We start from the raw sequence: 576716 nt of genomic DNA, 5'->3' as shown, positions 1-576716 counted from the left end.
TCACAGAGCCATGTCTGTGCTCTGGTTGATGGAGATGCCACTCAGTATCCATCAGTTTGTTTTGACCCATATTAGAGATGGTGTTTACATGGTATTTGAAGATCTAATACAAAGAAAGCAGATCCTTTTAAAATCATATTTTTAAGACAGAAGTTAGTCACCCAATATTCAGAATGACAATTTTCATGTCTATATTTCATACTAGATTATGAGAATTTTGAGACCAAAAACTATGTCCTGTGTCCTTGATACACATTAGGCACTCAATAAATATTTGATTAAGCCAAGATATGAGGAGGGGAAGAAGGAGGGAAGGGGACAGGAGAGTTTTACATAGGATTCCTGCACAGAATCCCACAGCTTCACTTGTAAAAATGAGAGAAATTTCAATTTTCCATAAGGTTGCTATTCACTTAATTATATAGATGTTTTCCTGACATAAACGTGTTTATAAATGGATATTTTGTTTTATATATATAGATGCATATAATTTATTGTCAAATTGGTGTCCATACAACACCCAGTGCTCATCCCAACAGGTACCCTCCTCAACGCCCATCACCCACTTTCTCCTCCCCCCCACACCCCCATCAACCCTCAGTTTGCTCTCAGTATTTAAGAGTTTCTTATGGTTTGCCTCCTTCCCTCTCTGTAACTTTTTCCCCCCTTCCCCTCCTCCCTGGTCTTCTGTTAAGTTTCTCAGGATCCACGTATGAGTGAAAACGTATGGTATCTGTCTTTCACTGCCTGACTGATTTCACTTAGCATAATACTCTCCAGTTCCATCGATGTTGCTACAAATGGCCAGATTTCATTTTTTCTCATTGTCAAGTAGTATTTCCATTGTATATATAAACCACATCTTTTTTATCCATTCGTCAGTTGATGGACATTTAGGCTCTTTCCATAGGCTTTCAACAATTTAGGCTATTGTTGAAAGTGCTGCTAAAAACATTGGGGTTCAAGTGCCCCTATGCATCAGCACTCCTGTATCCATCCCTTGGGTAAATTCCTAGCACTGCTATTGCTGGGTTATAGGATAGATCTATTTTTAATTTTTTGAGGAACCTCCACACTGTTTTTCCAGAGCAGCTGCACCAGTTTGCACTCCCACCAACAGTGCAAGAGGGTTCCCGTTTCTCCACATCCACGCCAGCATCTATAATCTCCTGATTTGTTCATTTTAGTCACTCTGACCGGTGTGAGGTGGTATCTCAGTGTGGTTTTGATTTGTATTCCCCTGATGAGGAGTGACATTGAGCACCGTTTCATGTGCCTGTTGGCCATCTGGATGTTTTCTTTACAAAAGTGTCTGCTCGTGTCTTCTGCCTATTTCTTCACTGGATTATTTGTGTTTTGGGTGTGGAGTTTGGTGAGTTCTTTATAGATTTTGGATACTAGCCCTTTGTCTGATATGTCATTTGCAAATATCTTTTCCCATTATGTCAGTTGCCTTTTAGTTTTGTTGATTGCTTCCATTGCAGTGCAGAAGCTTATCTTCATGAGGTCCCAATAGTTCATTTTTGCTTTTAATTCCCTTGCCTTTGGAGAGGTGTTGAGTAAGAAATTGCTGTGGCTGATCTCAGAGAGGTTGTTGCCTGCTTTCTCCTCTAGGGTTTTTGATGGTTTCCTGTCTCACATTCAGGTCCTTCATCCTTTTTGGGTTTATTTTTGTGAATGGTGTAAGAAAGTGCTCTAGTTTCATTCTTATGCATGTTGCTATCCAGTTCTCCCAGCACCATTTGCTAAAGAGACTGTCTTTTTTCCATTGGATATTCTTTCCTGTTTTGTCAAAGATTAGTTGGCCATACATTTGTGGGTCCAATTCTGGAGTCTCTATTCTATTCCACTGGTCTATGTGTCTGTTTTTGTTCCAAAACCATACTGTCTTGATGATTACAGCTTTGTAGTAGAGGCTAAAGTTTGGGATCGTGATGCCTCCCGCTTTGGTCTTCTTCTTCAATATTACCTTGGCTATTTGGGGTCTCTTGTGATTCCATACAAATTTTAGGATTGTTTGTTCTAGCTTTGAGAAGAATGCTGGTGCAATTTTGATTGGGATTGCATTGAATGTGTAGATTGCTTTGGGTAGTATTGACATTTTAACAATATTTATTCTTCCAATCCATGAGCATGGAATGTTTTTCCATTTCTTTGTGTCTTCTTCCATTTCCCTCATAAGTTTTCTATAGTTTTCAGCATACAGATCATTTACATCTTTGATTAAGTTTATTCCTAGGTATTTTATGGTCCTTGGTGCAATTGTAAATGGGATCAGTTTCTTGATTTCTCTTTCTGTTGCTTCATTGTTGGTGTATGGAAATGCAACTGATTTCTGTACATTAATTTTGTATCCTGCGACTTTGCTGAATTCATGTATCAGTTCTAGCAGCCTTTTGGTGGAAGTCTTTCAGGTTCCATGTAGATCATGTCATCTGTGAAAAGTGAAAGTTTGACTTCTTCTTTGCCAATTTTGATGCCTTTGATTTTCTTTTGTTGTCTGCTGATGCTAGGACTTCCAACACTCTATTAAACAACAGTGGTGAGAGTGGACATGCCTGCTGTGTTCCTGGTCTCAGGGGGAAAGCTCTCAGTTTTTCCCAATTGAGAATGAGATTAGCTTGGACTTTTCATATATGACTATTATGATATTTAGGTATGTTCATTCAATCCCGACTTACTTGAGGACTTTTATTAAGAAATGATGCTGTTTTTTGTCAAATGCCTTTTCTGCATCTATTGACAGGATCATATGATTCTTATATTTTCTTTTATTAACATGTTGTATCACATTGATTGATTCGTGAATATTGAAACAGCCCTGCAGCCCAGGAATGAATCCTACTTGAACATGGTGAATAATTCTTTTTATATGCTGTTGAATTTAATTTGCTAGTATCTTACTGAGAATTTTTACGTCCTCGTTCATCAGGGATATTGGCTTGTAATTCCCATTTTTGTGCACTCTGTTCTGTTTGGGAATCAAAGTAATTCTGACTTCATAGAATGAGTCTGGAAGCTTTCCTTCCATTTCTATCTTCTGGAACATGTTGAGAAAGATAGGTATTAACTCTGCTTTAAATGTCTGGTAGAATTTCCCTGGGAAGGGAACTGTCCCAGGACTCTTATTTGTTGAGGATTTTTGATAACTGATTCAATTTCTTTACCAGTTATGGGTCTGTTCAAATTTTCTATTTCTTCCCATTTGAGTTTTGATATTGTGTGGGTGTCTAGGAATTTGTCCATTTCTTTCAGGTTGTCCAGTGTGTTGGCATATGATGATTTCTGAAGGATTGGTTATGAAAAATCCATTTTTATTCGTGAGTTTATCTATTTGAGTCATCTCTCTTTTATTTTTGAGATGTCAGGCTAAGGGTTTTTCAATTTTGTGTATTTAAAAAAAAACCTATCTCTTAGTTTCACTGATCTATTCTACTGATTTTTTGTATTCTATATTATTTATTTCTGCTCAGATCTTTATTATTTCTCTTCTCCTTCTGCCCTTGGGGTTTCTTTGCTGTTCTGTTTCTATTTCCTTTAGGTGTGCTGTTAGATTTTGTATTTGGAATTTTTCTTGTTTCTTGAGATAGCCCTGGATTGCAATGTATTTTCCTCTCAGGACTGCCTTTGCTGCATCCCAAAACGTTTGGACTGTTGTGTTTTTTCATTTTCATTTGTTTCCATATATATTTTAATTTCTTCTTTAATTGCCTGGTTGACCCATTCATTCCTTAGTAGGATATTCTTTAACTTCCATGCATTTGGAGGTTTTATTTTTATTTTTTTAACTTTTATTTTTTATTTTTTTGAGACAGAGACAGAACATGAATGGGGGCGAGTCAGAGAGAGAGGGAGACACAGAATCACAGACTCCAGGCTCTGAGCTGTCGGCATGGAGCCCAATGCAGGACTCAAACTCACAGACCATGAAATCATGACCTGAGCCAAAGTCGGACCCTCAATCGACTGAGCCACCCAAGTGCCCCATTTGGAGGTTTTCCAATTTTTTTCCTGTGGTTTATTTCAAGTTTCATAGCATTGTGATGTTAAAGTGTGCATGGTATGATCTCAATTCTTTTATATTTATTTAGGGCCGTTTTGTGACCCAGTATGTGATCTATCTTGGAGAATGTTCCATGTTCACTTGAAAAGAATATGTATTCTGCTGCTTTAGGATGAAAAGTTCTGACTATATGTGTCAAGTCCATCTGGTCCAGTGTATCATTCAGGGCCACTGTTTCTATATTGATTTTCTGTCTGGATGATCTGTCCATTGTTGTAAATGGAGTACTAAAGTCCCCTGCAATTACCACATCCTTACCAATAAGATTGCTTATGTTTGTGATTGTTTTATATATTTGGGTGTTTTCAAATTCGGTGCATATACATTTATAATTGTTACTTCTTCCTGATGGATGGACCCTGTAATTATTATTTAATGCCCTTCTTCATTTCTCGGTATAGCTTTTAAAGTCTAGTTTGTCTGATATAAGTATGGCTGCTCCAGCTTTCTTTTGACTTCCAGTTGCATGATAGTTCTCCATCCCCTCAATTTCAATCTGAAGGTGTTTTTTGGTGTAAAATGAGTTTATTGTAGACAGCAAATAGGTGGGTCTTGTTTTTTACCCATTCTGATACCCTATGTCTTTTGGTTGGAGCATTTAGTCCATTTAAATTCAGTGTTATTATTGGAAGATATGGGTTTAGAATCATTGGGTTATTTGTAGGTTTCATGTTTGTAGTGATGTCTTTGGTCCTTTGTGGTCTTTGCAACATTCCACTCACAGAGTTCCTCTTAGGATCTCTTTTAAGGCTGGTTTAGTGGGGATGAATTTCTTCAGTTTTTGTTTGTCTGGGAAAACCTTTATCCCTCCTTCTATTCTGAATGACAGGCTTGCTGGATAAAGGATTCTTGGCTACATATTTTTCCTATTTTTCACATTTAAAATTTCCTGCCACTCCCTTCTGGCCTGCCAAGTTTCAGTAGATAGGTCTGCTACTGCCATCATGTGTCTACCCTTGTGGGTTAAGGCCCATTTATTTCTAGTTGCTTTCAGAATTCTCTGTTTATCTTTGTATTTTGCTAGTTTTACTATGATATGTCATGCAGAAGATCAATTCCTGTTATGTCTGAAGGGAGTTCTTTGTGCCTCCTGGATTTCAATGTCTGTTTCCTTCCCCACATTGGGGAAGTTCTCAGCTATGATTTGCACATGTACACCTTCTGCCCCTTTCTCTGCCTCTTCTTCTGGTACTCCTATGATGTGGATATTATTATGTTTCACTGAATCATGTAGTTCTCTAATTCTCCTCTTGTGGTCTAGAATTTTTTTACCTCTCTTTTTCTCAGCTTCATCTTTTTCCATAATTTTGTCGTCTCTTTCACTTCTTCCTTCTGCCTCTTCAGCCCTTTCTGTCACCACATCTAATTTATTTTGTACCTCATTCACAGTATTTTTTAATTCATCATGACTATTTTTTAGTTCCTTGATCTCTGCAGCAATAGATTCTCTGCTGCCTTCTATGTTTTTTTCAAGCCCAGTAATTAATCTTATAAATATCATTCTAAATTCTTGTTCAGTTATTTTTTTTAAATCTCCTTATTACAGTCTTCATTTAATGCCTTGCTTTTAATTTGTAGGTCTAATCAAGTTTGTGATTAAATTACTGCTTATATAATTGTATGTATGTTTGTATGTATGTCTTTTTTTAATAGAATACCAATTTATTATCACCAAAATGTAATTGTGAATCATTCTTATTAGTCATATTTCATTATTATTTGTATAATGTTTTATAATCTTTTTTTTCTTTTCTTTTTTTAAATATGAAGTTTATTGTCAAATTGGTTTGCATACAACACCCAGTGCTCATCCCAACAGGTGCCCTCCTCAATGCCCATCACCCACTTTCCCCTCCCTCCCACCCCCACCCCATCAACCCTCAGTTTTTCTGAGTTTTTAAGAGTCTCTTATGGTTTGCTTCCTTCCCCCTCTGTAACTTTTTTCCCCTCCCCCCCCACCCATGGTCTTCTGTTAAGTTTCTCAGGATCCACATAAGAGTGAAAACATATGGTATCTGTGTTTCTCTGTATGACTTATTTCACTTAGCATAACACTTCAGTTATGTTTTTTATATCTGTTTTGGTCATTTCTTCCTGGAATTTCTTTTGAAGAGAATTTTTCTGTTCCATAATTTTGGCTAGTTTTCTGCCCTTATGTATTTAAAAAACTTGTTATGTGCCCTGCACCTGTGAGCACTACTATATTAAAGAGGGGGTCATACACTATTCAGGACCTGGCCCTTCAAGAGATGTTTTTTTGAGAGTGTTACTTGCTCTCTGTTGTTGTGTCTTTGGTTGATTTATCTCCCCACTGGTTGTGATGTGTTGCACCTCCACCTGGTTTGCTCTGATTTTTTCCTCTCTAGTAGCCCTGGAATAGAAAACAAACATACAAACAAACTAAAAAAAAAAAAACAGAGAAAAAACAAAAACAAAAACACTTACTACAGCAAAACAATGGGGTGGTGGCATTGTTGGTGAAAGAGGCCGTATCCCATACAGACAGAGATATGACAGGGGTAGGTAAAAAGAAAAGAAAAGAAAACTGACCAGGTAGAGAGTCTCTAAGGCTTAATCCAAAGAGAGAGAGAGGGGAAAATCAAGAAGGAGATATAGAACAGGTATAAAGAGAATAGATTATGTCTGCTTAAACAAACCAACAAGCAGAATAACGACTAGAGGAGGGAAGAAATAAGAAGGAGAAAACATTAAATATATATATATATATATATATATATATATACATACTGGTGGCTGTGCTGGTCTGGATGAGAGGCTGTCTGGTTTGTCAGTGTCAATCCCGCTCTAGTATATATGCAGTTACCAGGCATGGAGGGGGGTGGTTTGGTGTAGGCAGGTCCTGCCTCCACTGTGGTCTGGATGTCCATTCTCTGAAGCCCCACCTTGTTGGTGATGATGAGAAAAATGGCAACACCCCAGTTTCTCCTTCATGGACCAGGTGTCCCAAACCACTGTGTTCAGGCTGTCCTTGCAGTGCGGTGGGCACAAATAAGGCTGTTTGTCCTGCTTTGCCAAGTCCTGCACCTCCCTGGCACTCAGCTGGTATTAAACCCTGATGCCTTAATGGGTCCCGGTCCATGTGCCCTGGTACTGGGGGAATGCTGCTCTGTGCTGCTGATATATTGCCTCTGGCTGGCAGGTGCAGGCAGTCTTTGTCCTTTAAATGGTTATATACCTTATTCCCATAGCACTCCAGGGGGTAGATTGCTTTCTCCGACTGTGGACTGTGCCTCTGAACTAGTTACAGAGCCCTGAGAGGGCTCCCCTCCTCCCTAGGTGCACAAACAGGGCACCCAGCCCCAGTCTGGAGGAAGCCTGGCAGTTAGATTGGGTCTTTCTCTGCCCTGTTCCGTGGTTTCTCTTGTCCAGATACGTTCCTACACTTCTTCAGACTCTCTTTCTCTTCCCTTTGTTTTTCCCCTCTGTGCCTATGCAGCCCATTTTATCTCTCTCAGTTCACAGTCACACGCCTGTGGCCCACCAGGTTATCCCCGTGGGTCCCTAGAGATGTCTGTGTCACTCTGGTGCCTGGACTCTTGGAATTCAAAGTCCTTCAGTCTCAGTACTACTGTGTTTGAGGGATGAGGGAACTTCAGGTCCCCTTATTTCTCTCCCATGTTGGAATCTCCCCATGAGAGAGAAAGAACTATGTGCTATTTAGATGTTAGGCCCTATCTTAGGCCTTTTGCATATAGTACTTCATGGATTGGAGATGGAGTCCCTCAAACTGTGGTCTGGTGCCTTTTTAGCAACACGTTAAGTCCAGGAATGGAGGATCCCCCAGAAACACAGCTCACAGTCTCCACCCACAATCCCTGCATCCCTCCTGTTTTCACTGTCTCTCCACTGTGGGCAGGGTTCCCTCTAGAAAACATGCCCTGTGAAGTTCTGGAATTGTACTGTTGATGTGTTTTATACAGACTGTACTCAAGAAAATAAAAGGTCTTGGAGGGTTCTAAAATTAGGCATTGATAAAAATATCCATTTATAAGGGGCCTACATGGTGGAGAAGTAGGGGGATCCATACTTCCCATGTCTCTCAAAGAAGTACAGAAGCCACAGGACTTTGAAACCAAAGCCTGGGAGGAAAAGAGACTGAATCTACTAGGAAGAAAATGGGAAAGCAGGAAAAAAGATAGGTGGGTAACTGCAAAATGGGGGAGATAAAAAAAAAAGGCCACATGGGCATGGAGGAGAGGAACCCTCTTCTGTGGAGAGACAAATGGAAGAGAAAGAGTGGCTAGGGAAGTGTAGGACCATATCTGGACAGAAAGACCTTGGATTGAGACTGAGAGGGATCCAATCTCTAACTGCTGGGCTTTCTTTGGACTGGAGCTGACTCCTTGTTTGTGCACCTGGGGAGGAGGTGATTCAGGGGCCTGGGTGCAGTGGTAGGTCAGGGGCTCAGTCTGCAGTTGGGAAAAGGGGTTCCCTCCCTGGCGGGCTGCACGATAGTACAAAACCTTCCTGTGTCCACCACCCCTGGGCTCAGTGGCTAAGTTGAGGGTGCAGTCTTCAGGAGGAAAAGGTTGCCGTCTCCCTGGAGTGCTGTGGGAAAAGACAAAGTCTGCCTGCATCCACCACCCTGGGGGCTTCTGGCGAGGGCGGCAGCTTTCAGTCCGCAGTAGAAGGTAGTCCTCCCTGAAGTGCAGTGGCACAAAGCCAGCCAGGACCACATATCGGCCACATTGAGAGGTGTTTCCCCAGTGCCAGAGCCCATGGAGCAGGACTTCGAATCCTAGCCAAGTGCAGGCTCAGGGGTCAGGGGAGTTGGTGGAGTGAGAAGGACTGCCCCGTCTGTGCCCATAGCACAGTAAGGACGACTCAAACTGAGTCTACCAGGTCCGGCTCTGTGGTGAAGAGACTGGGGAATCACCATTCCCCCCCAACCCCCCACCACTAAGGCGGGGCCTCAAGGATCAGTCCCGGGGCCCATAGTGGAGGTGGGTCCAGATTACGCCAAACCATGCCCCTTAGCACTGGGTAACTGCATATCCACCTGAGTGGCACAGACCCTGTGGACAGCTCCTCCTGACAAGTGATGCAGCATTGCCTGGATTAACTCTAGGTCAATTCTGGATATAGAGATATATTCTCTCCCCCCCACCATTTCTCCTCCTTATCTCTTCCCTCCCCTCAGCTGGTTTCTGTGGTTATTGGTCTGTCTAAACAGACATATTTAATCCATTGTCTTGACACATGTTCTACATCTCCTTCTTTACACTCCTTTCTCTCTGTTTGGAATAATCAAGTCATATAGTTTCTCCATCTGGGTAATTTTTTCTTTGTTTTGTTTTCCCAGCCTCCTTCTTTATTTTCCTCTCTCTCTCTGGATTCTTTCGGTCTCTCTGCCTAATCAATGTTTATTTTTTCTCCCTGCCACCCCACTGCTTCCCCCTCCTGTCATTTCTCTCTTTGTATGTGCTCTTCCATCAGCACCGCCTCCACCCTCTTCTTTACTTGCAGTCAGTGTTTTTGGTTTTTTTATTTTTAGTCCTTAGTTTTTTATTTTTGTTTATTTGTTTGTGTTATTTGTGTGTTTGCATGTTTTTGTCCCCTGTTTATCTATCTGTTTTCCTTTATAGGGCTAGTCCAAGGAACAAAGCAAAGCACACCTGGTGCAGGGTTTAAAATATCACTACAAGTAGGGTAATAAAATAACCAAAGTCACAACAGAGAGCAAGTAACAATCTCTGAAAAAACACCTCCTGTAGGGCCAGGCCCTGGACAGTGTATGACTCTCCTTTAATACAGCAGTGCTCGCAGGTGCAGAGCACACACCAAGCTTTTAAAATGCATAAGGGACAGAAAACTACCCAACATGACGAAATGGAAGAATTCTCCCTTAAAAGAAATTCCAGGAAGTAGCGACAGCTGATGAATTAATCAAAACCGATTTAAGCAATATAACTGAACAAAACATTAGAATAATAGTCATAAAATTAATTGCTGGGTTTGAAAAAAGCATAAAGAACAGCAGAAATTCTATTGCTACAGAGATCAAGGGACTAAAAAATAGTCATGATGAATTAAAAAATGCTATAAATGAGGTGCAAGATAAAATGGAGGAGGCCACAGCACACATTGAAGAGGCAGAGGGGAGAATAGGTGAATTAGAAGATAAAATTATGGAAAAAGAGAAAGCTGAGAAAAAGAGAGATAAAAAAAATCCAGGAGTATGAGGGGAGAATTAAAGAACTAAGTGATACAAACAAATGGAACAATATCCGTATCATAGAAATTCCAAAAGAAGAAGAGAGAGAAAGGGTCTGAAGGTGTACTTGAACAAATAATAGCTGAGAACTTACCCAATCTGGGGAAGGAAACAGGCATCGAAATCCAAGAGGCACAGAGAACTCCCTTCAGATGAAACAAATCGATCTTCTGCATGACATATAGTGAAACTGGCAAAATACAAGGATAAAGAGAGAATTCTGAAAGCAGCTAGGGATAGACGGGCCTTAACACACAAAGGTAGACATGAAAAGGTAGTAGCAGACCTATCTACTGAAACTTGGCAGGCCAGAAAGGAATGGCAAGAAATCTTCAATGTGATGAATAGAGAAAATATGCAGCCAAGCATCCTTTATCCAGCAAGTCTGTCATTCAGAATAGAAGGAGAGATAAAGGTTTTCCCAAACAAAACTGAAGGAATTCATCACCACTAAACCCGCCCTACAAGAGATCCTAAGGGGGATTCTGCAAGGACCACAAAGGACCAGAGATATCACTACAAGCATGAAACCTACAGACATCACAATGACTCTAAACCCGTATCTTTCAATAATAACACTGAATGTAAATGGGCTAAATGCTCCAACCAAAAGACATAGGGTATCATAATGGATAAAAAAAACAAGACCCATGTATTTACTGTCTCCAAGAGACTCATTTTAGACCTGAGGACACCTTCAGATTGAAAGTGAGGGAATGGAGAACTATCTATCATGGTACTGGAAGTGAAAAGAAAGCTGGAGTAGCCATACTTATATGAGGCAAACTGGACATTAAATTAAATGCTGTAACAAGAGATGAAGAAGGGCATTATATAATAATTACAGGGTCTATCCATCAGGAAGAGGTAACAATTATAAATGTCTATGCACTGAATTTGGGAGCCCCCAAATATAAACAACAATTAATCACAAATATAAACAACCTTATTGGTAAGTAGGTGGTAATTACAGGGGACTTTAATACCCCACTTACAACAATGGACAGATCATCTAGACAGAAAATCAATATAGAAACAATGGACCTGAATGATACATTGGATCAGATGGACTTGACAGATATATTTAGAACTCTGTATCTCAAAGCAATGGAATATATACTTTCTTCTCAAGTGCACATGGAAGATTATCCAAGATAGATCACATACTGGGTCACAAAACAGCCCTTAATAAGTATAAAAGAATTGAGATCATATCATGCACATTTTAACATCACAATGCTATGAAACTTTAAATCAACCACAGAAGAAAGTCTGGAAAACCTCCAAATGCATGGAAGTTAAAGAACACCTTACTAAAGAATGAATGGGTCAATCAGGCAATTAGAGAATACATTTATAAAGTATATAAAAACAAATGAAAATGAAAATACAACAATCCAAACGCTTTGGGATGCAGCGAAGGCAGTCCTGAGAGGAAAATACATTGCAATCTAGGCCTATCTCAAGAAACAAGAAAAATCCCAAATACAAAATCTAACAGCACACCTAAAGGAAATAGAAGCAGAACAGCAAAGGCACCTCCAACCCAGCAGAAGAAGAGAGATAATAAAGATCATAGCAGAAATAAACAATATAGAATCTAAAAAACTGGAAGAGCAGATCAATGAAACCAAGAGTTAGTTTTTTGAAAACATAAAGAAAATTGATAAACCTCTAGCCAAGCTTCTCAAAAAGAAAAGGGAGAGGACCCAAATAGATAAAATCACAAATTAAAATGGAATTATTTCAACCAATCCCTCAGAAATACAAGCAATTATCAGGGAATACTACAAAAATTATATGCCAACAAACTGGACAATCTAGAAGAAATGTAAAAATCCCTAAACACCTACACATTTCCAAAGCTGAAATGGGAAGAAATAGAAAATTTGAACAGATGCATAACTAGTAAAGAAACAGAATCAGTTATCAAAAATCTCCCAACAAAGTCCAGAACCAGATGGCTTCCCTGGAGAATTCTACCAGGCATTTAAAGCAGAGATAATACCCATCCTTCTCAAGCTATTCCAAAAAATAGAAAGGGAAGGAAAACTTCCAGACTCATTCTATGAAGCCAGTATTACCTTGATTCCAAAAACAGAGATTCATCAAAAAAGAGAACTACGGGCCAATATCCCTGATGAATATGGATGCAAAATTTCTCAACAAGATACTAGCAAATCGAATTCAACAGCATATAAAAAGAATTATTCAGCATGATCAAGTGGGATTCATTCCTGGGCTGTAGGGCTTGTTCAATATTCACAAATCAATCAATGTAATACATCACATTAATAAAAGAAAAGAACCATATGATCCTGTCAATAGATGCAGAAAAGGCATTTGACAAAATACAGTCCTTTCTTAACAAAGACCCTTAAGAAAGTCGGGATAGAATGAACATACTTAAACATCATAAAAGCCATTTATGAAAAGCCCACAGCTAATATCATCCTCAATGGGGAAAAACTGAGAGCTTTCCCCCTGAGATCAGGAACATGACAGGGATGTCCACTCTCACCACTATTGTTTAACATAGTGTTGGAAGTTCTAGCATCAGCAATCAGACAAAAGGAAATCAAAAGGAAATGATGACATGATATTTGCAGATGACATGATATTATACATGGAAAATCTGATAGACTCCACCAAAAGTCTGCTAGAACTGATACATGAATTCAGCAAAGTCGCAGGATACAAAATTAATGTACAGAAATCAGTTGCATTTCCATACACCAACAATGAAGCAACAGAAAGAGAAATCAAGAAACTGATCCCATTTACAATTGCACCAAGGACCATAAAATACCTAGGAATAAACTTAATCAAAGATGTAAATGATCTGTATGCTGAAAACTATAGAAAACTTATGAGGGAAATGGAAGAAGACACAAAGAAATGGAAAAACATTCCATGCTCATGGATTGGAAGAATAAATATTGTTAAAATGTCAATACTACCCAAAGCAATCTACACATTCAATGCAATCCCAATCAAAATTGCACCAGCATTCTTCTCAAAGCTAGAACAAACAATCCTAAAATTTGTATGGAATCACAAGAGACCCCAAATAGCCAAGGTAATATTGAAGAAGAAGACCAAAGCGGGAGGCATCACGATCCCAAACTTTAGCCTCTACTACAAAGCTGTAATCATCAAGACAGTATGGTTTTGGAACAAAAACAGACACATAGACCAGTGGAATAGAATAGAGACTCCAGAATTGGACCCACAAATGTATGGCCAACTAATCTTTGACAAAACAGGAAAGAATATCCAATGGAAAAAAGACAGTCTCTTTAGCAAATGGTGCTGGGAGAACTGGATAGCAACATGCATAAGAATGAAACTAGAGCACTTTCTTACACCATTCACAAAAATAAACCCAAAAAGGATGAAGGACCTGAATGTGAGACAGGAAACCATCAAAAACCCTAGAGGAGAAAGCAGGCAACAACCTCTCTGAGATCAGCCACAGCAATTTCTTACTCAACACCTCTCCAAAGGCAAGGGAATTAAAAGCAAAAATGAACTATTGGGACCTCATGAAGATAAGCTTCTGCACTGCAATGGAAGCAATCAACAAAACTAAAAGGCAACTGACATAATGGGAAAAGATATTTGCAAATGACATATCAGACAAAGGGCTAGTATCCAAAATCTATAAAGAACTCACCAAACTCCACACCCAAAACACAAATAATCCAGTGAAGAAATAGGCAGAAGACACGAGCAGACACTTTTGTAAAGAAAACATCCAGATGGCCAACAGGCACATGAAACGGTGCTCAATGTCACTCCTCATCAGGGGAATACAAATCAAAACCACACTGAGATACCACCTCACACCGGTCAGAGTGACTAAAATGAACAAATCAGGAGATTATAGATGCTGGCGTGGATGTGGAGAAACGGGAACCCTCTTGCACTGTTGGTGGGAGTGCAAACTGGTGCAGCTGCTCTGGAAAAACAGTGTGGAGGTTCCTCAAAAAATTAAAAATAGATCTATCCTATAACCCAGCAATAGCAGTGCTAGGAATTTACCCAAGGGATGGATACAGGAGTGCTGATGCATAGGGGCACTTGAACCCCAATGTTTTTAGCAGCACTTTCAACAATAGCCTAAATTGTTGAAAGCCTATGGAAAGAGCCTAAATGTCCATCAACTGACGAATGGATAAAAAAGATGTGGTTTATATATACAATGGAAATACTACTTGACAATGAGAAAAAATGAAATCTGGCCATTTGTAGCAACATCGATGGAACTGGAGAGTATTATGCTAAGTGAAATCAGTCAGGCAGTGAAAGACAGATACCATACGTTTTCACTCATACGTGGATCCTGAGAAACTTAACAGAAGACCAGGGAGGAGGGGAAGGGGGGAAAAAGTTACAGAGAGGGAAGGAGGCAAACCATAAGAAACTCTTAAATACTGAGAGCAAACTGAGGGTTGATGGGGGTGTGGGGGGGAGGAGAAAGTGGGTGATGGGCGTTGAGGAGGGCACTTGTTGGGATGAGCACTGGGTGTTGTACATATGCGATGAACCACGGGAATCTACCCCAAAAACCAAAAGCACACTTCCCACAGTGTAAGTCAGCCAATTTGACAATAAATTATAAATAAATAAATAAATAAATAAGCACATAGTTATTAGGGGTAGCACTGTGAGCTGTTATTCAACAAGCTTTAGTTGAACACAGGCAATCAATCTGCATCAGTTGTTATTTCAAGTGGTACTTTGGATGATTTCAAGATATCTCTATATGAAAAGAAATGCCCTCCCACACTCAGCATGAATCAGGCAGATCTCATCTGTCTATCACATATAGACAAGTTGATGGCTGCCTTAGAACCACCCCAGTTGCTCTGTGTCTCTTCCCCACGGAGCAGGCCTCAGAATAGGCTGGCTGAGCTCACTGCTGATGTCCCTGGTCCTAATGGTAAAACCAAGATTTGTTTGTTTGTTTGTTTGTTTGTTTGAAGTTGCATTGACAGGGCACCTGGATGGCTCAATCAGTTAAGTGGCCAACTCTTGATTTTAGTCCAGGTCATAATCTCAGGGTGGTGAGATCGAGCCCCCACATAGGGTTCCACGATTCTCTCTCTCCTTCTTCCTCTGCCCCTGCCCTGTTCATGCTCTCACCCTCTCTCTGTCAAAATAATAAATAAATAAATAAATAAATAAATAAATAAATAAATAAAGTTGTATTAACAATTGGGTCAGTTTAATTTTTTTTCAATATATGAAATTTATTGTCAGATTGGTTTCCATACAACACCCAGTGCTCATCCCAAAAGGTGCCCTCCTCAATACCCATCACCCACCCTCCCCTCCCTCCCACCCCCCCATCAGCCCTCAGTTTGTTCTCAGTTTTTAAGAGTCTCTTATCCTTTGGCTCTCTCCCACTCTAACCTCTTTTTCTTTTCCTTCCCCTCCCCCATGGGTTTCTGTTAAGTTTCTCAGGATCCACATAAGAGTGAAACCATATGGTATCTGTCTTCCTCTGTATGGCTTATTTCACTTAGCATCACACTCTCCAGTTCCATCCACGTTGCTACAAAAGGCCATATTTCATTTTTTCTCATTGCCACGTAGTACTCCATTGTGTATATAAACCACAATTTCTTTATCCATTCATCAGTTGATGGACATTTAGGCTTTTTCCATAATTTGGCTATTTATGAGACTGCTGCTATAAACATTGGGGTACAAGTGTCCCTATGCATCAGTACTCCTGTATCCTTTGGGTAAATTCCTAGCAGTGCTATTGCTGGGTCATAGGGTAGGTCTATTTTTAATTTTCTGAGGAACCTCCACACTGTTTTCCAGAGTGGCTGCACCAATTTGCATTCCCACCAACAGTGCAAGAGGGTTCCAACTGGGTCAGTTTTAAAATTTAGTGTTAAAAGTATTAACAATTTCATTCAAAAATGTACTTATATTCTAGTCACACAACCATATCAATATAGCAGTTTATGCCTTACCCATCACAACAGCGGCATAAAGCTGTGTATTTATAGCCCACCTTACTTGCTGGCCAGAGAGCTATGCCTTTCCTGTGCCCAGTTCCATGGACAAGTCTGAGCCCAATAATTCAACAACTGTGTGCCAAGACTTTGGTCTCAGCCAAAGCTCATGCTGTGTACTGAAGATAGAAAAGTGTGTGCAGATGGGACCTGGCTGCAGAGAGCTTCCATTCTGTTAAGGGGTGAACAAACAATTTAAGTGAGGGGCCACAGACTGTGGTGAGCAATGGATTGGAAACAAGAAATAGTGTGTGGGTGGTCTGGAGTCCACCTGGAATAATGGCTGAAGAACAAAAGGAGAGTCCCAAGTAGACAGCCAAGAGAAGAGCACTCCAGGGAAGTAAACGGTCCCTGCAGAGGTCCTGAGGAGGGTTAAACATGGTGAGTTCAGACACAGGACAGTGGAGACATGGCAAGAGGGGCCTGAAGAATGCTGCAGGGCAGCAAGAATGGGGATAGTTGCTCATCTTGGTAACCTAGAAGATTGGGTTTTAATGATCAGGAAGGAACAGGAGGCAAAGCTTTGGGCTAGATGAGGAGGTTGGGGATGAAGGGATCATTGCCTCAGGAAAAAAAAAGAGGGAGAAGGAGAAAGAAGAAGGAAAAGAAGGAAGAAGGAAGAAAATAAGGAAGAGGGGGAGAGGGAGAAAAGAATCTTGAAAAAAATGTATCTACAAGCATAAAGAGACAAGAAATTTTGTTACTTTTGTCTAAACATTTCCTTACAAATTTCTAGCCATTTCCCTGCCTTTGTGCATATCTGAGGTTCAAATTTATACTATTTATGCAATCTGAGGACTTGTAAGCCAGAAAATTAATATAAAAGTGTTCCCTAGAAGGTTACATCCCTGGAAACCACCACAACAACACAGAAAACTTTCTCTGGAAGAATGCATCATCAATCCAGATCTCCCAGATGTTCTGTAGATGCCCCCAAGAGCAAATACACACCTGCTTCTCCCCGTTATTCAACCATACATACACAAATCTCATACGCTGCTGTGAGAAGATGTTGGTACTCTAACCAGGGGCTCTACTCAGTTGACCTTAAGAAAGGGAGATTATCCTGGATGAGAACTTAATCAAATTATCCCTTATTAAGCACTGGGGCTCTTCCCAGCAATAGGGAATTGAAAGGAGAGAGATTCAACGCATGATGAATTCTCCATTGCTGGTTTTGAAAGAGAAGGGGGTCATGGGGCAAGGAGTGTGGGCAACCTGTAAATGCCTAGAGTAGCCACCAGCTGACAGCCAGAAAGGAAACAGAGACTCATCCCTACAATCAAAAAGAAATGTGTTCTGCCAACAAGCTGAATGAGCTTGGAAGCATCTTCTTTCCCAGAGCCAGCTAATGAAAATAGCCCAGCCAACACTTTGATTTCAACCTGGTGAAACTGAGCATAGAACCCAGATATGCTCTTCAAGACTTCTAACCTGCAGAACTATTCACTAAATAATATATACAACTTTATAATAATAACTATGCACTAACAAATGGGCACTGTTCTGAGTTAGTGGTAATTTCTTATGCTTCAATGGAAAACTAATTAATACAGATTTTTGTCACCTGGAAATGAGATGCTGCTATACCTAAACATGTGGCAGTGCCTTGGAACTGGATGGCAGGCAGAAGCTGGAGGAATGTTGAGGAGCACAACAGAAAAAGCCTCAGTTGCAGTGTATTTGGTACAAATACATTGGCGGACGATACTATGGGGTAGGACGCAGAAGGAAACCACAAACAGTATTGGAAACTGAAAGATGGGAAACAATTTATTGGTGACAACTCAGCAAAACTGTGTGCTGCAATTAGGTGGAAAGCAAAACTCATAAGTGATACACTTGGCTATGCAGCCAAGGAGATTTCCAAGTGAAGTGTGTTTAAGAGGCAGCCTAGTTGATTGTTGCTGGTTATAGTAAAATGTGAGGGAGAGATAAGTTGAGAAAAGAAGTATAAGCAAAAAGAAATCAGAACTGGATGATTTGGGATCTGCCTCCCCAGATTGCAAACAGTGATGAAATTAAGAGATGGCTTTCAAAAGTATGGCATAAAGAAAAAGCCAAGGGTGTGACTGTACAACTTTTTTTGGAAAACCTCAGAGTAGTCAGAAGATCAGAGTATTCGGCCACATAAATTAATGACTCTTTCAACAGATTAAAGGTATGCATCACAGGTCTTCTCAAATAAGCCAGAGAGTCTTGGTCCCCTTTGCTGTTATGTCAACCACCACACTGGAGCCCCAGACATAGAGGGGGTAGCATCTCAGATCTGTGAGTGTGGCTTTTGTCCAATATGCTGAATCACAGCACTGCAAGATTCTTGGGGAAAGTTGCTTTGAGGCAGAACCACTGCCAGCTTGGACTAAAGTTAGGGAGAGACCACAAAATGAAAACAGGCAGCTGCACCCCCAGATTCTAGGAAGCAGTTGATGAAATTCTTCAGCTGTGAACACCTGCTACCTTTCACAGAAGGAAGAATGACTCAGACCCCAGGGAGCAGAATCATGAGAAACAGGATCATTCCCAGGCCTTGAAACCTAATCCAGGGTCTTTGGCTGGAATTGAGCCAACTAGATGTTAGAACCACATGGAGCAGTGACTCCTTTCACCTTTCATTTCCCCCATTTTAGGCAGGAATGTCTATCTATAGCCATCATCCTGTCTGTGCCACCACTGTGTGTTGGGAATGCCAGGCAGATAACTTCTCTGTTAACCTTCACAGGCCCACAGACGGGGAGGAAGTGAACCCAAGTAAATACACTCAGGAGCCTCATCCACACCTGGGCCTAAATTAGATGAGATTTTGGACTTGGGCTGACATCCTAATGGTATTATATTTTTCAGAATGTTTGGAGGTGACCTAAATTGCTGGGGTCCAGGTGGTGGACTGTAGTAGGCAGAATTTAAAACTGGCTTCAAGGTTCCCACTCCCTGGTGTACATGCCTTTTATGATTCCTCCCCCTTGTGTGTGGGCAGGACTTGTATTATGGAATATCACCCCCATGATTGTGTTACTTTATAGAGCAATTGAGATTTTGCCAGTGTAATTAAGGTGACTGGTCAATTGGCCATGAGTTAATACAAGGGAGATTTTTCCATGTGGCCCTGACCCATTCATACAAGCCCTATATATCTGGCTCTAGAAGATAGAGACACAGGAAATTGGAGATTCAAAGCAGGAGATTCAAAGGAGAAACCCCCATGCTGCAGAGGGGGTCACAGGGCAGGAAATGCTGGTAGGGTCTGAGAGGAGTCCCAGTCAAAAACAGCACTCTTAGTCCTACAATCACAGGGACTGAATTCTGCAAACAGCCTGGATGAGTTTGAAAAAGTGCCCTGACTTCAAATGAGAATACAGCATCAACTGACCCCATGTGACACCCTCAGCAGAGAACTCAGTCAGGCTGTACTGGACTTCTGACCTATGGAAAATGTCATATAATAAATTCATGTTTTTTTAGCTCCTCTGGGGTTGTGGTAAACTAGTACAATCCAAGAAAGAAAAGAAAAGAAAAAAAAGGAAAGGAAAGGAAAGGAAAAGAAAGAAAGGAAGGGGAAGAGAAAGAAAGAAAGAAAGAAAGAAAGAAAGAGCGAGCTCCAAACCAAGATTACAAAACACACAGGGAAAAACAATACTGCTTGTATGAGCATAAGTATCCACAAGAAAAATTGAGGGTTTAAGCACCAGGAAAATCAGATAAAAACCAGTGAACCTAGAAGAAAGGAGTAAGGTACAAGAAAAAAAATAGTGAAAAAACAAACTGGTAAGCATGTGTGTATGAATAAAACTAGTTTATCAGAATTTCATTTTCCACAAGGACAGGACTTGCCCATTTACTGAACCAGTCAAAAATGGACAAATACATGAAACAATGGTATATAGGACCCTGACATGAAGAACAGTGATCATGAGGAGGTAGGAAACAAATGAGATGAGCCCTATGATTGTCCCAGCTTACTGCCCACAAAGAGTTCCAGGCCATGGTGCAGAGAGAGCAACTGAGGCAGAGCCAAGCAGACTCAGTGCATTGAAGGGACAAAACTGAGAGTCCTAGGAGGTGACCAGAGTTCACAGGACAGAGTACCAGAGAGGAGAAAAACCAACAGAGAGAGCTCTGGAGATATGCAGAGGGTCCCCCATAGGAATTGAGTTGAGTATTGATCAGTGCATGCATGTGAGGACACTACCTGAGGTTAGACAAGATCCACCTGAGGGGATTGGAAGGAACAAAAACCAGTGCTCACCCAGGGCTAGGCATCATGCCTATTCCCTCCAGGGATCCTATCTCATGATTCACAGAGCACTGGATGCAGCACACAAAAGATCTTACCTCAGTAAGAGGACATAAGGAATGCTAGAGTGAGTGCCACTCATGTCCCAACTAGCAAATATTAAAAACAAGACCCAAAAAGGTCAAGATGTTTTAAGTAACTTAATTGTGTCCCAAAACAAAGCTCAAGAATATTTATAAGTGAAAAAATATCTAGCAAGCAAAAAAGTAAAATCCGCAACATAAAGCATCCAATCAAAACCAGCAGACATGTAAATAAGCAGGTAAAAAACAATCTAATACAAGGAATTAATCAATTGAAACAGACTCAGGACAGAAACATATGTCAAAATTACCAGACATGACATTAAATCAATTATTAAAACTGTTCTACCTGTTATAAAAGTTAAGACTATATATGAACATATTTTTAAAAGAATGAAATAAAACCTCCTGAGATGAAAACCACAATGTATGAGATGAAAAATACCTTGGGGAAGCAAATGCTTAGAGATATACCAAAAACAATTCTACAAAATCTCTCTCTCTCTCTCTCTCTCTCTCTCTCTCTCTCTCTCTCCCATACACACACACACACACACACACACACACACAAACATACACATACACATGAGGATCAAGAAAAAAGAAAGAAAAGAAAATGTGTGGGAAATTTCCCTTATCACCAAGCAACTCTCTGACACAAGCTGGGTGTCCTACAATCCAACTCAATTCTGATGTTATCTACCTGGAGACACCAGATTCCAAAGTTATGGACTAAGGCCTTCAAGACATCCTCCCTGACATCAGATATCAATTACAAGTCAAGACTATCACCTATGCTTCTTATCAACTGACTATACATTGGACATTCCCACAACCCCCTCCTTGGGTTCAGTTAATTTGCTGGGACAATTCAGAGAAGCATTGTACTGACCAGATTACCAATTTATTATGAAAGGATATACCTCGGGAACAGCCCATTGGAAGAGATGCATAGGGCATGAGGAAAGGGTGCAGAGATCCATGACCTTCAGAGGGCACTACTTTCCCCAAACCACCTGTGTTCACTAACCCAAAAGCTCTAGTGACTCCATTCTTTAGGGGTTTTATGGAGGCTTCATTACATAGACATGATTAATTAAATCATTAGCCATTGGTGATTGAACTTAATCTTTAGACCCTGAGGTCGAGGGGCTGGGACTAAAAAGTTCCAACTTTCTACTCACAGTTGGCTCCCCTGGCAACCAGCCCCCATCCTTAGGTGCTTTTCAAGCCAGATCATTAACATAACAAAAGATAATTTATTGTTCTCACTACATAGGAAATTCTAAAGGTTTTGGAAGTTCTGTGCCAGAAATGGATGAAGACCAAATGTATATTTCCTATTATAAATCACAATATCACAGGGACAATTTTAAGCAGCCTGACATACATGTAACTGGAGTCCCAAACTGAAGGGATACTGCAAAAAGGATTGGGAAAAAGCTTAGATATTTGAATAAATAATGGCAGAATTTTTTTCAAATTTGGCAAAAACTACAATGACAGAAACTAAAAATCCACAAATCCAAGAAGTTCAATGAAGCTCAAGCACCAGAAACAGGAAGAAAACTACATCAAGGCACATCATAATCAAATTTCTGGGGTGGAGGAGTTAAGATGTCAGAGCAGTAGGGGAACCATAGGCTTGCCTCATCCCTTGAACACAGTAGATAAATATCAAATCATTCCATATTCCCAAGAAATCAATCTGAATGCTGACAGAACAAACTGCAGAACTAGAGGGAGAAAAGAAGCCACATTGTGGAAAGTAGAAGGTGTGGAGACATGATTCTGGGGAGAAAAGAATCATGGCTACTGTGAAGGGGAGGGAGCCTTGATCTCAGAGAGGAGGGAGTGACAGAGAGACAGAGACAGAGACAGAGAGAAAGTGGTGCACAGGGGATTGTACAAGACACTTTCCCAAAACCATTAACCAGGAAAACTAGAGCAGCTGATTATTGCAAGTTTTTACAAGCAGTGGAGCCCAAAACCTAAAGTTTTAGAAGTCCATGCCAGCACTGGGTGGAGGCTGACAGGCATAACAATTCTGCGGGGAAGGAGGGCAGGTGTCTGGGAGAGGATAGGGTGGTTTGAGGATCCCCTGGGTGGCACTAGGAGAGACTAGGTGGCACACCTCTCAGGGGACAAAAGAACTGGCAGGCACCAAGTCACCCTGTTCTATAGCATAGGAACAGAGACATCTGCTGAGTGCAGCAAACCATGCTACCGGCTTTCTCCTGCACTTTACTATTAACTCCAAGCCAATGCATGGTCGTGCAACTGCTTTTCTGGGACTAACTGGCACCAGCCACCCCTTATTTTGAGGATCAGCACAGAATTCTAAAATTTGGAGTTTTGAAAGCTAGCTGCACATGTGAGATAAAAGAGGAGTACTGTGCCACCTGGCAGGCAGACAGCTCAGTGACACACAGGGTGAAGGCAAGGATATGATCGAAGCTGAGAACACGAAAGAGGAGATTGTTCACTCTTCTGTGAGGGCTTCCTGAACAGTGGTGGGCATGAACTCCCTGCATCAGGGACAAGAGAACAGAGTAATGCCATCTCCCCCCCAACAAACACACACCCAACAGCACTGACAACCTACAGTGAACAACACAGCACCCCTCCGTGGAGGTTGGAGCTAACTACACCAAGCCCTGCCTGCACTCTGCATGTGCATCTTTGCTAGGGCAAGTCCGCCTGGGAACCAGCACAGCAAGCCCCTCCCCCAGAACACCAGCACAAACCCTTCACACACACCAGGTCTACTGATCACACAGTGCTGCAAAACGTCACCTCTAGGGGAAATAGAATCCAGTCTTTTACCAAGCAAACCAAAAGACACCTAGTTAAAACTTGCCACATTGTGGACAAGGTCCAAACTGTCCCCACTGCAAGCAAGGAGAAAGTGCAGAGGACTGACCTGAGGGAAAGAACAGCCAAAACACAACATCAGAGTGCACACTCTAAAACATGTCCTGAAGCACCAGGTCTTGGATAGTATAGTACCTCTTCTTAATATAGCCATTGCTCAAAGGAGCAAGAAATATAAGAAGCTTTCCTAACACACACAAAGAGTGAATGTAAGTATAAGAGAATACTATGAAAAATTATATGCCAACAAACTGGGCAATCTGGAAGAAATGGACAAATTCCTAGAAATTCACACACTACCAAAACAGAAACAGGAAGAAATAGAAAATTTGAATTGACCCATAACCAGCAAAGAAATTGAATCAGTAATAAAAATCTTCCAACAAACAAAAGTCCAGGATCAGATGCCTTCCCAGGGAAATTCTACCAGACATTTAAAGAAGAGTTAATACCTATTCTTCTCAAACTGTTCCAAAAAATAGAAATGGAAGGGAAACTCCCAAACTCATTCTATGAGGCCAGCATTACCTTGATTCCAAAACCCAAATCCCCACTAAAAAGGAGAATTACAGGCCAATATCCTCGATAAACATGGATGGAAAATCCTCAACAAGATACTAGCAGATAAAATCCAACAGTACATTAAAATAATTATTCACGACGATCAAGTGGGGTTTATTCCTAGGATGCAGGAGTGATTCAATATTTGCATATCAACGTGTTATAGCACATTAATTAAAGAAAGGATAACAAACATATGATCCTCTCAATAGATGCAGAAAAACCATTTGACAAATATAGCATCCATTTTGGATTTAAAAAACCTTCAACCAATTAGTCGGGATAGATGGAACATACCTTCCATATGACATGTAGAAGAATGAAACCTGACCACTTTCTTACACTATACAAAAAATAAATTCAAAATGGATGAAAGACCTAAATATAAGACAGGAAACCATCAAAATCCTAAAGGAGAACACAGGCAGTAATCTCTTTGACTTTGATGGCAGCAACTTCTTACAAGACATGTCTCCAGAGGCAAGGGAAACAAAAGCAAAAATGAACTATTGAGACTTCAGCAAGATAAAAAGCTTCTGTACAGTGCAGTAAATAATCAAGAAAACTAAAAGGCAATCGGTGGAATGGGAGAATATATTTGCAAATGCCATATCAGATAAAGGGTTAGTAATCAAAGCCAGATGAGATACCAAGTCACACCTGTCAGAATGGCTAAAAGTAACAACACAGCAAGCAACAGATGTTGGAGAGGCTGTGAAGAAAGGAGAACCCTCTTAGACTATTGGTGGGAATGCAAACTGATGCAGTCACTCTGGAAAACAGTATAAAGATTCCTCAAAAAGTTAAATATAGAACTACTCTACAGCCCAGCAATTGCATTACTAGGTATTTACTCAAAGGATACAAAAACATTGATTCAAAGGGGCACATGCACCCGATGTATATAGTAGCATTGTCAACAATAGCTAAATTATGGAAAGAGCCCAAATGTCGACTGACTGATGAATGGATAAAGAATGGACTATTAGTGATCAAAATGAATGAAATCTTGCCATTTACAACATGGATGGAGCTATAGAGTATAATGCTAAGCAAAAAAGTCAGTCAGAGAAAAAGAAATACCATATGATTTCACTCTTATGCAGAACTTAAGAAACAAACCAGATGAACATAGGGGAAGAGGGGGTAAAAGAGAGAGAGGGGGAAGCAAACCATAAGAGACTATGGAGAACAAACTGAGGGTTTATGGAGGTCTAAATGGGTGATAGGTATTAAACAGGGCACTTGTGATGAGCACCAGATGTTATATGTAAGTGATGAATCACTAAATTTTATACCTGAAACCTATTTTACCATATGCGCTAACTAGAATTTATTTTTTTGAGAGAGACAGTGCAATATCACATGGGGAGGGTGGCAGAGGCAGAGGGAGAGAGAGAATCTTAAGCAGGCTCCACACCCAGCACAGAGCCCAATGTTGGCTTGATCTCATGATGACTGTGAGATCAAAACCTGGACCAAAATCAGTAGTGGGACGCTTAACCAACTAAGCCACCCAGGTTCCCTGACTAGAATTTAAGTAAAAAATTGAAATAATAACTAACAATAATAAATTGCTGACTACTATGTGGAGAAGCTGGACCTCTCATATATTGCTAGTGGGAACGTAAAATGGCATAGCCAGTCTAGAAACTAATTCAGCAGTTTTTTTAAGCCAAATATTCGCTTTCTATATGGCCCAGAAATTGCACTTTTCAGGTCATTTATCCAAGAGAAATTAAAATGTATTTTTACAAAATAACCTATACACAAATTTTTTAGCAGCTTTATTGTAGTTGCCAAAAATGGAAACAACCCAAATGTCCTTGAATAGGTTAAGCAAACTGAGATATATGTATCATGGAATACTATAGAGCAATGAAAAGAAACAGTGTATCAATACATACAACATCATGAATGGATCTCAAGGGAATATGCTGAGCAGGGAAAAAAGACACTAACTAAAGGTCACATACTACATGAATTGTTTATATAACATCCTTGCAATAACAAAATTATAGAGATGAAGAACAGATGAATGACTGCCAAAGGTTGGGAGAAGGGTGAAAAAAAAGTAAGTGTGACTATAAAATGGTAATATCAGGAATCAAAAGAAAGCTGGAGTCACCATATATGTTACTATCATACAAAGTGGACTGCAGGATATGAATAATCCCAGGAATGAAGAAAGTCTTACATAATGATAAAGGAGTCAATTCATCAAGAGAAAGACCATAACAATCCTAAGTGTTTATGCACCTAATAAGAGAATTTTAAAATACAAGATGCCAAGACTGATAAAACCGCAGAAGTAGCAGACAGTTCCATCACCTAGTCAGAGTTTTACATTGCACTCTAACTGATGGAACATGTGGACAGAAAAACAGTGAAGACACAGATTTGAACTACACTATCACCCAACCTGACCTAAATGATATTATTTATAGAACATTCCATCCAACAAGAGCCAAATACATATTCTTTTCAAGTTCACACAGAACATTTGCTAAGATAAGGCATATTCTGCATAATAAAAAACACACACACACACACACACATATATATATATATATAAAAGGATTCGAGTTATTTCTGCTTTCTGTCCATAATAAATCAATACACAAAAATCAAATCTATTTATATCTACCAGCAAGAAATAATTTTAAATTAATATTTTTTTAATATTCTCATGGCACTAAAAATCATGAAATACTTACGGAAAAACCTGAGAAAATGTGTATAAGACCTGCACTCTGTAAACCACAAAACTTTGATGAGAGAAATTAAAGATCTAAATAAATTGAGAGATATATTTTGTTCATGGGTCAGAAAACTCAATACTGTTAAGATATCAATTCCCCCTGAATTGTTGTATAGATTCAACTCACTTCCAATCAAAATCTCAGTAGGTTTCTTTGTAGAAACTGACAAAGTGCTTCTAAAATCTATGTAGCATCCACAGGACCCAGAATAGGTATAAAATAATATAGGGGAATAAAAACAAAGCTGGAGAACTGACACTAGCTAATTTTAAGATTATAAATTATAAGGCTATGATAATCAAAATACTATTGTATTGGCATAAAGATAGACAACTAGATAAATGAAACAAAATAAAAAATCCAGAAACAGATGGACATATATACATGAACAACATGATTTTTTTTTGTAATATGCTACCTTTTATTTTTTAAATATTTTTATTTGAATACCAGTGTAATTAATATACAATGTTATATTAGTTTTAGGTACACATTATAGTGATTTAACAGTTCCAAATATTACTCATTGCTCATTAAGATAAATGTACTTTATATATTTTGGATACTAACACTTTATTAGTATGTCATTTGCAAATATCTTCTCCCATTCTGTAGGTTGCCTTTTAGTTTTGTTGACTATTACCTTCACTTTGCAGAAGCTTTTTTATTTTGATGAAGTTCCAGTTGTTCATTTTTGCTTTTGTTTCCTTTGCCTCAAGAGACATATGAAGTAAAAAGTTGCTATGGCCAATGTCAAAGAGGTCACTGCCTGTGTTCTCCTCTAGGATTTTTATGGTTTCAGTTCTCACATTTAGGTCTTTCACCATTTTGAATTTATTTTTGCGTATGGTGTAAGAAAGTGGTCCAGTTTCATTCTTTTGCATGTTGCTGTCCAGTTTTCCCAAAAGCATTTCTTGAAGAGACTTTCCTTTTTTCCCATTGGGTATTCTTTCCCACTTTCTCAAAAATTAATTAACCATATAGTTGTGGGCTTGTTTCAGGGTTTTCTAAAATATAAAAAGAATTTATAACTCAATACCCCCAAAACAATTAAAAAATGGACAGAAGACATGAATGGACATTTCTCCAAAGAAGACATCCAGATGGCAAACAGACACATGAAAAGATGCTCAACATCATTCATCATCAGGGAAATGCAAGTCAAAAGTACAATGAGATATCACCTCACATCTGTCAGGATGGCTAAAGTCAACAACACAAGAGAAAATGGGCATTGGCAAGGATGTGGAGAAAAGGGAACACTCATGCACTATTGGAGGGAATGCAAACTTGTGCAGCCATTCTGAAAAACAGTATGGAGGTTCCTCAAAAAATTAAACAATAGAACTACCCTGCAATCCAGTAATTGCACTACTATTTGGCATTTACCTAAAGAATACAAAAACACTGATTCAAAGGGATATATGGTGCTTATAACAGTATTATTTACATGACCATATGATGGAAGTAGCTCAAGTGTCCATACATAAATGAACAGATAAATATTTGGTTTATATATACAATGAAATATTATTCATCCATTAAAAAGAATGAAATCTTGTCATTTGTAACAGTATGGATGGAGGTAGAGAATATAATGCTAAACAAAATAAGTCAGTCAGAGAAAGACAAATACCATATGATTTCACTCATATTTGGAATTTAAGAAACAAAACAAACAAAGGGGAAAAAATAAGAGAGAGAGAGAGAGTGACAAACCAAGAAACAGACTCTTAACCAAAGAGAACAAACTGATGATTACCAGAGAGGAGGTGAGTAGGAGTATGGGTTAATTAGGTGATAGGGATTAAGGAGTACAGAGTAATGTACCAAAGTGTTGAATCACTATATTGTATACCTGAAACACTGTAACACTGTATGTTAACTAACTGGAATTAAAATGAAAACTTTAAAAAATAAAAATAGGAATAAATCTAATGAAGCATAAGCTTATGATGGAGAAAATTACAGCATCTATTTGAAGGATAATAGGAAAAGAACTGAGAAAATAGAGATATATTCCAGGTTCAACTGGAAGCCTCAATATCATAAAGATGCCTATTATGCTCCTGAATTCAGTACAATTACAATAAAAATCCTATTAAAGAGATTCTAAAATTCATATGGAAGAATCAGGTGCCAAAAATAACCAAAGTTATTCTTTTTTAGAAATTTTTAAAAAATTTTTAAGGTTTATTTATTTTTGAGAGATAGAGAGATCATGAACCAGGGAGGGGTAGAGAGAAAGAGAGAGACACAGAATCTGAAGCAGGCTGCAGGCTCTGAGCTGTCAGCACAGAGCCCAATTCAGGGTTCAAACCCATGGACAATGAGATCGTGTCCTGAGCTGAAGTCGGAGGGTTAACCAACTGAGCCACCCAGGTGTCCTGCCAAAAAAAAAAAATTTTTTTTTGGTTGGGGGAAAACCCTTCTAGATAGCATGACACGTTGTAAAACTATAGTAATTGAGATAATTTGTATTGGTCATAAGATAAGCAAATACAAATAAAGACAGGAGGGATAGATTAGAAAGAACTATTGAAACTTGAAAAATGACAGAGACAACATTTCAAGTAAATGAAGGGGAATGATGTTTTCAATAAATGATGCAGTAGTTATTAGCTGTAAGGCAAAACAATAAAAGAATCTGCTTTATTCACACCCAACAACAAATTAAATGTGGAGCAAATGTGAATGGCAACCCCCCAAAATTGTATTCAAAAATACACAGAATACCTTTACCTCCTTAGAGTAAGTAATGATATCTAAGACAAAGACTAAAAATACACAATTTCCAGAAGATTGTTAACTTTGACCATCTTAATATTAAAATCTCTGCACAAGATGAGGGGTGCCTGGGTGGCTCTGTCAGTTAAGTGTCTGACTTCAGCTCAGATCATGATCTCGCAGTCTGTGGGTTGAGCCCTGAATCTGGTTCTGTGCTGACAGCTCAGAGCCTGGAGCCTGCTTCAGATTCTGTGTCTGCCACTTCCCCGCGCGTGCGCACGCATTCTCTCTCAAAAATAAACATTAAAAATTTTTTGCAAGAAAAAAATATATAACAATAAAATCTCTGCACAAGATGAAAGATCATAAACAAAATGATAATATCAGCCACAGATTTGCATATAGATAAAGTGTATAGATGAAGGGCTCATCTCCATAACATAAGAAGAATTCTCCCAAATCAATGAGACAAAGCACAGTAAAAATGAAGCACATGAATAGTCACATTCACAGGGAAAACCTAAATGGCCAATAAATATTTTAAAAGATGACCAAACTCACAAACTATCAGCAATACAAATTAAAATGACCTGTAATATTTTAAAAAAAGTATTAATAAAGTGGGCTTTTTGGATGCAATAACTATGGGGAAAAGTTATTCTGTATATTGTATATTTTTACAGCTTGTATGTATATGTGTCTGTATCTGTTTTTTTTTAAATTTTTTTTTCAACGTTTTTAATTTATTTTTGGGACAGAGAGAGACAGAGCATGAACGGGGGAGAGGCAGAGAGAGAGGGAGACACAGAATCGGAAACAGGCTCCAAGCTCTGAGCCATCAGCCCAGAGCCTGACGCGGGGCTCGAACTCACGGACCGCGAGATCGTGACCTGGCTAAAGTCAGACGCTTAACCGACTGCGCCACCCAGGCGCCCCAGTCTGTATCTGTTTTTATGAAAAATGTGATAGAGATACATTTTCAACAGCAGGCACAAATCATAGTGTACAGTTGCATGACTTTTCACAAAGTGAAGCATCCATGAAGCTACCATCCACACCAAGATACTATCATTGTCCCAGAAGTCCTCCTGGTGTTCTTTGCTAGTTGCTACCCCAGGGGGAAACAACTATACCACAGATTTATTTTGTTCCTCCTAACTGTATATAAATAAATAAATACATAAATAAATACATAAATAAATAAGTAAATAAATAAATAAATTATAATATATATATAGCCTGCTTCTTTTGTGCCTGCTTCTTTCATTCAACAATATTTCGTAAGATCCACGTTGCACCTGAGATTTATTCTCATTTCTGAATAGTATTTTAAAATATGAATAAATTACAATTTATTTATCCATTCCACTATTGATGGATAATGAGTGTGTTTAATTTTTTGCTATTGCAAATAGAGCTTCTACGAACATTTTGAAACACATTGCTATGAAATTCTGTTTTATAAATTACCTAGATGTGGACCTCCTAGCTGTGTCTTCAATTTGAAGAAGAGTCGCCTCCTCCAGTCTTCACTGGGTAGCTTCAGGAGAGAAATACCTTCGGTCACCCTTACCATGGATTCCAAGTTTTTTAGGACCTCTATTGGCTACACCTGTTCTAAACTTCTTGCTCCCTCTTGTGGCAGAATTCTTAGGCTTGTATGCCATCTCCAAAAGCTTTCCTAGCACATTGCTGAATGTTCTAGTTTGTAGTTTCTCCCAGACTCACAGATCTGGGCTGGCTAGTGCCTGCTCACTAGCCATCTGCAAAGGCTGGCTCCTACACTGTTGGGAGCACACACAGGTGCTTGCACCGGTTGAGAGGGAGGTGTGTGGGGGTGAGTTACTCAAGCACTGGGGTGCCAGGGGGATCCTTGGGAGAATCTGCAGGCAAAGCTCCCCAGGGGCTCCTACATGGACCTTCTGATGGAGTCCATGATGCGGTTAATAGAATCCGTGCCCCTTTAATACAATCCGCACTGAGCCCCCTGGCTGCTCTTCTCCCAAATGCTCATGGGCCTTGTCATGGAGTTCATGAGTCAATCCTCAGGATGGGGTAAAAGAGAAATGCACCTCTTTGGCAGTGTCCCTCACAGCTGGAAAAGCCAGGCACGCACTCACATGCTCTGGCTTCCCCCACAGGAGAAATCACAAGCCTAAAAGGGCTCCCCTGGCACTGAGCGGGGGGAGGAATAACACAGTAAAAGTGAAATGCAACTCTTAGCCTCTTCAACTCATTACCCTGTCAATGTTGCACTGGTCCAAGTATCCAGAACAACACTGAGTAGAAGTGATCACAAGAAGCACTCCTTTCTGGTTGCCAATCTCAGGAAGAAAGCTTTCAATATTTCATTATTAAATATGATTTTGCTTTGGTTATTTTTGAGATATGTTTCACCATATTTGGGCACCTGGGTGACTGACTCAGTCAGTTAAGTGCAGGACTCTTGATTTCCTCTCAGGTCATGATCTCCTGGTTGGTGGGATCGAGCCTCCAAGTAGGGCTCTGCACTGACAATGGAGCCTGCTTGGGATTCTCTCTCCCCCTCTCTCTGTCCCTCCCCCCATGATCTCTCTCAAAAATAAACATTTTTAAAAAGATACATTTACCATATTAAGAAACTTCCATTAATTCCTGATTTTTTTTATGAAACAATTCCACTTTTATGTGGAATCTAAAAAAAAACCAACCTCATGAAAACAAGGAACAGATTGGGGGTTCTCAGAGGCAGGGGAGGGGTGGACAGTGGAGAAATGGTTGAAAGTGATCAAAAGGTACAGACTTCCACTTTAAAAAAATATATAGGGGCGCCTGGGTGGCTCAGTCGGTTTGGCGTCGACTTCCGCTCAGGTCACGATCTCGCGGTATGTGAGTTCGAGCCCCGTGTCGGGCTCTGTGCTGACTGCTCAGAGCCTGGAGCCTGTTTCGGATTCTGTGTCTCCCTCTCTCTCTGACCCTCCCCCGTTCATGCTCTGTCTCTCTCTGTCTCAAAAATAAATAAACGTTCAAATATATATATATATATATATATATATATATATATATAAAGCTTTTCTCATGAATGAATATTGAAATTTCATCATGTGATTCTTCTTCATCCATTTAGATAACCTTATGATTATTCTTCTTTTTTCTGATAATATACTGAATTACGTTAATTCCTGAAGTTATGCCAGTCTTGCAATCCTTAAATAAACCTAAGTTAGTATGATATATTTTCCTTCTTTGAAAATATTTGGTTTAGGACTTTTTGTAGTCATGTTTATGAATAAAATTGCCTTCTAATTTTCCTTTCTTTAAATAATCTTTATCAGCTTTGGGATGATGTTTATTCTGAACTCATGGTACTAGTTCAAAATATTCCTTTTTCTATTCTCTGTAATATCTGCTATTTATTCTTGAAATGTTCTGAAGAATTCACCAGAAAAGCTATCTGAACATGTGTATTTATTTATGAGAAGAGTTTAAAGTAAAAATTCAATTTTTAACAGATAGGAAAATACGTAATTTCTATTTTTTCATGTCATTTGTAGTAAGCTGTTTTTTTCTTTTAGAAATTTATTTCGTCTAATTTGCCATATTTTTTGGCATGAAGTTGTTCATAATATTTCTTATGATATTTTCAATAGCTTTAGATTCTGTAGTTATATTCCATTTTTCATTCCTGATATTGGCCAAACAAGTCACATAGCCATGCCCAGCTTTGGCAAAGCTGAAGAGCACAATTGTCCCATGTGTTCAGAGGTAGAAAGAGACAGCATCTGTGAAAATAAATAATGTTTCACACATTCTACTTCCAGGAATATGAAGGTAGGTTATTAGGGGAACCCAGAATGTAGACCACTGAGCTATGAATGCACACAGAGCACTCACTGACTCCCAGGAGAGTAAGCAGCTTCCCCAACTGGGCCTGGCCCCTGTCCTTCCTTCCTTTCTGAAACAAGACCCATGGACTGGTGTCCCAGTGGTACCATGGACTCTTCCCTGGCCCTGGACAGGACTAGACTGCTGGACCTACTCACACAATGGCTCCTAGAATACATTAAATTTTACTTTATTTTGTTTCAAAAGTAGCAATCTTTCCTGATAAAGTTTCTCAGTGAGCAATTCAGTATTAAACTTATTATAAGAAAATTACCCTTGGTAATGATCTGAACTTTTAAAAATCCATTTTCCATTTCTGAAATGAGAGAGTTCAATTTCTCCCTACATATTATTTGTTTCATGGCACAGATTGGAAATAGTATCAATTTTCTGCCAGCATATTAAAACATGTTTTTATTAACTGGTAATTGCAGCGGGACTTGGAAATCAGCAACAAAATGCTTCTGGAGAATCGAATATATATACTTCTGATTTCTTTAATAAAAATCATAACTCTATGGTTACTGTACTTTCTTGTGTGTATCCACCCTGCAGCCAGGCATGATGGGAATTTTCTCAACCTCTTCCTAGCACATGAATATCAAGAAGCTCAAGTTCATAGGTAATTCTGAAGACCATAGATTAGCCTTACTGCAAGTACACTAACTTTGGCAGAATTTCACAAATAAACAGATGGCATAGGATAACATTGGTTTATTGGAACATAATCAGAACATTTCAACCTGGAAGCACTGTGGACAAGTGGAAAGTGCCTAGATGTTGGAGTCAGACATACGAGATCCACACACGAGTTTTCTGTTGTGTGACCTAGGAAAATCCCTATCTCACTGACCATTAGTTTCCTTATCTATACAGATAGGAGACTGAAGCCTACCTTGCAAAGTTGCTATGAAGATCAGCTGTGAAAAATGTAACTCGGGTGCCCAGCATCACAGTTTCTGGACCACAGTATACACCATAATGGAAGTGGTAATGACTATTGTCATTGCCTTTACACAACCTTCTCAAGGATGGGCCTATCTTTGAGGAGGGCCCAGCCTTAGTAGCTACCTACTTTTAGGTAACAGAGGGAGGAAGATTGAACAACATTACCCAGGAATTTTCCATACTCCAACTTCAGGTCTGAGCCCAGTCAAGAAGTGATGCTGACCATTAAATGGAATACAGAGAATTAGGCAGAGCTAGGTATGTCAAGTGGAGGAGAAGGTATTAACAGGATGGAATGGAGTCTTACATGTCAGGCATCCTTGGTGAAAGTAAAGATCATTTATAGTGAACTTTGTAAAGATGTATGAGCAAAGACTGAACAGACTTTGGGAGTATTAATGAGCGTTTGGATGGAGAGTGGGATGTGGTTAGTGGAAAACCTACAGGTGACACAGATAAGACCTGGCCAATGAGAGGATGCTGGCTGACCATAACAGAGCAGAGTCTCTGTCTGCTGAAGGCATTGCCCCAATCTCCTAAGAAGGTGGAATTGAAGACTTCTTTTGGGCTCACTAAAGAGATGCTGGTTATTCACTCTCGTGGAGTTTTTCACAAATGCTCCTGGGGTCTTCATGCAGCCTCCAGATTATGAATCACTCCAGATATGGACTTAAATAAATGTCTGGGCTGGGAAGATGCCACATGACTGCTGTTAATGCAAGTATCACAGTGGACAGAGGCAGGGGATTCATCCAAAAAAAGCACAGGTCCTGCAGCCAAACACCTTGGTTGGAACCCAGCACTACTCAACACCAACTGTGGGATATCAGGCAGCATCAATTAATGATAAATCTAGAGGGAAATTTCTATGAGAAACAGGATATTAGCATGGCCTCAAAAGTGGTCTCCATAGATTACTAATTAGATTAGTTACAAGGAAAAAAGTGTTACCACAGGACATAAAAATGGGACAACACCTTGACCAAGTGCTTAAAATTAACATCACCATTGAAAAACAGATGGATTCCATATGTCTCTAGATGTGATGCCATAAGAAGGACATAGCATCACTTTTCTAGCATTCTGACCTAAAATGCATAATCTAAATGGAGCCATGAGAAACACTAGGCAAACCTAAAATAAGGAACATTCTATTTTTCTATTTAAAAAATCAGTGTTCAAAAATAAACCAATAAGAGATATATATAATTTATTATGAGGAATTGATTCATGTAATCATGGGGACTGAATCTCACAATCTGCTCTCTGAAAATTGTTCCAGATTAAAAGGGACTAAAAAGACACTGTATTTTAATGAAATACGTGATCCTAGGACTAGATCTGTATTGGAGCCAGGAAAATTCTATAAAGAACATTATTGGATCAATTGACAAGACTGGAATATGGTCAATAAAATAAGAAAAAAAGTTAAACTTAATGAAGTTGATAATTATATATATATATAAATTATATATATATACATATATATATACATATATATATATGAATGGCTTTTCTTAGGAAGTACATGCCTAAGTATTTAAAGATAACTAAATGGCTTAGAAAAAATATATTTTGTATAGAAAGATAAATAGAGAAAGCAAGTGGGAGAAATGTTATCAATAGGTAAGTCTGGGGGTGCCTGGGTTATTCAGTCGGTTAAGCATTTGACTTTGGCTCAGGTCATGATCTCACAGTTCGTGGGTTCAAGCCCCGCATAGGGCTCTATGCTGACAGCTCAGAGCCTGGAGCCTGCTTCAGATTCTGTGTCTCCCTCTCTCTCTGCCCTTTCCCTGATCACGCTCTGTGTCTCTCTGTCTTTCAAAAATAAATAAATGTTAAAAATTTTTAATAAAAAATAGATGAATCTGGATAAAGGATATATAAATGTTTTATATTCCATTCTGATTTTTACAATTTTTCTTTAGGTTTGAAAGTATTTCCAAATAAAAAGCTTTTTAAGTGATTCTGGTGGTAATGAGGACACTTATGAAAGATATCCATGTGAAGAACTGACATAATACTGTTTCATGAAATGTGAGTGGAGATTAAGATGGTGACATAGGTCATTCCTGATTTCAACTCCCCTCACAAGAAGGCCAGCTAGCAACTATCCATAGATAAGATACCATTCTGAAATTCGTAGAACCATTGAAGCTGCAGTACCCCATACCACAGAGACAGAAAAAAAAAACTGCATTCGAAAGATAATAGGAGTGATTTCATGTTGACCACATCACCCATACCACACTGAGCACCACACTGAGAGGGATCCCCAAGCCTATAGCTTCTCCAGTGGGGAAAGAGTTCAGGGTGGACATCAAGCTCCTTCAGCATTGTGGGATGCTTCCTGGGACATTCATTCAGTTTTTGTCTCATAAAAATCTCTGGGAGAATCTGTGATGCTTGACTCCTGGGGATCAGACAGAGACAGACAGAGAAGGGGGGCAAGGCATACAGCAACCAACACTTAGTTGACCTGCTTGTAGAAGTGCATGAGCAAAGATCCCAGCCAATAGCTCTTCCTTATCTGCAGAGCCAAGCTGGTGTCGATTTGGCCAAAGAGCTTGGTTGCAGCTCTGCCTGACTATCCCAAGCCAAAAGGCCATGCCAGCTGTGGAACCTGTTCTACAGCCCCACCCAGGAAAGAAAGAAAATTCACAGCCTATATGGTAGGGATTGGATGGCTGGTTTGTGCAAGCACACCCTGAATTTCCCTGTAATCACTATCTTGAGAATATAGAGATCTTGTCCTCCCTCTATATTCCCATCAAGCAGGATATGTAAAGAAACATGTCATTCAGCATTCAAGGTCAGGGGCTCCAGGGGTGGCCAACCCAGAGCATCTTCTTGACAACAAAGAAAGTCCAGATGGCAGGCTTTGCTTTCCTTGGAGCACTGGTCATATAAGGAAGGTAAGAGCCACAGAGAGTTCCTAGGCTAGTTTCTGTATTATAAAATTTTGCTGCATGTAGATTCCAGCAGTGGATACTTTGCCCAGTTGGCCACTCCTGGACTCCCTGTACATAAGCCCCCCAATAAATCTTTGTTTCATTCACTGCCTTCAGGGAATTTCTTCAGTCTTGCTGGCTTATCACCAAACCTTGGCTCAGAGTCTGCTAGATTGCAGCTGTACACAGCCCCCACTCAACCCAAGAAGTATAGCCTCTAGCCTCATCAAACCAGGAAGACTGGTAAGAGAAACTAGGCAGCTGTGGAGCCAAGCCACCAGGTTCTGGCCTTCATAACCAAAAGGACTAAACAGTGACCCTGGGGAGCCTCCAAGTCCAGTTTACAGTACTGCCTAGCAACAGAGCACAGCTTACAGCTCTGCCCCTCCATCCCTCCAGCAGTGGAGCCCAACTCCAGCCCTGCCCAATTACTGGACACAGCCTGTAACCCCACCAAACTAGGAAATCTGGACAGTGTCCCTACCTGACTATGGAGTCCTACCCAACCAAAGAGTCTATCCAGTGAAGAAGCAGCAAATGAAACTTCCCAACTTTGATGAAATGTATGAATCTACACATCCAAGAAGCTCAAAAACCCAAGGAGAATAAACTCAAAGAAGTCAACAATGAGACACATTATAATCAAACTGTCAAAACCAAAAGACAAAGAGAACCTTAGAGGAGGCAGGAAAGAAGTGACTGATCATGTGCCAGCATCCTTTACAATGTAAGCACGGATTTACCATCAGGAACCAATGGGGTCAGAAGGCAGTAGAATGACATATTTAAACTGCCAGGGGGAGAAAAACACTGCCAGTCAAAAATTCTATATTCTATAGTAAAACTAGCCTTTTAAAATGAAGGAGAAATGAAGACATTTCCAGATAAACAAAAGTTGAGAGAATTTGTTGCTAGTAGACCTGCACTATAAACAATGCAAAGGCAGCCCTTCGGGCAGAAATGAAAGGATACAAGACAGCACCCTGAAGAAACACATAGAAATAAAGACCACCAATTAAGTGTAACTATGTAGGCAAACATAAAAATTTTATTTGTAACTTCACTTTTTATTTCTTCCATAATAAAAAATTTATTTAAAAATATGAATCGATGTTAATGGGTATACAATGTACACAAGTGTAATTTGTGACTAAAACAAGTTAAAGGTGGGAGGAGGAACTGGAGTTACCTAGAAAAACAGTTTTTGTATGTTAGCAAAGTTGGGTTGGTATCTATTCAAACGAAATTGTTATAAATGTATGATGTTAGTTGTAATCTCCGTGTTAACCACTATGAAAATATGTATAAAAATATGTGCAAAAGAAATTAAGAAGGGAATCAAAATAATTACATACAAAAAAACCTATTAAACATGAGAAAAAGCAGTAAGGGAGGAAATGAGGGCCCAAAAAGATGTGAGACACACTGCAAATGTCAAACAGCAAAGACCTAAATCAAAATGGCTGAAGACTTTCATTACTAGTAATTACTTTAAATATAAATGTATTAAGCACTCCAATTAGAAGGCAGAGGTTGCTATAATGGATTTTAAAAACATGATCAACTATATGCTGTCTATGAAACACTTTAGATGCAGAGAAAATTAAGCTGTAAGTGAAGTAATAGGAAAAGATATTCTTTGACAATAGTAACCAGAAGAGAGCTGGGATGGCTATACTAGTGTCAGTAAAAATAGACTTTAAGCCAAGAAAAAAAAAACTATTAACAAAACAGGACATTATATATTGATAACAAGTCCATTCAATTCATCAAGATCTAACAATTACTAACGCTATGTACCAAACAACAGAGCCCCAAAATGTATGAAACAAGACTGACAGAATTGAAGGGAGATAGAAACTGTTCTACAATCACAGTTCTTCTGTATCCCAGTCTCAGAAATGTATAGAACATATAGACAGAAGATCAATAAGATAATAGAGGACATGACTACTACCATACACCAACTACACCTAAGTGACATATATAGGACACTATACCCAATAATGGGAGAATACAAATTCTCCTCAAGTGCACATGGAAGATTCTTTAGGGCTTGGCTATAAAACAAGTCTCAATAAATTTAAAAATATTAAAATCATACAAATCTACTTCAGCCACAATGGAATGAATTTAGATAACAACAACAGTGAAAAAACTGGAATATCCACAAATATGCAGAAATTAAACACACAGTTTTAAACAAATGTGTCAAAGAAGAAACCACAAAAAAATCTTAGAAGACACTTAAAGATTAATGAAAATAAGAAGACAACATGCCAAAATCTATTAGATGCAGCAAAAGCAGTGCTCAGAGAGAAACTGATAGCTGTAGGTACCTACATTAAAAAAGAAGAAAGATCTCAAATCAATAACCTTTACTCCTTAATGAACTAGGGAGAAAAAAAAAAGAACTAACTAAACCCAAAGCTATAAGAAGAAAAGAAATGGTGAATATTAGAGCAGAGATTTGTGAAATAGATAATAGAAAAGCAACAAAGTAGATCAACAAAATCAAAATTAAGAAGAGAATCAAAATAATTAAATACAAAAAAAAACCCTATTAAACATGAGAGAAAGCATTGTTCCTAGAAAATATTAACAAGATTGAAAGACATTTAGCTAACTGAACTAAGAAAAAAGAAAATAGATGCTAATAACTAAAACCAGATATGAAAATGGGAAATTACTACCAACACTATGGAAATGAAGAGGATTATAAGAGAATACTATTAACAAATGTACATCAACAAGTTAGATAACTTAAATGAAACAGACAAATTTATGGAAATACACAAATTGCCAAAACTCCCCCAAGAAGAAATAGAAAAATCTGAAAAGATCTAGAGACTGGATTGGTAATCAAAAATTTCCAAAGAAAAGTCTACGATTAGACAGCTTCCCTGACAATTTCTACCAAACAGAGAATTAAAACAAATTATTTTCAAACTCTTCCAAATATTAGAAGAGGGAACACTCTCCAAAACATTCTATGAGGCCATCATTACCTGATACCAAAGCCAGACAAATACATTACAAAAAATCTACAAACCAATCTCCCTAAGTGAACACAGATGCAAAATCCTCAACAAAATACTAGCAATTCAAATTCAACAGTCCTTTTAATTCGCCTTAAAAGGATTATATTCTATGACAAAGTAAGATTTATCCCAGGAATGGAAGCATGGTCAACATATGAAAACCAATTAATGTAATACGTAATAATAGAACAAGTGAAAAAAACTACATTTTTTAATTGATGCAGAAGAACTTGACAAAATCCAACACCTTCTCATAAACAAACAAAAAAAACCATTTGGAAAAATAGTATTAGAAAGGAACTTCTTCAACATTTATCAAAACCCACAACAAATATACTCAATAGTGAAAGGCTGATAAGCATTCCCCCTAAGATCAGGAACAAGACAAGGATGTCTACTTCAGCCAATGCTATCCAACACTGTACTGGAAGTTCTAACCAAAGCAATTTGGGGGGGAAAAAACAGAAAGAAAGAAAAAAAACATCTAAATTGGAAAGGAAGAAGTTAAACCATCTCTATTTGCAGGTGATATAAACCTGGCATACTGAAAACCCCAAAAATCTAAATTAATACTAGAATTAATACATGAATTCAGTAAAATCACAGGATTCAAGACCAACACAAAAAATTGATTGTTTTTCTGTACATCAACAACAATCCAAAAATAAAATTTAGAAAACAATTCCATTTATATTTGAATCCAAAAGAATAAAATACCTACAATTGAATTTAACCAAGGATGTGAAAGACTTGTATACTAAAAACTACAAAATGTTGCTGAGAAAACTTAAAGAAGACCTAAATGAATGGAAAGCTATCCCATGATCATGGATTGGAAGATTTACTATTGCTAAGATGGCAATACTGAAGTAATCTACAGATGTAAGCAACTCCTATCAAAATTACAATGGCGATTTTTGCAGAAAATGAGAAGCCAATCCTCAAATTTATATGAAATTCCAAAGGCCCCAGATAGCCAAAACAACTTTGAAAAAGAATAACAATCTAGAGGATTCACATTTTCTGTTTTCAAAACTTACTTCAAAGTTACAGTAATCAAAATAGTGTGATATAGACAGACAAGTATAGACAGACCAATGAAAGAAAACTGAGAGCCCAGAAATGGTCAAATGGATGGCCAATTAATTTTCAAGGAGGGTGCCAAGATCATTCAGTGGAGGAAGTATAGTCTCTTCAAAAAAAAAAAAACATATCCAGGGGTGCCTGACTGGGTCAGTCAGTAGAGCATGTGACTCTTGATTTCAGGTTGTGAGTTCAAACCCTCTGTCGGTCATAGGGCTTACTTAAAAATAAATCAAGGGGCACCTGGGTGGCTCACTCGGTTAAGCATCCGACTTTGGCTCAGGTCATGATCTCATGGTTCATGAGTTCAAGCCCCATGTCAGGCTTTGTGCTCAGAGCCAGAAGCCTGCTTCAGATTCTGTGTCTCCCTCTCTCTCTGTCCCTCCCCAGCTCATGCTCTGTCTCTCTCAAAAATAAAATAAATACGAAAAAAAAATTTAAATAATAAAATAAATCAATAAATAAATGATGCCAAGACATCTGTATATCTACATGCAAAAAAAAAAATTAACTTCAACCCTTATCTCATACCACATATAAATATTAACTCAAAAGTGGCCAATGACCTAAATAAAAGAGTTAAAAATATAAAAATCTTAGAAGAAAACATACAGACAAATTTTCAGGACGTTGGATTTGAAAACTGCTTAAATTCAACATCAAAATTATGAACATCAACAACAAAAAGTAGATAAATGAAACTTGATCAAAACTTTAAAATATTATACATCAGAAGACAATACCAAAGGAGTGATATGAGCACATCATGGCACAAGTCATTCCTCCTTTCTCTCCCCCCTTTTAAACAATGAATTAGGGGCGCCTGGGTGGCTCAGTCGGTTAAGCTTCCGACTTCAGCTCAGGCCACGATCTCATGGTCTGTGAGTTCGAGCCCCGCGTCGGGCTCTGGGCTGATGGCTCAGAGCCTGGAGCCTACTTCCGATTCTGTGTCTCCCTCTCTCTCTCTGCCCCTCCCCCGTTCATGCTCTGTCTCTGTCTGTCTCAAAAATAAATAAACGTTAAAAAAATTTTTAATAAAAAAAATAAAAAATAAAAAATAAATAAACAATCAATTAGACATCCATACAGAAATAGAAGTGCTTCAGCACCCTATGCCAAAGGACTCAGAAGGACTCTCACCAATCTATGTTTTCATTAATGAACAAGATCTTGGTAAGGACCGTGGATCCAAGGGAGTTGGAGAACCTACCTCATCAGCAGGAAAAAAACTAGGAGTCCTGACACAGACAGATATCCCCGGGGCCAAGAGAAAGAATTTGCAGAAGTCCAACCTGCTTGTGGGGAAATATAAGCATTCCTGTAGAATTGAATAAAAAATAATTTAAACACAGTAGAAAGCGAGGAACTCCACCAGAGCCATCCCTCCCCAGACTGAAGCTGCCTCGTCCCTTAAGTGCCTGAGGCAACCTCTCCCATGGAGGAGGTGGAAAGCAGTAAGTGACTGCCAATAGAAAAGGTAGTGGCTGGAGAAACCTGTTTCTCTCCAGCAGCATCCTGATTTCTGGGTAGGTACCTCTATGACTTGGAAGAGGAAGAGAAAGAGGAAAAATCAAATAATATCAAAGGGCATTGAAAGAATGTATTTCCTGCTGTCTGCTTCAGGACTTCAAAAGGAAGTCTGTGCACATGTCTCTGGAAGTACCCCATTTGAGGATCTCCTAGCCAGGCTGACAGGCACCCCCCAAGCCAAATCCACCCAGAGCTAAATCCACACTTCCCCAACTCTTAGGCTGAATTCTTGGCACTCCCAAGTACATCCATGAGAGAGCTCTGCTAGACAAGGAGCACACTCAGGAAGTAGGTGACAGCACTGGATAAAGAAGAAACTACAAACCTGAGCTGTAGGGCCAGCTTCTGGAATACAGAATAATGGTTTCTAAGAGCCAGCCTAGTGAACTGGGAAAACGAAACATAAAAGTTTAGTTAAGAATGTGTCTGCTACTTCAAATGTGAAAGAAGTGCATAACCACAAACAATCATGAAAAATAGAGGACATATGGTATCACAAGAATGATAATTCTCTAGCAACTAAACTCAAAAGCATAGAATATTATGACCTAACTGTCAAAGAATTCAAAATAGCTGTTATGGAAAAATTCCATAATTCCAGTTAATTCAAATAACTGAGGAATAAAATTAATGAACAGAAAAAGTTCTTTGCCAAAGAGATTAAAATTAAAAAAGAAAAAGAACCAGACAGAAATTCTAGAGCTGCAGAATTCAATGAATGAGATGAAGAATGCAATGGAGAACTCTGTAGCAGGGCAGGCCAGATGAACAGATGAATAAATGATTTGGAGGACAGAAATACAGAAATAATACAGTTAGAAGAGGCAAGGGAACTAAGAACTTAAAAGGGTGAGGAAAGTCTATAAGAGATTTTGTGTTTCATCAAAAATACAAATATGCAAATAATTTACATTCCAGAGAAGAGAAAAAGGGAACAGAGAGTTTATTTAAAGAAATAATAGATGAGAATTTCCCAAACCTGGGGAAGGACCTGAGCTTACAAGTCCACAAGGCTAATAAAACACCCTATTCTCTCAATGCAAAAAGACCTTCTCCAAGAAACATATAATGAAACTGTCAGTGAAAAACCAATAATAAACAATCTTAAAGATAGCCGGGGCGGGGGGGGGGGGGGGGGAAGTAACCTACAAAGGAACCCCATTAGGTTACCAGCAGATTTCTCAGCAGAAACTCTACAGTCCAGGAGATAGTAGAATGATGTATTCAAAGTGTTGAAAGATTTAAAATGCCAGCCAAAACAAAAACTACTGATTTGAAGGGATACATGCACCCCAGTGTTTATAGCAGCCTTATCAACAATAGCCAAATAATGGAAAGAGCCCAAATGTGCATCAATTGATGAATGGATAAACAAGATGTGATACACACACACACACACACACACACACACACAATGGAATATTACTCAGCAATCAAAAAGTATGAATCTTGCCATTTGCAACAACATGGATGGACTAGAGAGTATAATGCTAAGTGAAGTAAATCAGCCAGAGAAAGATAAATACCATATGATTTCACTCATATGTGGAATTTAAGAAACAAAACAGACAAGCATAGTGGGGAGGGGGGTGGAGATGCAAAACAGGAAACAGACTCTTAACTATAGAGAATACACTGAGAGTACCAGAGAGAAGATGGGCAAGGGTATGGGTTAACTAGGTAATGAATATTAAGGAGGGCACTTGTGATGAGCCCTGAATGTTGTAAGTAAGTGATGAATCACTAAATTCTACACCTGAAACTAATATTACACTGTATGCTAACTAACAGAAATTTAAAGAAAAATCTGAAAAAAAAAATGTCAGCCAAAAACACTTTATCTGGTAAAATTATCCTTCAGATATGAAAGAGAAATAAAGCCTTTCCCAAAAAAAAGCTAAGGGAGTTCAAAACCATTAGACCAACCTTGCAAGAAATGCTAAAAGGAGCTCTTTAAGCTGAAATAAAAAGACACTAATCAACACAAAAACATATGAAAGTATACAACACATGGTAAAGGTGAAAAATAGAACCATAAAACTGTAACTCTATATTAGGATGGTGTCTTAATCACTTAAACCTAATATAAAAATTAAAGGAAAGGAGTAGTAAGAATAATAAGAGCTACTATAAATTAGTAACATAAAAGAGATAAATTGTAACATCAAAAGGGATGAGTAAAAAGGTGGAGTCTTCATAGGTATTCAAAGGTAACTTGCTAGCAGTCTACAATGGGCTGCCTTGTCTAAAAATATGTTTTATGTGACACGTCTTGGGGATCCTGGAAGATGACAGCATAGGAGGACTCTGGGCTCACCGCGCATCCTGCTGATCACTTAGATTCCACCTACACCGGCCTAAATAACCCAGAAAACCACCAGAAGACTAGCAGAACGGAGTCTCTGAAGCAAAGCACAGACGAGAGGCCCACGGAAGAGGGTAGGAAGAAGGGCAGCGAGGCGGTGCGCACTACATGGACTGGCAGGAGGGAACCAGGGGCGGAGGGGCGGCCCACCAGCCAAGCAGAGCCCCTGAGTCTGGCTTGCAAAAGTGGAGAGGACAGATGGAGTGTGTTCTAACAGCAAGCAGGACTTGACATCCGGAAGGTTATAAGCTAACAGCTCTGCTTGGAGAACGGGAGGGCTGGAGGACAACTAGAGGGAGTGTTGTTGAGCCCAGGACGACAGAGCTCAGCTTGGCGGGGAACAAAGGCCTCACCAGCACCATCTCCCTCGCCCATCCCCCAGCCAAAATCCCAAAGGGAACCAGTTTCTGCCAGGGAACTTGCTTGCACCATGCAAACACCCAACGCTGTGCTTCTGCGAATCCATCTCTCCAGCAGCGGTGGGTCTGACTCCCTCCCGGTGCTGCAGGGCCCCTCCCAAAGCGGATATGAAGGAAAAGCGAGCTGAGCCTCCCCTCCCGCCCCTGTGCACCTTGCCGATCCACCCCAGCTAATATGCCAGATCCCCGGCACCACAACTCTGGCAGTGTGCAAGTAAACCAGACAGGCCACGCCACCTCACAGTGAATCCTGCCCCTAGAAGAAGGGAAGAGAAGGCACACACCAGTCTGACTGTGGCCTCAGTGGTGGGCTGGGGGCAGACATCAGGTCTGACTGCAGCCCCACCCACCAACACAAGTTCTTCAAACAGCACAAGGGAAGCGCCTGCAGTTCCGCACCACTCCAGGGACTATCCAAAATGAGGAAACGGAAGAATTCCCCTAAAAAAAAAAAGTCCAGGAAATAATAACAGCTAATGAACTGATCAAAAATGATTTAAACAATATAACAGAAAGTGAATTTAGAATAATAGTCATAAAATTAATAGCTGGGCTTGAAAACAGTATACAGGACAGCAGAGAATCTATTGCTACAGAGATCAAGGGACAAAGGAACAGCCAGGAGGAGATAAAAAATGCTATCATTGAGCTGCAAAATAAAATGGAGACAACCATGGCTCGGATTGAAGAAGCAGAGGAAAGATTAGGTGAACTAGAAGATAAAATTATGGAAAAAGAAGAAGCTGAAAAAAGAGAGATAAAAAAATCCAGGAGTATGAGGGGAAAATTAGAGAACTAAGTGATGCACTAAAGAGAAATAATCTAGGCATAAATGGTATTCCAGAGGAGGAAGAGAGAGGGAAAGGTGCTGAAGGTGTACTTGAAGAAATAATAGCCGAGAACTTCCCTGATGTGGGGAAGGAAAAATGCATTGAAATCCAAGAGGCACAGTGAACTCCCTTCAGACGTAACTTGAATTGATCTTCTGCATGACATATCATAGTGAAACTGGCAAAATACAAGGATAAAGAGAAAATTCTGAAAGCAGCTAGAGATAGACATGCTCTAACATATAAAGGGAGACCTATAAGACTTGTGACTGATCTCTCTACTGAAACTTGACAGGCCAGAAAGGAATGGCAGGAGATCTTGAATGTGATGAACAGAAAAAATATGCAGCTGAGAATCCTTTATCCAGCAAGTCTGTCATTTAGAATAGAAGGAGAGATAAAGGTCTTCCCAAATAAACAAAAACTGAAGGAATTCGTCACCACTAAACCAGCCCTACAAGAGATCCTAAGGGAGATCCTGTGAGACAAAGTACCAGAGACATCACTACAAGCATTAAACCTACGGACATCACAATGACTCTAAACCCATATCTTTCTATAATAACACTGAATGTAAATGGACTAAATGCGCCAACCAAAAGACATAGGGTATCAGAATGGATAAAAAAACAAGACCCATCTATTTGCTGTCTACAAGAGACTGATTTTAGACCTGAGGACACCTTCAGATTGAAAGTGAGGGGATGGAGAACTATCTATCATGCTACTGGAAGTCAACAGAAAGTTGGAGTAGCCATACTTATATCAGTCAAACTAGACTTAAAATTAAAGGCTGTAACAAGAGATGAAGAAGGGCATTATATAATAATCACAGGGTCTATCCATCAGGAAGAGCTAACAATTATAAATGTCTATGCGCCGAATACCAGAGCCCCCAAATATATAAAACAATTACTCATAAACATAAGCAACCTTATTGATAAGAATGTGGTAATTGCAGGGGACTTTAACACCCCACTTACAGAAATGGATAGATCATCTAGACACATGGTCAATAAACAAAAAAGGGCCCTGAATGATACATTGGATCAGATGGACTTGACAGATATATTTAGAACTCTGCATCCCAAAGCAACAGAATATACTTTCTTCTCGAGTGCACATGGAACATTCTACAAGATAGATAACATACTGGGTCACAAAACAGCCCTTCCTAAGTATACAAGAATTGAAATCATACCATGCATACTTTCAGACCACAATGCGATGAAGCTTGAAATCAACCACAGGAAAAAGTCTGGAAAACCTCCAAAAGCATGGAGGTTAAAGAACACCCTACTAAAGAATGAATGGGTCAATCAGGCAATTAGAGAAGAAATTAAAAAATATATGGAAACAAACGAAAATGAAAATACAACAATCCAAACGGTTTGGGATGCAGCAAAGGCAGTTCTGAGAGCAAAATACATTGCAATGCAGGCCTATCTCAAGAAACAAGAAAAATCCCCAATACAAAATCTAACACACCTAAAGGAAATAGAAGCAGAACAGCAGAGACACCCTAAACCCAGCAGAAGAAGAGAAATAATAAAGATCAGAGCAGAAATAAACAATATAGAATCTAAAAATCTGTAGAGCAGATCAACGAAACCAAGAGTTGGTTTTTTGAAAAAATAAACAAAATTGACAAACCTCTAGCCAGGCTTCTCAAAAAGAAAAGGGAGATGACCCAAAAAGATAAAACCATGAATGAAAATGGAATTATTACAACCAATCCCTCAGAGAGACAAGCAATTATCAGGGAATACTATGAAAAATTATATGCCAACATACTGGACAACCTGGAAGAAATGGACAAATTCCTAATCACCCACATGCTTCCAGAACTCAATCAGGAGGAAATAGAAAGCATGAACAGACCCATAACCAGCGAAGAAATGGAATCATTCATCAAAAATCTCCCAACAAATAAGAGTCCAGGAGCAGATGGCTTCCCAGGGGAGTTCTACCAGGCGTTTAAAGCAGAGATAATACCTATCCTTCTCAAGCTATTCCAAAAAATAGAAAGGGAAGGAAACTTCCAGACTCATTCTATGAAGCCAGCATTACTTTGGTTCCTAAACCAGACAGAGACCCAGCAAAAAAAGAGAACTACAGGCCAATATCCCTGATGAATATGGATGCAAAATTTCTCAATAAGATACTAGCAAATCGAATTCAACAGCATATAAAAAGAATTATACACCATGATCAAGTGGGATTCATTCCTGGGATGCAGGGCTGGTTCAATATTAGCAAATCAATCAATGTGATACATCACATTAATAAAAGAAAAGATAAGAACCATACGATCCTGTCAATCGATGCAGATAAAGCATTTGACAAAATTCAGCAACGTTTCTTAATAAAAACCCTCTAGAAAGTCGGGATAGAAGGAACATACTTAAATGTCCTAAAAGCCATTTATGAAAAGCCCACAGCTAATATCATCCTCAGTGGGGAAAAAGTGAGAGCTTTCTCCGAGATCAGGAACACGACAGGGATATCCACTCTCACCGCTGTTGTTTAACATAGTGTTGGAAGTTCTAGCATCAGCAATCAGACAACAAAAGGAAATCAAAGGCATCAAAATTGGCAAAGATGAAGTCAAGCTTTCACTTTTTGCAGATGACATGATATTATACATGGAAAAGCCGAAAGACTCCACCAGAAGTCTGCTAGAACTGACACATGAATTTAGCAAAGTTGCAGGATACAAAATCAATGTACAGAAATCAGTTGCATTCTTATACACTAATAATGAAGGAACAGAAAGACAAATAAAGAAACTGATCCCATTCACAATTGCACCAAGAAGCATAAAATACCTAGGGATAAATCTAACCAAAGATGTAAAAGATCTGTATGCTGAAAACTATAGAAAGCTTCTGAAGGAAATTGAAGAAGATATAAAGAAATGGAAAGACATTCCGTGCTCATGGATTGGAAGAATAAATATTGTTAAAATGTCAATACTACCCAAAGCTATCTACACAATGCAATCCCAATCAAAATTGCACCAGCATTCTTCTCAAAACTAGAACAAGCAATCCCAAAATTCATATGGAACCACAAAAGGCCCCAAACAGCCAAAGGAATTTTGAAGAAGAAGACCAAAGCAGGAGGCATCACAATCCCAGACTTTAGCCTCTACTACTAAGCTGTCATCATCAAGAAAGCATGGTATTGGCACAAAAACAGACACATAGACCCATGGAATAGAATAGAAACCCCAGAACTAGACCCACAAATGTATGGCCAACTAATCTTTGACAAAGCAGGAAAGAACATCCAATGGAAAAAAGACAGTCTCTTTAACAAAGGGTGCTGGGAGAACTGGACAGCAACATGCAGAAGATTGAAACTAGACCACTTTCTCACACCATTCGCAAAAATAAACTCAAAATGGATAAAGGACCTGAATGTGAGACAGGAAACCATCAAAACCCTAGAGGAGAAAGCAGGAAAAGACCTCTCTGACCTCAGCCATAGCAATTTCTTACTTGATACATCTCCAAAAGCAAGGGAATTAAAAGCAAAAATGAATTATTGGGACCTCATGAAGATAAAAAGCTTCTGAACTGCAAAGGAAACAATCAACAAAGCTAAAGGCAACCAACGGAATGGGAAAAGATATTCGCAAATGACATATCGGACAAAGGGCTAGTATCCAAAATCTGTAAAGAGCTCACCAAACTCCACACCCGAAAAACAAATAATCCAGTGAAGAAATGGGCAGAAAACATGAATAGACACTTCTCTAAAGAAGACATCCGGATGGCCAACAGGCACGTGAAAAGATGCTCAATGTCACTCCTTATCAGGGAAATACAAATCAAAACCACACTCAGATATCACCTCACGCCAGTCAGAGTGGCCAAAATGAACAAATCAGGAGACTCTAGATGCTGGAGAGGATGTGGAGAAACGGGAACGCTCTTGCACTGTTGGTGGGAATGCAAATTGGTGCAGCCACTCTGGAAAACAGTGTGGAGGTTCCTCAAAAAATTAAAAATAGACCTACCCTATGACCCAGCAATAGCACTGCTAGGAATTTACCCAAGGGATACAGCAGTACTGATGCATAGGGACACTTGTACCCCAATGTTTATAGCAGCACTCTCAACAATAGCCAAATTATGGAAAGAGCCTAAATGTCCATCAACTGATTAATGGATAAAGAAATTGTGGTTTATATACACAATCGAATACTACGTGGCAATGAGAAAGAATGAAATATGGCCCTTTGTAGCAACGTGGATGGAACTGGAGAGTGTGATACTAAGTGAAATAAGCCATACAGAGAAAGACAGATACCATATGTTTTCACTCTTATGTGGATCCTGAGAAACTTAACAGAAACCCATAGGTGGGGGAAGGACAAAAAAAAGGTTAGAGTGGAGAGAGCCAAAGGATAAGAGACTCTTAAAAACTGAGAACAAACTAAGTGTTGATGGGGGGTGGGAGGGAGTGGAGGGTGGGTGATGGGTATTGAGGAAGGCACCTTTTGGGATGAGCACTGGGTGTTGTATGGAAACCAATTTGACAATAAACTTCATATATTAAAATAAAATTAAATAAATAAATAAATAAATAAATAAATAAAATATATTTTATGTAATTCACAAGGTTACCACAAGCAAAACCCTAGAATAAATGCACAAGACACAAAGAAAGGAGAAACAGAGCATAATACCATGGAAATTAACCAATTTATGAAATAGAGAAAAAGGGAAGAAGAAATAATGCAAATACAAATCAACCAGAAAGCAATTAATAAGATGGTATTAGTAAGTACTTACATATCAGTAACTACTCTACATGTAAATGGACTAAATTCACCAAAAGGCACAGATGGGCTGAATAGATTTAAAACACACACACACACACACACACACACACACACACACAAGACCCAACTATATGCTGCTTGTTAGAGATCCATTTCAGAGTTAAAGATATATATAGACTCACATAGACTCAGAGTGAAGGGTTACAAATTTACAATCCATGCAAATGGAAACTGAAAGGCAGCAGAAACAGCCATAGTTATATTAGAAAAAATTGACATTAAGCCAAAAATGGTAATAAGAGATAAGGAAGGTCATTATATAATGATAAAGGTATCAATCCACCAAGAATACATAACAATCACAAATATGTATACACTCAGCATTGGAGCACCAAAATAATTCAAGCAAATACTAACAGATAAGAAGGGAGATAAACAATATATTAACAATACAGAATTTCAATACTTCACTTTCAATTATGGGTGGATTATCCATACAGAAAACCAACAAAGAAACAATGGACTTGAAGCATACATTAGCCAAATTGACCTAACAGACATCTATAGGACATTCCATCCAACAGCAGCAGAACATTCTCCAGGATAGATCATATGATAGGACACAAAACAAGTCTTAGCAAATTTAAGAAGATCAAATCATACTGAATATCTTTTCTGACCACAACAGTATGAAACTAGGAATTAACAACATGAAGCAAGCAGGGAAATATATATGTGGAAACTAAACAACACACTCCTGAACAACCAATACATCAAAAAAGAAATCAACAGGGAAAACAATGAATATCTTGAAACAAATGAAAATAGATATACGACTTACCAAAACCTATGAAGCACAGCAAAAGCAGTCCTGAGAGGGAAGTTTATAGTGAAAAAATGGATGTATTAAGAAAGTAGAAAGATTGAAAATTTTAAAAGACTAATAAGGAGCTAAAAATAATAATAAAAAAAAAACAAATTAAGTCCAAAGTAGTAGAAGGAAAAATAAAAAATAAAGGTGAGGGAAAAATAAAGAAAATAGAGACAAGAAAAACAATAGAAAAAATTAACAATACTAAAAGATGTGGGGTTTTTTTGAAAAGATAAACCAAATTGACAAATCTTTAGCTAGACTAAGAAAAAAAGACTCAATAGTATCAGAAATGAAAGAGGAGTAATAACTGACACTACAGATCATAAGAGACTACATACATCAACAAATTAGACAACTTGGAAGAAATGGATAATCTGGATCATTCAACCTACCAAGACTGAACCAGAAGGAAACAGAAAGTCTGAACAGATGAGTAATTAGTACAAAGATTGAGTCAATAATCAAAAACTTCTCAACGTAGAAAAACCCAGGACTAGATTGCTCCATGGGCTAATTCTGCCAAACACTTAAAGAGGAACTAAAGTAAATCCTGTAGAGGCCATTTTTAGGCAGCAAGTTTGAGCAATGGAAACTTGAGCCAGGCAAAAGTGCCCAAGTGACCACTGAGCTGAATGCAAACAGGCTCATTAAACTACCTACCTCAAAATAGCCATAGGCACTAACTAACTAATGGGCTACTTACAACCAGGCACAGATCCTAAGGTTACCAAAAAGGGAAAATTCCATGCATCCCCTTACTCCCTCACTATGCTCATAACTATTGCTCCTCGCCACCACCTCCTTTGCTGTCCTGCCCATTGCTCCTTTGTGGTATACTCAATAAATTTCTATCTCTTTGTTCTGCCTTTGGTAAATTCTTTCACTGCCTGTGCCATCAGCTCCAATCTAATCAGGATGCCCTACAAATCCTTTTCATATTCTTCCAAAAAAGTTCAGAAGGGAATGTTTCCAAACTCCTTCTACAAGGCTGGCACTACCTTGATGCCAAAAACAGTTAAGGACACTAAAAGAAAACTATAGATCATTAACTGAACAAAATGCAAAATTCTTCAACAAAATATTAACAAATCAAATTCAAAAAATCATTAAGCTCATTTTACTCATTTTTTTTAATTTTTTCAGATTGACAAGACCTTGATTCACATCCAGAGAACACAGGAAGCAGAGAGCAAGGAGGAGCCAGATGGAGTATTTGACAGGTCACTTTAACTCAGCCATCCCCTTCACTGCCGCCTCTCTCAATTCTGTGTATAATTACACTATGACCAAGTGGGATTTATTTATGGAATGCAAAGATGATTCAGCAATGCATTATTAATCAATGTGATACACCACATTAATAGAATGAAAGATTAAAAGCACATAATCATCTCAATAGATGCACAAAAAGCATTTAACAAAATGCATCATCCTTTCATGATAAAAACCCTCAACAGTTTGAAGATAGAAAGAACATACTTCAATATAATAAAGACCACATACAACAAACCCACAGCTAACGTTATAATCAATGTTATAATCATCGTTATAATCAATGTAATTGTCATCGTTATAATCAATGAGTTTTTCTCAAGAAAAAACTGAGAGCTTTTCCTCTAAGATCAAGACAAGAGTGTCCATTCTCACCATTTTTATTCAACATCATATGGAAAGTCCTGGATACAGCAATCAGGAAAAACAAAGAAATAAAAATCATCCAAAACGGGAAGGGAAAAGTAAAGTTGTCACTATTTGCAGATGATATGATCCTATATATTGAAAAGCCCAAAGACAAAGAAATGTTGAATCTAACAGATGAATTCAGTAAAGCTGCAGGATATAAAATCAATACACAGAATCAGTTGCTTTTCTATACACTAACAATAAAACATCTAAAAGAGAAATAAAGAAAACTATCCCATTCACAATAACATCAAAAACAATAAGATACCTAGGAATAAATTTGACCAAAGAAGTGAAAAATCTGTACAATAAAAACTACAAGATTTTGCTAAAAGAAATCAATGAAAGGGACACCTTGCTGGCTCAGTCAGTTAACTCTTGGTTTCGGCTCAGGTCATGATCTCACAGTTCATGAATTTGAGGCCAGTCTTGGGCTCTGCGGTGACAGCACAGAGCCTGCTTTACATTCTCATTCTCATTCTCTCTCTCTCTCTCTCCTTCTCTCTCAAAATAAATAAACTAAAAAAAAGAAATCAACAAAATTCAAATGGAGGGATATCCCATGTTCATGGATTAGAAGAAAATAAAATGTCCATACCCAAAGCCATTAGATTAAACACAATCCCTACCAAAATGCCAATGGAGATTTTCACAGAAACTTAAAAAATTCTAAAATTTGTATGGAAACACAAAAGGCCTCAAATTGTCAAAGATATCATGAGAAAGAAGAAGAAAAAAAGCCAGAGACATCACACTTCCAGATTCCAAACTATACTATAAAGCTATAGTAATTAAATTAGTATTGTACTGGCATGAAAATAGACACATAGACCAATGGAACAGAGTAGAGAGTCTGAATTAAATTCCTAGATATACAGTCAACAAGTGTTTGTTATGGGAACTAGGAACATCCATTGCTGAAAGTATAGTCTCTTTGATAAATGGTGCTGGAAAACTGGATAACCGCATGAAGAAAAATGCAACTGGACCCTATCTTACACCAATCACAAAAATCAATTCACAATGGATCTTAGACTTAAAGACAAGACCTAAAACCATAAAACTCCTAGAAAGAAACATAGAAAAGAGTCTCCCTGACACTGGGTTTGGCAATGATTTTTTTGGTATGACACCAAGACAACAAAAGAAAAAAAATCAACACATGGGACTATGTTAAATGTAAAAGCTTTCGAACAACAACAACAACAAAAATCAACAATGAAAAGACAAATTAAAAATAGAATATTTTTGCAAACTATGTATCAGATAAGAGATTAATATTCAAAATTTATAAAGAACTCATGTGACTCAGTTAAAAATCTAATTTAAAAATGGACAGAGGGGGGCGCCTGGGTGGCACAGTCGGTTAAGCATCCGACTTCAGCCAGGTCACGATCTTGCAGTCTGTGAGTTCGAGCCCCACGTCGGGCTCTGGGCTGATGGCTCAGAGCCTGGAGCCTGTTTCCGATTCTGTGTCTCCCTCTCTCTCTGACCCTCCCCCGTTCATGCTCTGTCTCTCTCTGTCCCAAAAATAAATAAACGTTGAAAAAAGAAAAAAAAATTAAAAAAAAATGGACAGAGGAACTACACAGACATTTTCTCAAAGAAGACATCTAAATGACCATCAGATACATGAAAAGGAGCTCAACATCACTATCAGTGAAATACAAATCAAAACCAAGATGAGATGTCACCTTATACCTATAAAATAGCTATCATAGAGAAGATATAACAAATGTTGGTAAGGATGTGGAGAATAGGAAACACTATGCACAGTTGGTGGGATTATCAACTGGTTCAGCAACTGGAGAGCAGTATGGGAGTTCCACAAAGAATTTTAAAATAGGATCTGGTTCAAGATGGAGATGTAGGAGGATCCTGAACTCACCTTCTCTCTTAGACATACCAAGGCTGCAGCTACATATGGAACAGTTTCCTCTGAAAAATACCCCAAAACTACCTGAGCAACTCCTACACATTGGGTGAATAAGACAAAAACCCATGTCAAAGTGGGCAGAAGAAGTTGAGCCACAATCTCTCCATAAACTCCACCTCTAGTGCAGTAACCCACCACTGGGAGGGAACTCACAACACCAAGCTTCTCCTTGAGGAGTGAAGCATTTGAACCCCATATCTGGCACCCCAACTCCTAAGACCTGCACCTGGGAGACAAGCCCTTAAACATCTTGCTTTGAAGCTAACAAAGCTTATATCCACAAGATCCACAAGGCTATCGTGAATTTAGAAACAGTTCTTAAAGGACTTGCATGAACTCACCCACCCCAGAGCACACCACAGATGCAGATGACTAAAAATACCCAGACTTCCTGTAAAAAAATGCTTATTAGCTTACCTGAAAGCATCAGCCTGAGAGGCCAGCATCTAATTTAACACATATCTAAGGCTGTACTGATATACTCCAAAGACAGAGACCAGTAGGTACAATCTTTGACCTCTCCCTGTCTCACTCCACCTCATCAATGTCTCCCAGAAAAAGGCTTGTACACTTGCCTGCTTCTCTGGTACTTGTGACTGCCACCCAGGAAACAAGAACTTCTGGCCAGAGGGCTTTATCCTCATTGGACCCACAGGACTGTAAGAAGTGGAGAAAAAAATCTTAACTGGCTACTATCTCCAGGACACAACAGAAAGACAACAGACTTGAGGTGCCCAGTCTTTTGGTGAAAGATGACTATTAGCTTGTCTTCATAGTTCTGGCATAATGGGCAAACATCTAATGAAACACACATGAATCACATCTAAGGGACAACTGCAATCCTCTACAGAGAACACAGAGGGTGACACTATGTTCACATTCACCTTCTGTTATACTCCAGAGCATTGTATCTTCCACAGGGAAGTTTGTCCTGATTCCCAGCTTTTATGTCTGTTTTAAATCAGTTTTGGGGGCTCCCACTTGGGGGATACCTCTTTCTTGCCTGACTGTGGTGGCCAGTGGAGCTTGTGTTCATGGATCCCATGGGGCAGATATATAGTTCTTGGTCAGCTCTCAACCCCAGCACAGTGCAAAACCAACAGACTAACACACACCCTCAGTCTTTCTGTGAAAGAGGCCTATTTGCTTATCTTGGAGCTTTGCAGGCATCTGGCTTCACACATCTAGAGGCTTACTGGGATGTTTACTGGGGACAGAGACCACTTAGCACCATCTTTGGTCACTCATATCTGTTAAAGAGGCCAACTAGCTTATCTTCAGAGCTATGGCCTGAAGGGAAGCTTCTAATTAACCACACAGCTAGAAGCTGACTACAATCCTCTCCAGAGACTGAGAAGGCCAATAGTTCCATCTTTGTACCCTCGCTCTGCCCTGCCTCAGGTTATTAGTATTCCTGAGAAGGAACCTGTGCCTATTAACCTATTACTTTAAATATAAATGGACTAAATTTTCCAACCAAAGTGATAGTGGCTGAATAGATTAAAAACAAGAAACAAGGAGGCAACATGGAAGATGGCGGTGTAGGAGGACACTGGGCTCACCTTAAGCTGCTGATTGCTTATATTCCACCCACATCTGCCTAAATAACTCAGAAAACTGCCAGAAGTCTAGCAGAATGAACTCTCCAAAGCCAAGCATAGACAAGAGGCCCACAGAAGAGTAGGAAGGGCAGAGAGTGCATGCTACACGGACTGGTGGGAAAGAGCCAGGGCGGTGGAGGGGCAACCCCCCAGGCAAGGCAGAGCCAAAGCATGAGACTCTTAAAAACTGAGAACAAACTGAGGGTTGATGGGGGGTGGGAGGGAGGGGTGTGTACGTGATGCGTATTGAAGAGGGCATCTTTTGGGATGAGCACTGGGTGTTGTATGGAAACCAATTTGACAATAAATTTCATATATTAAAAAAAAAGAAAGCCCAGGAAGTAGCGACAGCTAATGAATTAATCAAAACCTTTTAAGCAATATAACGGAACAAGAACTTAGAATAATAGTCATAAAATGAATTGCTGGGCTTGAATAAAGCATAGAGGACAGCAGAGAATCTATTGCTACAGAGATCAAGGGACTAAGAAATAGTCTGAGGAATTAAAAAATGTTATAAATGAGCTGCAAAATAAAATGGAGGCAGCCATAGCACGGATTGAAGAGGCAGAGGAGAGAATAGGTGAACTAGAAGATAAAATTATGGAAAAGAGGAAGCTGAGAAAAAGAGAGATAAAAAAATCCAGGAGTATGAGGGGAGAATTAGAGAACTAAGTGATGCAATCAAACGGAGTAATATCATAGGAATTCCAGAAGAAGAGAGAGAGAAAGGGGCTGAAGCTGTGCTTGAACAAATCATAGCTGAGAACTTCCCTGATCTGGGGAAAGAAACAGGCATTGAAATCCAAAAGGCACAGAGAACTCCCTTCAGACATAACTTGAATCGATCTTCTGCATGACATATCCTAGTGAAACTAGCAAAATACAAAGATAAAGAGAAAATTCTGAAGACAGGTAGGGATAAACAGCCTATAACTTACAAAGGTAGACACATAAGAGTAGTAGCAGACCTATCTACTGAAACTTGGCAGACCAGAAAGGAATGGCAGGAAATCTTCAATGTTTTGAACAGAAAAAATATGCAGCTGAGAATCCTTTATCCAGCAAGTCTGTCATTCAGAATAGAAGGAGAGATAAAGGTTTTCCCAAACAAACAAAAACTGAAGGAATTCATCACCACTAAACCAGCCCTACAAGAGATTCTAAGGGGGATTCTGTGAGTGAAATGTTGCAAGGACCATAAAGGACCAGAGACATCACTACAAGCATGAAACCTACAGATATCACAATGACTCTAAACCCGTATCTTTCAATAATAACACTGAAGGTAAATGGACTAAATGCTCCAACCAAAAGACAGGGTATAAGAATGAATTAAAAACAAGACCCATCTGTTTGCTGTCTATAAGAGACCTATTTTAGACCTGAGGACACCTTCAGATTGAAAATGAGGGGATGGAGAACCTTCTATCATGCTACTGGAAGTCAAAAGCAAGCTGGAGTAGCCATACTTACATCAGACAAATGAGGCTTTAAATTAAAAGCCATAACAAGAAATGAAGAAGGGCGTTATATAATTACAGGGTCTATCCATCAGGAAGAGCTAACAATTATAAATGTATATGCACCGAATTCAAAATCACCCGGTGCCTGGGTGGCTCAGTCGGTTGAGCGTCTGACTTCAGCTCAGGTCACGATCTCACGGTCTGTGAGTTCGAGCCCTGCATCGGGCTCTGGGCTGATGGCTCAGAGCCTGGAGCCTGCTTCCGATTCTGTGTCTCCTTCTCTCTCTGCCCCTCCCCCATTCATGCTCTGTCTCTCTCTGTCTCAAAAATAAATAAAAATGTTAAAAAAAATTTTTTTAAAAACAAAATCACCCAAATATATACAACAATTAATCACAAACATAAGCAACCTTATTGATAAGAATGTGGTAATTGCAGGGGACTTTAATACCCCACTTCAGCAATGGATAGATCATCTAGACACAGGATCAATAAGAAATCAAGTGTCCTGAATGATGCATGGGATCAGATGGACTTGACAGATATATTTAGAATTCTGCACAAAGCAACAGAATATACTATCTTCTCGAGTGCACATGGAACATTCTCCAAGATAAATCATATATTGGGTCACAAAACAGGATACTAACCCTTTATCTGATATGTCATTTGCAAATATCTTCTCCCATTCTGTCGGTTAGCTTTTAGTTTAGCTGATTGTTTCCTGCAGGATACAAAAAGAATGTACAGAAATCAGTTGCATTCTTATACACTAATAATGAAGGAACAGAAAGACAAATAAACTGACCTCATTCACAATTGCACCAAGAATCACAAAATAACTAGGAATAAACCTAACCAAAGATGTAAAAGATCTGTATGCTGAACACTATAGAAAGCTTATGAAGGAAATTGAAGAAGATACAAAGAAATTGAAAAACATTCCATGCTCATGGATTGGAAGAATAAATATTGTTAAAATGTCAATACTACCCAAAGCCATCTACACATTCAATGCAATCCCAATCAAAATTGCACCAGCATTCTTCTCAAAACTAGAACGAACAATCCTAAAATTTGTATGGAACCACAAAAGATCCCGAATAGCCAAAGTAATATTGAAGAAGAAGACCAAAGTGGGAGACATCACAATCCCAGACTTTAGCCTTTACTACAAAGCTGTAATCATCAGACAGTATGGTTTTGGAACAAAAACAGACACATAGACCAATGGAATGGAAAAGAGACTCCAGAATTGGACCCACAAATGTATGGCCAACTAATCTTTGACAAAGCAAGAAAGAATATCCAATGGAAAAGTCTCTTTAACAAATGATGCTGGGAGAACTGGACAGCAACATGCAGAAGAATGAAACTAGACCACTTTCTTACACCATTCACAAAAACAAACTCAAAATGGATAAAGCACCTGAATGCGAGACAGGAAACCATCAAAACCCTAGAGGAGAAAGCATGAAAAAACCTCTCTGACCTCAGCCGCAGCAATTTCTTACTTGACCCATCTCCAAAGGCAAGGGAATTAAAAGCAAAAATGAACTATTGGGACCTCATGAAGGTAAAAACTTTCTGCACTGCAAAGGAAACAATCAACAAAACTAAAAGGTAACTGATGGAATGGGAAAAGATATTCGCAAATGATATATCAGACAAAGGACTAGTATCCAAAATCTGTAAAGAACTCACCAAACTCCACACCTGAAAAACAAATAATCCAGTGAAGAAATGAGCAGAAGTCATGAATAGACACTTCCCTAAAGAAGACATCCAGATGGCCAACAGGCACATGAAAAGATGCTCAATGTCACTCCTCATCAGAGAAATACAAATCAAAACCACACTGAGATAACACCTAACACCAGTCAGAGTGGCTAGAATGAACGAATCAGGAGACTATAGATACTGGAAAGGATGTGGAGAAATGGGAACCCTCTTGCACTGTTTGTGGGAATGCAAACTGGTGCAGCCACTCTGGAAAACAGTGTGAAGATTCCTCAAAAAATTAGAAATAGATCTACCCTATGATCCAGCAAGAGCACTGCTAGGAATCTACCCAAGGGATACAGGAGTGCTGATGCATAGGGGCACTTGTACCCTAATGTTTTTAGCAGCACTTTCAACAATAGCCAAATTATGGAAAGAGGCTAAATGTCCATCAACTGATGAACGGATAAAGAAATTGTGGTTTATATATACAATGGAATACTAAGTGGCAATGAGAAAGAATGAAATATGGCCTTTTGTAGCAACGTGGATGGAACTGGAGAGTGTGATGCTAAGTGAAATAAGCCATACAGAGAAAGACAGATACCATATGTTTTCACTCTTATGTGGATCCTGAGAAACTTAACAGAATACCATGGGGAGGGTACAGGGGAAAAAAACGTTAGAGAGGGAGAGAGCCAAAGGATAAGAGACTCTTAAAAACTGAGAATAAACTGAGGGTTGATGGGGGGTGGGAGGGAGGGAAAAGTGGGTGATGGGCATTGAAAAGGGCACCTGTTGGTATGAGCACTGGGTGTTGTATGGAAACCAATTTGACAATAAATTTCATATTAAAAAAAAACAAAGCCCATCTATATACTGCCTACAAGAGATTCACTTCATAAGTAAGGACACACACAGACTGGAAGTAAAAGAATGGAAATTGATATTCCATATGATAAGAAACCAGAGAAAAGCTAGAGTAGCTATAATTTTATGTCAAAATAGAGTTGTTTTTTTAATAACTTTATTTCTTTCTTAATTTACACCCAAGTTCACTAGCATATAGTGCAACAAAAATTTCAGGAGTAGACCCCAGTGATTCATCCCCTATGTATAACACCCAGTGATCATCTCAGCAAGTGTCTTCCTTAAAGCCCCTGATCCATTTAGCCCACCCCCCCTCCAACAACCCCTCCAGCAACCCTCTGTTTGTTCACTATATTTAAGAGTCTCATGTTTTGTCCCCCTCTCTGTTTTTATATTATTGTTGTTTCCGTTCCCTTATGTTCACCTGTTTTGTATTTTAAATTCCTCGTATGAGTGAAATCACATATTTGTCTTTGTATGACTAATTTATCTTAGTATAATACCCTCTAGTTCCATCCACATATTTGCAAATGGCAAGATTTCATTCTTTTTTGATTGCCAAGTAATACTCCATTGTATAATATACCACTTCTTCTTTATCCATTCATCCATTGATGGACATTTGGGCTCTTTCCATACTTTGACTATTGTTGATAGTGCTGCTATAAACATTGGGATACATGTGCCCCTTCAAGACAGCACACTGTATCCCTCTTTCTGATATGTCATTTGCAAATATCTTCTCCCATTTCTGTCAGTTGCCTTTTCATTTTGCTGATTGTTTCCTTTACTGTGCAGAAGTTTTTATTTTGTTGAGGTCCCGATAGTTCATTTTTGCTTTTGTTTCCCTTGCCTCTGGAGACGTGTTGAGTAAGAAGTTGCTGCGGCCAAGGTCAAAGAGGTTTTTGCCTGCTTTCTCCTCGAGGATTTTGATGGCTTCCTGTGTTATGTTTAGGTCTTTCAACCATTTTGAGTTTATTTTTGTGTATGGTGTAAGAAAGTGGTCCAGATTCATTTTTCTGCATGTCGCTGTCGAGTTTTCCTAGCACCATTTGCTGAAAAGACTGTCTTTATTCCATTGGATATTCTTTCCTGCTTTGTCAAAGATTAGTTGGCCATATGGTGTGGGTCTGTTTCTGGGTTTTCTATTCTGTTTCGTTGATCTGAGTGTCTGTTTTTGTTCCCGTGCCATGCTGTCTTGATGATTACAGCTTTGTAATACATCTTCAAGTTTGGGATTGTGATGCCTCCAGCTGTGGTTTTCTTTTTCAAGAGAAAACTCCCTATTTGGAGTTTTTTCTGGTTCCATAAAATTTTAGGATTGTTTGTTCTACCTCTGTGAAGAATACTGGTGTTGTTTTGATAGGGATGGTATTGAATCTGTAGATTGCTTTGGGTAGTATTGACATTTTAACAATATTTGTTCTTCCTATCCAGAAGCATGGAATATTTTCCCATTTTTTGGTGCCTTCTTCAATTTCTCTCATAAGCTTTCTATAGTTTTCAGTGTATAGATTTTTCACGTCTTTGATTAGGTTTATTCCTAGATATTCTATGGTTTTTGATACAATTGTAAATGGGATCAATTCCTTGATTTCTCTTTCTGTTGCTTCATTATTGGTGTATAGAAATGCAACTGATTTCTGTGCATTTATTTTATATCCTGAAACTTTGCTGAATTCATGGATCAGTCTAGCAGTTTTCTGGTGGAATCCTTTGGGTTTTCCACATAGAGTATCATGTCATCTGCAAATAGTGAAAGTGTGACCTCCTCCTGGCTGATTTGGATGCTTTTTATTCCTTTGTGTTGTCTGAATGCTGAGGATAAGTCTTCCAATACTATGTTGAATATGGTGAGAGTGGATATCCCTGTCATGTTCCTGACCTTGGAGGAAAGTTCTCAGTTTTTCCCCATTGAGGATAATGTTAGCGGTGTGTCTTTAATATATGCCTTTTATGATCTTGAGGTGTGATCCCTCTATCCCTACTTTCTTGAGGGTTTTTATCAAGAAAGGATGCTGTACATTGTCAAATGCTCTCTCTGCATCTATTGAGAGGATCATGTGGTTCTTGTCCTTTCTTTTATTGATGTGATGTATCACATAGATTGTTTTGCAGATATTGAACCAGCCCTGCATCCCAGGTATAAATCCCACTTGGTTGTGGTGAATAATTCTTTTAATATATTGCTGGATCTGGTTGGCTAATATCTTGTTGAGGATTTTTACATCCATGTTCATCAGGGAAATTGGTCTATACTTCTCCTTTTTAGTGGGGTCTTTGTCTGGTTTTGGAATCAAGGTAATGCTGGCTTCATAGAATGAGTTTGGAAGTTTTCTTCCATTTCTATTTTTTAGAACAACTTCAAACGAATAGATGTTAACTCTTCTTTAAATGTTTGGTAGAAGTCCCCTAGAAAGCCATCTGGCCCTGGACTCTTGTTTTATGGGAGATTTTTGATTACTAATTCAATTTCTTTACTGGTTATGGGTCTGTTCAAATTTTATATTTCTTCTTGTTTCAGTTCTGGTAGTTTATATGTCTCTAGAAATTTTTCCATTTCTTCCAGATTGCTCATTTTATTGGTGTATAATCCCTCATAATATTCTCATATTATTGTTTTTATTTCTGCAGTGTTGGTTGTGATCTCTCCTCTTTCATTCTTGATTTTATGTATTTGGGTCCTCTCCTTTTTCTTTTTGATCAAATGGCTAGGGGTTTATCAACTTTCTTAATTCTTTCAAAGAACCAGCTCCTGGATTCATTAATCTGTTTTTTGTTTGTTTGTTTGTTTGTTTTGTTTCAATAGCATTGATTTCTGCTCTAATCTTTATTATTTCTTTATTATTTCCTTCTTTAATTTCCTTTATTATTTCCTGCTCTAATCTAATCTTCTGCTTGTTTTGTATTTTATTTGCTGTTCTTTTTCCAGCTCTTTACAGTGTAAGGTTGGGTTGTGCATCTGAAACCATTCTTCCTTCTTTAAGAAGGCCTGGATTACTATACAATTCCCTCTTATGACTGCCTTTGTTGCATCATAGAGGTTTTTGTCTGTTGTGTTATCATTTTTCATTGGCTTCCTTTTACTTTTTAATTTCCTTTTTAACTTCTTGGCTAGCCCATTTTTAGTCTCCAAGTAATTGTTATTTTTCCAAATTTTTTCTCGTGGTTGATTTCGAGTTTCATAGCATTGTGGTCTGAAAATCGCAATCTTTTTGTAATTGTTGAAGGCTGATTTGTGACCCAGTATGTGATCTTTTTGGAGAATGATCCATGTACACTTGAGAAACATGTGTATTCTGCTGCTTTAGGATGAAATGTATTATATATTATATATATATAATATATAATGATATAATATATCATTCAAAGCCATTGTTTCCTTGTTGATTTTCTGTTTAGATGATCTGTCCATGCTATAAGTGGGGTGTTGAAGTCCCCTACTATTATGGTATTATTATCAATGAGTTTCTTTATGTTTGTGATTAACTGATTTACATATTTGGGTTCTCTACGTTTGGAGAATAAATGTTATGTTATTGTTAGATCTCGGTGGATAGGCCCCTTAATTATGATATAATGTCCTTCCTCATCTCTTGTTACAGTCTTTATTTTAAAATCTAGATTGTCTGATATAAGTATGGCTACTCTGGCTTTCTTTTGGCATGATATATGGTTCTCCATCCCCTTATTTTCAATCTGAATGTGTCTTTAGGTCTAAAATGGGTCTCTTGGGGCACCTGGGTGGCTCAGTCGGTTAAGCAGCCAACTTCGGCTCAGGTCATGATCTCACGGTCCGTGAGTTCAAGCCCCGTGTCGGGCTCTGTGCTGACAGCTCAGAGCCTGGAGTCTGTTTCAGATTCTGTGTCTCCCTCTCTCTGACCCTCCCATGTTCATGCTCTGTCTCTCCCTGTCTCAAAAATAAATAAAACGTTAAAAAAAATTTTTAATAAATAAATAAATAAATAAAAATAAAATGGGTCTCTTGTAACAGCATATAGGTGGATCTAGTTTTCTTATCCATTCTGTTACCCTATGTGTTTTGATTGGAGCATTTAGTCCATTAACATTTAGAGTGAGTGCCTGTAGAGTTGGAATTTCTGGTGGTGTTCTTTGGTCCTTTGTAGTCTTTGTTGCTTTTGGTCTTTTTGTGGGTTTTTTTTTCATCTTTTCTCCCCTTAGCGAGTCTTCCTTAAAATTTCTTGCAGGGCTGGTTTAGTAGTAATGAACTTCAATTTTTGTTTGGGAAACGTTTTATCTCTCCTTCTATTTTGAATGACAACTTTGCTGGATAAAGAATTCTTGGTTGCATATTTTTCCAATTCAGCACATTGAATATATCCTACAATTCCTTTCTGGCCTGCCAAGTTTCTGTGGATAGGTCTGCTGTGAACCTGATCTGTCTTCCCTTGTAGGTTAGCGACCTTTTTCCCCCTTGCCGCCTTCATGATTCTTTCCTTGCCTGAGTATTTTGTGAATTTGACTATGATATGCCTTGTTGATGGTCGTTTTTTGTTGACTCTAAAGGGAGTCTCTGGGATTCCTGGATTTTGATGTCTGTTTCTTTCCCCAGGTTAGGAAAGTTTTCCACTATGATTTGCCCACATAAAGCTTGTACCCCTTTTTTCCTTCATCTTCTTATGTTATTCCTTTTTAATGAGTCACTGAGTTCTCTAATTTTATATTGTGCTCTTTTGCCTTAGTCTCCCTCTTTTTTTTTTGATTCATTATTCTCCCAAAAGTTTGTCCTCTAAATTGCTAATTTACTGCTCTGCTTCATCCATCCTTGCCACCATGACACCCATTCGAGATTGCAGCTCAGTTATAGCATTTTTTATTTCATCCTGACTAGCTTTACTTCTTTTATCTCCATAGAAAGGGATTCTAATCTATTTTCAACCCCAGCTAGTATTCTTATAATTGTGATTCTAAATTCTGGTTCAGACATCTTGCTTTTATCTGTGTTCTTTAAGTCCCTCGCTGTCATTTCTTCCTGTTCTTTCTTTTGGAATGAATTCCTTCCTTTTGTCATTTTGAAGGAAGAAAAGGAATTAATAAAGTAAAAAAAAATAATTAATTAATTAATTAATTTAAAACAACACAAAAAATCAAACAAGGATGCTATTCTGGGTGTATTTTGATCTCATTGTTGAAAGAAGTGTGATAGATTAGAGAAAAAATGGGAAAAAAAGAAAAAAAAGGAAAACTATGAAAATTTGAAAAAAGAATACAATAAAATAGAATAAAATGAAGTGATAGAATAAAATAGAACTTTAAAAATTTACAAAAAGGTAAAAAAATATACTAGAAAATTTAAAGAAAAATCTTTTTAATAAAAATGGAAAATAAAAATAATTTTTTTCTCTTTCTGTAATCAAGAGTAAGAAAAGAAAAGAAAAAAAATCGAATAGTTGGACGAGCAAACAAAATAAAATATGGGTTAAATTACATCCAGTTTCTCCTTGAAGTCAAATTATGAAGCACTTTATAGCCTGTAAACTAAGCAGGCAGAGTGACTTGTGGTGTTCCTCAAGACCGCTATAGGCCCAATTGGCAGGGCTTGGTGTAATGGCTTTGTTCTCCACTAGATGGCACTGCTTAGCTTACTAGGGTTGATTGTTGTGGTGCTTGTAGGCATGTATGCATATGTGCAGGAGGGGTGAAAATGGGGTCACCCCATTACCCAGTCTCTAGTATCAGAACTCTGTGCTCTCCATGACCGGTATCAAGCACCCCTCCTTCGTCTCCAGCTTCTGTCTACTACCCACTTCTACACTGTCCATGACCAAGCCATTAGACTGCCAGGAGTCACCTCCTTCTTGAGTTTTAGCCCAGAAGTTTTAGCTCCCTCTTGAGTTTTAGCTGTGTTTACAAACCCCTCACTTCTGAGTGATTGCAGTTTTGACCTCCTCAGACCCTCTGGGGGAGAGTCTTGCCAAGCAATGGCCAGGTGTCAGCCCACAACAAAAAAAGTTCATGTGAGCATGTAGCAGCAGCATTTCAGGGATTATGGGAAATCACAATGCACATCTGACACAAGGCTTCATCCTTAATGTCCTTGTTCCAACTCCAGAGAATATGGTTGTTCTCCAGGATCCACTGGAACCTTTGCCCGTGGGAAGGCCACACAGCCTCTATCCAATGTCCTCCCTGCAGGGGAACCACCTCTCCCTGTGTGGCCAGAGAACCCCTCAGACCTCTCTCTCTGCTCCTGGGGACTCACCCTTCCCACCAGAGCCCCACCAGGTACCAAGCTGCAGAGTTTCAGACTCCACACTTCCCCTGTTTATAGAGTCTTAATGGAATTAAAACCCTCTCCTTTCTCCTTTCTTTTTTGTTCAGTCTCTGCAGCTCTTTCCACTCTTCCTCTTTCTCTCCAGCTGCTTTCAGGTGGAATCCTTTTCCTGTTCTCCCTCCCAACCCCGTCTCCATCCTCTCTTGAAGCAAAAACAGCTCCCTTCTCTCTGTGGCTTCTCTTGCCCCCAGTTCATGTGTACACACTGCATACCTGCTGAGTTCTGTGGTTAATGTATATAGATTGTTGTGTTAATCCTGAAATCAGTTTTCTAAGTGGGCAAGATGGTTTAGTGTTGATCTTACTGCATTTCATGGGCGAGAGATGCAAGAAAACTTCCATGCTGTTCCACCATCTTGGCTCTTCAGACAAAATAGAGTTTAAAACAAAGTTTAAGACAAAGAAGATTATTATTTAATGATAAAGTGTTCAACAAGAAAATAACATTTGTAATTATTTATGCACCCAACAAATAAACACCTAAATAGGTAAAGCAAATATTAAAATTTCTAAAGAGAGACATAGAACACAATACAAAATAGGAGGGGACTTTAATATGCTATTTTCCACTAATGGATAGATCATCCAGATAGAAAAGCATTGGATTTAAAGGACTCTAATAATAAACCAGAAGGATGTAACAGACATACAAATAACATTCCATCCAAAAGCAACAGAATACACGTTTTTCTCAAACACACATGAAACATTCTCCTGGATAGATCATATGTTAGGCCACAAACTTGGAACTAATAAATAAATTCACCAAAGTTGCAGGAAAGAAAATTAATAATACAAATATATGTTGTATTTCTATACACTAATAATGAACTATCCAAAAAAAAAGAAATTAACAATCCCCTTTATGATTGCATCAAAAGAATAAAATACCTAGAAATAAATTTAACCAAGGAAATTAAAGATGTGTTCAGTGGAAACTATAAGACTTTTATGAAAGAAATTGAAGCCAACAGAGAAAAAAAAGTCAAGGTGTTCCATGCTCATGGGTTGAAAGAATTAATATTGTTAAAATGTCTGCACTTCCCAAAGCAATCTACAGATTCAGTGTAATCTCTTTCAAAATTCCAATGGCATTTTTAAGAGAAATAGAACAAACAATCCCAAAATTTGTATGGAACCACAAAAGATCCCAAAGAGCCAAAGCAATCTTCAGAAAGAAGAACATAGCTGGAGGCATCACACTTCCTAATTTCAAACTAATATTACAAAACTATAGTAATTGAAATAGTAATGGCATAAAAACAGACACATAAATCAATGGAACAGAATAGAGAACCCAGAAATAAAACCATGCTTCTAAGTCAACTAATTTATGACAGAGTAGTCAAGAATATACAATGGGGAAAGGACAGTCTCTTCAATAAATGGTGCTGGGAAACTTGACAGATACATGTGAAAGAATGAAACTGGACCACTTCCTATGCCACACATAAAAATCATTATAGATTAATAGACTAAATCTAAAAATAAAAACTTGAATGTAAGACCTGAAATCATTAAACTCCTAGAAGAAAACATAGGTGGTAAGTTCCTTGACATCAGTTTTGTTGATGATTTTTTGGATTTGACACCAAATGGAAAAGCAAAAACAAATGAATGGGACCTTACAAAAAAAAAAAAACAAACAAACTTCTGTACAACAAAGGAATCCATCAATAAATGAAAACTCAACTCCTTATTAGAAAAAATATTGGGGTGCTTGGGTGGTTCAGTTGGTTTAGCATCTGACTCTAGATTTCAGTTCGGGTCATGATCTTGTAGTTTGTGGGTTCAAGCCCCACATTGGGCTCTAAGCTAGCAGTGTGGAGCCTTCTTGGAATCCTCTCTCTCTCTCTCTCTCTGTCTCTCTGTCTCTCTCTCTCCCTCCCTCCCTCCCTTTCTCTGGCCTTCCCCAGCTCTCTCTCAAAGTTAATAAATAAAATTTAAAGGAAATATTTTTTAAAAGAAAACGTATTTGTAAATCATACATCTGATAAGGGGTTAACATCCAAAATTTATAAAGAACTGATACAACTCAATAGTAAAAATCAAAACAAAAAAGCAAAAAACAATCCAATTTAAAAATGGGAAGGGGGCCTGAATAGACACCTTATGAAGAAGACATACAGGTGGCCAACAAACACATGAAAATGTGCTCAACATCACTAGCCATCAGGGAAATGAAATTCAAAACCACAATGAGATATTGCCTCACACCTGTTAGAATGGCTATTTACAAAAAGACAAGAAATAACAAGTGTTGGCGAGAACGTGGAGAAAAAAGAACACTTGTGCATCATTGACAGGAATGCAAACTGGTGCAGCCACTATGGGAAATAGTATGGACGTTCCTCAAAACATTAAAAATAGAATTACCATACAATCCAGCAAGCAAGTCTGCTTCTGAGTATTTATCCAAAGGAAACAAAAATACTAAGTTTAAAAGATATATGCACTCTCATGTTTATTGTAGCATTATTTACAACAGTCAAGACAGAAACAACCTAAGGGTCCATCAATGATGAGTGGATGAAGAAATAATGGAATATTATTCAGCCATAAAAAGAAAGAAGTCTTGCCATTTGTGACAGCATGGATGGATCTTGAGAGCGTTATGCTAAGTCAAATAAGTCAGACAGAGAGAAATACCATATGATCTCACATACATGTAGAATCTAAACAGAAGAAAAAGAAGAGGGGAAATAGGAGGGGGTGAGAGAGGAGGGAGAGGAGGAAGAGAAACTGAACTGACAGATACAGGGAACAGATTGGTAGTTGCCAGAGGCAGGGGTTGGGAGTGGGTGAGGGGGTCAAAAGTTACAAACTTCCAGTTATAAAATAAATAAGTCACAGGGATGCAATATGCAGCATGGGACTATTGTTCATAATACCGTATTCTATATTTGAAAGTTGCTAAGAGAGTAAATCTTAAAAGTTCTCATCACAAGAAAGAAAAATTTAACTATGTGTGATGATGCACATTTACCAAACATATTGTGGTGATCATTTTGCAATATATACAAATAGAAAATCAATACATTGTACACCTGAAACAAATATAATGTTATATGTCAATTATCTCAATTAAAAACACAATAAAATAGAATTATCATGCAATCTAGCAATTCCATATCCAAAGGAGATGAATGCAAGTTACCAAATAGACATACACATTCTCATGTTTATTGCAGCATTACTCACAATAGCCAAAACATGAAAATAACCTAAGTGTCCATCAATGGAGAAATGGACAAAGAAGATGATAGATAGATAGATAGATAGATAGATAGACAGACAGTAGATAGGGATACACACACACACACACACACACACACACACATAATGGAATACTATTCAGCCATGGGGGAAAAAAGGAAATTCTTCCATTTGCAAAAAAATGTGGATGAAACTTCAAGACATTGTGCTAAGTGAAATAAGTCAGAGAAAGACAAATACTGTATTGTATCTCTTACATGTAGAATCTAAAAAAAGAAAAGAAAAGAAAGATAAAAAAAAAAAGAAACAAAATCATAAAAGCAAAGAGTAAAATGGTGGTTACCAGGAGTTTGGGGGTGGAAGAATGGCACTAGTAGGTAAATAATCTAGTAGATAGTAGCAGTATCTACTAGTAGTATCTAGTAGATAAATAAGTCTAGCAGTACTAGATAGTAACTAGTAGATAAATAAGTCTTGGAGACCTAATACACAGTATACTGATTACAAACAAAAGAAACAAAACAAACAAAAAAACCTATATTGTAGACATTAGAGTTGCTAGCTAAGAGACTAGATTTTAATTGTTTTTTAACACTAGAAAAAATTATCATTAGGTAACATGATAGAGGTATTAGCTAATGCTACTATGAAAATTGTATTGCACTATAAATGTATCAAATCAATATGTTGTACACCTTATACCTACAGTGTTGTATGTCCAATAAAACTCAATAAAAAAATTTTTTTAAAGAAATTATCAGAGTGGGGCACCCGGGTGGCTCAGTTGGTTAAGTGTCTAACTTCGGCTCAGGTCATGATCTCACAGCTTGTGAGTTCGAGCCCCAGGTCGGGCTCTGTGCTGTCAGCTCAGAGCCTGGAGCCTGTTTCAGATTCTGTGTCTCTTTCTCTCTCTGCCCCTCCCCCACTTGTGCTCTGTCTCTCTCTGTCTCTCAAAAATAAATAAATGTAAAAAAAAATTTTTTTTAAGAAATTATCAGAGTGCCTGGCTCAGTCAGAAAAGCATGTGACTTTCTTTTTTTTTTTTTAATTTATTTTTGAGGAGGGAGAGGGGCAGAGAGACATGAGGACAGAGGATCCTAAGTGGGCTCTGCACTGACAGCAGAGAGCCCAATGCAGGGAACCGTGAGATCATGACCTGAACCAGTCAGACACTCAACTGACTGAGACACCCAGGTGCCCCAAAAGCATGTGACTCTTGATCTCAGGGTTGTAAGCTTGAGCCCACACTGAGTATAAAGATTACTTAAAATTCATTCATCCATTCATTCATTCATTTAAAAAGACACTATCAAGGGGCACCTGGGTGGCTCAGTCGGTTAAGCATCTGACTTTGGCTCAGGTCATGATCTCACAGTTAGTGAGTTTGAGCCCCATGTTGGGCTCTGTGCTGACAGCTCAGAGCCTGGAGCCTGCTTCGGATTCTGTGTCTCCCTCTCTCTCTGCCCCTCCCCCATTCACATTGTCTCTCTCTCTCTCTCTTTCTCTCTCTCAAAAATAAACATTAAAAAAAATAAAAAGAGAGTATCAAGAGAATGAAAAAAAACAGCCTACAGAATGTGAGAAAATACTGGCAAATTATATATCTGATAAGGGTCTAGTATCCAAAATACGTAGAGAATTCTTACAATACAAGAACAAAAAATCCAATTAAAAATAGTCAGAGGACTGGGATTGCAAGCTGATGCAGCTACTCTGGAAAACAATATGGAGGTCCCTCAAAAAATTGAAAATAGAACTACCCTACGATCCAGCAATTGCACTACTAGGCATTTATCCACGGGATACAGGTGTGCTATTTCGAAGGGACACATGCACCCCCATATATATAGCAGCACTACCAACAATAGCCAAAGCATGGAAAGAGCCCAAATGTCCATCGATGGATGAGTGGATAAAGAAGATATGGTAAATATATACAATGGAGTATTACTCGGTAATCAAAAAGAATGAAATCTTGCCATTTGCAACTACGTGGATGGACTGGAGGGTATTACGGAGGGTATTATGCTAAGTGAAATTAGTCAGTCAGAGAAAAACAAAAATCATATGACTTCACTCATGTGAGGACTTTAAGAGACAAAACAGATGAACATAAGGGAAGGGAAACAAAACTAATATAAAAACAGGGAGGGGGGGCAAAACAGAAGAGACTCATAAATATGGAGAACAAACCAAGGGTTACTGGAGGGGTTGTTGGAGGGGGGATGGGATAAATGGGTAAGGGGCACTAAGGAATCTACTCCTGAAATCATTGTTGCACTATATGCTAACTAATTTGGATGTAAATTTAAAAAACTAAAAAATAAAACAAGCTAAAAAAAAAAAAAGTCAAAGTAGTTGAACAGACATTCCTCCAAACAGGATATAGAAATAGCCAACAAGCACATGAAAAGATGTTTAAGTTCATTGGTCACTAGGGAAATGCAAATCAAAACCAAAATGAAGTGCCACTTCACACTCACTAGAACAGTTATAATAAAAAAATGGACAATAACAAGTATTATCAAGGATGTGGAGGAATTAGAACCCCTGTACATTTATCACAGGAAAGTAAAATGAATCAGCCATTGTGGAAAACAGTATAGTAGTTGATCAGAAAGCTAAAGAAAATTACCACAGGACCTAGCAATTCCACTCCTCCATGTAACCCAAAAGAATTAAAACCAAATAATCAAAGATGTATACACATGTTCACAGCAGCATTATGAAAGGTGGAAACAGTCAATATCCATCAACGGATGAATGGATAAACAAATTGTGCTATATACGTACAATGGAATATACTCAACCATAAAAAGGCATGAGTACTAACACATGTTACAACATGAATGAACCTCAAAACATTATGCTAGGTGAAGTAGCCAAACACAAAAGTCACGTATTATATGATTTCATTCATATAATATCCAGGATACGTAAATAACAGGGACAGAACACACATTGGTGATTGCCAGCAATGGGGGCAGGGAGGAATGGAGAGCAACTTCTTAATAGGTACAGTGTTTCCTTTTGGGATGAGTAAAATATTTCAGGACTATTAGAGATGGTGGTTGCACACAATCTCATGGATGTACTGAATTAATCACTTTAAAATTGTTGATTTCATGTTATCTGAATTTCACCTCAATTTTTAATATTTTTTAAAAAGACAAGAGGACCCAAAGTCAGATTAAAACTTCCAGTGTCTTTCCTGCAGGGTCAGATCTTGTGTCCCAGTACCCTTAACTTCCCACTTATCATCACTGAAAAAGTAGGCATGAGATTATTTGCCTTAGACATCTTACAGGAGTCTTACAAAGTCCAAAGAAATGATATAGTTAATAAAGGTGAAACTACCTGGATACTGTTAAGATCTACAAACAAGTTCTCAATGATTCCTGTGGTGCTATGCCAGGCACTGTGTGTTTTGTGCATCTGTCATGTCCTCATCCTGCACTGTGAAGGCACAGTTACACAGGAGGAAACTGAGAGCTAGAAGAACCTGCCTTGTGGCACAAGAATGGAGCTCAGGTGTCTAATCCCAGAGACACACCAAACTCTTTCTACCACAACACACTGACTCTGCTCCAGCAGACTCACTAATTCCCAGCCTTCAAAGTTGCATGGTTTAGCAGCAATCTTGCACAATTGGCAATGGTTATCTGAACTTTTCTAAATAACTACTTTCTGTTAGCCTCATCCACCACTCACTTTATGTCCTTAACTCAGATGTCATTTATGGTCAAGACTATTCTTTTCAACAACAGCTCAGGAGCTTAGAAGGAACAAGAAATATATCCAGTAGTTGCCTCATTATGAATAATTGTAGTTTGCACTGAAGAAAAGCCTCCACATGAGCTGGAAATGTTGCAGGACTAGATCAGTGCCCTCTACTGCTACGCCTACCTCCTACCCACCAACCACCCAACCAAAGAGGGCTGGGGCGCACGTAATGCATGAGCACAGGAAAGAGGAAGTTCAAAAGTCAGGGATCCTCAGGTGGCCACTGTGTCTCTCTATGAACTACAGAAATAATAGTAACAATGGATATTTGTTGCAAACCTACATGTTGCAAGCATGGTCTTTATGTTAAATTAGTTATCCTCATAACCATTGCAAATGGGGGCTATTTTCCTGCGTATTTCAGATATATCAGAGGCTCCAGTGACATAATCCATTCTTCTAATAAGTAGGTATTGGGGCATGTCCTGTCAGGGAGCTGGGCAGACAGAACAATAGTCACAGCTTCTTGACACAAGCAGCTAATAGTCCTATGGGTTGGGGAGGGGGGATGTATATCACCAAGATAGGCATCAGAAAGGGGTCAGGAAGCCTGCACAGCAATAGCCATGCACGGAACAAGTAGGGGTGGGTCGGAGGAGCTGGCATTAGGGTCTCAGGTGAAAGAAGATGTGTAAGGGGAGGCAAAGGCAAGAAACAGCCTGTCAGGGTCTCTACAAAATGATAGGGAAACCCAAGCCCACCTCCTGCTCCAGGAGATGAGGTTCTAGAGTACCAGCCACCCACTGGATGGCCATCCTTCCCTGAATTCAGAAATGGGTGAGTATGTGTAAGCTGAGAGGCAGGGGGGTTGTCTTGTGTGCAGACACCTCCTGAGGAGAACAAGCCAGTACCCTGCCCAGGTACTTATGGGACCTTCCCTCCTCCCCAACCTATGATACCTCTCTGTGCCTGGAGTTCCAGACCCTCCTTAGTGACCTTGTAAGAGTTTCCCAGCACCCAGCAAGTCTCTCTGACTCTTTGAACCTAAACGTTCCTATATAAACAATGGATACCCCTCCTTCCAGGGCTATGGGGTTAAATGCAACAGGGCTCATTGGCAAGCATGTGGGTGACTCCCCCTATTATGTTCAGCACAGTCTCAATGCCTGACAGCTCTTACCTGTCTATTCCTTCTGATACCCCTAGGAAGTAGAAAATGTTGTTAGACAGTTTAACAGGTAAAACAACTGTGTAACTGTTGTTAGACAATTTAACCGGGGGACAGCTAAGGCACAACAAGGTCATGAAGCCTGTCTGAGGTCAGAAAGGTAGTAGCTAATACCAGCTGTAGCACATGGCTTCAGAGTGCCCATTCTGGCCCTGAGGAAGGGCCCACATCCACCTTCTTCGTGACTCCCCCCCCAGACAGCAGATCCTCCACACCATGTTGGAGGCCATGAAAACAGTCACCCTGATGGAACTAGACAGAGAACATTGGAGGCCAACATGGCACTGAAGTTTCCAAGCAGAAGGTGGCTACAGGCATGACATCTAGGTGAACAGCAGAAAACCTGAGGCTAACAAAGGAGGTGCTGCCAGTCTACTGAAAAAAAAAACCTGAAGATAAAGGAAAGGCACAGCTTGAGTGGCATGCCTCTGAGCTCCACCTGGTCCTAATGAATTGCATTAGCAATGAGCCAGGCCTTCACCAGCCCAGAGAGCCATTAGGTGGAGTTGCTGGTGTCCAGAATTCATACTAGATTCCATTTCTTTGTGATTCATATCCTTTCAATTAGTCTCTCTGATGTTATTGAACACTCTTTATATATACAATTCATGTTGTCAAAAATCAATGTGTCTGAAGGAATTGAAGTCTTTTGATAAAGTCAGTGTTTCTCAGAATGAGTTTAGTCTTCTCAAAAGATAAATGGTGTTCTTCCTTAAAGTTCATTTTATGCCTACTAATAGGACATCAATCACACATAGGGTGACTATGAAATACATCATCCAAGCAAGACACTTTTGAGAGTGACCAGGGGCTCTGTTAATGACACCAGGACAGCTGACATAAGCCAGATCTGACCAGAGTAAACTGGGGCACCTAGTCAACCTGGTCAGACAGGAAATGGAAAATGCATTGCATCACTGATGGTTTCCCAGACAGAAAGACATTGGCCTTTTGTGGGGCAGCATGTGTTTTCTACACCTGTGATTTTTAAATGTTCAGATACCTGTCACATTAGTATTGGTTTGTGCCACTACACTGATCTACAGTAAACAGAGAAGGTATCACAAACATAGGCTCATCTAGGACACTGCCCTTTCATTTTGAATTTAGTTACTATTTAGGCAGAATTATAAGTATATTTGTGGGATTTATTTACTGTGTAGAGCAGATTTATAAATATGTTTCTAGAAATAATGACAAATCATTCTCAACTACATGATTTAGGTGGCATGGAACTTTCACTTTAATGATATTTAACTCACATACCAAAATAGATGAATCCAAATTGCTCCATTTCTTTGAATCATTCTTTTATCTAGCTCCCTAAAGAGAGAAAATTTAATTTGCAAAGATTCAAGATAGAACTCCAAAGTGTGCTCCAAGGGATATCAGAACAGAATGAGATCGCTAGAAAGGAAACATCATTCGTATCTATATCATAAGGTTTACAGGTAAAGTCTTCATGAGAAAGCTCTTATAAACTGGAGCGAGTGTCCAAAAATCTGATTTTCATCAGAAAATCTGAGTCAGCATCTAGTGTTGTATGAGAAATTAAACCTGCAGTTTTTTCAGAGTCCAGCTCAGCTCCCGCAGGATGCAGACTGCTGCAGATCCCCACCACACAGTGCAGAGAACACCTTGCTGGAATCTGTAGGCATCACATTATTTGCCACGGAGGTGACAATCTCATTTCATACAAGGTGGGAATTTGGACTCTGCCCTGAGAACGGGGCCTCTTTGACTCAGCAGATAGAGAAAAGATAGATGTTCTGTCTAGACAGGAGCATGATCTGGAGGAAAATCTGGCTCAAAGCAGTCAGGACACCCTACTCTTGTGACAGTCAAGTGCTTTCACACATTTGATTATTCAAATCTCACAGCAACACTGTGGTAGAGGCTAGTGAGTTGTTCCTCAAACCCTCCCTCTTCCCTCCACACAAAATAAGGACCACATTTCTCAGCCCCCTTTTTCAGCTCATGCTGTGTGACATGGAATGTGAGTAGAGGTGATGTGTGCTATGTAACCTCATACATGTCTTCTATCTCTTCCATTGTCTGAAGCCAGATGTCAATGTCAAGGGCATCCCAGAAGCCAGGCTTTGGGAATGGCAGGGGCTCCATCCAGATGTCAAGCCTGGGTCTGTGGATCACAGCACAAAGCACCCTCACCCCTAACCTCCATGGACTGACTGGACTGTATGTGAACAAGGAATAAGATGTTAGATATTTAGCCAAGCCACCAAGAAGCTGAGGTACATCTATTATAGCAGCTGGCTGTATCTTAACTGATAAAAAGAGTGACATTAGGTGGCTTCAGGCTGGCAGAGGGGGGAGAGCTATTGCGAATTGCATACCTTGAGCATCTACTACACCCCAGGCATCCTGCTAGCGCTTTCCTTACCTTATCACATGTAATGTTTACAACCATTCTGATGACTTTCTTATTACGTTGTATGATGCACTATTTACAACCACTCTACCAAGGGGTTCTCTCCATCTCCATTTCACAACCAAGGGAAAGGTAGCTCAGAGGAGTTAAGTACTTTGCTTAAGATCTGGCAGCTGGCCCTTATCAGTGGTAGGAATTTAACCTGGGTCCAATTCCAAAGCTGAGCTCTTTCATTAAAGCAGAGCTCCCGCTTGTCCTGGTTCCATGCTCAAAGCTACTCCCACAACATCATTCAGTCTAAAGTGTTTCTTGAGCATGACATAAAATGATGACATCAGCAGTTTACTGAGGTACTCCCTGCCTTGTGCCTCCCTGTCCTGAGCCAGAACACCCTCCTCCAGGGTCTCCCCTAGGAGGGACAGGAGCTGTGTGACACCCACTCACATCCCCAAACCCACCACGCACAGGGCTCAGCCACACCCCACCATGCAACTGCAGTCCCTGGAGCTGAGTGCTGTGCTCATTCTGCACCCCCTGCAGCCACCAGCCCCGGGCACTCACACCTCCTGAAGGGTTGGTGTGTAGATACTCCAGCTCCTTTCCCTTGGAAAGTGTGCGTTTGCACCAGCCTAGAGTTTCTGACCTCCCATCTGTGGTAGCTGACTGCACTGCTCTCTGCCCTGCTCTCACTTCTTTCCTGCATCTCCCAAGCAAACTCCTTGCCCTGAATTCTTATCTCAGAGTTTGCTTTTGGGGGAATCAAACCTGCTGCTAGGCCTGGGCCTGAACCAGATCCAAACTTGCCCCATCTCCTCTCATTTAGATTCATCTGTTTAGATCCCACTGCTCTAAGCTGTTCACCTTAGTTCAAAAAATATTTCCTGCACCCATGAGGGCAGCCAGACCTGGAGACACAGAAGTGACTCAAATGTGTCTGTGCCAGCAAACAGCCCCAGGGCTAAGTGGGAAAGACAGCCAGAGGGACAGGAGATTCTGACCTAAGGCCGTTGGTAAAGGGATGGCTGTTTGCTCTCATACTCACTGAGTGCCGGCTCTGTTGCAGGCACTGAGCACCCAGCAGGGAATAAAGAGACAATCCCTGTCCTTGAGAGCTTCAATTCCAATGGAGACAGACAGCCACAAATGGGTCAGGTGGAGTCGCTGCTGCCAGCACACAGGACGGGGAGGAGTCAAGGTCAGCTGCAGGCCTTGGAGCTGAGCCAGTCAAAAGATGAAGCTATCAAAGCCACGGGAGTGAAGGTCTCGGAGTTGAAGAAGCCTATCAAACATTCAAGTAAAGAACTGGGGATTCAGAGGAGAAGGCCAGGCAAGAGAAAAACTGCCGATGAATTTAAACTTTTTTGAAGTTATAGCAATATTTAAAACACTCATATTTCCATTCAATTCAACTGCTCAGAATCTCCCACGGGCCAGTCTGGGAGATGGAATTTTTGCTACAAGTCTTCCTATTCAGGCAGCTAAGGGGGAGGGGCGGGGGGTTCACTGTGACACACAGGTCCAAGTGCTGCTCTTGCTGCAGAAGAGGTGTGATTTGGGTGCTGCATTTTTCTTCCTTGCTCCTTGCTGTGTCCCCACCACCACAGTACTAGTAACACCTCTCTGGGTGCCTGGAAGGATCCAATGTCAAGCCCTGATGGAAACACACACTCAAGAAATGTTAGTTTTCCCCCTCTTCCCTCTCTCTGTACCTCAGGAGACTCCATAATACTATTTCTAACTAATGTGAGCCTGCAAGACCAATTGTGGTTTGAAGGTGAGATATCGCCCCTGTGTCTCCCCCTACTCATCTACTGAACCCAGGGACTGCCTAACACACACCTTCTCAGGCACCTGGCACATGGTCTGTGCACTCTCCCATGGCCACCCACCCTATGAGGGCTGGCTGTGACCGTAGGAGCACCAGTCAGAACATGCATCCACAGGCATCACCCTTGTGATCCCAGCCCCATGCTGGGTTTAATGAGGAGGAACACAAGACAGGTCCAGCCCCTGAGGACATCACAGTTGAATAAGGCATGCACACAGAGTTCAGAATGCTAGAATGAATGAGTGAAGGAGACCAGTCCCTGGGAAGCTCCCTCTTCCTTCACCTCCTCTCTTCTCCCCTGTGCCATGAAGAGACAATGAAGATGAATTCAGGAAGGCCCTTCCCAAAGACTTACTGGGTTCCAGGAACACTCTCTCCCCATGCAAACCACTCCTAGCCTCCAGATATGTCACCTAGAACTGCATTCAGCATCAAGCAAAAGAAAACCCAAATCATAGTATTTTAAACATATGAGGCTACTTTACCGCAGTAAATTTCAAAGGAGACAATCCTAGGCAGATGCATGTGCATCGTTTTGCTGCCCCATCCTCTGGCCATGGATGACTACTTCTCTAACTTCATCTTTGTCTCCATAGCAAGAGAGAAGCAGGGAAAACCATCCCTAGGTCACAAAAGCAAAACTTTACTGGAAACCATTATCTTCTAACTCATCAGCCAGACTGCATCACCTGGCAAGTTATAAATACCCAGAGGCCAGGGAAGGAGGAGTTTTTATCTGGACACATTGACCCCCAAACAAAATCAAGATTCTGGTATTCAGGAAGAAGGGAGTGGATACTAGGAGAGGAAACAGCCATTTCCACCATCCTAGACAAGGATAAAGAATTATTCTTGAAGAGTAACCCAGACCTGGTGCCAACCCCCTATGTCACAGTTGTCATTTACAAGGGCTGATGCTGCCAAGGAGGCAGGCAGAATCTGTGGGGTCCTGGGCCTGGGAGACATGCATACAGACTCTTTGAATGCATGAAACACATCACAATTCTTTTTTTTAACACATCACATTTCTATTCCATCTCTAAGTTTCCAGTCTGTGGGAGCCATGTTCCCATCACAGAGCGTAAGAACAAAGTTCATGGTCACCTCTATATATCTAATATACCTCAATAATGACCAGGGTGACAAACAGTTATGGGGTCCCTCCTTTCCTGTGAGTCTTCCCAGAGTCTGCAAAGGCCATGAACAATTCAGCTGATGCCATAAGTCCTAAAGCTTTCCAGATCACATTCATGTTCAGAGATTATTACCTGGTTCTCCAAGTGTTAGCCCTCCATCCAGCTAACAGAGAGTCCCTGTGAGAAGAGTAGTTACTGTGTGTAGGGCACCCCCCCAAACACAGAGAGAAGGGGCACTGCCCCCATGTGGAGGAAGGGGCATGCAGGGATACCCCTTTCCCCCATGTAGGGGGAATGGGTGTGCCACCTTCTCACCTCACACCAGGCAAAGAGGTTCTTGAGAGAACTACTCAGACATCATGCTGAGGCCTCCTGGGGTGTGCAGGATGTGAGGAGAAGTCTAAAGGCAAAGGCTAAGGTTAGGAGGCCTAAGATATAGAGCAGAAAGCTGGGCGCAGCTTGGGAACAAGCCACACTTTTGGCAAGACTGTCTGCCTGGTTTAGTATGTTTGCCACATGTCTCCTTAGTCTCACAGAGAGAAGCAAGTCTGAGACCATCTCAAAGGGAAATGTACCTAAGAGGACAACAGCTAGAGGGAAGACAGAAAATCCCCTAGGACAGATGAACCAAGGACCTCATCCAGGGATGGTAGGAAGATCTCACAGAATCTCCAAGGTTGCTGAGACAATGTAAGCAACTGTCCATGACCGATGTCTAAGGCTAGGTGACAAGCACAGCAGCCAGGTGGAACATTCCCTGCCTCTTCTGTCTGCATTCCCCATAGCAACCCTGCAGGGACCAAACACCAAAACTAAGGAGCAAGATAACATAGAGCTAGCAAACAGGGGAGAAGGCCCCAGTGGCCCTTTCCCCTAGTCCAGGCTCCCAAACCCCTGCTGTAGTCCCAGAGGATGGGGAAACAAGGGAGGAAGGAAGACTTAAATTGGGATGGGAGTTCAATGTGCTCGCCTTTATATCAGATTAGACTCAGAGGAACTGGAATCGTGTTGGAGCCTGCCCAAAATACCCAGGGGGCACTTAAGGGGGCAGTAGAAAATGACCAATGTGATGTCTTCTTTGATCATACAAGGTGGTGGGGTAATGAAATGGTTAAACTACATTTACTTATACATATATTTCTAGAATCAAGTTAAAATATCAGGTTTAAAAAAGTCCCCAACTCTAGAAATATAACCACATAGAATTATATGAAAGCCAGCCACCCCATTTGTCTTCCCAAGTTTATTCTTCAATTTTATTTTTTTTAATTGTTTTGAAATTTATTCATTTTTGAGAGAGAGACAGAGCACGAGCAGGGCAGAGGCAGAGAGAGAGGGAGACACAGAATAGAAGCGGGTGTTTCCCTTCCACAGCCTTCAAAACCTGCTTTCTCATTTGGAGAAGCAAGTCCACTAAAAGGAAGATTTTTCCAAAATCTTCCTACTGAGAATATTCCCCATGAAGCGTGATGGCCATTTTTCACCCTTTACAACAGGACAGAGGAATTCCCAAGGAAGAGGCACCTCTCAAGCCATTGGCACATTCTTGAGTGTGTGTGGCCCCCACATGTGTGAGGTTGACTACACCCCATCTCCATGGGTCTCCCTTCAAAAAACAAGGGGATGTTTCCCCATAACCTTCCTTTTGAAAATGAAAAAGTGAAAAAATGACTTAGTTAAACCTGACTTTCTAAATAAAACTTTCCTTTTAGCAGGCCTGCAGAAACGTGTCATGTATGGGGGCACCTAGTAAATGCCAGACACTCCTTGTGCATTATTGCTAGCCCTCACAACAGCCTCGGGAGCTAGGCCCTGCTTCCCCTATTTTACAGATGAGGAAACTGAATTTGAGATAGACGACCTTGTCCAAGGTGACCCAGACAAATGACAAGAGGTCTGTACTCCTTCCACTTCCCCACACTGTCGCCCTGCATATCAGATGGCCACTTGTATTATTTTCTGGAAGCAGTTGGGGGGGAGCAAAAGAAAAGAAAAAAATTGCATCTACCTCATGCTAATAAATGTTCAGTGTATTGCTTTATCTCCTCATGTTAAAGGGTATCCAATTCCCAATAATAGTTCCTATTTCAGCAGCATTAGAGTTCTTACCCCTGATGAAGCTAGTAAAGCCTTCATAGACTTGAAAGATGCAGAATCACAATCCCAAAACTGTAACTGGAAGAAAAGTTGAATTTTTTGGAGCCAGGTTAATTTTCAGTTAATTAAAATATAAGTGAAGAAGAGGGGTGCCTGGATGGCTCAGTCGATCGGGCGACCAACTTCAGCTCAGGTCATGATCTCACAGCTCATGGGTTCAAGCCCTACGTCGGGCTCTGTGCTGACAGCTCAAAGCCTAGAGCCTGCTTCCGATTCTGTGTCTCCCTCTCTCTGCCCCTCCTCACCTCACATACTGTCTCTCTCAGTCTCTCTCAAAAATAAACATTAAAAAAATTAGAATATAAGTGAAGAAGAGAACATGCCTAAGGCAGCCGGCAGAGCATGTACATATACACAGGAACACACACACACTTCTCAGACAATCCAATTATCATTCTAAGATGCTCAGTGTTACAGACACAAAGATAGAGCTGTGTGTCATCATCATCATATCTGAAACCCCGTTTCACCTAAATACTAAGTATTGCCCTTGTTTCCCTGCTGTCGCTTTCACCAGGTACGTTCAATTCCAGCTGGAAAAGGAAAAAGTTACACGCACACACACGCACACACACGCACATACTCTCTCTCTCTCTCTCTCTCTCTCTCTCTCTCTCTCTCTCTCCAAGAACATCATTATGATTATCTCACCCTGGGAAAAGAAGAATGAGAATCACAAGAAGGCTGAAATGTAAAGATTAGGTATATTGTTTTGTGGGAAGGGAGTAGCTAAAATCCCATACTAATGAGCAGAAGCTTCCTTTTTGTGTTTGTGTTATTAAATTTTATTTCACTGAGTAAGCAAAAGCCAGTAAAATTAGAAATCCTCATATTGTTGCCACACTGGGGACACTGTAGCAACACCTTGTGTCAACCCACGGGAGCAGTGGACAGATGTACTAGGCACAGGTGCTCCCTCGGCTCACCACCCCCCCCCCCAGTCTCCAGAGGCTATCCTGCCCAGGTACCTATGGTTGGAGACTGGGGGATGAGCGTTCATTGCCTGCTTTGTCCCCCATACCTCATAACAAGTTGGTCTCTACTATAAGTACCCAGATCTCAATCCAACCAGTCCCTGAGGGAGAGTTTACAGAGGACCAGGTTAAGACCTACACGTACAGATAACACTTCTCACATTGACACAAACCTAATGCAACAATAAAAGAGTTCTCCTCCTTCCCCCAAGACCATAGCTCAAGGGATAAGACTCTTAACAATAAAGAACAAACTAAGGGTTGATGGAGAGGAGGTGGGTGGAAGATGGGCTAGATGGGTGATGGACATTAGGAGGGCAATTGTTGTAATGAGCACTGTCTGTTGTATGTAAGTGATAAATCAACTCCTGAACTCTACTCCTGAAACCAATATTGCACTGTATGTTAACTAACTAGAATATAAATAAATAAATAAATAAATAAATAAATAAGGGAGCCTTTGTTGGCAGATGCCCCTAAGGCATCAAGAAGGAAAGCCATCCACTGTCCTCTGCCTAAAAGACTATTCCCACACTCCTATAAGGAGAGGGTGGTCTTTGCAGAGCCCATCCCAGAATCCCATCCTTTCTGATGTGCTGTGCTTAGGCCTCTGATATTTGGATTTCTATTTCCAAATTGTTTAAGTGCAAGACCTCTCTTATTTTTCCTTTCTTATTTTCTTCGGAAGTCAGAGAAGCCACAATGAGTGACTGGTGAGTTTAAGGACTTCATTCTCCCAAGCCTGCTACAAAGTTTATGTGTACCCACCCCCAGCACTTCAAGACCTTGCTACAGTTTGTAGTTTACTGCCACGTGTTTTCCACTGCCATTTGTAAGAGTTGCCCCAAAAGAATTATTTAAAGGATGTATTTACCCGCTAACCAACCTAAGCACAAAATTCACCCATTCTAGAAATAGTGCCAAACCCAATCTTGATGGCTGGCATCTTCCAGCTGGCCGGTCCCTTCTCAGCAAATTGGGATCTGCCTTTTTGAGGAGGGTGACCCTGGTAACTGCTATTCTGCACAGTTCACCTTGACCTAGAGCTGGCATCCTGCTGCCAAGCAAAAAACAGGTAGCTTGCTTGCTGCCCCCAAGCTGTTGCATCTTTCAATCTGCAGCAATTTTCTCAGGAACAGGGTCACTTCTAAAGGCTAAAGAACACCCAACTTTACAACTGAGTTCATAATTTATTTTAAACTTTTTATTGTGAACATAACCTAAATAGCAAAGGACATAAAACATATATTTATAATGCATCAAATAATAGTAAAATGAATACCCAACCACAGCCACCTGTAGACAGAGGGCACTGTAACCATCCAGAAGCCAGGGGTCTCCTCCTGACCCCTGCCTCATGCCACCAGTGCCCACTATCTTGACTTTTATGACAGCCAGTCCTTGTTTGTGTTTCATTTTTCTATCTACCTATGCATCCGTCAACAATATACCACATTTCATAATATCTAAAACACTATCAATTATGAAATACATCATTATTTATGTACAAATAAGAAAGAAAACTCCCACAATTAAACACTTTCTTGATTAGAATGTTCATTTTATACTTATTAAAAGAACACTTAACGACTTATCCACACATAGCTTTATTATATACATTGCCCTTGTACATACATGAAAAGGGAAAGGTAAGTATACTGGCTAAGGCTGTCCTAAAACTTCTTTATATTCAGACTCCACACCCTCCATATTACTTTTGGAATTGTATTGTATCTGTTTTTTCCATGCTATAATATCTTCTCTGCAAAATGTGTACTAGAAATGCGGAATTTTTTTATAATAGTGCCCCTCCACTGTTTCCGGGCTTTCTTGCAAACCACTGGCACTCATTCAACAAGTTCAGGAGGCAGACTTTTCATTATGCCATTCACAGTAATTATCATACTAGTCACCACCATTTGACCTTGTAGCCAATAGGTGGCATCAACATGAAACTTCTGTAACTTTATCAAAGTTCATACACAATGCTGCTGGTACCACTGCTGAATATGTGGCTGAGCTCAATCGCAGAGTGGGCCCTTTTGGCCATTTAAGTTGCTTAAGATTTTTTTTTTTACCTTGGCATTCCTTTGCAAGACATTAGCTTGAGTTTATTTTAATTTATATCATGATTTATGGGTCAGAATTCAAGCAGGTCTCAGCAGGGTGACCCGCCTGGTGACTCAGCAATGCTCAGCTAATGAATGGGTTCATCTGGAGGTGCAATACAGCTTCCCTCACATGGAAGATACCCTGGAGGGGGTGGCGGGAAGCCTGGGCTCAGCTGGGACTGCTGACCACAGTGCCTATATGTGGCCTTTTTGGCAAGTGAGCCTCAGGCTAGTTGCTTTTCTTACATGGTGGCCCAAGGCTCCCAGAAAGAATGATCCAGAAACAAGCAGGACAACGGACCTTAAGTGAACTTTTAATCCTGATTATTTCTAAAAGGTCTTTTTTTTCAAGTTTTCTAAATAACTTTCTATAGTTTCCTGCTCCCTGCAAACATTTCCAAGCTTGCCCTTAATTTATTAAATATAGTACGCAGAATTGTTTTATATTTCATGTCTGATGACTTCAATACCTGGATCTTTAAGTTCATTGTTTATTTCTGGGGACAGCAAAGTGGCACTTCTATCCATTCTTGTGAATGCATTTTCTTGTGTGCCCTACTATCTTAGACTATGTATAGTCATTGTACTTAGAAACTTATTTAAGTACTAATCTTTGAAGTCTTGGATCAACATATCTGCCTCCAAAGAAAATCAAAACTGCTCTCTAAAATGCCATTTTATGTCCCCACAACTTGTACCTAACCCATAATATTAAACTTCCTTCTGCTCTGCCTTCCCTGAAGTCTGCTTCTCTTGTGAGGCCAACAGGTGCATGGGAGCCTCCTCCTTCACCTCACGTGCCTTGAGGTCAGCAAGTAGAGTTGGCCATTTCTTCACTTGTCAGTGCAGAGCTCAGATTTTCAAACATTTTTATATACTTCATAACAAAATAACAAAACAAAAAAATATCCCATCTGGATTCATGGTATCCAGTTAAACAATGTCCTAAGTCTGAATGTTTTATCTCCCAAGCTGTACTGTATACAATTTTCACACCTGGTTCACAATATTCCTTTGCATCCAACTTATCAACATCCAGAGTGACATAATTTATTTATAAATTCACCTTAAATCCAACGTGATCAAATTGAGTCCTACAAAACTGCACCTTCTTCCTATATTTTCATTAATGGTGAATGTCACAATTATTCACCCAGCCCCCCTCTCCAAAAGCCTAGGCATTTTCTTCGATTCCCCCTTCCTTCTCCTTTACTCTCCAGTTAGCAAGTGCTTCCTTAATATTTCTTCCATCTATCCCTGTTCATATTCTCACTGCTATACCCAAGTTCATCCTGCTCCACCCTTCAGGCTTGGGTGCTGGCAACAGATTCAGACGTGACTTGAGTGGTCCCATGCCTTCAAAACACGGTAAATGTTAGCTCCCTGGCCCTTCCATACAGTGCTTCCCCATCTCCTACTTAGGCTCCAGAGAGCAGATCCAAGATCTGAATTATGGGAAAACCACTGAAGAAGTTTCAATGACTCTAGCAAATCAGCAATTAGTTCCCCCTGTAATACTGTAATTCCCATTAATGTTAGAAAACCTCTGTTCTTTTCATTTGTTCCATTTTGTTTCATGTGTTCCAAACACATATTTACTGTCACTATAGACATATATTCATATTAAGATAAGTAGCCAGCTGCTGCAACAGTGGCTACTGTAAAAGCTCATATAACAGCCATGTTTTCTGCTGCAGAACCTTTTAACAGTATCCCTGCTCACCTTATCTTCTTCCTTATAGTGGTACCTTTTCTTTTTCTAAGTCATCAACTTTATAATAGATAAAAATTATAAAATCAATGTATCTAGCAAACATTCTTATCAGTCCTATTTATTCAAGTAGCACATAATCTTTGAAGAGGGTTTTGTTGCTTTAAGAAACAAAAAGTTTCCAAGTCACTGCCATAGGCAACCAGCAAGTATTATTTGCAGAATCATCTCCTCTTGCTTGTGAATAAAGACACATGAATGATACACCACATGTTTGAGTGGGTATTTTAGCCATTTAAAATACTTTTTTAAAAAAGTAATTCAGATAAAGCTTTTGCCACACACTTGAGGCACCTCTGCAGATACCTGACATCCATAAGACCAGCTTGACAACTGCTTGCTATAGGGAAAAGTGAAGTTTCTTAGCCAGAGTCACATAAGGCTCTCCCTGACACTGGGAACTGTCTACCCCAAATCTTTCCCCTTTCTGGAGGTAGCAAATGACCCTGAAAGAGGAAGGTCCTTGACTCTCTCCAGGCAAGGTGATGTCATGCAGCACAGTCCCTCCAATCAGATGTGGGCAGAAGTACTGGCCTGGGAAAGATGCCTGGATCTCTCCAGTCCTCCTGCCCTGCCCCTGCAGATGGAAAGAGGACACAGCAGGCACCTGGCACAGCTGTGGGGAGACCCTGTAGGGCAGTTCCTGCAGCCCTGAGTATAAAGCCACTTAAGTTTCCTCTATTCTTTGAGGCTGTCTGGAAGCTTTCCTTATGATATGCACAACATTTTTCAAAAACATAATGGTATTATACCAAAACAGTGTGGCAATAGGCAGGGGGATGGAGAGCTATAACCAAATATGTGTGGAAATTTCTGGATTAAACAAAGTCAAGGCAGTTTCTTTCCGGCAGGATGCCTTGAATTCTTTCCTATGTTAATATTAAGCCTAAGAAATCACCCACAGGGGTCTGGAGCATGAGTATTTCCCGGTCTCTTTAACCATGAAACATTTTGAGAGAGATTCCTCCTGGGAGGAACCATTCCACAGAACTCACTGGGGAAGTGTTGCCCCAGGTTCTCTGCTGCCCTGGCCCTCCGCAGTCAGCACCTGCCTCACTGGCCACATGGTTAGCAGCTACTCAAAACTCCACACTGTATCACCTGTCTGGGAAACTTACCTCAGCTGGAACTGTAGCTGCAGTCATCTTGGGACCAGGCACAGGTCTTTGTTTAAGAGCCTGTCCCCTGATTAGGACCCCCTGTATCAGCCATGGCCTGTGGCTCTTCTCACATGGCCTCACCGTCCAGCCCACCGTGGACATTAGTGCCTTCAATGAATGTTGGAAGCTGTTGAATGGATATTGGTGATGATTGGAGTCATGTAAGAAACCTTAAATTATGGTCAATATGTTTTGTTTAGGAAGAAATGAAATATGCAATGCTCCTGGAAATAAGTCTATCAAGAGATCAGGAGCAGTGCAACTTCACAAAATTCTGCACTCAAAGAAGAGGCAGTATGTGGACACTTCATTTCCTAGTAATGGCAAGAAAAAGCAGTCTTACTGTAGGAAGAAATCAACTTCTTTGGACACATGCCTTGGACTCTCAGAAATGTATTTTTTATTTTTAATGTAAGTTTGGGAAATACATCACACACACACACACACACACACACACACACACACACCACAGAGTTTTGACTGGGACAAAGGGCAAGGGACACAAGTAATTTCTAATTTCTTATTTAATAACTCTAAATTACCTTGTGTCTCCCTCATTAAGAAGGTGATTTAATTTTCTCTAGATGGTGCAGCACTGTCTGAAAATTAGTTCAAACAACAATTCCACTAAACATGGGTTTAGTTTTCAGCCTCTCATTAGTCATATTCCAAAAAGAATTTAAATTCCCTACCAGAAACTTTTCCAAATTCTTTTCAGTGTGCTTTTTGGATACTTATTTAAAATTACTTGATAGAGCAATCCAAAAGAAGATAATTCACTCTTGTTTGACTATGGAGATAAGTTGCAAGTGTCCCACTATTAAATTTCTTGAAAAGTTTTAACTACTTCAAATAGACACTTAAGAGAAATTGAATTGGGCCCTGGTTGGTAATCAATTTGAAAACAGCACGAATAACTGAGAAAGTAAAATTGCATTTGCCCGTATGCCTGTCTTCCAGAGATTTATCAAAACTTCATGTTTTATGGCCTTTTAAAGAAACTTTGAAATGGGAATTAGAGTGCCTGACACAGAAATCAATTGGTCTCCATCATTTTTAATGCATACTTAGCAGTGAGTCAGCACCCATCTCCAGAGGAGGACTTAAGCAACGCCCAGTGAGAAGCTTCTGCAAAAGCCCCCACTGATAGATGGAGCCTAAAGGTGCAGCACACCCCAGTTTTTTGGGCCAACTGTAATTCCTTGATTCTCCACAGTGTGAGAAAGAACAGATATATCCACAAATGTCATACCAAGTGGAACTAGGCAGCAACTCAAATGTGATTGCATCTCAATTACCACCCCTGAGGCGACAGGACAGGGTTGACATGACGTGTTTCACCACTTTGAGGCCTCTTATGACCACTTTTGTTTCCTGTCACAACAGAGCTCAGAATAGCAAGAGAGTCAGACAAAAAAAATTGCTATTACTGTGCAACTCGTCATAAGTCATTGTGAGGGTTTGTCTCTATGCCAGGGCATGAGACACCCAAGACATGGTTGAAATAACAACATGGTCAAGTCATATTGATGCTTCTGGAAGAGACTCAAGGGTGCCACCATAACCAATGTCCCATTTCAGCTATGGGCTCTGCCTTCAGCCCCTACTGAAGGAAGCAACACTGGTCTGCTTCTTCCCCAGGGGTAGTTGTTACGTGCACCTGAGCGGGCATCTTCCCATAAGTAAGTTATCAGCTACCCCTGAGATGATCTGCTCATGAGGACCTGACACATAAGTAATGAGTTAATTTGTTAAAGCAACCAGAATTCTTCCTTCTGGGATCTGGGATGGAAGTTCAGTTAGAGGAAGAGACCAAGAAACAGGTACTAAAAGAACTGGAGAGAGGAACCCATGCTAAATGGTCCAATTCCAGTCCACAAACATTCCCACCATACTATCCCCTTGTTACTAGGTGGCTTCCATGAGACTCTGTTCCTTGCCCCCATATAAGCTCAACCTTCACCAGAAGGACTACCAGAGCTATGTTTCCAGAACCGGAAGACCCATGCTTGGCCTGGACTCCCAGCAGGATGTCGGTCTTCCTTGCCTCAAATGTCACTCCCATGTCACAGAAACCAAAGATGCCAGGTTCAACTGAAAACACAAAGGATAAATAGCTTTCCATCCCTACTCTTTCCAAAGCCTAATAGGCAGGCCCAGAATTCAGTGAGCAGAAAGAATTAGGGACAGCAAACTCACCATGGCAATCAGATAATAAAAACTGAGTCCTTGAAAGTCATGCCAGAGGCACATGCAAAAGGAGAGAAAGCCAAGCCCTAGCTCTGATGCTCCTGAAGCAAGAGGCTGGCATTAAGCATCTCCAGACCAGCTAGAGGCCATGTGGGACATGAAGGACCCTAGGAGCTTACACAAGGAGAATTCTAAACATGCCACAAGTATTCCTTTTGTTCTGTGTTCTGATTTGCCAGGGATGGTTCAGGTTTATGCCTGTCATCCATCCCAGGGTAATTTTATTATCAGAATTGTTCTAGTTAAGGTAATTAATTATACTATGATCCCCCTCCTTGAGGAGGATTAGCATGTTCTTCACAGGGAGTGTCTTAGTTACCTATTGAGCCTAAGAAATTATCCCACAATTTAGCAGCTTAAAACAAGCAGGTATGATCTCATGGTCTTGGCAGCTCAGGATTTCAAGCAAGGCTTAGCTGAGTATCTTGGGCTTAAGGTCTCTCATGAGGTCACTGTCAGGTTGTTGGCCTCATTTATGGTCTCATTTGAATACTCAACTGTGGCGGTAGGGATGCAGGTGGACCACTTTCAAGGTCACTCACACAGTTGTTGGCTTCACTTCTTCATGGGCTTTTGTACAGAGGGTCTCATTTCTTTATCAGGGCTCATGGGCCTCTTCATAGGATTGCTCATAAGGAAGCTGGCTTCACCCCAGTGCAAGTTATCCAAGATTGGATGAGATGGAGACAGAGAGAAACAGAGATGAGAGCCCAAACAGTACATAGTCTTCTTCTTATGACCTAATCTTGGAAGTGACATCTCATAATTCCACCATATTCTATTCATTAGAAGAAAATCACTAGGTCCAGCCCATACTCAAGGGGAAGAGTTTGCACTAGGCCCATTTACCAGGACAGGGGGTCATTGAAGACCATGTTAGAAGCTGCCACCTACAGTGAGTATATGGATTCCAGGTTCAGAACTTAACACCTGTAAGTTCCTTGAGTCTTGTGTTGTGCCCCTTGATAGTTCTCATCTCTGTTTTATCTCATTGCTATGCTTCCTAGAGTTTCACATTTAAGGAGTCCTTCCAGAGACAGCTATTGACATAAGACATAGATGGTAGATGCTACCTGGCCATTGGAGAGACAGAGGTGGCATAGCCCAACACCCCAGAGGTTGCATGACCCAACCTTAGCTTTTCTCTGCCTCTGTCTGTCAAATGTGGTAGTTAGTAGTATCTGTTTCTCAGAACAACTCTGAGAATTCATAGAGAGATCATATTGAAGATGCTATAGTTCTCAGCTCATAGGAAGCACATAGTAAATGTTAATTATCATCATCATCGTCATAACCATTACAGATGACTGGGCCCTTGGGTTAGAAGAGCAGGGTAGCAGTCCACCTAATGCAATGGTTTCAGGAAACCAGTTTCCACCTGAATGCCTGCATGCCCACAGTGCTTCACATTTCCTCTCCAAGCCCAAAGACTCCTTCTTGGGGCCTTTGTCTCCACAGAAATGGCCCGGGGAGCTAGTCCTCTGTCCAGGATCCAATCCCTTTACCAAATTTCCTGAAATGATCCTCCAGCCATCCTCAATCCAATCTTTTCCTCCCCTTCTCTCCTCTCCTGCCCTTTCTAAACAGCCAGTTCTCAGACCTGTAGTGTGTTCTCAGTTCTCTCACCCCATCCCACATCACTATGTCTATCCCCACTTGGACTCCTGATGAGGCACTCTGAGCTGACACCCTTTCCAGGGTAATGTTAAAGAATCACAAATAAGTGCCCATCCCTGGGAAGGCCAAGCATGACTGGCCTTTCTTTGCCAACATTTACACACCCCAAATCATTTACTTGCATTTTATCAGTAAAAGAGTTATTGCCACATGAGCTCAACTGACAGATAAGGAGACTGAGTCAATTCATAAAGCTCCAAATCCAGAAATACCTACCCTCAGATCCTGGCTTTCTTTTGCCACCTTGAAAGCTGAAGCCCTGCTCTCCCCTGTCTTTGCCCCCATAGAAGATGCACCTCACATCTGTGAGAAGATTAACCATGCCCTTGTCACCAAAGCACCAACACATGCACACCTACAGGCCCCAAACTTGCACACAGCACAGGCAGCTCCTGAGTACCTTAGCAGTGCCTTAGAGGTAGATTTTGTGAAAACCCCTGGAGGTGACATGGAAATGTTGGCACTAGAGAACACAGCAAAAGGAACGTGCAGTTGGCCCAGTTCTGAGAGTGTGACCATCTGTCTGTGGACAGGGTCTGATTGGGCTCTGTGAGAGACAGGAGCTCCTTGTCACTTGTGGTCCCTGCAAGCCTCCTATTCCATGGGATGCTTCCTTTTGCTTTTTGCTTTTAGTTTATTGCTTGCTTCTTTTAAGAACAACCTGTTTGGATACATAAAATATTTTCCCTCATCTCCCCAGCCTTCTCCAACAGTGCTTTGAGGTTGGTTGAACAGTAAATTCCATCAATGGCCCAAATTAGGACCCCTGTGCTGGCCACCAGGCTGGGTCTTTCATTTGCAAGAAACAGGGCTTCCAGGCTTCTATTCCTCAGTGGGCTGTCTGGCTGCTGTGTGACCCTACTCATGGACAGGGTCTGCTCCCCACCATCAGATTCATAGACAGGGGTAACCCCTCTACCATTAGACTTATGGACAGGGGCATCCCCTCACCATCAGACTCATAGATAGGGGCAGATCGCCACCATCATATTTGTAGACAGGTGTGGCTCCCACCATCAGTTCATGGATAGGGGCAGCCCTCGACCATTAGGCTCATGGACAGGGATAACTGCCTACCATCAGACTCATGGACAAGGGCATATCTGCACCATCAGATTTGTGGACAGGGGAGCCTGCCACCATTAGACTCATGGATAGGGGTGCCCCCCCCATCAGACTCACAGACAAGGGCGGACTGCAACAATGGTCAGTCAACAAACGGGGAAGACAGGAAGGCAATATCCATCACTTCCAAGAGTACTGAGCAGGCAAACATTTTCCATCCTACTGGCTGCGAAGGGCTGTGTAGATTGTCCCCTGTGGGGAATAAGTTTAGACAGTCCCTGAACTTGCACCAATGGGTTAACAAAGCTTAGGATGAAAGCATCCAGAATAGGTAAACAGGGCAAAAGTGTCCCCAGCATAGAACAAAAGCATAGAGCTGCTTCCACAGGACAAGTGTCCAGAATAGGTAAACAGGGCAGAAGCACCCCCAGCATGAAACAAAAGCATAAAGCTGCTTGCACAGGATAAAAGCGTCCAGAATAGGTAAACAGGTAAACAGGCAATAGATCACGCAGCAGGGTGAAACTGCCTGGAGCTAATTAGCAAAAGAAAGGTGCCTTGTTGACCCTGAGGTAGTATGCTATATCTGTCTTATCCCCTAGGCAAGTTAAGATAAACAGACACAGTGCCCAGTGCCTGCAGTAAACAGCCATCTGCTCGGTGCTGGGATTTTGCTTTGTATTGACCCAAATCCTTAACACTGCATATCTTCAAAACCCCTTTTCTCTCACACACATGAGTTGATGATCACTGTTTCATTGTCTCTTGCTGCACATCCATCACATTTGTGAGCCTTCTGATCCTAATAACTATGGAGCAAGGACCCTTACTCAGGGCTCTTGTCTCCTCCTGGACATTAGCCTCTCTCATATTTAATTCTGCATCTGCTCTCTTACTGGACAAGAGAAAACTCCAGACTCAAACTTTGTGACAGTCCCCTCTGTTGGGAGGACACTGGGGCTCTTGGGGAAATGACATGTCCAAGGCTGTACAGGTGATAAATATCAGGTCTCATCCAGCATGGTCTGAGCTCAGTGCTCATGCTAAATTTACCAGGCTCTGCACTACCATATTTTACTCAGTTGGGTCCAGAACAGCATTTCCTAAAGACATCCAGAGGTCCTTGTTCTGGGTATGGAAGAAAGTGTTAACTGAGTCCAGTGATTTGGGGACGCACAATGCCACCCTCCTGAAAGCTCAAAATGTACACCCACATTTTAGCCCCTGGAAGCCCTCCAGGATTGGAATCTTCTCAGATAGCAGTGTTAATAATACGTGCTCCAGAGCTGAATCCCAGCTGTGCCTATCCCAGCTGTGGAGTCGGATTCGTCATTTCTCTTCATGCTTTAGTTTCATACTCTCTAAGGTGGGGTAATAATTGTACCTGCTCCATGGAGAGAGTGAGCAGATTAAGTGAATGAAATACATACAGGCCTCCCCACAGTTTTAATGTTGTGGAAGTGGAGGCTGGTGCAAGGGAATTTATTACACTAATTTCAATGTATTGAATATATGCTTGAAAATTTTCACAATGTTAAAGTATAGCTTTCAAACTGGTGAAACCATGTTCGTCATACAAATATAAAATAAACGCTTGCCAAATATTTCATTTAACTCATTAATCAAAGAAATAATCAGATGTTGAAAATGTTTCAAATAAAATTGACCTACAAGGAGGCCTTTCAAGATGGCAATAGAGGAAGATCCTGAACTCACCTCCCATGGACATAAAAAATCTACAACTACATATGGAAAAACAACCCTCTAAAAAAATCTAAAAACCATCTTAAGCTCCTCCAAAACAAAGGATCAAAGAACAACATCAAAATGGGTAAAAGAGGCATAGATGCAATCTCACCAAAAACCCCATCCATAGCACAGTGACCCAAAGTCAGGCAGTATCTCACAAATATAAATAGAATTTCTCCCTGAGGAGCAAGGGGCTTGTGCCCCACATCAGGCACCCAACCGTGGGGACATGCACAGGAGAGAAAGACCCCAAAATATCTGTTTTTGAAAACTAGTGGAATGTGTGTCTAAGAAAGTCATAGTGTTGTAGAGAATGGAGACTCCACTCTTAAAGGGCTCATGCACAGACTCACTTATCCTGGGATCCAGCACAAAAGTAGCAGTTTACAAAGCACCTAGACCTTAACTGAAGGAGATTTGCTATTCTTAAAGTGTTTGATGGAAGGATAGAAGCCTGTTGGAATGCTCTCTGGGGAAGGAGATGTAGGTGTTTTCTATCTACCCTCCTAGCAGACACAGGAACAAAGCAGACATCATTTTTGTACTCTTCTAACCTGCTAGTGCCAGTGGGCATTTCCCTGCCCCTGAGCCCATAACTCCACAACTTAAGGTGGCCAGTGGGGCATACCATGCCTGCATGCCACTGTACCATGGTCCCCACAAAGCCAACTGTGGGAAGCCCACACAGAGGATGCTCTTTGAACTTCCTGGGTCTAGTATCCAAGGATTATTTTGAGGTCCTATGGTTCTGAAATAATCAGAGAAATAGTTCTTGGCAATCTACCACCCCCAAGGCACTGCAAAGACAGAAAACTAAAAACCACCCTCAGTCATCCTATGAAAAAGGCCTTTTACTTAGTCTGAGCTTCAGCCGGAGGGGCAGGCTTGAGGCTCACCACACATGTAAAAGCTACAGAAGGGCTCTCAAAGAAAGTAGGCTGGGAGATACCATATTTGAGTTCTTATTTGGTCTTCTATATAGCTCACTGGTACCTTCCAGAAAAGAGCCCATACACTTGCCTGGAGCCCCAAATTTTGCAGCTATCACCACATTGAGGGGGTATCAGAAGTGAAGATACAGTCTCTGAGGTAAACTCCCGAGTGCCTGCTCTGGAGGCCAGTGGGGTCTACAGCTGTGGTCTATATATATTTGCTTACCTTAAAAGCTGCTGCCTGAGGGTCTAGCTTGAATCAGCCTTAACATAGGTGCTGACTGACCCCTCCCTTGGAAGACTCACAGGTGTTAGCACATCCTCAACAACTGGGACTTACAAAAAAAAAAAAAAAAAAAAAAAAAGACCCAAGCTGCTTAAACAATCACAAAAATTCAGAGACAACCGAGAGCTAATGTAAGGTTAAATGATAAGATTCATCTCCTACAGGAGGCCACTCCTTCAAGAATGGGAGAAATAGCTATTTCATCTAATACCCAACCACAGGGTGTCAAGAAAAATGAACAGACAGAGAAATATGTTCCAAATGAAGGAAGATAAAACCCCAGAAATATATGCCATTTACAATAGAGATAAAGCATGTAAGGTACCTAGGAATAAATCATAAAAAAAGATATTCAAGATGTATCTGAAGAAAATCATAAAGTTATTAAAAGAAAATAAAGAACAGTAAACTAAATGGAGAGATATATGATGTTCATGGATTGGAAGAATCAATATTATAAAAGAGGTTAGTTTCTTCCAAACTGAACTATAGATTCAACAAAATCCGATCAAGACCCCAATAAGGTTTTGAAGAAACTTGGCAAGTTGCTTTTAAATTTTTTATAGAAGAGAAAGGTCAAAGAATTCATGAAGAATTTAGAAAGGACAGTTGCCCTACCAGTTATCAGTTGTCAGTTCAGGGACAATCAAAATGACCAGTGGAACAGGACAGAGAATTTAGAAAAAGCAAACCATACATGCACATTAAATAGTAGAAGTAGGACTTCAGTTCACAGAGATGGCATGGAATATCCACTACACAATACATGGAATAAATCATCCTGAGGCCACTGTTTGCCTCCGTGGGGAAAAAAAGACATCTACTTCACTCCAAATGGTTTAATTATTTAAATTCAAAATCAAAATGTTAACAATTTTGTAAAAAAAAAATCATAGAAGACTGTTTCTGTGCCTTTGGAGAAGGAAAGTCTTTCTTAAGCCAGACCAACAAAGCACAAAGTACAAAGGGAAAGACTGACAAATTTTACTGCATTAATACTAAGACCTTCTATCATCAAAAGAATACCATATGATTTCACTTTTAAGTAGAATCTAGAAAACAAAACAAGTGAACAAACAAAACAGAAACAGACCCATAAATACTGATAACAAACTGGCGGTTTCCAGAGGGGCTGGGACTGGGGGAATGGGCAGAAAGGGTTAAGTGGAGTGGGAAGTATAGGCTTCCAGTTATGGAATGAGTAAGTCATAGGGATAAAAGGTGCAGTATAGGATTATCCTGATACCAAAACCAGATAAAGACACCACTAAAAAAGAGAACTATAGGCCAATATCCCGTAGGTGCAAAAGTTCAGAATAAAATACTAGCAAACTGAATTCAACAATACATTAAAAAATAAATCATCCACCATGATCAAATGGAATTTATTCCTGGGTTGCAAGGGTGGTTTGATATTCACAAATCAATCAATGTGATGCACCATGTTAGGTAAGATAAGATTGGAGAAAGGATATGAATCATATGATCCCCTCAATAGATTCAGAAAAAAATATTTGACAAAATACAGCATCCATTCATGAAAAAACCCCTCAACAAAGTAGGTTTAGAGGGAACATACCTCAACATAATAATGGCCTTATGTGAAAAACCCACAGCTAATATAATCCTCAATGGGGAAAAACTGGGAGCTTTTCCTCTACAGTCAGGAATAAGAGAGGGATGTCCACTCTCATCACTTCTATTCAACATAGTACTGGAAGTCCTAGCCACAGCAATCAAACAACAAAGAGAAGTAAAAGGAATCCAAATCAGCAATGAAGAAGTAAAATTTTCGCTATTTGCAGATGACATTCTATGTATAGAAAATCCAAAGACTCTTCAAAAAAAAAAAAAAAAAACGGCTAGAACTGATAAATAAATTCAGTAAAGTCTCAGGATATAAAGTCAATATACAAAAATCTTTTGCATTTCAATACACTAATAATGAAGTTGAAATTAAGAAAGAAAAAATGAGAAAAAAATCCCATTTACAACTATACCAAAAATAATTAAATACCTAGGAATAAACTTTAGCAAGGAGGTGAAAGACCTCCTTGTGCCCTGAAAACTATAAAATACAGATGAATGTCATCGAAGATGACACAAACAAATGGAAAAATATTCCATGCTCATGGATTGGGAGAACAAGTATTGTTAAATTGTCCATATTACCAAATGCAGTCTACACTGATTCCAATCCCTATCAAATACCAACAGCATTTTTCACAGACCTAAACAAATAATACTAAAAACTGTATGGAACCACAAAAGACCCTGAATAGCCAAAGCAATTTGAAAAGAAGAACAAAACTAGAAATATCACAATCCCAGATTTCAAGATATACTACAAAGCTATAGTGATCAAAACAATATGGTACTGGCAAAAAAACAGACACATAGATCAATGGAACAGGGTAGAAAACCCAGGGAAAAAAAACAATTATATGATCAATTAATCTATGACAAAGTAGGAAAGAATACCCAATGAGAAAAAATAGTCCCTTCAACAAGTAGTGTTGGGAAAACTGGACAGCAACATGCAAAAGAATGAAACTGGACCACTTTCTTACACCATACACAAAAATAAAATGAATATGGATTAAAGACCTAAATGTGAGGCCTGAAACAATAAACTTCCTTAAAGAAAACATTGTCTGAAATCATTGTTGCACTATATGCTAACTAACTTGGATGTAAATTTAAAAAATGAACTAAATAATTTAAAAAAAGAAAACATTGTCAATAATCTCTTGGATATCAACCTTAGCAATATTTTTCTAGATACGTCTCCTGAGGCAAGAGAAACAAAAGTAAAAATAAACTATTGGGACTACACCAAAATAAAAATCTTTGCACAGGGAAGGAAACCATCAACAAAACAAAAAGACAATTTACTGAATGGGAGAAGATATCTGCAAATGACATATCCAATAAGAAGTTAATATCCAAGGGGCACCTGGGTGGCTAGGTTGGTTAAGCATCCGACTTCAGCTTAGGTCATGATCTCATGGATTGTGAGTTCAAGTCCCACGTCAGGCTCTGTGCTGACAGCTCAGAGCCTAGAGACTGCTTCAGATCTGTGTCTCCCTCCCTCTCTTTGCCCTTCCCCTGCTCATACCCTATTTCTCTCTCAAAAATAAACATATAAAAAAATTTTTTAAGAAGTTAATATCCAAAATATATAAGGAACTTATACAACTTACCAATAAAGAAACAAATAATCCAAATTAAAAACAGGCAGAAGAGGGGCACCTGGGTAGCTCAGTCCATCTGACTCTCAGTTTTGGCTCAGGTCATGATCTCATGATTTTGTGAGTTGGAGCCCTGCATTGGGCTCTGTGTTGACAGTGAAGAGCCTGCTTGGGATTCTCTCTCTCCCTCTTCTCTGCCCCTCCCCTGATCATTCTGTCTCTATCTCTCTCAAAATAAACAAACAAACAAACAAACAAAGAAAAACAGGCAGAAGACATAAACTGGCAATTTCTCCAAAGAAGACCTCCAGATGGCTAACAAACACATAAAATGATGCTCAGCATCACTCATCATCAGGGAAATGCAAATCAAAACTACAATGAGATATCACATCACACCTGTTAGAATGGCTAAAATCAAAAATACAAGAAACAGCAAGTGTTGGCAAAGATGTGGAGAAAGGGGAATCTTCTTGCACTGTTGGTGGAAATGCAAACTGGTACAGCCACTCTGAAAAACAGTCTGGAGGTGCCTCAAAAAATTAAAAATAGAACTACCCTATGATCCAGTAATTCCACTACTGGGTATTTACCCAAAGAATACAAAAACTAAATTCAGACATATATATGCACCCCTATGTTCATTGCAGCTTTATTTATAATAGCCAAATTATGGAAGTAGCCTAAGTGTCCATCAATAGATGAATGGTAAAGAATATGTGGTACATATATACAATGGAATATTATCTGGGCATAAAAAAGAATGAAATCTTGCCATTTGCAACAACATAGATGAATCTAGAGAGTATTATGCTAAGTGAAATAAGTCAAAGACAAATACCATGTGATTTTATTCATACGTGGAATTTAAGAAACAAACCAAATGAACAAAGAAAAATAGAGACAACCCCCCAAAAAAAGACTCAACTATAGAGACAAAACTGATGAGCAGAGGTGGGAGGAGGGATGTGTGTGATAGATGATGGGGATTAAGAGTACACTTATTATGATGAGCACTGAGTAATGTATATAATTGTTGAATCACTATGTTGTGCACCTGAAACTAATGCAGTACTGTATCTTAACTATACTGGAATTAAAATTAAAATTAAAAGTGCAGCACAGGGAATATAGTCAGTGGTATTTTAATAGCATTGTATGGTGACACATGGTAGCTACACTTGTGTCATACACAGTATGACATATAGACTTATTGAATGACTATGTTGTACAACTGAAACTAATGTAACATTGTGTGTCAACCATACCCCCAAAATTAATTAATTAATTAGTTAGTTAATTAATTCAAAAAGGAAGATGAAAAGACAAGATACAAACTTGGAAAAGATCTGCAACACATACAACTGACAAGTGATTAGTATTCAGAATATACTTAGAATAAATTCCTATAAATCAAAAGAAAAACAACTCAATAGAAAAAGACATAATAAGATAATAAGCATTTCATAACAAAAGATACACAAAAGTCAAAGAATTTGAACCTCATTAATTATCAGGTACATAGAAGTTAAGATCACAGTTAAGATACTCCCACGAGATTGCCAAAAGTTAAGAAGTCTGATAATACTATGTATGTGTTAGGATGTGGAGAGAGGGACAATCTTCCAGACCACGAGAGCAAGTGCATTAATTCAGCCACTGTGATAAACAATTTGGCACCATCTGATAATTCTGAGACCTCCTTTATAGTACTCAACACTTTTTAAAAAGCAAAATTAAATGACACGTTGTTTAGGGAAAATACATTTTTTTGTGAGAGAGACAGCAAGTAGGGGAGAGGAGCAGAAGGAGAGAGAGAGAGAAAATCTTGCCTGATACAAGGCTCAATCCCACAATCCTAGGATCATGACCTGAGCCAAAATCAGAAGTCAGATGCTCAATCAACTGAGCCACCCAGGCACCCCTAATATAACCATTTTAACCAAAGAAATAATAAGCACAGATTTCAGGATGATGTTCCCTATGGGGAGGCTGACAGTTAAGAAGAAAGACATGTGGCTTTAGGGATACTTTAGGATTTGAGCTATAAGAGTGTTATTTTGACATTATGCTCCATAAATTGCATGTGTTTGTATGTTTCATTTTGTATATTAAATATCACATGGTGGGGCGCCTGGGTGGCGCAGTCAGTTAAGCGTCCGACTTCAGCCAGGTCACGATCTCGCGGTGTGTGAGTTCGAGCCCCGCGTCAGGCTCTGGGCTGATGGCTCAGAGCCTGGAGCCTGTTTCCGATTCTGTGTCTCCCTCTCTCTCTGCCCCTCCCCCGTTCATGCTCTGTCTCTCTCTGTCCCCAAAATAAATAAACGTTGGAAAAAATAAATAAATAAATAAATAAATATCACATGGTAAATACTATTTTTATTAAAAAAGAAAGAAAAGCACAGTCACATCTGTGCCAGGATGGGTGCAGAAGGGTATTAGGTCTCTTAGGGCAGAAGGGACTGAGACACTCCCAGTTTCCCAGAGCCCCAGAGTGGTGTCCAGAGTCCTACATGTTCCCAATAGAGCAAGAGAAGACTGTAAAGAGGCTCAGAGAAAGAGAAAGAGCCCATAGAGGCCTGCAGTCAGAACAAGACGCAGACACAAATGACCTGTGTGGACAGGTGATCACACACCAGGCAGGAAGGAGCACATCCCAGTGGAAATCAGTGTGGACACTAGTGTATCTCCACCCGATCTAAAGGCATCCACATTTAATTAAATGAATGATAGATGATGACAATGATGATAGATGATACATAGATAAATATATACATGATAGATATAGATAGATTAAACAGATGATAGGGGTGCCCGGGTGGCTCAGTCGGTTGCACGTCTGACTTCGGCTCAGGTCATGGTCTTGCAGTTCGTGGGTGTGGGCCCCACGTTGGGCTCTGTACTAACAAACAGCTCAGAGCCTGGGGCCTGCTTCGGATTCTGTGTGTGTGTCTCTCTCCCCCTCCTTTGCTCATGCTCTGCCTCTCTCTGTCTCTCAAAAATAAATAAATGTTAAAAAAAATTTTAATAGATGATAGATATAGATAGATAGATGATAGATAGATAGATAGATAGATAGATATGATAGATCGATAGACAAGATAGATAATGGGAGAGAGAGAAAGAGAAAGGAAACAAATCCTCCTCTGCGCCGGGCCTGGCATCTTGCCCCAGACCACTCCCTCCTTGCTGTCCCCTCCCATGGCTGGATGGCTGCCCCCAGGATGCATGGAGGAGGAACCAGGACTCCACCATTGCATTAACTCATCTGTGACAAACACTATGGCTTCCAGAGCTCCCATTTCTATTTTACACAGTTCAACAAAGCTGGTGAGCAGCAGCCCCCTATCTGGGGTGGCGCAGCAGTGTGGAATCAGGCAGGTCCAGGCCCACCAGGTGATTGAGGTTCAAGTCTCCCTCAGCTACTGCTTGGCTTTGTCAGCTTGGAGACTTCATCTCTCTTTCTCTGGACCTCAGTCTCTTCATCTGTTAAACCAATAGTGCCTTTGAAAAAGATGAAAGAGGCAAAATGTTTGCCCATAGGAGGTGCTCACTGAGAAGCTCAACAGCTGCCACTCCTGCAAGTGGGTCAACATACATAAGGGCCACAATGTAGAAAAACCAAAGTTCTCTTTCTGTAATGGCCGAGCCTTCTATTTCCCCTTGCTGCCATACTGCCTTACGAGAAAGCCCACCCCTTAGGGAGACAGCCAGCACTGTACAATAAGATATGGTCCCCTCCTCTTCCTCCACCTGTCCTTGTGGGGCTGAGGAGGGGGTTCCAGAAGGAAGGGCCCTAAGGAAGAAGCTGGTCAGAGGAAAGAGTCCAAATTGAAGTCACACATCCAGATGGATCCAGAGACAAAAGTCTCTGTGTCTGAGCCAAGTGTGGGCCAAGGGGATGGCCAAGAGGATGAGGGGCCAGGCCTGGGCAGCTCCCAAATCACAAGGAGGTCCCTGCTTGTGCTGGGATAAAGGAAGGGCCTCAAGAGAGCACAGGAAGCTGTGTCACTGGGGCTCAGGGAGACATCCTAGCTCCCCTCAACCAGCCACACAAGTAACAAAATTCCCAGTCTTCTTCTTGGACACATGGCAGGATTGCGTCTCCCAGCCCCCTTGAATTTCAGCACTGCCACCTGATCTGCTTCAGCTAACAGAATGTAAGTGGACATGATGAAGTGACACTCCTGGAAGATTTCATCTGTGGGGCTGTGTGACCTGGCTGCACTCAGCAGGCTACCTGGACTCCTGGGACCAGGAGGGACAATGGAGAGGGATGGGGAAGATAAGCAGGGGAGCCTGCTCCAGCTCCCCCCAAGTCCTGCATGCTACTAGCCAGCATGCAGAGAATCTGCTTCACCCTTCCTGACCCTGCAAGGTCTGCCAGGCTCCTTACAATTCCCAGACACACATAAAGTGAGTAACAAATACCTCAGGTATATTTTCTGTACATTCCTATCTGGGGATAGTGACACCCTTATACGAGGCTGTCAGGAGCAGTCTGCTGTGACATACAACACAGTTGTACAGGAATATTTCACATCCATTCTTAATGCAGAACAATGTCCAAAAAGGCACCAACTCCTGTGATGACCAATATGGCTAAAAAGTAAGCCTTTTGAGACCAAGTCTCAAACCCTATCTGTATAAAATTGAATTTATGACTAATGAGGAGAATCTCAAAAAGGAAGGAAAAGCTTTCTCTGAGAAGAAATAATAAGATGTCTCTCAAGCCATGAGATGCAGACTGGAAAATACCTGGTCTCGTCCCCATAAACAAGGCCCTGACACCTCAAAGTGCCCCTCCTTTGGTGTCCACCCTTCTAGGGGACCCTGATCCCCCATACCCCCCCCTTTGGTTCCCCCATATCCCTACCCATCTGGGGGTCCCTTAACACCCCCTGAGTTCCCACCCATCTAGGAGTCAAAGGGTGGTCTCCAGGGTGGGTCTGCCCCCTGAGAGAGGGTTTCTCAGAGTACAGGATACCAAAGTCAACCAGTCGACTCTGCTCACCCCACCTGATGGCCCTTCTGGCATCTTCCAAAGTGTAGAACACATTTTCTTTCCTTGCTGAAAGGACTCCTCAGGTGAGGGCAATGACAGAATTTTTCAATGAAAACGAGGCTCTTGACTGGAGCACAGCTGCATGTGCCAGTCAATCATCAATAAAGGGACCACGGGACGTCTGCATGGAGACATGAATGCCCACTTCACAGTGAGACATTGGAAGCCAGACCCAAGAGATGGTGAACATAGTGTCAAGCACTGCTGTCCATAACAACATTTCATATGCAAGAGACAGGAGCCCGAACACAGAACACAGCTGGTCCTTCCCCTTAAGTGGCTCCATCACCCCACTGAACCCACTTGACCAGGATCACTAATCCCTCAGGACACTGCCCCACACTTCTACTGCAGGATTCATATCTGGTCCCTCCCTGCCCCTGGCTCCCCAGTGTGATGAGCACACCTTGCTCTCCTCCTGCCCCTCCTCTTCCTGTTTCACTTGCTAGTTCCTCCTAGTCTCTGACTTCTAGAAAGCGAACCTGGGGTTCCTCCCTCTGGCCACTCTGGGTCTCATCCAGTGCCCTGGCAAGTAAACTGCCCCTCCCCGAGAACCCCAGAGGTGTAAGTCCAGTCTGTGGCTCTGCCCTGAACGAAGCCCAGGCCTGCTGCTGTTGGCTCCCCACTCTGCTGGAGCCACACAGCCACTCCCATCTGCAGGTCAGCCTGCCCTGCCCTGTGTCAGCCATCATGGCTCCAGACAGCCAGGTGCCAGGTGCTAGCCACAAACCGTGGAGTGAGCTATGACCTTCCCTCTCCCCAGGCCCACACATAGTCCAGCAGGCCATCCAGGTGTCTGCCTCCAAATAGACATGGACTCCAAGCACTTCTCACCACCCACCCTGCCAGCCTTTGGCCTGCGCCACTGCATCTCTCTGTGCATCCCTGCTAAGCCACCCCACCCTTGTTCCTCGGGTTCTTCTTGGCTAGGCAGTCAGAGTGAGCTTGTTAAATGAAAGTCAGTTCCTATCCATCCTCTTCTCTGTGCTGCCTCTGGACTTCTATCTCACTAAGAGTGAGGGCCAAAGTCCCTGCAGTGGCCCAGGCCTGATTAATTCTGGTCTTGCCCTCTCATACCCCTCTCAGGGTCTTTGCACTTGCTGCTCCCTCTGCCTGAAACTCTCCTCCCAGACCTTCACAAGGCTTCCTCCCTCACTTCCTTCAGCCTCTGCTCAACTTCTCAGGCCATCTATTTGTGGTTACAAACCTCCGACTTGACACACACATCCCCACCTTTACTTTTCTTCTTGGTACTGTGCGTCATGTCACCTACTCTACAGGGTTTTGTTTGTTTGTTTGTTTGTTTTACTTATCTTATTTGTTTCTCCACAAAAATGTAGGCTCCTAGAAGGTGGAGGTTTGTGTTTCCATCACTGCTGAATCTCTAGCCCTTAGAATGCAGAGTAGCACATAAGAGACTCTCATTGTGGATTTGGGGGATGTGGAAAAACAGTCAGGTCCAGAGACTTTAGAAGGATGATGTAACATCAGTGTAAGCCCCACCACAGTGTCCAGGGAAGACGGGCTCAAGATGGCCATTCCCTTCCTCCCCAGGAGAAGACACAGGGTTGTGGGTGAGTCAAATGAGATAATGGGGAGTGCGGAGAGGAAGCGGAAGGGGCAGGCACTTCATGAAGCACTTTACATATTATATACTTCATCTTTACAACAATGCTAAATTGAGAAAACCAAGGTTTTAAAGAAAGGGAAAGCCAGCTCAGATAGCCCTCAAACCTTGCCAACAGCAGAGTCTATAAAAATGTACTCATTACACTGCCTGATGATATTTGGAAAGCTAGTCATCTGTGCAGGAATACTGAGTCTTTTCAGGTGACTAGCATGCAGACAGTGACCCTGGTTCAAAACCTGAAAGCGGGGGCGCCTGGGTGGCTCAGTTGGTTAAGCGTCCGACTTCAGCTCAGGTCACGATCTCACGGTCCGCGAGTTCGAGCCGCGCGTCGGGCTCTGGGCTGATGGCTCAGAGCCTGGAGCTTGCTTCCGATTCTGTGTCTCCCTCTCTCTCTGCCCCTCCCCCGTTCATGCTGTGTCTCTCTCTGTCTCAAAAATAAATAAACGTTAAAAAAATAAAAAAAAAACCTGAAAGCGTGCACTGGAGATAAATGATGTGGGGGCACAGGTACAGGGTAAGGTCCAGCCCACCTGGCCAACTCCCAGCTCCCCTGCAGGACAGGGTGTGCCTGCATGCCTCCCAGGGCTGTCCCGGGACTCAGTGGGAAGGTGCCTGGGAAAGGAAATGAAGCCAGCCTCACACCATCTCCTCGTCCCTCACCCACAAGTCAGCCCTCTGACTGCAGGTACAACCTCACCTTACAAGCTGGAGTGTATCCCTGCGAGTTCGCCTCCAAAGTGCCCCTGAGAAAAAGCCTCTATTCAGTCCATGATATTCCAGCCCTGGCCCACAAATGCATGTCCTTTGCACACAAAACACAGTTATTCCATCCCAGGAGCCCCCAAAACTCTGAACTCATTCCAGCACCAATTCTGAACTCTGAAGTCCAAAGTCTCATCTAAATATCACCTATTGTAGGGGCATTCAGGTGGCTCAGTCAGTTGAGCATCCAACTTTGGCTCAGGTCATGATCTCATGGTTCATGAGTTCAAGCCCCACATTGAGCTCTGGGCTGACAGCTCAGAGCTTGGAGCCTGCTTCGGATTCTGTGTCTCCCTCTCTCTCTGCCCCTCCCCTGTTTGTTCATTTTCTCTCTCTCTCTCAACATAAATAAACATTAAAAAAATTTTAATATCACCTATTGTACGTAATGCTGCAAACCCTATGTTTATTGGGTTAATAAACTGGGAATATTACTCAGCCATAAAAAGAATAAAAGTATAGAGAGTGTAATACTAAGCAAAATAAGTCAGTTAAAGAAATATACATACCATATGATTTCACTTATATGTGGAATCTAAAAAACAAAGCAATCAAAGAACAAAAAACAGACAAATATAGAGAAAAAACTAGTAGCATCCAGAAGGGAGGATGGGAGGGTGGCATAGATAAGGTATCTTACGAGGTACAAACTCCTAGTTACAAAACAAATCAGTCACAGAAATGAAAAGTCCAGCTTAGGGAATATAGTCAATAAGATGGTAATAATGTCGTTTGGTGACAGATCGTGGCTACACTTACTGTGATGAGCACTGAACAATGTATAGAACTGTTATACACCTGAAACTAACGTAACACTGTGTGTCAATTATACTTAAATAAAAAACACAAGAAAGGAAGGAAGGGAAAGAGAAAGATAGACAGAAAAATAGAAAGGTCACCTAAATCAGGTGTGGGTGAAACTCTGGGCACAGACCATCCTGAGGCAAAATTCCTCTCCAGCTGTGTGAACTGTGAAATCAGACACATTAAACACTTCCCAAATGCAATGGTAGGATAGGCAGAGGTCCCATTCCAAAAGGGAGAAAAAGGAGAGAAGGCAAAGGGTGACAGGTCCCAATCAAGTCCAGAACCTAGTAAGGCCGATTCCATCTGATCTTAAGGCATGCGAATAGTCCTCTTTGGTTCAACACCCTGCCCTCCAGGCTCACTGAAGTGACAGCCTCCATGGCTGAGGCCACTTCTCCCCAAGGCTCCATAGGGCAGTCCCAAGGCTTCAGTCATAGACCACCTGATCTGCTGGAACCAAAACAGTGGCCTTGATAGTCTCCAAATTACCTTCGCCCTTCTTCCCTTTCCTTGAAGAATGGCTCACACTGGCAGCCAAATGGCTCTCCAGTCAGGTCCTGTAGGATCTAGAAGTCTGATGGCCTTCCTTCATTCTGTCTCTATTTCTCTGTCCCTTCTTGTCCAAGTGGGCAGTGTCTCCGATGGCACAATGTCATCTCTACCCCTCTTTTCCACTGCAATGGCTGATTAAGCATATGAGTGGCACCCGTCCCATGACCTGTTTATCAGATGGCCGTTCAGTCACACTCTTAGTGCTCTCTGCAGAACAAACTTACTTGTTGTTTGCAATATAGATAGACTGAGAATTTTCCAAATCTTCAAGTTCTGGCTCCTTTTTGCTTTACAATTACATCTTAATTCCTTTTACATTTTACATTCCTTAAGCAGTCCGCAGAAACAAGGCCACATACTTTGCTTAGAAATCTCAGCTACAGCAGCAGCTGGGTGGCTCAGTCCGTTGAGCGTCCGACTTCAGCTCAGGTCAATATCTCGCACTCTGTGAGTTTGAGCCCCACATTGGGCTCTGTGCTGACAGCTCAGACCCTGTTTCGGACTCTGTGTCTCCCCCTCTCTCTGTCTCTCTCTTTCTCAAAAGTAAATAAACATTAAAAAAATTTTTTAAGAAATCCCCTCAGCTATGTATCCTATTTTATCAGTCACTAGTTCTACCTTCCACTAATGCTAGAACACAGTGTGGCCAAGTTGTCTGCCACTTAATAACAAGGATCACTGTTCCTCCAGTTTCCAAGAACATGTTTCTCATTCCATTCTGAGCCTCATCAGGATCATCCTTAACATCCATATTTCTAGAATGCACCTCAACACTCTTCCAGCCTCTGCCCATCACCCCATAATTCCAAAGCTGCTTCCATGTGTTCATGTATTTGTTACAGCAACATCCCACTTCCCAGTACCAAAATCTGTATTTGTCAGCTCGGGCTGCCATAACAAAGTGCCATAGACTGAGCAGCTTAAACAACAGAAAGTTTGTTTTCTCAAAGTTCCGGGGGCCGTAAGTCTGAGGTCAGGGTGCCAACATAACAGGTTCTGGTGAGAGCCCTTTTCCTGGCTGGCAGATGGTCTCCTCATTGCGTTCTCATATGGCAGAGAGAGATAGCAAGCTCTCTGGCAACTCTCCTTATAAGAGTAGTAATCTCATCACTGGGGCTTGGTCCTCATCACTTCATCCAACCCTAATGCTTGTCAAAAGTCCTACTTCCAAATATGATCACACTGAGGGTTAGGGCTTCAGCATATGAACTTGGGGTGGGGTGCACAATTCAGCCTATGGCATCTCCCATAGTGGCTTAGGAGTGGCCTGTGGCACCGAAGTTTCATTGGCCCCAAGCTCTGGAATGAGTAATCCTTGATCCTTGGCATGGAGAAATGCTCAGGGCACCAGACCCTGTGTCCACCTCCACGCCATCCCCTTGCCACTGTCAGCAGTGATGTCGGGATGTAGGTACTCCAGGAACACACCTGTGGGAGCTCACTGCAGGGAACAGAGCCTTCATGTAGACTAAATACCCAGACGTGAGGTTTAGAGGAGAACAGCATCCCCCAGCCTTAAACCACTTGCTTCGCCTGCAAACCACACCAAGAGCACATTCAACCTGACACTCACCTGATGTTCCCAGGAAACACAGCCCCTCCCACCCTGTACCCCCAACACTCTGTGTGGGATCAGGCAGACAGTACAGGGGACAGTGCCACACACACACAGAGGCTCCCACCCTCTCTCTCAGCAGGCACTGGTCATCAATGGGACAACATGAGCCCTGCCTTCAGCACCTGTCTGCTCTACTTCCCAAATGTCAGATGAGATTCTGGTCCCAGTTCCAAAAGCATTTTCTTTTCTCTCTGCTTTTCCTTTGTCTTCTTTGCCTCCTGATGAGGGTGACTTCGTTTATGCTACAGAAAGAAATAGGAACAGGGCCTTCCCAAGGGGTGGACTCCTCAGGGGAATTTGGAGTGTCTTCCACTCTTGTTGCTCCAACCCCAGGATGTGACTTCTGTGGAGAGAAAATAGGAGGAAGGAAGGATGGATGGTCCTGAGGGAAAGAAGGAGGACCTGGGAAGGTGAGGAACCAAGAAGGGAGGCAAGGACAGAGAGATGAGGAAAGGCCAGGCCAGGAGGACTTCAGCTTCCAGGGAAAGGCAGGATGGACCACACAGTGGTCTGGGCCTCTTGCCCTCTCAAGACTCATGGCAGAGGTGGAGGAAGCCTCATGGTCTGGCTGGAGGAGGCTCTACAGACCCAAAGAGGTAGATGGAGAGTCTGAGGTCCCTGGAGCACAGTCTAGTGGGCAGAGTGAGAGGGGGCCTACTCCTGACCTGGGCCCTCTCAGGAGACATGGTGGACTGCCTCTGGACTTGCAGCAGAAATCCCGCACCCACCAGGAACAGGGACTGTGTGTGGCAAAGCACCATCTTTAGTCCCTTTGTCACAATAGCCACTCCCAAAAATGTGCTGAATTAATGCATGAAAGAATAAATGAAGTAAAACAATTCAAGAAAACATGCTGTAGAAGGTGAAGCACTGTACAGATGCAATGGTTTTTTCCTCCACTGCCCATAATTCTGCCTGCCTTTTGGGGCTCTGGAATACAACTCTTGGCCCCAGTTTCCTATACTTCTCCACAAAGTTGTCTCAGGGCATGGTCAAATCCTCTTCTGCATACACACCCCCAAACTTGCTTCCCCTCACTTTTCTCTGTGACGTTGATTGTCAGTTGAAATTCCAGGAACTCAGATACCCAGACCTCCACCACTGAACCCCACCAGAGGTCTCTGTGGGTGCTGCATTTACCAAGAAGGATCCACCTGGACAACATCAGACAGGTGATCAATTTCTGTTTCTCAAGCTCTTACACTGGATTTGCTAAGAACTTTAGAGAACACTTCTGCAAGGTGGTGGTGATGTGCTAGGCAGGTTCCCTAGTACCAGCCAATGCACTCTCAAACCCCCATGGTAAATTGCCCCTTCTGGTAGGCAGAGTAATGGCTCCCAAAAGATGCCCATGCCCTAATCTCCAGAACCAGTGACCATGTTACCTTATGCAGTAAAAAGCACTTTACAGATGTGATTACATGTAGGATCTGGGGATGGGGGATATCATCCTTGATTATCCAGATGTGCTCAGGCAATCACAGAGTTTTTATAAGATGGAGGCAGAATAGCAGAACCAGAGAAGGGGACACATGGAGGAGGCAGAGCTTGAAGAGATTGGCCATAAATCAAGGAACGCAGCCAGTCTGTAGAAGTTGAAAAAGGCAAGGAAGCAAGGTTTCCCCTAGAGATTCTGGAGGGAATGCATCCTGTTAACACCTTGATATTAGCTCATTTCAGATGTCTATACTCCAGAACGAGAAGATAGTAAGTTTGTGGTGTTTTATGCTGCTAAATTTATGGTAATTTGTTACAGTGACCATAGGAAACAAATACACCCCACATGCTTTTGCACATTCCTTCAACCAAAATTGTGTTGTCTCAATTATTTGTAATGAGGTCTTTACTAGACAATTGTCAAAGGTTTACAGCAGACCATTTTATAAATTACAGAGAAATAAACTAAGTCAGCTATAAGTATCTCTCTCAAAGCTAACCATTAGTCATACTCCAGTGTGTTTCTTTCTGTCTGAATACAATTTTACTTGCTGCAATGACACCACATGTTTCTGTATTGGCCTTTTCTCAATTACCGTCAATTCATAAGCATGTCCCTGCTATTCCAAACTCCCACAGTGTTCATGACTAGTCACAGAGCTCTCACCAAACCCCTCCTCAGCTCTCCTGTACAACCACCCCCAGACAAACTCCAGCTCTACGGTTCTGAGCAACACCAGGAGGTTTCTGCTGTGGCTTTGAGTTTCTTACTGTTTCTTAAAACAGATTCCCAAAATCAGAATAAGCAAATCAAAAAATATATATATAAATGTTAACCAAGTGAAAAAGTGCTTTCTTGAAAGTTGGTCCTGACATCCACTTTATCCATTTGTGTCTCCTTTCACACTTGCTAGCATTGTAAAAAGGCTATTATTAAATCCTAGCTAATATAATTGTCCCCTCAAAATGGTATCATTTTATTTTATCTGCCTTGAGTAGCTGGGATATGCAAGCCTCAGACAATAGAGGTTTTCCTTCAGCTCTGCTTTATTGTCACAGCCCATTCTGCAGGCCAGCCATGAACAGAGAAAAGTGAAACAGAGACCAGTCTTCAGGGAGCCTGTGACCCTCTGAGAAGACAAGATTTAGGTACACATGGAGAAGAACACCAGGAACCATGTTCCATACTGTGGCACACTAAGTCTATTTGCCCAGTATGTCCTCCCTGACACGTGCAGGGGGCAAACTCCTCTGTAAAGACCTCTGACCCCTGACAGAGGCAGCCCCTCCTCTGGCTTCCTGAGCACCTTGCAGGACCAACATCTTCTCTGACTTCCAGATCCCTGACCCCTGGCTGGGCTGACCTCTCCTCTGAGCCTCCATTGAATCTTGCTCCAGGTAGGGACCCTGATATACTGATGCTCAGTGCATCTATGTGCCATCCCAACAGCTATGACTATTGTAATATTCCCTCTCCTTAGCATGGTACATGGAATATAGCAAGATCTCAGTAAATTATTATTAACAAATGAAGTTGAGTAAGTGTCCAAGTATGGAACAGACCATCAAAGCACCCGCTTTTCTTTTTCAAAATTGGTTTGGCCATTCAATGTCTTTGTAACTATAAACTTTGTCACTCTTTTCCACACTTGGACAATAATAACTTACTGAGATCCCGCTATATTCCATGTACCATGCTCAGGACAGGGAATATTAAAATACTAACAGCCCTTGGGAAGGCAGGGTCTCTTCCTGGAGAAAATCCATGGAGGCTCAGAGGAGGAGTCAGCCCTAGAGAACAGAGGGGAAAGGAAGAAAAAATAAGATAAAAACAGAGAGGGAGGCAAACCATAAGAGACTCTTAAATACAGATAACAAACTGAGGGTTGCTGGAGGGGAGTTGGGTGGGGGGGGTCAGCTAAATGGGTGATGGGTACTGGGAGGGCACTTGTTGGAATGAGCACTGTAATATGTAAGTGAGAAATCACTAAATTCTACTCCTGAAATGATTACTATACTATGTGTTAACTGACTTGGATATAACTAAATAAATAAGCATGATTCTGAATCAAAAAAGCAAAGCAAGGAGGCATCACAATTCTGGACTTCAAGGTATAGTACAAAGCTGTAGTCATCAAGACATTGTGGTACTGGCACAAAAACAGACACATAGATCAATAGAGCAGAACAGAAAAACCAGAAATGAACCCACAACCATATGGTCAATTAATCTTTGACAAAGCAGGAAAAAATATCCAGTGGGAAAAGAACAGTCTCTTCGACAAATGGTGTTGGGACAACTGAACAGCAACATGCAAAAGAATGAAACTGGACCACTTTCTTATACCATACACAAAAATAAATTCAAAGTCGATTAGAGATATAAATGTGAAACAGAAACCCATAAAATTCCTAGAAGAGGGCACAGACAGTAATTTCTCTGACATTGGTCATAGCAACATTTTTCTAGATATGTCTCTTGAGGCAAGGGGGATAAAAGCAAAAATAAGCTATTGGGACTTCATCAAAATAAAAAGCTTTTGCACAGTGAATGAAACCATCAAAAAAACCAAAAGACAACCAACAGAATGGGAGAAGATATTTGCAAATGACATATCCAATAAATGGTTAGTATCCAAAATATATAAAGAACTTATCAAACTCAACACCCAAAAAACAAATAATCCAATTTAAAAATGGGCAGAAGACATGAACAGACATTTCTCCAAAGAAGACATCCAGATGGCTAACAAACACATAAAATGATGCTCAGCATCACTCATCATCAGGGAAATGCAAATCAAAACTACAATGATATATCACTTCATACTTGTTAGAATGGCTAAAATCAACAACACAAGAAACAACAGGTGTTGATGAAGATGTAGAGAAAGGAGAACTCTCTTGCACTGTTAGTAGGAATGCAAACTGGTGCAGCCACTCTGGAAAACAGTATAGAGATTTCTCAAAAAAATAAAATAAAAATAGAACTACCCTGAGAGAAGCGGCAAGATGGCTGCTTAGGAGGACGCTGGGCTCACCGCGCATCCTGCTGATCACTTAGATTCCACCTACACCTGCCTAAATAACCCAGAAAACCGCCAGAGGATTAGCAGAACGGAGTCCCCGGAGCCAAACGCAGACAAGAGGCCCACGGAAGAGGGTAGGAAGGGCTGCGAGGCGGTGCGCGCTCCACGGACTGGCGGGAGGGAGCCGGGGCGGAGGGGTGGCTCGCCGGCCAAGCAGAGCCCCCGAGACTGGCTTGCAAAAGCGGAGGGGCCTGACGGACTGTGTTCCCACAACAAGCGCGACTTAGCGTCTGGGAGGTCATAAGTTAACAGCTCTGCTCGGAAAGCAGGAAGGCTGGAGGACAAAAGGAGGGAGATCTGCTGAGCCCCCTGACGACAGAGCTCAGCTTGGTGGGGAACAAAGGCACTCGCCAGCGCCATCTCCCCCGCCCATCCCCCAGCCAAAATCCCAAAGAGAACCAGTTCCTGCCAGGGAACTTGCTCGCTCTGTGCAAACACCCAACTCTGTGCTTCTGCGGAGCCAAACCTCCGGCAGCGGATCTGACTCCCTCCCGCTGCCACAGGGCCCCTCCTGAAGAGGATCACCTAAGGAGAAGCGATCTAAGCCTGCCCCTCCTGCCCCTGTGCACCTTGCCTACCCACCCCAGCTAATACGCCAGATCCCCAGCATCACAAGCCTGGCAGTGTGCAAGTAGCCCAGACGGGCCACCCCACCCCACAGTGAATCCCGCCCCTAGGAGAGGGGAAGAGAAGGCACACACCAGTCTGACTGTGGCCCCAGCGGTGGGCTGGGGGCAGACATCAGGTCTGACTGCGCACCGCCCACCAACTCCAGTTATACACCACAACACAGGGGAAGTGCCCTGCAGGTCCTCACCACGCCAGGGACTATCCAAAATGACCAAGCGGAAGAATTCCCCTCAGAAGAATCTCCAGGAAATAACAACAGCTAATGAGCTGATCAAAAAGGATTTAAATAATATAACAGAAAGTGAATTTAGAATAATAGTCATAAAATTAATCGCTGGGCTTGAAAACAGTATACAGGACAGCAGAGAATCTCTTGCTACAGAGATCAAGGGACTAAGGAACAGTCACGAGGAGCTGAAAAACGCTTTAAACGAAATGCATAACAAAATGGAAACCACCACAGCTCGGCTTGAAGAGGCAGAGGAGAGAATAGGTGAACTAGAGGATAAAGTTATGCAAAAAGAGGAAGCTGAGAAAAAGAGAGATAAAAAAATCCAGGAGTATGAGGGGAAAATTAGAGAACTAAGTGATACACTAAAAAGAAATAATATACGCATAATTGGTATCCCAGAGGAGGAAGAGAGAGGGAAAGGTGCTGAAGGGGTACTTGAAGAAATAATAGCTGAGAACTTCCCTGAACTCGGGAAGGAAAAAGGCATTGAAATCCAAGAGGCACAGAGAACTCCAATCAGACGTAACTTGAATCGATCTTCTGCACGACGTATCATAGTGAAACTGGCAAAATACAAGGATAAAGAGAAAATTCTGAAAGCAGCAAGGGGTAAACGTGCCCTCACATATAAAGGGAGACCTATAAGACTCGTGACTGATCTCTCTTTTGAAACTTGGCAGGCCAGAAAGAATTGGCACGAGATTTTCAGGGTGCTAGACAGAAAAAATATGCAGCCGAGAAGCCTTTACCCAGCAAGTCTGTCATTTAGAATAGAAGGAGAGATAAAGGTCTTCCCAAACAAACAAAAACTGAAGGAATTTTTCACCGCTAAACCAGCCCTACAAGAGATCCTAAGGGGGACCCTGTGAGACAAAGTCCCAGAGACATCACTACAAGCATAAAACATACAGACATCACAATGACTCTCAACCCGTATCTTTCTATAATAACACTGAATGTAAATGGATTAAATGCACCAACCAAAAGACATAGGGTATCAGAATGGATAAAAAAACAAGACCCATCTATTTGCTGTCTACAAGAGACTCATTTTAGACCTGAGGACACCTTTAGATTGAGAGTGAGGGGATGGAGAACTATTTATCATGCGACTGGAAGCCAAAAGAAAGCTGGAGTAGCCATACTTATATCAGACAAACTAGACTTTAAATTAAAGGCTGTAACAAGAGATGAAGAAGGACATTATATAATAGTTACAGGGTCTATCCATCAGGAAGAGCTAACAATTATAAATGTCTATGCGCCGAATACCGGAGCCCCCAAATATATAAAACAATTACTCATAAACATAAGCAACCTTATTGATAAGAATGTGGTAATTGCAGGAGACTTTAACACCCCACTTACAGAAATGGACAGATCATCTAGACACACGGTCAATAAAGAAACAAGGGCCCTGAATGAGACATTGGATCAGATGGACTTGACAGATATATTTAGAACGCTGCATCCCAAAGCAACAGAATATACTTTCTTCTCGAGTGCACATGGAACATTCTCCAAGATAGATCATATACTGGGTCACAAAACAGCCCTTCATAAGTTTACAAGGATTGAAATTATACCATGCATACTTTCAGACCACAATGCGATGAAGCTTGAAATCAACCACAGAAAAAAGTCTGGAAAACCTCCAAAGGCATGGAGGTTAAAGAACACCCTACTAACGAATGAGTGGGTCAACCAGGCAATTAGAGAAGAAATTAAAAAATATATGGAAACAAATGAAAATGAAAATACAACAATCCAAACGCTTTGGGACGCAGCGAAGGCAGTCCTGAGAGGAAAATACATTGCAATCCAGGCCTATCTCAAGAAACAAGAAAAATCCCAAATACAAAATCTAACAGCACACCTAAAGGAACTAGAAGCAGAACAGCAAAGGCAGCCTAAACCCAGCAGAAGAAGAGAAATAATAAAGATCAGAGCAGAAATAAACAATATAGAATCTAAAAAAACTGTAGAGCAGATCAACGAAACCAAGAGTTGGTTTTTTGAAAAAATAAACAAAATTGACAAACCTCTAGCCAGGCTTCTCAAAAAGAAAAGGGAAATGACCCAAATAGATAAAATCATGAATGAAAATGGAATTATTACAACCAATCCCTCAGAGATACAAACAATTATCAGGGAATACTATGAAAAATTATATGCCAACAAATTGGACAACCTGGAAGAAATGGACAAATTCCTGAATACCCACACTCTTCCAAAACTCAATCAGGAGGAAATAGAAAGCTTGAACAGACCCATAACCAGCGAAGAAATTGAATCAGTTATCAAAAATCTCCCAACAAATAAGAGTCCAGGACCAGATGGCTTCCCAGGGGAGTTCTACCAGACGTTTAAAGCAGAGATAATACCTATCCTTCTCAAGCTATTCCAAGAAATAGAAAGGGAAGGAAAACTTCCAGACTCATTCTATGAAGCCAGTATTACTTTGATTCCTAAACCAGACAGAGACCCAGTAAAAAAAGAGAACTACAGGCCAATATCCCTGATGAATATGGATGCAAAAATTCTCAATAAGATACTAGCAAATCGAATTCAACGGCATATAAAAAGAATTATTCACCATGATCAAGTGGGATTCATTCCTGGGATGCAGGGCTGGTTCAACATTCGCAAATCAATCAACGTGATACACCACATTAACAAAAAAAAAGAGAAGAACCATATGATCCTGTCAATCGATGCAGAAAAGGCCTTTGACAAAATCCAGCACCCTTTCTTAATAAAAACCCTTCAGAAAGTCGGGATAGAAGGAACATACTTAAAGATCATAAAAGCCATTTATGAAAAGCCCACAGCTAACATCATCCTCAACGGGGAAAAACTCAGAGCTTTTTCCCTGAGATCAGGAACACGACAAGGATGCCCACTCTCACCGCTGCTGTTTAACATAGTGCTGGAAGTTCTAGCATCAGCAATCAGACAACAAAAGGAAATCAAAGGCATCAAAATTGGCAAAGACGAAGTCAAGCTTTCGCTTTTTGCAGATGACATGATATTATACATGGAAAATCCGATAGACTCCACCAAAAGTCTACTAGAACTGATACATGAATTCAGCAAAGTTGCAGGATACAAAATCAATGTACAGAAATCAGTTGCATTCTTATACACTAACAATGAAGCAACAGAAAGACAAAGAAAGAAACTGATCCCATTCACAATTGCACCAAGAAGCATAAAATACCTAGGAATAAATCTAACCAAAGATGTAAAGGATCTGTATGCTGAAAACTATAGAAAGCTTATGAAGGAAATTGAAGAAGATTTAAAGAAATGGAAAGACATTCCCTGCTCATGGATTGGAAAAATAAATATTGTCAAAATGTCAATACTACCCAAAGCTATCTACACATTCAATGCAATCCCAATCAAAATTGCACCAGCATTCTTCTCGAAACTAGAACAACCAATCCTAAAATTCATATGGAACCACAAAAGGCCCCGAATAGCCAAAGGAATTTTGAAGAAGAAGACCAAGGCAGGAGGCATCACAATCCCAGACTTTAGCCTCTACTACAAAGCTGTCATCATCAAGACAGCATGGTATTGGCACAGGAACAGACACATAGACCAATGGAATAGAATAGAAACCCCAGAACTAGACCCACAAACGTATGGCCAACTCATCTTTGACAAAGCAGGAAAGAACATCCAATGGAAAAAAGACAGCCTCTTTAACAAATGGTGCTGGGAGAACTGGACAGCAACATGCAGAAGGTTGAAACTAGACCACTTTCTCACACCATTCACAAAAATAAACTCCAAATGGATAAAGGACCTAAATGTGAGACAGGAAACCATCAAAACCTTAGAGGAGAAAGCAGGAAAAGACCTCTCTGACCTCAGCCGTAGCAATCTCTTACTCGACACATCCCCAAAGGCAAGGGAATTAAAAGCAAAAGTGAATTACTGGGACCTTATGAAGATAAAAAGCTTCTGCACAGCAAAGGAAACAACCAACAAAACTAAAAGGCAACCAACGGAATGGGAAAAGATATTCGCAAATGACATATCGGACAAAGGGCTAGTATCCAAAATCTATAAAGAGCTCACCAAACTCCACACCCGAAAAACAAATAACCCAGTGAAGAAATGGGCAGAAAACATGAATAGACACTTCTCTAAAGAAGACATCCGGATGGCCAACAGGCACATGAAAAGATGTTCAGCGTCGCTCCTTATCAGGGAAATACAAATCAAAACCACACTCAGGTATCACCTCACACCAGTCAGAGTGGCCAAAATGAACAAATCAGGAGACTCTAGATGCTGGAGAGGATGTGGAGAAACGGGAACCCTCTTGCACTGTTGGTGGGAATGCAAATTGGTGCAGCTGCTCTGGAAAGCAGTGTGGAGGTTCCTCAGAAAATTAAAAATAGACCTACCCTATGACCCAGCAATAGCACTGCTAGGAATTTATCCAAGGGATACAGGAGTACTGATGCATAGGGCCACTTGTACCCCAATGTTCATAGCAGCACTCTCAACAATAGCCAAATTATGGAAAGAGCCTAAATGTCCATCAACTGATGAATGGATAAAGAAATTGTGGTTTATATACACAATGGAATATTACGTGGCAATGAGAAAAAATGAAATATGGCCTTTTGTAGCAACGTGGATGGAACTGGAGAGTGTGATGCTAAGTGAAATAAGCCATACAGAGAAAGACAGATACCATATGGTTTCACTCTTATGTGGACCCTGAGAAAATAACAGGAACCCATGGGGGAGGGGAAGGAAAAAAAAAACAGGTTAGAGTGGGAGAGAGCCAAAGCATAAGAGACTCTTAAAAACTGAGAACAAACTGAGGGTTGATGGGGGGTGGGAGGGAGGAGAGGGTGGGTGATGGGTATTGAGGAGGGCACCTTTTGGGATGAGCACTGGGTGTTGTATGGAAACTAATTTGTCAATAAATTTCATATAAAAAAAATAAATAAAAAAATAGAACTACCCTAAGATCTGGTAATTGCACTACTGAATATTTACCCAAAAAATACAAAAATGTTAATTCACAGGAATGCATGCACCCCTATGTGAATTGCAGCATTATTTACAATAGCCAAATTATGGATGCAGCCCAAGTATTGGATGAATGGATAAGGAAGAAGTGATATATAAATAAGGAAATACTATTCAGCCATAAAAAAGAACAAAGTCTCGCCATTTACAACAACATGGATGGAGCTAGAGGGTATAATGGTAAGTGAAATAAGTCCAAGAAAAACAAATATATGATTTCACTCATATGTAGAATTTGAAAAACAAAACAAGCAAAGGGGAAAAAATAAGAGAGACAAACCAAGAAACAGACTCTTGAGAGAACAAACTGATGATTACCAGAGGGGAAGTGGGGAGGAGGGGTTAAATAGGTGATGGGGATTAAAAAGTGTACTTGTCATGATGAGTACCAGGAATCACTGTACTGTACACCTAAAACTAATATAACACTGTGTGTTAACTATACTGGAATTAAAACTTAAAAAAAAAAACAAAGTCTGCAATTACAGAATGAGAATTCAGTGGCAGCCAAAGAGGCTGGGTGTCTGGGAATTTGATGTCACCTGTGCCATCTGCAGGCCATATAATGTGGCCAAGCCTTCAACCTCCCTGAAACTTCATATCTTCATCCATAAAGTGTGAACCATTCCAATTCCCCAAGTCATAGTGGGAGGAATGACCAGAGGATGACCTCATATCACACAATGCTGTGGCCTACTGCAGACCCTCAGTGATCAGTTGCCATAATCGAAGCATGTCTGGGCACAGATCAGGTGCACAGAGGAAGAAATGACATAGTGGATTAGTTGACGGGCTGACAATTGACCAAAGGTTGGACAAACCAGAACTCAGGTCAGTTGAAATGTAACAAAATCTCTTTTGTCAAATTTATCTCCATTCCCTCCTCACACATACACACACACACACACACACACACACACACACAAGTCCTCCAACTTCAGAATGCCCTATGATTAGTGTACAAATTTTTTAGAATTCAACTGAACAGTCACATTTGAAAAACTATTGCATTGTATAAAGTAAACTCTAGAAGCACACTCCAACAAGACCAGCATAAGTGGATTCTGAATTTGGGAAGACAGAGTCAGTGACACGTGGCAACTCGTCTCACCCTGCTATTGGGAACCCCATGCAGCAACCTTCAGGGACACTTGGCAACTCCACATGTTTACCCCAAGCCCTGGACCACAGATTTGGAGTCCACTATATCCCAGCCCAGGTCAGTACATAACTCACATCCAGATATGGGGGTGCTGCATTCTGAAGTCCTGACAGCCTGAAGAGAGACTTATCTTGGGTTGGATCCATGTCTCATGTCTCACACTTGACGGGGCTCATGAGATTTATTTCTGCACGAAAGGAAAGCAGAGGAGTCTGTGGATTATCGTGTACTCCACATTTGCCTGCTTCTCCTGGCAGCCCCTCTCTTCTGCTCTGCCCAAGCTCTGGGCCCTCAGCCCAGCAGCACTGTCCTCATCTGGGAGCTGGTAAGAAATGCTGAAACTGGGGCCCCATCCAGAACTCCTGAACCCACATTTGCTCCTTAATGAGACCCCTGGGAGATATGTAGGCACATTCAGTCTGAAGCCACATAGGACACCATCATCCACAGCTGGCTCTGTGGATCTCTTGGCCCCCTCACAGTGGACAGCCCAGGAGAACTGTTTTCTGAAAACCCTATAGCACCACTCCATGATCCTTTTCCCAAGGGTAAACATGGTTGTGCCCATCAAATCCTGCACTCCCAAGACAGCCTCTTCTCAGGGCACACTTTTAGAGAGGGATGAGAGCTTGATAGAGAGACTGGATTTTCCAGGTGCCTGGGTGGCTCAGTAGGTTGAGCATCTGACTCTTAATTTCGGCTCAGGTCATAAACTCATGGTCGTGAGATTGAGCCCCACATCAGTCTATGCGCTGAGCATGGAGCCTGTTTAAGATTCTCTCTCTCTCTCTCTCTCTCTCTCTCTCTCTCTCTCTCTCTTTCTCTCTCTCTCTCTCTCTCTCAAAATAAATAAATAAAAAGACTTTAAAAAAAAGACTGGATTTTCAGCAACTCAAAGGCAGGGGAAATTGACATCAGAAGACAACAAAGGTGTGAAGCTTGTTTGTTCCAATGTCTTCCAAAATGTGTTTCATAAAAACAGAGGGAAGTTAAATAAATTCACATTAGGGAGGGAGAGATTTGGTTGAAACTTAGCCAGACCTCCATAGGAAGGCTCAATGCAATGATGGGCTCCATTCCCAGGGAGGTGCTCATGACATTCATGAAACATTTCATTCCAGGGGAGAGAAGCCCAGAAATTTCTGACTTCGCAATTGAAAGATCAGTAGTCAGGCAATTAAACTCGCCAAGAGAAACCATGATGTGATCATCTAGGAAACATAGTTTTAGAGAAGACAAACTAAAATGGGCTCCTCCTCTGGGTCTGGCCATGGCCATCACCTAGAAATTTTCATCCTTTCTTCAGTAATCCCATCAGGGCCACCTCTCATCACCATTCATCAAAAGGGCACCCTGGACAGGAGGGGCTGTAGCAGGGTGAATGAAGGGGTGGGTGATGGGTCTCAGTCTGTGCCTGTTAGCTCACATCAGATTCCACCTTCGATTTCACTGCATATGTGTCATTGGGTTTCCCTCCCTTTTTTCATTTCATTTTTAAAAATGCAGCTAGACCCAGGGGCCTGGGAGGCTCAGTCGGTTAAGCGTCCGACTTTAGCTCAGGTTATGATCTCACAGTTTGTGAGTTTGAGACCCGCGTTGGGCTCTGTGCTGACAGCTCAGAGCCTGGAGCCTGCTTCAGATTCTGTGTCTCATTCTTTCCTTGCCCCTCCCCCACTTGTGCTCTCTCTGTGTCTCCCAAAAATAAATAAATGTAAAAGAAAAAATTTTAATAAAAAAATTAAAAAAGAAAATAATAAAAATGCAGCTAGACCTTTAGGATCTTCAGACATGTGTGCAGTATTCACAAAGACTGAAAAAATTAGATGCCATGTATCCTATTCTCTGCCAAAAGCAAACCTGGTTGTGAAAGCATTTACTCAGGGAAAGAGGCCCACCTGCATTTTCCACACTAGACCCCAGAATCACAGCTCACAGAGGTAGGAGGTCTCCAGAACATCTAGTTCCTTACACACAACTGGGGGATCTTAAATTAAGGTTTGCATGAAGACCACACAAGGATTTCTTGAAATCATTAAGCCCACATTCTGGAACAAAAACCACATCACACAGTGAGTGAGGTAAACTTAAATCAGTTAAGCTATCAAGACATTCAGTGCAGACCTGGGCTGTCTCGGGTAGAGTGATTCAGCAGGGAGCCGCAGCCAACCAAAAGCGCTGCTAACAGCAAGTATGAGTGGGTCTCATAACTAGGCGGCCATGGCTGGCTGGAGCACAGCCTTCTCATGTCTTTACCCTCTGCTAAATGTGGCATTACCACCAGGCTGGGAAGGGGCCACATCCAGACATAGAAACACTAGAGGTGAGAATGGCTGCCCTTCTCCTGGGACCCTTGTTCAGAGCTAAGGAACTTATCCAGAGCCCCAGCATTTGCCTCCCCCCACCATACCCCTCCCACCCCTGCTCCACCTAAATCAGCCAAATGCAAAAGCTGCTTGACTAAGCCACCCACAGAGGGGCTGGGGAGGGGGTTGGACTGGGTGAAGTGCAGCCCTACATGGGTACCACAGCCAGTGACAGTAACAGCGAGGCCTTGGTTTCTACGCACACAGGAAGGAGAACAGAGGGGCAGGGAGGAGGTGCCTGCAGCCACTGGGGTGGTACAGTGCTGGAGAGCAAGGAATCAGCAACTGGGCTGGCACCACCTGGTCCACTGACTTTGGGATCCTGCTTTGCTTAAGCTCCCTACTCTATTTCCTCATCAGTAAAATAAAGGTTTATGAGATAATGTAGGAAAAGTGTTGCTTCATGATGAACATTCATTAAAGTATGATTTAATATTGTTATTTTTGTTGTAATTTCTCAACTACCAAGAAACTCCACTCAAAAAAAAATTTGCTGTTGCTCTGATGCCTTAATTGACTTCCTATCTGCTATCTGAGGCTTCAAAGTTTTCCATAATCTAATTAGGCATGAGACTGGAAATAGAAATCCCTGCAGAACAGCAGGCTGTGGCCAACATCTCCTAGAGGGAGATGACAATAACCACAGTAGCCCAGCCCTTTTCCACCAACAAGCCCGCTTGTGTTCCTAGACAGGGTAATGTCAAACACTTGCCTGAACACAGATTTTTACCGGGGTTGGGTGGATGATAGAGGTGAAACTAATCAGGAACAGAGAAAGGAGCACCTAAGGAAGGACAGTGTCAGGGACAGTGTCACTGAAGACAGGCTGGACATGCCCTATCTCTGCCATTTGTGTGTTGGACTGACCATGGGACTTGCCCCCGCCCCAGGTCCTCCACCTCTGAGGCTGGACTTAGCCTGTCCTCACCACCCCCTGCACCAGTGACCGCTTTTGCTTATTCACCTTGACCTGTGGGGTCTGCCAGCTGTAGTCCAGGGAGGTCCTGCCTTAAGCTGGGCCCACCTGGAGCAGCTCTGAGCCAAGAGCTCGGCCCTGGGCTCCTGTCACTGCCTCTCAGGGCCTTGTCCCTGGAAAGAGCTCAGCCCTGGGCTCCTGTCACTGCCTCCCAAGCCCTTGTCCCTGGAAAGAGCTTGGCTCTGGACTCCTGTCACTGCCTCCCAGGGCCTTGTCTCTGGAAAGCTTCCTGTCAGCTCCTGTGGAATGGCCAGTGCCATGTCAGGAGCCACACAGTGACTAAAGGAACAGGAGTCTGGAACCAACCCGTCAACTCCCCAGCCAGCCACATGTCCTGTGCCCCACAGCTGCAGTTATATCCTTTGCCAACTTCTGGCTTATACAAAATGGAGATTGGCAGTCTCTTCTGGCAGAACCAGTATGACATTTACCTGAAATAGCAATAAAAATGAATTTCAGCAGTGCTGGACACAGTGCAAGAGAGGCCAGGCCCCCAATGGTACTTCCAGCCCTGAGACTGTGGGCTGCTCCTGACTCACTCCTAAATGCCTCCAGCTTGCCTGCATCTACCCACTAGTGCCTGCTCCTGGGCTCTGTCTCAAGGACTAGTGTTTCCAGGCCAGTCTATCTGGACCCTGGGTGCTTACCCTTCTGCATCCAGACTACTGCTGGACCTGCTTCTAACAGAGAAGTATCTCCAAAATCCAGGAGGTCACTGGTCAGCATTTTCATCATGACAGCCTCAGACTGCCGAGGAAAAGTACTGTCCTTTTATGGCCCATTCCTCAGGAAAGGAAAAGTTCACTGAGCTTCTATCAGTTCAGTGGGAGTAAAGCACACTTTTCTCCAGGGCTTTGCAATCAGGCACATACATCTTTGCATCCATTCTCAACCATTTATAACTGTGTGCTTCCCTGCCTGAGGCTGCCTTCTCATTGGCTGACTAAGCAAACACTATTTCAGAGCTGGTCTGTGGAGTAAATAGATAACGCAGTCAATGTGGGGGGAGTATGCTTTCTCCATGGCCCTCCCAGTGCAACAACAGCACCTGGATGCCAGGGTGGGGGTCTGCTTGGGTAAGGGCCCCTCAGGACCTCCCTTCATTCTGCCCCAAAGGTCTAGGCTGCAGTGTGAGCCCATGTTCTACTTTCTGTGAGAATCAGAGCAGAAAAGGTGGACCCTCTAGAGAAAACAAAGCCAAGGAGAGAGATGGACAATGCCTGAGTCTTCTGCCAGGCCTGCTGGGCCAATACCCAATTTAGTTCTGCCAGGCTGCAGCAGGGCTCCCTGATCTGCCCATGAGAAAATCAATCAACACAGACCAGGTCGTTACAAAGACATGAGAGGAGGGAAGGGCCTCCAAGCCTGTTCCTTGTAAATCAGCATGTAGTTTTGTATCATTTCTTCTGACTGTAAATCTGTATTCATTGCAGGAAATTAGGAAATAGGGAAAGATGAAGAACAAATAAAGCTATCCATAATTCTCCTTCCCAGAGAGAACCACTGTTATTAATTCAGTACATATTCATCTGCTCTAGATTTTTCAAAGGTGAGATATTGAATATTCAGTTTGGTGCCCTGCTTTTGTCAGTTAATATTTTATACTATCATTTCATTTTATTCTTTAAATATCCCCCAAAGCATGACCTCTAGTAGCCATGCAATGTCACACTGCATAGATATTTTTGCTAATTTCTCATTGCTAGATATTGGGTTGTTTCCAGGGTTTCACCATTACAAAGAGCAGTAATTACACTTCTTGGTCACAGATGGTTTCCATACCTCTAAGGCATCCTGAGGCAACTGTTGCAGACAGTAGCCAGCTTCCTCTTGAACACACAGCCAGGCTGCATCCCAGCCTCCTTACAGATGAGAGTGCCAGTGCCTGTGCCTGGGCTCTGGCCACCCTCAAAAGGCTCCCACGCTCTTCCCTTTAGAAGTCAAGTATCCAAAATGGCAGAGGCTCTATCAGCCTATGTCCCTCAGTGACCATGGAAATGAGTAAGGAAAAGTGCTGCCCTCAGATCTGTTCAATAGTCCAGGTGAGTCCATGAACAAGAAATAAACTTCTGTTGTTTTAAGCCATTACTTGTTTGGATCTTCTGGAGAGTTTAGCTAAGCTACTCCGTGGTACTGCTGCCTTGACATCCATTTCATTTGGCTAAGCAGCCTGTGGGAAATATAAATTGACACTAGCCCCACATGCAAGTGCATGCCCTAGATAATGGCCCATAGAGTCACAAGTTAGTTTCTGATAGGACTTACCAATGGTCCTTGTGATCAGTCTCCCCCTCCTTCCAGGACTTTCCCTTTGTGCATCCCTTAGATAAGACACCTGTGGAGCTCACCAAAACTCCACTCTCTTTGTTTTAGATTAACCAACCCAGACTTAGCCTGGGAACCCCAAAGCACTCTACCCAAGGAATCTAACAAATGCATGAGTCACAGGTCCTATGGCTCTCCCTGCCTGCACTCCACCCTGATCTCCCTGCTTGGTGTCTTGAGGCCTGCCATGTCCTTGCTCTTGAACTTGTGAGTAATGAACTCTACTGAAATTTTTCCTGTGGTCTGTTTTTGAATTATGGCTCACCATCCAGCACCCTATGCTCCACTTAAAAGATGTTAATTTAAGACTAACATCACAAACAGGATGGTAGAGGCATGCTTTCTATTGCCCAGTGAGAATGCCTTTTAGCTGTGGATGGTGGTCTGGCTCTGCAGACAGGTAATTCTATCTGGAGAGATAGATCCACCACTTGCTGGTATTCATTCACACTGCTTTTCTCAGCAATGTACTGCTTATGCAGAGTGCTGCCTCAAATTCCCATCCCAAAGTGAAAGCTGGGAAAGAAACAGCCAGAGTTCTCCCAAATCTAGGGGTGTCACTCATTGAAGCTGGCTTGAGGTGCCCTGAATGTGTCTTCTAACTGCTAACATTCCACAGAAGATGAACTCCCCAGTGGGTATTAAATTTGGGGTGTGTTTCTCAACTCTAAACATGGACCTAGCTATCAACTGTTAGGAGAATTGGCTAGGATTTTTGAAAGGTCCTGTTGTGTTAACAGCCAGGACACACTAGTGGCAACCCCCACCCAAGGGTGAGCTTCTGGGTAAAGGTGCCAGGCAATGCCCTTAGGGGGAGAGAGATACTCCACTATGTTTGTGTGTAGCACTGCAACTCCAAGTCCTAACCAATACATTAAGGGCACCCTCACTTGGGAAGATGTAGCTCCTCACAAAAGCAGGTGCAGCTGGAGCCCTCGGTCCCTCTGTTGCTGTGCACGTTGCTGCTGTTTCACCTCACCACCCAACACTATGGGATATCATGGTTCCCTACCCATGGCACGTGGGGGCACAAGATCTAATGGCCTGAGCACCCAGTGTCAAAGCCACCCAAAATGCCCAAGGGAGTTAGCAAGCTCCTCACTAAATGTAAAATGCCCACAGAAGTGGCCTGGGAACTGCTACTCAGCTCTGGGATATACCAATACACAAAGCACCAGTCCTGCTCATCATGGAATCTCCTTCTTAACCAGATATGTGCTCATCCCCTTTGGTCCACCAGACATCATAGATTCAGATTAAGATACCCGTTTCACCTCCCAGGCAGATCAGTTACAGTCTCTATAACGTGGAATCTTGAGGAATCTCCACCTAGTTTGCCAGCTCCAAGTGGCTGGACATATAGAGAGAGACAATGGCCTATTCAAAGATGTGTTCCTCAAGCTTTTAAACAACAGGAAGTCCCCTACATGGACAGAAATTTTAGCCCAGTCTCCAATACTGCTTGATCCCTGGCCCTCAGGTCTCCATGCCCACTCCCCACCAGTTACCAGTCTTATGCTAAGAACTCCCATCTAGTGCTTCAGGGAATCCCCACTCCTCTGACATCAGGAAGGACATCATACGTATCTTTTCTTCCCATTGTCTCTCCATCTTCCACATGATGGCAACTTGAACAGGGGAAGATTATGCAGTCTGACCCCCTTAGGATAAAAATCCCAAGGGAAAACCCCTACTAAATTGTTTACAGATCATGATTCTACAGATTTATTGGCCCAGATGATGATCCATAACCAGATATGAAGCTAAGGCCACCAGCTTTGCCTCACTATTCAGGTGATAAATCCTGGCTAATTAAACCAGGTTCATCACAGGTTTTGCAGGAGATTGACATTATAGCTCCAGGACAAATAGCAGAAATGTGTGAATCTCACAGGAGAAGAGGCCCTTCACCAAGTGGATGTCAGTCACATTAGGAAATGAAACCCTAGGATCTGGTGGCTTCTATCAGCAGACCCAGGCCAAGCCCTACCCGACCACAGACAAAGAGGTAAAGAACCTCTTGCTCCAAAGCAGCCATACTGCCCTTGGTCAGCATCCAGATTGTTTGCCCCAAAGGATGCCCCTGCAAGCTACCCAAATGTAAATCCTCCCCTTGGTTGTGACTATTACTCTTACTGTGCACAGCCTGGATAATAGGGTTGCTAGTAGAGCCCCTGTCTCAGGAGATGTACGGGAACAAAATCAGCCAGGTACACAACTGCACTGCAGGATTGCTAAGTGCTGGTGCTGGCAGGTTCTGTTAGAAGAGCTTTGACCAGCATGCCACCAGGCATAGATTCTGACCCATAGATCACCTCCTTCTACATTAAATGATACCAATGGAAGCAATGCTTAAAAGAGTCACTCCCTCTTTATCCATGGCCCTCTCAATGTAACCAAATCCTATCCACCCAGCTGGTGGGTTTGTGCTCTAATGACCTTACAATAGTTTTAATGGCACCATCTCTGGATTATAAAAGTGCCATCCATAAAATGTCCCTACAATGAGACTATCCATGTGCCCAGGATTCATATGCATTGTGGATGGGGTCCCCTCAAAGCTTGGTCACAGATATCGTGAAATCTTTGCAAGGTACACTCCTGATGATCTGACAAAGCCCACTGAAGTCTCCTCACCTAGCAGTAGAGCCCACACTTGTAGTTCCATCCTGAGCCAGCCTCTAGCACAAATACTCAGAATGTAACACTGGCAGCCACTCCTACCCTTCATGAATCTCCATCTGGGAAGGCCACTTCTCACCAGGCTGGCCTCTGTCATCCCTAAGTATACCAACACTTCAGAGACAATGACCCAGCCCAAGAGCTCACAGTTGGAGATGACAGTGAAAGGGTCTCTCCTTTCTGCTCTGGATGCCTGTGCTTGGCTTCTTCCCTGGATGCATGAATCTTCCTCAGTTTTACAGATAGTTCTGCTCCACCTGTGTTCATCATCTTTAGCCAACACTCTTCTCTGGCATCCTCTTGGGCAGAAGTAAACCAATGCTGCATCAGTGCTACACATCAGGAGTTTCTCACTTAAACTCTCACATACATGGCCTACAAAGACCAGCCAGGCACCCCTGAACCAGTGCTGGCTTTACTGCGATGCTGTGGGAAACAGAGTGAAGCACCCCTGCAAGCCCCAAATCCTTCCCAAACCAGCCCTATTACTGGAGTGCACTGGGCAACTTGTGGTGGGAGATCATTCAGCACTCCATTGTCTTCACCAGACACTGGGGATTCTGGGGTTTCTCAGAGGTTTGCCTCTACATGCATCAACCCATCCCTGTTTCTCCACTGGTGTTTGGGAGACATTTAGACAGATTTCCGGGTCTGTGGCTGGCTGCTACAGAATCAGTATTCCAGTAATTGTATTAACCTTTAATGTGCTGAGCCATTTTTGTCCTTTTATTCTGGTTATTGCTACCCTATCCATGCTTTCTGTCAGGTGGAGAAGGAATTGTATTGACTCACACAACTTTGGCTAAGAAACCTTTGGAAAGAAAATGAGGTGGACAAAGAAAGACTCTTCCTTAAAACTGCCATGTGCCCTGTAGATTCTGGGGAAGGACACATGAAGTAAGTGTGTAAGGAAGCATACTGTATGCACTATGAGCCTCAAGGCTTCACTCCCTCAGACCCAGCCTCAGCACATCATGCTCCTCTACTCCACAGTTCTGGGTGCTGGCCATGGGACTTGCTTTGACAAATGGGATGCTAACAGGTGCAACACTCATGCTAATGCAGTTGGATACCCTCTTGCACTGCTAGTGCTTGGGTCTCATCTGCCTCCCAGCCTCGAAGCACAGCCATCCCAGCCACCCACAGACATGAATGTAAGACATAGATTCTAGTGGCCATAAGACATGGAGATGCCATAAACCTGTATTATAGTGCATGCGCTGACTGATAGAGATTTTTCTTCAGGCTCCCATTTTTTTCTATGATATGAACTACACTTCATGTTCTAAGGGTGGTGACCACAAGTCCCCACATGGCCTTAGGGTTCCCAGGCCAGCTGTGGCCTCAGAAATCCCCACATCTCCTCACGGTTGGAGGTGTGATACAGTATTCCCTGGAAGAAACCTATCAACCAGATCAATTTTTTTCCAGTAATTTTTAAAAATTATTTTTAATACGTAAAATTTAATGTGTAAGATGTTATTCCTAATATCAACATAAAAAAGTTTAGAGATACAAAAGCCTTATAGTGAAAATATCCCCTCCCTCCCTCCCCCACACCAGGTCCTGGGCCTCTGTCCAGACACAGGCTGTGCATATACCTGCCCAGATTTAACTCCACTGTGACAAATAGCACTCTCTCCCCATCTCATAGTTTTCACTTTGGAAATCAATGCACATCAGCAGTTAGGGTGCCTCCTCACACTTTTAGTTAGCTGCATCATATTCTGTACCTGAATATATCAGAATATATTTAATGGTGCCTTGTGATAGACAGGTGTCCAAATGTAATGCAACTGCTAACAATATTGCAGTGCATGACCTGAGACAAATGCCACTCCTATGAGTGATTGTATGGCTGCAAAATAATTTCTGTGTACTTTCCACCTTGACAGATACTGACAGAGTGCCTTCCATAGACACTGGATCAATTCCATACTCCCTTCACCAAAGTATGAGAGTATCCATTGACCCACAACCTTGCTAACAAGAATCATGTTCCTTGACCACCTAGTAGCTGGAAATGGTAACTCATTGGACCTTTAATTGTATTTCTCTCATTAGAAGTGAGAAGTGAGGTTGAACTTCCATTGGTGGTGATGGCTTAAGAGCTATATGCTTTTGCTTTCCGGCAAAGCTTTTTTCTGTGTCCTTATGGCCTTTGGCAGTTTTCTATAGGTAATTGTAGGAAACCTTCTAGTAAGGACATGAGCACTTTTTATGTAAATATCTACCCTAGTCTGTGTTTGCCTCTTGACTGCTTATATATTTCTAGTTTTCGGTGTGGAACTTTTTTTAACTGTCTTATAGTTGAATCTATCACTTTTCATTTATGGTTTTGCGGTTTTCATGCTGGGAAAAGCTTTCCCTAAAATAAGATTACAAAAAAAAATTTTTAATCTCAAGTTTTTTCTAGTTATCTTTATGGTTTTATATTTTAGTTTTAAAGCCTTGGTCTGTCCAAAATTTAGTCTGGTGTAAGGTAGGAGGCAGATAAATTCTCTTTTCCCCCAGATATCTAGACAGTTATGCCGACTCATTTCTTAAATGGTCCTATTTTTCTCACTGATTTGCATTGCTCTCCTTCTCCAATATCAGCTTCCCATTTCAACCTAATTCTGTCTCTGGAATCCAGCTGAAACAGGAAACATCTCTCCTGACTGGTTCCACCAAAAAAAGAGTGATTTAGTCTACTCTGGGAGATAAAACTGTGCTTCACATTTGCCTAAGACTGCATTCTCCCTGGGACCTATCAGAGTTCAGTGGGGAAATGGACAATTCATCAGAAACTTATGGGTGCTACTGACTGTACCCACCTGACACCCACCTGAAAGCTGGGCTTAGCAGGGCTCCAGTGGCAGAGTGAGCAGTGGGCAGATGATGAACAGCATAGGCTTTGAGGCAAAGAGGCCAAGACCAGGGTGTGAGACCAAGGAAGACATTTGTGTAAATACAGTTAGAAATCAAATTTTTCACTGTAAGAGAAAAGAGATGCAAATATAAAGTAAACAAATCTTCAACATAAAATTGGAATTTTAAATATTAATACAAGTTCATGATTTAAAAAATAAGTCTCCTACCTCTATCCACTGAAAAGGCCTAGAAACTGATATCCTAGCGGTAATGATCACACCCAGAGTGCAGTTTTTGGTTTCCAAATACCCCCTCACCAACAGAAACCAGGGCTCCTTGGAGAAATGACCAGTTCTGGTGCAGGGACAGGGAAAGGACAGGTGAAGCTGGGATGCTTTGTTAGGCCAAAACGAAAGAAATGCTTCAGTCAAAAGGACTCGGCACCTTGAAGGGGCTTCTGCTGGATAAATTTGGAAAAACGTAAGCATCAAACAGACTAATGATTATAAGGTATTGTAAAGCAAATAATAACTAAAAATGTGAATCCATAATGTGAGGGGGGTGAGGGAGAGAAAGATGCAGTGGGTAGAGATAAATTGTCAAATACTCAGGCAAAAATAATATTATGACAAAGTGTTAACAATTGTTGAAGCCAGGTGGTGGGTAGACAGATGTTCATTGCAATCTTCCTTTTACATTTCTGTACACTTGAGAATATTCGTTCTAAAAAATGGAGGAAAACAAAAGCTCCCAGGTGGTCCCAATGCACCCTGCACGTGAGGGAAAGAGCAGGTGGGTTTCCACCAATGAGTGAAAGCGGTAGTCCCAAGGCAAGTGTGAGAGTGAGAGGAGTGTTTTTGTGTGTTTGTGAGTATGTGGGTGAGTGATTTTGTGAGTTTGCATGTGACTGTTAATACGTGAGTGTGTAAGAGGTTTTGTTCCTGTGTGCATCAGTGTGTAAGTATGTGTGAGTCTATGTGTGAGGATATATGTGAGTGGGGTGTTGTTTGTGTGTGTGAGTGTATGAAAATGACTAGTGAGTCTGTGAGAATATGAAATTGTGACAATGTGTGGTGTGAGTGGGGTATTGTTTGTACATATGAGTATGTGATTGTGTATGTGAGTCAATGTGTATATGTGTATCACTGTGATTTTTGTATATGTGAATGACAGTGTGTGTACGTGGGAGTGTGTAAAGATGAATGAATATGTGTGTGAGAGTCTGGGTGAGTGTGTACACATGGGAGTGCATGCATGACTGTGAGGGTGTGTGTGCATGAGTGTGTATGTGTAAGAGTGTGGGTGTGTGTCCACAGGAGAGTGTGTGTGTGTGTGTGTGTGTGTGTGCATGCGCCAGGAGCTGGGACAGCACTGTCTGTTTCTGTGAGGGTTTCAGCATCAGGGGAACACTCTGGCCCTGGGAAGCAGCTGCTGGGGGGAGTACAGTAGGCCCCCTTCATGTACACCCTGCTCCAGAAAGCCCTTCCCTGCATGCACAGTCTCTCTGTGCCCGTCCCCTCTTCACTCCTCCACTGTCCCTCCATAGCCTCCCTCGCACTCACACCCCCAGAGCTACACCAGGCCCCACGACATCACCTCTCACTTCCAGTCCAGGCTCTCTGGGAGCTGCCTCTTTCCTTCCTTCCAGGCCAAGATGACTAAAAGCAGACTCTGATCAAGTCCAGAGAGCCCGTGCATGGACCTGCTTTACAGGCCAGACATGCCCAGGGCCTATATCCCCAGCAAAAGGCCTCCTCCAGCTTCTCCTGAGCCTCCCACTCTTCTTTCCTCCCCCAGCTTCCAACTGGAGCCAACGATTTTCTAACTTAGCAGCAAGACCACCCAGCTCTTGAGCTCTTTCCCATGTGCTGCTGACATGCTTCGCACTGAAAGGCAGGCTAGCCACTCTGTAAAACAGTATAGATGTTACTCAAAAAATCAAAAGTAGAACTACCCTACAACCCAGCAATTGTACTACTAGGTATTTACACAAAGGATACAAAAATGCTGGTTCAAAGGGACACACACACCCCAATGTTTATAACAGCACTAATGACAATAGCCAAATTATGGAAAGAGCCCAAAAGTCCATCAACTGATGAACAAAGAAGACGTGGTATATATATATATATATATATATATATATATATATACACATATATATATGAATATTATATGGAACATATATAATTATATGGAATATAATGGAATATTACTCAGCTGTCAAAAAGAATGAAACCTTGCCATTTGCAACAACTTGGATGGAAGTAGGGTGTATTATGCTATGCGAACTAAGAGAAAGATAAATATCATGATTTCACTCATATGTGGAATTTAAGAAACATAACAGACAAACATAAGGGAAGAGAAGGAAAAATAAGATAAAAACAGAGAAGCAAACCATAAAGGATTCTTAAATACAGAGAACTGAGGGTTGCTGCGGGGAAGTTGGGTGGGGAGATGGGCAAAACGGGTGATGGGCATTAAGGAGGGCACTTGTTGGGATGGGGACTGGGTGTTATATGTAAATGATGAGTCCCTGGGTTCTACTCCTGAACCAATAATACCTGAATTTTAACAACCCTGAATTTTAAAAAATAAATTAAAAATTAAAAAGGCCAGCTGGGTTCACTTTGAATTTACTGGAGCTGTGTCTAGGGGGAAAATGCTGGGTCATTTCCAAGATGAGGTCATGACAGGTGATAGAGTTCACCTGGGACACCCCTATGAGAGCCCAGGTGCCATGTTTTGGGTGGTTTTTTTTGTTGTTTTTAGGGTTTTTTTTGTTTTTAGGTCTTTATTTTAATTACATTTTGTTAACATACAGTGTTATATTAGTTCCAGGTGTACAATATAATGATTCAGCACTTCCATATATCACCCAGTGCTCATCACAAATGCACTCCTTAATCCCCATTACCTATTTCACCCATTCCCCCACCCACCTCTCCTCTGGTAACCAACAGTTTGTTCTCTATAGTTAAGAGTCTGTTTCTTGGTTTCTCTCTCTCTCTCTCTCTCTCTCTCTCTCTCTCTCTCTCTCTCTCTCTCTTTCCCTTTGTTCATTTGTTTTGTTTCTTGAATTACACATATGAGTGGAAATCATATGGCATTTGTCTTTCTCTGACAGACTTATTTCACTTATCATTATACTCCCTAGATCCATCCACATCATTGCAAATGGCAAGACTTCATTCTTTTTTATGGCTCAGTAATATTCCTCTTCTTTATCAATTCATCAGTTGATGGACACTTTCTGCTTCCATAATTTGTCTATTGTAAATAATACTGCTATAAACATTGGAGTATGTGTATTCCCTTGAATTAGTGTTTTTGTAACTTTGGATAAATACTTAGAAGTGTGACTGTGGGATCATACAGAAGTTCTACTTTAATTTTTTGAGGAAACTCCATACTGTTTTCCAGAGTAGCTTCACCAGTTTGCATTCCTTCCAACAGTGTAAGAGGGTTCCCCTTTCTCCACATCCTCACTAATACCTGTTGTTTCTTGTGTTGTTGATTTTAGTCATTCTGACAGGTATGGGTTGATATCTCATTGTAATTTTGATTTGCATTTCCCTGATCGTGAGTCATGATGAACATCTTTTCATGTATGATGGCCATCTGGATATTTTCTTTGGAAAATGTCTGCTCTGCCCATTTTTTTAAAGATTTTATATTTAAGTAATCTCTACAACCAATGTGGGGCTCAGACTCACATCCTGAGATCAAGAGTTGCATGCTCTACCAACTGAGCCAGCCAGGTAACACTGTGCACCATTTTTTTAATTGGATTATTTGTTTTCTGGGTGTTGGGATTTATAAGTTCTTTATATATTTTAGATACTAATCCTTTATCAGATATGTCATTTGCAAATATCTTCTCCCTTTCTGTAGGCTGCCTTTTAGTTTCGTTGATTATTTCCTTCACTGTGCAGAATCTTTTTATGTTGATGAAGTCTCAATAGTTTATTTTTGCTTTTATTTCCCTTGCCTCAAGAGACATACTTAGAAAAAGTTGCTACAGCTGATGTTAAAGAGCTTACTGTCTGTGTTCTCCTCTAGGGTTTTGATGGTTTCAGGTGTCATGTTTAGGTCTTTCATCCAGTTTGAATTTATTTTTGTGTATGGTGTAGTGGTCTAGTTTCATTCTTCTGCATGTTGCTGTCCAGATCTCCCAGCACCATTTGCTAAAGACACTGTCTTTCTTCCATTGGATACTCTCCTGCTTTGTCAAAGATTAGTTGGCCATATATTTGTCAGTCCAATTCTACATTCCATTGGTCTATGTGTCTGTTTATGTGCCAATACCATATTGTCTTGATGACTACAGCTTTGTAGTGGAGGCTAAAATCTAGGATTCTGATCCCTCCTGCTTTGGCTTTCTTTTTTAACATTACTTTTGCTATTTGGACTCTTTTCTGGTTCCATACAAATTTTAGGATTCTTTGTTCTAGCTTTGAGAAGAATGTCAGTGCAATTTTGATTGGGATTGCATCGAATGTGTAGATTGCTTTGGATAGTATTGACACTTTAACAATATTTAGTCTTCCAATCCATGAGCATGGAATGTTTTTCCATTTCTTTGTGTCTTCTTCAATTTCCTTCAAAAGCTTTCTATAGTTTTCAGCATACAGATCTTTTACATTTTTGGTTAGGTTTGTTCCTAATATTTTATGGCTCTTGGTGCAATTGCAAATGGGATCGATTTCTTGATTTCTCCTTCTGTTGCTTCATTATTGGTGTATAGAAATGCAACTGATTTCTATACATTGATTTTGTACCCTGCAGCTCTGCTTAATTCATGTATCAGTTCTAACAGCTTTTTGGTGGAGTCTTTCGGGTTTTCCATGTAGAGTATCATGTCGTCTGTGAAAAGTGAAAGTTTGACTTTTTCTTTGCTAATTTTTATGCCTTTTATTTCATTTGTCGTCTGATTGCTGATGCTAGGACTTCCAACACTATGTTAAACAACAGTGGTGAGAGTGGACATCCCTGTTGTTTCCTGATCTCAGGAGAAAGATCTCAGTTTTTCCCCATTGAGGATAAGATTAGCTGTGGGATTTTCATATATGGCTTTTATGATGTTTAGGTATGTTCCTTCTATCCCAACTTTCTTGAGGGTTTTTATTAAGGAGAGGCTGTATTTTGTCAAATGCTTTTTCTGCATGTATTGACAGGATCATATGGTTCTTATCCTTTCTTTTATGGATGTGATGTATCACATTGATTGATTTGCAAATATTGAACCAGCCCTGCACCCCAAGAATGAATCCCACTTGAACATGGTGAATAATTCTTTTTATATGCTGTTGAATTCAATTTGCTAGTATCTTGTTCAGAATTTTTGCAACCCTGTTCATCAGGGATATTGGCCTGTAATTCTCCCTTTTTGTAGGATCTCTGTCTGGTTTGGGAATCAAGGTAATGCTGGCCTCATAGAATAAGTCTGGAAGTTTTCCTTCCCTTTCTGTTTTTTGGAACAGCTTAAGAAGGATAGGTATTAACTCTGCTTTAAGTGTCTGGTAGAATTCCCCTGGGAAGCCATCTGGCCCAGGACTCTTATTTGTTGGGAGATTTTTGATAACTGATTCAATTTCTTCACTAATTATGGGTCTGTTCAAACTTTCTATTTCTTCCTGTTTGAGTTTTGGTAGTGTGTGGGTGTCTAGGAATTTGTCCATTTCCTTCAGGTTTTCCAGTTTGTTGTCATATAATTTTTCATAGTATTCTGATAATTGTTTGTATTTCTGAGAGATTAGTTGTGGTAAATCCATTTTCATTACTGGTTTTATCAATTTGGGTCCTCTCTTTTTGAGAAGTCTGGCTAGACGTTTATCAATTTTATTTATTTTTTCAAAAAAACCATCTCTTAGTTTCATTGATCGTTCTACTGGGTTTTTTTATTCTATATTATTTATGATCTAATCTTTATTATTGCTCTTCCTCTGCTGACCTTGGGGTTTCTTTGCTGTTCTGCTTCTAGTTCCTTTAAGTGTGCTATTAGATTTTGTATTTGGGATTTTTCTTGTTTCTTGAGATATGTCTGGATTGCAATGTATTTTCCTCTTAGGACTGCCTTGCTGCATCCCAAGGTTAGACTGTTGTGGTTTCATTCTCATTGTTTCCATATATTTTTTCTTTAATTGTCTGGCTGACCCATTCATTATTTAGTAGGATGTTCTGTAACCTCCATGCATTTGGAGGTTTTCCAAACTTTTTCCTGTGGTTTATGTCAACTTTCACAGCATGGTGATCTGAAAATGTGTGTTGCATGATCTCAATTCTTTTATATTTATTTAGGGCTGTTTTGTGACCCAGTATGTGATCTGTCTTGGAGAACGTTCCATGTGCACTCTAGAAGAATATGTATTCTGCTGCTTAAGGATGAAAAGATCTGACTATATCTGTCAAGTCCATCTGGTCCAGTGTATCATTCAGGGCCATTGTTTCTTTATTGATTTTCTGTCTAGATGATCTGTCCATTGTTCTAAGTGGAGTATTAAAGTCCCCTGCAAGTACCGCATTCTTATCAAAAAGATTGCTTATGTTTGTGATTGTTTTATGTATTTGGGTGCTTCTGAATTGGGTACATAAACATTTATAACTGTTAGCTCCTCTTGATAAATAGATCCCATAATTATGATATAATGCCTTACTTCATCTCTTTTTACAACCTTTAGTTTAATGCCTAGTTTGTCTGATATAAGTATGGCTACTCCAGCTTGCTTTTGACTTCCAGTAGCATGATAGATAGTTCTCCATCCCCTCATTTTCATTCTGAAAGCATCCTCAAGTCTAAAATAGGTCTCTTATAGACAGCAAATAGATGGGTTTTGTTTTTCATCCATTCTGATATCCTATGTCTTTTGATTGGAGCATTTAGTCCATTTATATTCAGTGTTATTATTGAAAGATATGGATTTAGTGTCATTGTGTTATCTGTAGGTTTCATGCTTGTAGTGTTGTCTCTGGTCCTTTGTGGTCTTTGCAACATTCCACTCACAGAGTCCCCCTTAGGATCAATCTCTTGTAGGGCTGGTTTAGTGGTGATGAATTCCTTCAGTTTTTGTTTGTCTGGGAAAACCTTTATCTCTCTTTGTATTCTGAATGACGGACTTGCTGGATAAAGGATTCTCAGCTGCATATTTTTCCTATTCAGCACATTGAAAATTCCCTGCCCTCCCTTGTGGCCTGCCAAGTTTTAGTAGATAGATCTGCTACTACCCTTATGTGTCTACCCTTGTGGGTTAAGGCCCATTTGTCCCTAGCTCCTTTCAGAATTCTCTCTTTATCTTTGTATTTTGCTAATTTCACTATTTTATGTCATGCAGAAGATTGACTCCTGTTATGTCTGAAGGGAGTTCTCTGTGCCTCCTGGATTTCAATGTCCATTTCCTTCCCCAAATTGGGGACATTCTCAGCTATGATTTGTTCAAGTACACCTTCCACCCCTTTCTCTGCCTCTTCTTCTGGTACTCCTATGGTACAGATATTATTATGCCTCATTGAATCACTTAGTTCTCTAATTCTCCTCTCGTCTAGAATTATTTTTGTCTCTTTTTCTCAGCTTCCTCTTTTTCCATAATTTTATCTTCTAATTCACCTATTCTCCCTTCTGCTTCTTCAACCTGCGCTGTGGCCACATCCATTTTATTTTGCACCTCATTTACATCATTTTTTAATTCATCATGATTATTTTTTAGTTCCTTGATCTCTGCAGCAATAGATTCTCTGCTGTCTTCTATGCTTTTCTCAAGCCCAGTGAATAATCTTATGACTATTATTCTGAATTCTTGTTCAGTTATATTGTTTATATCTGTTTTGATCAATTCTTTAGCTGTCATTTCTTCCTAGAAATTCTTTTGAGGAGAATTCTTCTGTTTCATCATTTTGGCTTATTTTCTGTCCCTTATGTGTTTTAAAAGTTTGTTATATGTCCTACACCTGCGAGCACTACTATATTAAGGAGGGGTCTATTAGCCAACCAGATCCAACAATACATTAAAAAAATTATTCACCACAACCCAGTGGGATTTATACTTGGGATGTGGGGCTGGTTCAATATCTGCAAAACAATCAATGTGACTCATCACATCAATAAAAGAAAGGACAAGAACCATATGACCAATAGATGCAGAGAAAGCATTTGACAATATACAGCATCATTTCTTGAAAAAAACCCTCAAGAAAGTAGGGAGAGAAGGATCATACCTCGAGATCATAAAAGCCATATATGAAAGACCCAACACTAATATCATCCTCAATGGGGAAAAATGGAGAGCTTTCCCCTTGAGGTTAGGAACAAGACAGGGATGTCCACTCTCACCACTGTTATTCAACATAGTATTGGAAGTCTTAGCCTCAGCAATCAGATAACACAAAGAAATGAAAGACATCCAAATCGGCCAGAAGGAGGTCAAACTTTCACTCTTCACAGATGACATGATACTCTATATGGAAAACCCAGAGTCCACCAAAAAACTGCTAGAACTGATTCACAAATTGAGCAAAGTTGCAGGATATAAAATCAGTGCACAGAAATCGGTTGCATTCCTATTCACCAACAATGAAGCAACAGAAAGAGAAATTAAGGAATTGAACCCATTTACAATTGCACCGAAACCATAAAATACCTAGGAATAAATCTAACCTAAGATGTGAAAATTTTAAACACTGAAGACTACAGAAAGGTTATGAAAGAAATTGAAGAAGACACCAAAAAATGGGAAAAGATTCTATGCTCCTGGATAGGAAGAACAAATATTGTTAAATGTCAATACTACCCAAAGCAATCTACATATTCATTCAATCCCTATCAAAATAACACCAGCATTCTTCACAGAGTTAGAACAAATAATCCTAAAATTTGTATGGAACCAGAAAAGACCCTGAATAGCCAAAGCAATCTTGAAAAAGAAAACCAAAGCAAGAGGCATCACAATCCCAGACTTCAAGCTATACTACAAAGCTGTAATCATCAAGACAGTATGGTACTGGCACAAGAACAGACACTCAGATCAATGGAACAGAATAGAGAACCCAGGAATGGACCTACAAACATATGGCCAACTAATCTTTGACAAAGGAGGAAAGAATATCCAATGGAATAAAGACAGTCTCTTCAGCAAGTGGTGTTGAGAAAACTGGACAGCAACATGCAGAAGAATGAACCTGGATCACTTTGTTACACCATACACAAAAATAAACTCAAAGTTGATGAAAGACCTCAATGTAAGACAGGAAGCCATCAAAATCCTCGAGGAGAAAGCAGACAAAAACCTCTTTGACCTCGGCCACCGCAACTTCTTACTCAACACATCTCCGGAGACAAGGGAAACAAAAGCAAAAATGAACTACTGGGACCTCACCAAAATAAAAGGCTTCTGCACAGCAATCAGCGAAACTAAAAGGCAACACATGGAATGGGAGAAGATATTTGCAAATGACACATCAGATAAAGGGTTAGTATCCAAAATCTATAAAGAACTTATCAAACTCAACACCCAAAAAACAAATAATCTGGTGAAGAAATGGGTAAACGACAAGAATATACACTTCTCCAAAGAAGACATCCAGATGGCCAACAGACACATGAAAAGATGCTCAACATCACCCATCATCAGGGCAATACAAATCAAAACCACAATGAAATACCACCATACACCTGTCAGAATGGCTAACATCAACAACTCAGGCAACAACAGATGTTGGCAAGGATGCAGAGAAAGAGGATCTCTTTTGCACTGCTGGTGGGAATGCAAACTGGTGCAGCCACTCTGGAAAACAATATGGAGGTTCCTCAAAAAATTAAAAACAGAACTACCATATGACCCAGCAATTGCACTACTAGGTATTTACGCAAAGGATACAGGAGTGCTGTTTTGAAGGGACACATGCACCCCAATGTTTATAGCAGCACTATCAACAATAGCCAAACTATGGAAAGAGCCCAAATGTCCATCAGCTGATGAATGGATAAAGAAGAAGTGGTGTATATATATATATATATATATACACAATGGAGTATTACTCGGCAATCAAAAAGAATGAAATCTTGCCATTTGCAATTACGTGGATGGAACTAGAGGGTGTTATGCTAAGTGAAATTTGTCAGAGAAAGACAAATATCATATGACTTCACTCACATGAGGACCTTAAGACACAGAACAGATGAACACAAGGGAAGGGAAGCAAAAATAATATAAAAACAGGGAGGGGGACAAAACACAAGAGACTCTTAAATATGGAGAACAGAGAGTTACTGGAGGGGTTGTGGGAGGGGGGATGGGCTAAATGGGTAAGGGGCATTAAGGAATCTATTCCTGAAATCATTGCCGCACTATATGCTAACTAATTTGGATGTAAATTTAAAAAAACAAATAAAATTTTTTAAAAAAGAGGGGTCATACACTGTCCAGGGCTTGGTTTTGGAGGTGTTTTTTGGAGTATGTTACTTGCTCTCTGTTTTTTGGACTCTAGTTGTTTTATCTCCCTACTCATAGTGATAGTTTGGTCCCTCCACCAGGTGTGCTTTGATTTGTTCTTTGAAGTAGCCCTGGAAAAAGCCCTGGAACAACAACAACAACAAACAAAATGGATGGGGGGGGGGGCACAGTGTTGATGGAAAAGGTCTTCTCCTATACAAAGAGAGAAATGACAGGGGTGAGGAAAAAGAAAAGAAAAGAAAATTCACCAGAGAAACTATACTGCTTAATCCAGAGAGAGAGAAAGAAAGAAAAAGGAGATATAGAACAGATATAAAGAGAATAGATTAAATATGTCTGCCTAAACAAACCAACAACCAGAATACCCAGATAAAGTCGGGAAGAAATAAGAAGGAGAAAAGGAAGAAGAAAACACACACACACACACACACACACACACACACACACACGTGATAAGAATTATCCAAGATTAAATCAGAAAATGCAAAAACACTGGGTTCCTTGGACCTGGTGGCAGTGCTGATCTGGAGGAAGGAACGTCTGGTTCCTCATGGTCAATCCCACTCCTTAGATATGCAGGTACCAGGCAGAGAAGGGTGTGGTTTGGTGTAGGCGGGTCCTGCCTCCACTGTGGGTCCCCTGTCCGTTCCCGGAAGCCCCACCTTGTTGGTGATGGGGAGAAAAATGGTGACACCCCAGTGTTTCCTCCACAGACTGGGTGTCCCAAACTACTCTGTTCAAGCAGTCCTCACAGTGCTGAGTGGCGAGAGCAGACCATTTTGTTGTTTTTGTTTTTGTTTTTTCCACTCCACAGTCTCCAGCGTCTCCCTGGGGCTTGTCTGGTTTTCAAACCCAAATGTCTTAAAGAATCCTCCGTGCGCCCCAGTTCCCGGGTGCGCTCCACCCCACCGATGGAGGGCCTACTCTCAGTGCCACTCGGGCACGAACCAGATGGCTTGTCCAGCTCTGCTGGCTCTGGTGCTTCCATGGTACTCAGCTGGTATTTAAACCCCAATGTCTTAAAGGTTCCAGCTCCATGCTCCCCAGTTCTGGGGAAGTGCCACTCCGCCCACCAATATTGGCCTCTGGCTGGCGGACGCAGGCAGGGTCCTTTGAGCGGTCATACACCTTCTTCCCACAGCACTCCAGGGAGGGGATTGCTTTCTCCGACTGCAGATTGCACCTCTGAACTAGTTACCGATCCTTGCTGGCTCCCCTCCTTCCCAAGTGCGCGAACTGGGGAGCCGGCCCCAGTCCGGAGGAAACCCCACAGTCAGATATTGGATCTTTCTCCATCCTGGTCCGTGGTGTCTCCTGTCCAGATACGGTCCTAGGCTTCGCCAGCCTTTCTCTTCCTTTGTCTCTCCGCAGGCGGGGATCCCTCCAATCCGTGCGGATGCTGCCTACTTTATCCCTCCCAGTTTGCAATCACACAACTATGGCCCACCAGGTTGTCCCCATGGGTCCCTGGAGATGTCCCTGTCACTCTGCAGCCTGGACTCTTGGAATTCAAAGTCCTTTGACTTCAACACTGCTGTGTTTGAGGGACGAGGGAACTTTGGGTCCCCCTATTTCTCCACCATGTTCAATCTCCTCTTTCTCTTTATTACTTGCATATTTATTAGTGGTTTTTGATATATGCTCACCATTAGGTTTCTATATAACCTCTTATGCAAATAGCATTCTACCTTAAGTTGCTGGTTGTTTAACTTTGAATGGATTCTTTACTCCTCCCCAACTTCAGGTATATGTTGTTACATTTTATATCCTTTTGTTTTGTGAATTCCTTAACTGATTTTTTTAAAGAAATATTCATTTTTACTGTTTTTGTGTTTCCTACCTTTATACTGTCACTTTTGTTCTCTCCTTTCCACTCAGAGTCCCCTTTAATATTTCTTGTAGGGCTGGTTTAGTGGTCATGAATCCTTTAGTTTCTGTCTTGGGAACTCTTTATCTCTCCTTTTATTCTGAAAGATAGCCTTGCTGGATAGAGTATTCTTGGCTACAGATTTTCCCCATTCAGCATGTTGAATATATCATGTCACTTCCTCTAGCTTGCAAACTTTCTGTTGAAAAATTTCCTGTAGCTTTATGAGTTTTCCCTTATAAGTTCTTTTGTCTTGCTGCTTTAAAAATTTTTTCTTGGGGCATCTGGGTGGCTCAGTCGTTTAAGCGCCAGACTTCAGCTCAAGTCATGATCTCACGGTTTGTGGGTTCAAGCCCCACATCAGGCTCTGTGCTAACAGCTCAGAGCCTGGAGCCTGCTTCAGATTCTGTGTCTCCCTCTCTCTCTGCCCCTCCCCTGCTTGCACTCTGTCTCTCTCTGTCTCTCAAAAATAAATAAACATTAAAAAAATTGTTTTAATTTTTTTCTTTATCACTATATTTGGCCAATTTACTTACAATATGTCTTGTGTGGGTCTGCTTTTGTTGATTTTATGGGAGTTCCCTGTGCTTCCTGGATCTGGAAATCTGTTTCCTTCCCCAGATTAAGGAAGTTTTCATCTATTATTGCTTTAAATAAATTTTCTGCCACCTTTTCTCTCTCTTCTTCTGCTGGGGCTCCTATAATATGAATATTATTATGTTTGATAGAGTCACTGAGTTCTCTAAATCTATTCTCATTTTGTATAATTTTTTTTCTCTCTTTTGTTCAGCTTGACTACTTTCCATCACTCTGTCTTCTAAGTCATCAATTTGTTCCTCTGCTTCATCCATGCTGCTGTTCATTCCATCAAGTATGTTTCTCATTTCATTTACTGAGCCCCTTATCTCTGGTACGCTCTTTTTTATTTGTCTGTTAAGGGTCTTATTCCTGTCTTCTCTTTTTTCTCAAGTCCAGTGAGTATCCTTATGATTGTGGTTCTAAGTTCTCTATCAGGCATTTCCTTATATCTGTTTCACTTAGATCTCTGGCTGTGGCCTTGTCCTGTTGTTTCATTTGGGATACATTTCTCTGTCTCCTCATTTTGTCTGCCTCTCTCTGTGTTAAGAAAGTCAGTTGTGTCTTCTGCTCTATGAAGAAGAGGTCGTGGAGTGCCCTGACGTGCAGTGCCCCCTGTTCATCAGAACCTGGCAGTGCAACAAACTATCCTATGTGTGTTGCTTATTCCCTGCTGTTGTATCTGAGTCACTATTCCTTTTAGTGCAGTCATCTGCACTCTCTGCCTGTGGTGGGTCATGCTTGCTTTCTGTGGTGTTAGTGGAATCCAGGCAGGCCAGCTCTGAGAAGGTGTGTCCACCACAGAACTTGGGAGTGGGGTGGCAGTGTTAGCAAATTTGTGCTAGGCCACTAGTCCTATTCCAGATCCCCCAAAGTGCTGCAACAGCTGGGTGCTGCACAGCAGCTGGGCATGGCCTGAGGCAGCAGTTGTGTGCCCTATGGCTGGGTAGGATGAGTGTGCACAGCTTTAACAAGCTGTGGGCTCAGCTTTGCTCTGAGCCCAGGGCCAAGGCTCACAGACTTAGAGTGGGTGAGTCTTCAGGAGAACTCACAGGCATGGCACACTGCTAGATGGTTTGGTTGTAAGAGTCTGTGCAGCGTCACCTCCCACAGATGACCTGTGTTTACGCTGGGGGACAGCGGAGGGAAATGGAACCTGCCAGCTCTCTCATTTTCAGGGAAGTCCCCAACACCCTGCAAAATCAGTATGAACAGATCTGTCTCCCATTTGACCATGGTGTTGTATAAACTGCTGTTTTTATGTTGCCTTTCCTTGAAGGCTGCTGTCTCTTTAAGGGCGGCAACCCACTATTCCTTGCCCTCCAGGCTCACCCAGTGCTCATTCAGCTGACTCTCAAAGCTCCAGGTTCCTACTGGTTTTACAAACTCTCTGGTTTTCAAAGCCAATGAGGATTAATTTTCCCCGTAAGAGCTCCTGGGTGCAGAGGGGCCTGTTTCTTGGCCTTCTCCATGAACCTCCCTCCCTCCTGGGGGCAGCCTCCCTCTACCTTTCTGACCTTCCTAACCTTTCAGCTGCAGCTTCTTCTCCATATTTAGTTGTGGAACTTGTTCTGCCAGTCTTCAAATCACCCTCCAGTTTATTTACTTTGATGTGGATATCTATTTGTAACCACAGGATGGGGTGAGCTCAGGGTCCTACTCTGCCATCTTCTCAAGCTCCTTCTTTGCTCAGGTGCTATGTTTAAGGAAGTCTGGGCCATGCATGGGTATCTGGCTGACCACCCATCCAACATCTCACCCCAACCACCACATACACAGTGTGTAAAACTTTGAGATGACAGCATGTGTTAGCTTTCTCCAAAGTATCAGAACCACTGGGATGAGTACACACATGTAGAGAGAGATTCATCTTAAGGAACTGGCTCATTAGATTGTGGGAGCTGGTAAGTCCAAAATCTGCAGGCCAGGTCAAATGGTGGAGACTGAGGAGAGAGCTCTGCTGTGGTCTTGAGTCCAGGAGCAGCCTGGAAGAAACCCCTTCTTCCTCAGGCAACCTCAGTCTTTGTTCTCAAGGCCTTCAACTGATTGGTATGGCCCACCCACATTATGGAGGGTAATCTGCTTTACCCATTGTCTAAATACTAATCATGTCTGAAACATAACTTCACAGAGCATCTAGACTTGGATTTAATCAAACATTTGGACCTGTAGTCTAACAAAGGTGGCACAGAAAATTTACCACCACACACCATCTGACTGAAATCACATAGAGGGACCCTGAGAATAAGACTCTCTGAGCTAAGCCCACTCCACTCCCAAAATCATCATCAGTAATAATAAACTGATTGTTTTAAGTTACATTTTTGGGGTATTTGTTATGCAGCCATACCTAACTAGACTACTATCCAAGCTCTACCCCCAACAACTTGCTGCTCCAGGAATTTTTTCTGCAGTTAAGATGCATACTGACATTGTCTCCACACAATGCCATTAAGGTGAGGATGAGCTAACCCACACTCAGGGAATACATCTTCCCATGAGTCTCGGGTTTGAGCTGGAACATGGCAATGAGTATCCAAGAGGGAACGGCTCCCCCTCCAGGCTTTGCTCTCCTCCCTGTCATTGCCCTGCTGATTCCTGTCCACCCTTCCTGACAACAGTGGATCATTTATACATCTGCACTCCCAGTCAGTGGCCCCGTGTCATCAGCCAGCATTTATTGAATAAATAAATGAGACGCCAGGAGCCCTCAGCTGACAGGAAGTGAGCCTGAGAGTGCAGCATGCTGCCCCCCACTGTGCTCTCTCCACAGGGGAGTAGGTGGCAGTAGGTAGAGTAGGTGGTTCAGGCAGGTCCTGCATCTCCACATCTCCTGAAGCTCCACAATCACCCTGACCCCTCAGGGAGACCACGCACATCCAGGGCCCAAGGAGAGCTGACCCAGAATAGGCTTACAGTAAATGGTAGGGGTTACCCCAGGTCGATGACCTGTCCCCATTTCCTTGTGTGCCGTCTGCCTGCCCAGTGCCACTCCCAGAGTGGAGGGCTCAGAACCAAAAACCTCAAGGGATGCACCTGTCCCAAGTCCTGTAGGGCTCTGGGGCTTCCTGTCTCTGCTCTGCTGTCAGGGGCCCAGGCTCATATCCATGCTCTTCCAACAGCAGTGGCCTCAGCACACAACAGACGCTGGCCTGGCCCAGGTGGGAGGGATGCCACAGCGAGCAGAGCAGAGGGTGTGGGCTGGCTAAAAAGACAGATGGTAAACAAGGAACTATATCATCTGCCTGCTAGTAATAAACAAAGTAGGGGTGGAGACAGAGGCTTCTGTAGATCAGGTGACAAGGTGACATTGAGCAGGGAACTGAACAACAGTGTGAGAGAATGAGATGGGCCTTCTATGGCAGGTGGTGGGAAGAAGAGCAAAGGCCCTGAGGACAGGGTATGCACCCGCACATGTGAGGGACAGAGAAGAGGCTAGAGTGGCTAGGACAATGAGACAAGCCTGGGGTGACAACAAGAAACAGGTGGGGAGAAAACCAGGAACAGATCCAGTGGAGCCTCTAGGGAGCCCACAGAGGGTCAGGGAGGGAGAGCAGACAAGGCAAGGGTGTTGAATCTGATTTCAAGGGCTCTTCCATACAGACAGGTGGGAGGTGGCAGCCAGGCCCAAGTAAGAGACTCAGTGCCCTGACCAGGCCAAAGATGGGGCAGTGGGCAAGGTATGTCTGGGTCTGGAATCCAGAATTTTGAAGACAGAGGCAAAAGTCTTTGCTGCAAGGCAAAAAGGGCTAGGCAGAAAAGAGAGAGGTCAGATACCAAGGCCTGTCCTCAGGTATAACCCCCAGAAGAGGGGTGTGCCAGAGAGAAGAGCCCCCATCTGCTGGAGAACCCAAGGCTCCCCCTGGAGGGGACAGCATGCACTTGGCTTCCCCACCACCAGACATGTGACTGTCTGTCAGGCAACATCCACCACCACCACCACTCTTGCAACAGTACCCAGGTAAGAGCAGATACACGTGTGTCCCAAGGGATGGTAATCCACCCCATCTCCCCAGAAAGTTCTTGGATTCTATCTGACAGAGGATAGCCCAGGAGGATATGGCCAGGTTAATAATCACAAAGTCATGGGGTGCCTGGGTAGCTCAGTTGGTTAAGCATCCGACCTCAGCTCAGGTCGTGATCTCAGTGTGTGAGTTTAAGCCCCGCGTTGATCTCTGTGCTAACAGCTCAGAGCCTGAAGCCTGCTTCGGATTCTGTGTCTCCCTCTCTCTCTGACACTCCCCTGCTCACACTCTCTGTCTCTCTTTCTCAAAAATAAATAAACATTACATTTTTTTTTTAATCACAAAGTCATTTTCTTTCACATGATCACCAGGGCTTATTTCCTGCAGGCATATATGCGCCAGAAATGGCAGGACCTGGCCGTTCAGAGACCCCCAAAATCAAATCTCTATCTCCAAGGAGAAATCAAGAACACCATGACATGCTTATTGTGTGCCCTAAAGTTTGCCTTTCATTCTGCACCCAACAGGCCAGATGGTCACTGATATATCACTTTGACATTCATGGAAAGATACCTCAGGTCAAATCAGTTCAAAAAGTTCCTAGCTCATACTGAGCATGAGAGGCCATGCAATGTGGTACAATGTACTACAATAAAATACAAGAACTATATGGCTTTAAAGGAAAAATAGAACACACATTCAAATTCTGTGACTTTGAGAAAGCTGCCTAATCTTTCTGATCCCCAGTTCATTCAAGGAAAAGGGATAACAAAGCCCACTTCATGGGTATACAGGAAAATTAGATGAAACCATGTATGTGAAGCTTCAGCTCACCCCACATAAGCGTGCAGAGATAGGGGTCAGACACCTGATGACAGTCAGGGCAGACAGGATGGGCCCAAGGATGGCCTGGGTGAGCCAGACCCTTCAGGAAAACTGCAAAGCCACAGAGGACACTGGAAGAACACAGCAGGGTTCACTTGCTGGGGACACCAGAAGAACACAGCAGGGTCCACTTGCTGAGGACACTGGAAGAACACAGCAGGGTCCACTCACTGCCCGCTAACAGCAGCAGCAGCAACAGCAGCTGATGACCATAGTGAGCTGGTCATGGTCTAAGTGTGCGGAAATCACCTGTGTCCTCTAATAACTCCACCAGGAGAGCACAAGTGACCACAGCTATAAAACTTACAGTACGGCTCAGCCTCCAGGCTCCGTGTCCAGGCATGAAGTCTCCATGATGCAGCCCTGTGCCCTGTGGAAACTTACCCTGCAGTTGGGCTCTCTGCTACCTGGGTACCAACAGTCTCTTGGACGGCATTGAGACCCAAGGGTCAGCGTGGCGCTGGTTAAACTCCAAACTGCCTCTCACACTGGGGCACCAGAGCCTGGCACCTGACCTCTCCAGCCCCTGCTTCCTCTGTAAGATGAAGACAATAATAGTCTGGCTGCAAGGTGTCCTAGGGGAGGGAGACAACACAGAGAAAAGGTGCCTATCAGCCTCTCACTGACCCCTGGCCCTCCCTCCAAAGTTCACTTCAGGCCTTCCAGCTGCTGTGACCAAGCGTCGGCACAGCCTAGACGCTCCATCGCCACCCAAGGCCCCAGCCCCCACCCCTAGGGAACAAGCATCCCTGCACACAGACTGAGTGCATGAGTCCACCCCACCCACACCGACGCCCCACCCTCTAGTCTCCATTCTAGTGGGGGACAAGCCATTTACCATGGTAGGATGAATGTTTCAGAGTCAAACTGCCATCCTTTAACAATATTTACAAGGTTGTCACAAGGTGATACAGAAATATTCCCAAATATAAAAAGGCCTGCCTTCTGATGCCTATATTTTATAGTAAGTTATGGATGCGGACTTTTGGCTACACAGAAAACTGATTCTGCCGTGATTACTAAACTCATGAAACAACTTTTTCCACACTTATCCATAGATGGGGCCTCAAAGGTCCTCTAACAAAAGTTTCTCCAGGATCCTCCAATCCCACCCAGTGGCTGTCTGCGCCTGTATGTTGTGCTCCCCAGGAGGGTTCTCCCTAACTCCCTGCCAGCCCATTCTTCTGAGGGATAACAGGAGAGGAGGGTGTGGGAACATGGGAGAGGGCAGGGAGGACCAGCATGGGCCAACCAAGAGCACCAGCATTGTGCATCCCCGGTCCTTGCCCCCATGCAGTGCTTTTTGCTGCCCCATCAGCACAAAGAGGCCGAGTGGGAGAAGAGATATTCACAAATTCTGCCAAAGAACCAGCTGGCAGCCTTCCTGTGAGGCCATTGGTTCTCTCAGGCACTCTCACCTGTGGACTCCTTCTGCAAATGAAGTCTGAAAAGGAACCAGCACATATAGAACAGGGAAACCTGGCATGGGTCTGCATAATGTGGGCATGGGGGCTCGAGCCCAGCCGCATCTGCTTTCCCTGGACCCCTGAGGCCCAGTCCTAAGGCATAGCTCTGCAGAGGAATGCTCTTCCTTGAAGCCCACCAAGCCTGCCATCAGTGCACAGCTGTCTGGGCTCTGTGCATTGTTCAGCATGGTAAGGCCTGTGCTAGGAAAGGCAGGCTGAATCTCTCATGCGATGCTGTAGGAGCAACACCCTACATGCAGAACCACAGGAGCCGCTGCTAGGCTTTTATTCCCTGCACACCGTGGCGGGACCAAGACCACCCCCTCAGCAGACTGGCATCTGTGGGGCCCAGCACACCTCAGGGATACAGACATCTGTCCTGCCATGTCACCGACCTGCCAGCATCACAGGAGCAGACTGGAGACCCCATTCCTTGCTCAGAGAGATACATTCTGACTGAGAATTATAAAAGCAGAAATGCCACAGCCCGACACAATTTCTTTATAAGCCGTGACTTCCACTCAGCTTCTTCCTCTCTCCCACTCTTCCTCACTACAACCCCAACCTGTCATGACAAGTAACGGGACCAGAGGGACAGCAGAGGCTATGCTGCCAGGGCAGCAAGGTCTCCACATCAGGGACTCCTTCTCCAAGTGCCACCCATGGCCAGGGCCTCATCTGACCTCTGGATTCTCCTCCAGGCTCAGCCTCAAGTACAGCAGACAAACGCCTGCAAACAAACCCCATACAAAGAGGAGGGGAAATGAGCAGAGGTGAAGAGCCAGAGCCTCACCAGGAGTCTAACTCCATTAGGCGAGGAAATGCGAAGCTTGCTGTCACAGGCTGGCCCTGGACAGATGGCAGCTTAAGACACCGCAGTCCAGGCCCCACGGCTGGAACAGCCCACAGGAACTCCTTGGTTGCAAGCAAATTCCAGGTAACATTTTCCCTCTTTACTTGGGCCAGAAGGAAGCTCATGGATAGGCCCTGTGGGGAGTGCTCTGTGTGTGGACCCCTTGGCACTAGATGCATCTTATTTTCTCTGCACCCACATGCCTTGTTCACTTGTTTGTGGTCACCCATGGGGTTGGAAGTGCCTCTATGTAAGGCGCCTTGGGTCTTTCCAGTGTAGACAGAGAGGCACACCCTGCAGCTAAGTGATGGGTGGAATTGTGGTGTGGGCAGTGCCCCTGAGCTGTGTCTCTTCCCTGGGGACATCTATCATGAGTGCCAGAGGGGCCTGTCTGGCTGCACAGGACTGAGCCTTGGGCCCAGGAAGACTCGAAGGCTACTGAGAAGGCAGGAACTGGACTCTCTCTGTGGCAGGACTGATCAAAACAAGAATGGCCGAGTGACAATCCCAGCAGAGGTGTTCAAGTCAAGCAGGAGCTTACTTCCTCTCGGGTGAAGCAGCTGAGTCAGGCAGGGCAGTTACCTCTCCAAGGCTCACCATGTGCTGTGTCCCAGGGTCAACATCCAGGCCCTCCCTGTATAGGACCCTGCACCGGTCAGGGCCATGGCTGAGGGACCTGGCCTCCAGTGCTGTGCAGCTTTCTGTGAGTCTGGCAGTCACCAACTTCTCCTGCCCCACCTATCCATGCAAGGAAAGTGCAATAACACTCACATCCTGGGCTTAATGTGAACAATAAATCAGGTATTGTCCCTACTGGGACAATTAAGCCCAGGACACTGTCCCTATTAAGCCCAGGACACTGTGGGAACTCAGCAGATGTCATTCTTCTCTCCCACTAGGCAGATCCACTCTTTTGTGGGCCACCCACCTTCCCAGTCCCCAGCCTGCCTGCCAGGGTTCCCACTCCCCTCCCACTGGGCAGGCCCAGTGCCCCTTCCGGACAACCTTCCCAGTCTCCAGCCCGCCTGCCAGGGCTCCTGCTCCCACTCCCACTGGGCAGGCCCAGTACCCCTTCCAGACAAACTTCCCAGTCCCCAGCCCGCCTGCCAGGGCTCCCGCTCCCATTCCCACTGGGAAGGCCCAGTGCCCCTTCCCAGACAGGAGGCTCAAATAAAGGGCATGGTCCTGAGGCCTAGGTGGGATTGAGAGCACACAGACATGGCCCTTGGGGGCCATCCACAGTGAGGCTATGGCATTCCTCAAGGTTAGGTGAGGGGGCAGGTGAGAAGGCACCCAGAAACAGAGCCCAGCAGGGAGGAGACAGGGAAGAGATGCCCCAGCTCTCTCTCCTCACACCCACATCTGCCAGTGCTCTCCATTGGTCAAACCCATCTGGATGCCAACAGGCAGAGGTGTCCCAGGGGCATGTGAGGACGGCTGCCCTTCAAGGGCTTGGGCAGGGCACAGAGCAGAGGAAGGAATGAGGGTGGGGGCAAAAAGAGAACAGCCAGCCTCCCTAACAAAGAGCACCCCTTTCCTGAGACCTACAATCCCTCAAGCAATTATGATTCTCCCCATAATTATTTCAGTTTATTTTTCACCGCAATTCCTTTCATGTAGGGTCATTATTTCCTTCTTTTTTTTAAGTTTATTTTGAGAGAGAGAGAGAGAGAGAGAGAGAGAGAGAATCCCAAGCAGGCTCTGCACCATCAGCATGAAGCCCAATGTGGGGCTAGAACTCACAAACCTGAGCTCATGACCTGAGCCGAAGTCCTACACTTAACCAACTAAGCCACCTAGGTTCCTCTCATTATTTCCTTCTTAAAGTAAAACTGATGCAGAGCAGCACAGTGGCTCACCCAGGGGCCCTGCCAGGTGTGCCACAACCAGTATCCTGATCCCTGCAGGTTTGCCTGCCTTGGGACAGGGACACACCAGGAGAACAGTGTCTTTTCTGAAGAGTGTGCAAAATGGCACCAAAACTCTGCATGACAGTCACAAGGGGGGCATGAAGGATATGGGGCATGGAGGAGGTGGCTGAGGGACCCACAGGCTGTGCCCAGTAGGAAAAGGGGAAGGGCTCGCCAGCAGGCCCCAAGAAAAAGTGTGGGCCTGGCAATGCAGAGGCGACTGGTGGGCTCAGGCCTGGACACTGGAGTCTCTCCCTGGACTCAGATCACCCCAGCCGACACCACTCCCATAACCTGAGTTCAGCCACATTTTGCTCAATCACTCATCAAAGTATGATTTATTTCCAAGGGAAAGGAATCAAAAGTCAACAGAGGAGCCAAATAAGATTGTTTCCACCCAACACCACTTCTCTGCATGTCTGTTTGGCCGTGGGTTGGTGTCTGTCTCTCTATGTGCACACACACAGGGCAACTGGCATGTATGAAACCTGAGCATGTGTTTGATTGCAGGGCACACGTGTCTCTGCATTGATGTGTGTGCATATGACCCACACATGTGGGCCATGCATTTATATGGGTGCTGCTGTGCCTCATTCCATTAACATTAGGCCCCCATCTCTGTGCTAAGGGCTGGCTTCTTCAGTGGAGAAGCTGGTTTGTGGTCCTGTTCCCACGCCAGAAGGCCTGGTTCCTGGTGGTGTCAAAGCTGGCTGAGACAATGCTCCAAAATACCAAAGGCCAGTCACAACTAGATAGCAGGGTGCATGTGGTGGCCTGGACACTGTCCAGAGGTGAAAGGCACAGGAAAAAGTAGCCCTGCTGGAGCTCACAAGGCCTCCCCAGATGACAGGAGGTGAGACAGGCACAGCCTCTGATAGCAGAATCACAGGGACCAGCGCAGGATACCAAGTGCCATGAAAACTCTCAGCAGCTGCACCACTGGGAACTGCCACAGGACAGTGGAAGTGCTGTGGAACAGGTCCTACATAGAGACCACTCGGGACGGTGGCCTGAGACCGCTGGCCCACCATCTCTCACTGTGTAAGCTTAGGCAGGTAGCCACATGCTGGAGCCTCAGCTGTAGGGACACCAGGAGTAAGTGACAGGGTGCATGGAGAACCCTGGGCATTCAGCAGACCCTGACAAAGGCCATGTCCTTCCATATCTCCCTGCCTGCTGCAGGAGACCTGACCACCTGCGAGTCCAGACCACAGACACAAGGGCCTCCAGAGGTAACCCAGTGCTGATATTCAGGGTCTCTCCTCAGATTGTTTAGCAGCTTGGAAGAGTGAGGGCAGGATGGCTCAGTAGGACAGAATCAGTCTTAGGAGTCAAATCTTTATATCTTCTACTTTGGCAGGCATTCGACCTTGAGCAAATTATCCAACCCTCTGTGCCTGCTTTCTCAGCATAAAATGTGATACAACAAGTGAGATTCTCTAAAAGTAAGCTCAGCTTCCTGCCGGGATAGTCCCCAGGTGCTGAGCAGCTCCTATAAACAGCTGGCACCCCAGACTCGAACCACTCAATGTCAAACACGTCTGCTTACACCCACTGGGAAAACTACCCTCACACTTGCCCTACAGGAGGGATATCAGCAGGGCAGGGCTTGCTCCACTGGAAAAAAATCAGCCTCCTGGCCTCAGCACCTGCCCCAGCAGAAAGATAGGAGAATAAGGGAAACCATGCCTTCTCTTCTCTGGCTTCTCTTCTCTTCTCTTCTCAGCCTACATGAATGTCCCCAGCAAGGTATATTCTTTAATGTCTGTGGAGTGACATCATGAAACGGGTCCTGACCTAGGCATGCAGCCTCTGCAGTGAGAGCAGAGTGTTCTCAGAGCAGGTCTTCACAGCAGGGGCTGGGCTCTGTCAGTCCACAAAAGCTCACGCAGCACCTATGATGTGCCAGGTCTATCCAGGGTAGATGACAGGGCAGGGCATGGAACAGACAAGCCCTTGACCCTCTTGGGGCTTACACTCTAGTAAGATGGGACAGGTAGTAAATACACAGATTAAGCCTGTTAGATTGTCCTAAGTTCTTAGGGGAAAAACACAGCAGAGCTTGCTGGCACAGGAAAGGGTGCAGATGTAAACACCCGTCTATCATCAGGGACTTGTCTCAGTGAAATGTTCTGGGAAGCCCTGTGTTTACTACTGGTCTGCTTGTCCAACTTGCCAGAGCACAGCCCCCTGTGGCTACAGACCAACAGAACTGGGGAACGCGGGACCTTCCTGCCACAGATGGCCTGACTCTACACTCAAATGCCAAAGAGTGCCTTTCTCAGAGGAATCCTCTGATTTGGTGGCACATCAAAGCAATCTGATGTCCCAGTCATTCCTGTTCCTGTTTGTAAATCAGCATGCTAAATGGTGCTGCTTTGGTGAGCTGGTGAAAAATGCGCTGGAAATGTATTCTCCCACACAACCATAATGTTGATTTACTGTTTCAATTAATCTCGATTCTTCCTCTTCCACAAATTAGGTGGCCGCTTTTTACACAAGTCGTCTTTGGAGCTTAAATGAGCATAAGTGTAAACATCGGTTAATTTATCTGTTTTCACTGTAGACAATTTCATATCCCTGGAGCATCTCTCAATCCCCTTTATGGGCTAGCAAAAGGGTTCCCCAGCCAGCACCGGGGGTGATAGTCCCTCAGGGCATAGCCAATGAGGGCATCCATTGTGTTGCGTCTTGCCTACTTTAAGAGGCCATAATTTCAGATGCCCAGGTAAAAGAAAAACAGACATGTCCCCCACAAAAGAGAGTGCTGAGCCTGGGCAGCCAGGAGACAGGACAGGCAGAGGCAGAGACAGCCTTACAGAGGAGCAGGGAGCCAGCAGCCAGCAGCTGTGCCTGATGTAGCCATCCCCAACTCAGGTTGGAAGGTTGGTGTCTGCACCTAGCTCAGCGCTAAGACTTGTTCCACGTTCTTAAGGAAAGCATTTGAAGCCCTCACCTTAACCACTTCCTGGGGGAAACTTGAGGCAAGGTACTCGGTGTAGGTTAATGAAGAGAGGCCCATTGCCCATTTCCCCCTTGGTGGGGAAAGTGGTGAGGACACTGCAGAAAAGACAGGGAAACTGACCTGCCTGACAAGCCCACTGTGTGGAGGCACTTGATGAATGACCTGAAGAAGATGTTCACTCCATGGGCACCCTTGGGCACTGTGATCAGACACAGACCCACAGGCTCCTGGGACAGCTGCATCCCTCCCACCCTCCACCACACACTCACCATCTCTGGCTGAGATAATTGCAGCAGCCTCCTAGCTGGCCCTTCACCCCAGACCCGACAGCTTCTTGATCTTCCCTACAGTCAACCTCTCTCCTCCCTCACCCTCTTCAGTGGCTCCTCATCGCCCCAAGATAAAGTCCAAACTCCTGATGGCTTTCAGTGACCTTCCTGACCTTGCTTCTTGACTTTTACATTCCATCCCCACCCTGAGGCCTCACTGAGGTCCCTGGGGAGCCTGAAGTCATCAGCGCTGGCATCTATCAGGCCAGTGGGTGAACTAGGGGGCCCAGGGACAGGTCGCGGGCTCTGACCTGCAGAGACCCAGTGCCCTGGCCGTGGCTGTCCACTGGCCAGGTCCAGGCCTGGAAGCAGCCATGAACCGCTCCCCACCCCCACCCCCACCCCGGCTCCAATGGAGGCGGCCTCTTGGAACCCCAACCTTGCTGGCTGCCCACTCTCCTGGCCCAAGTCTGTGGGGCCTATGCCAAGCACCAGCCCAGCCAGTGGGGGCGCGGTATCTTTAGAGGTGGGGCATGCTGGGGTGAGAAGAACGGAGGCCACTCGGAGTTGTGGGAGGGCCCAACAAGGCAGGTCTACATTGATGTGAGCTTGGCCACCCCTGGGCCTCAGAGCCCCACAGATGCGGGCCATGGGATGACTGCTCCATCCTAGTTGGACTGCTCCAGACAATGGACAGAGGCTCTATGGGCCTGGTCCACAACAGGTGTTTTGGTTAACGGGCCATAAGGCAGTGCTCTTCCTTCTACCAGAGGTTGATGTTGGAAAATAGAAATGGGAGAATTTCACACCACATTTGACCAAAAGGAAGACCACCCTTTGGGAAGATTTACTGGCCATTTATAGAAGGCCTGTGTATATAATATGAAGTTACCCCCCAAACTTTCAAAAGAAAACTTTTGCTACCTCTGGGCTTTCTAGATGTAAAGAGGTTGCCGACATATGAGAAAGTAGAGCTAGAAAATCACACATCTTGTAAATGTCTGTTTATTTGTTAGAAAAGAAATGTCTTCTGGAAATGACTTTTGAAATGGAATTGTTAGACCACCTCTGCAAGTGACACCAGGAGCCACACACATTCCAGTTTGTTCAGTGGGTAAAAGGACATGAAGTTGAAGACCTTGAGGAAGAAAGAAGGCTCTGTGCCACATTGGTCATATTTAGAAGACATTTTCATATTATAACCATTTGTGTGTGTGTGCATTTTATTCCTAAACTACTGTATACATAGTTGACAACGCTAAGTACTTTTTTTAAATCTCTAGTCTTTTCAGATGTTCTTAAGTATCTGATATGTTAAAAATATAGAGGCAATAAAAGGACATTCTGTAGATATATTTTTGTTGAAATTCATATGAAATAGGTTTTAATTTGGGGGGAATGGCCAAACCACCTCTTTGAACAGTAGCCATTGTGTTTGTGCACTGGTTCAGAGGAGGAAAGGAAAAGGGAGGGCCAAGAGTTCTGCCAGTGTATTCATAGTGAGGCAAGATTTCACCGTTGTCCCTTTTGTTCCCACATTTTGGATTACTTAGCTGTGTATATAGTGTATATACTGGACAGAGGAGTCCTAATTTTCAACATTTAGTCTTTCTAGATGTTAAAGAGGTTGTCAGTATATGACAAGAATAGAGTTAGTAAAATAATACATTTTGTACATTTGGTCTTAAAATTCCTAGAAAGATTGTCTTCTGAAAATTTGACCATTATAGCCCACTGGGTTGACGGAGGAAGGAGAGAAAGAGGAGAGATCACAACCAACACAGCAGAAACACAAACAATAATAAGAGAATATTATGAGCAATTAGATGCCAATAAAATGAGCAATCTGGAAGAAATGGACAAATTCCTAGAAACATATAAACTACCAAAGCTGAAACAGGAAGAAATAAAAATTTGAACAGACCCATAACCAGTAAAGAAATCAAACTGGTAATCAAAAATCTCCCAAAAAACTAGAGTCCAGGGCCGGACAGCTTTCCAGGAGAATTCTACCAACATTTAAAGCAGAGTTAACACCTATTCTTTTGAAGCTGTTCAAAAAAATAGAAATGGAAGGAAAACTTCCAAACTCATTCTATGAAGCCAGCATTACCTTGATTCCAAAACCAAAGACCCCACTAAAAAGGAGAACTACAGGCCAATTTCCCTGATGGCCATGGATGCAAAAATCCTGAACAAGATACTAGCCAACTGGATCCAACAATACATTAAAAGAATTATTCACTATGACCAAGTAGGATTTATACAATATCTGCAAAACGATCAATGTGGTACATCACATTAATAAAAGAAAGGACAGGAACCACATGGTCCTCTCAATAGATGCAGAGAGAGCATTTGACAATATACGGCATCCTTTCTTGATAAAAACCCTCAAGAAAGTAGGGATAGAAGGATCATATCTCAAGATCATGAAAGCCATATATGAAAGACACACTGCTAATATCCTCAATGGGGAAAAACTGAGAGCTTTCCCCCAAAGGTCAGGAACACAACAGGGATGTCCACTATTGCCACTGTTATTCAACATAGTATTGGAAGTCTTAGCCTCAGCAATCAGACAACAAAAAGGAATAAAAGGCATCCAAATCAGCAAAGAGGAAATCAAACTTTATCTCTTCGCAGATGACATGATACTCTATGTGGAAAACCCAAAAAATTCCACTAAAAAACTGCTAGAATTGATCTATGAATTCAGCAAAGTTGCAGGATATAAAATCAATGCACAGAAATCAGTTGCATTCCTATACACCAACAATGAAGCAACAGAAAGAGAAATCAAGGAATCTATCCCATTTACAATTGCACCAAAAACTATAAAATACCTGGGAATAAACTTAATCAAAGAGGTGAAAAATATATACAGTGAAAACTGTAGAAAGCTTATGAAAGAAATTGGAGAAGACATAAAAAAAATGGAAAAATATTCCATGCTTCTGGATTAGAAGAATAAATATTGTTAAAATGTCAATACTACCCAAAGCAATCTACATATTCAATTCAATCCCTATCAAAATAACACCAGCATTCTTCACAGAGGTAGAACAAATAATCCTAAAATTTGTATGGAACCAGAAAAAACTCCAAATAGGGAGTTTTCTCCTGAAAAAGAAAACCAAAGCTAGAGGCATCACAATCCCAGAATTTAAGATGTATTACAAAGCTGTAATCATCAAGACAGTATGGTACTGGCACAAAAACATACACTTAGATCATGGAACAAAACAGAGAGTCCAGAAACGAACCCACAAATGTATGGCCAACTAATCTTTGACAAAGCAGGAAGGAATATCCAATGGAATGAAGACAGTCTCTTCAGCAAGTGGTGTTGGGAAAACTGGATGGCAACATGCAGAAAAATGAACCTGGACAACTTTCTTACATCATACACAAAAATAAACTCAAAATGGATGAAAGACCTAAACATAAGACAGGAAGTCATCAAAATCCTCAAGGAGAAAACAGGTACAAACCTCTTTGACTCTGGCCACAGCAACTTCTTACTCAACATGTCTCCAGACACAAGGGAAACAAAAGCAAAAATGAACTATTGGGACTTCATCAAAATAAAAAGCTTCTGCACAGTGAAGGAAACAATCAGAGACACTAAAAGGCAACACATGAAATGGGAGAAGATATTTGCGAATGACATATCAGATAAAGGGTTAGTATCCAAAATCTATAAAGAGCTTATCAAACTCAACACCCAAAAAACACGCACCCAAAAAAAATCCAGTGAAGAAATGGGCAAGAGACATGAATAGACACTTCTCTAAAGAAGACATCCAGATGGCCAACAGACACATGAAAAGATGCTCAACATCACTCATCATCAGGGAAATAAAAATCAAAACCACAATGAGATACCACCTTACACCTGTCAGAATGGCTAACATTAACAACAACAGATGTTGGCAAGGATGCAGAGAAAGAGGATCTCTTTTGCACTGCTGGTGGGAATGCAAACTGATGCAGCCACTCTGAAAAACAGTATGGACGTTCCTCAAAAAAATCAAAATAGAACTACCCTATGACCCAGCAATTGCACTACTAGGTATTTATCCAAGGGATACAGGTGTGCTGTTTCGAAGGGGCACATGTACCCCAATGTTTATAGCAGTGCTATCTACAATAGCCAAAATATGGAAAGAGCCCAAATGTCCATCAATGGATGAATGGATAAAGAAGATGTGGTATATATATATACAATGGAGTATTCCTTGGCAATCAAAAAGAATGAAATCTTGCCATTTGCAACTACGTGGATGGAACTAGAGAGTATTATGCTAAGAGAAATTAGAGAAAGAAAAATATCATATGATTTCACTCATATGAGGACTTTAAGATACAAAACAGATAACATAAGAGAAGGGAAGCAAAAATAAAAATAGGGAAGGGGATAAAACATAAGAGACTCTTAAATATAGAGAACAAACAGAGGGTTGCTGGAGGGGTTGTGGAAGAGGGGGGATGGGCTAAATGGCTAAGGGACAATAAGGAATCTACTCCTGAACTCATTGTTGCACTATGTCCTAACTAATTAAAAAATTAATTAATTACATAAATTAAAAATTAAAAAAGAATTAAAGTCAAAAGATGACAAATATGAAAAAGGGGTTGAAATATGGGAGAGAACAGGTGAAGGTCCAGCATTCACTTAACAGAAATTCTACAAGGGGAGCAAAGATAGAATGGAGAAGACACAATTTTTGAAAAGAAAATGGCTGAGGATTTTCTCAAAAATAAAAAAAAATGAATCTTCAGATTCATAAATCACAAGTTTTAAGATTTTAAAATGTCTAAATTAGACATATTGTAGCAAAACTGATAAACAGCAAAGACAAAACTATAAAATAAGTAGAAAGAAAAGGCAGATTACTAACAAAATTAACAGAAATTATGTTCACAGCAAAACTCAAAGCAAAAATTGGAGAACAGGCAATTGTGAACTATCCTAAATGTTGACCAGAAACCAACGAAACAAACAAATAAACTGACCGTCACTCTAGTATCCTATACTGAGTTTAAACCATTATTCCTGAGTAATAAGAGAATAAAGATATTTGCAAGCAAAGACTCAGATGGCTTATCACTGCATACCCAATGGAAATGACTCCTAAGAGAAAGAGATTACATGTAGAAGAAAAGAGAAGAGATACAAAGAAATAGCAAATGAGGCAAATATAAATGTTTACTATAAAATAATTATGATAAATTGGAGAATATAAAAAGGAGATAAACTACTGGACAATAATAGATGAGAATAGATGGCAGGGATAGTGGGAAGTCAACATTCTAAGAATCCAGTGTCAATTAGGGGGCAAATTTGACACTATTAAGTCTGGTTTGTAGACTTAAGAGTAAGCATTAGAATGTTTAATCTCTGATGTACCTAGGTGGCTCAGTCGGTTGAGCATCTGACTTTGGCTCAGGTCGTGATCTCCTGGTTTGTGGGTTCAAGTCCTGCAATAGGCTCTGTGCTGACAGTTCAGAGCTTGAAGCCTGCTTTGGATTCTGTGTCTCCCTCTCTCTCTGCCCTCCCCCACTCATGCTCTGTCTTTCTCTCTCTCTAAAAAATAAACATTTTTTAAAAATGTAAAAAAATTTTTTTTTTAATTTTTTTTAATGTTATCTTTATTTTTGAGACAGAGAGAAACAGCATGAGCAGGGGAGGGTCAGAGAGAGAGGGAGACACAGAATTGGAAGCAGGTTCCAGGCTCTGAGCTGTCAGCACAGAGCCGAACGCGGGGCTCGAACTCATCAACCTCAAGATCATGACCTGAGCCGAAGTTGGATGCTCAACCAACTGAGCCACCCAGGCGCCCCTAAAAAAAATTTTAAATAGCCAAGATATGGAGGCAACCAAAGTGTCCACCAATAGATAAATGGATAAAGAAAATGTGATATATACATACACAATGAAATATTACTCAACCATAAAAAAGAATAAGATCTTGCCATTCACATGCCATTCACATGCCATTCACATGACAAGATAAACCTAGAGGGTACTAACTACTAACCTAACTGAAATAAGTCAAACTGAGAAAGACACAAACCATATGATTTCACTTATATGTGGAATCTAAAAAACAAAACAAAGTAAAAGAAAGCAGAATCCAACCCATAAATAGAGAACAAACTGATGGTTACCAGAGGGACAGGGAGTGGGGGGATGGGCAGAATGAATAAAGGGAGTAGGAGATACAGGCCTCCAGTTACAGAATGAATAAACCACGAGAATAAAGGTAAAGCATAGGGAATACAGTTAATGTTACTGTGATAGCATTGTACATAACAGAGGGTAGCTACACTTGTGGTGAGCAGAGCATAACATATAGAGAAGTGGAATCACTATGTTGTACACCTGAAACTAATGTAATGTCTTGTGTCAAATATACTCAAAAATGTTTTAACAAAAAGGCAAGAGAAGTGCCAGCCTGGATAAGATGGCACAGAGCCATTTCTCCGTGCTTCTCCCACGGAGCACAACTACAAACCCTGGAAATAACAAAAAGCAACCAAGAAGAATTCTCAAAGATGGAAAGAGGAAGGAAAACTGGCTTAGTCCCCCAAACTAGGACTGGAGGCATAGCACAGTGTAGGGCATCTTCTGTCTTCCCAACAGAAGATGACCCAGGCCTAACATTTCTTTCCCAGGCCCCCATCCCCAACTTAGTATGACAAGGTGGCACAAGTAGGCTCATGCTTCCTCTGGTTGGAACGGGAGTCCCTCCAACACTACTGAGCAAACCCAGCACCACCAGCAAGGGGATCAGTCAGGAGCCCCACTGACTGAGGAGGTGGCTGAGGAGGTATTCTCCTTCCTCACCAGGCCTGAGACTCTCCAACCCCAGCCCAGATAGTATCTTGGAGGTACCAGCAAGAATGGCCTGGTTACAAGAAGTAGCCCAGTACAAGAAATCTCTTCATGTCTGGGAGCCTGAGATTGCCCTCCCCTGCAGATGGCCCAGGGGCGGGATGAGGGACAGGGAAGTGCAGGCAAGAAGGCTTCTACCACAACAAAGGACCTAGGCAAAGAAGCTTCTTTGTGCCCTTGAGCCAGACTCCCCTCCTTGACAGGGAGACACTGAGACTGCTGGGGGGAACCACAACTATAAGCAGGGACCCCAAATCCTCTTTGTATACATGGGCCTGAGATTCCTCTCCTCACCCCACCCACCTGCAAAGAGGCATGAAGGCAGATGGGTGGCAGGAACAAGAGGTATTCTGCCACAGTTAGTACCCAGCCCTGAAAGCTTCTTCACCTCCCGCTGCGGACAGGAGATCCTACTTCCTGACCCAAAGACATCAAGGTAGCTGGGGGGCATCCACACACACAGTAAGTGCACAGCTCATGAGGTGCTTTCCAACCCTGCCCACGGATGGATCCCACCAGAAAAACACATAGCCAGAGAACCTTCTCTGTCCCCAGGAACTTGAGGCTCCTCTTCCCAATCCCTCAAACTGGACAAACCCCCTACACCCCCGGACAAAGCACCACCTTGTGCCAGCAGGAGCCCCAACAACACCAGATAAATCAGAACAAAATATCACTTCCAAAGTTCTGAAAATTCAACTGCCATTAAAACCACAGCCAACAAAAAGTGGGCCCAGACCTGTGCATAGACATAACTAGATTTAATAGAACCCAAAGTCTCTCAACATAAGAAAAAGTAAGAGTCAAGAAAATCACAACCTGAATGAGAAAAATCACTCACCTGACACCAACACCAAGATGGATCAGATGTTGAAATTATCCAACAAGGATTTTGAACCATATATTAATCATGTTTTTCATATTTAATGATGTTTTGACCTGGCTAGCCAGAAAGAGATTGCACTCCCAGGGCTACCTAATTCCTAAAAATAGTAAGCAACTCACCAGCAAACTTACCCTTCAGATGCAAACCAACCAATCCAGAGTCCATAACCCCAACCTTTATGGAACTGTCACACCAAGGCAATATTTCTCCTACCCTAAGTCAACTGAGAGTCAGGTACGAGACAACTAGGGACAGCCTCTCTTCCCCAGAAACTGCTGGAATTATTCAAAGTAGCCAATCCTAAGCTGTTTGCCCTGCCCTGCCTTTCTTTCAGAAATCCCCCAAAATGCCATGGCCTATGCCTTCCTTTTGTTACTTCCTGCCTCCTGAACAACACAGGTACTTCCCACCTCTGTGGCCTTACATGGCATGCCTCTTAGGGAAATTGTGAGTAACATTAAATTTCTTGCAATGACATCAACTTCTTCATGTCATCATTCAGTCACCTTTATAAATTAAGACTTGGCACAAAATCAACAATCATAAAAATGCTTCAACAACAAAAAATTACAAACAAGTGAAAAAATTGAAAAATCTCAGTAAATAAATAAAAGTAACTTTAAAAACAAATGGAAACAATAGAATTGAAAAAGCCAATCACGGACAAAAGGAACAATGGCTAGGCTCAAAAGTAGTGTGAAGATGACAGAAGATAGAATCAGGGAACCTGAAGACAGACTAACAGAATTTACAAGATAAAGAATAAAGAAGGAAAATAAACTAGTATAGCCTCAGGGACCTCTGGGGGAAAACAAAAGAGTTAACATTCATATCATCATGGTCTCAGGGAGAGGAGAAAAGAGATTGAGTTTGAAAGAATATTCAAATCAATAATGGCCAAAAACTTCCCAAATTTGGCAGAAGACACAAACTCACAGATTTAAGAAACTGAGAAAATCCCTAGCAAAATAAACCCAAATAAATTCATGCCAAGAGTGCATCATAATTAAATTTCTGAAAACTAAGGACAAGAAGAATCTTGAAAGCAGCTAGAGATGGCATCCGAGATGGCAGTGTAGGTGGGTCCTGGGCTCACCCCCTCCTGTGGACACACCTAATCTATAGCTGCAGATAAATCATTTCCCTCTCCAGAAGATCTGAAGACTAGATAAACTGCTCTCCAAAGGACAAAAGTGATGAGGTTTTGGGGAGTGACAGTGGGGTTTGTGGTGTCTGGAGCCGACAGTCAAGAAAGAATTCTTGAAGACGTCTCCAGGGCAAAAATGTGATTTTATTAAAGCACAGGGACAGGACCTGTTGGTGGGAAGAGTTGCCCCGGGACCATGAGGAGGCTGGGACCATGAGGAGACTGGGACCATGAGGAGACTGGGGTTGGGGGAGGTAAGTCCAGGGGAAGTTTCCAATGAGATTTTCATATGCTAAAGAAGACTCCCAGGATCCCGGAGGCCTGGCTATTGTCAAGCTAGGGTTGTTTTTCCTTCTAGCAGAGCATTATCATTAAGACATAGGGAGTTACTCCTGCATGGGTGGCTCAGTAGGTTGAGCTTCCGACTTTGGTTCACGTCATGATCTCCCAGTTCCTGGGTTTGAGTCCCGTGTCAGGCTCTGTGTTAATGGCTCGAGCCTGGAACCTGCTTCACATTCTGTGTCTCCCTCTCTCTCTGCTTCTCCCCTGTTCACACTCAGTCTCTCAAAAATAAATAAAGATTAAAACAAAACAAAACAAAAAGACATAGGGAGTTACTCTGCCTACCTCCAGTATTTGTCAATGGGCTGCAGTTTATAAGGAAATTTAATTCTATCTGCCTTTTCCTTCTGCCTTTGTTCACCACCTCACTATGGAGGGATGATGGAGACTTAGGTCCTGCAGGACTAAGATCTCTATCAGTTAATCCTTTGTTTTCCCCTTTCCTCTGTTCTTGGGCAGCCAGAGTGCCTGAGGAATATCCCCACATATCCCACCAGGGGGTGGGGGGCTGTTTGTGGCCTGTCAGCTTGCCTTATGCTCCCTCATCAAAGAGGACACATCAAGAGGTGTAGCAGACCAGGCACCTGGATGGCTCAGTCAGTTGAGCGTCCAACTCTGGATTTCAGTTCAGGTCATAATCTCACCGGTCTGTGGGTTCGAGCCCTGCATGGGGCTCTGAGCTGACAACAAGGAGCCTGCTTGGGTTTCTCCCTCCTTCTCTCTCTGACCCTCCCCTGCTGCTCTCTTGCGTACAGCACCCTCTCTAGCCAAGCCCCTCTCCACTCCAACTCCCATACCCACCTGCCCTGTAGCTCCCTCACATCCTGGCAGGTCTGTCCTGAGAGTCCCTGTGCCCCAGATTACCAGCTGCAGGCCTTACAGGACCATCCCTCTGCCTAGACCTCTGTCCTGCCCTCCGGATGCTCCCATAGGACATTCAGGAGAAATCCCATACCTCACACAGCACACTCCCAACGTCTCTGCCCCCGTCCTACCCAGAGGCCCCAGGATGAGGCCCAGGATCCTGGTCAGGGATCACTCCTCCATCCTCCAGCCAACCCTCAGCAAGTCCTACAAGGGTCACTTGACAACAAATCTCCAATTATTCCAAGGTTTGGCCTCCACCACACAGCTGCCAGCTCCTCCCAGTGCTTCTCCAAGTTCTCTGTCCCCAGAGCCACCCTGCTAAAGTCACTCATGGCTCCACCATAGTCTGGAAACCCAGTATAACCCCTGCCCTCCAATGCAGCCCCTCCCAGCACTGTGCAGCACCCACTAAGTTGGGGTGGTTGCTCCATAAGGCAACAACCTGGTCTCTCTAGTCTCATGCCCCAGTGCCTAGCACTGAGCAGAGCCCAGTGTGTGTTGAGTGCATGGGTGGTGTACTCTGGCCTAAAATAGAGGGGAAGACTTGAGTGGGTCTGTGGGCATAGCAGGGACTGTGGGCATAGCATCGGGGCGGGGTGGGGGGCATTCAGGAGGCACACTGCCCTTTCATGTGGAGGCAGCAGCAACCACAAGGCTGGACAGGACCTGAGACAGGGCCTACAGTGGCAGGACAGACAGGGCCTAACTGTGTAGACTAGACCTGTATGGAGGGTCCTCAGGGCCTGGGAGGCCCAGGCCCAGGCCCAGATGGACTCAAAGCTTGGAGTTTGCAGAAGCTTTGTGGAGGGAGGGCCAGCATGAGAGAGGCACCTTGGGAGGAGTGAGAGTTGGGCATGAACCTCACATCCTTCATGACAGCCTACATGGTGCTGGGGGCTGTCCTTGTCCCCATTACACAGACACTACCAGATTCCCCTCCTCAGGGCCTATGTGACTTACCCTGGGGAGTTAGGAAAGGACAGGGAAACACTCTCCACCCGGACAGTCTTGGAGTGACTGACATTCAGCAAGCCCCTTCTCCTCTAGGGACGGCACCTAAGGCCTCCTCAGCCCCGAAACACTAGAGACAGAAGATGGGAACATGGACTCCTTAGTCCAGGGGAGTGAGCAGGGAGTGGGAATGTGGGTACAGGGGCTCTGTTTCTGCAGTCAGACCCACACCACGATCCAAGCATGTCTTCTTTGGGGCTAAGTGTGGGAGCCCTGGGAGACAGGGCAGGCCTGGGAGGGGTTGACAGCAGAGACATTCCTGAGGCTGCTCTGACACCCAGTGGTGATTCTCAGAACCAGCTGCTGCAAGGAGGAAGTGTAGCTGCTCCCCAGCAGAGAAGTGGGACAGGGGGCAGAGAAAGGCGGAGAAGGGGTGGGGTGGGAGAGATTGAGGGAAGGACGGAAAGAGAGAAGGAGAGAGTGGGTGGGAGAGGGTGGGAGGAGGAAGTCTATTTTAGGCCAATGGTTCTCAAGACTTGAACTTGCAGTGGAATCAACTTGAGGGCTGAGTTGCTGATTCAGGTCTGGGCTGAGCCAGAGTTTGCATTTCTTTTTTTTCTTTTCTTTTTTTTTTTTTTAAGTTTGTTTATTTTGAGAGAGAGCATGCGTAAGGGTGGGGCAGAGAGAGGGAGAGACCAAATCCCAAACAGGCCCCGTGTTGGCAGCTCAGAGCCCGACATGGGGCTCAAACTCCCAAACGGTAAGATCATGACCTGAGTCAAAATCCAGAGTCAGATGCTTAACTGACTGAGCCATTCAGGTGCCCGTAGAGTCTGCATTTCCAGTAGATTTCTGGGGGAGGGGGGCTGCTGGTGGTCTGAGACCACACTCACACTCCTTTCCTCGTTTAGGAAAGGAATGGAGGGGAAGAGAAGGAACATCTGGGCTCCTGCTATGTGTCTGGGGGCTGGTTCTGTCATTATTAGACTAGGGGAAGCCCCCAAAGTCCTTCCCGTGGTCCTTCCTTCACATCTGCCTTGTACCTGCCACCCCCATCATGGCATGAGAGGCGGCTCCTGGGAACCGGGATGAACAGCCTGTGGGTATGGGGACCATACCCACACCTTCCCGCAAGGATCCAAGGCCTCAGCCTCCCACTGTGCTTGGCACACATTCTCTGTGCCCATGACATGCTCACCTGGCCTCTTGAAAATCACCAGAAGAACCAGGTAGGGCCCTGCCTGGTTGGCTGCTCAGGAGAGCCCAAGGCTCACTGCCCACTAGGGGAATGGCCCTGCTTAATTAAGGAATGCCATCTGGATGACTAGGGCTCGGGGCCGGGGGGGGGGGGGGGGGGGCAGGGGGTGCCTCTGACCTACCACTGGCCAGGCAGAGGAACAGCCAGAGAGCCATGCAAAGTGTACCAAACACCTGCCTCCCACTGTGTCACTCTCCTCCTTGCTATTTTCACCTGGAAGGGGCAGAAAATCTCCCTAGGCACAGCAAGGATGGAAGGGAGGTACCCCTGGCAGAGAAGAGAGGAAGGCATAAGTGTTCTGGGGAGGCAGGGCTTGGGGACCCTGGGACTGGGACATTGAGGCTGGAAGGAGTATCCTGGGGTTTGGTGAAAATGAAGACTCCAGTCTACCCTGAACCCCTCTGGCCTTTCTGGACTTGAGCCCCAGGGATATGCACTTGTTATCAGTACCTGGGCTCTACAGTTTGGATGAGAACACTCATGTTCCTGAGCCAATTCATGCCACACACCATACCCCAGGTGAGGCAGAGAGGTCTGTTCCTCCCAGTGATTGAGGAGACAAGGTAAGTCACACAGAAGCAAGCAAAAATGTAAAATTCTCTCAGCGAAGGGAGGAGGAACAATCAGGGGCAATGATGTAATCTGCCACAAAGCCCACTATTTGGTGTGATAAATGAGTTTAAGGTATTAAAGAACAAATGAGTGAAATGACCACATTCCTTGCTGTGAAGGGGGACTCTCCTCCCCTAGGCCCCAAGCTGCCTGTCAACTGGGGAGTAGGGAAAGAAATAATTGAACAAGAATAAAATCTGTGAGCAATGATGTTTGTGTTGTATGAACCAACAATTTACATGTAATTTGCAACCACCTACTGTACCAATCAGTAAATACTATGCAACTGAGGGTTAATATAAACTGATTTCCATTGAGTGTCAAGGATAGCTGGCCATTGTTATCTGCCATTCACTGGATGTTCATTGGCAACTGTCATCAGGACAGATTGCTCCTGAACTCAGACTACACTGTGTAGCCAGGGCCATGTGACTAGCTCTTACCACTGGAATGTCTAAAGTTTGAGCACCACTGCCAAGCTGAAGAATGGGTAGATCTTCACCACCTTTCTGTTCCAGCAGGATGCCAAAGCATCCACGAAGGACTCCAAGACAACCAGTGTGGTCCCTAAATGATAGCCGCGGGAAATCAACCACACGACTAGGACTTGAACAGTAAAGCATTCAGCACTCAGCTCCTGAGATCTCAAGTGGCTTATCACAGCAGTCAGCCTCTGCATACAGTGACACAGACTCCCACTTCCAGGTCTTATGCTCCAGAGAAGCTTATCATCCATGAGTTCCACAGAGCCAACAGGAACACAACCCCTTCAAGAGCCCCACACTGGGATGAGAAACTTTTGAACAATATCCTTCATTATAGCATTGTTGGCAATAGCAAAAGTCAAATGGGTACTGGATGGAATTATAGGATAAATCAAATGAATGAGGAAGTTCTTTAAGTACTACATGGAAACACCTCAGATATGTTAAGTCAGGGGAAAAAAAAAAAGAGGTAAAGAATAGCATACATACATCAGCAGTTTTCAAGGTATGATCCAAGGACTCCTTAGGGTACCCAAGACCCTTTCAGGGGGTCTGCTCAGTCCTCCCTTTCCAACTACATGTCTATGTGCAGCCATATTTCCTTCTATGCCTCAACTAACAAATCAAATCAGACCGAACACAGAAACATACAGGAGAATCCAGCTGGTGTCTATTAAACCAGATGCTAAAGAAATATCTTCAAATGTGAAAATGCTTTGCCTCAGATTTTGGTTTGGAAAATCATTTTTGTAAATTCTATGTTATAGGTTTTAAGTTTCTAATTGTCTCAATTTTATTTCATAATATGGAAAATATTGATAAATATAACTCATGTTTAAAAGTTCTTTGGAGGCCTTAAAAATGTAATAGTGTAAAAGGATCCTGCGACTGAAGTGTCTGGGTACCACTGGTGTATATATCAACCTCTGTGTAAAAAGGGGAGAAAAATAAGAATATTTTTTGTACTAGACTATATATGCATGAAGGATAACATGAAAGATAAACCTTCATGAGAAGAGAGAACCTCTCTTCTCAAGAGAGGGTAGGAAATGGGCAGATGGATAACCCATTACTAAATCGTTGTTTTTAAAAAAAATTCTGGTGCTGTGTATAACTTATTCAAAAAAAAAATTTTATACAGCTGGAGGCAGCAGGGGTCAGCATGACAGATGACGATAAAGTCAAGCTGGAGAGGGAAAGGGCTGTGGTCTGTGTGTGGAGTGTCTACCCTTCTCCACACCCAGAAAGTGTCTCCTGGCAAAATACTGGAGGATTGCTCTCTAAAGAAATGAAACCAAGAGACTCAAAGTTTCTGGTATAAAGAAAACTCACCTTAAACTGTAACACGCAACCACACATCACCATTTAATGAAAGTTTGCAATAGGTGAGGTAAACAGAAAAACTAGCCCAGAGGAAACTGTGGTAATTCAGGATCTAGAGATTTAATTTGGGGATGGGGAAAGGGAAAAAAAGAACAGTCATGCAACCAAAGACATGTAGTTGGAAGAAGTTACTGAATCTGCACTGCCAAGTGGATCTGGTTCAAGATGATCAGTTTTCTAATAGTCATCTTACAAGTATTACTACACATGCCATCCATATGTTCCTGTGGAAATTACACCTTTATAGGACATGGCATAAGGAAAAAGAATATGCTTTCATATCAGATATAAACCCATTTCACTTACTACCTGTGTGCTCCTGAGAAAAATATTTAACTTTTGAGCCTGTTTCATCCAGTGTAACCTGGACAATAGTGCCTTATGGAGTTACTTTAAGAATCTAATGAGTCATTCTTTTCTGATGTGATAATACATTCCCCAGCACTCAGGGATTTCTCAGTAAGTGCCATTCTTCTTTTTTTTTTTAATTTCTTTTTAATGTTTATTTATTTCTGAGAGACAGAAAGGCAGAGCACGTGTGGGGGAGGGGCAGAGAGCAAGGGAGACACAGAATCCAAAGTAGGTTCCAGGCTCCAAGCTGTCAGCACAGAGCCCTATGCGGGGCTCCAAATCATGAACCGTGAGATCATGACCTGAGCCAAAGTCAGACACTTAACCAACTGAGCCACCTGGGCGCCCCACTCAGTAACTGCCATTCTTATTGCCCATGATGTAGCAGAAAAAACTGACAGTGTGTTACTATAATTTTTTTAAAAAATGGTTGGTGGTTGCCAGAAGTGGGGGTGGATAGTGGGAGAAACAGGTAAGCTGGGTTTTATTTAGTTTAACTAAATTTAATTTAAAAAAACAAGTCACAATGCAACCTGCTTTAAGGTTAACCATTTAATGTATTAACATTTTCACTTATAAACATACAATTTGCATATACAGGGAAAATAGGTTCTGTGGACACAAGAGAATATGAGAGGGAAGCAATCAGAAAACAGATCAATTCTAGGGGGGGAAGAAATGGAACTGCATTCCATGCCTGTGTCTACATACACTTGGGAAGGAGAAAGAAAAATGAAACAGGATCATAACTGATGCAGAAAATAAACTTAGGCCATTCATCTCAACCATGGTTGAGACCAGTGTCTTGGGTCCAGGTCTGGCCTGTTTCAGGATGATCATCTAAAACACAGCCACTGTTCTTTCTTTTCTCCTTACTATCTAAGACTCTGAAGTTCACTCCAGTAACCAAAAAACAATCAGCTTGGCATGTGTGCAATGTCAGTGGGCAACTTCTTCCACACATGAAAGTGAGAAAAGCTCACTTACACCTGAACAAGTTCCTTCCACCTCATCTAACTTTTTTTGATTTAGGATTACCTAAATTGAGGCAATCACAAAGCTGGCATCTACAGAAATTGGACCAAGGAAATGAAGTATCTCAGCCCATCTTTATACCTACTATGCATTTCCTTTTTTTTTTTTTTTTTTTAATTTTTTTTTTCAACGTTTATTTATTTTTAGGACAGAGAGAGACAGAGCATGAACGGGGGAGGGGCAGAGAGAGAGGGAGACACAGAATCGGAAACAGGCTCCAGGCTCTGAGCCATCAACCCAGAGCCCGACGCGGGGCTCGAACTCACAGACCGCGAGATCGTGACCTGGCTGAAGTCGGACGCTTAACCAACTGCGCCACCCAGGCGCCCCTCCTACTATGCATTTCCTAATAGCATCAAGTCACTGGCAACACTGAATTTCCAGGTTCAACTGTGGCTGCCCAATGGGGCTGGCCAACAGAGTGCACACACATGTGCCCAAGCTTCAGTTTACACCTGCCCCTTCCGTCAGAGGGGGGACTCTGCTTCTCAGGCATTTCAGCAACATAACTCAGTACCCTGTAGTTCCAGGAACTCCAAGTTCAAAATCAATACCCCAATACCACATTAAAAACTGTTTAATATTTTATTAGTAAAGCATACAGCTCTTAATAATGACTATCATCTAAACAAAGCCATTCTTACTACAAAGGATGTAAAATCATAAGAGCAACATTTTTAATCATCAAAACCAACCTTGTCACAAATCACAGTTGGCAATTTTCCACTGTCTCAAATATCCAAAGGGGTGACAGTCAAGTGCACCTCCTTTCAACTAGAAACAGACTCTACAGTGTAAGTTCAGCAGAACTGCCCAGGAAAACAGACCTGACATCAAGGTCGTTTGGCAGATGGCTTCATATGGAGATCTATTTAAGTCTGCTCAGAGATGAAGTCAGTTGACCTATGAAACAAGTTATGCATGTAACTGGCCACAGAAAATAAAAACAGAATTTGTGCTACTAGGGAGTGTATTTTGGAGTGCCAGCGTAGGGACTGTTACTGTGCTAAACTGCCTTGGTGGAAGTACATTTTTTAAAGCTTGCAGGACAGAAGACTGGACTAATTTTGGGCTTTACAAATTCATATAAAGAAATAACAGAAGTGCAGGATTTTCCAGAGCTTCACACATAGCTGGGGCTCAAAATTACATGGTTTAAGCTTCTGTGTCAGTTATAAAAACAAAGCCCATGTCCTGGTCAAGCTGAGTAATACCTTGACAGAAGGTCATTCATGTCCTTAGGCAATCATTTCCCATCTGTAACCTGAGTCTCCCCAACAGTCATGGTCCCAAGAGCCCCCACTATACATCACCAGGGCTCCATGAACCCCAGTGCTTGGGGGACAATCACAGTGCCCCAGTCCTGCACAAAGCAGGACACCTGCTCTTCAGAAGGACAGAAGAGAGGAAAAGAGCACCCTCTGCACAGTGTGAGCCCCAGAGGCCTGACACAGTCACACTGTAAGTATGGCTCTCATTCCATTTCCTCACCACTCTTAATACCACTTTCTCAACAAGTAGCAAAATAAGCTATAAGTAGGCTGATGTGGCAATAAAAATATCCAAAGCAGACACTAAAAACATAGGGTCTTCTCTGAATAAAGCACATCTACCTCCACATACTTCAAACTGTTTTGGCTTCTTCAAGTTTTAAAGGATAAAACTTTGAGGCTCAAGCCAATTCCTAATATGGGATATTTTCCAAGGATAATACCAAAAAAAACAAAGAATAAAATGAAGAAGCATCATTTTAAGAGGAGGTGGGGAGGAAGGTGGGGAGGGAGGAGGGTGGGGAGGGGGGCTGACCCTACCCTATCATCCTGAGCAGTCAGCCTTGCTGGCCCCAGAGGTCCTGGGGATACCACCCCACTGCCTCAGGGAAGTTCCTGGTTGCTTACCAGTCCACAACTCCTGAAGTTACATGCAGCCAGCTCTGATCCAAGGCTTCAAAGTTCAATGTTAAACAAAAAGAAGATGCAGTTCTCCTTGCCACATTGCTCACTCATACATCACCATATATAAACAGAACACTAAATTATCCCTTAAGCACTATACCTAACTCTGAAAAGAAAATGCCATTCTAAATAGGTATGTCCAAAATAAGGTATTCCAAGAGTTCTAGAATGAAACTCCTGGAATGAGCCAGTGCCCCAGAGATTCCATGTTTTAGCTAAACACAAATCAGAAGGCTTCTCTATAGTACGTGTATGGATTAGTTAGAACTATGATGTCATCACTTTCAAAAGAACAATTAAACTATTATTAAAAACATTTATCACCAACAGAAATGCCCTGCAAATTATATTATTGCACACAGGGTATCAGAAGCTATGCACATCCAGATCTGAAGGACTCTAGAAGACCCAGAACAGAGACCCTAAGGCCATGCCGGTGGCTGCTCCGGCCAGCATGCCCAGTGCCAGATCACTGTCGCTGTCTCGATACCGCTCCCGAATGATGATCTGGTTGGCAGGCTGTTGTCCATAAAGTCCTAAAAAAGAAGTAAAAAAGTAGGTGCTGTTAGGAGCAGTTTGTGAAGTCCAACATTCCCTCATAAAGACAGTGTGCCCTGAAGTGGCAGAGGTCACATCTCCCTGCATGTGCATCCCTCTTCAACAGTGCTGTCTTCCTCTCAACAGGTGTGTGGAGTCGCTGAGTGGGTGCTCCCCGGCTCTCCCCCAGAACAGGCCATGGTGACTGTTTCTAAGACTGCAGTAAGAGGAAACCAAGGTGCTCAACTTTCCAAGGTCCAAACCCCCAAACGCTGCAAATAGCAGGGTCCTAGTGCAGCTGTAAGCTCCAGTCCCCAATGTCCACTTCTCCCCCAAACACTGCAAACAGCAGGATCCTACTGCAGCTGTAAGCTCCTGTCTCCAGTGTCCACTTCTGCCCTCCCTCAAGCACTGCAAACAGCAGAGTCCTAGTGCAGCTGTAAGCTCCAGTCCCCAATGTCTACTTCTGCCCTCCCCCAAACACTGCAAACAGCAGGATCCTAATGCAGCTGTAAGCTCTGGCCTCCAATGTCCACTTCTCCCCTCCAGTCACACTTATTAGGATGACAGGTAGATACAGGAGAGCATGGGAGATACACAGAGCCTGCATCGTGAGAGGCAAGAATCTGCACCTAAAGCTGAAAATGAAAAATCCATTTAAAAGCTAATTAGCTTCTTGATATTCATGTAAACCATTTTTAAATTAAACCTTAAATCTGCTAATAAAACTTGCTCATTTTTAATCATAGGTATTTATGGGGGAAAATACTTACGTTAAGGGGAAAACTTCTAAAAAGCAAACTTTAAACAACTTTAATATTTAATTTGCATGACTAAAGTTTACAACTGGAAATGTACTATTTGTTCTGTTCTATACTTCACAGCTATACTATCTAACAGCTAATTAGCTTTAAAATTACTCAAATATAAATAATGTTAACTTCCCTCCCTGACCTGCTGTTCCCTTAACAATTCAACCCTACAGGAGCAAGAAACTAATACAACAGTAATGTATATATGTAGATGAAAACCAACAGCAAAATAACGGCTAACATTTAGAAGTCCTTAGTACTCTAAGCAATTACAGTATTACAAGCATTTACATGTACTGACTCACTTAATACTAACAACCCTATGAGTTGAGTTTATTATTATACCCATTTTACATATGGGCAAAAGTGAGGCACACAGGGGTTAATGGCAATAAGGGCATGCAAACCCAGGCACTCAGGCTACAAGTGTGCACTCATAAACCACTAATACCTCAAATATGATGGAGGAGAATAGAATAGAAAAGAAAAAACACCAAAGCTGCACAGTAGAATGACACCATTATAAACAAAGGGCTGATCAAGTACAGGTAACAGCACTGGAAGCAAACAATGTTTTATGCAATGTTTACCTTTCAAAATTGGTGAACTAGTAGTATTTACTTTCACTGCCTTGAAATTTAAAAGTTTTCAATTAGGCAAATGGAACTATAAAATGTAGGATAGTAGGAACTTGCAAGCTGACTTAATTAGAAGATCCCTTGGACAATCTAAATCTACATTCCCTCAGTAGATCATATCAAGGGCCTCCTGCACTACATGACCAGGAGAGACCTCTCCTGCAGCTCCTGCTTGCCTCTGCTCCTACCAGGAAGAGAAATCCTTACCCAAGTCAGCTGGGGACATTTCTAAGTTGTACGTACTGTAATTACCTAACTTAACTAAGCTTTACATAAATGGTCAAAATGTGAATGTGAAATAGGCAGCTATTGCTTCCAGGATAACTAAGTTCGATACTTTAGGGTGGACTGAATAAAGGCAGGTAACTCACAAATTACTATCAGAGCAAGGAAATGAGTAAACTAAAAAACTAAAAAAAGAATCTTAAAACCTAGACTTGTTTGTACTTACCAAGGGAAACCGCGATGCGGTGATAGGTCATGAGCACAGTGTTTACAAGACAAGAAAACTCCAACCAAAGGAGCCAATGCAAAGCAAAATCCTAGAGCCCATGTCAAAAGACAGCTGAACACTGTCCACTAACACAGGTAAATTAAAACAGAACACTCATAGCGTGTACACAGCACCCTTTGTACTTTTTTAATTGGCTGACTGACCACTGGCTCCAATCATATTAAATAGAGGGCCTTGGGGCACCTAGGTGGCTCAGTCAGTTAAGCGTCCGACTTCAGCTCATGTCATGATCTCACAGTTCGTGGGTTCGAGACCCGCGTCCGGCTCTGTGCCAACAGCTCAGAACCTGTAGCCTGCTTCGGATTCTGTGTCTCCCTCTCTCTCTGCCCCTCCCCTGCTTGTGCTCTGTCTCTCTTTCTCTCTCAAAAATAAACAAACATTTAAAAAAAATTTTTTTTTAAAAAAGAGAGAAGGCCTTTAACCTGCTATATGCATGACTATGGTGTCTAAAGACCACATAATGTCATGAAGCTGGCCAAGCACTGGGGTATCCAGAAAGGGACTGAGAAGATCCAATCTGGTCATCAGGACAAGGCTACTGGGGGATGACCACAAACTCAACTCACCCTCTCCACAGCAAGTATACCTGCTAGATGGGTCACAATGCTAATGCTGAATGCCCACCTACTTCTTGACTCTGCCCTCTGCAGCAAGTATCTTGAGGGTGCTCATGAGAGGGCTATCTCTTTTTCTATGAAGAAAGGCAAGAGCAAGTAAAGAATCCAATTTACAGAAATTCCCTTTACTAGCACTTCTGCAAAACATCTGCTCTTCTATACAGTAAGAAACAGCTGAGATTACCCCAGTCAGAGGTCTGGGGGCTGACTAAGAAAGAAGTTCGCTCTCATGGCATGGTAGGCTAGGGCTTAAAACCCACCAACTGCAAGACAAACAGGCAAAGAGATCAAGTTTGTAAACAATTACACCATGTTTATCTCTGCCAGTCAGCAGAAAAATGTAAACTAAAGCAACCTAAGGATCCACTTTAGACCCAAGGAGGGTATCAAAACTTTTAGAGCTAATAACAATAGGCAATCTTTCAGGACAACTGAGAAACCAGTGCTTCAGGAACTTCCTAGAAGTGGTAGAAACTGGCAAATTTTACCAACACTGAAGAATATCTTCATTTTTGCCAATGTGATCAGCAGAAATGGTATCTCATTTCAATTTGCATTTCTTTATTAGTGAAGTTGAATTTTTTGTTATTAGTCATTTGCCTTTCTTCTCATGTAAATGGTCTCTGGCCTCAGTTGGACCAGTCTTAAATTATTCCCTTTTCAAACTCAGTCTATCATTGATTCCTCCCCACCAGGCTACATCTCCAATTCTATCATTGAAGTAGTAGAAAAAAATAAAAGTTCCTTTAAAGAAAAAAAAAAGAAGAAGAAAAAAAACCATAATGCTAAGTGAAATAAACCAGTCACAAAAATACACATACTATAGGATTCCACTTATATGAGATGTCTAAAGTATCCAAATTCGCAGAAAAATAAAGTATAATAGTGGTTATCAGGGGCTGGGAGGAAGGAAAAGGGAAGTTGTTGTTTAACGAGTACAGTTTCAATATGGGAAGATGAAAAATTCTGGAAATCTGATGCACAACAATGTGAATGTACTTAACACTACTGAACTGTACAATTAAAATGGTTTTTAAAAAAGTAAATTTTATGGTACTTGTTTTTTTTTACCATAATTAAAAATAATAACAATAGATTTTCTTCAAAAAAAAAAAGAAAGAAACTGGCAAACTGTTCTGAGAATCAACTGGGCAAATGGTATCAAGATTTGGGGCACCTGGGTGGCTCAGTCAGTTAAGCGTCTGACTTCAGCTCAGGTCATGATCTCGCAGTTCGTGAGTTCAAGCCCCGCGTCGAGCTCTGTGCTGACAGCTCAGAGCCTGGAGACTGCTTCAGATTCTATGACTCCCTCTCTCTGCCCTTCCCCTGCTCATGCTCTGTCTCTGTGTCTCAAAAATGAATAAACATTTAAAAAAAAATTAAATAAATGGTATTAAGATTTACTGTAATACTGTCAGATGAAAGGATACAGTGTGGATTTCCCTCAAAACAATCCAGAGATGACAGGAGATGGAGGTGAAACAAAATTAGGCATGATATGCTAGCTGAAGGTGGTAATGGACAAATGACAGTTCATTACACTATTGTCCATACTTCTGCATGTTTGAGAAGCTTTCTAAATTTCAATGGTATCAAAAGAAAAATAAATGTCTATGCCCTTTAACACATTAACTTAATACACAGAAATGAAAAATGTATTCTAAGATTTAACAGGAATGAAAAAGAAAATCATTAGACATGTTCAAAGCAACATTTATGACTGCAAACAGGAAAAAGTAAACAGTTAATACTAGACGATCACCCAATATGATAATATGCAGTCATTAAAAATACTTATGGAAATTATGTAGCACTCAGAATACACAGAATTTTAAAATGAGAAAAGAAATGCAAAAGGTGATATAAGATTTCAATGACAAAAATTTATTTTGTATGGGGAAAGTAATTCAAACAAAAATAGTTGTGCTAAGATCACAGGGCCAACAAATACTTCATTTTTTAGCATCATCATTTTATTAGTTTTCAATTTGACATGAAAAAAAGTCAAAAAGTCACAGTCCATGCTAGTTGAGTGAACTACATCAGATTGCAGGAACAGATAAGCAGAGAACCTCTCATTGAATGCTCACCTATGAGACACCAAAGTAACCACCACTAATTAGCAGGATACTTTGAGTCAGGGGGCGGCAGCCCTGGGCCTCTCTGTGAGATTAACATCAGTGACCACTTACCTCTCTGGCAACAGATTCTTCTTCCACTGCCGTGGTAAGACACTGCACTAGGTTTGTTCACAGCGCCCTCAGATTCAGATTCCCAACTGCTCTATGGGCTCAGGACTCTTGTAAGCTATTTGCCAGCTTCATTCACTTATACATTGATCCGATATGCCATGCCCACTGCAACCACCTCTGCCTGACTTCCCTTCTCTGGGCTTCTGGGTGTGGCCTTGTTCTTCAGTCCATCAACCACATGATGGGGGCTCTTGGGCCCCCTCATCCTGACTGTAGGCTCTGGCCTCACAGCCAGCACTCTCCTGCACCTCCACCTTAGACCTCCCACTGCCCAAACTGCACCCAGGACTTGATGCTACCTACACAGGCCAGTTACTCACAACTACAATTTTCCTCAGGTAAGGTAAAAAATGGAAGTGCATCAAAAGCCTGGAATAAATGTAAGAACCTTCCAGGCCTTTATTTCACTTGCAAAATGGAATATCGCCTCAGTAGTGATAATATTTGAAGGATGTTACCAGAAGAGAAAAAACAGGAGAAAGTTATCATTTAAAATGGGATATAAGTGAATACCAGTAGGTACAAATTCTCTCCTTGGGAATAAATCTGGATACAACAGTGAAGTTTTAACAAGCCTACTCTGGGGCACCTGGGTGGCTCAGTCGGTTAACTGTCCGACTTTGGCTCAGGTCATCATCTTGTGATTTGTGAGTTCGAGCCCTGCGTCAGGCTCTGTGCTGACAGCTTGGAGCCTGGAGCCTGCTTGGGATTCTGTGTCTCCTTCTCTCTCTGCCCCTCCCCCAAAAATAAATAAATGTAAAAATTTTTTTTAAATAAAAAAAAAACAACACAAGCCTACTCCAACTTTATAAGACAACGTAAAAATACGTAACTTTTTTTTTTTTTAAAGCATAGTAGAATCATTTGTGGTCTATAACCAGAAGCACTGCTCACTTATCCTTAAACTAAGAAATACAATTCCTTCAGGCCTCACAGATCCACCCAGTAAATGAAGAGAAATAAGGAATGGAAGGTGGGTGTGGGGTACCTGCATACGGGTACTGGTAGGGTACAGCATAAGCCTGTCCACTTGCAGCATAGACAACTTGAGTTCCTGGAGGGTATGCACCACTGTATGGACCATAGCCATATGCCTGCTGAAAAGAAATAGGCCCATCAGAAATACAATTTTGAAGTTCAGCATCCACTCATAATAAAAATCACCAACAAAGCAGGTGGAGAGGGAATGTACCTCCACATAATAAAGGCCATATGCAACAAGCCCACAGGACATCATAACAACAGTGTAAAGTTAAAAGCTTTCCTCTAAGATCAGAAACAAGACAAAATACGGTGCCTGCCCACTCTTACTACTTTTATTCAACATCATAATGAAATTTTATTGTGTTTCACTTCACTGCACTTTGCAGATACTGTGTTTTTACACATGGGAAGTTTGTGGCAACCCTACACGGACCACGTCTATTGGCACAATTTTTCCAACAGCATTTGTTCACTTCATGTCTGTGTCACATTTTGCTAATTCTCACAATATTTCAAACTTTTTCATTATTAATATCTTTCTTTTTTGAGACAGCAAGCAAGCGAGCACACAAGCAGGGGAGCAGGGCAGTGGGAGGGAGTGGGTGGGAGAGGGAGGAGGGGGAGAGGGGGAGAGGGGGAGAGGGGGAGAGGGGGAGAGGGGAGAGGGGGAGAGGGGGAAAAGAGGAGAGAGGGAGGGGGGAGAGGGGGAAAAGAGGAGAGAGGGGGAGAGGGGGAAAAGAGGAGAGAGGGGGAGAGGGGGAGAGGGGGAGAGGGGGAGAGGAGGAGAGGAGGAGAGGAGGAGAGGAGGAAAGGGGGAGAGGGGGGAGACAATCTTAAGCAGGCTCCACACTCAGCACAGAGCCCATCACAAGGCTCAATCCCATGACCCTGGGATCATGACCTGAACCGAAATCAAGAGTCAGACACTCAAATGACTAAGCCACCCAAGAGCCCCGTTCATTATTATATTTGTTACAGCAATCTGTGATCAGTGATCTTTGATATTACTATTGTAATTGTTTTGGGGTGTCACAAACCACACCATATAAATGGGCAAACTTAATAGATAAATCGTGTGTTCTGCTTGCTCCACCAACCACTAGTTCCTATCTCTCTCCCTCTCAGGTCCCCTATTCCCTAAAACACAACAACATTAAAATGAGGCTAATTGAGAAGAACCCTACAACGGTCTCTAAGTGCTCAGGTGAGAGGAAGAGTTGCAAATCTCTCGCTTTAAATCAAAAGCTAGAAAGGATTCAGCTCAGTGAGGAAGGCATGTTGAACACTGAGACAGGCCAAAAGCTGGGCCTCTTGCACCAAACAGCCAGGTTGTGAGTGCAAAGGAAAAGTTCTTGAAGGAAATTAAAAGCACTACTCCAGTGAACATACAAATGGTGAGAAAACAGAACAGTCTTATAGTTGATACAGAGAACGTATGAGTGGTCTGGGTAGAAGATCAGCCAAACCCTAATCCAGAGGAAGGCCCTGACTCTCTTCAATTCTGTGAACGCTGAGAGAGGGAAAGAAGCTGCAGAAGAAAGTATGAAGCTAAGAGAGGTTGGTTCATGAGGTTTAAGAAAAGAAACCAGCTTTATAACATAAAAGGGAAAGGTAAAGCAGCAAGAGCTGATGTAGAAGCTGCAACAAGTTACCCAGAAGATGGCAGCTAAGATCATTTATGAAGGTGGCTACACCTAACAAGAGATTTTCAGTGCAGATGAAATAGCCTTCTATTGGAAGAAGATATTATCAAGGATTTTCATAGCTACAGATGAGAAGTCAATGCCTGGCTTCAAAGGACAAGTGGACTCCCTTGTTAGGGGTTAATGCAGCTGGCGACTTTAAGTTGAGGCCAATGCTCATTTACCAGAGTTTCTGCTCTGACCATACTTTTTTTTTTTTTTTTTTTTACCTCCTGATGTTTAGGATTCTCAGTTGTCCAAAAACAGAATAGAAATGTCAGAGAAAAAGAATCAGTAAACGTACTATAAAGTGGAACAGAGAGGAAAATATATTGAAGAAAAGAAGGTGCGCGTGGGTGGCTCAGTCAGTTAAGTGTCCAACTTCAGCTTAGGTCATGATTTCATGGTCCATGGGTTCGAGCCCCGCGTCAGGCTCTGTGTTGACAGCTCAGGGCCTGCAGCCTGCTTCAGATTCTGTCTCCAGCCCTCTCTGCCCCTCCCCTGCTTATGCTCTGTCTCTAAAATAAATAAACATTAAAAAAAATTTTTTTTAATAAAAAGAAAATGAACAGAATCTGAGACATGTGGGACATCTAACATCCATATCATTAGTTTCAAAAGGAAAAGGGGTGGGGCTGAAAAAAACATTCCAGAAATAATGGCCTAAATTTTCCCAAATTTAGCAAGAAACAAAAAGACAATGAACGCCAAATAGGATAACGCCCCCAAAATCCATACCAACATACTATAGTCAAACTTCTGAAAACTAAGGACAATGAAAATAGCAAGAAACAAACAATGCATTACCTACATGGGGGGAAATGTAAATGATAGCAGATTTCTCCTCAGAAACCATGTAGACCAAAGGAAATAGCACACACTTGACAAATGCTGGAAGAAATGTCAACTCAGAATTCTACACTAGTGAAAATATCCCTCAGAAATAAAGAAAAAAATCAAGACATTCTCAGATGAAGAACTGAGAATCTGTTGCCAACAGAGCTACTATCCTAAGAGAATGGCAAAAAAAGAATTTCACTGAACAAAATGTAAACAATAAAAGAAAGGACCCTAAAACATCAGGAGGTAAAAAAAAAAAAAAAATAGGTACAGAGCAGAAATACATGTAAATAAACTTTCCTTCACAGCTTGACTTTTCTAACAAGTCTGACAGCTGAAGCAAAATTTCTAACACCATCTGATGTGGTTCTCATATATAAAAGAAACGTGAACACTTGACTTTGAAAAATACGTAAATATGAATAATGTAGAGCAACCACTAAAAAAGCAATACAAAGAGACACACTCAAGAAACATTATAGATAAATCAAAATGCAACTTTATTTTTTTTGATGTTTATTTATATTTGAGAGAGACAGAGAGACAGAGCACAAACAGGGGCAGAGAGAGGGAGACAGAATCTGAAGCAGGCTCCAGGCTCTCAGCTGTCAGCACAGAGCCCGACGAGGAGCTTGAACTCACGAGCATGAGAGCATGACCTGAGCCGTAGTCAGATGCTTAACCAACTGAGCCACCCAGGCACCCCTCAAAAGGCAATTTTAAAACATGTTCAAATAATTCACAAAAAGCTTAAGTAAAAGAACACAGAGAAATTTAAAAAACACAGAACCAAAGGGAAACAAAAAACAAAATGGCATACTTAAACCTAATATATCAAAAATTACATTAAATGTAAATGGTCTAAATATACTAATTACAAAATAGATATCTGTCAGATGTCAGATAGGGAAAACTCACATACATGTTATCTATGAGAAACTCACTTCAAATGAAATATGTAGGTTGAAAAAAAAAAAAAAAGATGGGAAGAGATACCACACAGTGAAAAGCAAGAAGAAGTGACTATATTAATATAGAGCAAATTAATATAGAGCAAACATCAGACTAAAGAAAATTGCCAGAAACAGAAAGGGACATTACATTATGATAATACAGTTAATCCACCAAGAAAATGTAAACGTCTGTGGACCAATGACAGAGGTGCCCACGTAAATTAAACAACTTATATGAAAAGGACCAATTACTCAAAAAGTACAAATTACTACAATCCACTCAATATGAAATAGAAAATGAACAGTACTATAACTCTCAAGAAAATAGAATTTGGAGGCGGCTGTGTGGCTCTCAGTCAAACATTCGACTTCGGCTCAGGTCATGATCTCAGGGTCCATGAGTTCGAGCCCCACATGGGGCTCTGTGCTGGCAGCTCAGAGCACGGAGCCTGCTTCCAATTCTGTGTCTCCCTCTCCCTCTGAACCTCCCCCACTTGCATGCTCTCAAAAATAAACATTTTAAAAAAATAAAATTTGTAATTAAAAATACCCCACCCTCAAAATCTTCAGGCCCAGACTGTTTCACTGGAGATTTCTACCAAATATTTAAAAAAAGAATTAACATGGGACGCCTGGGTAGCTCAGTCAGTTAAGCATCCAACTTCAACTCAGGTCACGATCTCAGGGTTGGTGAGTTTGAGCCCCGCATCAGGCTCTGTGCTAACAGCTCAGAGCCTGGAGCCTGCTTCAGATTGTGTTTCTCCCTCTCTCTCTCTGCCCCTCCCCTGCTGGCACTCTGTCTCTGTCTCTCTCAAAAATAAACATTTAAAAAAATTTTTTTAAATAAATTAAAAAAGAATTAACACAAATTCTATATAATCTCTTCTAGAAAATAGAAGAGCAGGAAACACTTCCCAAAATTCATTCTGTAAAGCCAGTATGACCTAATACCAAATAAGAGTACAAAAAAACTACAGACCAATATCCTTCATGAATATAGATGCAAAAATCTGTAAGAATATTAACAAACAGAATTCAGCAATAAAAAAAAAGAATTATACACCCAACTAAGAGAGGTTTATTACAGGGATGCAACTCTGGTTCAATATTTGAAAATCAATCCGTATAATCCATCATATTGGCAGAGGTTTAAAAAAAAATCACATGACCATGCCAATTGATGCAGAAAAGGTATTTGACAAAATTCAACACCTACTCATGATAAAACTCAGAAAACTAGAAAAGGAACTTTCTCAACTTGTTATTGAACATCTTCAAAAACTACAGCTTACATCACATGTAATGTAGAAAAACCAAATGCATTCCCCTTAAAATCAGGAATAAGACAAGGATGACTGCTCTTACCACTGCTATTCAACATAACATTAGAAGTTCTAACCAGGGCAAGGAAATAGAAGGCACACAGACTGGAAAGAAAACTCTTCCTATTACAGATGACATGATTGCGTCTATTGTAGAATATCCCAGAGAATGTACAAAAAACTACTTCTAGAACCAATAGGTGAGCTTAGTAAGTTCACAAGCTATAAGATCAATAAACAAAAATCAATGAACTTGGGGAAATTAAAATTTAAAACATAATACCATAGACAACGATCAAAAAAAATACGTAAGTGTAAATCTAACAAAACATGCCCAAGATTTTTATACTGAAACTACAAAATGCTGATGAAAAAAATCAGAGGATCTAAATAGAGACAGTCCATGTTCACTGACTGAAAAACTCAACATAATATGTCAATTCTCCCCCCAAAAACCTGATACATAGGTTTAAAACAATTTCTTCCAAAATCTATCAAGAAGATTTGTTGTAGACTTAGACACATCATATGGAAAGGAAATGGAACCAGAATAGTTCAGGGAATTCTGAAAAGGATATAGTGGGGGATCAGTCTACCCAATTTTAAGACTTACACAGCTACAGTAATCAAGTCAGTGTGGTGCAAGAGGAAGAAAAACACATAGATCAATAGAACAATCAGAGAACCCAGAAATAGACACACACAAATACAGCCAAGTGAATTTTCACAGAGATGCAAAAGCAATTCCAGAAAGGACTTTTCATCAAATTGTAGTGGAATAAGTGGACACTCATATTAAAAAAAAATGAACCCTAACCCTAACGCCTTACATGTAAATCCTGGCACTATGAAACTTCCAAAAAATAGCACAGGAGAAAACCTTAGGAAACCTGGTCTTGGGGGAAGTATGAAACGACAACAAAAGCACAAACCATAAAAACTGATCAACTAGACTGCATGAAAACTAAAACTCCATGAAAGGCACTGTTAAGAGGATAATAACACAATGCTCCAGACCACATATCTGACAAAGTGTTCCTATCTCAAACTCAAAGAACTCTCAAAACTCAATGTTAAAAGAAATAATAATACAATTAGAAAACAAGCAAAAGACATGAAGTGACATTTTACTGAACAGGATATACAATGGCAAAAAAAAAGCACATAAAAAGATGTCCAACATCGCTAGCTATTAGGGAAATGCAAATTAAGATTAGAATGAAATATCACTACATACCTGTAAGAACAGCTAAAATTAAAAAATGGTGACAGCATTTAATGCTGGGAAAGATGCAGAGAAACTGGATTATTCACATAAGTGAAACAGTAGAGTCATTCTGGAAAGTAGTTTCTTAGCTTTTTAAAAAATTAACCATGTACTTACCATATAATAGACCCAGCAATTCCATTTTGGGGCATTTTCCCCAAAGAAATAAAACTTTATGCCTATATAAAAAGCTGTACATGAGGAGAATTCACAGTACATTTAGTGGTAATAGCCAAAACTTTGAAACAACCCCAAGTAAACATCCATCAATACTTAATAGGGTAGGGGCACCTGGGTGGCGCAGTCGGTTAAGCGTCCGACTTCAGCCAGGTCACGATCTCGCGGCCCGTGAGTTCGAGCCCCGCGTCAGGCTCTGGGCTGATGGCTCAGAGCCTGGAGCCTGTTTCCGATTCTGTGTCTCCCTCTCTCTCTGCCCCTCCCCCGTTCATGCTCTGTCTCTCTCTGTCCCAAAAATAAATAAAAACGTTGAAAAAAAAAATTTTTTTTTAAATACTTAATGGGGTATACATGCAAGAATGGGGTATACATGCAAAAAAAAAATTTTTTTTTAAATACTTAATGGGGTATACAGGGTCTCAAGGGAACTGTACTAAGTGAAAAACATCAAACTCAAAAAGATCAGGGGTGCCTGGATAGCTCAGTCGGTTAAGCATCCGACTTCCATTCAGGTCATGATCTCACGGTTTGTGGGTTCAAGCCCCATGTCGGGCTCTGTGCTGACAGCTCGGAGCCTGGAGCCATCTTGGGATTCTGTGTCTCTCTGTCTCTCTGACCCACCCACCCCCCCCACCCCCCACCCCCCCGTTCATGTTCTATCTCTCTCTGTCTCAAAAATTAAATAAACATTAAAAAAATTTTTTTTAAAAGATCACATGCTGTATGATTCTATTTATATAACATTGTGGAAATAACAAAATTATACAGACAGAGAACAAATCAACCAATCAGTGGTTGATGGGAGTTAGGGGAATGAGGGTATAACTATGTAAGGGTGTAGCTGGAAGATTTTATCAACAGTTTTATATCTTGACTGAAGGGCTGGTTACACGTATCTACACATATGATAAAATGACACAAAACCAGACATAAACATTTTGCCAATTTCAAATTCCTGGTTTTGATTTCATGTAACATGTAACAACTGAGGAGCTGAATGAGGAGTACATGAGATCTTTCCATATTATTTTTGGAACTTCCTGTAAATCTATAATTATTAAAAGTTAAAAAAGCAAAACAAAACAGAAGTCCCTCCCACAACAGAGACTTCTATATGTAGCACTGAACACTTAACACATCTAACTAGGAGATACTACTAAGGTATTTGATATGTGATTTTTTTCTTAAGTTTTGTTTTTTCAAAGTAAAAAAAAGTAGGGCTCCTGGGTAGCTCAGTTAAGCATCTGACTCTTGATTTCGGCTCAGGTCATGATCTCACGGTTTGTGAGTTCGAGTCCCGCGTCGGGCTCTGTGCGGACAGCTCAGGGTCTGGAGCCTGCTTCGGATTCTGTGTCTCCTCCTCTCTCTGCCCCTCCCCTGCTCATGCTCTGTCTCTCAATAATAAATAAATGTTAACTTTTTTTTTTTTTTTTTTAATTAAAGGGGTGCCTGGGTGGCTCAGCCGGTTAAGTGTCCGACTTTGGCTCAGGTCATGATCTCATGGTTTGTGGGTTCGAGCCCCGTGTCAGGCTCTGCACTGACAGCTCAGAGTCTGGAGCCTGCATCAGATTCTGTGTCTCCCTTTCTCTCTGCTCCTCCCCCACGCACACTCTGTCTCTCTCCCTTTCTCAAAAACAAATAAACATTAAAAAAACCATTTTTTTTAATAAAAAAAAAAAAACATGAATCATTATCAGGCCTATCTTAAAAACAAAATGTAAACATGGAGATTATAAAGCAATAGCTTTATTTTATGAAAGCAAACAATGACAATAATCTGTTTTTTAAAAAGTTTAAAGAAAACGGTTGAGTGCATTTTTAATTTCTCTGATACTGGTTCAAGGGTTTTTTTTTGTTTTGTTTCTTAAAAAGGAGAGTAGCACAGTTGGGAGGGGTGGGGAGGAGAGTAGCACAGAGACCCCAACCTCCCTAAAACTTGGATTCCAAAACACCAAGATTTGCTCCCTACCTCAGGGGTTGGTGCAGCATAGGCTGTGTAAGGAGGAGGGGAAGAAGCCACAGCTGTCTCATCATACAGGACTTCTGAGCCAACATAAGCCTATGAGAGGAGAGAGAATGAAAAACAGCTTTCTGTCACAAAGCAACCATATACAGGCTCTCATGATTCTGTACGCATACATATCCTTTCTATTCAGCAAAATTTTAAAAATTAGAACAGCAAATACAACAGGTCTCTGAAAAGCAGTGAACAACAAGAGTATCTCCCCACAACCCCCTCTAATCTTGCACTCTCCTGTCCTCTGAATTCGGGAGGAGGCTGTCCTCCTCAGCCATCTGCAGAAGGCAGGAATGGAGCTCTCACTGCCTAAGGAGGCCAGAGTCTACCATTATCCAGGCCTTTTCAAAGATGTGGCACTACTCTCAACAACCCTTCTGTTAAATATAAATCCTACAATCTGAAAACACAGCAGTCAGGGATTGTCCTACACACACAGCCTGCTTCTTGGACTAAAAAAAATTCCTTCATTAAATTACTCCCCAGTGGAAAAAGAAAAATCTATGTACTCTTTTAAAAAAAATTCCAGGAGCACCTGGGTGGCTCAGTCAGTTAAGCATCTGACACTTGATTTCAGCTCAGGCCATGATCTCATGGTTCTCGTGGGTTTGAGCCCCATGTCTGGCTCCACGCTGATGGTGCACAGAGCCTGCCTGGGATTCTCTCTTCCTCTCTCTCTGCCCCTCCCTGTGAGCACATGCGCGTGCGCGTGCTCTCTCTCTCTCTCTCTCTCTCAAAATAAAAAAATAAACTTAAAAAAATAATAATAAATCCATGCAAAGAATCATCTTGGGATCTTAGCCCCAACAGTATGGATCATTAACACTAATTTCAGCCAAGATTTTTGTGAAAGAAAAGCCAACTGGAGTTGCACAGTAGGCTTACAGGAAGAACTGTCTTGGGCTAACAGAGTAGGAAACAATGACATTTGGATATTAAGTCTTTTTTACTTTTCCTACCTGTACAAATTATTTTATAAGCTTCATCTACCTTTTTCTTTTCCTACCTTTATAGGGAAAAATAAAATCCTATCTGAAGAATAAAAATGCTTCCTGCAGAGGAAGTTGCCTTGATTCTCGGACACAAAAATGGCATTAGACCCCTACAAATGGGGTTTACTGTCTCAGTGACTTCCTAAGGTCAGAAGCAGAACTAGAATCAAGCACAAGTCCCCAAAATGCTTGTTTCACAAAGCTGGGGTGCCATGAATGGACTCTGGTCCTTTTTGAGCCTTCTCTGTAAACTACAGCAGAATTCAAAGTGCTGCAAAACTTTCTGAGATACAGACACTTCTGGAAGATAATATTAGGACCAGTGTTGCCTGTATTGGCAGGGATCCTCCTGCCTTAAAAGGTTTGGCAAAATCTAGCTTACTCTCATATCAGTAAAAGGTGCCCTGACCAGCTATGAGTGCTCAGCCATGGCTGGACGGTCAAGGAACCCATCCCCATTTCCCTTTCTTAATCCCCTATCATCCCATTTGTTACAGCAAGACAAGGCAAAAACGTTACAGGTGATTGCCCTTAGCAACTTACTGTGTTTGTCCTGGAATCCTGCAGTGTAAATTTCCAGGCCCTGGAGAAAAGAAAAAGGGATGCTTACTTAAGGCAATCCAACATCTACCTCAAGGATTCTCAAACCTGTGTCAGCATCAAAATTTCTGGAAAAGTTTGTTTCAAGAACAGGCCTTCTGTCCTTACCCCAAGACCCACTCAATCAAATCATCTGAAATCTGCACAATACACAATATGCGAAACAATATGTATCTGTGGCGCATACACTATATAGTATTTAAAGCATACTCTATTACTATACAGTTTTTGCTTTACTCTTTAGTAAGTATAAAAAAAATGCACCATGTTTAACTCTACTGCAACTTGCTTTGTCAGTTCATGTCACACACACAGATCTACCGCATTTTAATTTATTGACTTATTGATTGATTCTGGGATTTTATTATTTAAATTAATTGATTTTCAAATTGGTTTCCATACAACACCCAGTGCTCATCCCAACAGATGCCCTCCTCAATGCCCATCACCCACTTTCCCCTCTCCCCCATCCCCCATCAACCCTCAGTTTGTTCTCAATATTTAAGAATCTCTTATGGTTTGCCTCCCTCCCTCTCTGTTTTTTCCCCTTCCCCTCCCCCATGGTCTTCTGCTAAGTTTCTGAAGATCCACATGAGTGAAAACATATGGTATCTGTCTTTCTCTGCCTGACTTATTTCACTTAGCATAATACCAACTGCATTTTTTTAATGGCTACATAATGTTCCATGATAAGAGATTCAGATTGTCAGCAATTTTTTTGTGATTGAAAACAGTCCTAGTACTTTTTTGCCAGCTTGAGAAATTGACATATTACATGTAAGTTTATAGTATGCAATGTAATGATTTGATGCAAAATGATGACAATATGATTCATACCTTCATCCCCTCACATAATTACTTATTATTTCTGATCATAACACTTAAAACCTAGTCCCTTAACTTGTTCAAGCATGTAACAAGTATTTGCTAATTATAATCACAATACTACATAACTAGATGCCCAGAACTTAGTCATCATATAGCTGGAAGTTTGTATACTTTGACCAACATCTCCCCATTTCCCCCAACCACCATTCATTTTACTATCTTTTTCTAGGAATTTGGCTTTTTTAGATTCTACAAGTGAGACATATAGTAATTGTCTTTCTCTGTTTTACTTATTTCATTTAGCACAATGCCCTCAAGGCCCATCCATATTGTTGCAAAACACAGGATTTCCTTCTTTTTTCCTTAATTGAATAATATTCAATGTATGTGGTGTGTGTGTGTGTGTGTGTGTGTGTGTGTGTGTGTATCACATTTTCCTTATCTATCATCCATCAACAACTGCTTAGGCTGTTTCATGTCTTGGATACTATGAATAATGCTGCAGTGAACATGTGGATGCAGAAATCTCTTCAAGATAAGGATTTCATTTCCTTTAAGACATATATCCAGAAGGGAATTGCTACATCATATGATGGTTCTACTTTCAGTTTTTTTGAGGAACGTCCATAATGTACCCATAGTGGCTTATACCAATTTACATTCCTGCCAACAATGCACAGGGCTCCCTTATCTCTACATCCTCACAACATTTACCTTTTTGTCTTTTTGACAACAGCCATTCTAAGAGATGTGAGGTAATCTCATTATGATTTTGTTTTGCCTTTCCTGGTGATTACTGAGGTTGAGCATCTTTCCCCATACCTATGGCCATTTGTACGTCTTTAGAAAAGTATCTACTCAAGTCCTCTGCCCATTTTTAAAAATTGTAGTTTTTTGCTATGAAGTTATACAAATTCTTATATATTCTGAATACTAAACCCTTATCGTGTGGATGGTTTACAAATAATTTCTCCCATTCCATATGATGCCTTTTCATTTTACCAATGGGTTTCTTTTGCTGTGCAGAAGCTTTACAGTTTGGGGTGCATGGGTGGCTCAGTCAGTTAAGTGTCTGACTCTTGAGTTCAGCTCAGGTCATGATCTCACGGTTCAAGGGATCAAGCCCCAAGCCACGCTCTGTGCTGACAGTGTGGAGCCTACTTGGGATTCTCTCTCTCCCTCTCTCTCTCTCTCAAAATAAATAAACTTAAAAAAAAATTTTTTTAACTAAATATTTTTTTAAAAGTTTTACTGTTTGATATAATCCCATGTGTTTCCTTTTCCTTTGCTGCTTGCACTTTTGGTGTCATATTCAAAAATTCACTGCCAAAACCAATGCTTTTTCCTGATACTGGACCATTTTCTTACACCATACACAAAAATGAAATGGATTCAGGACCTAAATGTGAGACCTGAAACCATAAAAATTCTAGAGCAGAACACAGGCAGTAATTTCTCTGACACTGGCCATGGCAATTTCTTTCTTGATAGGACTCCTAAGGCAAGGGAAACAAAAGCAAAAATTAACTATTAGGACTCCATCAAAACAAAAAGCTTTCCCACAGTAAAGGAAGCAACCAACAAAACTACCTACTGAATGGGAGAAGATATTTGCAAATGGTATATATCCAATGCAAGGTTAGTATACAAAATATATAAAAAACTTACCAAACTCAACACCCCCAAAAAATAATCCAATTAAAAAATGGGCAGAAGAGGGGCACCTGGGTGGCTCAATCAGTTAAGCATCTGACTTCAGTTTAGGTCATGATCCCATGGTTCATGGATTTGAGCCCCGCATCGAACTCTGTGCTGAGAGAGTCTGGAGCCTGCTTCGGATTCTGTGTTTCGTTCTCTCTCTTGCCCCTCCCCTGCTCGCACGCTGTCTCTGTCTCTCAAAAATGAATAAATGTTAAAAAAAAAAAAAAAAAAAGTTTTTTTAAATGGGCAGAAGATGTGAACAGACATTTCTCCAAAGACATCCAGATGGCCAACAGACACATGAAAAGATGCTCAACATCCCTCATCATCAGGGAAATGCAAATCAAAACTTTAACGAGATATCACATCACACCTGTCAGAATGGCTAAAAACAACACAAGAAACAGTAAGTGTTGGCAAAGATGTGAAGAAGGAACCCTTGTGCACTGTAGGCAGGAACGCAAACTAGTGTAGCCACTGTGGAAAACAATATGGAGATTCCTCAAAAATTCAAAATGGAGGAGTGCCTGGGTGGCTCAGTTGATTGAGTATTCAACTCTCAATTTTCAGCTGAGGTCATGATCTCACGGTTTGTTGAGTTTGAGCCTCACATTGGGCTCTCTGCTGTCAGCACAGAGTCTGCTTCTGATCCTCTGTCCCACTCTCTGCCCCTCCCCAACTCATACTCTCTCTCCTTCTCTCAAAAATAATTTTTTTAAATTCTTTTTAAAAAAAGAGGAAAAAAATTCAAATGGAACCACTGTATAATTCCATAATCGCACTACTGAGTAATTTACCCAAAGAATATGAAAAGATACATGCACCCCTATGTTTATTGCAGCATTTAGTGACCAAACAACAGCCCAGGTGTCTAGCAATAGATGGATAAAGAACATGTGGTGTATATATGTGTATGTGTATATATAAACATATATACATATATGGATCTAGAGAGTATAATGCTAAGTGAAATAAGCCAGTCAGAGAAAGACAAACATCATATTATTTCACTCATCTGTGGAATCTGAGAAACAAAAGGCAGAGATTGGACTGATTCAGTGGCAAGCTAAGGAATGCCAAGAATTACCAGCCACAACCCAAACTAGGAGGAGGCAGGAAGGGTTCTACTGAAAGGTCTCAGAGGGAACATGGCTCTGCTGACACATTGAGCTCAGACTCTTAGCTTCCAAAACTGAGGGAATACATTTGTTGTTTTAAGGCACCCAGTTTGTGGCCCACAGCAAACTAACATTCTCCTATTCTTTACTCTATTAGCATTCTCACTTTATTTCAAGTTTGTTTCTTGTTAATAGACAAGTTATACTCTGTATTTTTTACCCAATCTCAGATCTTACTTTTTTTAAGGGAAATTTAACCAATTCACATTTATTGAGGTCATAAACATCACTGGTTTAACTACTGCTAATTCCAGATATTTTTTCCACTACTTAAAAGAACATTCCATTTGACACCTTAGTGTACAGTAGAGCACAGCTCCACAGCAGCTCTGGAGACAAAGGTTCAAATCCTCAGTCTATTCTACTAGCTCTAAACTCTTGGGAAGTATGGTAAGCAGAATGATGTCCACCTCCTAATCCCCAAAACCTGTGAATGTTACTTCACAGGGGAAAGAGACTCTACAGATAGAATTCAAATTAAGGACCTTGAGATAGTGAGATTACCCTGGATTATCCATGTTGGCCCAAACTATTCATTAAGTCCTTAAAAGCATATAACCTTCCCCAGCTGCAAAGAACCAAAGAGATGACCACAAGAGAAGGGCTCAGCCCAGAAGCCAAGAAACCAGAAAGCCTCTAGAAGCTGGAAAAGGCAAAGAAACAGATTGTGCCCTAGAGCCTCTAGAAGGGATCATGGCCCAACCAACAATGGTTGGACTCTTGACCTCCAGAAATGTAATCATAAATTTGTACTGTTTGAAGCCACTAACCTCAGGATGATTTATTATAGGAGCATTAAAAAAGTGATATAGGAAATTAACCTAAGCCTGTTTCTGTTTTTTTTTTTTTTTTTTTTAAGTTTATTTCCTTATTTTGAAAAGAGCACAGACATGTAAGTGGAGGAGGGGCAAAGAGAAAGGGAGAGGGAGAATCCCAGGCAGGCTCCACACCGTCAGTGCAGAGCCCAATGTGGGCTTGAACTTATGAACCATGAGACCATGGCCTGAGCCAAAGTCAAATGCTTAACTGACTGAGCCACATAGGCACCCCAAACCTAAATTTCTTGTAACAAGAACAGCATCTACCTTGTAAGATATGGTGAGCATTAAATACCATATATAAACCAGTTAGCACAGTGCGTAGGGCCAAGTGAGTGTTCAAAATGCATGTTTAAATTGTTAGATACTAATAATATATAAACCCGATTTATAAAAAAAGTAGCAAACTGGCTGGACATGCAGTCATTTCTCCATCAGTCTATTGGAAAGCAGTATCTCTTCCAGAAAGTATCACTGAAGATTCACTGATAAAAGAAGAGTGTAAAAAAGTAGCTCCGGATGGGATTTAATATAAACTCTAGAGTTTAGCATGGAATAAATGTTTATATTGAAGAGGAACATGTATGTGAAATGCAGAGCAGGCACTCTGACAAACTTCTCTGGATTATATGAAAATGCCACTTACATATGAATGTTTTAATATAAATGAAAATCACAATAATCTGTTAGTGAACTCTCACAATGTCCAGAATTTACTCATGGGAGTGACACAGAGTGGCCAGAAAGAAAAAAAACTCTTCCACCCCACCCCCCAAATTTAATTTAATCAGTGTTGGCTCCATATCCCTTCTTCAGAGAAGGCAGATGGAATAAGAACCATCAAAGGAAGGGAAAGACTTCATAATACATCTGTCCGTGCTTTTTAAAAAGACATTTACATAAAAAGAACAAGCTCTAAGAACCCATTCAACTACACCCATTACCCAATGTGCATCTAGAGAAGAAAAAAGAGCACGTGCAGAATGACTACATGCTAATACCTCCTGTCATTCCCACTATAACGGGGATCTTGCCCGGACAGCTTGCCCAGACACAGAAACTAGGACCAGAGTTATTAGAGATGGAACAAGGCCCTGTTACATTTCTTTCACACATCCTCTCAGTCACTTATTCTGATGCCTGAAAGAAAACTCCATTCTCATGCTTCTCCCTTCCTGATAACTGGAAATAAAACAGGACACTTTTTAAATTATACACATAAAAAAAACCCAAACTTACAAACAATCATCTGTGCTTTCTGCACAAAGACTGATAGTTTTCCCATCTCGGCAAACAATCTGCAGCATACAGTCTTTTGACTTCCCATCTGGAGGCTGAATATCTATGAAACATAAGTAGAATAAAGAAATATTTACATAGTTTTTTTTCAAGATTTATTCTTACCTAACAGCTCGGATAAGCAAAAGACCAGTACTTCAGAACATTCCAATTACAAAACATCTTTGTCCTGCTCCACAGAACCAAGCACATAAATCACAACTCTGTTCCAATTAAACTTAGGTTCCTTCTAAAAGGCAACTCACATATGGAGATGTACAGAAGAGCCCAGATATTACAAGAATAAACCCCACACAATGAAAAGTGTTCCAAAGCATCAGGTAACAGAATACTTACTGCTTTTATTCACAGGAAACACTAAACTGGATCACTGCTTTAAAAGTGAAAATCATATTTTTAAAGTATCTGTGTACCAAGAAATAAGGTCTATGATATTTGAGCTTGGTTTAGGTAGATTTCAACAGCTGGCCCATGGACACTGGTGTTTCAAGACCTAACATGTAGGAGTAAGATGTTACAATACCAATACTTACTACAGGCACATATGCCACTTGTGACTCTTTAATTCAAAACCTATTATGTAAGAGCAGGATGTTTCAAACATCAATGTTTACTAAAACAGATTCTTTATTCCAAACAGAAACAGAGCTAATAAACAGGGAAGTCTATAAATGCCATTAATTAGAAATAGAGGGGTGCCTGGGTGGCTCAGTCAGTTAAGTGTCCAACTCTTGATTTCAGCTCTGGTCATAATCTCATGGTTCGTGAGTTCAAGCCCCACATCAGGCTTTGTGCTGGTAGTGTGGAGCCTGCTTGGGATTCTCTCTCTCCCTCTCTCTCTCTGTCCCTTCTCCACTCATGTTGTCGCTTTAAAAATTAAAAATCTAAGTCTATACTTATTAAAAATCTGTTCCCTTAAAATGAATATAAGGGATAACTCCAAAAACCAAAGTATCATGGATTTTTAAGTAACTGACTGATGTTGTCATCAGTAAGATGCCCGTTCCGAGTCACAAAACCTATACTGCCTATGTTGGTTCCATTCTTCCTGGGGATCCCAGAACTCTGTTTCCCCACCTTCTCCATGGGACAACAAGGAATGTGAACTGCTGGGTTTAATTCAGATGAGAAAATTCAATCTGCCCCAATCATATGATTCATGATTCAAGTATCTAGGTGTCCACCGTGGTTACCTCCCAAATGAAACCCTTCTTTGGTCTGCTAATGAAAGCAAAATAAGTAAGAAAGAGGATTCAATTCCCACCAAGAATGGGGAAAGGTAGAGGACAGAAGCCGACCACAACAGACTCACTTTCACTTACCCCGACACTCGTGCCCCATGCGGATGTTGATGCAGTCCACCGGCATGTGGACCTTATCCTCAACACTCTGCCGAGTTTGGTCATCATAATAGATCAGGTGACCATCTGACCACAGGTCAAACCAATTCTTCTTCCAACGCTTCAAAATAGTACCTGAAAAAAATGAGAGAGATTTGCTTTACGCTAAAACAGTAAGGACTTTATCCTCTAACCCACAGGTAACAGAAACAGGAAACTTTCCTCTGGCCCCATAAGTATACCTGCATACAAATGCCCAGAGCACTACATCAAAATAGAGATGAAAGCAGATTGCTTGGACTTCAAGCTGTATTACAAAGCTGTAGTCCTCAAGACAGCATGGTACCAGCACAAGAACAGACACTCAGATCAATGGAAAAGAACAGAGAACCCAGAAACGGACCCACAAGCACATGGCCAACTAATCTTTGACAAAGGAGGAAAGAATATCCAATGGAATAAAGACAGTCTCTTCAGCAAGTGGTGCAGGGAAAACTGGACAGCGACATGCAGAAGAATGAGCCTGGACAACTTTCTTAGACCATACACAAAAATAAACTCAAAATGGATGAAAGACCTAAATATAAGACAGGAAGCCATCAAAATCCTCGAGGAGAAAGCAGGCAAAAAACCTCTTTGATCTTGGCCACAGCAACTTCTTACTCAACACATCTCCAGAGGCAAGGGAAACAAAAGCAAAAATGAACTATCGGGACCTAATCAAAATAAAAAGCTTCTGCACAGCTAAGGAAACAATAGCAAAACTAAAAGGCAACGGACGGAATGGAAGAAGATGTTTGCAAATGACATATCAGATAAAGGGTTAGTATCCAAAATCTATAAAGAACTTATCAAAACTCAACACCCAAAAATCAATCCAGTGAAGAAATGGGCAAAAGACATGAATAGACACCTCTCCAAAGAAGACATCCAGGTGGCCAACCGACACATGAAAAAATGCTCAACATCACTCATCATCAGGGAAATACAAATCAAACCACAATGAGATACTACTTCACACCAGTCAGAATAGCTAACATTAACAACTCAGGCAACAACAGATGTTGGCAAGGATGCAGAGAAAGAGGATCTCTTTTGCAATGCTGGTGGGAATGCAAACTGATGCAGCCACTCTGAAAAACAGTACAGAGGTTCCTCAAAAAAGTTAGAAATAGGGGCGCCTGGGTGGCGCAGTCGGTTAAGCGTCCGACTTCAGCCAGGTCACGATCTCGCGGTCCGTGAGTTCGAGCCCCGCGTCGGGCTCTGGGCTGATGGCTCAGAGCCTGGAGCCTGTTTCCGATTCTGTGTCTCCCTCTCTCTCTGCCCCTCCCCCGTTCATGCTCTGTCTCTCTCTGTCCCAAAAATAAATAAACGTTGAAAAAAAAAAAATTAAAAAAAAAAAAAAAGTTAGAAATAGAACTACCCTACAACCCAGCAATTGCACTACTAGGTATTTATCCAAGGGATACAGGTGTGCTGTTTCGAAGGGGCACATGCACCCCAATGTTTATAGCAGCACTATCAACAATAGCTGAAGCATGGAAAGAACCCAAATGTCCATCGACGGATGAAGGGATAAAGATGTGGCGTATATATATATATACAATGGAGTATTCCTCGGCAATCAAAAAGAATGAAATCTTGCCATTTGCAACTACGTGGATGGAACTATAGGGTATTATGCTAAGCGAAATTAGTCAGAGAAAGACAAATATATATGACTTCACTCATATGAGGACTTTAAGATACAAAACAGATAAATATAAGGAAAGAGAAGCAAAAATAATATAAAAACAGGGAGGGGGACAAAACATAAGAGACTCTTAAATATGAAGAACAAACAGAGGGTTACTGGAGGGGTTGTGGGAGGGGGGATGAGCTAAATGGGTAAGGGGCATTAAGGAATCTACTTCTGAAACCACTGCTGCATTATATGCTAACTTGGATGTAAATTAAAAAAAGAGAAGAGAAGAGAAGAGAAGAGAAGAGAAGAGAAGAGAAGAGAAGAGAAGAGAAGAGAAAGAAAAGAAAAAGAAAGCAGACTCCAATGGCACAAACACCCGTGCTGTACCAAGGCTACATGCAGCTCACGCTAAAGATACTAAGAATGCTGCTAAATTAATAGGCCCAAATTTTCAAAAAAAAGTTCAATAAAACCTTGATTTTGTTAACAAGCACTGGTGAGGATGCAGAGAAAAAGGAACCCTTGTACACGGTGGGAATGTATATTGGTACAGTCACTACAGAAAACGTTATTGAAGTTCCCCAAAAAATTAAAAATAAAAAGACAATATAGTCCAATAATTCTACTGGGTATTTACACAAACAAAACAAAAACACTCACTCAAAAAGATACACGCACCTCTATGTTTACTACAGCGTTACTTGCAATAGCCAAGACAGGGAAGCAACGTTAAGTTGCGAAGTGTCCATGGACAAACATGAAAAGGAAGATGTAATGTTTATATACAAAGAAATATTACAGTTATAAAAAAAGGAGACTGTGCCTCTTGCAATGACATGAATGGACCTAGAAGGTATTATGTTAAATGAAATAAATCAGATTGATAAAGACAAATACCATATGATTCCACTCACATGTGGAATCTAAAAAAAATATATGAAATGAGTCAGTCACTGGAATAAAAGGCACAGCATAAGGAGTAAAGTCAATGACACTGTAATAGTGATGTATGGGGACACATGGTAGCTACACTTGTGGGGAGCACAGCATATATATATATAATAGAGTTATATACCTGAAACTAATTGTGTCAACTGTTTTTAAAAACATTTTTTAAATAGAAAATGAACATCTAATATTTTATCTTCTCAAAACTTTCCCAGTACTATTTAACTTTGCTAGACTGTTCAGAAAACATGGCACTGTGAAGTCTCTATATACAGATAACAATAGTACCTTCCACTTTAGGGAAAATGTTTTTCTTTTTCTTTAAGGGCTTTCACATCTATTCTTCTCTAAATTCACCTTCCCTTAAAGCCCATGGGTGTGGGAGGGTGGCTCAGACACTGGAGGCACCCACAACCAGGACGCTGACCCCCATCCTGTGTGCATCCCTACTACTACCTCACATGTCCCTTTCAGTTTAAGGAATTCATCCTGTCATTTGTAGGGCTAGGCACTCAACTTCATAAAACTCAAATATCTCTGTCAGCGAGAAGGGAAAACTAAAAGGCCAAGTCACTCCTACCCTTTCCTCACACCCAGACACTAAGTACTATATCCTTTGTTCCCATAGATCCCACTCTGTTGTTGGTGGCCATCATGCACAAATCCCATTCTGTGTACCTCTCCTTATGCTCCTGTGGCTGCTACCAGTGTTAACCAAATAGGCAACACATCAGCCTTCCAAACTTTTTACCACTATCAGGTACCCTCCTTGCTGAGAGGGGCATCCACAGCACTGGCCCAAACTGATAAATAAGTAACATTAGCATCCATGTGATTGGCAGCCCCTGAGCTATACAGAAACTACCCAAGAGAGCCACCAAAACAGAGACAGGTGGAATCATTGGGTTAGAGAGTTCTACCCAAATATTTCACCTGCCACCGAAGCCCTGACTGCAGATTCCCAAATTAAGCGTCCTCCAGAGCCCAGGGGTCCTAAGGGTCTATGTGGCAATGGCAAGAAAAGGAGCCTGGGAGACCTCTTTGCAAACATGTAATTATCTGTGTACCTCTGCTACCCAGTGAATATAATGCATTTCACCTCATTTTATTTTATTGTGATTGATAGTTCTGCTTTTTCAAAGAAGGAAAATCAACCCACACATTGGCAGATGGGGAAATGGAGTAAATCTTCTGAATATACGGATTTGAGATTGTCATGGACCAGGACACTGGAAAAGTCTATACAACTTATTTAAAAGACATCTATTTTATGTACGTCATCATGCTAGGCACTGATGGGTGGGGAGAGGGAGCAAAAAACAATTGTCAAAATGGTCACTGTTCACTTACGCTGACAGGGAGACTGCCCTCAGTCAAGGGCGCAGTAAAGCCTAAGGAGAAAACCAGAGGACATCCAAAGGGCCAGGAAAGGAAGGCACATATATCCTCAAGGTCTGAGCAAGGCTCTCTTCATACCCTGACAATTTAGGGAAGGATAGGATCACAAAATCCAAAACAAGAAAACTTACACAAAGCCTGGGGCTAGGCTCCAATACGCCAGGACTTTCTTTTTAAAGCCAACATTGTAATGGCTCTCTCTATTCTTAGAATACAGAACTGTCACAGACCTTGAAGGACACCTGGTTCAGCTCCAGGTCTGGGAATGCAGAACTAGTGACAGGACAAATAAGCTGAAAGCTTCTCTCCTGGTAGAAAGTGTGTCAATGTTGAAATGACAGTCCTGCGTCTGAATACAGGTTTGCTACCCTGTGTTACCAAGTTACCAATTATCACTGAAATCCAATTTCTTCTACTAGAAGAGCTGTTGTGATTACATAATATATGTAAAATCTTTATAACAGGGTCACAAACAAGCTTCACAAATAATAGCTTTTATAAACCATCTAAAGGTATGCAGTCCATTCTTCACAGTTAGTCTCCATTTTAGCTAAGTTCTAAAAGTATCCCCCATACAGAAATTTGTATCTCAACAATAAAGAGTGTAAACTACAGCTCAGGTTTTTTCTTGAGTCATAAATGATGTCACTTTTCCCTTAACTCTGCTGTTTCTAGAAGAACAGCAGAATAATCTGTTTACTCCTTCTTCAATGAGCAGTCAGTTCTCCCTGCTCCAGAACACACCATGAATTCTACTTCTAGTGGCAGTCTCAGAGATGAACAGACAGTATATGAAAGATCATCACACACACAGATGAGTCTAAGAATGTGAATTCAACTCCATAAAGAATTGAGTCTATTCTGCAGAGTCCTTTTGGAGATCCAAAAGACCTTCTTTAAATAAACTCATTCCCTCAGGTCTAATCTTCATCCCTATAATTAAAGTCTCCAGTACTTCAGAATCTTAGTCACTGTTCAATCCCCAGACAAGACAGGTATTTCCCGCAAAAAGAGCAGTACCTCCATGCTAATATATCAGAGCTCAGCTTGGTTACATTCAAGCAGGGCCTCAGGTCAGCCATGAATAATACAGCATGCTAGTGAGAAAAAGAGAAAAACCAGCAGGGATTACCACCATTCTCTGGTTTCTGTCAAGGCAGCAACCAAGAAAGAACTCTGTGTGAACAGAAACACAGCTCACAGAGCTGTAAAATTTCAAAGAGAAAATCCAGAGCAACAATATTAATAAGCCTTTGCTATTTGTTTTTTTGTTTGTTTGTTTTTGAGAGAGAGAGAGAGAGAGAGAGAGAGAGAGAGAGAGAGAGAGAGAGAGAATGCAAGCGGTCAGAGAGAGAGGGGGAGAACAGAATCTGAAGCAGGCTCCAGGCTGAACTGTCAGCACAGAGACCGACACAGAGCTTGAACTCACAAACCACAAGATCATGATCTGAGCTGAAGTCAGATGCTTAACAACTGAGCCACCCAGTCCCCCTATTTGTTTTTAAGTGTGATCTGTTTCAGCAACAGAAATAAATATGTACCCTAAGGCAACATTAAACCCAGACCAAGGTGCTCATGTCCTGTACTTACTCTGTCGCAGCAACCAGCCACTCTTCACAAACGCCATCTTTCCACCTATAAAAAAAGCCAGGTTCAAAGTTACACCCAGAAAAGAGAATGGCCCACATGAGCTGTTTTTCACTTACAACACTTCTGACACCAAACGTGTGGGGTCTTTCCAACATTAATAACCAATTCTCCCTATCTCAGGACACCAACTGGATGTCTACTGATTCAACCCAATTCTGACCTGAAGTTAGCATCCGACCCCACAGGTTCCGGGCTCAGTTCCACAAGAGTGCTCCCACTTTAGACACAAGTCCTGAGTCTCTAGTATTTCTGACCTACTAACTGGGAGTTCCCACAACCTCTCCTCAAATTTGATAATCTGCCAGAATTGCTCACAGAACTCAGGAAAAAGCATTTTATTTACCATTGCCTGTTTATCATAAAGGATATAACTCAAGAAGAACAAGATGGAAGAGTGAGGGCAAAGTGCCTTCTCTAGGCACACCACCCCCTCAGCACCTCTATGCGATCATCAACCCAGAAGCTCTTGGAACCCCGGCATTTAGGGGTTTTAAGGGAGGTTCCATTAGGTAGGCATGATTGATTACATCACTGGCCACTGGTGACTGAACTTAATACCCAGGCTCTCCCCATCCCTGCAGGTCCAGGGATGGGGCTGAAAGTTCTAAGCTTTTTTTTTTTTTTTAAGTTTATTTATTTATTTTGAGAGAGAGAAAGAGAGCGTGTAAGCAGGGGAAGGGCAGAGAGAGAGACGGAGAGAATCCCCAGTGGGCTCTGTGCTGACAGTGCAGGGGCTTGAACTCATGAACCGTGAGATCACAGCCTGAGCAGAAATCAAGAGTTGGATGCTTAACTGAGTCCCCCAGGCGCCCCTGAATGTTCTAAGCTTGTAATCACAAGAGTGACCCTCAGCAACCAGCCCCATTTTGAAGTTATCTGGGGACCCACCAAGAGTCACCTCATTAGCATAAACTTATGTATGGCTGAAAGGGACTTATTATGAATCACAAGACACTCCTAGCACCTCTATCTCAGGAAATTTCAAGGTTTTATTTTTTTTTTTTTAAGTTTATTTTTGGAAGAGAGAGAGCATGCACAAGTGGGGAAGGGGCAGAGAAAAAGAGAGAGGGAAAAACAGAATCCAAAACAGGCTCCAGGATCTGAGCTGTCAGTGCAGAGCCTGATGCAGAGCTCAAACCCATGACCTGAGCCAAAGTCAAACACTTAACCAACTGAGCCACCTAGGATCCCGGAGAAATTACAAGGTTTTAGAAGTTCACATATTTCTTATTACATCACAAAATCACAGCCATCTCTCCATTCTCATTCCTTTCTGTGTCAGCTGAGGAAGGGACCAAAGCCATTTTACCTAACTGGCCACTTGGCATTTACCTAATACCTCCTCAGTGGGGTCAATATAAACCCTCCCCCCACCTTCCACTTTAGGGTTTGGCCTCAACACTCTTACCCACCTTACGAAATCTAATGCCACTCAAGAAACATAAAGCAGCCCCAGGAACACTAAGACTCTGTCAAGGACCTGTAGCTTCTCCTAACATGCCCAGTGTCCTGGGGCTCTGGGGTCTGCTGACTTAGCTTTATATTTGGTGTGCCCAGTTGACTTCACACAGCCCAGTCAGATGTGAACTGGTGTCAACAGGCAGAGTGGCCCGGTCAAAGCAGAACACCAGAAGTCAAGAAAAGGTGCGATAAATTTAACTCCATAAAAATAAAAATCTGAGTGACAAAATAAAAAGTCAAAAAGATAAAAGATTAAGAGAAAACACTTACAGGGTGCCTGGGTGGCTCAGTCGGTTAAGTGTCTGACTTTGGCTCAGGTCATGATCTCAAGGTTCATGAGTTCAAGCCCCAAACTGGACTCTCTGCTGTCAGCTCTCTGCCCCTCCCAGCCCCCCATCTCTGTCTCCTTCCCTCCCTCCCTCTCTCTCAAAAATAAATAAACTTTAAAAAAGGAAAAAAAAAAACATTTACAATTATATGGCAGCAACAAGCTAATTTCCTGCATGTACAAAACTCACATATAACAAATGATTATCATCAGGCAGTTCACAAAAAAAAAAACATAAATGAGCAATAAATTTGTAAGACATTCAATTTATCTCTCAATTCAAGAGACAAAACTCAAAACACAAGTTAACAATATTTCCTATCAGATGGGCACAAATGAAAAACACTATTATATCCAGAAAGGAGTATGTATGATGGCAGGAACAAAAAATGTTGCAAACTTTTGGGAGGAAACTTTGACAACATCTATCAAAATTTTAAATGTTCATAAACTCTGACCCAGCGATTTCACCATTACTAGGATTATACCTCATTGATACATGTGCAGAGGTTCACCAACATATCTGTGTATTTGTGGTAATATCGCTTATACTGGAAAGAACTAGCTCCAATCAAAGTGTCCCACATCAGAAGACCACTCAAAGGATACCCACCCTCCACACATGTGACAGATCATTTCGCAGATGTTTTAAAAAATTTTTTTTCAACGTTTATTTATTTTTGGGACAGAGAGAGACAGAGCACGAATGGGGGAGGGGCAGAGAGAGAGGGAGACACAGAATCGGAAACAGGCTCCAGGCTCCGAGCCATCAGCCCAGAGCCTGACGCGGGGCTCGAACTCACGGACCGCGAGATCGTGACCTGGCTGAAGTCGGACGCTTAACCAACTGCGCCACCCAGGCGCCCCAATTTCGCAGATGTTTAAAAGGGGGTAGAACAGTATGTGCTGATACCTGCGTAATTGTTTTGTGGAAGGAATCAAAGAAACTGCTAAGGATGTGTATCTGAAGAGAGGAGAGAGGCAATGCTGGGTATGTATCAGAAAAGTGACTATTCAGTCCTATTACACCTTTTTTGTGATATTTCAAGCCCCCAATGCAGGGCTTGAACTAACTAATGAGATCAAGAGTGGGACGTTCAATCAGCTGAATCACCCAGCAACTTCTATCCTTTTTTTTTAATCAACAGATTTTAGAGGCGCCTGGCTGGCTCAGTTGGTACAGCGTGCAACTCTTGATCTCACGTCATGAGTTTGAGCCTCATGTTGGGCATGAAGATTACTTAAAAAAATTTTTTAATTAAAAAAATAGATTTTTTTTGGAGGCTGAAATTATGGGCCACTTTGGTTCTCTACTTTAGTTAGCATTTTTAGGTATTCTCTTTAAGGGTTAGTTAGCAAAACAGAGCAAAAGCCCAAGTAGGCACCTGAAAAGAACAAATTAGTCTCCCCACCTTTAATTTTTCCCACATCTAAGTACGACTAAATTCTCCCCTCTCCAAACCTTTGCAAAAAGAGCTCCACAAGCTTGGTTCATCCTATACTCCAGCATCTCCAAAATCTCATACTCTAAAGGTTCTTAATGTCCTTGCAATTTCTGCCAACTCATGCTATCTGTCCTCACCAAAAAAGGAAGTTTTCCATCTTTCCCCATTTTTCTCCCACATATTTAGATGCTGAAACAGTCCCAGGTGAATGAGAATCAGAAAGGCAATGTCTCCCCCTTTCCCCCAGTGGATATGCAGGTGCACTGGCAGGGAAACCCACCCTAATCCAAGGCTCTCTGTTAGGCAAAATGAACGTTTCTTTATTATTTAAACTGGGTTGAACTGGTTTCCTAAAACTTGGAGCCTAAAACATCCTAAAACAATCATTTAGTTCCAAACGGACACCACCATATTTTCATCCAACACATATCCTTTGAGTGCTAATATGTTCCCAGCCTGTGGTAGGCACTAAGAACACAGCAGGGACCAAGCCAAAGTCCCCGTTTTTACGTACTTATACTTTAGTAAAAGCAACAGGTCAAACTTATAAATTAAACAGATGGGTGATGCAATGTTATAGACAGCATTACATCTCGAACAGCTGTGTTATTACCCCAGAACATCAAACCACATTCATTCATGCCAAATCCTAGGTAATTATAATAAAGTGTCTACCATCGTAACATGAATTCTCAGTCTGTATTTCATGTGAAAAAGAAAATATCTGGGAATAGGCCAAAAATTACTAGCAGGTATTGGGAGCTACCAAGTCATAATACGATTATTATAAAACTTGGCTGCAAGGGCACCTGGGTGACTCAGTTGGTTAAGCGTCCGACTTCGGCTCAGGTCATGATCTCACAGTCTGTGAGTTCAAGCCCCGCGTCGGGCTCTGTGCTGACAGCTCAGAGCCTGGAGCCCATTTCAGATTCTGTGTCTCCCTCTCTCTCTGCCCCTCCCCTGTTCATACTCTGTCTCTCTCTGTCTCAAAAATAAATAAACGTTAAAAAAAAAAATTAAAAAAAAAAAAACTTGGCTGCAAAGTTGTCCTACAACTTTGCTGGTACTTCAACAGCTGGTGGTTGTGTAAAAATGTGGAGCAACAGAAAGATGTTTCCTGAACTTTTCTGGTAACTTTTTTGTATTCTCAAATGATTCTTGATATTTTGACTCTATTTGCTGTCATTCATAATAGTCAAAATGTCAGACCAGTGTTAACACTGGTAAGAACACCTTCATTGGGGCACCTGATTGGCTCAGTCAGGCACCTGACGCAGATTTCAGCTCAGGTCGTGATCATAAGGTTCATGGGATCAAGCCCCGAATCGGGCTCTGCGCTGACATTGCGGAGCCTGCTTGGGATTCTCTCCCTCTCTGAAATCCCCTACTTGCGTGCCTGCTCTCTCTCCCTTTCTCTCTCTCTCAAAATAAATAAACATTAAAACAAAAAAACAAAAAAAACCTTCATTTACTCAAAGGTCTTTTAAGAAACTGAGTCCAACAATTTTACATACCTGTAAAACCATTAACAACGCTAGCACACCCCTGAAAATAGAGTGTCAAAAAGGAAGTTCCAAATAAAACCTTAAAAACCTTGAGATTTCCTATTATCTACCAACTGCATGGGTCAACATCTGAGTTACTCATGTTCTCTTTGGTACTGCCTTGGCGTAAGCCTGGGTTTTACTTTTCAGGTATCTGGCACTCAAGGTATGTCAACAATAGGAATCTGATCAGCTGACTTGGGAATCAATTTCAGGCCATCTGAATAAAAATTCAAAAAGGAAAAAAAAAACAACTTCTACATCAAGGGGACATCGTAAACATACCTTTGGTGTGCTTATGTAAAATAATTCAAAACCATTAGAGAAAGAGAAAACTATTATAACAAGGTCTAAAGAAACTTAAACTGGAATTATCAACAGAAACTTGTGACTTTTTGAAAGGGTAATTCTGTGGACTCAAGTAGCTTCTTATCTGGTATCATCCTGTCTATCTTTAGTCATTATGTGGGACAATCTCACATGTACCCCATGTCCAGATTTTTATCTCTGATACTGGTCTTCTCAAAAAGGAGTCAGTGCTCCTTGAAAATCAGCTGGTTACAATTTAGGGACAGGAAACCGCAAGTTGTGCCTACTGTCAAAAAGCAAAGACACGTGGCACCTGGGTGGCTCAGTCAGTCATGATTTCAGCTCAGGCCATGATCCCAGAATTGTGGGATCAAGCCTGGCATCAGGCTCTGCGCTGAGCATGGAGCCTGCTTAAGATTCATATCCTCCCTCTCTCTCTCTCTCCCTCCCTCTCTCTCTCTCTCTCTCCCTCCCTCTCTCCCTCTCTCTCTCCCCCGCCCCTTACCCTCTCGCCTGCTCATGCACACTGTCTCTACAAATAAAAATGTAAATTAAACTTTAAAAAATTAAAGACGCTTTCAGGAAGGAATGTCTTTAGAAAGGATTAAAAAAAACCAACCAGCTGAAGGAAGAGCATCTAATAATGCCAAATCGAAAACAATAATTATAGTTCATTAGAACCAACTGAGGATGAAAGGCATCCTAAGAATAAAATGATGACTAAAACCAAATACACTGCTATAGAATGTGTTAGAGAAAGCATACAACTTCCAATGTGAGTTTGGATTTCACCCAACTGGGGGCCCAGGGGAGGGGGGTGTTAAAAGAAAGTTTAAACGCTCTGACTTGTATAATACCTTCTCCTCACTTGATAATTCAAATGGTTATTATGGTAATAATAAGGGGTATTTGTTGTGTTTACCAAGATGCCACAATTTCTTTTTTAAGACAAAAAGTCTAGACTTCTGAGTTAAGGGCTCAAGTGTATAAAACTTAGCAGTAGAGAAGACTGTAGGAATAGACTTCAAACCAGCCTAAAACTTAAACCACTGGAGAGCAGGACTTTTAGGAAACAAAGCTGGAATTCACACCCGCAGGAATACAGAGTCCGGTTACTTGTACTTGCTGGGCAGGCACTCACAAGCCAGTCTCCAGAAAAGTCAAAAAGAAGAAAATATTAAAGCCCCATGATAATGAAAGCCTCCTCAAGCACCCCGTGGGATCTTCACTCTAGTCAGGCAATATCATCCACACAGCACATCTTAGGGGGACTGAGGCAAGGGCATTTTGCCATCTAGCAGACACAGCAAGGTGGGCCCTCAACTGAAGGCAGGAAAACAAGTTCTTTACCTTCACTGAAGAGATGTGTGTCCTTTGTGACTACTAGCCTCTTCTGTCAGGCACCAGTTTGTTATCACCAGCACCATATGCAGCATATTGCCTCATCAGCCTTAGTCTCAGCCTCCAGCAGCAAGAGCAACCTTGCCTCTGGCTCCCAACCCACAAGCAACATGTATGTAACACAATACAGACCCTCCACACTATGCCCTATAAAGAAGATAAACCAAGGGCAACAAGTTCTTAAATAAGCCGGTGCCAGTACCTGGCTCCTTAAATGACCCACCTCACCTAAGCTGGACCGCAGCTGTATCTGTCTAGAATCCATACCCTGCCAAGCTCCTGAACCCTGACCAGAACAGAGGAGACACTGTCACTCAGTCCTGCCTTCAGCCTTACAGAGCACTCACATGTCACTGCCTAAAAGAGGTATCCTACTATTCATTGGCCTAGGCCAATTCCTAGCCTGCCCTGCTTTGAGGTTACCTAGAAACAGTGCTGGGGCGGGGGAGGCAGACTTTAAACATCCATTTTTTTAATTTTTCTTTCTGTGTTAAACAAAAATATTACGGTTATGTAAAATCCGTATTTTTATCACTAAACACTGTAATTCACAGGAGAGTTATTTTCAAAGAGAGAAGACACACAGTGATATTAAAATGAGAATCCAAGACAAAAGATATACCAATAATGTCAAGATTACCCATGCTAATGACTGCTTTGCTATTTTCAACATTAAAGATGGATTATTAGGAGCATAAACAGCTAACTCTGCTCCCTCCTGAAATGCAACTAAAATGAGTTAAGGGGAGGGGTGCCTGGGTGGCGCAGTCGGTTAAGCATCCGACTTCAGCCAGGTCACGATCTCGCGGCCTGTGAGTTCGAGCCCCGCGTCAGGCTCTGGGCTGATGGCTCAGAGCCTGGAGTCTGTTTCCGATTCTGTGTCTCCCTCTCTCTCTGCCCCTCCCCCGTTCATGCTCTGTCTCTCTCTGTCCCAAAAATAAATAAAAGTTGAAAAAAAAAAATTAAAATGAGTTAAGGGGAAAACAAAGCATAAATCACAGAGAGACCAGCAGCAGAGACAAAAACAGATGACCCATGTTCAAATCCTGACTCACTCACTTATAGATAACTTTGGGCAAGTTATTTAACTTTTCCAAGGCTTAGTTTCTTAGCCCATATAATGAGAATACCAACACCTACTTGATAGATATTTGGAAAATTGGGTGAAAAAGCATGTAAATATTTGGCATAGTGTCTGACATTTACTAAAATTCAAGAATTGGTAGCTGCTCACGCAGCAATTACTATTATCACTATTACTTCCTCACTAGCACATGAATAAAATTTGCCCAAAACATTCCAGAAGACAGAAACACATTAGGTGGCTTCTCAAATGGCTTAGAAGACTTAATAAATTAAGATGCTCTTGAAGGTCAAAATTTGAACATATATACACTAGAAGTAAAAACAAAAATCTTGTAGACAAACAAAAAACTTCCCTGAATACAGAACCAAATCCATCTTTAAAGGAACAGGAATATTTTTTTGCCTTACTTTGCTGAAGTCCACATCACTTCATAACTTATTTCAACGCTTCACTATTTATATCCTGGAGCAAGATCTACTGCATAAACTAAAACTCATCAGATAAAAGTCCTGCTGTTGGGTCTCAACAGAATAAAACACCAGCAAACTAGCTGCAAAATACCCACATTACACACATGCCAGAAAACCTATAGGAAGTTTTAAACATAAACCATATTCAACAATTCATATTTTTTTAAGTTTATTTATTTTTGAGAAAAAGAGAAAAAGCAAGCATGAGCAGGGGAAAGGTGGGGGGCAGGGGGGAATTCCCACACAGGCTCTATGCTGTCAGCCAGCAGCCCGAGGCAGGGCTTGAGCTCATAAACCATGAGATCATGACCTCAGCCAAAATCAAGAGTTGGACACCTAACCAACGGAGCCACGCAGGTGCCCTTCAACAATTCAAATTATTTTAAATGTGAACTGAAATCATTTTAAAAGCACTGAATCCAAAAGAGATTAATTTAAGAGGTAGAAAGAACATTGCCTTTGGAATCTGTCAGTTCTGAGCTCTGCCTTTTACTAACTGGTATGACTTTGAGCACAATACTAAACCTCCCAAGCTTCACTTTTCTTCTTACCTGTACAACAGGACACTACTAGTTATCTCATAGGGGGTTAGTGTGAGAATTAAATGAGATAATATGCCCAAAGAGCCCTGTAGGTGCTCCAAAACTGAGAACTGCTATAATTACGTTACTATTTTAAGAAATGCAATTTAGAGTTGCGTGTCTACAACTGACTCATTCACAATATCCTGGTTCCTCTAGTTAGCCCTCTCTGTACCTTAACTGTAAAAGTTCCTACCTTTTCAAAGGGAGGAAAACTCTGTTCTTCAAAAATAATAGTGTAGGGGAAGGGCCTGGGTGGCTCAGTCAGTAGAGTGTCCAACTTCGGCTCAGGTCATGATCTTGCGGTTCATGGGTCCAAGCCTGCTTAGGATTCCCTATCTCCCTCTCTCTACCCTCCCCAGCTAGAACTCTTGTCTTTCTCTCTCTCTCTCTCTTAAAAAAAAAAATAAACCTTAAAAAAAAAAAGATAACGTTAGGGGCACCTGGATGGATAAGGTGGAGCGTGCCACTCTTGATCTCAGGGTGGTAAATTCGAGCCCCATGCTGGGTGTAGAGACAACTTAAAAACAAAATCTTAAAAAAAAAAAAAAGGTTTTTTTAATGTATATTTACTTATCTTGAGAAAAACAGAGCATGAGCAGGGTAGTGGCAGAGAGACATAATCCCAAGCAGGCTCCATGCTGTTAGCGCAGAGCCTGATTTAGGGCTCAATCTCATGAACCATAAGGTCATAACCTCAGACAAAATCAAGAGTTGGATGACTGACTGAGACACCCAGGTGCCCCGAAAAAAATTATTTTTCTTTTAAATTATAACCATTTTTTCTTAGGTTTACTTTACTTATTTTAAGAGAATGAGAGAGAGAGAGAACATAGGAGGGGCAAAGAAAGTAGGGGGGAGAGAGAGAGAATCCCAAGCAGGCTCCCACTGTCAATGTGGAGCCCAGGCTCGAACTCACAAACCACGAGATCATGACCTGAATGGAAATCAAGAGTCGGATGTTAAAACAACTGAGCCATCCAGCTGCCCCCCCAAAAAAGTTTTTAAATAACAATAATGTAAAGGCAACAAGAAGTCCCAAGTGTACCCTAAATACAGGGGACAAGAATTGGGTGAGCCATCATCACTCAGAGGTCAGTGTAGCGTTGGCACTACAACCATTGGCAGTAGCAACCACTTCTTAACAAGCCTAATACAAGTACTCATTCATCAAAGGGCAGACAAACTAGACAGATAAGAAAGTTCAACTGTCTGTGCCCGTGATCAAATTCAGAAGCAAATATACAACCAATAAAACATGACAGCCCACTTTTTGTAACATGTTTAATAGTTTATTTTACTATCTGCAGTTTTTTGTAGTTAGAGACACTAACCATTTTTAATTTCTTTACACATCTAGAAAAAAGAAAAAAGGCAGAGGTAAGGAGAAAGAAACCAAATATTCCTGTAGGGTGGCAAACTGGGAAGCATAGCATAGCTTCTAGGGAGAGTCAGGAAAAACTAGTATCTTCCAGAAGAATAATAGGACTATCACAACAAGAGTGGTATCTGTTCTTTCTATACCACTGATGCACACATTTCATAAATTCAGCCCTTGAGATTATTAGGAATTTTACTTATAAAATGTACTGACATCATTAAAAATATGCTAGTGAAGAACCTTTGTCAGATTCTGAGTTATTTTCTGCAGCCTCCCTTAGAAAGCATTTACTGAACACTACCTCATCTGCCAGGATGATCCTCCAACATATGTTGGATTTCTGCCCTCAGAGATCAGATCAGTATGCTGCGGGGGGGGGGGGGGGGGGGGGGGGGGGGTGAAGAGGAGGAGTCAAGTAAAAAAATCACTACCAGGAAAAGGAAACCCTAGACATTCTCGTTCCCATGTACAGGCTGGCCCTTAGATAACCTGGCTGCACAAGCACATATAGGCAAATATTTTGGTCATTGATTTGTTCAACAAATAAAGAGAGCCAAAGTAAACAGGCAGCTAAACAGTCCCAGCTCGGCCCTAATTCCCCTCGTGACTTCTGACAACTCACTTCCTGCACTGGCACTGGTTTCCTCAAAGACCAGGAGACCCTTTCCTCCCTTTAAATACAAGGGAACTGCCTTTGGCAGTGGCTCCACCCCGTCCTAATCAGAGGAGGTACTTAAAAAAAAAAAAAATTCTCAGGCACTTGGAGTCAATGGTGTTGGGAATTAATCACGGTGCTCTAGATTTTTTGGTAGTGTGACAGTCGTACCTCATTCCCTCCACTTCCCTGAAAAAACGGGAACTTACTATTCGTTCATTTACAAAGCCTCTTCTATGTAATTTACTCTACATTTGAGATAAAAACAAACTCTATGGCAACACTAAATAACCCCCCGCTGAGGTTCAGAGTTCCTGATCTGGATGAATGAAAGGATCAGATGTGGAAAAAGTACAACCAAGGCCCTAAGACTGCACAGCTAAGAGTAGGTGAAACGAAGCGGGGGCCGAGCGCACCCGCGAGTGCAGAGTTTCAATGCCGTTCTGGATTCCTTAAAGAGGGTGCGATCTCCGTGCCGGAGGGGAACGAAAAAGAGCCCAAGTCTCCTCGACCAGACAGCCGGCACTAGGACACCCGAGCTGGAGGAAAGACAGCGGGACGGGTGGGAGCACCTGCGGGGAGCGGAAAGGCAGCGAGCCGGCCGGGAGAAACTGCGGGAAGCGGAACGGCTGCGGGAGAGCTCGGGCGGGGCTGGGAGACTCTAGGGGAGGCTCTGGAGAGGCCAGCACCAGGCAGGGGAGAGGGCGCGGGCCGAAGGCAGTCCCTGCAGAGCGGCGCGGAGTTGGGCGGCTCCAGCCTGGTAGAAGCCGACGGTGTCCGCTCAGAGGGTCGCGGGGTGGGCGGCTCTAGGGAAGGCTCTGGAGGGGCCGACACGGTGGAAGAGTAGGGCGCGCGCAAATGGACGGCTCTAGCAGAAGCTCTGGTGGGGCCGACACGAGCAACGGGAGAAAAGAATGTGGGCCGGGGGTCAACTCTGAGGGGCGCCGAGTGGGCGGCGCTAGAGGCTCTGCTGGGACCTACGCCCGGGAGGGCGTCCTCTCGGAAGGGTGCGGTGCTGGGCGGCTCAAGGGGAAGCTCAGCAGGGACCGACGCTAGGGAAGGGGAGGGCGCGCAGAGCGGGGCAACTCTAGCAGAGGCTCTGCAAGGACCGACACTGGAGAGGGGCGGGACGCTAGCCGAGAGGGGGGTCTTCTCGGAGGAGTACAGGGCTGAGCCCCAAGAGAGGCTCCAAAGGGACCAACTCCAGGGGATGGGGAGAAGAAGGGGCGCAAGCGGGTGGGTCCGGCTCGGGGTCGCCGGAACCAGACAGGGACATTTACCTGCGAACTATCGGGCCGCCGCCGCGGAGCACAGAAGCAGGGCGACAGAGCGCAAGGACGCCGCTGAGGCTCTCTGGCTGCAAATGCCCCACGCCTGCGTCCTGGCCGCCGTCCAACGTCACACCGCCGTGGCGCATGCGCCTGGCTGCGCGGGACATGCCTGGAATGGTCTTGGGGGCCACGGCGGAGCCTGGGTATTCGCGGGGAGGGGAGAGGAGGAGAAGGGAGGGGAGCCGAGGGGAGGGCAGGGGAAAGGAGAGCTGGAGAGGGAGGGGAGGGGGCTGGGACATCCTCAGTTCTGCTGGAGTGGAGGGAGGCTTACTTTTCAACTGAAAAGGAACTGTTTGCACCCTGATCTTGCATCTAAATATAACCCTCCAATAAAAAGAGCCATGGCTCCTTAGAGAAATGAGTGGCTCTAGAGGTGGGGCAGGAAAAGTACAACCTAGAGTCTGGAGCTTGATGTAGCGCCAGAAGTAAGGAATGCTCAAAAAATAAACCGTGGAGGCGTGTCATAAGATACAGAAGTCAACCTGAAAGAGCTCTCCATGGCCAAATCTGGAACAATTTGAGCAGCAAAATAAGTTATACATAATTGGATTATAACTTACAGTGTAAAACAAGCCCTTCTTTTGTAAATAAATGATTAAATTTAATGGGAAGAAGAGAAAAGTTTTGTTTTTTTTTGTAGAGGAATTCTAATTAATCATCCTCCATTATGAGGGGCTATTAATCTCCACCCACCCACCCCTCAATCTGCATAATGACTTCCTCCCAAAGAGTAAAGTGTGAGAAGGGGGAAAAATAACTTTACAGTGGAAAAACCTGACAAACGCTACTCAACCATGTGATCAAGGTTGACATCAACAGTGGCAGTAAGTCATGTTGGTAATATTTAACCCTGACATGATGTAATGAAAATGTCACTTTTCCTGTGCTCTTCCACCCCAGTGGAATGAGAAAAACATCAGGCAAATCCCTATTGAGGGATGTTCCACAAAATACTTCACCAGTATGCCTCAAAACTATGAAGGTCGTTGAAAACAGGGAATGACTGAGAAACTGTCAGGTGCAGTGAGGGATCCTAGATGGAATTCTGGAACAGCAAAATTGACAGTGAAAAAATTGGTAAATTCCAAATAAAGTCTTGACTTTAATAATAATTACTAGTGATTTTTAGTTTTGAGAATTGTGCCATGGTTATGTGAGATGTAAGCATCATGGGAAACTGAATATACTAATTTTTCTCTGCAAATTTAAAATTATTTCAAAATAAAAATTTTATTTAAAAGCAAAGAGGGCAATGGAGGGGAAAAAGAAATGTTAGTTATCTTTACTGAGAAACTTTTATGGTGCTTTTAAGCCCGTGGGGCCTCTAGGGTCAGGGCTGGGACACTTCCTGGAAAGTGGCCTGAGGGAATCTTGGGCAACTCTACTCCTGAAAGGTAAGTACTGTGTAAACATTTATCAAGCTGTGCGCTTAAGATTTGTTTTCTTTTCTGTGATAAATAGCAAACATGTAACTGAGTTAATTTTTTTTTTTTTAAAGATCAAATTGATTTTATTCGAGGATTCATGAATAGGGCAGCATCCTATCTAGCAAATAGAAAGGAACTCCAATGAGCTGTAGAAAAGGAAAGGTTTTTAAAGGTGGAAAGAGGACAGAACAGGAAAATTATTAGCAAAGAATGCATTGTTTCAGGCAAGGATGCCTTCCTAAGGGGATCTATCAAGCAGATTAACTCACTATGCTGACCAGGTAATTCCATATTGTATGGTTAAAGGTTACATTCCTGGGAGGTTGAAACTACACTTAGGTATTAAGTCTTGGTTTGGTAGTGTGGAATTTGGCACAAGTGACTCCCTTTGGGGACTGCTCTCTCATTTTTAACATCTGCATGTAAACTCTTTCTCTCACGCACACGCGCGCGCGCACACACACACACATTTTTTAAATTTTAAAAATTGGAGGAAAGGCCTGTAGTTAATGGGCTTCAAAACTCCAAACTGAGACGGCAAGAGCTCCTGTCTTAACCTCGCTTCTCTCTGGGAAAAGAAATTCAGGGTGGGGAGTCCTGTGATGCTTTCCAGTCTAATGTTTTGTAAAATAGTGTGACTTAGTCAACAAAGAGTTCAGAGATTGGAGTCTTCTAGAATTCTTCCTGGTCCCCACTACCCAAGAATAAGTCTGAGCAAATTACCTGACATCACTGAAGTTCCTGACCATCTCTCAGTAAAGTGATAAGGCTAGCCCTATCTTCTGTGTTAATCTTAGGTATCTTTCAAGGCTTGGAGTTGAAATGTCCCAAAATACACAAGCATTTTGTCTTTGAGCAATGGGGCTGTGGATGACTTATTTCTTCATGCTTTTCTGTATTTTCCAAATTTTCTTCAATTAATCACTTGACTTTAAATCACTGAGACAACAGGAAAAAGGTAATAATTGAATCCAATTTGGTTTAAGTGGATGTTCCAGGAGCTGGAGCAGGAAGTGTCTCCTAGCAAGTTTTCTGGTTTAGTAAAATTGGCTGGCTTTCTTTCTTTCTTTCTTTCTTTCTTTTTCTTTCTTTCTTTCTTTCTTTCTTTCTTTCTTTCTTTCTTTCTTTCTTTCTTTCTTTCTTTCTTTCTTTCTTTCTTTCTTTCTTTCTCTTTTTTAATTTTCCAATCTCTTTAATCTGAATTCAGGTCAAAACAGTTCTCTTATGCTATTAATACACTATTCCACCATACATAGCAGAGCTCACAAGCACTCACCATCACCATGTTTTGTGCATGGTTACAAACACTTTATTCAATAAAGGTGAATTGAAGAATCACAGTGTGCCAGTCACTGGTGATACGAACAGCAACTTGCAGATCCTAATCAGCCTGGACTACTGGGACTCCATAAGTGGAAGCAGGAGGTAAATGAAAGTCTCCTCTGGAGTGTCCTGACATGCTCTCAAATCACCTAAGTCATTTTGACACCAGCATGCCCAACTTGCTGCCACTAGGCCTGGTGCTGCATTTGATCTGAGGATGGTTGCAGGGCACTCTCACGAGGAGCAGTGCTCAGTAAAATTGGTTTTCTGTCCAAGTTTACTGACAAGAAAGTATAGGAGGAAAAAGGCCAACTGTGGAGGTAAGAATACCTGCTTTCCAGCCCCATATCTGCCAATACTGAATATGTGTCCTCCGGTCCAGAACTGAAAGAGGGCTTCAAGGAACCACGCTAGGACTCCATATTCATTGGTCGCCTTGCTCCATGGCTCCATAGAATTTGTGGTCCTCACCTTGGTCAAACCAAATTATGTGCTCCCTTTTTTGCCCTGTTTACTAATACTAAAATTGAAAAAAGAAAATGTTAAGTCTTTTGTGGTTAGAAAAGAAAATCTAAATAGGAAATGCGGATGCCTGGCTGGTTCAGTTGAAAGAGCATAGGACTATTAGTCTCAGGGTCATGAGTTCAAGCCTCAGAGATTGGGTGTAGAGATTACTAAAATACATACATACATAAGTACATAAACTTCAATAAAATAAATAAGACAGAAAGTAATATGTCACGTCTCTCCATGCCACATCCCACTTTATTTGGAATGGAAATATTCTAGTGAAAACAGACTTGACTTTTGGGTCAAGCTAAAGTGAAGTCCAGCCCAGGACTAGGAAGCTCTTTCACTCAGCTTGCTATACCTTTGCTCTTCCTAGACAGAAATTCTGAAACGGTCTCTATTGGGTAGGAAACAAAGAGTTTTTGCATACTTAAATTTGACTTTATTTTGCCCTCAACATCTACTGAAAAGCCTTAGTTTTCTTCAGACAGTTGAGCCGCTTCTTTTGGGTTTTTGCCCACTATAAACATGAAACTGTCCATGCACACGAGAATGGGAAAGAGAGCTGTTACTGTCCCTGTTCATAGGCTATTTCTCACCACCTTTCCCTCTCCCTCCTCACACCTGCTCTGCCTATTTAAACCATTTACATTAAAGTGAGTCCCTCTCCTCCCTCATTCACCACGGCCTCTATTACTACTTCAGTTTGCTGTGTTGCTTGTTAAACACCTACTATCTATTTCATAGAAGTCTAAAGAGGGAATAGAAGACCAAAGTGTGTTTTGGGTCTGCCATCTTGAGTGAGAAGCTTCGGACCCTAATTGCTTTCTACATGCTCAACTGTCTGTAAATATCTGGTCAACCAATAGTATCCTTAAGTTGTTTTCCAGGACTATTCAGGATTCCTTCTTTTAAAAATACCTTTTCTTGGGGCACCTGGGTGGCCCAGTAGGTTGGGTGTCCGACTTCAGCTAGGTTATGACCTCATGTTTCTGAGTTCAACCCGCATCGGGCTCTGTGCTGACAGCTCTGAGCCCTGAGCCTGCTTTAGATTCTGTGTCTCCCTCTCTCTTTGCCCTCCCCCACTCACATTTTTTTTTCTCTCTCTCTCTCTCTCAAAAATAAACATTAAAAAAATAATAAAAATAAAAAAATAAAATAAAATAAAAATAACTTTTCTAGCCTGGCTGGCTCAGTTGGTAAAGCATACAACTCTTGATTTCAGGGTCCTGAGTTCAAAGCCCATGGTAGGCATGGAAACTACTTAAAGTAATAATAAAATTATTAATAAAAAACAAAATAAATAATAATAATAATACATTAAAAACACATTTTCTTTTACCTTAACAGGGTTTGGAAGGGAAGAGTAGATCCCTATGTTTAATCCAATATGCTGAACCAAAACAGTTTTGCACTCTTAAAAACTTTGCCTCCAGCTAGATAGTAAGGGGAAAAAAGTGCTGTTCTCCTGTTAACTCCTCAAGTTTTATGCAGAAGGAACTCAAACGGATTGACATGAAAAACCCTAAGACTCCAGTATAAAAACAGGCAAAAAATTATGAGTAAATCATTCACACAAGAGAAAACACAAATACAACAAATGAATCTTGTAAATGAAGCTTGCCTGTGATCTAACAAATGCAAATTAAAACAAGTGTTTTTTCAGTGATCAAATTTTAAAAGGTTTTTAATGAAATGTTAAATACAAGGATTTGATGAGACAGTGAGTGGCATACAGTGCTTGTGCAACTATAGATTGGTGCAATCCTTCCAGAGTTAAATTTGATATAAGATTTAACATAGAAGTGTAGCATAGTTCGTACTCTTTAAGCCAGTAATTGTTTAGGGCAATGATCCCATAATAAACAGACTCTGGTCAAAAATTATTTACAAGGATTATATCAGGTGCATAAGACATAGAAGTTAAAACAATTGTGAGATGACATTACACATTCAGTTTATTGGCAAACATTTTAAAGTTTTATACTAAATGTGACAAATACGTGAAGCTATCAGAGCTTGTATCTTACTACGGATGGTGTAGCTTGTTACAAACCTTTAGAGAGCAATCTGGCACTATCTAGTCACTTTTAAGATGCTGGTACCCTGTGAACAAATAATTGTGCTTCTCGGTAAATACCGTAGAGTAGTATTTTCCAACTTTTTGACTATCGCCTACATAATGAATTTACTTCATAACCTAGTACATAATATATGTAAAAACATATATATGAAAAATGAGTGATGGGCATTAAGGAGGGCACTTTTGGGGATGAGCACTGGGTGTTGTATGTAAGCAATGAACCACGGGAATCTACTCTTGAAGCCAAGAGCACACTGTTTACAGTGTATGTTGTACACCCCAAATTCACCCCAAAATTTAATGCTTTAAAACAGCAATTTATTGTTACGGTGTCTCATAACCTAGACTGATATTTCCCTTTATATTAAACAGTAAGATTTGAGTGAAAAAACCTTATTGGAACTTCGGTTGCTTGTCAATGACATGAGTGACTTCTTTCCCAAGTAGGATAGTAGTTTTTGGATATTACAAAAATATTTCCTAAATTTTTTGTGCTATTCATAAAGGGAAAGCTATAGACATTATCCCCTTTGAAGTTTAATCTACCTTAATATTTTCTCCATCTTATTCTTTTTTTTTTAATTTTTTTAATGTTTATTTATTTTTGAGAGAGACAGTGACAGAGTGTGAGTCGGGGAGGGGCAGAGAGAAAGGGAGACAGAATCTGGAGCAGCCACCAGGCTCTGAGCAAGCTGTCAGCACAGAGCCTGACACAGGGCTTGAACTCACAAACTGCGAGATCATGACCTGTGCCAAAGTATGACACTTAACCAACTGAGCCACCCAGGCACCCCTCCATCATATTCTTAAGTTTACAAAATTGGCAAGCAATAAATTAAGCCTTGTTTAGTATTATTGGACAAGTTGCATGACGTAGATAGTCCTACCATGGTCAGAGTTCAGGCTACAATGTGACCTCATGGAGGGGATGCAGGAAAGGAAGCTCTTGCAGCTTAGTGTTATAGAGCATTTCCGCCAGGCAGGTCCAATAGCCCCAAAGAGCCTCAAAGAGCCTTAGAGCACAGGCAACAGTAAAACACAATAACTAGGAAGGGATAAGTTTTTGCGTCTTTTGTTTTTAACAAATTTCTATAACCTAATCTTAATAATTGTGCTTGCCAAGTGTCTTGCCAAATTCCTGAAAATGTATCCTTTGGCTTTCAGGAGCCAGTTCAAACCATTGTAAGCAGGCCCCAGGCACCCTACTGAATTGGTTCAGCTGTTCTCCTGATGATAGATGTGTGGACTTCTTTCAATTTTTGGCTATTATCAATAAAACTGCTATGAACATTTTTGTACAATTCTTTTGAATGGATGTATGTTTTCATTTCTTTTTGGCAGATACCTACAATTTATTAGGCGATAGGACAGATGTATGATTAGTTTTTTTTTTTTTTTTAATTTTTTTTTTTCAACGTTTATTTATTTTTGGGACAGAGAGAGACAGAGCATGAACGGGGGAGGGGCAGAGAGAGAGGGAGACACAGAATCAGAAACAGGCTCCAGGCTCTGAGCCATCAGCCCAGAGCCTGATGCAGGGCTTGAACTCACGGACTGCGAGATCGTGACCTGGCTGAAGTCGGACGCTTAACCGACTGCGCCACCCAGGCGCCCCTATGATTAGTTTTTTAAGAAACAAGACTTTTTCCTAAAATGATTATACCATTTTACACTCCTGCAAATTTATGAGATTTTATTTATTTATGATTTAATTTTAGAGTATGTAATACATTCATATATTTCAAAGGAAAAACAAACCTTGAAAATTATTCATCTCTTCCCTGTCTTCCATTTGCTCAGGGTCCACTCTGTCCGTAGCCTCATTACAGTAAATCACTGCTGTTAGTTTCTTGGATTTTAGAAATTATGTCTGTCTTCATACACAAGTAAATACATAGTTTCATTTCCCCTTTTTACATGATGTTCTTTAACAGTTAAAGAACATCATGATGTTCTTTAACACAGTTGAATAGGGCTACTGTAACAAATACCACACAAAAAAACAGCTTAAATGACAAAAATTTATGTTCTCCCAGGTCTGGAGGCTGGAAGTCCAAGATCATGGTGCTAGTAGGGTTAGATTCTCCTGAGGCCTCTCTCCTTGGCCTGTAGATGACCCCTTCACACTGTGTCCTCACATGGCTGTCCATACATCTGTGTTGTCTGTATCCTAATCTCCTCTTCTTATAAAGACATCAGTCAGATTGGATTAGGGCCCACCCCACTGACCTCATTTTAACCTGACTATTTCTTTAAAGGCCCTATCTGCAAATACAGATTCTGAGGTACTGGGGGTTAGGGCTTCTGCATATGAATTAGGGGTGGGGGAACACAACTCAGCCTGTGAAACAGTTCCATCCTTTGCCTTGTTTATTTAACAATCTACCTTGATGGTATCTCCATTTCAGTTTATAGAAAGGTTGCTCATTTCTTTTTTGAGTTATAGAGTAATTTATTGTATAGATGAACCAGCCAATCAGTCCCCTATTGATGGACACTAGGGTTGTTTCCAATATTTTGCTACTCTAAAAAATACTGCAGGGGCGCCTGGGTGGCGCAGTCGGTTGAGCGTCCGACTTCAGCCAGGTCACGATCTCGCGGTCCGTGAGTTCAAGCCCCGCGTCAGGCTCTGGGCTGATGGCTCAGAGCCTGGAGCCTGTTTCCAATTCTGTGTCTCCCTCTCTCTCTGCCCCTCCCCCGTTCATGCTCTGTCTCTCTCTGTCCCAAAAATAAATAAACGTTGAAAAAAAAAATTAAAAAAAAAAAAAATACTGCAACTGCGCCTATTTCATTTTACACCAGCAAGCATCTCTATAGACAGATTCCCAGAAGTAGAATTGTTGAGTCAAATATTTTGTGTATACTTGTCATAATACATCAAGTGGTCCCTTCTACACTCTAGCAATGTGCCTGCTTCCCCACAGCCACATTCATAAGGTGTACTGTCAATTTTTTGGATGCTTGCCAATCAAATGGGGGAAAATGCTATCTCAAAGAAATTTAACTTGTATTCTTCTCTTGAGTGAGGTTGGATTTTTTTCATGTGATTAAGAGCCATTTACTTTCTTTTCTGTGAACTCCCCTCATTGTTTTTTTATTGAGTTGTAGGATTTTTTTTCTTATTAACTTCTGAAAGTTCTCTATGCTAGGGAGATTAACCCTTTGCCTATCATATGTGTTGGAACTATTTATTCCTTGTTAATCATCTGTCTTTTGACTATGTTCATGGCACTTTTTGCCAAACCAAAGTTTTTCATAATGTGGCTTTTGGATTTTAAACAGGAGTTAGAATGGCCTTATTTACTCTAAGATTAAAAAGGATTTTTTCCCATGTTTTCTTCTTGTTCTTCTTATACATTCATATCTTTCTTCATTTGGATTTAATTCTAGTATAGTGTAAGGTATGGACCCAATTTTATGTTTTTTCAGATGGCTATATTTTTGTCCCAATGCCATTTATTGAATAATTGATCTTTATCCCTGGTGACTTCCCAAAATTATTTGGGTGTATTTCTGGGTTTAACGTTATATATATCATTAGTCTGTGTATTCGTATTTCAGTGACACACTGCTTTATTGAGGCTTTTATTTAAAAAAATTTTTTTAAAACTCATGACCCCAAGAGTCAGATGCACTACTGACTGAGACAGGCAGGTGCCCCTTTAATGAGGCTTTTAAATATGTTTTCTTATTTGGTACGTCTAGTTGCCAGCTCCTTCCCTATTACTCTTTATTTTCAAAGTTTTCCTGGCAGATTCTTTCTTTTAATTCTTCTTATTTCCTAGAGGTAAATTAGAATCACTTCATCTAGTTAAAAATAATTATTGGCGTTTTATAGGCATTGCATTTAAATTTGTAAATTAACTTAGGGAGCATTGACATCTCTTTGATGTTAAATCCACTTTTCCAAGAATATGTTTTTCTCCACATGTTTAAGTGTTCTTTTGTGCCATTCAGGGATTATTCAAAGTTTTATTCACATCAATCTTGTGCAATTCTTATGAAAGTTTATTGCTAGGTATTATGTCATTTTATTTATTTATTTATTTATTTATTTTTATCTATCTATCCTGTAAGTATCCTTGTATACTATTGATCTTTTATACCATTTCATTATATCTTTTAATTGGTTGTTATTTAGATACATGATAGCTATATATTTTTTTCATTTTGATTATTGGTTTTTGCTGAATGCTCTTATTGTTTGTATAGTTTTTCAGACAATCCCACCTGCTTTTGACCTCATGTGTAAGTGAGAAGTAAAATTCTGTTGTGTGAAGACACTTAGGTTTTGGTCTTGGAGCATTTCCTAGTTATCCTGACAGAAACCGGTAATTTAAAAAGAAAGAAAGAAAGAAAAGGGGGCAGTTGGGTGGCTCAGTCGGTTAAGCATCTGACTTTAGCTCAGGTCAGGATCTCATGGGTTTGTGAGTTTGAACTTCGGGCCCTCTGCTGTTAGCAGGGAGACCGCTTTGGATCCTCTGTCCCATTCTCTCTCTCACAAAACAAGGAAATAAAACTTAAAAAAAAAAAAAGAACAATGAAAAAACAAAGAAAGAAAAGATGCTCAACACACAAATATATTAGGGTAAAATTCTGTGGGGGCAGTGGAAGGAGAAAAAGGAGCAATTAAACTTTTAGTTATAGAATTTACTCATGTCTTTTTTAAATGGAAAAAAATGCGAATTGAATCACCATAGTGTTTATATTCTCATGGATGTTTTAAAAAGTAACATTGTTTTTTTACAACTGTCAACATTTACAGCTTGCCAGGAATCATCTCCTTTGAGACTACTTTAATCTGTACCCAGAACTCTTAACAGATATGCTAGGTAGAGTCTTTAGGAACTGTATATAGTGAGTGTCCTCCAGATCCGGTTGTTACCTGCACAGTCAGCAAGATAAACTGCTGGTTTCTTTCTGTTGAGTACAGGCCCACAGGATTGTCCAACTCTCTTCAGACCCTTACAAGAGACCCATCTCAGCCTGCATCTCAGGATTCCTCCACCTTTCTCCACAGCCGACTCACGGACTCTCAGTTCAGGCTAGGACCTTGTAGGTTCTGTTAATGTCGTGCAAGCAGCTAGAGGTGTTCTGGGAAAACTAAAACTCAGAACTCCCCCTTTAAAAGCAAGCGCTTTGACGCCAGATGTTGGGGTTTGAATCCTTAATGGACTTTCTAATAGCGTGTTCTTGAAAGCTTGTCAGCCTCTTTGTGTCTTAATTCCCTCAATTGTAAAATGATTTATCACAAATATTAAATGACTTAAGGAATGCAGAGCACTGGAAACAATGATTAGCAGAGTGAATGCAGTCAGTGCCTATGCCCGCAGCCTCTACGTGGTGCCCCAGCGTCGCTGGGACGTGCTTTGTTGCGACGGTCCTTAGGGTGTTCAAGGCCGGGCTCCCATGCGGCTCTGTGGGATAGCACTTCACCTGCACGCCACCACACCAGCCCTGGCTGGGGGTGCTGAGTGAGCCTTCTACTCAGTTGCCACCATTGGGCATCACAGCCAGGACCGGGTCACACACCACCACTGCACCTTTGCCGTCTGCATTTACACACAGGTTCCTGCAGTGCAGTGGCAGGATCGTACGTATTTTAAAAATACGAAATGAAATGCATTTTTTCTAAGAAATCAGTACAATTCTGTAATTATGTTCCAATACGTTCTTTCCATATTGCATTAGAAAGGCAAAAATGGCGCGAGGAAAAAGTCCATAGTAAGCACCTATTCCTTAAGGTCAACACAGACGTCCCCACGGGCGCCGCTAGCTGCTCGGGCTTCTCGCCCTACAAGCTCGCACGACGGACCCTGGGGTAGCCCAGCCAGGGGTCGCACCACGCGGTGCTCCCCGCAGATTCCATCCGGGCGTCTTTCAGACGCCGGCGGGAGCGAGCACGCCGCCACCCAAGTCTGGACGGAGCCGTACAGTCACGTGCCCGGCGCGTCCCCGCCGCGGCGCGCTCCAGGCGGAAGTGAGGTCGGTGGCTCGGTGGCTGCGCAGCGTCGGCGGGGAGCGCGGGCTGCGGAGAGGCGGGCCGGGCGGAGCGGAGAGACTGGAAGCGCGGGCCGGGGAGGCGGCGGCGGCGGAGACGGGGGCCTCGCGGCTCAGCCCCCGCATCAGAACAGGTCTCCGCGGCGCTCGCCCTTCGCCGAGCCCTACCGCCGAGCCCGCCCCGGGCCGGCGTGCGCTGGTCATCGAGGCCCAGGCTGCCGCGGCGCGGTGAGTGCGGGCGGGCGCCCCCGGGCGGGGGCGGGGCGGGACGCTGCGCCCTGTCTGGCCCGGGGCTGAGCGCGGGCCCGGGCGGCGGGCTCGGGCGGCGGCGCTGCCGGCCGGAAGTGCGGCGCTTTGTGCGGCCGGCCTGGGGCGGCGCCAAGGTCGGGCCAGCGGCTTAGGGTCGCTTGGTGCCCGGGCGGGGGGACGGCCTGGCGGCACCCGCGGCAGTAACCCAGGCTGTGCTTTGTCCGGTGGGACGGACCGGGCCTCTGGGGGCCCGAGGGAGGAGGAACTGGGCGCGGACTGGCGCGCGGGCAGGTGCGGTGTGGGTGGTGGGGGGCTGCTGCCCAGGTGGCTGGTGAGAGGTGGAGTCCTTGTACAAGAATGTTCGCTGGGTCTTTTTAAGGTCCGACTTAGATCAGGTCAGGAAAACGTATGAAAAATGGGGAGGCTGCAGGGTGTTGTTTTCTCTAACTTAGATTTGGGATTCTTGTGGTTGCAGTCATTTCGAATGTGTAAACTAGTCACCTTGTCTACCTACAAAGTAAAAATGATTCTATTTGCCTGGCAGAAGCTTAGTGTTCGCCCTCCAGCTTGAAAGGCTTTTTAATTTCAGAAAGGACGTTGGGTTAACTTTAAAGAGGTGAATCTTTGCAGCATGTCCGCAAACGTTATTTTTCTTTTACAGCGTACTCAAGTGTGCGTCTTAATGGGTCGTATGAGTTAATGTTTTATTAAAGTCGTACATGAAAATATTCGGGAGTGTTTGTGGCATGCAAGAAAAAATTATAAGTGAAAAGGTTTGTCTCATTTCCACATTTAAAATTTTCAAGTCATCGTGTAATTGAGATTATTTTCTCAAATACGTAAAAAAGTTTGAAAGTTTTTGCTGTGAGCAATAAGAGGGATCCATTTTACAACTTTGGTGAGTAAGTAATGGATTGTTTTTGCTTTGACAGCCAATTGGACAATTTAAAGCTCTTTTTCCTAATGCTGAAGCTACTGTAGTACACACTGTGAAGATTTCCCTTAAACTTTATAAAGTGGGCTTGCTTTGGTGGGAGGGTTTGTATGTTGCTAATGTTTAGTTGTGTTTGTGACTAAATGGAAGCTAAAATTTGATAGACGTCCCCGCAGGCTTTAAGAGTTGAAGACAGAGCCAGCTGCCTGTGCCTTCTGATGGGTGTCCTTGAGGAGCAATTGCTAAAAGTGTTGAGCAGGTAGCATCCGCTCTTCCTGGCTCCTACCTTTGGAAATAGTGGAAAGATTGGGTTCTGTGTGTGAGGCGAGTGCCTGCAACTCAGGAGAAGCACCATCTGTTGCTGTAGCTCTTACTGCCCCTGCCCTCTTACCAGGCCGTGATAAATTTGTTAGGATTTTTAGTTACTGTTCTGCTCTACACCTGCCTTTCAACTCATTTCTACTTTATGGTTAGAATTGTAATGCCAAAATTGTTGGATTTTCAAACATTGAGAAAATTAGTAGTAGAGGTAGAGGATTAGAATTGGAAAATAAGAACTTAAGTGCGTTGTAAAAATAATTTTTTGTATGTTTTGTAGTTTAAAGGGAAATTTTATTTCTCACATAAACAGCTTCTTTTCCTAGATCAGTTGAGAGCACTTTTATTTTTAATTTTTTTAATTTTTTTTTTCAACGCTTATTTATTTTTGGGACAGAGAGGGACAGAGCATGAACGGGGGAGGGGCAGAGAGAGAGGGAGACACAGAATCAGAAACAGGCTCCAGGCTCTGAGCCATCAGCCCAGAGCCTGACGCGGGGCTCGAACTCACAGACCGCGAGATGTGACCTGGCTGAAGTCGGACGCTTAACGACTGCGCCACCCAGGCGCCCCGAGAGCACTTTTAAAACAACAGAACACTAACCTAAAAGAGTAATAGTTATATTTCTGATATCTGTGTTCCACTCTACGTATATGCCTTTGAAGTCTTTCCACTCCTGTGTAGAAATACATGAATTTCTTCCAATTTCTACCTCAGTAGTGAAGGTAGAGTTTGAGGGAGTTGAGAACTTTCTCCTCTTTAAAAAAAAAAAAAAAAAGTTTTAAGAGAGAACGAGTGTGCACACTTAAAATTTTTTTATATTTGATTAGTGAATGTGAAAGCCAAACCCACTGGCCAATCTTAACATCATCACCACAAGTCAAACTATTTAACAGTACGTGCATCCTCATGTGATAGAAGTACTCTGCATCACCTAAGGGTACTGCTACAAAAAAAATTACAGTCTGCATCAATAGATCCTATACATCCAACTTCCAGTTTACAGACAAATTGGAGGAATAGGGTGGGCAACACCATGAAGCAATCAGACAAACCCAAAAGTTGGGACATTCTAGAGGACATTTTTATAACTGTAAAATCTTTTTACAGTTTTTTTCAATATAAATCAAAATCCAAACAAAATCCACCTAATGACTTTTATGTGTAAATCTATTTTAATCCAGAACTGCCCTCCCCACCCCTCTACCTTTTTCCAGACCTTTGACTTACTGAAGAAACTGGGTCATTTGATTTTTAAAATGCCCCCTTTTGGTTTGTTAGTGTTAAATAGTTTGACTTGTGATGATGATAAGATTGGCCAGTGGGTTCAGCTTTCATATCCACTAATCAGTAAACAGAAGTTTTCAACAATTGTGAGTTATATATTTTTTAAGTTTATTTATTTTGAGAGAGAGAGAGCATGGGCGAGCAGGAGTGGAGCAGAGAGAGATGGGGAAGAGAATCCTGGCAGAGCCTGGTGCCAGGCTCAATCTCACAAAGTGTGAGATCATGAACTGAGCCAAAAGCAAAGAAGGATCACGTGCTCAGCTGACTGAGCCAACCAGGTGCCCCTAAATTCTGAGTTATATTTTAAATAAACATTTCAACTTCATATATATATATATATATATATATATATGAAAAAATATATATACATATATATACATACACATATACATATATTTAAAGTAAGCTCTGTGCCGAATATGAGGCTTAAACTCACAACCTAGAGATCAAGAGTCCATGCTCGACTGACTGAGCCAGCCGGGCACCCCTCAATCTCACATTTATTGCTGTGAAAAGTTATATTTTCTATTAGTTATTTTATTCAAGAACATTCAGAAGATACATATAAGATACCTGTGTGCCAAGCATTGATGAAATGCAAGGAGACAGAGCTGAGAAAATTATTTTCCCTGTCCTTGAGCCTCAGAATCTTGGGGAAGTCTCATTATTTGAAAAGTAACCTAAGAATCTTTTTGACATTAGTTCACGGACTTTGTCTTTATATTATTCAGGCCTTTTTATTGAATAGGAGAGGGAACTGCAACCTTTTTTTTATCAGTCTCGTTGTATTTTCTTAACCTGTAATTTTTAATTCATTAAAGACTTTCAATCACTCTAGGAAACATTAGCCTCTGGGGAAGTAAAAGTGCTTTCAGGAAGTGTAACTTTTGAGTAGTTTGGAACTTATAGTATTGAGAATTCAGGTGCAATTCTGTACATTTTTAGTGGCAAATGTACAGTAGAATTGTGTTACTGGTGTACGCTATGAGCTCCTTATGGCAGGAGAGCCTTGTGGTATTCAGTGCTTCATTGAGTTATTTAAAATTTTTGGTTGTTATGAATAACACTATTATAAACATTTGTGTACAAATTTTTGTGTGGATGTATATGTTTTCGTTTCTCTTGGGTATTTACCAAGGAGTAGAATTACCAGATCATATAGTAATGCTTGTGTTAAATTGTTTTGCTATTCATGAGCTTCATTGCCTACTCCATGACATCTCCTACTCAGCCCCACTTCCATAACCATATTTGCTGATTCCTTACAAGTCCAACTGCCCAGTATTACTAAAGTACATCTTGTATTTTCTCACTTCTATGGCTTTTCGGGATCCTGCTTGTCCAGAGCTTGTTGGAAATATCACCTCTGTAATTCAAGTTTTTTCTGACCATTCATTCCCCCCCTCACCTGTTGAATTTTTGCTCTCTCCCCTCACCCCTCATAATACTTTATTCTTTTATGGCTCTTAATGTGGCTGTTACTACTGTTTGTTCTATATCACCATTATTCATGTTTTTTGTTTTTCAGGACTGGGTTGTCCAGTATAATAGCCATCACCTAGGTGTGACTGTTGAAATTAAACTAAAATGTGGTTCCTTACATGTGTTAGCCACATTTCAAGTATTCACTAACCAGCCATTAATGGCTACTTTACGTGGACAGGGTAGCCATACCTTTTCTTTTTTCTTTTCTTTTCTTTTCTTTTCTTTTCTTTTCTTTTCTTTTCTTTTCTTTTCTTTTCTTTTCTTTCTCTTTTCTTTTCTTTTCTTTTCTCTTTTCTTTTCTTTTCTTTTCTTTTCTTTTCTTTTCTTTTCTTTTCTTTTCTTTTCTTTTCTGTCATATGTTTTCACAGAAACTTCTATTGGACAGCACTTTCCTAGATTGTAAACTCAGAACTGGGACTGTGACTTGCTTTTTTTTTTTTTTTTTCCTTTTTTCCTCTGTGGCCTTTGCATAGTGCTTTGCTTATCTTGAATTCAGTTGAGTAAATGAAATTAGATCCTGGCACAGGATAGAGAAACAGTTTTGGAAGGTATGCACTTTCTAGAGATCATAGTTGAGCTACAGAGGTAGATGGAATTTGTGAGGGTTTCCACAATTCTTATGTTGTACATCCACTAAGAATGGGTTAAAAGTGCAGGACAATAGGGACTGGAAGTTGTCAATTTGCTTATTTATTTATTTATTGCCAATTTGCTTATTCTTAAACTGTGGGATAAGATACATAATTAATTCTCCTGCTTGCTTTCTATGGCTGCCTATTATTTTCTGTCATCTGTATTGTAGACATGTGCCATTCATTGTGATAGCCTCTAGTCTCATATGACTATTTAAATTTAAGTTGAGGGGTGCATGGCTGATTCAGTCAGAGAAGTGTGCAACTCTTGATCTCAGGGTCTTGAGTTCAAGCCTCACTTGGGTATAGAGATTATATAAATAAATAAACTTTAGGAAAACAAATTTGAGTCAGATAAATTTAAAAATCAGATCCTGCAGTAGCCAAGCCATGTTTTTGGGTGCTCAGTAGTTACTTTTCGCTAATGGCTGCCATATTGGAAGGCACAGAGAGCATCCTCATAGTTGCAGAGAGTACTGTTGGCCTGTACTAATCTAGATTTATCTTTTACCTGTAATTGTGAATGTCATGGTAAAGTTGGCACCTGCCTTTTGGTTTAGAAGTTTAAAAAAAAAATTAGTTTTTCAGATAATGAATATCCAAATCACAGATGTTCCTAATTTATTCCTAATTTAGACTAGAACTTGTTACAAAGGTTAAGGATGGGACCTTGTATATTTTTTTTTGTATTGAACTGCTTGATTATGAATATGCTAAATGAGTCGGGTAAGCTGAGACCTTGAGGTAGTTAATTTTTGCAATATGTCTTTGTAATGGAATTTGATACCTACAGTATTTGAAGGTGCATGTGTTTTTTAAGAAAATCAGCAAGTACTTGCACCTGTTTTGTGCCAGATACTGTTATTGGTGCTGCAGTAAATAGGACTGAGTCCCTGTTCGCCGTCTGCATGGGACCACTTTCTAGTTGGGGATGTGGTAAGGGAGGCACACACTAAACAAGTAAATACATGTACATTTTATTAATTTTTTTAAGTAGACTTTTTTAGAGCAGCTTTAAGTTCACAGCAAAATTGAACAGAAAGTACAGAGAATTCCCATATACCTATTGCCTGTCATCCCCCCACCCTGTGGTGTTTTTATTTTTAAATTTAGGGTCCCCCTTAATCCTTACTACCATGTAAATTTGTGTGAGTGACTTACTGGACGAGGAATGCAGAATAGTCTTGATTAAACTCACTTTCAGAAAATACTTTGGGCGATAGAATTCAGAGGAGCTTGCTGAAGATACTGATGAGAATCATATTTCTATTGAGGAAGGGGTAAATTCATGGTTGTAGCTGGGTAAGTTGAACTTTACGGAAAAAGATTGTGAAAAAACATTGAATGGGTTAATAGAGTTGCTGGGCTGTAGCTGATTTTTCTTTTTAAGAAAATATATATTTAACAAAAGTTATTTAAGAAACAAAGAAAAGTGCAAAAAGAACACTAACCCCACCCCATCTAGAGACAGTCTCTGTTCATATTTTTATATTCTCCCAGATCTTTTCTGCTTGTGCTGGAAGTACACATGCCTGTGCCTATACTATGTGCGGGTGCAGATTTGATATCATACTACATAATGCAGCATCATTCCCTTCCTTTTTCTATATAACATTATGTCAGTCATGTTCTTAAACACTTTAAAAAGTAGCTGTACAATATTTCATATTCTGAATAGATCTGGTTTACTTAACTATTCTTTGTTATAAGGACATTTAAATTATAAGGATTTTTTTTTTTCACTGGTTTAAGTAGGGCCGTAGAGAGCACTTTTTCCCTTTAACTTCCTATGGACTGAAGAAGCTGTGAAGGAAAGTTTACAATATTAGGTGGGTGCTCATCAGGACTTCTGGCCTTCCTTTTCTAAGTAGATTGGCAGCAGCCTTAGATGCCTTGTTTTTAGTAGACTAGAGGAGGGACTCTTGCTGTCTGCTATTTTGAGACTGATGTTGGAGAAAAACTAGAGAATAAAAGTGCTTGGCTAAATCACTTTTTTTTTTCCTTTTTAGTTCTTGAAATCATGAATCCTGTTTATAGCCCTGGTTCTTCTGGGGTTCCCTATGCAAATGCCAAAGGAATTGGTTATCCAGGTAAGCAAGTAAAACTTTGTTTTGTTACGGAACTTTGAGCACTTAGTAAATTTCCATGTCCCTAAGAATGCTTCTAGTTGACAAACTTAGCTCAAAGTGAGTTACACAAGGAAGAAAATGTTCTGGCTCATGGAACTGAAAAATCAAGAGGTAGGACTGGATTTGGTCAAAGCTTGATCTGGTGGCTCCAACAGGTGGTACTGGGATCTGATTTCTGCCTCCTGGACTCAGCTTCACTTCCTCAGGATTGGCTCAGTATTGGTCATGGGTTACACTTCTCTCCATTGTGGTCTCTCTCTGGTGTTCAGCTACTCCCACCAGTATACTGGCTATGAGCCTTGTTACATCTGCTCTATAGGAAACCCCCATGGGGCTTCTCGTTCTCTATTCAGACCAGTCCTGGGGTGTGTTCTGATTGCACTCAGCTTCCATCCCTGGGCCAGAAGGAGATTCTACTGGTTAATTCAGGTCTGAGGCATATTCCTCCCTTATTGGAGTCAGCTAGTCAAACTTGGGCTGTGAGGGAAGCAGTAAAGCAAATTTGGGGGACTAGGAGCTGATTGGTTGAAAACAGCAAATGGTCATCCTAGTTGGTGACATCTAACATGGAGTCATTATTTTATTTTTTTTAATTTTTATTTTTAATTTTTTTATTTTAGAGAGCATGTGTGAGTAGGGGACAGGGGCAGAGGGGGAGAGAGAGAATCTTAAGCAGGCTCCATCCTCAGCGTGGAGCCTGACGCGGGGCTGGATCCCATGACACTGGGATCATAACCTGAGCCAAAATCAAGAGTTGGTCGCCCAACCCACTAAGCCACCCAGACACCCCAAGGAATAATTATTTGTAATGTTAAATTTTTTTGTGGGTTTTGATAATATGGTGGAACAGATAACCTTAAAATCCTGTTGCTATAAAACCTCTAGAAAATTGAATACAACATTTAGGGGTGCCTGGGTGGCTCAGTGGGTTAAGTATCCAACTTCAGCTTAGGTCTTGAACTTACGGTTAGTGAGCTCAAGCCCCACATTGGGCTGTCTATTGTCAGTGGGAGCCTGCTTCAGATCCTTGTCTCCTCTCTCTGCCCCTCCCCTGCTTGCATGCTCTCTCTTTCTCTTTTTTTTTTTTTTAATTTTTTTTTTTTTCAACGTTTATTTATTTTTTGGGACAGAGAGAGACAGAGCATGAACGGGGGAGGGGCAGAGAGAGAGGGAGACACAGAATTGGAAACAGGCTCCAGGCTCTGAGCCATCAGCCCAGAGCCCGACGCGGGGCTCGAACTCCCAGACCGCGAGATCGTGACCTGGCTGAAGTCGGACGCTTAACCGACTGCGCCACCCAGGCGCCCCTCTCTCTTTCTCTTAAAAATAAATATTTTTAAAAAATTGAATAAAACATTTAAAAAATATACAACTGAACTTGCAGGGTAGTGAGCGAAATATCTAGCTAAATATGAAAGTGACATAAAAACCAGTGCATTTGGCCATTGAGCTGATAATTAGCTTGTCTTGGGGCATGTGCTCTTAGTTGGTTTTAACATCCCACAAGGGGACAGAAAGTGAGGCCATTGTGAGGCTGAGAGTTGGGAGTGGGACCCTACACCAATCTTGTTCCTCCAGAGGGTCATACTCCCAGGGAAGATGTAGACTAAAACAGTTCTTTCACTGGTTCCACAAGGGAATTTTATCTCTGCTTGGGCTCCAGGAAGGGGGAAATCCTTCCTAACACTTTATAACCAGTCAGAGATATTGGAGGCTCCACTTTGTATTACCCAGACTTACCAGGGGTCCATAATTGAGAAACTAACATAAAAAGTAGTCTGCAGCCTTCATTACCCCTAAGCACCTGACAGCAGCAAATGCAGAACTGCTCTGGAGGCATATGTTCCCATTCCAGGTTGTGTGGGTTTCTCACGAAATTCTGCCTGTTAACAATGCAAGTAAGAGTCACCAGTCATGATAGACTTCAGGAATAGAACATCAGGTAGAAACCACATCACACAAACAAGTTTAGAATAATTGGAGATCAAAAAGAAAGAATCAGAATATAAGAGGGGAACTAGACATGGGTATGTGTGTGTGTGGGGTGACCATAAAGAACCAAAGGAACTTAAAAAGGAATGGCATGTGAATAAAATTCAGGTGGTAAAACACCACTAAATGGGAGAACCAGGATGCCAAATATGAAAGGGGGGAGGGCTAGAGGAGAGCATTTAAGAAATCTAGATGTCACAATGAGAAGACTTGGGGAGAATTAAGAGCTCCATAAGGTCGAATAGAGAGACTAGAAGAAAAGGAGTGACAGAATTTTCTGGAATTGATAAAAAGAAATTTTAGTAATAAGACCTACTATCTTTAAGTCATCAGACTAGTTTAAACAGAATGCCGAATAGCTGAGGAGAATCCTGGGTGGATCTGGAGCAACGGAAATAGGCAAAACCCTATGGTATTAGTGTTGCCTGATAGTCTTTTTAATAAAATATTGATTGCCTTTCATATTCCAGTTCTGTGCAAGATACCTAAATTTTGTTCCTGTTCTTTGGCCAAAAGCAGAGATTGGCAAACTTTATATAAAGGTCCAGGTGTAGTATATATTTCAGGCTTTGTGGCTCTCTGTTAAAACTATACAACCCCTACTTTCCAGAACAAAAGCAGCCATAGACAGTACTGAGTGTGTGTTTCAGTAACACTGGAAACCGCCTCAGTAGGTTGATTTTTTTTTTTTTTTTTCCTTCAAAATAGCAGTAGCAGTGATTCTTCACGAATTTTTTTGTTTCTCCTCCCTTCTCTCTTGGGACTTACATTTATAAGTGTAGTAAATCATTTTACCTGTTTCTTGTTGTCCTGTGTTTTTTTTGTCTTTTACATTTTTTTCCTCTGTGAGCTTTAATGTGGATATTTTATCCGGAAACCGCCTCAGTAGGTTGATTTTTTTTTTTTTTTTCCTCAAAATAGCAGTAACAGTGATTCTTCACGTATTTTTTTGTTTCTCCTCCCTTCTCTCTTGGGACTTACATTTATAAGTGTAGTAAATCATTTTACCTTGTTTCTTGTGTCCTGCATTTTTTTGTCTTTTACATTTTTTCCCTCTGTGAGCTTTAATGTGGATATTTTGTACCAACCTGCTTCCATTTCACTAATCCTGCTAATTCTTCTCCAGTTTGCTATAAAACACATTTATTGAATTGACTTTTTTCATGTACTCCAATCTTCTCTTCTCCAACATACTAATCACAGTCATTTTAAAGATCTTGTTTGGTGACTGCAGTCTGTGAATCACCTGTGGGTCTGTTTTTATTGTCAGTTGTCCCCTTTTTTGTTTGTTTCTCAGCCATGTGGTCCTGTCTCCGCATGCCTAATGTTTTTTCATTCAGTGCAATACACAGTGTACTAAAATTGGAGGTGGGCAGTCCCTATCAAAATAACACCAGTATTCTTCACAGAGCTAGAACAAATAATCCTAAAATTTGTATGGAACCAGAAAAGACTCCGAATAGGCAAAGTAATCCTGAAAAAGAAAACCAAGGCTGGAGGCATCACAATTCCAGACTTCAAGATGTATTACAAAGCTGTAATAATCAAGATAGTATGGTACTATCACAAGAACAGACACTCAGAGCAATCGAACAGAATAGAGAACCCAGAAATGGACCCACAAACGTATAGCCAACTAATCTTTTTTTTTCTTTTTTAAATTTTTTTAAATGTTTATTTTTGAGAGAGAGAGAGAGACAGAGCATGAGCAGGGGAGGGGCAGAGAGAGAGGGAGACACAGAATCTAAAGCAGGCTCCAGGCTCTGAGCTGTCAGCACGGACCCAACGCAGGGCTGAAACCACAAACCACAAACTGTGATATCGTGACCTGAGCCACAGTTGGACACTTAACCAACTGAGCCACCAGACACCCCCACTAGTCTTTGACAAAGCAGGAAAGAATATCCAATGGAATAAAGACAGTCTCTTCAGCAAATGGTGTGAAAACTGGACAGCGACATGCAATAGAATGAACCTGGACCACTTTCTTACACCATACACAAAAACAAATTCAAAATGGATGAAAGACCTAAGAAGCCATCAAAATCCTAGAAGAGAAAGCAGGCAAAAACCCCTCTGACCTCGGTTGCAGCAATTTCTTACTCAACATGTCTCTGGAGGCAAGGGAAACAAAAGCAAAAATGAACTACTGGGAACTCATCAAAATAAAAAGCTTCTGCACAGTGAAGGAAGCAATCACGAAACTAAAAGCACATGGAATGGGAGAAGATATTTGCAAATGACATAACAGATAAAGGGTTAGTATCCAAAGTCTATAAAGAACTTATCAAACTCAACACCCACAAAACAAATAATCCAGTGAAGAAATGGGCAAAAGACATGAATAGACACTTCTCCAAAGAAGACATCCAGATGGCCAACTGACACATGAAAAAATGTTCAACATTACTCATCATCAGGGAAATACAAATCAAAACCACAGTGAGATACCACCTCACACCTGTCAGAAAGGCTAAAATTAACAATTCAGGCAGCAACAGATGTTGGTGAGGATGTGGAGAAAGAGGAACCCTTTTGCACTGCTGGTGGGAATGCAAACTGGTGCAGCCACTCTGGAAAACAGTATGGAGGTTCCTCAAAAAATTAAAAATAGAACTACTGTATGACCCAGCAATTGCACTACTAGATATTTATCCAAAGGATACGAGAGTGCTGATTCAAAGGGCCACATGCACCCCAAAGTTTACAGCAGCATTATTGACAATAGCCAAAGTATGGAAAGAGCCCAAATGTCCATCTAGTGATGAATAAAGAAGATGTGATATATGTATATTTATGTTATATATAAATATATGTAATGGAATATTACTCGGCAATACAAAAGAATGAAATCTTGCCAATTGCAACAATGGATGGAACTAGAGTATTATACTAAACAAAATTAGGGAAAGACAAATATGACTTATGTGGAATTTAAAATACAAAACAGATGAACATAAGAGAAGGGAAGCAAAAATAATATAGGGAGGGGGACAAACCACAAGAGACTCTTAAATACAGAGAACAAACAGGGTTGCTGGAGGTGTTATGGGTGGGAGGATGGGCTAAATGGGCAAGAGGCATTGGGGAGAACACTTGCTGGTATGAGCACCGGGTGTTATATGTAGGTGATGAATCACTGGATTCTACTCCTGAAATCATTATTGCACTATATGCTAGCTAACTTGCATATAAATGTAAATATAAATAAGAATTGTAAGTGGTCCAGTTGATGTCTTCCTTTGTGAGGCAAGATAGCCTACTGATTGAGCTTTATATTCTTCAAGCCAGCTTTATTGAGTATGATTGACAAGTAAAAATTACATATATTTAGGTTGTACAACATGTTTTTTTTAAAGGGGTATATGATGGTTTAATATATGTATACACTGTGAAATGATTACTGTAATTGAGTATCTTCAAATGCTATCATATTTGGAGATTAGAGTTTCAACATACAAATTTTGGAGGGGGCATATTCAGTTCATATCATGCCCCCATGCCAATATGTCCATGTATTTGAATTTCTCTTTTTGTTACACAAAACGTGGTGGACACAGATAGAATTAGAGAAGTAGGCTTTTTGGGGGGGGGAGGATAATACTTGTGAAAGGTCTAATGAAGAGGAAGCAGAATCAGGTAGGGAGAGCCTCAGGACTGTGCTACACATTGCTGAGGTCTTAGCCAGCTCAGGGGAGAGCTGTGAGGGAAGGATTGGTGGTTAGAGGAGGCCCTCATTAGGCAGAAGTGGCCCTGGGAGTCAGCCCACATACTCCTCATGGCTGAGCAGGGGGTTCTTTTCTGGAATAGTGATGCAGGTGGTAGTGTTCACTTTGTTTTGTCAACTTAAGATATTCTAGGAGTCATTCCATGTTGGTTCACAGAGGTTTGCCTTGTTCTTTTTCATATTTTGCATAATGCTGCTGTTGTAATCTTGCATCTTGTGGGGTTTCCAGAGTTTATTCAACTAGTTCTTTGGATAGATATGTTGTTTGAAGTATTTTGGTATTCCAGCAATACTGCAGCTTATATTGATTGTGGAAATTATCTCAGGGTGGATTCCTTGACATGGGATTGCTGGGTGAGAGAATAAACACATACGTAATTTTTAAAATACTGATGATTTCCCTTCCATAGGATTTTTATTGTTTTGTATTCCTACCAGAAGCATGGTTTCCCCACAACCTTGCCAACAAAGTGTGTTTTCAGCTTTTGGATTTTTGCCAATCTGATGTTAGAAATGGGATCAGTGTGGTGGTAGTTGGCAATTCTATCCATGTCTTCTATTTATTTATTTTTTTCTATTGGTGTTTTTTTTTTTTTTTTTTAGTTTTAAGAATTATTTATATATTAGGAGTATTAACTTTTTGTATAATTTGCAAGTATTTTTGCTTTGTATTTTTTTTTTTTTTTATTTAGCTTATGGTATCTTCTGTTCTGAACTTCTTATTTTCATGAAGTGATTAGTCATAAAAGTGATTAGGATTTGGGATTACTTCCAAGTGTTTTACAAGAGTGGAGTCTAGGTTGTGTAATTTCTAGCTTTCTAGTGTTTCTGTCTCAAAAGGGAGCTAGCCTAGATGTTGAAGGAAACAGTCTGTGGTACTTACTGTGAGGGGCATTTTTAGGAAGACCGTGCTGTGGCCAGGAAGATTGATAAGAATAGGAAGGCACAGTGCTTTTCCACTTATTTATTAGAGCCCTCCTGCAGGTTAGAGTTTTCTGGAAAAATTAAGAAACTGAAGGTGCTACAACCAAGACCAGTTAAAGCAATGTTCGTGAGGGGCTGGGGAGGCAGTCCTTTCAAGGGTTTCCATGTGGGGGGTTTTGTGTGGCTACAGTGGAAACCTTTGGACTAGAGTAAGTGGGGTCCCGCTGTGGGGCCCTGGGTCAGGGTGGTGGTGTGAGTGGTGTGCGAGTGTGGTGTACAGAGGATGTCCTGTTGCTGGTGTTTAATTATGCTGTTTTAAATACTTGTTATTTGGGTTTTCTCTTTCATTTAGAGCACAATAATTCATTGTTAGAAGGTTAGGATAGGAAGTGCCAAGCAAACATAATAGTAGTGTCCCAGGAACCTCTTAGACACAAGACAAGTACAGGAGCAGATGATGCCCCTGGAGGATTTATTGGTAGAATTTATGGAGAGATGAGGACATTGGATTTTGAGGGGATTGTTGTAGAGGCCTACCCGATAAGATCTAGGTCAGTAGTATTTAAAATTTTCTTCTTAACCATGAAACTTTCGAAGATTTGTAAGTGGTTCCATAGTACTAAGGTAAGTTAGAGCAGCAGGGTGAATTGAGGGCAGGCTCCAGAGCCTGCTTGACCTCCTGCTGCTCACAGTTGAGGCCTCTAAGGAACTGTACAGGGTTCATAGAACACAGATTAAAAACTACCTTCCTGGTCTTTTTAAAATAGACATTTTAGGTCTATTTCAAGTTGAATCTGTCCTTGATGTCCAAAATGAGTGAATTTGGTAAGCATTTGATCTCCTCACACTGTTTTCTAAGTAATTGGGCAAATGGGAAAGTGGTGACCTATGAAGGAAACTCAAAATAGCTTCTGCTGAGGTAGAGGAAGATCAATTTTGAGAAAGGAAAGCGACTCCGAAGCAGAGGATTGTATATGAGATGAGAAATGGGCACTTGCAAGTAGGGATCCCTTGGGAGTGGTAGGTCTGGAGCCCCTGCCTTGCGAGGAGACCCTTAGAGCCTACAGGACCACTGCTGGAGCAGGAGATGCAGCAGACCAAGGGCATCCAAGCTGTGCTGGAGAATGCAGGGGTTTCTGTAAGGCACTTTATCCACACCTTTACAGGTGACAGCCAGACCCACAAAGATTTTCCTTCTGGAATTGTACTCTGTTTTCTCCTTTGTTACCTTCCTACCCTTGTGGTTTTTCACTTTGGTTACTCTTAGAACTACAGTGCCTTAAATATCCCTACGAGACACTTTCTCTGAGTCTCTTCAACACAGAGTCTTTTGAAGTCTGCTGTTCCATTTCAACTTTATTTACAGGTGAGGGCAAGAGGAATAGAGAAGGTAACAGCTTTTCTTAACTAGTTTGTGACAGACAATAGTAAAGACTAGTGAATCTGGGTCATCTTTATTGGTTCTGTGCCCTGAATATAAGGAAGGCTTTCTAATGCTCCAGCTGTCACATGAATGGAGTGTTCTGGACTGTGAGCCAGCTGGGTCAGGGGAATGCCTGGGCATGGGCCTTACAGGGCTCCCTAGGCTGTGAAGAGGCCAGGAGCAAGTAACTGAGGCCCTACTCACTGCTGGTGGACGCCTGGTGACTAGGATTTTGACCGTAACACTGTTTTATTTGATGTTTTTGTTGTATTCACATGAATTAGTAGTGGTTGTGGTTTAGTGTTATTAAAGATTCATCATTTGTAATTATTTGTAATTAGGTTGCTTGCAAGTGGGTTGTGACATTGGATTTTTCCCATTTCTGTGTGTCAGTGGTACCAGTTACAGCCCCTTCACGACACGATCTCTCAGCATTCTCATTACTCTTGCTAAGTAATAAATTATATGATGAGAACCTAGAATAAAACTGATAAGTTTCAAAGACTTGATTATGACCCATCCTAATTCTGAGGAAAGGAGACACCTAGTGACAAACTGCTTAGCATACATACCCTTAAGTCAGTCTGTGGAGAAGATAAAAATGACTGGGTCTAGGAGCCATGGTTGTAAAATTGTGTTACTCTTTTAAGTGGTGACATTACCTTGTTCTGTTTTTCTCCAGCTGGTTTCCCCATGGGCTATGCGGCCGCAGCTCCTGCCTATTCCCCCAACATGTACCCTGGAGCAAATCCTACCTTCCAAACAGGTATGCAGCCTGTATGTGCTGGGTGGTAGAAGTGCTTTGCATGGCCGGGGAGAATGTAAAGTGGGTGGGTGTTGAGAAGAGAGGTTATAGAATTAGGATTTGGGGTTGAGTTGATTTCTTGGTTCGTAAGATTAGCCTTGTTGTTGAGTGCAATAAAAGCTTTATTCTTACTGCATGTAGAGGTCTCTGGACACTGCGTTTCTCATGTTCTTCCACAACGTAGATCTTCATTCTAATCATAGGTTGTAAGTTGCAGGTAACTAGAGCCAGGATACATATTTATGAAATAGTGTTGATTACTAGAAACTAAAGATTATTTTGTCTGCTTAATAGGTGGAATTCCATGTTGCTAACATTTTCAGAGATAACCGATTTCTCCCATATTTTAGCACTTTGGTTATAGTTTTACTTCTTTTCTTTGAAGTATAGTTAACAATGTTCCATTAGATTCCATAAATCTATAAGTTATGCTGTGCTCAAAGTATAGCTACCATCTGTCACCAGACAACCCTATTACAATACCATTGATTACATTCCCCATGCTGTCTTACTTCCTCTGCATGAGAATATTTTTAGATTTTAGAAATCAGTGATAGAGTTGAAAGTTTACGTGGTTTGGGTCGTAACCTTGTAAAGAGAGTGGGGCTTTTCCTCTGTGAGCTTGCGCTCTGCTGTGGGCTTGTTGCAGGCTCTGTTCACCCAGATTGGACTTCGTGATTCTGCTGCAGCAGTAGCCCACAGTGACCTGAAGGCTTGGCCTTATGAGTCTGCTGGGGTGCTTCCCTTTTTTCATTTCAGAACACCTAGCCGCACACTGTTCACTTTGATAGAAAAGCAGATAGCTGTAGTGTCCTTACCTTGAATTCTCCTTATTTTGCCAATCATAAAATTCTTCCTTCTGTGACTCTTTTATGCCTTTTCCTTTCTTTAAAAAAATGTTTTATTTATTTATTTTGAGAGAGAGCGCATGAGCAAGGAAGGGGCAGAGAGAGAGAAAGAGAGAGACAGAGAGAGACAGAGAATCCCAAGTAGGGTCTGAGCTGCCAGCTCAGACTGCCACCAACTGTGAGATCACCACCTGAGCTGAAACCAGGATTTGGATACCTAACAACTGATCCACCCAGATGCCCGCCCTTTCTCCTTTCCTGTCCCTACTCTAACTGTATCTGTTCAGCTTGTAGCTCATAGGCTGTCGAACTCTGTGGCTTGGTCTTCTCCCAAGCTTTCTCCTGTGGTTCATGTTCCCTGCCTGCGTACGCCAGAGTAATGTTCCCAGATGAAGGTTTCCCAGATGAGACTAGTTTTTTGCCACATTGACTTGTTTTTTCCAAAATAGTTTTTGCTTTGTGTTTTTGGGAGCTTTTAATTACCCTTTTTCTCCTACCTGGCAGAGAGTACCTGCTACCTTGTTGCCTATCTTTTGGGGTCTGTAAAAGAAATCCCTTTCCTGGGATCAGTAGTATTATATTATTACTCACTGAATTCTCTAACAGCTAAATGGCACCACTCATCCAGGAGATCACTGATCTGTTTTCTCTCACTATAGATTGTATTTTTTTTTTAATTTTTTTTTAACGTTTATTTATTTTTGAGACAGAGACAGAGCATGAGTGGGGGAGGGTCAGAGAGAGAAGGAGACACAGAGTCCGAAACAGGCTCCAGGCTCTGAGCCATCAGCACAGAGCCTGACGCGGGGCTTGAACTCACGAACCGCGAGATCATGACCTGAGCTGAAGTCGGACGCTTAACTGACTGAGCCACCCAGGCGCCCCTATTGTATTTTAAAATTTGTGTATAAATGAATCATATGGAATGTACTTTTTCAGGGCGGGGGGAGGACTGGCTTCTTCTTTAATTAACATCTGTATTGTAGTCTTTTTTTAATTTTAAAAATTTTTTAGTGTTTATTTTATTTTTGAGAGGGACAGAACTTGATCAGGGGAGGGGCAGAGAGAGAGGGAGTCACAGAATCCAAAGCAGGCTCCAGGCTCTGAGCTGTCAGCACAGTGCCCAATGCAGCGCTCAAACCCACGAACCATGAGATCATGACCTGAGCCGAAGTTGGACACTTAACTGACTGAGCCACTAGGCGCCTCCATGTAGTCTTTATCAGTAATTCATTCCTTTTTATTGTGAGGTTCCCTTGTATGAAAATAACACAGTTTGCTTACCCATTCCCCAGTTGGTGAACGTATGGATTATTTGCAGTTTGGGGCTGTTATCAATGAAACTGCTATGAAGATTTGTGTACAAGTCTGTATGGATATATGCTTTCGTTTCTCTTGAGTAAATACAGAGGGGAGTGGCTGGTTCTTAAAGCAGGTGTATATTTAACTTTGTAAAAAATTGCCAGACTGTCTTCCAAAATGGTTGTAGCATTTTATGTTCCCCATCAGCAGTGTGTGAGAGGTCCAGTTCTTCCCAATACTTGGTGTAGCCATTCTTCTTCATTTTAGCCATTCTAGTGGGTGTGTGGTAATGTATATCATTCCAGTTTTAATTTGAACTTACCTAACGACTAATAATTTTGACCTTTTTTTTGTTATTTGCCATTTGTAATGTCTTTGGTTGAGTGTGTACATCTTTCACTGTATATCAGTTTTGAGTTTGTTTTCGTGTTGAGTTTGAGAGTTCTTCAGATACATGATTTGCAAATATTTTCTTCTGGTCTGTAGCTTTTTTCATTCTCTTAACATTGTCTTTAAAAGAGCAAGAGTTTTTATTAATTTATGTTTTTCTTTAAAGATTTTATTTTTACATAATCTCCACACCCAATGTGGGACTTGAACTCAGAACCTTGAGATCAAGAGTCACATGTTCCACAGCTGAGCCAGTCAGGCACCCAAGAACAAGAGCTTTTAAATTTAATCACTTTCAGGGTGTCTGGGTGGTTCAGTTGGTTAAGCGTCCGACTTCGGCTCAGGTCATGATCTCACAGTCTGTGAGTTTGAGCCCCGCGTCAGGCTCTGTGCTGACAGCTCAGAGCCTGGAGCCTGCTTCAGATTCTGTGTCTCCCTCTCTCTCTGACCCTCCCCTGTTCATGCTCTGTCTCTCTCTGTCTCAAAAATAAATAAACATTAAATAAATAAATAAATAAATTTAATCACTTTCAGGTTATCATTTTGTTAATTTATGGGTCATATGTTTGGTATCATTTCTAAGAAATGTTTGCCTAACCCAGATCACAAAGATGTTCTATTTTCTTCTAGAAGTTTCATAGTTTTAGGTTTTACATTTAAGTCTGTGGCCCGTTTTGGTTTAGTTTTTGCATATGGTGGTAAAAATGGATTGAAGTTCATGCATAAGAATTAGTTGTTTGTGGGGCACATGGCTGGCTCAGTCAGTGGAGCATGCGAGTTTGAGCCCCACACTGAATGTAGAGATTACTTAAAAATAAAATGTTTTAAAAAAAGAAAGAAAAAGGAATCCGTTGTTTGTTACCATGTATGATCATGCTGCAGATCACTCTAAAATGTCACATTCTAGAATTTTTTAGAACAGCTCACTTCTCATGTTTTCTTGGAGTACAAGTTAATGTAAAAGCATACTAAAAGCTTCCAACTCTTTTATTCTTTTACGAAAAAACCTTCAGATTTGTTTGAGGCTGGCAAAGCTGTTCTCCTTGCCCAGCGTGTATAGCTCCCCAAGAGGAAGCTTGGTGTTTGTAGATCTGGTCAGCTTTCTCCTTGGGTGCTACTGGGTGTCCTCCATCTTCTCCCGTGGGTGCCTCTGGGTGTCCTCCATCTTCTCCTGTGGGGTGCCTCTGGGTGTCCTCCATCTTCTCCCATGGGTGCCTCTGGGTATCCTCCATCTTCTCCCGTGGGAGCCTCTGGGTGTCCTCCATCTTCTCCCGTGGGATCCTCTGGGTGTCCTCCATCTTCTCCTGTGGGATCCTCTGGGTGTCCTCCATCTTCTCCCATGGGTGCCTCTGGGTATCCTCCATCTTCTCCCGTGGGAGCCTCTGGGTGTCCTCTATCTCCCGTGGGTGCCTCTGGGTGTCCTCCATCTTCTCCCGTGGGTGCCTCTGGGTGTCCTCCATCTTCTCCCGTGGGAGCCTCTGGGTGTCCTCCATCTTCTCCCGTGGGAGCCTCTGGGTGTCCTCCATCTTCTCCCGTGGGAGCCTCTGGGTGCCCTCCATTTTCTCCCGTGGGAGCCTCTGGGTACCTTCCATCTTCTCCCGTGGGAGCTTCTGAGTGTCCTCCATCTTCTCCCGTGGGATCCTCTGGGTGTCCTCCATCTTCTCCCGTGGGAGCCTCTGGGTGTCCTCCATCTTCTCCCGTGGGAGCCTCTGGGTGACCTCCATTTTCTCCCGTGGGAGCCTCTGGGTGTCCTCCATTTTCTCCCGTGGGAGCCTCTGGGTGTCTTCCATCTTCTCCCATGGGAGATAAGTCCTTTCTTGCTACTTTGCCATGACTGCTCTCAGGTTGTTGTAACCACAAGGCTGGGTTAGGCAGGTGGGAGTAATGGCATTGTTGGGAACGGTGGCTGCCTCATTCAGAGGAGCATTTGCTGATAGATGCCAGAGTTGTCAGCTGCCAGACTGCTGGCGCAGTATTGTCAGACCCTCTGATTTTTAGGAAAAGCTGGGAATAAAGATGTATATGAAATTTGTGAATGACAAAGTAAGCTGAGAATAAAAAATAATCTGGGAAGAAACCAGGATAAAGATGTATATGAAACTTGCAAATGAGAAAATAAAAGGCACTTTGAAGGTCCTTCCAGTGTCTCGCAGTGCTTTCAGCCACCTTACCTGAGTCTGGGCCATGGCTGTGCTCCCATCTTTTTCTAGGATCTACTCAGTGTTTTCATACTGTGAATTTAAAAATTTGCCTTTTTGAGGCGCCTGGGTGACTTGGTTGGGCGTCTGACCTCGCCTCAGGTCGTGATCTCACGGTTTGTGGGTTCGAGCCCCGCTTTGGGCTCTGTGTTGACAGCTCAGAGCCTGGAGCCTGCTTCAGATTGGTGTCTCCTTCTCTCTGCCCCTCCCCCACTTGTGCTCTGTCTCTCAAAAATAAATAAATGTAAAAAAATAAAAATAAAAATTTTCATTTTCCGTGGGCCTTTCATTTCACCTGATGAGCAAGCCAGAGTTGTCCTTATAAAAAAGTTAAAGTTTGTCTCCATTTCTGTTGTTTTCTCAGTCTGCCTTCTGGTTCTCTTCACACCACGTTTTGTAGATAAAACTAACGTAGTACAGGTGGTGTGTTTGTGGAGATTGGCTTTCAGAGAGTTAGTAGTCCTAATATTGCTTATTTCTTAGTTCTTCTAAGCGTGACATGATGAGGGTTTAGAGAACTTTGTAATGAGATGTCATATCTTTTGCTGAAAGATTCCATTACTTGAACCTGTAGGTGGAGGCATCATTCATTTCATCCTCATGGACAAGTGTAACAGGCTGAGTACCCATGCAGCCAGAGTGGGCTGTCCTTTCTTAGAATCAGAGGAATACATTGGAAAGAGTTTGGGCTGTGGAGTTACCTAGATGTGGCTCAAATCCAGACTGTATCACTCCTGGGAAAGTTATTTTATTTCATTTTTAGCATTTGTATAATGTTTTTCTTTTTAATATAATTTATTCAAGTTAGCTAACATACAGTGTGTATACAGTGTGCTCTTGGCTTTGGGAGTAGATTTCCATGATTCATTGCTTACATACAACACCCCGTGCTTATCCCAAGTGCCCTCCTCATTGCCCATCACCCCCACTGCTCAACCCTCAGTATTCTCTGTATTTAAATTTTTTTTTTCAACGTTTATTTATTTTTGGGACAGAGAGAAACAGAGCATGAACGGGGGAGGGGCAGAGAGAGAGGGAGACACAGAATCAGAAACAGGCCCCAGGCTCCGAGCCATCAGCCCAGAGCCTGACGCGGGGCTCGAACCCACGGACCGCGAGATCGTGACCTGGCTGAAGTCGGACGCTTAACCGACTGCGCCACCCAGGCGCCCCTGTTCTCTGTATTTAAGAGACTTGGTTTGCCTCCCTCCCTCTCTGTTTGAAACTATTTTTTTCCCCATTCCCTTCCGCTGTGGTCTTCTGTTAAGTTTCTCAAATTCCACATATGAGTGAGAATACATATTTGTCTTTCTCTGACTGACTTGTTTCACTTAGCATAATACCCTCCAGTTCCATCCATGTTGTTGCAAATGACAAGATTTCATTCTTTCTCATTATTGGCATTTGTATAATGAATTCACATGTTCCCTCAGCTGTGCTATTTGAGGATTCTGGCAAGCAGCATGCACAGTCAGGCTCCCGTGGCCCTGAGGATGCACATTCACACTTCCCCGTTTAGTCATGAGTATCTGAAATTAATATTTACCATTATCATGTAAAGTCACCAAGAACACATTCAATTCTTTGTAGTAAACTCTGTTTAAGAAGTGATTCAAACACTACATTAGCACATATTTTGGGGGGGATATTTATTTATTTTCTAAGTTTTTATTTAAATTTCAGTAAGTTAACATACAGTGTAATATTAGTTTCAGGTGTAGTATTTAGAGATTCATTACTTAGATACGATACTCAGTGCTCAACCCAACAAGTGTTCTCTTTATTACCCATCATGTGTGTAACCCATCTCCCCACCCACCAGCATACATTTTTTTTTTACTTTCTAAAAAACGTTTATGTAATTTTGAGAGAGAGGTGTGCACATGAGAGGGGAGGAGCAGAAAGAGAGAGCGAGTGAGAATCCCAAGCAAGCTCCGCACTGCCAGCACAGAGCCTGACACAGGGCTGGAACCCTGTGTCACGAACTGCAAGATCATGACCTGAGCAGAACAAGAGTCAGATGCTTAACTGACTGAGCCAGCCACCCAAGCACCCCACCAGCACACATTTTAAAGGGAGGAAAAAATGTTGCTAGGAGTGATGAAATAGTTTCCTTGGTTGCTTTGCCCTGCAGGGCTGGATGGAGGATAAATTGGGGAAGATTTGAATTATGTCCATGAAGTAAGACCCCAGGTTTGTTTAAAAAATAAACTTCATTTATGGCAGCCACACAGGAGAGAAAAGCCTTACAGTGTTACTGGGTTGTGGAGTCATGGGATCTGTTTCTGTCTTGTTTAAATTAAAGGTTTAACATGCACATAGTTTACAGATAACCTCATTCGCCTTCCCACTCCTGGTATGTGACCACTTGAGCATCCTGTGGTGAGTGGTTATTTTCTTCAACTGCTCTGACCTCCCTGGACCTGGTATCCTAGTTGAGGCCTTATCCTGGGGGTTATTCTTCTCCATCATCTTGAGTTGCTCGTGTCCTTTCCTTCTGCTTGATTCCGTGTCTTAGTTTACTCTTCAGTTTTAGTGGAGGGTCCCCTTTAGTAGTCTTTCAGTAGAGATTGGGAGAGTCACAGTTTTGAGATTTTTCATATCCTGAGGACATGTTGTTCTGCACTCACTTCAGTAGTTGGCTTATAGAATTCTGGGTTCGCAATTATTTCCTCCCAGAATTTTGAGAATATTGCTTAATTGTTTTCTAGCTTTTGTTGCTGCTGAGAATTTTGATACTTTGCTGATGCTTGATTGACTGTAATATAATCTGTGTTTCTCTTTGGTATTCTGTAATTTTTTTTTTTTTTTTTTGTCTCCAGTGTTTTGAAATTTCATGGTGCTGTGTTTTGGTGCAGGTCTTTCCTCCACATACATTTTATGATCTGAATTTTCTTTTTAAATTAAAAAAAAATTTTTTTTATTAATGTTTATTTATTTTTGAGACAGAGACAGAGCATGAACGGGGGAGGGTCAGAAAGAGAGGGAGACACAGAATCCGAAACAGGCTCCAGGCTCTGAGCTGTCAGCACGGAGCCCGATGCGGGGCTCGAACTCACAGACTATGAGATCATGACCTGAGCCGAAGTCGGATGCTCAACCGACTGAGCCACCCAGGCGCCCCTTAAATATTTCTTAAAGATTTGTTTTCTAAGTATTTATTTAATCTCTACACAAACCATGGGGCTTGAACTCAACCCTGAGATCGAAAGTCACATGCTTTTCTGACTGAGCCAGCCAGGCACCCCTATTGTTCTGAATTTTCTAAATAAACATCTTTTATGCTCAGAAACTTACTATATAAAATCTTGTGTGGTGTATAGTACTTTTAGAAGAAATGATCTATTCTACTACAAAAAGTTTTTGGCACCTCACAATTTGCAGTCTCAGAACAGTGGCCCTATACATGAGTGTTTCCCTAAGAGGAAGTCAGCCATTGGTGACTCACTTGTTTGATGAGAGTGAAAGGAGAAGCGCTCTAATCATTTTGTTGTCTGGGTTGCATTGCTGTGGATGGTCTTTTTAGGAAAGGAGAATCTGGAAAGCTATTAATATTTTTAAAAGACTGAGCAGTGAAGGTATTTGGTTTTGTATTGTGAATGGTTGACAAGTCTAACAATTATTTTAGAAGGCCATGTCAGTTTTGGATGCCGTGTGATAGGGGTGTGTGTGTATTTTAAGTTTCCTGTTGAGGGTCTCCTGTGTGACACGGTGGGTCTAGTGCTGTATAAAAAACAACAGCAGCGAAAAGAAGGTGCCTAGTCTAGCACACACTCAGTTTTTAACGTGACTGGGAGACAGGGTTTTTATTCCTTGAAACTGGTTTGTCTTGAGTATTGGATAAAAGGTGCCTGTATAAAAACACAAAATTTTCTGGTTAGTGTTAGGAGATAGCTCATAGTTACAAGAATATGCAGTAAGATAACCTACATTAAAAACCATTGCTGTCATTAGTAGAAATAGTGGGTGACTATTTTTCCAACATTTTATTGTGAAAATTTTCCAGTATACAGAGAAACTGAAAACAAATTCACATTGAACCTCTTGTGGACTGCCAAGATTCCACAATAAAATCTTTTAAAATCAACTTTTATTTCTGTTTAAGTTTTATTTGTTTAATCTCTGTACCTCATGTAGGGCTCAAACTCAAGACCCTGAGATCAAGTGTCACATGCTCCACTGACTAAGTCAGCCAGGTGCCCCTACAATCAACATTTAAAATTTACATTTTACTTGTATCACATATGTATCCCTCTGTCTATCCTTCAGTCCATCTTACTTTTTGACGTGTTTCAAAGTAAGTTGTGGACATCAGTTACACTTCACCCCATTTACTCCAGTGTGCATGTTGTTAATATTTGTTTGCAGCTCTGGGGTACCACCCTGGCTGGTTCAGTTGGTTAAGCATCTGACTCTTGATTTCAGCTCAGGTAATGATCTCACAGTTCGTGAATTTGAGCCCCACATTGGGCTCTGCACTGATAGCGCAGATCCTGCTTGGGATTCTTCCTCTTTCTCTGCCATTCCCCCACTTGTGCTCTCTCTCTCTCAAAAATATATACATATTTGTTTGCAGTTTTATTTTAGTTTCATTTTCACATGAAACTTACATATGCACAAATTTTAAATGCACCATTCAATCATAATCTCACAGGTGCATACACATAGTAGCTTTTTGGAGTCATCTCACCATCTTCAACAAAGCATACATATGAGGCAGGTGTTACAAAAGCCACCTTAAGAGACCTGGGGCCAGCTGGAGGGATTTCTGCAACAGTAGGTCTCTGGCCTCCATTAGAAGAAGAAAGGAAAGGCATTGTAGGTTGACCGTTCATTGGTTGTGAGTAAAGGACTTCACCTTCTTTCAGTGCATGTGGTTGACCAAAAGAGTGATTCTGAATCAGAGAACCTCTCTGTGGAGGGCTGTATGCCTGGGTCTTCATTGTTTTGGATTTATACTGTATTCCTGGAAGCTCACTCAGGTTGGCAGCTTCCACCTTGTATGCAGTTCAAAACTCCAAGCTCTTTTTGCAGTTTGAACAGTGACAAAATGGTCTTGGACTTACTTGTTAGGAATAGTGATAAGTTTTTAGAGGCTCTCTTTTCTCCAATTTTTCATCCAGGTCATGAATTTGTTGCTTGTGTGTTTTCACTTCCTCAAATAGCTTCTTCTTTTTCTGAATTAGTTTATTGTATTAGGATCAGTGAGATGATGGTGCATGGTGGGCACGCTTGTGACCAGTCATGTTGATGGAAGCACTGCACCTGAGGAGAGTGGCTATTCGTTGTTGCGACTTAGAGTTAACCTCGCAGTTAAAACGAATTTCAGAATAATTTAGGGAAACCTGGAAGGGTCTTTTCACTCTTCAGGGTGAAAACAAAGTAGTTGAGCTTGGGAGTTGCCTGGTTTGGACAAAGGAGTCAGGACTCACAGTCAGGTCTGGGTTTGTACCTGCTCTACTACTTGGGACTGGGTGACCTTTTGGACAGTATCATCTTTATCAGCATCTTCATAATGAACGCCATGAAGGGCATTCTGTGGAGTGAACCTAGGCACACAAAGTACAGGTCAGTTAGAAGAACTTCTAAGACTGACTTGGTCCTTGTCAAAGGGGGATTTCTTTCATGTGACTTGAGAAAAGCATCATTTAGAGCTGGTGTACTTCCTGGGAGTCATTCATTTTCTTTCTCTCTCTCTCTCTTTTTTTTAAGTTTATTTATTTATTTTGAGAGAGAGTGAACAGGGAGGATCAGAGAGAGAGAGGGAGAGAGAGAATCCCAAGTAGGCTCTGTGCTGTTAGTGCACAGTCTGTTGTGGGGCTCTATCTAATAAACAGTGAGATTACGATCTGAGCCAAAATCAAGAGTCAGACCCTTAACCGACTGAGCCACCCACGCGCTCCTCTCTCTTAAATTAATAACAAAATATATGTACACTTCTAACCACAGTCCAATAATGTAATTAAAATTTTTCAACTTTTTAAAGTTTATTTAAAAAAAATTTTTTTTTTATTTAAAAATTTCTTTTAATGTTAATTCTGTCTTCAGAGACAGAGAGACAGAACATGAGGGGCAAAGAGAGAGAGGGAGACACAGAATCTGAATCAGGCTCCAGGCTCTGAGCTGTCAACACAGAGCCCGACAGGGGCTTGAATTCATGAACTGAGATCATGACCTGAGCCCAAGTGCCCAAGTTGGACGCCTAACCAACTGAGCCACCCAGGTGTCCCCTTACTGTCTTAAGTCAAATCTTTTTACCATAGCCCTGGTGCTTGATAATTCCTCTCCCCCCCCCCCCACTTTATTTTGCTGTGATAAACACTGTGATGAGCATTTTTACAGTTGAATCTGTTCCAATCTATGCTTTTTTTTGGTGGACTTATGGGATGTAAAGACAGACATTTAATGCTAGATTGTGCCCTAGACGTGTACCCATTTGTATTCCTACAAAACAGGTATATCTTTTCTGTTCCTGTGTTGAGTATACTGTCAGTAGAACTTTCTCTTTGGTTTTTTCCTTCTCCCCCAAATGCCCCCTGCTCCTACCCCACACACACATACATGTATCAGGTCTGGAAGTGAGGTCAGATCTTTGTGGAGGATGGACTGGTCCTTAGTGGTGTCACATCTTGACTTCAGTCAGGGCTAGAACACTGCTTGGTTCCTCCCTGTGCCAGGTCAAAAGTGGGTTTGAATTAAAGCCTTTTTTTCTTTTCTTTTTAAATTTTATGTTAGTTTCAGGTGTACAACATAGTGATCCAGTTCTGTCTGTGTGCTATACAGCACAATAAGTGTATTCATCATCTCTCATAGTACAGTGTTATTACAATGTTACTGACTGTATTCTTTGAGCTGTACTTTTTATTCCTCTCCATGACTTACTTATTTTATAACTGGAAGTTAGTACTTCTGAATCCTCCTCACCTTTTCATCCATTACCATTGCCTGCCCAGCCCAGCAACCACCACTTTGTTCTCTACTTATGAGTCTGTTTCTGGTTTTTGTTTTGTTTTGTTTTTTAGATTGCACATATAAGTGAAATCACATGGATCTTACGGTATTTGCCTTTCTCCGTCTAACTTCACTTAACATAATGCTCTCTAGGTCCATTTGTGTTATTGGAAATGACATCTCATTCTTTTTTTTGTAGTTGAGTAATATTCCACTGTGTGTGTGAGAGTGTGTGTGTGTGGATGTAGGTGTACATACATATACATGACATCTTTATCTGTTCTGTCTTTGGGTACTTGGGTTGCTTCCGTATGTTGGTATTGTATATAATGCTACAATAAAAATAGGAGTGTATGTATCTTTCCAAACTAGTGTTTTCATTTTCTTTGGGTAAATACCTAGTAGGGGAATTATTAGATCACATGGTATTTCTGTTTTTAATTTTTTGAAGAACCTCCATACTGTTTTCTGTACTGGCAGCACCAATTTACATTCCCACCAAGGTGTACCAGTGTTCCCTTTGCTCCACCTCCTCACCAGCTCTTACTGTTTCTTGTCTTTTTGTTAGTAGCCATTCTGACTGGTGTGAAGTGATATCTCACTTCACAAAGTGGTTTTGATTGCATTTCCCTGATGTGAATTGAATGATGTTGAGCATCTTTTCATGTGTCTGTTAGCCATTTGATCTCTTCTTTGGGAAACTGTCTATTCAGGTCTTCTGCCCACTGTTCAGTTGGGTGCTTTTATTTTGGCGTTCTTTGTGTATTTTGGATAGTAACTCCTTATCAGATTTATTTGCAGATCTCTCCTCTCGTTCAGTAGTTTGGTTGTCTTTTGTTTTGTTGATTGTTTCCTTTGCTTTGCAGAAGCTTTTTAGTTTGATGTAGTCCTAATAGTTTATTTTTGCTTTTGTTTCCCTTGCCTAAGAGATCCATAAGTATGCTGCTAAGGCTAATGTCCAAGAGATTATTGCCTGTTTTCTTTTAGGAGTTTTAAGGTTTCAGGTCTCACATTTAGGTCTTTAATCCATTTTGAGTTTATTTTTGTGGCTAGTTTACGAAAGTGGTCCAATTTCATTCTTTTGCACGTAGCTGCCCAATTTTCCCAACACCATTTGTTGAAAAGACTTTTTCCCACTGTATATTCTTGCTTCCTTTGTTGTAGATTAATTGGCCATATAAATGTAGGTTTATTTCTGGGCTCTTTATCCTGTTCCATTGATCTATGTGTCTGTTTTTGTGCCAGTATCACCATTTTGGTTACAGCTTTGTGTAGTATATCTTGAAATCTAGAATTGTGATACCTCCAGCTTTGTTCTTCTTTCTCAAGATTGCTGTGGCTGTTTGGGGGTCTTTAGTGGTTCCATACACAAATTTTAGTATTGTTTGTTCTAGTTATGTGAAAAATGCTATTGGTATTTTGATGGGGATTGCATTGAATCTGTAGATTGCTTTCAGTAGTATGGACATTTTAATGATACTAATTCTTCCAGTACATGAGTGTGGTGTCTCTTTCCATTTATTTGTGTTGTCATCAGTTTTTTTTCATCAGTTTGTCCTACAGTTCTCAGAGTATACGGTCTTTTACCCTTTTGGTTAAATTTATTTCTGGATATTTTACTGTTTTCGGTGCTGGTGTTGTAAATGGGATGGTTTTCTGAATTTCTCTTTCTGCTACTTTGTTATCAGTGTATATAAATGCAACAGGTTTCTGTGTATTTTATGTCCTGCAATTTTACTGAATTCATTAATTCGTTACAATTTTTTTTTTTTTACTTTAGAGAGCGTGAGCTAGGGAGAAGGACACAGAGAGGGAGGGAGGAGGGTAGAGAAAGTGAGAAAGAGGGAGAATATTCCAAGCAGGCTCCATGCTCAGTGCGGAGCCCACAGCTGGGCTTAATCCCTTGACCCTGGGATCATGACCTGAGCTGAAATCAAGAGCTGGATGCTCAACCGACTGAGCCACCCAGGCACCCCAGTGAATTCATCTATTCTAACAGTTTTTGGTGGAGTGTTTAGTTTTTGTATATAGTGTCATGTCAGCTGCAAATAGTGATGGTTTTACTTTTTCCTTACCAGTAGGGATGCCTTTTATTTCTTACCTGGTTGCTGTCGCTAGTACTTCTAGTAATGTGTTGAATAAAAGTGGTAAGAGGGGAGGGACATCCTTGTCTTGATCCTGATCTTAGAGGAAATCTCTTGGGTTTTCACTGGCCACTGGCTTCTTTGTTTCAGGTTACACTCCTGGCACACCTTACAAAGTGTCCTGTTCCCCCACCAGCGGGGCAGTGCCACCATACTCCTCCTCCCCCAACCCCTACCAGACTGCTGTGTACCCTGTGCGAAGTGCCTACCCCCAGCAGAGCCCCTATGCACAGGTAGGCCTGGGTGTGCTATGGGTCCCTTAATTAAGTGCTCTTGGGCATTGTGTGTGTGGGAAGGGTTGGTTCTCTCTGGACTCTGACCCATGAGGTGTGGAGCCCTGTGGTATTTGTCTCTCTTCCTCCCTGCAGCAGGGCACGTACTACACACAGCCCCTGTATGCAGCACCCCCTCATGTCATCCACCACACCACGGTGGTGCAGCCCAACGGCATGCCAGCAACAGTGTACCCTGCTCCCATCCCTCCACCTAGAGGCAATGGCGTCACCATGGGCATGGTGGCTGGGACCACTATGGCCATGTCAGCAGGTGAGTCCTTGACCCTGGGTTGCCTGTTTTATGAGAGCCAGGAGACGGGAGAGCTCACTAATTCTCTGACCCTTGGTTTGATTTTTCAATGGCTTGAGTTGTGTGGAAGGACATACTCTTTGGGAAAGGAACAGCATATGATCCTTCTTTCCCTTCCTTTCATTTCTTCCCCTCTTCTTTTGGTTGAGAGGAGAGGTGTGACCAGCCAAGAACCAAGTACCCTCCCCATAGGGCATGAGTGGATAGTGATCAATGTATTAGACAGGTGAGCTGAGCCCTTAGCAGTAGGGCTGAGGGGCATACCAGTGAACATACCAAGCTTGTGCAGAAGGTGATCACTTTGTATCTGGGTGGGCTGGCCTTCCTGATAACTCCCCTTTAGTGTAGGCTGCAGGGCAAGTTGTGTGAATGTTGGTGTTTGCATGAATCTAGGAAAGCTGGCTTTGTGTTCATGGACATAACAGCCTCTTATAGAAAATCTTTGGCATTGGTCACCTTTATTTCCCAAGGCTTCCCTTTCCCTTGCTCAGGAAAATACATCACAGAGAGATGAGACTCCTGGCTAGGATGTTCATATCTCCCTGTGAGCCCCCAGTGTGCATATGGGTTGTCTGTGGCATGCAGCCAAGTACGGAAGATGTCATTGCTTGCCCATGGCTGTGTGTGTGTATTTTAATATTGTTCCCTCCCTCTCTCTTTTTTTTCCCCCTTTAACTCCAATATAGGGAGATTGTGCCAGAGAGAAAGGTGCGTTAGGATACCATGTGTGTTTCTGCTCAGAGTCTCCCTTGTATTTGGTTTTCCCATACTTTTCTGTGAAGGCACAGACAGAAACTGCATGTTTGAGGCACGTGAAGGGAGAGATGGCAGGCCCTGGGTTGGTTGTGGGCAGGAAGATGGGAAGTGAAGAAAAGCAGGGTGAGGCCGTTAGGTTGTAGGTTATGCTGATTTACAGATGGACTCAGAGTTGCTGAGTTTTCTGCAGATATAGGGAAAATACATTTATCTTCATGTACTTACAAGGTCATGTAGTTTAGAATCTCCCTCCTTCCCTCTCTTTAATTTTTACTATCTTAACCATTTTTAACTGTACTAGTTGAGTAGTGTTAAGTATTTTCACATTGTTGTAAAACAGATCTCTTTCACCTTGCAAAACTGAAGATCTGTGCTCATTAAATAACAGCTCTCTTTTTCCCCTGCCCCACCCTCCCACTCCCCAGCCCCTGGCCACCACCATTCTACTTTCTATCAGTTTGACTACTTGAGATACCTTATGTAAGTGGAATCCTATTGGGTGTGTCTTTCTGTGACTGGCTTATTTCACTTAGCATGACATCCTGTATATTCATCCATGGTAGCATGGATAAATTTCCTTCCTTTTGAAAAATTTTTTCATTGTAAAAGCTTATTTATTTGGGTGTTTGGGGGTGTTTGGAGGGACAGAGAGGGAGAGAAAGGGAATCTCAAGCAGGCTCTGCACTGTCCCTGAGGAACCCAATGCAGGGCTCAAACTCATGAACTGTGAGATCCTGAGCTGAAGTCCAGTGCTTAACTGACTAACCTACCCAGGCACCTGAATCTTTCTTTTTAAGGGTAAATAATGATTAATTTGTTGATTATCATCTGATCTGCAAAAATCATTGAGTATGCTTATATGAAGGGAAGGCACAGAGCCTTCTACAGACATTATCATATGAGCTTGCTGTGTTTATACAACTTTGAGTTGTGTATGATCTGAATTCTGACAGCAGTCTAGGTCATGACCACCCCTCTTCCTGTTAAAGCAGGCCAGGCCAGAGCTCTCTTTTCAGGCAGCATGGAGCTGCGTGGTGACATAGGCTAGCCTCATGTGGGTAGTGCTGCCTGCCATTGAGACAGCTGCTCTTTCTTCCAGGTACCCTGCTGACCGCCCACTCCCCAACTCCTGTTGCCCCCCACCCAGTCACTGTGCCCACGTATCGGGCCCCAGGAACGCCCACCTACAGCTACGTGCCCCCTCAGTGGTGATCACCCTGCAAATGTAAGTGACTGGTGAAACCTGGGTTGGCTTTTTTTCCAGTACAGAATGACAAATCTACTATATTTTAAGCACTAACAAGAAAAATGCTTAAATGCCCCTCTTAATCCAAGGGCAGTGTGGCATTTAAAGATTTGTTCTTATTTGGACTCTTAGAAAGTAGAAGGAAGGAAACCATTGAGTACTTGCTGTGTACACTATATACTTTGTTCCTTTCCTAGTCTGTGCTCTAATCTCCTACTGCCTCCTACAGGAACTAGGATTCTGGTTGTAACCAGGAGTCTCTCTAAGGTGTGCGGCAACCAGGAGCAGTGGCCTTTCCCACTGCTGCCCTTTCTGGTCCTAGTGGGTTTTGTCCTCCTTGACTTAAATGAAATTCCTTTTTGGAGCAGTGGTGCCAGGGGTGCTCCGTGTGACCATGTTTGTCTTTCTCCCCCTGCCAGGTTTGAGGATGGAGCTGTGCAGTCACATCTTGGAGGTTCCACAGCTGGTGCTGCAGGCCTCGCGCCTCCAACCTGGACTTTCTTCTTAATGCTCTCGACACTTAGCTAACACTACTCTGGCCCGGCCCAGCAGGTCCCAGCGCCATTAGTTTCCAACTGACTCTGTGGGTTGGTCTTAAAGCAATTCCTGTTTTGTGGGCTGCCTGGCAATTTTTTAGCTAACTGTAATGATAAAAAGGGAGTATTAATCTATTCTGAATCATATCTAGTTGAATGCATGTTTAAAAAAGACAAACAAAAAACAAAGCTTGCTCAATCTACCTGCAGTGACTGATGCAAAACCATCATATGCAAAACCCAAAGGAATGGAAAAGCATTTTACAACTTGTATCACTAATGCACTGTTGTAATGTATGCAGAGTCTTCAAGTTATAAGTGTTAAAGTGAATTTCTTCATAGAGTATCTGAAATCCCTTGGATGATTCTTCAGCCTTTGGGGTTGATGTGGGTTGCCAGTTGGTAACGTGGACTTTGAGTTTTCAGCCATCTGTTTCTTTCACACTGACTGCATGGGAAGAGAGTCGTAGGGACAGGGAAAGTGCAGGGTGGGCCACTGCTGCCTGGGGCACAGCCAGCTTTCTGGACGTCCCTTTCCTTGCCGTTTAGGCTTGCCTAAACATTGTGGTGTGGACATTCTTAGAGATGATCATGAAAGTATAGCTGTATGGCCAGTACAGTTAGGGGCAAGAGGTTGTCTGTGTATCAGCAAAGCAGTTTTCTCTGCCATCTCAATTTTCATTACAAGTCTCCTACACGTAGAGATGAGGTTTTCTTTGTCTTTATTGGGAAAGTCTTATGTAGAACTAAATTATTTTCCTGGGATGGAAGATGTGTGAAGGAGAAACAGTCACACTTGGAGGAGGTATTGGTTTCTCCTTTGTTTAGCTTAGAAAACCATTCGTCCCTCCCGCCCCCAGAAGTTTCAGTACGGAAAACATATGTAGGCATTGCTGTCCTCTACCACTCCCCCACCAACGAAGGGCAAAGATTTCAGCTGTCTGTTACGAAGAAAGTTAAATATTTAAAAGAACTATTAAAAGGGAACAAAACTCGATTTGAAATTGTTTCTTGTAGAGAGGCAGGGCTGTGGCTGTGTTTCAGCCCATCCACCTGAAGGGGCCTTGTCATCTGACACCATCTGGAGGAGACTTCTGGAGATGGGTCTGGGGAGGTGTGAGGGAGGGGCTGGTGCCTCTGGTCTGTGAGCCTTGTCTGCCATCTGTAGCTGAGGGCTCTCAGCACAAAGCAGGTATGGACAGCAAGGGCCCAGGCAGCATCAGAATGCATTTGCCTGCCAGGATTTATTTAGAAAGGAATTTGTGTTTAAAGTCAGAATATTGTATATAAGAAATGAAGGGGATTTTTTTTTTTTTTTTTTTTTTTTTTTGCTTAAATGTGCCCAGCTTGTATCAGTGGGAGTGTGTCCGTTCACAGAGGGGGTGGGAGGGTGAGGGTTTTGTTCCCTTTCAGCAGTCTGTCAGGTGGGGGTGGGTGTGCTCCTATTCACCCCATCATTTCAAGTGTATGGTCTTTGGTTGGGGAGGGGACCCTGCTCTTACGTCTCTGGCAGCTAGGTCAGGGCTCTGGCACTGGTTTGGCTTTCGGCCCCATTTCCTGAGTGGGACACCTGACCCCTGAGCCTTTGGTAACCTTATTTTTTATAGTAAGTACCCCATAATTTTCTTTTTTCACGTTTTATTTTATAAGAAGTTTAGGAATATTTTTGCATGGATCATTGTAAACAGAAGGTTCCTTATTCCTAATGTCTATTAACATAGTGTGCTTACTGATAAGTACCTTAAATTGCTTCATTAGCACTTAACCCACGTGTGTCTGTGTGTGTGTGTGTGTGTGTGTGTGTGTGTGTGTGTGTGTGTGGAGAGAGAGAGAGAGAGAGAGAGAGAGAGTGTGTGTGTGTGTGTGTGTGTGTGTGTGTGTGTGTGTGTGTGTGTACCATGTACCCCAGGCACACAGTTTGTGTCTACTTTAGCTCTGTGCTGGTTATTCCATCTGTACGGTGGATGGTTTATAATATCCATGAGGTTCCAAGGGTTCCAGGGCTGAACTGATCAAGTAACAGAAAAGTCCATTTCCCCAGTTTAGTGTAATAGATTAGGAGAAAATATGATTTTAGTGTATGCTTTAAAAAAGCCCTAAACATCAAAATGGGAAAACACACACATACACACACACATCCTATGTGTAAGGGTGGAGTCACTCAAATGTAGAAGTTCTATCGGATGCTTCATTGGGCTTGCTTGAGACATGGTGCACACAGGGTGAGTGTTTTCACAAGCACTGAATTAAATAGTGTTTTCAAGAGCAAGAAGGTTGGGTTGCATTTTGCCCCCATTTACATCAGCTCATAAACACTTTACCCCCTGTAATTTTTTAAAATCTTTTTTCCCTTTTGTGAAGGTGAGTTGGGAGACTTTATCAAATACCTTTGCATAATGGAATACATCTGTGTGGAAATCTTTTCACATCAGGGCATCAGCTACCAAATATAATGAAAGGTAGATCTTATCTAGTAGGTAAGAATCTGGACATATGAATAGTAGCAAAACTATCATAGATTGTAATTTTAACAGCAGTTCCAGTAAAAATAATTAAGGAATAGAACTTGTTATAAAATTGCATAATTTGATATCCCAAGCATAATTGTGGAACAGAGAAATGGCCTTTTTTTTGTATGTGACATTCCTAATTTGATACTCTTTCAGCTGAATTATGGTTCTTTTGGAAGTGGAGACAGGTAGGCAAGGACCTAATTCCTCTAAACATGAACGTCATCATCATGGATAATTAAAAAAAATCTTCTACAGCCTCTCTGCCAAGGTTCAGGAGGCCTGTTTCTCTGCTTATGGAAGTTTTGTTTGGATCTGGGCCTGGTGACTTGGAGTGTTTAGTGATGAGCAATGTTCCCATCAACCCACTGCCTCTGAGAAGTGAGGCCAACATCAGGACCAGGGCCATTCGTGGGAGGCATGAAGGCAAGGCGCTTCCAGAACCTTTTATGTCTTCTGTGTTAAATCTTGTCAGAACATTCTTGTTGGTATGGTTAGTGAGGCCTACCAGTTGCTGTTCTGTGAATCTGTTTCTTGAGTGCTATGCAAATGTACTTATAGGACATGAGAGAGGTCTTGAGACTTGGGCTGGGTACTTGTTGGTGAGCATCCTGCCCTTCCCACTCTCGGCGTACAGTGCCTTGCTCCATCTGGTGGCACCATCGCTTCTGTAATAATTCTTACGGCATTTTGGATATGCTGATATCTGGCACATGAGTTTCTGTGAGTGTGCCTGCCAGTTGGTGGTGAAAGGGTGGCACACACCAACCACATCAATATTGGGGCCTACTTCAAAAGGAAATCCACCCTTCTTCACCTGTTCCTGTACACATTTGGAAACAGTATTACTCTGACTGGTTGGGCCACCTTCTCCCCACCTGGCAGCTAATGGCTGGATACCCTAGTCGTTGCCAACCTGGGTGTTGCCCAGTCAGGACAGGATGCCTGTCTGACCCCTCAGCAGGCTCACGGGCAGTTTTAAGGGCAAGTGCTTGGAGGGTGAGGGGCAGCTTCTGGTTCTTTCTGGTGCTTTCTAAGGGTGGGGGGGTTCTCTAGAGAGGAGTGTGGTTGGCTCAGGGGAAGGGCAGACTTCTTAGCTGTTTCTAGCATATCTCAAATATTTGTGTTTTTCCCCTGAGCTGTTTATTATTCAGCCTGAGCTCTCTGAAGGTGCGTCAGACTATTTTGAACAGACTTGCAGATGACGCGCTGCAGAGGAGGGTCTGATCATTTTGGGTAGAAAGTTGCAAAGTTGATCTTACATGTTTTAGAGGATTTGTCGCCCCCCCCCCCCCCCACATTCATTTGAAGAACAGAAAACCCTAGGGGTAACCTTAAAGTTTACTCACTTGGGACAGGGAGACAGAGGAGAGGCAGGCATCTGTTCAGGGAACCTGTAGTGGGCTTCAGGAAATATGTGCTCCCAGGGCTGTTGTGTTGGAGATGACAGGTGTCTTGTTTGGGCCTCCTGAGCCCTGTCAGTCTCCCATGGGTCCTTGTGTAGACTAGTGGTCAGTAAAATAGATGGGCTCTGCTGTGCTCCTGGCAGGGTTTAACGTGATGGCTGCTCTGAGGAGAGGTCCCAAGGAGCCACGTGGGTTATGACTGACTAGGAAATGGTTCCTTTTTTTTTTTTTTTTTTTTTAATGATTTTTAAATACTTTTTTTAGACCGTTTTCTTGGTACTTTTTTTAAGCTTATGTCGGTATTGTCTTCCATTGTTAAAGGCATCCCTCACCTCTGCATTGAACTTACGGTGTCAATCAATACAAAGGAATGGAACATCCATCCTGAGCCAGTTCCATTAAGTGTAAATTCATACTATTTTAATTTTTTATGCAATCTGATGAGTAGAGCTCAGATTTAAAATTCTTAAAAGCACGTTTATTGTAACAAGACTTGTTATGTATTAATACTGCAGTTTTCAATAAAGATTGACTTGTGTTGCATAGTGTGATTTTTATGGGTTTTTTTTTTTTTTTTTTTTTTTCCTGTAGGGTTTATTTTGAGGTGGCATGGCCTGGCTGGAAGGTGGTGTAGCTTCTTTCTAGTTAGGACATGCAGGGTTTGGGGGCAGAAGGCCTTGTGCTGGGCCGTGGTGACCTTGTGTGGCGTTGTGACAGCATGGTGTGTAAGGGTGTGTGGAGGCAACAGTTTGGGAAGACTGCTTCCTCAGGGGAAAGGGGAGGAAAGCTGACCCTGTTCCTTTTCTCTTGGTCTTGTGTCTTGGTCCCCATCCTGGAGGACACATTCTTCTCTATTTCATTGAAGAGGATGCTAAAACCCAGAAAGATTGCAGACTGCCAATCCCCCAAATTCACATTTGCTAATAACTTCAGCTAAACATGGACTCTGGGAGCAGTCAGGGAGCCAACAGGCTTCCAGGCCCCTGTGGTTGGAGGAGCCGAGCCAGCTGTATCCCATACCAGGACAGCTCCCAGACCACATGCTGTCCTCGCAGCTCCTTCTGAGCGTCTGAAGCATTTCTCCCGCCACCTTCGCTTCTTTCCACCAAAGCTCTGAGGGTATGGTTTGCAAGTAAGTGAGCTCCCACCACACTGGGCAATGCTGGGCTCATCCTTTCTGTTTAAGGAGAGGCCCAGGGCAGAGAAAGGTAACTGTCCTAGGAAGGATGGAGCATGCAAAGGAGAAAATGCATAGACACAAATGGAAAAACCAGGGCCGACAGGTTATTTTTCATGTTTCTTTATGAAATTAAATGTGGCTTCTGGCTTGGAGAAGGTATAGTGCAAGAGTGACTGACTGTACATGCTGCTGAATTCCCTTAGGCCAGAGGGGCAGCTCAGTGTTCCCGCACCCACAAGCCAGGTTCTGGCTGTACTTGTGACCCTTCTCGGCAGGACATGGGCTTCCCTCTTAACTCACATGCTCACTGGACTCTGGGTTAGTGGGTCAGTCCTGGATGCTGGGCTACAGAATTCAGTCCTTATGGCTTCTCACACTCACTTAGGGTAAGGCAATCTTTCTGTGTCACTAATAACAATTATTTTTCCCCATTGTTAGAAAAACAGAACAATCCAGACAAACTGGGAGCAGGTTCTGCAGTTAACCCACAACTACACGTGGACTGGTCACAAACCCTGACAGAAGTATGCAGTGACTATGGTTTTGTTTTCTTTCCACTATAAACACATCACAAGTGAAGAGGGTGTCCAGCAGCCAGGCGTGTCTAGAGAGGGACTGGGAGGCAAAAGAGGTGGGCTCTGGGCCTGACATTTTTGTGCACAGAATTCCGGTTCCCACCCTCCAGGGATGCAAGTTGCCTGGCACCACCAGCTGGGGACCAGGGGCCTGAAGGAGGACAGAGGGGCACACAGCCCAACTTTGCAGGGGCTGAAGGCAGTCTGCCCAGAGACAGCAGGAGGAGGGATAATAAGATGTCCAGAGAAGAGGGTCCAGAGTGGCCAGTCCTCTCACGCGTGTTGGCCTGGCCGGTGGCTCTGAGCTGTGGCTCCCAGGAGGCCCCATAGAGGTCCAGAGGATGGCGGAAGGCTCACCGCTGTGGGCCCCTGCCCATCCACCTGGTGTCTTCAGTGCACCAGTGGTGGGGAAGAAACGAAGAATGGGGCACCGAGCAGTTCCCTCCCTCAGCCTGTAACTTCCAGTGCACATGACAGGCAGAGGAGGCCACATGCTGTGGGCCTCAGGGAGAAAAAGCTGGAGGCCCACTGGAGGGACAGGTCCATATGGTGCTGTAAGGTGGGGGCTGGCTCACTTGCGGAACGGTGCCAGCCGGCTAATGCTGTGCCAGAAGGTGGATGGCTTCCGCTTGGGCTCTGCCAGTACCAAGACCTGTTGCTGGGGCAGGCTGGCCGGCAGTGCCGGGTGCTTCTGGCGTGCCAGGTAGTAGGGCCGGCTGAGGGCTGAGCAGGAAAAGAAAGCGGGGATCATAGGTACCTAGGGAGCCAGGTGTCACATGGCAGAATGGCAGCCTCTGCTTGGTAGCGGGGGGTGGAATGGGAGGGAAGTTCCTTCATGGGGCTGACCACATCCAGTGGCCTGAGCCACTGTAGAGGGGATGGCCAGGAAACCTGGGACAGTGTGGGGCCCTGGAGCTTCTCCATGGCACAGGCCCCGTGCCAGGCATTTATCAGCTCTGTTGGAATGGGGATATGGGCTCCTTGCCAGGAGGTTGTACGGAGGCCTGCCAGAAAGCAGTCCTGCCTGGGGAGGTGTGCTGTCATTAATGCTACTGCTCTGGGGGATGTGAGGGGATTGAGAGCAAAATTATCAACTGCACACTGATTAAAGCTTTGTCACCAGTGGCCCCTTACCACCAACCTTTGGGAACAAACACCTGGAAAGGGCAGTGGGCAGCAGATGGGACCTACATGCTAGCTGGCTTTGTTCTGGGGGTCAGAGAGGAGTTTGATCTTGATCAGGTAGTAGGGCCAGGCTGCTGTGGGAGGAGGTAGGGTACCATCCACTTACCTTTGGGCTTCCCGGTGGCCTGCTGCTTGCTGGCATTCAGCATGGCCTGCTTCCTCTGCAGCTCGGTGATGGAAAAGCCTGGGAGGGAGGACCCCAAATGAGACCTCTGCTTGACCTCTTATTATTTTGAGGACTTGACTTCCACCTCCTCCCCCTCCCCAGCCAGTGTTGCTCTTGTCCTGTGCCTCTCGGCACCTGGTGTATCCTGCATCTCTCACAGGGTCTGGTGTCCCATCATGCTGCAGATGCTCAGTATCCTGCTCAGCCAGCCTGTCTTGGCCAACCAGGCAGAGGAGATGCTCAGTGGGCCCTCCCTACATCCTTGCCCTACCCCATCTCTCACCCAGACCCAGTCCTTGATGTATTATTCAGCATCTAGTGTCCTTTCCACTATGGTGGAGGCTCTTTCCCAGACCAAGAGCCAATCTGGTCATTCTGAGTGTGATGTCCAGGGGCCCATGGAGAGAAAAGGAATGCAGCAGGGAGGTATCTTGCTTATGTTGGGGTGGGTGAGGTTTCTCAAAGCCCATGCCCAAATCCTACTTGAATGCTTTGTGCTGGAAAGGGGCCTCATCAGGTCTCTGCAACTGAGAAGGCCCCCACCTTACGGAGTGTGTGTGGTAGAAAAACCTGGACAGGCCAACAGACCATGCCATGCCTTGGGGCTGAAATGAAGAGCTGCCCTGGGTTGTGGCACATGGCTACCTCGCAGTCTCAAGGTTGTCCTGACCTTGCATTCAGGGGTGAGGAGGGCTGGGTGGGCCCTCACAGTGGATCAAGGCTGAGTGGGGTCTCGCACCTGTCTCCTGGTCCAGCCGCACCTGCTCCCTCTCCCTGGCGAAGGCCTTGAGCCAGCGTTGTTTTTGCTCAGGCTTCCTGGCACACAGCAGGTGACTCTCTCCCGTGGTGCCGCAGAGCAGACGGAAAGCATTCTTGACACTCACGTGGAGGTCTCGATCTTTCCCGTCCTCCAGGTCCACCACCTCCAGGCCATCCATGTCCACTCGGCCCTTATAGTACAGCACATCCCGGCGGAGAAGGTCCTACCAGAGACTCTGTGAGCTCCTGCTCTATATTCTGCTTTTCAAGTCCTTACCTCTCAGGCCTCTGAACCACTCTCCTGACCTATTTATGCCTCACCCCCTGCCCTGCAGTCAGAAGGGCCAGCGGGCTGCACACCCACTTTCCCAGCAGGTGGTAAGCTCACAAGGGCAGAGTGTGGTGTGGCCCACAGCTGTGTGCTGAACCCATGCTGGAGGAGCCTCATGCCTTCAGTGAAATTACTGACTAGCCTGGAGGGCACCCACTGCCTCACAGAGAGGCAGCCATGGAGACAGTGGGTCAGGGCCCATACTGCACAACAGAAGAGTACCAGGCCTACCGGGCCGGGCCCAGTATCAGTTGACTGGGAGGGCTTCCTGAACAGGGCCACTTGGGCCACGTGCTGAGAGGAGCAGAAGCTAACGGCAAAGAAGAGGCAACAGGAGCAGAGGATGCCAGGGCTCAGGGGGAGCTGAGGTGGCTTTAGAAGCAAGCAGAGGCTAGGTCATGAAGGAGGGTGTTCTCAACAGCACTGGACCCTGGTCAGACTGTGAGGGCCACCCCATGGTCCTCGGGCTACTTGGCTTCCTTCACAAACAACGATCCTCATCCTGGCCCTATGGGCCTGAACAGGGAAGGGCCTGCTGTACTGAACGTCCTCAGGACGTGTGTGGCTCCTTTTCTCTGGCAGCTACTCCCAGCCCCCAGCTTCACCCCCTCCACTCCCGCTCTGAACGGCTCGTCCAGCAGGGCACAGCAGCTCTGGTACCTTCTTGCAGTAGATGAGCTGGTGGTCAAAGAGGAAAAACATCCTCTGCTGGCTCTTGGCTTGTGGTTGTGTAACACGGGTCAGCTCCCCCGAGTAGATGAGTTCCGAACTCCTGACCAGGAGATCTTCCCCCTGGTGGACCCCAAGGAACACTATGAGCTGAGTGTACCCAAACTGGGAAGCCCCCTCCACTGGGCACTGCCCCCTGCCTCTGTCATGAGTTGGGCAGGCTCCCCACTGGCCTGGTCTGCCTGTGGCCCCCACTGGGCTAGGGTCTGCAGTGAGCAGCAGGCCACAGAGGGAGGGGTTGCTCTTGAAGCCCAAGGCAGTGGTGGGCATAGTGGGGTGTTAAGGAGTAAAAAGGTGGTTTAACCTACAAGTTAGTTGTCTCTGCAAAATGGGGCCAGTGACGGCCAATCATGTGCACACTTGAAATGTGGCTGATCCCTATTGTGATGTCATGTAAGTAAACACCAATTTTGAAGACTTAGTATAAAGAATGTGAAATATTTCACTAATGATTTTGTTGCTTACACGTTGAAACACTTTGGATATGCTGACTTAAATAAAACATTATTAAAATTAATTTTACCTGCTTTTTTTCTGTTTCCAGATGGCTATTAGAACATCTAAAATGACCCATGTGGCTCCCATACTTCGATTAGACAGTGCTATGCTCAAGAATAATTAGACCTGGCTCAAGTCACCTGTGAGCCTTGTCTTTAGGGGCTTATGAAGTTTTCTTAGCTAAATGTAGTTAGTACCTGAAGCTCCATCATCAGACCTCAAACTTTCAGGCTAAGCCAAGCCTCACTCTGGTTCCTCCTTAGAAAATGCAAACCATAGCCAGTTCTTGGCAGCCAGTTTGGGATAAGTGAGTTTGTAGGGGTCCTTAGCCAGGGCTAGGCCTCAGAACCAGTCACCAGGAAAAGAAAACAAACAAACAAAAAAACCCCAAAGACTACACTGCTCAGCCCTGCCACCAGGGATTCTAATTCTGTGTTTCTAGGGTGGGGTCCAGGAATCTGTATTTTCATAACATTTTATGGCTGGTGGGTGGGGGGTGGAAAGAGCAGGATGGGAAGGCCTCTAAAGGACAGGAATGTCCCCATTAGTTCAGGTCTCTGGGTGGCTTCAGAAGGCAAGACTGGTGGATATAAGGGGCATGTGTAAGCCTGAAGAATGGAATCAGGAATGGAATGAAAACCCATGGCAATCCGTTTTCGGTCATGCTATGGCAGGCCTGAACCCTTCTGTTGGGAGTCCCAGTAGTTACTGCCACTTGGGGATCTGGCCTGTCCCTTGAGGGCTGAGGACTAGCTCCTCCTGCTGGGCCAGCTGATTGCACTGGGAGCAGCATCCTATGTCACACATGCTGGGCACTCTTGACCAGGAAAGAGGCCACCAGGCCTGCAGCTGCATGCTCCAGTGAGTTGGCCTGGGCAGAGGACCAGCTCTCCTACTGCGAGCTCCCAGAGCATGACTCCCACTTCAGCTCCTTCCTAGATTTTTCAAAGGCAAGCGTGATTTTAAAGCAAGGAGCCATGCCCCACAGTATTTCCCGAGCTGTGGGGCCCTCACCTCCCAATCCTCTATGGAGCTCTGCCACTGAGCAATCTTGTCAATGTTTTCAAGCCTCCGTTTCCGTTCATTGATGAGCCGGGCCACATTCTTCATGGCATGTAAGGCTGCCTCCACATCCTTGAAGTCCCTGGGGCATAACAGACATGGAAGAAGGTTGTACTAGGGAGGGCAGAGAGGGGCTGTGGAGCTGCCTCCCTCTGGGGCTATGCCCTTGGCAGTTTTCACTTGTCAATGCCAGACGGTGCGTCTGGGCGCCACAGAACTTAACATCCTATTTTTGTCCTCTTCTTTCATTGTAATGACAGCATGTGACAGCAGGGACTATTTTACTATGTGCTGTCAGTCAGAACTCAACACTCTGGCTGACCCAAGGCATGAAGAGCCTCAGACTGCCCTCCCTCTCCAGCAGCCTCCTACCTGTGCTGGGGGGGTGTGTACTTGAGCAGCTCAGCCAGCTGCAGAGGGTACTTGCAGATCTTCTGTACCGGTGTCAGCAGAAAGCCGTCCAGGGAGATATCTATCATCTTCTGCAGTAACCGGCAGGCCTCAAAGAAGTACACATACTTGCTGAGCTTGGTAAGCCTGGAGAGCTCCACACAGGCATTGGGGTGGTTGTTGCAGTACTCCGAGTAGATCTGGAAGTCTGCTTGCTGGGGGCACAGCTGGAGGTCAGGATGGTGACCTCCTGCTCCCTCAGGCCACCCAGGCAACTCGGGCACAGCATAGGAGAGGGAGCAGGGGCCTCTGTATTTCCCTCAGGAGCTGGGCTCAGAGGGCCCAGGCTCTCTCTCTACCCATGTCACTGGGCACAAGCTATGTGGAATTAGACACAGGGGTATTAGACACCTGAAAACTCAGGCATGTGTGTGTCCTGTCACCACCCAGATTTCTCAGCAGATATTTTGACTGTATGTCAGGTTTTTTTTGGGGTGAAATCAATGATGTTAATAAGGAAGCACTACCAAGGCCAAAAACTAAGAGAGAGAAAGGAGAGAGAGAAGGAGGGAGAGGACAGGGGAAAGAAGGGAGAGAAGAGAAAGAAAGGAGAGACAGAAGGGGAAAGTGGAGTGGGGGGAAGAAGAGAGAGAGAGAAGGATAGAGAGGAGAGAGGATTGGGGGGAAGAAGGGAGAGAAAGGAGAGTGAAGGGGAGAGAAGAGAGGAGATAAGGAGAGAGAGGGAGAAGAGAGAGAGAGGGAGAAGAGAGAGAGGGAGGGACAGAGACAAGGAGAGAGAGAGGGAGGGAGAAGGACAGAAGGATTGAGAGGAAGAGAGGGACAGAAGGAGATTAAGGGAGATTAAATGGCTTCCAGGGTCTATGGCTGTGCCCCCTGGTGTGTCGCTTCTTCCTCACAAAGCTCTGGCTTCATATCTGGGCAGCCAGTGCCACTTTATCCATTCACCATGTGACAGATACGTCCACATTGTGTGTGTATCGTTTAAAAAATTTTTTTCATGTTTATTTATTTTGAGAGAGAGAGAGACAGAGCATGAGCAGGGGAGGGGCAGAGAGAGAGAGAGGGAGAGAGATCCCAAGCAGGCTCCACGCTGCCAGGGCAGAACCTGACACCAGGCTCAATCCCATGAACCACGAGATCATGACCTGAGCTGAAATCAAGAGTCAGATGTTTAACCAACTGAGCCACCCAGGTGCCCCTTGTGTGTGTCTTGCGACACACACATACATGAGGCACATGAGACTCACTGTGCCTTTTTTCTTTTCTTTTTTTTTTTTTTTTTTTTTTTTTGTTGTTCTATCTACCTGACCCAGAGAAAGACTGGGTCTTTAGTGACTAGGACTTCATGGACTTAGGTGGGAAAGGAGGGTAACAGCAGTAAGCTCACTGGCCCGTTGCTGTGATGGTCACACTGGGTGATGTCGATAAAGTGCCTATCCCTCCCTTCCAGCCCCCATCACAACTCTGCCTGCTGCATAACTGGCTCCAAATCCCACACTCACGCAGCTGCTCTGACCCCACTACCCATTCCTGCTCAGGGAATCTAAGGTCTCCCCTTCCAGTTCTCCTGCCACTGGAGCCAGGTAATAGGGCCCTTCCAACAGCCCCCTCAACCCCCACCCCCACATACACTGGTAGTAGCCAGGAAGGAACCCATATTGTCCTTGGGCTGGCCTTGGCATCCTCTGCTCAACCCCACATAAATGCCACAGGAGACAGAAACAAGTGCTTCCTTACCAGGCAAGGCCAGGAGTCCATCTAGCCCACACCATCCAATTAAATCCAATTAAATCACCAATCCAACTGGCATTTAGAGTGGAAGTGCTACACATTACACAAATTCCAGTTTTCTTACTGTGTGAGGAAGCCCAGAATCTGCTATGACAGCTCTGAGGATGCTCAGCAGGTGGCCCCACCCAGCTTTGCCTTCTACTTCCTGTAGCCCAAGAAAACCTTTTCCGCTGATGCCTAAGGCCCCCTGCTCCAAGGAGCCTTCTCTGACTTGGTCTGCCTCCCAAAGAAGCAGAGACATTGCTGAAACAGCGCTGGAGGGTGAAGGCGGTTGGGTACTAGGGGAGTGGGGCCTGGAAGCTTCTGGGAAGAGAAGAGCAAGTTGCCTGGACTTTTAGCCTGCAGGGCCCACTTCTGTCTGCGAGGAGGCAGGAATGGGAGCCAAGGGCAAAAGGTGGCTTACATGCTCGGGGGCCAGGGTGTGTGTGTGCAGGGGAGTGGGGACCACCAGCAAAGAAGGGCAGAGGGGGACTGCCTGGCTGGGAGGCCTGGAGAATGGGCCCTGGGCAAAGAGGTTGCTGGGGCAGGGCGTGCTCACGTGCTCCAGGAAGCAGGCGCCCAGCTCGCTCAGGTGGGGGCGCTCCCTGTTGAACCTCTGCTCTAGCGCCTTCACGAACGCCTTCTGGCACCGGTAGATGTCCTCGATGTTCCCAAAGATGGTGCGCAGCTGTTCCTCGCTGAACATGTCAGCACGCTTGCGACACTGCCTGATGTAGCCCTGCAGCCCATGGCCCGTCAGGTCTCTCTCTGGTCCCCCCACGCCACCCTCCGCACCTCCTGCTAGGCCTCACCTCGCAGATGTCCCGCAGATGCTTGATGTAGTCCCGCTCAGTGCTGAGGATCTCGTTGATGACGTTGGTCCGCATCTGGTCCTTGCTGCTCTGTGCCTCGGCACTTCCATCCTCGGTCCCGCCTTCCCCGGCCCGCAACGTGTCATCGTCGGCGGGCTCGTCCTGGTTCACCCGTAGCTGCAGGCAGCACGTGGCCAGTCAGTGCCCGGAGGGTCAGCCCCTGTGGCCCGCACGCAGGGGCAGTGGTGAACTGAGGCTGGGAGGAAGGTAGGCATGGCAGCCCCCTGCCCCCAACACCGGAGGCTCGCCAGCCCCTCCAGAGGCGCCAGCTTCTGTCCCTCTCCCTCTCTGTCGCCTTCTGTTCCCCTCCCCCTCCCGCGCTGGTGCTGGACTCCGTGCTGGGAGCAGAGTGGATGCTCACTCTTAGGGGGTTTCCGAACCAGTGCCTGCTCACTCCAGCCCCTCTAGGGCCTGTGACAGAAGTGAATGGGTGATTGGGGCCTTTCTGGCTCTGTGACCTGGAACTAGGACAGGCTTGGGGTGGACAATGGGCCGTTTATCCATGAGGTCTGGGGCAGGGGAAGCAATGAAACCCAAGGTCTGAGAACTCTACTCCCCACTGCCTTCTGCATGGCCTTTGAGGGTACCCGGGTTCCTTCCTTGGACACCAAAGGCCACCATAGGTAGGTTCTGGGTCTCCTCCCTGTGATCTTTTGTGCTAACGACTTAACTTGTCCAAGCCTCAATTTTCTCAGGTATAAGTGGCTGTTCCCAGCTCCCAGAGAGTTGCGGAAGTTTGAGATGCCTATCCAACTTTTCTGAAGTGTTTAGTAAATGCCTGATACACCGAGTTGTGGTGGTGGCATTCTAACATGCAGATTCCCCCTGGAGGAATCCACACACCATCGTTTCTGACCCATTCCTTTCTGCACACCAAGGGCACCCTGGTGGGAGGGGTGGGGCAGGCAGGAGTTTGTGATGGTCTGCAGGTGGAGGAAGGTTGTGTCACAATTCTGTGGCTGGCCTTCTTCACATCCCCGTCCCCACACCTCCCATCTCCAGCCCGCAGTCTTGCAGTCCCAGCACAGCCATAGGTAGGTGGGGGTCCATGCCCAGCACCTCTAACCCCAGAGCAGTTTCAGGTCTGCACTTCTGAGCAGAGCCAGTTGGCTCCTTATGGACCCAGAGAAAGCATAGGCTGGTGCCATACCCGCACGAAGCTGGCTGGAAACCACCCCTCGCCATCAGCAACACGACCCCACCACCACTCTCTGTTGGTGGCATCCATTACTTCGATGACATCCCCAGCTTTGAAGCCCAGTTCCTGGTCATCCATGGTGACATGGTCCCAGAGTGCTTCAGCACAGACCACACTGCCATCACTGATGAGCTGTAAAGAGAGCCACAGATAGGCAGATCAGTGGGGTAAAGCTGCCAGGGACCTCCTCATGGGGCAGGGTGGTCCTGTTTTCTGCCCCCCCACCCCTCAGCAGCCCTGAGAAGAGGGGATCCTGACTCATGTTACAAAGGAGTGAACGGAGGCTCCTCCTGAGCCAGCCATTCTTCAGGGAACAGGACTATGCCCTGGGCATGTCTGGACTGGCAGGGCTCATGATGAAGCCTGAAGTGAACTTGACCACTAGAATACTGGTGAGCCACAGAATCTGAGAGGCAAGCATGTTGCTCACTCTCCTGCACAGGGCACACCTTCCTCCCATCCCCATTGGACTAGTGATTAAATTATTGTTCTCAGCTTCATTTACCATCTCTGCTCTGCTCTGTGATGCTGGGGCTGGGCACAGCAAGCTACATTTCTTCTGTGCCAGCTGCTCCCTGTTAGGTTCTCCAAATGTGGTGTTGGAGGGTGCCACAAGGCTGGAGGGAGAAGGGCTTGCTCCCTCCTGCTGGCTTCTTGTGGACTTGCATTACCTGTGAGGTCACCTGGCAAGCAACAGCACCACTCCTCCCAGGGACAGCGGTTCCCAGCCATCACGGTAGCTGGATCTGGTTTGCAGTGTTTTTCCAACACTGGCAGAACCGGTCTCTTGGCCCTCCCCTGCCACATCCACCAGCACTAGCTGAGCAGCACCTATCCTTAGACTTCTAGGTCTCAAGCCCTACAGGATCCTCAGCTTTAAATACTCCAACCTCTTTCCTATATTCCCTAGCTGTAGGAGAGGTAGGTTCACCTTGCAGCTGCTACCTCTGTAACAGATACCTCAGGATTGTTCTTGTGCACTTGGGTTATGGAGTCAAGTACTTTAAAACTGGCTCATAATTCTTTATATTAATTTCTCTCTGCTGAAATAACTTGGTGTGTTTCCTTACTCCAACATGGCCATGGACCTCACATCAGGAGCGATGCTCCTATCATGGACCTCACATCAGGAGGAGATGGAATTCCGCGCCGCCCCCCTCCCTCCCCCACCAAGCCCCCAGGCAACCCTTGTGCTCAGAGCTCCATTTCCTGTTGGGCTGACACCTGCTTTCCTGTAACATGGGCTCAGTTTCTGCTCCGTGAATAATGAATGGCCCTGAGTGCTTAGGACAAGAGGAAGGGTAGACAGGGGGCTATACAGGAGGTGAGATCTATGCCCCTTTCTGCTGGGACCAAGTGTTGGTTCTATCACAGCCATGGGCTGGCTCTTTGGTTAAGCAGTCACTACCGCAGAGCATCACCAGTCAGGCCGTCTGCGCCAACTCTTTCCTCCTCTGAGCTGCTTGCCTCTGCCCCATTCATGAGTGTGAATCCTCCCTTGGCTTCAGGTCCAATGGGACCTTTCCTCGGTGCTCCCAGGGCAGTGTGTGTTCTTCAGATTGAAATGGGAACCAGAGCAGGGCTGCAGCAAGACTAGCTGGGTCTTCACCTAAGAGTTCCAGTAGCTAAAATGTTTCCCCCAAACCCTGAATGGGCAGAGTGAAGGGTAGGGCAGGCCACCTGGTACCAGAGCCCACTCAGGCTGGAACCTTCCCTAGGGTAGGGCCTGAGCAAGCACATTCAGAAACCTTCAGTTTATGTGTTCTGGGAATGGAACCTACTCCAAACCCTGATGAAATCATTCCTCAGAATGATTATATGCACATTTACTCTCACACAACAGCCATTCAGGGGCTGCAGATGCCCAAGGCCCACCAGAGACCACAGGCACCAAGCACTGGGTTATTTCTGGGGGGTTGCATGCCTCCTCAAGGGACCACTGCAATCATCCCAGCTAAAAAGACATACTACAGGTATGTCCTCTTCTGCAAGAAGGCCTGGCCCCCAGGATCAAGACCTCCTGGCTGCAATATGACAAGATGAGACCAGAGGACTCAGCAAGGCATCATGAAAGGAGCCAGCCTGCTGTACCTAGGGAGCAGGCACTAGACTGGGCAGCCCATAGCTGGCACACTCCACACAAGCAGGCTACCACTCCTGGCCTTGAAAGATCTTGCCTGAAGACGAGGAAGAAACAGAGTACTCAAGGGTGGTGTGGGTGAGCCAATGAGAATGTGGGCTGCAGGTGAATGTCCTCTTTCAGGGACAGTGATCACAGGTAAGCATGTGCATCAGGACCGAAGGTGTGTGTGACGATGGATGAGTGTGGGCATAAAGACAGAGGGTGTGTATGACATCAGGCAAATGTGTGCATCACGATGGAGGGAATATGTGACTATAGGCTATTTGGGTAGTTTTGATCCTTGAGAGGTGGGTGTTCCGAGACCCCCCTCTTCCTGCACACACCCTGACATGCACCTGCCAACACACATTTACATACTCACTAACAGGATGCTACACTTTGATCTCCGGAGAACAGTATGCCATATTGCAGGTATATGCTCTCCACCCTCAGTTCACACCAGCTACATACACATGCAGGTCTCTAGGACAGCATGGATGCTGCCTTCACTGCTGGAGCCCAGGCAGGGAGGAAGCAATGCAGACATACCCACACAGCCCAGCTTCCCACCATTTCTCTTCCCAGGTTGTTTCCTACTAATATTAACCAGGCCAGGTGCCTCCTCCTAACTCCAGGTTTTCTCAAGTGAGTCCTGAGCAAAAGCCCCTCTTGTAAGGCCCAATGACTCCCCCTTCTGCTTTATTCTGCCAGCCCTTGCTTGCAGAGAGGTGCACATCCTACAGAGTGGTTTCCTGTATAGCTATGGGAGGAAGGGCTCCAGGTATGGGACAAACAGGTAAGGCTTCCCAGAGAGACCATGGTTTCTGACCTTTATGGACAAGCCCCAATACCTGCCTTGTCCAGTTATCCAGAAGCCCTTGGTGGTGGTGGTGGTGGTGGGGTTGGTCACATTTGTCACTTTCTTGTCCTAGTACCTTGCTGTGCACAGGAGTTAGCCTGACAGACTCACAGTCTTCAGCAAATCCCCTGGTCTCCCTCACTGATGCCCACGGTAACCATGTGCTCTCCCTGGGCCACAAAGCTCCTCTATAGATCCACAAAAGGGCGGCACTCTGTCACCAAGATAAAATATAGCTCCAAGAGGTCAGACATGCATTCTACCTCCAGGATAGTCCAGAGGCCATCAGGGCCCACACTAGATGGGTTTCTGGGCAGAGGCCCTTCCTAAAGCTCTCTGTCTGAGGTACGGCTGCACAGAAACCCAGATTTGAGTCCAGTAGGCTGAGGGGTTGCAGGTTCATTCTTGGCCTGGGAGTGGGGAGCAGAAGCTGGCTCTGAGACATGGGCTGTTTACCGGGGGCAGGTCGGGAGAGGGAGGGGGCAGGATCCAGTCTTGTGCCCTGGAGACTTTGACAGGCTGGAGGAAGCCAGGCTTTACCTCAAAGCTGCTCTTGATGACCACTCACCACCCTTCCCACCCTGTCCTATCTCCTCCTCTCTCTCACACATGCCCACCCTGTCCTATCTCCTCCTCTCTCTCACACATGCCCACCCTGTCCTATCTCCTCCTCTCTCTCACACATGCAGGCCGGTGGAGGATTCCAATCAGTCTGGGAAGGAATATGGCTCAGCTCCTCCAGGCCGCGGCCCAGCAGGGGAGAGGGGGTGTTCAGAGTGCCCATGTTCCAGGGATGCAGGCAGGGCTCTACCCGTAGTAGCGGCATGCTGGCCGAGACCACTAACCTGGATAAAGCAACGGCAGATGACACGTGCACAGGAGCCCACTCATCTCCCCATTTTTCAACCCACACAGAAACGCATGTCCAGTTCCGCGCACACGGCAGTCACACGTACACTTTCCAGACAACCACAGACAGCCGTGTCCACAGCTGCATCCGCATCCTCAGTTACACGTAGAGACGCGCCATTTTAAGTACACGCACACGCGCACGGCACAAAGGACAGGCAGAAGAACCCCGTGGCACAAGGGTCACCAGGCCCCAGAGTCACCTGCAGGGCCGCACCACCCGGGGGACGCACGCACACACCGGGCCGTGGCACATGGAGCTGGCAGAGGAGGGGGGCACCAGGGCCAGGCAGGGTCAGCCGGCGCACCTCCGGCCACTGCGGGCACTGAGGAGGATGCGGCTGAAAAGGAAGATGCTCCGCGGCGCGGCGCCACTCACCCCTGCGCGATCCCCCGCGGCGCCCTGCCCGGGCGGTCAGCGGAAGGCCAGCAGGAATATCAGCACGACGTTGATGAGGACCAGGAGCGCCAGCACGGCGAAGACCACCACGCGCTGGGCGCCGGGGGGCAGGTTGCAGCGCAGCAAGGCGCGCAGGGCGCTGCCGGGCGCCGCGGGGCGTCGCCGGGACTGCGGGGCTCTGGCCATGGCCCCGGCCTGCCAGCCCCTTGCGGCCCGGAGATCCCGCCGCGATAGGGCGGGAGCAAGGCGGCCCGGAGCGCCCGGAGGGGGGCGGAGCCGCTGCGGTCGCCGGGCCCGGGGCTTCTCCAGCTCAGCTCGCGACGTGCGCGCCGCGTCTCCAAGCCCCGCAGCCCTAGCAACCGAGCCGGCCGCAAGGGCGGGGGAGCCGGGGTGGGAGGGGTGAGGAGGCTCGGGCGTGCGAGGCGGCCTGCCTGGGGCGCCTCCTGACGAGGGGAGGGCGGTTTCCTAGGGGGACATAGACGCGCTCCCGGCGATCCGGGACCCCGCACTGACCGGGCGCGGAGGGCCACGCTGCGCTCCGGCCAGGGCGTGGGAGGAGGTGCGTGGGGGGTACCTCAAGGCTTCACAGTATTGGGGCACCGGGCCATGGGGATAGGCCAGGGGCTCTGATCCCTAATACCAAGAGCTGTCGTGGCCCCCACTTCAGGAGTCAATGCATCTCGCAAAGGTCAAGTAATTTGCTCACTCATAAAAGCGCCTAGGAATACAGGGATGGTGGAGTCAGGACAGACTGAGGCATCACCCATATGGAGGTGCTCCAGGAAGGTCCTGACTCAGGACTTCTCCTTACTGACCCATCCCAGCAGCATTTTGTTCCTTTGGGAAAGCAGCTGGCTTCTTCAGTGGCTACTCCCCTTCTCGCCCCGCCCCCCCCCCCCACCGTTTTATTGAGGTATAACTGACAAAAATTGTATATATTTAAGAGATATAATTTGATGTTTTGAAATAGGTATACATTGTGAAATAATCACCACAATCAGGCTAATTACCCTATCACCTCTGTGTGTGTGTGTGTGTGTGTGTGTGGTGACAACACTAAGATCTAACCACTTCACACACTTCAAGTATACAACACAGTACTCCTTAACTATGGTCACCATGCTGCACATTAGATCTCCAGAACTTAGTCATCTGGCACAACAGAAACTTTGTACACTTTGGCTGACATGTCCCCATTTTTCCCTCCCTCAACTCCAGGCAATCCCCTATCTTCTGCTTCTATGAGTTTGTTTGACTTTTAGATTACACATATAATAAGATGACACACTTTTCATCTTTCTGTGTCTGGCTTATTTCACTTAGCATAATGTCCTCCAAGTTCACCTGTGATGTCACAAATGGTGGGCTTTCCCTTTTAAAGGCTGAATAATATTCCATGGCATATAAACCACATTTTGCTTGTCCAATCATCACGCAATGAATGCTTAGGTTGTTTCCATGTCTTTGCTACTGAATAATGCTGCAGAGAAGACGGGAGTGCAGATATCTCTTTGAGATTCTGATCCCATTTTCTTGGAACACCCACAAATATGATTGCTGGATCACATAATAATTCTATTTTAAATTTTTTGAGGAGCTTCCATACTGGCTGTACCAATCTACATTCCCACCAATAGTTTATAAGGGTTTCCTTTTCTCCACACTGTCACCAACACTTATCCTTTGTCTTTTTAATAATAGCCACTCTAAGAGATGTGAGGTGATATCTCATTGTGATTTTGGTTTGCATGTCTCGATGATTAGCAATGGTGAACATCTGTCCATATACCTGTTGGCCATTTTGTATATCTTCTTTTGAGAAATGTCTATTCAGGTCCTCTGTCCATTTTAAAAATGGATTATTTGGGTTTTTTGCTACTGGGTTGTATGAATTACTTATATATTTTGGATATTAATCCTTTATCAGATATATGGTTTGCAAATACATTCTCCCATTCCACAGATTGCCTTTTCACTCTGTTGATAGTTTCCTTTAATGTACAGAAGCTTTTAGGCCTGGTGTAATCCCACTTATCTATTTTTGCTTTTGTTACATGTGCTTTTGGCATCATATACAAAATAACATTGCCCAGACCAATGTCGAGAAGCTTTTCCCTATTTTCTTCTAGTACTTTTGTGGTTTCAGGTTTTTGGTTTAAGTCTTTAATCCATTTTGAGTTGATTTTTGTGTATGGTGTGAGTTAAGGGCCCAATTTCACTCTTCTGCATGTGGTTCAGCAGCTTTTTAAAAAAATCCTGTGTCAGCTATGCAGGAGTATCCTATGTCAGCTCCTATTATGCTCCCTCCTGGGGAATTTCCACTGCCTCCCTGACAGAGGCTGTACACTTAGCAGGTGTCTATCATTCCATCCACAAAGATGTGCTCTGTCACAGTCACCATGCCCCTCTGATGGATCAGAAGGATGCAGCCAAGCTGGCCAAGGAGACTTAAAAGCAGATCAGAAAGACCTGCTCAGAGATTTCCAGGCTCCATGCTCAACACTATGGCCTCCTGGGTCAGAAGGAGTCATGGAATTTGTGCAGAGGCAGGTGTTCACACATGAGTGACTTTGTTTCCTGTATATTGAGGTTTCTGTGTGTTAGTACTACATGCATGTGAGTGAGTACAGATGAGTCACCTGTGGGCACCACCATCCTGCTGAACACCCCAAGCAGGTGCCAGGATATATGTGCGCATGTGGGTACCTGTGTGTGTGCCAGGGGAGGGCTAGGATTACATCTAGAGAGGCTGGCTGCCCTCCTCAGATCTGAAGGTTCTGTTCCCATCTGTCTGGTTGTGAGGGGAAAGTCATTTTTCTGTTTCTCTTCAGTTCAGAAAACTAGGCTCAAGATTTGCTCCCTCAATTTCTCAGGAGGATAGTGGGGTAACAGAAGGCATCAAAGGCTCCCAGCCACCCCAAATCCCAGGGCTCCTCTGTAAGACTGTGTGACATGCCCTCTTGGTAGGGTGTGGCTCAGAAGTCCTGACTTTAGGCCAGATGTTTCATTGTTCCCCTGTGGTTCCAGAGCCACTGGACAGCAAGGAAGAAAGGCACAGAGGACAGTTATGGGAATCCACTGGTCAGCACAGTGCTGAGGGCTGTGGGTCTATAGCACTCTACCTGACGCTGTACTGGCCCCAGAGGCCTGTTTTAGGGCTTCAGCCATGGCCCATTTCTGGAACAAGACCTCTGTCTCCCCTGTAGCTGACCACCTTGGGGCAGAAGAACCTCTGAACCCGGGCTGGGACCAAGACCTAAGAGGTGGCCACTGCCTTGCCGGGCGGCACCCAGACTTTTGATCCTAGTGAACTGGGGTGATAGCAGGGAACACAATGGCAACGTCCTTTTTGTGTATGTTTCATGACCAAAAAAGCAAAACCAGAAAAGCTTGAAAGCAAAGGACTTGGCCCTTGAGGGGTTCAAACTGGATGGTTCCAAGCCAGGGAGGGGAGGGTAAGTGGAGGAGGTAGCAGGGAGTTGCAGGGAGGCACTGCCAGTGGCAGGACTGGCAGGGAGATGGACAGGTGACATAGGTGTTTGGACAGATGAGGGATAAGCCCCCAGCACTGTGGCTTGGGGATGGATGAGGAAAACTGCTCTGGGTGTGCTGGCCACCAGACAACTTACAGTCCTGGCCCAGGGTCTCCTGCTACCCCATCTCATGGAGAGTTAAGTGAGGTTGTTGTCCAACAACAGGGCATGAAAAGGTATCTGGGGCACTGACCAGTATCAGGCTCTTCCCTTGGGCTGGTGCCACAAGGGGTACCAGAGCCAGGTAGGCCTTGGGATGGATCTCCAGGCTCACAGACACTGGGGAAGACAGAAACACCTGGAGAGAAGGTCAGACTATCTCCATGGAGGGGGAGGTCATAAGCTGGCCTGGTGTCCTGAGTGTCCTCTTAGTGTTCCACAAAGAGTTTCTGGGAGCTTGAGGATGGCAAGACTGTCTTCTATCCTCAGGTTACCCTATGGCCTGTGGGCCAGGACAGTCCTGCTTCCCACCCGCTGTGCTGGCCTAATTATTGGTAGAGCTCCTATTATGCTCTAAGCCCCAGGTTAGAGGACAAGATTTATGTCTGACTGCCCTCTAGTTCACACTTATCTCTTCTCAGCAGGAGGATCCAGGAACTGTCCTTGGCACGCCCCCTCCATGCCCTCCTAGAGCAGGGACATCAGGTGCTTGGAGCAGACCTGGATACAATAAGACCCTCAGAGCCAGAGTCAGGTAGTGGGCAGAACTAGGGAAGACTGGCTCCACACATGCGCCCTTTGTTAATGCAGCCATGACCTGGCCCCCAGGGGAGATGCTGCCACCCACAGCACAACGGAGGGGGCATCAGAAGACCCCAGGCCAGGAGCCATGCCCTCCCCTCCTCTGGTCCCTTCTCACAACTGGGCGGGGGGTGGGGGCGGTGTAGGACTGGTGGAAATGAAAAGAAGACACTTCTTCCTTTCAGCCCTCAACCCCAGAAAAAAATCCTTGGGCTAATGATACCCTCAGGCCTGACTCCAGCCCAGCAAAGTATGCTCAGAGCCTCGTGAGGCAGGGAAAGGCTGGGAAAGGCCGGGAAGATGGTGAGGAATTGGCCAAACAGACATAGGCCTCAGTCATGGGCATCTGGACAAGGTACCAGACCGCATGACACTCAAAAAAAAAAAAAAAAGGAACACTTCTAGGCACTGCAGTTAACTCATGTTGCAAGGTCTGGACTATCACGAGGTGCAAGGCACAAGTGTGATGCAGAGAATACAGAATGAATATGATATTGTGTCCCTTTTCACTTTTGTCAGCGCACAGACATGCGCTGCCTGTCCCAACCCTCAACATTCCTATATATTCTGTATCCCAGGGCCTGGGACATTACTTGACAGTAATTACATGCTCAGTAAATATGTCACATGCATTCAACACACACATATACACATCACACTCATAAACCTGCATGTGCATGTGCATGTGTTTGTGAGCACATGCACTCATTTCTTCTGTACCCAGAATACAAAAATGCTTCACTATTCTCCCCTATGTCTACTGCGCTTTGGACTGGATGGTTTGAACTCCCTTCTGTTTAGGAAACTGAGATGTGGTGTCTTCTTCTGAGGTCAATACAAACGAGAAAGTGTCACAATTTAGAACATGATATGTGTGTCTAAAAAATATAAGTGAATATGTGATTTTAGAGCAAGATAAATATTCTTTAGTATGGACTTTTCTCTGATATCTGTTGCTGCTATAATCTCTAAGTATGAAACTCATGTTGACCCTAGCAAATCAGCTTGCCACACATGTGAACCAGCAGTGAGTGCTGGTGTGTTCAGGGCATTCATGGTGGGGCTTCACTGCTCTTGGAAGGCCAAGTGAAGTAGCCTTATTGCAGAATCACCTTTTATATCTCTTCAGTTTCTGATAAAGTGGGTCTATTCAATGCTGCTGACAAATGGGTGCTGCCTTTCCTAAGTCCCTTATACACCTGGGTACAGTGACCCTCCTGTAGCTGCCAGTGCAGCTCAAGTGACACACCCATCCCACCAGAGGAAACTGAGACCCTGAGGATTGGATGACTGGCCACATGTCCTCCACTGTCCAGTGGCAGGGTGGGGGGGGGGGCAGATGCAGTGCTGCCAGCCTCCAAACCCAGGCCCTGCCCTTCATGCTATGTTGCCCTGAAAAGGGATCTAGAAGTGCTGGTGGGTCTCATGAAGGAGAGCAGCCTGGTGGACACTGACACCTGCATTCGCTGCTGCATCACTGGAGAGGGGCTCCCCAGTCTGACTGGCTGCCCTCCTGCATGATGTGACATGTCCTTCCCCACAGGGGCATGTCCAGGAAAGACAAGTACCCTGAAGCACCAAGCACCCAAGCACTTTAAACATAAGATACAACATCACCCCCCCGTCTACTCAGGAACCTTAAATACCAAGAAAGACCTTTGAACCAAACAAGAAACAAAGTCTCTAAGCAGCTAAAATAGGTGCTATCCAATTCATGATCTAAATTACCTTTATTTCCTTCATAGAGGTGCCCTCTGCCAGTAGCTATTGGTTCTCTTAGAGCACTCCTGGCTCTTGGCTTTCCTTATCCAAAACCTTTTAGAATGAATAACTTGTCAAGGGCCCCCGAAGGCACTTCCTTACCAGCAGCAAGATATGACAGACCAGAATTTCACCCTCAAGTAGGAGATACACAACTATGAAAAGCAGACACAGACCTCTAACAATGCAGCACTGATGGCTAATCAAATATCCCCACAACTGTTCAGAGTCTCTAAAAGCTTTATGTTAGCATTCCTTCCTCACTATCATCCTCATTGCTGGACAACCCACCATATGCCAGGTTATCTATGTTATTTCAGTTAGTCCTTATGTAAGCTCATGGCTATCCTTGTTTACAGTTAAGTAAACCAGAATTCAGAGGGTTAGCTGCTCAGAGCTTTACGCCAGGCAGGGTACTGGGCAGGGAGGAACTCCCATCCAGGAGTGGGAGGCCCCAAAGTCCGGATTCTCCCCTCTTACACCATGCTGCTCTCCACCAGGGCTGGGGCCCAAGACTGAGGAGGGCAGCCTGAGACTTCAAAAAAAACCATTATCTGTGAATTCTGCTTAAGAAGACATATTTTAGGACATCTTCCATTCAAAATAACCTATGAGAAGCACTTAAAGAAAGGCTTTATGTATTGGAAAAATCAACTTATTTAACTTATTTGAATATGTATTCTTTAACAAATGGATCTTGAATAAAGCATTATTCAATGACTGTTTTAAATCATTTATTCAGAGCTGGGCCTGGGGAAAGAGTTCATCCACCATCAACAGTTTGTAACCATCTGTCCAGTAAGTAGGTAATAAGGACAGGACACTCCTTGAGGGTTTCTGAGAAGCCCACCAGCCCACTCATTCACTCAAACTGTAAATTGATCCCTTCCGAGGTGTAAGATCCTGGGTGGTCAGATTCTGGTTTTGATGAAGCATTAATAGATAGTAGCTCATGACTAGGAAGAGAACATGGTGTTGTTATGGATGTGGGTTATGGACCACATTATGTTTAATGCCCCCCACCCCCGAATTAAAAGCGAAGAAGGGGAGAAAATAGGAGTATAAGTGATAAAAAGAGAGGAGTCAAGGTCTCAAAATTTCTCTGTCCTTGGACAATGCAGAAGGAGTCCTCGGTATGGGAACCAGTTTTGCCTAGAGGAAGTTTGTCACTAATTTCTTCTGCGTAGGTAGGAACAGAAAGAGAAAATAAAAGAGTAACTTGCACACAGTTGTCATAGCAACCATAATAAGTTTTGAGCTCTAGGATTCAACAGGAAAGAAATCAATTTTCACTTGCCTCACTCCCCCAATCCTGTCCTGAAAACTTCTTGGAGGGAGGGGGCTAAGCCCTGGCCTTCCTCCCACCAAGCAGAGTTCCTGCATTCAGGAATTGGGTAGGATAGACCAGTACACTTTGATTGTAGGTCCTGAGTCATGCCTGCCATTCTGGGTTCCCTGTAGGTCCATAAGGGCAGAGGGGTGGGCCCTGTATTTGGGTTAGCTCTGCTAGCAGATACCACATCCTAAAGGGAGAACCACAGGCTCAAATGGTGTTGTGTGCATGCTGGTGCCACTGCCATCTGCTTGGAACACAGAGCCTGTGGACATCTAGGTCTGTGTGAGCATGCTGGACTCATCCTGACAGCCAAGCCATCTGTCCCAGTCCCTTCCCTTCACCCATGCAGCCCTGGCCCTACCTCATTGATGGCCAGCTGCTCACCACCCCCTCCAGGGTGGCTGTAGTGGTGGCTGGAGCTGTGCAGGTCCTCATACAGGTCCTCCTCACTCCCTGCCTCGTCAGCACGGATGGCCGGGTCCAGAACTCCATCAGGGATAGCTGGAAGGAGAGACACCAGCTGGCAAAGAGGAGCTGAGGAAGAGGGACAGGCAGAGAAGGAGATGACCTTTTTCAGGATAAATGCTCCTTCGAGAGGAGGGAGAAGACCTGGGAACTAGTTTCTCAAACCATTTTTGCTGCAAAATCGTTGTCTAGTTGAAAGAGGGCACTGGTTGACTTTCACCCCATCATTGTTAATCACCATTCAATTCCCACCAACTCCATAAACAAGGAAACTCATATGTCCGCCAGAGCATGGCACTCAAGAGCCCCTCCATCTGAACCAACATGCCAAGTCTGATAGAAGGCCCTTAAGAATAATGCTAACAATTTATTATGAAATATATATATATGAATATATGTATTTGGATATATATATATATATATATATATCTCCAAAGAAATATATAGTATATACATTTACATATAGGTAGAAAATTAATAAAATGAACTCCCATAGTACTTACTCTGTTTAAGAAAAACACCAGAGTCTTAGAATTCAACCGCCTGTATGCCCTACTCCAATTGCATTCCCCTCTCTTCTCTCTTTCCTTTAGGGCTATCCAATATTTCAAAGTTCTATAAATCATACCCATGCTGTATTTAGCATTTATTTCTGTCAAGTTTTGCATGGTTTGACCTTACATAAATGGGACCATCCAGTAGCTTCTCTTTGACTGACTGACCTTTCTTCTTTCTTTCTTTCTTTCCTTTCTTTCTTTAATTCAACTTTTTTTTTTTTTTTTTTTTTTTTTTTTACTCAACAGCTTTTTTTTTGGGTTATGCAGCTGTGACTGATTCAGTCTCACTGCTGCACAATCTTGCATTTTATGAATACATCACATTTTACATACCCATTGCACTGCTGGAGACATTGGGTGTTTTTCTGTGTTGTTGCCAGTGTGAACGATGGCATTGCAAACATACCTACAAACCTCCTGGGCACGTGTCTCAGAGTTTCACCTTGGACGGTGTTTCTCAACTCTTTCTCATTATTAACCCTTAAACAGCCTTTTACACATGGTTTTCCTAATCATCTCAATGAAAATTTAATACTACAAATATACCATATGTTTGTTTTATGTTCTGTGGCTCTTTGGAAAGCCACAAACTATCATAATACCTAAGGTTTTTGCCCCCTTTGGCAAAATTATTACCCCTGGTGTGAATTCATGCTCTAGGGGGCGTGTGCCCAGGTTTGGCATTCCTGGGTTGTAGGTATGCCAAACTGTTTCCCAAAGCTATTCTACCACTTAAGACCTCCAACAGTGTGTATGAATGTTCCCACCACTCTGAGGACTGGCGTTGTCAGACATTGTTGACAGGCTGATGGGTATGGAACCATATCTTACTGTGGTTTGAATTCACCCGTCTCTGATCACTAATGAGGTGAACACACCTTATCTATACTTATGAGTCACTAGTATCTCCTTTCATATGAAATATCTATGTCAACTGAGCTTGTTGGTCTTTAATGTAATCATTAATGTAAAAAAATTTATTTCTATGTATATATATATGTACATACACTGCTCTCATTCTCCATACTAAATCTTTGTCACCCACATGTATCAAAACTATGGTCTCCCACTTTGTGGCTTGTCCTGTCTCCTTAAATTGCTTTTGATGAACAGAAGTTCTTAATTTTCATATAGACAAATTTATCAATCTTGTCCTATATGGTTTTGTGTTTAGGAAACTCTTCCCTACCTCAAAGTTACAATATTTTCCTATGTTATTCTTCAATGTTTTATAGTGTTTTTGTTTTGTTTTGTTTTAAGTAGGGCTCATGCTCAGCATGGAGCCCAACATGGGGCTTGAACTCATGGTCCTGAGATCAAAACCTGAGCTGAGATCAAGAGTCAGACACTTAACTGACTGGGCCCCCCAGGTACCCCCTATAGTTTTTCTTTTGACATCAAGTTTTTATGCAACTGGGAATATATTTGTGTATTGTATATCGTGTATTGTGTGGGTTGGAATCTGTGGTACTGTGATTTATAATAAGAAATATATATTTGGTCTTCCACCCGTCCAGGCAAAGACCTCCTAAAACCCTTGGGAATATCCAGTGATAAGAGAGATAAAGGTTTTTTGTTACATTAATCTGACTTCCAGAAAGCCCCTAGGTAACCTAGGGATGGGGATGGTTGCCAGGGGAAACAACCCTGAGATTAGAGGTTTAGAACTTTTAGTCCCATCCCCCAACCTACTTCTGGGGCACGGAGAGGGGTTGGAGGTTGAGGTAATAGCCAATGGCCAATGATTTAGTCAATCATGCCTACATAATGAAGCCTCTATAAAAACCCAAAGGACAGTGTTTGGAGAGCTTTCTGGTTGGTGAACACACGGAGACTGGGAGAGTGGCATACCTGGAGAAGGCATGGCAGCTCTGTGACCCTTCCTGCATTACTTGCCTGTATATGTCTTCCATCTCATTGTTCCTGAGTTATATCCTTTTATAATAAATCAGTAATCAGTCAGTAAAATGTTTCTCTGAGTACTGTGAGCTGCTCTAGCAAATTACTTGAACACAAGGTGGGAGTCAGCTGGAACCTCCAATCGACAGCCTGTTGGTCAGAAGCATCTGGAGTTTGTGACTAGTGTCCAAAGTGGGAGAAGAAGGGTAGTTGTACAGGACTGAGCCCTGTTAATCTGTGGGATCTGATGCTATCTCCAGGTAGAGAGTGTGAGAATTGAGTTGAATCGTAGGACACCTCGCTGGTGTCTGAGAATTGCTTGGTGGTGGGAGCACACATGATAATGGGGTCCAGAACCTTTAGAATCCAATTTCATTTTTTCTGTAAAGATAAGCGATTGTCTTAGCACTATTTGTGGAATAGATGGTCCTTTCCTATGGATCCATAATGTTTGCTCTGTCCTTAAATCAAGTTGTTGACTCTATTCTTGTGGGAGGCAGAGTAATGGATCCCCAAAAATGTCAAAATCCTAATCCCTGGAGTCCATGAATATGTTATTTTACATGACAAAGAGGAATTAAGGTTGCAGATGGAATTAAGTCTGCAAACCAGCTGACCTCAAAATAGGGAGATTATCCCGGATTACCCGGGTGAGCCAAACATAGGTGAAAATATTAACTTTCAAGACTCACCTCAAGCATTACCTCCTCTGTGCAAGTCTTATTAGACATCATCACTCCAAGGACTGACATCGGCTTCTATTTCACTCCCGAGGTGCTTTGTACAGACAATGGTTATGGCATTTATCATACGTCCCCTATATATTGCATTGTCTGACTGTCTCTCCCAAAGGCAGTAACCATGCCTTATTCATTGATGTAGACTTCTGTAAGTGTTAAAGAAATGAATGAGTAGACAGATGGGTGGAAGAATGGTGTACAGAGGAATGATAGAACAGATGAATAAAAAAGTGGAGAGATGAATAAATGAACGCAGAGAGGCCTAGAAGAGAAATAGTTGAAGGCAGAGCCTATGAGGCCTGGCAGAGCCAATACCAGGAATACAGTTAAAGTTGCATGCACGTGGCTGAATATGGAAACAGAAGCATGTGACTTGAGAGCAGCATCCTGTCCCTGGAACTGACCCGAGAAAGCCCTCTGCTCTAGCCTGGCAGCAATGGTCTGAGCCCAGCTTGGGGGCAGGAGCTAATAGTTCTGCCACTGACCCATGCAATCAAGAGTCCCAAGGAACCCTCATCATTTTTATTTCATTTATGTTTTTAAATTGTTTTATAATGGAAAGTTTGAAATATGTACAAATGAAGAGATGACAGTGTAAATGAATCTTGTACACCCATCATCCAGCTTCAACAATTCTCAACATGAGGGCAATCTTGCTTCATCTTTATCCCCTCTCCACAGATCCAGGATATGACATAATTCCATCTGTAAATACTGTAGTATATATTTATAGGAGATGAGGACTCTGTCTTTATAAAAAATGTAGCTGCAATACACATCTAAAACAAACTATAATCCATCAAAGGTTCTCTGAGTGGCATACCTTCTCCTCTAGAGCATTAAAAAAACTTTTTATTTTGAAATAACCATAGAGTGTAGGGAATTTGTAACAGTAGTGAAGAGGTCTTGTGTATCCTTCACACAGTGATTACAGCTTATGGAATTCTAATATAATATCACAGCCAGGAAAATTACCTTGGTACAATGTGTGTATATGGTTCTAAGTCATTTTATCACCTGTGTAGATTTGTGTAACCACCACAGCAACCAGTATGTAAGCTTTAGAGGTTGACTTTTTTCACTCAGCCAAAGGCCCTTGAGATCTGTCTGAGTTGTTTGTATTTAAACCTCATTCCTTTTTATCACTTACTAGTATTCCATGCAATGGGTTTACAGATTTGTTTAATCATTCAGCCCACTGACAGACATCCAAGTGATTTCCAATTTTACACTGTTACAAATAAAGGTACTAAGAACAAGTTTTCATTTCTCTGGGATGAATGTAATTGCTCAGGAGTGTAACTGCCAGGTCATATGGCAGAGCTCAAGGAAGGGCCTGACCTCACGAACTGTGAGATCATGACCTGAGCTGAAATCCAGAGTCGGACATTCATCCGACTGAGCCACCCAGGTGCCCCAAGTGTTCAGTTTTTTAAGAAACTACAGAACAGTTTTCCAGAGTAGTGGTACCATTTTACATACTCACCAGTAATGTATGTTTCTCAAGAATCCTTACCTGAATCTCGTATTGTCACAATTTTATATTTTAGACATTCTGATAGGTGTACAGTGATATTGCATCGTGGTCTTATTTTGCATTTCCCAAAGGGCAGGTGCTGTTGAACATTTTTTGATGTGATTATTTGTTATCCATATATTTTTAATGGTGCAGTATTCCTTCAGGTCTTTTTTTTTTTTTTTTTGCCTCTTTCCTAATTAGATTGTTTATTGCTTTAATGTGGAGATTTGAAAATTCTTAAAAAACACTTTTTTTATCAAGTAAACTCTGCCCTCACCATGGGGCTTCAAATCATGATCCCAAAATCAAGAGTCATGTGCTCTCCCAACTGAACCAGTCAGGTACCCCTGAAAATTCTTTTTTCTTTTTTTTAATTTAAAATATTAAATTATATATTTTTTAAATATTTTATTTTTAAAGTTTATTTATTTATTTATTGATCTGTGAGAAAGTTATTTATTTATTTATAATATGAAATTTATTGTCAAGTTGGTTTCCATACAGCACCCAGTGCTCATCCCAAAAGGTGCCCTCCTCAATACCCATCACTCCTCCCTCCCTCCCTCCCACCCCCCATCAACCCTCAGTTTGTTCTCAGTTTTTAAGAGTCTCTTATGGTTTGGCTCCCTCCCTCTCTAACTTTTTTTTTTCCTCTCCTTCCCCTCCCCCATGGTCTTCTGTTAAGTTTCTCAGGATCCATGTAAGAGTGAAAACATATGGTATCTGTCTTTCTCTGTATGACTTATTTCACTTAGCATAACACTCTCCAGTTCCATCCACGTTGCTACAAAGGGCCATATTTCATTCTTTCTCATTGCCACGTAGTATTCCATTGTGCATATAAACCACAATTTCTTCATCCACTCATCAGTTGATGGACATTTAGGCTCTTTCCATAATTTGGCTATTGTTGAAAGTGCTGCTGTAAACATTGGGGTACAAGTGCCCCTATGCATTAGCACACCTGTATCCCTTGGGTAAGTTCCTAGCAGTGCTCTTGCTGGGTCATAGGGTAGATCTATTTTTAATTTTTTGAGGAACCTCCACACTGTTTTCCAGAGTGGCTGCACCAGTTTGCATTCCCACCAACAGTGCAAGAGGGTTCCCGTTTCTCCACATCCTCTCCAGCATCTATAGTCTCCCGATTTGTTCATTTTAGCCATTCTGACTGGCGTGAGGTGGTATCTGAGTGTGGTTTTGATTTGTATTTCCCTGATGAGAAGCGACGTATTTATTTATTTTGACACAGGGAGAGAGAGGGAGTGCAAGTGGGGGAGGCTCTGCACTATCAGTGTGGGGCCTGATGCAGGGCTCAAACTCTTAAACTGTAAGATCATGACCTGAGCCAAAGTTGGATGCTTAACCAACTGAGCCACCTGGGCACTCCTAAAGATTTTATTTAACTAATCTCCACACACAACATGGGACTTGAACTTACAACCCTAAGATCAAGAGTCTCATGCTCTACTGACTGAACCAGCTGAAACCCTGAACCCCTGAAAACTCTTTATATTTTCTAGATGTGAGTCCTTTGCCAGATATGTGATTTGCAAATATTTTCTCTTAGCAGCTTATTTTTTCATCCTCTTAATAAAGGTTTTCATGGGGCGCCTGGGTGGCTCAGTCGGTTGAGCGAATGACTTCAGCTCAGGTCACGATCTCGTGGTCCGTGAGTTCAAGCCCCACGTCGGGCTCTGTGCTGACAGCTCAGAGCCTGGAGCTTGTTTCAGAATCTGTGTCGCCCTCTCTCTGACCCTCCCCCGTTCATGCTCTGTCTCTCTCTGTCTCAAAAATAAATAAACGTTAAAAAAAATTAAAAAAAAAAAACAAAGGTTTTCATGAAGAAAAATTTTAAATTTTGATAAAGTTCAATTCATTGATTTTCCCTTTTATGGATCATGCTTTTGGAATCATGTCCTAAGAACTCATCACAAACCCTAGTTCTAAAATATTTTCACTTATGTTGTCTTCTAAAAGTCTTTTACCTTTTACATGTAAATCTATGATCCATTTTGAGTTGGGTTTTGTTTTGTTTTGTTTTGTCAACTGTTGTATACTCACATAAACTAGATGATATTGACAAATTGTTAGGAACACACACTTACCAAAACCGACTAAAGAAGAATCAGAAAAGCTGAATATACCTAAAATTAGTAGGGAGATTGAAGCAGTAATCAAAAGCTACCCAAAAGAGAGAAGCCTAAGAGTAGATGGCTTCACTTGTGAATTCTACCAAACACATGAATAAAAATTAGCACCAGGGACGGCTGGGTGGCTCAGCTGGTTAAACGTCCTACTTCAGCTCAGGTCATGATCTCATGAACCGTGGGATTGAGCCTTGCATCTGGCTGTGCACTGATAGCTCAGAGCCTAGAGCCCGTTTAGGATTCTCTCTCTTTCTCTGCCCCTCCTCTGCTCATGTGTGCATGTTCTCTCTGCCTCTCTATCTCTCTCTCTCAAAATAAATAAACATTAAAAAAGGAAATAATAAAAACACTTAGGAATAAGTTTAACCAAGAAGGCAAAAGATGTGTACACTGAAAATTACAAAACACTGCTGAAAGATATTACAAAAAATCTAATAAATGGCAAGACATTCTGTATTCATGAAATGGCAATGTTAATATTATTTTTTTTTTTCAAATTTTTTTTTTTCAACGTTAATTTATTTTTGGGACAGAGAGAGACAGAGCATGAACGGGGGAGGGGCAGAGAGAGAGGGAGACACAGAATCGGAAACAGGCTCCAGGCTCTGAGCCATCAGCCCAGAGCCCGACGCGGGGCTCGAACTCACGGACCGCGAGATCGTGACCTGGCTGAAGTCGGACACTTAACCGACTGCGCCACCCAGGCGCCCCAAAACCTTTAAAATTAAGTTAGAGGACTCACATTTCCTGATTTCAAAACTTACTAGAAAGCCACAGTAATCAAACAGTGAGCCCTGTCCTAAGGATAGACATATGGGCCAAAAGAATAAAATAGAGATCCCAGAAATAAACCCTCATTCATACATATAGCCATTTGATTTTTGACCAAGATGCCAAGACAGTCAGTGAGGGGAAAAGATAGTCTTTTCAACAAATAGTGTTGGGAAACTGAAATTCTGATTTCAAAAGAATGAAGTTCAATCCTTACCTTATACCATACACAAAAATTAATTCAAAATGAATCAAAGACCTAAATATAAGAACAAAAAATGTAAGACTCTTAGAAGAAAACAGAGGAAAGTCTTTAAGACTTGGATGGGAAAATGGTTTCTTGCATATGACTAAAAGTATGGGTAACAAAAGAAAAAATAGATAAACTGGACTACATCAAAATTTGAAAGGATTGTGTACCAAAGGATAGTCTTGAGAGTGAAAAGGAAGCCCACAGAATGGGAGAAAATAATTGCAAATCACATACCTAATTAGAGATTAATAGGCAGAATATATAAAGAACTCCTATAATTCAAGAACAAGGACAACAACAAACTGAATAAAAAATGGGCAAAAGTCTTGAGTAGATATTTCTTCAAAGAAGATACACAAATGGCTAATAAAGACATAAAAGAATGTTCAACATCAGTAATGATTAGGGAAATGCAAATCAAAACCACAGTGATAACCACTTCACACCCTTTAGGATAACTATGATTAAAAAAAACAAAAAAACAAAAAATGGAAATAGCCAGCACTGAAGAAGACTGAATGAACTAGGACCCTTAGGCACTGCTGACAGGAAAATTAACAGTGCAGCTTCTGTGGAAAACAGTTTGGCAGGTCCTCAAAAACCAAAACATAGACTTACCATATGACTTAGCAACTCCACTTCTAGGTATAGACCCAATAGGATTGAAATCAGACTCAAAACAGATACTTATGCACCGATATCCAGAGCAGCATTATTTACAATAGCCCAAAGTGGAAAACAACCCAAATGTCCATCAACAGATGAATGGGTAAACAAAATGCAGTATATACATACAACAGAATATTATTCAGCCATAAAGAGGAATGGGGTTCTGATACATGCTACAACATGGATGAACCTTGAAAACACTATGCTAAGTGAAATAAGCCAGACATAAAAGGACACATATTGTATGATTCCATTTATATAAGGTACCTAGAATAGGCAAATTCTTAGTGACAAAAAGTAGATTAGAGGTTACAAAGGGCTATAGGGATAAATTACTGTGTAATACTTAAAAGAGTTTCCAATTGGGGTGATGAAAAACTTGGTGATATATAGTGGTGACGGTTGTACACATAAAAATAATTAATGTCACTGAATTATACAATTAAAGTGGCAAATTTTATAATATATATTTACCACAATTTAAAAAATTACTAATATATACCACAAACCACTGAATTTTATACTTTAAGTGGGTGAGTTGTATGGTATGTGGCTTATATCTCAACAAAGCTGTTTAAAACATTGGTTGGCTATATTTGTTTGGCACTATTTCTGAATACTCTGCTCTGTTCCAATGATCTATTTGTTTAATCCTCCAATACCACACAGCCTGTACCATACAGTATTCTGTAGCTGTATAATAATTTTTGAAATTTGGTAGAGTGATTCCTCCTACTTTATTCCCCTTTTTCAGAATTGTTTTAGCTATTCTCATTTCTTTCCCTTTTATATAAATTTTAGAATAATCTTGTCTATAGTTAAAAAAATACTATAGTTGCTGAGATTTGATAGAAATTGCATTAAAACTGTGGATCAATTTGGAGATAACTGACATCTTTACTCTGTTGAGTCCTCTAATCTGTGAACATAAAATATCTCTCCATAATTTAGATCTTTGATTTCTTTCACACTGCATTATTTTAAAGCAAATCTCACACATCGTATAATTCAATCTGTAAATACTATAGAATATGTCTTAAAAGATACAGACTCTCTGTCTCTGTCTCTGTCTCTCTCTGCCACACCTTCTTCTCTAGGGAATTTAAAAATCAGTGGTCTTGAGGGAAATAAAACTCATTTTAAGAGTCTCTACTTTCCTTGCCTTTTTTCTTAGCCAGTCCCAGCTGGAGTCTCAGCAGCTCACAGGAGGATTGCTCACCTAGCAAACTTGCAGCTCAGGAGAAAAGAAAAGTGTTTCAACACGAGTGTCCCAATATTTTTATTTATTGTCTAATATCCAGCTTCCATCACCCAGGTCTAGGGTGGAGGTAGTGTTTGCATTAAAAGGAAAGAGGGGGAAATTTCTGGGAGTGAGTGGAGGCCATAGTGGGAGAATGACCCCAGGACTAAGTTAGGAAACCCAGGCCCTGGCTGGTCTGTACAAATGGGCAGGGACAGAGTTGTCACCTTCTCTCTGAGAGGTAGCCCAAACCCCTTTCTTACAAAGCAAGGCCAAGTGGAAGATTCACATGTAGTTGGCTTAAATGAAAGTGCTAAAGCAGGGAAGCAAGTGTACCACAAGCATCTTTGGGTAAATAAATACACGACCACAACATGGCCTGGTCAACACGAGTCAGTCGTGACCTAAATTTTTAATTTGTATATAGGAAGACAAGTCAGCTGTCTGATCCACTCTAAGAATCTAACAATTTAGAACACTGAAACAGCAAAAGAACCAAGAAATCTGGATTCTAGATAAAGGCCAGCAAGGCCCTTGTACCTCTGATAAACAGCACCCAAACCATTCCTTGTCTCCACTTATAAGGAAAGGCCACGGTTTTGCCAACAAGTGGAGACAGTCCCAGGGGAATCTTTTCGGTGCTGCTCCAGACCTCTGGAAATTACAGTTCTCAAAGTGTGGTCCCCAGACATTAGCATCACTTGGGAACTTGTTACAGATGCGGTTTCTGGGGTTCCCAGGACCTCTGGGGTGGAACCCAGCAGGCAGAGCTGAAAGTCTGAGATTGCTGCTCTCAGTCAAGAGTCCTTAACAAAGTGACTTAAATAACTGCCAGGAAATTTCTGCTCCAGCAGATCGATCAGGAAATACATTCTTTAGGGGGTGGCCTCAGGGCACTTTTAGAAACCTGTAAAGAGACTGGCACATAGTTGCAGAGTAAAAACAGGAACTCGAGAATGTCGGAGCATCTGGAGTGGTGAAGGGAGCCTCAGCTGTTCCCCGGGCACCAACTGGCCAGCAGGTCCACTTACTATGCATTTGCTTCTTTCTTTCTGAATTCACTCAGAAGTACTCAGTGCTCATTGTGTGTGTACCATTAGATACACACTGGGTTCTGAGGATGTGGTGTGAAGAAGACAGACACACTCCTTGCTCTTGTGGGGATCAGTGTCTGAAGGGAAACAGGAATGGAACCATTGACAAGCAGCAGAGCTGTGGAAGAGCAAGCCCAGGAGACATTGGCCAAGCCTGGGACTTGCTGGACACCTCGGGGTTGCAGGACCAGGGGCAAAGGGTGTTCCAGGCAATGGGGGCAGCAGCATCAAGCCCCAGAAGCAAGAGGGTGGGGCTGTCCAAGGACATGCAAGAGTCGTGGAATTCCAGGAATAGAGAAAGGGAAAGGGAAGGACGAGGCAAGGTCTGATGGTCACTTCTTGGGGAGGACAGCTGGTGCAAACAGCGTTGTCCTAGGCAGCCCCTTGCTTAGCAACTGAAGTAAATTCTCAGGTCTGTCACCACATAGTTTTTTACTACATCCTAGTGACATGGACAGAAAAGGTTAAATTATGTAACCCGTTCTACAGATGAGGAAGTGGGGACTCAGGTAATGTTCCTTTCAAAAAATCACCCCGCTGGCAAGGAGCCAAAGCTCGGACACCAGCCAGATCTCTGGACTGTTTTCACTGAACTGAGTTTGTTTGAATTGAGTTTGTTTACATTTATTTCTCTTCTTCTGCACAAAGGGTTCCTGCTGATGGCAAGTCAAACAAGGGATGGTAAGGTTTGTGTTGATTGTTAAAAGAGCACATAGCATAGGCAGTGTCCATGCATTCATTAATAACCTACTGCCTGCCCTGCATCGTCTAGCAGTAACCAGGTGAAGCAGACACTTCCTGCACTGTGTCTGAGGACAGGTCTGGGGTCAGGAGTGTGGATCTAGGTGGGGAGGGGCCTGCACTGTGTCCCAGGCCAGGTCTGGGGGCCAAGAATGTGGATTAGGGTGGAGAGCGAGGAGCATCCTCTCAGGCCAGCCCCCACTGGTCTCGATGCCAGGCTGTCCTGACATGATTAATCTCTCTTCATGCGCTCTTGTTTGCACTGGTACCTTTGCTCATGAGTTGGAGTCTGCCTTCTGCCCCAAATCCTTTCCAGCTTCCAGAGTTAAAACAGTTTTTTTCGATTAATAGATTTTATTTGCTAGAAATTTTAGCTTTCCAGAACAATCAAGCAGATAATAAAGTTCCCATACACCCCACGCCCAGTTTCCTTTATTATTAAGATCTTGGGCTACATTAGTTACAAAAGTGAACCAATACTAATACATATTATTAACTAAAGTCCCTGCTCTCTTCAGCTTTTCCTCAGTGATTCCTTAATATCCTTTTTCTGTTCCAGGATCCTATATCACATTTAGTGATCGCCACAGATCAAGATTTTTTATTTAGGTGCACAAAGGTTCACTTATTTAAGCTTCTGAGAGTTTTGTTCATCTGGCAAATAAAACTTTATGGGATCTATAGCACCAAACCTGAATGCCCTCTGTCCCACAAGGCCTGCTTGCAGGGTTTTATCATAGGAAAGACCTGAACATCTCTTGTTCCTTCTAGTCTCCTGTCCTTTTATGGAGAGAGAAAATAACTTTTTTTCTGAACATTTAGAATGTGCTGGGTGCTTTACACATCAGATTCAAGCCTACCTATGAGATGGGTAATATTAGACACATCACATAGATAAAGACTTGAGGCCCCCAGAGGTTAAGATGCTTGTGAAGGTCTCACAGATAGCGAGCAGCAAAGGCAGGATAAAACTTGCCCAAATGCCCACATTCTTCCCTGAACCTCTCAAGGGCCTCCTTGCTGTCCTGCACTCATGAGCACACAGCCCCTCGTTTCCCTCTGGCCTTCGTGCCCGGCGATCACCCTCTTGCACCTGGCTGCATGGTGCTATGGTTTCGTATTACTCAAAGAATTAAGTACTTGGGAAATCAGTCAAAGTGCAGGTCTCCACATCTAAAAGAGGCTTTGTGATCACAATTACTTCAAAAAGCAATTACATTAAAAAATGTGACATGTAGGGGCACCTGGGTGGCTCAGTCCATTAAGCGTCTGACTTCGGCTCGGGTCATGATCTCATGGTTTGTGGGTTCTAGCCCCGCGTCAGGCTCTGTGCTGACAGCTCAGAGCCTGAAGCCTGCTTTGGATTCTGTGTCTCCCTCTCTCTCTCTGCCCCTCCCCCACTTGTGCTCTGTCTCTCTCTATCAAAAATAAATAAATGTAAAAAAATTTGACATGTCATGCTTTAGCAAGAAGTAAAGCATGGTTTTTGACACATGGCAATTTTATGTTAGGATGCTAAGGATGAGGTGCTAAGGATGTCAGTAACTGTTCCTCTAAGTACAGACTTGCAAAAGTTACGTAATGACTTTTATTTTGTATTTAATATGACCAGCCCACAATATAATACTCTAGATCATAGACTTTTGGAGTACAAATCCAAAGATGTCAATATCTTTGACCAAATTTTTGATAAAGTTTTAGTAAATCAATATAATCCAATTATATATATTATATAGAGTATACTCTATACTCTATATATACTCTCTCTATATACTCTATAGAGTATATATATATATATATATATATACTCTATAGAGTATATATATAGTATATATTATATAGTATATAATATAGAGTATATATACTCTAAATAATAATTGTTACTCTTAATTATTACTCTGTAGAGTAATCCAATTACTACTCTATAGAGTAATTATACTCTACAATATAGTAAAATACCGTCACATGCTTTACTGAAAGTTTTCATTTTTACCTCAATACCCTGCAATGCAATAGAATCATGTCATACATTACTGCAATAATAAATTTCACTGCAAAAAATTAAGTACCAAATAAAATATCATGATTGTTTATGGTAGGTTATAGTTGAGCCTGTTACTGAAATAAATTGGGGCTTTAAAATGATACAACTTTCTTCTTTTAGTGTACAGGCTGCTTAAGTTAAATGCAATAGCACAATCTCATGTTGTCTAAAAGGTGTTTGTGCACAAACATTTAAAGAAGACTTAATGGCAATCTTTCTCAAAGTCTTCCAAAAAACTGAAGAGGTAGGAACACTTCCAAACTCATTTTATGAGTCTGTAATTACCCTGATGCCAAAGCCAGACAAAGACAGAATATGAAAAGAAAACTGTAGACCAATAGCCCTAATGAATATTGATGTAAAAGTCATCAACAAAATGCTAGCAAACCAAATTAGAGAATCATACACCACATTAGAAGAATTACACACAATGACCAAGTAGGATTTACCCCTGGGATGCACAACTGGTTCAACAAATGATAATCAATGAATGTGATGCACCATATTAACCAAATAAAGTATAAGAATCACGTGATCATTTCAAGAGATGCAGAAAAAGTATTTGACAAAATTCACTACCCTGTCATGATAAAAAAATCTCAACAAACTAGGGATAGAAGTACCTCCACATGTATAAAGGCCATGTATAAATTTCTACAGCTGGCATGGTACTCAATGGTAAAAACATGAAAGCTTTTCCTCTGACGTCAGGAATGAGACAAGGATTGCCCACTCTGACCACTTCTATTCAACACAGCACTGGGAGTTCTAGCCAGAGTAACTAGGGGGGAAAAAAGGCATCCAAACTGGAAAGGAAGTACAATTTTTCCTGCTTGCATTTTATTATCTTATATATAGAAAACCCTAAAGACTCTATTAGAAAAACTGTTAGAATTAATAAATGAATTCAGTGAAGGATGGATATACAAAATAAAGATACAAAAATCACTTGTGTTTTTATACACTAGCAAAAACCATCTGAAAAGAAAAGGAAAACAATTCCACTTAAAATAGCACCAAAAAAAAAATACTTAGAAATGAGCCTAAGGAGAGGAAAGACTTGTCTACTAAAAACTACAAAACACTGAATAAAGAAATCAAAGAGACAAAACAAATGGAAAGACAGCCTGTGTTCATGGACCAGAACACTTAATATTATTGAAATGTTCATACTACCCACAATGTAATCTCTATCAAAATCCAAAAGGCATTTCTTTAGAAATAGAAAAAAAAAAACAATTGTATAATTCATATGGAAACACAAAAGATCACAAACAGACAAATCAGTCCCGAGAAAGAAGAACAAATCTGGAAGCATCACACTTCCTGATTTTAAACTATATTATATTATAAAACTATACTACAGTAATTAAAACAATATGGTACTGACATAGAGACAGACATGTAGACCAATGCAGCAGAACAGGGAACCCGGAAATACACCCATGCGCATATGGTCAACTGATATTTGCCAAGGATGCCAAGAATGTACAATGATGAAAAGACAGTCTCCTTGACAGATGGGGTTGGGAAAACTGGATATCCATACATGAAGGAATGAAACTGGACCTTTATCTTACACCTCACACAAAGGTCAACTCAAAATGGATTAAAGACTTAGATGTAAGTCCTGAAACTGTAAAGAAGGAAACACAGGGGAAAAGCTTACAGCATTTGTGTTGGCAATAATTTAATGAGTATGACCCCAAAAGAACAAGGCAACAAAAACAAAAATAAGCAAGTCAGATTACATCAAATTAAGAAGCTACTGCTCCGCAAAGGAAACAATTAACAAGGTGAAAAGGTAACCTATGGAATGGGAGACAGTATTTGCAAACCATATATCTGATAAGAAGTTAATCTCCAAAGGAACTCCTACAACTCAATAGCAGAAATAACCCAATTAAAAAATGGGCTAAAGACTTGAATAGATGTCTTTCCAAATAAGATATACAAATGGCCAACAGGTAATAAAAAGGTGCTCCACATCACTAATTATCAGAGAAATACAAATCAAAACCACCGTGAGATATCACTTCACACCTGTCAGTGGCTAGTATCAAAAAACCTAGAAGACAAGTGGAGACGACGCAGAGAAACTGGAACCTGTGTATACTCTTGATGGAAATGCAAAGTTTTGCAGCCATTATGGAAAATAGGATGGAGGTTCCTCAAAAAATTAAAAATAGAACTATCATATGATCTACTAATCCCACTTTTTTTTTGATGTTTATTTATTTTTGAATGAGAGAGAGACAGAGTCCAAGTGGAGGAAGGTGAGAGAGATAAGGAGACAGAATCCGAAGCAGGCTCCAGGCTCTGAGCTGTCAGCACAGAGCCCGATGCAGGACTTGAACTCATGAATTGTGAGTTCATGACCTGAGCCGAAGTTGGATGCTTAACAGACTGAGCCACCTAGGTGCCTTGAGGACCAGCCAATTTTGATTGAAGCTACTGGGAACCACTCATGTGGATGTTAATAACATGCACTGCTGGCCAAAGTAGTTGATGCAGAGAGAGGCATGTGTTTACATCCTGACATTTGAGGCTCAAGTCCTAGAATACTGCTGGAATCATTAAGACTTCCCAGAAATTCCATTTTTCTTCTTCTCTGCTACCATCCCTTTTCCTATCAATCCTGATACTGTCTATTCAAATGATCATAGTCTTTTAGACAGATAAAATAAATTTGCTTGGGGCGCCTGGGTGGCGCAGTTGGTTAAGCGTCCGACTTCAGCCAGGTCACGATCTCGCGGTCCGTGAGTTCGAGCCCCGCATCGGGCTCTGGGCTGATGGCTCAGAGCCTGGAGCCTGTTTCCAATTCTGTGTCTCCCTCTCTCTCTGCCCCTCCCCCGTTCATGCTCTGTCTCTCTCTGTCCCAAAAATAAATAAACGTTGAAAAAAAAAATTAAAAAAAAAAAATTTGCTCAAGGCTACTTTCCTCCCATTGTCAAAATATTTTCCATAAAAATCCTGGCCATGGGCATGAACACTGTGAAACTTAGAATAATCTGGGGGTGGGGTAGAGGGGTTAAAGTTGGAATAAAGAGGGCTAAAAGAACAGGCATGCTAACATGCTTGGACTATTTTGTTTTAATACCAAGAAAATTCAGTCTAAACCTTTAAGATTCAGATTCAACAAATATTGCATTTATTCCTCTGTCATGTGAACTAAGTTATTTGTCTTCATTCTACATGAGAGAAATGCTGTAGCCTGGGAAGCTTTACCAGGTCACAGTGGTAAACTGTGGCAGAACTGACATAGAAACTTGAGTCCTATGTCTTCAAGTCTGACACATATACCTCTGTACTACCAATTTACCCAGCTCGTTTTTTTCTTTTTCTGAAGACCTCTCCAGAATTAACTTAAAGACATTGTCTATTTTGGATCTCCTTTTAAAACACAAATGTGAACGAATTTGATTTCTGAAGTAGAAAAGTCCCTTAAAATATGATAAAATGTAGGACTTTATTACCAAGTGTGCAAATAAATTAATCTTGGTTACAACACTAACACTCACTGTGACTTACACTCATCCTTAATTATTCTACTTCAAGGTGTTTAAGGTCAAGTAAAATGTATTTTCCCATGTCAGAGAATGTCAAAACATCTCCCTCAACTCAATAAATAAAATATTTTTATCTCAAAGGCTCCTAGTTAATAGTACAATAAACTATCAGAAAAACTCTCCCATGGATAATTATACCCACTGAAAAAAATGTAGAAGTCAACAATTTGATGGCCCTGGAGAATGACCCAAAGCCAGAAGAAATTAGAGGTGAGAAAAACAGAACACTACTGGAGGAGTTTCCTGTCCTTCTAGCTTTTTGCCTTAAGGCAGGCTCCAAGAGCTCACTAAAACTCAGGTAGGAACCTGCGGTCACAGTCTCATTGTCAGGAGAATCAGAAAACAGGATTCAGGGTGATCATAAAAGCGGGAGTGAGGAAGACAATCCCAGAAAAGAGACAATTGAGAGGGAACAGCTACAAATAATTTCTGGGTGGAACTCTGCCCAAATATCTGGCTGACTCCTGAACTCTGGAGGCATGGGAAAGACTAAGAAGTCTCGCTAGGGCTAAAAAACTGAACAGGAATGTGAAGTTCTAATTCAGTAAACTTAATTTCTTGCTAAAAGAAAAAAAAAACCCATACTACTCTACAGAGAAACAGATTATAGAGACTCTACAATTTATCATTCGACGAGCAATATACAATCCAAATTTATTATACACATGAAGAAAAGGAAAACATGACTGGTTCTCAAGAGAAAAGTGAGTCAATCAGTGAAACCAACACTTAGATGATCCAGATGTCAGAATCAGCAAATAAGTTATTGTGATAATGCTCAAAAATATACAGGAAAACATGTTTCTAATGAATGAAGAAATAAGAAATGGCAAAGAAATGGAAATTATAACAAAGAATCAAATGGATATTCTAGAACTGAAAAGTATAGTATGTTTAATAAAAATATTCACTGGATGGGCTTATAGCACACTGGAGATATCAGAGGAGAGAGTCAGTGAATTTGTTTTTCTTGTTTGTTTTTTTTTTTAATATTTATTTATTTTTGAGTGAGAGAGAGACAGAGTGCGAGCAGGGGAGGGGCAGAGACAGAGGGAGACATAGAATCTGAGGTAGGTTCCAGACTCCGAACTGTCAACACAGAGCCCAACGCAGGGCCTGAACTTGTGAACCGTGAGATCATGACCTGAGCTGAAGTACGACACTTAACCGACTGAGCCACCCAGGTGCCCCAAGAGTCAGTGAATTTGAATATAGACCAAAGAAATGATCCAATCTGAAAAAGAGATTTTTAAATGTTGGAAAATAATAAACAGCACCTTAGTGACTTGTGGGACAACATCAAATGGTTTAACATTTGATATTTAACATGAGAGAGTAAATGGGGCAGAAATAAATCTTATGAAATAACAGCCAAAATTTTCACAAATTTGGTACAGATTCAAGGTTATCAGTGATCTCCAAGCAGTATAAATAGAAACATAATTAGACAGACCTTAGTTGAATGACAGTTGACTGATCATTATGAGGACAGAAATGTGTTAAGACTATCTTTGAATTCTTTGGCTCAGGTCATGATCTCACGGTTCGTGAGTTCAAACCCCATGTTGAGCTCTGTGCTGACATCTCAGAGCCTGGAGTCTGCTTTGGATTCTGCCTCCTTCTCTCTCTGCCTTCCCCCCCCCCCCCCACCCCTCTCTCTCTCACACACACACGCACACACACACACATACATACACACACACACTCTCTCTCTCTCTCTCTCTCCTTCAAAAATAACCATTAAATGGCACAAAAACAGACACATAGACCAATGGAATAGAATAGAAACCCCAGAACTAGACCCACAAATGTATGGCCAACTAATCTTTGACCAAGCAGGAAAGAATATCCAATGGAAAAAAGAGTCTCTTTAACAAATGGTGCTGGGAGAACTGGACAGCAACATGCAGAAGATTGAAACTAGACCACTTTCTCACACCATTCACAAAAATAAACTCAAAATGGATAAAGGACCTGAATGTGAGACAGGAAACCATCAAAACCCTAGAGGAGAAAGCAGGAAAAGACCTCTCTGACCTCAGCCGTAGCAATTTCTTACTTGACACATTCCCCAAAGGCAAGGGAAATAAAAGCAAAAATGAACTACTGGGACCTTATGAAGATAAAAACTTCTGCACAGCAAAGGAAACAATCAACAAAACTAAAAGGCAACCAAAGGAATGGGAAAAGATATTTGTAAATGACATATCGGACAAAGGGCTAGTATCCAAGATCTATAAAGAGCTCACCAAACTCCACACCTGAAGAACAAATAACCCAGTGAAGAAATGGGCAGAAAGCATGAATAGACACTTCTCTAAAGAAGACATCCGGATGGCCAACAGGCACGTGAAAAGATGCTCAACGTCGCTCCTCATCAGGGAAATACAAATCAAAACCACACTCAGATATCACCTCACGCCAGTCAGAATGGCCAAAATGAACAAATCAGGAGACTACAGATGCTGGAGAGGATGTGGAGAAACGGGAACCCTCTTGCACTGTTGGTGGGAATGCAAACTGGTGCAGCCACTCTGGAAAACAGTGTGGAGGTTCCTCAAAAAATTAAAAATAGATCTACCCTATGACCCAGCAATAGCACTGCTAGGAATTTACCCAAGGGATACAGGAGTACTGATGCATAGGGCCACTTGTACCCCAATGTTTATAGCAGCACTCTCAACAATAGCCAAATTATGGAAAGAGCCTAAATGTCCATCAACTGATGAATGGATAAAAAAATTGTGGTTTACATACACAATGGAGTACTACATGGCAATGAGAAAGAATGAAATATGGCCCTTTGTAGCAACATGGGTGGAACTGGAGAGTGTTATGCTAAGTGAAATAAGCCATACAGAGAAAGACAGATACCATATGTTTTCACTCTTATGTGGATCCTGAGAAACTTAACAGGAACCCATGGGGGAGGGGAAGGAAAAAAAAGAGGTTAGAGTGGGAAAGAGCCAAAGCATAAGAGACTCTTAAAAACTGAGAACAAACTGAGGGTTGATGGGGGATGGGAGGGAGGGGAGGGTGGGTGATGGGTATTGAGGAGGGCACCTTTTGGGATGAGCACTGGGTGTTGTATGGAAACCAATTTGACCATAAATTTCATATATTGAAAAAAACCCCAAAAAACAATAAACAAAAATAACCATTAAAAAAATTAAAAAAAAAAAAAAAGGGGATGCGTGGGTGGCTCAATCAGTTAAGCATCCTACTAGGATCTCATGGTCCATGAGTTCAAGCCCCATGTTGGGCTCTGTGCTGACAGCTCAGAGCCTGAAGCCTGCTTTGGACTCTGCCTCCTTCTCTCTCTGCCCTTCCGCCTCTCACGCTCTGTCTGTCTGTCTCTCTTTCTCTCTCTCTGCCTCAAAAATAAATAAACATTAAAAATAAAAAGACTATCTTTGAATTGCTGGGGGCTAGGGGAGAAGCTGTCAACTCAGAATTCAATGCAGAGCAAAAATGTCTTTTAAGAATAAAAGTAAAATAAAGACAGCTTCAAAAAAAAAAAATAAAAATTAAGAGTGTTAGTGACCAAGTAGATCATTACTGCAAAAAATATTAAGTTCCTCAGGTTGTGGTGAAATAATAATAGATGATCTTCAGAAGAAATGACAAGCACCGGAAGTGGTGGAAATGTGGGCACACACAACACGTTCTTTAAAAAAGTCAACTTCTTCAAAATGCTTAAAGCAAAAATTATAACATTATTTTGTGGGGTTTATAGTTTGTGTAGATGAATATATATGGCAGCCCTACCATAAAAAATGAGAAAGTGATAAATGCAAGGTTCTTACATTTTGCATGAAGTGGCATAGTATTATTCTTGGTAGACTGTGAGAAGTTAGAGATATATATTATAATCTCTAGAGCAAGAATTATAAAACAATGCAAAGGAATAGTAGCAAACCAATAGTAAATAAAAATGATATTTAATGAAAGGAATAAATTAACCCAAAAGAAGGCCAGAAAGGAGAAAGAGGAACATGAAGAAGTGAGAGAAAGAAAAAAATGGTAAATGTAGGTCTAACTATACTAATGGTCACATTAAATGTAATGGGCTAAAACCCCCTGTTAAAAGACAAAGACTGTTGTGAGAATAATGTTTTATTTCTTGATCTGGGTGTGGGTTGCACAGGAATGAAAATTGTGAAATTCATCAAAGCATACAGCAATTATTGTTGTATGTACTTCTATGTATGTGTATTATAGTTCAAGAAAAGTTTTACAAAGAAAAAAACAATATTGATCTAGCTTTTCTACTTCTAGGACTTTATCCCAAGAAAATAAGTACTTATATAATGAAATATCATGCAGCCGAATTCAAAAGGATGATTTTTCTCTATATATTAAAACATAAAGTCACTAAAAACATAGTACTGAAAAAAAGTAGGTTACAAATTCGTAAGTAGAGTGTGACCTTATTTATGAAAAGTAGTGAAAAGACAAATAATGAAAAAGATATACATATACAGAAAGTTATTTACCAAAATGTTAACAGTGTCAATTTTTTGAATGGTGGGATTTCAAGTGAATTTAACTTTAATAATTTTCTGTTATTTTGAATTTTCCAAGAAGAATATATTATTTTCATAAATAGGAAAATATAAGCTGTTTACATTTTAAAACAAATACTTGGGAGGAATCAATAAACAGAAGAAAATACCCTCGCTTAAAAAAAAAAAAGGTAGGGATAATAGCTAAGAAAAGTTGGGTGAAATATAAGAAAATAATCTGTTTGAAGGTCCCAGGGAGATATTAAGGAAATAGGAAATTATAGGGCTAAAGTTGAGGAGAGGAGGGGAGGCTTGGAGGGCATATGCAGCATGTGGGCCTGTTTCCATTTCAAACATTTGCCTATTTGTTTGAAGTTGAATTGAAACAGGGACTGAAAAAGCTGAGCAGAGATTTTGACCAGACACATGGGGCTGGGGGACAGGACATTCTAATGAGGAAAGACCCTAGTAAATTCCCAAAGCTTTGGGTTGGGGCCTCAATGAGCCACACTCTAGAAATAAGACAGAGACAGACCAGCTCTCATACAGGGACTGAATCCCAGATGTGAGGTGATACAAGATTGACAGTGCCACTAGCTAACTGCCCATAAGAAACAAAGTCTTCTCTAGTGGGAGATGGGATCACTCAGAGCCATAAATTATTTCTCAAAGTGTTCGTATACTATGTTCAGTATTCAATAAAAAATAATTAGGCATAAGAGGAGACACAAGCATGAGATTGAAAGCTCAGGGAGAGGCTCCTGGGTGGCTCAGTTGGTTAAGTGTCTGACTTCGGCTCAGGTCATGATCTCTCGGTTCGTAAAGTCAAGCCCCACGTCAGGCTCTGTGCTGACAGTTGGATCCTGGAGCCTGCTTCAGATTCTGTGTCTCCCCCTCTCTCTGCCCATCTCATGCTCTGCCTCTCAATGATAAATAAACATTAAAAAAAGTTTTTTTTTAAATAATAAAAAAAAGAAAGCTAAGGGAAATAATTGACAATAGAAACATATCCACAAAGCACTCAAAATGAAGATGTGAGACTCAGGCTTTAAAATAACTATGCTTAACAGGGCGCCTGGTTGGATTAGTCAGTTGAGCATCCAACTCTTGATTTTGGTTCAGGTCATGAACTCAGGGATAGAACCCAGGTGGGCTCTGTGCTGAGTGTGGAGCCTGCTTGGGATTCTCTCCCTCTCCCTCAGCCCCTCTCCCCTGTTTTCTCTCTCTCTAAAAAAAAAAAAAAAAAAAAAAAAATCAAATAACTATGCTTAATACATTGGAGAATTAAAAGAAAAGATTGGGAATTTTAGCACAGAACTAGAAATTATAAAAAGAACAAAATGGAAATTATAGACCTGAAAGAGAAGTAAGTGAAATTAAGAAACCAGAGGAAAGTTTAAGTGTGTAGATATAGCTGAAGAGAGATTTTTTGTGAACTGGAACACAATTTGGAAAAAATATTGAGACTGAAGCATAAAGAGAAAGAAGGTGAAAAATATAGTAAAGAGTGTTAAGAGCATAAAAGATACAATGAGAAAACTAATATGGATGTAACTGGAGTAAAGAAAGAGGAGAGATAACAGGGGCAGAAGAAACACAGATACAGTCTAGGAATTCTTCGTTACTGACAAAAGATATGAAGCTATAGTTTTAAGAAGCACAGTGAAACCTGATCAGGATGATGACAATGAAAAGTACTCCTAGCTCATCAGAGTAAAATTATTGGCAAAGATAAAGAGAAAATTATGACAGCAGCCCTTGCTCTTAAGTAAGCCATATTATCTCTAACAGAGTAACAACAAGCCAGGAAGGAGTCAACAAGTGGGTAATTCTAGGTGACAGTTGACTGTACACAGTAACAATATCTTGTGGAATTTAAACTATAGAAGTAAAATACAAACAACAGGATATAAAAGGTGGGAGGCGGGTAAATTGAATGAAAGTACATTGTCTTTGCATTGTCAAGGAAGTTGTAAATACCATTTTATACTTTAACAAGTCAATGATGTTGTAATATGTAGGCTAACCACTAAACGAATAATAAAAGAATGTATAATTAATTAAGTTAATGGAAGGGAAAATTGGGGAGAACTGACATCTTTACAGTAATGGATCTTCTAATCCCTTGCCAGGGTACATCTCTCCATTTATTCAGGTCTTCTAATTTCCTTCACTTATATAGTACAGCTTGCTGGTCTTAAATAACTTTTACTAGATTTTTTCTTAATGTTTTGGTATTTTCAATGCCAAATAATTGGCATTGAAGCAAATATATTATTTAAATAATATAAGTAAATATATTTAAGTAATATAAGTAAATATATTATTTAAAAATTTCATTTCCTAATTGTTTTCTGTGTAGAAATACAATTGATTTTTGCACATTGGCTTTTAATCTAGTGTCCTTATAAATACACTTATTAATTCTAATTGTGTCCTTGTATTTCTAGACACATCAGTATCCTGATTACCTTCCAATGGGAAGACTCAGATTTCTCTAATTATGAAATCATGTCATCCTGAAATAATGAGTTTTTTCCCCTTTTTTTGCAGTTGTCATTTCTTCTCTCCTGCCTTGTTGTTCTGGCTAAGATATCTAATACAATGTTAAACAGAAGTGGTGCTGACCAGCATCCATGTGGTATTCCTGATCTCTGAGGAAAAAATGCCAATACCTGACCATTAAGTATGATGTTTAAGGGTCTTTGTTGTTATTGGTAACACTTTTTAGTGTTAGTTTAAGTTAAAAACAAAAAACAAAAAACCATGAATAAATGTTGATTTTGTCAAATGCTTTTTCTAGACCTATTAAAATCATCTTATGATTTTCTCCTTTATTGTCATGTGGCCAGTTACAATAATCAATTTGTTTTGTAACTTTGTGAGGTATAAGTGACAAAGTGTAAAATTGGATGAGTGCTGATATACACATACACCTGTGAAACCATCACTACATTCAAGATTACTTACACTTGTCATCCCCAAAAGTTTCCTCGTGCTCCTCTGAAATCCTGTCCTCCATCTATCCCTGTCTGCAGCAAGCACTGTTATGCTTTCTATTAATATAGATTAATTTGGATTTTCTAGAATTTTATGTAAATGGAATCATTCAATCTTTTTTGTCTGACTTTTGCTCAGCATGATGGTTCTGAGATGCATCCATGCTATTCTGTGTATCTGTAGTTTATTCTTTTTTATGTTGAATAGTATTCCATGGTATGGATATACCACATTTGTTTACCTATTCACCTACTAATGGACATTTGGGTGTTTCCAGGTTTTTTTTTTACTATTTTTTATTTTTATTAATTTTTTTAATGTTTATTTTTAATGTTTATTTCAGAACACAGTGGGGGAGGGGCAGAGAGAGAGGGAGACACAGAATCTGAAGCAGGCTCCAGGCTCCGAGCTGTCAGCACAGAGCCAGATGTGGGGCTCTAACTCACAAACCGTGAGATCATGACCTAAGCCCAAGTCGGATGCTTAACTGACTGAGCCACCCAGGCACCCCTACTATTTTTTTTTAAAGGATTTTATTTTTTTAAGTGATCTTTACACCCAGGTGGGGCTCAAGCTCACAACCCTGAGATCAAGAGTTGCATGTTCCATCACCTGAGCCAGCCAGGTACCCCTCCAGTTTTGTGACTATTAAAAATAAAGGTGCTATAATTTTTTTTTTAGATTTATATTTTCATTTTTCATGTGAAAATACCTAGGAGTGGAATGGGTAATACAGTAAGTGTATGTTTACCTCTTTAAGAAACTGCCAAACTGTTTTCCACAGTAGTTATACTTACTGACTGATTTTTGAGAATTTAACCAGGTTAGATGTGTCCATTATTTTACAATGCAGAATCTGCATTGTTTGTTAATTTTTTTTGTTTAGAGCTTTTCTCTATTCTAATAAGTACGTCTTGTAATGTTTCAATGTTATATAGCTTCAAAAAACAAAGTGGGAAGTATTTGCTCCTTTATTATTCTCTGGAAGAGTTTATATAAGATTGGTGTTATTTCTTCTTTAAAAGTTTGGTAGAATTCAGTAGTAAAGCCACATACTCCCATTTTATTTTGTGAGAAGGTTTTCTAATTATGAATTTAATTTCTTTTTAGATATAAAACTCTGCAGATATTGTTTCTTCTTGGTTAAATTTGATAAGCTGGTTTTTCTAGGATTTCAAAGTTTCAAGTTTATTGTCAAAATGTTGCTCAAAATATGGTCCTAAGACTTCTTTAATATCTATATGATCTGTAATGAGTTCTTTTCCCATCTTCACACTGGGAATTTGTGTCTTCTCTCTTTCTTACCCTCTGTGATCACTCTTGGTAGGGGTTATGAATTTCAGACTTTAACAAATTAATTACTAGACTTTTCAAAGGAACAACATTTGTTTTTGTTGATCTTTATCCTATGTTTGGCTTTATACTTTTCTTTAAATTTTTTTTTTAACATTTATTTATTTTTGAGACAGAGAGAGACAGAGCATGAACAGGGGAGGGGCAGAGAGAGAGGGAGACACAGAATCCGAAACAGGCTCCAGGCTCCGAGCGGTCAGCACAGAGCCCGACGCGGGGCTAGAACTCACAGACCGCGAGATCATGACCTGAGCCGAAGTTGGACGCTTAACCGACGGAGCCACCGAGGCGACCCCCCCCTTTTTTTTTTTAAAGGCTTTATACTTAATTAATATCTTCTCTCATATTTGGTATTCCTTTCCTTCTATTTAACTTTGAGTTCAACTTGCTCTTCTTTTTCTAACATCTTTAGATATATACACATATCTTAAATGTAGTACTGTGGTGATCTAAGGAGGTATAAGTTCCATTGTGTCTGACTGAACACATTTGGAATACTATGTCTGGTACTTGGCAACATACTTTCAAGATGAACCCTCACCAATATGAGCATGTCTGGTGGAAGGTAACTGGGACAATGGTATGTCTATAAATATCAGGTAATATAAGTAAATATAAGTAAATATAAGGTAATATAAGTAACTATAATATAAGTAACTATTGGTGGTTATCCTGGCAAAGGGAACACTTGGATACAGAGTAGATGAGAAAGATTTTCAGGCTTTTATAGGGTTGTCACGTTTAAGAGCAATAAAACTTTATCTGAATTACTTTAAAGCATAAGCAACAATGAAAAGCGACAGAAAGGCTGATTTTGGCCCAGCGTAAGGACGAAGCCTTTTCTAAAGGAATAAAGTCTTCCAAAATCAAAACTAATGTATTCAATCCAGGAAGAAGGGAACGATGGCTGATGGGAGTAATAACGAAGGGGTTCTTGCCTGTGGTTAATGATTAAACCAGAATGGCCTTTAGCCGTTTGGGATATTCTTCTATCAAGCCAAAGACTAGCCTTAGTTCTGCGTACATGTTACCATTGCACGCCTGTCCCATGAGTATTGTTAAAAAGAAAACCACAGGCCCAAAATGGAGACACACTTTGTTAAGGACTCCACATCCGCAAACAAGACTTACGGGGCGCCTGGGTGGCCCAGTCGGTTAAGCGTCCGACTTCAGCCAGGTCACTATCTCGCGGTCCGTGAGTTCGAGCCTTCCGTGAGTTCGAGCCTCGCGTCGGGCTCTGGGCTGATGGCTCGAAGCCTGGAGCCTGTTTCTGATTCTGTGTCTCCCTCTCTCTCTGCCCCTCCCCCGTTCATGCTCTGTCTCTCTCTGTCCCAAAAATAAATAAAAAAAATAAAAATGTTGGAAAAAAAAAAAAAAAAGACTTACTATCCTCCTTCTCCAGGAATGTAATCTTCAACCTTTGAATCAACTTGAATTTCCTGGTCAGCACTTGGAAATTTACTGATAGAAATTTACTGATAGACCCTTTCCGGCCCCCTGAGGAGGGTGACCTTGCCTAAAACAATGGATTCTTTGCTAATAATTTCCTTTGTTTCTGCTCTCTCTCTTTTAAAAACTTTCCTTTTCTGCAGTTTGATGAAACTCCTTTCTGTCTGCTAGATGGGATGCTGCCGATGCATGATGGTTCTGTTAAATCATTCAGTTAAGTTTCCGTTGTTTAAAAGTGTAAATGAATATAAACAGTTTCACTGAATAGAAGAGGGGACCCCTGGACAGGCCCTCATAGCCCCAGCATTTCCAGCAGAGCCCAGGGCATAACCTATCCTCTTAGAAGGAAATGGGGAGGCAAGGGTAGAGCAAGCCAAAGTACCTGAGGACAGATTTCTTATCGATTTCTGTTCTCCTCCCATCCTGCCGTGTCGCATTACCGGCCAGAACTCTAGGACCCCTCATTAAAAAACAAAACTCCTGCATATAAAATCATGATTGCAGATGAATGGTAGAAGGAAAGTCTTCATCACAAGGATTCACCACAAGATTCCTTTTAATGGTAGTAGGCAACCCATTCCTACATCCAATGCATTTAAACCACTCAGCTTTTCTTTCTTTTCTCTAATTATGAAACAAATATGTTCTCATTGTAAAAAAATTTTAAACATTATCTAAAGTAAATAGTGGAATACTGCCCACCATACTCCCTGTATAAAACACTATCAATAATTTGACAGATATCTTTCTAGATCCATATTCTATACACATACATATACATACGTGTCAAGATTCAGCTTTTCAAAATTTAACTTGTATATAAATCCACATATATATGATTCTTAACATTTATCCAAGGAAAAATGGAACCAGTGACCACTGAATGCTTCTTAAATGGCAGGGCATTTTGCCAGGAGCTTTACATCATTTCTTTTCTTTAATTCTAATAACAACCCAGAAAGTAGATTTTATCATCTCCATTTTAAATCTAAGGAAGTGGAGGTGAAGAAAAATAGTGAATTTCATAGTAAGTGCTTGAGTCCAGAGTTGAACCTGGACTTTCTTTCTTCATGAAATACTCTGGCACCCTGTACTGTTTGGACTCCCCGTCTCTTGAAGACTGTAAGAGGCAGTTCTCCATTACTGCTCTCACAACCAGTACGCTGATGAAGAAATTCAGGCCCCTAAACAGAGAGAACCTTGAGTGACATAAACTAGACATAATCTAAACAGTCTCAACAAATGACAGCTCCTTAATGTTTTATTAGGAGATCCTATAACGCCTTTCTAATGCACGTGACCATGACTTGTGAAATGCAACCTTTCTTTCAAATGCTAACCTGCTCATCTGTGAGGATGCAATTTTCTCTCCTCTTCAGTATCAAATCTCCCTGCCCAGTCTCTGCTCACAAGTCTTCCAAAGTCTGCTGACAAGGCAGTTCTCAAATGGGGTATGAGGTCTGAGGTTTTAACTGTAGAGAGAGAACTTGGATTTCCCCCCAGTTTTTATTTTGAAAATGGCAAACCTGAAAGTATGCTGTTTCACCTAGGTTCACCAGCTGTTCACACTTGCCACATTCACTTCATCTAGTTTTTTCTTCTTAACTGAGATACAATTGACATATAACATTGGGTAAGTTTAATTGACATATAACATTGGGTAATGACATATAGCATTGGGTAAGAATGCAACATGTTGATTTGATACATTTATATATTGTAATGTGATTAACACCCTGTAGCAGCATTAGCTAATACTTGTAATCAGGCACATAATTCTTTCTTTTTTGTGGTGAGAACAATTAGCTTTCAACTTTTATAATACAGTAAGTATTGTTGACCATAATCACTCTGCTGTGCATTACTTCTCCAGAACTTACTTAGCTACCAATTGCAGGTTTGTGCCCTTAAACAGCACCTCTCTAGGTCTTTCTCTTTATACATACATTTTCCTCCCACACATAAGTGATTTATTTCACACACTTTGTTTTGTGCTAAACCATTTAAAAGTAAGTTGTGGCCATGGCAACCCTTCACCTTTCAAAGTATGAGCATATAACTCCTAGGAAAGACTTTCTCCTATATGAGCACAATACTATTATTAACTATTAGAAAATTAACATTAGTTCAATAATATCGGCTAGCCTATAGCTCACATTAATGCTCTCAATTTTCCCCTAAAGAAGTTTTTATAACTGGTTTCTGTGTCCATTGTATCTCAGCAATAAGGACAATGCCTCAATAACAATTTGATGAATGAATGAACACTTGGGGTCAGGTAGGGTATCAGGTATTAGGTAGCAGCAAAAGGCCACAATATTTACACTCTGCATTTGATTGTTGTATCTTTTTAGTTTCTTCTAACTCAGAAAAGTAGGCCACCATGTTTGGAACACCTACTTTTGTATAACTGGCCTCATGATATTCTAAACTTTTTCTCCATGCCACTTTTCACAAACACCAGTACCTGGATACTTCCATGTACTGTGATAGATGCCACAACTGTCCTGTTTGTGGTTATGTCCTTACTTCTAGCACAACGACAGGAGGACATTAGAAAATGCTCCGTTTTTGTTGAATAAATGAATGAACTGAACTAAGTAGACTTTTTAGATTAATTTAGGAAAGAGATGAGATTTTACTTTATAATATTTAAAAATAAGTTTTCTAACTTTCAAGTTTTGTTTCAGTAGAATTTTAAAAACTTCTTTATATAGCTCCATCACCTTTCTTTTCAAGATCAAAAGGTATCTTTTAATTTTGAGTAGAGATAGGTGTGACATCTTTTCTTGCATTATTCTTGTTTATATATTTTAAAATGGCTGATTTTTAACATTTTATTTATTTTGCCTTTTATATTAGATATATAATTCTGTGCACCAGTTTTGTGACCGATTACATTACTGAATCTGTTTGCATGTAATAGTTCATTCTCTTTAATTTTCCAGGAATAAACAGTAATCTTCAAATTATAATACCTTTGCCTCCTCCTTTCCAATTTTTATGTCTTTCTTTTCTTTTTTTTTAATGTTTATTTATTTATTTTGAGAGAGAGAGAGAGTATGTATTTGTGTGAGCAGCAGCATGAGCTGGGGAGAGGCAGAGAGAGGGAGAGAGAGAGAGTCCCCAGCAAGCTCTGTACTGCTGACTTCGGACTTGAGCCCATGAACCATGAGATCATGACCTGGGCCAAAACCAAGAGTCAGACACTTAACTGACTGAGCCACCCAGGCTGATTTATGTTCTTATTTTACTGCATGTGTTGGTACATCCATAATAATAATAATAATAATAATAATAATAAATTGAGTCTTCACTATGTATTAGAAATTCAGTTAGTGCTTTATTATAATCTCACTTACCTCTTACCTCCAAACAAACCTCTAGATAGGCACTATTATCTCAGTTTAAAGAAACTGAGATACAGAGCATTTAAATTAATCTGCCTAAAGTCACATGGCCAAAGAAATAGTGAATGAAGCTGGATTCAAATCTAGACATTCTAGCTCCAAAACCCATGCCCCCCAAGCCTGACTTATATAAAATCCATGCTTTGAACCAAAAACACTCCAACTGAACCTTTTCTATAGAACAAGCCCACTCACACTGCAAACAGCACAGCTCAGGACTAGATTATGACCCTCAGAAAGGCAAAGTCCTCTCTGTGTTTTAGGGGTTAACAAATCCTGTTGAGGATCCCCCATACCTTTTTAGCCCTTTCTGAGGTGGCAGGAAGTGGAGAGCACTCATCCCAACCCACCCCTAACACAATAAAATCCTAAGCCAATACCACTCTTTGCTTCAGCTATTCCAGGCATACTGGCAGTCTACCCTATTTTCCCAGAGAGCCCCCTTATGTGAGCAACAAACCTTTTCATAATCTCTTGGTGTATATGTGGTGTCATCAGACTCAAGATCTCTCCCAGGTTTTAGTACACTGAGCAAGGAATTGATCATGCCCTCCATGAGGCAACCGTGAAACAATATGCAAGCTCTATGCCAACACAGGACTAAATGCAAAAGTGGAGATGTTGCTCCAGAAGGTATCAGTTGAAAGGTGTGCCCCCTGGGTACAGGTCATTCTTCATTCTCACATTGGCACGGAGATCTAGACCTGGGCTGTGCAAGGATGTGGGTGGCACAGAGGCCACTGCGCATACCTGGAGGTTGGCTGAGGATGGCAGGCCCTGTGGTCCGAATACACGTGACAGGGAGGCAGAGCTTGGGGCATGGCCCTGGAAGGACTATTGATACCAGCTCCAGAGGTGTGTCCAGGAAGGCTTAGCTCTGCTGCTAAGTGAGCTTTGTCAACCCACTTCCCTCCCTGAGCCTTTCTTTTTGTTTTGAGGAGAAAAGACAGGGGAGCCTTGGGTGTCTCAGTCGATTAAGCGTCCAACTCTTGGTTTCAGCTCAGGTCATGATCTCACGATTTGAGATTTTGAGTCCATGTCCAGTTCTGCGCTGACAGCACAGAGCCTGCTTGAAATTCCTTCTCTCTCTCTCTCTTCCTCTCCCCTGCCCTCTTTCTCAAAAATAAATAAATAAGCATTAAAAAAAGGGGAAAAGACAATCATAAAATGGAAACATTTCAGAATGTAGTTTAAAAACTAACATATCTTGATTCCAAAGGTGTGCCCAGAATTCACACTACACTTGACCCAGGCTCCTCCCTTACTTATCTCCCCCAGAGGCAGGTCCAGACCTCCAGGGCATTGGGGGGCTCTGTGGGGCGAAGCTCCCATCCTGTGATGTCCCTCACAAGATGGCCCTTGGGCTGTTGAAAGCTTTGAGGTTTAAAAAAGTCCTACTTCAACAAAAACTCCTTGTGAAGGATCTCTGCATAACTGTTTCAAACCCATTATCACCCAGTTATCCTACTAAAGTTCTTTCTGATTAAGCCCATCAATTTCACCAAAGCCTGTTTTCCAGGAGACAGATCTGTTAATCTTCCAATAAGTTTTCTAGGTGTGTTTCATGGACGTGAGACACACAAAAGCTTCCATGCTGTTCCACCATCTTGGCTCCTCCTCCAGGAGACAGATCTGAAAGCCATCAGCTGATGGACATATAACTGCTTAGGTTTGGATTTCTAGGCTAGGTTGTCAGATATCATTTTCTCCTCAATGTTTCTGCATTTTAGCTGCATTCTGGCAAGTGTTGTCACGTACTGTCCAGAGCAGGGCAGACTGCTGGCTAAGTCAGAGTTCAGAAAAGATTATCTCAATCTTAACATCAGGGTCACTTGAGTCTCTGAGACAGGGCAGACCCTCCTAGGCAGCTGGGCTGTCATCTTTCTCAGTGACCCAGTAAGTCTGGACAGAGTGTCTTTTAGATTATTTTTCAGCCATGTGCCCACAAGGGCATTCATCCCAGTGCTTCTGGGGACTCAGTGAACCATACATTCCCATCAGTCAGTGTTAAGTACTGAGTGTCTCTGCTTTGACAGAACTCTGCTCAGAGAAGAGAATTCTCTGCAGAGATTACTGGAGAAATTTTAAGAGATGGTTCTCAGGCTCAAGAAGGAAGAAAATAGGAGTGTGTGGGTGGCTCAGTTGGTTAAACGTCTGACTCTTGACATTGGCTCAGGTTGTGATCTTGCAGTCGTGTGATTGAGCCCTGCATCGGGCTCAGTGCTGAGCATGGAGCCTGATTGGGATTCTCCCTCTTCCTCTCTCTCTGTCCCTTCTCCACTTGCACATGCACTTTCTCTTTCTTTCAAAATAAATAAATGAATAAATAAATAATTTTTTTTTAAAAAGAAGGAGAAGATAAAACTAAGAAGCTTACTGAGAAGTTAAGATGCACCAGGAATTTTCATATATATTATTTTACTCACTACAAAGATAGGGTGAAACAAGAATCACCGCTGTCTTACAAATAAGGAACTGAGTGAGGTTCAGAGCGGTTGTGATCCGGAGTAAGTGGGAAGGCCTGGATGTGAAGTCTAGCTATATCTAGAGCAAACTACTTCCTGCTGAGAAACCATGGTGAACAAGATGATAGTAAACAACCAAATGCAGAGGAATTGCAGGCACTCCCATGTACAAGACACTAAAGAAGACACGTGGAGGGGATGCTTCCCGGAACCAGAGACACTGGAGCTGGACCTTATATACAATTGGGATTTGTGATAACCTGAGGAAGGGGCAAGGAATTTGGGCAGGACCAGGAGTGGGAGAAGCTCTGGATTGTCAGGAAGACTGTGAGGGGCTCTGGACCACTGGAGAAAAAAGGTTTGTTTAGAGAACTTTGGAAAGATGAAAACAGAGAAAGTTGCTATGAGTACAAAGACCCTAAACCCTTATGGAATTAGTCATTTTGATGATAAATAATTTTGGCTCCAGATTTCAACATGGGCTTTGTAATCACACAATTGTGTCCCCAAATAAAAGAGTCAGTAGAACCAGTAAGGTAACAGGCATTCTTGAACTACAACCATGTGCCTAATACTCCTGTTATGATCTATGGGAGATGGGACAGTCTGCTTGATGAAACTACCAATGCATGATAAATGAGGGCAACAATGTAAATAACTTCAACCAAGCTGTTAACAGAAAGAACAGATAATACCAATCTTGCCACTGTCCATGATACACATCAATAACTGAGCAGAAGACTGAGAAATTGTCCAGGAATGTAACAGCTGATCGTCTCTGCTCTCCATGGGGGTAAATGAGTAACCCAGAAAGGAGCTAAGAAAGACAAATATGGGCTGGCATGGCCAGGGAAGGGTAGGTATGATTTGGAGAGAAAGAGAAGAGTGGGGAAGGAACTCAAAATGAGGTTACTAAGTGCATGGGTGGAGACACATAAATAGGAACGAGCATGCTGGTACTTGAGAGTCTATTTTGGACTCTCAAGTCAGCAGATGTATGTAAGGGATCAGAGGAAGTATACCCATGTGGAGAGGTCCATTCAGACAAGGGAAAGCCCTGGATGGCAAGCAAAAGCACCTCTCAGTCTTGTTCACCTCGTGGCACCCAGAGAACTGGTCACATCTGTGCCCAGGGAAAGAGATAGTACTACTACATATATACAGAACACAGATCTCAGAGGAGGTGTGGACACAGCAGAGTGAGCCTGGTCACTCTTCTGAACATACTCTGGATTGCTCTGCCCTTCCCATATTGTAGTGCCCTTCCTATACTGTAGTACACATATCTGCAATGTCCCAGCAATGGCCTAGCCAACTACTCCAAGATTAGATTTCAGATCGCTCCGCCTAATGCTGGGAAGACTGTCTTAATTTGCTTGATCTCTCCACCTTATTGTTGACTCCTTTAGTTTTCAACTAAAACCCCTCAGTAGCTTTTCTCCTGTGGAGCCATGTCTCCCATATCCTGCCTGCACAGTGAGAGTTTTAAAATTTTACTTCTTATATTTATGTCTATGCTGCATTTTGAGCTAATTTTTGAATATGGCATGAGGTAGGGGCCCAACTATATTGTTTTGTGTGTGGATGTCCAGTTGTGTCAGCACTATTTGTTGTGTGTGGATGTCCATTTGTGTCAGCACTATTTTTTGAATGACTATTCTTTCATCCAGGGAATGGTCCTAGCACACCTGTTGAAAATTAATTGAGAATAGATATGTAGATCTATGTCTGGACTCTTAACTTGATTCCATTGACCTATATGTGTATCCTTTATTTTTTTATTAAAAAATTTTTTAATGTTTATTTTTGGGAGAAAGAGAGAGAGAACGAGCAGGGGCAGCGCAAAGAGCAAGGGAGGCACAGAATCTGAAGCAGGCTTCAGGCTCTAAGCTGTCAGCACAGAGCCTGATGCAGGGCTTGAACTCACAAACTGAGAGATCATAACCTGAGCTGAAGTCAGATGTTCAACTGACTGAGCCACTCAGATGCCCTGAACTATACGTGTATCCTATAGCAGTACTATACTGTCTTGGTTCCTGTAGCTTTGTGGTATGTTTTGAAATTGGGAATCCTCTGACTTTGTTCTTTTTCAAGGTTGTTTGGGTATTCTGGTTCTCTTGAAAGTCCATATGAATTAAGTTCAAGATCATCTTTCAATTTCTGCAAAAAAGGCAGTTGGGATTTTGATAGGGATAGCATTGAATCTGTTGATCATGGAAAGTTTTTCCATTTAGTTAGGTTCTTAATTTATTTCAGTTATGTGTTATAGTTTTCAGTGTATAAGTATTGCATTGTTTTTGTTAAATTTATTCTTAAAAGTCTTCTTTTTGATGCTACTGTAAATGGAACTGCTTTCTTTTTTTTTTAACTTTTTTTTTCAACGTTTTTTATTTATTTTTGGGACAGAGAGAGACAGAGCATGAATGGGGGAGGGGCAGAGAGAGAGGGAGACACAGAATCGGAAACAGGCTCCAGGCTCCGAGCCATCAGCCCAGAGCCTGACGCGGGGCTCGAACTCACGGACCGCGAGATAGTAACCTGGCTGAAGTCGGACGCTTAACCGACTGCGCCACCCAGGCGCCCCTGGAACTGCTTTCTTAATTTCATCTTCAAATTGTGCAGTGCTAGAAGACAGAAATAGAATTCATTTTTGTGTGTGATCCTGAATCCTGGAATTCATTTATCAGCTTTAGTTTTTGTGTGAGTGTGTATGTGTGTGCATTCTTTCAAATTTCTATATAGAAGATGATGTCATCTGTGAATAGAGATAGTTGTACTTCCTCCTTTCCAATGTAGGTGCCTTTTATTTCTTTTTCTTGCCTTATTGCTCTAGCTGGAACCTCTGGTAAAATGCTGAATGCAAACATCGTTGTCTTATTCCTGATCTTAGGGGGAAAGCTTTCACTCTTCCACCATTTGTAGGATGTTAGCTGTGGCCTTTTCATATGTCCCCTGGATATCTTCTGGGACTTTCCAGATTGGTGAGATTCCTCCTTCCTCAATGTCCACAGCACCCAGTACTTCTGTCTACAGAAATACAAACAATAACACTCTGCAATCATTCTTGATAATGTGTGTTTCACTGCCCCTTTTACTGGTCTGGGTCCTCTGCTAGGGTAAACTTTCAGTGAAAGCCTGGAACTTCTTGTTTCCACCTGTATCCCTCCACTTTGCCCAAGGCCTGACCCACAGGGGCACCCATACACACCTGGTGCAAATGTCTGACTGGGACATTCCAGCTCTCAACTGTATCCCGCCACCTTGCCAAGGCCTGACCCACAGAGGGCACCCATACACACCTGGTGCAAACATCCAACTTGGACATTCCAGCTCTCAGACATGGATCCCAGAGGGATTCTTTTGGCTGGGACCTTTTAGCTCTGAGCTTCGTGTGAAGTTCTGAGGGGAAGGACTGTCTCCAACCCTTTGCTCTGGTTACACACAACTGCCACTAGTGGTCTCTGCTTTGCTCTGGGCCATCCTCAAACATTCTGTACAGAAGTAGAAGTGAGACTGACCAGGTCCTCAGGAAAGAGACCTCCATTCAAGGAAAGTCTGGAACTCAGGTCATGGCCATGGAACATTTGGAGCATCTGGTAGAAGTGGAGTAAGGGGGTCTGAGGACCACAGGTCCTCACTAACTCTGGAACATGGCCTGTGGCAAGTCCCATAGAACTGTCAGAACCCTGATATGACACCTGTGTGTATATGACTCTTGTCAGTGTCTATGCTAGGACTCAGCAAGGATGCTGCCCATCCTACAACTGCTGCCAGCTGTGACTACTGGTCTTTGCTGGGGGAAGCCTTTCACTAATTTGGGTATATGGTGGTTTGCACAGTCAGGCAGTGCTCCTTGTTTTCAGTCCTGGACAGACCTGCAAGCCTAGAGCAGCACAGAGGCTGCCTGTCATGCCCACTCAGAACCTTGGTTCAGCAGCATAGGACAACTGCACTGGCTCCTTATTCATCTCCTCCCATTGTGTCCACACCCCAAAACCCAGGTACTGGGGTTCTGCCCTTGGCCTTCTCCTGTTCTCTCTCTTCCTGCCTTTTTATTCCCCTTTGGCCCTTTCACTCATGTCTGTGGTTTCAAAAAATCTCCTCTGATCCATGACTAGCTTGATACCTACCTTCCCTGTCCTGAGTACTCGGCTGCTCTGACACTTCTTGGGCAGGCCCTGTGCCTCTGGTCAGGCCATTCCTTTGTTTGAAAGGGCTGTCAGCTTGTGCCTGTTCATCTTTTAGGGGCCTCCTTTACCATCCTTTACTGATGCTTCAACCACTACTGACTCCCCAGATCTCTGGGCACAGAGTCCTGTGCACAGCAGTCCTTGAGTGCCCTGGCGACCCAGTCTTCCAGATCTTTCAATAATTGATGCAGGAGGTAGAAGAGCGAAGGGTCACAGCTGCTGTTACTAGTATCTATTATGACCACGAACAATATTGGCGCTCTGGGAGCAGGGAACTCTGCTTATTGTTCTCTGGTCCCCATGGCCCCTTATGTGGTCTTGCACAAAGTAAGGATGCCCAAATACGTTCAGTGACCACAGTAATTAGAAGCCATCCTTGTTTATTCATGAAAACAGTTCCCACAGGTGACTATTTACAAAAACTACGAACCTAAAAGTGTAAACCACAATCCTGAAAAACTAATATGGGAGGCAGACCAATAGCTCATTTAGATTGTACATTCTGTTTATGAAGGCTGATTTTACAAAGAGCTTTCTTCCCTCATAGCTTTCTTTTCCTTTTAAATAGACCATTTTAAAAAAAGTTTATTTATTTTGAAAGAGAGTGTATATGTGAGTGGGGGAAGGGCAGAGAGAGAGGGAGAGAGAGAATCCCAAGCAGGCTCTGTGCTGTCAGAGCAGGGCTGGATGTGGGCCTGGACACAGGGTTTCAACTCACGACTGTGAGATCATGACATGAACTGAGATCAAGTCAGTTGCCTAACCGACTGAGCCACCAAGGTGCCCCTTAAATAGACTATTTTTTAAAAATTAAAAAAAATGTTTATTTATTTTTGAGAGAGAGACAGAAATAATGTTTATTATTTTTGAGAGAGAGCGGGGGAGGGGCAGACAGAGAGGGAGACACAGAATCTGAAGCAGGCTCTAGGCTCTGAGCTGTCAGCACAGAGCCCGACTCTGGGCTCAAACCCATGAATGTGGAGATCATGACCTGAGCTGAAGTTGGACACTCAACCCACTGAACCACCCAGGCACCCCAGTACACTATTTTTAACAGCACTTTGAAGTTCACAGCAACAGCAAAAGTCAGCAGAAAGTCCAGTGGCTTCCTATATGCCTCCTGCCGCCTGCACCCTCCTCTCAATGTTCTGCACCATAGTGGTATGTTTGCTGCCCTCAGCTTTTTTTTTTTTAATGCTTATTTATTTATTTTGAGAGAGAGACAGAAAGAGAGAGAGAAACAGAGAGAGGGAGGGAGGGAGAAAGGGAGAGGGAGAGGGAGAGAGAGAAAGAGAGAGAGAGAGAATCCCAAGCAGGCCCCATGTTCAGTGTGGAGCCCAACATGGGCTCCATCCCATGAACCGATGGATCATAACCTGAGCCAAAATCAACTGTCAGATGCTTAACCAACTGAGCCACCCAGGTGAACCACCAACCCGCTCCCCTGCCCCCGCAGCTTTTTAAGTGCCTGATTCCAGGGATAAAGAGAAATGAAATTGGATGAATTAAAAGTGTAATTAGAGCTTTATAGAAGGAAGAGCTCCCAAATGGGTCATTTATTTGTTTATTTATTTACATCCAACTTAGTTGGCATATAGTGCAATAATGATTTCAGGAATAGAATCCAGTGATTCATCACCTAAGTATAACACCCAGTGCTCATACCAACAAGTATTGTCCTTAATACCCCTTGCCCATTTAGCCCATCCCACCCACAACTCCTCCAGCAACCCTCAGTTTGTTCTCTGTGCAAATTGGTCTTTTAAAAAAATTATCTTAAGCATTAAAAAAGTTTAATTCTGAAACATTTTATTTTTTTATTAAAAATTTTTTAATGTGTATTTTTGAAAGACACACACACACACACACACACACACACACACAGAGCATGAGTGGGGAAGGGGCAGAGAGAGAGGGAGACAGAATCCGAAGCAGGCTCCAGGCTCTGAGCTGTCGGCACAGAGCCTGATGTGGGGCTCAAACCCATGAGCTGTGAGATCATGACCTGAGCAGAAGTTGGATTGAGCCACTGAGGTGCCCGAATTCTAAAACATTTTAAACTCTATAAGATCCACGAGGAGAGGACAACATGTACATTGTGTTCACTGCTCTATCCTAAGCATCAGAACAAAGCCTGACAGCTAGTAGGTGCTCAGTAAATTATTTTTTGAATAAATGCAAACTAAACATACAGAAAAGTATAGAAATAAAATGAAAAAATCTACACAACCATCACAAAAATTAAACAAGTGCTAATTAACATTTTGCTATATTCTCTGTTGATCTCTGACAATATTATGAGTATATCTGATGCCCCACCCTCATGCAAACTCTTTATCTTCCTCTCCAGGAAGTATATCTCTGTACTTAAAATTGTTCTGTATTCTCATGCATTTTGTATAATCTGACTAAATGTGTATATATCCAAAGGTATTGTTATATTACTAATACTACACATGTATATAGCCAAAGGTATACTATTATGAATTCTGTTATTTGCGTTTTGCACACTTACATAAACCCTATTATACTATCATACTGCATGTATCCTTCTGAACCCTGCTTCTTCTATGTTCCTTGATTATAGTGAAACCTTGAAGCACTAATCAACACACAGCTGTCCCCTCATGCATATACTGACAAGTTTATCTAGGATACACAGAAGATTACCTTCAACTTTACTAGATATTGACAAACTACTCTCTGAGGAGCCTATATAAATTTATACTCCCACCAGCAATTTACAAGAATTCCTGACCGTGTACATCCTCACCAATATTTTGCTTTTGCACTTAAAGTGTCTGCCAATTTGAAGGATGTGATATGACTTGTATGTTGCTTTCTTGATTATCAGTGATGTTGAGCGTTGTTCATATTTTTATTGATTATTCAAGTGCCTCTTCTAAGAATTGCCTATATGTACCATAAATCCATTTGTATATTGAGCTGTCTGTCTTCCTCTTATCTATTTTTAGAAGTTCTTTACACATCCTTTACACTAATCTTTTGTCATTTACAAAATATTGTAAATATCTTTCTTACGCTATGATGTGGCCTATTTTCTAGTCTGAAAAGTCACATTGTCTAGATTGTCCTTTGAAGCATAGTTTTATATTTTAATGTTATCAGATTTATTAATTTTTTCCTTTATATTAGGGCTTCTTTTTTGGTTTTGATTTTCTCTAGCCACTTTAAGGCATATATCTTTCCTTCTAGGTATGGTTGTAGTTGCGTTTCTCATTCAATTCTAAATCCGAAAACCTAGATAAAATAAATACATTCTGAAAAAGTTCATTAAATGGTGAAAATGTACATAAAATGGTAAAATTGGCAAAAAAGAAAATTTGAACCAACAAAGATCTAAGAAATTAAAATGGTAGTGTAAAAAAAAAAACTTCCTGTGTCAAATCCCATGGACCAGACTGTTTTATACAGGAAGCTATAAATCTTCAAAAGAATAGTTAATTCATATCTTATACAAGTTGTTCTAGAAAAAAGAAAAAGAACAAAAACTGCTTAACTTGAGGGTAGTATAACTATGATTCAAAACCAAATAAGGGAATACGACAACAACAGTGAATCAGGTTTAGATCTCCTTTACGAAAGCAGACGCAAAAATCCTAAATAAAATCTTAGCTAACCAAATATAACAATGCATTAAACATAATATATTGTGGTAAAATAGGGATTCATCCAGAAATGCAAGGATGGTTTCATATGAGCTAATCTATTGATAAAACTGACCAAATAGCAGACAAAAAGAGAAATAACTGAAAATATATTTCAATCAATTCTGGAAAGGCATATTAAAAAGTTTAATGCTTACTTACAAAAAAAAACCTTTTAGCAAAACTGGAATAAAAGAGAATTACTTGTTTTACATTTTTATTTTAAAAATGTAAAAAGATTTTATCATGGAGATTTCCAAATACATGTAGTTTTACAACGTATCATATGTATTCCTAAAAAGCACGATGTTATGTAAAACCATGCAACAAGCATCACAGGATTTGGGGGAACAAGGGGTTAGGGGGATAAAACTTGAAAACTGGTTAGTAACTAACATGTTTAAAAAAGACAGGAGTTTATTAAAAATGAAAAGAAATGAAAAGAGAGGAAAAGGTAAGATGTCAACAGCTAGAGTTGGGAAAACTGGATTATTTATATCCAGAAAAATGAAATTGGATTCCTATCAACACATGATATGAAAGGGGGCTCCGGATGATTTGAAGACTTATAAATCAAACAGTAAAAATATAAAATTAAACACCCATAATATAGAAGAAATAGGGCAGTAGACGACTTCTTAATAACAGCACAAAGCACAAGTCATCAACCAACAATATTATCAATGAAGACATTATGAATAAGATGGTAGTTAAATGGCAGATTGAGAATATATTTGCAATATCTGCATCTAACACAGGGTACTGTTTAAAAACAAAAGAACTCTTGAAAATCAACGAGACAAAAGAAATCCAATAGAAAAATTGTAATCTGAGAAATGCAAATTAAAATTATGATATCACTTTATTTCTATTAGACTTGATAGACATTGGGGAGCTGGAACATTCCAGGTTTTGGTGACAGTGTAGGGACAGCGCTGGTGGAAAGTATAGTGATGAAACTGGATTGATGCATGTCACCTGGCAGGTCTTAATTAGAACAAACACAGGTATTCCCAATGTTTTGGCAAACTCTTCCGGGATAGAGTCCCCCCAAATTCCCACACATTTTATAAAGAAACACTTACAATGTTTATAAAGAAATACTTACAATGCTATATGTTTTTGTGTAGTACTAATTGTGGTAATCGTTGAAGGCAATCTAGGTGTTTATCATTGGAATAATAGGCAAAATGCAGTCAATGCACAACATAGACTACAGTGAGAATCAAAGGACTAAAAATATACTCAGCAACATAGGCAGATCAAAAAATATAAAGATAAGGAACTTCTGCTTCTGGTGATGGCCTACTATAATTCACACAATCCTTTTATGGGGAACAATCAGAAAAACTAGACAAGCATACAACACATGTGTTTCAAGACATGTAAGGGTGATTAAGATATGAAGAACAACCAGCTCAAGATCCAGAGGAAAACTGGCATAAGCAGAGAAGCCAAGTGCTGTATTTCCCTGGTGAAGAGAGGTGCTGACTCCTGATCAAACAGAGGGATGGTAGGGTGCCTGGGTGAGTCAGTCAGTTAAGCGTCCGACTCTTGATCTAGGCTCAGGTCATGATCTTGTGGTTCGGGAGATCAAACCCTGCATCAGGGTCTGTGCTGGCAGTGTGGCGCCTGCTTGGGATCCTCTCCCTCTGTCTCTGCCCTTCCCCTGCTTGCGCGCACACACACTCTCTCTCAAAATAAATAAATAAGCTTAAAAAAAAATAAAAGTAAACTCAGATGAATGGCTGAGGGGCTAGAAAACCTCAAGACATGAGGAGGAGGAAATGAACGCAATTGGGCAGGGTGGGGTCTATCCTTGTGTTGCAACTCTGAAGGACTATATCCTAGGAGGGTGGATAAGTTATAAAAGATAGGCGCTTGCAGGACTTGGCTTAGCTTTGAATAATTTTAAACTGGGCCAGGGTAACTCTAATTGCTAGTGCCCAGACTTACTTGGCAGAAACAAATACAAATCTGCTCTGGAGATAGATAATATCCTCCTAAACTAAAAATTATTTCTATAAACAATTCTGCAAATACTGTGTTCATCACCAAATATAACCAGGTACATGTGGAGGAAAGGCAATATGAACAAAAGAAATAACTTCAGTAGATACTGACCCACAGGCAATCCAGAGAATGGAATTATTAGATACAGATCTTAAAATTAACATACTTTTAGGTTCAAGGAGGTAAAGACAAGAATAATCATTTCAGCAGAGAAGTTAAAACTATAACAACAACAACAACAACAACAACAACAACAACAACAACAGCAACAACGGCAAATGGAAACCGCAGAGCTAAAAAGTTCAGTAACTGAAATCAAGAACTTGGCAAATGGGTTTAATTGAAAATTAGACACAGCTGAATAGAGAAGGTAGTTCAGATAAAAATATTCAGAATACAGCAGAGAGAAAAAGATGGAAAGCAAAGAAGAGAAGGTAAAAAGACACTGCAAAATCACTGAGAAGGTCTATATGTAATTATAGCCTCAGGAGATGGGAGCGAGGGAATGTACTAGAAGCAATATTTGAAAGAAATGGCTGAGACTTTTCTGAAACAGATTGCACACATCAAGCCACAAATTTAAGAAGCTCTATGAATCCTATGTTAAGTAGTAAATTAAAAAAAAAGAAAAAGAAAAAATCTATATCTGGGTGCATTGCAACACTGCTGATAAAAGGCAAACAGAATACGTGGGGAGATGACAGACTGAGTTTAAGGGTGGGAAAATTAGACCAGCAGCTGATTTTTCGATAGAAACAATGGAAACTATAACACAGTGTAATGATATCTTCAAAGTATCAATATCTGTATTCAAAAATGAAGAAATTAAAGCAAAAGGAAGGCATCTTCAGACAAACAAAAACTGGAGGAATTCATCACTAGAAGATACACATAAAAAAAACCCAAAACAATACTAGGCATGTTTATCACGGCAGAAAGAAAAGCATCCCAGGTGTGAATTGGAGATTCAGGAAGAAATGAAAAGCAATGAAAATGTATATATATGGGAAAATATAATAATTAAACATTTACTCTACAAAACAATAATGTCTTGTTGATTTAAAAAAACATAGAAAAAATACACAAAACCTTAAAATATATGACAATAATGGTCCACAAGTCAATAGAGGAGTAAGGTAATAAATGTTCCAAGGTCCTTGCATTATTCTGAAAGATATTTAAAGTACTAATTTATATTAGACTCTTATAAGATGAAGGTGGTTTTATGATGTGATCCCTAGGATAACCACTGAGTGATTAATAAAGTTTATAACTTCCAAACTAACAGAAGATGAAAAAAAAAAAGGAAAAATGTAGTCAATCCTAAAAAAAGGCAAAAAAAAGGACTAAAAAGCAACTCAAAATAGATGGGACAAATAAAACACATTTATTAATAAGATGGTAGATTTAAAATAAAATATATCACTAATTATATGGAACTAAATATTCCAATTAAAAGAGAGATTTTCATACTGGATTAAAAAAACCCCTTACTATTTATAAAGGATATGTCTAAGAGAAAGATTAAAAGTAAATTAATGGAAAATGAAATGTCAATCAAACACTAACAAAAAGAAAGCTGATGCAGCTCTATTTATATCGAGGTAGATGTTAAGGCAAAATACATTATTAGAGATTAAAAAGAACATGTAAGGGGCGCCTGGGTGGTGCAGTCGGTTAAGCGTCCGACTTCAGCCAGGTCACGATCTTGTGGTCTGTGAGTTCGAGCCCCGCGTCGGGCTCTGGGCTGATGGCTCAGAGCCTGGAGCCTGTTTCCGATTCTGTGTCTCCCTCTCTCTCTGCCCCTCTCCCGTTCATGCTCTGTCTCTCTCTGTCCCAAAAATAAATAAACGTTGAAAAAAAAAATTAAAAAAAAAAACATTTAATAATAAAAGGCTAACATTTAAGGAAGCTATAACCCAAATCTAAATTTATATATTCCTAATAACATAGCCCCTAAATTTATAAAGCAAGTAGAAACATTAAAAATCCAAATGGAAAATTTAAGCATACTTTTCTCAGCATCTGATAAAACAAGCAGACAAACAAATACAGCAATATTTGACTTACTGACAAATATTGCCTTCAACAAGGCCAAACCACACATTATTTTCACATACAGATAAAACACTGAAAATAAGGACTTCAAGCTGTATTACAAAGCTGTAATCATCAAGACAGCATAGTACTGGCACAAGCACAGACACTCAGATCAATGGAACAGAATAGAGAACTCAGAAACAGACCCACAAACGTATGGCCAACTAATCTTTGACAAAGCAGAAAAGAATATCCAATGGAATAAAGACAGTCTCTTCAGCAAGTGGTCCTGGGAAAACTGGACAGCGACATGCAGAAAAATGAACCTGGACCACTTGATTACACCATACACAAAAATAAACTCAAAATGGATGATAGACCTAAATGTAAGACAGGAAGCCATCAAAATCCTCAAGGAGAAAGCAGGCAAAAACCTTTTTGACCTCAGCCACAGCAACTTCTTACTCAACACGTCTCCAGAGGCAAGGGAAACAAAAGCAAAAATGAACTGTGGGGAACTCATCAAAATAAAAAGCTTCTGCACAGTGAAGGAAGCAATCAGCGAAACTAAAAGACAGCACATGGAATGGGAGAAGATATTTGCAAACGACATATCAGATAAAGGGTTAGTATCCCAAATCTATAAAGAACTTATCAAACTCAACACTCAAAAAACAAATAATCCAGTGAAGAAATGGGCAAAATCATGAATAGACACTTCTCCAAAGAAGACATCCAGATGGCCGATCGACACATGAAAAAATGTTCAACATCACTTATCATCAGGGAAATACAAATCAAAACCACAATGAGATACCACCTTACACCTGTCAGAATGGCTAACGTTAACAATTCAGGCAAGAACAGATGATGGTGAGGATGCAGAGAAAGAGGATCTCTTTTGCATTGTTGGTGGGAATGCAAGCTGGTGCAGCCACTCTGGAAAACAGTATGGAGGGTCCTCAGAAAACTAAAAATAGAACTACCCTAGGACCCAGCAATTGCACTGCTAGGCATTTATCCATGGGATACAGGTGTGATGTTTCGAAGGGACACATGCACCCCCATGTTTATAGCAGCACTATCAACAATAGCCAAAGTATGGAAAGAGCCCAAATGTCCATCGATGGATGAATGGATAAAGAAGATGTGATTATATATATATATATATATAATGGAGCATTACTCGGCAATCAAAAAGAATGAAATTTTGTCATCTGCAACTACGTGGATGGAACTAGAGGGTATTATGCTAAGTGAAATTAGTCAGTCAGAGAAAGACAAATATCATATGACTTCACTCATATGAGGACTTTAAGAGACAAACCAGATGAACATAAGGGAAGGGAAGCAAAAATAATATAAAAACAGGGAGGGGGGCAAAAACAAAAGAGACTCTTAAATATGGAGAACAAACAAGAGGGTTACTGGAGGGGTTATGGGAGGGGGAATGGGCTAAATGGGTAAGAGGCATTAAGGAATCTACTCCTGAAATCATTGTTGCACTATATGCTAATTAACTTGGATGTAAATTAAAAAAATAAATTAAAAAAATTTTAAAAAGGGAAAAAATAAAAGAAAAAAACACTGAAAATACTATGAAAACCAACCAAGTTTTAACAAATTCAAAAAGGTTGAAATCATTCAAAAATTTTTTTCTATGTCCTAATGCAAATATGTCAGAAATTAAGGACAAAAAGCTAACTGGAAAAACTGCATATATTTAGAAATTAATAATTCACTTCTAAATAACCCACAAAGAAGAAATTTAGATAGAAATTAGAAAATATTTTGAGCTGAATGTTAATTAAAATAATATAAACATCTCTAGAATGCAACTTAATCTGCTTGGAGAAAAATATATAAACTTGCATTAGAAAACAGGAAGGGCCTCAATGTTTTATTTTAACCCCACTCTTGAATGATACTTCATTTGCATAAAGAATTCTTAGCACTTGGAAGAACTTTGAAGTTTACTTCTGAAGTTACTATTCTTCTGGCCTCTACAGTTACTGCTAATAAGTAGGCTTTCATTCCAATATCATTGCAGCGTGGGCGGCCTGGCTTCTCTCTGGTTGCTTTTAGTATCTCCCACTCATCTTTGGTGTTCTGTAATTTCACTATGGTGAGCAGCATATTGTGATTATTGAATTAAAGATTCTTATCTTTCATCTATTTTAGAAAATTTATAGCTATGAATCCTTCAAATATTGATTCTTAGTCTATTTTTTCCCTTTTTGCACACCTTTAGATATATGAATGCTTCCCAAATGCCCTGAGTTATCACTAAATAGAAACTAATTTTTAGACAATCTCCCAATTTGTAGGTTCTCAGACTGCATGATGGAAATTTGAACCCTATAGGCCTAAGACTCCAAATTCTCAAGAAGAGTGTTTTCATCTTTTTGTTTTTTTTGTCTTTCCTTATGCAGGCCCAGAACCCAGAGATAGGAAGAGCTGAGTGGAATTTAAAAATCCACCCTCCCATTGATAGTGCAGCTCTTAGAGAATGTCAGTTTTGAGAAGGGCTTTAGTTCCATTTCTCACCTTGCATAGGCCCAAGGCCTAATCTTCCATTCCCAAATGGACAACAACTCTAGCTGCTATTTCAGGCTAACTATCCCTCTCTTCCTCATCAAATACAGTGTCAGAGTGTGTGACTGTCAACTGTCTTCTTTGGAGCCTCCTGATGTTGGCACCCAGAAGTTCTCTATTGCTACGAGCAGCGTCATGCAGTTAAGGTAATTTTTGCTGCATTTTACCCAGCATATTTAAGGGTTTATGGCAAGTAAGTTTTCAGATTATCTGTTTATCATCTTGCAGAAGTGGAAGCTGTAATTTTATCAATACATAGAACATTAGCTAAATCAGGAGCGCCTGGGTGGCTCAGTTGACTAAGCATCCTACCTTGATCTCAGCTTAGGTCATGATCTCATGGTTTGTTGGATCAAGTCCTGTGTTGGGCTCTGTGCTGACAGAATGGAGCCTGCTTGGGATTCTTTCTCTCTCTCTCTCTGCCTCTCCCTCGTTCACACTTGCTCTAGAACATGCTCTCTCTCTTAAATATGTAAACTTTAAGAACAACAACAAAAAACATTATCTAAATTGCAGCTTCTTAGACTGTAAACTCATCAAGAAGCTAATAAAAAATTAAATATCAATTTTAACAGAGAAATAATGGAAAATATCAGATTGGTGAATTTAAAAAAAACTTATTTTTTTACCAACATTCAAAACACTTCTACTCAAGGATGATTTACACACCTTTTAAAACTGTTTACAAAACATATTCTCCCTCCAGCCACAGAGACAAAAAGAAACAAAATTGAGCTAAGAAGAGAGAAGACTAAATTTCAGATACAGTCAATTTTTATTAGAAAAAAAAAGAAAGTTAATAAAGCTAACTGCTATTAAGGATTTATTAAAAAATGTAACGACTTAATATCCAGAGACCATTATTTATGTGGGCTAATTTCCTATGCCTTTTCTCCTACAGCTCTTGGCCACAGTTTCTGATATCTGGGGTCTTAGATCATAACCACTTATTATGGTTCTTAGGGAAAGCAGAAAAAAAAAGATTAAACACTGATTAAACATCTAATATGTCCCAAATACTATATTAGGAACTTTGCATCCAATATTTCAACTAATGAAGTATCTTTAGTCCTATTCCAGAGATGAAAAAATTCAGGCTCCAGACTAGATAAGTGCCCAAGGCCAAGTAGTTCACCAGGGAAGGAGCCAGGGCTCAGTGTCAGGTGGGTCTGACCTTGAAGCCCATGCTAGGTCTACTCCATTACAAAAACTTCTTCAGTATATGCTGATATTTAATGAACACATAAAATTAAATCAAAGTTTCTAGACTCACTTAAAAAAGGGGAAGAAATGGATTCAAGTTTAGGGTAAAAATCAAAAATACTCAAGCAGAAAGAGTTTACTGTTTAGTCCTTGGCCAATCAGAATATTTTTCTCAATAGAATTAGCAATTGGCTCATCTGAAGAAGGAAGACTTGTGTCTGCCTGACATCAAATCCTTTTATGTATAATAATTTTTTTTTCCTGGAATGTGCCAAACTCTAAAAGCTTACCTGAAACCAAAACCCAGGTCCTAAACACCTTTAGATTCCAAAGCTGCAAATTTGAATGGATCCCAACACACAGCAGGGGTTAGGAAGCCCCAGGTAAACTAGTGTGGGACGGTGCAGGGGAAAAGATCACCATCCATGCTTTGTGGAAAGGGATCTGTGCCTAGGGAACCGTTTTTCTCCTGACTTCTGAGATGGGGCAATGTGAGTTAATCCTGGAAGGGCAGAGTCATCTTTAGGCTCTAAGGCTTAACATGGCAGTAATTCCCCACCCATATGGACACAAGACTGATTTTACCTTTGCTTTTCCTGACTCTCAAATCTGTTCAGAGAAGGTCTATACAGAGCACCAGCTTGGTTTGTGACAGTGCTGTGTGATGTCAGGCCACAAGCAGGGATAAAACATGTGCCCTCTCATCAAAAAACTGATACAGAACGGCTGAGTACCCTTCACCACACACAACTCACAAGAGCAGAAGTACCAAATGAAGGAGATGGAATGATCTCAGTTGTGTTTAAATGCACAGAAAAAAAATTGGAAGGAAAATACTAAGATGTTAAGAATAAGTCTAATTGGGAAGAGGGATTAGGGGCAATTTTGTCCTATTCCTTTATGCTTATTCATTCTCAGATTTTTTATCACAGTTATGCTCATTGCCAAGAATATGATGTATTTCTATTAAATATTTTAGAAAATATGTTATCTATGATATAGTATAGTTTCCTAACATAATGTACCAGCTCTAATATATTATTGAAATTATAGATAATAATCCTGTTCTAGGGATTCGTAGCAAGGTGAATTAAAACTGCAATCAAAATCTAATTCAAACTTATCAGAAACCTTCAAATTTTCTATGTATTTTGACTCAGCAAATCTATTTCTAGAAGCTTAGCTTAAGAAAATATCATGGAGGGGCGCCTGGGTGGCTCAGTTGGTTAAGCGACCGACTTTGGCTCAGGTTATGATCTCGCAGTTTGTTGAGTTCAAGCCCGGCGTCAGGCTCTGTGCTGACAACTCAGAGCCTGGAGCCTACTTCAGATTCTATGTCTCCCCCTCTCTCTACCCCTCCCCTGCTCACACTCTGTGTCTCTCTGTCTCTCAATAATAAATAAACATTAAAAAAAATTAAAAACAAAGAAAATAATCATGGAAGGCTTTATTGATTGGGTGGCTCAGTCAGTTAAGCATCCGACTTCAGCTCAGATCATGATCTCACGATTCGTGAGTTCTTGCCTTGCATTGGGCTCTGTGCTGACAGTTGTTGAGGCTACTTTGGATTCTTTCTCTCAGTCCCTCCCCCACTTGCTCTCAAAATAAATAAATAAAATTAAAAAAAAGAAAAGAATGATGGAAGAATACAAAGATATATGGAGGATACCCATTAAGGTGCTACTTAAAATACTAAAAAATTATAAATAAGACCTAAATGCTCAACAACAGCATTATTAACTAAAAATACTATGACATATCCATAAAATAGACTAATGTGTAGCCATGAAAATAATAGGAATATTTAATAACATCTAGAGAAGCCACAATATATTGAGTGGAGAAAAAAAAAACAGGTCCTGAAACAGAACATACAGAAAGTGTTCCATTTTGTTAATAAAAAAGTTAATACATGGAATAATGATTGGCCAAATATACACCAAAATGTTAATAGCAATGGTTTCTGGGTTGGGAGATTATAAGTGATTAAAAAAAATTTCTATAATGAACATACATTGCTTTTGTAACAATAAAAGTCAACTAAAAGTTAATTCTTAAATCTCCTAAATCCCAGATCCATTTCAGTTCTCTGTGTCCATGCAGCACAACTTCTCAGGTGACTAATTTCCAACCTGCTGTGATTGGGCCTGAGCTGTTTCCAGGGATGAAATACTGCATACACAGATGCAGCTCTGGAACTGTGAGTTCTGGTCATCCATGGCCAAGAGGAAGCTGCCAATCTAAGACAGACTCTGGTGAGGGCCCCGGGATAGCACTCAGGGTGTCCAAGGCCTCCTCTGGCTGCCTGCCAGGGCCTGCACTACAGGTGCACAGCCAGGCTCCCTGGGTACTCCGGGGGTTCACATAGATCTCATCCACAGCAGACTGCCAGAAATTCAGGCATTCATTCCATACTTTATTGAGCACCTAGTGTCTATGTGCTAGGCAATAAATTAGGAACTTCACACACATTACTGCCTTCATTCCTCATGAAAACCACTGGAATCATCTCGTGCATCTGATTTTACAGATGACAAACCTGAGGGCAGGGAATTAGGTCCCTTGTCAGTTTGTCACAGTGAGAGGCACAGCTGAGATCCAGACCCTGTGTCTGTATGGCTGACAAGTCCAGTGTCCTTTGCAATCCTCCAGTACCTCCCACAGGGTATTTCTTTTTAAAACATTAGATCATATTTGAGGCATAGAACGTTAATCCATATCTTTCACTACATTCACAAGCTGCATTTCCATTAAAATCTCACAGTGAATGTGGCCTTGACACAGCTCATAGCACCTACTGCTGAGGGTCTGCAGGCTCTCAGCCTACAACCCCCATGAGAAGCAGCATCAGAATGTGGAGATCCACCATCACGTTGGGCTCTTGAAGAGCTCCTTCCAGAATCTGGGAAAGCTGGCTGCCTTCAGACTTCACAGAACTGTCTCCCTTTGGCCCAGCATGGATGTATCCAGGGCCAGGACAGCACAGTACAGCCCTGCACTGCCCTCTGCTCCCTGGGCTGTGTCCTGGGCCCCCTGTGTCCAGCTGCATTCTTGCTGGAGCACCATGACAGACATGGTAAAAGAAAGCCGTGTAGGAATACAGAAGAGCCGGTCTACTTGCATTGTGGGTGAGATGTGACAACACACTGAAGGGGTCTCATTCTCCCTGTGGCTGCTTCAGGGCCAGGGAAGTGCTCTTCCCAACTGCCCCTCCCCCATCAATGCAGACCACCTCTGGCAGGGCACCCAAGGCACTCCAGACAGTGTTGAGAGGGGGAGGGAGGGAAGCCTGCTTCAAAGCCTGATGAATTGCCTGAAGCAGGAGAAAGGGGGAGAAGCCAGGTGAAGGGATGCACTGGGACTGCAGGTACTTGGAAGCAATTATTATTAGGTACCTACTGCCAATTATTTTCCCCAAATTTCACCTGTCTCTCACATCTAGCCCGTTTAAGATCCTTTCTTTTCTTGGGGGAGATGGCTGCAACCTGAAAAGCAGGCAGAGGCACTGATGAAATGAAGTGTGCCCATAAGAAGAGCTCCCTTTGCTGGGCCCCAAACCAACCTGCCCCCGCAGTTGCTAGTGGAGGTCTTGAGTTCCATCCAGCAGCTCCCCAGCCCCCTTCTTCCTGAGCACAAGCACAGACCAGCTGCACTTCCACATCCATCCAACTCAAACCTCTCGGAGCCAATCTCGCCAGCCTGCACAGGAGCTTCTCCCCATTCAGCCTCCTCAACAGTGGTGTCTGAGCTGCTTTCCAGCAACAGTGTCTCCACTGCTTCTTGTGTATAAATAGCAGCTTTTTAATGAGACTAGAAAATCCCTGCTGTAGGTACCTCTTGGAAATAGGCAATCGTGACTGTGCTGGCTTCAGATGATTACACGTGTTAAGGCATGGATCCCCCTCAAGGGACCTCAAATTGGGAATGTGAGGACAGATTGCAACATTTGACCTTGAACACTGTGAGCTGCTCCAGGCAACCTGCAAAAGGCTTTCCTAAGCAGACTAAGAAGGAAGCTGATGCACAGAAAAGCAGCATAGACACACAAACACACACCCACACCTGTCTGACTCCCAGGCTTTCTGCAGGCCAGACTGCATTTTGCCTTTCTTACAGCATATACCTTCTTTTACCTAAGCTAGTATCTCTTATTTTACATTGCCAGCCTCCAGTCTATGGGGTCCCATCTCTTCTTCAATGCATCTTAACATATGTCAGGTTTTCAGTAGAGACTTTTGGATTCATTGAGAGTTGTCTATCTGATTTTCTGAAGCTTCCTGGAGTAAGAGTTTCCACATCTGGCTTCATTTTTCCTCCTCCCCTCAAAATCAGTTATTTGCTGGCACTATTATTTGCTGATTTTAGCGAGCATTATTCAGAAGGTTCCCTTATAACTTCTCACCCGACTATCTAACCATCCCTGTCAGAGACCTCACAGCCCAGGAAAGCCTTATGGTATCCCATGGTGCCCATGCAAGCAGGAAACTGAAGGGTGAGGTCAGCATTTCCTGTGTGTACCTCAGATGTACACATACATGTGTGTGCGTGCAAACACACACACACACACAGGAATTGTGGAGTCAAATGAATTTTGAAAGCATTACATGCAGATAAGAAAATTATGGTTTCTAATACATTTTAACCTGTGCTTTCCAAACTGATTTGATCTATGGATTTCCCTGAACAGTGCTCAAGACTAGTGCTCCAGGCCACATGCTCTCGGGTACACATTTCTAGCTTCACTTTCACGTGAATGGCCTCAGACAAGCTCCCCATGCATTAATTCCTTGTTTTTCAGCAGAGACTAAATAGAAGCCTCAGAGCAGAGGCAGCTAAAATGAACAAACAGTTCCAGAAATCTGATAGACCTAAGGTCAACTCTAAGATAATCAAGCAGCTGTGATGTGATCACTGTAAATTAGTTACTTAAACTCTGTGAGATCCCATTTTTCTTATTTATGAAATAGGATAGCTGTGAGGTACATAGAAAAATCCTTAAAGTGGCCTTTCTTCTTTCTCTTCCTCATCTGCACCTTTCAACTACTGACTGCAGAGGGTGGGTGGAGAGGTACCTAACTGGTAAGTCTGGAAGCCCAGATCACCTAAGTTGGTGTTTAAAAATGTACCTCAGATTTGTTTTAATCAGGTATGTTAAGACATGGGAACATGGAAACGACTTTCATGAAGGAATAAATTAATACTCAGAGTTCCCTACAAACAGGAAGTGTGGTATGCCATGCAAGGCCACATGGGGAAGCACCAGCATCAGTAAGGAGGCACGTAGAGTGGGGGAAAACATGGGTGGTTTCAGGTGAGGTGGGGTAACTAGGCCTAGAATGGGCTTGTGTGAATAATTTCAGCATATTGACCCTGGGATGATTAGGGCAGGGGAATAGATAGTGGCACTGAGCGTGAGAGCTCCATAAAAGAGGGGGTTGGGAGTGTGGGCTCTGGATTGGTCAGTCTTCATTAGAAGAGAATGGTCTCAGATGGAGTGTCTGCTCTCTGGGAAAGAGGTAGTCTGGGAGTGGCTTTCTCCACGGTGTCAGCAAGGCCCCAAGACATCAAAGCATTAGCAAATAAAAACATGATTAATGCAATTAATTCTTTGTACGCTTAGAAGAAGAGGATGTGATCCTCACTATTTATTGATTTCAAAGTTGTCAACATGTTTAGAACTTAACTCATCATCTTCCTTTCCTAAACCTGACTGCTTACCTCAGTGAGAGCATCTCCATCTACCCAGATATCTAGATCAAACATCTTGGAATTATAGACTCTCTTTTGCTGTGAGCCACCACTCAATTCTCCTTCTGATAAAAGACTTGCTGCCCAATGCTGGAAACTGATGGCAGTCTTCAGTAACAGTCCTTTCAGGGACTGCCAAAGCCTTAAGGAGACCCTTTACCAAAGTCCCTGCCCCTCTATCCAGTTGCCCACAGTCAGTCAATGTGGAAGGCTAAAGGCTGAGCCATCTTGGCCCAAATCAAGACAAGTCTGAAGGTCCTTCCCCTTCTTTCATGGATGTTGATTCTCTCTGAGTCTGTTTCTCAGGTAACACAACTATGACACCAATCTATTACCAAGTCCTGGCAACATCTTCTACTCCACATCTGTGAAATCTACTTTCAAGTCTTCCCCCACTATTAGTGTTTTAGTTCATGGCCACCATCTTGACTTGCTTAGATATCCACAAGAGACTGTGAAGAGTCTGGTTTCTGCCCAGAAACCTATGTGGGATCTTTTAGGTCTGATCACAGACAATCACAAAGACTTTTCCTGGGGAAAGGTGTCCCTCCTCCCCCCCCCCCCCCATTGCCAACAGCAGACAGTGCACTGCAGTCTCTGAAGGGAGTTGTAGTTAAGTCTCAGGCCTCCTGGCCAGCCATGCTCCCACACATACTTGCATTTCTAGCCCAGGTGCCTCCATTTGGAGACCTCTTTTTATTGGGGACCTTTAGCCTTCCTCAGGTGCCTCTGCAGAGACCTCCTAATGGGGGGGGGGAGAGAAACTTTGAAGATGTTTTTCTCCACTTTGACTCAGTACCCAGTACTCCTATCCTTTCCCTGCTCCCAACCCCTGCCCCCCTGTCCATTAGACAATAGGAGTCTTTTGTTTTGTCCTCTCTCAGTAGTGACACATTCTTCCCATCTGCCCTGATAGTTGGGAAAATGGGACACTGGGGGAGCCAGCACTTTCTCTTCTTGCTTATATATCATAGTGATTAAAGGCTGGACGTGTGCTTCGTTTTGGCATGTCTTAATTAGTTACTCCAAAACCTGGCAGCTCAACTCTCTCCAGCTCAGCTTAGTTAATGATGGACTCCTAATTGTTCTTCTTGTATAACAATAAAAATGATCTTTTAAGATGGAATTTGCACCCAACATTAACCAAGATAGACCATACTCTGTGCCACAAAATAAAGCCTTAAAAATTTAAAGGAACTAAATCATACAAAAATATGTTTTCTGACAATAATTGAATTTAACTACAAATCAATAAAAGATATTTGGAAGAATCCCTAAATATTTGGAAGTTTAAAAAAACTGAAATAATCTATGGATAAAAAAGGAAGTCACAAGGGAAACTAAAAAATATTTTTAATTGGATACAAATAACACAACATATCAAAATTTGTGAAATATAGCTAAAGCAGTGCTTAGAATAAGACTCATAGGTTTAAATGCTTCTATGAGAAAAAGAGAAAGGTTTCAAATTAATTATCTACACTTACACCTTAAAAAATTAGGAAAAAATAGCAGAATAAACCCAAAGAAAACAGAGGGCAGGGAATAATAAGGAGAAGAAATCAATGAAATTACAAACAGAAAAATAGAAAAAAGTCAACGAAACCAAATGCTGGTTCTTTGGAAAGTCAATAAAACTGAAGAACCTCTAGTTAGATTGACTGAAAAATAAAAAAAGAAAGAAGACACAAATTACCAATAACAACAAGAAAAGCAAGGATATTCTACCTGCATTAAAACCACAATAAGGGAAAACTATGAACACTTTATGCCTATGCATTCAAAAATTTAGTTGAAGTGGACCAGTTCCTTGAAACACACCAACTATCAAAGGTCCATGATTTGAATAATCATATGTCTATTAAAGAAACTGAATTCATAGTAAAACAAACCCTTCTAACCACAACAGCAGAATCCTCCAAGGCCCAGACAATTTTGTTGCTTAATTCTATCAAACATTGCAGGAAAAATAATCCCAAATCTACATAATCTCCTGAAAATTGAAAAGAAAAGAACAATTCTGACAATGCTGAACTTCATCTGAGCCCTGTGGTCCCAGAAAACAGAAAAACTTCCCCCCTTTTGTGATCCTTCCGTGTTCTGTGAAAGCGCTACTACAAAGTACCACCCTTTTCTCCCATATCCTAAGGTAAGACTACCTCTGTCCTGTAAGGACTCTCTTGTTTTATAAAAGCCCAAGTTTTCTCCCTCTTCTCCAAGACTTTCCTCAGTAAGGAACATTCTCCCTACTGCAGTAGCCTGAATAAAACCATCTCTATTGCCCAGTGCTCTTCATCTTTGGCAGTTTTGGTTCTGTGACGTGTACAGTGTCAGAGCCTGCCTTCTGATCCCTGTTTGCTCCACGCAGTTGATGAGCCCCTCCTTTCCAAATGGTGATGGGGAAACAGTGGTGTGTGGGGCTCCTGGTCCTGGGCTCTGCATTTGTGTCCATCAGTAGCATGGTAAGGATTTGATTTTGATTTCTTTTGAGTGCTCACTTGATTTCTGGTGCTGGCTTCATTTGGTTTCTTGGTTTGACCATTTGGTGATCTCTGTAAACAGATAATGGTTTATAGAGATCTTGTTTCTGTTGAGTGAAGATGGCAGAGAATCTGGTTTGTTTGTCTTCTGTTTGTCTAGTCATCTATGTTAAGGTCAAATCAATTAAGAATTTCATGCCCACCAGCATGTGGATATCTGGACTGGCGAGTTTTGTATTTCTGTGTATGCTTGACCTGTGCCTGAAATTTTTAGAAGCTTTCTCTTTGTAATCAGAAAGGTCTTTCCCTCTCACTGTGTAGGTGTGTAATATTTTCCTAACTTCAGGCAGTATTACCAAATTAGATAATAAAATCTCTTAAAGGAGTTCTATTCTGATCAGCTTGAAAATAAATTAGCATTTGTAATAATTGAATATTCCTAATATTAAAGAAGTTAAGGAAATTGAACCTCAAATATATATATATAAGTTTTAGTTATTTAAGTAATCTCTATATCCAGTGTGGGGATCGAACTCACAACCCCAAGTTCAAGAGTTGGATGCTGTTGTGATTGAGCCAGCCAGGTGCCCTGAACCTAAAATATTTTCAACGTGAAAAAAATAACTCAGAAACAGTTTAACTGTTTAAGTTCAGATAATTTAGGTAAATCTTTGGCAGACAAGACTAGTTTAATATGTAACTTAATAAATGGAGTGATGTTTTCTATATGTTAAATAATTATTAGTGTTAACTAATATATGTGTAGGTTTTTATTCTACTTGGGTATGTTCCTCCTAAACTTACACAGGCTTACTGACTAGTAAGCTAGCTAGTAAGCTAATGCTAGTAAGCTAGCATTACTGTTACTAAATGTTTACCATTATGAAAAATATGCATTTGTGTTTAACAAATTTGAATCATTATTCTAACAAATTTTCTTTCTATAGTAAGTATGTCAACTTGAATATAATTTCCAAGATTTTTGTCACTTAACCTTCGAGTTAACTGATGGATAGTCAATAGATACTTAGATTATTTCAATAAGATAGAATACTGAATCGTTCATTGATTACTAAACATAAAGTTTATGTATTCTTGTTCTTTTAATGCTACAGAGAGACTATATATATGTATTTGGGTCTTTTAATGAATGTGTTTCCTTTCTCTACTTTGAGAAGTATACCGTGAGGGGTATAGATAGAACTAGAAAGTTGTGAGAGAGGAGTTCAACTTGTCATGGTCAAAGCTGATGAAGAGTTGCTAGGTTTTATAAGATTAGCAAAAGGAGCTATAGTATCAAATATTATACTTATGGAAAAAAAAGAAGAATTTGGTTTTCCCTTTGTTAAAACGACAAAAAATTCTTGGATTATTGGTTTTCTCTTAATATGAGGTTGTGTAGGGTTATTTATTGCTTTCTGTGTACTTTGCCTAGACAGCAGAGATTCTGTATATTATAAAACCAATCTTTGTGTTTATGTTGACTTTGCCATGTCTCTGATCACTCCAGATCACAAAGATCTCTTAATTAGACAAGAGCTAAGATTCCTTACAATTATGCTTATTTATTTTTGAAAGAGAGAGCGAGAGAGAGAGAGACAAAGAGTGTGAGCAGGGAGAAGCAGAGACAGGGAGACATCGATCCAAAGCAAGCTCCAGGCTCTGAGCTGTCAGCATAGAGCCCGACATGGGGCTTGAACTCATGAACCGCAAGATGACGACCTGAGCCAAAAGTTAGACACTTAACTGACTGAGCCACCCAGGTGCCCCCGTAATCACGTTTATTTTAGAAATACACTTTGGTTACACAGATAGTCAAGTGTTGTTCAGTAACCCATGATCTTATCATAATCACTGTTCAAATCTCTTGACAACTTTTGATATTTTGTCTTTCCAAAATTAAATTCTTTTTTTTTTTAATTTTTTTTCAATGTTTTTTATTTATTTTTGGGACAGAGAGAGACAGAGCATGAACGGGGGAGGGGCAGAGAGAGAGGGAGACACAGAATCGGAAACAGGCTCCAGGCTCCGAGCCATCAGCCCAGAGCCTGACGCGGGGCTCGAACTCACGGACCGCGAGATCGTGACCTGGCTGAAGTTGGACGCTTAACCGACTGCGCCACCCAGGCGCCCTTCCAAAATCAAATTCTTAAAGATAACTTCTGAACCTGAAACTGCCTTTGGGATCTCCCAGAGGGTTCTTGGAAAATCACAAAACATTTGTTCTTTCACCTTGTAAAAAATACAAGTGTTATAAATATTTGTTTATCTGATATGTTACCATAGATGAGTTGATGGGAAGACCTGTCAAGTCCAAAAGAAATATCTGACCTTCCCTAGGTTAAATGTGAATGGATAAAAGGTTAACATAAGTATTTCAGAAATTGTATGCTTTATGGCAAGTTCATAGAGAATTGCCAATGCCCTTGCTATCCATGATGTGTTCCTATTTATCAGAGTATTGATCCTACTTTGCCTGGTATCATACAACAATAACATAGCATTATAAGTCATGATCTCATTTATTTTTAAATGTTAACTTGGTTGCAACTTTTACTTTTTTAATTTGAATCTAGCATTTTGTAGGCCAGTAGTTTTCAATTAGGGATTGAAATAATAAGACATATGCAGCAATTTTGTTAATATGCAGATGTTTAGGACCTGCTCCAAACTATTCAATCTCTTTATAGGTATTCTTGCTATATTCTAACTACATGGTTTGTATATTCATAATAAACTTTCTCAGGATTATTATATATTATATCAGAAGATTTTTTTCTCTGTAAAGATTATGTTCATTTATTTTAATAAATTAGCTATAATGTTAACCGTCTTCTTTGAAAATAGGGATAATCATTATGTTTATAATTATGTCTCAAATGTTTTGATTGACTTTATTATCTTGTTTTGTATACAGCAGAAAGATCCAAAATTCCTTGTCTGTTATATTATTCTTATTTTGAATCTCATGAGATCTCTCACTTTTAAAGTTATTAGTAATAATTTAACCACAGGCACTTTAAGTCTTCTGCAGATAGTTTTTTTGTTTTGTTTTATTCTGATGCTTCAGCTACTGGCCCAAGAGCTGCTGCAACAACGAAGTGTCTCAGAATCCCATGAAAGGGACTATGACAGGTACCTTTGAGTGTAGGGTTCTGATGTTACATAATCGGCTTTGAGACTGCAATAGTGGATTCCTAAAACTCTAGCAGAGAAGCAGATGGGTTTTAGAGACTGCAATACCAAGACAGACCAGAGAAATAATTAATTATATTAAACTATATGAATTGATGAGGGATGATTGTGGGTTTTCTTTGAAATATTGTTAATATTTTAATGTTCTATTTTCTGGATACATAAGGAACCACTTTTTTTCCTCTTAAGTTACCTTCAGCTGAAGAATAACCATTTGGTAGACCATGCTTTTGTAAAATTAAACATTTGTTAATTACACCTTTCTCTCCCTGCCTGAGCCCTCTAGAATTTGGACACTCTGAGTATTCTTATTTTCATACCAATATAATTGTTTGCATAGGTTCAATAAGTATCTATCCTCCTTGTTAACAGGAGGCACACCTGGAAACTTGGCTATACAACCAAAGCCTTGCACAGAATATCATATTTAAGAATATGAATTTAATGAAGTACACTGAAATGCTTTTAAGGAACTTAAACTGACTTTATGCAGCCAATGCTCATAAAGACTTCTTGGAAAAACTGGTTAGATTTGGGGCTTTTACAGTTCCCAGCCCTATAGGTCAGTGAGGAAGGTCAGTTTCTGGCGGGCCCAGGAACATGAGGATATTTAGGAAACTTTTAGAAGGGAGGAATTCACCCAAATCTGTAGGTACTAGAGGTGATATCTGGTGGGTAGTCCATGGCTTGGCTTCCTAGCCTCTGATGTACAATGTTCAAAAATTGGAAGACTTCATATTGTCAAGATCTCAATTCTCCTCAAACTGATTTACAGATTCATCACAATCTGTATCAAGACTGCAGAAGGACATTTTGTAGATATTGATAAATTGATTATAAATTGCATATGGAAAGGCAAAAAACCCAGAATAACTACAGTAATACTGAAAAAGAAGGATAAAATGAGAGGGTTCATATATCTTTCTCAAGACATACTATAAAGCTACAGTACTCAAGACAAATGGTATGGGCAAAAAGATAGACCCTTACATCAATGGAACAGAACAGAGAGTCCAGAAATAGAGGCACAGCTAATGTAGACAGCTGGTTTTTGACAAAAGGACAAAGGCAATTCAATGGAGAAAGGATAGCCTTTTTAACAAAGGGTGCTATGAAACTGGACACACAAAAGCAAAAAAAAAAAAATTTGACCCTCATCTCAAACTATATAGAAATTAACTCAAAATGGATTAAAAAAATCTGAGTATAAAATGTAAAATTATGGAACTGTCTAGAAGAAAATACAGGAAACACTGTGTCCTCAGGTTCAGTAAAGGAGTTCCTGGATACAACAGTAAAAGTATGGTCCATAAAAGAAAAATTATAAATTGGGTTCCACTGAAATTACAAACTTTTGCTCTGCAGAAGATATTGTTAAATAATTAAAATACAATCCATAGACTGGAAAAACTATTGGCAAATCACATATCTGACAAGGTATCTGTATTCAGAATATATGAAGAATTCTCAAAATTCAGTAATTAGAAAACAAGTAATCCAATGAAAACTGGGCAAAACATTCAGGCACTCTGCCAAAGAAGATATATATCTGGCCAATAGCATATGAAAAAATGTTCAACATCATACTCATTGAGGAAATGCAAATTAAAACCAAATGAGATATCACACAGATAAAACACTGGCAATTCTAAGTACTGACAAAAATACAGAACAATGGGAACCATCGTACTTTGATGGTGAGAATGAAAATGGTACATCCACTTTGAAAAAGTGTTTGATAGCTTCTTATAGTTAAGGATACACTTAGAAAATCACCCAGTAATTTAGTCCTAGGTATAAAATTATGTACATATAAAGACTCATACACTAATGTTCATAGTAGCTTTATTTATAATAGACAAAAACTGGAAACCCAAATGTCCTTAAATTAGTGAACTAATAGACAAACTGTGGTATATCCATTAAGTGGAATACTATTCAGCAATTAAAAGGAAAAATAACTTGATACATGCAAAAACACAGATGAACCTCAAATGCGTTATGCCAGGTGAAAGAAGTCAACCTCAAAAGGCAATACAATGAGTGCATTTATATGACACTTTGGAATAGTGAAATCTATACGGATGGAGACTAGACTAACCAGGAACTGGGGGTGGGGAGAGGGGTTGACTACAAACGGACAGCATTAAGTTTTTAGATTAATGGGACTCTTCTGTATTTAGATTATCATGGTGGTTACATGACTGTATACATTTGTCAAAACTCTTAGAACTATACAGCGAAAAGAGTAACTTTTACTGTGTATAACTTCAAAAATAAAATAAAGAAGGAAAGAAAGTATGCAAGCAATTTGACCACATCAACATCCTGCTTGAAACCTTTCCATAGCTCCAAGAACTGTTAGTCCACAGTTGTTAGCATGGAGCCACAGCCTGGTCCTCCTTCTCTCTTGTTATGCTCCTCATTCCATATTATTTGCAATTCCTGCATATTTAAAGCACCTGATACAGTACCCAGTGCTGGTACTCAGTAAACACAGGCTCTCTTCATTTGAACATCGTTCTGCATTTGTTTATGTTGGCCCTTTCTCATGAAGGCTCTTTCTACTCCTTACTCCAGCTAACTTGCAGGCATGAAGACTCAGGCAATACCTTCTCCTGAAGGGTTTCTCTGACTCACTTCCTCCCCATCTCTGCCCCTCATAACAGGTGGACTCTGGTGCCTCTCTTCTGAGCTTCCCCATCTGTGCAATAAAGGCTTGGGGATGTTCAAACCTTACACATTTTGAAGAAGGGCCTGGCCTTCAGCTGGTTTGAGGGAGATTGACTCTAAGGGTCTGAAATATCCTGCCTGATAAGAATGGCTTTGTATACCTGGGCCTTCAGCCACTCCAGACAGTTTATACTAACAGTGTGATTGACCATGGGGTCCCTGGGCTACACTGTATCAGTGTGACTCTGGAGAGCTTGGAGACTTTAGTTAAGGCCAGTCTTGTGGGCACTACATGCCTAAGTAATTGACCTCCAATAAAAACCCTGGACACCAAGGCTTCAGCATACTCTCCTGGTTGGCAATACTTCCTACATGTTGTCACACGCATGCTGTTGCTGGGAGAACCAAGCATGGTCCATGTGATTCCATGGGAGGGGACATCTGGAAGTTTGCTCCTGGTTTCCCTTGGACTATGGCCTATGATCATTTTGCCTTGGTTGATTTTAATCTGTATGCTTCCACCATAATAAACTGGAACAGCTTTTCTGAGCTGTGTGAGTCTTTCTAGAGAATCCTCCACTGAGAGTGGCTTGGGGCCATGGGTTCCCCCTGACACATCATACCACTGGGTTTACTTCTATCAGAGCAATTATAATGAGCTGTCACTGTCTGTCTCTTTCTGTGCTGTCATTTATTTAAGAGCAAGAACCTTGTATGATTTGCCTACCATCTTAGTGCCTAGTACTGTGCCTGGAACATGATGAGTGTTAAATAAATGTCTGACTGCAAGAGAGGCCTAGCCTTCTCATAAGTCTGATTCCTATCCAAGTCAGAAAAATGCCTCAGGGACTTGCAGAGGAATGTGGAAGTAGCAAGCCTTTTCTCCTAAGAAGAAATCATAAGGCATTAACCATGCAAAAGCACAGGTAGTAAAAACTGTCAACTCCAGAAGCCTGAACTGAGAATTAATTCTGTCAGACAAGACACCCAGAGTAGGAATTTTAAAAGCCTTAGCTCAGGGGTGGCAGTGTGGTAACATGGCTGAGGGCTACGGAGACTAGGTGGTTGCTTAGGGGGAGATGAGAAGAGCAGGACAGAAAGAAGGGTTACAGAAATTCCACCTTGTCATCTCTGTTTTATTTTCAGATTCTGCCTTTAAGGAAAGCCCTCTAGGGGCGCCTGGGTGGCGCAGTCGGTTAAGCATCCGACTTCAGCCAGGTCACGATCTCGCGGTCTGTGGGTTTGAGCCCCGCATCGGGCTCTGGGCTGATGGCTCAGAGCCTGGAGCCTGCTTCCGATTCTGTGTCTCCCTCTCTCTCTGCCCCTTCCCCGTTAATGCTCTGTCTCTCTCTGTCTCAAAAATAAATAAACGTTAAAAAAAAAAAATTTAAAAAAAAAAAAAAAAAGGAAAGCCCTCTCTGCACCAGAAAAAGTGAGGTTTCAATGGAAAATGTCAAGAGTGTACATTTAAAATTCAAGAAGTCTTTTGGAAATAAGGAGAATCTATAGGTCTCTGGTAGATTCCGTGGCTGATGCTCTGGCTGCAGGTAAGCTGCAATTCCAGTCTCCTGTACTAGCCTTTCTGGTTCTTGATGACAACTACACAAATGTTTAGCAATACACTCCATTACAAAATCACAAAAACAACAATTAAGTTTGCTAAGGATCTTTTACTGGTAATTCTTAATTTTTCTTAAGAGAAAAATGTAGTTCAATTAAACACACACATGCTTTGTCTTAGAGCCATAGACCAAACAGAAACACAGCATACAATAAATGCCGACTCACAGACGGTATCCACCCCAAATCAATAGCTCTGACTAGAGTCATGGAATTTTATAGTTGATTAGAGAAGAGGTCAGGTCTTTGATTTCAATGTCTTCGTTTTGAAAATAGGGTAACTGGGATCTAGAAAAAAAGCCATGAGTGTTGAATAAAGATAATAGCATGGAAATAGCCAAGACAGTACTTTGATATGTCCTCCCCCACACAACACAACCTTTCCTTTCTGGACCTGGCCCAGCCTCCACTCCAAATCTGGCAAAGAGCCCTTATCAAATCACATGGATCCAGACCTAGAGCTCTAGGGAGACATGACCTAGCTAGGCAGACTGGGATGAGTTACTGCATCTCTCTGGGCCTGTTGTTGTACCTGAGTTGTAGGATAATAATGCTTACCTCACTGGATTTTATGTGGTGAAGGAGGTAACATGCAGCATCATACCTGGCATATAGAAGGTACTCAAAAAATTACTCTCCCTTTGTTCTTCCCATTGACTCCCCATCTACGGCAGCCTTTCCAAGATCTCCTCATCTAAACCACAAATCCAAAGAGTATTACTTGAGTGCTTATTTTCTCAATTCCTCCTAAGGATGGCAAATAGCTAGTACCATTCCAGAAGAGAAGAGAGTTCTTGCATTGCATCCAGTAGATGTCTTGGGACATTAGGGCTTAATTATCTGTAGGAATCCAGTTGAGATGATTTCATGGACTCACAAAGCTCTACAGGGTTCATGGCAGTACACTGTTACAAATCTGGTTTTGGATATTACTGATACAGGGTTCCCAAAACAAGGCAGGTGGTAGAGGGTTGAGGGATGGGACTGAGGATGAAGAGGGGATTCAAAATGCTTTCAAGCCCTGGGTCTCCATAGTTGGTTACTGACCAGCAATCCCTGAGCACGAGCATTGTTCTGTCCATAAGTCTAGTGATACCTGTGTTCTGTGAGGGGCATGGCATTTGCTTTTGGGCCTCACATAAACTCTTCCAATATCATGCTGCTTTAAACTCTGCCCTCCCATTATAGGGGCATCTCTGAGTCCCTCAAGGAGAAGTTTTCTGGGCCTTAGCTTTTACCTTGCCCCACCCCCCAACACACACATACACATCACCCCAGAACTTCACACACACACACACACACACACACACACACACACACACACACACACACAGCTGTCTATTATCTCTGAAACTCATCCAGGCTGCCTCCATGCCCCTGGTGTGGTCTGGAGAGTCCCTGAATCTCAGAGTCACCTAATAAACCTGGGTTTCTTCCATTTCCATCTGCCTCACCCCTGCTCTGGGGCAAAGGAATCCTTGGGCACCTCCCTTGGGCACCAGGGCACCTCCTCCAGCTTCTCTGGGCCTGTTTGCCATTGCTAAGGTGGAGCTGGTATGTCTTCTCACTCTGGAAGTGGAAGGAAAGCCATTTGGGCAAAGAGAAAAAAAGGAGTCCTTTGCCAGTTTCCTTAAAGTCTCACTTATGGTATTATCTAGTTTGGTTTTCTCAAGTGGGGTTTCTACTTAAGTATCCCAGAGAGGAAGGAGAGTTTCAAGGGAATTGAGATGGGAGGGTGTCAGAGCTGCAGAATTTTGAAAACCTTTTATTTGGAGGAGACACCAACTTTTCTGAGTTTCATGTGTTTGTTTTGGGACAGCGCAGATGAGAATTGTGGAGTGCTCAATACAAGGGTCTGGGCATCACCTTCCTTGTCTAAACCCACTGACTTTAGAGCAGAGTCCCAACCCTGTATCTGCCAGTAAAGGTACAACCCTTGGGAGCCAACCTTTGACTCTACTCCTCAACGTGGTCTATGCTCCACCCCTGGGGGAGGGTGGGAACTGCTGTCTGCATGCCACCCTCCCAACCCCCAGCCCCTGCTCCTCTCGGGTTGTCGGCTCTGACCAGAGCACACACAGCGCCTCACTTCCACCTCCACCACTGGGTATGACCACAGACTGTACCCTCTACCCCATGCATAAGCATAATGCACACATTACCTCCTGCCCCCTACCGCCTGATTTCTGATTTCTGGGCAGTATCTGTCTTCCTTTACAGCTCCCACTTCAGGGGCTCAAAAATAACTTTTTGAATGTTTGCAAGAAGTAAAATACAAAGAATCCAGTTTGCCAACTAACCAAGGGTTGGGGATCACCATTTATAAAACCACTCTGGACTTGCTTAACTAATACGTAGGGTCAAAGTCTTCTCAATCTGTAGCCAGAACGCGGTCCTCCGACTAGAGCGGGGAGCACATGGTCCTAGGGACCCCAGAGCAACCCTATCTCGGAGAAACAGCACTGCTTGCTTCAGAGGGCCCGAGACAAGCCCCCTCCTCTGGGTGGGGCACCTCTGTCCTGAAGCCAGGACCAAACACAATGAATCTGGTCCACCTTTGACCAGCGAGCCCTTTCCCACCTTCTTCCGTTTTAGAGGTCAAAAAACTGCAGTTCGGAAAGCCAGCCACGTGCCGTTGGTCAAGCAAGAACAGTTGCATCAAGGACCAAATTCTATTCTCACCTTAAACACTCAGTCTCCCGGCTGACGACGCGCCCTGCTACGGGAGTGGGGTGCAAACAAGGTCCCAGCTGTAACAGGTAGCCCACTGGTGAAAGTGGGGGGAAGAAGGGACAGGCATGACAGGAGGCGGGGCGGCGGTAAATCAGAAGATAAGCAGGGAAAAGAAAAGGAATCTGGAAGGCGACGCAGCGGGCAGCAAGGAACCAGAAAATGGAAGCGAAAATCAGAGAGAGTGAGGGAGGAGAGGACAGGAAAGAAGAGGAGGCGAGACAGTGTCGCGGGGGAGGGGGAGCGGCAGGTCACGAGAGGACAGACGCGGGGCGCGGCAGGGGCGCGGACGGCGCCCTTACCGGCGGTGGCCGAGCGCAGGCTCTCCAGGCTCCAGGAGCGCGACAGGGCGCCGCGCATGCCCCCGCTGCCGCCGCGGCCTCCGCACACCACGCCGCTGCTGTCGGAGTCCGAGCCCGGGGACAGCCCGGCGCTACTGCCCCCGCTGCTGCTGCTGGTGCCGAGGTCGCCACTCGTCTGCCCGCTCGACTCGCTCGGGCATTGCTGCGCCCGGCTGCAGGCGGGCCCGAGCTCCAGCCACAGGCTCGGCGGCGGCTGGGCCGCGGGCGGCGGGGCGAGCGGGCTGGGGCCGGCGGCGCCGTCGGAGGGCGAGGGGCGTGCGGGCGGGAGCGTGGCGTCCCCGGCCCCATCCCCGCCGCCGCACGGCCGCCGCTCCGGCCCGGCTGACATCATGGGGCTCCGCTAAGGAGGCTCGCGGTCGGCCGCCGCCCGCTCAGGCTCTGCGGGGCGCGCGCGGGGCGGGCGCGGGGCGCGGTCGGGCGCCGAGCAGGCAGGGCGCGGCGCCACCGCTCGCCGCCCGCCCCCGGCCAGCCTGGCGGGCGCACAGCCGCGGCGGCCACCCGGGTGCGGGTCGCGGGCCCGGTCGGCTCGCGCTCACGCACGCGCGCACGCAGACCTGGAGCGGCGGGAGCGGCGGGGGCGGCGGCGGCGGGCGCGGGCGCGGCGCGCGGGGGCACCGCCACCCTGGGTCCCCGCAGGGCCGCGCCCCGCCGCCAGCATTCCCACGCGTGTGTTAGTTAGGCTGGGGTCATCTGACAAGGGGACGCACCCGTAGGGCCGGTGGGCGCTCGCTTCTCTTCCGCAGGGACCCAGCTCAGACTGCGGGCAGCGCGTCCGTGCCCACGTGGGGGCGGGAACGCAGGCGGGAGCGCGGGGCCGGGCTCCGGCTGACCTCCGCGAACACCGTCTCGGGGGAGCGCGCTTGGCCGGGACACGCCCCCAGCCCCCGGGCCTGCCGCGCGCACGGTGTGCGGAGGGGAGCGGCACCGCGATCCTCCCGAGAGCTAGTCAGCAGGAATCTGCCCCGCTCAGGAGCATGGTCCCCGCCACGAAAGTGCCTGAAACAGCCTAGCAGCAGGCACAGATGAGAATGGGAGCCCCAAAGCACAAGACAGCCAGGGATTACAGGGGTTGTTTTGGGGGAGGATAGGGATTGTTAGGGGAAAAAGTTGCTGTTTCCTCGGACCCTCCCAGACACTCCTGAGTGTTTTGTAGGTTCTTGGAGTGTACCTAAAGGGTGAAGTACATCCACTGTTCCATACAAGGACAATACATCAAGAAGTACTTATAGGAAATACAAAATCTGGGAGGTGAAAACAGTGGGAGACTTGGTCTTGGACGTGAGATGTGTGAGGGAAGTCCTAATATGGATTGATATGGACTTATCAGCTTTTTAATGACCCTTCCCTCCCAACCTCCTACCCACCCCACCCCCCTCCCCCAGCAACATCCTTCCTCCAACTCCTCCAAGCCCTAGCAAGCTGGTTGTAAAGTGGCAGAAGTATTAACAACAGTGAGGATGAAATGAGAGGCCACATACCAGCTGGTATAGGGCGGATGCTGCAAAAGTGGTCATTTTCTCCCCTTCTTTGCATGTGGGGTCCGTTTCCTGTTGCCTGTCTCCTCTGTGTTCCTAGCGCTGTACCATGGGGAACCCTGTGTCTTCATAATACCTATCTCCTTTCTTTGTAGGTCCTCTGTTATCTCCTCTATCAGATTAATACATTAATATCTGCTGCTTTTAATAGACTCAGGGGTGGGGACAATGGTATGCCAACATTTATATAAAGTACAAAACCCTATACAAGCATAAGGTAATGCCGGGTTGTTGGGTGTTCAATTGATGGGCCCTGGGGGGTGACTCAGCCAATCCGCATCTTGAAGCTCCTCCCTCAACTTACTGTACTTGTTCCAGGAGACTGTGTGCTTTCCTAACCACTCCATACCTGGAATGCACACTTGTTATCCATGCCTCTATCCTTTCTTGCCCTTGGGAAGGACAATTCTGTCCTCCCCTTATTCCTGATTATGGGAGGTTCTGCAAGAAGGGCCCCCCTCATGTTCTTAAGTGGCTGTCAGGTTGAGGGCTCTGAGATAAGTTCCTGTGGGTGGGAAGAACTGCTCAGGAAGGAGATGGTCATTGCCAGCAGGAGGCACAGATCAAGAGACACCACTCCCAACTCATCAGCAAGTCTGGGTTCTGCCTCCAGAATAAGTGTCAAAGTTGTCCATATTTACTTTACTGCTACCAGTATCATACTGTGCTTGGAAGACTGCTTTAGTCTTTTAACTTGTTCCACAGAGCAGCCTGAGAGAGCTCTAAAATATAAATCATACCATGTCACGCTCCTGCTTCAAACCCTTCAGAAGCATCTCTTCACAATTAGCCAGACCCGCAAAACCTGTGTACTGACCTGACCTATCTCTCCAATTCTGATCATCTCCCCCATCCTTTGCTCTCTGCCCTGCAGCCACTGTGGCCACCTTGCTGTTTCTCCTTCTAGCCTCAGGGCCTTTGCACTTATTGTTCCTTTCACCTGGAATGCTCTTCTTTTTGCTTTTCAAGGTACTGGCTCCTTCTCAACATCAGATCTTAGCAAATGTTATCTCCTCAGTGAAACTTCATTTATTTCTTCCTAGGACTCATCTGTCAATGGCTTGTTGTTTATCTGTTGTCTGCCCCCATAGACCATGGATGCTGTGAGGGCAGCAGCTCCTTACCTATCACTGTGTCTCAGTGTGAGCAGAGCACCTGTTGCAGGCTGGGTGCCTGGTAAGTGCCTGTGGGAGAATGAGTGGGGGCATGGAACTGAACAAGAGGCCAGTTAAGCAGGATGAGAAGAACATTCTTGTTCTGCGGGTTCAGAACAGATGAGCAGATGATGTGTGATACTGAATGGATGGTAACAAAGGTGGTGCCTCCAGATGACAGCAGCATGGGCTGGTCTAGCCTGTGTAAGCCACAGTCAACCAGACAGCCAAGCACCATGCTTTTTCTGAGTCCATTTTTCTTTTAAGTCTTCCTGAGACTTCAGTAAATTCTTATTTGAACCAGCTATCCCGGTCTCAGTTCTTCTGTAGGGAAGATCAGAGTGTCCTCATTTGAGCTATAGTATGAAAAAGGGATCCACATTTTTTAAGACCACGGTGGTGATGGCAGCTGAAATTACTACATACTATCCAAGGATAAGGGAATCTTGGGGGATGAAAGTTGATGCAATGAGACTTAGCTGCCTCCCTAACATGGGAAACCCTCCAAACTCATCCATTTCTGATACCAATAAGGGAGAGATGAGATTTTGGTTCTCTTGCCATCACATGGTAGGTTTATAATTATATCTCTATATCTCTATTTCTATCTATCTATCTATCTATCTATCTATCTATCTATCTATCTATCTAAATTAACGTTAATACAGCATCTTTATGAGAAAGGTCAGCACAGAAGGATCACTGTTTGAGACTGGTTCAATGATGTGAAAATAGGAGCTGCAATGTTCAGCTGTACATGTAGAAACAGACAGTTGTCTAAATTTAGAGATTGGCTTCTGTCCTGTCTCTTCTAGCTAACCCTGTATTTCAGTTTCTACAAAAGTGTTAAACAGAAAGAAGCTTTAAAACCAGAGAGATCTGGGTTCAAGTTCTGTTTTTCTCTTACTACTTGTGACTTTGGGTAAATTATTGAAACTTCTTAAGTCTTTCTCCCTTCACCCATCAAATAATGATACTGAGAACTATTTTTGCAGGATTATTGTAGGGATTATATAAAGTGATATGTGCATATACAATAGTGCCTAGCAATGTCTGAACTATTAGCAGCTATTTATTAAGTATATATTAGGTGTTAAGTACTTTGCATATATTATTTAACTTCCACAACAACTTTAATAGATACCATTATTAGCCTCATTTTTCAGTTGAAAATAATAAGCTCAGAATAACCCAAGGCCACACATTTAGGAAGTGGTGGAATTGGTTCCAGTGCTCACCAACTATGCTTTGAACCACTATGTAATTGTTAATTCCTTTCCTCCTGATTTTGAGGATTCTCTAGACAGTTCTTGCTGGAATATTATCAGTATCATTGGCAAGAGACACTGTGAGCCTACTTTGTACATAGCATACTGCTAGCTGTTGGGGATATAATGAGGAAGTTTAAGCAATGGATCTTGATATTGAATAAGTATGATATAGGCTCAGCCATCCAAATTATCTCCTTTAAGACTCTTCCTGAGATGACTAACAGGTTATAATAATAGGGAAAATTGAGACTGTCTTCAGGCAAGCAGGACAATGATGAATTCTACTGACCCACTCACCAGTGAAACTAGTGGAAACTACTTAAAAATAGCCACTTAAAACCTCTGGATATATTCCTAGGGGAAAATAGAAAATTAAAAAAATCTGTTCAAGAAAATCAGTGAAAGTTTACTAAGAAAGGTGAGAGTCTATGATATCTGAACCAGTACCACTGCCTCTCCCCTTCTTCCCAGCTCAGTGAGTTGGGAGATTTCACTCCAGATGGCTAAGGCAAAAAACATGGGGCTCCCTCTCTCATCTCCCAGCTGGAGAGCTTACTTCCCTAGAAGAGCAGTATTTTTCACCCTGTCCCCAACTACCTGCTATTGAGGCTAAGTCCTGGGTGAGAATGGTTGAGCAGTGGGGACTCCCTTCTTCAGCACACTGAGCATATTAAGGCTCTGATATCTCTTCCCCCTGCTTGTGAGGCTGTCATTCCATGCCAGGCAAGCCCATGAGACCATAGACCAATGTACACTCCTTCAGTGATTGTCACTCAGAGAGAAGCCTGCCATTATCCCCATCCCCAGCTCCAGAGCTCTTGCTCAAATATTTTGCCTAGGGGTAGAATTTTGACTGTGGGAACGCTGTAAACAGATTATTGCTAATTTTTTCCTAGAAGAACTGCCCTCATTTGTATTAGAGCATGGAGAAGTTTAAACCTAAAGGTGCTCCCCAGAGCAGTGAAGCTTCTGGTGAAAGGCATTTGGGAACATATTCATGGATCTGATGAAAATACAGCCTAAAATTATAAGCCCATTAGTTTTCAAGAAAGAACCAGGAATGAGCTATTTGCAAGAAAGAACCAAGAATAAGCCCTTCTGGGATCAGAACAAATACCAAACACAGATCTCTGAAACTATTCCTTCAAAGGAGCCAGAATTTGAGCAGCTTATGCCCCAAGGCATTGTTGTAAACAGTAGACTAATCAGCTGCCAATCAGTGGAATTTAAAAGCTGAGTTTAACAATAGAAGGGTCAATCCATCAGGAAGATATAACAATTAAAAAACATATATGCCTAATAACAGAGAACCAAAATACATAAGGCAAAAACCAATAGAAATGAAGGGAGAAAGGGATATCCAACTTTCAATAATGCATAAAACAACTATACAGAAGATCACACAAATAGAAGAATTGAACAAAACTACAAACCAATTAGACCTGCTAGTATCTATACAGCATACCACCCAACAATAGAAGATATATTCTTCTCAAGTGCACATGGGACACTTTCTAGGATAGACCATATATTAGTCCATAAAACAAACTTCAGTAAATTTAAAGGATAGAAATAATACAAAGCATGTTTTTTGACCACATGGAATAAAATTAGAAATCAGTAATGGGAACTTTAGGAAACTCACAAATATGTGGAAATTAAACAACACACTCCTAAGTAACCAATGAGTCAAAGAACAGACCAAAAGAAAAATAAGAAAACATTTTGAGATAAATGAAAATGAAGACAAAATATGCCCAAATTTATGGGACACAGCTAAAGCAACTCTTATAGGGACGTTTACAGCTGCTTATGCCTGTGTTGAGAAAAGAAAGCTCTCAAGTCAACAACCAAATTTGCACCTTATAACACTAGAAAAACAAGAAATGCAAAACCTAAAGCAAGCAGAAGGGAGGAAATAATAAAGGTTAGAGTAGAAATCATTACAGAAAAAACCAGACAACAGAAATATAGAGAAATAGAGAACAGATACAGAATAGAGAAAATAAAAGAAACCAAATGCTGGTTTTTAGAAAAGATCAACAAAACTGGCAGACCTTCAGTTGAAGAAAGAAGACTCAAGAAGAGGAGGATCAAGAATAAAGAAGAGTACTCAAATTACTAGAATCAAAAATAGAAGAGGGGACGTTACTTCTGACCCTACAGAAATGAAAAGAATGATAAAGGACTACTATAAACTATTGTATACCAGGCATTGAGATGACTTAAATGAAATGGACAAATTCCTAGGAAGACACAACTTTCAAAACTCACTCAAGAAGAAGGAGACAATCTGAATAGACCTACAAGTGGAGATTGGATCAGTAATCACAAGACTACCTACAGAGAAGAGTTCAGACCCTAGTGGCTTTATCCCTGAATTCTACCAAACATTGAAAAAATAATTAATACCAATTCTTTACAAACTACTGCAAAAAGTAGAAGAGGAAGGAACATATCCCAACCCATTTTATTTTTTTTTTTATTTTTTTTTTATTTTTTAAATTTTTTTCAACGTTTTTTATTTATTTTTGGGACAGAGAGAGACAGAGCATGAACGGGGGAGGGGCAGAGAGAGAGCGAGACACAGAATCGGAAACAGGCTCTAGGCTCCGAGCCATCAGCCCAGAGCCCGACGCAGGGCTCAAACTCACGGACCGCGAGATCGTGACCTGGCTGAAGTTGGACGCTCAACCGACTGCACCACCCAGGCGCCCCTCCCAACCCATTTTATGAGGCCAATAGTACCCTGATACCAAAACTGACAAAGATATTACAAGAAAACTACAGACCAATATCGCTTATGGATATGGATGCAAAAATCCTGAATAAAATACTAGTAAACCAAATTCATCAAAACATACAGGGATTTATATATCTTAACCAAGTGGGATAAATCCCAGAAGTGCAAGGGTGGAGTAACATCTGAAAATCAATTAATGTAATATACCATATCAGAATAAAGAACAAAAGTTGCATGATTATCTCAATAGACCCAGGAAAAGCACTGACAAAATTCAACACATTCTCATGGTAAAAAAACAAAAAACTAAGGAAAAAGCCAAACAACTCAACAAACTAGGAATAGAAGGTAAATTTACCTGATAAGGGTGTCTATGAAAACCCTACAGCTAACAACATACTTAATGGTGAAGATGGGATACTTTATCCCTAAGATCAAGAACAAGGTATGGATACCTACTCTTGCCATTTCTATTCAACTTTACTGTCTGGAGGCTATAATCAGGACGGTTAGGCAAGGAAAAGAAATAAAAGACATCTAGATGGGAAAACTACCTCTATTTACAGATGACACAATCTTGTATGTAGAAAATCCTAAGGAATCCATTAAAAAAATGACTAGAGCTAAGAAATGAATTCAACAAGGTTTCAGGATACAAGATCAATATACAAAAATCGATTATATTTCTATATAGTTCTATATACTTTCAATGAAAATTAAGAAAATTTCATTTGCAAAGCATCAAAAAGAATAAAATACTTAAGAGTGAATTTTTCAAAAGGGGTACAAACTTGTATTCTGAAGGTGATGAAACATAGTTGAAAGAAATAAAAGAAGATCTAAATAAATGGGAAGAATCCCATGTTTGTGGATCAAGAAATTCAGCATTGTTAAGATACTCTCCAAATTCATTTATAGATTCAACACAGTCCTCATGCTAACCCTAGCTGATTTCTTTGTAGAAATTGATACCTGATTCTAAAATTCATATGGAATTGCAAGAGACTCAGAATAGCCAAGACATTCCTTAAAAGGAAGGGTAAAGGAAGAGAAAGACTCCACTTCCCAATTTCAAAATTTACTACAAAGCAATAGCAAACAAGACAGTGCGGTACTGGTACAAGGACAGACAGAGATCAGTGGAATAGAACTGACAGTCCAGGAATAAATCCGTATCTATGATGAACTTACAAGGCTACCAAACCATTGAAAGGGGAAAGAATACTCTTTTCAACAAATGGTACTGGAACAACTGGATATCCACATGAAAATGAACTCAAATAAAAAAACTTAAATGTAAGAGCTAAAACTATGATACTCTCAGTAAAAAACATAAAGGCAAATACTCATGACCTTAGATTTGGTAAAGGATTCTTAGATATGATATCAAAAGCATGGGCAACAAAGGAAAAAGATAGATAAGCTGGACTTCATCAATATTAAAAAAAAATTCCGGGGCACCTGGGTGGCTCAGTCAGTTGAGCGTCCACCTTCAGCTCGGGTTAAGATCTCGCCGTTTGTGGGTTTGGGCTTTGCATCGGACTCTGTGCTGACAGCTTGGAGCCTGGAGCCGGCTTTGGATTCTGTATCCCCCTCTCTTTCTGCCCCTTCCTCGTTCGTGCTCTCTCTGTCTCTCAAAAATAAATAAACATTAAAAAATTAAAAAAAATTCTGTGCTTCAAAGGATACCATCAAGAAAATGAAAGGACAAACCACAGAATAGGAGAAAATATTTGTAAAGATTATTTATCTGATAATTCATGTGCATCTAAGGTATAGAGAACACTTACAACTCAATTAAAAACAGCCAGATATCCCAATTAAAACACAAACTGATGGTTACCAGAGGGAAGGTGGGTGGGGGGCGGTGGATGAAATACATGATGGGGATTAAGGAGTCCACTTGTGATAAGCACCACGTATTAGAAATGTTGAATCACCATATTATACACCTGAAACTAACATTACACTATATGTTAACTTACTAGAATTTAAATAAAAACTTAAAAAATGAGTAAAAGAGTAGACATTTCTTAGAAGAATAGAAGACATATAAATGGCTGATAAGTATATAAAAAGAGAAATATAAATCAAAACCACAATGAGATACCACTTGACACCCACTAGTTTGAAAGAATCAAAAAGTCAGATAACAAGTGTGGTGAGGATGTCGATGTTGGAGAAATTACACTGGAGGTGGAAATGTAAAATGGCACAGCTTCTTTAGAACACAATTTAGCAAGGGAGGAAGATGGCGGCGTAGGAGGACGCTGGGCTCACCGCGTCCTGCTGATCACTTAGATTCCACCCACACCTGCCTAAATAACCCAGAAAACCACCAGAAGACTAGCAGAATGGATTCTCCAGAGCCAAGTGTAGACGAGAGGCCCACGGAAGAGGGTAGGAAGGGCGGAGAGGCAGTGCACACTACATACACTGGCGGGAGGGAGCCGGGCCGAGGGGCAGCCCACTGGCAAAGCAGAGCCCTCAAGTCTGGCTTGAAAAAGCAGAGGGGCCAGATAGAGTATGTTCGGACAGCAAGCGGGACTTAACATCTGGAAGGTTATAAGCTAACAGCTCTGCTCGGAGAGCAGGAGGGATGGAGGACTACCGGAGGGAGAGTTGTTGAGCCCTGGATGACAGAGCTCAGCTTGGCAGGGAACAAAGGCGCTCACCAGCGCCATCTCCCTCACCGATCCTCCAGCCCAAATCCCAAAGGGAACCAGTTCCTGTCAGGGAACTTGCTTGCACCACGCAGACACCCAATGCTGTGCTTCTGCGGATCCATCCCTCCAGCGGTGTGTCTGACTCACTCCTGGTGCTGCAGGGCCCCTCCCGAAGCGGATCACTGAAGGAAAAGCGAGCTGAGCCTGCCCCTCCCGCCCCTGTGCACCTTGCCGATCCACCCCGGCTAATACGCCAGATCCCCAGCACCACAAGCCTGGCAGTGTGCAAGTAGCCCAGACAGGCCACGCCACCCCACAGTGAATCCGCCCCTAGGAGAAGGGAAGAGAAGGCACACACCAGACTGACTGTGGCCCCAGCAGTGGGCTGGGGGCAGACATCAGGTCTGATTGCAGCTCCACCCACCAACACAAGTTATTCAAGACAGCACAGGGGATGTGCCCGCAGTTCTGCACCACTCCAGGGACTATCCAAAATGACGAAATGCAAGAATTCCCCTCAAAAGAGTCTACAGGAAATAACGACAGCTAACGAACTGATCAAAAAGGATTTAAACAATATAACAGAAAGTGAATTTAGAATAATAGTCATAAAATTAATCGCTGGGCTTGAAAACAGTATACAGGACAGCAGAGAATCTATTGCTACAGAGATCAAGGGACTAAGGAACTGCCAGGAGGAGCTAAAAAATGCTATCAATGAGCTGCAAAACAAAATGGAGACAATCACAGCTCAGACTGAAGAGGCAGAGGAGAGAATAGGTGAACTGGAAGATAAAATTATGGAAAAAAAGGAAGCTGAGAAAAAGAGAGATAAAAAAAATCCAGGAGTATGAGGGGAAAATTAGAGAACTAAGTGATGCACTAAAGAGAAATAATCTACGCATAATTGGTATTCCCGGGGAAGAAGAGAGAGGGAAAGGTGCTGAAGGGGTACTTGAAGAAATAATAGCTGAGAACTTCCCTGAACTGGGGAAGGAAAAAGGCATTGAAATCCAAGAGGCACAGAGAACTTCCTTCAGACGTAACTTGAATCGATTGTCAGCAGGACATATCATAGTGAAACTGGCAAAATACAAGGATAAAGAGAAAATTCTGAAAGCAGCTAGGGATAAACATGCTCTAACATATAAAGGGAGACCGATAAGACTCCTGATGGATCTCTCTACTGAAACTTGGCAGGCCAGAAAGGAATGGCAGGAAATCTTCAATATGATGAACAGAAAAAACATGCAGCCGAGAATCTTTTATCCAGCAAATCTGTCATTTAGAATAGAAGGAGAGATAAAGGTCTTCCCAAACAAACAAAAACTGAAGGAATTCATCACCACTAAACCAGCCCTACAAGAGATCCTAAGAGGGATCCTGTGAAACAAAGTACCAGAGACATCACTACAAGCATGAAACCTACAGACATCACAATGACTCTAAACTCATATCTTTCTATAATAACACTGAATGTAAATGAACTAAATGCGCCAACCAAAAGACATAGGGTATCAGAATGGATAAAAAAACAAGACCCATCTATTTGCTGTCTACAAGAGACTCATTTTAGACCTGAGGACACCTTCAGATTGAAAATGAGGGGATGGAGAACTATCATGCAACTGGAAGTCAAAAGAGAGCTGGAGTAGCCATACTTATATCAGACAAACTAGACTTTAAATTAAAGGCTGTAACAAGAGATGAAGAAGGGCATTATATAATAATTATAGGGTCTATCCATCAGGAAGAGCTAACAATTATAAATGTCTATGCGCCAAATACGGGAGCCCTCAAATACATAAAACAATTACTCACAAACATAAGCAACCTTATTGATAAGAATGTGGAAATTGCAGGGGACTTTAACACCTCACTTACAGAAATGGATAGATCATCTAGACACACGGTCAATAAAGAAACAAGAGCCCTGAATGATACATTGGATCAGATGGACTTGACAGATATATTTAGAACTCTGCATCCCAAAGCATCAGAATATACTTTCTTCTCGAGTGCACATGGAACATTCTCCAAGATAGATCACATACTGAGTCACAAAACAGCCCTTCATAACTATGCAAGAACTGAGATCATACCATGCATACTTTCAGACCACAATGCGATGAAGCTTAAAATCAACCACAGGAAAAAGTCTGGAAAACCTCCCAAAGCATGGAGGTTAAATAACACCCTACTAAAGAATGAATGGGTCAGCCAGGCAATTAGAGAAGAAATTTAAAAATATATGGAAACAAACGAAAATGAAAATACAACAATCCAAACGCTTTGGGATGCAGCGAAGGCAGTCCTGAGAGGAAAATACATTGCAATCCAGGCGTATCTCAAGAAACAAGAAAAATCCCAAATACAAAATCTAACAAACACCTAAAGGAACTAGAAGCAGAACAGCATAGACACCCTAAACCCAGCAGAAGAAGAGAAATAATAAAGATTCGAGCAGAAATAAACAATATAGAACCTAAAAAAACTGTAGAGCAGATGAATGAAACCAAGAGTTGGTTTTTAGAAAAAATAAACAAAATTGATAAACCTCTAGCCCGGCTTCTCAAAAACAAAAGGGAGATGACCCAAATAGATAAAATCATGAATGAAAATGGAATTGTTACAACCAATTCCTCAGAAATACAAGCAATTATCAGGGAATACTATGAAAAACTATATGCCAACAAACTGGACAACCTGGAAGAAATGGACAAATTCCTAATCACCCACACACTTCCAAAACTCAATAAGGAGGAAATAGAAAGCTTGAACAGACCCATAACCAGCAAAGAAATTGAATCAGTCATCAAAAATCTCCCAACAAATAAGAGTCCAGGACCAGATGGCTTCCCAGGGGAGTTCTACCAGACGTTTAAAGCAGAGATAATACCGACCCTTCTCAAGCTATTCCAAGAAATAGAAAGGGAAGGAAAACTTCCAGACTCATTCTATGTAGCCAGTATTACTTTGATTCCTAAACCAGAGAGAGACACAGTAAAAAAAGAGAACTACAGGCCAATATCCCTGATGATTATGGATGCAAAAATTCTCAATAAGATACTAGGCAAATCGAATTCAACAGCATATAAAAAGAATTATTCACCATGATCAAGCGGGATTCATTCCTGGGATGCAGGGCTGGTTCAACATTCGCAAATCAATCAATGTGATACATCACATTAATAAAAGAAAAGATAAGAACCATATGATCCTGTCAATCAATGCAGAAAAAGCATTTGACAATATTCAGCATCCTTTCTTGATAAAAACCCTCGAGAAAGTCGGGATAGAAGGAACATACTTAAACATCATAAAAGCCATTTATGAAAAGCCCACAGCTAACATCATCCTCAACGGGGAAAAACTGAGAGCTTTTTCCCTGAGATCAGGAGCACGACAGGGATGTCCACTCTCACCGCTGTTGTTTAACATAGTGTTGGAAGTTCTAGCATCAGCAATCAGACAACAAAAGGAAATCAAAGGCATCAAAATTGGCAAAGATGAAGTCAAGCTTTCACTTTTTGCAGATGACATGATACTATACATGGAAAATCCGACAGACTCCACCAGAAGTCTGCTAGAACTGACACATGAATTTAGCAAAGTTGCAGAATACAAAATCAATGTACAGAAATCAGTTGCATTCTTATACACTAATAATGAAGCAACAGAAACACAAATAAAGAAACTGATCCCATTCACAATTGCACCAAGCAGCATAAAATACCTAGGAATAAATCTAACCAAAGATGTAAAAGATCTGTATGCTGAAAACTATAGAAAGCTTATGAAGGAAATTGAAGAAGATATAAAGAAATGGAAAAGAATTCCGTGCTCATGGGTTGGAAGAATAAATATTGTCAAAATGCCAATACCACCCAAAGCTATCTACACATTCAATGCAATCCCAATCAAAATTGCACCAGCATTCTTCTCGAAACTAGGACAAGCAATCCTAAAATTCATATGGAACCACAAAAGGCCCCGAATAGCCACAGTAATTTTGAAGAAGAAGACCAAAGCAGGAGGCATCACAATCCCAGACTTTAGCCTCTACTACAAAGCTGTCATCATCAAGAAAGCATGGTATTGGCACAAAAACAGACACATAGACCAATGGAATAGAATAGAAACCCCAGAACTAGACCCACAAACGTATGGCCAACTAATCTTTGACAAAGCAGGAAAGAATATCCAATGGAAAAAAGACAGCCTCTTTAACAAATGGTGCTGGGAGAACTGGAAGCAACATGCAGAAGGTTGAAACTAGACCACTTTCTCACACCATTCACAAAAATAAACTCAAAATGGATAAAGGACCTGAATGTGAGACAGGAAACCATCAAAACCCTAGAGGAAAAAACAAGAAAAGACCTCTCTGACCTCAGCTGCAGCAATCTCTTACTCAACACATCCCCAAAGGCAAGGGAATTAAAAGCAAAAATGAACTATTGGGACCTCATGAAGATAAAAAGCTTCTGCACAGCAAAGGAAACAATCAACAAAACTAAAAGGCAACCAACGGAATGGGAAAAGATATTTGCAAATGACATATCGGACAAAGGGCTAGTATCCAAAATCTCTAAAGAGCTCATCAAACTCCACACCCGAAGAACAAATAACCCAGTGAAGAAATGGGCAGAAAACATGAATAGACACTTCTCTAAAGAAGACATCCGGATGGCCAACAGGCACATGAAAAGATGCTCAATGTCGCTCCTCATCAGGGAAATACAAATCAAAACCACACTCAGATATCACCTCACGCCAGTCAGAGTGGCCAAAATGAACAAATCAGGAGACTACAGATGCTGGAGAGGATGTGGAGAAACGGGAACCCTCTTGCACTGTTGGTGGGAATGCAAATTGGTGCAGCCACTCTGGAAAACAGTGTGGAGGTTCCTCAAAAAATTAAAAATAGACCTACCCTATGACCCAGCAGTAGCACTGCTAGGAATTTACCCAAGGGATACAGGAGTACTGATGCATAGGGGCACTTGTACCCCAATGTGTATAGCAGCACTCTCAACAATAGCCAAATTATGGAAAGAGCCAAAATGTCCATCAACTGATGAATGGATAAAGAAATTGTGGTTTATATACACAATGGAGTGCTACATAGCAAAGAGATATGGCCCTTTGTAGTAACGTGGATGGAACTGGAAAGTGTTATGCTAAGTGAAATAAGCCATACAGAGAAAGACAGATACCATATGTGTTCACTGTTATGTGGATCCTGAGAAACTTAACAGGAACCCATGGGGGAGGGGAAGGAAAAAAAAAGAGGTTAGAGTGGGAAAGAGCCAAAGCATAAGAGACTCTTAAAAACTGAGAACAAAGTGAGGGCTGATGGGGGGTGGGAGGGAGGGGAGGGTGGGTGATGGGTATTGAGGAGGGCACCTGTTGGGATGAGCACTGGGTGATGTATGGAAACAAATCTGACAATAAATTTCATATATTAAAAAAGAAAAGAACACAGTTTAGCAATTCTTCAAATGATTCAATATAAAGTTAACATCTGACCCACCAGTTCTAGTCCTATGTATGTGAGTGAAAACATAAGGCTTCACTAAAACTTGTACATGAATTTTTATAGCAGCATTATTCATAATAGCTGAAAGCTGGAAACTGTCCAAATGTCCACCAGTAGATGAATGGATAAGCAAGTTGTGGTACATCTGTATAAAATGGGCTATTATTCAGTCATCAAAAGGAATGATACATGTGACAACATGGATGAACCTTGAAAACACTATTCTCAGTGAAAAAAGTCACAAAAGACTAGGTCCTATAGGATTCCATTCATATGCAAATCCAGAATAGGAAAATTTGTGGTGATGATTACACCTATATGTGAACAGACTAATAAAATCTGAATTGTACACTTTAAATGGGTGAACTTTATGGAATGTGAACTATATTTCAATAAAGCTGTTTAAAAAGTAGAGAAATTCACCCATGAGATATAATTGGCTTGAAGAAAGAAGTGACCCATACCTTTGAAATAACAATGGAAACAGAAGGCAAGTAGGAAAGTGCCTGGTAGAACCTCGCCAACCTCCCTAAGTAATGGGCATGGGCTCTGGAGGTGCAGAGGGTTTTACACTAATCTGTGTGCATCCGTGTGCTGGCAACTTGCAGAGTTGTATCTGGCTCTGCTGGTTCCACTGATAGTGGAGTGGATGTGGTGCAATTTATTCTGGGCACCAACTTGTGGGGCAAAGGGTGGCATGCTCCCACATCAGGATAATTCTTGGCTACTCCACACATGTAAAAGAAATGCTGAAAAGAAGGAAAGTTTCCTGGTGGCACTGCTTACAGCTCCCTCCAAGGTGACTGAACTTGTGATACACATTACAGGGAAGCCTTTCACTTCCTGCTTCAGCTTTGTTTGAAGGAGTTTAATAGCACTCTATAGCAGTCTCTGAAAGGATGTTGTCTCCAACTCCTTGATAACAAGCCCTTGTTGGGGAAAGATTGATGTCTGTAAGGATAAGCAAATAGAGAAATTTCACCTATAGAAAAACTACCAGTCAAAACAAATGCAGATGAATTTGCAAATAAATTTATAAAACATGAACAGGAGAAAGTTTTTACGAAATTCTCAATATTCTGTTTTTACCAAACTTCTATAGGACATTGGAAAGATTTATTGTAGATTAAAAGTGTGATCACTGAATCACAAATCTAGGAGGCAATGAACAGGTAGTAAAACCAGAAAAACAAAGTAGAAGATAAAACAGAAATTCTCCAAGACCTAAGCGGAAATATTTTTTAAAATAATGAAAATGATGAGAGAGGTTCTTGGGATAGAGACTGGAAATATAACCCCAGAAGTCTGGAACAGAACAGTTGGAATTGAAGTGATAAAGAAAAGAAGGCTTTCCTAAGCTAAATACAGAGACCCAAGTCCATATTAACTTGACTGTCAATATTAACCTGATGAAATGGGAAAAGAGGAATTATTATTCCTTTTTTGAATAATGAAGGAATCTGAAATACAGAGAAATGAGGGATGTGCACGATTTCTCACCCCCATATCTAGTGCAGCTAGAGCCAGATCCCTGATCTCTTACATCCAGAGCAGTATCCTTGGGGTGCAAGCATGTCAGGACATATGTGTCACTGAGGTTTTTTGATTATTCTGCAATAAATTCACCTGTCAATTAAAAAAAAATTTTTTTTATGTTTTATTTATTTTTTGACAGAGAGAGAGAGAGACAGAGCATGAGTGGGAAAGGGTCAGAGAGAGAGGGAGACACAGAATACAAAGCAGGCTCCAGGCTCTGAGCCATCAGCACAGAGCCCGATGCAGGGCTGGAACTCACAGACTGCTAGATCATGACCTGAGCCGAAGTCGGACGCTCAACTGACTGAGCCACCCAGGCGCCCACACCTGTCAACTTTTTAAAAAATTTATTTATTTATTCTGAGAGACAGCATGAATCGGAAGGGGCAGAGAGCGGGAGAGAGAGAGAGAGAGAGAGAGAGAGAGAGAGAGAGAGAGAGAATCCCAAGCAGGCTCCACAGGGTCAGCGCAGAGCCTGACATGGGGCTTGAACCCATGATACCGTGAGATCATGACCTAAGCCAAAATCAAGAGTCAGACGCTTAACTGACTGAGCCACCCAGGCACCCCCACCTGTCAGTTAATTCAAATGAACCTCTGAAATTTTAGGCACATATGATTATTAAGCTTTGGATTTGTAAGAAAGTTCTAACTTCAAAGGGCAAATTCAGCCTTGAGAATTATCACTGGAAAAACACTACTGTCACCAATTACTGCTCCTTCCATGAGCCTGTAAATAATCCCATAACTTAATGAAGACCTATGTTAGATATATCTGTTTCCTTTGAAAACATTCTTTCAGCAGTTGTCAAACTTACCTTTTCATGACTTTGCTTACTGTGAATTTAAATCACAACCAATCTGGGAAAGAATAAGTCCACTGCATGATGCAGCATAAGCACATACATTTGCTAATGGAAAATAATCATGTCCACCACCTAATCAGAGCAGCTAGCTCCCCCAGGACCAGCACCTAGTATGCACTGAGTTGGATTCAGAGTTCAGGACTCAGTTCTGCGTCAGAGCTGACCTCCCTCAGGATGGCATATGCTGCACTTGAACCCCCAGAGCCTAGCCACTCTGCTCCTATCATCTTTTGCCTGGAATGTCAGTCCTGTTCCCACTCCCCAAGTCTGGGTGAAGTACATGTTTGACAGGTGTAGCTATTTTGCGTTTTCAACCCTGTCTAGGGATTTACCATTCTTTATATTTAAAACATATATATTTATTTATTTTTGGGTGAGTGCAAGCCGGGGAGGGGCAGAGTGAGGCGGACAGAGGATCTGAAGCAGGCTCTGCACTAACAGGCTGACAGCAATGAGCCCGATGTGGGGCTCAAACTCATGAACCGTGAGATCATGACCTGAGCTGAAGTTGGACACTCAACCAACTGAGCCACCCAGGTGCCCTCCATTCTTTGTCTTTCCTAAACACCAGATTGGCCTCTCCTTCCAGCCATCTTTCAGACAATAAGGTTGCTAATAAAATCTGCACCTGCTCAAGATCTGACACTTGACACCGGGAGCCCTTGAACATTTTCAGCATATGCAAGCCCCTCCTAGGTTAGGTCTGGGAAAGGTGGTGGCTATGCATGAGGATGCCCTATCTTGGCCCAGTTTCCTTCTGGCACAAAGGCCAGTGCTTTTATGGGCAAATATATGATGTGATGCTGTTTGCCATAGATTTGGGTAAGAGACTCAGAGAAGCAGCCATAAAACTCACAGAAGAAGCTTGTCTGTCAAAGGGAAAACACACTCAAATTCCATTCTAGACTAAAGACAACTCTCTATGCGATTATTTCTTCTGCAAGTTATATATCCTATAATTATATCCTATTGCTAGACCCAAGAGATGAACATTAGTTTTACTCAAAATAAATGAATGGAGGCAGGTTTGGGGATTCAGTAATGGAATCTTCCCCAAGCCAATAATTCCCTTTCTCTGGGTGTTAGGGACCTCTTCCTAACTGAAGGGATAAGAGACACTGGTTTATCTGTCTCACCTTCAAGCTACTTCTGCCAGACAAGTAAACATAGCAGTCAACGATACTCTCTCATTTCTTGTCCTTCTTTCTAGGACACCAGAGTATAAAACAAAAGAGAGAGGCACATGACTCACCAGTGTCTGGTAGGTACTCTGGCCAGCCCATGCAGTTCAGTCCTGTTGGGGCACTCTGGGAGAATGGATGGTTTCTTCTAGCGAGACTCAAAGACTCTGGAGAGGTCACAGTCATCTTCCTCCAACACTGGGAGAGGAGGAAAGAGGCAGAGAGTAAATGAAGAAAAGAGATGATATGCTGTCATTGCCACATCGTACTTTTTTCATTGTCCAGGATCTTTGCTGTGAGCAGGGTACACAGCCAAAATGCACACAGCTTCAGGAGGTGCCATTTACATCAAAATCCATGAGGAAAAAACCCAGAAAACTTCTCCTGGAGTCTGTAACCTGTATGGCCATATATGATAATTGTGGCAGAACAGGTTGTCATTCAACAATGTGAAATAAGGACTATTGAGAAGGTCTCCAAACCCCCAAATCTCCAGCTGCTCAGTCACAAAGCCTGACATTTCTCCAAAAGCATGACTGTTAGTTTTAATTAAGGCATATTATTTTAGGGGTGCTTAAGTAAAATACTACCCATGAAGTCCTGGGCATTTCATAAATATGAAACAGACTTACCCTTCAAATTGTAAGGACCAGTGTTGCATAGGGTCTTGGGAAGACAAGGGATATTGTCCCATTCTTTATCATCCCATCATCCAGATATAAAATTGGCCCCTTCCAGTTTTGTCTACTTTGTAAGGTTATTAGATTAGCTTAAACATTTTCATATGTAGGGGCACCTGGGTGGCTTAGTCGGTTGAGCGTCTGACTTTGGCTTGGGTCATGATCTTGCAGTCTGTGAGTTTGAGCCCCATGTCGGGCTCTGTGCTGACAGGTTGGAGCCTGAAGCCTGTTTCGATTTCTGTGCGTCTCCCTCTCTCTTTACCCCTCCCCTGCTTGTGTTCTCTGTCTTAAAAATAAATAAATGTTTAAAAAAAATTTTAAATTTGGTATGTATTCAAATAAATGTTTGTTCCTTTCCCTTCTCTTTTGTATCCCTGAAGTGATTAAGCAAGTAGTGCTTAGAAAATTCTTTTGTTGTCCCTATGATATCCTCTGGCTTGATCTCAACAGCAACTTGAAACTGGGTGTGCCCAAAAGGTACTCCAAAAGAAGCCCTTTCTGGTCTGAAGAGAAGGAAAAGAGGCCCCTAAGAGTATGAATGAATGGGGGAAATCTTCTCTGTTGTTGTTTCCTCCCACCCCCAATTCCCAGGAAATCCTATTGTAGTATGGCAATGACAGCCCGATAGGCACCTAAAACCCTGAGGAAGGGGAATCCTCCACGACTAGAGGAGCTTTGGTCCTAAGAACATGGAGGTGGGAGGAGAATCCTGTTTCATTTTTCTATCTCTGTTTTCCTGCTGCTTGGCTCTAGAGGCAGACACATTTGCAGGAAGTATATTGCAAAGTAGGAAAACAAAAGCCCATCTTTCTTGCAAAAAGATCAGGAATATAGGGGCTTGTGGAACCATAAAGTGTCTGGAAGAATTCAGAGAGGAAGGAATTCAAGAAAATGATCCCAAAAAGTGTATAAACTCCAGGACTTACCCCAAACTGTGCATGGGTGGATCTGAGCCTAAACAGGGTAGAAAGTCTTTGAGGACTGAACTATGGAATAGAATATTTTACAGGTCCCAGACTAGCCACTGAGTGATCTACTTTATCCAAATAGCACTGAAAACACCTTGAAAACTGAAATGACCTAAGAAACATAGACCCTGAAGGCCAGTAAGAACTTGTAGTCTAAATTGGATCAACTTCTTAAAAAATGTAATAGCCATCATTCTCCACAGCAACTAAACAAGGTCCAGAGTCTCATAACATAGTATTCAAAATGTCCAAGATATTATTCAAAATGACTTAACATACAAACAACTATGAAAATCTCAGTAATGTTTAAGGGAAAGGACAACCAACAGATCTCAACACCAAGGTAACATGGTAGTTGAAATTATCAGACTTTAAAGCAGCTCTTATAACCAGACTCTAAGAAGTAAGGGTAAATACTCTTGAACTGAATGGAAAATAACAGCAGGGAGATATAGTTGACACTTGAATAACACAGGTTTGAAGTGTGCGGGTCCACTTACATGTGGATTTTTTTTTTTTTGATAACTACAGTACAGTGCTGTAAATGTATTTTCTCTTCCTTATGATTTTCTTAACATTTTCTTTTCTCTAGTTTACTTATTGTAAGAATAAAGTATGTAATACATACAACATGAACAAGAAGTGATAACTGACTGCTTATATTAGTAAGGTTTCTGGTTAACAATAGGTTATTGATAAATTTTGTGGGAATCAAAAGTTATGTGTGGATTTTGACTGTGTGTGAAGTTAGCACTCTTAACCCCTCTGTTGTTCAAGGGTTAAATATAGATGAAAAAAAAAGAATGAAATTGATATATTAGAACTGAAAAATATAATAACTGAAATAAAAAATTCACTGGTAAATTTTAATTACAACATAAGATTACTGAGGAAAGAATCAGTAAACTAAATAGCTCAAAAGAAATGATCCAGTCTGAAGAACAGAGAAATAATAATACAGTAAAACCTTGGCTTGCTAGCATAATTCATTCTGGAAACATGCTTGTAATCCAAAGCACTCATATATCAAAGTGAATTTCAAGAACCATTGGCTCAGTTGTGATCATGCAATGTTCAGCATCACACACTGCTTGTATTGGAAGACATCACTTGTTTATCAAGTTAAAATTTATTAGAAATGTTTGTTCATCTTGTGGAACACTCTCAGAACAAGTTACTCATAAACCAAGGTTTTACTGTATTGGAAAAAATGAACAGAGCCTCAGGGACCTATAGGACAACAATAAACATCTAACATTCTGCCATCAGAGATGCAGGAACAGAAGAGAAAGTGTGGTGGAGAACAATATCAACAAATTTCTTGGAGGAAGAGTTAAGATGGCAGAGTAGTAAGGGGACTTGTCTGTCCCTCAAACACAGCGAGATCAACATCAAACCATTTTGAACACCTAGGAAATCAGTCTGAGGATTAACAGAATAGTCTGCATAATTTGAAGGAAAGAACACAGCAGGTACATAGTGCAGAGAGGGGAACTGGGGAAGTGAAGAGCTGCAGTGCCCCAGAGGGGAGGGGGCTGTTTTCAGGGAGAGGAAAAGAGAGGGGGAGAGAGAGCAGTGCACTGGGTTTGCACAAGAAATCACTCCCTCTGAAAGCAACTAGAGAGAAAGAGTGAAAACACGAACTGGGGACTGCACAAAACAACTGTTCCCCAAAACCACTGACAAGAGAAAAAGGAGAGAGTTTCAATACTGCCAGTTTTTTATAAACATTAGAGCACTGAATCTGAAGTTTCAGAGGTCAGCACCTGGCAGTGCTCTGGTGAGGAAGCAGGGCAGAGCCCTGGGAGCAGGCAGCAAGGTCTGAGGATCCCCTGGATCATGTGGGGAGAAGATGTTCCCTTCCTTGGAGTGCATTTGGTAGGGGTTATATGGCCTCTCCACAGGCAAAAGATCCAGTAGGCACCATCAAGCCACATGGCACCCATACAGGAACAAAGGATGACAGCTAAGGGCAGCAAATCCTGGTGCCAGCTCTGTGTTGTGATTTACCATAAACTCTGAATTTCTGCCATTCTGCAGTGGCATGACTATTTCCTGGGACAAGCTGGCCCCAGCTATAGCACAGTGAGACCCTCCCCCAGAAGATCACTGCAGGTCTGAACCATGGGAGTCTCTGATGTGTGGTTTTGGAACACAACTGCACCTGAGATAAAACTCTGGAGAGAGGTGCCGCCTGGTAGGCAGACAGCTCAGACACAGACAGGAGGAAGGCAGAGAGCTGACAGAAGCAGGGGGCACAGGATGGGTGACTGATCCGTGTGTCTGTGAGAGTGTGAGCTTCTCACTTTGGAGACTAGAGAGCAGGGTGAAGCCATTTACACCATTAGCCCATCAACACTGATTGACTCCAGTGAGCAAAACAGTGCCACTAAGTGGAGAACAGGGCTGTTATACCAAGCCTTGCATCCCTGTTGCCTCCAGGTCCAACTCCACCAGGGCAAGTGGGCCTTGGAATCAGATCAGCAGACCCCTCCCCCAGAGGACCAGTACAAATCCCTTCTGGGAGCTTAGCCTACTGATCATAGAGTGCTGCAAAGATGCAGCTCTAGAGGAAAATGGATCTAGCTTCATTTGGGTTTTTTTGTTTGTTGGTTTGTTCACTTTTTTGTTGTTTTGTTTTTGTTTTTGTTGTTGTTTTTCTTTTCTTTTGTTTCTTGGACACAAAAAGAGCAAAAATTTTTATTTTACCTTATTATTTTTTATTTTTTAAGTTTAATTTTTTTCTTTTTTTTAATCGAGCTTCTCTTAACAAGCAGACCAAAACACACCTAGGATCAAGCTTCCTTTAGTTGATAGTTTAAAAATTTTAATTTTTATTTCATTCTATTATTACTATTATTGTTGTTGTTGTTTTCTTCCTCCAAAATGACAAGAAGGAGGAATTCACCTCAAAAGAAAAAAACAGAAGAAATGACAGCCAGGGATTTAATCAATGCAGAATTAAGTAAGTGTCTGAACTAGAATTTAAAACAATGATTATAAGGATACTAGGTAGGCTTGAAGAAAGCATAGAAGACACAAGATAATCCCTTTCTGCAGAGATAAAAGAAGTAAAATCTAGTCAGACTGAAGTTAAGATTGCTGTAACCAAGATGCAAACCCAAATGGAGGCCATAAAAATAAGGATGGATGATGAGGCAGAGGAGCAAAATAGTGATATAGAAGATAAAATTATGGAAAATAATGAAACTGAAAAGAAGAGGGAAACAAAAGTGAGAGATCCTGAAGGCAGAATTTGGGAACTCAGCAATTTATTAAAATATAATAATATTTATAACCTAGGAGTCCCAGAAGATGAAGAGAGAGAAAAAGGGACAGAAGGTTTATGTGAGCAAATTATAGATGACAACTTCCCTATTCTGGGAAAGGACACAGATATAAAATCCAAGAAACACAGAGAACTCCCATTAAATTCAATAAAAGCCAGCCATCACCAAGACATGTCATAGTCAAATTCACAAAAAACACAAACAAGGAAAGAATATTGAATGCACCAAGGGGAAAAAAAGTCCTTAACCTACAAGGAAAGACAGATCAGGTTCATAGTAGAACTGTCCACAGAAACTTGACAGGCCAGAAAGGACTGGTGAGATATATTCAACATGCTAAATAGGAAAAATATGCAGCCAAGAATACTCTATCCAGCAAGGCTGTCATTCAAAATAGAAGGAGAGATAAAGAGTTTCCCCGACAAACAAAAACTACAGGAGCCAGCCCTACAAGAAATTTTGAGGACTCTGAGTGGAGAAAACAAAAGACCAAAAGCAACAAACACTAGAAAGGACCAGAGCGCATCACCAGAAACCAACTCTACAGGCAACACAATGTCACTAAATTCATATATTTCAATAATCACTCTGAATGTAAATGGACTAAATATTTCAATCAAAAGACAAAGGGCATCAGAATGAATAAAAAACAAGATTCATGTATATGCTGCCTATGACTCATTTTAGACCTAAAGACACCTGCAGATTGAAAGTGAGGGGATGGAGAACCCTCTAACATGCTAATGGACGTCAAAAGAAAACTAGAGTAGCCATACTTACATCAGACAAATTAGATTTTAAAACAGACTGTAACAAGAGATGAAGAAGGGCATTATATCATAATAATGGGTTCTATCCACCAAGAAGATCTATCAATTATATTTATGCCCCCAGCTTGAAAGCACCCAAATATATAAGTCAATTAATCACAAACATAAAGACACTCATTGATAATAATACAATAATAGTAGGGGACTTTAACACCCCACTTACAGTTATGGCATCTAAGCAGAAAACCACAGGACATACCTCCTCATAAGGAAACAATGGCTTTGAATGACACACTGGACCATATGCACTTTGCAGATATATTCAGAATATTTCATCCTAAAACAGCAGAATACACATTCTTTTTGAGTACACATGGAACATTCTCCAGGACAGATCACATACTGGGTCACAAATCAGCCTTCAACAAATACAAAAAGATTGAGATCATGCCATGCATATTTTCAGATCACAACACTATGAAACTTAGTCAACCACAAGAAAAAGCTTGGAAGACCTTCAAGTACATGGAGGTAAAAGGACATTCTATTAAAGAATGAATAGGTTGATCAGGAAATAGAAGAAATTAAAAAAATACAGGAAGCAGGGGTGCCTGAGTGGCTCAGTTAAGTGTCTGACTTTGGATTTGGGCTCAGGTCATGATCTCACAGTTCATGAGATAGAGCCCCGCATAGTGCTCTGCGTTGACAGTGGAGCCTGCTTGGGATTCTCTCTCTCTCTCTCTCTCTCTCTCTCTCTCTCTGTCTCTCGTTTTCTGCCCCTCCTCTGCTCATGTTCTCTCCCTCTCTCAAAATAAATAAATATTTAAAAAAATACATGGAAGCAAATAAAAATGAAACCATGACAGTCCAAAACCTTTGGGATGCAGCAAAGGGAGTCCTAAGAGGGAAGTATATTGTAATTTAGGCTTATCTCAAGAAGCAAGAAAGGTCCCAAATACACAACATAACCTTACACCTAAAGGAGATAGAAAAGGAAGCAAATAAAGTAAAGCCAACAGAAGAAGGGGAATAATAAAGATTAGAGCAGAAATAAGTGATACAGAAACAAACAAAAAACCCAGTAGAACAGATCAATGAAACTAAGAGCTAGTTCTTTGAGAGAATTAACAAAAATGATAACCCCCTAGCCATACTGATCAAAAAGAAAAGAGGAAGGACCCAAATAGATAAAATTACAAATGAAAGAGGATATATCACAATCAATACCACAGAAATACAAACAATTATGAGAATACTATGAAAAATTATATGCCAACAAACTGCAGGCAATCTGGAAGAAATGGATGAATTCCTAGAAACTCACAAACTACCAAAACTGAAACAGAAAGAAATAGAAAATTTGAACAGACCCTTAACCATCAAAGAAATTGAACCAGTAATAAAAAATCTCCCACCAGAGTCCTGGGCCAGATGGTTTCCCAGGGGAATTCTACCAGACATTTAAAGAAGAGTTAATACATACTCTTCTCAAACTGTTCCAAAAAATAGAAATGGAAGGAAAACTTCCAAACTTATTTTATTGAGGCCACCATTACTTTGATTCCAAAACAAAGACCCCACTCAAAGGAGAATTACAGGCTAATATCCCTGATAATATGAATGCAAAAATTCTCAACAAGATACTAACAAATCGAATTTAATAGTACATTAGAGTATTCACCATGATCAAGTGGGATTTATTCCTGGGCTGCAGGGCTGATTCAATATTTACAAATAAATCATCATGATACACTCTATTATAAGAGAAATGATAAGAACCATATGGTCTTGTCAATAGATGCAGAAAAAGCATTTGATAAAATACAACATTTATTTTTGATAAAAACCCTTAACAAAGTAGGCATACATGGGACATACCTTAACATCATTAAGGCTGTATATAAGAGATCCACGGCTAATATCATCCTCAAAGGGGAAAAATTGAGAACCATTTCTCTACAGTTAGGAACAAGACAAGGATGTTCACTCTCATCATTACTATTTAAAATAGTACTGGAAGTCTTAGCCTCAGCTAAGGGGTTCAGAAAACAAAACCCTGAATACAGAACCCCTACAGAACTTTGGTGTTCTGAATAGAAAACCCAGAAATGGACCCACAACTGTATGGTCAACTCATCTTCAACTAAGCAGGAAAGAATATCCAGTGGCATAAAGACAGTCTCTTCAGCAAAAGGTGTTGGGAAAAACTGGACAGAAACATGCAGAAGAATGAAACTGCACCACTTTCTTACACATACATAAAAATAAATTCAAAATGGATAAAAGACCTAAATGTGAGACAGGAAACCATCAAAATCCTAGAGGAGAACCCAGGCAGCAACCTCTTTGATCTCACCTGGAGCAACTTCTTACTAGACACACTGCCAAAGGCAAAGGAAACAAAAGCAAACATCAACTATTGGAATTTCATCAAGAAAAAAAGCTTCTGCACAGTGAAGGAAACAATCAACAAAACTAAAATACAGCCTAGGAATGGGAGAAGACATTTGCAAATGACATATCTGATAAAGGTTTAGTATCCAAAATCTATAAAGAACTTATTAAACTCAACAGCCAAAAAACAAATAAGCCAGTTAAGAAATGGACAGAAGACATTCATAGATACTTTTCCAAAGAAGACATCCATATGGCTAACAGACATATGAAAAAAATGCTCACCATCACTCATCATCAGGGAAATACAAATCAAAACTATGATGAGATAACCACCCTCACACCTGTCAGAATGGCTAAAATTAACAACATAAGAAACAACAGGTATTGGCAAGGATGCAGAGAAAGAGGAACACTCTTGCATTGTTGGTGGAAATGCTAATTGATGCAGCCACTGTGGAGAACAATATGGAGGTTCTTCAAGAAACTAAAAATAGAACTACCCTACCATCCAGCAATTGCACTACTAGGTATTTGCCCAAACGACACAGAAATACAGATTCAAAGGGGTACATGCACCCCAGTGTTTATATCACTATTATCAACAATAGCCAAACTATAGAGAAACCCCAAATGTCCATTGACTGATGAATGGATAAAGAAGACGTGGTATGTATGTGTATACACACACACACACACACACACACACACACACACACACACACAATGGGATATTACTCAGCCATCAAAAAGAATGAAATCTTTCCATTTGCAGTGACATGGATGGAGCTAGAATGTATTATGCTAAGTGAAATAAGTCAATCAGAGAAAGACAAATACTATATGATTTCACTCATTTGTGGAATTTAAGAAACAAAACAGATAAACATATGGGGAAAGTGGGGGGAAGAGAGGAAAACAAACCACAAGAGATTCTTAATTATAGAGCACAAAATATGGGTTGATGGAGGGAGGTGGATAGGTAGTGATCTAGATGGGTACTAAGGAGGGCACTTGTGATGAGCACTAGGTGTTGTACGTAAGTGATGAATCACTGATTTCTACTCCTAAACCAATATTGCACTGTATGTTAGCTAACTAAAATTTAAATTAAAAAAAAATGAGGAAAAAAAAAAAAGAAATTTCTGAAAACATTCTAAATGTGATGAAAAAAAAAAAAACCTTAGCTTACAGTACAAGAAACTCAGCAAACTTCAAACAGGAAAGCCCAAGAATATCAATGCCCAACACATCATAACTGAACTACTGAAGACTAGAGACAATGAAAAAAATCTTGAAGGCAGCCAGAAACTAACAATAAATCATGTATATATAAGGGAACAATCATTCAAATGACTACACATTTTTCATGGAGGCCAGAAAGAAGTGGAACAGTATTTTTTAAATGCTACACCAACTGTCAACCCAGAATTCTATATCCAACAAAAAAATACTTTAGGGAAGAAAGTGAAATAAATACATTCTTAGATGAAGAAAACTAAGAAAATTTGTCACTACCAGACCTACACTAAAGAAATTTTAAAGCTCTTCATACTAAAGGGAAATGATACTAGAGAGAAACTTCAAAAGTCAGGAATTAAAGGAAGAGCAATAGAAATAGTAAATATATAGGTAAGTATAATAGATATTTTTCTCTAAGTTCTTTAAAGTATGTTTGACTTAAAAGCAAAAATGACAATATTTTCTGATAGGGTTTTCGATATATGCAGATGACCTATGACAACTACAGCATTAAGGGGGTATATTAAAGAGACCTGTATGGTGGAAGGTTTTCTTTTTTCTTTTTTTTCTTAGGTAGGCTCCACATCCAATGTGGGGCTTGAACTCACAACCCTGAGATCAAGAATTTTATGCTCTATTGACTGAGACACCCATGTGCCCCCTGATGGAAGATTTTATACATCTCTCTTGGTGTAGTAAAATACCAAGTATAAGTGAACTATGAAAAGTTAAGGATGTATATTAATTCCTAGCCTGGCTATTAAGAAAAAAATCCACATAACAATATATAAAGAAAACAACATATAAGTTAAAATTGAAAATTTAAAAAATAATCCAAAGACAGTAAACGGAAACAGAGCAATGAATCAGAGGAACAAGCAGGGAACACCGTAGATCTTAATCCCAAACACATCAATAATTACATTAAATTTAAATACGAACATATAATTACAGAGATTTTCAAAATGGATTAATGAAAAAAAAAAGACCCTGACCATATGCTATCATAAGAAATCCACTTTCAAAATGATGAAGGTGGGTAAAAAGTAAAAGGATGGAAAAACATATGTTACACAAACACTAATCAAAAGAAAACACTAATATCAGACACAACAGACTTCAGAGCAAGGAAAATTACCAGGTATACAGGAGGACACTACATACATAACAAGAGGGTGAATTCACCAAGTAGGCAGGACAACCCTAAATATGTATGCATACAACCACAGACCTTCAAAATATATGAGAAATAGAAATGCCACAATTATGGTTGGATACTTTAACACTTCTACTGCAGTGAAAAAATAAAAGAAACAGCAAGTGAACAGATGAAGGGAACAACACCATCCACCAAATAGAACTGACACTTATAGAACGGTCCACCCAACAATTTCAGAATACGCATTGTTTTCAAGTGCACACAGAATATTCACTGAAAGACTATATCCTTGCTGATAATGATAATAACAATGGTAACAACAACAACGTAAGTTTAAAAGGATTGAAATCATACAGAATATGCTTCTCCATAATGGAATTACACTAGAAATCAGTGATAGAAAGTTAATTAGAGAGTCTCTATTTAGAAATTAAGCAACACACTTCAAAATAATCCATGGTAGTCCAGTGACCACACTTTGAGAACTGTAATCCAGTTTTCCAATTCCTTCAACATATGCTTTCTTAATTCCTAATGTTCTGATTCTTTCAAGTTATACTGTAGTATTCTTTTTGTGTTTACTAGTAGAAACTATCAGACCATTATTTGACTCAACTAGTACATAATCTCCACTTCCCATTAAATTATCAGGACTCTCTCTTAGGCCCCCAAACCTGTTAAAATCAGAGAATTTCAGACTTAGAATTCTCTAGAAATCTACTTTAGTCCTGGTTAAGGGGGCAATGGACCCCACACATGTATTTGTGTAGATCCAATTACACCTGATTTTTAAAATAGTCATATAAACTGGTGACACTATATCATTTTTCCAAAACTTTCTGTCAAGCCATCTTTCACATGGATTACTAAAACATTCTCCTTAATCTTCTCTCCTTCCTCTACACCATATTTGTCATGCCACTCCCTGTTTAAGCCCTAAAAGCCTGCCATTCCTTATAGGATTAAGTCAAGATTGACTGATGTGGGGCCAACTTTTTCACATTTTGTCTTCTAGCCACTGTGGCAACCACTATTATCTGCCTCTCTACCACCAAGAACCGACCACTCACTACTGCCTGATACTCCATGAATTCCATACTATCATGCCCTTAAAAAATTATAGAGGTATAATTGACACATAACATTATATTGATTTCAGGCATACAACATAATTATTTGATATTTATGTATATTGCAAAGTGATCACCACATAAACCTAATTACTACCTGTCCCCATACAAAGATAATTTTAGAATTAGCTCTTTTGACAAATTTTGAGCATATGCTATGATATTATTGATTATAGTCACCATGCTGTATATTATGTCCCCATGACTTATTTATTTTATAATGGGAAGTTTGTACCTCTTGACCCTTTTCACCTGTTTTGCCCACTCTCCATTCCTTCCCTTCTGCAGCCACCATTGTATTCTCTGTATCTATGAGTTTTGTTGTTTTTTAGATTCCACATATAAGCACATTTATCCAGTATTTATCTTTCTCTGTCTGACTTAATTTGCTTAGCATAATTCCCTAGAGATCCATCCATGTTGTCACAAATGGTAAGATGTCATTTTCTTTTATGGATGAGTAATAGTCCACTGTGTATTTATATTTAGCTTTGTTCTTTCTCAAGATAGCTTTGGCTATTCTTCTGTGGTTTCATACAAATTTTAGGATTTGTTTTGTTCTAGTTCTGTGAAAAATACTATTGATATATGCACCCCTATGTTTATTGCAGTGTTACTTATAATAGCCATGATATGGAAACAACCCACGTGTCTGTTGATAGATGAATGGATAATGAAGACATACAATGGAATATTATTCAGCCATAAAAAAGAATTAAATCTTGCCATTCATGACAACATGGATGAACTAGGGATTTATGCTAAATAATCAGTCAGAGAAAGACAAATATATGATTTCACTTATATGTAGAATCTAAAAAGCAACACAAATAAAGAGAAAACAGATTCATAAATATAGAGAAAAAAACTAGTGGTTGCCAGAGGGGAAGGGAGTGGGGGAATAGATGAAATAAAAGGGGATTAAGAGGTAAAAGCTTCTAGTTATAAAATAAATAAGTCACAGGGATAAAAATACAACATAGGGAATACTGTTGTAGGGAATATTGTAAATAACTTTGTATGGTGACAGACAGTAGCTAACTTACTGTGGTGAGCATTTTGTTATGTAATTATCAAATCACTATGTGATCCACCTGAAACTAATATGTTTTATACCAACTGTACCTCAGTTAAAAAAAACATATTGTACTGGTATAAGAACAAACACAGATCAGTTGAACAGAATAGATGGCCCAGAAGTAATCCCATGCATGTATGGTCAATAAATTTATGACAAAGCAGGCAAGAATGCATAATAAGGAAAGGATAGTCTCTTCAGTAAATGGTGCTGTGAAACATGGACAGCTATATGGAAAATGAAACTAGACCACTATCTTATACCATATACAAAAATTAACTCAAAATGGATTAAAGACCTAACTCTAATGCATGAAATCATAAGTCTCCTAAAGGAAAACATAGGTAGTAATCTCTTGGACATCAACCTTAGCAGTACTTTTCTATGTTTCCCCAGGCAGGAAACAAAAGCAAAAACAAACAATTGGGCTACATAAAATTGAAAAGCTTTTGCATAGTAAAGGAAAACGTTAATAAAATGAAAATTCAGCCTACTGAATAGAAGAAAGTAGGGGCATCTGGGTGGCTTAGTCAGTTAAATGTCTGGCTCTTGATTTTGGCTCAGGTCATGATCTCATGTTCATGAGATTGAGCCCCACATTAGGCTCTGTGCTGACAGTGCAGAGCCTATTTAGGATTCTCTCTCTTTCCCTCTTTCTTCCCTTTCCCTGTTCACACACTCTCTAAAACAAACAAACAAACAAACAAACAAACAAACAACTGTATTTGCCAATGGTATATCTGATAAGGGGTTAATATACAAAATGTAAAGAACTCCTACAATTCAACACCAAGTAAATACATAATCCAATTAAAAATTGGCAGAGGAATAGGCATTTTTCTAAAGAGTACTTACAGATAGATGGCCAACAGACACATGAAAAGGTGCTCAACATTACCAATCATCATAGAAATGCAATCAAAACCACAGTGAGCTTTAACCTCACACCAGTCATAATGGTTAGTATCAAAAAGACAAAAAATAAAAAGTTTTGGCAAGGATGTGGAGAAAGGAGAACCCAGTCACTGTTGGTGGGAATGTAAATTGGTGCAGCTACTATGGAGAACAGTATGGAGGTTCCTCAAAAAAACTAAAATACCATACTATTTTGATTACTATAGCTTTGTAATATAGTTTGAAATCAGGGAGCATGATGTCTCCAGCTTTGTTCTTCTTTCTCAAGATTGTTTTGGCTATTTGGGATATTTTGTGGTTCCATACAAATTTCAGGATTGTTCATTCTCTTTCTGTGAAAAATGTCATGGTAATTTTGATACAGATTACACTGAATCTGTAGATTGCTTTGGGTAATATGGACATTTGAACAATATTAATTCTTCCAATCCATAGGTATGGTATATCTTTCTATTTGTGTCTTCTTCAATGTTTTTCTTTAATGTCTTATAATTTAGTGTACAGTGTAATTTAACCATGGAGGTCTTTGATTCCTAGGGATTGTATTATTTTTTTTAATTTTTAAAATGTTTTATTTTATTTTTGAGAGAAAGAGAGAGAGAGAGAGAGCAGGGGAGGGGTCAAGAGAGAAGGAGACACAGAATCTAAAGCAGGCTCCAGGCTCTGAGCTGTCAGCACAGAGCCTGAAGCAGGGCTGAACCCATAAACCATGACATCATGACCTGAGCTGAAGTTGGACCCTTAACCTACTGAGTACCCAGGTCCCCCAGAATGTATTCTTTATGATGCAATTGTAAATGGCATTGTTTTCTCAATTTATCTTTTTTAAAAATATTTTTTCTAATGCCCTTTATTAAAAAAAAATATTTACTTTTGAGAGAGAGAGAGACAGACAGACAGACAGAGAATCCCAAGCAGGCTCCATGCTGTCAGCACAGAGCCTGATGTGCAGCTTGAATTCATGAACTGTGAGATTGTGACCTGAGCCACAATCAAGAATCAAATCCTTAACCGACTGAGCCACCCAGACACCCCTTAATTTCTCTTTCTGATTGTTTGTTATAAGTATATAGAATGTAATCAATTTTTTTTGTATATTGACATTGTACTCTGCAACTTTACTGAATTCATTTATTAGTTCTAACAGTTTTTTGGTGGAGTCTTTAGGGCTTTCTATACAAGTTATATCATGTTTCCTGAAAATAATAACAGTTTTACTTTTTCCTTTCTGATTTATATGTTTTCTATTTCTTTCTCTTGCTTAATTCCTCTGGCTAGGACTTCTAGTACTAAGGTGAATAAAAGTAGTGACAGTGGCTATCCTAGTCTTATTGCTGATCTTAGGAAAGTTTTCAGCTTTTCACTACTGAGTATGTTAGCTATGGGCTTGTCCTAAATGGCCTCTATTATGGTGAGTCATGTTCCTTCTATACCCACTTTGTTGAGAGAATTCTATCATGAATGGATACTGAATTTTGTCAAATCATTTTTCTGCATGTATTGGGATGATCACATGATTCTATCCGTTTTGTTGAATGGTGTACTGCATTGGTTTACAGATTTTGAACCATCCACAAATTCTTGGAATAACTGATCATGATGTATGATCCTTTTAATGTCTTGTAGTATTTGGCTTGCTTCAGAATTTTTTTGAAGATTTTTACATCTTTGTTCATTAGAGATATTGGCATGTAATTTTCTTTTTTGTGGTGTCTTTGGATTTGGGATCAGGGTACTGCAGCTTTGTAAAATGAGTTTTGGAAGTGTTGCTTTCTCTTTAATTCTTTGGAAGACTTTGAGAAAGATAGGTATTAAGTCTTCTTTGAATGTTTAGTGGAATTCACCAGTGAAGCTATCTGGTCATGAATTGTTGTTTGTTGGGAGGGTTTTGATTACTGTTTAATCTCCTTAATCTCCTTTAATCAGTCTATTCAAATTTTCTATTTCTTCATGATTCAGTCTTGGAAGTCTGTATGTTTCTAGGAATTTATTTCTCAGGTTGTCCAATTTGTTGGTGTATAATTGTTCTTAGTAGTCTCTTACAGTCCTTGTATTTCTGTGGTATCAGTTGTAACTTCTCTTTCATTTCACTTATTTATTTGAGTCCCCTCTCTTATCCCTTTTTTTCTTGGTGAGCCTAGCTAAAGGTTTGTCAGTTTTGTTTATCTATTCAGAGAATTATCTCTCAGTTTCACTGATATTTTTAAAGTTTATTTATTATTTATTTTGAGAGAGAGAGAGAGAGAGAGAGAGAGAGAGAGAGAGAGCGCACACAAGTAGGGGAGGGGCAGAGAGAGAGGGAGAGAGAAAGAATCCCAAGCAGGCTCCACACCGTCAGTGCACAGCCCAATGTGGGGCTTGAACTTAGGAACTGTGAGATCATGACCTGAGCTGAAATCAAGAGTTGGATGCTTAATCAATTGAGCCACCCAGGCACCCCTCACTGATCTTTCCTTATTGTCTTTTAGTCCCTATTTATTTCTGCTCTGATCTTTATTATTTCCTTCCTCCTAGTAATTTTGTTCTATTTGTTCTTTTCCTAGTTCCTTTAGGTATATGGTTTAGTTATTCATTTGAGATTATTCTTGTTTTTGAGATAGGCCTGTATTGCTATGAAGTTCTCTCTTAGAACTGCTTTTGCTTTGTCCCTTAGATTCTATAAAGTTGTGTTTCCATTTTTATTTGTCTTGAGGTAGTTTTTGATCTCTCTTTTGATTTCTTCATTAACCCATGTTGTTTAGTCACTGCACATTTGCCATATTTTCAGTTTTCTTCTTTGAATTGATTTCTAGTTTCCTATCATTGTGGTCATAAAAGATGCCTGATATGATTTCATTCTTCTTAAACTTGTTAAGACTTGTTTTGTGGCCTAACATGTGATCTATCCTGGAAAATGTTCCATCTATACTTGAGAAAAATGTGTATTCTGCTGCTTTTGGATGGAATGTTCTGTATATATTGGTTAAGTCAATCTTGTCCAATGTGTTGTTGAAAGCCAATGTATCTTTATTGAGTTTGTTCAATATGACCTATCCATTGATGTAAAGTGGGGTTTTAAAGTCCCCAACCTTTATTTTATTGCTGTCAATTTCTCCCTTTAGGTCTGTTAGTATTTGCTTTATATATTTTGGTACCACTGTGTTGGGTGTATATGTATTTATAAATGTTATGTCTTCTTGCTGGATTGATCCCTTCATCATTATGTAATGCCCTTATTTGTCTTTCATTACAGTTTTTTTGTTGTTGTTCTTTCAAAGTCTATTTTGTCTGATATGAGTATAGCTACATCAGCTTTCTTTTGCTTCCCATTTGCTTTATGTATCTTTAGGTCTGAAGTGAGTCTCTTGTAGGTAGCATACAGATGAATGTTGTTTTTAATCCATTCAGCCTCTATGTCTTTTGATTGGAGAATTTAGTCCATTTAAATTTAAAGTTATTGAGGTTTGCAAGATGGCGGCGTAGGAGGACGCTGGGCTCACGGCAGGTCCTGCTGATCACTTAGATTCCACCTACACCTGCCTAAATAACCCAGAAAACCGCCAGAGGATTAGCAGAACGGAGTCGCCGGAGCCAAACGCAGACAAGAGGCCCACGGAAGAGGGTAGGAAGGGCGGCGAGGCGGTGCGCGCTCCACGGACTGGCGGGAGGGAGCCGGGGCGGAGGGGCGGCTCGCCGGCCAAGCAGAGCCCCCGAGTCTGGCTTGCAAAAGCGGAGGGGCCTGATGGACTGTGTTCCCACAACAAGCGCGACTTAGCGTCTGGGAGGTCATAAGTTAACAGCTCTGCTCGGAAAGCAGGAAGGCTGGAGGACAAAGGGAGGGAGAGCTGCTGAGCCCCCTGATGACAGAGCTCAGTTTGGTGGGGAACAAAGGCGCTCGCCAGCGCCATCTCCCCCGCCCATCCCCCAGCCAAAATCCCAAAGAGAACCAGTTCCTGCCAGGGAACTTGCTCGCTCCACGCAAACACCCAACTCTGTGCTTCTGCGGAGCCAAACCTCCGGCAGCGGATCTGACTCCCTCCCGCTGCCACAGGGCCCCTCCTGAAGTGGATCACCTAAGGAGAAGCCAGCTAAGCCTGCCCCTCCTGCCCCTGTGCACCTTGCCTACCCACCCCAGCTAATACGCCAGATCCCCAGCATCACAAGCCTGGCAGTGTGCAAGTAGCCCAGATGGGCCACACCACCCCACAGTGAATCCCGCCCCTAGGAGAGGGGAAAAGAAGGCACACACCAGTCTGACTGTGGCCCCAGCGGTAGGCTGGGGGCAGACATCAGGTCTGACTGCGGCCCCGCTCACCAACTCCAGTTATACACCACAGCACAGGGGAAGTGCCCTGCAGGTCCTCACCATGCCAGGGACTATCCAAAATGTCCAAGCGGAAGAATTCCCCTTAGAAGAATCTCCAGGAAATAACAACGGCTAATGAGCTGATCAAAAAGGATTTAAATAATATAACAGAAAGTGAATTTAGAATAATAGTCATAAAATTAATCACTGGGCTTGAAAACAGTATACAGGACAGCAGAGAATCTCTTGCTACAGAGATCAAGGGACTAAGGAACAGTCACGAGGAGCTGAAAAACGCTTTAAATGAAATGCATAACAAAATGGAAACCACCACGGCTCGGCTTGAAGAGACAGAGTAGAGAATAGGTGAACTAGAGGATAAAGTTATGGAAAAAGAGGAAGCTGAGAAAAAGAGAGATAAAAAAATCCAGGAGTATGAGGGGAAAATTAGAGAACTAAGTGATACACTAAAAAGAAATAATATACGCATAATTGGTATCCCAGAGGAGGAAGAGAGAGGGAAAGGTGCTGAAGGGGTACTTGAAGAAATCATAGCTGAGAACTTCCCTGAACTGGGGAAGGAAAAAGGCATTGAAATCCAAGAGGCACAGAGAACTCCCTTCAGACGTAACTTGAATCGATCTTCTGCACAACATATCATAGTGAAACTGGCAAAATACAAGGATAAAGAGAAAATTCTGAAAGCAGCAAGGGCTAAACGTGCCCTCACATATAAAGGGAGACCTATAAGACTCGTGACTGATCTCTCTTTTGAAACTTGGCAGGCCAGAAAATATTGGCACGAGATTTTCAGGGTGCTAGACAGAAAAAATATGCAGCCAAGAATCCTTTATCCAGCAAGTCTGTCATTTAGAATAGAAGGAGAGATAAAGGTCTTCCCAAACAAACAAAAACTGAAGGAATTTTTCACCGCTAAACCAGCCCTACAAGAGATCCTAAGGGGGACCCTGTGAGACAAAGTCCCAGAGACATCACTACAAGCATAAAACATACAGACATCACAATGACTCTAAACCCGTATCTTTCTATAATAACACTGAATGTAAATGGATTAAATGCGCCAACCAAAAGACATAGGGTATCAGAATGGATAAAAAAACAAGACCCATCTATTTGCTGTCTACAAGAGACTCATTTTAGACCTGAGGACACCTTCAGATTGAGAGTGAGGGGATGGAGAACTACTTATCATGTGACTGGAAGCCAAAAGAAAGCTGGAGTAGCCATACTTATATCAGACAAACTAGACTTTAAATTAAAGGCTGTAACAAGAGATGAAGAAGGACATTATATAATAGTTATAGGGTCTATCCATCAGGAAGAGCTAACAATTATAAATGTCTATGCGCCAAATACGGGAGCCCTCAAATACATAAAACAATTACTCACAAACATAAGCAACCTTATTGATAAGAATATGGTAATTGCAGGGGACTTTAACACCCCACTTACAGAAATGGATAGATCATCTAGACACACGGTCAATAAAGAAACAAGGGCCCTGAATGAGACATTGGATCAGATGGACTTGACAGATATATTTAGAACTCTACATCCCAAAGCAACAGAATATACTTTCTTCTCGAGTGCACATGGAACATTCTCCAAGATAGATCATATACTGGGTCACAAAACAGCCCTTCATAAGTTTACAAGAATTGAAATTATACCATGCATACTTTCAGACCACAATGCGATGAAGCTTGAAATCAACCACAGAAAAAAGTCTGGAAAACCTCCAAAAGCATGGAGGTTAAAGAACACCCTACTAACGAATGAGTGGGTCAACCAGGCAATTAGAGAAGAAATTAAAAAATATATGGAAACAAACGAAAATGAAAATACAACAATCCAAACGCTTTGGGATGCAGCGAAGGCAGTCCTGAGAGGAAAATACATTGCAATCCAGGCGTATCTCAAGAAACAAGAAAAATCCCAAATACAGAATCTAACAGCACACCTAAAGGAACTAGAAGCAGAACAGCAAAGGCAGCCTAAACCCAGCAGAAGAAGAGAAATAATAAAGATCAGAGCAGAAATAAACAATATAGAATCTAAAAAAACTGTAGAGCAGATCAACGAAACCAAGAGTTGGTTTTTTGAAAAAATAAACAAAATTGACAAACCTCTAGCCAGGCTTCTCAAAAAGAAAAGGGAGATGACCCAAATAGATAAAATCATGAATGAAAATGGAATTATTACAACCAATCCTTCAGAGATACAAACAATTATCAGGGAATACTATGAAAAATTATATGCCAACAAATTGGACAACCTGGAAGAAATGGACAAATTCCTGAACACCCACACTCTTCCAAAACTCAATAAGGAGGAAATAGAAATCTTGAACAGACCCATAACCAGCGAAGAAATTGAATCGGTTATCAAAAATCTCCCAACAAATAAGAGTCCAGGACCAGATGGCTTCCCAGGGGAGTTCTACCAGACGTTTAAAGCAGAGATAATACTGACCCTTCTCAAGCTATTCCAAGAAATAGAAAGGGAAGGAAAACTTCCAGACTCATTCTATGAAGCCAGTATTACTTTGATTCCTAAACCAGAGAGAGACACAGTAAAAAAAGAGAACTACAGGCCAATATCCCTGATGAATATGGATGCAAAAATTCTCAATAAGATACTAGCAAATCAAATTCAACGGCATATAAAAAGAATTATTCACCATGATCAAGCGGGATTCATTCCTGGGATGCAGGGCTGGTTCAACATTCGCAAATCAATCAACGTGATACATCACGTTAACAAAAAAAAAGAGAAGAACCATATGATCCTGTTAATCGATGCAGAAAAGGCCTTTGACAAAACCTAGCATCCTTTCTTAATAAAAACCCTTGAGAAAGTCGGGATAGAAGGAACATACTTAAAGATCATAAAAGCCATTTATGAAAAGCCCACAGCTAACATCATCCTCAACGGGGAAAAACTCAGAGCTTTTTCCCTGAGATCAGGAACAAGGATGCCCACTCTCACCGCTGCTGTTTAACATAGTGCTGGAAGTTCTAGCATCAGCAATCAGACAACAAAAGGAAATCAAAGGCATCAAAATTGGCAAAGATGAAGTCAAGCTTTCGCTTTTTGCAGATGACATGATATTATACATGGAAAATCCGATAGACTCCACCAAAAGTCTGCTAGAACTGATACATGAATTCAGCAAAGTTGCAGGATACAAAATCAATGTACAGAAATCAGTTGCATTCTTATACACTAACAATGAAGCAACAGAAAGACAAAGAAAGAAACTGATCCCATTCACAATTGCACCAAGAAGCATAAAATACCTAGGAATAAATCTAACCAAAGATGTAAACGATCTGTATGCTGAAAACTATAGAAAGCTTATGAAGGAAATTGAAGAAGATTTAAAGAAATGGAAAGACATTCTCTGCTCATGGATTGGAAAAATAAATATTGTCAAAATGTCAATACTACCCAAAGCTATCTACACATTCAATGCAATCCCAATCAAAATTGCACCAGCATTCTTCTCGAAACTAGAACAAGCAATCCTAAAATTCATATGGAACCACAAAAGGCCCCGAATAGCCAAAGGAATTTTGAAGAAGAAGACCAAAGCAGGAGGCATCACAATCCCAGACTTTAGCCTCTACTACAAAGTTGTCATCATCAAGACAGCATGGTATTGGCACAAAAACAGACACATAGACCAATGGAATAGAATAGAAACCCCAGAAGTAGACCCACAAACGTATGGCCAACTCATCTTTGACAAAGCAGGAAAGAACATCCAATGGAAAAAAGACAGCCTCTTTAACAGATGGTGCTGGGAGAACTGGACAGCAACATGCAGAAGGTTGAAACTAGACCACTTTCTCACACCATTCACAAAAATAAACTCAAAATGGATAAAGGACCTAAATGTGAGACAGGAAACCATCAAAACCTTAGAGGAGAAAGCAGGAAAAGACCTCTCTGACCTCATCCGTAGCAATCTCTTACTCGACACATCCCCCAAGGCAAGAGAATTAAAAGCAAAAGTGAATTACTGGGACCTTATGAAGATAAACAGCTTCTGCACAGCAAAGGAAACAACCAACGAAACTAAAAGGCAACCAACGGAATGGGAAAAGATATTCACAAATGACATATCGGACAAAGGGCTAGTATCCAAAATCTATAAACAGCTCACCAAACTCCACACCCGAAAAACAAATAACCCAGTGAAGAAATGGGCAGAAAACATGAATAGACACTTCTCTAAAGAAGACATCCGGATGGCCAACAGGCACACGAAAAGATGTTCAGCGTCGCTCCTTATTAGGGAAATACAAATCAAAACCACACTCAGGTATCACCTCACGCCAGTCAGAGTGGCCAAAATGAACAAATCAGGAGACTATAGATGCTGGAGAGGATGTGGAGAAACGGGAACCCTCTTGCACTGTTGGTGGGAATGCAAATTGGTGCAGCCACTCTGGAAAGCAGTGTGGAGGTTCCTCAGAAAATTAAAAATAGACCTACCCTATGACCCAGCAATAGCACTGCTAGGAATTTATCCAAGGGATACAGGAGTACTGATGCATAGGGCCACTTGTACCCCAATGTTCATAGCAGCACTCTCAACAATAGCCAAATTATGGAAAGAGCCTAAATGTCCATCAACTGATGAATGGATAAAGAAATTTTGGTTTATATACACAATGGAATACTACGTGGCAATGAGCAAAAATGAAATATGGCCTTTTGTAGCAACGTGGATGGAACTGGAGAGTGTGATGCTAAGTGAAATAAGCCATACAGAGAAAGACAGATACCATATGGTTTCACTCTTATGTGGATCCTGAGAAACTTAACAGGAACCCATGGGGGAGGGGAAGGAAAAAAAAAAAAAGAGGTTAGAGTTGGAGAGAGCCAAAGCATAAGAGGCTGTTAAAAACTGAGAACAAACTGAGGGTTGATGGGGGGTGGGAGGGAGGGGTGGGTGGGTGATGGGTATTGAGGAGGGCACCTTTTGGCATGAGCACTGGGTGTTGTATGGAAACCAATTTGTCAATAAATTTCATATGTTAAAAAATAAATAAATAAATAAATAAATAAATAAATAAATAAATAAATTTAAAGTTATTATTGATAGGTATGCCATTTTGTTGGTTTCTAGCTGCTTTTATAGTTCTATGTATCTTTCTTCTTCTCTTGCTCTCTTCCCTTGTGCTTTGATGATTTTCTTTAGTGTTGTATAGACTCCTCATTATCTTTCATGTATCTATGATAGCGTTTTGCTCTGTGGAAACATGAAGTCACATATAATACTATATATATATATATATATATATATATATATATATATATGGTAGACTATATATATATACACATAGTAGGCTATATATATATATACATATACATATATAGTCTATATATGTATAGTATATACATATATAGTCTATATATGTACAGTATATATATATATATATATATATATACTGTATATATATATATATATATATACACACACATACACATATATATAGTCTATTTTAAGTTTACAGCAATTTAAGTTTGAATGCATTGTGAAAGCACATTTTTACTTCCCTTCAGCATTTTTTTTTTGATATCTCATTTTACATCTTTTTGTGTATCCCTTAACTAAGTTTTGTAGTTATGGTTAATTTTACTACTTTTGTCTTTTAACCTTCATACTAGCTTTATAACTGGTTAGTCTACTACCTCTACTGTACATTTAAATTTATTGTTGTGATTTTTACTTTCATATATTTTCTAGTTACTAATTAGTGCCTTTTCTCTTCATCTCAAAGAAGTCCCCTTTACCCTTCTTGTAAGGCCAGATTAGTAGTGATGGACTTAATTACCTTTTGTTTGTTGAAAACTTTATTTCTCCTTCAATTCTGAATGATAATCTTGCTGAGTAGAGTAGTCTTGGTTGAAAGTTCTTTTCCCCCCTCTCAGAGCTTTGACTGTATAATACCACTCTCTTTCAAACTGCAAATTCCTGCTGAGAAATCTGGTGATAGCCTTCTGGGGATTCCCTTGCATGTGACAAGTTGTTTTTCTCTTGCTGCCATTAAGATTCTGTCTTTTGACATTTTAATCATAATGTGTCTTGGGTAGATCTCTTTGGATTCACCTTGTTGGGAGCTTTCTGAACTTCCTGGATCTGGCTGTCTGTTTCCTTTCCCAGATTAGGGAAGTTTTCAGCAATGTTTTCTTCAGATAATTTTTCTACTCCTTTCTCTCTATCTCTTCTCCTTCTGAGACCCTTATAATGTGAATGTTATCCCACTTGATTTTGTTCCACAGATCCCCTACACTATATTCACTTTTTAAAATCTTTTTTTTTTCTTGCTCTGTTTGGGTGAGTTCCACTGCCCTGTCTTCTAGATCATTGATTCTTTCTTCAGATTCATTTAGTCTGCTGTTGAATCCCTCTAGTGTATTTTTCAGTTCAGTTATTGTATTCTTCAGCTTTGTGACTTCTGTTTAAAGAATATACTTTCTTATATTTTTCTATCTCTTTAAATTCTCATTGTGTTCATCCATTCTTGTCCCAAGTTTGGTATCTTTATGATCATTACTTTCAATTATTTATCAGAGAGATTACTTATAATATTTGAGGTTTTATCCTACCATTTTGCTTGGAACATATTCTTCTGTTTCCTCATTTTGCTTGACTGTCTTGTGTTTGCTTCTATGAATTATGAAAAAGAGCTACTCTAAAGTCTTGAAGGAGTGGCTTTGTGGAAGTGATAAAATGTGGCTTTGTGGAAGTGATGAATGTCTTTCAAACATTTTTGGTTGTCTAAACTGCTTGATTTATTCTTGATAGTTCCCCATTGTTGAGAGTGCACCAAGACCTGTCATGATCCAAGGAGAAAGTTCTGAGCACCTAGTTTCAGGCTTATTGGAAGTCTGACTCTCAGGCAGTAGCTTTCAAAGTATGCAAATATATCCAGTCCTGGGGGGCTGTAATCATGTACCCTGCTGGCCTCTAGAGTCCCACCTGTGCCCTGCTCCTAAGATTAGCAAATGGATCCCCTTCATATGTAGTAAAAGTGGTTTTCAAACTGCTGATTTTACATTGGTTCCTGGGGCAAGTGAGACTACATATAAGTCCTTTAAAAGGAGTATCTCCGTTTCCTACAGTCCTTTGAGTCCCTTGGATGTAAGCCCCATTAGTTTTCTAAGCCAGACATTTTGGGGGCTCATCTCTCTAGTGCAGGTCCCAAGGGTTGGGATGCTTGATGTGGGGCACAAACCCCTCCCTCCTCTGAGAGAAACTCTGGACTTGAGAGATCCCTCCCTATTGGGTGTCACTGCTTCTGGGGTGGGGTTTTTGGAGAGACTATGTCTCTGCCTCTCCTACTCATCTCCATGTGGTCTTTTTGTCCATTGTTGTGGAGAAACATTTCAGCTAGTTTCCAGTTCTTTTTCAGATGGAAGTGTTCCATATGTAGCTGTAGATTTGGTGTGAACAGGAGGAAGTGAGTTCAGTTTCTTCCTACACCACCATCTTGGACCAACTTCCCCTACCATGCCCTTGACTTGGCTTTCTGTGGTGAAAATTTGCTTTCTGTGGTGAAAATTTATCAGTTTTTCATGCAAGTATCTCCCTTCCTGCAAGGTATTTCCCATGCTCCCTCCACACAGAATTACCCACATCTCCTTTCTGTTAACAGTATTCTGTTGATATCACTACAGCATCTGTTTTGCAGTATGGTTATTCTATGGTTTGTGTTCAGTGAATTACAACATATATTTTATTATTGTGTTGGCACTTTAGCTACACTATAAGCTCCCTGAGGAAAGTGACTATCTTCATTTTTTATCCACATCATATGATTCTGAATCAAGCTCATTATTCAGGAAGGGGCTGATAGAGAGAAATGGGATAGCTTTCATTAAGCAATTTATATGTGTCTGGTATGTACTGCACAGTTCATTCATCATTTCTCATTTAATTCCTACAAGTCAAGATAGAAAGAAGTTAACATCTCCATTTTCCAGATGAGGAAAAAGGTTCAAAGAGGTTAAGCAAAGCTAGATGCCTCAAATCTCCTTATTCTCTGGACCATCCTTTTTGAAATAAAACTGTCTTTCCATTTCTACTGCTTCATTTCCTCTACTTTCCTCATTTTACTACTCACTCAGTTTGACTTCTGTCTACACTCTATACTCACACTGCTTTACAAAGCTCAATAACGAAGTTCTTACTGTGAAATCCAGTGAGTCACTTTCAGTGCTTTCTGCTGTATTTGACATTGCTGATCATTCCACTGTTTCTGCTCTATTCCTTTTCCTTCTCTCTTGGCTTTACTTCCTTTGTAATGATTCATGTTGGCATTCTGGGTTCTGCCTCCTCCTTTTCTGACAGAATACAAACTTCCCATGGTTCTTTAATCTCCATTTTAGCCCTGACCTGTTCCCTAAGCTTTAGACTCATAATTTCAACACTGATTCCTGAATATATACATTTGAATGAGCCACAGGTACCCCTGACTGAAAAAGTACCAAATCAAACTTATTCTTTTTTAAAAATTTATTTTGAGTAGAGGAAGGGCAAAGAGAGAGAAGGAGAAAGAGAATCCCAAGCAAGCCCAGTGCTGTTAGCACAGACCCTGATGTGAGGCTCAATCCCATGAACCATGAGATCATGACCTGAGCTGAAATTAAGAGTCTGATGCTTAACTGACTGAGACACCCAAGTACCCTGAACTTAATATTCTACTCCTTTCTCTACATCCCAGTTCCTCTTGTATTTCCTTTCTCAGGGAATGCTGTTACTATTCATCTACACAATTGTTTGGCTGAAACCCAACATTAGCTTCTTCCTTTTTTCATCTCTCACATCCAATAATAACTAAATCTGATAGACTTTTACCTCTCTTTTTTTGCTTATGTATTATTATTTTTCAAATAATTTATTTATTTAGTTAACATATAGTGCAACAATGATTTCAGGAGTAGATTCCTTAATGCCCCTTACCCATTTAGTCCATCCTCCCTTCCACAACCCCTATAGCAACCCTCTGTTTGTTCTCTATATTTAAGAGTCTCTTATGTTTTGTTCCCCTCTCTGTTTTTATATTATTTTTGCTTCCCTTCCCTTATTTCTATCTGTTTTGTATCTTAAAGTCCTCATATGAGTGAAATCATATGATATTTAGACCTTTCTTTATTAAATACATCTCCAACCTTCTCCTAGAGAGGATGTAACATGTGGTGGTTGAAACATGGGCCCTGGAGCCAGACTTCTTAGGTTTGAATCATATCCCTGCTATCTGCTAGTTATGTGATCTTGGGCAAACTCCTTATTTTTTTATGCTTTGATTTTCTTACTAGAAAAATGAGAATAATATTAATACTTGCATCTTATGCCATCTCTAGGAATGAATGTGTTATTTCATTTGAATCAATTAGTGACTATTACATAGAACATGCTTGATAAATACTAGAGCAATTTTTATAATTTTATCTATGCTGGCTACCACTTGACTAATTCAGGTCCTCATATCTTATTGTGTCTCCCTCAAATTCATCTTCTACTCTGCTTCCAAGTACCTTATTTTTTAAATAGGATATGCAATTGTCAGCATCAAGTGACTATATTGCTTCTGCACTTAAAAGCCACATAGTGGCCAAAGGACAAACTATAAACTCTTCATCTAGAATGCTCTATGTCTTGGCCTTGACCTAATCCTCTGTTCCATCTCCTGCCACTCCCCTCATACTTTATTTACTAGGTAATCTAACTCCTTAAAATTACAAACGTATCTGTGCTAAGGATGTTTTCTCTGCTCTAACAGCCTTTTTGCATTCCTTTCTTTCCTGAGTAACCTACACAGCTTTCAGGACTCAGCCCAGGGGACATCTACATTGCTAGACTGGTTTCAGCATTCCTCCTGTGACCCACCCCCATCTCCCCTCCCCCATCCTTGCATTCCTCTATTGTAGTATTTTAATTTTTATATTTTCACCACCCAGAACAATGTTAGTGCTCCATACATTATTTTTAAAATTAAATATATGTTGGGGTGCCTGGGTGATTCAGTCAGTTAAGCATCTGACTCTTGATTTCAGCTCAGGTCATGATCTCACAGTCATGGGGTTGTGGGATCAAGCTGAGAGTTGGACTCTGCACTGACAGCACATAGCCTGTTTGGGATTCTCTGTCTCCTTCTCTCTCTGCCCCTACCCCCACTGACGCGTGTGTGTACACATCCTCTGTCAAAATAAATAAATAAACATTAAAAAAAATTTTTTAAAGAGAGGTACTTCCTTAACTACTACTAATAACATATTAAAATTAAACATATTGAATAAGTAAAACTAATTTTCACTTTATTTTTTTAAGTTTATTTATTTATTTATTTTGAAAGAGAGAGAGGGGAGGGGGCTGAGAGAGAGAGAGAGAGAGAGAATGAGAGAGAGAGAATCCTAAGCAGGCTCACACTGTCAGTGCAGAGCCTGATGTGGGGCTCAACCTCATGAACCATAAGATCATGACCTGAACTGAAATCAAGAGTTGGATACTTAACCAACTGAGCCACTCAGGTGTCCCCTAACTTCTACTTCAATCAAGATATTTTCAGTATCTAGCTTCTAGCTCTTTTAAGTAGGTAAAACATAGTGCCTTGATAAACACTGGACAGCATCCTGTCAGCAGGAGTAACAGGTCCAAAACCTTGGTAATTCTGTAAGTTCAGTCTGGTTGTGGGAGGGACAAAAGCAGGGAATGGGACTGCATCCCACAGGAAGAAGATTTTTATTATAAAAATAGTAAATGAGCCACAACTTTCTATCCACACATCCCTATGCTTCCTGCATACTCTCTTCCTGGAGCTGTGGTCTTCCAATTATAGTCAATTCTCACTATTTGTGCTATGCATATTTTACGAAGTCTTTGAAAACATTGAATTGGCAAATACTGAATCCTCATTCCTGGGGGAAATAGGTTCCTGTGAGCCTCTAGTCACACAATTTTTTGTCAACCAAAACACTATTTGCATTACATTGTATGATTTGTCAACATCCTTGTCAAATAAGCAAGTCTCATTGGCATTGAAAACCCACTCTTCCACATAACCCTTTTCTTGTATAACAGCCAGTGTTTACATTTTTTTCTTGAAGTCCCCTGATCCTAGAACTTGCCTCACCTGTAAGTTTAATGTTTCTTATATGATATAGCCCTTTGAAACAAGTGAGTTGGGCAACACTAGGTAGATAGGTTTAACATTTTCCTGACCCTAGGTAAGGTGACCATAAATTTCTTTGGTTTCCAGTCTTTTTTTTTTAATTTTTAAAATTATGTTTATTAGTTTTGAGAGAGAGAGAGAGAGAGAGAGAGAGAGAGAGAGAGAGATGGGCAGAAAGAGAGAGGGAGACACAGAATCTAAAGCAGGTTCCAGGCTCTGAGCTATCAATGTAGAGCCAGACGCGGGGCTCAAACCCATAAGCTGTGAAATCATGACCTGAGCCAAAGTCAGATGCTTAACCAATGAGCCACCCAGGCTCCCCTCCTTGGCTTTCAGTCTTACAACATGCTGCGTACTACACTTTTTCATGGTTCATCATCTCATGAGTCCACATTTTAGCTGCTTTTCCATATTTTCCATAGTTACATCATAACACTACAGCTGTTTACTTTAGCATCTTCCAGAATGACTTCATATACATATCAGTAAATTTCCTCTTTCTTTTTTATGAATGTACCATATGATTAATTCATAACATTGAATTCATGGCCACTTGCAATAGAACTCATGCCTGAGCAAAGCTTATCCAACATATCTATTTCTTCTGTAAGGCAATCACAGTTCTCTTGTGCTTAGGAATACTAGACATCACTTCAGCACTAGGTGTGGAAGCCATTTTAAGCAGCAAAATCATCAACAATATGCACAAAAACGCCAAAAACATAATACCAACTAGACCACAAAAGGACATTTGTTTAGTAAAAGAGTTTAAACATAAAAGCAGAACATCACCTTGTTCAACCTGACCTGAGGACCTGGCATTGGGTGAATCAAATGTTTTGCTGCTCTGCACATACCTGTGAATGACTACAAAAGTGGCTTGAGTACTGATTTTGGGGTTAGAAAGAAATTCTAGTGAGTAGGTGAATTAAAAAATATGGAATCTATGAATAATAAGGAACTGTATTTAGTTTCATACTTTGTAGATTCCTCATAAAAATTAGTGGTAAATCATTCTTTGATTGTTAGAATAGCATGGAGGAAAACATTCTTAGCTCATACTGAGTCACCAGACACAAAGGGCACTGAGGAATGAGAAGAGGCTTTCTGAGATTCTGGGTGCTGGAGGCAAATATAGTCTTTGGGAACACCAGTGTCCGGACTCTGCTTTTGAGTCTCAGACAGGAATGTGGCCTTTGGTGGGAGATCAGTTTTCAATTATTCCTTTAAACTGAAATGCATTGACTGTTAAGTGAGTTCCTCCCCAATGGCAGTATAAATCTTAGTATGAAAAACTGGTAGTGTAGCTAGAATTGAGCTATCCTCTTTAGACAGTGATTCTGGCAGGTACACCTTTCATCGGGAGTCTAGAAGCCAGAGAAGTACCATATTAAATATGCAGCATTTGTTCTTGCCCTATGTGGTTACACACTTCCAACAATTTTTCTACATATAAGCTAATTAAAATGGGAACTTACAGTAAAAAATATGTGAAGTTTCATCCCATCATTCCATAACCTACACGAAACAATGCAAGTTAGAAAGAGAAAAGGCTTTGGAGACACACAAATTGGGTTTAAATCCTGTCTCTGCCAACATATGACCTTAGAATTTAACAAGTTTCTTAATGTCTCTGAATCTCAGCTTCTTCATCTGTAAAACAAGTACATAATAACCATCTCACAGGATTGTTGTTATAACAAAACTGTTTATACTCATGGGTTGACTTGTGACCATTTTGACATGGCCAGTTTGCAGTAGCAGCTGCATCAAAACATTCATTTCAAAATGTAAAACAATACTTTTAATTTATAATTTATAAGATATAAATTTGCAATTTATATCTCTGACCTTTAGTTATGTATAACTGTCTCCTATATTCACTTCCCACCTTAAGAGTTATAGTCAAATGGTAAAAAGACCTTATATTATGCACTATCCCCATTTCTGAATCTTAACCCATTCTCCCTTGGATTCCCAGCTATAGGTCTGCATTTTCCCTGGTGTGGGATTTGGTGAGATCCTAAGCTGTTTGTTCCATTATTTTGTTGACTAGAGGTACTATCTGATAATATCCCAAATAAGTTTGTTACTCACATGCAGAAAAAAGCAAAGAGCAGACCTGAGGATGTTATCTTTACCAGTGCCTGTGTACAAGGTTGGTATCTTGGCTGGCATCTGGAAGGCTCTTGAACCATTCCCTAACTGATAAGGATGGGTTCACCTGTGCCTGGGCTCTGTGTACAATTTTTATATATCAACAAATTAAAGTGAGAACTTAAAGTTTTCAATTGTATAGTGTGCTGCATGCCAAACACCTGCTTTCCTTCTAGTATTCTGAAATTCAGTATGTGTTAGGCAAGGGGGTGCTGTGTGACCAGCCTCCAATAAAAACCTTAAACTCTCAGCATCTAGTGGGCTTCCCTGGACAGAAGCATTGGGCACATGGTACTGCATTTTTCTCTCCTGTTGGAGAAAGAAGCAAGCTCAATGTGAACCCTTACAGGAGGGAGAAAGCATGGAAAGACTTTGTGGGTTACTTATCCAGACTCCACCTGTGTCTTTTTCCCTTGCTGATCCTACCATACATCCTTTCACTGCAATAAGCCTCACCATGATTATATGCTAAGTCTCATGAGTCCTTTTAACACATCACTGAATGTGCCTTAGGGACCCCCTCACTACCCCCACAAAAACACTTAGTTCTTAAAAAGCAAACTTTTAGAGATTTCTGATTCTGCTAGGATGGAGTAGCCCCACTCTTTCAAGGCCCTTCCTCTTCCAACTAAACTTCCAGATATAATACAACAAACAAATGTAGAAAGACTGAAAGGTAGAAAGAAGGTGGGCTGTCTAGAGACCTCAAGACTTGTGAGGCAACAGGGTGCTGAGTGACTGGTCTCCTTATGCCTCTCATATATCCCAGACAAGGCAGTGCAGAAGCCTCCAACCAGAACCAATGACAGGCACAAACAAGAAAAACTCAAAGAAAAGCTTGTTTCCCCTAAACAAGGGAGAAAACATTAGAAGAAGGATGGCTGTTGTAGACAGAATAATATAAGCTGTACACACATCCTAATCCCTGCCTGTTACCTTACCAAACAAACTGACCTTGAAGATATGATTAAGGTTAAGGGTCTTGAGAGGGGGAGATTACCTAGGTGGGCCCAACCTGATCTTGAGTCCTTAAAATAACATTTCCCAGCAGAGGTCAGGTTCAGAGAAAGAGGGAACTACAGCACAGTCAGAGAGATGCCATGGTGATGACTTTGAAATGCAGAAGTGGTCAGAAGACAAAGAATATGGTCAGCCTACAGAAGCTGGAAAAGACAAAGAAATGGATTCTCCCTTAGGTCCTTAAGAAAGGAACACAGCCTTACTGATGTGATTTTACCTTATCAAGGTACAGGACTGTAAGATAATAGGTTTGTGTTGTTTTAAACCATTAGATTTGTGGTAATTTGTTATAGCAGAAATAGGAAATGGGTAGAGATTTTGGAGCCTAAAAGTGGAGTGTGACTGTAATAATCACCTAAAAATGTGGACGTGACTTTGGAATTAGGCAATGGGCAGAGGCTGGAAGAATCTGGGAAAGCATGATAGAAAAAGTCTAGATTTCCTTGAGTAGACTGTTGGTAGAAACATAGATGTTAAAGTCATGCTTAGCAGTGAGGGCTCAGAAGGGAGTGAGGACCGTGACAGAGAAAACATAAATTGCCTTAGAGGACAACTAAAATGTTTTGAACAGACTGTTAATAGAAAATGGATTAAAGGTGCCTCTAGTGAGGGCTCAGAAGGAAATAAGAATCCTTGTCATTTAGTGGTAGGATGCTTAAGCATAAGTGTGCCCTGTAGTTATATAGAGAGCAAATTGGTAAATGATGAACTTGGATAGTTAGGTGAGGAGATTTCCAAGCGAAGTGTTAGAAGTACAGCCTAGTTTCTTCTTGCTGCTTATGCTAAAATGCAAGAAGAAAGAAATAAATAGAAGGAAGAACTACTGAACAACAAGGAACAGGGGCTCGATGATTTTGGAAATTCTCAGCTTACCCAGATGGCAAAAAATACTAAAGTTAAGAGATCACTTTCAGAAAACTAGGTCTAGAGAAAAAACAGAGTGTCTAGACTACCTTTTGCTAATACCTCAGAAATACTGAAAGTCAGAGTATTCAGTCATACAAAAGGATCTTTGAAGACACTAAGCACGTGACTCAAAGATCCCCTTAGCCATATCAAAAGAAGCCAAAAACAGAAAGACCTTTGGAAGAGCCTCTTGTTTAATTGAGGGAATCCCTGTGGCATACATGGGAGACCCAAAAGGTTCTTAAGAATTTTATACCAGCAAAATCACTACCTGCTTAGACCAAAAGAAACAGCATGAAATGAAAGTGGGGCCAAGCAGGGAGCTAATCTTTCATCCTACTTCCCTGTCTCACAGAAGCAGATGGCATGCTCTGATTCCCCTCTCAAGTGGTTTGGTGGGGCTGAACAGGAAGCTATATTCCAACTCGCACCAAGCAGAAGCAGGCAATATCCCACTCAGTGATGTCTATGGAAATGAGTGGGAAGTTTTTATTCTTTTCCAGGCAGAAGTAGGTGGCACTCTAATTTCCCCATGAGTGGTGTTAGCAGGCCAAGCAGGGAACTGACTTTCCATCCCTTGCCTGGGGGAAGCAAACACTGGTGAGCCAATTTGCTTGCCAGAGTAGTGTCTGTAGGTGCAGTGGAGAGCTGAGCCTCACCCTCAGGAAGCAAGAACCAGACAAGGAAGCAATGTGAGGTGGGGTGAGGCACCAACAGGTTTTACTGCCCTCCCTCTTGTGTCAGTGGGGTGCAGCTAGGTTGATTGTCTACCACAATTGGCATGAATGAGACTGAATGATGTCATGTAAATCAGGAGTAGTTACCACTTTAATATCTACCTGCCCCAGTGTCAGATAGATAGGAGAAATGAACCTCCATACCTACTGGACAGTAATGAGGCAGGGGAAGAGAAGGGAGTCAAGACTAACTGGTATTTCACTTTGTTTCTTCTCTCCTTGTGTTAGCAGGGGCCAGCAGAGAGCTGAGCTTACATGCTGGAAGCAATGGGATGGTAGAGTTGGTGCCCTACTTTTACCAGGAAGTTGTAAGTAGGGATGAAGAGGGAGATAAACTTCTACCCCACCCAAATGCAATGACGCAGTGAGTACCCAACTTTCATCAGGGGGACTAACTGCTAAAAAAAAAAAAAGAAAGAAAGAAAGTAAAATAGGATGCAGAGTCTCATCACATAATATAGAGGATACAAGAGAATCACTCATTATACAAAGAAACAGAAAAACCACAAAATGAATGAAAAAAGACAACATACCAACACTGAGATGAATTAGATGTTGGATTATCTGACAATGTAAAGCAATCATTATAAAAATACTTGAATAATCAGTTACACATTTTCTGGAAACAAATTAAAAAAACAGACAATGAAGTTATAAAAAGAGCCAAAAAAGAATCAATACTGATACAAAAACCTATTGGATAGGTTCAGTAGTAGAATGGAGATGACAGAGGATAAAATCATTGAACTTGAGGATAGATCAATACAGTTTGCTCATTCTGAACAACAGAAGGAAAACAGACTGAAACAAAACAGTCCCAGTGACCCATGGGCTAATAACAAAAGAGCAGAGTCTTAGAAGGAGAGGAGAGAGAAATGGGATTGGAACAGTATTAAAGAAATAATGGCTGAACACTTCCCAAATTCAGTGAAATTTGAAATTTGAATTCACAAATTCAAAAAGCTTCATGCTATGGACTGAATGTTTATGTCCCCTCTCAACTGATGTTGAAGCCCTAATCGCCAGTGTGATGGCATTTGAAGGTAACATGAAGGAGAAGCCCTCATAAATGGGATTAGTGCCCTAATAAGAAAAGACACAGGAGAGATGATCTGTCTTTCTGCCCTTGAGGATACAGCAAGAAGCCATCTCAAAACTAGGAAGCAGGCTCTCACCAGACAGTGAATCGGCCAGCACTTTGATCTTGGACCTCTAGCATCCAGAACTGTGAGCAATAAATGTTTTTGTTCTTTAAGCTACCTAGTCTGTGGTATTATGTTACGGCAGCCCAAGCTAACTAAAACACTGAGTGGACCACAAATAGGGTAAACCCAAAGAAATGATTTCTAAGACATATCACAGTTAAGCCTCTGAAAACTAAAGAGAGCAACTAGAGAGCAAACATACATTCCTTAAATGGTACACCTAACAAGGAGTTTGTCATCTGAGCAATGCAGGCCAGACTGTCAACTGCTAAGCCTGTATCTTTTTTCCTTCAGGATGAAGGGAAAATAAAAACGTTTTTAGTTGAAGGAAAAGTAAAAGATATATTGTTCACAAACTTACCCTTAAAGGGTGGCTAAAGAAAGTTTTCTAAAGAGAAAGGAAATGATGACAAAAAAAGTCTGGACTTTCATAAAGAAAGAACATTGGCATGGGTAAAATTTAGGGTAAATATAATAGACTATCCATTTCTCATGAATGTCTTAAATCATTTTTGATGACTGAAACAAAAATTTAAAAAAATTTGATATGGTGCTTAATGTATATAGAGAAAACACTTTAGACAATGATAAAGTGGGGAGGGGAAATGAGCCTCCGTGGGAGTAAGATTACTATAGTTCATTGGAAGTGATACAATGTTGATAATGGTAGGCAGTGATTAGTTATGTGTGTATACAACAATACTTTTAGCAACCACTAAGAAAACTACACAGAACCATACATTCAAAAATACTACAAATAAATTATGATGGAATCCTAAAAATATTCATAAAACTGACAGAAAAGTAAGAAAAGAGTACCAGAAAACAGGAGAAACAATCAGGAAACTAATAATAAAGTGGCAGACTTAAATCCTAACACAATAAAGATTTCAAATGGAAGTGGTCAAAATGCACCAATTAAAAGAGGTAAGCAGAATGGATAAAACAAAAACATCTAATAATGTTGCTTATAAGAAATTTACTTCAAATTAATAACAGGTTGAAAGCAAAAGGTATATGTAAACATAAATCAAAAAAGAAGTGGATATATTCATATCAAAGTAGACTTCAGAGCAAAGAAAAACAACTTTATTGAGATGCTAGGGGGCCTCAGTGGGTTAAGTGCCTGACTTCGGTTCAGGTCATGATCTTATGGTTTGTGAGTTTGAGCCCTGTGTCAGGCTCTGTGCTGACAGCTCAGAGCCTGTAGCCTGCTTTGGATTCTGTGTCTCCCTCGCTCTGTGCCCCTCCCCTGCTCATGCTCTGTCTCTGTCTCAAAAATAAACAAGCAAAAAAAGAAAACTAACTTTATCAATCTGTTCAAAAATATAGATGATGAGAGAATACTTCCCAACTTATTTTATTAGGTCCATGTTACCCTGAGTAGGGTAATGAATACACATTTTCATGGGTAGGGGTAGGGGGCCTGAATAGACATTTTTCCAAAGAAGACATACAGATAGCCAACAGACACTTGAAAAGAGGCTCAATTTATCATCAGGGAAATGCAAATAAAAACCACAGTGAGGAATCTGTAACTTGTCAGAATGGCTGACAATTTATTGTCAAAAAGAAAATGTGTCTCCCTCTCTCTGCCCCTCCCTGCTCACACTTTGTCTCTCTCAAAAAATAAACATCAAAGATATATGTACCCCTATGTTTACTATAGCATTATTTACAATAACCAAGATATGGAAGTGATCTAAGTGTCCATAAATAGGTGAATATATAAAAATGTGGTGTATACACACACACACACACACAATGGAACATTACTCAGCCATAAAAAAGAATGGAACCTTCCCATTTGTGATGTGACAATATGAATGGACTTAGAAGGTATTATACTAAGTAAAATAAGTCAAACAGAGAAAGACAAATACCATATTACTTCACTCATATGTGGAATCTAAAAATCACATATCAAAACAAATCAACAAACACAAACAAAAAGCAGAAGCAGGCCCATAAATACCAGGAACAAACTGGTGGTTACCAGAGGGGGAGGGTGGTGATGGGCAAAATAGGTGAAGGAGATTAGAGCTGCAGACATCCAGGTATAAAATAAATAAGTCATGGGGATGAAAAGTACAGTATAGGGAATATAGTCAATAATACTGTAATAATTTTGTATGGTGACAGATGGTGACTATATTCATTGTAGTGAGCATTTTATAATGTATATTAGTATCAAATCACTATGTTGTTCACCTAAAACTAATATAATATTATATTTCAACTATACATCAATTAAAAATCTGAAGAAAAGGGGTGTCTGGGTAGCTCTGTTGGGTAAGAATTCAAGTCTTGATTTTGGCTCAGGTCATGATCTCACTGTCATGAGACTGAGCCCCACGTCAGGATCTGCACTGAGCATGGAGCCTGCTTAAGATTCTTTCTCTCTCTCTCCCTCTGCCCCTCAAGAAACGTTTTTTGAAAAAAATACTTAGGAAACATTTTAACCAAGGATGTGTAAGACTTCTGCATTGAAAACTACAAAACATTGCTAAAAACAGCTAAAGAACACCTAAAACATGGAGAAACAACCTGTGTTCATGGATTCAAAGATTTAATACTATTAAGATGGCAATACTCTCCAAAGTTATCTACAGATTCATTGTAATCTTAGCAAAATACCAATAGCCTTCTACACCATACATATAAATAGCAAAGATAACTCATACATCTTAACTTTAAAACTTAATACAAAACTACAGTAGTTAAAATAGTGTGGTACTGGCATAACCATAGATATATAGGCCAATGGAACAGAATTGAGGATCCAGAAATAAATCTATATATCGAAGGCCATTTGATTTTTTTCCAAGGGTGCCAAGACCATTCAATGAGGGAAAGGTTAGTCTCTTCAACAAATGTTGCTAACACAACAAGATACCCACATAGAAAAAATTGAAGTTGGATTTCTGCTTCACACAACACACAAAAATTGATTCAAAATGAACCAAAGACCCCAAAACTCTTAGAGGAAAGCAAGGAAGTAAATTTTCATGACCTTGGATTTGGTAATTGACTCTTCGACATGACACTAAATTCACAAGCAACAACAACAAAAAATCAAATTGGATTATATCAAATTAAATAGTTTTGTGCAAGTAGACACTATCAAGGCAGTAGACACTATCAAGAAAGTGAAAGGCAATCTACAGATGGGAGAAAATATCTGCAAATCACTTATTCAGTAAGGATCATAATATATATCCACACACACACACACACACACACACACACACATATGTATGTCATAATATATATCCACATATATAAAAAAATTCTCACAAATCAATAGCAAAAAGACAAAAAGCCCAATTAAAAATGGGTAAATGTCTTGAAGAGACATTTTTCCAAAGAAGTTTACAAGTGGCCAACAAGCATATGAAAATATATTCAACATAACTCATTAGGTGAATGTAAATCAAACCAGAGTGAGGTATACCATTCAGACCCACCAGGATGGTGTACTTTAAACAAAACAATATAAGACAGAAAACAAGTGTTGGTGAAGACGTGGAGAAGTTGCAACCCTCATACATTGCTGGTGAGAATGTAAATGGTGTGAACACTATGGAAAACAGCTTGGCAATTCCTCAAAGAGTTAATCATAGAATTGCCATATGTACCAACAATTCCACTCCTATTCTAAAAGAATAGAAAACATGGATTAAAACAAAAGTTTATACATAGATGTTCTTGACAGCACTATTAATGATAGCCAAAAGTTGGAGACAACCCAAATGTCTATCAATGGGTATGATATGGGTAAATGACATCAAACAAACATATCCATACAATGGAATATTATTCAGTCCTAAAAAGGAATGAAGTACTGATATATACTATAACATAGATGAACTTCAAAAAGATTATGCTAAGTGAAAGAAGACAGACACGAAAGGTCACATATTGATTCCATTTATATGAAATATCCAGAATAGGCAAATCCATAGGCCACAGAAAGTATATTTGTGCTTTCCAGGGTCTGGGGATGGGAAATGGGTAGTGACTGCTTAATGACTGTGGAGTTTCCTTTTGAGATAATGAAAATGTCTTGTAACTACATAGAGGTGATGCTTGCAAAACCTTGTGAATCTACTAAATGCCACTTAATTGTATACTTTAACATGGTTAATGTTATGTTATGTGAATTCACCATAATTTAAAAAAGGGATGAGGGAGACTCAGGGATGTGTACTTCACAAATACTTGATAATAAAAAAAAATTGCTATTTTATAAAGGGAAAGAACAAGAAACAGAGTCTGGGAATGGGTAAAAAGTATGCTGTGTGCACTATTAAGTTTTTTTAATAGGATGACAGTTTCATAAAAAATCATGCTGTCAAATGTCCCTAGGGATGGCATTTAATTGACTTAGTATAACTTTGTTTAATTAATTTAATTAAGAATATTATATCATAATGTCATAGTTATCAGTAGTAGAGATAATACTGTCCAGTGTCAAACATAGTGTTTGACACAGAGTAGGTCCCCACTAAATGGTAATTACTACAGGAAAGCTTGAGAGCTGGCCCTGCCTTCTTCAGTTCTGCTCCAGTGCCTTGCAAAGAGCTGAACACAGGCAGAGACACACTGTAGAGAGGGAAGAGAAGCCACAACCTCTGGCTCTGAGACATACCACTGTGTAGAATCTCATCTGCAGTCTATGCTGAGGCTGAGGGCATGAGGAAGGGTGTCATTGTGCTGTATACATAGGGCCCAAGGGCAACAAACTATATCACAGGAAAGAGTCAAGGGAGAGCTTAGAAAATGTAAGCAGCTGCAGAGGAAGAGGGGATACCAGGCCAAGTCTGATGATACATGGCATGTAAACAGCTTACTTGGACTCCATCTTTATGTGCTATCTCTGGGTGCATCTTCCTTTCAACCTGGACCTGCTTCTTCAACCTCCTCCTCTGCATCTTCTCCAGCCACAGGTCATCTAAACTGATGCGTGAGTGCCGAGGGATGATGCTCCTAGGTTGTGAAGGAGTCTCCCTGGGGATATCCTCTGCAGAGACGGAGGGGAGGGTCCATGCCACCATCTCAGTGATAGAGAATGGCCTCTGAGTTGGCTCAATGTGAAAAGCTTTCTGACTGTGGGAGCAATTGGGCTTCTTGCCTTGTTGTTCTTTCCACCGCATATAGTTCTAGAGATCAGAGAGGAGAACATATCAACTGGGCACAGTGTCCTTTTCTTTTCAGTTTTTTTGGGGGTATCACCCCCATCTTTGGGTTAATCCCCTAAAATACAGATTCCAGTAAAATACCTTGTTCAGTAATTCTGGAAATTGTGAAGATTAGGAATAAAACAAATCTTGTTTCTTTTAAAAACTGTACTTTCAAGACTATTTAAAGAGATCAAGTCTTCTACCTTGATCAAAGAATTAAGTCTTGAAAGTGATTACTAGAAAGTCTTGAAGTGATTACTTGAAAGCTCTTGCTTAAACAACATTCCCTGAGAACAGAATTTGAACACAAACACACTCAGGCACTTATTACTTCTTTCTTGGCACAGACATTAACTAAATGTACACACAGCTGCACTTTACCTGTGTTGCCTTCACTTTGTCCTAGTTTACAGTTATCAGGCAACCTAACTGAATTCAAAATAAAATTTGTCCCTACTAACAGACTACGTGGGCTTTGTGTTGACATGGCCATTCTCTGTCATCCTTGGTCATCCTTTGTGTTTGACATGGCCTCTGGGATCAACCCAAAGGTGCACCTTTTCTTCACAGGTGTTAAGTCTTATCTCCCACCTCCCGTCCCCTGCCACTGCACCCTGGTGGACACCTCTTTCACAAGACTTCTTTGGAATGTCATCTCCAAATACTTTGTGTATACTATTTGGTGGAAACAAAGGTGAAATTTCTGTTAACCATTTCAAGAGTCTGCCTTAAATTATATATATGCATGCATATATATATATATATATATATATATATATATATATATGAATACACACACACGGGGAGAGAGAAGAAGGTAGAGGAGGAGGGAGCATAACTGTTACTTATAGTTTTGGGGTACAGGCTGGGAACTGGGACTTTCCAAAGCTCTCCCGGTGATTCTAATATGCACCCAAGGCTGAGAATCACTGTTTTGTTTTGTTTCATTTTTTTAGCTCCCAAATATTGCTCTAAGCTTTCATTTAGTTTTCTTTCCCCAACTCTACTGAGGGCTAGAAACAGCTGGTATATTATCCATATTCTACAGATAGAGTCTCAGAAAGCTTAAGTGATTGAGTTCACATGGCTCTGTATGTCATCCTACTGTGACTCTACACTCCATGTCCATTCACAACATTGTACAAATTACTGTTTCATAGGCAGATAGAATGACTCCATAGTAAGCAAGCACAACACCTCAGACTCTGATAACTCTCAAAGTCCCCCAAAAAGGAATGGATGTTAATTGAGCACATCTTTATGCAAGACTCCCTGTTACACACTTTATGTACACTAGATAAAGAAGCTGGGTCCTTCTAGGGCCATTAGGCAAGTGACATAAGCCTTCTGGAAGGAAGGCAAGCTCCCTGGTACTGGCACTTCACAAGAATGTAACTCACTGCCATTAGAGATGAGCTCACTTATTTTCAACTTAGAAGGCAACTCGGACTTTTCCATCACACCACTCTGTAACCTACCAGCCTGAACCTGAGTTGTTGGCTGGGGCTTCTTCATGCCATCAGTGACGGTTTTATCTACAACTTCTGTTTTATGATAACTTTAGAATGTTATTACTTTCACAGCTTGGTTATGGGCCATTATAGAGAATGCTGGCTGGAGACTAAGTGTCCTAAGTGCAAAACTTTACCTTCATTTTTTTTTTCTGTATGCTCAATGGAAAAGGGTTAACTCCTCCCTTGCCCCTTTTCCTACCTTGAGAGGTGGCTAGGGTCATATATCCATTTACTTAACAAAGAGCTTTGCTCTCAGGAAAAAAGGTCTTTGTTCTGAGGCCATTAATTACAGCAGTAATTTGCAAAGTATGGCCCCAGACCAGCAGCACCCAGTATGATGAGCACCCTCTAAGATGATCTCCAAAGACCTCGCCTCATTGGTGTAGGCCCTTGTCTGAGCCTGTCTTCTTGAGAGTGGGCTAGACTTAGTGACTTGCTTCCAATGAACAGAGTACAGCAGAAGGGATGGGATGCCACTTCTGAGATTAGGTTATAGAAAGGCTGTGGCTTCCGGGGTGATTGGGTGGCTCAGTTGGTTAAGTGTCTGACTTTAGCTCAGGTCAAGATCTCATGGTTCATGGGTTCCAGCCCTGTGCTGGAGCCTGCTTCAGATACCAGGTCTCCCTCTCCCTCTGCTCCTCCCCAACTTGTGCGCATGTTCTCTCTCTCTCTCTCTCTCTCTCTCTCTCAAAAAATGAATAAATGTCAAAAAAAATTAAAAAAAGAAAGGCTGTGGATTCCATTTTGGGGGGACTCTCATGGATCCCTTGCCCTGCAGGAAGCCAGATGACATACTGTGAGTAGTACTGTGGAGTGATTCGTGTGACAGGGAACCGATGTCTCCAGCCAATAGCCAGCAGGGATCTGTGACCTGTCACAGGGCAAGTGTGGAAGCAAGACATCCTGCAGTCCAGCCTTGAGATGAGTGCCACCACTGCCAACATGTTGACTACAGCCTTATGAGAGATCCTGAGCCAAAGTCACCCAGCTAAGTCAGGCCAATTATGCAGTAATGGATAACCAGTACCCTTGGGAACAGGTTCAATCCTGTTCCCAGATTTTCAATCCTCATCAAGACTTTCTGAATTAGAAATTCTGGGGGTGGGTCCAGCAATCTGTTTATAATACCTTCTAGGGATTATGTTGCGAGGCTAGTTTGAGAATCACTATACTATAGAGACAGACAAATAAGAGAGAGGCAAGGCAGATCAGGCTGTTGTGGTGTTCCTTGTGTGCGTCCTAGGGTGGAGGGTCAGGGAGCAGACTGTGGGGTTAGATAAACTGAGGCTGAATCCTGGCTGTGGCTCTTAGCAGCAGTATAACTCTGGGCAACTTACCTTAACTTCTTCTCTATTTGTTCATTTGTAAAATGGGAATACTAATTCCTCTCAAAAATGTTATATGAATGAAATGAGATAGTGAACATGCAGCACTTAGCATAATCCTTGTCACATATATATTACATCAATATACGGCAAACCAATATTGTGGTTTATTAATAGGAAGACACAGCTGAGATGGCTGTGGTAGTAATAAAGTCCTATCTTTCTGGAATGATTTGCTTTCAGGTCCCACCTCAGCACTTCACTGAAAAAATGCTACTTAGCATTAAACTCATTCTCCAATTTTTTATTTCTATTTTGGAGTGTCTTCAAGGCTTTCTTTGGGTAAATTTCTAGTACAAATCTATAACTCTCCTTATAGTATTGGGCAGTACAGATTTAGTTTATCCAGTTTGCATCCTTGTAAAGTAACCTTGTTACCACAAATTAAGAAGATGCTGTTCTAATGTCTGTCTGTTTAATATTAGACATTTTATCAGCCAGCACAAGCAAGGCATATCAAAAGCCACTACTACATAGTGTAAGACATAGGTACACTATCTCGTGAAACTAGAACTTTATAGAATAAAGAAATATTCCTGTAGGTAGACCACTTTCTGAAGTCATTCCACAAGGCTTTCTTGAGCACACAGTATGTGACAGACAGCACTGCAGATGCTAGAGATTCTGCAGGGAAAGAACAAAGTTTGCTGCCATGGAGTTTCTTATGCAATGGGAACACAAAAATGGACAAAACAGTCCCAGCTTTTCAGGAACTCAAAATATAGTGGATGATAGGGACATATAAATGCATGAACTTCTATATATAGATTAAAAGTATATGGCAGATAGTAGGTACTAAAACAACAACAGCTCCTCTGTTCTTAACTGCTAATTTAAACACTAGAGCAGCTTTATGGATAAGGCAGCTAAACATTGAAGGAGCTATCATTTGTTAAGTACCCACTGTCCACCTCTATAACCCCAAAAGAGAAAAATTAAGAAAAGATGAGACAATGGCAGGTGAAGAATTTCAATAAAATCTGAAAAAGGGTAAGTGGATACAGGAAAGGTAAATGACATAGCTGAGCACAGGAAGCTGACTAAAGGAAAGAAGTTATCAGGGACTGTGCAGGACAGACACAAGTCCTAGGGAAACATCAGAGGCTTTGGGTTAAAGTCTGTGTGTGAAAGTGTGGCCCCCCCAGTAACCTCCTCTAGCTCAGTCAGCCTGAGGACTATGCACACTTCCCTCTTCATTTCTCCATTCTCCTACACCATCTGTCAGCCAAATTAAAACACAGAAACTTATGGCATTGAATATTTGTACAGAGGACTCAGATTCTGGGATAGCACACTGATTGGTGAAAGCAGTGGAGAGATCTGGGATGAAAACAGGGATAGAAAAAAAAATTCTGCATAATGAACTGTATGTTGGTCACTCAGCTCCCTGCTGCATTCCCAAAATGAGGCTACAGTCCCTGGGTAGGAGGTGGGAAAATACTTCTCTGGTAAAATTTACCCACCCCAGAGAAAAGACCTCTAAATACTGATTAGTAAAATGAGCAACTTCTCACTCAATTGTCCTATAGTGAAGCCCAGTAGTTGATTAACTCCCAACATGACCATAAGACCAAACAGATGTTTGGTGTTTTACCCTTAATAAATATGAAATGCAGCCAAAGACTGCCACACATTTAGGGAAAAACTCCAATACACTAAAAAGACCAAAACAAAAAAATAGGAAAAGAAAAAAAAACATCAAATAGAAAATGTGGGGAAGAGAAGACTTCAAAAAAGCTAAAATTGGTAACTTCAAAAACAAAGAGGAAGACACTAACCATGACACAAGAGAATGATGCTATGAAAAAATAAACAACAGTTCTGGCCAAGAGGGCACTGACACACCACTGCCTTTTCTCCCTCCCTCTCTCCTACTAAGTATAGCTACAAACTTGAGAGTTATATATAAAACAAAAGTATAAAGGCTGTGAATGATACAGAGAAGAAGGCACACAAGCTGGGGATTCCAGAATGCAACAAACGATGAGTTCCCTGGGTTTTCTTATACCCCACATATGGGTGCTGGAGAATCTTGCAACCTGGAAATTCCACAAGGCACCGACATTAAAGCCCCAATGAAAGCTACAGGACTGGTCTAGCAAGACAGAAAATTTTAGACAAGAATTGCTCGATCCTCACATGGTGAAAACCATGCAACATTCCTTCATTCCCTGCTTTCCTCAGCAAAGCATGAGTGGGGAACTTCCAACCTCACCTAGCCATAACTGGGCATAATTCTCCAGACAGACAGTGTTGAAAAGGCCTAGTGGGAAGTGGAGACTCTGATCCCCTGTCATTGGTAATGAGGCTCTCCTTCATCGTGTCTTTCATCCCTTACCTGGTAGTAGACAGGCATCTCTCTCCTGCCCTGCTAGGGTGATGTAGAAGAAGGCATAGTAGAGAGCCAGGACCTTTACCACCACTTAGCATTAACAAAGCTTTCTGAATCCATGGGTAGCAGTCTCCTGCTCAACAGGGAAGGATTAGTGGAGTTCTAATGGTGAACCTTAACGCCCATCCTGACCAGTAACAAGACATTCATCCCTGCATCAGGTCGTCAAAAAAGGCCACATAAGAAATCTGTGAGTGCACCCACACCTGGCAGTAATGAGGCAGTTCTTACTTTCTCCCACTGGAGTAATAGTAGAGGTGGTCTGCAAAACAGAAGGTTTAAATAAGATACAGAGACTCAAAATGTACTACCTAAAATTCCCAGAATAAAATTGGAACTTGTCATACCAGGAATGAAGAAAATCTCAACTTGGACAAGAAAAAACAGTCAACAAATGCCAACATTGAGAAGACACAGATGCTAGATATATCTGACAAAGATTTTAAAGCATCCATCATAAAAATGCTTCAACAAGCAATAGAAATACTCTTGAAACAAGTAAAAAAAGGACATCTCAGAAAATAGAAAATCTTAACAAAAATAGAAGATATAACTAAATGGAAGTTGTAGAACTTAAAAATATAATAACCAAAATTTAAAAATTAAATGATTTCAAGAGAGAATGGAGAGGACAGAGAATCACTGAACTTTAAGATAGAAAAAGAGAAATCCCACATTCTAAACAGCAAAGAAAAAACAGACTGAAAAGATAATTAAGTAGAAGCTCAAGTACCTGTGAGACTATAAAAATCAAACATTCTCAAAAGAGAGAAGAAGGTGGGTGGCAGTGAAATGTATTCAAAGGAATAATGGGTAAACATTTCCAAAATTTGGTAAAAGACATAAACCTACTGACTTAAGAAGCTGAGCAAATCCCAAAATGGATAAACTCAAAGAAATCCACATGAAGAAACATCATAATCAAACTTCTGAAATCTAAGGACAAAGACAAATCTGGAAAGCAGTAAGATAAAAAAAGAACTTCCTTATAAGGGAAAAGCAATTTAAATGACATCCTCAGAAACTGTGGGTGCCAGAAAGAAGTGGTACTACATTTTCAAGTGTCATTTTTTTTAAGAAAGCAATTGTTAATGCAGAATCCAATATGCAGTGAAAATATTCTTCAGGAATGAAGGAAAAATCAAGATTTTCTCAGAGAAGGGGTGTCTGGGTGGCTCTGTGGGTTAAGTGTATGACGTTGGCTCAGGTCATGATCTCACAGTTTGTGAGTTCGAGCCCCGCATCGGGCTCTGTGCTGACGGCTCAGAGCCTGGAGCCTGCTTCAGATTCTGTGTCTCCCTCTCTCTCTGCCCCTCCCCTGCTCATGCTCTGTCTCTCTGTCTCAAAAATAAATAAACATTAAAAAAAATTAAAAAAAAAGACATTCTCAGAGAAAGGAAAACAGAGAATTTATTACCATCCAAGATACCCTTAAAAATGGTAAAGGATGCACCAAACAGAGTAGAAGAAAGAAATAAATGGCCTCCGAATTAGTAAGGAAGAAGTAAAAGTGTCACAATTTGCAGACAAAATGATACTACTTATAGAAAAAAACTATTAGCACTAATAAAGAAATTCAGTAAAGTTATAGGACACAGAATTAACTTGCAGAAATATGTTGTCTTTATACACAAATAATGAATTAGCAGAAAGGGAAATTAAGAAAACCTTTTCATTTACAATTATATCAAAAAGAATGAGATACCTACTAATAAATTTAATTAAGGAGGTGGAAGACCTGTACTCTGAAAACTAGAAGGCACTAATGAAAGAAACTGAAGATGACACAAATAAGTAGAAAGATATCCTATGTTTATGGATAATAAAAATTAATCTTGTTAAAATAACCATACTACCAAATCAATCTATAGATTCAGTATAATCTCTGTCAAAATATTAATATAATTTTTCACAGAACTACAACAAATAATCCTAAAATTTGTATAAAACCACAAAAGATCCCAAATAAGCCAAAGCAGTCTTGAAAAAGAACAAAGCTGGAGATTTCAAGGTATACTACAAAGCTATAGTAACCCAAACAGTATGGTAGTGGCACAAAAATCGACCCATAGATCAATGGAACAGAATAGGAAGCCCAGAAATAAACCCATACTTACATGGTCAATTAGTCTATGACACAGGAGGCAAGAATATACAATGGGGAAAAGTCAACCTCTTTCATAAATGGTGTTGGTAAAACTGGACAGCTACATGCAAAAGAATGAAACTGGACTACTTTCTTAAGTCATACGCAAAAACAAACTCAAAATGGTTTAAAGGTCCAAATGTCAGACTTGAAACTATAAAATTCCTAAAACAAAACACAGGCAATAAACTCTTGGATATGGGTAGAAATATTTTCCTGGATCTTACTCCTCAGGCAAGGACAGCAAAAATAAACAATCAGGATTACATCAAACTAAAAAGCTTTGACACAGCAAAGGAAACGAGAAAATGAAAAGGCAACACTCTGAATGGAAGAAGATATTTGCAAATGACATACCTGATAAGAGGTTAATATCTAAAGTACTTAAAGAACTCATGCAATTCAACACACACACACACACACACACGCACACACACACACAATCCAATTTAAAAATGGGCAGAGGACTCAAATGACATTTTTCTAGGATGACACAGAGATGGCCAAAGACACATGAAAAGATGCTCAACATCATTAATCATCAGGGAAATGCAAATCAAAACTACAATGAGGTATCACCTCATACCTATCAGAATGGCTAGTATCAAAAAGACAAGAAATTAATGCTGGTAAGAATGTGGAGGGGCGTCTGGGTGGTTCAGTTGGTTAAGCATCTGAGTCTTGATTTTGGCTGAGGTCATGATCTCACAGTTCATGAGTTTGAGCCCTGCGTCGGGCTCCTTACTGACAGTGCAGAGCCTGCTTGAAAGCAGGGAAGCCCCCTGCTTGCTTGCTCTCTAAATAAATAAATAAATAAATAAATAAAGTACACTTAAACAAATTCTTTAAAGGGGGCCATGATGGCAAAACAGCATGAAAGTTTTTTTTGCATCTCTCATCCCTGAAATATAGTCAGATCAACACTAAACCATCCTGCACACCTAGAAAATTGATCTGAGGATTAATACAACAATCTGCACAATCTGAACCACAGAACTTGGCAGGTACACAGTGCAGAGAGGTGAACTGGGGGAGCGAGAAGTCATAGAGGGCAAGGACCTGTTTTTGCTTTCTGAGAGAAGAAGGAGATGGGGTGGTGGGGGAGAGTACGGGAAAAGCATACTCCCCGCCCCAAAAGCAGCTGGAGAGAAAGCAGAAAAGTGACAACAGCCACAGGGACTAAACAAAAAAGGGAGAAAGGAGAAAGGAGAGGGTTTCAATACCATTAAGACACTATAAACAGGGGGAGTGCACAGTCTGAAACTCTGCAGCTCCATATCTGATGGTGCTCCAGTAGGAAGGGCGAATCCCCAGGAGCAGAGAGTGAGGTCTGAGGGGTTCTCTGGCCACATGGGGAGATGCAGTTCCTCTGCTGGGAGGATATTTGGTAGTGTCTGTGCAGCCTTGCCAAAGGCAAGGGTCCCAGTGGACCCCAGAGATCAGCCACATTTGCTGGTGTTGAAACAAGGATGTTGAGGGGTGAAGCCTGGCACCAGATGTGTGTTTTGACTTGCCATAGTCCCTAAAACACTGCTGCTACACGGTTGCATGAACTTTTTCTGGGGCAGGCTGGCACCCAGCCACAGTCTCTGGACATCAGCAGTAGGGTGGTCCCACAAACGTTCCTGGGTGAGGCCAGCACCCAGCCATTGCTCGGTGACACCTTCCTGTAGAGGGGCAGAATGGGTCAGAGCCACAGTACCTCAGAAGAGAGGGGTTGGGAAACACAGTCCCATCTGAGATAAAACTCAGGAGGGAGGTGCTGCCTGGCAGTCTGATGGCTTGGTCATGGACAGTGTAGAAGTGAGAAGAAGGAAGCTGGAGACAAAAGACTGGTGTGCGACTGCTGATCGGGGAGAACAGAGTTCTGATACTAGAGACTGGGTAGCTGGGGACACCATTTTCACCCCTCTGGCACTTGCGCATACACAACTACATGAGCTGCAACAATCCACCCCAGTAAGCTAAACAGCGCCATCTAGTGGAGAATAGAGCTGTTACACTAAGCCCCTTTGAACTGGACGAAACATCCTCTCAGTTTATGTCTGCTTAGTTTATGGATTATAAAGTGCTTCATAGTTTGACTTCTAGGGGAAACTGGATGTAATTTCAATCATATTTCATTCTGTTCTCTGGTCCATCTATTCAATTTTTTTCCTTTTTCTTTTCTTATTCTTGAATAAAGAGAAAAAATTATTTTTATTTTCTGTTTTTATATAAGAAAGATTTTTCTTTAATCTTTTTCTACTATATTTTCACCTCTTTGTTAATTTTTTAAATTCTATTTTAATTTAATCATCTCATTTTATTCTATTTTATCATATTTATTTTTCCAAATTTTCAAATGTTTTCCTTTTTTTTCCTTTCCTTTTCTTTTCTTTCCTGTTTTTTCTATATTCTAGCAAGCTTCTTTCAACAACCAGACCAAAACACACCTAGGATCTATCATCCTTTATTTGATTATTTTGTGCTGTTTTAAATTAAAAATTTTTTATTTATTCTTTTTCTTCCTCCAAAATGACAAAATGAAGGAATTCACCCCAAAAGAAAGAACAGGAAGAAATGACAGCCAAGGACTTAATCAACACAGATACAAACAAGATGTCTGAACCAGAATTTAGAATCATAACAATAAGAATACTAGCTGGGGTTGAAAATAGATTGGAATCCCTTTCTGCAGGGATAAAAAAAGTAAAAGCTAGTCAGGATGAAATAAAAAAAAATGCTATAACTAAGCTGCAATCTCGAATGTATGCCACAGTAGCAAGGATGAAAGTATGGATGAAGCAGAGCAGTGAATCAGTGATATAGAGGACAAACTTATGGAGAATAATGAGGCAGAAAAAAAGGGAGACTAAGGCAAAAGAGCACAATATAAGAATTAGAGAACACAATATAAGAATAAGAATATAAGAATTAGAGACTCATTAAAAACGAATAACATCAAAATCATAGGGGTCCCAGAAGATGAAGAGAGAGAAAAAGGGATAGAAGGGTTATGTGAGCAAATCATAGTGGAAAACTTTCTTAACCTGGGGAAAGACAAAGACATCAAAATCCAGGAAGCCCAGAGAACTCCCTTTAGAGTCAACAAAAACTGACCATCAACAAGGCATATCATAGTCAAATTCATAAAATACTCAGGCAAAGAAAGAATCATGAAAGCCGCAAGGGAAAAAAAAATGACCTTAACCTACAAGGGAAGGCAGATCAAGTTCGCAGCAGACCTATCCACAGAAACCTGGCAGGCCAGAAAGGAGTGGCAGGATATAGTCAATGTGCTGAATCAGAAATATATGCAGCCAAGAATTCTTTATTCAACAAGGCTGTCATTCAAACTAGAAGGAGACATAAACAGTTTCCCAGAAAAACAAAAACTAAATGATCTGTGACCACTAACTCAGCGCTCCAAGAAATTTTAAGGGGGACTCTCTGATGGGAAAAAAGATGAAAAAACAAACAAACAAACAAACCCAAAAGACCAAAAGCAACAAAGACTAGAAGGGACCAGAGAACACTACCAGAAAGTCCAACTCTACAGGCAACATAATGGCAATAAATTCATATTTTTCAGTACTCACTCTAAATGTCAGTGGACTAAATGCTCCAATCAAAAGACATAGGGTAACAGAATGGATAAGAAAACAAAATCCGTCTATATGCTGTTTACAAGAGACCCATTTTAGACCTAAAGACACCTTCAGATTCAAAGTAATGGGATGGTGAACCATCTATCATGCTAATGGTCACCAAAAGAAAGCCAGAATAGCCATACTTACATCAGAAAATCTAGATTTTAAAATAAAGACTGAAACAAGAGATGAGGAAGGGCATTACATCGTAATTAAGGGGTCCATCCACCAAGATCTAACAATTGTAAACATTTATGCTCTAAATGTGGGGAACCCAAATATGTAAATCAGTTATTTACAAACATAAAGAAACTCATTGATAATAATATCATAATAGTAGGGGACTTCAACACCCCACTCACAGCAATGGACAGATCATCGAAACAGAAAATCAACAAGGAAACAATGGCTTTGAATGACACACTGGATTGGATGGACTTAACAAATATATACAGAACATTTCATCCTAAAGCAGCAGAATACACATTCTTCTCGAGTGCACATGGAACATTCTCCAAAATAGATCATATACTGGGACATAATCAGCCTTCGACAAGTGTAAAAAGATTGAGATCATACTGTGCATATTTTCAGACCACAATGCTATGAAACTCGAAATCAACCACAAGGAAAAATTTGGAAAGATAACAAATACTTGGAGTCTAAAGAACATCCTACTAAGGAATGAATGGGCTAACCAAGAAGTTAAAGAGGAAATTAAAAAGTACTTGGAAGCCAATGAAAATGATAACACCACAACCCAATACCTCTGGGGTGCAGCAAAGGCAGTCATAAGAGGGAAGTATATAGCAATCCAGGCCTTCCTAAAGAAGAAAGAAAGGTTTCAAATAGACAACCTAACCTTACACCTTAAAGAGCTAAAAAAAGAACAGCAAATAAAACCCCAAACCAGCATAAGACAGGAAATAATAAATTTTAGAGCAGAAATCAATGCTATCAAAACCAAAAAAACAAAAACAAAAACAAAAACAAAAACACAGTAGAACTGATCAATGAAACCAGAAGCTGGTTCTTTGAAAGAATTAAGAAAATTGATAACCCAGTAGCCAGTTTGATCAAAAAAAAAAAAAAAAAAAAAAAAAAAAAAAAAGGAAAGGACCCAAATAAATAAATAAAATCAAGAATGGAAGAGGAGAGATCACAACCAACACAGCAGAAATACAAATAATAAAAGAATATTATGAGCAATTATACACCAATAAAATACACAATCTGGAAGAAATGGATAATTTCTAGAAACATATAAACTACCAAAGCTGAAATAAGAAGAAATAGAAAAATTGAATGGACCCATAACCAGTAAAGAAATCAAGTTAGTAATCAAAAATCTCCCATAAAACAAGAGTCCAGGGCTGGATGGCTTTCCAGGGGAGTTCTACCAAACATTTAAAGAAGAGTTAACACCTATACTTTTGAAGCTGTTCCAAAAAATTGAAATGGAAGAAAAATTTCCAAACTCATTCTATGAAGCCAGCATTACCTTGATACCTAAACCAGACAAAGACCCCCTAAAAAGGAGAACTACAGACCAATTTCCCTTATCAACATGGATGCAAAAATCCTCAACAAGATACTAGCCAACTGGATCCAACAATACAGTAAAAGAATTATTCACCATGACCAAGCAGGATTTATATCTAGAATGCAGGGCTTGTTCAATATCCACAAAACAATCAATGTGATACATCACATCAATAAAAGCAAGGACAAAAACATGATCCTCTCAACAGATGCAGAGAAAGCATTTGACAAAACACAGCATCCTTTCTTCAAGGGTCAAGAAAGTAGGGATAGAAGGATCATAAGTCAAGATCATAAAAGCCATAAATGAAAGACTTGCTGCTAATATCATCCTCAATGGGTGAGCTTTCCCCCTAAGGTCAGGAACAAGACAGGGATGTCCACTCTCGCCACTGTTATTCAACATAGCATTGGAAGTCTTAGTCTCAGCAGTCAGACAACACAAAGGAGTAAAAGGCATCAAGTCGGCCAGAAGGAGGTCAAACTTTCACTCTTCACAGATGACATGATACTCTATATGGAAAATGCAAAAGATTCTACCAAAAAGTGCTAGAACTGATTCATGAATTCAGCAAAGTCACAGGATATAAAATCAATGCACAGAAATCGGTTGCATTCCTATACACCAATAATGAAGAAACAGAGAAATCAAGGAACCGATCCCATTTACTATTGCACCAAAACCCATAAAATACCTAGGAATAAACCTAACAAAAGAAGTGAAAAATCTATACACTGAAAACTATACAAAGCTTATGAAAGATATTGAAGAAGACACAAATAAATGGAAAAAGATTCCATGGTCCTGGATAGGAAGAACAATTATTGTTAAACTGTTGATACTATCCAAAGGAATCTACATATTCAGTGCAATCCCTATCAAAATAACACCAGCATTCTTCACAGAGCTAGAACAATCCTAAAATTTGTATGGAACCAGAAAAGACTCCAAATGCCAAAGCAATCTTGAAAAAGAAAACCGAACCTGGAGGCATCACACTCCCGGGCTTCAAGATGTATTACAAAGCTGTAATCATCAAGACAGTATGGTACTGGCACAAGCACAGACACTCAGATCAATGGAAGAGAATAGAGAACCTAGAAATGGACCCACAAATGTATGGCCAACTCATCTCTGACAAAACAGGAAAGAATATCCAATGAAATAAAGACAGTCTCTTCAGCAAATGGTGCTGGGAAACTGAACAGTGACATGCAGAAAAATGAACCTGGATCACTTTCTTATACCATACACAAAAATAAACTCAAAATGGATGAAAGACCTAAATGTAAGACAGGAAGCCATCAAAATCCTCTAGGAGAAAGCAGGCAAAACCTCTTTGATCTTGGCCACAGCAACTTCTTACTCAACACATCTCTGGAGGCAAGGAAAACAAAAGCAAAACGAACTATTGGGATCTCATCAAAATAAATAGCTTCTGCACAGCGAAGGAAACCATCAGCAAAACTAAAAGGAAACTGACAGAATGGGAGAAGATATTTGCAAATGACATATCAGATAAAGGACTAGTATCCAAAATCTATAAAGAATTTACCAAACTCAACACCCAAAAAACAAATAATCCAGTGAAGAAATGGGCAAAAGACATGATTAGACACTTCTCCAAAGAAGACATCCAGATGGCTAACAGACATATGAAGAAAATGCTCAACATCACTCATCATCAGAGAAATACGAATTTAAACCACAATGAGATACCACCTCACACCAGTCAGAATGGCTAAATTTAATAACTCAGGCAACAACGGATGTTGGCGAGGATGCAAAGAAAGAGGATCTCTTTTGCACTGCTGGTGGGAATGCAAACTGGTGCAGCCACTCTGGAAAACAGTATGGAGGTTCCTCAAAAAGTTAAAAATAGAACTACCCTATGACCCAGTAATTGCACTAGTAGGTATTATCCAAGGGATATAGGTGTGCTGTTTTGAAGGGGCACGTGCAACCCAATGTTTATAGCAGCACCATCAATAATAACCATAGTATGGAAAGAGCCCAACTGTCTAAAGAAGATGTGGTATACAACCCCCTCCCCCGCCCCCCCCCCCCACATATAGTAACTTGGCAATCAAAAAGAATGAAATCTTGCCATTTGCAACTACAAGAATGGAACTAGAGGGCATTATGCTAAGTGAAATTAGAGAAAGACAAAATCATGTGACTTCACTCATATGAGGAATTTAAGATACAAAACAGATGAACATAAGGGAAGGGAAGCAAAAATAATATAAAAACAGGGAGGGGGACAAAACATAAGGGACTCTTAAATATAGAGAACAAACAGAGGGTTGTTGGAGGGGCTATCGGAGGGAGAATGGGCTAAATAGGAAAAAGGCATGAAAGAAGACACTTACTGGGATGATCACCGGAGTTATACATAGGGGATGAATCACTGGAACCTACTCCTGAAATCTTTGTTGCACTATATGCTAACTAACTTGGATGTAAATTTAAAAAAAAATAAAGCTCATGTTCAGAGAGATGAAAAAGAAATAAATAAAAAATTTTTAAAAAGCAAAAAAATTTTCTTAAAAAAAGATGTGGAGTAAAGGGAACCCTTGTACAGTGTTAGTGGAAACATAAATTAGTGCAGTCACATGGAAATTTTTTTCCTCAAAAAATTAAAAATAGAAATAGCATATGATTCAGTAATTTCACTTCTGAGTATTTAACTGAAGAAAATGAAAACACTAATTTGAAAATAAATACACACCCCTGTTTACTGTGGTATTATTTACAATAGCCAAGATACAAAAGCAGCCCAAGTATCATCCATAGGTGAATGATAAAGAAGATGTGGTGTATATACGTGATAGAATATTACCCAACCTTAAAAAAGAATGAAATCTTGCCATTTATGACAACATGGATGGACCCAGAGGGTGTTATAGTAACTAAGTTAAATTTAGACAAAGACAAATGCCACATGATATAATTTATGTATTTGTGGAGTTAAAAAAACAAATGAACAAACAAAACACTAAAAATAGACCCAGAAATACATAGAACTGGTGATTACCAGAGAAGAGAGTATGGGAGGATGGGGCAAACAGGTGAAGAGGGTTAAGAGGTACAAACTTCTAGTTACAAAATAAATAGACCCTGGGGATAAAAAGTACAGTGTAGGGGACATCAATAATGTTGTAATAACTTTGTATGGTGACAGATGGGAACTGCACTGGTTGTTGTGACAATTTCATAATGTATATAATTGTCAAGTCACTCTGTTGTCTGCTTTAAACTAATATTGTATGTCAACTATATTTCAATTAAAAAATGTCTAAAGAAAGCATTGAAACAGATGGTAAAAGAATCTTGCAACAAACATCAGGAAAGAAAAACAACTATGTAAAGAGTAAAAGCATAGGTAAATATAACAGACATTCCTTCTCGTCTTGAGATTTCCAAATTATGTTTTGATATCTGGAGCAAAAGTTATAACATTACCTGAGGTGGTTCACAGTATATTTAGAGAAAATATTTAAGATAATTATATTATAAACAGAAGAGGGTAAAGGTAGGTAAGGTTTCTATGCTTTACTTGAACTGCAAAATGTGCACACCAGTCATATTTAAAATTATATATATACAATGTAACACCTAGCCAACCACCAAAAAAAATTATAAAAAGAGATTAAAATATGCTAGACATACATAAAAATGGAATTCTCAAAAATACTCAAGAAACCCATAGGACTGAGGGAAAAAGAACATAGAAACAATAAACAGAAGACAAAAAACAAAAATTTTAAACATAAATGGTCAATAGTATATGGTTAAAAGACCAATTACAAGTGGAGAAGGGCAAAGTAGATGATATAACCAAGTATATGTGCGCTGTATGAAACTCATTTCAGAGGTAATGATATAGGTAGGCTGAAATAAAAAGGGTGGAAAAAGTGGCTACTGAGCACATGTAGAAAACCAGTTCAGTCTGTAGGCAAGGGACAGAACCCAAGCTTGAGTTTTGGCAACACCTTCTGGAAAACAAAAGGGAGACTGTCACACCCGGGGTTGGTGCTTTGCAGGATGTAGAAGGCATATAAACTTAAGAAACCAGAAGAGGGGATAAGAAGGATGAAACGGGTTAATACCAGGTCTGAGAAAGCCTCAGAATCACCAGCAGAGCTAACAGCAGGTATTTCTGTCCTGAAGGCAGTAAGTCAATTTGAAGACAGCAATGTACAACTTCACAGAATGTGAAAAATTAAAGGAAAATAACATTCCCAAGGATCACTTTAATGTTCCAGTAACCAGCAGAACAGTGGTTACCCGGGGCTGGAGATTAGGAGAATTGGGTGATGTTGTTACAGGGTACAAACCTGTACCTGGTAGATGAATAATCCTGGAGATCTAATGCACAGCACAGTGGTTACTGTATTATAAACTTCAAAGTTGCTGAGAGACAAGATCTTAAATTTTCTCATCACAAAAAGAAATGAAAATTATGTGACAGGATAGAGATGTTAGCTAGGGCTGGTAACCATATTGCAATATATAATTCCATCAAATCAACACATTATACACGTTAAACTTATGCAATGTTATGTCAAGTCTATCTCATTTTTAAAAAAGATCTCTCAATACTCCACTGTAAAAAGTAACAATTCGGTTAGAGAATGAGGAACACATGAAGGGACATTTCACTGAAGAAGATATATACATGGCAAGTGCTACAGACTGAATGTCTGTCCTCCCAAAATTCACATGTTGAAATCCTAACCCTCAGTGTGATGGTATAGGGAGGTGGGGCCTTTGGAAGTGATTAGTCCTTGAGGGCAGACCCTCTTGAATGGGATTAGTGCCCTTGTAAGAGAGGCCCCAGAAAGCACCCTGTTCCTTTTTGCCTGTGACATTACAGTGAGCAGAAGGTCATCTATGAAGTGGACACTCACCAGACACCAAATCTGCCAGTACCTGATTCTGGATTTCCCAGTCTCCAGAACTGTGAGAAATAAATAAATTTTAGGCTATCCAGTTTGTGGTATTTTTTTAACAGCAGCCTGAGCTGACTAAGATAGCAAATAAGCACATGAAAGATGTTCAACATCACTAGCCCTTAGGGAAATGTAAATCATAATCACAATGAGCTATTACCACATGCTTACTAGCACACATAAAATGAAAAACATCTAAAATTTCAAACGTTGGTGAGGATGCAGAAAATTGGATCTCTCATACATTGATGGTGGAAATGTAAAAATGGTATAGCCGCTCTGGAAGAATTTGGCACTTTCTTAAAAAACTAAAAATATACCTGCCATACAACTCAACAACCACACTGATGGGGATTTATCCCAGAGGAATGAAAACTTTTGTCCACTCAAGAACCTGTTCTTGAATGTTTATAGGAACTTTACTTGCAATAGCCCCAAACTGGAAACAGCACAAATGTCCTTCCACAGGTAATTGATTAAGGAAGATATGGTAAAGCCACACCATGTAATAGTATTCAGCAATAAAAAGGTATGAACTATGGATATACACAACAGCTTAAAAAAAAATCAACGGATTTATGCTGAGTGAAAGAGGCCAATCTCTAAAGGTAACATTTTTGAAATGGCAAAATCGTAGAGCTGGAGGTCAGATTCATGGTTGCAAGTAGTCAGGGAAGGGGAGGAAGGATGTGACTGTAGAGGAATGTAGCACCAGGGTAATGGAACAGTCTCTATCTTGCTCATGGTGGTAGTCACATAAACCACACGTGTGATAAGATGACAGAGTCACTCAAGCATCCTACCAATGTCAGTTGCTGGCTTTGATATTATTCTACAGTTACATACAGTGTTACATTTGGGGAACTAGATGAAGGGTACCCTGGATCTCTCTGTATTATTTCTCAACTTCCTGTGAATCTATAATTATTTTAAAATAAAAAGTTTAAAAAAGAGCAAGAGGGAACAAGAAAAAGCAAATCTAGTTAAGTAAATATGTGCTAACAAAAATTAAAACAATTAAATTAAGTTTTAAAACAATAGCAACAATACCAAACCAAAACAAAAACTATAAGATTATAGTATTTATTACTGATGGAGATGTGGGGCAGTGTAAAATGCTACTGGAAATATGAAATATTGTAGCCTTTTTGGAAGACAATCTGGAATCAATTAAAGTGTAAAAATGCTTATAATCTTTGGCAATTCCACTCAAGACTCTATCCACTAAAATGTACTAATCTATAAAGTTATGTATATAAAATAGTGTTTACTAAGTGAAACTGGAAAAGTGTGTAGCTATCTATGGGTGAAATGAGGAGCAAATTTTGAGACCCTTACAGCATGGAATATTATGCAGGCCCATTACTTATAATTACAAGTAACTTGGGAACATTTCCATGAATGTTGTTAAGGATAAGATACAGGAAAGGGTGTTTATATAGGTGTGAATGCACATGTACAAGTATGTATTTATATATGATTATAAGAGTATGGAGAAATAAGGGCACCTGGGTGGCTCAGTAGGTTGTGTCTGACTTCAGCTCAGGTCAGGATCTTTTGGTTTGTGAGTTCAAGCCCTGCGTCGGGCTCGCTGCTGTCAGCACCAAAGCTGTCAGTGCACAGCCCACTTCAGGACCCTCTGTCCGTCTCTCTCTCTGCCCCTTGTCCACTCATACTCTCTCTCTCTCAAAAATAAAATAAACATTAAAAAAAAGAGTATGGAGAAAATATAGAATGTCAGTCACTAGGTTGGAGGCATGGGCTAATGGGGGACCACAATGAGGTGGTGCTGAGGAGGTTAGAAGGACAGTGGTAACATCTCTATGATTAAGAACAGCAAGAGTGTGGGTGCCTGGGTGGCTCAGTCATTAAGCATCTGACTTTGGCTCAGGTCATGCTCAAGCATCTGACATGGCTCAGTCCCCATATCTGGTGAGCTCAAGCCCTGCTTCTGGTGAGCTCGTGAACCTCTTCTGGTGAACTTGTGCCCCACTTCAAGTGAACATGAACCCCAGGTAAGCCACACTTTCCCCCACCCACCCTCTCTCTCTTGCTCCCTTGCGCCCTCTCTCTCGAAAAAAACCACAACAGCAAGAGAGATACCCTGTTTTGTAACAAATTGTGTATGTGACTTTGAGTGTGTTTGCATAAATTGAAGAATAAAATGATGGTCACCAAAATATTGGGCTGATTACAACAAAGTGGGAGGATTACAGAGAATTTTTATGTTCTATTTTAATATATTGTTGGAGTTCTTTATAATGAGCATGTATTATTCATACAACCAGAAAAAAAGTCATTTTTATTACAAAATAAAATTTAGAGGACAATGAAAATATTCAATAGGAGGGTTGGAAATACATCTGAGAAAATCTCTCCTCTACCCCCCCAAAATAAAACAAAGATGTAGAGATACCATTCACAGAAATATTAAGAATATTAAAGCCTTGTAAAGGAGTTGCAACCTCTAACAGGAGTCCCAGGGTGAAAAGGAGAGAACAAAATTATCAAATAAATCTTATATATATTTTCCCAGTACTGAAGGTTAAGAGTCTCCAGGTTTAAAGGGTACACTGAATGTTCAGCACAATGAATAAAAAGAAACTCAAATCCAGAACAATTGCTAAGAAATTTCATTACACTAGGGATAAAAGAGAGAACCCTAAAATTCTTAGGAGGCTAATGAGGGATGTTCTTGAACATAATAAAGGACTAAAGGAAGCCTCAGAATCCAAGAAACAGGAAACCAGAGGAAAAAGCTGTATCTTGGGAACAACTAGTTCAACTTATAGCAGGAGGTCAGAAAGTTCTGGAAGGAAGGTCTCGAGGAGAAAGTAGAGACTTGATAGAATGCTGATGTGTTGGAATATTTAGAAAATAGTTTATAAGTGATCTCATAGTTAAATTTAAGGATAGATTTATAGAAAACCACACATATGAAAAATGCAATAATTATTCACTATAGAAAAAAACACATAAGAAATGTCACTGTAGTCCACTGCTTCGCTTTACATTGAAGAATATCTTCATATCCATAATGATATAATCACTTGTTATGGACTTAAATGTATGTTGGGAAAGAAGGTATAGGAAGATGAGAATGGAGGGGGGATGGAATGCAAGATGCAGAATCTTCATGACTATCATAACTGGAAGTTAATAGATAATATTTTAAAATAATAAATCAACATGGCAGTTTGAAATTACCATTAAAACCTAACTTGGTTTTCTCTGGGCAGGGGAAGGATGGGCCAGGTGGCTGTCGTTTTCAAAGAAGTCTTCTGACCTTTCACTACCTCCAGTGAGGGGGAGGACCAGCTGTCACAGCACCTGGACACTTGTCAGAATGGAAACCTCAGGGCTCACCCAAACACCTGAATCAGCACCTGCGCCCCAATGGAGCCCTGGTGATTTACATGCACTTTAATGTTTGAGAAGCATTATCTAAGTACTTTGTGATTTTATAACCATGTGCATGCATAATTTTGATAATTTTTAAAAATGGGATAAAAAAGAGAATAATACATTCTGAGTAACTTATCTGCAAAGATGTTCAATGTAGCGTTACTTATGGGTTAAAAAGTGGTAAACTACCTAAATGTTTAAATCAACAGAGAATTGATTAAGAATTGTAATGAGTATATACAGTTGAATAGCATGCGGCCATTAAACTAATGACATAAATGTGCTTTTCTCTAATTAAACTTTTAATTTTGATATAATTGTAGATACATGCAGACATAAGAAGTAGAGAGATCCCCTGTACTTTGTACTCAGATTCTCATAATGGTAACATTTTATAGAATATTACAATATTCAACCAGGATATTGACACGAGCCACAGATCTTACTCAGATTACCTAGTTTTCCTTGCAGTTATTTCTGTGTGTGGGATGCATGTGTGTGCGCATGTGTGTGTATATGTAGTTCTGTGCAGTTTTATCACTTACGTAGGTTCAGGCACCTACCACCACAGCCAAGATATGGAACAGAGTCAGCACTTCAGGATCCTTTTGCTGCTTTTTATAATCTCACCCACCACTCTCCCCCCAACCTCTGGCAACAACTAATGTGTTCTTCATCTCTATACATTTTTCATTGTAAGAATGTTGTATAAATGGACTCCTGTAGTCCATAACCTTTTGTTATTGGCTTTTCTTTCCGCTCAGTATAATTCCCTTGAAATCCATCAAAGTTGTTACATGTGTCAAAGTTGCTACATGTGTTCATATTTTAGGGATGTACCACAGTTTGTTAACCATGGCTCTGTGCTGACAGCTGAGAGCCTGGAGCCAGCTCAGGATTCTGTGTCTCCCTCTCTTTCTGCCTCCCCCACTCATGTTCTGTCTTCTCTCTCTCTCTCTCTCTCTCTCTCTCTCTCTCTCTCTCTCTCAAAAATAAATAAACATTAAAAAAACCAAACCATGTGTTAACTAACCATTTACCTACAGAAAAACATCTAGGTTGTTTCCAGTTTGGGGGCTATAAAGCTGCTGTGAACATTTATTTGTAGGTTCATGTGTAAACTAAGTTTTGTTTCCCTGAGATAAATGTACAAGGGGGAAATTGTGGGGTTGTATGGTAAACCCAGGTTTTGTTTCATTAGAAATTGCCAAACCTTTATTTCCAGAGTAATTGTACTGTTTTATATTCCCATCAGAAAGGTTAGAAAATGTTCACAATGTTCCCTCTCCCAGACTCCATTTAAAAATATCTAAGTAGCGGGGCGCCTGGGTGGCGCAGTCGGTTAAGCGTCCGACTTCAGCCAGGTCATGATCTCGCGGTCTGTGAGTTCGAGCCCCGCGTCAGGCTCTGGGCTGATGGCTCAGAGCCTGGAGCCTGCTTCCGATTCTGTGTCTCCTTCTCTCTCTGCCCCTCCCCCATTCATGCTCTGTCTCTCTCTGTCTCAAAAATAAATAAATGTTAAAAAAAAATTAAAAAAAAATATCTAAGTAGAAGCAGTATCTTGGATCCTTGCTATCAAAATCAGAGAAGACTATGGAGGGAAGGTCAGGAAAACTATCCACCATCCATTCATAAAGTTGATATTTATGAATATCTAGCAGAGGCCTAAGAGATCCCCTAATGCAACCCTTGCAGATACAAAAACAGAGGTCTTACAGCAAGGTTCAGGGTTAGGAGGTAACAGAGTGGGAATCATACACGCACAGGTGTTCAAAACTTCTAGCTTTTCCCCATTTTTCTCACACATCCACAGTTCTTTCTCATCTTGCTCCCTCTTGGTCTTGGTCTTCTTCCTAAGCCCCCTTAGCCAGGGGTGCAAACCCTTGTGTACACAAATAAGATTATAGATAAGATGCTGAGCTTGCTTTCCCTAGAATCATACATTCCTTGCTGCTAAACCTGAATTAAAAAGGAAACAAATCTCCCTCTCTCCCCCTTTTTTTCTTCCTTCCCATAGGAGGTGGGTGGGGGATGGGCTAGATGGATGATGTGTACTAAGGAGGGCACTTAAGATGAGCGGTGGGTGTTGTATGTAAGTGATGAATCACTGAATTCTACTCCTGAAACCAATATTGCACTGTATGTTAACTAAAATTTATTAAAAAAATTAACATTAATTTATATTTGAGAGAGAGAGAGAGAGAGAGAGAGAGAGAGGCAGTGCATGAATGGGGGAGGGGTAGAGAGAGAGGGAGACAGAATCCGAAGCAGGCTGCAGGCTCTGAGCTGTCAGCACAGAGCCCAACATGGGGCTTGAACTCTAGAGCTATAAGATCTGAGCCGAAGTCACATGCTTAACCAACTGAGCCACCCAGGCTCCCCAACTAACTAAAATTTAAATAAAAAGTTAAAAAAAGAAAAGCTGTCTCAGGAAAAAAAAGGTGGGGGGAAGAAATCTCTATGAGTAAAGGGCACCTTCACACCTGAAGACTGCCTCCTCCTGTTTTCCATCATATAGACACACAAACATGCTGTGGTTTCTCAGGTGTGAGGTGACATTATAGAGGGCTAAATTATATGGCAGTGTGTAGGCAAGGGAAATCTTCCACATCACTGAAATGTTGGGCTTGGCCTGAAAGGCCCCCTTTTCTGGTTCCTCATGACCCAAGTCTTGGCTCAACTGTTAGACTCCAAACCTGCAAGGTAAGGGAGGCCCAGCCTCACAGCCCCTAACTCTCTATCCCATTAACCTTGTGAATATCTTAATTATATTTTCATTTTTTACAGTCACTTCAATATATGAAATAATCTTATTTGCTCAATTATTTATTTACTCCCATCATGCCCCTCTTTTGAGGACAGAGATCTTTATATATTTTTCTACATTGTATCCATAGCACCTAGAATATGGCTTGGTAGGTGGCTGGCACTCCATAAGTGTTCATCATACTGAAGAAGAACCAGGTGGGAGGATCTGATCAGCTGGCAGCAGCACTTCCTATACGGCTACTACGGTGATGAGACACTGAATGGGCACAAGGGTGGACAAGCCGACAAACAGAACACAAAAGCCCATTTTAGGCATCTCACAGACATATACAAAAAAAAAAAAAGACCAGGAAATTTTTCATAAAAGTGATTTAGGGGATTCTATTCATGACTTTGGGATAGAGAAAATATGGATATACTTGAAAAGATTAAAATTAAGAACTTCTATTCATCAAAAGATACCATTACTGAGGAAAAAGATAAGCCATGGAGTGGGAAATTATATTTGTGGCACATTTAATCAACAATGGGCTTATATCCAGAATATACACCATTAGTAAGAAAAAGGCAACCTCAAAGACAAATGGGCAAGAGATTAGGTCAGACATGTCCTCAAACAGGATATCCAAATTGTCAGAAAGCATATAAACAATGCTCAGCCTCTTTAGACATAAAGGAAATGCAAAGTTAAGACCACAACAAGATATTTCTACCCACCTAGCAGAATGGCTAACATTAGCAAGACTGACATGACAATACCAAACAAATGCTGATGAGAATATGGAGCAAAAGAAACTCTTAAAGGAAGGAGTATAAATTGGCATAATCACTTTGGAAAAATATTTGACAGTATCTAATAAAGCTGACGATCTGCACCGCCCAATGACCCAGCTATCCCACTCCTCATAATGCACCAGGCAGAAATGCATGTGCCTGTGCAGTACGCACCTGAGCATGAACAATCCAAGAAGCCCTAATCATGATACGCCAAACTGGAGAAAGCCCTGAAGTAGCTAACAAACACAGGGTCATGTGCTAATTCAAAGTAATTCTGTATAACAATGACAATGAAAGAACATTAGATACACAGCGTTAAGGATGAGTCTTAACATAATTAGAGCTAAAGAAAGCAGGCAATAGAATGGATAGGTTTAAAGGAATTCATAAGGTTTTATTTACATAAAGTTCAAAAACAGGCAAAAATAAACTATGTTGTTCAGGGGTGTAAAGTTAAGTAGTAAAATTATAACAAAAGGCAAGGAAGTGAACACCATAAAAGTTGGCAGTGGTTAGGGCCGGAGAGAAGGACATGCTGAGCAGGAAGGGCTGGGGGCTGGTAATGTGTTTCTTGGTGGGTGAAGGTTACTCAGCTTTTGCTTTATGACAATATATTATGTATACATTTGTGCATTGTGTCTTTCTGTATGACTTCTGAATTTCTCCCTTAAAAGAGCTTTCAGTAAACAAACTGTAGGATGCAAAATCATCGAAAGCTAAGGCCTCTAGATGGCATTATCACAACCATGTTAAATATATAAAACTTATTTATAGAAAAGAAGCTGGAAGAAAATTTAACAAATATTAAGAATGGTTGTCTTATGGTATTGGAATAAAAAATCTTGCTCCTTAAATGCACTCACTGTGGAAGGCAGAAACGGGAATGCGGACTGAATTCCTTGTTAATTACTCCAACCATCACTGCCTGCTCTCCCAGAAGCAGCCACAAGAGGGAGCCTTCATATATCCACGTTGAGTTTCAAGTTCCGTGATTGCTCAGGACTCATCCAGAGAGCAGACTTCAAAGGTCTTCTCCCCTTCCCATTCCTGTGTACTCTCTTGTCTTCCTACGTGTTCTGATATGCAAGCACACTAGGCCTTCCCTCTCCTCCGGTAAGATTTGAAAGGCAAAGAGGGATAGGAACTAACATTTATTGAGCACCTGTGGAAATTCAGAAGCACCAACTATCTGAAACATATTCAATTGTATTATAGCTAAAATTTAAAAATAAACATATTAAAAATACTAGAAGACAACATAGGGAAATTTCTTTTTTAAAAATTTCACAGTGGGGAAGGATGAAGGCAGACACAAAAAAAGCCTGCATCGAACACCTGGTGGGCAAAGACTATCAATAGGTAGTTGGAAGAAAAAGGAATTTAAACAGCTGGATTTATCAAGGAAAAAAAAACAACAACAAAAAACCCCCAAAAAACCAGAAACACAAAATTATAGCGAAATGCCAGTTCTTATTTGTTAGATTACTATTTACTTAGTTTACTCCCAGAAATTGGTCACACACTGTGTTGATTAGGGTTGGGCCATCTGGTAGTGTGAGTGGTGCCCTCCCCACAGAAGGCAGACTGGCTTTCTTGCTTCACCTCTCCCCTCACTTCGGAACATTTACCATGTAGCTTCTTGCATTTAGAGGTTGGTGCGAATCACAGGCAACTCACCTCAGTCCCAGGAAGGTCCCTGAGTGAGGGTGCTGTGCTCAGGCCATGGTGATGCCAGCCTCTTTTCCTGCTCTCTTCCTTCTGGTCATCCTGGTCTAGTGTTTGCAGAGAAAGTAGGAGGCTTGCTGGGGCCTTGGGGGTCCTGGGCCTTTCAGAAGCCTCTGAGCTGTTATCCACATCCATGTAGCTTCCAAGCGAAACCATGGAGACAGCACTGCTCCTGCCAGGGTAGTGGAAATCTGCCCGATGAGCACCAGGCCTGGGGTTTCGGGGCTTGGGACTCATGGGTTTGCTGGGCATGCCTTGGCTCCCATATGCCAAGCAACAGGCAGAGCTGGATGGAAGGGTGTGGCTGATCGCAGTCTGCTGGGCACAAGGGCTGGTGGGTGACATCAGCCAGGACTTCTCAGGAAAGATACCTGAAGTTAGGTACCTACCACTTTCCTGGGGGCTTGTGCATTTGATGGTTGGTTCACTTTTTCTCCTGTTATCTGGAGAGACCAAATTGCTGGATGACAAAGGTGTGGAAGCATGTGGGGGTGGCCAGTGATCTCCAAACACACAGCTTTCCTTGTCTTCTGCCTGCTCCTGACAGTGACTATTGGTCCCTGGGGGAGAGGGTCTGAGGAGATTCAAGATTTCCGGTCCTGGAACCAGACTCACTACGGCGGGCCTTTTGGGGGCTTCTACATCTTTGTTTTTCAGAAATGCACGCCAGGAACTCTGGCGCGGCCTGCTCTTCTCCTTCCGGCCCTTGAGGGCACCTGGACAACATTCATCAGTGTTCTCTTTTTCTAAAACCTTTGACTCAAAAAAATTTGCAAAGGTCTTATGAGCTAAGGCCAGCCTTGCCCTGAGCCTTTTCTCTGGAGTTTTGAGTCTCTTGGCATCAGCCCTTTCTGAGGACGGTGTCCTGCTGCCCAGGTCCTCCGGTGTTGCCACATGGTCCCCTTTCCTTAGCCCTACAGCTTCCCCACCTGCACCCCGGAGAATGGTCTTCAGAGTTGCGCCCGCGCCCACTTGGTGCGGCCAACAGGCCGCAGGGCCCCGACCGTCTGCACGCAGTTCCTCAAGGCCCGAAGAACCCGCGGTCGGGGCGGAGGCACCGGGTGGAGCGGGGCGAGTGGGCTGCAGACGCCCGGGTCCCTGCGCGCCGGGCTCCACTCCTGGGCTGTCGGAGGCGGACCTGCCTTTCCTGAGGGAGGACACTCTGGGAACCGTCCGGCGCTTCCCGGGCTCCTGCAAGGCCTTGCAGGGGCGGAGGGGCGGGCCCTGCGGCGGCGGCGGCGGCGGCGGGGGCGCTTGGGCGCAGGCAGAGGCTGGGGCTTCCGAACCCGTCTGCGCTGCCTCCGCCCCGCCGGCCCGGCTCCCCGTCTCAGGGTGAAGGCCCTGGGCCCCGTGAGCATCTTCAGGCCCGGGAGCGGGAGGCCCAGCAGCCTGTGCCCTGTGTGTCCCCAAACCGGGGATCCACCTTGCCCCAGGCGGTTTCTCTTCGGCAGCCTCACCCCTGCTCAGCCGGGCCTGGGCAGGCTCCTGGGAACAAGTGTCTTTGTCCCGGGGCCTCTCTTCCGAGACAGCTTCGGGGACCAGAACTATCGGAAGCTCTGCGTCGTGGGCCCCCTGCTGAAGAGTCCCATCGTCGTCTGCCAGTCTGCTGGCCTCCGGCAGCTCACACTCACTGCCGCAAGTTTGTGGTTTCCCAGCCGTGGGAGACTCCCAGGAGGTCGTCCCAGCACCGCAGGGAGATCCTGGTTTTTCCTCCAGAAATTCGGACAGTGTTTCTGGGAGAGGACCTGTTTTCCTCCTGGTGGCTTGCAGACCTTTCTGCTCAACAGCTACAATGATGAGTGCGCACCTGCCCCTAGATGTTTCCACCTTGGGCTCTAGCTTCAGGCCCTCAGGAGAGGGCCGGGCACCACCCGCCAGCCCCTGGTCGCACTCATCCCCACCACTGCAACGAGACACAGGGGCTGCTCTGGTTTCTGAAAATTCCGGCAAGGCACTTTTGGTGCCTTGGGGATCTAGAACCATCACATCTTCCAGTTCCTTTGAGGTGCCTGTTGCACTTGATTTCAGGGTGGTCTCTGGAGTATCTGAACAATCACTCACTTTGCAGCAACCCATCCAGTCTCTGTTCCACACCTGTGTCCCGCTATTGCTGGAACGATGTGGGAACTTGGCCCTAACAGGTGGCTTTCTTTTCTCACTGAGAATGTACTTTGATCCGTAATTACTGGTTTGGTTTCCTGCCTCAACAGAAATGTCCTGAAGGTGCTTTTGTCTGTCACTCACATCAGCATCATTTGGTGCAGGGCCAGTGCCTTGGGGTTCCTCTTGTAGGTTTTCTGGGCTATGTTCCGACTTGCACTCTGTGGGCACTGGCACTTCCTCTGTGCTAAGGCTCACAGAGTCCGCAGTAAGGCATGAAGAGACCGGACAGGATCTAGAATCCTGTCCCAACTGGTTTTCCAGCCAGAGATGTTCACAGGGTGTGTCCTGAAAGGCCCTTTTCCAGCTAAGAGCACTGGGTTTATACTGATCCTGCAAATAAGGGGCCCTCCTCTGGGAAGCAGGAAGTAAAGGAGACAGTCGGGTGAAGACAGGGTGGAGAGGGTTTTGTGTTCTTGGGTCTCGTTCTGCTTCAGTCCCTTCCTTCAAATGAGTCCCAAATTTCACAAAATTCTGCCCTGGAGGATTCTCAGGGTATCTTAAGGGAAACACTGCTATGGAATGGGCCCTAGTCAGTGTCCTCATGTGCTGACAGCAGTGCTCTGTGGATGTTCTGTCCTCGTCATTAATATTTTCGGGGGCACTGTGGTGAAGCTTGGCATGTAGGAGGCAAGATGTCCCTAAAGGAAGCTGGCAAGGGGCATCAGAGCAGGGCTGGAAGCAGAGCAAGTCTGTGTACTCTTCAGGGCCTAGAGTACTTCCCTTTTTTGTTCTGGCTCCCACAGGGCCTGTGCTGTGCTCAGGGCCTTTGAAAGGTAGCCCTGGTCCCCTGGCCCTGCTGTGGATATGTGGCCAGCTCTGGCCCAGTTCACAGCACCAGAGAAGGAAGGGCCAGACCACTGGGATGTCCAGACAACTCTCAGACCTGGATTTCTGAAGAGAAGAAATAGAGAACCCCCCGAGGACTTGTGCAGTTGCCTTTGCTGGCTGGAGACTGTAGCTGCCTGTGGTGCCCTGTGAGTAGCCCTCTGTGTGGTGAGGAGACCCTGCCAGAAAAGACTCTTGCTCCAGGCTGGCCACACTGTTGTCCTGGAAGTGTTCTGTCTTCTCTTCTCCAGCAACTGCAGCAAAGGTTTGGAACCCAGTTTCATAAGACTCTTCCTTGAAGCCAGGGGACAAATCTAGTTCCTCTTTTGAGTCAAGCTCAGGGACATTAGTTGAATGCCGCTCCTGAGGAGCTCTGGTTGCTAGGATGTCAGGGCATCCCCAGTGTCCTTCTCTGTCCACAGAGGTACCACTTAGAGGAAGGCAGGTTCCCCCTGTGAAGCCACCAGGCAGGGACTCTGTGTCGGAAGCACTTTCAAAGGAGTCGGTTTTTGTGTCTGATTGACTTTCGCTCTGGTGGGACAATGTCTCAAAATCATCATGGTCTGTTTCTTGACTCCATCCCTGTCGCTCTGGTTCTGCAGGTGAAGTGCGGAACTGCTTATCTTCAATCTTGTCTTCACCGGGTGGGTGTGCACCTGGCTCTGGAGGCTGGAAGGGCAAGAGGAGAGGAGTCAGAGATGAGGCCTCAGGATATTTGCACACGTTTACACTGCACCAGCCTTTGTCAGAAGGAGGAAGGTTCAGAAACATCTCATTAGTCCCCCATGTGCTCCTCAGAAAAGATAGGTAAATATGAATACGAATAGCTACCTTTTATTAGCACAGAAAACAAGTGATGAAGCCAAACCCAAACGGCAGGGAGAAAATGTGGCGCTAGTTAATGTAATGCTATTAAAAGTCAGAATAGGCCAAATAAACACGTGCAGTTTAAGTAAGTATAAATACATCGTGTGAGTCACAGCAAAAAGCATCTCTCTGTCTAATGTTCTCAGCAGGAAATAACAAATTAATAAAAGTTTGCTTTGTGTTGTTTGTTCTTACATAATCAGCTGGATTAAAGTCAAGAGCCTTATATTTAGAAGTATTTTCTGAGTTAGGTTTACTGGAGTAAAAAAAAAAAAAATATATATATATATATATATACACACACACATATAAGAATTATTGAATTTCAAACATATTTTTTGACATTATAATGCCCAACAGCTTTGAGAACAGGAAGGAAAAAAGAGAACTGTGCAAATATTTGCAAATTTTCCTTTTGTTGTTATACATTTCTTTTTTTTTAAATGTTTATTTATTTTTGAGAGAGAGAGTGAGACAGAGCGTGGCGGAGGAAGGCCAGAGGGAGAGAGGGAGACACAGAATTGGAAGCAGGCTCCAGGCTCTGAGCTGTCAGCACAGAGCCTGACGCGGGGCTCGAACTCATGGACCACGAGATCATGACCTGAGCTGAAGTCGGACACCCAACTGACTGAGCCACCCAGGCCCCCCATGTCATTATACATTTCTTAATCAACTTGTTTGAGCTATAAATTTATATGTATTCATTTAAAGTGGATGGATTTATGCATTTTGACAAATGTAGACACCCATGTAACTACCACCATGATAAAAATCTATTTCTATTTCTCAAAAAAGCCCCCTCCCTCCTCCTAGTCATTCCCCACACCCTTCCCCCCATGCCCCAGTGACCTACTTTCTGTTTCACAGACTAGATCTGTCTTTTCTGGAGTTTCTCAGATGACCAGAATATGCCATATGTACTCTTCAGGGTCTGGCTTCTTTCTTTCAGCATAGTATTTTAGAGCTTCATCCGTAGGTTGTGGTTGTAGCATGTATTATACAGATAGTGCCTTGAACTTGGTGATAATGCTGTACCAAACGTTCAATTACCAAACTCCCCAGACTCCCTGGACCAGGAGTGGGGCAGACACTTGGCTCCACTTGTAGCTAAGGTGCCTCCACACAAGTTTTGTACAGAAGCCATTCACTCAACCAGCCCTCCCTAAACATGGTTTCTCAGGACTTGTATTAAGAGATTTCCCAAAGTAAAATTGCTTTTAATTCTCCAAAACTGAGAAGAGAAAAACAGGTGAACACCAAAGCATATGCTGTGTGAGGCTTTTAAGGCACAAGATAGATTCAGAATATCAGGAATAACACGATACTATAGTTTCAAATTTGTTGCAAAGTAGGAAGGAGTGGGAAATAGGAGAGGAAACATTAAAAATCAAACCATTTGGAAAGGAGGACCCTGTGGTTGCTGTGTGGTCCAGGGGAGAGAAGGGTTAAGAAGCTAGGGATCCCAGGGTCCCCAGCAGGGGCGTGCCAGGTGCCAGGCACCTCCCATGGCCCGGGGAGGATAAGCAAGACGGGGATGTGAACATGCCTTGGCAAGCACAGAGGCCTGTTTTGGGAACAAGTGAAGAGAGAAGGCCAGCTACAGGCCTGCAGCGTTCTCTTGCTCAGTAAATGCTGCGTTGGGAACACCTCCATTCCCTCATCTGGCCAACCGTGTCATTAAGCTGGGACTGACCTTCTGACCGTGGAGCATGTGGGCCGTTCGTTCGGCACTGTCATAGCCTGACATCACCTTACAGACTTACAGTGGCATACTCACATGCATCACCTGACATACTCATAGTGGGCCACATAGTGGCCCAGAGAATCTCAAAGTCCCAAGTTCCAAATGACTGAAGACCTGCACAATGAGTACCCTAAAATACCAGAGGTCTCATTCCTGTCCCCACCTCTTCCCAGCATATCCTCCCAGACCAGGGCCAGGAGGGGATGGGCTGCTAACAAGAAACCAGACTCCCTGGCTGGGTGTTGCTGAGGGCCAAGCCGTTCTTGGAGTTCCAGGTCATTTTGGCAAGAGATCTCACTATGTCTCAACAAAAATAAAAGACTTTGGGAAAAAATATAACTTTTCCAGATCACAAGATTGGCATAGTCTCTGGAAGAGCACTGGAATAGCAGATTTAATTTTCCTTAAAGTGTACAAATGCTGAAATATGGAGAGTATGTTTTTTAAAAAAAGCATTTGATTTGGTTGAATATTAGGTTCTAAATCTTATGAAGAAAGAATATTTTCTTCTGACTTGATTCGTAAGTAATCCTCAAATAATTTCTCAACACCGATCCATATAATTCCAGGGTTATCCTAAAGGATGGCCTGCGGGTTAAAGCTAGAGGCAAAAATATTCTTTTTGAAGTTTTTTGGGGGGGGGTGAGTGGTGGTCGAATTTTTATGCTTTTAAGCAGAAAAGCTCTCTTTCTTTTGTCACAGCCTTGGCACTCTTAATTGTCTTGTTTTTGTAACTATATGCAGCTTCAAACACTAAGGTAAGATGTTTGAACTTCCTCCTGTATTTTTTTTTTCTAGCTGCCTTTATGATTTGCTCTTTGACCCATGATTTATTTAGATGTATGTTTTAGTTATCTTTTTGTTTCTGATTTCTGTTTAATTATATTATAATCACAGAGTGTGGTCTGTATGATATTGATTCTTTGAAATTAGTTGAAAGTGGCTTTATGGCCTAATACATATTAAGGCTTTATTTCACAAATGTTCCATGGATATTCAAAGAGAATGTGTATTCTCTAACAGGTTCATGCAGGGTTTAACAGGTGCTCATTAGCTCAAGTTTGTGAATTGTTAAATCCTTGTTAAATCCTCAGTAATATGACCAGTTTTTTATATGCTATTAAGAGAAGTGCGTTAAAATTACTGACTGTAGTGATACATTTATCAATTTATTTTTTAACTCTATCATCTTTTGATTTACATATTTCAGCACTGTGTTAGTAGGTGCATGAAAAAGTTTATAATTGTACATCTTCCCAGTGAGTGGCTCTTTTTTTTTTTTTTTTTTTTTAACGTTTATTTATTTTTGGGACAGAGAGAGACAGAGCATGAACGGGGGAGGGGCAGAGAGAGAGGGAGACACAGAATCGGAAACAGGCTCCAGGCTCTGAGCCATCAGCCCAGAGCCTGATGCGGGGCTCGAACTCACGGACCGCGAGATCGTGACCTGGCTGAAGTCGGACGCTTAACCGACTGCGCCACCCAGGCGCCCCGTGAGTGGCTCTTTTTATTATTACATAGTAACCTTCTTCATCCCTTATAAAGGTTTTTACTTTCAATGTGATCTTCTCTAATGTTAGTAGACCTACAATAGCTTTCCTTTGGGTATTTGCCTCATATATGCTTTCCCATTCTTTTATTTCAGATTTCAATTTATGTCCCGTAGGTGTATTTTTCATAAACAACATAGAGCTGGGGTTTTGAAGCCCAATGTTTCAGTCACTTTTAACCAGAGAGTTTAACCAGTGAGCATCTATTGTGACCACTCGTATGTTTGGGTTTCTTTTTACCACCATATTTTATTATTTTTGACCTCCCCCTTTTTTCCCTAGGGATTTCCCTTTATTGTGTGAACTCTGCAATGGTTTGCTTAACAGCATATATTTAAAGGAATGTTATGCTTTGTTTTATGTCTTTTTGTTGCAGTGAGCATTTGGGGAAATATACAATCTGCAATAATTCTAGAATCAGAAAAGTTCCCATCACTTTGCTCATCGTGGCCTGGCTGTCTGTCTGCTCACTCACAGAAATCACTCTGGCAGAGGCCCCTAAAGACCTCTGCATTGCCAAACCCAAGGCTCTGGTTTCCTCTCTCGCTCACTTTTTTTTTTTTTTACTGTAATTTTTTACAAATTTACTGAGGTATAGTTGACATAAAATAAACTGTACATATTGCAAGTGTACAATTGAAGTTTTTACATTCATCCGGGAAGCCATGACCACAGGCAAGATAACGAACCTTTCTCTTGCTTCCAAAAGCGACCTAATGCTTTTTTGTTCCTTCTCATCATCCCCCTCTCAACTCTCCCTGGCCACTCTCCTCCACCCCCACCCCCCCCCCCCCCCCCGTGATCTTTATCTGTTTTCTGCTGCTATAGATTACTTTGAATTTTCTAGAATTCCATGGAAATGGAATCACACAGTATATATTTTTTGTCTGGCTTTGTCCACTCAGCACAATTATTTTGAGAGGCACTATGCTGCATGTGTTGATAATGAGTGGCATTTCATTGTATAGAGGTGGCACAGTTGGTTTATTTATCCATCCATCTGCTGATGGACATTGAGTTGCTCCCAGTTTTTGGCTTTCCAAGTAAAGCTGTAGTGAACATTTTTGTACGTCTTTGTATGGATGTGTGCTTGCATTTCTCTTGAGTAAATATGGAGGAATGGAATGCCTGGATCATATGGAAGGGCTCCATTTTTAATTTCTTTAAAAAAATTTTTTTTTTCAACATTTATTTATTTTTGGGACAGAGAGAGACAGAGCATGAACGGGGGAGGGGCAGAGAGAGAGGGAGACACAGAATCGGAAACAGGCTCCAGGCTCTGAGCCATCAGCCAGAGCCTGACGCGGGGCTCGAACTCACGGACCGCGAGATCGTGACCTGGCTGAAGTCGGACGCTTAGCCGACTGCGCCACCCAGGCGCCCCCATTTTTAATTTCTTAAGAAACAGCAAACTGCTTTCCTTTCCACTCCCTTTTACACTCCCCTGGCAATATATGGGGGCGAGGTGCTCCACACCCCCACCCACATCTGGGACAGTCAGCTTTGTTCATTTCAGCCATCCTAGTGGGTTTGAAGTGGTATCTCATTGTGTTCTTTTTTTTTTTTTTGTCATTGTGTTCTTAATTTGCATTTTCCTAATGACATATGATGTTGAGCATCTTTTCATACACGTTTTTCCATCTATATATCTTCTCTGGTTTCATATCAGTTCAAATTTTTTGCCCATTAAAAAAACTTGGGTTGTAGTCTTATTACTGAGTTGTAAGACTTCTTTATAGATCTCAGATATGTCTTCTGCTTGAGATAGAGATAGGTCACAAAGTTTCTTCCAGCCTGTGCCTTGCCTTTTCATTTTATTAACAATTATTCTTTATTTACAGAGTGAAAACTTTTAATTTTGATGAAGTCCAATTCATTGATTTTTGTGTGTTGAATTTTAAAGACTCTTTACAACCTAAGGTCGCAAAGACTTTTTCCTATCATTTTTTCTAGAGTATGATAGATAGAATAATATCCCTCTCCCCCAAAAGATCCCCATGTCCTAATCCCTGAAATCTGTCAGTGTTACCTTTTACAGCAAAAGGGATTTTGAAGATATGGTTATGTTAAATATCTTGAGAAGATTATGCTGAATTATCTGGGTGGACCTGATGTAATCACAAGAATCCTTTTAAGGGAAAAATGGAGGCAAGAGAGTCAGAGAAGGATGTGTGATAATGGGAGCAGAAACAGAGTGATTCAGGGGAGGGCCTCAAGCCAAGGAATGCGGGTGGCCTTCAGAAGCTGGAGACAGCAAGTAAAGGATTCTCCCCTAGAGCCTTCAGAAGGGAACACAGTCCTGCTGACTCCTTGGTTTTAGCCCACATAAGAGTTTTCCATGGTTGTCTAACAGTGGGCATGTGTAGTAACACTAGCATGAAGCCCAAGCACTGTGTTACACAGAACTATGATGTTTTCCAGAGAAAGGTCATGGTCTTTTCAGTGCAGTAAAGAGTCTGGGTTACAGGCCTGTTTTTCTCACTTGCCTGAGTCCACATCTCTGTCAATGACTGCCATGTGGCCGATTGTGCTTACCCTACTGGATTTGGGGAAGATGAAGGAAGGATATCAGAGCTCTCTAAAAATTCTAAATATTCTCCTACCACTCTAGGTTATGTTGATTTTTCCATGTCAAGTGTGGAAAATAAACACCCTATTCTATCAGTTCTTTTCACAGCTAGCTTGGTCACAAATACCTTGAGGACATAAATTATGTCACATACCTGTTATCTCCTGTAGCATCTAGCACAGGGCTTGGTACAGAGTAAACACAAAGTAAGTATTTGAGGGACACAGAATTACACAGGATCACCACTGCAATGGATGGCTATTTTATTTTTTTGTTTTACTTATTTATTATTTTTCATGAACATACTTTATTGTCAAATTGGCTTACATATAACACCCAGTGCTCAACCCAACAAGTGCCCTCCTCAATGCCCATCACCCACTTTCCCCTCTCCTCCCTCCCATCCACCCTCAGTTTGTTCTCTGTATTTAATAGTCTCTTGTGGTTTGCCTCCCTCTCTCTCTGTTTGTAACTATTTTTTTTCTCCCTTTCCTTCTCCCATAGTCTTCTATCAAGTTTCTCAAGATGCACATATGAGTGAAAACATATGACAACTGTCCTTCTCTGACTGACTTATTTCACTCAGCATAATACCTTCCAGTTCTATCCACATTGCTGCAAATGGCATGATTTCATTCTTTTTCACTGCCAAGTAGCATTCCATTGTGTATGTAAACCACATCTTCTTTATCCATTCATCAGTTGATGGACATTTAGGCTCCTTCCATAATTTGGCTATTGTTGATGGATGGCTATTTTAAACTCCGGCTAAAGATCTGAATATCTTATCATTTTATTTTCATATGTCATTTTCCCCAAACATAATATTCAAAGGCACATTCAGATTTACATACACATGTTCCACTTATTGTATGCATTAGACCTGTGCCAGCAGAGGCAGAATATCTTCCTGTTTAAGTTTTTCAATTTGTGAATATATTTCGCTGCAGAAATGAAATATTTTACTATTCTATTTGAGTAAAGAAGTGGGGTTTTTGTTTGTTTTTTTACAAAAGGAAACTCTTATTCAAATAATTGGACTTAAAGTGGTGTTCTCACGAGACCTCAGGTGAGAGGGAGGGTGAGTGTCACTTCAGTCTGTCTTCTGGCTGCTGGAGGAGCACCTGGTGACCCTTCAGTCACAGCTCAGGTCATGGCATACAGTGGGCAAATTTTTCCAGTCAATGTCTGGCAGGTGAGCTAATGAATAGAAGGCAGTGGAGGTTACATCATGGGGGTGGAGAAAGGCTGACAGGACCAGAAAAAGTTGAGGAGGTGTGAGGAGCCCCAGAGACTCCCTGCTCACCTCAGTTTCAGAGCAAGCTATATGGTATCACCTCCAGCACATCTACTTGCTTACCTAACCTCATGCCCCACCCATCCCTGACATTTGACACTGAGCCGATTATATTTATCTTTTCACTCTCTGAAAAGCATGGGTTTCTAGGTCAATCATTCCCATTGATGGAATTACAAGGAGGATGTATTCTCTACACTCTCCAAGGACTCACTCAAGCAGTTTCTACCTCACTGTACCTAAATGCACTTACTTCTTACCCATTTGTTAGACAGATGACAGGAATTCTTCTACCTGTAAAGTCCTTTTAGGCAGTTAATGGGAGTTACAATGTAATCCTAGAAGTATTACTATTATGTTGACTTAAGAATATTCTAGAATCCCAGGGCACCTGGCTGGCTCAGGCAGTGGAGTGTGTGAGTTTTGATCTTGGGCTTGTGAGTTTGAGCCCTACATTGGGTGTAGAGATTACTTAAACATAAAATCTTAAAAAAAGCAAATATTCTAGAATTCCAAATTGCCTTTTCCCTTAATTATCCCTGATTCTATACACTCAGGCTGAATTTCCACATATATCACTTTCTATTTTTCCCCCCTTTTTAAAAACATTTTATTTATTTTTGAGAGAGACAGAGAGAGCATGAGCAGGGGAGGGGAAGAGAGAGTGGGGGGACAGAGGATCTGAAGTGGGCTCCCCAACAACAGTGAGCCAGACCTGGAGCTTGAACTCACAAACCATGAGATCATGACCTGAGCCCAAGTCAGACACTCAAACAACTGAGCCACCCAGGTGCCCAACACTTTCTATTTTCAAAGGCCCTGTAGTTATCTTCTGCTCTGTCTGATTTTTTCTGGAAGGGCACAGATGCATTTGCCAAAATTCTGGATTCAGAGCTACTTAAGAAGTTGCCATTTACTAGAAACTATTATGTGCCAGAAACAATTTCACATAAAAGACACACAAAACAAAGCCCCTTCTATCAGAGCAGTTGTGAACTAACAAAGGAACAGCCACCTAGACAACTAGCAAGACTGAACTGTGTTCCATGTGCTACCAATGGTATAAACAGAAACTATACACACACATGAAAATGAGTGATTTCAGGGGGAGGATGGTTTTACAGGGGCTGCCCTTCGAGCTGTGCTATGACAGATGAAGTTTCATGGACGCCTGGTGGGAAAAGTGTAAAAGGGGGCAGTTTCTATGACCTCACAGGCAAGGGCAAAAGGAGGCAGAGGCCAGATACTGTGGGGACTTGTAGGTGGGTTGAAGAATTGTATCTCATTCTGAGTTCAAAGGGGAAACCAACAAAGAATTTAAGACACGGAGTAACATGATGTGGTATACCTGTAGTCACCCTGGACAGTTGGAAAGCTACTGTAGTTGTTTACTTGTCTTTTCTGTTAGCCTCTAATGTCTCACTGCTGGGCATCTACCAAAGGCACCCTATTGTCTGGCTATATGCCCTCATGTTGGCCCCTACAACACTTTCCCCATGGACTACTCCAAGTTGTCAATTGCATCACCTGAGAAACCAACCCAGCTCCATCCCCAGTGGGAAATGGGCATTTAAACACAGCTTTGAGAGGTAAAAAGTTAGTGACTCATTGTGATGAGAATTTGAGTTATACAACTTACTTCCCCGTTCTGTACCTCAGCATCCTTACTTGTAAATGAAGGCTTATGACTAGATTAGCATTTTCCAAGACTGCATTCTGACTGTAGCTTCTGCCCTGGGATGTAAATGAACTCAAAGGAGCATTACTCCCACTCTTACAATGAAAAAGCCAAATTAACATCAAATTCATAACTTTTTTGGGGGACATCTGAGAGCTGAGGTTGCAGAACAAACTACTGGCCCAAAATATGAAGAGAGACAGACATCTACTGGGGGACAGGAAACCCAAACATCCAAGACTAATATCAAATGATCTAACACAACCATAATTAGAATCCTAGGAGGAGAGGAGAAAGAATAGGGCAGAAGGAATATATGAAGCAAGAAGTCCAAGAATTTCCCTAAATGAATGATAATATTAAACCACAGATTCATAAGGTTCAAAGGAAAAAAAGCTCACATATAGGCATATCACACTGAAACTACTGAAAATCAAAGACAAAGAGAAAATCTTGAAAGAAGATAGATAAAGAGAAACTATAGGGAAAAAAATGAGGATAAGAATTAGAGCAAAAATCTTATCAGAAACCATGCAAGACCATACACAGTAGAGAGACTTTTTTAAAGAGCTGAAAGAGAAAATATATCCAGCAAAAGAATCTTTCAAACATGAAGGAAAAATAAGAACCTTCCTAACAAAAATTGAGGGAATTAATTTTCAGCAGACCCACTACATAGGAAATGTTGAAATTTCTTCAGGCAGCGGGTGCTTGGGTGGCTCAGTCAGTTAAGTGCCCCACTCTTGATTTTGGCTCAGGTCATTATCTCACAGTTCATGTGATTGAGCCTCGCATCTGTCTTTGCACTGATAGTGTTGAGCCTGCTTGGGATTCTCTCTCCCTCTCTCTTGGCTCCTCCTTGGCATCCTCACACACACACACACACACACATGCACACACGCACGCACACACACACTCTCTCTCTCTCTCTCTCTCTCTCAAAACAAACAAATAAATAAACTTAAAAAAAAAAACTTCTCCAGGCAGAAGGAACATGATAGCAGACTGAAACTTGGATCTGCACAAAGAAATGAAGAGTGCAAACGAGGAGCAGAAGGAATGTTTTGGACCTGATAAAGGTCAACTACAAGAATCCTAAGGCTAACTTGATGCTTAACAGTGTAAGATTGAATGCTTCCTCTGTAGGACTTCAACAAGGCCAGGGGTTTTCTCTAACTCAACACCGAACTCTGGAGTCCTAGCCAGTGTAATAAGGCAATAAAAAGAAATAAAAGAAATACAGATTAAAATGAAAGAAACTAAAGAGTCTGTGTGTGATTTTCTGTATAGAAAATCTCAAAGAAACTAAAACAAACAAACAAAAAACACATAAAAACCCCTCCTGGAATTAGCAGGTGATTTTAACAAGGTTACAAGACAACAAGGTCAAGAAAAAACAAAACAAAACTGCATTTCTATATAAGCAATTAGAATTTGAAATAAAAAATAGAATTTACAATAGTAGCTAAAAATTATATCCATAGGTATAAATCTAAGGAAATATATTCAGAATCTATATGCTATATTTCATTAGCATGGCTCTTTAATCAGTACTGATAAAAGAAATCAAAGAAGATCTAAATATATGAAGAAAGTATGCTGTTTATAGATTTAAGGAGTTAATATTGCTTAATATAATTACTGAATATTAATAATATTACTATTACTTAATATTACTAAGAAGCCAATTCTCCCCATTTTTGAACAATTTTAGTAACAAAAATAACCATATTATTGAATTATAACCCAAAGAAGAGAACAATTATCCATAAGCCTATACTAATATGAATAAATGACTGTATAAATTTTTAAAAAGGAAGAAGAGAAAACTCTTCTTTATGGAAAAATTACAACTAGTGAATGTGGAAAAAATGAGGGAAAAAGAAAACTGCCATTACAACGCCACAGTAAGAGTTGTTTCAGGGAAGATCTACCAATGAATGTTAAAGTCATGTGTAAAGAGTGATCAAAAGGTTCATAGTCTGATTGAGTAATCTCACTTGAGAAAGTCTAACCTAAGGAAAGACTCTGTAATGTGGCATGTCCATTGAAGTTCTCTTTGCAAAATTTAAAAAGGGAAATAATTTGTGATCCACACTAGGAAAATGATTAAACAAATTAAGCCATATGCACTCAATGGACAATTAGGCAGCCATTAAGAATGTAATTAATAGGGATGCCTGGGTGGCTCAGTCAGTTAAGTGTCCAAATTTGGCTAAGGTTATGATCTCACAGTTTGTGGGTTCAAGCCCTGCGTTGGGCCCTGTGCTAACAGCTCAGAGCCTGGAGCCTGCTTCAGATTCTGTGTCTCTGCCCCTCCCCCACTCATGCTCTTTCTCTCTCAAAAACAAATAAACGTTAAAAAATTTTTTTAAGGGTGCCTGGGTGGCGCAGTCGGTTAAGCGTCCGACTTCAGCCAGGTCACGATCTCGCGGTCCGTGAGTTCGAGCCCCGCGTCAGGCTCTGGGCTGATGGCTCGGAGCCTGGAGCCTGTTTCCGATTCTGTGTCTCCCTCTCTCTCTGCCCCTCCCCCGTTCATGCTCTGTCTCTCTCTGTCCCAAAAATAAATAAACGTTGAAAAAAAAATTAAAAAAGAATTTTTTTAATGTAATTTATAAAGGCTATTGAATAGTAGAGAAAATATGTATTGTGGGATACAGAATTTCTATGATCATAGAACGTTTTAAAAATACAAAAACACCGAAATGAAATAAACCAAAGAAACATTTTTGTTATAGTCAAAACATTTTTTTTCTATTTGCCACATAAAGTGGTTAAATTACCCTGATAACTTAAAAATATTTGGAAATAATTCCCTTTTTATAAATATGAATTGTAGGTAATTTTGTTAATAATTTAAAATTTTTTTAATGCTTATTTATTTTTGAGACAGAGAGAGACAGAGCATGAACGGGGGAGGGGCAGAGAGAGAGGGGGAGACACAGAATGGAAGCAGGCTCCAGGCTCTGAGCCATCAGCCCAGAGCCCGACGCGGGGCTCCAACTCACAGACCGCGAGATCGTGACCTGAGCCGAAGTCGGCCACTCAACGGACTGAGCCACCCAGGCGCCCCATTGTTAATAATTTAAATAGACCTTCAGGAGAAAGAGCTATGTCAATTACTTCTTTGTACCCCATAGTGCTTAGTTGTAAGACCTTATAATGTAGAATGATCTCAATATCTTCATACTGATTCATTATCAATATTCATAGCTATAGCAGGTGCATCAAGAAAGTATAGTGCTTGTTTCTCTTCACAGCTTTCATTTCTTCATTTCACCAGTGGAGAACCTGGGTTCCAACCCTACTTGGCAGTAATGAGGTGGTGCTCCTGTCTTTGTAAGAACAGTGTCAAAGGAGGCCTGCTAAGTTATAATATTTAACTAAGGTCTAGTGTTACATAATATGATACCAAAAATGTCCAGAATAGAATAGAAAATAACTCATCACATCAAGAAGCAGGAAAATCTCTACTTACATAAGGACAGACACTCAACAGATGCCAACAACAAAATAACAGATGTTAGAATTATCTGACATGGATTTTAAAGCAGCCGTCATAAAAGTGTTTGAAACAAATGAAAAAGTGGACTCAGCGTCCCCCTGCTCCAAAATAGAAGATATAAAGAAGAGCCAAAAGGAACATTTAGAAATGAAATATACAATACTTTAATTTAAGAATTCAGTGGATGGGTTCAAAAGCAGTATGGAGAAGGCCATGGAAATAATCAGAGAACCTGAAGACAGAACAATGGGAATTACATCATTTGAACACCAGAGAAAAAACAGATTGGATAGAAAAACGGACAGAGCCTCAGGGACCTACAGGACTACAACAAAAAAGGAAAGATTTTCCTTATCCTCTTCAGTTTATAAAGTTGTGTTTCACTCTTGAAGCAGAAATTATAACACTGCCAGATATCAATATATAAAGAGGAAATATTTAAGATAATTATAAATGAAGGAGGGTAAGGGGATGTAAAGGGAAGTAAAGTTTTACATTCCATTCAAACTGGTAAAGTGTCAACAGCAACAGACTGTGGATAAGGACATGTGTAGGACTTGTATACTAAAAACTATGAAACAGTTTGTTCCTTGAGTTGTCTTTTTATCTCCCCAATGTTCTAGACAAGATGCCAGAGAAAACAGCAACCTGGAACCATCAATAGGAAGAAAAGAAGGGAGGGAAAGAAGGGAGGATAGAAGTGGAGGAGGAAGGAAGACAAGGAAGAAAAACTTGCTCTCTGTTTCATTTGTGTCCACAGAATTTTAAGTTATGGAGGTGACTAAGCAACAACATGAAGAGGCTAATGCCTTTAAAAGAAGATTTCGTTTACTTAAGAGTTTCCAAGATAAAGGGGCATGCCATACTACACAGGGCCACATGGGAAAAAACACTACTGTTGGGCAGGAGGCAGAAGGAGCACGGGGACATTCTGGGTCAGAGCCATTATTGGGGTTTCTGAGAGAAAGACAAGGCAGAACAAGGTAAACAGCTTAGGATCAGCAAGTTTGACTAATTATAGTGGGCTCTGGAATTAGGGGCTGGCCCTGGGCTGATTCTGGGCAGGAGGAATGTTAGCTTGGTGTGTGGTAGTTTGATAAGGATTCAGGGTATGGATCTCAGGACAAGTATAAACCACTTTGGCCATTAGTTTGGACCTATAATGGAGGTCACAGCAGTGGCAACAACAGATCCTGGGTAGGTCAAGCCATGTTCTCTAATCCCCCTAAATGTCAGCAAGAGCAGGCTGATCAGCCAACAGCAGAGCCTGAGCAAGCCATAAACCCCCCGTGCAACACCTGCTTGGAACAGCTGGAACCTCTGCCTGCATAGGTGGTGTCAGCTGTCCTCGTGTCTCCTAGTCCTCTACCCAGCAGCAAAAGCAACACAGGACTGGTGTCTCCCAATACACCTAACAGCAGAGAACTACCCAGACTCCATGGCTTCTGACCCTTCTCAGTGGCAGAAGGTGGCCTAGGTAGGCACTTCTCTCCTCCAATGGCAATGGCAGAGATAGAGTAGGAAGCCCACCAGCACTGGGTTGTTGGTGAACAGGCCAGGGGAAGTGATCTCTGTCCTGTGAGTTGGGATTCCCACATCCTACCAAACAATGCCAGGCAGCCCAGGGAAGCCATTTCTGGACCAGGCAGACAGCACCAATAGTGGTCTAGGGAGAGTTTAAATAGAAGAATGAAGCAAACCAGAATAGTATTGCAAAATCTCAGAAAACTAAATTATCATTGGAATTTCAGCCAATAAAACAGGCCAGACTTACATGCTAAATCTAAATAGGGCAAATCTTTGTTTAAAGAGAGAATTTAAATAGGACAAGAGTCTCTTAACACTACCCAGAATGTCTAGGATACAACAGAAAAATCACTTGTCACCAAGAACCACAAGTTAAATGAGAAATCACAACTTAATTGAGAAAAAACATGCAGCTGATACTAATGCTGAGAAGAATCAGAACAATCTGGCAAAGATTTTGAAGCAGCCATCATAAAACTGCTTCAAAAGTATGAATACACTTGATACAAAAGGGGGAGAAAAAGAAGTTATAAAAAAGAACCAAATGGAAATCATAGAATAAAGAAGCATAATAATGGAAATAAAACTGAATGGATAGGTTAAACAGCAGAATGAGGGGGAACAGAAATAGAATCAGTGAACTTGAGAACAAGTCAATAGAATTCTGAACAGAGAGAAAGCATCCTGAAAAAAACTTCATAGCCTCAGAGGCATTTATGTCATTGAAGTCTTAGGAGGAGAGGGCAAAGGAAGAACTGAAACAGTTTTTAAAGAAATAATGGCTCAAATTTGGCCAAAGACATAAACTATAGATTCAAAAGAATCTGAAAAGAATCCTGAAAGAATCCTAAATAAGATAAATCCAAATAAACCCATGCCAAAATACATCATAATTAAGCCTCTGAAAACTAAAACCAAAGGGCAAAACCTTAAAAGCAATGAGAGAGAAATGAGGCATTACCTATAGAGAAATACCAGTTCAAAGACCAGCCTATCCTCATCTAAAACCATGGAAGCCAGGGGCGCCTGGGTGGCTCAGTTGGTTAAGCATCAGACTTCGGCTCAGGTCATGATCTCATGGTTGGTGAGTTTGAGCCTCGTGTCAGGCTCTGTGCTGACAGCTCAGAGCCTGGAGCCTGCTTTGGATTCTGTGCACCCCTCTCTCTGCCCTTCCCCCTTCACAGTCTGTCTGTCTGTCTGTCTCTCTCTCAAAAATAAATTAACATTAAAAAAATAAAATATAAAACCATGGAAGCCAGAAGAAAGTGGTACATTTTTCAAGTGGTATTAAAAAAATATTCAACCACAAATTCAATATCCACTGAAACACCTTTAGTAATAAAGGGGAAATCAAGATACAATCTCAGATGAAGGAATATTAAGAGAATTTGACGCTAGTAGATCTCAAAGAATGGCTACAGGAAATTCCCCAACAGAAAGGAAATAATTATAAAAGAAGTCTTGGAACCTTATAAAGGAAAGGACAACAGACTAGGGAAATATAGAGGTAAATATTATAGACTATCCTTCTCCTAATGAGTTTCTTAAAGCATATTTGATGGTTGAAGCAAAAAATTATAATTATCTGTTGTGGTGCTCAGTGTATATAGAAGAAATACTTGAGACAATTATATTTTAAAAGACAGAATTGTAAAGGGACCTAAATGGAAATCAAGTTATAATACTTCATTAGAAGTGGTAAAAAGTTTATACTGGTAGGCAGTTATTAGTTACATATGTACACTGTAATACTTTGAGCAACCACTAAGAAAACTATAGAAAAAAGATATACTCAAAAACAGTATGAATAAAATAAGATAAAATCCTAAAAAATGCTCAAGTAACCCTCAGGAAGGCAAGAAAAGAAAAATGGAGAAAAAAGAAATAGAAACCACATAATAAAGTAGCACATTTAAGCTCTAACCTATTTATAATTCTTTTAAATGGAAATAGTTTAAGTATACAATTTAAAAGACAGTGGATAAAAAAACATGATCCAACTGTATGCTGTCTAGGAAAAAAAACTCACATCAAGCACAATATAGGTAGATTAAAAGTAAAAGGATGGAACAAAATATATCATGCTAACATTAATTTAAAAAAAAAAAAAGCAGGAGTGGTTGTATTACTATCAAGTAAAGTGAACTTCAGAGCAAAAAAAGTACCAGGGGTAAATAAATGAAATTTAATAATGATTAAAAAATGATCTAACAAGAAGACCCAACAATCTTAAATGGTATACACCAAACAACAGAGCTTTAATTTACATGAAACAAAGCAGAGCTCAAAAAAGAAATTGAAGTCTATAATTATAATTGGGGAATACAGAACCCACTATCAGCAATTGATAGAACTACTAGATGGAAAATTAGCAAAGATATAGAACAACTGAACAACACAATCAACCAGATCTGACATTTATAACACACTCCACCCATCATGAGCAAAACACTCATTCTTTTTAATTAATTTATTTTTAAAAATCATGGTAAAATGGACATAACATAAAATTTACCATTTTAACAATTTTTCAGTGTCTAGTTCAGTGGCATTAGGTACATTCATACTATTGTGAGCCACCCCCACCATCCATCTCCAGAAATCACACATTCTTTTTAAATGCTCATGGAACATTAGCCATGACAGACCTTTTCCCAGGTCACAAAACAAACCTCAACAAACTGGAAATAATTGATATCATAGAGTATATTCTCTGTATTAGAATCAAGCTAGATACCAACAACAGGAAAACAAGAATGTGTTCTCATAGCTGGAAATTAAACAACACATTTCCTTGGGTCAAAGAGGGAGCCGTCAAAGGAAGTTTAAAATGAAGTACACAGGAATGAATGAACATGGAAGTACAACACATGGAAAACTAAAGCAGTGCCAACAGGGAAATTTATACCACTAGATTCTTATGTTAGAAAAAAGGAAAATTCTCAAATCTGTAAGTTCCTACCTTAAGGAAAAATAAGAGCAAAATAGATCCGAAGCAAGCAAAAGGAAATGGTAAAAAAAAAAAATAGAAATCAATAAAATTAAAAATAGGACAAAAATGAAGAAATTCAATAAAATGAAAGAAATTGGTTCTTTGAAAACAAAAATCATATAACTTGATGAAGAAAAATCATTTGACAAAATCCAACACCCATTCATGACAAAAACTCTTGGCAAGTTAGGACTAGCAGAGAACTACCTCAACTTGATAAAGAACCATTGTGATGACTAATTTTATGTGTCAATTTTACTGGGCTAAGAGATGCCCAGATAGCTGGTAAAACATTATTTCTGGGTGTGTCTGTGAGGGTGTCTCTGGAAGATACTAGCATTTGATTCAATTGACTGAGTGAAGAAGACCCACTCTCACCAATGTAGCTAGGCATTAACCAATCCAGTGAGGGACCCACTAGAATAAAGTGAAGGAAGGGTGAATTCCCTCTCCTGAGCCTAGATGTCCATCTTTTCCTGCCCTTGAACATCACAACTCTGACTTCTTTGTCCTTTGCACTCCAAGGTTTACTCCAGTGGCCCCTTGATTCTCAGGTTTTTGTCTTGAGACTGAGACACCATTGGTTCCCCTGTCCTCAAGCCTTTAGTCTTGGACTGAATCATACCACCACTGGCTTTCCTGATTTTTTGGCTTGCAGATGGCAGATTGTGGAACTTCTCAGTCTCCATAACCTTCTGAGCTAATTCCTATAATAAATCATCTTTTTTACATATCTATCTATATCCTATTTCTATCTATATATATCACATCTCTCTGGAGAACCCCAATACAAGCAGCTACACAAAATTTACAAATGTGTCATACTGAATGCTGAAAGACTAAATGCATTACTTCTAAGGTTGGGTCCAAAGCAAAGATATCCACTCTTACTACTCCTATTCAATAGAAAACCAGTAGTTCTGCATAGGGACACTTGCACCCTAATGTTTATAGCAGCACTTTCAACAATAGCCAAATTATGGAAAGAGCCTAAATGTCCATCAACTGATGAATGGATAAAGAAGATGTGGTTTAGATATACAGTGGAATACTACTTGGCAATGAGAAAGAATGAAATTTGGCCATTCGTAGCAATGTGGATGGAACTGGAGAGTATTATGCTAAGTGAAAGAAGTCATACAGAGAAAGAGAGATACCATATGTTTTCACTCTTATGTGGATCCTGAGAAACTTAATACAGGACCGGGGGGAGGGGAAGGGGGAAAAAAAGTTACAGAGAGGGAAGGAGGCAAACCATAAGAGACTTTTGAATACTGAGAACAAACTGAGGGTTGATGGGGGGTGGGGGAGAGGGGAAAGTGGGTGATGGGCACTGAGGAGGGCACCTGTTGGGATGAGCACTGGGTGTTGTATGTAAGCCAATTTGACAATAAATTATATATATACATATATAATATATATATATATAATTGTGTATATATATATTATATATGTATATATATAATTGTGTAAATATATAAATATATATAAATATACATAATATATATTGTGTATATATTATATATAAATGTATAATATATAATATATAAATAATATATAATATAATATATAATAATATAGAACCAGTAGTTCTGACCAATTCTCCCACCCTCCCAAACACAAACACACAAACATGCACACACACGCACACACACACACACTCAGGAAAAAGAAACAAAAGGCACACAGATTTGAAAGAAAGAAATAAAATAAAACTGTCCTTACTTGTGGATGACAAGATTGTCTGCTAAAAAGTCCCAAGGAATCTACAAAACATTCCTAGAACTAATAAAGGAGGTTCAGCAAAGCTGCAACATACAATATCAACATGCAAAAATCAATCACATTTCTATATATTAACAGTGAACATGTAGAAATTAGAATTAAAAATAATGCTATTTTTAATTACTCCAAATAAAATGAACTATTTGAGTGTAAACATAATAAAACATATGCGGCATCTATATGCTGAAATTTACAAAATGCTGATGAAAGAAATCAAAGAAGACGTAACTAGGTAGAGAGACATGTGTTCACAGATTCTAAGACTAAATATATTTAACATGTCATTTTTCTCTAAATTGATTTATTGGTTTAATACAATTCCTATCAAAATCCAAGCAACGTTTTTATTTTTTAGATGTAGACAAAAATTTTTCTAAAATTTATATGGAAAGGAACAGGATCTAGAATAGCTTAATAATAGTCTTGAAGAAAAGAATAAAGTGGGAGGAATTAACCTACCCTATATTAAAGCTTACTATTCTGCTACAGTAATCAAGATAGTTTGCATTTGCATTGAAACTGACATGTAGATCAATGGAATGAGAGATAAAACCAGAAATGGACCCACATGAAAACACCCAACTGCTTTTTGACAATGGTGCAAAAGCAACTCATAGGAAAAATAATACCTTTTTCAACAAATGACCCTGGAATTGGACATCCATTTGGAAAAAACAAACAACCAAAAAACCCCCAAACCTACCCCCCAAAAAACCCTGGTCTAAACTTCACACCCTGTGAAAAATTAATTAAAATGGATCATGTACTAAAATGTAAAACACAAGGCCTTCAGGGAAAAAAAAGGAATAAAACAGGAGAAAATCTTTGGGATCCAGGGCTAGGGAAATAGTTCTTAGACTTGACACCAAAAGTCCCATCCATAGAAAGAAAACTTGATAAACTGGAACTCCATTAACATTTAAAAATTTTGCTCTGTGGAAAACTCTGCTAACAGGACGAAAAGACAAGCTACAGACAGAAAATACTTGCAAATCGCATGTATGGCAAAAGACTAGTATCTAGAATATACAAAGAATACTCAAAACTCCATACAAAAAATGAAAATCACTTAGAAAATGAGATGCACTGATATTTCATTGAAGATGATATCCAGATGGGAAATAAGCACATGACAAGAATCTATTGGAATAGCAAAACTAAAAAACTATTACAATATCAAATGCTGGTGAGAATGTAGAATAACTGTGTCATTCATACATTGTTGGTGGGAATATAAAACGGTGCAACCACTCTGGAGAATGGCTTTGCAACTATACTCATAAAACTATACATGCAACTAACATATGACCCAGCAAGTGTGTTCACATAAAAACCTGTCCACAAATGTTAATAGCAGATTTATTTGTAATAACCCCAAACTGGAAACAACTGAAATGTCCTTCAATGGGAAAATGATTAAACAAATTGTGGTAGACCCATAATGTGGAACACAACTCAGTAGTAAAAAGAAAGGACTATTATACCAAATAATAAATGGGATAAATCTCCAGAGAATTACCCTGAGTAAAAAAAAAAAAAAAAAAAAAAAGCAAATCCCCAAAGGTTGTATACTATATGTACCTATTTGTATAACATTCTTGCAGTGATAAAAATCATGCAAATCAAGAACAGATTAGTGATTGTCAATAGTTAAGGATAAGTAATGGGGGCACTGGAGGAACATGGTGTGTTTATAAAAGGGCAACGTGAAGAAAACTTTTGGTTATGGAACTGTTTTGTATTTTGACTGCGGTGGTAGGTACACTAATCTACGTATGATAAAACTGCATAGAACTAAACACACAGACAAACACAAATAAGTACAAGTAACTGGGGGAGATCTGATCAAGATCAGTGGAATTATAACAATGTCAAAATCCTGTTTGTAATATATTACTATAGTTTTGCAAGATACTATTATTTGAGAAAATTGGGTAAAGCATCTGTGGGATTTCTCTATTATTTCTTACAACTGCATGTGAATCTACAATTATCTCAAAGTAAATAGTTACAAATTTAAATTATGTAAACTTATTAAATAAATTATATAAAAGGAGAAGTAATGAACACTTAAAACAAATAAAGAGAGAAAGAAAATTGTGAGAAATGCAGAGCCTCATCATCAACTAAAGATGTACAAATAGAGATGGCTGTATCTATCAGCATAGTGAGTGTTTTTCAGACCCCTGAGCCCAGGCTGTGTGGATATGATGACACTAGAATTCATCTTTGTTTCTTATAAAGTCTCCTGCAATGTGTAGTAAGAATGATTAACATTTTTTTGACATATGGAATTGGATTAAAATTTCTGGTCCAACAATTTCTGGCTGGGGACCCTGAGAAATGACATGCCCCTCAGTGCCTCACTTTCTTCATCTCCAATGACAGGGATGACTCCTTAAGAAGCCGATACACAGATTTAACAAGCCTATGTATAAGAATCTAGTACAGTTCCTGAGAACTACCAGGTACTCAGCAACATGTTAAATTCTTTTCTTAAAAAAAAATCCTATAAAGTACTACACTTATATAGTCTTAAAGGAACATTCTACCAAATAGTCAAGGATCAGATAATTCCAGTCTTACCAAAGAAGTGAAAAAAAGGGATTATCCCTCATTTGATTAATGAAGATGAATTATATGAACACAAAAACTCAACAGAGATGGCATATCACACTTACTAATTTCACCCACGAACATAGATGCAAAAATTCTAAACAAAATATGAGCAAAACAAATCTGATGTAAAAAAAAGCACTTCATTATTACCACATAAGTAGATTAAGTTTGCAAAAAAAAAAAAAGATTAAAGGGGAAACAAAACATAGCCATCTCAACAGAGTCAGAAAAAAATTGAAAATATTCAACATTCATTCCTTTTACCAAAATAGAAAGAGAAAGAAACTTCTAGATCTGATGAAGGGTATTTTAGAAAGCCTACAGAAAATATCACATTCAACCTCTGAAAGCACCTTTTCAAATTAGGAACAAAACAAGGAGGTTGCTATAACACTGTCAACATTGTACTAAAGATCCTATCCTGCACAAAAGACAGAAGAATCAAGAAAACACAAACATAATTCATTTTATTGTGCTTCACTTCATTGAGCTTCACAGATAACGCATTTTTTTTACTAATTTAAGGATTATGGCAACCCTGTATTTGTAAGTTATCAGTGCCATTTTTCCAGTAACATCTACTCACTTCATGTGTCACATTCTGGTAATTCTCCCAATATTTCAAAGTTTTTCATTATTATTATATTTGCTTATGGTGATCTGTAATCAGTGATTATGATTTGATGAAAGCTCAGATTATGGTTAGTTTTTTTAAAAAAAAAATTTTTTTTTCAACGTTTATTTATTTTTGGGACAGAGAGAGACAGAGCATGAACAGGGGAGGGGCAGAGAGAGAGGGAGACACAGAATCGGAAACAGGCTCCAGGCTCTGAGCCATCAGCCCAGAGCCTGACGTGGGGCTCGAACTCACAGACCGCGAGATCATGACCTGGCTGAAGTCGGACGCTTAACTGACTGCGCCACCCAGGCGCCCCTATGGTTAGCTTTTTAACTAGTATTTTGTTTTTGTTAAAATTTTTTTAATGTTTATTTAATTTTTAGAGAGAGACAGAGACAGGGAGACAGAAAGACACAGAATCCGAAGCAGGCTCCAGGCTCTGAGCTGTCAGCACAGAGCCTGACGCGGGGCTCGAACCCACAAACCGTGAGATCATGACCTAAGCCGAAGTAGGATGCTTAACTGACTGAGCCACCCAGATGCCCCTAACCAGTATTTTTATTGAACTTATTTTTTTAATTTACATCCAAGTTAGTTAGCATATAGTGCAACAATTTCAGGAGTAGATTCCTAAATGCTCCTTACCCATTTAGCCCATCCACCCTCCCACAACCCCTCCAGTAACCCTCTGTTTGTTCTCTATACTTAAGACTCTCTTATGTTTTGTCTCCCTCCCTGTTTTTATATTATTTTTGCTTCCCTTCCCTTATGTTCATCTGTTTTGTATCTTAAGTATTTTTAAATTAAGATATGTACATTGGTGTGTTTTTGACATAATTGTAATACACAATTGATATAGTGTAAACACAACTCATATGCACTGGGAAACAAAAAAAAATTCATTTCACTTGCTTTATTGTGATATGCATTTTATTGCAGTGGTCTGGAACCAAACCTGCAATATCTCCGAGGTTTCTCTGATACAAGAATTGTAAAGGAAGTGGGGTGCCAGGGTGGCTCAGTCGGTTAGGTGTCCGACTTCAGCTTGGGTCATGATGTTACTGTTCGTGGGATCGAACCCCACATTGGGCTCTGTGCTGACAGCTCGGAGCCTGGAGCCTGCTTCAGATTCTGTCTCTGCCTCTCTGCCCCTGCCCTGCTCACTCTCTGTCTGTCTGTCTGTCTGTCTCTCAAATATAAAATAAGTTAAAAAAAGAATTGCAAAGGAAGTAATGAAGTTACCATTACTCACATATATTCTTATAGAAATTCCAAAAGAATCTTTAAGTAAATTATAAGAATTAAAAAAAGATCAATATTATCAACTGAATTTCTATAATCTACCAAAGAATGTTTAGAAAGTGCAATTTAAAAAAGACATCTTTTTTTGGCTTAAGTTTTTATTTTAACTACACTTAGTTAACAGTGTTATATTAGTCTCAGGTGTACTATATAGTGATTCCTCACTTCCATACTTCACCCAGTGCTCATTACAACAAGTGCACTCCTTAATCCCCATCACCTATTTCACCTATCTCCCCACCCCTCTCCCCTCTGGTAACCATCAGTTTGTTCTCAGATCAAGAGCTGTCTTCTTGCGGAGCACCTGGGTGGCTCAGTCGGTTGGGCACCTGACTTCAGCTCAGATCATGATCTCATGGCTCGTGGGTTCGAGCCCCACGTCCGGCTCTGTGCTGACAGCTCAGAGCTTAGAGCCTGCTTCAGATTCTGTGTCTTCCCCCCTCTCTCTACCCTGCTCATGCTCTGTCTCTCAAAAATAAATAAACGTTAAAAAAAAGAGTCTGCTTCTTGGCTTGACTCTCTCTTTTTGTCCCCATGCTTGTTTGTTTTGTTTCTTAAATTCCACATGAGTGAAATCATATCATAGTTGTCTTGCTCTGCCTGACTTATTTTACTTAGCATAATGCACTCTAGTTCCATCCATGTTGTTGCAAATGGCAAGATTTCATTCTTTTTGATTGCCAACTAATATTCCATTGTATATATATACCACATCTTCTTTATCAATTCATCAGATGATGGACATTTGGGCTCTCTCCATAGTTTGGCTATTGTTGAAAGTGCTGCTATAAGCATTGGGAGTGCATGTGTCCCTTCAAATCAGTGTTTTTGTATCCTTTGGATAAATACCTAGTAGTGCAACTGCTGGGTCATAAGGTAGTTCTATTTTTAACCTTTTGAGGAAACTCCATACTGTTTTCCACAGTGGCTGCATCAGTTTTCATTCCCATAAATAGTGCATATGCTTGCCAACAACTGTTGTTTCTTATGTTGTTGATTTTAGCCATTCTGACAGGTGTGACATGATAGCTCATTGTAGTTTTGATTTGTATTTCTCTGCTGACAAATGGTGTTGAGCATCTTTTCATGTGTCTGTTGGCAATCTGCATGTCTTCTTTGAAAAAAAAAGTCTATTCATGTATTCTGCCCATTTTTAACTGGATTATTTGGTTTTGGGTATTGAATTTTATACGTTCTTTATATATTTTGGATACTAATCCTTTATTGGATATGTCAATTACAGATATACTCTCCCATTCAGTAGGTTGTCTTTCAGTTTTTTTGACTGTTTCCTTTGCTGTGCAGAGGCTTTTTATTTTGATGTAGTCCCAATAGTTTATTTTTGTTTTTGTTTCCCTTGCCTCAGGAGACATATCTAGAAAGAAATTGCTATGGCTGATGTCAAAGAAGTTACTGCCTGTATTCTCTTCTAGGATTTTTATGGTTTCAGGTCTCATATTTAGGCCTTTAATCCATTTTGAATTTATTTTTATGTATGGTGTAATAAAGTGGTCCAGTTTCATTGTTTTGCATGTTGTCCAGTTTTCCGAACATCATTTGTTGAAGAGACTTTTTCCCATTGGGTATTCTTTCCTGCTTTGTTAAAGATTGGTTGCCTGTATAGTTGTGGTTTCACTTCTGGATTTCCTATTGTGTTCCATTGATCTATGTGTCTATTTTGCACAAGTACCATACTCTCTTGATCACTACAGCTTTGTAATATAACTTGAAATCTGGAATTGTGATGCTTTTAGTTTTGCTTTTTTTTTTTTTCCCCAAGGTTGCTTTGGTTATTCGGGGTCTTTTGTGATTTTAGGATTGTTTGTTCTAGTTCTGTGAAAAATGCTGTTGGTATTTTGATACGGATCGCATGAAATCTGTAGATTCCTTTGGGTAGTATAGACATTTTAACAATATTTATTTTTCCAATCCATGAGCATGGAATGTCTTTCCATTTGTTTGTGTCATTGTCAGTTTCTTTCATCAGTGTTTTATAGTTTTCAGAGTATAGGTTTTTCACCTCTTTGGTTAGGTTTATTCCTAGATATCTTATTATTTTGGGTGCAATTGTAAATGAGATGTTCTTAATTTATCTTTCTGCTTCATTATTGGTGTATAGAAATGCAAGAGATTTCTGTATTTTGATTTTGTATCCTGTGACTTTATTGAATTTGTTTATCAGTTCTAGCATAGAACTGGGGTCTATGGTATATATATACATACATATATATATATATATACACACACACATATATATATATGTATATATATATAATCTCATGCCATCTGCACATAGTGAAAGTTTTACTTCTTCCTTGCCAATTTGGATGCGTTTTATTTCTTTTTGTTGTCTGGTTGCTGCAAATAGGATTTCCAGTACTATGTTGCATAAAAGTGGTGAGAGTAGACATCCTTGTCTTGTTTCTGACCTTAGGAGAAAAGCTCTCAGTTTTTCCCCATTGAGGATGATGTTAGCTGTGGGTTTTCATAGATGGCCTTTATTATGTTGAGGTATGTTCCCTCCATACCTACTATGTTGAAGGTTTTTAGCATGAATGGATATTGCACTTTGTCAAATGCTTTTTATGCATCTAGTGAAGTGATCATATGTTTCTTATCCTTTCTCTTATTGATGTGATGTACCACACTGATTTGTGAACATTGAACCACCCTTGCAACCCAGGAATAAATCCCACTTGATTGTGGTGAATGACTTTTAAAAATGTATTATTGGATTTGGTTTGCTAATATTTTGTTGAGTATTTTTGCATGTATAGTGATCACGGATATTGGCCTACAGATCTCTTTTCTAGTGTTCTTATCTCATTTTGGTATCATTGTATTGCTGGTCTCATACAATGAATTTGGAAGTTTTCCTTCCTTTTCTATTTTTTTTTGGAATAGCTTGAGATATGAATAGGTATTAAATCTTCTTTAAATGTTTGGTAGAATTTGACTGTGAAATCATCTGGTCCTCAACTTTTGTTTGTTGGGAGCTTTTTTTTTTTATTATTACTGAATCAATTTCCTTGATGGTTATCAGTCTTTTCAAATTTTCCATTTCTTCTTGCTTCAGTTTTGGTAGTTTACATGCTTCTAAGAATTTACTCATTTCTTCTATGTTGTCCTATTTGTTGGCATATAGTTTTTCATAATATTCTCTTATGATTTTTTGTGTTTTTGTGGTGTTGGTTGTGATCTCTCCTCTCTCATTCATGATTTTATTTGAGTCTTATCCCTTTTTGTCTTGAGAAGTGTGATTAGAGGTTTATCAATTTTATTCATTTTTCTCCCCCAAAACCAGCTCCTCGTTTAATTGATCTGTTCTGTTTTGTTTTTGTTTTTGTTTTTTAGTTTCTATTATTTATTTCTGCTCTAGTCCTTATCTCCTTCCTTCTTCTGGCTTTAGGCTTCATTTATTGTTCTTTTTCTAGCTCCTTTAGTTGTAAAGTTAGGTTGCTTATTTGAAATTTTTATTGTTTCTTGAGGTAGGCCTGTACTGCTGTAGACTCCCTTCTTAGAACTGTTTTTGCTGTATCCCAGAGGTTTTGGACCATTGTGTTTTCATTCTCATTTGTGTCCATGCCCTTTTTAATTTCTCCTTTTATTTCCTGGTTGACCATTGATTGTTTAGTAGCATGTTATTTAACCTCCAGGTATTTGTGCACTTTCCATATTTTTTCTTATGGTTGACTTCTAGTTTCATAGCATTGTGGTGGGAAAATGCATGGTATGACTTTGATTTTTTTTTAATTTCTTGAGACTTGATTTTTGACCTGTTATGTGATTTATTCTGGAGAATGTTTCATGTACACTTGAAATGAATGTGTATTCTGCTCTTTTAGATTGAATGTTCTGAATATATCTGTTAAATCTGCCTGTTCCAGCATGTTATTCAAAGACATTGTCCCCTTGTTAATTTTCTGTTTAGATGATCTATTAATGTAAGTGGGGTGTTAAAATCCCCTACTATTATTGTATTACTATCAATTAGTTCCTTTATGTTTGTTATTAACTGTTTTATATATTTGGGTGCTTTATGTTGGGTGCATAAATATTTATAACCATTATATCTTCTTGTTACATAGTCCTCTTTATTATGATACAGTGTCTTTCTTTGCCTCTTTTTATAGTCTTTGTTTTAAAGTCTATTTTGTCTGAGGGGTGCCTGGGTGGAAGTTCAAGTCCCACACTGGGCTCTCTGCTGTCAGTGCAGAGCCTGCTTTGTGTCCTCTGTCTCCCTTTCTCTCTGCCCCCCCCCACCACTTGCATGTGCATGCTCTCTCTCTCTCTCAAAAATAAATAAACATTAAAAAATTAAAATAAAATAAAGTCTTTTGTCTGATATAAGTATTTCTACCCCATTTTTTTTTGACATCCATTTGCATGATATGTGTTTTTCCATCCCCTCACTTTCAATCTGCAGGTGTCTTTAGGTCTAAAATGAGTCTCTTGTAGGCAGCATATAGGTGGGTCTTGTTTTTTTTTTAATCCATTCTGTCACCCTATGTCTTTTGACTGAAGCATTTAATCCATTTACATTCAGAGTAATTACTGATAGATATGTATTTATTACCATTTTATTACTTATTTTGTGGTTGTTTGTGAAGATTTTCTCTGATCCTTTCTTGTAAAAGAGACATCTTTTTATAAAAGCAACAACAAAAACAGTACCTAAGAATATATATATAAATTTGTCTAAGAGCTTCATGGAAAATTTTGTTTTTACTTTAAATGTAAAATTTCAATTTCAATTTAAAAGTTTATTGAATGACATGATAGGACTTCTTGTTCTGCCAAAGTTTGAGCAGTCCCATTGCTCCCACATTCTCCCCCTTACAACTAAATAACTGTAGACACAAGACATAGTAAGTCTCTGAAAAGTGGGAGGCATAAGGTGGCTGTTTATAAACTTCTAGACTTAAGAAATGACATAAGTTCATTGGTTTCCTTATTGCCTCCCATATATATCAAAGAACTTCCAAACCTGAACTCACAACAGGCTCAGACAAAAACAGCCCTAAAAAAAGGGCCAGGACAAGGGCAGCCTCACAAAAGAATACCAGTGAAAAACACAGTCCCTTTGTTTCAGCAAGGTGAGTGCCCAGATGATATTCCACTGCTCCCAGGAAGCAGGTGGCACTCAAGTTTTCTCATCTGTGGGTATTGCCCCTGGTGGGCAGTGTCAGTGACCCCAGCAGAAAGAAGATCTCCTGTTCAGTGGAAGCAGGTGGTGCTCTGACTGCTCTGCCATCCGAGTGCCAGCAGGGTGCTGGACCTTAACCCCAAAACAGTAGCAATCAGACTTAACAAGGCAGAATGAGGAGGACATAATTACCACCATGCTTCACCACTACCTCCCCCAACCAAGCCTCTACCCTGCCCCAGCATCACTGAGGTGGAAGGAGTGGTGAAAGGTTGGCTTGTTGGCACTTTGTTTACCCTTCCTCACCCTTCCCCTTCCCATTTCTTCTCTGGTATCATTATGGCCCAGCTGGGAGCTAAGCTTCCACCCCTCTCTGAAGCAACAGCATGGTATGAGTCAGCCCTCTGCTTCCCCTTCTTGTCCAGGCAAAGAGGCAATGTCAATGTTCCATTTTTATTGGGGTGTTATTGTTAAGGTCCAGTGGGAAGATGAACATTACACATCCACCATGCCCTAGCAGTACATCTTAACTGGGGACTGCCTATTAAAAAAGGAAAATTAAATAGGATCCAGAGTCTTATAATATCCAAATTTCCTGGATACAACTGAAAAATCACTTGTCCTACCAAGAGCCAGGAAAATCACTACATGGATGAGAAAAGACAATCAACAGATACAAACACCAAGATGACTCAGAGGTCAGAGTTATTTGACAAAGAGTTTAAAGCGGCCATCATAAAAATGCTTCAACAAGCAGTTATAAATTTTCTTGAAACTAATTAAAACTAGAAAACCTCAACAACAGACAAAAACAGATAACTTTTTTTTTAATCAATGAATAAGAAACAAAAAGGGGCACCTGACTGGGCTTAGTCAGTAGAACAGATGATTCTTAATCTCAGGATTGTGAGTTCAAGCCCTATGTTGGGCATGGAGCCTATTTAAAAAAATAATAATAATAATTTTAAAAAAGTAAAAAAGAAAAAAGGACCAAATGGAAATTATAAAACTGAAAAATACAGTAACAGAAAGAAAAAATCTGCCAGATAGACTCAGAAGCAGAGGAGAGATGACACAGGATAGAATCAACAAACACTTGAAGACAGATCAATGGAATTTTCCCAGTCTGAACAATAGAGAGAAAATAGGTTGTAACAATATTAGCAGAGTCTCAGGGAAACATGGGATCATAATTAAAAAGCTAATTTTGTATCACCAGACTCTCACAAGGAGAGGAGAGACAGGATAGTACTGAAAAACTACTTGAAGAAATAATGGCTAAAAATGTCTCAAACATGGCAAAAGACACAAACTTACAAAGATTCAGGAAGTTGAGCAAACTCCAAGTAGAATAAACGGGAAGAAATCTATACCAAGACACAGCATAACTGAATTTATGAAGACTAAAGGCAAAGAAAAAATCCTGAAAGCAGCCAGAGAGAAATGGCATACTTTTTAGAGCAAACACAATATGAATGATAGTGGATTTCTCATCTAAGACTATGGAGGTGGGAAGAAAGTAGGTATTTTTCAAGAGCTGAAAGGAAAAACTTGTCAACTGAAAATTCTACTTCCAGTGAAAATGGAATTCTTTCAAGAATGAAGAAAAAATAAGGACATTAGAGAAGACATATAAATGGAGACAGATGCCATACTTATGAATCTTAATAATTTGGCCATGACTGGAGGGCCCTAGAGCACTGATTCATGATCTTTAATAGGGTTACTTAGTAATGCTGTGAAACATCTACCCAGCCTTGTGAACAGACGTAGTCCAGAATATCACTAAAGATAAGGAAGAAACAATTGAGGTGAATCAGAATGAGTGACTCTCCAGCAATGCCTGATATTCCTACTTGGAGACTTCTTATTTTTGGTATCTATTAAAATCACCATGTATTTATGAAGTTTCTTTAAAAATTCTATATTTTCTACAGAGCCCAGGCCATTTTATATAAATACCAGGAGACTCACATGATCTCTTTTTCCTTTGAACATATGTAAAAATTATACCACTATCTAGCATAAATTATACACATTTATAGGGCATCTTGTTGTATTTGTAGGGAATTTTGGTTATATCATTAATGACCTTTAATGGTTATTTCATTTACCATATATATTCTTCCACATAAATTCTTTGATGAAAAGGTCTATTTCTAGTTCATTGTTTTAATACTGAATACACTGTGACCGGCAAATAGAAGGTGCTCAAAAAAAATCTTCATGAATAAATGCATGAATTAACTGAATATTCTACTTCTTCAAATTCCATATAATGCATATACTATTGTTTAACATTATCTAGATCTAGGGAATACTTTCTTGATTAATACATAAATGTACCTATTGGTGTCCTAAGGACAGCAAATTTAATTTCGTACCACATTCCAACTCTCACTGACTGGTAATGCCAGAAATACAATGTTAAGAAAGATTCTAAGGCCACCTCTGAGCCTAGACAACATGAACGCCATGCTCACAGCAAGATTTGCTGGGGGTGAGGGAAGGGGGAATGTTCTACCCCTTGCCCCAGCCCTTAATCTAATTAAAACTATATCCAAGGGGGAAAGTATATTGTTTATATGGATTGCACTGACATTTTAAAATTTCTTGAAAATATGTTTTTATTTCCCTAAAGAAAATGTTTTTCCTTTCTCTCATTCATTAAGTGTCCACTTAAGCATATGTAATGGGAAGAACAAACCCTTTGGGGCTCTGCAGACTTGGGTGATCACCACTGCCCTGAAATTCTTCTCTATTTCCAGCAAACACTCTCCTGTTCCCCACAAGGCTACTTCAGACCTTCCTGCTACCCAGTTCTCCTATTCCATCTCCTCTTCTCCTCTCTTTCAGAAGACAATCTGACTACCTCCTTCATAGAGACCACAACATTGTCACTCAGGAGTACCTTCAATTTTGTTTCCTCCTTTACAGGACCTGCAGTGTCACACATCCCTTCCTCCTACCTAGTCCCACTCCATCCTTCCTGTATGTGTTCCCAGTCACATCTTCTCCTGCTTATCTAAACTCCAACAATTATCCTGTCTTTTCTGTATATTCACCTTTCCACTGGCTTCCTCTCAATAGCACTTAAACATAAACTTCATTCTCTCATTTAAAATACACCCCCCCAACTTTCTTGACCTTGGTTCCCTCCAGCTACCATCCTTACCTCATGTGTCACTCTTTAATGCACTGCCACCTGATCCTATCCACCATCTATGGGTAATATTCTTAATAGGTCACCAGTGACCGTGCTGGTGCTAAATCCAATGGACATTTTTGGTCTTCATCTAACTTGACTTTTCAAAAGCACTTGACTTCAAGTTCTTTCTTGAAACCCTATTTCTTTGGCTCTGGGCCATGGTGCTTCCCTGGATTTCTTTTTTCTACACCTGCTGCTTCTCCCCACTTTTCTGGCTTCCCTTTCTCCCTCCCACCATTGAGAATAGTTTCAATCATTCACTGATGACTCCCAAAGCTTATCACTATTCTAGATCTACCTATGGGGCATCACCACTCACTGTCTCACAGCCACCTCAAATTGTTAAACATCTCTAAAAACGGCTTATGTCTCCAATTCTTCCGTCTCTCCTTCCATCTCTGAATGGTACCATTTTGCATTTAGTCAGCTAAGCCAGAACCCGGGAATCACTCAGAACTTGGTACCTCTCACACTGAATCCCACATTGTATCACATTCACCTCTCTCCCTCACACTGGTATTTCCACATTTCAAGCCATCATCATCTTGCTTGGATTACCACACCAGCCTCCTCATTGGTGTGCCACCCTCCTTTTAGACATAATCCTGTCCATGCCCATAGTGCTATCAGACCACCTTTCAAAATGAAAATCTGATCATCTCAGCTCCCAGCTTAGAGTCATTGGTGGCTCTCTCATCTGTCCCTCCACTGCCCTGTTGCTTGGGCTCCCTGAAGTGAATTCCACAGGCTGACAACAATGAGCCACTGCACAGCACATGTCTATGCTATTCTTCCTTCCATCCCTTACTACATTCTACTCGTCACATCAGGCTCAACTTAGATATTCTTCCTCCAGGAAGCTTCCCCTGCTTCAATTAGAGAGATCTCCTGAGTATGCCACAGCACTGTGCTTACTCTCCTTGTAGCATTCATTAGTTTGCATCACAACTGCCTGTTATCAATTCTGATTCCCTCATTCGAGTTGGAAGCAAAAGGAGAGCAGGAGGCAGAATTTTGCCCCTAGTATCATGCCCATAAATATGTTACATGACAAAAATGATTTTGCAGATATAAATAAGATAATCAGTTGATATCAAGATAAAGAGATAACCCTGGATTATCTGGGCAGGCCCAAAGTAGTCATATGCTTAAAAGCAGAAGAAGGCTGTGAGATGGGGCAGTAGGTAGAGAGATTCCATATGTGGCAAAGTTCGGACACTCCCTCACTGGCTCTGCGCTGGAGGGGATATGCACAAGACGAAGCTGTGGTAAAGAATTCTATGAATCGGGGAGAAACTGTGAATGTGAGATATGTGTATATGTTTGAGAGTGGGGGCAGATTTTCTAGGGTGAGCACCCTCACATCAAACTGAACTCATGTCATGCTATAGCCTGGCAATCAAACAAATACAATGTGCATAGTGGCTAACATCAGTCTTATCACCAGGAGGGCATTTGTGTGAGCCAGAACCCTCTCCCATACTCTTGACTCTGCTTTAGTCCAGAGAAAGCAGCAGCTTCAGTCTGCAGCTTCTCATTGCCTATCATTTCCCTGTTTTCCACATACTCCTTCTTCTCATGGGTGTGTCCAGGCTCCTCCTGGGGCCTTGAAGGGTCTGTCCAGTCAGAGTACTTACCCATTGCACCTGAGAATCCGGGCTTCCCTCTTCTCTCTGACCAACTCATCAACCTATTCAGGGTTGCCACTTCTTGAAGCTCTCCCAGACCCAAATCCCACAATTACATATTCCTTCTATCATTTTTATTTCATTCATTTACCATCTGGTGTAGAGTCTCTGCTCCATGCCAGGCTCTGTGCTCAACACTAAGAATATACTGATAAATACAGGGTTAACTCACCCCTCCACTATGAGTTCCCTGACCTGGGAAAGTGATATAACTTATTTCACCCTGGGCCCATACCTGTGGAAGGCCTCCCTCCCAGGCCTGCAGTAGGACTTGAAATAGTGTGTGTAAACATGTAGCACACTGTCCAGAGCTCAAATGGGCTTTAGTTCCACCACCCCTGTTGCACAGAGCTTAGCTACATCTATGTCTTACCTTCACATCCAGGACAGTATTCAGAAGATCTGTCTATGCTCCTGACCTAGCTAGGGCTCTCATCTGGGTACATGATACTAGCATTTTTATGTTCATAGCACAGGAGAAAAATGGGGATAAAATGAAACTACTCTACAAATAAAAGAAAATGCTGTTTTTCCTGTTTGTATGTTTCTTAAAGTGTATTTATATATTTTGAGACAAAGAGACAAAGAGCATGAGCAGGCAAGGGGCAGAGAGACAGGATTCCAAGCAAGCTCCGTGTTGTCAGTGCAGAGCCCCATGTGGGGCTCAAACTCATGAAACCGTGAGGTCATGACCTGAGCTAAAATCAAGAGTCAGATGCTTAAGTGACTGAGCCACCCAGGCACCCCTTCCTATTTGTATATTTAAATATTAATCTTAGCATGCATATGTATACCCCTCTATTCTGCCTCGACTTGTATGTTTCTTCTGGCATGTTCACTGTACAGTTAATATAAAGATTTATTTAGGGGTGCTTGTGTAGCTCAGTTGGTTGAGCACTGACTTCGGCTCAGGTCGTGGTCTCACAGTTTGTGGGTTTGAGCCCTGCATCTGGCTCTGACAGCTCAGAGCCTGAAGCCTGCTTGGGATTCTGTGTCTCCCTCTCTCTCTGCCCCTCCCCTGCTTGTGCTCTGTCTCTCTCAAAAACAAATAAACGTTAAAAAAAATTTTTTTTTAAGTTTCATTTAGTTGCTTAAACATAAAAAAAAAGCTAAAATAGGTCCATTGTACTTGACAGTTTGTAATCTTTGTATTCATTATCTCATTTGATCTTTACAACTACTTGTGAATTACATTACCCTCAATTTTGAATTAATAGTAGCATGATGTTTCAAAAAATTAAGACTCTGCTGTCAGAAAGAGCTACCACTTAGCTTTGTGTCTGAGGGTAAGGCATCAGACTTGCCAAACTTAAGTTTCCTGATGTGTAAGACTGAAGGAAAAAATGTCGTATTGTGTATGTGTGTTTGTGTGTCAAATGAAATAGTAGGTGTAAAATGTCCAGCAAATAGTAGACATTCAAGAAATATTAGATCTTTACCTCTTTTATTTTATTTTATTAAAAAAAATTAATGTTTATTTCTTTCTGAGACAGAGAGAGACAGAGCATGAGTGGCGGAGGGGCAGAGAGAGAGGGAGACAGAATCAGAAGCAGGCTCCAGGCTCTGAGCTGTCAGCACAGAGCCCGACATGGGGCTTGAACTCACAAACTGTGAAATCATGACCTGAGACGAAGTTGGTTGCTCAACTGACTGAGCCACTCAGGCGCCCCTACCTCTTTTATTTTAAAACTAACAGAATTGAAGCTGGGGAAAAGTTAAGCAACTTGGCAGGGTGGTCAGAACTCAAGTCCATGCCTCCTGCTTCTGGGTTTAGTGCCCTTCATCCTGGCTCACACTGACCTAGTCATTCAGCCCCCACACTTCCACATTGGAAAGAAGGTCCTTCTGTGGCAGGAGGATAACTAACTAACATTCCTTAACTTGGCAGTCAGCAGCTTCTGCTCACCTAGTAACCAACAATCACTTATGCAAACACTGCTTGTCCTTTGTTTCACAGGAGGCAAATGGCACCTACATTTTCTTGAGTGTGCTGTAGTTAAAAACACAGAGCCATGTTTAATGATGGGCTGGAAGTACAGTGCCACAGAAATGTTTTCATCCTGGTAGCATTAGGGGATGGGAGCTAACATTTATGGATTTCACTGTGTCTTATGGTCCTCCTTTCATTGAAATTCCACAGGAACTACATTCTTCTGTCCTTCCCTAGTCTGGTGATCAGGGCCAACAGGCTAACAATAATTATTCCTACCATATGCCAGGAATTTTACCTGTGCTATCTTATTCAATCCTCACCGCCCTGGAGGATGACTGCCACTATTTCTATAGAGACTTAAATTCTACTGAACCAGCAGACAGTCCCTGGCATGAGCAGCCACCAGTGTGGACCCATATGGAGCTGGGGACTGTTGACCCTGGATGCTGCTAGATGCAGACACCTACCCTCATGGTCTCTGGTCTACAACTTAGGCTTCAGAGGCTCATTCCTGAGCCCTTTTACCACGAGGCCTGAGTTTTCTTTGTTTGCCAAATGTACCCTCACTTGGTAAGTGATAGTTGGTTCTAAAATATCCTTAATGTGTTGTTTAATTTTATGTGTCAGCTTGACTAAGCTAAGAGGTTCCCAGATAGCTACTGAAACATTATTTCTAGACGTATCTGTGGGGATGTCCCTGGAAAAAATTATTAGTGTTTAAATGTGTACACTGAGGAAAAAATTACTGGGCTCATCAATGCAGGTGGATATCATCTAATTTGTTGAGGGCTCAAATAGAACAAAAAAGTGGAGGAAGGGGGGATTCACTCTCTTAAGTTGTGATGTCCTTCTTCTCCTGTTCTTGAACATCAGTGCTCCTGGTTTAGTGATTTGGACCCAGGACTTACACCATCAGTCCCCCAATTCTCTGACCTTTGGGCTCAAAATGAATGACACCACTGGCTCCCCTGGTTCTCCATATTGCAAATGGCATATCATGGGACTTCTCGGCCTCTGTAACTTCAGGTGCCAATACCTATAATGAATCTCCTCTTATATATATTTCTACATATCCTATTGATCCTGTTTCTCTGGAGAACACGAACACAATTAATATAGAAAAAAAACGTGAAAACTGCCAGTGTTGGTGGAAGCAGTATAATAAAAAGAAATGGTATTCACATCCAAGCTCTGATGTGTGTTTCCTGTGGGTCAGTTAACCATCCTCTCTAAGCCTCACATTTGCTACCTGCAAAATGAGGCAGCCTCATGCTGTCATTGTAAGAGTTAAATTAGGTACCCAAAAGATAGTATGTGCTGAATGAACAGTAGTTGCCTTCCCATGTACACATACTGTCCATATGCTATAGGCCCTGCATAGTTAAGCACTGTAATGGTCCTGAGTCACTGCTGCCAGGAGAATGGTTTCTGATTGGACCCCAACAAATAGGAGGCTCTCCCTGTCTACTCCATATAAAATCTCTCCCATTCACCAGCATGGAAGGTTCTATGTAACATAAGGAATTATAAGACTATGCCATTTCAAGTATTCCAGAAAAAGAGAAATAACAAAAGGTCATTTATTAACTTATATATTACCATATTTTTCTAGTGCCTTAGATTAAAAACTAATTAAAAAGACTATATAAAAACCAAACCCTATAATTCAGTGTAAAAAGAATACTAGTCTTTTAAATAAATGGTACTAGAAGTATAATCATATGCAAAAAATGCAAAATCCAAAACTCCCTCTACCTTACACCATATATACAATTAAGTCAAAATAGATCATATTCCTAAGTATTAGAACTAAACCATAAAAATCTTTAAAATAAATATAAGAAAATCTTTTTCATCTTGGACTAGGCAAACATGATGTAAAGTAGTCATACAACACGCAAAGAAAGTGAAAATCAAACTTCATCCAAATTTAAAAATTTTGCTGTTTAATAGTCACTGTTAAAGAAATGAAAAGGTAAGCCACAGACTGGGAGAAAATATTTGAAAAATATACATTTGACAAGCATTGTATCCAGACTACTTAAAGCACTCTTATAGCTCAGTGGTAAGACAAACAACCCAATAAAAAATGGGCAAAAAATTTAAACAGACACTTCACCAAGAAAATTATGCAGATGGAAAATGAGCATGTGAAATGGTGCCCAACATCCTTAGTCATTAGGGAAATGTAAATTAAAACCACAGCTCTTACACACTGCTGGTGGGAGTGTAAAATCACACAGCCACTGGGAAAGAGCTTGGTAGGGTCTTATAAAGTTAAACATACACTTACCATGCAACTGGCAATTCGACTCCTATGTTTTTACAGAAAAAACAACTGAAGCATATATTCACACAAAGATTTGTAAGTAAATATTCACAATAGACTTATTAATAATAGACAAGCTGGCAACAATCCAAATGTCCACCAACTGGTGTATGGTAAACACACAGTGACATCACGGAACACGACTCAGCCACGATAAGGGAATGGACTTTTCACACTCACAACAACATGGTTAAATCTCATAAGTGTTCCACTAAGTGAAAGAAGCCAGACACCAAAGGCTACCTATGTTACCATTTATGTGAAAGTCTAGAAGAAAGGGATACTCGGTGTGGGAAGGGGATTTACTAGGTAGGGGCAGAGCAGAACCTTTTCAGGGACTAGAAAGGTTCTATATGATGATTATAGGGAAAATTATGCAACTGCACACATTTGTTAAAACTTTTCAGGGAATAGAAAGGTTCTATATGATGACTATAGGGAATATTATGCAACTGTACACATTTGTTAAAACTTTTCAGGGAATAGAAAAATTCTATATGATGATTACAGGGAAAATTATGCAATTGTACACATTTGTTAAAACTCATTGAACTGTACATTTATAAGTGGTGAGTTTATTATATATAAATTATACCTCAATAAAGCTAATTTTAAAAATCCATGTTGTAATCTTTAGGATAGTCAGGGAAAGAACCATGGAGGAAGTTAATGGAGGAGAAAGGTGCATACATATAAACAGAGGTTCATCTGCTGAAGAGGATGTGAACTGGCTAGCCTGACACCATGGGACAGGGCAGGCCATGCAGGCAGCCACAGAATAGGACCCTGGGAGAAGCAGCAAAACCTGGAATGGATGAAATTGTTAAAGATTTTCACCAGTTCTTCCCCTCCAGAGAAAAGTGGTTTTTTTTTTCTAAAAATTAGAAAGGCAATAGATGGTTCATTGTGCAAACAAAACAATAAAGCAGAAGGATATGAAATGACAGTAGAATGCCCTCTCTATCCCAGGACTCCCAGCCTTTGCCTCAGAAGTGACCTCTGGGGGCAGGACACACCCCTCATCACACTGTCTTCCTGTTTCCTCTGCAGGTGGTTCCTCAGTGGTTCTTTAATGAAAAAGGACTGAAATCCACTCCTGGATTTAGTTTTCAATCCAGGGGTTCAGAATTCATTGAACAGTCCTTTGTATTCCTCATAAAATCTCAAATCTCACTTCTGTAGGGATCATACCAGGAGTAAATAAGGCCTTTCTGACCACTCACTGTAGGTATAGAAATCAAGCAACAGTTCTGGGTGGGCAGTGGGTGAAGCAAAGAGCATGAATATGCATGTAGATAACATCCTTACAGCAATTTCTGTGTTTCTATGTAACTAAGTTAAAGTTCAATTTAGTTTAATAAACAGATTTTTTTTTACAGAAAATAATCACATCCATAGCAAATTGACACATATATCCAGTTTGTAGCACACAGTTTCAAAATTCTGAAACTATATTCAGTGACTAGGTGTACTCATACAGGGTCTGTCTGTGCCCTATCATGGCCTCAGTGGGCTGTGGGTTGGCACACTCTTCATACCCAGGCACAGCAGGGCAGGGCAGGGCAGTCTGCAGTGTTCTGAGAACAGTAACAGGACCATCTAAACTCTGAATTTACTCTCCCATCCAAATCTCTCAAAAAATGTTTTCCCAGACACAAGACTAGTCTCCCCTCTTAGAAGTACTTGTGGCCCTTTCTTACCTGTTAAGTCCAGCTGTCCTGGAACACAAGTAAACCAAGTTGTGGCCTTCGCCAGCAGAGAGCCTTCTGCAGAGAACTGGGGAACATGCCTGGACTGGGCAGGGAGGCCTCGTGAAGTTTGGAAAGAGCCTCCAGGTACCTGCAATGGTAACACGTGCTTCCCTAGGCCCATTCTGGTTGGGCTGATTCACCAGGTGGGGCCACAACACCTGATGGATAAAAACGGAAGCACAGGCTTTCCTTCCTGAGCTCCACCCTCTGGCTTTGTGGGACTGAGTCCTGAAGGTAAGCAGGGAGGAGATTATGTCTCCCCACCCTGCTGAGGCTACACTGACTGGCATGGAAGACTGAGCAGCTCAACCCAATTCAACACCCTAGTCCCTGAGGCCATGCTCTGTTCCCGGTATTGTGCCAGGCTCTAAGACCAGCCAGAACAAAGCAGAAGAGAGCCAAGGCTGGCACAAGGTGAATTATTAAAAAACAGTGAAGGACAGTTTATAATCAGGTGGAATATATTCATCCTCCATAATTCAATAATTTATTCAAACATTAATTTGTTGATACATACTCTGTGCCAGGTTCCATGCTAGGTAATGAAGATATAAAGATAAAAGACTCTATGTTAACCCTTAGGGAAGTCAGCACAGAAGTTGAAGCAAAAAAGAAGGCAGACAATTATAAGGCAAGTGATGAGTACTAGATTGCCCAATGCAAAAGTTTGGTGGGACCTCCCAGGTAAGTAAGCCAAGGCAGACAGGAGCAGCTTTCTGAAGAAGAATGCGTGTGCTAAACTTTGAAAGATGAGTTGAAGTTCAGCCAGTAGATATAGGAAGGCACCACAAAGGGGAAATCTGGTGTTAAGGATATACTTGTAGGAGAAAACATGCCATGAAATAGAGTCATTTAGCACAACTGGAACATTTATTGGGAATGGCCAGAAAAAAAGACTCAACTGGAAGGCAGGAGCCAGGATGCAAAGGGTTTTGTATGCCATGCTCAGGGTCTGGCCTTGACCTACAAGTCACTGCTTTTAAATAAGAAAGTAAATCAACATATTTTTGGGGTGAGGAATGTCCACTCTGGGAGCCATGTTAGACACAGACATCCAGACATTGAGAATGAAGGCAGGGAGGGTAGTGCCTATGCATAGACCTCAGAGGCAGGTCTGGTGGCTACAGAAAATTCCCTGGAGGAGGTGGGTCTTAGGTGGGCTGTTGAATGCAGCAGAATCTGCACAGGCCTCAAAAAGGAGAGAGAAGGCTAGAAGTCTAGGAGGAGAACCTGTGGACAGATGTGCATTGCGGGTTGGGGTCTACTGCTGCTCGTTGGTGGTGGTGAAGAGCTGACCTGTCTGCTGGTTCTAGTCTTGGTCTACCACTAGTGAGCTGTTTGCTGCTTGGCAAAGTTTATGGGTACCCAGCTTCTATTTTCTCCTGAGAGGAATGGTCTAGAAGAGGTTATAGTCAATAACCTTTATCTTATATTTGGGGTACAGGCTCGGTAAAGCCTGGAAAAGTTATTTGAGGTAATGGTAGAGGGCAAAGGTAGGATGAAAATGCAGCTCTTCATTGACCCATTATATTCCAATGACTTTACCTCTGTGTCCCATCCACCCACTCATCCCACACCTGTATAGGGGCCAGATAACAAGGCAGTGCCCAGTGAATGCCTGCTAGATGACAGTGGGCTGACTGGCTGTGTTGTCTCCGGTCATAGTGTACTGGAGCCACCTACAGGGAGCCACTCACCAGGTCATTCACTCCACTGTCCTCTCAGAAACATTTTCCCAGTAACAGGGTTGGCAGCCTCCCCTTTAAGAGTGCCATCACATCCTAGTGAGCCAGTTCTTAGACCCTCTCATCTACCAGCATGGCCCCAGGTTTGTCACTGAAACCAGCAGTTGTGCATGAAACCCGCCAGAATGCCAAAATCAGGGAGTGGTATAAGAAGACCTAACTCTTATGGTGAGAAGAAGCACTGAGGCTAATCTTGGTACCTTTCCTTCTTTGTCAATCCAAAGAGCTTTTTACCCCAAATGAAGACCCATTTCTCCTTATAATCCCAAAGTCCTCATAGATCTTACCTACTTGCTATACTTAACAGGTCCACACCTATTGCATAGAATAGGAAAGCAACCAAGAAAATCCATTCACTCAGGTGAAGTACCTGATTGCAGGTACCTCCCAAAAAGCAGATGTAAATGGAAATGAGTAAAACAGTCTTGTGAAAGAAGCACAACCAAGGACTTATGGCTTTCTTCAATGGTTATAATTTTGTTATAATTTTGGCAAGAGTCATATCTTGTCAGCATGCACAAGGAGGGGTCAAGGTTTTGTCTGTTTTAATCACATCTATATCCCTAGCACTTAGAACCCTGTCTTACATACAGGAGCTGTTAAAAAAATATTTGAATAAATGCATGAATTTGGAATGATACAGGTTGTCTCACATACACTGCACCAACTGTCATTTAAATTAAAATTTTGGGGCGCCTGGGTGGTTCAGTTGGTTAAGCATCTGACTTCAGCTCAGGTTATGATCTCACAGTCCATGAGTTCGAGCCCCATGTTGGGCTCTGTGCTGACAGCTCAGAGCCTGGAGTCTGCTTAGGATTCTGTGTCTCCCTCTCTCTCTCTGCCCCTCCCCCACTCATGCTCTGTCTCTGTCTCTCAAAAATAAATAAACACTAAAAAATTTAAAAAAATAAAATTTTGTACTTTATTCTATAAGAAATAGAAGGGCAATGAAATAGAACTTGTTCAGGGCCTACTTACTATAATTCATCACTTAGGTGCTTTTGATAAATTAGGCTCCTCTCTAGCAAAGGCTAAGGTTAGAACGCCCAGCTGGTCAGTGGGGACAAAGCATCTGACCCTGGCTATGCCTCAGATGCTGTGCTCTTCTTTCTGAATGTCAAGAGCCAAGAGTGAGTGCCCCGAAGAAACATGATTTCAAATAAGTTTTGTCACATTTACAGGTTAATCATTTATATATCTAGATAAGAAATTGGCAAAATGTAGTCCATGAACCAAATCAGTCTGCCACTTGCTTCTGTAAATAAGGTTTTATTAGAAAACAGCCTCACTCATTCATTAATGTGTTGTTTGGGGCTGTTTTAGGCTCTGTTATGGACAGAACAGTGTGTCCCCCCACTACCAAATTCTTATGTTGAAGCTCTAACCCCCAATGTAACTGTAGAATGAGATAGGGCCTTTAAGGAGCTAATTAAGGTTAAATGAGGTCATAAGGGGGAGCCTTTCTAGTAGCAATGATATCCTTATAAGAAGAACTCTTTTTCTCCCTCTGCACACACAGAGAGGAAAGGCCACATAAGGACATAACAAGAAGATGGCCATTTGCAAGCTAGGAAGAGTACTCATCAGAAACCAACCATTATGGCATCCTAGATCTTGAACTTCTAGGTTCCGAAATTATGTGAAAATAAATTTCTGTTGTTTAAGTCACCCAGTTTGGTATTTTGTTGTTATGGCAGCCCTATACGACTAATACAGGCTACAATGCTAGAGCTGAGTAGATGTGAAATACACCATACAGTCAGCAAAGTCTAAGATACTTATTGTTTCCCCTTCATAGAAAGAGCTTGCTAAGCTTCAATCTAGATATTCATAGCCAGATATTAATAAATGCCCAACAAATAGAGTCCAAATGGTTTATTTTAATTATATTGATATTTTAGTTATTTATTAATTAATTATTACACATATATTTGTATCCTAGCTTTGTGCCCACAACACTGAGTCATGCAATGACCAAATATTTATTAAGTCTTGTGCTAAACACTGTAGTGATGCATCAGACACAATCCCTGCCCTCAGGAAGCTCTCACAGCGAATCATGGAAATGTAAGTCTTAGTTCCATAAGACCTTATTCCATGCTCAATGACCCTGCCTCTTTTGTATAGTTTAGGGGAGGCTCCATCAGACAGAGGCAATCTCTCTGTAGATCCCCAGCAGGGATCAAATCCAAGACTTCTCTCTGGCTCAGAGAAATTTTTCAGAGCTTCAGCTTCTAGCTGAAGGCAGATGATAGAAAAGGAACTAGTGGACCTTGAGACAAGTGTCTCTGTGTTTCTATCTCTATTATAGACATAATGATACTATTATAGACATAAGGTCTTGAGAACTAAAGAAGACAACAAATGCTAAGTACCTGAAGCTAAAATAAGTTTGTTTGCTATGTTTAAAGAAACAGAGACAAGCTTAAGTACATATATGAAACAGGAAACTAGATATTAACTTCCACAAATCAAAACCCTTTGGAAGTAAACTATAATAAAGGGATTAAAAACTTAACAGCTTTATCAACAAATTAGATACAGCTAGAGAGAAAATTAGTGAATCAGAAGATAGGTCAAAGGAAATTAACAAAATGGCACAGAGAGATAAAATGATGGAAATTATGGAAGAGAGTTTAGGAGACATGATGAATAAAGTGGGAAGGTGTAACAAGTTCAAACTAGAGCTCCAAAGGGAGGGGAAAAGAAGATGGCAAAGATGCAATATTTGAAGAATTAATTAATGGCTGAGAATTCTGTAAAACTGATGACACCCATTTATACATTTAAGAAGTCCAAAAAATCTGAAGTTCAATAAATAAAAAGAGAAATATACTCATAGACAAATTAGAGTGAAACCAAAAAATTCTAAATAAGGGGGTGGTGTATTTTAAGAAATACCTTAAAAGTTGCACCAGGGGAAATAATTACTAACTGCAAAGAGTTAGACTTATTTAAATTTTTTTTAAATTTTTTTTTTCAACGTTTATTTATTTTTGGGACAGAGAGAGACAGAGCATGAACGGGGGAGGGGCAGAGAGAGAGGGAGACACAGAATCGGAAATAGGCTCCAGGCTCTGAGCCATCAGCCCAGAGCCTGACACGGGGCTCGAACTCATGGACCGCAAGATCGTGACCTGGCTGAAGTCGGACGCTTAACGGACTGCGCCACCCAGGCGCCCCTTAAATTTTTTTTAACGTTTATTTATTATTGAGAGACAGAGAGAGACAGAGCATGAGCAGGGGAAAGGCAGAGAGAGGAGGAGACACAGAATCTGAAGCAGTCTCCAGGCTCTGAGCTGTCAGCACAGAGCCAAACACGGGGCTCAAACTCACAAACTGCGAGATCATGACCTGAGCCGAAGTCGGACGCTCAACTGACTGAGCCACCCAGGAGCCCCAAAGAGTTAGCCTTATAAGAGCAACAACAGAAGTCAGAATAGAGTGGAAGAATATCTTTAATATTCTGAAAGAAAATAGCTGCCCAACTATAATGAAACATTTCCAGTGAAAATACCTCTTAATAATAAGTACAATTTAAGAAAACAAAAGGCTGAGAAAATTCAGAACATATAAAGGATGAGTTTCAGACAGAAGGAGATAAATCCTAGATGGACAAAAGAAGGAAGTCAAAGAAAGTAGTAAATGAGTAGGTAAATAAAAATGCACATGGACTACATAAAATAGTAACATCTAGTAGGGTTAAAAAACAAAAGTTAAATATAGAACAACAATATAGAGGAAGTCAGTAAAATTATAAGGTTCAAATTGTTCTGAGATCATTGTATTATCCATGAGGAAGATAAAGGAATTGATTTATTATAATTTGGTAATCTAAATATACATATTATAAGTCTTGGCCAAATATTTATTTATTTATTTATTTATTTATTTATTTATTTTTTTAATATGAAATTTATTGACAAATTGGTTTCCATACAACACCCAGTGCTCATCCCAAAAGGTGATGGGCAAATATTTAAAAAAATGGACACAGAATGTGTAACTTCTAAAAAAGTAGAGAAAAATATTGTAATGATTACACAGTTCAAAAGAATGAAATAATTCCATGTTCATTCTTTGATCCAATACACTTAAGCTAGAAATCAACAAAGTCTTATCTCTGTATATTTAGAAATTAAGTAACAATAACCCATGGATTGGAGAAAGAATAAAAATTGAAATTGAACTGGATGATTTAAAAAATACCATATGAAAACTCATGGGATACAGCCAAAGCATTACTTAGGGGAACAATTTAGAGTTTTATATAATAGGAAAAAAAGGCTGAACACTAATATATTAAGCATCTTTTTAAAGAAATTAGAAGGTGCTGGGGTGCCTGGGTGACTCAGTTGGTTAGGTGTATGACTCTTGACTCTTGGTTTTGGCTCAGGTCATAATTTCATGGTTTGTGAAATGGAGCCCTGCATTGGGCTCTGTGCTGACAGTGCAGAGCCTGCTTGGGATTCTGTCTCTCTGACTCTCTCTGCCCCTCCCCCCATTTCTATGTCTCTCAAAATAAATAAAGTTAAAAAAAGAAGTTAGAAGGTGAATAGAAAAATAAAGCCAAATTAAGTATAAGAAAGAATATAACAAAGCTAAGAACAATTAATAAAACAGAAAATCCATGTATAACAGAGAAGATCAGTAAAGGAAGAGTTTTTGTTTTTGTTTTTATTTAAGACTAACAAAAATCTCTGTAGAATACACAGGATAGCTGTACAAACCTATTTCTCTTCTTTCTGGGCACACAGCTCCTTAACACTGCCCAGCACCACCTGAATGGTGGTGGTCCTGTGAAAGTTCTAGTGGTAGAGTGTGAACAACAGTGACATGTGCCATTCTCAATCCAATCCATGGAGCCCTCTCATGTGTGGCCCTCCATTCTCTTTCCCAGCATGGTAAAGGCAAGCAAGGCAGCCTTGGAAACCACACTGTGAAGATGGCAGAATGAAAGATGAAGAGCCACTGCCACCTAGAAGCACCTATTTGGAGAAATAAACTTCTATAATATCACATTGTTGGTTGTTGTTGTTGCAGAAACCATGAATGCCTTACTTAATACATTCACAAACCTCTGAAAAGATAGGTCAAGGGAGAAGTGAAGGCATACATCACTAATGTGAGAAATTAAAAAGATGATACCATTACATATTTTGCAGGTATTTTAAAACATCACTAAGAAGGTTTATGGGGGGAAAGCCAATTAATTTGAACAGTTAAATGAAATTATAAATTCTCATAAAATATAATTTAACAAACTGGACTTGGTATTGTTAAGATGTCAATTTCTTCTAAATTGTTGTGTGCAATAAGTGTAATCACAATCAGGATTCTAGCAGGACTTTTTTTTAAGTTTATTTATTTATTTTGAGAGAGAGAGAGCAAGAGTGAGAAGGGGGAGGGGCAGAGAAAGAATCCCAAGTAGGCTCCATGCTGTCAACTCAGAGCTCAAGGTGGGACTCGATCCCACGAACCATGAGATTATGTTCTGAGAGCCAAAATCAAGAGTCGGACACTTAACAACTGAGCCACCCTGGTGCCCCATAAGCAGGCTTTTCATAGACACTGTAATGTGATTCTGAGATTAACACAGATACATAATTTTCTAGAGTAGCTAAAACAATCTTGAAAGAAAAAGACAAAACTGGGGTACTATATAGCCTGACTTCTAGACTTTCAAGAGTAAAGCTACAGTAAGCAAGACAATGTGATATTGGGTAAGAATACTAGATTGATGAGACCAAATAGAGACAAGGAATTAAACAATGTGGACCCACAAATACACTGTTTTGTTGGTGCCAGGGTAATTCATTGGGAAAAGGATAGTCTTTTCAACAAACAATGCTTTATAACTATATAACCACATAGAAAAAAATAACTTAGCAAAAACCACTCAAAAAGAAGTAGAATTGTGAATAGCTCAATAACCATTAAAGAAACTGAATCAGTACTAAAATATTTTTTCCACACAAAAAACTTCTTTAGCAATTTTTACCAGATATCCAAGGAATAAGTAATAAAAATTTTATACAATCTTTTTTGGAATTTTTAAAAAAGGTAACACCTGTCAATTCATTTTATAGGGTAAATACATCCTTGATTTCACAACGTAAAACATTAATGAGAATGAAAAGTTACCCATCAATCTCACATTTGAACAAAAATGCAAAATCTAAAACAAAGTATCATCATACCAAATCCAGCAATATAGTAAGAAACAAAAACATTACAACCAAGTTTGGTTAATACATAGTTTGTACTTTCAAATATGGTACCTCATTTAATTCTTCCCTATAGTACTGTAAGATAATGGATTCTGTCCTCATATTAGTGATGAGGACACTGAAGAGGGTCTAGAGAGGCCAGACTTTCCTGGTCTAGACATATCCTGGGGATGATCCTCAGCCTGCAATCAGAGTCTGCAATCAGCTCTTCTATGGGAGGCAGCAGGGCTTGGCTTCAAGGGCCCCCAGCCATTTCTGGCTAGTCCCGGAAAAATAGTAACACACATCCTAGCCCATCAACGGTATTTCTCAAATCCCTTTACCCGTCGGGGCACTTTGAGATATCACTTGTATTAGGGTTACCTGTTCTCTGTGAATGGTTTGCATCTTCCAACAGACAACAAACAACAGACAGCTCAGAAAAGATATGCAACCTGCCTTTTAGTCTTCAAAGTATCAAAAATCATGCCAAACACCACATATTAGGTACACAGTTAACAATGTCAGCTGTTGAGTCTTTAAGGGCTTTTGATAACAATTACCTTTCAGATAGGTATTATAAACATCCCTATTTTACAAAGGAATCCACTGAGGCACAGAGTAGTTGAGTAACTTACACGATGTTATGTAGCTAATAAATGGCAAAACCAGTAATCTAACAATTGTAGTCTGGTTATAGAGTCTGTGCTTTTTAATCATTAAACTAAATAAAACTGAGTTCTCTAAATGCTCTTCTGTCTATTCATATGCCATTACTTATATTTCTTCAGGCTCAGCTCATTTACTGTCTCCTTCAAAAAGCCTTTCCAAACTATTTGGTGAAAACATTTCATCCTTTTCAGAATTCCTATACTATTTTTTGCTTTCACAACATAAAATAACATTGTAATATGTCAGTATGAGAGGACATAATGATGCTGATGATGGCGATGGTGATGATACTTAACATTTTTTGAACACTTATTATGTGCTATCCATTATTGTATGGACTTTAAATAAATTAATTCTCACGAGTACCCTGGAAACATATACTATTATTATATATTTTACAGATGAGGAGACCAAGGCTCAGAATGTTAAGCAATTCACCTAAGGACACATGGTTAATGGCAGAACCATTGCTAGCCCTGGCCTAGGAGATCGATTTCCTGAGGCTCTTCAGAAAACTAACCTGCCCACTGCTGTCAGATACCTCAGAGAGGGAGCCCCAGATATGTACAGTCTTTTCACAGCAGCCTCTGCCTCTCCCGCTCCCTGTTACCCATAGTTACACATGGGTGCTGCCACCAGCTCTATGACTGGGTCACAGCCAGGAGAGTAGCACTTGCTTCTGGTTTCCCCAGGCCTGAACAACTAAGTCAACACTCATGCAGGAAATTTAGAAAAGTGTTATAAATAAGAGAATACAGTATTTTCAGAGGGAGAGAGGAAGAAAGAGGTATTTGAGAAATCCATATATCCTTGAGTTGGACTTTTTTTTTCCATAAGAAAAAAGATTTGTTTCATTATACCATAGCTGCCTACCATTTCAGCTGCCTACCAACATCCCAAAGATAAGAAGAGGGAGTGCAGCATCCCTGAAGACGTCAGGGCACTTTTAGTATTCAGGCGGTACTCACTCACCTGAATACGCTTAGGATCAGAAGGAAAGAAGACTCTTTGGAAAACACAGGGATCCCCCATCTCCAAGTCCCATAAGCCTCTTTCTACCTCATTTCACTTCAACAAATACCAGTTGTCTACTATGTTCTAGGCATTGATAATACAAAGATGAATGAGATTTCTGAAATCTCATTGAGTCAGTTCAATCCTGAAATCTCACTCAAATCTTATAGGAAAGACAGATATGTAAGAGGCAATTCTAACTGAGGGGGAACAGGCTGCCATCAGGAGAGCACAAAGGCTCTAGCATCTTGCTCCTGAAAGATCTCAATTTCTCAACGGTATCCTGGAAAATGAGTCTTAGAGTGGGAGGTAGAAAGGGAATAAAAGATGCATCACCACTTACTTGGGGTAAGGAGCAGTTAGCTAATGAAATGTTGTGTTGAAAAGGGAAGCCAAAAAGAAATTAAAATAAAACAGAAGCTAAAATGCAGAAAAGCAAAAATCTTAGGTAGGACGGGCAGCTTTATGTAAGACCCCCTACCTGGGGGCCATGGCAAATAACATAGATGGAGGAGGAGCTGCTCCATGCAGAGCAACCTGAGAAGTCAGGACAATTGCTCCCTCATGCTCCGGAGGGACATGACCTTCTTTGTTGCACCATCAGAAATTTAATTTTGTTTGTCTTCTTTTAAAATGTGAATACCTGTGGGAGATGATGCATGTGAAGTCACCATCGTCTTGATTTGGAACAGTGGCATTTTGCCTTAAGAGTTGGGAGCCTCTGAGAGTTGGGGCAGGTTTTGGATTGCAGGCCTGAGGGCAAGAAGCAGGAAGAGGACTGAGGATGAGGGGAAGACCCTCTCCTCCTGAGGTCTGGCTTGACCACTTGCTACCTCAGTCCATTCTATCATGAATGATCTCCTCTCTGTTCTGGGCAGTGAACTCTCCTTCTCTCTGGCCATTCTCTATACAAAGCTATCTTCAAGTCTGCACCCCAGTCACTGGTGACTCCCATGAATCCTGCCTATGTACCAGCCACCCAGTTAGACCAGAGAAGGGCATACTTTCTTTGACCAGCCAGCTCAGCCTTGGCCTCAACCCCCCCCCCCCCCTTTTGACCCAGGTAGCTCTCTCTCTCTCTTTTTTTTAAGTTTATTTATTTATTTTGAGAGAGAAAGAGAGAGCGCGAGAGCAAGTGCACATGAGTGGGGGAGGGGCAGAGAGAGAGAGAGAGAGAGAGAGAGAGCAGAGCCTGATATGGGGCTTGAACTCATGAAGCACAAGATCATGACCTGAGCTGAAATCAAGAGTCAGATGCTTAACTGACTGAGCCAGCCAGGCATCTCGGCCCAGGCCCAAGTTGCTCTGACAGCACACCTGCTCCAAGCAGATGCTTCCCATGCAAACCTTCACCACATACACTCTGCATCACTGTTTCCTCCTTATCTCCAGCCTCCCCACACTCAAGGGCCACCTTCCAAATATATCGACTTTGGCCCACACTCGCCTCTGTAGCATTCACTACAGCAAAAACCCTGGGGAAGAGGAGGCCTTCCAAAGATAGCTTGCGCACAACTGTAGTCTCTTAGTTGATGAACTCCAAACCTGAAAACGCAGTAGCTCAATGTCTTAAGTCACCTAACCTTGAATATCATATGTATGGACTGTGCTGTCCATGACTACTCTGACTACAACCATATACTGACCGCTGGATCACAAACCCTCATCCCTTCAAGATTTCGGTTTCTACTTCACTGTCAACTGTCTCCGACAAAAATCTTGTCCTAATTCTTGGCAATTTCAATATTCTTCTGGATAGTTCTTTGTGTGTCAAGCTCTGTGTATAGTGCTTTACAAATACTATCTTATTTCACCTTCAGAACTCATTTCTCAAAGGAGGAAAGTGAGAGTTGGAGCAAGTAAGCAATTTGTCTAATTCTGCACAGCTATGTAGTGACGCTGAGCTGTTCATATCATTAAAGCCTGTGTTCTTGACTGCTATACTGTGTTGTCTCCTACTGGTAGAACATGTACCTTTCCTTGGTACGTTTTGGACTTATTTCACTCAGCATAATACCTTCTAGTTCCATCGACATTGCTGCAAATATCATGATTTAATTCTTTCTTATTGCCAACTAGTATTCTATTGTATATATAACCACATCTTCTTTATCCATTCATCAGTTGATGGACATTTAGGCTCTTTCCATAATTTGGCTATTGTTGAAAGTGCTGCTATAAACATTGGGGTACATGTGCCCCTATGAATCAGCATTCCTGTATCCTTTTGATAAATTCCTAGTAGTTCTATTGCTGGGGTGTATGGTAGTTCTATTTTTAATTTTTTGAGGAACCTCCACATTGTTTTCCACAGTGGCTGCACCAGTTTGCATTCCCACCAACAGGGCAAGAGTGTTCCCATTTCTCCACATCCTCACCAGCATCTGTTGTTAATTTTAACCACTCTGCCCAGTGAGAGGTGGTATCTCAGTGTGGTTTTGATTTGTATTTCCCTGATGATGAGTAACATTGAGCATCTTTTCATGTGTCTGTTGGCCATCTGGATGTGTTCTTTGGAAAAGTGTCTATTCATGTACAAGAGACTCACTTTATATTGAAAGCCACAAATAGGGTGAAATTGAAAGGATGAAAAAATATACTCCACGCAAATACTAACCAAAAGAGAGCTAAGGTGGCTCTACTAATTCAGGTAAAATAGACTTTAAGTCAAAAACTATTACAAAAACATTACAGATTGATAAAAGGATCAACCCACCAAGAAGATATAACAATTTTAATATATAAGCATCAAACATCAGAGCCCAAAATATATAAAGCAAACATTACAGAATTGAAGGGAGAAACAGACATCTCTACATTAATAATTAAGACTTCCAAACATCACTTTTAATATGGTAGAACAGACAATGGAAGATCAATAAGGAAATATAGGACTTGAACAAAACCATAAGCCAATTAGATCTAACAGAAATATACTAAACACCCAAGAACAGCATAATACACATTATCTCAAATTCACATAGAACATTCTCCAAGACAAACCATATGTTAGGACACAAAATGAGTCTCAATAAATTTTAAAAGACTGCAGTCATAAAAAAATATTTTTAGCTATCACAGTGGATAAAAATCAATAACAGAAAAAAAATACAAATACAGGGAATTAAACCACACATTCTTAAACAACCAAAGGATGGAAGAAGAAATCAAAAGGGAAATTAGAAGATACAGATAGTCTTTACTTATGATGGTTCAACTTACGATATTTCAGATATACATTGGTGCAAAAGTGATATGCATTCCGTAGAAATCCTACTTTAAATTTGAATTTTGATCTTTTCCTGAGCTAATGATATGTGATACTATTAATACTCTTATGATGCTGGGGAGTGGCAGCCATGTGATCATGAGGGTAATGGAAATACATTTACAACCATTCTGTTTTTCATTTTTAGTACATTAGTCAATAAATTATATGAGATATTTGACACTTTATTATAAAAAGGGCTTTGTGTCAGACGATTTTGCCTAAATGTACACTAATGTAAGTTTTCTGAGCATGGTTAAAGTAGGCTAGACTATTATGGCTTAAATATGATATTCAGAAGGTTAGGTGTATTAAATGCATTTTTGAATTATGATACTTTTACTTTTTTATTTTTTAAAAGTTCTTATTTTAATTCCAGTTAGTTAACATAATGTTATATTAGTTTCAGGTGTACAATTCAACACTTCCATACATCACCCTGTGGTCATTACAACAAGTGCACTCCTTAATCCCCATCACCTATTTAACCCATTCCCCCACCACCCTCCCCTCTGGTAACCAATAACTGTTCTCTATAATTGTTTATTTCTTGATTTGTCTCTCTCTCCTTCTTATTCTTTTCCCTTTGCTTGTTTTCTTTCTCAAATTCCACATGTGAGTGAAATCATATGGTATTTGTCTTTCTCTGACTTATTTCACTTAGCATTACACTCTCTAGCTCCATCATATTGCTGCAAATGGCAATATTTCATTCTTTTTTATAGTTGAATAATATTACATCTATCTCTATGTAGATATATCGAGATATATTTATAGATAATATATATACATATACATATACATATACATATACATATACATATACATATACATACACACATACATACACCACACCATTTTTATCCATTCAACAATCGATGGACACTTGGGTTGCTTCCATATCTTGGCTATAATAGTGCCATAAATGTAAGGTGTATGTATCCCTTTAGATTAGTGTTCTTGGAACCTTTAGGTAAACACCCAGTAGTATGATTCCTAGATCACAAGGTAGTTCTATTTTTAACTTTTTGAAGAACACCCCCTACTGTTTTCCACAGTGGCTGCACCAGTTTGCATCCCCACCAACAGTACAAGAGGGTTCTCCATTCTCCACATCCTCACCAACACCTGCTGTTTCTTGTGTTGTTGATTTTAGCCATTCTAACAGATGTGAGGTGAAATATCACTGTAGTTTTGATTTGTATTTCCCTGATGATAAGTGATGTTTAGCATCTTTTCCTGTGTCTGTTGGCCATCTGTATGTCTCCTTTGGAAAAATGTCTGTTCATGTCCTCTGCCCATTTTTCAAATGGATTATTTGCTTTTTTTGTAGTTGAATTTTATAACTTCTTTACATATTTTGGATACTAATCTTTTATAAAATATGTGACTTACAAATATCTTCTCCCATTTGAATTATGATACTTTCAACTTACAATGTGTTTACTGGGATATAACTCTACTATAAGTTGAGGAAGATCCGTACATTGAGACAAATGAAAGTGAAAACACAAAACACCAAAATCTATGAGATATAGTGAAAGCAATGGTAAGAAAGGAATTTACAGCTATAAATGCACACATGGATAAAAGAAGGTCTTAAATCAATAACCTAAGCTTATGCCTTAAGAAAAAGAAAAGCAAATTAAACCTAAAACTGGCAGAGGAAAGAAAACTCACATTATTAAAATCAGATATAAAAAAAGGACAATACTACTGATGTTACAGGAATAATAATGCTATGAACATTTATATACCAACACATTGGCTAACCTAAATGAAGTGGACAAATTCCTAGAAACACACAATACACCAAAACTGAATCATGAAGAGATAACAAATCTGAATAGACCTATAACTTGTAAATAGATTAAAACAGTGGCCAAAAATCCCCCTAGCCCCCACCCCGAAAAAAAGAAAAAAAGAAAAGAAAAAGCCTAGAGCCAAATGACTTTACTGTTAAATAGTACCAAACATTTAAAGGATTAACACAAATTATTTTCAAACTTTTCAAAATACTGCAGAGGAAGAAACACTTCCTAACTCATTCTATGAAGCCAGTAATACCTTGACACCCAAACCAGACAGACAATACAAGAAAACTACCAACCAATGTTTCTCATAAATATTGTTGTAGAAACCTTCAATAAAATATTAGCCAACTGAATTCAGCAGCATATTAAAAGGATTATGTATCATGACCAAATGAGATTTATCTCCAGAATGTGATAATGGTTCAACATAGGAAAACTGATTCAGTAAAATCAATTACTAGAATGAAGGCGGGGGTTGGGGTGGTGGGGGTGGAATATACGATCATCTCAACTAATGCAGGAAAATATTTGACAAAATTTAACACCCTTTCTTCACTAAAAATAGAACAAACTCAGTAAACCAGGACTAGAAGGAAACTTCCTCAATATGGTATGGAAATTCCACACCTAACATCATACTCGGTGGTCAAAGATTACAAGTATTTCCCCCAAGATAAGAACAAAATCTGGATTGCACTTTCTCCACTTCCATTCAACATAGTACTGGAAGTCCTCACAAGAGCAAATAGACAAGAAGAAAAAATAGAAGGCATTAATATTGAGAAGGGAGAAATAAAATTATCTTTGTTTGCACATGACATGACCTTGTATTCCAAACACCCATGCGCGCGCGCACACACACACACACACACACACACACACACACACAAACTGGTAAAGCTAATAAACAAGCAATTCAGCAAAAAATAAACCAATTTTGTGGGACACAAAATTACCACACAAAATTCAGTTGCATTTCTATGCACTAATAATGAAAAATCCAAAATGAAACTAAGGAAACAATTCTATTTACAACAGCAGGAATAATTTGACCAAGGGGGTGAAAGACTGAAAACTATGTAACATTGCTGAAAGAAATTAAAGAAGATGCCAATAAATGACATCCCATGTTCACAGACTAGAAGACTTAATATTGCTAAGATGACAATACTGCCTAAAACGATTTTCAGATTCAATGCAATTCCTATCAAAATCCAATGACTTCTTTTTGAAGAAATACAAAAACATATCCTAAAATTCCTATGAAATACCAAGGGATTCCAAATAGCCAAAATAATCTTGGAGAAAAAAGAACAAAGTTGGAGGTCTCATACTTCCTGATTTCAAAACTTACTACAAAGCTACAGTAAGCAACAGTATAGTTCTGGCATAAAGACAGACATATACAACAATGAAACAGAAATGGGAGCCCAGAGATAAACTCTTACATAAATGATCAAATGATTTTTGACAAAGGTGCCAAGAAAGGAGTCTTTTCAATGAAGGGTTTCGGGAAACTGGATATCCACCTTACAAAATTACTCAAAATGGCTCAAAGGCCTAAGTGTAGGAGCTAAAAAACTATAAAACTTTTAGAAGAAAACATAGGAGGAAAGCTGCATGACAATGGATTTGGCAATAATTTCTTAGATGTGACACTAACACACAGGTAACAAAAGAAAAAATAAGTTGAACTTCCAACAAAACTTAAACCTTTTGTGCATCACAAAACACTATCAAACAGGGTGAAAAAGAATGAATAACCTGAACAGATTTATATTTATTAAAGAAATTAAAACAATACCAAACAGTTATGAAATAATTCTCTACAATCTCTTCCATAAAATAGAAGCAGAGAGAATACTTCCTAGTTTATTAGATTATACCAGCCTTGTTCCAGCTTTGAGAAGAATGCTGGTGCAATTTTGATTGGGATTGCATTGAATGTGTAGATTGCTTTGGGTAATATTGACATTTTAACAATATTTATTCTTCCAATCCATGAGCACAGAATGTTGTTCCATTTCTTTGTATCTTCTTCAGTTTCCTTCATAAGCTTTCTATAGTTTTCAGCATACATCTGTATGCTTTTACATCTTTGGTTAGGTTTATTCCTAGGTATTTTATGATTCTTGGTGCAATTGTGAATGGGATCAGTTTCTTTATTGTCTTTCTGTTGCTTCGTTATTAGTGTATAAGAATGCAACTGATTTCTGTACATTAATTTTGTATCCTGCAACTGCTGAATTCATGTATCAGTTCTAGCAGACTTTTGGTAGAGTCTATCGGGTTTTCCATGTATAATATCATGTCATCTGCAAAAAGTGAAAGCTTGACTTCATCTTTGCCAATTTTGATGCCTTTGATTTCCTTTTGTTGTCTGATTGCTGATGCTAGCACTTCCAACACTATGTGAAACAACAGTGGTGAGAGAGGACATCCCTGTCGTATTCCTGATCTCAGGGGGAAACCTCTCAGTTTTTCCCCATTGAGGATGATGTTAGCTGTGGGCTTTTCATAAATGGCTTTTATGATGTTTAAGTATGTTCCTTCTATCCAAACTTTCTCGGGGGTTTTTATTAAGAAAGGATGCTGAATTTTGTCAAATGCTTTTTCTGCATCGATTGACAGGATCATATGGTTCTTATCTTTTCTTTTATTAATGTGATATATCACATTGATTGATTTGCGAATGTTGAACCAGCCCTGCAGCCCAGGAATGAATCCCATTTGATCATGGTGAATAATGCTTTTTATATGCTGTTGAATTCGATTTGCTAGTATCTTGTTGAGAATTTTTGCACCCATATTCATCAGGGATATTGGCCTGTAGTTCTCTTTTTTTGCTGGGTCTCTGTCTGGTTTGGGAATAAAAGTAATGCTGGCTTAATAGAATGAGCCTAGAAGTTTTCCTCCCCTTTCTATTTTTTGGAACAGCTTGAGAAGGACAGGTATTATCTCTGCTTTAAATGTCTGATAGAATTCCCCAGGGAAGCCATCTGGTCCTGGACTCTTATTTGTTGGGCAATTTTTGATAACTGATTCAATTTCTTCCCTGGTTATGGGTCTGTTCAAGTTTTCTATTTCTTCCTGTTTGAGTTTTGGAAGTGTGTGGGTGCTTAGGAATTTGTCTATTTCTTCCAGGTTGTCCAGTTTGTTGGCATATAATTTTTCATAGTATTCCCTGATAATTGCTTGTATTTCTGATGGGTTGGTTGTAATAATTCCATTTTCATTCATGATTTTATCTATTTGGGTCATCTTCCTTTTCTTTTTGAGAAGCCTGGCTAGAGGTTTATCAATTTTGTTTATTTTTTCAAAAAACCAACTCTTGGTTTCATTGATCTGCTCTATAGGTTTTTTAGATTCTATATTGTTTATTTCTGTTCTGACCAGATTATACCAGCCTTAACCTAATACTAAAACCAGACAAAATAATATTATAAGAAAAGAAAATCATAGACCAATATATTTCATGAACATGGATACAAAAATCTTCAACAAAATATTAACTTAAATCCAACAATGTACTAAAAGAATTAAATGCATCTAAAAGCAGAATAAAAATGTCTGAGGCGAAAACTGATAGAAGGACAAGGAGAAAGAGAAAAATCCATTATTATACAGTTGGAGATTTCAACACCCCTCTATTAGTAATTGACACACCAAGTGAGATCTAGTTATGCATGGCTGGTTCAATATTCTAAATGCAATCCATTATATAAAAAGACTAAAGAAAAAAGATAATTAGACCATATTAATGATTAAGAAAAAGCATTTGATAAAATCTAATACAATTCGTGGTAAAAAAATAACTCTCAAAAATGGGATTATAGGAGATCTTCCTCAACTTGATAAAGAACATGTAAAAACCTACAGCTAACATCATAGAGACAATGCTTCCCTGCTAAGGAATTGGAATGCCATGGATGTTCCTTCTCACCATTTCTATTCAACATTGTACTAGAGGTCCTAGTTAATGCAATAAGACGAGAAAAGGAAATAAATGTATGCACACTGGGAAGGGAGAAATAAAACTGTCTTTGCCAACAGATGATGTAATTGTGTATACAGAAAAATCCCAAAGAATCAGTAATCAATAGCATCATCATCATCATCATCATCATCATCATCATCATCATCATCTCCTAGACCTAATAAACGATTATATCAAGTTTCAGGATACAAAGTAATATGTAAACATCAATTGCTTTCCTATATACCAGCAATAAGCAATTGGCATTTTTATTAAAAATACAACCACCAGGGGCTCCTTGGGTGGCTCAGTCGGTTGAGCATCTGATTCTTGATTTTGGTCATGGGATGGGGCCCTGCATCAGGTTCCCTGCTGAACATGGAGCCTGCTTGAGATTCTCTATCTCCTTCTGCCCCTCTCCCCCACTCACACACACACTCTTACTCTCTAAAATTAAAAAAAAAAAAATAGGAACACCACTTACATTAGTACCTAATTAATTATCTAAATTTATATGTAATTTAGGTATAAATCTAACAAAATAGGTACAAGATCTAAATGAGGAAAACTACAATGCTCTGATAAAAGAAATCAAAGAAAAGCTAAATAAATGAAAAGATAGTCCATATTCATGAATATGAAAACTCAGTATTGTTGGGGCACCTGGGTGGCTCGGTCGGTTGAGCAGCTGACTTCAGCTCAGGTCATGATCTCGCGGTCAGTGAGTTCGAGCCCCGCGTCGGGCTCTGTGCTGACAGCTCAGAGCCTGGAGCCTGTTTCAGATTCTGTGTCTCCCTCTCTCTGACCCTCCCCCATTCATGCTCTGTCTGTCTCTGTCTCAAAAGTAAATAAACGTTAAAAAAAAGAAAAAAAAAAAGAAAACTCAGTATTGTTAAGATTAAGTTCTTCCCAACTTTATATATATATGCTATGCCATTCCAATAAAAATCCCAGTAGGCTACTTTGTGTTCTGATTCTAAATTGTTTCTGATTCTAAAGTTTATGTGGAAAGGTATATAAACTGGGTCTAAAGTTCATATGGAAAGACAAAAGACCTGGATTAGCCAGCACAATATTAAAGAGGAAAAAATTCAGAGACCCAAAACTACCCGACTTTAAGACCATATAGCTATTATTCAAATTATAGCTACTTTTCAAGACCATATAGTTAAGGTATTTATCTACGGTATTAATTTACTTCAAAGCTACAATAATTAAAACAGTGTGGTATTTGTTAAAAAAAAAAAGAAAGAAATAGATCAGTCAATGGAACAGAATAGACAGCTTAGAAATAAATGCACATAAATATAGTCACCTGATCTTTGACAAAGGAGCAAAAGTCAACACCATAGACTATAGTTGTAGAAATAGTTCTAGAATAACTGGACATTCATACACACAAAAAATTAATCTAGACACTGGCCTCCCATCTTTGACAAAAAAAAAAAAACTAAAAATGGGTCATAGACTCAAGTGTAAAATACAAAATTATAAAACTTCTACAAGATAACATAGGAGAAAATCTAGGTCACCCTGGGTTTGGCAATGAGTTTTTAGGTATGACACTTAAAGCACAATCAAGGAAAGAAGAAACTGATGAGCTGGATTTCATTAAATTGAAAAACTTCTGCTCTGTAAAAAACACTATTAAGAGAATAAGACAGCAAGCCATAGACTGGTAGAAAATATTTGCAAAACACATACTTGGTAAAGGACTTAAAATTCAAAATATACAAAAAGCACTGAGATATCAACAATAAGAAAACAAATAATCTGATTAAAAAGTAGGACAAAGATCGAAGGATACCTCACCAAGAAGATATACAGATGATAAGTGATGAAAAGATGCTCAACATATGTCATTAGAGAGTTGCAACTTATGACAACTATGAGATATCACTACACATCTATCAGAATGGCTAAAATCCAAAACACTGACAACACCAATGTTGACAAGGATGTGGAAAAATGAACTCTCATTCATTCCTGAATGGGACGCAAAATAGTACAGCTACTTTTGGAAGACAGTTTGGCAGTTTCCTGCAAAACTAAACAGACTCTTATCTTACAATCTGGTAATTACACTCAGTGGTATTTATCCAAACGATCTGAAAAGTTATATCCAAAAAAAGCTGCAGATGAATGTTTATAAGGGGCTTTATTCAAAATTTCCCAAACCTGAAAGCCAAGATGTTATACAACTGGTAGATGGATAAACCATATGTAGTTTATCAAGATAAAGGAATATTATTCAGTGATAAAAAGATATGAGCTATCAAGTCACAAAAGATATGGAGGAAACAAAAATGTATATTGCTAAGTGAAAGAAGCCAGTTATAAAAGGATTCCAACTATGGGATATTCTGGAAAAAGCAAAGCTATAGAGACATGAAAAGATCAGTAGTTGTTAGCAGTTGTAGGAGAGAAGTGGAGCACAGGGGATTTTTCAGGCAGTGAAACTATGTTGTATAATATTGTAATAGTGAGTAGACGATATTATGCAAGTTTCAAAATGCCCCAAAACTGTACAACACATGGAGTGAAGCCTAATTACATATAGAATTTAGTTAATAATAATGTGTTACTATCGGTGCATCAATGTAACAAATGTACCACATCAATTCAAGATGTTAATAACTAGAGAAACAATCAGTGAGTGATGGTAAGAAAAAATATGTGAGCTCTCTGTACTTTCTGTTCAGTTTTTATATAAACCTAAAATTGCTAAAAAAGATTAAGTATATAAAAAATTAAACCCCCAAATGCCCAAGTAACTCATAGAAAGAGTGGAAAAAGAAAATAGAGAAAAGGGGGAGGACAAACAGAAAAAAATTTAATGATGGAAGACTTACCCCTACTATATCAATATTTACATTAAATGTAAATCATCTAATTATAGAAATAAAAAGACAGAGATTGACAGAGTGGATTAAAAAGCATGATACATATGCCTCCTGTCTGCAAGAAATTTTCTCCAAATACACCTGTAAGATAGGTTGAAAACAGACAAATGGAAAAAGATACATCATGCAAACACTGGTAAGAAGAAAGCAAGAAAGACTATTTTATAACAAAAAAAACTAGACTTCAGAAAAAAGAAAATGACCAGAGACAGAAAGAGACATTACATAATGATTAAAGAGCCAATCCCAAAAGAAGACATAGCAGTCCTAAATGTATATGCACAAATGAACAATATGTGAAGCAAATACTGACACAACTGAAGGAAGAAATATACAGATATGCAATATAGTAGAAAAGTTCAACCCTCTGTCAACAACTGATAGAACAACTAGATGGAAAATCAGCAAGGATAGCAAAAAGCTCTACAATGCCATCAATCAGTAGAATCTGATAAAAATTTACAGAATACTTTTCCCAACAACAGCAGTTCTTTTCTAGAGTGTACAAAACATACATCAAGTTAGATCACATTCTGGCTATAGAACAAACCTCAGTACATTAAAAAAAAACTGAAATCATATAGAATATGTTGTCTGACCATAACAAAATCAAACCAGACATCAGTAATAGAAAGAACACAACAATCCAAAGACTTAGAAACAAATGAACACATGTCTAAATAGTCCATGGTCAAAGAATAAGTTTCAAGGAAGATGTAAAAAAAATAACTAAATGAAAATGAAAATGCAACATATAGAAAATGGTGGGACACAGCTAAAGCCATGCTCAGAGGGAAATTTATAGCACTAAATGCACACATTAGGGAAAAAATAAGTCTCAATCTATAACCTAAATTCCATCTCAAGAACTTAGTTCAAGAAGAGCAAAATAAGTGTAAAACAGAAGGAAATAAATAATAATAATAATATAAATATAAATAATATATATAAATATAATAAATATAATAATAATAAGTCTAAGATAGAAGGAAATAAATAATAAACAGCAGAAATCAATGACGTGGAAAACAAAAACAATAGAGAAAAATCAATAAAGTGAAAGAGCTAGTCCTTTAAAAAGTCAGTAAAATTGACCAAGCTCTAGCCAGACTGACAAAGAAAAAAGAAGGTACAAATTACTGATATCAGAAATGAAACAGGAGACCTTGCCAGTATCAAAAGGATAAGAATACTACAAATAATTCTATATATATAAATTTGACAACTTAGAGGAAATGGAACCATTCATCAAAAAACACAAACTACCATACAATCCAGCAATTGCACTTCTGGGCCTTTATCCCAGAGAAAGTAAAACTTACCTTTATACAAAAACCTGTAATGCATGCCCATAGCAACTTTATTCATAATAGCTCAAATTCAAAATAGCTTAATATTCATAATAGATCAAAACTAGAAATGGCCCAGATGTCCTTGAGCAAGTAAATAGTTACACAAACTGGTACATCCATCCAATGGAACAACAGCCATTTGTATACACACAGCTTGGATGAATCTGCAGAGAATTATGCTAAGAGAAAAAAATCCAAACCTAAGTGTTACATACTGTATGAATCTATTTATATAATATTCTTTAATTTTTTAAGTTTTTATTTAAATTCCAGTTAATTAACATACAGTGTAATATTAGTTTCAGGTATACAATATAGTGAGTGATTCAACACTTCCTTACAACCCCTAGTGGTTATCATGAGTGCACTCCTTAATCCCCATCTCCTATTTAACACATCCCCCCCCCCCAACTCCCCTCTGGTAACCATCAGTCTGTCCTCTATAGTTAACAGTCTGTTTCTTGGTTTGCCCCCCCCCCTTTCTCTTTGCTTTTGTTTCTTAAATTCCACATATGAATGAAATCATATGATATTTGCCTTTGTTTTACTGACTTATTTCACTTGGCATAATACTCTCTAGCTCCATCCATGTTGTTACAAATGGCAACATATATAATATTCTTTTTTAAAAAATATGGAGCACTTCGGGAATTTATGTATCATTTTTGCACATGCTAATCTCTGATCATTCCAATTTTAGTATATGTGCTGCCGAAATGAGCACTATAATATTCTTGAAATGACAAAATTATAGAGATGGAGAACAGATTAGTAGCTGTCATTGGTTAAAGAGGGGGCATGGTGTGGCTATAAAAAAAGCAACAGGAGAGATCCCTGTAGTAATGGAAGTACTACATGTCTTGATGGTATCAATGTCAACACCCTGGTTGTGATATTGTGCTTTAGTTTTACAAGATGCTGTCATTGGGAGAAATTGGGTGAAAAGTACATGGAAGCCCTCTGTATTATTTCTTATAACTTGTATGTGAATCCATAATAACTTTCCCCCTCCCCAAATGTAACTTAATTATTTAAAAAATCTTATCCCTACTCACTAGCTACTGTGAATCCTCAGGGTGCCCTTTAAGGAAGTTTGAGCAAATTTTGTCTCTATTTGCCATAAAAGAAAGAGAAGGCACACACAGACAGAGGCAAATTACACCGAGGACTCATGCCTGAGTGTTGAGCCTAACCATGTCCTGGGTAGCCATGACCTGGGGTAGAAGACTAACTTTTAGCTCTATGCTGCATGCACAACAATTCCTCTTTCTCCCACCACTTGGGGAGAAAACAGGGGAACCCACTCTTGTACTGCCACCTTGTGGTTTGCTGAAAATAAAAACGAACAGAATGGAATTGATCATGGGGTGTCTGAGTGAGACTGAGATGCTGGTTTTACAGATGGGGAGATCCCTAAAAGGCTGGTAGCTTGCTGGGGTCAAACAGTTAGTAAGCTATTCATTAATTCATAAATGGAAAAAAACAGGAACTAATTTATGCTGTTGGGCCAAAGGTGCCAGGAAGGCTAAAACAGAGAAACAAAAAGTTCAAAATTCTTCATTAATCTGGAAAGCCAATTTCAAAATAGCCTCCTGCTTTCATCTGTTAGGGAAAGAGCCCCATGTGATCTGTTACCACCAGGGGGCAGTAAGGAACCCAAAATAGTTGTCATTTCATTGCAAAGGGCCTTGATCAATGCAGGTTACCCAGGGAACCTGGGAGTTATTTCCTGGAAATCCAAGGCTGTGTACCGCTGAACCAAATTGCACCCCCAGAGCACTCTTACCCACCTGCTGTCACACACACACTTCCCAGTGTTACTCTATATGGTTTTTGATCTCCTACCAGTTGGGATTCATTTCTTTGACAATGAAAGAGCTGGCATACTAGGGAGGACTATAACTGAATCAGACACATGTCCTAGTTAGTTCTGCCACGAGTAGCTATGGTAATAGTGTCAATCTCTGAGTCTTCTTTTCTTCTTTCATAAAATTAGAGAAATGACAATAATATTTATTGAACCTATACCTTACACGAGTCTCATGACGGCCATATGAGGTAGGTACTATATCCTCATTTTACAGAAGATGAAAATGGGGCACAGAGAGAGAAATCAAGTAACTAGGTCGTGGTCACATAAGCTAGGAAGTGGTGAGTCAGGATTTAAACCCAGGCAGATTGGCTCCAAGCCTGTGTGTGCCCATCCCTCTGAAGATTAAGAAAGGCAATAAAAGAAAATTAGTGTCCACAGTTAGCCCTGTATTAGTTGTCAGACTTGGAGCTTTGCAGTCTTTGGAGCCTTTAAAAGCATGTTCTACAAGCTAACACTGAGTGTGTGGATGAGTGGCAATGGGTGAGTATATGGACATGGTACCAGCAACATTTGTTGCACAGCTGCAGGCCAGGAGGTGCTCCTGGGCAGCCTAACAGAGGTGGCCCCTGCTCTTTGAAGGTGGGCTACCATGAAGGCCTGACCCCATCCCATCAAATTGCACCATGGCCCTGTGAGGTACTGGTGCTCCCATTTTACACATATGGCACTGATATCCCAGCCCATTCTTCCTCCTCTACTCCTTTGTATCTTCTTGTAACCCATAATCCCAAAACAACAGGGAAATTCTTCCCTCTTGTAAGGAACTGGCAGAAAGACAGTCTCCTTTCTCAGTGACTCCTTTAGAAACCCCTTTAAGAACTTTGCAAACATTAGACAAAAGAGTTTTCCAGCAGTAAGACTGCAACTGTACCCAGTGGTCATGGGGAAGGGACACACAATTGGTATAATTCAGCTCAAAGTAGCTCAAAGAGGAAAGCTGGGAAATAGGAGGAGCCAAACTCTGGAGTAATTTCTGCTGACAAGAGGCTTGGGTGGGGGAACAAGAGGGGTTTTGCTTTAGGACAGAGGAGCTTGTGGGTACAGAGGTCAATAGTGCCAGGTTTCCTAAGACAATCTCAATTTCAAAATTTCATCTGCTGTCAATCACACACTCCTAGTTTTAGTACGAAACCATTTTTAGCTTCTAGGGCAAGTTCTAGACTGCAGAAGTCTTTGAAAGCAAGGCTTACAAACTGGGGTGTGCCTGGTACAAGGCTGGCATTTCTCCACATACCCGCCCCAGTTTCTCCCTGAAGCCTAGGCTCTGCATTTTGATAATCAGCAAAGAAAGACCCATTAACCCTTACCAACAAGGTAAACAACTTGAAATAAGCTTGAAGTCATTTTTAGAAAGCTAAGCCTATTCCCTCCAGAGAAAAGAATAGCAGTTCCCTTCCCGCTAGGTGCACTGCCTAGCAGAGCAGAGCAGCCTTGCAAGGCACCATCGCTCAATTTTACAGATATGCAGTTTGTGCTCTGCCAGGTTAAGTACTCACCTAAGGTGAACAGCTGACAGGTGATGCACCAAGATCTGAAACCACATTTCACCAGTTGCTATGCCCAACATGTTTTGTGGATTGTGAAGGAAGAATTAACATCAAAGCCAGGGAGATAAGGTCTCTCCCTTTTTCTTGCTCCAGTGGTGGGAGAACTGTAAGGGAGTGAGTCAAGTTGTTTGATTTTTTTTTAAGTTTATTAGTTTTTGAGAGACAAAGAGAGACAGAGCATGAGTGGGGGGAGGGGGAAGAGAGAGAGGGAGACACAGAATTTAAAGCAGGTTCCAGGTTCTGAGATGTCAGCACAGAGCCCGATGTGGGGCTCAAACTCATGGACTGCAAGATCATGATCTGAGTCGAAGTCGGATGCTTAACCAACTGAGTCATCCAGGTGGTCCCAACTTCTTTGATTTCTAACAAGAAGTTGGAGGGTCTTCCCAGGATCTGGGGGAGTAGACCTGAGTTTCCCAGATTGCTGGCATGAAGCATATCCTGAGGCAGGGTCCATAGGATTTGGAAAACAAATGATGAGATTGACAATTAGGTAATTATGGAAAATGCCTTAAGGTTAAATTGAGTTTTTTCGTAAAGACTTCTCAAAGTATGCACATTAGTGGGGATTTCAAAGCTCTGAGTATAGGAAGCTGAGGTTTAGAAAAGTCCCTTGTCCAAGGCCAGTGTAGAGCTCAGACAGCTGACCCACACCACAGCTCTCTCATCCGGCAGGCTGGGTCCCTTGGGCCTCTTTATGAACCAAGGTCTTCTGTCAGTAAACTGAAGTGACTATTATATGGTAATGTCTTTGGAGTTGCTCTTCCTTTGACATTCCATGGCTGCAGACCTGCTTCTAGGAAACCCCCACCCCTATCCTAATGCTTACTACAGTGTTACCTAGGACCTGGTACTTCCTCCTCAGAATCTCTGTTCCTTATTTACAAAGTAAGGCTGACAGCACTTGTCCTAGGAAAGCTGACAATTAAATGACAACCTGCATTTTTAAAAATTTTTTAACATTTATTCATTTTTGAGAGACAGAGACAGAGAACAAGTGGGAGAGGAGCAGAAAGAGAGGGAGTCACCGAATCTGAAGCAGGCTCCAGGCTCCGAGCTGTCAGCACAGAGCCTGACATGGGGCTCAAACCCATGGACCACGAGATCATGACCTGAACTGAAGTTGATCGCTTAAGACTCAGCTATCCAGGTGCCCCAAATGACAACCTGTATTTAGACACCGCACACGTAAGTAGCACTCAAATAGTTCCCTCCCCCTCAGTTTCCATCTTGGAACTAACCCTGACTGCCATGACTTTGGGAGCTTGTTTAATTTTCTTTCACTCACCTCAATACACGCAATTCTGAAAGGCTTACCTGGGAATGGATGCAGGAAAATAAGGACCATTCAAACATGAAGCAGTGCTCTGTACTAGAGGAAGCAGCAAGGTCAGAGAGCCCCTTTTCTGCTTCCTCTCTAGGTCAGTGTCACAGCAGCTCATGGCCAGGAGATATATGCCCTCTGGCTGAATCAATCTCTGGGCCCACCCCTCTACACTTCGTGCCCACTTCTGCTTTTCCATCTTAACATGCCCATCCCTCCATCTGAAATATACCCCTTCTTGACTATCCAGTTCTACCAAAAGGCCTATCCTATTCCCAGGGGACATGTTAAGTCTCACCTCTTCCATTAGGCCTGTCCTTACACATTTTGCCAACATTCACCTGTCCCATCCTCATATCTCCTCTTTCTTCCCAGGGCTGGGAAGGAACATGAACAAAGGAAAGGCAGCCACACATATAGAAGAAACAGTCTCAAAGGCCAGTGATCTCTCCTGCAGAAGTATTTCTCCACTGTGCCCTTGTAGTGGAATGACGGAAGAGGATGAATATTGTTCTCAGAGGCAGGAGACTTCTGCATTGCACCAAAACCTTGAGCCTCTTCAGTGAATGTGCCCAGAAAGGCAAATAATAGAGCTTTTCAGTTGTTGCCAGGGCAAGCCTGAGAGCAAAACAGGTCCTCTTAGCCATGACTAGTTCCAGTGAGAGGGACTCACTGAGCTCCTTCTATGTGTGCGTGCACCTAATGTCCAAGAACCAACCCAGTTCCCAGCCAGAGCCTCTGGCCCTCAAGGTTAACAAGCAAAACACAGAACCATTTCTACCCTTTTCCTGCAGGGTTTCACTTGATAAGAAGTGGCCATTCCTCCGGGGAGGAAGGGTTCTGTTTGAGTGCAAATGCATCAACTTTCTGTTCAAACACAGAACATACTCTGCCGGTGCTCCCCCTGCCTCTCTGGCTTCCTCCCACACCCATATTTCTCCCTAACTGTGGAAGCCATTGTCCCCGCCCCCACTCCCTCAGGCAGCTTCTATGCTCTAATTCTAGACAGTCCTGGGGCATCTGGTCTACTGTATGTGTGCTGTATGTGTGCTCAGCACACCAAGCGGCTGTCACCACCTTCCTCTCCAGACCCACAGACCTAACTGCCTACCAGGTCTCATTGCTTACCTCATAGACACCTCAAAGTCAGGTTCCAAACAAACCATCTCTCTCTGCCCCTTCTGTACTCCCTACTCACCAATCAGCCATCTGATACCATCATCAGCCCATCTGATGAGTGCAGAAACCCTGAGTGAGCCCTTCTAGACCTCTTCTCTCATTCATCCCACATCCTAGCTGGCTCCAAGTCCTGTGGGTTATACCTCCTGAGTGCTCTAGATATATCCTCTTCTCTGTCCCATTGCCACTGATCCAGTTGTATGCTCTCATTACTGGCAGCTTCCAAAGTACTTCTTAGGCCTCCAGCCTTATTCTTCCCACTCTGTCACCAGATCGGTCTTTCTAAATCATGAATTAGACAGTTTATCACATCATCCTCTCCAACAAAACTCTGTGTAGGCTGAATAATAACACCCATGGCATTCATTTCCTAATATTCAGGACCTGTGAATGTCACCTTTTATGGCAAAAGGGACTTTGAAGATATGATTATATTCAGGATGTTGAGATGGGAAGACCACCTTGGATTATCCAGGTGGGCCCACTGTAATCATCATGGACCTTCTCAAGGGGATGAAGGAGGATCAGAGGAGGAGACCATATGATACTGAAAGCATAGATGAAGTGATGCTTATGAAGGTAGAGCAGGCCATAGGCCAAGGAATCTAGGCAGTCACTAGAAGCTGAAAAAGGCAGGGAAATGGATTCTAGAATAAAAGTATCAGACACCAGAATAATGTGGCTCTAGGAAGAGAGACAGTAGGAGTTATTTTATTGAGTACCATGTGAATGGCCACCTCTTTGTGTATAAGGCTGGTTCTAGGTGGAATGAGGCCATCCTGCTGTTGGTGGGTCCAAACCTCATCCAGATCCTACAGCAGGCCCAGTGTTTTTATTCAGCTCTAAAAAGGCTTCCCTGTTCAGGTCCCTGGACCTAACTTGGCAGGGATTTTAATCCACAAAGGAATGTGGCTGCCCAAAGAGCTAAGGTTATGTTAGGATGCATCAAAAACACAGCTAGTACAGGAGAAGAATGAGGTCAGTACCATATGCTCCTGGGCTAGTCAGGCCATAATAGACTAATCTCCATTCTGAGGCCCATGCTTCAGTAAAAGACTGACAGATTTGATCACAGAATGGTGAATAAGATGGGAAAGAAGCTCAAAACCATGCTAAATAAAGAATTATTAAGCAACTGAGTTTGTTTAACTCCAAGGGGGGAAAATGGCTTAAGAGGCAGGAAAAAGATAAAGATCTTTACCTTTATTAACTATCACATGGAAGAGAAATTAGACGTGTTCTGTGTGGATTAGAGGAAAGAAAGAACATCCACTAGTGACAGTACTACAGGTGCACATGAGGAGAAGAGATCTGGGACTGTGATTGTGGGCAGCTCATGTAATACTGAAGGGCCAGATTTTTTTCATCTGGAAAATAATGATAATGATGAGGAAGATAATGACATCACCTATCCCATATGGGAAGAATTACTTGAGATACTATTTCTGAGGCTCAGCACAGTCTTGCAATAATAACTGCATTATAAATGGTAAGGCAGTATTATCAGCAGGAGAAAGATTCTACTTAACACAAGGAAAGACTTTCCAGCAATTAGAGCTGCCCAACAGCATGTGAGTTGCCTCAGAAGGCACCTGCGAGGGTTGTACAAGGAAGGAGCACTTGAAAACAATTCTCTAAACCCCCACCATCTACCCAAAGCCAACCTACCTCAACGTTTATTTTTGGGACAGAGACAGAGCATGAACGGGGGAGGGGCAGAGAGAGAGGGAGACACAGAATCGGAAACAGGCTCCAGGCTCCGAGCCATCAGCCCAGAGCCCGACGCGGGGCTCGAACTCACGGACCGTGAGATCGTGACCTGGCTGAAGTCGGACGCTTAACCGACTGCGCCACCCAGGCGCCCCAAAGCCAACCTATCTCTAAAGGCCCAGTGCAAACATTTTCCTCTTTTGAGATGCCTGTTTATGACTATGCTAACCCTCTCTGAATTCTTCAAAATCTTAAATTGTGGTGATAAATTTCCTAATCAAACCCTTGTTTAAAAACAAGCTCCTCCTGTGAGGACAAGGAACACAACTTCGGTATTTTACAGCACTGTTTGAGTTCCACACGTGACAGAGATGTTCAAGAAATGCTGGCCAGTTGACTGGTTCCACTCCCAGAACACAAAGCCATTTCATGTCTCTGCCATCAAATGGAAGGCATTTAATGCAGCTGCTGTCACTTATACCTCCCCACCTTTTAAAATATTTATTGAGGTATAATTTACATACCATACAAATTACCCATTTAAAGTAGACAATTGGATTTTTTTAAATAAACTCATCAAGTTCTACAACCACCACCACAGTCTACTTTGAGGATGTTTTCCCCCCAAAAGAAATCTTACTAGCATTCCCTATTACACATCCAAAATCATACCCTCAACCCCACCCTACCTTCTGTTTTTACAGACTTGTTAATTCTGGTTATTTCCTATAAGTGGGATTGTACATCATGTCATCTTTGTGACTGGCTCCTGTCACTAGCCATAATTATTTTGAGATTTGTCCACGTTGTATCAATAATTCATTCATTTGTTGTGGGAAGTATTCCATTGTGTGGATATGCCACAGTTTATCCTCTTGACTGCTGATGGGCATTTGAGTTGTTCACAGGTTTTGACTATTGTAAATGAAGTTGCTTTGCATATTTGTGTACAAGTCTTTGCGTGGATGTTTGCTTTCATTTCTCTTAGATAAATGCATAGGAATGGAATTGCTGGAACATGGGGCAATTCTATGTTTAACATTTTGAAAAACTGCCAAACTGTTTTCCAAATTGGTTGCACCATTTTACTGTCCTACCAGGAATGTATTAGGGTTCCAACTTCTCCAGATCCTTACCAACACTTTTTTGTGTCTATATTTTTTATTAGAGCCATGCTAGTGGGTGTGAAATGGTATCTCTGTGATTTTGATCTGCATTTTTCTTTAAAAATATTTTTTTGCATGTATTTATTTTTGAGAGACATAGAGAGACAATGTGAGCAGGGGAGGGGCAGAGAGAGAGGGAGACACAGAATCAAAAGCAGGCTCCAGCCTCCAAGCTGTCAGCACAGAGCCGGATGAGGGGCTCGAACTGACTAACCCATGAGATCATGACGTGAGCTGAAGTCGGACGCTTAACCGACTGAGCCACCCAGGTGCCCCTTGATTTGCATTTTTCTAATGACTAATGATGCTGACCAAATTTAGATGTGTTTATTGGCCACTTATACAGCCTCTTTGGAGAAATATTTATTCAAATCTTTTCCCTAGTTTTATATTTGGGCTGTGTTTTTATTATTGAGTCCTAAGGCTTGTGTGTGTGTATATATATATACACACATATTTATATATTTATTTTATATATTTTTTATTTTTACATATTTATTTATATATTTTATTTATTTTTATATTTATATAAGAATAATTTATATATTTATAAATTATATAAATTATATAATATATGTTATATAATTTATATAATATATAATTTACATATTTATTTATATATTATATATTTATAAATAATTTAAATTTATTTATACAAATAAATTTATAAATAATAAATTTATTTATAATATAAATAAATATATTTATATTTATATAAGAATAATTTATATATTTTATTTATATTTTATTTATATATTTAATTTATATATATATGTGTATATATATATATATATATATATATATATATATCTCCTGGATATAAATCTCTTATCAGATATATGATTTACAAATATTTTCTCCCACTCTGTGTACTTTTAACTTTCTTGATGGTATTTTTATGTTTGCAGCACAAAAGTTTTTCCCTGGAATAAGACGAAATTTGTATGTTTCTTTTGTCACTTCTGCTCTTGGTGTTTTATCTAAGACACTACTGCCCAGCCCAAGATACAAAGATTTACTCCTATGTTTTTCTTCTCTAACTTTATTCTTTTTCAAAATTATTTTTGCTATTTAGAGTTGCATGATATTCCGTATGAATTTCAGAATGCGTTTTTATATTTCTGCAAAAAAATGTCATTGGGATTTTGATAGGGATTGCACTGAATGCGTAGATCATTTTAGGTAGCATTGTCACTTATAATATTAAGTCTTCCAGTCCATGAACACAGAATGTATTTCCATTTATATTTGTCTTGTTTAATTTCTGCCAGCAACATCTTACAGTTTTCAGTGTATAAACCTTTGGCCTCCTTGATTAAGTTTAGTCCTAAATAGTTTATTCTTTTTAATGCTATTATAAATGGAATTTTTAAATTTCCTTTTTGGATTCTTCATTCTTTCTTCTTTTCTAAATTAGGCACCTATAGCTATCACTTTCCTTTAAGCTGTAACTGCTCTAGCTGTATCCTGTAAGTTCTGGTAACTCGTGATTTTGCCTCTATCCATCTTAAAGTATTTTCTAATTTTCCTTGTGATGTTTTTCTTTTTTTTTTTAATATATGAAATTTATTGTCAAATTGGTTTCCATACAACACCCAGTGCTCATCCCAAAAGGTGCCCTCCTCAATACCCATCACCCACCCTCCCCTCCCTCCCATCCCCCATCAACCCTCAGTTTGTTCTCAGTTTTTAACAGTCTCTTATGCTTTGGCTCTCTCCCACTCTAACCTCTTTTTTTTTTTTTCCTTCTCCTCCCCCATGGGTTTCTGTTAAGTTTCTCAGGATCCACATAAGAGTGAAACCATATGGTATCTGTCTTTCTCTGTATGGCTTATTTCACTTAGCATCACACTCTCCAGTTCCATCCACGTTGCTACAAAAGGCCATATTTCATTCTTTCTCATTGCCACGTAGTATTCCATTGTGTATATAAACCACAATTTCTTTATCCATTCATCAGTTGATGGACATTTAGGCTCTTTCCATAATTTGGCTATTGTTGAGAGTGCTGCTATAAACATTGGGGTACAAGTGCCCCTATGCATCAGTACTCCTGTATCCCTTGGATAAATTCCTAGCAGTGCTATTGCTGGGTCATAGGGTAGGTCTATTTTTAATTTTCTGAGGAACCTCCACACTGCTTTCCAGAGTGGCTGCACCAATTTGCATTCCCACCAACAGTGCAAGAGGGTTCCCGTTTCTCCACATCCTCTCCAGCATCTATAGTCTCCTGATTTGTTCATTTTGGCCACTCTGACTGGCGTGAGGTGATATCTGAGTGTGGTTTTGATTTGTATTTCCCTGATAAGGAGCGACGTTGAACATCTTTTCATGTGCCTGTTGGCCATCCGGATGTCTTCTTTAGAGAAGTGTCTATTCGTGTTTTCTGCCCATTTCTTCACTGGGTTATTTGTTTTTCAGGTGTGGAGTTTGGTGAGCTGTTTATAGATTTTGGATACTAGCCCTTTGTCCGATATGTCATTTGCGAATATCTTTTCCCATTCCGTTGGTTGCCTTTTAGTTTTGTTGGTTGTTTCCTTTGCTGTGCAGAAGCTTTTTATCTTCATAAGGTCCCAGTAATTCACTTTTGCTTTTAATTCCCTTGCCTTTGGGGATGTGTCGAGTAAGAGATTGCTACGGCTGAGGTCAGAGAGGTCTTTTCCTGCTTTCTCCTCTAAGGTTTTGATGGTTTCCTGTCTCCCTTGTGATGTTTTTCTTGATCTATTGTTTATTTAAAAGTGTGTTGCTTAAAAAAATAAACGTATGTTATTTAATTTCTACATATTTAATGAATTTCTCAAATGTCCTTCAGTCATTGATTTTTTAATTCCATTTTAATTGAAGAACATACGTTGTATGATTTCAATCCTTTTACATTAAAAAATTTTTTTAATATTTATTGTTGAGAGAGACAGAATGCAAAGGGAGGAAGGGCAGAGAGAGAGAGACACACGCACAGAATCTGAAGCAGGCTCTAGGCTCTGAGCTGTCAGCACAGAGCCCAACACAGGGCTCGAACTCAAAACTGTGGGATCATGACCTGAGTTGAAGTCAGACACTTAACCAACTGAGCAACCCAGGCCCCCCAATCCTTTTACATTTTTCATGCTGGTTTTATGCAACATGTGGTCTATTCTGGAAAATATTTCATACGCACTTGAGAAGAATGTGCATTCTACTTTTGTTTGGAGTAACACTCTATAGATGTCTATTATGTCTAAATAGTTTACGGTGCTATTCTTGTTAATCTTTTGCCTAGTTATTTTATCAATTAAAGTCTGATATTGAAGTCTCCAACTGTTATTATTAAATTGTTTATTTATCCCTTTAATTCTGCCTATTTCTGCTTCCTGTACTTTGGGTCTTGGTTAGTAAGTACATATGTATTTGTGATTGTTATATTATCTGGATGGATCAACCTTTTTTTTAATTTATTAAAAAAAATTTTTTTAATATTTATTTATTTTTGACAGAGAGACAGAGACAAAGCATGAGCGAGGAAGGGGCAGAGAGAGAGAGAGAGAGAGACAGGATCTGAAGCAGTCTCCAGGCTCTGAGCTGTCAGCACAGAGCCCGACACAGGGCTCAAACTCACAGACTGAGAGATCATGACCTGAGCCAAAGTGAAATGCTCAACTGACTGAGCCACCCAGGTGCCCCAGGATGGATCAACCTTTTTACCATTATAAAATGTCCCTCTTTATTTTTTATCCATTCTGACAATTTCTGCTTTAGATGATATCTGCCACTTTCTTATTTTCTTTATGTGTCATATTTTTTTGTGCCTCTGCCCCTCCTTCCTGGCATTTAGAATATTTTCTAGCATGACATTTTAATTCCTTTAGTGCTTTTTTTTTAACCATATTTTCTTAGCTGTTTTCTTAAGTGCTTACAATACTCAGCTTACCAGGATCTGCTTCAGATTTATATGATTTTAATTTAGTGAGACATAAAAACTTTACTTCAATATAGCTCTATACTTCCTTTTTTGTGCTATTAATTTTTTGTGTCTATAAATATTACAAACCCATCAACACATTGTTATAATTATTATTTTATACAATTTTATATTTTTTTAAAAGTTGAGAGAAATATATATTTAGAGTTAGTTATATTAACCTTATTATTTACCATTTCTGATTCTCTTCATTTCCTTTTATGGATTTGAATTATCATCTGGTAAGGTCCAATATGGCTTCATTCCCAATCAATCATCTTTTGTGCTCTACACAACCCACATCTGATGTCACTATTCTGGGTCTCCACTGCCCTCAGGAAATGTCCAGGCTAAGGCCCATCCTGGCCCTAGTCTGCTTCCAGAACGATCTCTTCCATGTCCCAGCATATACCCTGTGATTTTTCTGAGATTCTTACACTCACAATACACACCCTCTCTGATTATTTGCCTTTTTGCATGTTGTCCTTACCAGCCTCACCAGGCTCCTTCCAGCTTACTCTTCAGAGTCTCCCTCAGGTATCACATTAGCCATGCAGCCTTCTTTAAGTTTCTCCAGGCAGCAGGCACCCCTGACACTAGTGATTCCCACATTTTTGCATCATGGTCTGTTTATTTCTCAGTATCCCTGGTTCCCCAGGATTCTCCCTTTTGCCCCAGGCAGGGTTGAGTGTTCCTCTCAGAGTTTGTCCCCAACTCTGACCACTTTTGGGTTCAGTCCCTGGCTGCACTGGTGTTGCTGTTATTGTTGCCATTGATGCTGTTGCTGCTGCTGTTGTTGGCTGATCTGTCTCTCCCGCTAGACTTGTAGTCTAGTGGACAAAATGTCTTGGCCCTTCCAGAACCCCAGTTACAGGGACTGCACAGAGCAGCTGCTCAGCAAACTCTTGAGTAAAAACTGTAAAGTTGGAGAAATTTGTCTCTCCTATTATAAAAATAACATCTATAATAATAAAATAGCTATGTATGAAGTGCTCACCACATCCTCTGTACCTTATATACACTATTTAAACCTAAAAGGATGCAGGTAGTACTGTCTTTGTTCTACAGGATCCTTATGAGGCTCAGAACAGCAATCTGCTCAAGCTATACTTGCGTAAGTATGGTATGGCATAACTGGTGGCATTTAAATCTGGATGAGGTCTTTCTGACTCCCAATCTCTGTGTGTACAAACATTATAGAATGTTCACGTTTTGTGAACATTATAGAATCCCCAGGAGACTGGCACAGTGAGTCTTCATATCCTCATATTACCACAGAGGCCCTGCAAGCATCGGTGACTAGCTCTAGATCACAGGTGAGCTGATGATGGCAGTAACCAGGATAATTAGTAGTAGTGTCTGTGTTGGTGATGTCACTCTGCTCTTCATGTGGCCCACAAAATGCTGGACTCTGACCTGAAGCTTTGCAGGTACACTCGAGGCCCACGGCCTGCTTTGTTCCAATTTCTTGGACCAGAGACAGCATGAAGCCGCCCATCCAAACCCTGGCAGTAGATCCTGTTCCTGGCAGGGTGAGGGTAGCCTGTTCACCTTAGACTTAGCCAAAGAGGTTTCCCCAAGCTGAAGGAACTGCTCCCAGGCTCTGTTGGGGCACACTATTGCCCACATTTCCTAGTTGTCCATCTCATAGAGAAGAGTGTGGCTTTCCTTTTTCTGAAAAAAACATAGCTGCCCAAGAAACAACACTGCACAATCCCCTAATGTAAATTAGAGCTAGGTGAGGCGCCTGCACAGGCTCTTCTCCCAACAACTGAAATAATGATCCACATACCAGCTGCGCATCAGCCGCCCATGGTGGGCAGACGATGTCTATCACCACTTATGGATGCATCCTGCTTTGTGTCCTCGCTGCTCTGCCTTTCCCGGATCACTCCTCCCTCCTCAACCTGCCACCCTACTACAGGCAAGGGAAAGGTGTGTGTTGACCTCTGGTCATGGAGAAACTATCCCTTCCCAGTTACAGGCAGTACTTGTCCTTCTCCAAGTGCAAACATGTCTGCACTTTAATACCAGTCAGTACACCTCACTTTCGATTAGTGCCATACACAGTGCACAAACCTGGAGAATGCCACATCTCATTGTACCTTCCCAGAGCTCTGAGTGGGGGACTTACCAGGGTGGCTACTCCAGTTTTGCACCAGAACAGACCTATTAATAGGGCTTATAGCGGATCTGCAGGCATGGCAGCCCCAGGTCCTAGCCGAGGCAGGGCCTGCACCTGGGGGCTCTGAGGCCACTGTGCAGGCTGCATGGTGGGGCCTGGAGCACATCACACCCTGCACAGGGAGTTTTCTTCTTCTGATACAGAAGCACATACATGACAAAGGCCGTGTATGACCTCAGAATGTCATCAGAAAGGGTCTCACTGGAAAGCCTAAATTGCTGGGGGCTGCCCAATATGCAGAAAAGTGGGGGTTTTGAAGTTGGATCTTGTTCCATTATTTCCTTGTTCCCCCATCACCACTCTGCTCACCACCCCTGAATTTTAACTCTTGCACCTACAAAATGAGGCCTCTGTTATGAGAAACACCTGCTTGCCTGCTGCCACATCACCCCTCTTAGAGGCTCTGACGTTCCTATGGTCTGTCCCCGCTACCCATTGGTGGTGTGTTTTACTTACTCTGTGACTTGTGTTAGGACACATGCAGCTGGGCCGGAGGGAGCCTGTGTGTTCTGAGACAGGCACTGGGCAAATTTGGGGGGATTTGGAGTTGGGAGGTGTGGGTGATAGACAAGTTGGAGGGGGTCCCAGGACCTGGCTCATTGGAGGAGCATAAAGCCAGTCCCCAGAGAAAAACAATCCTTGAATGTTGTGGCCCAGCCACTGCCTGTGTCAACAGCTCTCTGGGCAGACTCCAGACCATAGGGGTCACCAGAAGTGCCTCCTGCCTGAAATGCCCTGAGAGGTGACTCAATTTGCATGAAGAAGGATACAGCACACACTCAGTCAACATGCCTCTTGCTCTATCTATCAGACACAAAAACATGCTGACTACACACGCTTCTAGTAAGAGGTGATATGAATAGCTCTGGGGACTGGGGCAAGGAGCTTCTGTGGGACTTTGGGGGAATCTGTTTCTTCTTGCCAGGGAGGCTTGCCCAACTGTCTTTGTGTGTCACTTTGAGGATGTCTTGGAAGAATGCATTCCAGGATCCTTCGAGAACCCTCAATGGGCTAGATTGGCCTGATCTAGGAGTTATAAGGCCCCCAAATGGGGCGGGGGGGCTTGAATTGGGGTCTCCCAGGGAGGTCACACACTATGTTTCCTGATCATATGTGACGTTTACAACTATCCTATTTCCTCAATGCAAAGATGCCACTAAGTTAATGACAACTTTTGAGAAGGAAGAATAAATCACTTTTAAACGTACACATCAAGTATAAGTGCATCTTGATTTCAAAAGTATTAAGCAATTTTTTTAAAGTGTACCTTAAACTCAAGGAAAGGTGGGACGTTACAGTGCCTCTCCTAGGTTATTTGAAGTGAATCTCCTTCAGGTTCTGTGAAGAAAGGTGACCTGGGCCAGCCCTCTGGGGTGTACCCCAGGAGGAGGTGGCTGTTGTGCTTGTACCTAGCAGCTAGGGTCCTGGGGCCCCAGTCAGGGCTGCCTCTGTGGACAGGAAAGGGAATGGACCTCTGTATAGGGTACGGAAAACTTCCACACATCCCAAAGTCTCCTTGCCCTGCCCATTTCTGTGATTTTCTGACATGACACTAAACACTCAACAGGGTGTCCTCTCTACAAACCCCTATGAGGAGCCAAAGCTCCCCGAGACCCCTAACACTCTCTTGTTAACTCTTTGGGGTGGGGGCTCCACCAGGTAGGCACTGTGTCCATTTTAGAGAGGAACAAACATGCTCTGAGATGCTGCTCTGCTAAAGACCACACTGAATGGAGGTATAAGAGCCAGAATCCAGGCCACTGGACCCGCAGGGAGATGCTTCTGGGCTGGGGCTGCCAAGTCCCCCTCACTGTGGTCCCACTGAAGCCTACCCACTATGGGTAGTGTCTGACACCTTATCCCACTAACATGGACAACCCGCCTATCCCCTAGGACCTAGGTCTTAGTGACCTGGAGTGAAGGGCCATGTTACCAGTCCCTTCACTGAAACATGTACAGAACCTCTACTTCACTCAAAGCTCCATGCTGGGCACTTGAGGGAAGGAAACAGAAACAGTGGCCCTGGTCCTTAGGAGCTTGCAACCCAGAGCAGGGGTCTTAACTCACCATCCACAGGCTTTGTGGGCCTCTGAAATTGGAAGCAGAAGGTCCATGTACACAAAAGCATGCAGAGTTCATATGAATCCTCAAGCAGCATGACGGTTCATATATATCCTCTACTGAATTCTCAAAAGTTGCTGTCCTTATAATTCAAGAGTGTTCAGAATCACTTACCAGGGGCTTGCAGCTGGCCAGACTGCATCCTACTCATAGCTTAGTCTCCTTAGCACAGGGCCTGGGATCAAAGAGGACTTGGCAAATTCTATGTGTTGGAATGAATGAACTGAACTTTGGGGTTCAAATCAGTATAACAGGCTAGAGTGTAGGATGCTTTAGATCTGATCCTGGCCTAAGGGAGTCACTGCCCATTCAGGGGCAGTTGCCGAGGGCAGCCCTGAAAGACAGCAGTGGTCAGGGGGACAGTTTGCCCCAGAGGACACTGCCTCACACAAATACCATCACGCTGCAAATACAGCCCCACTCCTACTTCAGAGACTGGGGCCTTCAGTGCCAGTCCACTGCCCCCAATGTCCCACATCCACGTCTCTTTTTCCTTTGAGTTAAGGAGTTCCTGCTCCCCACAGGGCCTGTCCCATACCTGTGGTCTGCACATGGCCAGTCAGCTTCACTCAGAGGTGACCTGCCATACATGTCTGCCCACAGAATTCCCTGTCCAGACACTCAGCTCCTACCCTGTTCTGAGACAGGGTTGCGGAAGAGCCTGTGGGGAAGGTAAGAGGCTGGCCTAGGGAGGTAGAATAGGGTAAGAGGCACCAGGTTGCACACAGGGGTGGGGCCACATTAGCTGCCCCTTCATGGAGCTGTCTTCCCAGTGCCCATCTCCTCCACACCTTACTCATCACCCTCCAGCTAGAGGCCACACCTTCTCCACCTTCTCTAAGCCAGTGTTTTTTCTCCAGTGAACCCTCACCTGACATTTTACAAACTCTAGAACTCACAGACAGAGAAGGGACTGGAGTAGACACAGGAATGGACAGAATATCAATGTGTTCCCACCTTGGGAACTAGACTAGACTTGGGCTCTAGTCCTTGGGAACACTCAAGGTTTCTAGGCCAGGTATTTTACAAATGTGAGCACATAAACTTTGACAACCACTTTTCAGAGACATCATCAGCCCATTTTACAGGTCTGAAGACTGTGGATTTGGATAATTAAGTCACACCAAATATGTAGTTAGGACATTGTGGTGTCCCTAAGTCCACCATGGTAATCAACATCTCCTCTGTCTTGCAGCTTCTGCAAGACAGGTAAAAAGTAGATATTAAAGGACAGAGACAGGGTGCACAGCTGCCCCTGGTGAGATTTGGCTTAGGCACTGAGCAACATGTGGATGGCCTGCAATGCTGGGCAAGGCCAGATTCTTGAGTGGGGAAGAAAGAACCCGCTGGAAAGTGGAGTTGGCTTAGCAGGGGGCAGGAGGAGGAAGTGGTGGTGGAAAGAGCATGGAGCACCAACTCTGCTGGACTCAGCAAGTCAGGAATATATGTGGGTTCTTAGCCATGGTACACAGCACAATCACCCTAGGGCTTTTCTTAGAATATCTGTTGGGTCCCCTCTGTAGTAACCATGGTCAGGAGGAGTCTCGCCATGTATTTGTAGATAAAGTTCTCTAGGGGCTGGATATGTACTCTACTCGTTTCCAAATGAGCAAGAAAGACAACAGTAGCCACAGTATGCAGGAGCTGGCTGGTGTCACAGCTAGGCCCTGCTATCATCCTATGGTACATGAACAGTGTTACAGAACATCACTTTTAGGCAGAACATCACTTTACTCTGGGATAGTGATGGAGAAACACAAGAAGAAGCCCCTGTCATATTCCTGCTGGGCACAGACAGCACGTGCTTATTGTCCAGCTCACAAAGACTAACAGCTCCATGCTGGCTACTCTGAATGATAGTTGCTGCTTTACCAGTCCCAGATATAGCCTCAGACTTGTTGTCCCTCCTGCTGGGCAAGATTTCTTAAGTCGCTCAATCACAGAATTGCCCCTGCTTCCTTCCCACATCCAGGGGAGAGCAAAGCCCTGCTTCCTTAAATCTCTCCAAACCCTCCTCACCAGGCCCAAATGCTACAGCCAGTCCTTCTAACACCACCTCACAGAGATGCAAGGAGGCATTTGCATACTTTCAGGAGTGAGGCCTCAGATGACCAAGTACCCCAGGTGGGCACAGCGCCCAGGCCTTACACCTCTCACAGAACCAGCCAGAAATGACACATCATCAACAATGCACAGACATGCATGTCCTAAGGATCTCTTCTGCTGAGCACACAGCTGAGGAAGCCAGAATCACCTTGTCTCTTTTTTAGGCAGGGTCTCCATGCTCTCACTAACCAGCATGGTCTCTGTGCATGTGGCACCCAGAAAGGGCCTTGTTTTCAGAGTAGGAAGAGTATTCTGAGAGGCTCTGGCCAGGAGACCTTGGGCCGGTTCTGCCAGGGTAGGAGGTAGCTGATAGGTACAACTGCACTCACTGAAAGTATGACTGGATGGTTTCCCACATGAGTACAAAGCATGAAACTATCACCACACTCAAAACAACGTATGCCTCCACCACCTCCTGTCCCTCTGTCATCCCACCCTCCTGCCCCCACCTGCCCTGAACCCTGTCCCCAGGCACCACTGATGAGTTTGCTTGTCACTAGAGACTCATTAGTGTCTGGAATTTCAGATAAATGCAATTATACAGCATTGTGACTTCTTACACTTAGCCTAGCTCTCTGGAGAGTGACCCAGGCTGGTGAGTGCACCAGCAGCTCATTTTCTCTGTTGCTGCATGGTATTCCATGGTGTGGATGGACCACCACTTAGCTGTTTCCCATTTTCTCACAAGCCTCAATGTCCACATGGAGGAAAACACTCCCAGGACCCTGGCTTTTCCCATCTTCTGTGTGGACCATTCTGAGGTGAGTTTCTAATAGTGTTCTCCTCTTGAACACAGACTTTGTCCCTATATCAGGAACTGTAGCCCATGGCATCAGCATAAATAGCACCATTACAACCCAGTAACAAGACATGGGTTTCCATTTAATTCTGCTGGCTATAAGAAAAAAAAACCGTTTGTTTTGGGGAAGAAAAATATAAGGAGATAACTAATAGTTGTTGAGTTCTCACTCTGAGCTGCCTGAGTCCCATGCTTTCCCATGCTTTCACTATCCCAGCTAACTTCCACAACACCCCTGAGATGGACAGGTTCACATGAAGGAGCACTGAGCAATGTGAGAGAGCTGGTCCATGCTGGGGCTCCATGGGCCCACCACCAACACAAGGGGACCCAGGAGGAGGGGCAGGTGCCACAGCAGGTCAGCAGGTGGCTTCCAGACCCAGAACTTGCTCCAAGAAGATCCCTTCTCAAGCTCACAGGCAAAATGTGGTCAAGGAGAGATCAATCAGCCTACTTGGTACAAACACAGATGATGCTCAAGGCACAACAAGCCGGCCTGGGTGGGATGGGTCTGTAGTGGCATCTTAATGGGGCTTACCCACACTCACTACAGTTAACATGGTGGTGTCTGCTGGGCAAGGAAGTATATGCTCCCTGCCTCAGTTATAACAGGGTGGTGTGAGGGCTCGAGGGCAATGCATGGTCTGACCTCAGCTTCTCTTTAGTCCAGCGAAGCCTCAAGAATGGCCCTGCTCTGATGGACTGTGCAGGTAGCTCCAGGGTCTATAGTACAGCAATTCTCAGTGAGGCTGCCCAATGGAGTCACCCATTGGTGATTAGGGCCCTGCCCTGAATTCTGCCTCACTTGGTCTGGGTATAGCCAGTGGTTCTGACATGCAACTGTGGCTGAGGAAGACTACAGCTTCAGGTAATCAGGCTGGTTTTTGCATTAGGGTTTGTGGCATGCCACACATCAGAGTAAGATGGAAAAACTGGGGATTTGAGGGAAGAGGAAACTATACTGTGTGGTTATGGGGTCTTCTAAGGACAGTGAAAACCAGAAATAGCTGGAAGAAGACCCTTAATAAAGGTACATCTAAATGAACATATGTGTGGAGGCGTGAGAGACAATTATAAGCCAGTGAACTCCTGTAGCTCAGGAGGCTGAGCTGCAGCATAGAGAAGGGGCCCGAAGGGGGTGGGGAGGCATCCAGGGAAGACATACTGAAGGTGACACTGCATCCTGAGAGACAGATGGGGCAAGGAAGCTCCAAGAGGCTGGTGCAGTGAGGAGGCACCCTGATGCAGGGCACCCTGTGAGTGTGCGGGAGCCTCCAACCAATGACCTGTGATATACCTGTGGGTCACCAGATGAGAGGGTGGAGGGCCTCACAGGCAGCACCACCCATACCCCCAAAGGGTTCAGACTAAGTAACTCAGGAGGGTTCAGTAGCCAGGCATGGGGCCAGAACCAGCAATATCACTTAAACCTCACATCCTTACAACTGGCAAGGGAGAGACTGCCCACTGTAGATATGTAAAAACCACAAAAGGATTCCCAAAAGAGCACAAGCATGCCACCCAGTTCCACCATGCAGGAGAAGCAAACAAAACATTCAGGCTCAGTAAGCCCCACATGAGACCAAGAGTAAATTCAAACCCTCCCTTGGGTTATCAAACGGTGCCTGGAATCTCACAGTTGGCTGAGTCTGCAGCAAGTAGTAGAGTGTTGTCACTGCCTACAGCTAAGGGGAGGCCAGGCACCCAGAGTTGGGGAGGCTGGGCCACCCCATGCCTGGACAGTAGGGCTAGGCTCACTTGAGTTTGGAGAGAAGGTTGCAAGAGTTCATGTCTCCAGAACCACCCACCCTGCCTGCCTACTCAGGACCTCTGGATTAAGAGGCCCTCTCACTGGCTGAGGTCTTCTGCAGTTAATTCACAGGCTACACTCACACTTCCAAAGACACACTATGCTTCAACCCCTAGCCCTTCCCTCTCAGAGTCTACAGTGTAGGGGGAGAAAACAGGACCCAGAATACGGAAGTACTCAAAGAATCTGTTGAATGGCTGAGTGGAGGTGATCTTGTCATAGTTGCCTCCCAAGTTGGCAGAGATAGCAGAGTGAGGGGCTAGAATAAAAGGTGGGAACCATGCCCCAAGGCCTCTGACTTATGGCCACAGCTGAGGATCATGACGGACAGAGTGAGAGAGCAGGCCCCAGGGAGGAGAACAGCCCTGGGTCTCTGAGTGGTGGCCGGGAGACAGCAGCCCTGGGGAGGTACTGACAGCCTCCTGGCAGGCAGCTGGTCCCCATACCTGGTCTGTCCTGTCCATCTACCCTCTCCTTTCTGCCATCCTGTGGGACAAGCTTCTTTAAGACTCAAAGGGAAGGCCTCTCCATGACCTCTCATAGGATAGGGTCTCTGTGGCCTCAGGTACCTGCTCTGACCTTTACCCAGAAAAGTTCAAACATGTGGGTGACCCACTAGCAAATGTCCCCAGGCACCTGGGGCTTACACTCCCTCATCCCCAAAGCTGGGAGGCTGAGTGAGTCCTGGTGGAACTTTCCCTTAACTGCATGCCATGAGGGGGTGTTTTCTGCTTTCCTGCCCAGCATTTGAACAGCAGCCATGATTGGGAGGAAGGAGGGGATCCTAAGAGAATTCAGACACTGGGGCCTGTCCATGTCAAAAATAGAGAGAGCAGATATCCTCTCTTCCTACTTTTCAAACGGCAGCTCAGCTAACCTCCAGCCAGGACCTTGGATCTTGAGGACAAAGCTAAAAGTCTACAAGAGGGAGCTAGACAGTATCCTTAGTAAGGAGCCAGTAAAGTGTCCCCCAGGAGCATCCTAAGCAGCTGGCCCACCTAGAAGGACCTAATGTGCTTTGCCTCTCTGGATCCCTGTGAGCTACCCTGCACCCTGCCAAGACAGTTACTTTTTTTCACTTGACTGCAGTCCATTTCTGTCTTTTGCAACCAAGAGACTTCAGTAGTAAAGAAGTTGGTGCCAAGATGATTTTAGATAACAGACCTGTCAGGAAAGGGGAAAAGAGTGTCTGAGATTGGTTATTACACCCAATTGATGCCAAAGTCAGTGAAAGTATATTGGGAATTAAGTTATGGAACTCTGGCATCTCATTGCATGCATGGCAAACCTCTAATTAAATCAGCTGTGGCCAAATGTCCAGTAGGGGCTTTTGGGGGGAAAAGTGACTCTTACGACAAAACCTGAGAAAAAGGCACAAAGAACTCAAGTACTATGGGGTGTACTTCTTGCTTCTAACTGTTCTGGCCAGCTTAAAGAGAGAATAACAAAGTCAAGTCTCTGAGCTCCCAGGGACTGGCTATGACAGTGTCTCTTCTCTCTGCAATCACAGGCCTGAGACATCCCTAAACCAAAGCAGTCTGAGTCCATCTATCTGTGGGTTGTTGAATTAAAAAGGCAGCTGAACGGATTGTTTCCCTGCTCCTTGAGTGAAAGAGTGTCATTTAGGAAAAAATGGGAACCCTGGTCCTAGGAGTGGGGCTCTGTGAGGGAATTCATAAACCCATGCAGTCCTTGCTTCTCTCTCTGGCTGCTTCAAGAGCCTGTTCGCCCCTATTCTGGAAACTGAGCCCACCTCTCCTCATGTCTACCCCTTTCCCTTTCCCTGCCTGCCCTGCCCTGACTCAAAGTAGAGTCAGATCTCAGCATGGCCACGGGAACCAATCAAAGTCAAACTATGGAGGAAAGGGCTCATGTTTCAGAAAATTATGATTTTGCTAACATGTACTGGAAAGAAGCTGAGGGGGTGGGTAGAAATGGATACTGGGATTATCTGACCAAGGAGGTAAGGAAAACATTCTGGGTTGGGATGAATATGTTGATATGGGAATGACCACCCATTTTGGAGTCAATGTACCAGCTCCAAAAGTCAGCCTGTGTTCCAGTAGGTGGTGTGTTGGTTAACTAAACCAACCCATGAAATGAAACTAAAAAGCCAGAAAGTCCTTGAAGGAAACCAAATATCTGAAGGAATAGAATGTTGGAATGGATTTATCAAGAGCAACCTGCTTACCATCCCCTAACTATGTCCCCTGGAGGATCAAAAAGACATGCCCTACCTCCAAGGCACGAAAAACTACTTTGGCAAAAAGAATGTCAACATCTCGGAAAACTGCCATAAACACTGTTCTCTACCAGCTTGCAATGCTGATGAGAGATGCTAGTTTGGGTGGAATTCTACAGATGGGATGGCAGGAGCTGGCATGACAAGGAAGAGAAGCAGTATTTAAGTGCCAGAAGCCAAAGTAATATCAGAATTTTTTGATGCCAGGGGTTCTTTGTCATTGAATAATCAATCATGGGGCTGCCAGAACTAAAATGGATGAGCAACACCAATAGGATCCTATTGTACTTGTGTAATATTGATAAAAAAAAATGTTAAAAAGAATTAAACTAGGTCTGGTAAACAGAAGGCTCCATGAGTGCCTAGAACAGTGTCTGGCAGATAGTAGGTGTTCAATAAATGTTCACTGATTAAACTCCACTTGCCTGATTCCACTCCTCTTGACTGATTCTCAGACTTGAAGCAATAGATCCAAAGTTTCTTCAATGAGGCGTAGTTACTTGTAAAATCATCCTAAGCACATACTGTGAGTCTTTTAAAGGCTCGTATACAGAAAAACACCTAGACTTCAGGGAATACTGAACACTGGCTCATAGCTAACACTAATTCCTGGAAGTTCAGGAAGCTCACCACCAGGAATGAGGGCCCATAAGAGGTAGGAGGCATGCCAGGTCATAAATGGGGACTTGCTGTACATCCAGCCTGTTAGCCCACTGGGATCCTGAATCTGTCCTATGGTGATTCCCCAGTTCCTGGGGGATCAACCCAGTTCCTGGGGGATTCCCCAGTTCCTGGGGGATCATAGTGAGTCCCTGGGAGCTCAGAGACATGCTCAGTTCCTGATAGAAACTCCACCCTGGTTCATTCATCCATTATGTGGAGACTTTCGTGGTAGAGAATGCTTACCAGAAGCCTCTGGAACACCCTCTCTCCTCCAAAATAGGGCATCATAAGCAATATTTAACATCTGGTGGGTAACGAATCTCCAACCAGGGGTGGAGATCTCTACTGCATCCCTACTCAACTTCCCAGCTTGGTTTGCGCAGAATACATGAGACCTTAAAGAATGTCGGTGTGCTGTTTTAGGCTTAATTGTGACCGGTCTATGTTGTCCTACAAATGATCTTCTTAAATGGACCAAATCTATTACACTCCTCGGCCAATGATTTGGTGAAAACTGTGCTTGTGTGTGCATGTGTGAGTGTGTATGTTTCCCGTCTTAACATATAGGAATAACAGAAGTAGGTTGCTTTCCTCAAGACAGGGACAGCAACAAAACTTCACCACCTGTCTCAGGGCTTCAGTAGCTCCCTGATTCTGTGTCACTATTTAGTTAGAAGAAACCCTGACCTTTATACCCCAAAGGACCTTATGCTGGTCAACTACATCATACTGACAGGACTTAAAGAACAGCAAGTGGCAAGGTACCCTACTGTGCACCAGAGTGTGGGACCTAAATTCCGTGAAAACAGAAGGACCCTCCACTTTGGTGAAGGCTCCAGGCAGGCAGTAGAGGTGGACAGTTGTGTGGAACATTTTGGAACAGCCCTTTAAAAATAAGAGAGGAGCACCTGGGTGGCTTAGTTGGTTAAGTGTCTAACTCTTGATTTTGGTTCAGGTCATGATCTCACGGTTCATGAGATTGAGCCCCTTGTTGGGCTCCAGGCTGACAGCATGCAGAATCCACTTGGGATTCTCTCTCTCCCTTTGTCTCTGCCCCTCCCCTGCTCATGCACATGTGCACACTGTCTCTTTCTCTCTCAAAATAAATAAATTAACATTAAAAAAAATAAAAGCAGGGCACCTGGGTGGTTCAGTCGGTTAAGCTTCTGACTTCAGCTCAGGTCATGATCTCGTGGTTCATGTCTGTGCTGACAGCTCAGAGCCTGGGGCTGCTTCGGATTCTGTGTCTCCCTCTCTCTCTCCCTGCCCCTCCCCTGCTCACACTCTGTCTCTCTCTCTCTCAAAAATAAATAATAAACATTAAACAATTAAAAACAATTAAGAAAAATAAAAAGCAAAAGACATGTTGCTAGACATTGGCCCCCTACCATGAAGGAAGATTTCACAATGCTTGGTGGGCCTGTGGAGTTTTGAGGCAACATATTTCCTCCTTGGGTATGCTTCTCCCATTCATTTGCTGAGTGATCCCAAAGGCAGTGAGCTTTGTGTGGGACCCACCCAAGTGCAGAGTCCACCTCTGCACTGTGAGGTGTCACACCCTGTGGACCCCATAGCATAAGAGTGCCCACAGCAGAACTGGATGCTGTGTAGAGTCTGGAGCAAGCCTTACTTGGGGCCTGGGGTTTGAGGGACTGTTTTTGCCCTGGGCCTTGGTGGAGCCTATCTGTGTCTCAGCTACCAGAGTCTGACTGGGACCCAAGGATCTGAGTTTCCTAGGACAAAGCAGTGTTCTTGATCAACCAACAACCAAGTCAGTTACCCATCAAGACAGGCCCAGGCCCAGGAGGGATCAGGAGGTGACTTGAGCAAGTGGTTCCCTTCACTTCCTGCACCTGTGGCCTTATAGAGCATTCTTTGTGACCAGTGTCTGAGGAAGAACATGTGTGAACTGTGTTTACAGGTGGCTCTGCAAGATATACCTGCACAGCCAGAAGTGGACTGTAATGGTATTCAGGGCCCCTCCCAAGGGTGGCTCTGAAGGACAGTAGAAAGAGAGATCCTCTGAGAGGTACATCTGATCGTCGTCATATGTGTATAGACAGAGGCCTGAAGTGTCTCAGCACCTCCAGGGACCTGAGGATAGGCATGGGGTCTGGGGACAAGGAGAGGTAGAAAGCCTTCTCGGAACAGGTTGGGAATGTGAGATAGTGTGTCCCTTAGAACACCTTCCCAAAGGTCCCCCTTCCAAGGAGGGTCCCAGTCAGCAGATGGGCAAGGCAGTTGCCCTGAGATATCTAGGGACCTCTTCCCCAGCCACACCTGTCTGCTCCGTGAGTTTCTGGGTCCACTAGGCTTCTCAGATTCTGCCTGGCCAACTCCCCTCCAGGTGACCTACTGCTGCCGCTGCATGGACGGGAAGGAACATGGTCCCAGGTTCACCTTTTTATAAGAACATGTATATTCTGTAATAAGATCCTTCCATCCACTCTGGAAGATGTGGAATTATCACCCACATTTTTGAAATGGGAAAATAAAACACCAAAGCAGTTAAATGACTGTCCCAAGACTGTATACCCTGTCAGTGACAGAATCAGACTTCAAAGAGGGCATCTGTGTGCTCAGAACCACAACTCTGATACCAGCCGGGCTCCTATGTTCTTCTGAGGCATCTCCTGCAGTCACTAACAGAAGTGAGTACCCTGCAAGCTGAAAGACTCCATCCCTCTTCCCTGCTAAGTTTATAAACAAGTCATTATCCCTGGGGATGAGTCCACACTGGCTGAGGAACAGGCTGAGGGGAGTACTCCCGCAGGTCCAGCTCTGGGTCATCTAGCCTGCTGCTTTCCCCAGAGCTCTCAGAGTCAGAGAATTGAACCTGTCCCTTTAGTCTGCACCCTGAGGACAAAGTGGCTTCTGGCTAAGCAGGGCTGCTTAGCCAGCACCCCCTCCCCTCCACCACGGACAGCCCCACTGTCTGCTCTGGGTCCACTCACAGCCCCCCACTCCTTGGGCTGTCACTCTGGCAGGACAGAGTGGCTTCCCTGCTAAGCAGGGCCACTGCCCCCACCACGGACTGCCCCACTGTCTGCCTTGGGTCCACTCACAGCTGCTCCCTCCGTGGGCTGTAGCTCTGGCAGTACTTCCCTGCTTCTTTTGTACGCAGTTGCTTTGGCAGTCAGAGCCAACCCCACCCTGCCTCCCTCCCACCCACCTCCCACCTTGCTCACCTGGGGAGGTGGAGCTTGGCAATCTGCAGATGCCCCCTGCTCCCCCATCTGACAGTGCCCTGGAGCCTACTGCTCACTTTGGGGCCCCCACTGGGGGCAGGGGAGGTAGAGGTACCCCAGATAAGTGGGTTCCCATGGGCCATTTGTGAACAGTCCGGGACTTTGGGCCTGGGGAGAGTCAGGTTCCTGTTCCCCTCCTCCTGCTTAGACACACCTTCCTCAAAATGGTGCCCCAACTTTGTTGGTCCCCTCCCTCGTACCCTTGGGAACCCTCAGCCGAGGTAATAACAATATCAAACACTTCTGGGCGCCCACTAGCTGAGGCACAAGCCAGTGCTTCCTGGAATCGGCCGTCCTGCGCCGAGGGGCCTAGGCTGCCGAGTGCCCCGCGTGCCGAAGGCCAGTAGGTGCCCAGGAGGCCGGCACCCGGCGGTCGCCCTCGCCGAGGACGGTCCAGGCAAGCCTCCGACACAGTGCCTCTCCTTCCCTGTGGTTGGGGCAGCCACACTCTCTGAACACCGGTCGGCACGTTGGAAAGCTGGGGGCGGCCAGGCGCGCCCAGGGTGCCTGCACCCACCCGGTGCCCAGCAGCCAACCCAGGGCGCAGCGCGGCGCTCCCGCTCTCCCCGCGCGCGACCGGACGCCGCCTCTCACCTTGAAGAAGCTCCGGAGGAAGTGCACGACGCTGAGCATGGTGGCCCCGCGGAGCCGGGGCCCCGGAGCCCGCCGGCAGGACCCGCAGCCGAGCGACCGAACCTGCACTCCCGGAACGCCAGCCCCCGCCCCGCCCCGGCGCTCGCCCCGGGCCGGCAGACACGCCCCGCCTCCCGCGCCCGGCCACTCCGGGCACTTGCGGGTCTCCCGGGACGCTCCCGGGCGCCCGCCCCGCCCGCTCCCGTCCCGAGACTAGGAGCCATCGGCGGCGACGCGGCTCAGGGGCCCCAGGGAACAGCCCCACCGCCCCTCCCGCGGGGTTCCTGCCCTTGCGGGGAGCCTCGGAGCGCTCTCTAAGAAGGAGCGGGCGAACTGGCGCCGTGCGCTTCTGCCCCGACGCGGCACAAGTTGCGCGTCGCGCCGAGTCCCGGGCCTGTACGCCATACCCTCGTCTTGAGACTTTGCCCCCACTCCCGGGCAGGGGAGGCCTCTCTTTCTGCCTGAGAGCTTTGCTTTTCAGTCTTTGAGAGCCTGCATTTGCCTGAGGTTCTCATTTACCATGTGAGGAAACTGAGTCCCAGACAGGCTCAGCAACATGTGTGAGCTCACGTATCTGACGAGCGCTGAGGATGAGCTAGAATCCCCAGGACTAATTCTTGCTCAAGAACTCACTCTAGCTCCTCTCCCTGCAGTTCCAGTCGCGTCCCTGCAGGGAGGGTGTAAGTTGGGAATCGTCCCTCAGGGGCAAAGGGAAGTCCTCGCTGTTTTCTTTGTGGGGCTTTAGGACAGGAGGCCTGTCCAAGAGACACTCCCACGGGCCACTAGAACCACAAGATTTTTATGAACCAACTAAAATGTTTTAATTTTAATTGCTTTTAAAAACAAAAGAACTTGAGTAAAATAATAATAATATCCAGCCTGGATTATATTAATCTTTATACAAACACAGTTGTAAAAAATATATTTAAAATTGTATCTATATCTATATATCTGTATCTGTATCTATATATATTTATTCTAAAAGAGACCCAGGAAGGAAAAGTGCCAAGGGCCCGTGGGTGTCATACTGTACTCCTGCTCCAAACCTACCATTTCTGGGATCCAGAGCCTCATCGGGGGGCGGGGGGGGGGCGGTTAGCATCTGACCAGACTGGCTTTGCATATTCCTGCAGGCCTCCCCAATTTCTGGCCCCTTTGATTACTATTTCTGACCAGCAGCACATGTCCAGTGTGTCTTAGCAGAGTAGTTTCTCCCCCACACCCAGCCTCCTTCTGCTTCTTCCCAGACCTTCAGAGCAGCCAGACCAGAGCAGAAAGTCCTGGATCCCAATCCTTACTCTTCATTGCCTAGGGTCCATGCTCAACCCACTGAGCCACTCAGGTGCCACCTTAGTATTTATATTTTAATAGGTTCCCAAGTGACGCTGTTGCTGCTGCTGATCTTGGGACTTCATTCAGAGAATCCCTGGACCAGGAACTGGGGTCTGGACCAGTCTCAGAGTTTAACAGAGAGACATACCCCAGGTCAGATAATAGCTATCCTAACAGTTCCATTTACAAGCACCTCCACTGTGTCTCAGCCCTGAACTATGTCCTTGCCATATTTTCTGCCATTTAATCTCTCAGCAGTCTTGGGGGAAATGACAACATTGGGTGATGAAGGGTAAGTAAGTTAAATGTAGTCTTATGTCTGAGTTTTCCTTCTGGAGAACACGATTTTGGGGAAACTTGACTGTATTGTAGAGTTAAAGGGTGTGCACTCTTTTGTTATTAAAAGATGAAAGGAAAAAGATCAGTCGTCGCTAGGGGTTAGACACCAAGGGAAGGATGAATAGGCAGAGCACAGAGGATTCTGGGACAGTGAAGACACTATGCATGATACTGCAATGGTGGGTACTAGTCAAAACCCATAGAATGTGTAACACCAAGAGTGAACCCTAATCAATGTAAACTATGAATTTCAGATGATAATGACATGTCAATGTAGGTTCATCAATTATGAGAAATGTCCCACTGTGGTGGGGAGATGCTGATAATGGGGAGGCTGTGCATGTGTGGGGTAGGTGCATATGAGAAATTTCTGTACCTTCTTCTCAATTTTGTGAACCTAAAGCTACTCTAAAAATAGTATATTAAACCAAATGGCAGCAGGCCCCTTTGGTTTTCAGAAGGATTTGCATGACATGGTTTCTAATGATCTAAGTGCGTGCACAGTGTTTAAATTCTATGATCCCAATTTTGAGTCTGTCACATATAGCCCTGAAGCAGGTTCAGGAAGTCAGGGGGTGAGTCAAGTGGTCAGAGACAGAACATTGCACCAGATGCCAAGAGGCACTGGGGCAACAGGAAGAGTATAGGCTCTGGCAGACAGACAGGGCTCAGGAGCACCGTGCTTCCCCTCACTGGTAGCTTTCTCTCACTCGCTTTACACCTCTGTCCCGAGTCTCCAGGTGCACATGTAGATGGGCCTACACCACCAGCCAGGGTCTGGGTCACAAAGAACAGCTGCCGCCCATAGTTAATCTTGCATGATGGGGTTTTTGGAAGATTGTGGAGTAGGCCACAAATCCATAGACAGGTGGAGGGATGCTGATTCAGGGAAGAGGCAGAAAGCAGGAGAAGCTGTCACAGCAGCTGGCAGCTGCAGCTGAGACTACAAGAGAGATGCCCTTCTGGAGAGGCCGATGCTGGTTCCTCTCCCTGAGCGTGCTGCAGCCCCAAACACTTGTGCTTTGTTCCTAGCCTCTGGCCTGCCTCAACCTCTGCCAGTGACCCCTTGGGTCCCTGGGCCTGGATCAGCTCCCAAGATGTAAAGTTGAGGATTGCTGGAGTCCCCACTTGTGTGCCTGTTCTGGGGAGCTGAGGTAGGGAGAGGATGAGCCTTCAGCTTCCTTGGCAAGAAGCAAGCCTGCCTGTACTGCAGTCACCAAATGGGGGACAAATCAAGACACATTGGAAACAGAATTTGAAAGAGCTCCTTGGGCTGGAAAGCCAAGCTGACACCAAATGATGCAATTCTCTGGAGTGAATGTAAAATGCTGAACTGAGACCAAATGAATTCTGATATAAGAGCAGGTCTGCAGAGAGACAGCTCAGACAGCCAAGGAGGCACAACCACTGGTGGTCAGCCACCAGACAGATGTGGCAGCATTAGTGTCCCCTCCTGGCCAGTCCAGGAGGCAGTGCCCAAGAGAGGGGCTTCCCTTCCCCCACTGCCTTGGCCCTGTCATGCCCAACTCTGTAAGTCAGATTTTCATGAATCCCTGGGATGATCTGAAATGCTCTAAGAACAGAGACTTCCAAACTAAATTGGTATCCCGAAATAGTGGCATTTGGGAAGGGCAGAAAGAAATTAGGGAAGGCCCAAGGGGAGCTCACTCTGGTATCCTCCAGGAGCCATCAGGAGAAGTAGGCAGGCAGACACACTCTGCTTAGTGCTTAGAGCTAGGATGGGAACCAGGATGGACCTTGATGTAAAGAGCTTTGTGATGATGGCTGATGCAGGACAGCTGGCCCACAGTATAGTCAAGCAGAGGCCAAGACAACTGTAAGGAGCTTAGCAAAGCACCTGAAAGAGTCCCAAGCCTCCAAAGTTCAGGATAACTGTTTGTGCATGGAAGAGGGCAAGTGGGGCCTGAAGGCTGAGCCCGTTGCAAAGGATTCATCCTACCACCTACCATTCCCATCCCCTTCTGCCTTCCCTCAAGTGCCACAATTGCAGGATGAGAGCCTCCTCTATTCCAGGCAGCTCACATACCTGACCTCACTACCTCTCTTGAGGGTGAGAGAGACCCACTCACTGGTGAGAAAGCAGCTCATCCGTGACTTGGGTGCTCCAATGATCCTACCCTGCTCCACTCTGTTCCACTGGCACACTTCCTGTCCTCATCTCCCTGTCTTTTTAATTTTGGACCCACTTTTTTTGTGGCTGTCTTTCTAAAACCCCTGTCTATCCCTCCATCTCTTTCTCCACACCTGTCTCCCTGCCAGAAGAGGCAGGCCCTGTAGACTCATTGCCTGGGTGGCCCAGGAGAGCAATTCAAAACAACACCCAATAGAAAATGGGTGTACTCCTTGGCTGTGCATGGAAAACTGTCCTACAGAATAGGCAAGAGGATTTACCTGTATTTCTGTCTTACCACCTAAGGAAACTGAGATTCTGAGAGGAAAAGCACTTTGTGTGTGATGGCCCCTGGAGAGGCAACAGCTGGAATCTAGCAGTCAGGGACAGATGAGGGCACAATGGAGTGTGGGGTGCAGCCAGGGTCTGGGTGGCCAAACAGAGCAGGAGTGAGTCCTGTGGTAAGTCTCTGGGAAGCTGCAAGAAGGGACCCTGAAAGGAGTTGGGGACTCAGTGAGCAGAAGCTCTTATCCTGGGTGGGGTGTCCATGAGCTCTCTGCTGGACTCTTGCCTGGCTTGGCTTTGAGGGCAGCAGAGACAGGACGAATATTCCATGAGGATTCCCATGAGGGTGTTGGTCTTTGAGAGAGTGGTCCCTGCAGAGTCTATTACCTGTTGTCCCCCCCGACAGTACATGAAGGCCAGACAGAGCCCAGGCCAGGTGGGACAGCCCAGGGATCAGCAGAGCTGGGATTGGAAACCATCAGCTCCGTTGTCTCTTCCCCAAGACACAGACCTAGAGGAAATGGAGGAAAGATTGGAGCCCGGAGCCCAGGCCTCTGCACAGGGTTCTCTATATGGCCCACCTTCCTGCAGAGATGGCTGGAAATGGGCCCCACTCTAGCCTGGCACCAGGTGATCTTCTTCTGCCTGGTCTGAGAAGCCAGGCTGACACTTCTCTAGACACTGGGGTCTTCTCCTGGCCACCTCACTGGGTCCTGCACTGCAGCCAGGACACCCACCTTATGGTGCTCTCCTATCTCCCTACTACATCTGCATGTGGGCAGGACTACACTGTTCTGTGTAAGGATGATGGAGGCTCTAGGCTGTGGTGAAGGAAGGATGCAACAGTGCCCGTGTGTGCTTGAGCCCGTGTGTGCTTGAGCAAGTCACCTAACCCCTTGTGCTTCAGTGTTCTCATCTGTGAAATGGGATGATGGTAGTATCAGCAGTTAGGGATGTTGTCCTTATAGCCTCGGGATTCCATGTCATGATTATGTAACCCCACTTAGCCCTGAAGTCAGTGGGGGGGGGGCAGGTATTTTTATCAGCACTTGTAGGGGAATGCCCACCCCTTACAAGGTGGCTGTGAGGAGCATGAGTGTGGCTTGCATGCAGCCCAAGGCATAGATATGAGCCCCTTCCCTTATAGAGGGAAGATATGACGGGCAGGAGACCAGACCTTGTCCAAGTTCCCATGTGGTACCTGTGTGCGGATGCCAAAAGAAGAAAGGAAAGTTGGGGGATGAGGTGGGAGTCTAGGTGTGGAGACAGAACAAGTGGGCCCAAGAGGTCACAGGGAGGGTAGTGATAAGCCACTGAGCTAAGTGCAGAAGAAAGGAGGCTTTTGAGATCACTTTGGAGGCCCTGGGGTAGATGGCCAATAGTTGAAGCAAGGCTGAGGCATTGCAGGTGGCTGGGAGCAGTGGGACTAGGGTACATTTTGGAGGTACACCCAACAGGAAGTGCTGGTAAATTGGGTGTAAGGCTTTGGGAAAAGGAGGAAACTTTTTTTTTGTCTGAAAAAGTAAAGGGATACTAGTGGTATTCAGCGAGATGGGAAGATCCCTAGGGAAGATGACTTGTGGGTGGGCATGGGGTACAAGAATTCAGTTTTGAACATGTGAAGTTTGGGATGCTACTCTGGGTCTAGTCTCAGGGGACTTGGAAGGCATGAGAGCCGGGTTCCTGCTCCCTGGACCGGGGAGCTCACAGGTGGGAGGAGGTAGAGGATTGGGGTGCAAGGATCATGCAGGCTGGGTGCAGCATGAGAGGCCTGAGCTGAAGCTGTCCTGTGAGTGCTTACCTGTGTCCAGGTCCCACACAGGGAAGAGAGAAAGGATGATACAGCCTTAGCCTTAGGGTCCTCAGGTCCCATCTTGGCCAACCCTGGCCCTCGTCCTCTCACCTTCCCATGCTACTTCCTCATATCTAGTCATGATGTTCTCTGCTCATGGAATATCTTTGCCCCCATATGCTTCCCAACTCCCCTGGCTCCCCTGTGCCACAAAAACCCCTTCTCAGTGTCCAGGCTTGATTCAAGACCCACCTCTCAGAGGCAACTTTGCTCAATCCTTGGGAAGTGGCCCATCTGTCTTGTCCGTGGGTGCCTGGGTGCCCTCACCCAGAGCAGACTCATTGCCTCTAGCAGAATGGGGTTCCTGGGTGCAGGGTGGGATTGAGCTATGTATGCACTGAACTGCAGACCCTCAGAACAGTTCTGCTGTCTGGGGAAGTGAGTGGATCCCTTTCCTCAGGTCGGAGGGCTGGTAAATGCTCTTATCAGTCAGGAGGCATTCTCTGCTCCTACAATTAGCAATCTTTCCCTTAATTAAGTTCTAATCCTGCCACCTGATGAGGCCTTAGTGCTCATAGGTCCTCAGAAACCCTGTTGAGAGAGAGAAGGTGCCTCTGTGGGCAAAGGTGGGTGCCCAGAAGGAAGAAGGGGCCATATCAGAATAGCACTTGAAGCTCATTTTTTTTTTTAACTTTTTAAAAAAGTTTATCTATTTTGAGAGACACAGAGAGCTAATGAGGGAGGGCCTGAGAAAGGGAGAGAGAGAATTGCAAGCAGGCTTTGTGCTGTCATCACAGAGCCCAGTATGGGGCTAGAACCCATGAACCATGAGATCATGACCTGAGCTGAAACCAAGAGTTGGACACTTAACTAACTCAGCCACCCAGGTGCTCCTAAGCTCATTTCTATATCAGACTTTCATACACAAATAGCTGCATAATCTCCTCAATCGGATGGGTCCTGGCACAGAGGTCTGGAGCAGCTGCACCCAACTCCCAGCAAGTCTCTGCATGGCCTCACCCTCATCCCCCAGTGGCTGTGTGTGGATCCCAGTGCCCCACTCCATCAATTGCCATCTGACCCCCAGATGGGCGGAACTGTATGGACTGATGTCTGCCCTCAGAGGGCTCCCAATGAGTGGGGAAGCAGGCACAATGTAGGGCCTGGGCTGTCTTCCTGGAGGAGGCAACTTGTACCCACACAGACTTTCAGTGAGACACAGACATATGCAGTATGCACCTAGGAGCAGGACACACATGCCCTTCCCAAGCCCCTGGATACACACATTCAGCATTTCCTGGTCTCTAGTAACTGACAGCTCTGATTCCATCCTTTTGAGATCTGAATGGAGCCTCCCCGGCACTTCTGGCTTGAAGGCAGCCTGGAAGCCCTGCCCCTGGGGCCTTCTCCCCTCTCATGTAGGTAGTCAGCCCCTCTGTCATGGAGAGCACCAGTGTTTCAATTAACTTCTACTGAGGAGAGGAGCAGGGCATAGACCCCAGGTATGTCTTTCCAGTGGTGGGACTAAGGACTCAGAGACCTTCAGGCAGGAAGGGCCATCAACTGTGTTCTACCCAACAGAGATATGTTACTGGTGCCCCAGCAAAAGCTCCGCATGGGTCTTATGGTAGGATCAGGCCATGCTTCCCACAGAGCTGGGAGGTGGAGCTCTGGGGTAACCACCTGGGTTCAGACCACAGCTCTGGCCCCCATTGCAGAATGTTCACTAGATGCTGTTCCCTCGCACCTCCCCTGAACAGAGGAGTCAGGACAGGGCTGACTATAATGCAGGTGAAGCTGGGGCATTTTGAGCCTAAAAAAGTGGAGGATTGGCCAATAGCATGACCAGCTCAGTGCACTAACAAACAACTCATCTCTGCCCTCAAGTCTGAAAAAAAGTCAAGTGAGCCTCTGTCCAGCTCTCTGAGGTCATGACTCATGAAGCATGTTTTGAGCAGGGCAAAGAAGTGTCCACAGAGTCTCTGGCCAATACCATGGATGGTTTCTTACAAAGTGAAAGAGAAAAAGAAATACAAAGGAAGAAAGGAAGGAAGGAAGAATGAGCAGAATCTTTATTTGAGAACAATGGGAACCTTCTTCTGTGTTTGCTGTTGGAACCCTCAAGCTAAGAGCAAAGCAAGCATCTCTCAGAGTCCCAGGACCTCCTTTGAGCTTCAGTTCCTGCCTGCAGTTCTTACACATACAGTGCCCTCCACCTTCCTAGGGAAAACCCTGGAGGTCAGGACCATGGACGAGGGGACATAAGAGAACTAATTCAAGCCCTGGGTGGGCAGAGTCCCAGAGGGGTGGCCAGGGCTGAAGAAAGGCATTGGAGGCTAAGCTGGTATGTGAAGGGGGTGCTGTAACTCCTCATGGCACATCCTCCAATGAAAGGCAGGGTGTGAGGGAAATGAAGTTTACTGAAACCTGGGCATGTGTGGAGCCTCAGGGACTCTGACCCATGGCCCCTCCTCCCCACCACACTGCACTCTGCACCTTCATGTTCTCCTGCCCTGTACTTCAGCCACCCCTCACATGCTGAGATGAATTCTGTCCTCATCTGGGAACACCCTCTGCATACTGCCAATCCCCCCACCCCTGCCAACTCCAGAGCAGGAGTGGTGTGCTGCTGCTGCTTCTGCAAGATGCTGGTGCCATAGTTCTCTTCACAGCTGACCTTCAGCAAGGAGGCAGGACTGCAACTGAGGGTGGACTGACTGAGGATGATGCAGGAGTAGGAGTGTGCCTTTGAGCCAAGGTCTGCAGGTGACAAGGAGCCAGTGACTTCAAGATTCTGAGTCAGACCCTGATTGGGGATGCTCTATGTGGGGTCCCTCAGGTGTGTGGATGAGCTGCCTACTTCGGATGCTGTTTCTGAGGTAGCCTGGGGACCTGCACTGAACAGCTGAGAGCATAGGCTCTGGGCCTAGCCAGAGGCAAGTTACTTGATTCTTCTGCGCCTCCTTTCCTTTCTGTTAAATAGGGGCAGTCATTGCACCTGCCCCCTAGGGCTGCTGTTAGCCCGACAGATCAAGTGTGTGTGGACATATCAGGTGAAGCCACATACCACTGATCTGGGACCCACTTCCCAGGTCCTGGCTGTGAGGAAAGACGAAATGACAGGATGCTGTGATACCCAAACTGTTGGCAGCACCAACACCTCTGGGGCTAGGCTTTTCCCTTTAAATACTGTGCATTGTTTGAATTCATTTTATTATTATAGCTCTAATGATAAATGATACCAGTAAGAGGAAGTGGGATCTTTTGTGTGCAAAGTAGGTACCCCCCCTACCAGCTGAGCTCCTTGGGCCTGGGCGCCTCTTACACAGACACTCCTCTACTTCTTCCTCCACACTCAGAACCTCCTAGCTGAGTCCTTTCAATCTCTAAAACTGTAAAACATCATAACAAAATATTGTGTGAAGCCCCTAAATTTGGGGTGTTCCTGTCTCCTTTTGTTGAAGTGAGGCCCAATGTCAATACACAAAGCAGGGAGCAGCATCCAGCATCCAGCACATGCAATCACCGGTCAGCATCAGCTCCCAAGTTATGGGGTCTGCTTCTATTACTGAATTGTGATTTGCCACCCTGATTGGTGTGAAGCTCCAGGAGGGGATGACATGAACCAGTGGCCCACGCACCCTGCAATGTAACACAGGTTGTGGCTCAAGAGTAAGGGATATAGGGCTGGAGCCTCTCATGGTACCCCCACGCACCCTGCAATGTAATGCAGGTTGTGGCTCAAGAGTAAGGAATACAGGGTTGGAACCTCTCATGGGGGCATTGTTGGGGGAGGGGAGCTGAGCCAGGCTCTGGAGGCCTCAAAGGACTGGAGTGAGGGGCAAACACGGGACCACAGGTAAGTGAGAGTGATGGCTGCAAATGAAATACACTGCATCCAGAGCCAGCAGGGCTCCTGGGAAGAACAGGGAGCCCATAGGATACCCAGCTTCCCTGGAGAGGAAGCAGTCCAGCTGAAGTGGGGGCAACTAGCAGGGCTCCATAACCTGAGAGCTCACTTGGGGCTGAGCTGGGCCAGCATGGGCAGGGAAGGGGATGGATGCGTTGGGCCGGAAGGCGCCGGTCTCCGGGGTGACGCTGCCACTGCCTGGTCTCAAAGAGAGAGGCCAGAATGGGCTTTTGTGTGCAGCAGAAGGGGGTGTGTGTTCCCAGGCCTGATGGAGAGAAAGGGGTGGAGGGAGGAGATGACTATAGGAAAGAAAGGGGGCTATAAAACATGGTGAAGATGCCCACCTAGTACCCTCACTAGGCAACAAGTAGGTTTTATTCCAGGCCCAGAAGGCCAGGGAGTTGCATGCTCTGAATAGGGGCTTAACCAGGGGCTCTGGAGCCTGAGAGAAGCACTCCATTCAGGTGGAGAAGGCTCAGCCTGTGCCTGTCCGGATGTAGCAGGGCAGTGGGCGTGTTTGCAGGCCGAGCAGTGATTGTTCCCATGGCAGAGACTTCTCTCTCTCTCAGAAGGCCAAAAGGCCACTGAGCTTTAGTTGAAGGAAGAATAAATCAGAGCCAGAAGGCTAAGTTCTCTGAGCTGCAGCCTCACCTCCCACAGTGCATCTGCCCAGGCTGTGAATTCTGTCTCCTGTCTCAGGAGCAGGCCTGGACCTGAGGGGAGTATCAGTCACATGGGAGTGACCCCTGGGCATCGCCCTGCCTCTGTGCCTGGCCCTGGCCTTATCGTACCTGAGCTGTGGGGGAGGCTGCCCAGGGGCAGGTGAGGCCCCCATCTGACAGGTAGATAGGATAAGACCAGGTTTTCCTTTGAGAAGGACACTGGGGCTGGGGAGTCCATGCACTTTGGCCTCTCACTCACACAGACCTACTTTCTGAAAGGAGGGACTGAGGAGCCTGGGAAGGGGGGACCCCCTTGGAAATTGCTGGGATTTTACTCAGACCTGAGTGAAGGGCTTGTGTTCTGCTGTACTGTGTGGCTGTCCTGGTCTGGCCTCTCTTATAAGCCAGAAGCTGACCTCAAACTAAACATTTCCTAGCAAACAACAGGTCCTGTCCTGAAAGGCAGTCCTCGGAGCCCATGTACACAGGATGGACCAGGCAGGGGCCAGAGCCAGGGGGACCCTGCAGCACTGCCCACTCGCCACTCCTTCACTCTCTTTACTGCACCACCACCACACCGTAGGACCTGAGCGCCCCACCCCACTCTGTCCCCATGGCTCATGCCAGCAGCAGGATAGACATTGGGTCTTTGTGCCTGGGAGCCAGGCCAAGGCTGCTCTCAGCAACGGGGTGCACAGGGAGAAATCTGCTCATAATTCAGGCCATGTCTGGCTGCTGGCCACTGTGATTGTGCACTTGTGTGAAACGCCTTTACAGAGGGGGAATGTGTGTGTGTGTGTGTGTGTGTGAATCATTCCTGCTTACACATGAGACAGCTGAGCTCAAGCAGAACAAAAAGATTGAATGAGGGCCCATCACCACCATTCACCATCAGGGGTCTGTTTGAGAGTCTTGGTGACTCATCCTTCCATGCAAAGCAGAACACAGAAGAGATTTGGAAGTTTCTGTGCTGTGTGAGTTTTTGTCTTTGTGAATCAATTCTGTCACACAGAAAACAATCAGAATTCTTAATAAAGAAAGCAGTTTAGCAACAGTTTCAGCTGTGTTCACAAGAACATTTCAGTTTCCTATGAAGAAATGATCAGGTGGTCATGCTGTGGGCTGCTCAGGATGTCCTGTCTGTGTGGGTGTGTACAGGCCCCAGCTGGTGGCCCTGGGAAGCTGGGCCAGCTTTGTTGGTCTTCTGACAGTTGCTGTCCCCAGTGTCCAGACCACAGAGTAGGCACTTTACCTACATCAGTAGCCCATTTAACAGATGAGGAAATGGGGGCTCAGAAGTTATGATTTCCCAAAGTTGTCCCTTGCAATGAGGGAGTGGCAGAATCAAGAATGATCGCAGGCTTGGCTGACTTTCTACTGAATGAAAAGGGCATGGGAGGTGTGCTCTGAGACTCATGAGGGGTTCTCTGGGGATGCAGCCAGGTCACAGGGGCATGGCAGGGCTTTAGTGTGCCTGGAGGGGGAGGGCAGTAACTGGAGCTGAGGTGCCAGGAAAAAGGCCCAGGGCAGATTGCTTTACTCTCATCCCTGGGAAGGCCTGCCAGATAGAGTGGGGAGGTGGCAGGGCTGGGGCCAGGCTGTGCTTCTGACTCTAAGTCTCTTGTGGCCTTGGGAGAAAGTTCCAGCTTCTGTAGGCATCAGGTTTCTCACCTGGGACCTTCCATGTGGTCTCAGCAAGTCCCTATGTGGGGAGGGGACTGGAATAAATGCATGAGGGAATAAGAAAAAGGGATACAGAGAACAAACTGAGGGTTGATGAGGGGTGGGGACAAGGGGAAAGTGAGTGATGGGCATTGAGGAGGGCACCTGTTGGGATGAGCACTGGGTGTTGCATGGGAACCAATTTGACAATAAATTATATAAAAAAAGAAAAAGAAAAAGAAAAAGAAAAAGAAAAAGGGTACCCTGGGTTGCTTGGCTTAGTCACTGCCCCTTTGCTGTGCTTTGGTGGTTGTCCATGGATGTTGCCTGGCCAGATGTCTAAGTCCATACAGCCAGGAAATTTGAACACCGGGACATCTCCAATCAGAGGCAGGGAGACATGGCTTAGAGCTAAATTGTGCTGGAGTGGCTTCACCTACAGACGCTTGTCACCTGGAAACAAGATGACAGCAAGGGGCTCCATCCCACAGGAGTGCTGTTGGTCCTGCACAGACACGCTACAGAGATGGACACAAAGGATTTTTCTCTGGTCCCTCAACAGTCGGAACCCAACTTCTCCTGAAGCAGGATAGCCCAAACATCCCACCCACAAAAAGCTGATTGGATTTCTGCTAACATGTCAGCAAGTGGCCTCAAGGTCCCTACTCCTATCTACCTCCTCCTACCCTCATCAGCAGCTGTGTTCTGAGAGCAGTCGCCACATCTTTCCAGGCATGCAGATTCCAACAGGACCAACTCAATGCAGGACCCAGCATGGCCATCAATTCCTGTCTTTCCCTGTCCACCTGACCCCAGAGAGTAAATCCTTTCCTTGATCCCACACCCAAACTCCACATACCTGCCCTGGAGCCACCCATGAACCAGCAATGCCACAGGCTGACAAGGCACAGGGAGTGTGTGGAGGGGGTGGGCCTTACACCATCGGACTCTTGAGGTCATCGATCCAGCCTGAAAGGATGTCATGAAAGTGCTATACCATCTGTTCTCCCTCCTCCCAGAAAGGTCAGGGGCTCCCCTTGATATAGGATAAGCAGAGGAAGAGGCAGCCAGCAGGATAGCAGTGGCCCAGCTGAAACACGTGGATCTCTGTCTGCAATGGCTGGACACTCCTGAAGGGCAGCTCTACCTGGCACAGAGGGGGTGTTCATCTCTCTTCCCTAAGGAATGGATGCTGGGTGGAGGTGGTCAGCTCTAAGCAGCCTTCCTCTCTCCAGTAGGGGAATACAGGGCAATGGGGTCACCCTTCCAGCTTGTCAGTGGCCCGTCAGCATAAACTAGTTTCCTCCAGTTGGAGTCTCTGAGTGGACTGGTCAGAGCTATAGCCTGCTGCAGGGGCAAACCAGGGATGAACATGAAGGCACTCAGATTGGCATGTCTTAAAGCATGTGCACCCCAAACCAGGATGCTTTGCAAGTAAAAGGAACACTGTAAGTTGTTACACTGGGATCAAGACATTAACCAGGAGTATGCTGGGAAAACAGGGCACATGGTCTACTAGTTACAGACCCTCTCTTAGCACCCATTAACTCTCAATGATCTTAGCAGTGATCTATAACATTTAGTGGAATTCTTCCCCCCACCTCCCCTCTATCCCGCCACTCCCCACCCCTCCCTCACTACAGGCAATGGATTCGGAGTGTGTTCTTGGAACCAGGTGTCTTGTTTTCTTTGTGAATGTATTTTGAAAGTACACAAACACTATTGTGCTATAGTTGTGTATCTGGGTTTCTGCCTTCAGCGCTATGCTTTGGGCCTGGCCAAGTGACCATGAGTGCCCTCTAGAGTAGTGTCTAGGAAGAACACTCCTGTGCTTTCCCTCAGCCACACATTCACGGTATCTCTGACACCCATGTGTGAGGTTTATGCCACCAGATGGTGTCCCACAGTTTAAGCACATTCTGACAGAATGTGCTCAGCACTCCGTCCCACCAGTCTGGTAAGACTGCCCCTCCGACTCCAGGTGACAACGGCAAGGTCAGGTTTGTCCCCATTCCTTCTGACCTGCTGGCTGTAAATTGGGGCTCCCACAACTGCTTCCTTTGTGTTGGACAATTTGCTAGAATGGCTCACAGAATTAAGGATAACACTGTGTTTACAGGTTTATTGCAAAGGATATAAGGAAGAATATAGATGAACACCCAAATAAAATGCTACATGGGGTGAGGTCAGGGGGAGGGGCACAGAGCTCCCACACTCTCTGGACATGCCACCTTCACATGTTCACCAACTCACAAGCTCTGCATGGGAAGGAGCACAGAGTTCCCACACTCTCTGGACACTCCACCTTCACATGTTCACCAACTCACAAGCTCTGCCTGGGAAGGAGCACAGAGCTCCCATGCTCTCTGGACATGCCACCTTCACGTGTTCACCAACTCACAAGCTCTGCATGGGAAGGAGCACAGAGCTCCCACGCTCTCTGGACACGCCACCTTCACATGTTCACCAACTCACAAGCTCTGCATGGGAAGGAGCACAGAGCTCCCATGCTTTCTGGGCATGCCACACTCACATGTTCACCAACTCACAGGTCTGGATCCTGTACTTTCAAGATGGAGGCAGGACCAGGGGAGGCATTTCCAGCCCCTCTCCCCTCTCTGCAGAATAGGAGCTGGGTCTGAAATTTCCAAGCTTCTAGTCATGGCTTGGTCTTTCTGGTGACCAGTCTATATCCAGGAGCACACTGAGAGTCGCCTCATTAGAACAAAAGCCACCCCTACCACCCAGGATATTGCAAGGGATTTGGGAGCTCAGTGGCAGACACTCCTATCAGGAAATTACAAAGGTCTTAGGAGCTCTGTGTCAATAACTGGGGGCAGAGACCACAAGTGTGTCTCCCACACCTCCTTATCCTGGCTCCAGGAATGGGCATCGGGGAAGCCAGTCTCCTGCTGAGTGAAAGAGGTTGGATGCTCTTGCTAGGCTTTGTTGCTAGTTCTCCCACAGCTTGTGAGGTAGGTAGCTGGGTCATGGTGAGGAAGAGGCTGCGGTGGACACGGCATGGTCAGCTGCTCTGTCAGCTTGGCCTCTGCCCCACATGGATGGCCTTGATCTGTACCACCTGCAGCCTCTTCTTCAGTCCCACAGGTGGGACTCCCGCTTCCCAGCCAGGTGTGTCATCCGGCACCATAAGGCCTGCTTCTCCTGAGTTGCCCCAGCCCTCAGCTGAGCTCAGCACAGCCTGGAGATTATCACTGCATCAGAGAGGGAAGGCCAGACAGGGGAAGGAGAAAAGAGATGAGTGGGGACTCCAACTTTCTCACTGACTTGTGGACAGGTCTCTTAACTGCCATCACTTTCCACGTCCATACACTGGGGACGGTGATGCCCTTCCTGCAACTGCGACCCTTGAAGCAATGGTGCATCTGGTGCAAAGCATGGCAAAGCCCTGTGCCTTCCCAACCTCTCCCTTGTCTGCCTCCCTGTGGCAGGCACAGGGGCCAAGGCTAGGTTGTGGGACCCGGGGCACCAGGACTATGCCGTCAATAATGCTCTGGAATCTGATCCAGTCCTCGGGAGCTGCTGATGGGGTTAGCCTCTGCCACCCCGGACTGTCCAGCCATTTTATAGAAACTACCATTCTAGGTGCCAAGGCTGGCCCTGCAGGTGCAGCAGGGCTCCCAACCTGCAGCATGAAGCTGGCTGCTTCCTCATGAGCATTCCTGAGAGCTAAGATGTACAGAAGCCCTCAGATTGTGGCTACAGTTGGAGGGAGCTGTTGGTGCCTGGGAAGATAGACCCGGTGAGAAAAGGAGGGAGGGCTCTCAACTCTCTGAGTCACAAGAGACCTTGTTTGTGAGGTTTGGGATGTGAAAACAAAGCAGTGCCACATTATTTTTATTCAGGAGGTTGGTGAAGGGTTTCACAGTGCTCCCTGGCTGGCTGGTTCACCTTGTTGGTGTGAGCAGCAGCCTGGCCACAGCTCTGCCAGCCCCTTCTGGATCCTCCCTCACCTTGAGACAGAAGCATGTTCAGCACCTGGGGAAGGGCGACAGTTTTACCTGCAGGACTTTCATTATCCTCCTTGGAGGTTCCAGATGGTCCTGGGGATTCCAGTGGGTCCCTTCCCTTCTTGCTTTCCCTCACGGACATCAATTTTCTCCTTCCCAGCGTACTTCAAGCCCCAGCTCAATGGGCAAAAATAAGAGCCTTACACAGGCTGATTACCCACCTCCACAACCATGTAGGATCAAATGCTTAAAATAAAGCTCTGATCACATGTCACCCCAAGAGGTTCTGTTCACTTTGCTTTGGGTAACATCTGTCTGTTAGTGAGCTTACCCACCTACTCCCCAACACAAAGCCCCAACAGTCTCTAATCCAGAGGCACAGAGGTCCCAGTCCTGCTTCTGAAATTAGCTGGGCTCAGCTGGTCACACACTCTCTTCTGGGACAGTTCTGCCTTGGTTTGCAGGCAGTGCAGGTGTGTGCATACCCACTCCTTCTCCTCTCCCAGCCCTCTTTGTGTATCCTGCCCAGACCCTTCAGCCTTTTGGACATACATGAATTCTCTCCAGCCCTCTTGCTGATTTTAAGTGGTGTCTGCCAGAATGGGGCCCAGCCCTTTGGGAAATGGTGCAGGGGACTCCCCACCTTGAGCTGAAACCACACACCTGTAACATGGTCCCCTTGGGCAGCATCTCCAGCCACGGAGAACACTCAGGTGGAAGGTGTTTCAAGCCCAGACTTGGGACCTCAGGTTTATCCTGCTTGATTTTATCTTGTGGGTCAGGCCTCATGTTTCAGACCATCTCAGCACAGAGCTGAAACTCTCTGAAATCCACAGAGTATTTAGTAATCTGTTCTGGGATGTGGTCAGGAACCTACTTCAGATTTAGACTTCAAGAGTCAACTCTTACTAACAGGAGTCTTTCCTCTATGGTATAGTCATGAGGTACTTATGAGCCAGGCATTTCAATTCTCTCCATTTGTTTCATTTCATTTCATTTCATTTCATTTCATTTCATTTCATTTCATTTCATTAGATGGTAGTAGGAGTTTGGACTAGAGCTAGACTGCCTGATGAATCCCAGCTTTGACACATTTACTATGCTACCTGGAGCAAGTTGCTAAACCCCTCTGTGCTTCAATTTCCTTACCTGTAAAATAGGGATTATGGCAATATTTCCCTTACAGGACTACTGGAAAGATTAAAAGACAATGGATTTAAAGCACAAGTTTCATGTGTTAGCTGCACTATTACTTAATTTCATCAGATTCAGTGATTTTCCTAGTAGTGCTGTGTGCTGCATCTTTGAAGAAGGTTCCTCAAGTTGCTCACAAGGCCCCAGCTTAGATACCCAATCCCAGCTTGAAAAAGTCTGTGTGAAGGTGCCTCCTTCCCTGTCTCTTGGGGAGCACCTTTTCTGACACTAGGATGTAAATGCCTCCTTAGACTTCTGTAAAACTCCAAAACTGGAAGTTTCAGGCTGAAAGCACTTTGTTTTGTGATTCTGGGAGCAAATTCGTCATCATAAGCAGTGGCCTCAGGCCAGGTTCCTTTCCTGCTAAGGAAAGTTCGCCTCTAGCTGGCGGTGTTTTCTTTCCCTCTCAGTACGGCCTGTTCATTCTATAGCTCTCTGGGAACAACATCGTTGGGTTTTTTTTTTTTTTTTCCACATTAGGCATGCTTTTCTGTGAATGCACAGGGTTGCCAGATGTTTAGCAGAGGAAGAAAAGTACAATAATGGTTTTACTTCCCTAGTCTAGTTGTGATTAAAAGGTTTTCTGAACATTTCAACCAATAGAGGAGGGAGGGCCAGACCTAGATGCTTCCTGCAGATAGCAGCCTGCAGCAGCCCAAGATGCTAGGCGAAGACCAGCCCTGCTCACAGGCACCCAGCAGGCAGCACAGCTGAGGTGATCAGAACAGCCTGATCCCCGCAGTTCAGGCAAGGGGCAGATGTCAGGAAATGCCAAGGTCAGCTGACTCTGCTCATTAGCTCCAGACACTCATGCCAGCTCTGCTCTGGGTCTGCCACCATGACTATGAGCTGCCATCTTCCTTTCTGCTACATGCATAGGGACTGGTGAGTCCCCAGGGTGGTGGCTAGAAGGAGATGGAACTGTGGGGCTGCCTCCTTGCTCTAGATCATGCTTAACCCTGAGTTCCCCTGTGGCCTTGCACGTAGTCCAACCAAGAGGGCCTCCACTTCCTATTTGGAGTGGATGCCTATTGTTTCATGGGTGTCCCCATGCATATAGTTCCACCTTGGGCTGGCCTGTGCGCTCCCAGGGGTTGCAGGAGTGAGGTCCTGACCTTAGGCCCTGCTCCCTGCCCAGCTTCAGGCATCTCAGCCTTCCTGAATCTGAGGATTTATATTCATGAATTTTGGAAAACTCTCAGTCTTTATTCTTTAAATATTGTTTCTGCCCCATTTGTTTCCTCCTTTCCTTGTTCTAGTCCAATTAAATGTTTGAAGTACCTTCTCGTATCATCTATGATTTTCATTTTCTTGCCTTTCTGGACACTAGTTTGGAAAGTCTCTTTCCCTCTTTTTCATCTCTATCTTGTTTTTCCTCTCAGAGCAGCATGATTTTCAGCAGTGTTTTTTCTGTCCCTGGCTTGTCTTTTTTTCAATTTGGAACTTGAGGCACAGGGAGTTGAATTGTTCTTAATTCTTACTGCAGGGTTCACAGATTATCATCGATATGGCAAAACCCTCCTCTTTAAAAACATTTTTTTTCAACGTTTATTTATTTTTGGGACAGAGAGAGACAGAGCATGAACAGGAGAGGGGCAGAGAGAGAGGGAGACACAGAATCGGAAACAGGCTCCAGGCTCTGAGCATCAGCCCAGAGCCCGACGCGGGACTCGAACTCCCGGACCGCGAGATCGTGACCTGGCTGAAGTCAGACGCTTAACCGACTGCGCCACCCAGGCTCCCCTAAAAATTTTTTTTTAATGTTTATTTTTGATATATATAGAGAGAGAATGAATGAGGGAGGGGTGGAGAGAGAGAGAGAGAGACACAGAATCCAAAGCAGGCTCCAGGCTCTGAGCTGTCAGCACAGAGCTCAACACCGGGCTCGAACCCACAGACTGTGAGATCATGACCTAAGCCAAAGTCAGACGCTCAACCGACTGAGCCACCCTGGTGCCCCCAAACCCCAAACCTTCCTCTTTGTTTATTCCACGTGGTATTTACATATTTACAGGCCTGCATCATTTAGTGCATTTTGCTTTACCACACTTTGTGTTTTCTGCACACATGTACTTGTGTTTTTTGCTGTGTTGAGCAAATCTCCAGGCACAATTTTTCCAAGAGCATTTGATTGCTTCTCTATGTCAATTTAAGCTGCATGATTCCTGTTACAATAAAGTGCAGCCAAAACTCAATAGTACATGGTTAGGGTTCACTCATAGGCAGCAGTGCTGGTGTATTTTATTGCCAATTTGGCTAAATTACAAACTACAAATCCGAGTTCCCTTCCCTGTGTGGTTTGAAGTTAAACCTGACCAAAAGAGGAACTTAAACAGGATACTGGAGGCAGAAGTTAAGCAGCAGCCCCTTTTCTTGAAAGGCATGTGCAGTCAAATGTGGTGACAGACAGACACAGAGGTGCTGGGTTCCTGCTTACTCTTCATCTCCTCTCCACAGCTTCCAGCCCTTCTGTCCACTGCTGGCCCTTTGGCCAACTGCAGGTAGCTGGCAGTGGACTCACAGAGGGACCACCACGCAGAGGCAGTCACTTTACACAGTCTTCTGCAGCTGCCTCCTTGTAGCCCTGCTTGGTGGCTTGGATTCTTAGCTTTTCCTTGAGATGTTGGCTGGCCCATCCACACACAGCTTCAGGAGCTGATTAGTGTTTTTTCTTCCATCTCTCCCACAGTCCCTTCCAGATCTTCACTGAAAGCTAGAAGGTGTAATTCCTATAAGAAACTCCTTATCCCACATCGCTATAAAGATGAGCAAGGGAATATCTTGCACAAAATTCCTCAAGTAGTGGGGAGAAAGGACAGCATTAAGGAGGGGGCACATGGGACTTCTGAGGCTTTGGAATGTTCTTTTTCTGAAGTTTGGTGGTGGGTACAAAGTATTCATTTTATTAATATCGCTTTAGTTGTACAAAATATGATGTTACAATTCAAAGCTACAAATGAAAACAAAAGTCGGTGGGGGGATGGGTGAAATAAATAAAAGGGATTTTAAGAATACACTTACTGTGATGAGTTCTGAGTAATGTATAGAATTGTTGAATCATTATGTCATGCACCTGAAGCTAATATAATACTGTATGTTAATTATACTTCAATAAAAAATATGTTTTAAAAAGTTAAAAAAAAGATGTTTATTCCATACATTTTTGCCTTCACTCCTACATATAGAAGTAATGCAGAGCAGGTGAAGGAAAGGTCAACTTTGTTTTCTCCACGTAGGAGGTGAGAGAGTGAGTCATGAAGATCCTAGAGGAAAGGACATTCCAGGCTGAGGGATAGCTAGTGTAGGGACCCTAATGTTGGGAATGCCTGATGTGGTCATTTTGACAGCAGTGGAGTGAGCCAGGGGTGAATAGTATGAGATTTCGGAGAACCAGTTGTGACAGGTGGTGTAAAGAATTACAGGCATTGCAAGGTCTTGGTCTTTACCCTGAATAAAACAGAAAGACCTTGGAGGGTTTGAAAGGAAAAGTGACATGGTCTATACAGACACATACAAACATGTATATGTGCATACTTTATTATGTATGTATGTATATATTGCGGAGTTTGAGTTTTATTAAGCTACAATTCACATCCATATAATTTTCTTCTTTAAAGAGTACAATTCAGTATTTTTAGTATATTCACATAGTCATATAACCATCACCACTATATGATTTTCAACACTCCCTAAAGAACACTTTTACCCTCCTCACTTGAATTGCCAATCACATAAATGGAATCATAAAATGTTTGGTGTTTTGTAACTGGCTTCTTTCATTTAGCATAATGTTTTCAAGGTTCACCCAGGTTGTAGCATGTATTAGAACTTGTTTCTTTTTATTGCTGAATAATATTTCAATGTTTCATATACCACATACTTTTATTGCAATGGTTTGAGTTGATTTTCCTATTTGCAAACCATCAATCCATTCCTAGGACAGTAGCTAGTAGCTTCTGAGCAGTATGTGCAGGTGTGTAAGTGCACATCTGAGCAGATGAGTGCAGGTTACATGTATGAATGTGGGTGTGACAGTATGTGTTTTTAGCAGTGGCTCATGTGTAGGGAGTGGGAGGCTTGTCCAGGTGTGGAAGTAGGCCTGGGGGGCCAAGGGGGAAGGGAGAAAGGGGACTTCATGTGTGCCAACCTGAGATGAATCTCTAACCCTGCAGAACCTTGACCTCCATATATCCATCCCCAAGTTAGAGGCATTGTGTCCATGAAAATGTGGGGTGGGGTCTCCCTGACTACCAGCATTGCATGTGGCCTAGCCCCGTGCTGTGCTGGAAGCAGCAGGAGACCCATTTCCCATCTATTATGCTGGGTTCCTAAAGCAGAGCAAGTGCTTGGCAGAAAATCTTGGATCCTATGGACAATTGGACACATTCTGCAGTGAGTGCTTTACTGGCCCTTACACCTGTGAGGAGCCTTCAAAGGAAGCCGGTCTGTGACAGGGAGTAATGGATTAAGTTATCTTGTGTCCCCAGCAGACAGGTTAATAAACTAAAATACACCTCTCCAAGTCTAGTCAGGCTAGCCACTCCTTCTCCACATGTGACTCCCTTGAACAGAGGATACAGGGTGTACAAAACTCAGGTATGCATGGGGTGAGGGTGGGAGTGGAGGCACAGACTACAAAAGCAAATGGAGGAGGCTGCTGTGGAGGACAGGTTTTGAGTAGACTTCAGGTTGAATTGTTATTCTGCTAATGATCAGAATCATGACCTGGGAACTTCAATTTCTTTATTTGTAAACTGGATCAGAATCCCTTCCTTCTGGAATTGTGGGGAGGCCTTGCACTCATTTGAGAAAACAGCTCAGCCCAAGTGTGGTAGGAAGGGATGCCTGTCTCCCTCTTCCAGCAGCCCCTGGGCTGGACAGAGAGAACCCAAGCAGGCCCTCAAAGAGGCTACCTTTCCATGCCCTCGACAAAGCTTGGAGTTCTGTGGATAAAGAAGCCCCTTTGGGAAGCAATGCCCAGGATTTAGTGGCTCTGGTGGCATCATCTGGATACGTCAGTCTGTGACCTGAAAAACCCTTGGTGAGCACCCTGAGAGCAAGGCTTTTGGAGGCTCTTCCAGATGGGGAACTTGTTAGAAATGCAGATTCTCCAGCCTACCTCAGACCTGTTGAGCCAGTGATTTGTGTCTTATCCAGCCCTCCATCTGAAGGTGTGAATGGCCCAGTAAAGAACATCACAGTAAGGAGGAGTGCCAGCTGAGCTTGCATAAGGAAATCCTTCTCAATCAAGTCTAAATCACAACCTGTAGGTATGGCTGATCTATAGAAAGTCTTGCTTCTGACCAGGCTTTGCCCCATGGCCCCGGGTCCTTGCACTGCAATACCCACTGCCTGGGGTGCCTACTCCAGTAAGACCTTTCATCCTCAATGGTTCCCTCTATACCATAAAGTGGAGGAAGCTGGTGCAGCAGCCAGGGCCTGGGTCAGAGGAAGTGGGAAGGTCTTAAACTCTATAGACAGTAGTGGCCTGGGCAAGCCTTGAAGTTCCATTTTTCTCTGTAGACACTTTGGTCAGACACAGTAGAAGGCTGCTCCAACAGGAGTATGGCTGCCCTTGGCCATGGGGCCAAGGACCTGGACCCTGGACTTGAGGGTCCAGAAGTATTGGGACCCCTTCCTGGGTCTGAGCACCCTATATCCTTGAGTGCTATGACAGAGGCTGGTTGCCTTATTGTGGGATAGGCACCTGCAGAGGGTCTTCAGGAAGGAGGACTTGACCCTCCAAGAATGCTCTCAGCCTGGAGGAGGTGGTTGGTGGTGGAGGGACTCATAAGACCTCAGCCACTGCTGCAGCTCCAGACTTTTAGAATTATGAAGAGATTCTTGTCAGGGTACAGTAGAGGCCTGGGGAAGGGGTATGATCACTCCACTGCTTCCAGGCTGAGAACAGAGTCAGGTGAAACTTAGGCATTGGGTGACCCAGAGGCAGTGGTCCTACAGCTGTCAGAGGTAGTGCTGCCTCTCCTGTAGACACCATGTTCCTTTTTACCTCAGGCTTTGAGGCTTTCAGTTTCAGTCACAGAGTCCCTTCCTCCTTCCTCTACCTGGCCTGCTCACAGACAAGGTCATACATTAAAGAGGCTTAGAGAGAAGACTTCTCCAGGGATGATGTTCAACATAATTTGCCATGGGCCCCAAACCCAGGTTTGTTTGTTTTTGCCAATTTTTATTTAATTCTTTTAAGACAACCTCCTTATAATTTCCAAGGAGAAAATACAAGACAAGAAACAGACTTGAGGTATTGCCCAACAGATAGTCAAGATGTTATAGTAAAGCTGTAATAATTTAATAATTACAACACGATGGTATTGGTACAGAGAAATACAAACTGACCACGTGGTGGAATAGAGCACTCAGCAGCAGACCCTCCCATGGGTGGAAATTTGGTTTGTAACAGAGGTTGCAGATCAGTGGGCAAAGGGTGGGCTGAGAGATCAATTTGCAAGAGCAATTTGTTATCTGTATGGAAAATAAAATAAAATTGGATATTTGTTTTAAACCACAAACAAAAATAAACTACCAATGGGCTAAAGATCTACATATGAAAATAAAACATTTAAAACTGTTAGAAAAATCTGGAGGAGGCTATGAGTTTGCTGTAAGGATTTCATAAACAAGACACAAAAATGCAAATCATATAGGAATTTGACAACATCATAAAAAACAGCAACCAGGGGCACCTGGGTGACTTGGTTAATTGTCTGACTTCGGCTCAGGTCATGATTTCATGGCTCATGAGCCAAGCTCTGTGCTGAGAGCTCATGGCCTGAAGCCTGCTTCTGTGTCTTGATTTCTCTCTGCCCCTCCCCTTCTCTCTCTCTCTCTCTCTCTCAAAAAAAAAAAAATAAATAAATAAACATTTAAAAATGTTTTAAGAAGAAAACCTAAAAAAGGCAACAAAAAACAAAAGACAGTCCACAAACAGGGAGAAAATAGTAGATTAGTGTACAGAATGCATAATGAAGTTGCACAAACCAGTAAGAGAAATATAGAAAAATGGGTAAGAGACATAAAAAGACATTTCACAGAAAAGGAAGTGTGGACAACCCAGAATAACATGAAAAATGGTTTGTCTCATTAGTCACAGAGAAATGCCAAGCAAAATGACAATGAAATATTTTATACCCACCAGATGGCCCCAAACAAAAGTTTCTGACAATATGGGAAGTCCTGTTTGCTGTTGGAGTCAGGATCCAACATTGCCAAGACGAGGGCAGTTGGCAGATGAAGTCAATTTGGGGATGCACTCCTCACACTCAGTAATCCTAGTCAAATGAATAGAAAGGTAAGAATAAGGAATTTCACTGGTTGGTGGGAACCACTGTGAGCCATGAACCTAGTTTAAAAGGCCAAGGCCAGCATCCAAAAATGCTGTAGAAGAGAACTGAAAATATCAGCAGTGCACTGAAGGTAGTTAGAGCAAGTATTATTTCATAGAATTCTAATAAACCTATGTGTACTGAGTTACAACATAAAACCAATTTTCCTTTGTGAACCACAGAAAAAAACTGTTTGAAAGCCTCTTTTCTGGAGGAACAGCTGTCTGTGCATCAGGAAATACCAAGTTAGTCACTGCAGCACTTGAAAGAACAAAAAGATCATGAGTAAATGACAGGATGAGCAACAAGAGAATAAATTGGGATAATAAAAATGGGATATTACATAGGGGAAGTACATGAACCAGCAGTTCACCTAACTATGGATATATGTCAGGGACTTAAAGCTGAGTGAGAAGAGCAAGTTGCACAGGAATTTCTACAGAATGATACTCTATATGCAAAATATAAAAACTGCAAGTTACAAGGACAGTATATAGTTTAAGAATTAATCTATATTGAGTAAAAGTATGAAGGGATGCATGGGGCTAACAATACATACCAAATTCAGGGTAGTAGTTACTCTGGATGGAGGGAGGTGTAGGCAACTGGGGAGAGGCATATGAGAATGATGTTTTATTTTGTAGGCTAGTGGTAGGCACACAGATATCCACTGTGCAGTATTTATATGTTTTGGTATCTTTTAAATAGTACTAAATAAATAAAATTCTCTTTAAAAAAATCTATCTTCTGGGAGCTGTATCAGTTCTTTACACTGAACAGTCCCTTCTGCCTCAAGGGGAGGTTTCAGGGAACATGTGGGCACCAACCCCTCAAGAAAACAGGAAGGAGATTCTCTACAGAGGCAGAGAAAATGGGGCCCTCCCACCTTACTGTCTGCCCTTGTCCCCAGGTCCTCCTCTCCTCTGCACTGAGCTCCTGTGTCTCCTTAACCCAACCTGCCATGCCTGCCCATCTCCACACTTCAGCTCATGACCTTGAATCCATAGCCCTGCATTCAGCTGTTATCCTTATCCTTAAAGATGCAGGTTGGGGCCTCCTGGAAACTTCTCCTAAAGAGTATAACTGACCATGACCTTTGGGGGTCCAGGATTCCTCTGTGCACTCCTCCATCAAATCACTTTCCTCCCTGGATATCACTGTCTGTGTGGTGGTCTTCCCAATGGGCCTCCACCCACTGAAAGCAGGGACTATCTAGAAGTTACTTGATGTGCCATCAGCTCCTGCCACATTCAAGCTACTTAGTATACACCAGATGATGAAGGAATGGAATTAAAATGTTCTTTTAAAAAATCAAATTATTCATGTCATTGCATGCGTCTCTGGGTTTGAGGATAAGATGATGAACTATATGGTGGAGGACACAGGTAACTGACCCCCCATTTCCTGAAAAATAGTTGAGTAGTGAAGGCAGGATGGTGGCACAGACAACCTGGATTTCAGAATCCAGCCTATGGTTGGCCAGCATCATGAAACTCCATTGATGATAGTAGAAATGAATGCCCTCCCATCTTCTCCATCGTTTGTATTTTAGATTTTGGAGAATAATTTTATCTTTGCTTCCTTTCTTAAAAATTAGCTGTCTAGAATCAAGAAGAAAACACTCAGAAATACATTTAACAAAAAGAAGTGTAAGACTTGTGCATTCACTACTACAAAACATTGTTGAAAAAAATCACAGACCTAAATAAATGGAAAGACACCCACGTTTATGAATTAACACACTTAATATGGTAAAGATGGCCATACTCCCCCCCCAAATGATCCATAGATTCAACACAATCCCTGTTGAAATCTTAGCTAACTCTCTTTCTTTTTTCTTTTTGTCAGAAACTGACAAGCTGATCTTAAAGTTTATATGGAAATTCAGGGGCCCAGAATAACCAAAATCACCTTGAAAGAGAATAACAAATTTGGAGGCTTCACATTGCCTGATTCTAAAACTACTACAAACCTATGGTAATTGAGACAACATGGTACTGGTATAAGTTGAGATCTATAGATAAATGGAATCAAATAGAAGCCAGAAACAAACTCTTAATTTATGGTCAATTGATTTTTAGCAAGCATGCCAAGATAATTCAATGGGAGAAAATCTTTTCACTAAATGGTACTGTGATAACTGGATATTCATGTGGAAAAGAATGAAGTTGGATCCCTACCTCATGTCATGTATAAAAGTTAACTTTAAATGGATGATAGGCATAAATGCATAAAAGTATTAAACACTTAGAAGAAAGCATAGCAGTATATATTTATGAACTTGGATTAGGCAATGGTTTATTATATATGAAAATGAAAGCATAACAATAAAAGAAAAAATAGATAAGTTGGATGTCATCAAAATGAAAAACTTGTACTTCAAAGGACACTATCAAAAAAGTGAAAAGACAACATGCAGTATGAGAGTAAATATTTGCAAAATGTATATCTGATAAAAGTCTTGTATCCAAAGTATATAAAGAACTACAATGACAATAAAAAGACAAAATCCAAGTTTAAAAAGGGAAAAGCTTTAAAAAAATTTTTTTGGTAATGTTTATTTTTGAGAGAGATGGAGACAGAATGTGAGTGGGTTAGGGGCAGAGAGAGAGGGAGACACAGAATCTGAAGCAGGCTCCAGGCTCTGAGCTGTCAGCACAGAGCCCGATGTGGGAATCGAACTCACGAGCTGTGAGATCATGACATGAGCCAAAGTCGGATGCTCAACAGACTGAGCCACCCAGGCGCCCCAGGGAAAAGATTTTAATATACATTTCTCCAAGTGATTAATAAGCACATGAAAATATGCTCAATATCATTAGCTGTCAGGAAAGTCCAAATCAAAATTATAATGAAATATCATTTTATACCCACTAGAATGGCTATAATAAAAAGTGTTGGCAAGGATGTGGAGAAATTGGAACCTACATGCGTCACTCGTGAGAATGTATGAAGGTGCAACTGTTTTGATAAACAGTTTGGCAGTTCCTCAAAATGTTAAACATAGAGTTACTATATGATCTAGTAATTCCATTCCTAGGTACATATCTTAAAAAAATGAAAACATACATCCAACAAAAACTTATCCATGAATATTCATAGCAACATTATTCATAGCAGTGAAAAAGTGAAAGCTACTCAGATGTCCATCAGCTTATGAGTGGATGAATAAAATGTGGTATGACTACAGAGTAGAATATTATTCAGTCATAAAAAAGAATGAAATACTGATACATGTGACACCATGGGTGAATCTGAAAACATTATGCTACCTAATGGAAGCTAGTCACAAAAGACCATATACTCTATGATTCTATTTATGTGAAATGTCTAGAATAGGAAAACCTGTAAAAAGAGAATATAGATTGATGGTTTCCAGGGGCTGGTGAGAAGAGAGGATGTTAAGTGATTACTAATAAATATAGGGTTTTTAAAAGAAAGGACAAAAATGTTCTAAAATCAGAACTATGTGAAGGCTGCACATTTCTGTGAATATGCTAAAAAAGCATGGAATTGTCTACTTTAAAAGGGTAACTTTTATGGTATATAAATAATATTTCAATAAAGTTTTTTTTAAAAAAAATAGCTGCTAGAGTACCAGCCCATGGGGGTGTGAGGCAGGTGTAAGTATTCTACAAGGCCTGGCACAGACCCAGCTGCCTGCTGTGTTACCTCTTGCTGAGTCAAGCACCCTCCTGTGCAGCCCAGATGTTGGGACACACATCATAGGCCAACATGACAATTAGGTGGTTAATACCTCCTTACTAATAGAGTATGTTTGCCTTTACTTTACAACCCTATTTAAGTAAACAGGCTTATTTGATTGAAGGTGACTACTAAGGAGTATAAATGGCAGTAAACAGATATTTACTGCTGACTCCATGGCTTGAAGAATTCTCTCAATAGTAACTGTGGCTTGATTGTTGCTGTGAGCCTGTTGTCCAGCCTGCCTGTGGCCCTGGCTTCCTGTGGTTTTACTCTCTGTGCACTGTCTGCTGGCTTACAACCATGAAGGGACAAATGACATCCCAGATGGTGTAAGGACCTTTTCTTCTGGGTTACCTAAACTCAGGCATGGTTGGGTCCAGGCTTTTACCTGCCTGTGGTACCAAGCAGGGGCAGAACTGTGTTGTTGGCTGACCAGCTGGTGTATTCCTTGGCTGGAGGAAGGTTCAGGTGTTAAGGCATATCTCTGACCTGGGTCACCCAATCTCTTTGGGCTCAAAATGGAGATAAGCATAGCTACTTTGCAGAGGTGTTGTTAAGAGAGGGCAAACACATGCTCTGGTCCAGACAGATGGCTGGTGCTCAATATGTGAGGTGGTTGTATTTTTAGACCAGAGTTTCCATGAAAACACAGATCCTTAGTCTTTTCAACTTTTACTGTCAAGTTCAAACCAAGCATGGGTTGTGGAAGAAATTGGAGAAGGCTGGCCCTGCTCTGTGGCTTCAAGTTGACTGTGAATCGTGAAGTCTTTTACTTTTGCAATTCCAGCTTGGAAGCCCCTACCTCAGAACTGTTAGGAGTTCTCTGCCCTCTTTCAGTACCAGCCCTTTTCCATTTTGTTTCTGTCTGACTTTGACCATTTGCCCCTAGATCGTGACCCCTTTTCTAGTAGTGTTAGTGATCAACTTTTAATTAATTGAGTTTGTGCTGTACCCCCAAAGCTCAAGGAACTTGTGTGGAAGGACAAATAATAACTATAGGATGAATTACTTTCTATGTCTTCTTCCTTGTCACGCTGCCACCCTTATTTTCTAGCAGCCTGATTATTCAGGAATTGGCAGAGACCTCTTAGGGTATCCTGGGGCTCCTAGAAGGCTAGTGAAATTCATTCCCACCTCATGGATTGGAGAAAAAGATGTGTGAGTAATGTGCAGGGAACCCTCCCTGGGACACCTAGCAGGGGTCTCCTAGTTGTGCTTCTGATAGCTGTACTCAAGGAACTCAGGTTTGAATTTTCTTTTTTTTCTTTTTTTATATTATTTTATTTTTTTCAATATATGAAGTTTATTGTCAAATTGGTTTCCATACAACACCCAGTGCTCATCCCAAAAGGTGCCCTCCTCAATACCCATCACCCACCCTCCCCTTCCTCCCACCCCCCATCAACCCTCAGTTTGTTTTGTTTTTAAGAGTCTCTTATGCCTTGGCTCTTTCCCACTCTAACCTCTTTTTTTTTTCCTTCCCCTCCCCCATGGGTTTCTGTTACGTTTCTCAGGATCCACATAAGAGTGAAACCATATGGTATGTGTCTTTCTCTATATGGCTTATTTCACTTAGCATAACACTCTCCAGTTCCATCCATGTTGCTACAAAGGGCCATATTTCATTCTTTCTCATTGCCACGTAGTACTCCATTGTGTATATAAACCACAATTTCTTTATCCATTCATCACTTGATGGACATTTAGGCTCTTTCCATAATTTGGCTATTGTTGAGAGTGCTGCTATAAACATTGGGGTACAAGTGCCCCTATGCATCAGTACTTCTGTATCCCTTGGGTAAATTCCTAGCAGTGCTATTGCTGGGTCATAGGGTAGGTCTATTTTTAATTTTTTGAGGAACCTCTACACTGTTTTCCAGAGTGGCTGCACCAATTTGCATTCCCACCAACAGTGCAAGAGGGTTCCCGTTTCTCCACATCCTCTCCAGCATCTATAGTCTCAGGTTTGAATTTTCTAATGCCATCCATTCATCCATCCAGACATCCATCCAGACATCCACCTAGATATCCATTCAGACATCCAACATCTATTTTCTGGGCATTATCTCAGCTTGGAACTATATGCCAAGAGCACTTCAAGGAGTTGAAGAACACTTTACCTCTTAGGTAGCTCATAGGGAGCTCATAGATATGTACACACAATAACACATAATCACATGAAGCAGAATGTCATTAGCTACAGACAACAATAAACAAAATGCTATTGCTGCTGCAGCTAAGGGTGCATTTGGGTTGGGAGGAACCAGGAAGCGTTAGTAAGGAGAATGTTTTCAATAGATGAGAAATGGAGTGAAGCTGGGATTACATGATGACTGGAGATGTTTAAGGGAGAGAATAGCTGGGGCAAGGGATGCTGCTGGCATGGAGTTCACTCAGCATCCTGACTGGGAACTACAGTGTGGCTCAATATTTTTTTGCATAATCTCACTTAAAATATAAGAGTTTTGGCTTCATCTTCTAGGTCAGATGTGAGAAAGCTTTTTCTGTAAAAAGCCAGATAGTAAATATTTTAGACCTTTCAGGCTATATGGTCTACTGTTGCAAATACTCAACTCTTGCAACAAAAGCAGCCATAGATAATATGTCAATGAATGGGCAAGGCTATGTCCAATGAAAATTTATTATTGACCTCAGGGCGCCTGGGTGGTCAGTCAGTTGAACCTCCGACTTCAGTTCAGGCCATGATCTCACAGTTTGGACACTCTACTCTCAGCATTAAGCCCAGGATCTGCTTCAGATCCTCTGTCCCCCTCTTGCTCTGCCCCTCCCCTGCTTGGGCTTTCTCTCTCTCTCTCTCTTTCTCTCAAAAATAAATAAAACATTAAAAATTCTTTAAAGAAGATGGCAGAACAGCATGGAAGCTTTTTGTGTGTCTCACGTCCATGAAATACAGCCAGACCAACACTAAACCATCCTATACACCTAGAAAACTGATTGGAAGATTAACACAACAATCTGCACAACCTGAACCACAGAATTCAGCAGGTACATGACATGAAGAGCTGAACTTGGGGAGCAAGAAGCCCTGAAAGGTAGGGAACCCCTTTTACGGGCAGAGAGAGGACAGAGACTGGGGGGGGGTAGCATACGGGAAAAGCACCCCTCCCCAAAAGCAGCTGGAGAGAAAGTGGAAAATTGGAAACAGCCTCAGGGACTAAACTAAAAAGGGAAAAAGGAGAAAGGAGAGGGTTTAAATTCCATTAAGACTGTAAACAAGGGGAGCGCAAAGGCTGCAACTCTACAGCTCAATACCTGACGGTGCTCTGGTGGGAAAGGTGAATCCCCAGGAACAGAGTGGGGTCCAGGAGGTTCTCAGGCCACACGGGGAAAAGTGGTTCACTGCTGGAAGAACATTTGGTAGAGACTGTTGAAGCCACATGGTCCCAGCAGATTCTGGAAGGCAGCCACATTCGTTGGTGCTGGGGCAAGGCTGTTGAAGGTGAAGCCTGGTGCCAGATGTGTGTTGCGATTTTCCAAGGTCCCTGAAATGCTGAGGCTACACTGTCTCGCGATCTTCTTTTGGGGTGGGTTGGCACCTGGCCACAGGCTCGGGGCACTGGAGAGTGGTCATGGAGAGTGGAAAAGCGGAGAGTAGACAAGAACTGAAAACGGAGGACTGGTGCATGATTGCTGATCCCAGAGAACAGGCTGGGTGGCTAGGTGGCGCCATTTCTCACTGCTCCTGCACATGAGCACCGACAAGCACCGCAACAATCCACCCCAGTAGGCTAGCAGCGCCATCTAGGGGAGAGCAGAGCTGTTACCGAGCCCTGCCCAACTGGGCCAACTTTCCTCTTCAAGAACACAAACCTCACCAACGGCTCAATTTATGGACTATAAAGAACTACATGGACTGACCTCTAGGGGAAAATGAAGCAATTTCAGTCCTACTTCAATCTGTTAGTAGGTTCATCTATTCAATTTTTTTTCTCTCTCTCTTTTTCCTTTTTCTCTTTTACAATTCTTTTCTTTTTCTTGAATAAAGAAAGAGAAAAAACTCATTTTTATTTTCAGTTTTTATTAAAAATATCTGTCTTTAATTTTTATTACTATATTTTTCACCTTTGTGTAAATTTTTTCAAATTCTACTTTACTTCCATCATTTTATTTTAGTCTACTTCAGTGTATTCACCTTTTCAAATTTTCAAACAATTTCATTTTTTTCTTTCTTTTTCTTTTTTTCTTTTTCATTTCTTTTCTTTTTCTTGAATGCAGAAAGAGAAAAACTTCATTTTTACTCTCAATTTCTTTTAAAAATATTTTTATTTAATTTTTATTACTATATTTTTGCTTTTATGTAAATTTTTTCAAATTCTATCTTACTCTCATCATTTTATTTTAGTCTACTACAGTTTATTCACTTTTTAAATTTTCAAACGATTTTTTTCTTTTTTTTCTGTCTTTTCTGTTTTTCTTTTTTTATCTTTTTTCTCTTTTTCATTTATTTTCTTTTTTCTTAAATACAGGAAACAAAAAAATTCATATTTCTTTTTAATTATTATTAAAATATTTTTATATAATTTTTTCTACTATATTCTCTACTTTTGTGTATTTTAGTCTACTTTAGTGTATTTTTTCAAATTCTCAAACGATTTCCTTTTTTTCTCCCCCCCTTTTTTTTGTTTGTTTCCCTAATCTGTCAAACCATTTTCCACATCCAGACCAAAACACACTTAGGATCTAGCATCATCTATTCAATTTGTGTGTGTGTGTGTGTTTAATTTTTAATTTTAATATTTTTTTAATTTTAATTTTTTAATTTCAATTTTTCTACCTCATTAATTCCTTTTTTCCCTTCAAAATGACAAAATGAAGGAATTCACCCCAAAAGAAAGAGCATGAAGAAATGACGGCCAGGGATTTAACCAACACAGACACAAGCAAGATGTTGAATCAGAATTTAGAATGACGATAATAAGAATACTAGCTGGAATTGAACATAGATTAGAATCCCTTTCTGCAGAGATAAAAGAAGTAAAAAAAAATAGCCAGAATGAAATTAAAAATGCTATAACTGAGCTGCAATCACGGATGGATGCAGTGGTGGCAAGGATGGACGAGGCAGAACAGAGAATCAGCGATATGGAGGACAAACATAGAGAATAACGAAGCAGAAAAAAAGAGGGGGATTAGGGCAAAAGAGCACGATTTAAGAATTAGAGAAATCAGTGACTCATTAAAAAGGAACAACATCACAATCATAGGGGTCCCAGAGGAGGAAGAGAGAGAAATAGGGGTTGAAGGGTTATGTGAGCAAATCATAGTGGAAAACTTTCCTAACCTGGCGAAAGACACAGACATCAAAATCCAGGAAGCACAGAGGACTCCCACTAAATTCAACAAAAACCGACCATCAACAAGGCATATCATAGTCAAATTCACAAAATGCTCAAGCAAGGAGAGAATCATGAAAGCAGCAAGGGAAAAAAAGTCCCTAACCTACAAGGAAAGGTTTGCAGCAGACCTATCCAGAAACCTGGCAGGCCAGAAAGGAGTGGTGGGATATATTCAGTGCGCTGAATCAGAAAAATATACAGCCAAGAATTCTTTATCCAGCAAGGCTGTCATTCAAAATAGAAGGAGAGATAAAAAGTTTCCTAGACAAACAAAAATTAAAGGAGTTTGTGACCACTAAACCAGCCCTGTAAGAAATTTTAAGGAGGACTTTCTGAGAGGGGAAAAGATAAAAAAAAAAAAAAAAAAATATATATATATATATATATATATACACACACACACACACATCTATATACACATATATATGTATGTATATACATATATATATACATACATATATACATATATATGTATACATATATATACATATACATATATATACATATATATATATATATATATATATATATATATCAAAAGCAACAAAGATTAGAAAGGACCAGAGCACACCACCAGAAACTCCAACTCTACAAGCATCATAATGGCAATAAATTAATATCTTTCAACCTCACTCTAAATGTCAATGGACTCAATGCTCCAATCAAAAGACATAGGGTAACAGAATGGATAAGAAAACAAGACCCATCTATATGCTGTTTACAAGAGACCCACTTTAGACCTAAAGACACCTACAGATTGAAAATAAGGGGATGGAGAACCATCTATCATGCTAATGGTCAACAAAAGAAAGCCGGAGTAGCCATACTTACATCAGACAATCTAGACTTTAAAATAAAGACTGTATCAAGAGATGCAGAAGGGCATTATATCATAATCAAGGGGTCTATAGACCAAGAAGACCCAACAATTGTAAACATTTATGCACCAAATGTGGAGCACCCAAATATATAAATCAATTAATCACAAACATAAAGAAACTCATTGATAGTAATACCATAATAGTAGGAGACTTCAACACCCCACTCACAGCAATGGACAGATCATCTAATCAAAAAATCAACAAGGAAACAATGGCTTTGAATGGCATGTTGGACCAGATGGACTTAACAGATATATTCAGAACATTTCACCCTAAATCAGCAGAATATACATTCTTCTCCAGTGCACATGGAACGTTCTCCAGAATAGACCATATACTGGGACACAAAACAGCCCTAAGTAAGTACAAAAAGATTGAAATCATACTGTGCATATTTTCAGACCACAATGCTATGAAACTCGAATCAACCACAAGAAAAAATTTGGAGACTGAAGAACATCCTACTAAAGAATGAATGGGCTAACCAAGCAGTTAAAGAAGAAATTAAAAAGTATATGGAAGTCAATGAAAATCATAACACCACAACCCAAAACCTCTGGGACACAGCAAAGGTGGTCATAAGAGGAAAGTATATAGCAATCCAGGCCTTCCTAAAGAAGGAAGAAAGATCTCAGATACACAACCTAACGTTACTCCTTGAACTGGAAAAAGAACAGCAAATAAAACCCCAAACCAGCAGAAGACAGGAAATAATAAAGATTAGAGCAGAAATTAATGCTATCAAAACCAAAAAAAAAAAAAAACAAAACAAAACAACAACAACAACAACAACAACAAAAAACAGTAGAACAGCCCAATGAAACCAGAAGCTGGTTCTTTGAAAGAATTAACGAAATTGATAAACCACTAGCCAGTTTGATCAAGAAGAAAAAGGAAAGGACCCAAATAAGTAAAATCAAGAATGAAAGAGGAGAAATCACAACCAACAGAACAGAAATAAAAACAATAATAAGAGAATATTATGAGCAATTATATGCCAATGAAATGGCAATCTGGAAGAAATGGACAAATTCCTAAAAACATATAAACTACCAAAACTGAAACAGGAAGAAATAGAAAATTTGAACAGACCCATAACCAGTAAGGAAATCAAATTAGTAATCAAAAATCTGCCAAAAAACAAGAGTCCAGGGCCAGATGGCTTTCCAGGGGAATTCTACCAAACATTTAAGGAAGAATTAACACCTAGTCTCTTGAAACTGTTCAAAAAATAGAAATGAAGGAACACTTCCAAACTTTTTTTATGAAGCCACCATTACCCTGATTCCAAAACCAGACAGAGACCCCACTAAAAAGAAGAACTATAGACCAATTTCCCTGATGAACATGGATGCAAAAATCTTCAACAAGACATTAGCCAACTGGATCCAACAATACATTAAAAAATTATTCACCACGACCAAGTGGGATTTACATCTAGGATGCAGGGTTTGTTCAATATCCACAAAACAATTAACGTGATTCATCACATCAATAAAAGAAAGGACAAGAACCATGTGATCCTCTCAATAGATGCAGAGACATTTGACAAAATACAGCATCCTTTCTTGATAAAAAGACTCAAGAAAGTAGGGATAGAAGGATCATACCTCAAGATGATAAAAGCCATATACCAGCAACCCGACACTAATATCATCCTCAATGGGGAAAAACTGAGAGCTTTCCCCCTAAGGTCAGGAACAAGACAGGGATGTCCACTCTTGGCATTGTTATTCAACATAGTATTGGAAGTCTTAGCCTCTGCAATCAGACAACACAAAGAAATAAAAGGCATCCAAATCGTCCAGGAGGAGGTCAAACTTTCCCTCTTCGCAGATGACATGATACTCTATACGGAAAACTCAAAAGATTCCACCATAAAACTTCTAGAACTGATTCATGAATTGAGCAAAGTTTCAGGATATAAAATCAATGCACAGAAATCGGTTGCATTCCTATACACCAACAATTAAGCGACAGAAAGAGAAATCAAGGAATCGATCCCATTTATAGTTGCACCAAAAACCATAAAATACCTAGGAATAAATCTAACCAAAGAGGTGAAAAATCTACACACTGAAAACTATGGAAAACTTATGAAAGAAATGGAAGAAGACACAAAGAAATGGAAAAAGATTCCATGCTCCTGGATAGGAAGAACAAATATTGTTAAAATGTCTATACTACCCAAAGCAATCTACATATTCAACACAATCTCTATCAAAGTAACACCAGCATTCTTCACAGAGCTAGAAAAAATAAACCTAAAATTTGTATGGAACCAGAAAAGACCCCGAATAGCCAAAGCAATCTTGAAAAAGAAAACCAAAGCAGGAGGCATCACAATCCCAGACTTCAAGCTATACTACAATGCTGTAATCATCAAGACAGTATAGTACTGGCACAAGAACAGACACTCAGATCAATGGAATAGAATAGAGAACCCAGAAATGGACTCACAAACATATAGGCAACTAATCTTTTACAAAGCAGGAAAGAATATCCAATGGAATAAAGACAGTCTTTCAGCAAATGGTACTGGGAAAACTGGACAGCGACATGCAGAAGAATGAACCTGGACCACTTTCTTATACCATACACAAAAATAAACTCAAAATGGATGAAAGACCTCAATGTAAGACAGGAAGCCATCAAAATCTTCAAGGAGAAAGCAGGCAAAAACCACTTTGATCTTGCCCGCAGCAATTTCTTACTCAACACATCTCCAGAGGCAAGGGAAACAAAAGAAAAAATGAACTACTGGGACCTCATCAAAATAAAAAGCTTCTTTACAATGAAGGAAACAATCAGCAAAACTAAAAGACAACCGACAGAATGGGAGAAAATTTTGCAAATGACATATCAGATTAAGGGTTAGTATCCAAAATCTACAAAGAATTTATCAAACTCAACACCCAAAAAACAAATAATGCAGTGAAGAAATGGGCAAAAGATATGAATAGACACTTCTCCAAAGAAGACATCCAGATGGCCAACTGACACATGAAAAAATGCTCAACATCACTCATCATCAGGGAAATACAAATCAAAACCACAATGAGATACCACCTTACACCTGTCAGAATGGCTAACATGAACAACTCAGGCAACAACAGATGTTGCTGAGGATGCAGAGAAAGAGGATCTCTTTTGTATTGTTGGTGGGAATGCAAGCTGGTGCAACCACTCTGTAAAACAGTATGGAGGTTTCTCAAAAAACTAAAAATAGAACTACCCTACAACCCAGCAATTGCACTACTAGGCATTTATTCAGAGGATACAGGTGTGCTGTTTCGAAGGGGCACATGCACCCCCATGTTTAAAGCAGCACTATCGACAATAGCCACAGTATGGAAAGAGCCCAAATGCCCATCAATGGATGAATGGATAAAGAAAATGTGGTGTATATATGTATATATATATATATATATATATATATATATATATATACACACACACACAATGGAGTATTACTCAGCAATCAAAAAGAATGAAATCTTGCCATTTGCAACTACATGGATAGAACTAGAGGGTATTATGCTAAGTGAAATTAGTCAGTCAGAGAAAGACAAAAATCATATGACTTCACTCATATGAGGACTTTAAGAGACAAAACAGATGAACATAAGGGAAGGGAAACAACAATAATATAAAAACAGGGAGGGGGACAAAACAAAAGAGACTCATAAATATGGAGAACAAACTGAGGTTTCTGGAGGGGTTGTGGCAGGGGGAATGGGCTAAATGGGTAAGGGGCATTAAGGAATTTACTCCTGAAATCATTGCTTGACTGTATACTAACTAATTTGGATGTAAATTTTAAAAAATAAAAAATAAAGTTAAATTACAAATAAAAAATTCTTTAAAGAAAATTTATTATGGATCTTAAATTTGAATTTTATATAATTTCACATATCATGAAAGGATTATTTGTATTTTGTCAACCATTTAAAAAACATAAAGACCAAGTAACATAAATGACATTCATCTTCTATCCTCCCATGAATGAAGATTAACAATTTAAAATCACAAGATCAACCATTTAAAAACATAAAGACCAAGTGTCATGAGTGACATTCAGCTTCTGGTCTCCCATGAAGATCAACAATTAGACAGATATCCACAGCATAAACAGCTCTAGAAGATCTCTGGAGTCCACTTAAGAAACTTTAGCAACAGAGTGGGATAAAAGCCTGAGAAGAACTGCAAAAGAAGAGAAGAAAAACAGCTTCAGTTTGCCTGCATCATCCCATCCCCAAAGTAAGCATTGCTCAGTACCAAGGGAGAATTTCGTCACTAGAAAGAGCTCTTCTCACCAGAAAGGGTAGAGTGAGCACCAGCATTCCCAGCCTTTTGGAGAACCACACAAAGGTCTCGCTTTGGTTTTATCCAGCCCAGATTGGCAAAGCTGAGATGTATGGGCATGGCTAAGAACAAGGGAAAAAATGCAGAGGCTATCAATAGCTAGGAACAAGGAAGAAAAGAAAGGGCTACCAATAGTAGCCATGATGAAGGAGCACTTGTAGTTCACAGTGACCTGCTGTGCAAACAAACCCAGCAGATTTTGTCACTGAAAAAACAAACAGTCAGCAAAACCACCCTGGGCCCTCTGCAGACTTCACCAGCTTTTGCACAACAGGTATTTATGTCTGTTGACACTTGAGTCCCTCCTTACTTTCTCCACCCCCTACCTTTAGAACCTAAGAACTGCAATGGCAGACAGACCAGGACATTGTGGCTGCACAGCGCAAGACACCAGCCTAAACACCCACAGCTGACCATCCTCCTCAGTATGCATGTGCTCAGGGCTAACCCCTCTAGCTATGTGCCTGTATGCCTACAGCCCAAATTCCATCACCAGCCTCTATTACTGTATACATTGAGCAGCCAGGGACAGCATGCTGACAACCTGGGCAACTACAACTGCCAGTGAGCCTATACTTGGCTCTGGCCCTTTTTTCCTTCATTTGCTCCCATTACTAGGTGTGTTTCTGCACCTTGCACCTAGGTACCTACAGGTAATCCCTGCAGCCAAGTCTCCAGCCACCATTGTTGCCTGCTCACTGGAACTGGAGGTATACTGAGGACCCAAAAACCCTGAAACACTTCCTGCAGTGCTCACCAAAACCACATGGTTATCAATGATGTGGACTCCAGTAACCTTAGCTGAAGAGACATCACACACCTTTGGACCTATACTATCATATGCCCCCACACTTGGCACTCTG

General features: G+C 41.6%; 3 protein-coding genes and 1 pseudogene across 17 annotated transcripts; 1 reads left to right on the top strand and 3 right to left on the bottom strand.

Moving 5' to 3' along the window:
- Positions 1-175918: 175918 nt before the first annotated feature.
- On the bottom strand, positions 175919-218423 carry PLEKHB2 (pleckstrin homology domain containing B2). Of its 4 annotated transcripts, none has more exons than XM_019837894.3 (8): positions 218293-218423; positions 206291-206335; positions 200653-200805; positions 199271-199373; positions 193450-193489; positions 191867-191956; positions 183661-183766; positions 175919-177838 (listed from the first exon to the last, which is right to left on the bottom strand). In XM_019837894.3, exons 2-8 carry the CDS (start codon positions 206325-206327, stop codon positions 177702-177704), a joined length of 666 nt encoding a protein of 221 aa, XP_019693453.1. In that variant the 5' UTR covers positions 206328-206335; positions 218293-218423; the 3' UTR covers positions 175919-177701. The 4 variants fall into 4 exon arrangements, with proteins under 4 accessions (XP_019693453.1, XP_003990713.1, XP_044889490.1 ...); XM_003990664.6 differs by having other exon boundaries at positions 183661-183769; positions 218293-218419; XM_045033555.1 differs by lacking the exon at positions 218293-218423 and adding an exon at positions 205721-205797 and having other exon boundaries at positions 183661-183769; positions 206291-206322.
- An 11282-nt stretch (positions 218424-229705) lies between these two features.
- On the top strand, positions 229706-267007 carry FAM168B (family with sequence similarity 168 member B). 4 transcript variants are annotated; one of them, XM_023259193.2, is made up of 7 exons: positions 229706-229820; positions 236602-236682; positions 245470-245553; positions 259516-259658; positions 259794-259971; positions 261866-261991; positions 262432-267007. In XM_023259193.2, exons 2-6 carry the CDS (start codon positions 236613-236615, stop codon positions 261976-261978), a joined length of 588 nt encoding a protein of 195 aa, XP_023114961.1. In that variant the 5' UTR covers positions 229706-229820; positions 236602-236612; the 3' UTR covers positions 261979-261991; positions 262432-267007. The 4 variants fall into 4 exon arrangements, with proteins under 4 accessions (XP_023114961.1, XP_023114962.1, XP_023114963.1 ...); XM_023259194.2 differs by having other exon boundaries at positions 229756-229914; positions 259797-259971; XM_023259195.2 differs by having other exon boundaries at positions 229756-229914.
- Positions 267008-267748: 741 nt separating this feature from the next.
- On the bottom strand, positions 267749-537003 carry ARHGEF4 (Rho guanine nucleotide exchange factor 4). 9 transcript variants are annotated; one of them, XM_019837885.3, is made up of 14 exons: positions 536886-537003; positions 442284-445988; positions 415759-416067; positions 375834-375960; positions 289223-289395; positions 277153-277332; positions 275943-276119; positions 275690-275869; positions 273322-273554; positions 272902-273031; positions 271321-271452; positions 270310-270553; positions 269511-269588; positions 267749-268942 (listed from the first exon to the last, which is right to left on the bottom strand). In XM_019837885.3, the coding sequence occupies exons 1-14, from the start codon at positions 536922-536924 to the stop codon at positions 268791-268793; spliced, it is 5859 nt and encodes a 1952-aa protein (XP_019693444.3). In that variant the 5' UTR covers positions 536925-537003; the 3' UTR covers positions 267749-268790. The 9 variants fall into 9 exon arrangements, with proteins under 9 accessions (XP_019693444.3, XP_011283493.4, XP_023114956.2 ...); XM_011285191.4 differs by having other exon boundaries at positions 289223-289362; XM_023259188.2 differs by lacking the exon at positions 275690-275869.
- On the bottom strand, positions 509010-509105 carry LOC111562115 (annotated as a pseudogene).
- Positions 537004-576716: the final 39713 nt, after the last annotated feature.

The sequence above is a fragment of the Felis catus genome, chromosome C1 (assembly GCF_018350175.1).
Source record: "Felis catus isolate Fca126 chromosome C1, F.catus_Fca126_mat1.0, whole genome shotgun sequence".
Taxonomy (NCBI): domain Eukaryota; kingdom Metazoa; phylum Chordata; class Mammalia; order Carnivora; family Felidae; genus Felis; species Felis catus.
The sequence above is the reverse complement of the archived record's forward strand: the minus strand, read 5'-3'. Positions and strand labels throughout refer to the sequence as shown.

Excerpts from the sequence above, each read along its gene's own strand:
- PLEKHB2 (XM_003990664.6), bottom strand. The coding sequence starts at position 206,327 with ATGGCGTTTGTGAAGAGTGGCTGGTTGCTGCGACAGA. Across the intron at positions 191,957-193,449 it reads AGGATTCCAGGACAAACACA|GCTTATGTTGGCTCAGAAGT; the intron begins GTAAGTTGCTAA and ends CTCCTCTCATAG. Across the intron at positions 177,839-183,660 it reads CTACCAGTACCCGTATGCAG|GACTTTATGGACAACAGCCT; the intron begins GTACCCCACACC and ends CTTCTTTTTTAG.
- FAM168B (XM_023259193.2), top strand. The coding sequence starts at position 236,613 with ATGAATCCTGTTTATAGCCCTGGTTCTTCTGGGGTTCCCTATGCAAAT. Across the intron at positions 236,683-245,469 it reads CAAAGGAATTGGTTATCCAG|CTGGTTTCCCCATGGGCTAT; the intron begins GTAAGCAAGTAA and ends GTTTTTCTCCAG. Across the intron at positions 259,659-259,793 it reads AGCAGAGCCCCTATGCACAG|CAGGGCACGTACTACACACA; the intron begins GTAGGCCTGGGT and ends TCCTCCCTGCAG.
- ARHGEF4 (XM_019837885.3), bottom strand. The coding sequence starts at position 536,924 with ATGCTCAGCGTCGTGCACTTCCTCCGGAGCTTCTTCAAG. Across the intron at positions 375,961-415,758 it reads CACATAAAGATGGAGTCCAA|TGTTGGAGGAAGATGACTGT; the intron begins GTAAGCTGTTTA and ends CTCCTCTCCCAG. Across the intron at positions 277,333-289,222 it reads AGCAGCTGGCCATCAATGAG|CTCATCAGTGATGGCAGTGT; the intron begins GTAGGGCCAGGG and ends CTCTCTTTACAG.